Here is a 574,406-nt window from a genome sequence, read left to right as displayed (position 1 = left end):
AATACACATATATTGATAATGAGAAAGTCAAATATTATTTTAAATAAATTGGCTTAACTTTTCAATTCTTTGAACTCTTCAATTGTCTTCCTGGGGGCTATGAAAGAAACATGAAGCTTAGCTGACAGTTGGGCCAGCCACATCCCATTGCAAATACCCTCTAAACGTATCAAGACCATTGTGTGTGTGCAAAACAAATGTGAGGAAGCAGGAGCCAAACACTTCTGCCTGATCAGTGACTAACTTGCGAGACAGAAGCCTTCAATCTCTTCATTTCTTTGAAATCTTGAGATCTTGGGTTGAGTGAACTGAAGGCTACGAGGTCCTGAGGGAGCAAGGGGAGGCGAGAGCCACAGTGTTTGCTTTGCTCTGCGCAGAGCTCTCTGCAAAGTATGGTGGGAAGGCTGCTAGGGGCAGCGTTGAAAAGAATTGAATGTGTTCCATCCTCGAGGAGTTCACACACCTACACATAATCCCCCAGTGTGTGTGGCCTGGAGGCTTTAAGGAGATGTATGTGGGTCTGTGTCTTAAAGAATGGTCAGGAATTAGGGAGGTGAGAAGAGCAGAGAGGACATCTCAGCAGAAGAAAGTGTGGCAGAAGCCAGGATACAAGACATGGGGCAGGCTGGTAGGTGCTGATGAATTTTAGAAAATCCATTGGGAAAGGTAGATTTCAACTAGATTGCAGAAGCCTTACAGATTTTTGTTTTCAAATTAATTGCCAGTGAACTGTTAGCATTCACAGAAGTGTTTGAATAGACTTAATTGAATTTTATTGATGAGGATTCAAGACACAGAGATTAAGCAACTGGTGCAATGTTATAAACTTTATTTGTGGAATATGCTAGACAGGAACTCAGATTTTCTGACATCTACTCTGATGGTGTCTCTAAAATAATCTTTCTAACTTTATAGTTTATCAAGGGTAACCCCATTCTATCACATGCCTTTTGAGAATTTGGGTTCAATATTTGGAGTACTCTGGACTCATCAGACATCTTTAATAAATTGTAATACATTGCCACTGTCATTCAAGGTCCTATGTGTGTCTTTACGCCTATTCATACCAAAAATATCTTTTGATCCCTGACTCTGGGTCGGGCATAGTATTAAGGGCAGGGGACACAAAGATGTATGAGAGCACATTTTCTGTGAATAAAAAGCTTAGAGTTCTGTATGTAGCATATTCAAATGGAAGGCCTTCTATGCAATAAAGGCTAAATAATACATCAAATTGGTGGCATTTTATTTAGATAAGGTGCAAACATTATTGTACATATGCCCCCCGCCCCCACCACCCCATTGTATCCTATAGCACAGTTGAATTGGTTTAAAAGCCATGCATGGGGAGGTATGATTTCACTAGTTTTTGTGTCTCTTTCTTTTCCTCTGTACAATTGAGTGCATAAATATTACGAATTGTATCCTCTGAACACAGTATTAATGCTTTAACTGTAGATGATTGGCTGGGGTATCACCTCTGGTTCTTTCCATTTGTGATTAGAAATGGAGAGGATATTTTTATTTCTATGTAAAAGTAGAAGCTTTAAGAATCAACTTCTGATATTTGTATCAGAAGAGGTAAGCACCCAGATTCTTGTTGAATTCTGAGGTCTTCTCATCTTTGCTTGATTATAGGGTATAAACTATTAGAACAATTGAATCTTAAAAATTGTGCTTAAGGAAGGTACTAAGACAAAAATGTTTGCTTAAGGTAATCTTCATATGTATACAATAACTGAGACATGGATAGTGCCTATGTCTTTGGTTAAAGTGCAATAAACAAAGAACTATATAAATTATATTTCTTCTTAATTTATAATAAAGTATTGTTTGTAGTTTCTAATACCTCCAAACACCACTTCTTCATTTATTTTGACCAAACAATGGCCATTATGTAGACGTGTTTAAATATTTAAGAGAGTACAGTGGAGAGAAAAGAAATAGTACTGAAGAAAATAAAATATTTAGAGGGGTAGGGCTGACTTATTGTATCCAGAGATACAATGTGAACAATGTGACTGGGTCTCCACCTTTCTTTCCAGTTCTCCCGTAGAATTTATTACAGTCTGAATTGTGTTTCCTCAAAACTCATATGAAGCCCTAACTCCCAATATGACTGTATTTGCAGACAAGACCTTTAAGGAAGTAATGAAGGTTAAATGAAGTCATAAGTGTGGGGCCCTAATCCAATAAGACTGGTGTTCTTCTAAGAGGGAGAACAGACACCAGGAGTACAAGCACAGAGGAAAAGCCACGTGAGGGCAGAGCCAGAAGGCGACCCATCTGTAAGCTGAGGAAAGAAGCCTGCTGACACCTTGATCTTAGACATCCAGCCTCCAGAACTGTGAGAAGTAAATGTCTGTTGTTTAAGCCACTGATATGGTTTGGCTGTGTCCTCACCCAAATCTCATCTTGAATTGTAGTTCCCATAATCCCCACATGTCGTGGAGGGACCCAGTGAGAGGTAATTGAATCATGGGGGCGGTTACCCTCATGCTGGTCTCATGATTGATAATGAGTGAGTGCTCATGAGATCTGATAGCTTCATAAGGGGCTTTTCCCCGCTTTTCTTGGCACTTCTCCTTCCGGCCACCATGTGGAGAAGGACATGTTTGCTTCCACTTCCACCATGATTGTAAGTTTCCTGAGGTCTCCCCAGTCGTGCTGAACTGTGAGTCAATTAAACCTCTTTCCTTTATAAATTGCCCAGTCTTAGGTATGTCTTTATTAGCAGCATGAAAACAGACTAATACAGCCACCCAAGTCTATGGTATTCTGTTATGGCAGCCTTGGCAGATTAATATAGGATTTCTCCACCATCCTATAGGTAATATAGGATTTACCAACTTAGCAGCCTCTGAGACAAAAGAATACCTTCCCATATAGTACTGGCAGAAGTGCCAGGAAAGTGTCTGAGCCTGGTCAGGCTTAGGAACCAAGTCATACCATTCTTACTGCAGGGGCTGATCAATACTATTTAGCAGGGGAGAGGTGATTCTCCAAAGGAAGAGGACAAAATAGTGCAAACACCATCCCCAGTGAGCTAGAGGAGGAGAAAATTCTGGTGGCTTGTAGGGGAAGAACTGATTGTTGGATGGCTCCCACCTTCCAGCCCAGGAGTTTTGATTTGACAGGTCCTGAGAAGGACTTCAGAAGAGCAATGACTTCATGCAAACAAAACTAGGCGGCAAGACAGAGAGCCTTTGGATAATATATTCCAGTGTGGCCTCAGGACCCAGGGACCCAGTGATCTCTATATGATCAGACTATCTGGATTTTTAAAAGGAAATAATAAGTCAGATTCACTTTATGGTTAATATGATATAAATGCTATAAATATATACCAGGAACTAATAGGGAGGGAAAAAATATAGGTCTTTTAGGCCTAAAACAGCAAAAGTTGTCTATGTTCACCTTAAGGTCTTCCAGGCTCATTATACAAGAAATCTCTCTTCCAGGCAGAGCTTCTCTGGTTGTTGCTATGGTAACTAAACTCATGGTAGGAAGACATCCAAAACAAAGCTCCTGGAGAGGTTGCAAAAGTACACCTCTGGTCACTGATGAACTTGATGTTTGAAGACGTTCTTTGAAGTTCATTCATTAGCCCTGGGTGCAGCAGATGCAAGAAAGGTTGACTCGGAGGATAAAGAGCTTCAGTTCAACTATAGTTCTCTGAGTTCTTGTGGTTCTGGGCCCCCTCCCCTCCCTGGTTGAGGCTGGAAGTGAAGGGGAGCTGGGTCAGCTGAGAGTTAAGTAGGGGTGGCCTGCATGTCCTTCAGCATCATTGTCTGCTTATTTTCCTGCATTGTTTTACTGTAACTTCCATGGAAGTCATGACTAAAGAGGGGAGACAGAAAGAAAACTACCCCAAGGGAAGGCCGAAGTAAAGCAGAATTAAAACAGGGCTTAAATAGTAGATGAGAAGCAAACTCTAGAGTCAATTGTAAGCAAGGAATTGGGTCAACAGGGTAAGTGTTTAACACAGGAAGATGACTTGGGGAACTTTGGAACTATTACTGCAAGTGGCCTGGAGGCATCATGGAGGTCAGGATATGAAAAAACAGGCATCATGTAGGAAGTTTAAGAGCAACTCTGCCTTAGGTGAAATAGTGAAATTTTCCTAAAGCCTCTTGAACTCTAGGATGTACACTTTAGTCTTCTTTTCCAGTGTCTTCCACAAAATGCTGGCCATCTCGGACATTCTCCCTGTCACTCCAGTCACAAATTGAAACTTACCTGTTGTATTAGTCCATTCTCACATTGTTAAAAAGAAATACCTGAGACTGGGTATTTTACAAAGAAAAGATACTTGATTGGCTCATGGTTCTGCAGGCTGTAAAAGAAGCGTAGTAGCTTCTGCTTCTGAGGAGGCCTCAGGAAGCTTCCAATCATGACAGAAGGCAAAGGGAGAGTGAGGCATCTCACATGGTGGGAGCAGGAGCTAGGGGCAGGGAGGTGCCACACACTTTTAAATGACCAGATCTCATGAGAACTCAGTCACTAACGTGAGGACAGTACCAAGGGGATGGTGCCAAACCATTCATGAGAAATTCACCTCCATGATCAAATCACCTCCCACCAGGCCCCTCCAACATTAGGGATTACAATTCAACATAAGATTTGGTGGGGACACAGATCCAAACCTTATCATCCATCTTTTACCTGCATCCTTCAAAGAGCAGACTGTGCCAATTAAGCAATCTCTTACCTAAACTATGTTCCCAAGGGAACGCTCGAACAGATCTCCCTGCCAGAGAACACAAGCATAATTTAACCAAAGTTTTCTACATATAGTTTCTTATTAGACTAGCCCAAAGGATTGATGTTGCATGGGATTTGGGTCAAAAAGATTTGAGTTTAAAATCCTAGCTCTGCCACTGATGAGTTGAGTGGTCTTTAAGTAAATCACCTAGCTTCTTCAGGAAAGAAGGGCTAACTAAAATCGTGTTCTCAGAGTTGTCATGAGAATGGAACAAAATGTGCTTAATACACTCAGCACCATGCCCAGTATGAGCTGAATTATTCAATTAAGTTTACTTTCCTTCCGTCCCCATTTCTTTCTTTTTAGCATGAACTTTGGAGGCTGGGTTGGGAGGTGATGGAGAGGGGCAGAGGTGGGCTACGGAAGTCTCTTCAAATCACATTGTTATGGTTTCTCTATATTCAGTTTCTCTTGAGAATAGGAAAAATGAAGGAATAGAAAGCTCAGTGGGAAGAAAAAAATTAAAGGTCATTTATAACAGGATGTGAAGGAAGGCAAAGAGGAACACAAAGTCTCTTTCTTGGAGACCTGGAAGACAAATTACAGAGAGTCGTGGTGTGGGCAGGAGGAGCAGCAGCTATGTGTGTGCATGTGAGTGTGTGCTCCCACACATAATACAGGTGAGAACAATCAACAGAGGGTTGGGCTGATGGCCATGTGAAAAGGATCTGCCTGCTGTTTTTCTGTGCTCTTCAACTCCCACTATTCTCCCCATCCCCTTCTCACCCACATTCAAGAGCCTGGCCTTTCCTCTCTTCCCTTTGTATATATGGAATCAGCATAGATGGACAAGTAGATTCACTATTGTCTAAGTAAGTTGACATGAGAGAATTTGGCTCCACAAGCCAAGACTTCCAACTAACTCCTTTTCCTGCCAGCTGGATCTGTACAGGAGCAGGCACTTAGAGAGAAACACTGTCCCTACTCCTACTCCCACTCAACTTCCTGGCTTTGTGCCATGCCTCTGCCTCATGGAATTTCTTTTGTGTTTTTAGGGATTTGGGCTTCATGTTCTTTGGCTCTAGATCCTGGTCAATGCTCTTAGTCTCCAGGAACAGAACTCTCCTCAAACTAGGGAGTTAAGTTAGGAAGATAGTTTATTAAAAAGATATAGAGGAACTCCTAAAATCTGAAGATATAAAGTAGACTTAGACTTCATAGCAAATGGGAATTTAGAACTGCAAAACCATCAGGAACAGCAGGTATTCTGCACTCTCTATCTCTTCAGTTCCCCCTTATAAATGAACTGTACCCATCTCTCCCACACAGATTTACTCATGTAACTCCTCCTGAAGGAATGGCCCTAGGCAGACAAGTTTGTTTCATGCATGGCCCCAGGTCTAATGGAACCAGAGGGGAATATGTCTGGCATGAGGACTTGTATATCTAAGGACCAGCAGCCAATCAGACATTTTTTCCTCTCTTTAGCTGGAACTAAGAAGCACAGGTGGTGCTGTTAGTTGTTTGTGGTCTCTGGAACTGACACATAGCAGATGGTGGCCAAGATGGGTTGAGAAAGCAAAGAAGGCAAAAAGTTGCCAAGAGAAATAAGAATATGGAGCTGCTACAGCTCAGGGAAAAAAACATGAGTGCCTGAACACACCTCTTGGGTAAGGGTTGTGTGTGCGTGTGATAAGTTTTTCCTGTATTACGCAAGCGTTTTGGTGGAACACCACCCACTATATATTATATCTGTTTTCCTTTAACTCTGGAAAGTATTAGAAACATATTTAAACTAAAATTTGAATTGAGAACAGCCTATGTGATCACACCCACTGGAGGATCTGCATTACACTTCAAATGAATGAAATGACTAGGTAGAATTTTAGACATCTTCAAACAAGTGGGAAGGATTAGGGTACAGTGGGTAAGGGCTGTCATCTAAAAGACCACCAGGAATGGCTACATAGTAGAAAGGAGAGCTTTATTGTAGATGTCAGTCTGAAAACCAGGAAGGAATAGCCTCCAGTCTGGACCAAAGTTACTCTGTCTTCGAGGAAGGAAAGGGCAGGTTGGGTTTTATGACTCACACAGTCCATATTACACAACCATGTCATACATATTTAGCAGGTGTGCGGGGAAGCTATCTATATTTATGAAGGAGCCAAGATATGCACAATGGGTAAACATATATGTAACATACATCCCATGTTCACTTTGGGGCAGGGTTTTAGCATTAAAGTGAAGTGAAATTTGGCTATTTACACCAAAAGTGAACTATAGGACACAAAGAGAGTTTGCATATAACCTTTATATACCGGCCGAAACTGGCTTATGGTCTTCAGTTGAAGAGAATGTTTATAAGGCTGGTCCTCTGCCCAGTCAGAGTTGTAGTGATCTGGGTTGTAAATCAGAGTTAGGAGGGGGTCTGATAGCTCTTACTATAAGGGAGTTTAGCAAGTTGTGGCCAAATTCTACCAGATCAGACTGAAACTATTCCCAAAAATGGAGGAAGAGGGACTCCTCCCTAACTCATTCTATGAAGCCAGCACCACCCTGATACCAAAATCTGGCAAAGACACATGAAAAAATAAAACTACAAGCCAGTATCCCCACTAAACATAGATGCAAAAATCCTCAGCAAAATACTACCAAATCCAACAGCACATTAAAAAGTTAATTCACCATGATCAAGTAGGCTCCTATTCTTGGGAGGCAAAGTTGGTTCAACATAGGCAAATCAATAAATGTGATTCACTACATACACAGAATTAACATAAAAATCATATGATCATCTCAATATATGCAAAAAAAGCTTTCAGTAAAATGTAACATCCCTTCATGACTAAAAATCCTCCAGAAACTAGGCACTGAAGGAACACACCTCAAAATACTAAGAGCCATCAAGGACAAACCCACAGCCAATGTCCTACTGAATGGGCAAAAACTGAAAGCATTCCCCTTGAGAACTAGAACAAGACAAGGATGCCTACTTTCACAACTCCTATTATTCAACATAGTACTGGAAGTCCTAGCCAGAGCAATCAGGCAACAGAAAGAAATAAAAGACATCCAAATAGGAAAAGAAGAAGCTAAAAGATCTCTCTTCATAGCTGATATGATTCTATACCTCAAAAACCCTGAAGACTCCACCAAAAGGCTCCTGGAACTGATAAACAACTTCAGTAAAGTTTCAGGATACAAACTCAATGTACAAAAATCAGTATCATTTCTACACACCAATAACAGCCAGGCCAAGAGCCAAATCAAGAATACAATCCCATGTACAATGGTCACAAAAATTTAAAATACCTAGAAATACATCTAACCAAGGAGAAGAAAGTTTTCTAAAAGGAGAACTACAAAACACTACTGAAAGAAATCACAGATTACACAAACAAATAGAAAACATTTCATGCTCATGGATTGGAAGAATCAATATTGTTATCATACTACCCAAAGCAATCTACAGATTCAATGCTATTCCTATCAAATCACCAATACCATTTTTTCACAGAAAGAGAAAACACTATTCTAAAATTCATGTGGAACCAAAAAAGATCCTGAACAGCCAAAGCAATCCTAAGCAAAAAGAACAAAGCTGGAGGCATCACATTACTGGACTTCAAATTATAGTATAAGGCTACAGTAACCAAAACAGCATGGTACTGGTAAAAAAAAAAAAAAACAGACACATAGGGCAATGGAACACAATGGAGAACCCATAAATAAAGCTGTACACCTACAGCCACCTGATCTTTGACAAAGTTGACTAAAGTAAGCAATAGGAAAAGGACTCCCTATTCAATAAATGGTGCTGGGATAGCTGGCTAGTCATATGCAGAAGAATAAAATTGGACCCATACCTTTCACCATATATAAAAATTAACTCAAGATAGATTAAAGATTTAAGGATTCAAACATAGGACCTCAAAATATAAATATCCTAGAGGAAAACCGAGGAAACATCATTCTGGACATTGGCCTTGGGAAATAATTTATGACTAAGTCCTCAAAAGCAATAGCAACAAAAACAAAAATGATAAGTAGGACCTAATTACATTAAAGAGTTTCTGCACAGCAAAAGAAACTATCAACAGAGTAAACAGACAACCTACCAGATAGGAGAAAATATTCTCAAACTATGCATCCAACATCTATATTCTAATATCTAGAATACAGAAGGAACTTAGATAATTGAAGAAGTAAAAAACAAATAACCCTATTAAAAATGGGCAAAAGACACGAACAGACGCTTCTCAAAAGAAGGCACACAAGCAGCCAACAAACATATGAAAAAATGCTCAACATCACTAATCATCAGAGAAATACAAATCAAAACCATAATGAGATACCATTTCACACCAGTCAGAATGGCTATTAGTAAAAAGTCAAAAGTTACACATGCTGGTGGGGCTTCAGAGAAAAGGGAGCACTTGTACACTGCTGGTGGGAATGTATATTAGTTCAGTCACTGTGGAAAGAACTTAAAACAGAACTACCATTTGATCTACCAATCTTATTACTGGGTATATATCCAAAATAAAATAAATCATTCTACCAAAAGGACAGATGCATGCATATGTTCATCACAGAACTATTCACAATAGCAAAGACATGGAATCAAACCAGATGTCCATCAATGACAGATTTGATAAAGAAAATGTGGCACATATAAATCATGGAATACTACTCATCCATAAAAAAGAATGAGATAATGTCCTTTGCAGCAACATAGATACAGCTGGAGACCATTATCCTAAGTGAATTAACGCAGGAACAGAAAATCAAATACTGCATGTTCTCAACGACATTGTGTGCTCATAGACATAGGATGGCAACAAAAGACACTGGGAACTACTAGAAGGGAGAGGGAGGGAGAGAGGAGGGATCATTTGAAAAACAATCAGGTACTATGTTCACAACCTGAGTGACAGGATTAATTGTACCCCAAATCGCAGCACCACACAATATACCAAAGTAACAAACCTGCATATGTATCCCCTGAATCTAAAATAAAAGTCGACATTATATTTTTAAAAAGTAATATAGGTTGTTAGAATTCAGAAATGAAATTTCATTTAGAAAGTAGAGAACAGATAAAAATAATGTTTAAAAATATAGTAAAATTTTTATATACATAAAATTAAAGAATTTATATGTTTATATTTACATGTAAAATGTATATACTTATAAATTTATATAAATAAAACAATACTCTATAATCATATTAATATGACTATATTTAAATATATTGATATATTGTATATATATTATATATTACACATTGTACCTACACGTGTGTATGTGTGTGTGTGTGATGTGCAAGAATTTGAAAGACAAGTGTGGAAATTTGGATTTGATATGAGAGAATATGTGCTTTAACTCAGGAATTGATGACATTTCCTGAGAAGAGAAGTGGCCCACTGGAATGATGTTTAAAGAAGGCGAATTCCAGCATTTATGTCCAGAATGGTTTAGTTAGTGGAGATCCTTACGGAACAATGTAGTCCAAGAGCAAATAGACAATTTAGGTAGCACAAACTCTAAAGGCCAAGAATGTAGAGCCAGATTCTTCTTTGTCTTCCAAAGGAGAGATTGATCTAAATCGTTTTATGAAGCAAGAAAGTGTGACTATATGATACAGGGTTTAAAGAGCTCCATTAATAATTACCATGGCCTTACACCACAGGGCCTATTCAGGAAATCTAAACTGGCTTTCTGAATTCTCAGTTTAGAAAGCACTTTTCACACCATTTGAGTCTCCTTTGAAATTGAAGGAACTTATTTTAAAACTGTGTAACTCTTACAATAAAGAGTAGCCAGATTCCCTTTTATATCCATTACCCTAGAGTGTCAATTCCATTGTGTTATAATAACTGGTTTGAATTTAATATATAAAAGGGAGCTCCGTCATTGAAATATAGTATAAGGATCCTAGTTTTTAAAAAGAAAACTGTAGCTTGGTAGGGATGGAGTATTCATCAGAAGGAACTTGGTGAGTATTTGCTCTAAGTATACATCTTAATAGGAAGATATAAAAAATAAAAAATATATATATCCAAACTGGAAGAGAGTGAAGCATGATACAAAGACTTTAAAAATCAGTTGCAGGGCCAGGCATGGTGGCTCATGGTGGCTCATGCCTGTAATCCCAGTACTTTGGGAGGCCAAGCTGAGAAGATCACTTGAGTCCAGAAGTTCAAGACCAGCCTGGGCAACATAGTGAGACCTTGCCTCACCTCTACAAAAATAAAAAATAAAAAAATTGGCCAGGCATGGTGGGGCACGCCTGTGGTCTCAGCTACAGGAGGCTGAGGTGGGAGGATCCCTTGAGCCTGTGTGGTGGAGGTTGCAGTTAGCCAAGATTACACCACTGCACTCCATCCTGGACTACAGAGTGAGACCTTGCCTAAAAAAAAAAAAAACTAATAAATAAATAAAATAAAAAATAAAAAAATTCACTTCAATAGTCAAAGGTTGGATTGAAGTTTCCATCAACCAGGGTCCACACAGAATTAGAGTAACCAGAGGCCCCTGCAGAGATGAAGCATGAATGAAAAATAAATTGCTGTTATATTAATCACTGAGATTGTGTTTGTTACCACTGTGTGACCTAGCGTATTCTCACTATTATCCTCAGCTTTAGATATTCACCTCCCCAAGATTTCACTTTTTGTTAGGCCCTTAAGTTATTTTATGCCAGCTGTATAATACATTTAAAATAATAAACATGACCGGGTGCGGTGGCTCACGCCCGTAATCCCAGCACTTTGGGAGGCAGGCAGATCACTTGAGGTCAGGAGTTCGAGACCAGCCTGGCCAATATGGCGAAACTCCATTTCCACTAAAAATACAAAAATTAGCCAGACGTGGTGGCACGTGCCTATAATCCCAGCTAAGCTTGAGGGAGGCTGAGGCAGGAGAATCACTTGAACCTGGGAGGCGGAGGTTGCAGTGATCCAAGATCGCACCACTGCACTCCAGCCTGGCGAGAGAGCAAGACTCCGTCTCAAAACCGAAACCAAAAACAAAACCCAAAATTTAGCCAGGCATGGTGAGCGTGCCTGTAATCCCAACTACTTGGGAAGCTGAGGCAGGTGAATGCTTGAACCCAGGAGGTGGAAGTTGCAGTGAGCCAAGATCGTGCCATTTCACTACAACCTGGGCAACAGAATGAGACTCTGTCTCTAATAATAATAATAATAATAATAATAATTATAATAATAAACAGTTACCCAGAATTTTTATTTCACTTGAGAGGGCTCTTCAATGTATCCAAAGTGCCATGCTATCAAAAATAGAAGTCTCTTACTAGGTAAGGTTATTCCATTTTTTGGAGGGAGGGGAGTTTAATTTTCCATTGGCATATGAATGAAATAGAAAATATATTTAAATTTTCTCTAGTTACATTTTGTTGTTTCAACATATATGATGCTAAGTCAAAATGAAAGATTTTTTTCCCCGTGTACTTTGCTTTAGTCCATGGCTAAAGTTCACATCCTAACCTGGCTCATCAGAGAATTATATTACCTTTAAAACTTTAAAAAATTAAGATATAATTTATACACTATACAATTCACTCATTTAGAGCATACAATTCAATTGTTTTTGGTATATTCACAGATAAATGTAACCAACCATTAGCACAGTCAATTTTAGAACATTTTTATCAACCCCCCAAAAAAACTTTGTATTCTTTAGCTAATACTCTCCTGTCCCCCTACCTAGAAGGACTTTGGTGGGATGGTCTGGTTGCACACACTTCTTTCCAGGGAAGAGTAAAAATACGACTTTCATTTTAATAAACATGGCGGCTTTTGTCTTCGATTGCAAGGAAAATAATCAGAGCCTTTGCCTATGTGATTCCGCATTGAGCTCTTTCCTCCTGTCAAAAGACAAAATTTTAACAAATTGAGTTTAGTGATAGAATTGGCTTTTATTAGTAATTCATGAATCAGGCAGCACCCTATCTATGAAATTTAAAGGTGCTTTGATGAGCTGAGCAGAGGAGGTGAGCTTTATAGGCAGAAAAGGCTGAAGAAAGCAGAAACAAGGAATAAAACACAGATCAGTCATTTCAAAACTACTTTCTTTATGGGGTTAAAGCAGAGGAGACTTTCTTATCCTGCCAGCTGAGGTTGACTGGACCCCTTTGGACTGCTTGCTGTGAATCTCCTGTTTTCTTGAAAAACAGGCCTGTTTGTAAGTTCAGTGCTTACGTAGCACCCAGCACAAGTGACTCACTCCATTTTGGTTTGGGCTGGTATCTTGGGGCCTAGTGCAGAAGTTCAGTCCAAAACAACACTGTCCCATAAATTTTATTTAATACTCCTTCCAACAGAGAATCTTATTTGCCAGAAAAGACTTCTCGAGACACCTCATCTAAGTTGACCTCAACTCCACCCTACTATGTTATCTGGGTTTGTCTCCTTCATAGCATGTGTCACATAATTTTCTGTGAGTGTTTACACTTTATCGAGGTGTAATTTATACACAATAAAACGTGTTCATTATAAGTATGCAATTCAATTAGTTTTGACAAATATATATAACTTTCATCCTAATCAAAATATAGTACATTTTAAATCACCCCCCATACTTCCTCCTGATCCTCCAAATTCAATCTTCTGTACCTTAACCCCAGACAATCCTCTATTACTGTAGATGAGTCTCGTCTGCTCTGGCATTTCATATTAACCATAATTCAAGCTATTTGTTTGCTTATCTAGTTTGTTTTTGTCTCTACTACTGGCCTTTTTTTTCACACCATGGTTTTCTAGCACAAAGTGTCTAGCACAGAGCCAGGCAGTGCCAGAGTGAATGAATCCAAAATCATTCTGTTTATCAGCTTTGATTTTAACAATGAAGGCACCTATATATTTGAAGGGAACAGTGAAGACTTTATTGTGAGGGTTAACACACAGGAACCTCTTATGTCTGCCTTCTTTGCCCTCACCTTTGTCATCACAACAGTGTCAAAAACAGCCTTGATTGAGAAAGGATGTCATGACAGGGGTCACACTCTTTTACCTTTGGGTACAATGTGTCATCATTTTAAACAAACATGTTGAAATGGTCTCATTTAATTGTAACGTTTCAAAACTTTGATCTTTCAACTTAGTAGGATAAAGATGTTTCTAACGGCATCTTGCAAATCACACTCTTGATAACGGGGCAGGAGATCAACTCAAAGCACATCCCACTTCTGAAAACACACTCAAGATGCTTGTGTTCTTCCAGCCAATGTCATGGCAGCTCTGTTAATTTTGAGAAAATATTTCTCTTACTATAATATCATCAAATCTTGAATGATATCTATAACTGCTTTTCTCCAAAAGTGTTTGAAGCCTGTGAACTGGCATGTCTCTTTCATGCCTTGGGGAGGCAGGGCTCAGTTGGGCATGCCTCCTTCACAGGTGGAGAAGCTGAGGTGGAGCGACCCCTGTACAGAGTGATTTTCCTCGCTTCCTTTGCACGCCTTCATTTCTGGCATGGCGGTCTGTGCATTCCCCTTCAGCTGAAGTTCTAAATCTCTTTTTCTCTCAACTATCTAGGACACATGAGAATTAACCTACTCACGTAGATTACAGGGCCCAGCCCTCATTAACCTTAATATTGAAAGAAATACAGCTTTTGCAGTTGGAGAAGTGGAAATGCCCTTTCACTCAGCACAAATAGCAACATTCCCATGAGCTGAGGAGATGGGCTTTTTAGGGAGTAGTTCATCCAACACAAACTTGTTTCTAGTCAGTGAAAATTTCACATATATAATACCTCTGGATTTGTGGATCCCTTTTTAAAGCATTTAAAAATGACATCCCTGAGGTTCTTTTACAGTAGATCTAAGTGCTGTCTATTCTGTATTTTCTTTATGTCTTTTGAATGAATAATTTGGTCCTGAAGTTCTCATCTTCCTCCCTAGCAGGTACTGGATTGCTATTTGTTGAAGGACTGAACCACTGACCCTTCATTCTTAAACACTGAAGTCGAATGAACTGTAGACCTCTTCTTTTCCAAGGATCAGGCTCTCTGTCTGTGCTCTGCTTTTCTAGTCTGATCTTTGCTTTAATGGGATTTAAGTACTGAGTGAATCTCAGCCACATCCTTATCCCTCCTCTTTGGTAGGTGTTGCTTTTGTCAATGACATTGGGTTTAGGGGGAGAGTCACCTTATGGGTGGTGAGAAATAAATGTCTGTTGCAGAAGCCACCAGTCATGGTATTTTATTATGGCAGCTCAAGAAGACTAATGTTCTCACTTCCACTGAATTGTTTTCTTTATTCTTCTCATCCCCCATTTTCATTCTCAACTAGCACGGAAGTTGTACATTCTATTTCTATTCTTCTAGTGTTTGCTCTTAAGCACTTAATATATGTTTAACTCAACACAATCTAAAGTTAACTTCTCTGCTCTTTCTGTTATGATAGTCTTGTATTTATTCTCACTTCACTCACATTAGAAACGTACAATAGATTCTTTTTGAAAGAAGTTTACCTTTCTTTCCTCATAATTTTTTTCCTCACATCCCACTCTGGCTTTAATTATTTTCTTGACTGACAGCTCTGTGTAATTATTTCAGTGAAGGTCTATGAGTAGAAAACCCTTTCCTTCTTTGCCTCAAAAAAGAATCTTTATTTTACCCTCCCTCTTGCATATAGTTGGGTATATAGGCATAGGAAAATAACTGCAAGGCAGTGCTTATATCTGAGTGGAGAGACTACTGGTAGTTTTCCTTATTTATGTGCATATTCTAATTTTTCTATGCTGAATATTATTTGGATAATTTCTTAGAAGTTAAAAGCTGCACAACAAAATGTGATAAGAAATGAATACTTTGATCACTGGCTCATCAAATCAGTGCCAAATACTCATATATTCTGATTATGTTTCTGCAAAATTTTCTTCAAGAGAACCATGGAAGGTGATGCTGTTGCCATGGCACCATAAAAGTAGTCCCCTTAGAAGTTCAAATGGAGGAGTCACATCGTTCTGGGCTCAGGTTTCAGCTGCTCTGGGTTGCATTTATTTGCACTACTTCAATGCAAATGTGCCTTTAATCCTGCTTTCTCTCCTTCCCAGTGGTGGAATGTAGTATCTGCCTTCATGTAAGACTTGAAGCTGGAGTGCGAAAGAATCTTAGCTGGCACCCACTGTACCTGGGAAGTATGGCTACATCCCCTCTCTGCTTTCAAAGCAGATTTTTTTTTTTTTTTTAACATGAGTTGATGCTTCAGTTGGCATTGCAAGCAGCATCTGCTCATGGGATGGAAATCCAGAGTGTAATCCAGGTCTCCCCCAAAATCACCAGATTTCAAAGGACCATAGTGAAAATCAAATTTCTAAGGAGAGATCACAGCCAGTGACATTGAGCTAAAGTCATTTTTCCAGCTGCTCAGGGAGCTGGTCAGCTGGAGAAATCTGAATTCTCTTCACACAGAACTCTATGAGTCAATTAGTCCACACTGCTATTTTATTTTTAGCAGATTGTGTTTGGATTCTTATTTTCTCTTGGGTTTTGGTTAAAACAGTTTTTTCTCTGCTCCTATTACACTGAATCCTGCAGCTGATAGGAGCTCCAAATTAACCTCTGATATTTGTAATCAGTAGATTTCTTTAAGAGAAAAAAAGCAACCAAATCACTCCTGACATCAAAATCCATCTGGTAACATGCACCTCCAAACTGGCCACGAGAGATTCAACAGAATGCAGACATTTCACCCTGTATGTGGCAGGTGTTCAGTATAGATGCATTGTTTTCATTTGATGATGGGCTTATTGTATTTAGGATTGCCTTTTTGGAAAACACCAGTAAATGCTCAACATGAAAAATAAAATTGTGGGACCTCCATATAACAGATGGAGAAGAGAGCACATGCATTTGCTCTCATTCCCTTCAGAAACCTCACTATTATGGTAGCAAATACATTTTTTTAAGAAGCCATAAATCTATAAGAGCAAACAAAATAGGAAGCTGGAAGGCAGATAGATGAGTGATAATGACTTAGCAGGCAGCTGTAGAAAAAGCTGAGCTACAGTCTGTTTTATACAACAGAAATCTGCCAGTCCCAAAGGTTCAGGAACTGTGGCTGAAGAGGAGGTAAGGATGTAACTAAAAACAGGAGGGTTGTTTGAAAGTCTGTTGAGGAAGAAATTCAAGTTCTATATCCCCTTCACTACTCCATGTAGACAATTAATTGCCTTTCCTCCACCACAATAGAAAACTAGATGTTTAGCCTCTGGAGAGGGTTTCTGGACTGGGAAAACACTGGCCAGAGTTGACGGTGAGGAGACAGTATTGTAACAGAGTGATGAAGTGACTTTTATATACGGACCATTGAAACCACCAGCCCATTTCTCCCTCCGGGCTTCTAGAATGGTGGGATCCAAGGCTGTAGCCTCTAGGCAGGAGACTGGTAGGTTCTTGCCTGCAAAATCTAATCAGCCCAGGAGAAAGATAAAAAATATTAGTATCAGGGGTGACTTAATTCAATGACCCATTGTGATATTCTACACTTGGGTTTCTCAACAAAATCTAGTGACCTTTTGGGCAGCATCACTCTTTGTTATGAGGGCTGTCCTGTGTATTGTAAAATATTTAGCAGCATGCCTGGCCTCTACCCACCAGATGCCAGTACTATCTCCCAGAGTTGTGACAATCACCAGTGTCTTGCCTGCTGTCGAGAACCATAGCCCTATATTGCCCGTAGTTGGTAGGTCCGTCTTGTGCTCTCAGATTTCCTATCAGGTTCTTAGTGCTTTATTCATTCCTAAACATGAGTTGACAACCAAAAGTCAGCAGATATCTGAAGAGAAGAGCCTCTGATGTGAAATACAGATATCAAAATAAACATTTAAAAAAGTTTAGAGGAAAGACAGACTATAAAAGGAGATGAGAACATCAAATATTATAATTATTATCCTGAGAACGAGAAAAGACAATGCAAACAAACTCTCAGAAATTGAAAATGTGACCATAGATATTTTTAAAATGCAACAAATGAAACGCAAGAAAAAGCTGAGGAAATCTCTCAGAAAGCAGAACACAGAGATGGAAGATTAAAGGAAGATAAAAATTAGAGGATGAGACCAGGAGGACCAAGACTCAAGTGATACCTTCTAGAAGGAAAGAACAGAGTAAATGGAGGTGTTGGTTAGAAGTAAATCAGCAACAAACAATTCAACAACTTTTCCTGGAACTGACGGGCATCAGTTTTGTTGTTGTTTGGTGGTGGTGGTGATTGTTTAATTAAAGGGCCCCCTTCGTATCTAGCACAGTAGATGAAGCAAAGATTCACACCAAGCAAAGCATACTATCGTGAGATTTTTAGAACACTGAGGTCAAAGAAAAGATCTCAAAAGCTTTAAAAGAAAAAGTTGCATACGCTACTTCAAAAATCAGAAAGACTTTGTTTTCAGATGTAACATTGGAAGTTAGAAGACAGTGGAGGAATGACTTTAAAATTCTGACGGAAATGATTATGTAACAGTAGATTGAATTCACTTGCAGATGTGAGAGGTCTTTAAAATGTTCCTCCCATGGACTCTTTCTCAAAAAGCTACCAGAGGAAGTGCTTCACCGAAACAAGAGAGAATATCAAGAAAAAATAAATTACACAGAAACTCAATCAGGCCAGTTTGAAGAAGTCGGAATGTTGCAAAAGAGATTTCTCCATGAACATGTAACTGGTAGAACATGATGTATTCAAATATTTTGAGAGGTGATTGAGGCAACAGAGGAAAATTTGGGGTTTGAAGTAGTGATAAGTCCTTAGAAAACCAAGCATACACACAAACAGAAATTTTCATACCAGGGAGAACAGAATTTTGCACAGGAAAGAAAAGAATTATGGAATATAACACTGCTAAGTTGTGAACACTGTTTATATAGCTACCATAATATAAACTCTATCTGTTCAACAAATTATATTGTACTGTAGTTATTTTAGGAAGATGGTAGAACCAGAAAGCTGAGGTATGTGGTGGGGCAGGATAGTGCTGATAGAGATAAACACTGAATCCAATTCTTCCATGTGGGCAAGTGAGACTGTGTCTAGTACTTGATATCTCTTGTGGGGCCATACCTGTGTACACGTGCACAGATCCTATTGCATGGATATTGGTTTACACTATACATTCATCTCATGGTTTAATACTGTATGAAACAAGTGTTGGCTGAAGCATTAGATTTGTGTCGTGGTTCTTGGCTTAACCGTTTTCTTGCTGCATGATTTGAGCAGGTCATTTAATCTCTCTAAGCCTCAGGTTGATCACAAGTAAAATGCGAAATTTTATTCAGTCCACAAACAGTCATTGAGCATTTCCCATGGGTCCTGTGGAACGAGAGCTAGAACATACACTTCTAGACTTCAAGTTCAAGGAGGGAGGCAGACCAGGGAGCTGATGGGATATGACCAGGGTGCTGAGGGAGCACAAAGGAGAAACGGAGACCAACGTTTATTGAGCACTTACAATGTGCCGGGAAATATGTCATGCGATGCTCCCAGAAACCCAATGATACTACTGACCTTTTACTGGAGGATGCCGATGCCCAGAAAAATTAAGTAATTTAACTTGAGTTGTACAGCTAGAAACAAGCGGCAGAGCAGAATTTAGGCCCAAATCTTTCATGATCCCATTAAATTACCTCTTCAAAAACAAGTGCCCTCCCATGGACATACAGAGTAGAAGAGCAGACATTGTAGACTCCAAAAAATGGGAGAGTAGTAGGGGGGTGAAGGTGAATGATGAAATACTACCCATTGGGTACAGTGTTTACTGTTTGGGTGCTGGTTACACTGAAAACCCACACTTCACTATGCAATATATCCATGTAACATAACTGCACTTGTACCTAAGTCTATACAAATAAAAAATTCAAAACAATAACATGTGCCCCCATAAGGGGCACCAAGCCTAAAGAACAAGAGGAAGGGTCAGAAAGGATTTCTGCAGAAGGCTGTGCCTGAGGGGAGGGTTAATGAATGGATTCTGCTGGTCATGGAAAAACCGGGACATGAAATCTCTCACTCCTGGACTGGCAATCTACGGCTGCTTTATTCATAAAGCTTCACTTAGCAAATATTTGAGTGCCTATTACATGCAGGGCCTATGCTAGGTACTGAAGGGGATAAAAGTAAAACCAAAGCAGAACGGAACAAAACAAAAGCAATTCCTGCTCTGGATAAGCTTATAGTCTATTGGTGAGGACGTTTATTACATGGCATGGAAAATTACATGCTGGAAGGAGCACCTGACACAAATACGCAGGGATGTGGTGGGGTGGGAGCAAGGGGAGTCTCCCTAGATAGCTAGCTGGCCTGAGTCTGGAGGAAGAAGTAGGGGTTAGGAGAAGGCTAAAGAATAGGCTTCCTAGGCAGAGGGCACAGCACATGTGGTGCCCTGAGGCATACTACCAGTGTGAATTTGGGAGACTGTGGCTAGTTCAGTAGGACTGAAACTTAGGTGCTCAAGGAGGAGCTGTAAAAGATGAAACTGAAGAGACAAACAAGAGCCAGTTTATGTAAGGCCAAACTGCTAAAGACATGGAAAGTTTTATATTAATGGTGAACCATAAATAGGAGAGGAAGGACTGGACTTTCAATGCAGGACAATCACTCTGCAGCACAAAGGGTGCACAGGAGTGACAATGGGAGCAGGGAGGCCTCTGGGGAGGCAAATGAATTATTCAGGGAAGAAAGGATAAGTGACCTGAATGAGGGCAGTGACAGAGATGAAGACAGGCAGTTGGATTTGAGAGTGCCACAGAGGTGCTTAGTTCCTGCTAAGATTTCTGCCCAAATTCCCCTGACAAGAACTGCTCTGGAACTTGTGAGAGCAGGGACAACCTATCTGCAGCACCATTTTGTCCACAGTTGCCCTCATTCATGCCATAGCTCCCTTCTGAGGCTACAGCAGGAGAGGAGGCTTGAGGTCAATGAACTGGAGCCAGCCCGTGGGAAAGGTGAGGAAGGGGCATTCCTTGCAGAGGGAATAGCATGTTTTTTGGGGAACTGCAAAAAGACCCCTATGGCTGGAATGTAAGGAGTATGTGGCAAGAGGACAGGTAATTAGGCTGGAAAGATAGGTACAGGCCAGATCTTCAGCAACTTTCTTTATTGGCTTGCTAATGAGTCTGACCTTTCCAGAAGGCTGTAGGAACCACTGATGAAATGCAAATAAGGTGGCCAGATTTCATTATAGAAAGAACATTCCATTAGCAGTATGAAGGATGTTTAGAAGATAAATAGGGAGGCTATTTTGAAAGGCTTGGGCCAAATAAGCTATAAGAGAAGAGAGCAATGAGAATGCTTTTAGAGATATTTAGGGGATAAACAGGTCATAAAGACTTCATATATGGGTGAGGAAGTAGGAGTGGACCTCCAGATTTCTAGCTTGAGCAATTAGGTTATATTTTGTGCAATCAGGCTGGCATAAAAATAAACTAAATAAGGATGGGTGTATATCAGTTAGAGTTCCAGCAGGGAACACATGACTCACTCAGCTGTGATTTTTGAAGAAACTTTTCAATCAAGGAACTTTCTATAGATGTGTGGGCAGGTTTAAGGGAACCAACAAAGAATACTGAGATACCCAAGGTCTAGCAACAGTAGGAAGCTTTTACTACCCAAAGTTTCACAGGGACAAGGGAAAGAAATAGAATTACCTGAATGCTGTAAGACCTGGGGCCCATGGAAGAAACTGAAACTAATCACAAACAGATGGAGCCCGAACTTCAAGAAACAGGGAGGAGTAAATGCCTGACCTTGCACCTCTTCCACCTGTCAATCTTCTGCCAGGACTTCCACTTAGCCAAACTCAAACGCAAACCCAAAGTTGCAGTCTGTAAAGGTCAGCCTCCCAGGACACAGAGCAGGGCTGAGAATGACAGAGAACTGATCTGGGGGATGACAGAATAGGAGAGAATTGTGGAAGAAAATAATGAGTCCTGTTATCAATATTTTGGCTTCTAGGCATCTGTGGGGCAATCGTGTGGAGCTCGGCAGAGTTTTGGGCTGCAGATAGATAACTGGGCACCAGTGTCCAGTTTGATGATGACCTATGTTTCATACTCAAGGATTGTTAGGGAGATTAGACATGATATTAGTGCTTTAAAAAGTGCTCTGGATTAATAGGCATTGAATGACCCTCAGAGAGATTGCAGTAGTTCTTGCAGTTTATGCATTTAACTAGTAGTAGCTTGAGTATTTATTTCTCCAGTAGTTGTCAAGATGTATAAAATTATATGGAAGAGAGGGACAAACAAACAAACAAAACCTGTCTTCTTCGCATAGATTAAACCTATTAAATATCTGTTACATTTAGCACACAGGTATCTAAACTTTTTGCTTTAGGTAATTTATTTTTCTCATACAGGTTTCTTGAAGTTTTAAAGACTGTACTAAATGATAAATATCAACTATGTATCATACTTTAGAACATAGTTCCAAGATCTTCTAAATAAAATAAGATATTCTTATAGAAATAACACATCAATAATTAAATAAGTTTTTCCAGGGGAAAAAAAGTGCTCTGGAAATGCTAAGATACTAAGGTATGAAGCAAACATAAGGTGGTGATATTGTTAGTAATACTATTCTTAGGAAACACACTTTGAATGAAAGGTAAACCTATCCTGTATGATCTGTCCATTCATCAAAAAAGCCTGCATGGACTCCCGCCCCATCTCATCAACATGTATAAAGCTTGATGGTGTGCATAACCACACACTTCAAAGCAGCCCCTCTTGAGTACCATTTGGAAGGTCATGTACATATTACAGCATGCTGCCTCTGCATAGAACATTTTAGGAACTCATCCGCTGTTCTTTCTGGAGCTGGCAAACATGTTTATAAATATCCTCAGTAAAGGCAAACTCATTATTTGAAGGGGAATTTGATTTCGTAAATAACCGAAAGTCACTGGCTATTTAGTGGTCAACACAAGAAAACCTCTCAACTTGTAAGTTGGAGAACCTGAATCCCAGCTCAGAGTTGGCGAGAAATTCTACATGATACAGGGGCAAAACATTTTGTCTCCTTCTTTTAAATCAGACTCATTAAAATATATATTTTCAGAATCCAATAATAAAAAGTAATTGGATAACGAAGCTGGCACAACTTACAGTAAAAAAATTAGGTGTGATTTTTCAAGTAATTAGGATTTTCTTACGTACTAACAAGGGGCCCTGAAGACAGTTTCAAGTCTCAGAAATTGTTTGAGTTATCGCACCAAATTTGGAGAAAATCTATATATTCTTAAGAAGACAGCTTTTATTTTGTTCTGTTCACGATTTGTTTATAAATAGCAGTATTGATCTCCTTAGTCTTATTTGATGATTGTGTCATCTATAAGTAATTTTACTCGAAAGGAATGACCAAAATCTCTGGAAATTCTCAGACATTAATGTCTCAAAATGATCTTTATCCTCCAACAAACCCCACCTTCTACCTAGACTTGGCCCTGGCCATGACTGAACTGTAGAGCTCAGGCAAAACCTGGGTTTCTAAGGAAAAAAAAAAGGGTGCACAGAAGTCCTGGCCTCCCTAACTGGGGAGCCGACTTTTACTGCCTCGTTAAAATTGCTAGATACCAGGGGACTGCCTTCCACAATGTATTTACTGCACCCAGAGAAAAACATGTTTGAAAAAGGCATTGCAATTAGTAATTGCCATTTAAGATTCAACTAATCATAAAGGTCTTTATGTTGACCATTATAATCAGGGCCTATTTATTTCCTACATAATGACAATGCTTGACGATGGCTCTGAGGAGTCATCTCTCATTTACCTGGCAGCAGACAAGGCTAAATCCTCGAGGTGTTTCTAGTCCTCAAGGGAAGGAAGCTAAGTGCATATGGGTGTTACATGCATACCTTATTTTATTGCACTTTGCAGACACTGTGCTTAATACACTGTGCTTGAAGGTTTGCGGCAACCCTGCATCAAGCAAGTCTAGTGGTGTCATATTTCCAACAGCATGTGCACACTTCGTGTCTCTATATTACATTTTGGTAATTTGCATAATTATTTCAAATGTTTTTATTATTAGCATATGTTATGGTGATCCACGATCCATCATCTTTGATGTTACTATTACAATTGTTTTGGGGCACCATGAACTATGCCCACACATGCCCATATGTGAACGTAATCTATAAACATGTGTGTTCTGACTACTCCACTAACCGACCCTTCCCTCATCTCTCTCCTTCTCTTTGGGCCTTCTATTCCCTGAGATACAAGAATATTGAAATTTGGTCAGTTAATAATCCTACAGTGGCCTTTAAGTGTTCAAGTGAAAGGACGAGTCATACATCTGTCACTTTAAATCAAAAGCTAGAAATAATTAAGCTTAGTGAGGAAGGCACGTTGAAAGCTGAGACAGGCCAAAAGTTAGGCCTCTTGCTCCAAACAACCAGGTTGTGAATGCAAAGAAAAAGTTCTTGGGGCCGGGCATGGTGGCTCACGTCTGTAATCCTAGCACTTTGGGAGGCCGAGGCGGGCGGATCACGAGGTCAGGAGATCGAGACCATCCTGGCTAAAATGGTGAAACCCCGTTTCTAATAAAAATACAAAAAATTAGCCAGGTGTGGTGGCACACGCCTGTAGTCCCAACTACTCAGGAGGTGGAGGCAGGAGAATCGCTTGAACCCAGGAGGCGGAGGTTGCAGTGAGCCGAGATCGCACCACTGCACTCCAGCCTGGGCGACAGACCGAGATTCTGTCCCCCCAACAACAACAAAAAAAAAAGTTCTTGAGGGAAATTATAAGTGCTATTCCAGGGAACATAAGAACGATAAGAAAGTAAAACGGCCTTATAGCTAACATGAAGCAACTTTTAGTGGTCTTTATAGAATATCAAACCACAACATTCTTTTAAGCCAAAACCTAATCTAGAGCAAGGCCCTAACTCTTTTCAATTCTGTGAAGGCTAAGAGAGGTGAGAAAGCTGCAGAAGAAAAGTTAGAAGCCAGCAGAGTTTGGTTCATTACATTTAAGAAAAGAAACGATTTCCATAATATAAAAGTGCAAGGTGAAGCAGAAAGTGTTGATGTAGAAGCTGCAGCACATTATCCAGAAGATCTAGTTAAGATCTTTGATGAAGGTAGCTACACTAAACCACAGATTTTAAATGTAGACAAAACAGCCTTCTATTGGAAGAAGATGCCATGTAGGACTTTTATAGCTAGAGAGAAGTCAGTGCCTAGCTTCAAAGCTTCAAAGGACAGACTATCTTGTTAAGGCCTAATGTAGCTGGTGACTTTAAATTGAAACCAATGCTTATTTATCATTCCAACAATTCTAGGCCCACTAAGAATTACGATAAATTTACTCTGCTTATGCTCTGTAAATGGAACAACAAAGCCTGGATGACCAAACATCAGTTTATAGCATGGTTTGCTGAAAATTTCAAGCCCACTATTGAGATCAGTAGATCTAACAACAACAACAACAACAACAAATAAAACTAATACCTCTCAAAATATTACTGCTCATTGACATGTGTGTAGTCACCCAAGACCTCTGATAGAGATGTACGAGGAGACTAATGTTTTCATGTCTGCTAACACAACATCCATTCTGTACCCCGTGAATCAAAGAATAATTTTGACTTTGAAGTCATACTATGTAAGAAATACATTTCATAGGACAATAGCTGTCTTAGACAGTGATTCCTCTGATGGATCTGGACAAAGTAAATTGAAAACCTTTCTGCAATGGATTCATCATTCTAGATGCCATTGAGAACATTTGTGATTCATGGGAGGTGGTCAAAATTTTAACATGAACAGGAGTTTAGGAAAAGTTGACCTCAACCCTCATAAACGACTTCAAGGAGTTCAATACTTCAGTGGAGAAATTAACTGCAGATGTGGTAGAAATAGAAGAGAACTAGAATTAGAAGTGGAGCCTAAAGATGCAACTGAATTGAAGCAATTACATGATACAATTTGAAAAGATGTGGAGTTGCTTCTTAAGAATGAACAAAGAAAGCAGTTTCTTGAGATGGAATCTACTCCTGGTAAAGATGCTGTGAACATTGTTGAAATGACAACAAAGAATTTAGACTATGACGTAAGCTTAGTTGATAAAGTAGTGGCAGGGTTTGAGAGGGTTGACTTCAATTTTGAAAGATGTTCTACTGTGGGTAAAATGCTATCAGTATTGCATGTCATAGATAAATCTTTTGTGAAATGAAAAGTTAATAGATGCAGCAAATATCGCTTTTTGTTTGTTTGTTTGTTTTTTGTTTTTGAGATGGAATCTCACTCTGTCACCCAGGCTGGAGTACAGTGGTGTGATCTCGGCTCACTGCAACCTCCGCCTCCCAGGTTCAAGTGATTCTCCTGCCTCAGCCTCCCCAGCAGATGGGATTACAGGTGTGAGCCACCATACCTGGCTAATTTTTATATTTTTAGTAGAGACATGGTTTTTCCATATTGGCCAGGCTGGTGTCGAACTCCTGACCTCAGGTGATCCTCCCACCTCGGTCTCCCAAAGTGCTGGGATTACAGGTGTGAGCCACCCCAAGCCTGGCCTTTTGTCTTATTTTAAAAAATTACCACAGCCTTCCCAACCTTTGGCAACCACCACCTTGATCAGTAAGTAGCCATCAACATCGAGGCAAGATCCTCTACCAGCAGAAAAATTATGACTGGCCGAAAGCTTGGATGATCATTAGCATTTTTAGCAATAAAGAATTTTTGAATTAAGAAATATCCATTATTTTTTAGACACAATGTTATTGCACACTTAAGAGACTACAATATAGTGTAAACATAATGTTATTTTTTGTTTGTCTTGTTTTGTTTTTGAGACAGGGTGTCACTCTTGTCCGGGATGGAGTCCAGTGATATGATCATGGCACACTGCAGCCTCAAACTGTGGGGCTCAAGTGATGCTCCTACCTCAGCCTCCTGAGTAGCTGGGAATATAGGCATGCACCACCATGCCCAGGTATTTTTAAATTTTTTGTAGCGACAGGGTCTCCCAGTGTTGCCCAAGCTGGTCTCAAATTCCTGGGCTCAAGCAATTCTCCGGTCTCGCCCCCTAAAGCACTAGGATTACAGGAGTGAGCCACCGTGTCCAGCCTAAACATAACGTTTATATGCATTGGAAAACCAAAAATTTATGTGACTCACTTTATTGTGCTATTTGCTTTATTGCAGTGCTCTGGACACAAACTATCTCTGAGGTGTGCTTGAACTTGAGTATAACCGATCAGCAATGTTAGTATTGTCACTAGGTTTCTTGCATGCACTCTTGCCAACTTCCTCCAATCTATTCTAACTGTAATGCAAATAGATTGAACTTTAAGAAAAAAATATCATGTCACTTCCCTCTTACATGCCTTCAAATACTGCACATTACTCTTAGGAAAAATGCCAATAACTCTATCCTAGCCTATATGGCCCTGCCTGTCTCTCCAGCCTTGTCTCAAACTTCTTTCTCCTTTGCTGTGGACCAGCCAGAGAGACCTTGCAGTTCTTTGAATGTGCGACTCTTTCCTACCACAGGGCCTGTTTACTGCTGTTCCTCCCGCTCAGAAAGCTCTTCTTCCACCTCTTTCATCTGGCTTCCTCTTCCTTTAGAGCTCAGCTGAAGATTCCCTTTCAGTCCCTAACCCTTTCCCAGAAAGTAGGTCAGACCCTCCCTGCCCCATTCTGCACTCAGGGCTGCACATCTCAGAGCTATCTACAGCAGTTACTTACCACAGTTTTAAAATTACACTTTAGTACTTTAGATTACTTGGTTAATTAATGTTTGATTAAATAGTCTATGCCTCTCTTGCTAGATTTTAAACTCCATGAGGTCAGGGACCATGTTGTTTTGTTTACTGCTATATCTCCCTGGCACATAGTAAGCAAAGAATAAATCTTTATTCAACAAATGAATGAATGAGAGGGCTAAGATTCTGTATCTGTAAAGATTAAATATTAATGGGCTGGAAGAATTTGGTTGCAGCGGTGCATGTGCACACACAGTAGATATCCAGGCACATCTATCGGTTTTTAGATGTGTACTCCAGAAAGGTAGAGGTGTAAGAGATAATGTAACTAGTAGATAAAGAGAGAATACCATGCTATTAACTCATTCATCCATTTTTTATTCATATTTGTTCATTCAAGTGTCACAAGAAGGAAAATTTGTTTTTATTTGAACAGCTGGCACTATAATTTTCCTTAGGAAGAGAATTGCCTTGGTTGCAACAATAACACAAAAGGCTGTGGAAAGTATTTGGGTTAAGAAGTTAGTCCTTCCCCCACACCATTCGCTATACCACCAAGCAATGACAGATTAATACCAGTCTAGACATGTAGCTTTCTGATCATCTGACCTGTTGTAGAGATAAAGTTTAGCAAAATTAGAGAAAAAAGTGACTAGCTCAACTCTTAGTGGATTCCTCCTCTGTAGCAGTTGTCACAACTTGGTCATTATCATGAACTATACAACAGACATTTTTAAATGGAGGCCACTAACAAGTATCTGGCTCAGGAAATTCTATGCTTTTGATTGAAATATCTATTCTATAGACTCCAGGCAGCAGTACTGAAATTGTATTGTAAGCAATAACACATTTGATTTATACTCTTACCTTAATGGAAGACCATCCCACTTCTGCATAAAATAGAAAAATGTAATTATTGACATCATGAGAGAAATGGTGATGCTGAAGCACAAAATCCATGGACCGTTCTTCTTGTATTCTGAATAAAAGATGTAATCGGATGCAATCATTTCATTAATACACACATGGCCCTATAATGGGAATACAGAGGACCAGATGGCCAGGAGTAGACTGAGATGAAATGAGATGGGTGTTTGCAGTTTAGCAACTAACTACTTAGCCTCTATGGATTATATTAAGTACATACAGAACCACATGAACACATTTTCAGAATGAAATTTTGACTTAGTGTCCAGAAGCACCATCCCCAGCATGAGGAAAAAGCCCTGCAAGGCTGTTATGCCTGAGTAGTTGGTAGCATATATTATTGTATTAGTGCTCAAACGTGACTGCATATTGAAATCACCTGGAGAGTTTTAAAAATATATATTAAAGCATAGATCTCACCTCCAGAAATGCTGAGTTAATTGGTCGGGGTACAGCTTAGGCACTGGGATTTTTCAAAGCTCCCCATGTGGTTCTATGGTGTAGTAAAGTTTAAGAATCATTACATTTGTGTAATTTCTGTATTTCCACAAGTAGGAGCACTTTGTCGATCAATAAAAGAAGCAAGTGCTTGTGTGGTGTCATTTGGGAGGGCTCATTACACTACACCCTTGCCCCCAAACAGCTATTCTCTCCTTATGCATAGTGTTTGGAAAACTACCTAGGAAATTTCATTTCTTTGGATGAAGGCTTTGCAACTTAAATGAGGATAATTCTTCTGAGAAGGATAATACATTAAGTGGTTATCGGTTATTAACACTCTGGTGTGTGCTCGTTTATCGGATTACTTTCCTTTATGGTGGTGGAGTGACATGCAGGGACTGCATGAAGCACAATGGTGGGAGGCTCTAAGGTCAATAGGATATGAATTCAAGGTAAGTTCCAGGAAAGAGTTGACCAAGGCAGTCTATAGTCAAGGTGGAATGATGAGTATATACCAGAAAGAGACAGTGTGAGAATCCGAAGGTCAGAGATGACTGAACCAGACCACATGGGCAAGTTGGAGTCCATGCTCGTGACAAACCCTTGGCTGAGCATGAGATGAGCGATAAGTGAGTGGTAGCTCCTTTCCAGCCTCACCTCAGCTGCAGAAACAAGAGGCTCTTCACGCTAGATTTGAATGTTGGTGCCTAAGAGTTGATCAGAAGGCAAGTAGTTGACAAGAACTAGAAAAATACAAAAGCCTGTGTGCTGAGTAATGCCTGAGCCCCCAGAGTCCCAGCAAAAACAGAAATTAGCTGAATTTCAGGAAGTCAAGATATCAGGCAACCAGGGGACTCCACGTACAATTATGAGCGCAAGAAGGAACCTTGAATGTAAGCTTCAGATCTTAGAGAAGGTTCCTTTAGGATGAATACCAATTCCTCTTAATAATCTTGGCACCGGGATGGATCCAACTTTTAGCTCTTGTAGCAGTACACTCTGATGTGGAAGAAGAGCAGGAAGGGCACATGTGGGAAAAGAAATATATTCTCCCAGCTTAACAATTCTGTCAAGGGCAGGTCCTACCGATGTGCATTTCCCCTGCAATTTCCTCATTTCTTTCATACAGACTAGAAAGGCACTCAGCAGGAAGCCCTGCTATAGCCTGCCTTGCTGGGCCTCTGGCTGGACAGCAACAATGAGAGTGAAGGGAAGGGTGCCTAGACACCAGGCAGGCAGGCTCTTCTGCACTGTAGCTGAATGCTATTCATGGGAATAGCACTGACTTCAAAGAAATCTCTTTGTGCAGGTTTAATGAGCCCCCCTGGGAAGCTCCTGATGTGAATGGGAATCACGACTTGATATAAAAGTGAAAGATTATGTGTCAGCAGGGATGATTTAATTCTTAATGCAGTGTTAATTTATTTGCTGTGATTTCACACATCTGCTTTGGCCACAATACCATATTACATTAATCCCTGAGATATTATTACACATAGGTATACTCTCTATATACGAGGTAGTCGGGGAATGGGGGAATTTGTATATGTAATTTTTTTAAAGGCTATATACTCTTTTATTCAAAGAACTAGCAGGCAGAAGACTTTAGATTTCCTTACCATTTGGATACATAATCTCTTGGGCCTAAGACATGATTTGGCATTTGGGTCCATGAGATGGAAAAATAATTTTGAAGATAGCAGATTCTGGAGAATCTTAGACCACAAAGCAAGCCACTATATTTAGGGCTACTTAACATTGGTACATCGGACAGCTTTACTCTCTTTGGAAACATTACTTCATAAATTTTGTCTGAACAGCAAAATCCAGTGTTTTCCTAAACATTTGAACTGAGGCTTATACATAGGGAAGGACACATGAAAGAAAAAAAGAGAAAAACCACTTTGCAGCAAATAAAAATAGATTCCATCTGCCACTTAGGTTCTTTTGAGTCTCCCAAGACAGGTTGGGGTTGCCCCTTAAGAAGACAATTTGATGGTTTCATTAGGAAACAGATGCACGTAGGCCACTGGGGGAGATAAAGCTCAGTTAATCCTAGCTATTTGTGAATGAAATGTAGGAGAGTTCAACACAGAGATCAATTCCAAATCGAATGCAGTCCCTCCCATGCCACACAAATTTCAGGAGACTACAGATGCTGGTCCTTCCCAGGGCAGATGTATCCAGGACTGAGCTCAGCTAGCTGGGGTTGCCTCTCTGATGCTGCAGCCCAAGCCTTACCTGCTCAGCAGCATTCCCCCGGTCAGTTCAGCGGGTGTCTGGACTGCAGTAGTGAGAGAAGAATGGAAGTGAGGGCAGGGGGCTGGTGGTTAGTAAGAAGGCTTTCTACTGAGGGGTCCAGGCTATCCTAAGTGTGTAGGAACTTTCACTTCGCAAAGGGAGCCCCTTTCTCCTTTCTGACTTGAATATTACTTGTGATTGTGGAGGACACCCAGGACCCACTTCTCCTCAGGAAAAGTGCAGTTCTGCCAGGCTGAGGGGAATAGAGAGCCAGAATAGCTGACCTTCGCTTTCAACAAATGCTTGAGTTTAAAGACGCTATGAAAAGAACCATGACATATGAGCATGCTCTCTGATCTCTAGGAATTTACAGTCCAGTAGAATAGAGGTCAGTAGATTAATGTTCATTCTTACAACATATACAAAGCTCCTATGAGGTTTCATTTACAAAACATTTGAAGCTGCAAGGCTGAAAGGTTCACCTGGGAGTCTGTGGTTGAGAAGAGAATGAAATTTTGAGCACATATAAGGATAAGAACAAATCCAGACACCCCTATGTAGTAAATGGAATCATTGTTAGTAACTCTACATTCTCTCCTGTATTATAACATTCAACAACACCCTTTGCTCCATGCCTTTGCAGTTTTTCCCACTAGATGTGGAGAATATTTCCCTGCTCTGTTAATGGAAAATACTATTTGGTAAGACATAGATTTGCAGATCAACAATCTAGGTATTTTTTTCCTCCAAATGTTTGGAGGTGAGCATGTTCCCACTTTAATTCCCCTTTTCTTCTTCAAATATCACATTTTTTTCATACTTTTAAATAATTTTGATCTTCTCTAGGATTCTGAATACCACATTCTTCATAGCTTTTCCTTTGCTACCCATATGATTTTAGGCAAGCTATCTAAGCTTTGGGTCAGTTTTAACACTATGAAACAAATGGATGATAGATTTCCTCATCCCTAGGATTCACTCCTGCCCTAATAGTCATGGAACTAAAAGTTCTCAGGTTTTTATTGTTATTGGAGCTGTGGATGAGAACCCGTTAATAACACAGCTACCTCAATCTTGTTTCCATAGATTTCAATTTAGCAGAATTGGGATGGGATCGCAGCATCTGTCTTTTTAATGAAGATCCCCAGACAGTCTGTTGTGCAGCAAAGGTTATTCTATAAGCATTCTACGAATTTCATTGTTTCTCATCCAAAACTATTATTTTAATAAACAGAATGGCTTTTAAATAAGATTTAATGGAAAGAACTTCCCAGCTGCCTTAAATGGGGGTTTTCAATCAGAGGAGAGTTGAGATAATCAGAATCTATCAAGAAGATACAATGCCCTGAGGAAACTGAGAGATGACCGGATCCACAGAGAACCATTTCACATTTAATGCACATTTGTTTATCGGAACAAATTATTAATTGAAAATGGAGTTGACTGGACTTGAAGGAGGAAGTACAATGTAGTAAGTGTGAAATTTATGAGTGGTTATTAAAAATAAAAATGGTTATTTCTGAAGTGTGGTGGTGAGACTAAGATTTTTATTTAAAAGTAGCCTACACAGTCCAACCGATGAGTTTTAAAATATAGGTTCTATATAAATGCGTCTTTGTGCACTTATACACCTATGTTGTTTGCACATGTTTATATGTGGAATCTATATGGCATATTAAAGTATATTTCAAAATAATACACAAATGATCAACAATTCAGTCATAGCGTAGTGTCTGATAATTGCATTTCCTGCAGTCTATGTTCTTAGGATCATAATCTTTAACGGTTTGGGAAAGCCAACACATAAAATGACAATTTTGAGTTGTGCAGCCTATTTTGGGACATTTAAAGATGTTAAACAGATTTCCCTTTGGACTTACTCATTCACTTCTTGGCTAAGATCATTTACTATAAGAGAGTCTGCCAGACAAGGAGGGAATACAGGGACCTAGGGCCAAGGGGAGTAGAAGGGAAACCTGGGAAAACACACCAAGTTTGGGCTAGGGGATCACCATTCCATCTGGAAGCTAACTGGATAATAGGGTATCCATTCGTCCTCACCCTTGAACCTCCTCCGTGTTCAGAAGGAAACTAATAAATCACTTTATCCCTCCCTCCATTGTTAGTGGACTCTTTTACTCCTTTGCAGTGAAAGGCTGCTTTCTTGGGGTAAAGGTGTCAACCCTAGCAGAGGATTTCAGTGATCTTTCTGGCGGCGAAGCTTAGACCGTGTGTTTAAACATCATTTTATGAAGAAGTACACTGTGAGTGGACTGAGGGCCATGCCCTGCACCTTTCTTCCCAGTCCCTGGGCCACCAACTACCCAACCACCTCGGTTGTTCCAGAAGTGAAGGCTCACCATGGTGTGGCTTATGTAATACACATATGTGCTATGATCCCTGTGGATAATTAAGGCTAGGTCCCTTTATATGCCTAGGACAAGTTAGCAACCCTTTCAAGGTCGTGTTTTCGAAAGGATGACAATTACTTTCCCATTGGACTTTTGGTACATTTACATCAAACACTGCCAGCTACAGTGTCTCCTAATACTGACCCCTGGGCTAATTAGCAGCTTAGTGAGATTGTTTCAATTTTTCAGAGACCAATTAAGTAGTTGCTCTAGACAGAACTGACAACACAATGTGAATTTTAAAAACCGGGATCTGCTGGTTGAGGGGAGAAAGCCAAACCCAGTAAGGCAAGTGGGGGCAGGGCGAGGCTGTGAGTGGCTCTGTTTCTGCTAGCAGAATACTGGGTCTTAAATTCAGATTAAATCACAGTTTACCTGACGAGTACCCCGCCCCCCATTCCCATTAGTAAAATAATAGCAATAATTTAAAAAGAGCCGAGCATCTGGGTTAGTGCAAGGGAAACGAGACCTTTAACCATGGCCACCCCACTTGCTCTTTGCGAGGCACCTGTTAGATGCGCTCGTGTGCCCTGACCCCTATACCGAGAGACAGCTCCACACCTGCATTTACCCTTCAGCCTAAATGGATTCCCATCAAGCCTTTCTCACTTCACTGTCGGATCCACAGAGGCACCGAACCGCAGCCACTCTGCAGAAGCACTCTCAGCCATTCTGTCCCCTAAGGGAGATTTAAAAGTGGTCGCCCCCACTCGCCCTCCCTCAGCCGGCATCTCCATCTAGGGAAGGAATTTCAGTTGTCTCCCGGAGGCAAAAAGCGAAAAGGTGAGGGATGCACCGAGAGAAGAGAAGATACCTACTCACTCCCCTCCCCACTCACCCACGCGTCCGCTCCCGGCTCCCCCTCCGCCTGCTTGGGTCTGGCGGTCAGGTGAGGTTACCTGGGCTCCCCGAGAAGCCCCGAGGGGCGCTGCAGTCCTTCTTTTCGAAATCGCCCCGCTCCCCGCCGGGCCCCCAGGACTCTTGCCCCTCTCCCCCCGCGCGCGTCCCCGGCCCCTCGGGCTCCGACGCGCAGCGACAGCCGCACGGCGCGCTCTGCTCCCCTCCGCCGACCTGGCGTGACGCAGGCGGAGACTACTTAAGGGCGGATTAGAGGCGGCGGCCGCGGATCCCCGAGCCCAGCATTCGGCTCCGCGCGCTCGGCCCTGGGCTCGCAGGCTGCCGCGCCGGAGCGCCAGGTGCCCGCTGAAGTAGCAGGAACAGAGCCGGTGTTCGGACCCTCCCCTGGCCCCCAACCTGAGGCGGAGAGCGGCGCTGAGACTTCTCCTGGGCGGGCGAGCGCTGGAGGACCTGCAGGCTGCCACCCCGCCCCGCCCCTCGTCCCGGCGTCCGCGGGATCCAGACCCGAACCCCGGACGGCGCCCGAGGTTCGTGCCCTCTCTCTAGACCGCTCCAACTGCCCCATCGGTCGGGACGCGCTTGGATTTCTTTCCCCATTTCTTCTCTTTTAAGTACAATAAAAGGAAAGGGGGATTCGAGGATTTTTTTAAAAATTGCTTCTTTAATTGGGAGGCAATTCACTCCCATTCTGGAAGTGCGGCCCGGGGAGGGGCCAGGAGCGGGAACGTGCCCGGTGCTGCCCAGTCTTTGTCTGCTGCCTCCGGATGCACAGCGATGGGGGAATGGACCATCTTGGAGAGGCTGCTAGAAGCCGCGGTGCAGCAGCACTCCACTATGATCGGGAGGTAAGGGCGCCAAGCCGGCGGTCAGCGGGCCCCGTCGGGCGGCCCCCGGGAGTCCCTTCTCACACCTGGACTGAGTCTCCCGCTCCAATCCCCAGTCCGTCCTCTGCCTCCTCCCCATCGTCCTAGGTCAAGGCTCCGGTGTTCCCGGCGATGAGGGATTACCCGACGCCCCGCGTGCCCCCCTCCTCTAGCTACTCCTAACCAGCTGCCCATCCCTTCCCCATCAAGCACCACTGGGGCTTCACTCTTCCCACATCAGAAAAGGAGCCGCTGGCTCAGTCTTGGTCCCTCCACTCTCCAGAGTCAGAGCCAATCTCCATTCGGTTCCCTAAATAGAATCTACAAAGAAGGCAGGATTGCATTTGGACAGAAAAGGGCAAATGGGGAGATGGATTTGCTCTTCAGAGCAGATGCCTCTTTTCTCAACAAATAATTACTAAACCAAACTTATTTGGCGGTGTAAACTTACCGAGCCTACACACCCAATTGCCATTTTTGTGTCTGTATCTATATCTATGTCTCTATCTACCTAGCTTTATATATATATGAGTTCAATATATATGAATATATATTCATAGCCATCTGCTTATATAAAGCATTAAATTTAATATTCATGTTGAGAATAAACTAAATATACACATGGAGTAGTTATTTACACACCCTGTGTGTAGACCTCGAAGCATGCACCGTCTGTAAAGGTATTCTGTGTGCATTTGCCATATCCAGAGTGAAGGTGTGTTTTGTGTTTCTATACATTCTATAGAGAGAGATGAAATCTATCTGTTGCAAGTAGACTATGTCCAGTGTATGGAGATGTGTGTACCTGGGATCTCTATAATATGAAATATTCCCAGCCTACCAGCACTCAGCAGAAAAGGGAGAGACAAAAAGCTTCCCCAGATTCCCAGTTCAGTACCAGCCTGGGATGGACAGCTCCCCAGTCAAACGACTGCTAAACACCAGCAAAGGGAAGGGAGTAGCAGGGGTTTCCTGTCAGTGACGCAGCCCGTGAGAACCTCTCTCCCTCCCTCTTCCTCCGTTCAGGATCCTGTTGACTGTGGTGGTGATCTTCCGGATCCTCATTGTGGCCATTGTGGGGGAGACGGTGTACGATGATGAGCAGACCATGTTTGTGTGCAACACCCTGCAGCCCGGCTGTAACCAGGCCTGCTATGACCGCGCCTTCCCCATCTCCCACATACGTTACTGGGTCTTCCAGATCATAATGGTGTGTACCCCCAGTCTTTGCTTCATCACCTACTCTGTGCACCAGTCCGCCAAGCAGCGAGAACGCCGCTACTCCACTGTCTTCCTAGCCCTGGACAGAGACCCCCCTGAGTCCATAGGAGGTCCTGGAGGAACTGGGGGTGGGGGCAGTGGTGGGGGCAAACGAGAAGATAAGAAGTTGCAAAATGCTATTGTGAATGGGGTGCTGCAGAACACAGAGAACACCAGTAAGGAGACAGAGCCAGATTGTTTAGAGGTTAAGGAGCTGACTCCACACCCATCAGGTCTACGCACTGCATCAAAATCCAAGCTCAGAAGGCAGGAAGGCATCTCCCGCTTCTACATTATCCAAGTGGTGTTCCGAAATGCCCTGGAAATTGGGTTCCTGGTGGGCCAATATTTTCTCTATGGCTTTAGTGTCCCAGGGTTGTATGAGTGTAACCGCTACCCCTGCATCAAGGAGGTGGAATGTTATGTGTCCCGGCCAACTGAGAAGACTGTCTTTCTAGTGTTCATGTTTGCTGTAAGTGGCATCTGTGTTGTGCTCAACCTGGCTGAACTCAACCACCTGGGATGGCGCAAGATCAAGCTGGCTGTGCGAGGGGCTCAGGCCAAGAGAAAGTCAATCTATGAGATTCGTAACAAGGACCTGCCAAGGGTCAGTGTTCCCAATTTTGGCAGGACTCAGTCCAGTGACTCTGCCTATGTGTGAGAGGGCAGGTTTCATGAAGGTCTGGGGGATGGCAAGGAGCCCCAAGGCAGATGACTGCTCAGACGTGGCTGTATCCACTCTCATTTATGTGACTCTCACCATTAAGATGTAGGATAAGACTGGATAAAAGAAGATTTTGCACCAATGGGAAAGGAGGAAAAGTGGACCCGTTTTCACATATCACCTAATTGGTTCTACAGAGACAATTGGGTAGAGTGATGAAATGGATCAATTAGACTTCTTTGGGCCCTTTCTGTTTATGGCCCAGCCTGATCCTGATAACACTGAACTTGCACAGCTACCAAGTAGGACTTAGCCCTGCTGAGCTCTTTATTCTGGTGAATGGTGTGAGTTGAGTACTTCATTGATATAAAATTTGTGACCTATCTCAACCCATCCCTTTACCCTGAGCCATGGGACAAACATCCTTGAGGCACTCTTCATGTATCTCCCCCACAAGCATGCCCCTTTCCCTCAATCCAAAATAGCATGCCAGCTTTTTTTTTTTTTTTTTTTTCAGAATCTGGCCTTACATTAGACCTAATATGTTTTATCTGCAAACTTAGAGGGAATTACATGGGGTGCTTATTGGAGAACGGCCATGGCAGAGGTTTTCATTAGAGCCCCATCTGACTGGCCCTTAGTCATGATGAAAACCTTAGGAATGTCTCAATATTTCCAGTTTTCTAACTCAAACTGCACTGGTGCTGTTTACTAGGGATGGGGGATGGGTGGGAGGGAGGGAATTGCAATATGCAACTACAACACTTTTGTGAGATTGTTGTTGCACAGTTAGGCACACGGTTACGAGCTTCAGGATATTTCTGCCTTCCAGCTTGTGGACTTTGATTAACATTAAAAAGATTTTTTTTGGCTAATATCAAGAGTGTCTACCTGAGTCACAGCATTTGTAACTGGTGTATCTCACTCATTTTCTTACATAGTTTTGTTGTGCAGCACAGCTGCACGGTCATTTTGCCATGATTTGAATTTACCTGTGTGCTTACACCAGAGACCTTAATCATCCCATGTCAATCCTGATTTATTTTCAGTTACTTTTTGAAACACACACACACATACACACACATACACACACACATACAAAATTACTGGCTTAAAAGACCTGGAACTAAACACTATTGGCTAACATGTGTTTACGGTGACTTATTTGAGACATATACCAAAGGTTCAAAAACCTATTGCATTGGACTGTCAATATGTTTCCTTCTTTTTGCTCTTATTTATTTAAGTGCCATACTGTACCTTTCATATCCACTGTGTATTTAGTTAAAATATTGGCCAAGAGAAATATCTGGGTAATGTGCTTTTATGAAGCCCTTTATTCCCTTTGAATTATCGTTATCATTTTTGATTTAGATATGGACATGGTGTAACACACAACTAAGGATTTGTTTAAAATAAAGTTATTGCCTTTTTTTGTATAATGGGAAGAGTCTGCACTTTTTGATTGGGGGTATATTTATTTAAATGCATGATCAAAAATGTTATAACAGAAAAACATTGGGGGTAGGAAGTAAGTGATGGTTGAATAGTATTTGAGGAATGACCAATAAAATACAATCAGCCACTAACGGATGAAGAGAGACTTTTCATGGATATTTTCTTCCAAATCAGTGCTTTATGAATGTTCATAAGGGAGTGGTGAGATATTCAAATCGTATGATTTATTAACTCCTTTCCATTTCAGCTCAAAACTTTCCTTACTTGTCTATTTCTTATAACACAAATGTCAATACTACATCATATTAGCCCATTCCAGGAGTGGAATTTTTTTTTCTTTCCACCACATTTTTTTTCCTGCCATGGATTAATCATTACACTTGGCGGGCATGCTGTTCTTTCCATGATCTCTTCAGGGTCTGATGCTTAACACAATGCTAACCCGGTAGTCAAGCAGATCTCTCTAGACCAGCGCTGCCAGTAGAACTTTCTGTAATGATGAGGATTTCTTCTATTCATGCTGCCCAATGTGGCAATAACTAGCCACATGTGACTACTGAGCTCTTAAAACATGGCTAGTGCAAATCAAGAACAGAATTTCTAATTTTATTTAATTAATTTAAATAGCCATGTATGGTTAGTTGCTACTCTATTACACAGCACAATTCTAGACTTTTAATCAATCATTTCTTAGTGGGTTCTTCAAAGGAGATTGATCCTTTACTTACATGTCATAAGACATTGCTTTTTAGCCACAACATTTTACTCTCATTTTTGGTATTTTCTGCCTACATATGGTCCCATTATTTCAGCAGGCTAGCGTTCTTTCTCATTTCTTTAGTGCTACTCACCTTCTAATTCCAATGAGCACTTGGCTTGAACATTGCGAAGCAACGTGGGGTTTCCTGGACGATTGCTTTTCAAACACGATTGTTGCATCTCAACTATGGCAGCACAGATGCCAACTTTAGAATGAAAATATGTTCATTTCAATCTATAGGTTTCTATCTGCAGTATAAATAAGCAGTTGAAGATGATTATCCTTGAGTAAAGAAACAGATCCTCCTCCGTTTTGTGTTTGGTAAGCTAAAAATGTTTTAAGACGTCTCCCAGAGATGGAGGAAGAGTGTTGCTTGAGAGCTCTTAGCATATGCTTGGGTGTGAAAGAAATAGGAATCTGTGTGGAAAACAAGGTCTGTTGTATTTATGACTTGATGTAGGATTAAAAGAACCGTAGTGTTTCCTGGTAGAAATGCATCCCATATGAGTGGGGTTGATCTATTTCAGTTCTGTGATGTTTCCCAACACCTACACATGGCAAAATTATTAACTCAATTGTCAGCAATGGAGAAGAAAACACTTTCTTTCAGAGTATAGAGTCTTCCCTCAGAATGACCATTGGTGTCGGCCTTTTGCTTTCTATGTAGTAAAGGAAATACACTGATGATTTTACGGTTCACATAGCTATGTGATAGATGTCACCTTAATTTGTATTTTGTGAGAGAACATCACTGATATAGCCTCTTAAATTTAAGAGACATTTGGTGAATTGCAGGCCCTCTTGGCCTGTGCACAGCTATATGTGAGCGCATGTGTGTGCATGTGTGCATGTATGTGTGTACACTGGTTAAGTAGTGGGTGGCAGTGCATCAAATTGGTTTAAAAGTTTGGAGAATAGCCTGGAGAAACTGAAGTTGCTTAACCTGAAGAAAGAAAAGCTGAAAGGGCAGAATTTGTAACTGTAAGTGCTTAAATATTTAAAGGGTAAAAAATATGCAGGATAGTAGTTGTACTATCTGTGACCTCTGTGGACAGAGAAAAATGATTGAACTTAAAATCCAGGTGGGAGTGGTTTTAAAAGCACTAGAAAGAACGTTGTTACCTTTTCACCTCTCTCTCTCTTTTTTTTTTTAAACTCTTTTTCTCTGCAAGGAATACCTGTCCATCTACCTCCTTTCACCGGATGTATTCTTCTGCACCCATTAAAAATCAGTTTGGCTGTCCCCTCACCAGGAACCTATTCTAAACCCTCCTCCAGTCTGGCTTAGTGCTCCTGCTCTGAGTCCTCATAAAAGTCACTTTGCTGGTAACTTGCTGTGTGGAGATGAGACAATTCTAGATCACGGCATGGTTCCTTAAGGACAGAAACTATGCTTTACCCATTGTAACCACATACAACATTTATTGTCACCGTCTCAGTGTTTCATCTGGGAATGGTCTCATAGACTCAGAATGTATGAAAGCTAAACACATCCTGTGAAGACATTAAGGAAAACCTTTTACAGTACAGTTGAAGAAATCAAAAGATCTAAACTCAAGACAGCGGGTTTCTAAAAAAGTGGTGTAAGCATTCATCTTGGAAGGCTGGAAAACTTTATTTAGATGGAACTTAGAAAATGTTATTTACATTGGTTTTGTTTTCTTTACATTTTATTAAGTGTATTAGTTCGCTAAAGCTGGTGCCATAACAGAATACCACAGATTGGCTGGCTTAAACAACAGAAATTTATTTTCTCACTGCTCTGGAGATTGGAAGTCCAAAATCAAGGTGCTGACAAGTTTCGTTTCTTCTGAGGCCTCTCTCATTGGCTTGCAGGTGATCGTCTTCTCAAGACGTCTTCACATGGTTGTTCCTTTATGCATCTGTAGCCGTGGTGTCACTTTGTGTGTCCAAATTTCCTCTTCCTATGAGGACACCAGTCAGATTGAATTAGAGCTTCATTTTAACTTAATCACCTCTTTAGAGGCCCTGTCTCCAAATAAAGGCAGGTACTGGGCGTTAGGGCTATCAATATATGAATTTTCGGTGTGTGTGTTGGTGGGGGGGGGGCACCATTCAACCCATAACACCAATTTTCACATCTTTAGGTACCATTATGGTTAAGGGGATTACGTGATTTCTTGTACAAAATGGGACATCTTTGAGAATGAAAGGGTCAGGGTAGCTAACTGGATGGAACACCAGACCAATGGGTAGAAATTGGCTCTGTCCTGGACAAACCCAGTTGTATGGATACCTTACTTAAGACAATGAACAAATATTGAGCTCCTGCTGCAGGGCCTGGAACCCTGGAAACACAGGGATAATAACACCCAAGTCTCAGCTTTTGAGAAGGTCTATGAAAAAGCAACTTCTCAGACGAAAGAGCAACATTTATGTCAATAATAGTGGAAAAATAGTACAGTAAAAACACTGATGCCCTTGCTCCACTCCCGACCGCCTACCTTAGAATCTCTGATGCTGTAGGCTGGGCGTCAGTATTTTAAATTTTCACACTCATAAGGTTGAGATCAACTGAGTCAGAGCATTAGCATAAGATTATAAGAATCTGATATTTGGAGGATAAATTATGAAAGAAGGAAAAGGGAAGTGGGAGGCTGTCATGGCAGAGCTGCCCTTGTTTAAATCATTAGTGATGAGAATATTAGTAATGAGAAGCTGTGGATGGAAGACTGCCCACAATTTTCAGGGCTTGAGCAGTGAGAGCAGTGGCCATGGATGAGACTTTCTTGGTGGCAAGACGGGCTGACCACAGGTAGAACCTGGAGTGGATAGAGGAGGAGGCACCTAAGACAGAGGTTGAAAAGGGCCAGTTAGCAAACCGGAGTTACAGGGTGGTGTCATAAAGGTAAGGGAGGTGGAATCTCCAGGAAGAAGATGTGGTATTAGTATTCAACTTTACCACGTCTTTAACCAGATAAAAGAGCAAAATAGAGGCTAGGTAAAGGACTCAAACACATCCACTAGATTTGTGAGTGGGCTGTGAGAAAGTGGAGAGTGAGCACAGGCTATCCTTCGCCTTAGATACTTCCAGACCTCCTGCAGGTTGGGTGGAAAAAATAAGGGCAGGCAAAGGGTAAATTATCAATCCCATTGCAGCCAATGCTCTGACAGCCCACCAGGCGCGGGGAGTCAGCTTTGTGACTGCCCAAAGTTTAAGTTCATTTAGTGGTTACCCTCCAGATGGAGTGTGTGTTAACTAAGACAGACCTGGCTGAACTGAACCTAAATGAGTAGTTAAGGCTAAAATGTACACAGTGGCTCTTGTCAGCTTTGGGTAACAATGGCTGTAGGTAAGGACAGTGAATAAATGCAGAGGCCTCTGAGCGGACAGTGGAGCTGATTGTCAACACATGAGTTACTGATGTGACTCAGATCCACTGTTCACCCCGGACAGTGTTCTGAGTGTCTGTTGGCTGTGGCCGATGAGGTTGTGAGAAATGGACCAGTTCTTCCTGACTCCAAAGAGGAGGGATGTTTTCTAAAACATGTTTATCTAACTTAATACATAAAGGATCTATCATCTGTAAATATATCTCCATTTCCCCAACTTTCAACTCCTTTTCTTAAAAGGCCTAAATCTCCAAAAATACCAAGGAATAGAAAGTTCTTCAATCCAGTGGTTTCCTGAACACCGATGGTGTGCAAGGCTGTGTATGAGGTATTACAGGAAATATACAGACTGGTATGATGCCCTCCCTACTCTCACCAGGCCTGCAGCCAACCTGAGAAAAATAAGACAACCCTAGAAGGCAGAATGGGATCTATGCCTTCTAGGCATAGACTAAGGCATAGATCCCATTCTGCCTTAGTCAGTGCTCAAAGTATTCTGAGCTCCAAGGAAGGAAACAACACATCTGCTGTGTGTACGTGTGAGTTGGGGAGGTGGAAGGATAGAAAAGCTTTTTATCAATAAAGCATGGAAAGACTTTACCACCAACAAAGTTTTTCTTTACTCTCTCTCTCTCTCTCTCTCTCTGTATATATATATATATATATATTTTTTTTTTTTTTGCCAAGGGGGTGAAATAATTCTGAGACTCATCACTCAGCCCAGGCGCCTCTCCATGGATGGCCAGTGCTATCTGCGATTTGTGTGGCCAGTACCTGTGTCATCCCATCACACTGGGGTGGACAGCGGCTGGGTATCCTGGACCTTGCCTTGTGGACACCCTGGTCTGACCTGGGAGCAGATGTTGTGGGCCAGTCAGTCCTCTGAGCAGATCAGCAGAAGCTGGGTAGACTCCTGGAAGCTGTGACCTGGTTTTGATTTTCTGAATATGAAAAGTCTGGGTGTTGATCAGGGTCTGCAGCAGGAGCCACTTCATCTTGAACCTGACTGAGACATGGAGTCCTAGGTTAGATTCAGAGCAGATAGATGTGGGTGGAGTAGGTTGGAGAAGCTGTCCAAAAAATGTGAGCTGTGCTAGAAGGAGCCGAGCCAATACTCCTGGGCCCATGAGGGAGGCTGGAGAGATGTGAGCTTATCTCATGGAGCTCAGAATCTGCAGTGTTTGGAAACAATGATGATCCCAGGTTGGTATCAAAAAACTTCACCAACAAGGTAGTATTGAGGTGCGTTCCCCCAAAGAAGAGAGAAGTGGGTAGGAAAAAACATAAACATTCACCTCTGGCTGAGAACTGGGGAATCTTGTTTTGTCTGGAGCTCACAGGGAGAAGTCATGGGAGGTGAGTTTGGGGAATGGACTGTGTTGCACATCAGGCAAAGGAAGCTGAGCTGAATTGGGTAGACAATGTGAAGACATGTCTTTCAACAAAGACTTTTTTTTTTTTTTCCGACAGTATCTTGCTGTGTTGCCCAGGCTGGAGTGCAGTAGCATGACTGTGGCTCACTGCAACCTCAAAACCTCAGGATCGCTCAAGCGATCTCCCACTTCAGCTTCTAGGGTAGCTGGGACTACCGGCATGCACTACCATGCCAGGCTCCAACAAACCCTCTTAATACCATTTCTTTGAGCACCGCCATGTCCCCAGGCTTCAGCCACACTGTCCCTGTCTAACCATACAGAGGCTCATTGGGCCTGTTTCAGGATCAGCTTTGATTTGGAAAAGACATTTCAATCTCAAAAGTTAGGGATTGGAGCAAATATGCAGGGTGATGGTTGGGGATTTGGCAGCATGGCCCCATGAACATTAGTGGGAGTTAGTCTGCTAAATCCCAGACACTGAACAGAATCCTCATGTTTATTCACGGTGACCTTTCTGCTGTAAATTGATACGATATTTGAGAATCACTTAGAACCGATAGCTTCTCCCTCTCCTAAAAGGGAAATCTTTCTGAAAACTGCTGCTGTGTGCCCTGAAATGTTTGTATCTATGGGCAACTCTGGCAGCAGGAACATATGGATGCCTAAATATAGAATTGGTGAGTTTTGATACCTCTGAGACAGTTGATCTGGGGAGCTTTATCTGTTGTACCTGTCTCCAGGTGGGGGCCAAGCATTTTGCAAATGATTGTTTTCTTCGATGAACTCCTTCCTTTTTGTATGATTTTATGTTATCTTTCCTCCATATGTTTATTTTCTGAAACATAATTTTAAAAAGAAATATCTGAAGTCTTTTTATATGAAATCTAGTCTAAAGATTCTATTCATAATCTCAAAAACGCCGAGTATGTGCTAAATATTTACCATGTTCCAGATCTCATGCTTTACATGAATTACCTCACTCAACCCCCACACATAGCCCTGGAAAGAGAGTGCTAATTGCTATTATATGAATTTTTTTTTTTCAGAAGAGGAGAACAAAATATCTAGATGTGATATCAACTTGACAGGTATGTGTTGTGAACTGGTCCATTTCTCACAACCTCATTGGCCACAGCCACCAGACACTTGACAGATTCCAGCCCATGCAGTGTGATGTTGAAGCCAAGTTTAACACTTCATGATATTGCCTTCAGGAAGCTGCTAGATGAGGTCTCAGAAGACCTGGAATACTGGTCTTCTACCTCTCTCTCAGGACAGCCTTCATAGGAAATTTTCCCCACCCCCTTTGCCCCACCAAAGGTTCTCTTCTTGTGTGTCTTTGCAGGGCATGAGACAGTGAGGTTTTCTGTGGCAGTGCCACATAATTGTCATCTTTGTACCTAGAGTTGCTGGCATATAGCACAGCTTCACACAAGTTTATTGACTGAATAAGTAACTAAAAATATACACTCGTGGAATCTTGACGTGGATAGGAAAGGTCATCCCATTTACACCTTCAATTTGTAGCTAGAACTTAGATCTGGAAAGTAAGCTGGAATAAGGAATTCCAGGTTAGATGGAAGGTGAGGTAGGGTAGGATTAAGATAAAGAGCTTCTCAAATTGTCAGGAAGGTTGACCTGGAGTGGAGAGAGGTTATTAGCAGCGGCTGGCAAAATCAGAGGCCCCCTGGCTCCTAGTCCGGATCTCTCCAACCAGGGGTCATGAGAATCATGAGTTACACATTGCGAGAGAAGGAGCTTTCACCTTGGGTAGGTATGTGGCTCATTAGCTCTGAGGTCTTATGTTCCTGGGCTTAGTCTAGGTCAGAGGATTACCTCTGGGTGTGTGTTTATCTCTAGAAGCACCTTGGGCGGCTCTCCCTTTGTCACCACCCCGAGAAACCAAATTCTTTGCTGCTTCTTCCAGAACCCTGGCCAGCATGGTGGTCCTAGATAGAGCTCAGGATCCCCAAGACCTTGAAGAGGACCTGTGAATCCCACCCATCCTGACTGCAGCTTCTCTGTGGGGTCTTCTCTCTCTTCCAGGAGCCTGCGGGTGTCCTGTGCTGCATGCTCATTGGTCAATGTTTCCCAGTGCTGTTTAGAAATTTCTCTCTTCCCCTGCTTTTTTTCCATCACTATGCTTTGCCTGAAAGGTGTTCAGCGAATGTATTTATTCTTTTAGCACATATCTACTGAATATAGTACTTTTACGTGTTTAGCTCTGAGCTAGCACTAACGACACAGACGATATGTAAGAGAAAACCAAAGGAAATAGCTTGAGCATGGCCCTTCTTTACAAGGAAAAGAGGCAGAGGTGAGGGGCAGCTAAGAGTAGATGAAAAAGAGCATGAGCAATAGAGTTCAAGGGTCTTCTTCCTAAGAAGCAAGCAGACTATATGCATCTGACATCATAAAGGCAAGTCTTGTCTTTTATAACAATGTATAAAAATATGATCTCAGGCCAGGTGTGGTGGCTCACGCCTGTAATCCCAGCACTTTGGGAGGCTGAGGTGGGCAGATCACGAGGTCAGGAGATCGAGACAATCCTGCCTAAGACGGTGAAACCCCGTCTCTACTAAAAATACAAAAAATTAGCGGGTGTGGTGGTGGGCTCTTGTAGTCCCAGCTACTCGGGAGGCTGAGGCAGGAGAATGGCATGAACCCGGGAGGTGGAGCTTGCAGTGAGCCAAGATCACGCCACTGCACTCTCCAGCCTGGGCAACAGAGCTAGACTCCATCTCAAAAAAAAAAAAAAGGATCTCGATTGATGCCATAGTCCAAAGATAACTTGGTGGCCAGGACTTCCAGAATATTCTTTCTCCTTTTCCAGAAAGTAAAGTCAAATTGCAATATCATCTGTTTGTTTCTTTAGTTGAGACAGCAGTAATAGTAACAAGAATGACAATAATAGCAATCATGATAGTGATAGCAGATATTTGAATAGATCTAGTACATCCTCCTCATGTATTAGCTTATTTGGTTTTTGCAACCTCTGTCTATAGAGTAGGCAGAGTAGACAGAATGAGTGGTACTCATTTTTCTTTAGAGGGGCAAAAACTCTGGGTCTCAGTTTGGGCAACTTGTCCAAAACCACAATTAGTTTTAACACAGATAAGACAGAGTTATAGTATGGTATACTTTGACTCTGACTTATGGTATTTATTCTCTGACTTATAGTATGGTATACTTTCCATTCTACATGGTTTCTTGACTCATCAAATGCTAAACTTTAGATTGTCAAGAGAGAAATCTAGAAATGTTAGGAAGGAAATGCATATATTCTCAAATAGTGGTTTTCTATACTTCTAAAGAGATTGCAAGGAAACAAAATTCTAAAAAGAGACTGCAGGCCAATCTTTAGAGAAGGAGTTTGGTCTTAGTCTCCTGAGAACTGTGATTTGTTCAGTGCAGTTAGAACAGAGTGAAAACCACGTGGAAGCTGAAGTGAATATCTTGGAGCAGCAGCCGGGTCTGACCTGTGATCCTCTTCTTAGCTAATTTCCAGGATTTCAGAGACAAGAGAGGAAATAAAAAGCAGCACTTTTTCTTTTAAAAAGATCATTTGTTTCCCACTAATTAAAAAATAATGACTATTCAGAGCAGAGAAAAAGTACAATGAACAAAATTCTATCACCCAAAAAGAACTATTGTTAATTTGTGTCTGTCCTTTGGTGTATACCAATGTAAGAATTTCTACTAGATAGATAGATACACTTAGGACCATAGAGGTTGCTTTTCCAGAGGTTGCCTCTCTGTACATACTGTTTTGTACCTTTTTTTCCGCTTAGTAATAGATGGTTAAGGCTGGGTGTGGTGGCTCACGCCTGTAATCCAAGCACTTTGGGAGGTGGAAGTGGGCAGATCACTTGAGGCCAGGAGCCCAAGACCAGTCGGGCTAACATGGTGAAACCCTGTCTCTACTAAAAATATAAAAATTAGTGGAGTGTGATGACACACATCTGTAATCCCAGCCTCTTGGGAGGCTGAGGCACTAGAATCACTTGAGTGTGGGAGGTGGAGGTTGCAATGAGCCGAGATCGCGCCAGTCGCCCCATCCTGGGCGAGTGAAACCCTGTCTCAAAAAAAAAAAAAAAAAAAGAGATGGTTAATATTTTCTATACCAACAAATACCTTAACAACGTGGTTTTAACTAGTAGACAAATGTCCTATGATATGGTGGTACCACAACTTACTAGAGCAGATCCCTAATTTTGGATACTTTGGTTGTTATCAGTTGTTGCTATGATACCAACAGAGGAGTGAAAATCTTTGCGGACTTACCAGATTGCGTCTTTAGAATAGCTGGATTACAGAGTAGGCATGTCTTAAAATTCATTGATATATTTTGCCAAATCTTCAAAAAGTCAATATGAGAATGTTAGTAATTAATGAGAATATTCAAGAAGCAACTAATTTTGGAGATTCTGGAAAAACTAGTTTATGAGACAGAAAGTCACAGAACATCTCCTGAAATTTGCTTTTGGGAGGAAGAGTGGAGGGAAAAGTATTTTTAGGTTTTGTTTTGTTTTGTTTTGTTTTGTTTTTTTTACAAATAGAGGCAGAGTCTCCCTATGCTGCCCAGGGAGAACATAGAACACCTGGGCTCAAGTGATCCTCTCACCTCTGCTTTGCACGTTGCTGGGATTATAGGCATGAGCCATCATGTCTGGCCTAGGCTCATTTTTGTCTCTTATCGAAAACAATCAGTAAGTATCACACACACATGCGTGTGTGTGTGTGTGTTTAAGTAATGGGAGCTAATTCTGTAAGTGTAAGCTGTCAGCACAGAGGTTCCAGGTGGCTATGACTCCTGAGCTTAAGACAAATATCTTGGCCCAAGGGTTGAGGATGGGCATGATGCACAACCAGGCTAGGAAATAATCCTGGAGCATCCCTAAAACGCTGGCAAAGTTGTGCATGAGAAAGCAAGTGGGTATAATTAAATTCTCATCTAATAAAATTGAATTCAGCTCATGCGTTGGGTCATGAACTAGTCTTGGCTAAAGGAATCATATCATTGGAACTACACCGAGTGATCAAAACTCTGCTGGTGAATCACAGGAAAGAGGCAAAGCCCTAATTCCCGGTCGTAGAGGTGGCACTCCACCCGAGCTACAAAGCTTTTATATGTTTCCCGTCAGGTTTGTGCCTGGGCTAGAACCAAAAAGCAAGTGGCTGAGATAGAGATTTCATGAGGGAGCAAATGTAAAAATGTACACAGGTGGCTTTCCAACCCTACATGTTACAGGTCTGAGGATAGCTACCAGGCTAGAAAGGGCATACAAGATAGTCTGTCTTTATTAGAAGGAACAAAAATTTCCAAAGGAACCCTTTTTCTGTCAAGTTTCTCTGCAATTTATTTAAGCGAAGGTACATTTGATAAAAATAGCAGGCTCCTTCTCTGTGCCTGGGTGCTAATGAGCTCGGCAGGCATTTATTCCTCACTCTGATATATTTGCTCTCCTTACCACACCTCTCTCTGGCGGTCCTGGGGTCCCAGGGTGTTGAAATGAGGGTGGCTGCTACTTACGGAGACTTTCCTAGGTGAGAAAATACAATGATGTAACAATTTCTTTTTTAAGGAATGAGGAAAAGGGAGGTCAATAGTGGGTAGAAAAAGTAATGTCTTAAGAAAAGTGGAAGGCAAACTCTAATTTCATTTGTTCGCATACTTTTTTCAGGGTAGATTTCACAGGTAGCATGTGTTTGGGGGATCTCTAAGGTTGAAGTCATTAAATGAGAAAAATAGGAGGATGACAGGCAGCTGGAGAGTGGTCATAAGCCCAGGTTTTAGAGTCAAACTGCCCTATAAAAATGGTAGTGATTTATGATACAGGAGTGTCCCATGATCATCTCTCTCTGATTAAAATTTGATGTATTCATTCTGTAAGTATTTACTGAATCCCAACTGTGGATCAGACACTGAATTAGCTTCTTGATTCTTCCATTTTCTAGCTATGTGATCTAGGTAGGTACCTAACCTTGCTAAACCTTAGTTTACAGATCTGTAAAATGGGAATAATAAAACCTCATTGGGTTCTTGGAAGTTTTGTTTGATTCTGTTTGTTAAGAGCTCTTCGCAGTGCCTGATACCTACTAAATGCTCAAACCATTACTTATTTTAATAATGATTATCAGTACCAATAATAACCTAGGTGATCGGATGTGGCCATTGGCACACTGAGTTTATCAAAGTTCTTTCTGCAAGAGGATACTCGCTCCCTCCCTCCCTTCCTTTTCCTTTTCCTCTTTCTTCTTTTGCTTCCCACTCAGTGATTTTTATGGGTTTCCATCATTTTTCTCTCAGAAGAGGGGGAAAAAGATCTTTGTAAGTTCTTTTCTTCCAAGGATGAAGTTGTAAAATTATTACACCTTCCCAAAGAAAGGAAAAGACCTCAGGAAAAGAGAAATGCTTGACTCAAAGGAAGAAATTACTGATGACAGAATTTCAGGTGTCAATGAAGAAGATATTTTTAAGCAGGATCTTTCCATTTCATTCAAACAATATCACAGAGGAGACCTCCTGTGTTTTGTTATGAAACTGTTCAGCTCTCTTGTAGACCCATAGGCTCCTAGGGTTGGCAGGGCCATTTTGTGCAACTAGTCCAGCATCTTGTACTTTCAAACTCCCTGTACAGAATCAATTCCAAGTGGCTGCCCACACTCGCTGGTGAGGAGCTGATTCTCTTTGAGAGAGTCCACTCTAACTTCTGGCCACCCTGATTGCTTGAAAGTTCTTCCTTATGTAGAGCTGGAATCTGCCTCCTCAGAGCAGAGGCACCTTTCAGACAAGAGCCCAACAGAAAAGATGTTTTTTGTTCTGGCTTCTTTCTATTCACACCCTCCCACAGGGTTCACTGCCTGAAGTGGAGTTAAGGGCCATATGCTTTCCTCTGGAGAAAATTGTGACTGCTGTGATGCCTGATACAATGTGCTCAGTAGGGAGGAAAGAATCTTGAAGTTCAAATGTTTTGACTTGGAAAAAGCAGGGAATAGGGAAGTGCTCTGGAGTGTCCAAAGACACATGTATTAGATCCAGTGGTTCTTTCTCTTTCCCAAGAATAAATATTGCATTTTGAAAGAATAGAAATAGCTAATAAAATACAAGTAGCAAGAGCGTATTTATCTCCACTCACAGGCAATACTAGTGGTACCAGGTTCATATTTGGAAAAATGGGCTAATTTGTTTGTTCATTCAGATCAAATTGGTATCAAACAACCACAGATTCCATATGTTCCTTTTTCTGTTTTGGTTGCTAGGCACAAGAAATTCATGGGGCGCTTGCTAAATATGTATGACACATTTTTGCATGTGAATGATAAATATTGGTAGATTCTTTGCAGGAGTGGCTGTCATTCAGAAATAGATCCTGAATGAAGCTTTCCTCTTCAGTAAAAAGACTTGAACTTCAGGCTGAAAGGAGGTACAACTTGGTATGGGAGGCAGGTGTCCAGGTATAAGGAGAAGAGTAGTGGAAATGACAGTCCTTTAAAATTGCATGGCGTTTTGCAGTTAACAAAATGCCTCCTCATTCACAATCTCATTTGATGCTCACAACTCCCCTGTGAGCTAGGTATTAGGACTAGCAGCTGCCTCCATCCCAGGAATAAAGTTGTGGGCACTGAAGAGCATGACAGGAGAAGAAACCCCCAGGACGGGAATCTCCTGAGAGTGACTCAAGCTCATCTTGGCAGTTCTGGGCTGTGCTTCCTCAGTACGGGAGAATGCACGCCACCATCCTGCTGAGTCTAGCCTTGTCATTTCTTAACTTGTTCTACTCAGTCCTGAGCCAGTGGTGCTTACATAAATGTCCTTCTGGCATGAGGGAGAGAGAGAAAGGAAACAGCAGCTGTCAGCAGAGTGTCAGGCTGGGGACCTGCCATCTCATTGAACAAAGCTCTGGTCAGCTCCAACAGTGTCCTGGGTGCAGCTCTAATAAGGGGTGATGGGATTGTCCCCAGGCACAGGATTACTTCCTGCCCTTAAAAAGGATAGGGAGAGAGGACCCCTTAGCTGTTTCCAAGGTGTCACTTGTAAATCATTAACTAGGAGCAGAGAGGACCAGAGCGAGGTCAAAACAAATGAATCCTGATTCAAGACTGTTTCTCAGATGGTGACATCTGAGCATTAATCTTACTTGGCTATCACAAACATGCAATTTGTTTTGGTGGGAGAAGTGGGCTGTGCTAATTTGCATTTCTTTTAATTCTAAAGAGTCTTCCAACATTTTGTACTTTCCACTGGGGCTGGAAACCCGCTTCCCCCTTCCACCAGCCTCCAATCCACCTTCCTGCCTTTGATAGAACTGTAGACAGCACAGCTCTCCATGGCTGGGCCTGTTGAACACAGTGCTTCTTTTTTTTTTCACTCATTCTCCATGGACTGAACAAGAGAACCCTTGCACAACCATAATATAGACCCCACTCCAATGCCTGAAATCCTACAAAGTTCATTTTTTATTTCTGAGGGTTCACTTAAAAGGCCTTCAAGAACAAGACTGCCGAATGTGGATAATGATTGAAGCTGATTGATAAGCACATGGGGAATTATTGTACAATTCTCTCTATTTTGTATGTGTAAAAACTCCATAATAAATCTTTTTTTTTTTTTTTTTTTGAGACGGAGTCTCACTCTGTCGCCCAGGCTGGAGTGCAGTGGTGTGATCTCAGCTCACTGCAACCTCCGCCTCCCAGGTTCACGCCATTCTCCTGCCTCAGCCTCTCCAAGTAGCTGGGACTACAGGCGCCCGCCACCACACTCGGCTAATTTTTTTGTATTTTTAGTAGAGACGGGGTTTCACTGTGGTCTTGATCTCCTGACCTCGTGATCCGCCCACCTCAGCCTCCCAAACTGCTGGGATTACAAGCGTGAGCCACCGCGCCCGGCCAATAAATCATTCTTAACAGACAAACCATCAGGATGGTTGGACTTGACTGAATGACAGAATGGAAGTCTTAATACATGCTCTGGAATCAGGCTGGCCTGAGATCAAATCCCAGCTCTGCCACTTTCCTCCAGCAACTGGAGGAAAACATAACCTTCCCAAGTGTTCCTCATTTCTGAAGTCAGAGAGAGATGAGCTGCCTCATCAGGCTTCTGTCAGCATTAAATGAATTAGTAAAGTTTTCTTAACAAGTGATAGAAAATTAGCTTTAATTTGTTTAAGAAAAAAGGGAGAATGCAGTATAAGGATTACACAGGTATTTAATAATTCAAGGAGAGAAGTACAGCTGACTCTCCCGAGGACTGAAATCAGGGACTCCCAGGGCCTCAGGACTACACTTGGTATCACATCTCTGTGCCTCTCTGCAGGCTTGTTCCTCTCTCTGCCACAGACCAGCTTTCCTTGTTTGCCAGTCTCCATGAAGGAAAACGTGGCTTGCCAACAGCAGCTCCCAGACTTATATTTTCTCAAATCAGTAGAACAACCAGGCTGAGTTTGGATCTCCTGGTAGGGATTCCAAGTTTTCTGAGCCAGGTCTTTGGTTTCGCTTGAGTGAGAGGTCTATTCCTGTACCCAACAATGCGGCCCAAGAGCTGGAGCCACTCTGTGTTAACACAGAGCTCTTATGGTGGCTGTGTGGATGGAGTTGGCAAGGAGAAGTTCTCAGAAGAAGGGATGGAAGTCTCCAAGAGATGGTTGGGATGGAATGGTGATGGTACTGGATAGACAAAATGATAAGAGTCAAAATACAAAATGCTTAGAACAGACTAGCAGTTGATAGATAAGTATTGGCTCCTGACCCATCTGCATATCTTAATGCCATGAAGTATTGGTGCTGACCCATCTTTGGGTCTTGAGGGCATTGTATCAGGTTAGCCCATTCATCAAAAAGGGGAGGAGAACTGGAATTACAACAATTAAGTTGTTCCTTCCTTCCAGTGTACCTACTGTGTGCCAGGCAAATGGGATATAGCAGTGAACAAAGGAGACAAAAATCCCTGCCCTCTTGGAACTTGGAGTGACACAATAACAAAAATTAAAACATACAAAGTGAGGGACCTTGGAGGAAAAAAAAAGCATTACATGGGATAGGAAGTGCAGGGGGTCATATTAAACAGGGTGACCAATAGGAAAGTGATTTGAACAACAGCATGAAGAAAGTGAAGGAGTGAGTCACGTGGCTCTTTTGGGGAGGAGCATTCCAGGCAGAGGGAATAGTAGGTGCCAAGGCCCTGAGTTAGAAGGAGAGCCAGAAACCTAGTGCAGCTGGAATAGGCTGAGAAAAAGAATTCATAATAACAGACGTGTAAAACCAGTGACATTCACCCTAGTCTCCAAAAGCTTTCTGAGGAAGAAGAGAGGTGTGGTAAAATACTAATGCTGGTGGTCAGAGCATCAGTCTCATCTATTTTTTAATGATCTCTAAATAAGCCATCCCTAATGGAGACAGCTGTAGTAAGTCAGCTTCTCACACTGCGAATAATCAGAAACTATAGATTGGATTGAGAATCGAAGATGCAGCTGCATGGATATGCCAATACAATCCTCACCTCCAAGTTGCTATTCTTCATCAAGCAACTGAGAGGGTCGTACAGTGCTAGTGGAAGAGCCACGAATGGGATTCATGAAGAGTGGGTGTCCTTTTGCATACAGACAGGCCATGGCAAGAAACAAAGGAAAGGCCAGAATTTCTTGTAAGAAAGAAATCTAATAACTATTTTTTAAAATGCCAATCTGACAATTTTTCAGTGCCTTTAATTCTGCATATTAATCAAGAGATGGTTGATGTAGTACCAAAGCAGAAAGCCCTTGTTCCCTGATTATGTGCCAAACCCCTTTTTGTAATGACCACTGTCAAATATATTGAACATGGATATTAGCTAATAAAGGGCCAGAAGGAAATAGAAAGGGAGAGACAGAGCCTATGTAAGAGAGAAGCTCTTCTCAGTTTCCAGGAAATCAGTACTAACCTAAAGCCCATACTGACCCGCTCCTCTCTTAAAGCTCTGATTTATATCGCACAAGAGTAGGATCTCGTGCAAAATACAGTTTGCTTCTAACCTTGGACAGCTACATTCAAGGAAGAACGTGTGGCTATTGGACAAGGGAGTTCCGAAGTTGATCACCTGTAATACATCTGGGTGGAATGAAACAGGGAAATGTAATTTAGACAGAGGAAATGAATTACAAAGGAGAAACAGCAAATCCAATCCTCCTGTAGCAGGTGGTCCAGGAAAAGTAGAGGGGGCAGAATAAGCCTCTTAACGGATCTAGATTAGTACAATATTCTCCCCCCATAATAACTGGTTCTGGTGATGAGAGCAAGGAAGTTTTTTCCGTAGTTCAGAATAGGTGGTGTCTCAAAGAAGAATCACTTATGACAGGTAATTTGCATCATCTCTAAATTCATGTGACAAAATGTACAAACATATACAAAAATATTGGTTATATTGAGGAATGAAATGAAGCAGAACAGAGGAAGTAATACATTTTTTCCATGTATTTCTATGTGTGCACTTTGGTACATTGACCCAATATGTAAATTTGGTTTTCTAATTATGATACAGATTATGATAACATTCTTTTTTCTCCTGGGCATTCTTGATGCTGAAAGCAGAGGATTTAAAGGTAAAATAAGCCAGGTTATACTATATCAGAGAGTAGACCATTGTTAATATGTGGGTCTATCTATCATCTATCTATCTATCTATCTATCTATCTATCTATCTATCATCTATCTATCCAACTATCAATTATCTATCGTCTATCTATCATCTATCTATCTATCTATCTATCATCTATCTATCTATCTATCCACCCATTTATCTAGTAAGCAACACAAACATATGGCACAAAATTCAAAGATTATACATTCTTTCTCCCCCTCCATTCCCACTCACTTTCCCTGGAGGGAATACACACAATATGTGCATATATGCATCTATGTATTTTATGCGCCCCTTTGTTTAATGGTACCACATACACTGTTTTCACATTGCCTTTTTCACTTAACAAAAAACACAGTGAAGTTTCCATAATCAGGGTTGTGCCTTATTTTTTCCCAAAGGCTGTATAGTACTCCACTGCATGTTTGTTCCGTAATTTATTTAACCACTCTCCTAATGATGGATATTTTGGTTGTTTCCAAGCTTTTATCACTGCAAACAATACTTCTGGATGTTAGGCATTATGTAAAGACAGCCAATTTAGAAACTGCTCAATTTGTTGATAGATAATGCTTTACAATTGAACTGAAAATGTGGAATGATAGTCTTGTAACTCAGCCTGATGTGATGGGGAGTAACAAAGTGCTATCTTTTTCTACCATCAATTGCCATGAAGTAAATGAACAGTGTCAGCAGGGAAAAAGCGAAATATCCATGATTTTTAAGAGTCAATTTTCAATATTTTATTCACCTGAATAGGGTAAGAATAGGATGAATAAGAACTATTTTCATTTAGATTTAAGGAACATTTTCAATGCCTTTAAGCTTAAATCTAGACATTAATTGAAAGACATAGAAAGGTGATACACTGTGCTATGTTATGCCATTTCAACTTGGTTACGCTGGTACCAACATGGTTCAGAGTTAGATTCGGTCAAAGGAGAAATTGGTGTGAGATTTGGAAGACAGAAGGAAAGCAGCAGCTCTTACTCATAGAAGGCTGTGCGGTCATTATGGTAATGGGCAGAATCAGAGATGTCTGGCGGGTTCCAGCTGGTCTTTGCATTCTTCTGCTCTGCTTCCGGGTCATTTTCTCTGCCTGTGGCCTTGCTGACCAACAATGGCGCCAGGCCCTCCACAGCTTTTGGCCGTGGCCCACATAGTGGCAGGGAGGCAGCACGGCCTCCCTTAGACCTCTCCATCAGCTCCTCCTTTATGGCCTTACTCTGCCAGCTAGACGTGCCTGGCTTCTCAGATTTCCCTGCAAGTCCTGACATGTCCATCCATGCACGGTTGGTGACACTTGCTCTGCTCCTCTGACTCTTGCTTCCAGACTTTACTCAGATCCTCCCAAATTTGTGTATCATCTCATTCCTATATTCAATTCGTTACTCCTGTAATAATCATTTTGGCTCTGCTTTCCTGCCTGAACCCTGGTTGCTACTTACAGGAAATGCAATGCACTATGGGTTACCCCCGTCCTGAAGCACCTTAGCCATTTCCAGGATCTGGGTTGTGAAAGACAGATGGGAAACTTAAGAGGTTAGCAACAAATTGATTGTGGCTTCCTGTCTACTTCTAATTAGTCAGAACAAAAGGAGGAGAGTAAATTCCCATCTAGGAGATGTGGATTAGACATCCATGGGGCTGGGAGCAGTGCTCATGCCTGGATTCCCAGGACTTTGGGAGGTCGAGGTGGGCAGATTGCTTGAACCCAGGAGTTCAAGACCAGCCTGGGCAACATGGTGAAACCCCATCTCTACAAAAAATACAAAAATTAGCTAAGGGTGGTGACGCATGCTGGTAATTCTAGCTTCTCAGGAGGCTGAGGTGGGAGGATCAATTGAACCCAAGAGGCTGAGGCTGCAGTGAGCCATGATCACACCACAGCACTCAAGCCCGGACGACATAGCAAGAACCCTGTCTCAAAAAAATAAAACCAAAAATAGATACCCCCGGGATCACTTTGGAAGTCTTCGGAAAAAGTGTAAGTTCTCAGCTTGAGATGGCTTGATTTTGGTCCTGCTTCAAGTTAAAGAGATGAAAAAATGGCGCTGAGAGTCCTTTCTAGTACTAATATCATAGTACAGCCACACACCACTCAAGAAATGCCACATTAAGCCAGTTCACTGATTCCAGCCCATCATTCTTTTTCTGCCGGTGGCCCCATGAGATGTTCGTGGGAGGATATAGTTGTACTCCAGTGTATCACCCAAAGGTGAAGTGTGCCCTCCAGCAGCCTTCCTCAAACCCTATTACCATCCCTTCCTCTGCCTCCAATTTATGCCATTGGTTATTATTTCATTGCAGTTGTTTGGAGGACAGCCGTATTTCCTTACAGGACATTAGTTGTCAAAATCAAAGTCCTGATGTTAGAGGTTTTTATTATTACTTTGCTGGGCTAAATACTTGGGGTTAAACTTGGCTGTTGGCCTCTCCAAGTGTTATTTTTCTTTTATGTGAGATCTACTGAACTACAATTCTGTGTTTGAAAATTATGATAAATATATATAACACAAAATTTGCCATCTAAGCCATTTTTAAGTGTACGATTCAGTGGCATTAACTACATTCACAATACTGTGCAGCCATCACCATTATCTATTTGCAAAACTTTATAATCACTCTAAACAGAAACTGTACTCATGGAGTAGTAACTCCTCATTTGTCATTTACTCTAGGTCCCTGGTAACCTCCAATCTGCTTTCTGCCTATGAATTTGCCCATTCTAGATATTTCATTTAAGTGAAATCACATAATATGTGTCCATTTCACTTAGTAAAATGTTGTGGGGTTACACTGTGTTTAAGATCCCAAACTCCTCTATTCAGGTTGAAGATCACGTTCCTCCTCTCTCCCTGTCCTTCATCATCTCTTTATGACTTCCTCTATCTTGGTTTTTTTAACTGTCACTCTAGGAAGAAGACATGGATCTAAAACAATAAGGCCTTGTTCAAATGTGATGTTTTAAAAACACTAAATGATGAAGAAGCAAATTCAACAATACAAAGATTTTTTTTAAAGGGTCAATATTCTTAAAAACAACTACCAGTCAGTTGTGGCAGCTCACACTTGCAATCCCAGCACTTTAGGAAGCTGAGGGGAGAGGATCGCTTGAGCCCAGGAATTCAAGACCAGCCTGGGCAACATAGTGACACCACATCTCTATAAAAAAAAAAAACCCAAAACCCCACAAAAATTAACCAGGCATGGTAATGTGCACCTGTAGTCCCAGCAACTCTAGAGACTGACGTGGGAGGATCTCTTGAGCCCCAGTAGGTTGAGAGGTTGAGGCTGCAGTGAGCCATGATTGTGTCACTGCACTCCAGCCTGTGTGACAGAGTGAGACCCTGTGTCAAAAACAAGATGAAAACAAAACAAAAACACACAAAATAAAAAACTCCCAAAGAACCAAACTACCATTCAGATGAATTATCAATGAAATATTTCCGTCTTTGTTTTAAGATGGGTGAGATCATAGAGCTACTACTATAAACGTTATTTAGAGGCTGCCAAGCTCTTATTATCTAATAATGGTCTACAAATGTTTAAATATGTCACAGTCCTTCAATATATGAGAGATATAACATGTCCATGCGTCTTTAATGCATGATTAATCTTTTTTGACATTTGAGGAAGATGGCTGAATTTGCTTGTGGCTGCATTGACAATAACTGATCTCCTCCTCTTTCATTCCTGAAGGGAAATGTCATAACGAGAACTCACCATTAAATACAACATGTACATTACATTTTTTTTTATTTTTGAAAAACAAAAGGGGCTGACCTCAGAGTCAGAATGAATTTATACTGAGCAAAGAAAAAATGAGACCTAAAAATAGAATGTTGCTTATGTGTTTCAGCATTTGCTAGTCTTTCCTGTGGCAAGAAAACTACTCTAGAGTGTATAGCAACAGAGAAGTAGCTTGCAAAATTATCTACTTGTAAAAATATCAGCACTGTATTATTTATAATTTGGTTCATTTAATCACTAATTCATCCATCCAGTCAATAAATGTTACTGAGCATCTACTTTGTGCAAGGTACCGTGGTACATGTTGTCTGCTGTGTCCAATATGGTAGTCACTGGCCACATGGAACTTGTCATGTAAATTAAATACATTATATAAAATAGAAAAATCAGTTTCTGACTTGCACTACCTATGTTTCAAGTACTCAATAGTCACATGTAGCTGGTGGCTACCATATTGGACAGCAAAGATGGTAGACCATTTCCATCATTGCAGTAAGTTATATTGGGCAGCACTGGTAGAGAGTTGTATAAAAGTATAAGAAAAAGTTCTAAAGTTCTTTCCTTAAAAAAGCTTGCAGTGAGAGCAAAACTGCATTTTATCTGCGATTCACATGGTCCTATTTCAGAGTTGTATGATGAACAATCGGCACAGTCCAGTAAGTCTGTGAGCAGACTACATATTTGTAAAGAAAAGAAATGTAATTCTGATTTCATTCTGTAATACGATATAGTAATAAAATAGTAGTAGCTGCCCTTTGAGGGGCTTGTACTATGTGCCAGGTGCCTCTAAATTCTTTACGCATATGGCAGAACAAAAATAATACATGTGTGGTCTTTTCCCTCTGTTTGTTGGTCTTTCCCTCTTTCTCATCCTCTGAGTGTGTGTGGGAGAGTATTAGCCTTTGCCAGATCTGACTGTATTGTTCTGCAAATTTGCAGGAATGGCCAGACATAGAGACCTCGAGAGGGAAAAAGAAAGGGGTAGGGATAAGAACGCAAGATTCTTGCCTTCTGGGGCTGGGAGAGAAGTTACTTGGAAGGCAAGAAAAGAAAGTTCTGAGCAGTTGTGGGGCATAAGGGAAGTGTATGGAAAAAGAAAGAGGATTATAAAAGGTTTGTTGTGAACTATATATTCCTTCCAGGTATAAAGAAAGGTAAGTTAAAAACTTGAGTTATTTTGAAGTTAATATTTTCTTACTGGACTGTGTTCATTGTTCATCACACAACTCTGAAATAGGACCATGTGAGTCACAGATGAAATACAGTTATTCTCTCATTATTCTCATTCATTTAACCTTTACTATTTCTCTGCAAGCCAGGGCATTCTTTTTTTTTTTTTTTTTTTTTTTTTTGAGAAAATGTCTCTCTCTGTTCCCCAGGCTGGAGTGCAGTGGCACGATCTTGGCTCACTGCAACCTGCGCCTCCTAGGTTCAAGCGATTCTCCTGCCTCAGCCTCCTGTGTAGCTGGGACTACAGGTGTGCACCACCATACCCGGCTAATTTTTGTATTTTTAGTAGAGAGGATTTCACTGTGTTGGCCAGGCTGGTCTCCAACTCCTGACCTCATGATCTGCCTACCTTGGCCTCCCAAAGTGCTGGGATTACAGGTGTGAGCCAGCGCACCCAGCCGCATTCTTTTTTTTTAACCCTTGGACCAACATCTCCCCATTTTCCCCACTCATTGGCCCTTGGCAACCACCATTCTACTCTCTGCTTCTATGAGTTTGACTTGTGCATTGTCATTCTTATTCTACTAATGCACTTGAAAGTCAGAGAAGGTAAATACCCTCCCAGGGCTATATAACTAATAAATAGCAAAGTCAGATTTGAACCTAGGTATATGTGACACCAATGTTCCAGTTTTTAATTGTTCTAACTTCCAGCCTCAATACAAGAAATATCAGATAGTATGTAATAAAGTGGCAAGAAAGCCTTATAACAGTAGTAAGAGCCATGAAGCCCAAAGAAACAGAGATTATCATGAGCTGGAGTGACTAGTAGCACATGTGTTATGAAGAAGGTGAAATATAAGCTGGCCTTAGAGGACTGGTAGGATTTAGATGGAGAATGGGGAGGGGAATATGAAAGAATAAACAGGGCAGGAACAACATCCAGGGATTCTCACTACAGCAGAGGGCTCATGGTTTTATAATGATATTCTAGAAGCTGGACCAAATTAAGGGGCTGGTAGAATATATACATACACAGGTTATTTGATAACATTGCTGTTGGAAGATATTTAAAGATAGTGCTTAAGGTAATAATAATAATTATTATTATGTTGAGATGGAGTCTCGCTCTGTCGCTCAGGCTGGAGTGCAATGGCTTGATCTCGGCTCACTGCACTCTCCACCTCCCAGGTTCCAGTGATTCTTCTGCCTCAGCCTCCCAAGTAGCTGGGATTACAGGCGCCTGCCACCACACCTGGCTAATTTTTGTATTTTTGGTAGAGACAGGGTTTCACCATGTTAGCCAGGCTGGTCTTGAACTCCTGACCTCAGATGATCTACCTGCCTCACCCTCCCAAAGTGCTAGGATTACAGGCGTGAGCCACCATGCCCAGCCCGAGATAATGCTTAAATTTCAGTCTAGTTGCAAATTGCTCTGTCTTCCCTGACAGCCTCTCTTAATGAATAGTAAGTAGTAGAGCTGGCTCTAAATCATCTTTCCATGAGATCCTATGATGTGATAGTTAATTTGATGTGTCATCTTCACTGGGTCACAAGGTGTCCAGGTATTTGGTCAAACGTTATTCTGGGTGTGTCTGCGAGGGTGTTTTTGGATGAGATTAACATTTGAATCAGTGGATTGAGTAAAGCAGATTGCCCTCCCCAATATGAGCGGATCTTATCCAATCCATTGGAGGCCTGAATGGAACAAAAAGATGAGAAAGGGAGATTCAAGCTCTCTCTGCCTTTCTTTGCACTGAGACACTGGTTTTCTCCTGCCTTTAGACTCAGATTTGGACTGGAACTTACACCATTGGCTCTCCTGGTTCTCAGGCCTTCAGGCTGGGACTGGAAAAACCAATATTTGTCCTGGGTCACCAGCTTGCCCTCTGCAGATCTTGGGACTTCTCAGCCTCTATAATGGGATAAGCCAATTCCTTATAATAAATCATGTAACATCTATATCTGGTTTGTGACCAGACTTGGGCTGAGAATGTTCTATTCATGAGTCCACCTGGTATCACTCTGAAAACCATCTGCAAGTAGAATACAGCAATCCCCAAATTGAAAAATATCCAAGCTTCAGTTTTTCACCTAAGTAGGGCAATTTGTTCCACTGAATCAAACTTCTGGATTAGCCCTGTCCCAGCCAGAGAATGATTCAGCTATGAACTTCTTTAATTCAGGCTTTTAAAATGCAGAATACCCTTTGCCACATGGAACAGTTAGACGAGGGGTTCTCCACCTGGAGAGATCCAAACAAACAAACAAACTTGAAGCCAGGACTCCACTTCCAGATATTTTCTTTTGATAGAAACAGAGCATGAATATGGTTTTAACACTCTAGTGATTCTAAAACACAGCCAGGATTGAGAAACATTCCTCTGGCCATTCCATGACAATGACCCACATAGGATCAAGACATTCCTGAATTAGCCTACAAATTCTGAGGCTTAGATTCCTGCAATTCTCTTAGACATAGTTTTGTCAAAATAAGGCAGAGCCCCCATTCTCCCATCTCTTAATCTCTCTTTTTTTGTAGCGAGTCAGGAGTGTTTTTTAAGAAACTTTCTTTCCTCCTTTTCGTCCATGTTCCTCTGGTCACTGTCATCTTCTTTTTCTTATGTTCGTCCTTTTCTATTCAAAGTATGATCCTCAGACAACCCCAGTGGCATTACCTGGATGCCTGATTGAAATGCAGAATCCCAGGTCCCACCAAATAAGACTCTGCATTGCAATAAAATCCCAAGGGGACTTTTTTTGTACTTTAAAATTTGTGATTCACTGATCTATACCACATCTAAATGGACCCCACTAGGATAATGCCCTGACCCCGGGACAGTTAGTGTGCAGAGGGGTAGGTGTATCTGTTCCTTCTTTTATCTCCTAAGAAATGAGGTCATTAGTTACCTACCATAAAGGCTACTCTTCCATGTTAGTTAAGTAAAAATTACATATAGTGTGTATTCAGAGTCAAATATATACATATATAAAAATGGGGAGAGAGCGAGAGAGAAGGAGAGACCAGCCAGTTGTCTCTGCAGTTGGTCAGACAACTGGTTGATGGGGACGGATGGGTGTGGGGAGGGGAAGGAGGTGCATCGGAATGCCAAAGCTCAGCGCTAAATTATGTACTCAATGCACAACAGCTGAATATATGAGCTATTCACATGCCATCCACATTTCTTGAGTCTCTTGTTTCTGCTTCATTTGGCTTGGGTGTCTCCTAGCACGTGTTGGTTGGGATCTTTTTCTTTTATGGCTTAGTGGCTCAAAGGCAGGTTACTGGCAGCTGGGTCTGAGCAATGCCTTAGATATTTGACTGTTTCAGTAGGACATGTCAAGGGACTCATTGATGCAAAATAAATCTCTTGAGCTCATGCTGCACTTCATCGCATCATTATTAGTTGAGAAAGGAATCTCTTGGCATTGAGAGTAGAAGCCTAGGGAAGCTTAACTCAAGATAAGGTTATTGTCTGTCCTCTCATATTCTCTCACCTTGGTCACCACCATTTAGTGAGGTCTGTGTCCCATGTTCCAATAGGAGCAGCATAACAGTACTTAGCATTGCAATTGAGAATATTCATTTTGGAGTCAGATGAATTTTGCTTGACTCCTACTCCTGCCACATTGAAGCTTTAACTTTAGATATGCTTATTCTTGAACATTAGCATCAGTGTTCTTTTCTGCAGAATAAGAATAGAGAACCTGTCCCATGTAAATATTGTGAAGATTACATATACAGTACATAGCATTGCATCTGGTACATAGAAGTGCTCCATAAATAGTATTAATATGATCATTGTTATTCTCGTAGTCTGCATTAAACACATTAGCAACTACTGTTGATCCAGAGTGAGTCTGGGATTCCCTTAGGGATTGCAATTTAATCTCATGCATAGTGTTCTCTGTAAGTTTCTTGGAGGTATTATAAGCATGATGAACATAGGCACCCTCCTCTTAAAAATAGTAATTATGTTCACTTATATACAGACATCTAGACATCTGAGGAAACACTCTTTCTGAAAAAAAAAGTTACAAGCTAGAGCAGTATTGGGAGATTCTTAGGTATCCAAGAATGTACAATCAAATTCAAGTCCTAATGCAAAAGGATTTAGCATTGTGTGTATATTTATTTACAGAAAGCTGATAGCAAGGTTTACTCATTGTGATCATTTTTGAGCCATGCTCTAGTTCCAAACAAGTGCTAGACTGCATTTACTGTCCCCCAGTTTCTCTGTGACAGTTCCAAGTCAGCCCTTACTGGAATGCCAGAGCTTGAAGGCAAAGAGTTTGAATCCCCTGATGCCAGGTTATTCTTGGCAATAACCCACCTTGGCCCAGATAGACTCATGAGGCTCTGTCCTCTTTATTTGGGACTGGAACCAGGAGAGAGTTATTCTGTGTAGAGTAATGTAGGCATGGAGATCTCACCTGGGGACACTCAGGGGCACCCCTGCAGATAATGAAGGGGCAGGATGGGATCACTGTGATATTTAAACTATTTTCTTTAAATAACAGAATCTTTTTAAAAAAAAAAATCAAGCAATGAATTACCCCCAATATATAAAACAAATACCAGTCCTTTGTTCTGATTGGTAAGTATGCATGTGTGCATAAGGGGCTTTTGGAGGCTCTGCTTTCCAAATATTCACTGCTATGAGTGCTCATCACACATACATACACATATTCGGTGGCCTCTGTTGCTTGCCACCAAGGAATCTCAAGGCTCCTTTAAACATTGTTTAAAAATCACTGCAATAAATGATTTTTAAGGCATAGTCAGCTCCTGTTTTCCATGATACCAATGACCAACTATAGCTTCAGGTAGATAAGAAGGGGTTCTGTGTCTTGGAATGAGAATGGGATAGAGTCTGTAAGGGAAGCCGAGGCTCAGAGAGAGAGAGAGAGAGAAAGCCTGTGGTTGAAGCAGAGAAAAAGCCAAGGGCCAAGGGAAGGGCTGAGTGTTAGTGGAGGTGGAGGCCAATCGTTAGGAGCAGACAAGGCGGCGGGGGACTGTTAATGAGTTCTCAGTCCTGAAGCACAAGCCATTAGCCCACCCGAGGCAGTGTTTGACTGTCATCCATTTGTGGTCTGGATTGATCATTAACCTTCAAAGGACCAAATATGCTTCCACATCCAGCTTGGCAAGACATTCATCTTGTATGGTTGGTACCCAGCATAGGCCCAGTCAGGAGTCCTGGGAGGTTAGCAGAGGGCAGAGGCCAGCAGGATGAGCCCAAGTCTCCTTTCAAAAGAAGTCCAAGTAGAATCTAAAAGCTCTTGGTCTTTCGAACTGTCACTTGCATTGATGAAGTGTGTGAGTGAGAGCATCTTAGAAGCTTTAGTACTTACTCCCTACTCTGGGATCTGTAAGATATAAGTCTGACATTTGGCCAAAGATCTTCTAGGACATATCATTGAGTCTTAGAGAAATGGATGGTCTACATAGAAGCAGAGAAAAACAATAAGTAGAAATTGGGGCTGGGTACGGTGGCTCACGTCTGTAATCCCAGCACTTTGGGAGACTGAGGTGGGAGATCACCTGAGGTCAGGTGTTCGAGACCAGCCTGGGCAACTTGGCAAAACACTGTCTCTACTAAAAATACAAAAATTAGCCGGGCATGGTGGCAGGTGACTGTAATCCCAGCTTCTCGGGTAGCTGAGGCTGGAGAATTGCTTGAACCCAGGAGGTGGAGGTTGCAGTGAGCCGAGATTGCACCACTGCACCCCAGCCTGGGAGACAAGAGAAAAACTCTGTCTCAAAAAAAAAAAGAAAAGAAAAGAAAAAAAAAGAAATTGGGTTAGGCAGACATGTTAGAAGGATTACAAAATTAAAAAATTTGGGGGAAATAATCCCAACCACTTTTAAAACGAAGCCAAGAATACCCACAAAAATAGAGACAATCGTTTACCCTTCTAAATGTCATCCTAACATCCCTCTCGGATATTTAAAGCTTTGGTATAAACATATCAAAACACTGTATACTGCAAATAGATACAATTTGTATTTGTTAATTGTACCCTAATAAAGCTAGGGGGAAAACATACCCTAAAAATTAATCAAGCAAGCAGACTTTAGATTTGTTAAATTTTCTGGCAGAATCTCTAATATAACCTGCAAAATGCTCTTCTCCGTGACCCAAAATATGCTTCTGTCCCTGGAAGGGACTGATACCTCCAAAGGAGTGTTGTAATGTCACTGAGTCTGATTTTTAAAGAGCAATTGCAAAATTGGGCTTTCTAACCCACAGTATCTAACTACTGTTTTTCCTTCTTTTTCCTCTCCTCCCTGGCATAGCTAGAGGGTGCAATCTGGGAATGAATCACTGGGCTGCTCTGTCCCAGTCCAGTGTAAGCAGGAGATCAAACGGTCAAAAGATTATGGGAGTGGGGCTGGCCGGCCAGGCCATAATCTCCATAAGGTCACAGAAGTGCTGCTTTCACATCAAAAAATTAGACTTCCGGCCCCTAAAATTCCCTGAGACTGAGTGGATTTCCTTTTCCTAATTGAGAGGCCGGGGTGGTAATTTATTCCAGTCCCCAGTTCCACCGTGGAGTGGACTGGGGAGTGGATTTAGCAGAAAGATTCTGGGGCAAGTGGAGTGGCGGGGAGGCTGGAGGGTGGAGTGAGAGGTAAGAAGCGGATTGGATTTGTAAGGAAAGTGGGGTAATTGAAGTGACTTTCTGGATTCTAAACATAGCCTAAGCAAGAAAATTGGGTTTCTCAGAATGGCCCACCCAAGACATTCCATCGGCTCCGGCCAGTCTAGTTTTGAAACGCCTAAGGCGTCAACAGGGAGCGGCTGTCTGGGTTCAGCTCCTCTCTTCTCATTAGGGAGCAGGGTGGGGTGGAGCGCAGGGTGCGGGCGGCCTGCGTGAGCGCCAGCCCTGCACGCTGCCTCCGCCGGCGCCCAGCATCTGCTCGCGCCGCCTGCCCAGAATAGAACGTCTCATTGTGATGGATTAATCCTTTGGCTCCGGTCCTGCCCGGGTCACCAGCTCAGCCTGCGCCCGCCGAGTGCTGGGGGGGTGGACAAAGGGCACTTTAACTCATTCAGCACATTCCCTCTTCTCTCCTGCAGAAAGGCCCTCTCCAGTTGCGCGGCCCTTGTATAGAAGCAGAGATGGTCTTGCAAGGTGGCGGCGCCTCCAACAGGGGGACTGTTTGCTTCCTTTTAATTGGTTCATGGACTCCTGGGGGCGGAGAACCAAATTAAGGGAGATCTTTTTCTTTTTCTGATCCCTCTGAATATTTAATTTCTACTTCTTGTTTAACCTCTCTGTATTTATTTTAATTCCCTCATCTGTAAAAGGGGGGTAATGATTTTACTTACCTCATAGGACCATTACTATGATTAAATGAGTTAATACATACAAAGTGCTTTCGACTTCACAAAAGGACATATATTGTACCAGTCCACTTCTATAAGTTTCTGGTGTCGTCAAATTCATAGAGAAATAGAAAGGTGTTTGCAAGCGTCCCGGGGTAAGAAGGAAATAGGGATTACTGTTAAATGGGCGCAGTTTCAGTTTGGGAAGATAAAAAGTTTTGGAAATGGATAATGGTGATGGTTGCACCACAAGGTGAATGTACTTAATGTCACTGAACTGCACACTTAAAAATGGTTAAGGTGCTAAAAGGTTATGTGTATTTTTTCACAATAAAACAAATACACACACATACACACACAATGTGCCAGGTATATAATAGGCGCTATATAAAGGTTGGCTATTGTTTATTATTATTATTCACTTTAGATACTTATTTCCCACTTCATTTGATAAGTTTGTATGTCTATATCTTTTCTCCCAAAAAAGCCTCTTGTTCATGCATTAAAGTTTCTGTACCTCACTTAACATAGCAATCTTGATCATGGGCAGCTCCAATCCATCCACAAGAAATGAATAAATGAATGAATGAATGAGTGAGTGGATGTGTTGGACCAGGAAATAGAATATCCCAAAGTAACTTATGTAGCCCTTAACCTTCTGACTGATCGAGGAGACAGTGCCCTCCATCAGTGGATAGTCCTGAAAATAGCCCAGACAAGACACTTGGAAAAGCTCCAACAGAGTGATGCTGATTGCTGGCTCTATGATTTTCTTCTTGGTGGGTTGGTTCTGAAGCTTAGGAACGATCAAGGTCAACCTAGGAGAGCTGCTCAGGGACCCACCTTTGGGTCATTTTGTGTTTGGAGGACTGTTTGGAGACTGAGTCCGAACAGCAGGTACCCCCAAGAGTTTGAGCTCACCTCAGGGTAGCCTTGAGGTTCCATTCAATATTCACTGATACGAGGCTCCTAAGGCTGGCCCTTAAGTGACAGAGCTTTGGAGGAAGAAGCAGGGAGTTGTGCATCCTACCACTCATGACAACATACATCCTTTCAGCAGGGAGCCCTTTCTCCTTTCCTCACTCTCCTGTCTCACCCCATCCGGTATGAGCAAGCAGGAGAGAGCCAGTCTGTAGCCTTCAGTAAATGTTACAAACCTAACTGTGCTAAGTTAAGAGACATTATCAAAATGACCTAGGAATCACCTGAAAGGACTGGACAGCTCTGGAAATGAGTGAGTGCATCTTGTAAGCAAGGAGAAAACTAGAGGGATCCGTCTGGGACTGAGTGCACCAAAACTCTTGTGTCTCTCACGGTAAGCATTGGGCTATTTTTGTGTGGAATATTTTCACAGGCTCATCGGGGCTGTGAGGCTTCATCAGAAAGCAACAGTTCACCTTGTAGGACGCTGAAGTTAATTTTCGGGGACCTTAAACAACCTTTGGCCCTGGCTCAGGAGGCTGGGGAAAGAGAAGGAATTGAGTGACACTGGGCAGCAGGAATGAAAAGCCACAAGGCAGATGATTAAAATGGTGGCTGAAAAGGGCAATGAGAAAAGATGAGCCAAAGGCTTGAAGATTATGAGAGAGCACCTAGTGCTGCTGGAGAAGGTCAGGGGGACGGAATGTGTGTTTAGGCTCCGGTCCCAGTGCTCCCATTGACCTGAATAGTCTATGCCCCAGACTGACCTCCCACTATACACACTTTGTTCTTATAAAGTGGGTTTGGTTTAAATGCCCAGCCAGCTAGAGATTACAGATGAGTCACTGTGTCCAAAGGGTTATACCTTTTGTGCCACCTTGGGAAGGCACTTTCTGCTGAGTAGGCCCAAATGCAGCAGGTGACAAGTCACCTTGTCAGCCAAAGGCTCCCCTTTGAAGACACCCCATGGGGCCTCTGCAGGGACAAGGGCAGGGCAGTATGTAAGAGCTTGGAACGTGACCCTTATCTGAGCTGCTGTGACTTTAGCTCCTGTGGATAGGATTAGATGCAAAGATGCTGCCCTCACAGGGGTCCTGAAGCCATTTGGGCTCTCAAGATTATCTTTATATGCACAAATAACACACACACACACTCACATATCCCCCAAACAGCACCTGGGACCAGCTGACAAAGCCAGGTCTGGGATCTGATGGGGCTTTGTTCCAGAGGAGGATGGAATTGCCTGCCAGAAATAGCAAGCTGCTGCTGAGGTACAAAATCCATGTGCACTTTGTGTGCAGACAGAAACCTGAAAGAAAAACTAATTCAAATAAAGGTATTTGACAATTAAGCTAAAGCAAGGAGAGGCAGACAGGCTCAGTGCCCAGATAATCAAGAAGCAGTCATTTCTAAATCCAGCTCTGCTGTTGGTGACCTTGAACAAATCATCTCACCTCTCTGTTTCTCCATTTCTCTAAGGTTAAATCAAGAACTATAATTCTGACCAGCTAACCAGCCACACAGAGTTTAATTGGGGGAAAAGAGAGAGAGAGAGAGAAAGAGAAAGTTAATAAAACTGTTTGCCTATATACAAAGTACAAAATGTTAAGTAAGGAATGCAATAAAGCCTCCTCAGTGACATTTGGATATGTACATTGTAACTTCCTGTCTCCAACCCATACCTTCAGGCTAAGAGCTCTCACTAATTCAAGCTGAGATACACCCACCCTCAACACTGAACACCCCACAGTGCTGCTTGTCACAGTGAAAATGGTGTAATGAAATAGAGCACACAACCTCACATACCCCAGCTCCAGCTAATCAGGCAAGCCTTTAGGATGGACACCCTGTGGGGTAAGAGTCCAGGATTATCATTCATAAACATCTGTGATTCAGGCTTCTTATTTTGCTCAGATTTCTTAGAGATTTTTCTCTCCTCATACTCCCGCAACTACAGTATCTGCATAAAAATAAAAATTTCACCATTTTATTAATTGACATTTAATTTACCTAAGGACTAACCATTTTGGAATTTGGATCTGAAAATATTCAATTATTCTGCACTTGACAGAGGCAGAAATAATGGTTTCTCCCGAGCCCCATATTCTACTCAAGGGGATTGTACATTACAAACCAGCTTTAATTCATTCCAAAACATATCTATGAATCTCTTCCTAATGGCTTACGTATTTGGATCTTTGTGGGGATGGGGTGTGAGAGAGAGGATGAAAGATTTGTATAAGATCTATAAATTCTATCAAGGAGTTGGGTCAGGGTTGTCACTTATATAAAATTTTCATCTATGTCTGCTAGCCAATTTGTTTATAGAATGAAACCTAGCCTTTTTGTTCAGTGCTCTACAGAGAGATTAATCTAGTATGTTTTTGGTTTACTTTGGGTCCATGCTCTAAAATGTCACAGCTAGATGCTTTGCAAATAAATGGGTTAATTTCTCTGTAGCCATTGTAGTTATTCCCGTTGTTGTAAATATTCTGCACGTATGTGTTATTTTCTTCAGGATTTTAATATAAATGTCTAACAAGGTGACCAGAAATAATAAGCTCTTGACATTTACCTCCCCGTCTTGATTCCCTGACACCAACTTTCCTTGTCAGGAGAGCCCACAGAGCCTAAAAGCAAGGACATTTGAGCCTTTACAGATTAGCAGAGCTGAGGAATTTGTATGTGTATCTTTAAAATAGCTGAGGTGTCAAACAGGGCTCAATTTTCATGCAGGACATTTATGGTGAAGAGTCTGGTAAGTTACTCACATTGCTTAGAGTATTTATTTATAGTAAATTAACTATTGCAAAACTTGGACTCAATTTATTTCAGAGGCTATAGGGAAGTCAACCTCACCTCAGAGGGAGCAGTTGCACAAGCATGCAAGTGTTTATGCATGTGTGTGCACACACGGGACATAGACATCATCCAAACACCTTCTTCAAGTTTATGCTGCCTTATAATAATAACTTAGAGAAATTAAGAAGAGTTGTCAGAATCAAACATCCAAAGACTTCATGTAGAAATAAGGCTGTGTGCCTTATTCTAAAAAAGGGATTTTTTAAAGCCACTTTTGCCCATTCGTGCCTAGCTTAGGATGGGGCTTCCCTAGATGGAGCCAGGAAGGGTGTTTCTTTCAGCCTTCCTCATCTCCTTTCTGGGCCTCCTTGTCTCTCATTACTCACTTTTCCTCCCAGGTCATGCTATCCACAGCCCCATTTCAAATACCCAGAGCTCCCTTATGGAACTGGGGCTGAAAGCAAGCTGGAGAAGTCATGACCAGTAAGATCTTAGGGGTCAGTTGTCGGGGTGGGGGGGGTGCCCTTTGAAAGGTTATATATGTTAAAAGAGAAGCCTAAAAAGGTAGAACTTAGAGGAACTGTATTTTTAAGGCTGGAATTGCAGGTGTCTTGGCATGATGGGGATGGAGGAAGAGGGATATGATTGTTTTGGAAGGAGAGGTATCTTCTTTCCAGCGCCCTCAAAACCACACTCTGTGTGTCATCTTCTATTCTTCTCCTTAGAAAGCCACTGCTTGGTCATTCAAATGAAAGGCACTTTGAGTGTTTTAAAAAACTAGGTTTCATTTTATATTGCTTGATTCTTTCTCAGAAGTTGTTCCTAGGCTTGAAAACATGTTTATCGGTAAACATTAGACATACTTTTAGCAACTAGCAGTCTGGTAAACCTTTCCAGGGTTTCTGGCAGATCTGCTCAGGGCAGCCCATTTCTGCTCTGTTTTTTTTTTTTTTTTTTTTTTTTAACTCTTTCTTAAAACAATTGTCCTCCAGGAAACCTACCTGATCCTGCCAATCACATTACTGCATCTCCTGGGCAATCTGGATCAAATAGTTAAACACTCCACGTTAAAGGGAAAATGCACGCAAGTACACTCAGCACAATGAACTGCACATGAGAACTTCCAACGTGCTGGGGACCGTGAGGTTTCTGCCTGAGGAACAGCAGGGTCCTGTTTTGAAAGATGAGGGGCAGCATGGTCATCAGGGAGGGCTGAAGGGCAGAAAACACCATGTACTTTCCACTGTCTGTCCAAGCAGTCCTGGCAGCTGGACAGGGCAGAGATGGCTGGAGGCAGTGAGGGCACGTCCGTGCATCAGCTCTGAACCTCTTGAGCCATAGAAACAGTTCAGTTGCGAGGAAACGTGTCAGTTTGTACACACGTGACTTCCATCACCCATTTACAAAAAGCAGTTCTCACAAATGATTGTTATGCACATTTAACTTTTCAAGCTAGAGCTGGTTTTCATACTCAGTCAATCCAGGGAGAGAGTAGCAAGGTGCTGAACAACAGGTTTTAAGGTATAAATTAATTCATGTTGCTGATCATGTTTTGAGCTGGAAAACGTTGACCAGCACTATTGATCTGAAAAAATGATGGACAGGTCTCAGGCTCTCACTGGAGGTATTTCATTGGATGCAGGCTTTGCCACCTTCCCTGTAGTTTAACTCAAACTCTTTTTACCCCTGGGTTCTTTGAATGAACTCAAGCCATTTCTATGAAGTATTCTGTATGGATTAATCTATCAAGTTAACTCTGTCTAGTTAACCTGTCTGTCCTTCACTTTCCTTCCCACGTAATTGTGATTTATCTAACATCACTTAGATGGCAGAACTTGGAGAGCATTGTTTGCTATTACTGTGTTTTGGTTGAAAACCATTTTTCAAGGGGTCCCATATAATGCAGCTCATGGAACCTAAATTCTGGTTTGGCCTCTGTCCTTCTATGTGATTTGAGTAAATCTCTTTCACATTTTTCTGTCCCAGTTCCTCTGTGTCTGAGATGAGAGTGTAATTTATCTTCCTCTCTCAGGGATGCTATAAGGTAAGGAGAAAAGGAAGAGAAGTGCTGAGGCTATGACAATAAGGTCCTCCAAGAAGGTAACATTGGTTGCCAGAGAAAGTCACTTTGATTAGGAGACATGGGTCCTGGATTTAATCCCATCTATATAGACTTTCCTAAAGCTAGAGGGATCAAGCAGCCTGGACATGGATGTGACATGTAAGTATTCTTGTATTGCACAAGCTATACTGCCAGTAGATTCCTGATTTTTTTTTTTTTTTCATCACAAGATCCCTAATGCCTGGCAGAGAGGAGGTGTTCAATAAACACTTGTGGAATAACTGGCCAACTGACAGATTGACAATACCCTTTTCTGGACTTCAAGTGCAGCACCCTATATGCAGTAGACACTTAATAAATGTTTGCTTGATGATGTGCTATTGTATTTAACCATCATTGCACAGTATTTGGAGCCTGCTGTCAACTGATTTAGCATTGCACTGTCCTTAAGATAAATAAGGGATGGTGCTCAAGGCTACCCACAACAGCACCTTATTAGCAAAGAGGGTGTAGATATCTACAAAGTGCAGTGATAGGGAGTGGCATTCTGTGGCTTTACTTGGGGAGCCCAAGAGATTCCGGAAGTTGCTAGACAGTCCTTGTTGACTCTAAAGAATGGATGGATCTATTCTTTCAGTGCATCATTGGGCAAATAAGCCTAACACAGCCATGTCTAGTTATACCAAGTCAAGACTCTCACTGAGGTCCTAATCGTCAGTGTTTATTCAGGAAACTCAGAACCATGTTTACACTTGCTTCTAAGTTTTTCTCCAGGTTGCACAGTGAGGGAGCATACCGTATTTACTGTATAGCTCCAGGATTCCACAGCAACTGCAGGGGGCAGAGGCTGCAGGTCCATATACCACACATGTGCTTTATCTGAGATGTCCCGTGCCTTTGGTCATCTCTCATCTGCAAGTTTTTATGTATATTTGACCAACACTTATCAAGAAAGTCCTTATACATAAACTGCCTCATGTCTGCATCTGGTTGCAAGTATGGCCATGCTGTCTCCTCTTTTCATTTGACAAAAATGCATTGTATGGAAATTCGTATTAAAGGAGTAATTATTCTGGTTGCTACCAAATTCACCAGCCTCTGTGAAGGTAAATGATAACTGATCATAGAAGTAGAGATTGGGGTAAACGGAAAAGACTCCAAGTTTAAGGACATTATCAGAAAATGAAAGGGGGAAAGTAACATGAAAATCGTGACAAAAGGCAAGGAGAAATTCAGACTAGATTCACCTAAAGTGATGTGCATCTGAATGTGATGATTTCTGAAAAGCTTAAGAATTTTAGTTTTAACCACCAGCTTATTGGAATAAATATTTTATAAGCCTCTTAAGGAGGCTACAGAAAGTCTCTGCCTTTTTCCAGCAAGGTGAGCACTGGTTGCCTGCATCTGTGTTGGGATAGGTGAAAAGTCTAGCTTGTAAATGCTTCAAGGGAACAATTATTATCAAGCTACTGAAATAAAAGTGGATTTTCCAAAAGCCCCTCTTGCCCCCTCTGCTCCATCTGCTACATGTGCTCAGGGCATTGCATGGTTCAGCATTTAGAACACTTCAATCATTTGAGGGGAAAGTGACCTTCCCCCAGCTTGGAAAACCTTGTGCTGTGACCTAATGAGGACATTCCATTGAGACCTGAGAGTTAGGAACACTTTCTCCTCTGGGCTCTGATGTGCTCATGACATTTGTGAACCAGTTTGGCTCTTCCACTCCTGTGCGTGCCTTCACAGATAATGGCCCATCAACAATGGAATTATAGCCTTTTTTTATATGTGCCTGTATAATGAAGAGGGTAATTCTATAAACTACATCTGAAAATTAATCTCATGACTGTTATGAAACATTGTATATTGAAATTACATTTGTCTTTTCTCTCCTTTGGGCTCATAAGTAAGTGCCCTGGATTGAAGCCCTTTTCCTGGTGTATAATAGCCTCCCTTCCTTTTTCCATTCCTTCAAGCATCACTGAGCTCTAGCTTCTGTCAACTTAGTCCTAGATGCTAAGAGGAGCTTCCACAGCTGCCTCCCTGCCTCTAGTCTCTGTCTTCTCAAAAGGCAGCCTGGCCACCTCCTGTGTTAACCTCCCCAGTGCACTGTTTTGATCACATTCTCCCCTATTAGAGAACCTTCAGTGATCCCATTGACTACTAACTCACATCCAGTTTCCAGAGCCTGGCACTTAAGAGTCTTTCCAATAAATTTCCAACTTCCTTTTCTAGGCTTATGTCAGCTTACACCCATTTTACTCCACACTGTCATCAGAGGTATTCACAATTTTCAAATAAAAAGTATACTGTCCCTGCCACACACCTAATTCCCCATCTCCTTTTCCACCTTCTAACGTCCTCTGAAGTCACAGTTGAGTTCATGTGCCCCTTCTCCACAAAACCTTCCTGGTTGTCCCAGCAATAAGAAAGTGCTCCATCAACCAAAATCTTTATTTTTTATTTGAGATTTGTTTGTTTGTTTGTTTCACTCTGTCACCCAGCCTGGAGTACAGTGCTGTGCTCACGGCTCACTGCAGCCTCAATCTCTTGGGCTCAAGCAATTCTCCTGCCTCAGCATCCCATGTAGCTAGGACTCCAGGCGCTCACCACCATGACCAGCTAATTTTTGTATTTTTGTAGAGATGGGGTTTTGCCATGTTGCCCAGGCTGGCCTCAGACTCCTGGGCTCAAGTGATCCCACCCACTTTGGCTTCTCAAAGTGTTGGAATTACAGTTGTGAGTTGCTATGCCTAGCTAATATTTGAGCTTTAAAACATAACTTTCAAAATATTATATATTTATCCTGAAAAATAAAAATTATTCATACTCCCATTCCCCAAAGATAACCTCATCTCAGTAGAACATCTTGTTATGCCTACTTCCAGACTTTTTTCACGTACATCTACAGAAACATTTCACACATTCCAGGTCACCTAATTGTCCATGGTTGGTATCATTTTGAATAGCGGATATTATATAAGTGAATGCAGCCTGTACTGGACTGTAGTCTCCCCATGGACGACAATTCTTTTTATCTCCCATAGCACTGAGTACAGAGTGATACTGAGTATAGTTTGTTGCAAAACAGAATGAGTGAATACACTTCTCTGAACACCAGGGAACAAACTGTCAATAAACTAATCCAATGACAATTAAGTGTCTGTCACAAAAAAAGAAATTGTATTTGGTGAACTACTTTTATTAGTTAATTGTGATGAGCTGTTGAGGTTTTGGCCCTATAAGGTCAGGAGGAGCCAATAAGCTAAGCCAAACAATAATCTGAGTCTATTTCTATGTACTTATTAGATACACAGATTTCCACTTAATTTCCTAACAGAAGTGGGGATGGTGTAGGTGATGTAGAGTCCTGGGTAGGAGTATATTTTAGAAACCCCTATTGCTAGTTTAGCTTAGTGTCCCAAATAAGAATGCAAGCTCCCGTCTCCAAACCCTCCACAGCTCCCAGGGCAAAATATGGTTTTAGTTGAGAAATTAAGAGTTTGGATATCTCAATGCCCACATGTTTAAACTACCTGCCTGGCTGCAGGTGCTCTCTTCTTGTACCCTCAGAAGCTGGTCTCTACCTCCAAATATAATGCAAATATCTTGTTTTTAAACTGAAGCTAATGTGATTTCTGGGTAGTTATTCAGAAAACATCTTCACAGGAGTGGAATGGCTACTCAAGAGCTGAGCTGCCCAGTTCAGTTTTTCAGGTGACTCAGGTGATGAGAGCTGGACTGACCGGAGGGAACCAGCAGCCTGGGTGCAAGGCTGTTAGGTGAGGTGCTGCCCTGGCATTGGGTTGGATAAGTGAGTTATTGCTGTCATTTCCTGTGTTAGGAGTCACAGAAAAAGAAAAATAATGTGGCTCCCAGAGCCACTCTAAGCATTTCTTAGGAAGAGGAAGAAGACTCTAGAGTGGAGCTGGGTGAAGTCTGGCAGTGCACATTGAAAAGGAAGGCCTGAGACTCATGAACTAGAAAGATGCTGATAGTTGGTGTTTTTGTTCTTGTTGTTGATATTACGCTCGCTTGTTTGTTTTGGAAATAGAACTTTTTTCGCTAACTGCTTCAAAGTAAAGTGTAGAAAAAAGAGCAATTCTGATTTATAGTGTGTGCTTACAGAGAGGAAAAGGGAGAATGCATTTATCGCAAATGAAAGGTTATTGTTGCCTGTTGGCCTGAGATGTCTTATGTTTCTTTTAATAAATTTTTACTTTACTGCCTTTTTTGTTTCAGTGCCGAGGTCTCTTGTGTTGCACAGGCTGGAGTGCAGTGGCTATGTCCAGCTGCTATCATCACACACTACACTACCACCTGAACTTACTCAGAAGTGAACTTATGACAAAAATCAGAAAAAGAGACTGCTTATGTTTGATAAGCATATCAGACATAGCGGGGAAATTATGCAGAGGTCTAGACATGTAGCAAGAAACGCTTAAAGTTTAAGGTCTAGTTCGTTGTAGCTCTTCTTTATTGTAGATCACAGCTTCATATCATTATTGTAGGTGTCACTGGTTCTCATAGTTACCATGGAATAGCTCTTCATTTAGGTAAATTTGTAACATCTAAAGCTACTGAGAAGATTAATTGAATAGGGAATTAGGATATTTTCTTTCTCTTCTTGGCTTAATCTTTCTCCTTCTCCATTGGATTCCCAAAGGCACAGATGCCAGAATAACCCAGATTATCATTATCTGGGTTATTTGGGTATTATCCAGGTACAAGAGGCTCCTTCAAGATGCTATATAAGCTGATGTCAAGGTGGACGCACTCCATGTCAAGTCGTGAGCATCCTCCTTCTTTTGAGGAAGGACTGAAGAGACAAATATTTTGTGACTATGTGAATAAATAAAGAAATCCAATTCTGATTCTACTGAATTCATTTACAATTTGGACTATCTCTATGTACAGATAGGACCTTTGTTACTATCTAGTGGGGACCATATTGTGTTATACATCTTCATCTGTAAAATGGGAATATAAAGATTGATTTATCTAAGATAAATGAATTTTTTGTGGGTCTTGGGAAATTTGTCTCACTGTTTTAGCCATATCTTGTAGAGACGTTATTATTTAACAACAACAAAAAATCCCTGGAAGTGTTAAGAAAATTTCCAAATAACCAGATGGAAAACATCCTTTTTCTTCTTTAGGGAGACACACTCTGGTAATGGTGATTTTTTGGACAAATTAAAGTAGATCTAAATGAATTTCAGGTACAGGGACTAGGCTGTTGTTCTGGTTGAAGCGCTTCTACAAAGGCTTGACATATGCTGTGGGAAATCACAACTGATGCATTTGCCCGGGTGAGTGAGTGCCTGTCAAGAAATGTTATGTCTTTCTTTAAGAAAGGAAGGTGAGAAGATGTCTCCAGGATGAGAGATTTTCTTCTCAGAGCCATTATAGGCAGGATACTATGTTTCATGGAAACTAGTTCACAAAATGAAGCATTCCATTCTCATTCATCAGTCTCCTAATATTTGCTAAGTGGCTGTTTTTGGTAAGAAACTCTATTTAGGGCCAGGCACAGTGGCTTATGCTTGTAATCCTAACAGTTTGAGAGGCCGAGGCGGGAAGATTGTTTTAGCTCAGGAGAGACACAGTGAGATCTCGTCTCTACTAAAAGCAAAAAACTAAACATTTAAAAATTAAAAAAAAAATTATCTGGGCGTGGTGGCACATGCCTGTAGTCCCAGCTATTTGGGAGGCTGAGGTGGGACAATCGCTTGAGCCCAGGAGATCATGGCTGCAATGAATCATGATCCTGCTACTGCAGCCTGCGTAACAGGGCGAGACCCTGTCAAAAAAAAAAAAAAGGAAGAGAGAGAGAGAAAGAAAGGAAGGAAGGAAGGAAGGGAGGGAGGGAGGGAAAAGAAACTCTACCTGGTGTTATTATCTGTGTATCTGTGCCTTGGTTGAAAACCATGTCCATGGGTTCCATATAAAGTAGCTCATGGAGTCCGGAATTCTAGTTTGGCCTCTGTTCTTCTATGTGACTTGAAAAAAACCTCTTCTACTTTCTCTGTCTCTCAGTTCTCCCCTATCTGAGATGAGTTTGCTGTTTGTCTCTTTCTCTCAAAGATGTTGTCAGGTAGGGAGAGAAGGAAGTGGGGAAATGATGAGTCTATAACTTTCAGTTTCTCCAAGAAGATGACATAGCTTGCAGGCAAAAAGTCAGTTTGAGTGGGAGACATGGGCCATGGCTTTAATCCCATCTCTACAGCCTCTTCTAAGGCAGGAGGGGCCAAGCAGCCTGGACTTGGATGTGGTGTGAAAGTGGTCTTGCATTACTCAAGCTGTGCTGCTGGTGTATTTGCCACATGTCATTTTCTTCATCACAGGATCCCTAGAGCCTGGCAGATGTTTAAAAAATACTTTTTGAATAGTTGACTGACCAAATGAATGAAAATATCCCTTTTTGGATTTCAGGTGTAGTGCCCTGTATGTGACAGACACTGAATACATGGTTGATGACATGCTGTTCTATTTCAACCTACCTGACATACAGAATTCAGAGCCTGTTGTTAACTGCATTGGCATTGCATTGTCCTTAAGATGAATGAGGGAGAGTGCTCAGAGCTGCGCACGCCAGCACCCCATTAGCAATGGGGGCACTTATATCTGTGCAGTGCAGTGACAGGAAGTAGCATTCTGTGGCTTCGCTTGGGAATGGTGAAAGGCATTGGTTATTGGTCGTTCTTCTACTTTCCCCTTGGTTTAAGGCTTGGTATTTGCAATGAAGAGCCCTGTTGAAAAGCCGTAACTAGGAGACAGGCAAACTTAATCAGTCCTGTTGAAATCTGCTAGGATTCTGCATCATAATGACCATGTTCACATGATGACAAAGAAGTCCCCTTAGATAAGAGCTAATGACTCCAAGCAAATGAGTTAATTACTGAGTAAGCAGCACAGTTGGAGGAGAGATGGGAAAGTCTGACGCCTAGTGGTCATTAGGAAGGGCCAGCTACTAACCACATAGTATTCTAAGGAAACTATCTAAAGAGCATTCCTGAATCTTACATCTAGAAGGGGCTTGAAGAGAAACATTTCCAGGTTAAAAAAAAATTGTTTTAAGGCACCGGATCTGAGATTCTGTCTGCACCCTGTCTGTGGTCTACAGGGTGGGGTTGGTTGAATTTGTGGTGCCAGAAAAATATAAACCCATTAAAGAAAAATCTAGAGCTTATAGCATTATATTGGTAGGATGACCTCATTTCAAGTTGCAGACACCATCCTCCAATTCAAAGGATGACTGGAGAGAGATAGCCCTGGGTTCAAGAATTACACACCTTCCTTCCATGGCCGGATGCAGCAGCTCATGCCTGTAATCCCAGCACTTTGGGAGGCCGAGGTGGGAGGATCACCTGAGGTCAGGAGTTATAGACCAGCCTGGCTAACGTGAGACCACATGTCTACTAAAAATACAAAAATTAGCAAGGCATGGTGGCACACACCTATAATCCCAGCTATTGAGGAGGCTGAGGCAGGAGAATCGCTTGAACCCACAGGGCGGAGGTTGCAGTGAGCCGAGATCATGCCACTGCACCCCAGCCTGGGTGACAGAGTGAGACTCCATCTAAAAACATTTTAAAAAAGAATTATACACCTTCCTTCCTCAATTGTCTACACAAATGGTAGGTTTGGATTAAGTGATTTCAGTGGGTCTCTCTAGTTCCAAAATATTAAGATTTTTAACAGATGGATCTGTAAGCACCTTGGTGAGTAACTGAACTACCTTCAGCAAGATATTGAATCTCTCCATGTCTTGGTCCATGCAAAAGTGAAAACTAATTTGATTCTCTTAAAACCTTTCTGAGGCTGGGTGCGGTGCCTCACATCTGTAATCCCAACACTTTGGGAGGCTGAGGCAGGGGGATTGCCTGAAGCCCAGAGTTCAAGACCAGCCTGTACAACCTGTCTCTACAAAAAATTCGCTGAGCATGGTGGGGCACACCTGTAGTCCTAGCTACTCAGGAGGCTGAGGCAGGAGGATTGCTTGAACCCAGGAGGTTGAGGCCGCAGTGAGCCATGACTGCACCACTGCACTCCAGCCTGGGTGACAGAGTGAGATTCTAACTCAAAAAGAAAAAAAATTTCTGGAAGTTAATTTAGTTATAGTTAACAAAGCAGTTTGCAAGTGGAAAAACTCTTTGATCCAGAGTCTAGGAATACCTCCTAAGACAATAATTAAACATGAGGTCCAAGATTTATAGATAAATTGTTCATTTTAAAAACATTTGAAGACAATCTAAATGTCCATCAATAGGGAATTGGTTAAATAAAGTACCTCTATACAATGGAATACTATGGAAGACAGTTTTTTTAAAATGTTAAAGTATGCCTATATGTTCTAACATATTTTAACATGTTGAGAATACTTTGAATAAAAAGTAGGATAAGGATAAAATTTTGGGGGCAATATGCATTTATATGTATATTGATATGTTTGAAAATCTCAACACCGAATGGTGGGATTGTTTGTGTGATCTCTTACTCTTTATGCTTTTATATATTGTCTGACTTATTTTTGACAATAAGCACATATAACTTTACAATAAAAAGGATCACCAGTAAAGCTTCTTAAAGTTTTCATTCCTATTCTTATATCACTAAGAAGATGAAAAGACAACAGATGAAAACTGTTAAGTTTTATTCTAAGGCACATGACCCCCAGTAAGGGACTTTTGTTTATGTTGTTTATTCTTACTAATAAAGTACTTGTAAATTTTGAAAGTATGTCACCAAGGCAAGCAGGACAGACCACAAGATTTGTCTTCCTGTGATAGATGAACAAGAGAAGCAGGCACAACACCAATTTCAAGACTGTCCACCCTCTGTTCTTGGTGTTATCTTCAAGGGGAGTTATAAACCTGTCCCAGGTGGAGCAGATGACCAGAAATAAACTGTGAATCTCTGGAGAAAGAAAGAGGGAATAGAAAAAAGTCATCTGAAAACAACTAGAATCAATTCCCCCTTTTCTCTCAATCTCCCAGTTAGATGCTGCACACTACACGTAAAGTGGTTCCTATAGTCCTCCTTTCTGCTCCACCCAACAAGACCAAGGGTGCTCATCTTCACACTTTTCCTGGCAGGCAGAGCTTTGGTCCCTGAGTAGCACTCACCAGGAGATGTTCACCTATCACAAGCAGGGTGCCAAGGTACTGTCCCTTACTGTTCTGCTGTTGAGTGCAGGTGGTAAGGAAAAGAGGGGACAAGGACAGCAATTCCTCTGGGAGGAGGAATCTGTTTGTGAACATGCCACCTGGAAGAGGACGGATGAGCAAAATGGGGAGATGGAGCTGTATTTGGCCCCCAGTATAGACCATTTCACTGAAATATAAGCAAGAGCCTAAAAATGACCATTTAGGCACATTTGGGGAGGGTCAAGGCCCAGTGAGCTCTTTGTCTAGAAAGAACTGTATGAGGGACACAGTTGGTCTTTAGTTACTGAGCAGCTTTCTTGTGCTGACATTTTGCTCTCTTCCCCATGTGATTTCTCAGGGCTCTATGTGATGTGTCCACCGCAGAGATGTAGAGCAGTGCATAGGGAAAGACACTTACGCAGAACCCGCCTCAGTCTTTTTTTTTTTCAGAAGCTCTTCCTGGGCTATTTTGCTTGCTGTTAGGAGGCAGCTAATAAACAGAATCTCTTAGGTTGCAGGTTTTTCATTTCCGTTTTTGTTTTTGTTTTGCTTTGCTTTTCATTTAAACTGTGAAGACAAGATCTGTTCACCAAGAAAGATCACTAAGGAAAACCAAATTCCGTGAGTATATGTAAACTTCAGACCAAGATCTGCCCGTTTGTATAGGCATTGTTGGTGATGATGATGATGATGGTAATGATGATCCCCAGGCAACCTGCTAAGTGCTTTTCATAATGATCCCTTTTAACCCTTACAAAAACCTGGGGCATAGGTAAAACCATTTTATAGATGAGGAAGCCAAGACTCAGGGAGGTTACCATAACTTTCCCAAAATAACTCTTGTTTCTTCTCACTCAACTCCACTCCTGACTTTCTGAACTCCTCTAAAGACCCTATGGCCACACTATTCATCCTTGAGCCTTTCAGCTTAATTGCTTCAAAATCATTACTTCACCAAGCTACTCATGAGGCCAAGGCAGGAGGATCACTTGAGCCCAGGATTTTAAGGCTATGGTGCGCTATGATTGGACCTGTGAATAACCACTGCACTCCAGACTGGGCAACATAGCCAGACTCTGTCTCTTAAAAAAATCACTACTTCAGAATCAAAGTCAGCTTTTGAACTTTTGTCAGGAGTCAGTCATCAGTAGCAACAACCTAAACATCTAATTGTTATTGGATAAGATAAGATGCAATTTCACAATGTAGTCATGAGCTTGGCTTCTGAAATAAGAGTTGTGGCACCATCACTCACTAGCTGTCCAGATTTGTGCAAAATGCTTAACCTCTCTGTCTCTCAGTTTTCTCAACTGCAAAATGAGGAATGGCACTCTTACCACACAAGGTCATTATGAGTAGTAAATGAGGTACTCATTTAAAGTGCTCAGCAGAGTCTAGCACTCAGTTAACATCAATAAATGTTAGTCATTTTAGCATTATCATTACTGTCTTCTTAATGTTAGTATTTTGCATACATTATCTTATTGAGCCCTTGCAATAAGTCTATTCAGACAAGGTAACTAAGGCTTACAGAGATTAAGTGGTTAGCCAAGGAGAAGGGAGCTGACTAGGAGAAGGTCTGGGATTCCAACTCAGATCTGACTCCAGGCCCACCCTACACTTCTTCCCAATATTGCTCACCTAACCAAGACAATATCAAAATATCATGAAGTAAGGAAGACTGCCAAAATTACTCTCATGTTGTAACAGGAAGATTTGGGTTTCAGAGTATTTTCATACAAGGAAATACTCAAGCTGGTTCCTGAAGTGAGAACTATGTGGCATATTTTTTAAATGCCTGTGATAAGTCAGTATTTTTCAATGTAAGTGACAGCAGCCACTTTATTGGCTGAACTAACTGACAAGTCCAAAGATAGATCTCCCCTTCCTACAGGTATGGCTCAATCCAAGCACACCAGAGATGCCATCAGGAATATTTCTCTCTCCAATTATGAGCTATCTTTCCCTCTCTGTTGGCTTCTTTTTTACCTAGGCTTTCCCTTCTTAGCAGCAAGATGGCTAGCAGAGTCTCTGAACTTACATCTTAATAGTCACATGCCCAAAGGAAAAAGGTTATCTTTTCCCCAATTGTTCCAGGAGACAGCCTGGATGGCATCTCACTGATCTGAAGTTATATTCCCCTCCTGAACCAAACTTTATGGCCAGGGTGATGGAATCCTCTGACTGGCCAGGCTTGGGTTGAGTGACACCCTCGTACTCCTCCCACATTAGGTTGATATACATACACTAAAAATTGGGGTCAGGTGGCTCTCCAAAGTAAGTGCTAGGTTGCTATTACCAGAAGAAGGAGGAATGGATGCTGTTTAGGCAGAAAGGATCTATGTCCACTCCCATACAGTTCACTTGTAGAATATGGAGTCTCAGATGGGAATAAGAAGACTTGGACTCCACTGCTGACTAGCTGAGGAACCTACACAAATTCCTTAACTGCTCACAACCTCAGCTCTCCCATTTGTAATAACACATCTAATACTTATGTACAGCCTTGTTTATTTATCATAATAACTCAATTCTGTAAATACTTTCGAGAGCCCGTAACATTGATTTTACTGCTCAAATAAATAAAGTACAGACAAGTAAATCACCTGTCCAAAGGTTGCACAGGTGGAAAGCGGTTGAGCCAGGATTTGAACTCAGGCAGACTAAGACTGACTCCTGAGCCTTCACTCATAACCAATAGGCTTTACCACCATTTATCTGTAAAATTATGACTGGACAAGATGATTGCTAACATACATTGTAAATTTTTTGGTCTTAGTGTTCAGTATAAAAAAGAAAGAGAAGAAGAGGAAGAGAAGGAGGAGGGGAAGGAGGAGGAAGAATAATAATTAATAACAGAGTGGAAATCCTTGAAACCCATTTTATAAATGCTAATTTGGAGGGATAACACAGATCTGGTCTCTTGGTTTTATGCATTCGTACCTTGAGTGGATGTTCTCTGAGTTTGTAACAGGAAAACTGTTGCTCTGTGATTTCTAAACAAATTTTGGATCTGCCTTCTGTAATAGCCAGCACACCAAAGTCTTCATCGTTGTCAGCTAAGTTGCAGAAATTATACTTCTTAATGAAAGCTTAATCATTGAATAGAACTGTAAAGAAGATATTTTTCTACATAACAGTAACTTCCTTTTTGTTGTTTCCTTTTACTGAATTATTGAGTAAACATTAAAGCTGACAAATATTCTCCTGCTGTAAGCTGCTTATTTTCAAAATCTACTTCTGGAACTGTGCTTTGTCATCAGTTGACTTAAGCTAAAGGCAGTCTATAAATTAATAACCTACATCAAAGTGAGAAGTGGCTACTTAATGTTGAATAATGAATAAGGCAAAGCCTTTTGAGGTTGCTAATTCATGGTTAGAGAAATAAAAATAGTCATGCCATGTGAAAAGTTAACTTATTTTAGGTGGTTCAATAATATAAAAGGTTAAGCTATAGCCTTTGGTATAAAAATGTCAACGTTACATAGATATTATATTCATTTTTTAAAAACTTTTCCATCAGAAGAATACTTAAACTTCTTGGTGTCTTGAGGAAATGTTTGAGTCTATAGGTTTCTGTGGTGGAGGGCTGTGTGTTCTGAATTGTCCTCTTCTTGCTTGGGATTTCTTGTTCAATCTTCTCACCAACATGACATAGTAAGATTTTTGAAGAGGTTACAACTGCTGTCATAATTCTAGTTATCTGTATGATAATCATGAGATTGGTCAGTCCTAAAAAGAATTTAGCAAGCATGTGTAAAAATTTTTATAGAGTTCCCTTCCTAAAAACACGAGTGGTATATACAACAATAACTATAAATATAACAATGGCAACAACTTCTGCTGTTTTTGTGTCATTTACCTTGGGACGGACTTTGTGCTAATTATTTTACTTATGGTTGTTTAGTTATGCAATTCTAGCAAGTCCTGAAGTGAGTATGGTACTTTTTTTTTTTTTAATACCAAGGGTCAGAGAAGTTCATTGAAATTCCCAAAGTCACACAGCTACTAAGTGGTAAACTTAGGATTTGAACTTCCTTAAAGTTCTGTTCTGAGGATAACACTTTCCTCTCAAGTTCAGATAAATTTAAATTCTGGACTCTGACACAGGCAGAGTCTTATAAAGCATCCCTCTGTTAAGAAGAGTTCCTGAACAGAGAGGAATGTTCTCTATTTATGGCTTCCCGAGGACTGGGTCAATGGTCTATTTTGTAGGAATAATCTTGAGGGTGAAGAGAAATGACCATAAGTCAAGGCCCACACAGATACTATGTCATGTTGAAGCTGTGCTCACATCTCTGGAGAGATTTGCTCTTTCAGCCACTGGTATTGACTTTTTTAGCACAAAACACCACATGTATTATGCTGTCATCAGAGCCATCCTTGGTGATAATTGCAACATGCCAGCCACGAAACACCCAGCCCTGGCTCCCATGGCCTACTTCTGAAAGGAACTGCATGGCTTTACAATTATCACTCAGACTGGCAGGGAGAAGGGAGGGTGGGAGCAGCAGGGGAAGAGATCATTTCAATCTGGATGAACAGATCAGCTGCCTTGGACACCATGCTGTGCTGGCCAAGCCAGGTTCCTGTGACATCATGCCCCATTCTCATACTGTCAGCAAAATTCCCTGAAGACAACAGCTGGCACTTCTGCTCACTCCACGTGGGAATGTATGCCAGCTCCTCCTTTCTGTGAGGCTGCTCATCTTCTCTCTGCTCCTGGAGTCCCTCCCTCACCCAAGGGGCAGGGTTCTGTGAGTGCGAGGACACCAGAAGAATGAATTTTCATGATAGTTAGAGGACCACGAATGAGGTGGTCCCAAACTGGCATTTCCAGACATTTTTTACCAAGGTACTCCGATGGGTTCTAGGTGAGCAGAGATATAGACAGGTCTCTTTCACCTCTGAGACAGCGAGAAGGGGAACTGGGAGGCCAGAGCCCTAGCGACCTCCTCTATTTTTCTAGGGTGCTATTTACATGTTACCGCTTTTCATGTGTGCTGGGATGTGAAAGAATTTGGGAAGTACTGATAAAGTAGTTTGGAAAGACTCAAATATTATCACCGTTATCGTTACGTAACAACATATCATTACACAGCATACATAACAACATGCATAGCAACACATCATTACAAAACAACAGTGTAAACACATAAAGACCCTCAAGGAAGCTAAATCCTTGTTTCCTGGAAAATAGGAAAAGCATATCAGATATCTAAATTCTACTTCTTTTAATCATCCATTTTGTGATCTATGATAAGACTGTAATTATGTCCAAATAACCAGAAAGTTCAAATGTCCAGGTTTTATCACTAGTCATCAGAGAAATGCAACTCAAAACCACAATGAGAGATCATCTCACCCCCAGTTAAAATGGCTTGTATCAAAAAGACAGGCAATAACAGATACCGGTGAGGATGTGGAGAAAGGGGAACCCTCATACAATGTTATTGGAAATGTAAATTAATATAGCCACTATGGACAGCAGTATGGAAGTTCCTCAGAAAACTAAAAACAGAAATTTATGTGATCCAGCAATTTCACTGTGTATATATCCAAAATAAAGGAAATAGATATATCAAAGAGATACCTGCACTCTCATAATTATTGCAGCACTATTCACTGTTCACTATTCACTATTCACAATAGCTAAAATAAAATCAACCTAAGTGCTCATCAATGGATGAATGGATAAAGAAAACAGGGTATATATATACAATGGAGTACCATGCAACCATCAAAAAAGAATGAGATTCTATCATTTACAGCAGCATAGATGGAACTGGAAGCCATTATGTTAAGTGAAATAAGCCAAGCACAGAATGACAAATATTGCATTGTTCTCACTGAAATGCGGGAACTAAAAACGTGGATCTCAAGAAGACAGAGAGTACACTGGTGGTTACCAGAGGCCAGGAAGGGGAGAAGGGAGAGGAGGAGGGAGGAATGGATGAAGAGGGGAGATAAAAGAATGTAAATGTATTTATTACCACTGAATGTACAGTTAAAATGGTAAAGATGGTAAATTATATACGTATATTTTACCTCAATGAAAAAAAATGTTTTAAATGTCCAGGTTTTCAAGATTCAAACAGAAGTAGCATAACTCTAGAGTACTGTGAAATTCTTAAAGGCCTCTGAATCATTGATGATGAAAGTGTTTCCTGTCATTGTCGGATATTTGTAGTTTAATTCATCATGTAATTGTAATCCATTTATAATGTGACACTAGAATATTCTACAGTTTTTTCACAGTAAGCTTAGCCCTTCTGAGGCAATTTGACTGCAATTAAGGTAAGCTACAAAATCCTTACTAATAAAACAATGATTATGCCTTGGTTATGAAGTCTTAACCTTATCACCCCAGTCTCCTCCTAACTTTGCTTCTTCGTAAAAAGGTTAATGGAGAGACTGCCATGCTCTTCTCAATAGTCATTATTTTTTTTCTTTAAATAAGCATGGCAAATTTTATGGCATATTTCCAAAGAATGACACCTAAAGAGACAGATTTTTAAAAATCAAGACCACAGTCAAGTGTTTTTATTCTTCGTTCTAAAAACAAGACAGCTTCTGAGAATTTACTTGTAGGTTCCTAGTTCTGCATAACAATTTGGCACCAAAAGTCTTAGACAACAAGGCAAACTACCACTGCATCCTTTTTTTATTTTGAGATAGGGTCTTACTCTGTCACACAGGCTGGAGGGCAGTGGTATGACCACAGCTCACTGCAGCCTTGACTTTCTGGGTTCAAGTGATTCTCACACCTGAGCCTCCCAAGTAGCTGAGACTACAGGTGTGTGCCACCATGCCTGGCTAATTTTTTAAAATTTTTTGTAGAGACGGGGTCTCTGTATGTTGCCCAGGCTGGTCTTGAACTCCTGGGCTCAAGCGATCTTTCTGCTTTGGCCTCCCAAAGTGCTGGGATTACAGGAATGAGACATTGCTCCCAGCCTCTGTGCTCATTTGACTGTTGATCCTAAACCAACAACACTGTCATTCTCTTGGGTTCACCAGTTTTTCTTTATTTACATAATGCAAGTGTCAGGACAGATATGTCATGTTTGCACTGCATCCACAATACTCTTTGGTGTTATCTTTTAAAATCAAGGTTTCTTCTGCTCAATTTTCAAATAAAATTTCTCCTACAACTCAGTCTTTCAATATTCAGGAGTCTATTTTCTTTTCTTTTCTTTTCTTTTCTTTTCTTTTTTTTTTGAGATGGAGTCTCACTCTGTTGCCCAGGCTGGAGTGCAGTGGCGCTATCTCGGCTTACTGCAAGCTCCGCCTCCCGGGTTCACACCATTCTCCTGCCTCAGCCTCCCGAGTAGCTGGGACGACAGGCGCCCGCCACCACGCCCAGCTAATTTTTTGTATTTTTAGTAGAGACGGGGTTTCACTGTGTTAGCCAGGAGGGTCTCAATCTCCTGACCTCATGATCCGCCCACCTCGGCCTCCCAAAGTGCTGGAGCCACCACGCCTGGGGTTCAGGCGTGAGCCACCGCACCTGGCCCGAGTCTATTTTCTAAATTGTGTTTATCAGTTACTTGTATGTGATCATGCTCCAAAAATCAACTTGCCAGTGACAAAACACTTGGTTGACAAAATCCTAATTTACACTTAAACTGTTTTCTAAAAGTGCTAGTGTTCAAGAGCATTGCTAAACGAAGACTTTAAAGTACTTCACACATGGTAGATGCTCAATACATATTAAATTACATATATACAATGTATTTGATATTTCTTTTGCTGTCAACCAGTAAAAATTTACTAGAATGCAGCAGCATCATGCATAGAACCCTAGGGGAAAATGACAAAGTAGAAAATATTGCCTCTGTTTTACTGAATTGGCCACAAATTGGGATTAAAAACCCATACTTGGCCAACAATTTAAAAAAAAAACAGTTTCTATTTAATTGCATAAATGTATAGCAAAGACTGTGTGCAGAATATGAAAGAAAGGCAGATTTCTTGAGACCTGGAGTGGTCAAATGTGGGTTGGAGGCAGACATGTGGGCAACTGGGGAAATCTCAAGCATAAGGAGTGAGAAAGTGGAGGTACAAGGACAAGAGCTCACACAAAAACCATCCCACACCTTAACCATTCTCAATAAATTTAGGCTAAATGAATTCAATTCAAATAAGAAAAAGACATAATTACTTGTGTTAAATTAAGTTTAGCCTAAAGCTGCCTCCTTACATATTTTAGGTTTGGCTTAAAGGTTTCTCTGTATATTGTGAACTATAAGAAGTGAAGGTGTAAACAGACTGTAGCCTACACTTATGTCAATTATCAAGTTTTGGCCAATCAAATGTAGCCAACTGTTTGAACCATGTTCAGACAAGGCAAACGTCAACCTGTAACCAATCCAGCTGTTTCTGTACCTCACTTCTGTTTCTGTACGTCACTTTCCTTTTTCTGTCCATAAATCTTTTCCACCATGTGGCTGTGCTGGAATCTCTCAGCTTACTCTGGCTCAGGAGCCTGCCCAGTTCACGAATTGTTCATTGCTCAATTAAACTCCTTTACATTTAATTCAGCTGAAGGTTGTTTGTTTGTTTGTTTTTTTAACACTTTATTAGGAAAGACCTGGAAAGGCTGACTAGTGTACCCTGTTGTCTTCCAATAAGTAATTTCTTAGTCCACTTCTAGGCAAATATAAATTGGAGCTACTTTTAATGACCTGAAGAGGTTGATTTCACACTCACAGCCTCTTTAGATCATCTACCTGTTAACAGGCCTTGCTAATAGAAGAGAGGAAGTATAATATTCTCTCTACTTTTCACAGTTCTTCATGGACTCACAGTAACAAAACAGATGATCAGAAGTTCAATAACATGTATACCTCCTGTATCATAGGAGATAGAGAAATCTCCAAGAATAAATCTCAAAGAAGCGGCTTTGACTTCAGACTATTTAATAAAGAAGTACTATCCTTTGCTGAAATAAAGAAAGAAGGATGTGAGGAAAGGCAGGTTATAGGGAGAAGGCCGGGAAAAGGACAGTAAATGGGTAGGGTTTGTCATGCAGATGTAAGTGGTACCTTCTCCACTGATAAGAGTCTAGTGATTTAGTTGTCCCTGTCTTCCTGGTGAGAGAAGACATTCTGAGAAGTGGAGATTTCCTTTATAGATGTAAATTTATCATACAAAAGGGTAACTTCTACTCTGTTTTCAGAGCTTCCCCTGTGTCTGCAGTTTCTCAAAATAATCCTTAGGCCAAAGAGGAATGTTTTGGGGTGGCATATTTTTGTCTGCTACAGTTATATTTTGGGCTGACAGATTCTAAACTCCATCACTAAGAAGCAGGCTCACCTGTGAAGATAATATTCTGGTCCTGCTCTCCTCTAAGTCTGCTTAGTTCTTGTTATGTCCTTTGTTGATGTTGAACAGAAATGCTTGCTTATGCTTTTGGTCAGGTGCTCTTTATGTAATTAAATCTCTCCTTGGTTTTCTCTTCTTTGTTTTCAAACTAGTTCTGTCTTCAGGCATTCTTGTCTCTTTTCTGCTTGGCTTTTTCTTGCTTATTCTGACTATGTGTCAGTGAGAGGCCTAGGTCCTCTCCATTCCCTGAAGGCCTAATGGGGAGTGATGACTTGACTGGGTGGGGACTGCCCTGTCCCTGTGGCACTCTCAGACCACACTGCACAACCCCCGCGGTCACCCAGGAAATGCAGGGGTTTAGGAGAGAAGTCTGGTTTCCAGTGAAGGCTGTCAAGTGAATAGATTATAGCCGCATCTTATCAGCAGCTCTGGGAACATCTAGCAAACCACATCATCACAGATCTGAGACAGGAGGGTAACACAGAAAATAAGAACTGTGAAAGGGGAGAAAAACGCCTCCTGTTTCTGTTTCTGTGCCGTGCATCTAGGCCACCGGGAGGTTACTTTTCTTCTCTAATTGGGAATGTTCATTTTCATTCAATTGGCTGTGTAATGAAAAGAAAGATTCGCTTTCACCACAAGTGGCCACTGATTTCTCACCCTAAGAACTACGTTCTTCGCAGCATTCCCCAGCTCAGGATTATGACAATGACTTTCTCTTGTCTCTAGCACCAAGGTGTGGTTCCTGCCTGATTTTCAAGGGCATCCAATAACCCGGCCCAGACGACCCATCCAACCACATTTCCCCAGAATTTTCTGGAGAGTTTCTTTTGTTGTACTAGAGAGATATACTCACCCCCACCAGGATAGGCCAGTGCTGTCCTACTGTTATCCTTCACTAACACGATATAGAAAGGTATCCCTTCTTGTCTCCACTCTACAAAATCCAGTGAATTCTTCTAGGCTCACTTCACCTTTCTCCTGGAATTATAGATTCTCAAGATCAGAAGGGATTGTTACGGTTATTCAATCCAGCACCTAGCTTATAGCAGGCACTTTATAAATATTTGTGAATGAATTAATGAACAACACTTCTCTGAGAAACTCAAGCTGGGATTCTCTTTTTGATCATATCTACTGAAAATATATCCATGTGTCAAAAGTAGAGGCTAAATAGACTCTCCTGAACTACTCACTGTGGAAAAACTTCAGTTCCACTTTTCAAAGAAATAAGAAAAGCAATTTGAAGGGTGGTGTTGATTATTATAATCCACCAAGTATGAACACGTATAACAATTGTTTCAAATGGTTAGAATTGGCAATGGAGGCAGGCATGGTGGCTCACGCCTGTAATCCCAGAACTTTGGGAGGCCGAGGCCGGTGGATCACGAGGTCAGGAGATCAAGACCATCCTGGCTAACACGGTGAAACCCCATCTCTACTAAAAATACAAAAAATTAGCCGGGTGTGGTGGCGGGCGCCTGTAGTCCCAGCTACTCTACTCGGGAGGCTGAGGCAGGAGAATGGCATGAACCCAGGAGGCAGAGCTTGCAGTGAGCAGAGATCGCACAACTGCACTCCAGCCTCGGCGACACAGCAAGACTCCGTCTCAAAAAAAAAGAAAGAAAAAAAAAAAGAATTGGCAATGGAAGGTACCCTGGCTCAGTGAGGCCCACAGCAATTAATTAAGAATTTTAGACCAGGGAGCTCTCAGTTAAGAGCATTCACTCCTGCTAATTCTTTTTTTTTTTTTTTTCTTGTGCTTTTTTTTCTTTTTTAACTTTGATTTTAGGTTTAGGGGTACATGTGAAGATTTGTTACATAGGTTAACGTGTTATAGGGGTTTGTTGTACCTATTATTTCACCACCCAGTATTAAGTCCAGTACCCAACAGTTTTTTCTGCTCTTCTCCCTCCTCCTATGGGTAGATAACTACTGGGCCTAATACCTTGGTGATGTTGTTTCCTTCTTCGTATCCATAAGTTATCATTTAGCTCCCACTTATAAGTGAGAACATGTGGTATTCGGTTTCCTCTTCTTGCATTAGTTTGCTAAGGATAATAGCCTCCAGCTCCATCTATGTTCCCACAAAAGACATGCTCTTGTTCTTTTTTTACAGCTGCAAAGTATTCCATGGTGTATATGTACCACATTTTCTTTATCCAATCCATCATTGATGGGCATTTAGGTTGATTCCACAACTTTATTATTGCGAATAGTGCTGCAATGAACATTCGCGTGCATGAGTATTTATGGTAGAATGATTTACATTCGTCTGGGTATATACCCAGTAATGCGGTTGCTGGATCTAATGGTATTTCTGTTTTTAGCTCTTTGAGGAATCACCACACTGCTTTCCACAATGGTTGAACTAATTACACTCCCACCAACAGTGTGTAAGTGTTCCCTTTTCTCCACAACCTTGCCGGCATCTGCTATTTTTTGACTTTTTATGTAATTGCCATTCTGACTGGTGTGAGATGGTATCTCATTGTGGTTTTGATTTGCATTTCTCTAACGATCAATGATATTTGGCTTTTTTATATGCTTATTGGCCACAGGTATGTCTTCTTTTGAAAAGTGTCTTTTTGTGTCCTTTGCCCACATCTTAATGGGGTTGTTTGTTTTTCTCTTGTAAATTTGTTTAAGTTCCTTACAGATGCTGGATATTAGACCTTTGTCAAATGCATAGTTTGCAAATCTTTTCTCCCATTTTGTAGGTTGTCTGTTTACTCTGTTGATAGTTTCTTTTGCTGTGCAGAAGCTCTTTAGTTTAATTAGATCCCACATGTCAATTTTTGCTTTTGTTGCAATTGCTTTTGGTGTCTTTGTCATGAAATCTTTGCCCATTTCTTTGTCCATGATGGTATTGCCTAAACTGGCAGAAAGAGAGCACAGATAGGAAGTAAGGAATGCCCACCAAAGATGTGACTAAATGGAAGTCATTGTGTCTTCTCAAAGGAAAAAGTGGGAACTTACTTACAGGGTTCTTTGCGGACTAGAGGCAACAAGAGGGTACGATCTTATGTCCTGTAGAGCTTACTGATCAGTAGTTTCTGGAGAAAGACTTCCTAGGTTCAAATCCTGCCTCTGCCCCTGTGAACAAGCTGCTGTGCCCCAGTTTTCTCCTGTATAGAATGAGGGAAATAACATCACCTTAGAGGACTTTTAGAGAAAAATAAGTGAGATGCTTCAATAAAGCATTAAGCACTGTACCTGCCACATGGTAACTTTTCATGAAATGTGAGACAAAAAATTATTTATTTTATAAAGGAAAACAACAGGCTGTAAAAGAAGCAGTTTCTCATTTTCTGAAATACATATATCTTCCTTTTGGCAGGGGCAGGGAGTAAGGTTTAGGAAGAGAAATGGGTATTTTTCCAGAGGGAGATAGTGAGAATGAATTAATGATTTTGTGACTCATGGGGCATGAGGTCATATGACACGGTTTCATGTAGCTTCCCACTGAGATAGTTCAGGGCTGCACAAACAGCGTGGAAGGCTTTGGGCATGGGGCCAATGAAAAGTGAGAATGGATCCCTTGGAGGCTGAGGCTAGAGATGCCGGCAGAACACTTGGGCTGGGAATCCTATGGATAGTTGAGAAAAGTGGAACTAGGACAGCCCCTAGGTATGGAAATATGGAGGGAAGAAAGTCAAACTTATTTTTGTAGACTAGTGGCCCAAATACCTGAGGTGGAGTGTTTCTCAGTGACCACAGGATTGGCTCAGAGTAAATAGTTGATGGGGCAAGGGAATGTAAGTTGAAGAGAGGTGTTGTTGGAATGCAGGAGCAATCGCATGGGCTTAAGGGCCTGAGCAGCTTTCATATTGCTCTTCTATTGAGGTTCAAAGATGGAGGGCTGGAGAGGAGGGCCAGTATAGGCAGAAATTGCCTCCCCCATTTTATAGAATGTGTTCCTCTTGGAATATGCTCTGGGCAGTTCCAGGAGTTCTGAGCAAGGCATACATGGCTAAGTTCATGTTTAGTTACTCACATTCTGAAGTCACTGACACCTATCAGTCCATCTTGTCCTTGAGGAAAGACTACTTTGCAAGCTCTGCCTGTGCCTTTCTGTGGGAAGCCAGAAGAGCAACGGGTGTCATTGTTGGCTCCATGAGAGAGGTCATTTTGCTTGGTGAGAGATTATAGGCAAAAATAGAAGCCCCAGTGTAGTCTCCTGGGCAAATGACTTATTCATGGGTTCTAAATTATTGAGGTCATTGAAGAGAGTGCTATTTTTAACCTTTGAGAAAGGAAAGAACGGGGTGAACTGGGCTTTAGGGAGGACTGTGTCTTCATAGGGCAAAAGGCAATGGTGTAAACAGGGGCTGAAAAGAAAGGGAGGGGTCGGTGCATGCACCCTGAGAGGGGCATGTGCTCAGTGCATGACCCTCAGAAGTCTTCTGTGTATAGATGGGTACGCCTCATTTGCAACCAGCCAGCCACAAGGAAGGAGGCTTAGAGAGCTGAATTGGCAATATAGGCAGATGTCTTAGCTAGAGCCATTTTTCAGAGAGCCAGGGAGAACTCTGTGCCACAAAATGCTATTCCTACATTTTGTATTCCTTCAGAGCTTAAAGGCTTTGTTTTTCTCCTGAAATGTAAATGTTCCCTCGGAGATTCCACACATTGATGGTTTATCAGCGGCCACCTCAATTATTGGTGAACACCTTTGCAGGAAAATGAATCAATAGTTGATTGAGAGCAAAAATGGGGTGTAGAATAATGCTTAGGGTGGGAGTAATGGAGGAGAGTTCCAGTGGATGAAGCGCCTGGGCTGTAAAAATGTAGGAATGAAGACCCTGAGAAAGTAGAGAAAAATTAACAATGGAAAACTTATGTTTGTGTTGGGCTCAGAATATGATACTCCAAAGCATGGCGCTTTGGTGTGCTGAGTACTTTGAACTGAAGAAAACTGGAAAGGCCTCAGAACCAAGGTCTTTCCCATCTTCTCCCATCCTCCTGTCTCCTGCTTCTCTTTCTTCCCCAAAGTGAGTCATAGAAGCCACACTTCCCCTTCCCCAAGGTGGGTCATAGAAACTAGAACTCCTCTTTCTCAAAGCCACCCACAAAACCTAGAAAGGTCATTCTCTCCCTTCTCCCTTGAAGACCCTCATTCCAGAGGGACCCCTTCCTAGGAGGAAGAAACGCTACACAGAGAGGTCAAGAAGAAGCTGAACAGACAGGTCTTGCTTGCTTTCCCCCTCAGTCTGTTGCTCTCGGATTATACCCTTTTTGTCCAATCACATTTTTATACAGCTGTCCATTCTTCATCAAACCCAAGCATAAAAACAGAAAGCTCTTCCTGGCTTTTGGGTCTTCATTTCTCAAGGCTCCTATGTCGTGTAAAACTTTGCTTAAATAAATGTATTATGATTTTCTCTAGTTAACCTGTATTTTTTTATAAGAATATTGGCCATGACCCTTATGATGGGTTAGGAATAGTATCATAATTTCCTGTTCCTACATTTGAAAACACAATATTTCTACTGCACTATTTCTGACCTCCTTAAGGAATTCTAGATTATTTCCTTTTCAATCCATTTTGTAATCCCTTATAACAACTTCTCACCCAGATCTGATCCATAAGTATTTATAAATAGCCTATACTTTGTATATGGGTTTGCTGGTTCTTTCATTTAATATTCTTTAATTCTTCTTCCTTGGTGGCTTCTGCCCATTTAGCATTCTTTTAAACTTCCCAGTGTTTAAGTCTCATTGCTCAAAGTGGGAAATCCCTAAACTTGTGAGGTGGAGCTTACTTCCCACTATAGAAGCTCCCTTGTAGCTATGAGTAAGCCCTAACCTACTCCACCCCAGACATGAGCCTCCACCTCAGATGAGTCTCCACCCACCCCAGCCACGAAATTAGAGGCTGGTGACCCAAGAAAGCAGGGAGGCTACTGGATCCTTGCTGGGGAGAATGGAGGCAGCTACCTCCAGTTTCTATTGGCAACATTCTGAGTCCCACATCATGGCATCAGCAAAATGCAGCATCTATGGTATCTGTGCCGTTTGTGCCTGTGGTGTCTTCATGGGACCAGCTCTGTGGTCTGCCCATCTCTTCCTCCTAGACATTTTATGAGCTAGCCAATATCCTCTTAACAAAATCCAATTCTGCTTAAATTGAAAAGGGTTTGTATCTATTATGAGTCACTTAGTGTTCTAATGGTTTACTTAATTTTACACATACCTTTTTCTATGTCACAGCACTTTACAAATATTAATCATTTCATTCAGCTCAGATGCCAAGTCTCTGGAGTAGAAAACATTATCCCCATTTTATACAAACGGAAACCAAGGTCCAGAGAGGATACTTAGTTTGCCTTAGATAACTCAGTTGGTAAGTGCAGAACTGGTATTCAAATCCAGGCTGTCCATGCTCTTAACCATTCTTTTCCCCTGACCCCCAGAGAGATCTTTCCCCATTATCTTCTCTTGCAAATTCCCCCTCCCCACCACTTCTCTCTGCCTTCATGCTTGGGCATTCCCTATCCTGTAATGAAAGAAAGAAAGAGAGACAGAGAGAGAAAGAAAAGAAAGAAAGAAAGAAAGAAAGAAAGAAAGAAAGAAAGAAAGAAAGAAAGAAAGAAAGAAAGAAAGGCAAATTTCATGCAGAGTAACAAAGGTAGGAATGACAACTGATTTCTTTTCAATAACAACACAAGCGAGAAAACAGTGGAGCAACATCATTTAAGAAATGAAATTAGAAAGCTCTCAACCTAGACTTCTACACCCAGTGAAAGTATTCTTTGAAAATGAAAGTAAAATAAACGTCTTTTAAGACACATAAAAGCTGAAGATAATTATTACCAGCAGACCTGTCTATAAGAAATGTAATGAAAGTCCACTGTATTAGTCTGTTCTCACGCTGCTAATAAAGACATACCCGAGACTGGGTAATTCATAAAGGAAAGAAGTTTAATAGACTCACAGTTCCACATGGCTGGGGAGGCCTCACAATCATGGCAGAAGGCAAGGGAGGAGCAGAGGCGTGTCTTACATGGCAGCAGGCAAGAGAGCCTGTGCAGGGGAACTGACCTTTATAAAACCATCAGACCTTGTGAGACTTATTCACTATCATGAGACCAACAGAGGTAAAACCCATTCCCATGATTCAATTACATCCTACCAGGTCCCTCCCATGACATGTGGGGTTTATGGGAGCTACAATCCAAGATGAGATTTGGGTGGAGACACAGCCAAACCATATCATCCATCAAGTAGAAGAAAAATGCTACCTAATGGAAATATGAAAATACACAAAGAAATGAATAGCACTGGAAAAGATAACTACATATGTAAATACGTAAGATTTGTTTCTTATCATTTAAACCTTTTAAAAAGATAATCATACTGGTTTGTTAGGGCTGCCAACAAAATACCACAGTCTGGGTGGCTTAAACAACAGCAATCTATTTTCTCACAATTCTAGAGGATAGAAGTCCAAGATGAAGGTGTCAGCAGGTTTAGTTTCTTTGGAGGCCTCTCTGCTTACAGACAGCCACCTTCTTGCTGTTTCCTGTGTATGTACTCATCCCTAGTGTCTCTGTGTCCAAATTTTTTCTTCATATAAGGACATCAGTCCAACTGGATTAGGACCCACTTTAATGGTCTTGTTTTACTTTAATCACTTCTTTAAAGACTCTTTCTCCAGATACATTCTGAGGTACTCGGTATTAGGGCTTCAGCAAATACATTTTTTATGGGGAAGGAGGTACACAATTCAGTTTATAACAATAATTAAATGTTTAAACACAATAATAACTATGTAGTATGGAGTTTAAAAAATATAAAGAAGAAAAATCTATGATAAAATTGCACCAGGGCCTGGAAGAAAAAAGTATACACTTGAAAGGGTCTTATACTTCATATAATACCACAAGAAGGTAGGCTATGATAAGATGCATACTATAAAATCTAAAGCAACCTCTAAAACAAACAAAACATTGTAGCAACCAAAGATATAAATGGTGCCATAAAACTACTCAACTACTCCAAACTAAAGCAAATAAAAAGGAAAACAGGAAATAAATTACAGACAGGACAAATAAAAAATAGCAAGGTAGGAGATTTAAATCTAATCATATGAATAATCACATTAAATATAAATGATCTAAGCACCCAAATTAAGAGGCAGAGACTGTCAAATTGAATAAAAGAAGCAAGATCTAACTTGCTCCCTATAAGAAACTTAGATTAAATAAAAACACACAAATAAGCTAAAAGTAAAAGACAGGGAAAAATATACTATGCTTCTCCCTGTTAAAAAAAATCTGGAAGGGTCATATTAATATCAAACAGAGTAGATTTCAGATTCAGATTTCAGAGACAAGATTATTTTATAATTTTAAAAGAATCACTTAATCAAGAGGACATCACAGTCCTAAATGTTTATGTACGTTAATAATAATGCTTCAAAAGACAGGAAACAAAAAATTTGATAAAATTTCAAGGAAGAATAGATAAATTCACAATTATGTTTGTGGATGCTAAAGAAACTCCATCTTGAAAAGTAAACCACCATGTTGGGTTCTGATTAACCCGTTCCAGGAAGGACTCTAAGACTTCCGGTTAATCTATTGTTCCTGTGTAACAGCAGGTACTTACCATAAATCCTGCCTTTATGTCAAGTAACCTTGATGCTATCATACTTCAATTGTCCTACACATCCCTTCTGAACCACTCCTGGTATATAAGTCCTGGGTCTGGGAGGTCTTGGTTCAGGGATCCACCATCTTGTTTTGTTGCCACCCTAGACACAGACATGGCTTCTGTTCTTAATTCCTTATTAAATATGACTTTCTTTTCTTTTTTTCTTTTCTTTTCTTTTCTTTTTTTTTGAGACAGAGTCTCACTCTGTCTCCCAGGCTGGAGTGCAATGGTGTGATCTCGGCTCACTGCAAGCTCTGCCTTCCGGGTTCACGCCATTCTCCTGCCTCAGCCTCCCGAGTAGCTGGGACTACAGGCACTCGCCACCACGCCCGGCTAATTTTTTGTGTATTTTTTTTTTTTTTAGTAGAGACGGGGTTTCACCGTGTTAGCCAGGATGGTCTCTATCTCCTGACCTCGTGATCCGCCTGTCTCGGCCTCCCAAAGTGCTGGGGTTAAAGGCGTGAGCCACCGCGCCCGGCCTTAAATATGTGTTTCTAAGAAACTGCATTCCTTAGCCTCTTTCTTCAGCCTTTTTGCTTCCTAGATCTGTGCAAACCTGCCTTCTGTGAAAGTATAGCCCTCTCTCAATTACTGATAGAATAAGTAGACAGAAAATCAGTAAAGATATAGAAATTTTAAACAACACTATCAACATCTTTACCTAATTGATATTAATAGAATATGCCAACCACCTAATAATAGTGCATATTCTGAGATATAAAGCAAGTCTTAATAAATTTAAAATGGCTCAAACCATACGAAGTATGTTGTGAACACAAAGAAATTAGTATCAGAAAGATCTCTGGAAAATCCCCAAATATTCGAGAAATAAATATGTAGTTCTGAGTAACTCACAGGTTAAAGAAGACATCAAAAGGGAAATTCAAAAGTATTTTTAATTGGGTGAAAATGAAAACACAGCATAAAAAAATTTGTAGGATGTCCCTAAAAATAAAACTCAGGGGAAAACACAACTCTGAAAAGAAGAAATGTGTTAAATCAATGCCCCCAGTTTCCACCTTAAGAAAATAGAAAATAGAGGGCAAATTACACCCGAAGTAGATTGAAGTACAGATATAGTAAAAAATTAAAGTAGAAATTAATGGAATATAAAATAACCAAAAAATTAATAGCAAAATTTAATAAAACCAAAAGTGATTCTTTGAGATATCAGAATAGATAAACCTCTACTCAGACTTATTAGGGAAATAAAGGAGGCAGGAAGGAAGAAAGAGGGTGGTGGCAGGGAGGGAGAAAAATTTAAAAATTTTTAAAAATAAGAGACATTGTGTGTGTGTGTGTGTGTGTACGAGTGTGTGTATGTATGTGTGTGAGAATCCTTGGAAGACAAGTTGTATCTACCTGGACTGAACCATTTATCCATCCACTCGTTCATCCAATTGATCAACAATTTTATTCTAAGAATATATCATGTACCAATCTCTGTTCCAGATGCAGAGACAGTCACGGAACAAGATACATGAGATCATTTCTCTCACAGAGCTTATGTCTTAATAGAGGGTAGGGATAGTGGTTGGAAAAATTAGAGAAAAATATAATCAAATAAAACAGCCAACATTTAAGTGGGGACTTGAACAACAAAGAGTCAATCATGTAAAGATTTGGGGAAAAGCATGTCAGGCAAGGGAATAATCAGTACAAAGGCCCTAAGGTGAAAATAAGCTTGACAAGAAAAATGGCCAGCATCACTGAAGTATAGTAAATAAAGTGACTGGAAGTATGACTGCAACTATGTTGTAATCATTCCCAAAATTGGATGGAAAGAAAGGCAAGGGCAAGAGCAGGAAGGGTTTTATAAGCCAGGGTAAGAAGTTTGAGTTTCATTTCAAGCATGATAAGAAGTCATTAGAAAGTTTTAGATGAGGGGAAAAGCGTGACCTTGTTAAAATTCTGAAAATACACTGGAAAATGGAAAATGAGTTTTAGTGGGGGAAGAATAGAAGCTGGAAAACCAGTCCAGGTAAGAGATGATGTGGCTTGGAGTAAGGTGGTAGCACCAGATGGAGGGGAGAGAAGTAGACAGATTCACGATGTGTACTGGAGGTACCTACATATCTCCATGATGTATTCTTGTTAATCAGAAACATTTCATTGCTCTGCTCTATATGTCTTATATTCATCTGACCACAGAGGCTGGGACACAGACTTAACATATGTGAAATCTCAGCTCTCAATGTCAAGGTTCTACCTATAGAATTGATCTGTATATACAAAAAGAAAATTTCAATAAGTTTCCTTGGCAGCATTCTTTTAAAAATCCATTATACAACCTCCAAAAGGGCATCTGCAGGCAGTTCCATATGGACAGTCATGGCAGTGCAATAGAATCCTTTTAGCACTGCTGTTGGGCAGGGTGATCGTGTCATGTTTCACTTTCACTAACTGGCTTTTCACTTAGGGACCCAAATCTTGGAAAACAACAACAACAACAACAACAACACTAGAGATGCTAAAGCTAGCTATAATCTGGCCCCATCCTACTTCTCAATATTATTTCCTACTATTCCACAGCATACTTCCCCCCATCTAATTCAGTTGTCCTCTTTACTGTCCCATCAATACATTGAACTCCTAGTAATAGCTTATGAGGAGTAAAACTTATAATAACATGAGTTTCAAAACAAATGATAAAGATGATCACTTAATGAATATTTATTGTATGCCAGCCACTGTTCTTAGCACTTTACCTGCATTACCTTGTTCATTCTTTAAAACGATGCTATGGTGTAAGTACTAATATTATTTCTCATTTCCAGGTGAGGAAACTGAGCTTTGCTAAGTTGAATAAACTGCTCTGGGTAACAAAATTGGTGGTAGTCCAGGAATTCTAACTCAGATCTGTCTCCAAAGACCAAGCTTTTCACCATATTGTAGTGATTCTTACCACGCCTTTCCCCATTGTTTTTTTTTTTTTTTTTTTTTTTGAGACAGAGTCTCTGTTGCCCAGGCTGGAGTGCAGTGGCACGATCTTGGCTCACTGCAATCTCGACCTCCAGGGTTCAAGTGATTCTCCTGCCTCAGCCTCCCGAGTAGCTGGGATTACAGGTGCACACCACCACATCCAGCCAATTTTTGTACTTTTAGTACAGACTGGGTTTCGCCATGATGGCCAGGCTGGTCTCGAACTCCTGACCTCAGGTGATCCACCCACCTTGGCCTCCCAAAGTGCTGGGATTATAAATGTTAGCCACCGTGACTGGCCCCCATATTTTTTCTGCATATGAATTGTTATTCCCTTTTTTCTCAAACCTCACTCATTCTTTATGACCTGAACCAAATCACACTCCTTCCATGAGCCTTCTCTGGTGACTCTGGCCTTGCTGATCAAACTTTCGTCTGAAATCCTGTTAAATTCAGAGACTATGTTACTACTCAGTAGAAAAACAGACATGTATAACCTATATTGTATTTGTCTTCGTTTCCTGTGAGTTAGCCTCATCTCCCAAACAGGACTTGAGCTACCCACAAACTGGTAGGCTATAGCCATTCCTTGATCCCACCGAGTCATGACAATATCTGGAGAAAGGAAAGGGGCCACCTCTTTCTGTGCCTCTTTTCTAGAAATGAGGAAACTTCTTTTGTAACTCCTCCAATGGACTTTACCTCACACCTTATTAGCCAGAATTGAGTTAAATGGCCTTTCTCAAATCATACAAGGGAACTGGAATTACCATGGTGGGCTGCACAACTGGGGATGAGGTCATCTTCCAAGTCATCAGTGGTGATGATGAAGCAGGTGAGATCTTCAAGCATTAAAAAAAAAAAAAAGGAAGAAGGGAGAACAAATGTTGTATAAACAGCCAGTGTTGTTCTGGAAGTTCTTGTGCAGGCTTGTAAGTGCCTGTTGTTAAATTCAGAAATTTTTAATGCTGGTAGATAAACATAGTCATCATCAAAACTTAAATTAGGCCAGGTGCGGTGGCCCACACCTGTAATCCCAGCACTTTGGAAGGCCGAGGTGGACAGATTGCTTGAGCCTAAGGAGTTTGAAACCAGCCTGGGCAATATAGTGAGATTTCATCTCCACGAAAATTTGCAAATTGGCCAAGTATGCGCCACTGCACTCCAGCCAGGGTGACAGAGCTGAGACCCTGTCTCAAAAATACAAAAAAAAAAAAGAAAATTTAAATTATATTAAATACTTACAATAAAGTATGCTAAAGATAACACTCAAAAGTCATCACTTCCTAATGATTTTTACACATACTATTATCTATGCTCTTGATGCTATTTATGGTTGTGTATATGTGTTGGGAAAATACTATAGAATAGTGAGCTATTGCACATCTCTTCCAACTCTGTGTTCAGTGACATCACATTGGCCTTTTTTTTTTTTTTTTTTTTTTTTTTGAGATGGAGTCTCGCTCTATTGGAAGGCTGAAGTGCAGTGGTGCGATCTCGGCTCACCGCAACCTTCGCCTCCCAGATTCAAGCAATTCTCCTGTCTACATTGGCCTTTTGAAAAAGGTTATAGTGCAAATATTGACACCATGGAAATGGTCAGATAATACAAATCATGGCCTGCTTTATTGTTTTGCTGATTGTCTAGATTTAAGGTATTGATAGAGAAAATGTTACTAATGCAGATTAAAATATGTAAGTATATTGTGCCTGTAGCCATTAAATTGTGAATGGCACAAAAATTATTCTTCCAGTTTTCAAAAGTCATTATCTGAACCAGCAATGGCTCACATTATTGACAAATGAGTGAAGGTTTGACATAAGTCTTCCTTATTTAACTTTCATAGTATTTAATAACATATATAAAAATATTGACCAACATTCAGATCAGAACCACACTCATTTGTTTACTGCAACCACAGAATGGTTATGGATACAAGCGTTCAGAAAAAAATCAACAAAAGCATTCTGTAGAGTCAATTGGCTTTATGGAATTTATAATAAAAAGTATTGTACACTTTATTATTCATAAATTATATGTTGCATGTCCTTTGTATCAGTTAAATTCATATCTTATATATAAATGCTAATATATATTAGTATATATACCATATATGGCATATAAAATTATATATACATATATATGTATATATGTGTAATATATACTTTTTTCCCCAGTGAGCCAGGTATTAAACATTTACCAGCACCACACTGAGACTACCAATATATTTACTACATCTTTGTAGTAATTTAAGTTAATTTTGTTTGGATGTCCTTTAGAAAATATAGTGATCTGATTTTAGATTTCCTTAATAAGTTAAAAGGTAGATTCAAAATGGTGTACCAAGTTTATTTATGTGGGGGAAGGGATCTGAATGGACAACTTTGCTTTGGTTTAATTCACTGGACACTTCGGAAAATCAGTGAGGTTTATTTTATTAAATCATGAGGTTTATTCAAGTCTGTAGCTTGAATCAATTCAAGTTCTTGGTAGTAATAATAAGCTACACTGATAAAGGGATTTACCACAATCACATTGTTTTCTTTGATCACGATGAATCATCCTGGGTATGGCACATCTGAACATGTTGATCCCGGCTGAGAGGTGAGTGTTCAATGAGGAATGTGCCCAGTTCTGAGCTCACCCTAAGGGAAATGAGAAATTTCATTCGTAGACTGTTTCTGCTTCCTTTTTGACTCGCTTTCCCCTGGAGAACAGATACACATTCACCTGCTGTTCCATACCTTTATCATCTTACCCAGTGGTAGGAGGAGAGATCAGCTTTTGGCCCCTGGGAATGCATGTTAAAATTTTATTCTCTTCCCCGGCCAGATATGATTTGGGCATGAGCTCTCCTTGGGTAATTGGCCCTCTGGGCTTTATTTTTGAGTGATGGTTTCTTTTCTCAGTAAATGTGATATGTGTTGAAATGGGGAATAAAAAGAATAAAATGGGGAATGAAAATCAGTCAGTATGACTTTCTCCATAATCTGATTTCTCTTTATTGCTTATCACAATAATGCTTCTCTTCTAGTTCTCAACATGGTTAAACAAATCTTGACATTTCATCTATGGTTATTTTTATGATAGTTATTGTTATATTGATGATAATTATTAACACAAGGGTAGTAACAGTTATTTATTGATCCTCTGCTATGCATCAAGCACTAGACCAAATACTTATAACTTCTCTAACCCCCAGAACAACTATGCTGATAATCATTTTCTCTTTAAAAAGAAGAAAATTAAAATTCAAAGATATTTAATAACCAAGGTTTTAACCAAAGCCTGTCTGACTCCAAAACTCCCATTTTTTCCACTGTAGTAGGATTTTTCTCTTCCATCAATAACTCATTAGGACTGAATCCTGTTGGAGGAACATGTTGAATGATGAGAAATTGCAAAAGTTGCGTTTGAGTCATATTAGCCAAGAATCCATATTGGGACCTTCTTACTTTAAGCTTGACCCTTTGCTAATGAATTCCTTAATGGCATTGATAATCAATGTGCTTTTGTTATCCTCACCAAGATCAGGCAGAGCCAGGGCAATAAGTGTTCAGAGAAACTTCATGAAAACCCAGTGACTATCTGAGCACACAAGGACACAGAACCTTCTGTTTCATTGACTGCTGGTATTTGAGGTTCAGAAAGTATGCTGGCTTCAAACTTATAAAATATCCCATAGGTTTTCGTGTGTAGGTGGCATCCTGTAGATATCCAGCAGTACTAGAAATGAAATGTGCCCTATGTGATGTGGATATATGTTGTTTTCCTGGTGGAATCCTAGCCTTAGGGCCAGAAAAGGGGTGCATTCGGTGTAAGACCAACCAGGTAAGGAGCAAGTAGCCCTTCAACAAAACAATCCTTTACTGTTACATAACATCTTTGTTCTAAATCTCTTCATCATGCAGTCAGAAGAAATGAAAAGGACCAACGCCTAGGCACAGGACTACTGCAACTCCTGACATACACAACTGAGTGGCATTACCCCTAGAGAGAGGGAAGCTATTTCTGGCATCCTTTTACTTCCATAACTTGCTTCTAAATATCAGAATCAAAAACTTATGAAGAAATGCTTTTTATCACAATTGAGATGCTCCTCAGAGATGTCTCATCCAAGAGGCATCTCTCCAGTCCCTTTATCAGGCTATTGAAATAATCAATAAGGGTAACCTTAAAATAACAGAAATATCCTAACAGGCAACAAAGCCTAAGGCAGGGTGTCAAGATGTTTTCCTCATGTACCTACCAAAAGAATGATGAAAAACTATATGCCCCTGATCCCTGTAACTTATTTTTCTTTTCTTTTCTTTTTTTTTCTTTTTTTTTCAGCAGTCCTCCTACCTCAGCCTCCTGAGCAGCTAGGTCTACAGGCATGCACCACCATGCGTGGCTAATTTTTTTTTTTTTTTTTTTTTTTTTTTTGAGATTGAGGATCTTCCTATGCTGCCCAGGCTAGTGTCAACTCCTGGGCTCAAGCGATCCGCCTGCCTGGCCTCCCAAAATGCTGGGATTACAGTCCTGAGCCACCAAGCCTGGCCTCCTATAACTTTTAAATTTACAAGTTTGAACGCACCTTTCCAGTTGCAAAGCATGTGGTTTTCGTCATACTGCATATGGTGCATGTGCTTTCAAGATCTTTTCATCAAAACCTAGAAGCTAAAGATTAAGTACATTCAATGTACTGAAAATATCCATCATATAATCTAATTGACAAACCAAATCTTCACTGTCAAACTAATATGGAAATCAGGACTATTTTATGTCAGAGTAAAAGTAGTTTAAAAAATTCAAATAAATTATTGAATATACATTTCCTCTTGACAATCTTCTCCGTCTGTTTCCCAATTGTGAGAAAGAAAGAATTCGAGAGAAAACGGTGTGCCACCAGGATGGCGTGAAGCTGCCACCTTCTTCAATATTCCTCAGCCAGCCTTTCTTGGCTTTCTTTCAGGCTCTATCTCAGGAATGATGTGTTTCTTGTTTGAATCTGTTTTTGCTCCCTAGAGCAATGGGCCTTGCTAGGGTTGACAATGGTTAGCTGTGTGCCTTTCTTTTTACAGTGGGAGAAGGTCTGTGGTGGAAGTGGAGATGCAAAAGGAGATCCTGCGACAGCAGAGGGGTTCTTGGGCAGAGCATTTTTCCTCAGTTCTTCCTCCCTTCTTTCCTTTTTCCTTCTTCCCTTCCTCAGCTGATAGGAGAAAGAGGATTACCTCTTCCTCTCCTTCACTACTTGATGCTCCTACAGGCATTAAAAACCCTCCCCCAACAAAAAGGGAAGAAGTCATTCCCTATCTGCCATACTTAGGCTGACATACAGATTTCCTCCTTGCATTGAGGCATGATGCAGGTGAATTTACCGTCAAGCTCATGAAGCAGAAGTGTCAGAGCCCCTCACTTTCATAGCCTCTTCCAAGGTCTAAACACTTCTTCCAGAAGATGTGTTTACAATGCTATATATTTTTGAAAATTTTTCAATGAAAGGTATTTTGGTATTCTCTTACTTAAAGAGGACTCCTCTCCCAAATTGTGTAAGCTTCCCATCCCTTTAGGGTTTCCAGATTTAGCAAATAAATATTCAAGATGCCTTGTTAAATTTAAATTTCAGATAAGCAATAATTTTTTATTATTCCAAATATTACTTGGTACATACTTTACTTTTAAAAAATATTAATTAGACAACAAAGAATTCTTCATTACTGCAAATATTGCATGGGACATACTTACACAGAAAAATTTATTTGCTGTTAATCTGAAATTTAAATGTAACTGAGAATCCTGGAGTTTGTCTATCAGCAGCCCTCTAACCCATCCAAACCAGGATTCTCCCTGTTTAGACACTGAATAGCAAGGTAAGCCTTGCTGATCCTGAGCCAGATAAAGATGTCTTTGAATTTCATATTACAAACTCTTCTAAGACTGTAATTTGAGACTTGGAAACATCCCTGCTGACTGATCTTACGCAACCTTATTTTTGGCATATTTTTGCTGCAGAAACACAGATCAAAATAATTTCCCAGCTTTGTAGGAAAATAAGAAACTCTGCTTGTTCTCTAGTGAGAGATAAGTGAACCGTGAAATGTCACTGTTGTGCTTCGTGTTGGGGTCCGGCATGGGACATGGGTTTTTGGAAAGGAGGCACAGTAAATGGCTTCAGACAAGTAACATCTAGTGAGGAAGGAGAGCATGGTGGCCCAAGGGGATATTGGTTGAGATAGGAGATACTACATACTTAGTGTTTCCCAAATGTTTTGGGCCCCAACCTACAGCAAGAAATAATTTTCCACAGTGACCCAATACACACATCTGTATACATGTGATTGAAAGAAAAGTTTCATTAAACATTTACCATTACTTCACATACAATTACTATATGTAATGCCCACTGCTTTTTCTATTCTATTTCATTAAAAACAAAAGAATTGATTGCACTCAATTGATTTCACATCCAAGTAGCACATGATTATTGGCTTAAAAAACACTGCACTAGAGGAGCACTACTTGAAGTAACTTGTCAGGGAACTGGCTAAGGTGGTCTCCAATAGAAAAGGAGCTTGCATCATGATGAAAATTCATGAGCTGCTTCCTTCATCGAGGACAATCTTGCTCTGAAAACAATCTCAGCTAAACAGCATGCTTAGTGACATAGCTGATTTATGTTCTGGTGTCAGTTCTTTATCCTGTCAGGATGGGTAACAAACAGTTTGCAGGTGGGCACCAGTCCTCAGATGACCCTTTGAGAAGCAGTGTGCACTGCAGCACGTCACAGAAGAGATGAGACAAACCCATAGAGTGAGGGTCCGAGCAGCACAAAAGAGCAAATGATGAGTGACGCTTGTAATGCCCAAGAAGACTCATTGCTGAGACCCAGGGGCCTGCTTTGGAGAAGCTATAGACACATTTCCAGGGGTCCTACATTACTTGAGAAGGAAGTTCCTCTCAGACAACCTGCACAACAACAGAAATTTAATTCCTGCACATAGAGGAAAGGATCAGTGAAAATATGAAGATTTGATGGCGAAGAATTAAATTGGTTACTCTTAACCCGAAAAAAGTAAACTCTCTCTCTCACTCTCTGTAATGTCTATGTCAAACCCTCTCCTTTCTCCTCAAATCGCCAGTTCCTTCATCTGGTCTTCTCACTCCAACTTAATGACCTCGACTTGCACTTCACAGAGAGAACAGAAGCCATCAGAAGGGAGTTCCTTCATCTTTTCTTTACCAAACCTACTAGTCTATCAGCGCTACTCTCAGCCTCCCTTCCCAACGTATATACTGTGTGTTGACAAGGGGAATGATGAAAACCTCCATTACCCCAACAATGGGGGCATGCACTCCCTTATATTTTGTATGCAAACTCTGGATTATATTGCTGTGTTCAATGGCAAGGGAAAAGACAAGCAAGCAACACTTAAAAAATAGGTCCATTTTGGCTGCTAAACAGCCTTATTCTAATTGCACTCTAAATCTCTGCATGTGAGAAGAAATTCAGAACACGAAATCGCAAGGCCCTATCTCTCTTTAAGTACATAAATATTTTAGCCACTCTTCAAAAGTTGTCTCTATATCATATTGGTTGGTAGAAAACTATCAAATGCTAATCCTCTCATTTGTGATCAGATCCTATTCCGCCTGATGTTTCAGGCACTTAACCCTTCAGGTCTTTCTCTCCCACATCATCAATCATTCCCTCTCTACCAGAGCCTTTCCCAAGCATTCTAATATGCTGAGGTATGTCCATCTTTTTAAAAAATGCCTTTGTTTATTCCACATCCCCTCCTGTTACTGCACCCTCTATTCTTCACAGATTAGTTTCTCTAAAGAGTTGCCGTCTTCATTGTATTAGCCTGCCTTCAGCACCCACCACTGTGCCCAAAACACACTTGTTACAAAAGTCACCAATGACTTCCACACTGCCAACTCCAATGGAGGTTTTTCGATTCTCATGTTCCTCAATTTTTAGCTGCTTTAGACACAGTTGCTCACCCCCTTATCCTTGAAACACTCTTTGATCTTGGCTTCCCTGGATAATACACCTACACTTTGACTGTTCCTCCAATCTTTCCACCATTGCTCCTTTAGCTTCTTGACTGGCTTACCATCCTCTAACTGATCTTTACCTGTTTGGAGATCATCTCCCTCCCATCAAGAAAAAGATACCCCCTTAGTATTCCCCACCCAAGTAAATGGCAACTCTATCCACATGGTAGCTCCCTAAGCAAGTTCACTTTACTCTGTCTGCATTGCTATCACTTAAGGCCAAGCCACTATCATCGTTCTCCTCTACTCTGAAAGTTTTCTTGTAGCTCTCCCTGTTTCCACTTTTGCCGCCTACTTCCACCCCACCCATTAATTCATATAGCAACCATAGTCATATTTCTAAAACATTATTCACATTTTATCACTTCCTTCTTCAAAAATAACAAATCATTTCCCATAGAACTTATAACAGAATGCAAGCTCATGAACATGGTCTCCTAGGCCCTGTGTGATCAGACCCTGCCCACCTCTCCAGCCTTCTCTCCTTCCATTCTGTCTTTCACCCACTGCTCTCCCACCACACTGCCCTGCTTTTAATTTGTTTTAGGTTAAGATCCTTCCTGCCTCAGATTCTTTGTACACCCTGTCCACACTTCTGGGATTGCCTCCCTTCCACTTCACCTGCATAACTCCTGCTCATCTGTCCTTCCAGTGGCAGTTGAAATGTTAATTCTTTAGGGAAGGCTACACCAAATATTCCACTCCCACTTCATCAATCTAACTCAATCACCTTCGATGGATGGAGAAGAACTCTGTTAGCATGCTGAAATTTCTTCATAATGAATACTACAATTTATAATTACATAATTTCCTCTGTGGTTTTTGTTTGTTTGTTTGCTTGCTTAATATCTGTTTTTCCCATTTAACTTCAAGTTCCATAAGGCTAGTGCCTGGACCAGAATTGGCAGCATTAGTAAATGCTCCGCAACTTTTAAATGAGTGAATGAGAAATATGTTCACTAATTGTTTAAATTATATGCTAAATATTGAAAAATGGTCTCTTTTTCAACATGAAGCTTGCTGACAAATACACTTCACACAATTATGTGTGCACAATGGGCTAAACACCTGTTTATTAATGTCTACCAGTTGTGTGCCAGAGTGGGCTTGTATAAGCTTGATAGAGTCAATTCTGGGCATCTCTTACAATTTAATGTTCAAAGATATCATGTTGATAGCAAATATTACAAATCAGGGCTTTTCTTTTCCTTTGGAGAGTTTGTTTACCGGCACACTATTTGTGTCTACTATATACCAATGCCATGTTAAGTATAATGGAGCCACTGTAAAAAATAAGTCATATTCCCCGTCCAGGGGAAGTTTCCAGTCTAGTTTAGGAAACATGATATACATCAGGAATCAGGGAGCATTAGGGTATAGCTGTGCAGTGTGAATGCATCCATGATCAGAAAAGGACAAGATCGTTATAGGCTGGATTAGGTACCAGTGGACATTCAGAGAGTGAAACCAACTCTGAGACTGGTGTATGGAGAAGATCTATTCTGCAGCTAGGAAGGACCACAGAGGGCAATCTTGATGGAGGAGCAGCAAGGACCTGGGGCCACTCAGGAGTTAGAGTAACTGTAGTTACAATGGAAGTGGGAAGAAGGAGGGGAAAGTGTCTTAGTTGTAAAGAGTTGCTCTTGACTTGCTCTTCTTCAATGTAATTTTGGTAAATTGAATCATATTTTTTAAATGAAGAAACTGGAAATCTTAGAATTCTTAAGGTGAATCCTATTTGAAAAAGATGGTGTTTAAAAGGTAATCTTCCTTTGTTTTTCAGATTTAAGTTTTCCTGAATAACTTCATGGAAGCCATGTACATCTCTACTACATTCTCTCAGACACATCGCTACCTGTTGGATGCCCTGGTAAGTCAAAGACTTCCCTTATCTCTGACCCTCTGTCTCTGTATTTGTGAAATAAAGTGGTCCAACTTGATCATCTCTAAGGTGCTTTAGAGCTCAGAAAAATTGCATGGTTCTTAATGGTTAGACATGTGAACGATATTTCTAAGTGTGTCTAAGAAGAAGGCCAGGACACACCGTTCTGAAATGTCTCTTCCTTTGATCAAAAGACTCTCAGGGACTCTCTGTGGGGATAAAAGAAAGAAGTAAAATGATCCTCTTGCTACAGAGTCAAGTAAGTTTTGTTTTAGCTGAAGAAGACATTCAGCATCTGAGGATGGCAGATACAAGGGGTTTTCCTCATGAACACCACTAGGTAAATTCTGTGACCACTTGACAGGGAAATAATGTCACCATTTTAAAATCAACAGAAAAAGAGCAGAGCAGAAAGTTGGAAAGATGATATATCCTGTGGCCAGACTGCATAAAATTGACTGGAGAAACTAATCAAATCAGACTTGATAAAGCTGATGCTGCCGTATATCCCCTGTGCCTAGAAGCCTTGTCAGAGCTGGTCTACCATCCATCCTGACTTAGGATACAGGCTGACTCCTTTGCCTAATCTGAATAGCAGTCCAGCTGCATGCATTTCAATTACCTTGATTTTTTTCACATTACAGTTAAATAGAACACAATGCTTCTGATGATGCTGTTTGGCAAAACACCGATGTCTACTGAAGGGACCTGCTCCAAGTTGCCTATAGAATCCCTCAGTAGGGCTGGTTCTGGGCTCTCAAGGCCACCTTTTCCCTCTCCCTCCATGCTTCCCCCACATCCCTCAAGGCAGAAAGAGCTGATGCTAGGTTGGCTCCTTAAGTCCACTCATCCCAAGCCAGCCTGAAGCTGCAGTGTAGCAGGGAGTTAGCCTGACATCTTTTCTCCAGTCAGCACAGCCCAGCTGTCGCTCTGCACTTCTGCAGGAAGCCATGTTGACATGTGGTTCAGACAGAGGCAAGGCTCAAGTCTTTGAGTCTGTAGTTCCCCAGCCCAGTTGACTGCAGCCATGGCAGAAAATGGGGGTCAGGGCTACCCCAGAGGACAACTAGACATTTGTTTCGGCCTGAATCTTTTAATTTTTTTTGGTTGAAGGATGAAGACAGTAAAAATCTGGTGCTCAGGATGGCTCAGTTCACTGTATATTTAATGAGTTTCTGCACTAAGGGTGTAAAGGCAGGTGAGGTGGGCTAAGGGGAATAAAGACACAGTTTCTGCATTTGAAGAGTTCACAGTCAAATGTGTGAGATTTTACCTGCAAAATACTTTCAGTGAAACAGGACAAATAACAATATAAAAATATGCACAGGTGGCTGTGGGAGTCTAGAGGTGTGATCTTAGACCACAAGGAGCTGTTACTCGAGCTGTTGTGAAGGATAAGGAAGAGCCAGATGAAGCAAGTTAGAAGAGAGTTCTGTGACAAAAGAACTTCACAAACCATAAACAGCAGGGCATGATGGGATTGGTGTAGAAAGAGTGTAAAGCAGAAGACAGGGCTTGGGAGATACAGAGCTGGAGAGCGAGGCAGCAGTCAGGTCAGAAAAGGACCCCAGTGCCTTGGGACAAAACTCGGCTTTACTCTGTAGGGATTTGGGAGCTGTTGAAGGATTTTGAGTAAGGAAGTGAATGACCTATTTGCACAGATAGATCCCTCTGGTGCAGGAAGCAGTGGGGTTTAAGGAGAACAAGACTAAAGGCAGGAAGATCCATTAGGTTTGTGCAAAGATACGGGAGTTCCAGAGCAGTGATAGTAGGAGTAGAAAGGAGTGGGTGAATCTTAGAGGTATTTAAGAAGTAAGATCAGAAGAACTAGAAGAACTTGATTATGGACTGGATATGGCAGGTGAGATGGTGAAGCAGAGGTATTTGTATAAAATGACTGCCAGGATTATTGCCTGGGTGATGTGGACAAGGCTACATTTCTCAAATTATGTATCTTATAAAATGCTCCTGCTGAATGTGAGGAGGTACTGTGTGAAAAGTGGCTGTATCCTCAGATAATTTTGAGAAGTTCCAGCTTAAACAGAACTAAAGTAGTAATAGATCTCTCTTCCGCAGGACTTCTCAGAGCCTTTAATATGCAAATAGTAGTATCAAAATCATAATAACTGATATTATTAAGCACTTATATGAGCCTCACTTACTATGCATTCAGAGCTCTTAGCAAATTGGAAGGAAGCAAAGTCCTTGAGAAAACTTCTGGAACTGAAAGTGATATGTGAGCAAGTATATAGACACAAATTAATAATGTAGTAATATGGGTTAATGAAGCAAGAAGCTTCAAGTACACATGGTTCAAGCCAAAGGCATTCTGGGAAATGGCCAAGTAGAGGGCTAAATATTTTATATTCATTACTTCAGGTTCCCATAGCAATGCTGTGTGGTACATATTTTGTACCTGTTTTACAAGTAGGGAAACTGGGTCTCATAAGCTAACTCACTAAACAACTAACCAAAGCTCACCCCACATCTAACGAGGGGTAGAATATCATCCTTAACAATTTCCATGTGCCAAGATATACTGTGAATCTGCTCGGGAAGGATACAGCACTCAGTGTCTCCCAACTTAAGTGACCACAGAACCTTGTGTTTATGGAGTATCTCATGGGATAAGTGGTACTTGGAGCACATTTTATAGAGACTAGTACTATTCACTAAGATCTGAAGTACAAATTTATAAAGGGAAAATTGTATTTATGCAAATCATGGTAGCATAAGGTTAAAACTTTCCATAATAGAAATATAGCTAACATGTTACAGAAATTCAAAGTAGGCAGAGATTATTTCCTGTATTGATGTTCATTCAGGGAAGATGATCAGTTAAGAAGTTGTCAGCTGCAAGTAACAGAAGACCCAACTAAAAGTAGCAAAACAAAGAAATGTATTAAAACACATAACAAAAGTCCAGAGGTAGAAAAATTCCATTGTTGGTTAATTCAGTGACTCAACATCATTAAGGATGCAAGGTTTTTTTCCTGCTTTGCCATCCTCAATGTGCTAAATTACCCTCCTATACCCCGAGATGGCCAGCACAGTTCCAGGATGGAGACTGCAGCACAGGAGGTGAGGTCTGATATGAGAGTGCTGAGACTGAACACTGGGTTCTCATCAGGGCTCTCAGCAATGAGTGGTTGAAGAAGCCAATCATGTTACTAGGAAGACATCTCCTTAGACTCCAAGAAGAAACTGAAGCTCCCTGCTAGAAAACATTTGAAACATTTCTTGAGTCCACTGCCATCTAAGGAGTGAACTAGGCAAAGCCAACACAGACACGAGGCACTTAGATTGAGGAAGACAAAGCTGCCGTGAGCAAGTACACAGCTGGTGTTAAACTGAGGATGCCGGAGGGAAGCCACACCTCTGGGAGGACTGCTCTTCAAGCTAATCCCATTGCAAGAAGTGTCCTGATACACATGGCTGGGGCCGAGAGCACTGTGGACCCAGAGAAGACACAGAGATGGTAAAAGTTTATCATCAGTTCCCTAGTGGATTATGTGATTGACTGTCACATGGGGCCTTAGAAAAGAGGTATGTTGAGTGTATGGTCAACCAATTCTCAAAAATCCTATTGTTATCCTCATATCTGAGTGATAAAAACACTTCAGGGTTTTGCATTTAGAAGTATCTAGACTAGGTGAGACCTGTTTCTAGCTCAGATTGATTCTAAGAATCAAAGTGAGCAGAATTTAAGAACTCTGTCTTATAGAGGTTCATTTCTGAATTGCAAAAGCATTTGGTAAATGGTAAGCCCTCATGCAAATAGTGTTCCCGAGTATCAGGAAATATATTTCATGAGTTCTTGGCATGCATTTTGGAGGAAAAGAAATCTAAAAGAATAGGCTGGGCGCAATGGCTGACGCCTGTAATCCCAGCACTTTGGGAAGCCGAGGCTGGCAGATCACCTGAGCTCAGGAGTTCAAGAGCAGCCTGGGCAACATGGCAAAACCCTGTCTCTATAAAAAATACAAAAATTAGTCGGGCATGGTGGTGTGCGCATGCAGTCCCAGCTACTCAGGAGGCTGAGGCGGGAGGATTGCTTGAGCCCCGGAAGCAGAGGTTGCAGTGAGCCAACATCATGCCACTGCACTCCAGCCCTGGTGACAGAGTGAGACCCCCATCTCAAAACATATATATACACATACATATATATATGTATGTATGTGTATGTATACACATACACACACACACACACACACACACACACACATATATATATATAAAGTTAGGGATTGAAAATAAGGGAAAGGTAAAATAAAGTAAATGTGAGATAATTTATACAATAGAAAACAAGGAAATCTGACCAAGAGAACACCTCCAATGTCAACTTTCTCATAGATAATTTCTGTTTTTCAAAAGTATAAGAGGTGTGGCAAAGCTGATAGATCCTCCTCTTATGATGCGATGATGACAATGTAATGGAGTAACAGGGTAAAAACAGTCAGAAGGCATCTCACCAGCAGCCTCTGGAAGAGCTCTATAGTCAAATAGTTTGGAGTTTCAACTTTTAAGGCAGAAGATGACAGTGAAGTGTACTCAGTTCAGATTTCATCTGCCAATGTTGAAAGGTTGATGAGAAAGGACTGCTATGCTGAAGAGCAAGGTTTCCAAAAACAGAATAGCTCAACCTACAAAATGATGTTGGAAAGAAGTTGCAGAGGAGCAGGCGAAGGCCAAGGACCTAAAAAGGAAAAGCAGGCATGGGGAAATGGGGCTGGAGAGCTCACAAATATTTATGGGGCATGCAGCTCCTCTGCTAAGTGCTTTCACAGCTCAAATCATTTAATTGGGAAGGTATAATCCCAAAGCTATATCAAATAGCGTTTAGAGTTACAAAACAGAATTTATATTTCAGGCTAAAAGCAATATCAGGGTTAGAAGGAAGCGACACTGCCTGAGAAATAGATGTGGGAAGAAGGGCCATAGCAACAATGTGTCTTGGAATGGGCCATAAGAACCAATTATTGGCCGAGGTTATCGGGAAAATACTAGGGCATATGTTGTGATCATACGCAAAGAGTTTATTGCATCTTATTTAAAAGCATGTGTGGCGTCAGGGGGATTTCTTTTCTCTACTTTGATGTTACAAGTGGAAGGGTCTACAGCTTCCGGCTCCACCAGGAAACTCTCCTCTTCCAGGAAAGAGGAGTAGCTTATAGGATGGTAAGCTTGGAAGAAGCTGAAGGTGCTTGTCCCAGTCCTTTCCTCCTTCCTCTTTGGGGATTTGCCACCTACAAAAAGCACATCTCACTCTGCTCTTCCGCAGCACCCAGAGGAGACACCTGCATACCTGACGCTGCCCTGACTGATTGGGGAGCTAAATCTCTTGCAGCGGGCATATTTGGGAATCCATTGTTGCTGCACATGTAAACCATGGCCTTCAAATCCAGCTGACCCTGTAGCAGAAACACAGGTAATATTTTTATGTCCATCTATCTGACTCCCACATCTACATTTCAATTGTTTCTAAACTTAAAAAGGGTGTGATGGATACTATTCCTGACTCCCTGAAATATTTTAATTGGGGAGTGAGGAAGAACAAACAGAATCAAAACTTTTAAAAACATAATCACGTGTAGTTAGCCCACATTTACTTAACCAAATTAAGTTAGATTCTATTTTCTGGCATTCAACCCCATTTATGATCTGAAACCAATATATCCTTGCATGTCATCCAACTCCACCTCCCTGGGTACTCGATACCCTCCAGTAGCATCAAACAGAAATGCGCTCAGCACTTCTTTCCTGTCCCTGTGCCTTTACTCAGGGTATTCCCTCCCAATGGAAAGCGCCTTTTCACATTTTTTCATGTCTGTATCTAACTTAAGGACTAGCTCATATTTCACCAAATCCATAGCTGCTTTTGTGGCAGATTCTATTGGTTCTCTATCCAACAATCACCTAACTTCCTTCTTTTTTTCCATAGAGTCCCACTACTACTTCCTCTTCCTCTCCTTCTCCTTCTTCAGACAGGGCCCCGCTTTGTCACCCAGGCTGGAGTGCAGTGGTGTAAACACTGCTCACTGCAGCCTCGCTCTCCTGGGTTCAAATGATCCTCCAGCCTCAGCCCTCACTTTCCCCCACCACCTCTCATAGCTGGGACTACAGGCAAGACCCACCACGTCCAGCTGATTTTTTTTTTTTTCTTGGTAGAGATGGGGTTTCACCATGTTGCCCAGGCTGGTCTCCAATCCTGGGCTCAAGTGATCCTCCTGCTTTGGCTTCCCAAAGTGCCAGGATTGCAGGTTTGAGCCACTGCACATGGCTCCTACTATTTTTTAGCTCTTAAATGGCCATATACTTTGGATGAGGCAGCCCTTATAAACCCTGATCATCTTAGACAAACATGGTAGTGCCATTCCCTTTGCTGATGATTGCTTTAAGAGTGAACATGTGACTCACTTTTGGCCATAAAGACATCTAGAAAGAAATTCAAGGCTGGGGTAACATTTTATCCTGACGCCTGATACTCCAAAAACACTACAAAAACCACTTCAACACCAGAAGTGTATCTTTTAGCAGCATTTAGCCTTCCTCCTTTTTCTCTCTGTAAGCCTGCTACCTTTCTTCTGTCCTTCTATTTTTACAGACGTTTCATTTCATTCTTTCTTGCCTTTCTCATAATCTTGACTCATAACTTTGCTCCTGTTTTCCTTTTGTTTTGCTTTTTTTTTTCCCCATTAGTATACTCCAGTAAATTCTCTCACAGCCAGGAATGTCTATTTTGGTTTGTAAATCCTTCGGCCCTACCTAATTTCTTGAGAGATTTCTGTATATCACTGCATGTTCATGTGTCTCACCTGTTAGATACCTTCGGTTTTTCTTCCTGTCCTAAAAGAAATGTGCTTATCCTCTGCTGCCTTCTGACAGGATTAACTTCAGCAATTCTTGGGCTATATCTTTTACTTTATATTTGACCATCTGTACTTTTTCTTGCATACAAATCAGATCTTGCATATCAATTCCCCTAGCTCACTCCCTTTTTAAAGTACAAATGACCAAGGTACAATAAGTAAGCAACGTTTTATTCTGTTATGTTGCATTCTGATTCTATATGTTTGGTTTCATGGATCACTTTATTACTTCAAGCCCATTCTTTCACTTTTCTCCAAGGTTGTGATTAAAATTCTGTTCTAAAGTCAACTTGTTAATCTAAGTAGAAACGACTTGCAAACCTTAAGTACTTGAAATCCCTTTCTCTTTCTTTGTTGGTTGTTGGTAGAGATGTTTCTTGGTAATTTACAATGCAATCCAGTATTCATAGATATAGGGAAATGGATAGATTTATGAATAGATATATGCTCCCAATTTTCCCCTTTTCCTCTCCCTCTCCTATTAGGACTAGGTAAATAAGAATGCACAAGCTTTCTCTTTCTAAAATGGAGAATATTTAGAGATGGGAGCCTCTGATAAAGGCTGGTGAAAAAGAGCTGGACTTAGCAGAGAGGTTAAGGTGATCGACAGAGTAAAGAGCTGGGTGAAGAGGAGAAAACACCTAAAGAAAAAGCCAAAAGAGAGAGAAAAAAATAGGTTGATGTGCAAGAGGCTCCAGAACATCCTTCTGCATGTGAGAAATACAGAGGGAAAGAATGACTTTTGAGAAGTTCCTGTGAAGAAATTGCCAGTAGTGGAAGCACAAATGAACAATGAGAAATCAATAGGTCTACTCCTAGTAGAATATTTTCATTGGCATCACTTAAAAGTAAAATACAATGGAGATCTACTCAGAGAAGAAAGCAGTTAGCCCCAAAATCCTAAATTTTTATGAATTTGTGATACTTACATTCATTATTTTTAACAATGAACCTCATCTTAAGTGCATAATGTGCCTTTAATTATATGCTAATGATAATATGAAGTCATCATGCTAACTAGGTATAAAATATATTTCTTTCACCCTTAAATCATCCTGTTTTGTGTTTGATTAAAACTGAGTGGAATATAGTAATACAGGAAAATATGTATATGATTTATGAAGAAAACATAAGAATACTCTGAGAGCAGGCACTCACAATTTTTATTGACAGGGTTCATGATCAAAATTGTTTAAAGAGTACTCATTTGTATCATACTACTTTTTATAGCTCCAGTCTCAAACATGTGTCCAGGACTTCCTAGGTCCTTTGCACTCTGAAAAAGAAATGGAATGAGGAGATAAGATAATTAAGAGGCAAACAAACCCTAAGCAAAGCTTCCCTGATTCTCCTGTTTAAAATAGAAGCCCTTTGGTGGCTCATGCCCATAATCCCAGCACTTTGGGACGCCGAGGTGGGTGGATCACTCGAGCCCAGGAGTTAGAGAGCAGCCTGGGCAACACAGCGAAACCTCATCTCACAAAAAATACAAAAATTTAGCCAGGTGTGGTGGCATGCTCCTGTAGTCTCAGCTGAGATGGAGGATTGCTTGAGCCCAGGAGGTTGAGGCTGCAGTGAGCCATGATCACACCACTGCAATCTAGCCTGGGCATGGGACTGAGACCCTGTCTCAAAAAAAAAAAAGTAGCCCATGCCTTTCTCTATGCCGGTCCTAACTTAATTTCTCTCCCCAGCACTTATTACGTTTTCATATCCTGTTACATTTCTTTATTCATTCTGCTTATTATCTGTCTCTCTCCCACTAGTCTGTATGCTCCACAAAGATGAATAAATGTTGGTTAAATGAATGAATAAAATATCCATTCCTCTCTGAGAAGCAATTCCAAGAACACCTATGCTTGTAGATTTGGTAGCAATTCTAAGTCCCTGAGTCTTCAGCAAGGTTGGCCTTAGGTAAAGTGGTGAAGGTGGGAAGTCTTCAGCATCTTTCCAGCTCTGTTGCTCATGTTCTCATACTGCTTTGTGGCTGCTCAGAGGAGATATAACGCTTCCCTCCCCTGTCAGTTGAGTGCTCAGTATACTATACTTCTCCTTCTCTTTGTCCCCTGATTCATGCATGCCCTAGGGTTTTGTTTTGGATATCGTTTCCCAATGCATTGATGTGCTGCACTGGGCCATAGACTGCTGTGACCAGGTACACACTTGCTTTATAACTGATGGAGCAATTCCTCAGCAGGAGAGTTGCCAGTCTTGTGCAGGAACATATCCAGCTCCATGGCAGGTGGGTATGGAATCCAGAGCAGAGAGATCTTTGGGTGGGAGAGTTTGGGGCATCCTCAAACCACCCTATTGCAGGGCAGCTGCCTTGGCACCAGCCTTGATCATCAGATCTATGAAAACCACACCCTTCTGACTGCTCCTGAGTTTCTAGAAATTGCTAAGTTGAGAAATGGGCTGATGTTAATAATCAATAGGCATTGGATGGGCGTTGCTTCCCGTCCGTAAGTCTTTGGATAAAGGGCCTGAATCTGAGATGCAGACTTTTCAGGCTCTGGGTAGTTGTCAACAGAGGCAAAGGAAGCTCTTCTGTGTTTCTTTCTGCTCTAGTTGGTACTGAGTGTTGCAGCCACTAACCAGGACTGAACATGGTATTCCCTAACTCGAATCTTACAGGAAAAGGCGTTTGAAATCTCTGTGTGCCTGAAAACTGGTGACTTGTTTTTCTGGCATGAGCTTGGTTTCTAAATAAAGCAACAGATGTTTTGCTTTTGCCTCTTTCCTTTCTGTCCATGGCTCCTAACGTGGGTGATATTAACCAAGTGTGACAGGTTTCAGGTTTTTATTTATAGCAGTGGAGAACTGTTTTCATGTATCTGCAGAGTTCTGGGCTTCTGAAGCTGAGTCTTTCTTCAGCTTCAACTTAAAATCCTGAAGGGTAGAATTTAAGAAGCTTGAAGGTTCTGAAGATAGGAGCCGTGTTCAGAGGGGAAAAGAGAACATGAGGAATCTGATGAAACTTCCTCATCTCTTTCACTGAGGCAAGATACCTAATGGCTTAGCCGGAAATGTGAGGCTTGTATCTATAAAAATCTTTACACCCTTATAGTAGAAGGCCTCCTATTTGAAACCATCAAAATTCCTAATAAGATTGAAAAACTTTATTAAATTGAGGAATCAAAACAATGCCTACCTTAAGCATTTATTTTAGCATATATATATGTCTATATATATATTCATTTACCAATCATTTGATAGAGAGCCACAGCCTTTTACTTTGAGATGAGTCTTCCGCTTATAGTTCTATATTACCTTTTTAAAATAAACTACATCCATAATGCATTTTCTTTAATTTGTAGTCATCATTTCTCAAGTGGAAAAATAACACTTGCAAGCCAGGTGCGGTGGCTCACGCCTGTAATTCCAGCACTTTGGAAGGCTGAGGATCGCTTGAGCTGAGGAGTTCAAGACCAGCCTGGGCAATATAGGGAGACCCCATCTCTACAAAAACTAAAAAAAATTAGGCAGGTGGCATACATCTGTGTTCCCAGCTACGCAGGAGGCTGAGGTGGGAGGATCACTTGAGCCCAGGAGGTCGAGGCTGCAGTGAGCCATAGTCATGCCACTGCACTCCAGCCTGAGTGACACAGTGAGACTCTTGTCTCAAAAATTCCAAACCAAACCAAACAAAAAACACTTGCAAAGCACTTTAAGTACATCTTCCTTCCGGATTTTTGCAAATTCCACCCACCTCCCACCATCACCACATACATACTGCCCAGTCTTTAATGTTGGTTTCTCCTACATCTAAATTGATAACAATTTAAAAAATTCAGATATATTTTTGTTGGGTTATTCCAAAGCATTTCAACTATATTTTTATAGAACAATCCCCTTTCTGTTAAAATTCCTTTTTAAAACATTGAAACATAACTTAAACTGCATGTATTTAACTTGTACAATTTATTAATTTTGATATATGTATATATCTGTGAAACCATCACCATAATCAGGATAATGAACCTATGCATCATCCTAGAAGTTTCCTCGTGTCTCTTTGTAATTTGTCCGTCCTGTTTCTCCCAGACCATGACTCCCTTCCCTTCCCAGGAAACCACTAATATGTTTTCTGTCACTATAGATTAGTTTGCATTTCCTAGAGTTTTATATAAATCAAATCATACAGTATGTACTTTTTTTGGACTGGCTTCTTCTACTTGGCATAATTATTTTGAGATTTACAATATGTCAATATTCCTTCTCTTTTTATTACTAAGTAGCCTTCCATTGTGTTTGTATAGAGCAAGTTGTTTATTTATTCTGATGAACATTTGAGCTGTTTCTCCTTTTTTGGCTATCACAAATAAAGCTGCCATGAACATTCATGTTCAAGTATTTGTAAAAGATCTGCTTTCATTTCTCTTGGGTGTAAATACCTAGAATGAAATGGCTGGATCCTATGGTAAAAGTATACTTAACTTTCAAAAAATTTGCCAAACTATTTTCCAAAGCGCATTACCATTTTGTATTTCCAACAACAGTGAATGAGAGTTCTAGTTCATCCACTTCCTTGTTAACCACTGGTACAGTTAGTCTTTTTTAATTTGGGTCATTCTAATATGTGTGTAGTATCTCACTGGGTTTTAATTTGCATTTCCCTAATGACTAACGACATTGAGCTGGTATTTCATGCTGGTATTTGCCATCTGTATATGTTTTTGGAAAAGTGTCTGTTAAAATCTTTTGCCCGTTTTGGTCGGGTTGTTTATATTCTTAATATTGAGGGTTTTCTTGGGTTTGTTTTTGGTTTGGTTTTGTTTTAGAGATGGACTTGCTATGTTGCCCAGACTGGAGTGCAGTGGCTTTTCACAGGCACCATTATAGCTCACTGTGATCTTAACTCCTGGCCTCAAGCCATTCTCCCACCTCAGCCTCCTGAATAGCTGGGACTACAGGTGTGTGCTCCTGCACCAGCAGTATTGAGCTTTGAGAGCTCTTGGTATATTTTGGATACAAGTCCTTCTTCAGATATATGATTTGCAGATATTTTCTCTCAGTCTATAGCTTGTTCTTTTTATTGTAGTTGAAATTTTTGTGAGGATAACTGTAGATGCACATGCAGTTGTAAGAAATAATGCAGAAATATCCCTTGTGTACATTACCCACTTATCCCAATGATAACATTTTACAAAACTGTGATATAATATCACATTCAGGATAGAAACCTTGGTGCAATCCAGTCATTTTATTCAGATTTCCCCAGTTTTACTTGTCCTCATTGGCATTTGTATATGTGTATTAAATTCTACTCAATTTTATCATCTGTGTAGATTCATGCATCCACCACCAGTCAAGACACTGAGCAGTTTAAATCCAGCTGTGATTCTTCTGTTGCTTTTTATAACCCCACCCACCTCCCTCTTAAAGCCATACCCCATCCCTAATCCCTGGCAATCATTAATCTGTTCATTTCTCAAATTCTTTTATTTCAAAAATGTTCTGCAAATGGAATCATACAGTATTTACCCTTTTAGGATTTGATTTTTTTTTCTACTCAGTATAATTCCCTGGAGATTCATCCAGTTGCTGTGTGTATCAATAGTTTGCTCCTTTTTATTGTTTTGTAATATTCCATGGTATGTGTGTATCACAATTTGCTTAAGCATTCACTGGTTGAAAGAATTCAGGGCTGACTCTACTTTTTAGCTATTACAAATAAAACTGCTTGGGGGGAGGGGGGAGGGAAAGCATTAGGAGATATACCCAATGTAAATGTTGAGTTGATGGGTGCAGCACACCAACATGGCACATGTATCCTACGTAACAAACCTGCATGTTGTGCACATATACCCTAGAACTTAAAGTATAATAATAAAATGAAATAAAATAAAACTGCTGTGAACATTCTGTACGGGTTTTGGTGTAGACATAAATTTTTATTTCTTTGCACTAAATGCTCAAGAGTGTAACTGTTAGGTCATATGGCAATCATATGTTCAGTCTTTTTAAGAAAATTTCAAATTGCTTTTCAGAATGGTTGTACAATTTTACATTCTCACCAGCAATGTATGAGTAATGCAGTTATTCTGCATCCTCGCCAGTATTTGGAGTTATCGCTTTTTAAAAAAAATTTTAGCCATTCTAATAGATATGTAGTTATATATTGTTGTGGTTTAATTTGCATTTCCATAGTAGCTAATAATGTTGAACATTTTTTCATGTGTTTATTTTCCATCTGTATATCAATTTTAACGCATTGATATCTATTCATTAGATTTATGTCTTTTGCCCATTTTGTAATATGATTATTTGTATTTCCCCCCTTGAGTTTTAAGAGTTCTCAGTATGTTTCAGATACTAGCCCTTTGTTGGACATATTGGCTACAAACATTTTCTCCTAGTCTGTAGCTTGTCATTTCATCCTCTTCATATGAGCTTTTGGAGAGCAAAAGTTTTTAAATGTGATGAGGTTCAATTTTTCAATTTTTCCCTTTACAGATTGTGCTTTTGGTGCCTAGCCCTAGACACTGAAGATTTTCTCCTGTTTTATTCTAAAAATTTATATTTTTACATTTTACATTTAATTCTGTGATTCATTTGGAGTTAATTTTCTATGTAAGTGTGAGATTTAGGTAGAGGTTTTTTTTTTTTTTACATATAGATATTCAATTACTTCAGCACTATTTATTGAAAAGGCCACCCTTTCTCCATTGAATTACTTTAGCACCTTTGTCAAAAATCAATTGAGCATATTTGTGTGGGCCTATGTAAGGGTTTTCTATTCCTTACCATTGACCTAGGTGTCTATCCCATCACCAGTACCACACTTTCTTGATTACTACAGCTGTAAGTAAGTCCTAATATTGTTAAAATGACTCCTCCCAAGTGATTCTTTTTATCAAGACTGTTTTAACTATTCTTAGGCCTGTGCCTTTCCATATAAATTTTAAAATAAGCTTGTCTATATCTATGTAAAATCTTGCTGAGATTTAGACAGGAACTGCATTACACTTATAGATCAATTTGGGGAGAATTGACATCTTTGCTATACTGAGTCTTCCAAACCATGAACATGGTATGTATTTCTACTTATTTTAGTCTTCTCTGATTTCTTTGATCAGCATTTTGTAATTTTCAAATCCTGCATTTGTTTTAAGTATATATCTAAATATTTAATTTTGTTTACAGGGACTGGAATTGGTATTGTGTTTTAAATTTTGGTTCCATTATGTCCATTGTTAAAATATAAAAATGAAATTGATTTTTTATCCTGACCCTGAGAACTTGATGAGCTCACTTATTAGTTATAGGAGTTTTCTTACAGATTCTTTGTGATTTTGTATTTAGACAATTAAATCATCTTTTTTATATTGTAATAAAATATGCACAAAATAAAATTTATCATTTTAGTCATTTTTAAGTGTACAATTCACATTGATTTTGGATATTGAACCAGCCTTGCACACCTAAAATAAATCCCACTTAGTCATAGTGTATAATTCTTTTTATACACTGCTTGATTTGGTTTACCATTATTTTGTTGAAGATTTTGTGTCTAAGTTTATGAAAGACATTGGTCTGTAATTTTTTTTACTGTCTTTTTCTGGTTTTGATATAAGGGTAATGCTGGCCTTATTATAAATGAATTGGGAATTTTCCCTCTTATTCTATTTCCTGGGAGAAATTGTGTAAAATTGATGTTAGTTAGTGGAGTCTCATGTTGAGCAGAAATGACTAGGTCCTAATAACCCCCTCTGTGCTCAGTCTTTGATCAGAGGCTGCTCAGGAAAAGTAAGACTTCAGCTTAAAAGCTAATGTAGATTCTAGGGACACAATTAGGAGGCTGTCACCTAACTGAACTTGATGCAGTTCCATAGTAAGTACTTTCTTGAGAAAAGATCAGAATGGCAACTCTTCCTTTGTTGCCACATCAACATCCACTGTTCCTAGGTTCTCTGCAGGTTTTTTCTTTGTCTGTTTACTCTTCCTATCCTCTCTGTTTTGTCTTTATTCCTTGAAAACAGCCTAATGGCTATCTCCTTCACATGTGGAGAACTAACTAAATGTTTCTGAGTTATTCTTTGATGCGACTATCTAGCGTTAGGCAGACAATTCTAATCCAAAAAAGTGATTTACCTAACCCATAGTTACGATTTTTGCCTCTTGAGTTGGAAGACAACTACACTGCCATGCTTTTGTTAGCAGGTACTACAGATTGAATGTTTACTACTATATAGGCACTGTACTACAAACTTAACATGCTTTATCTCATATAATCCTCACAATGAAGGGCGTATCATTATTCCTGTTTTACAGCTAAAAAAGCTGAGACTGGCAAAGCTGGATTCTGAACCCGGATCTCTCTGGCTGCAAAACCTGACACTTAATCAGTCATGATACAGGAGAGGTGAAGTTGGTTTTGCTACTGTGCTCAGCCTGCCAGCTTTCCTAAAGCCAACCTGCAGGTGCTGCATCTTAGGAGTGAGCAAGAATTCATTCAGTTCCGTTTCAATGACCTCTTTTCTCCTTGCTGCCAGTCCATGGCCCTCTTCAGGGGATTCCTGGGTCCCAGGCTCATGTCTACCAGGTCTATATTTCACTGGAAATGCTCACATTACCAACCCTCTCCAGAGTCACCAAAGTGGAGGAGGCCCACTGGAGGGAGGCTCCCAATGCCTCTTCAGTCCTTCATTTTGTGCCTCACCTTCTCTATGTCCCATGCTCTTTATTTATACATCTCAAGGTTTCTCCTCTATTACTTCTCTCTCTCTCTCTCTCTCTCTGAGTCATTTAGCTTCTGAATGTCTTTGTTCTCCATCACCATTGGTTCTCCAGTGGCCTCTCTGCTCAGCTGTTTCTCCAACCCACTCATATTAATGCCTCTCAAAAACATCACTCTAAATCTTTTTTTTTAAATTCTTCATCTTAGCCATCATACTTCTGTGCATTTTTGGAGGTGACATTTCTCAAATGGATTATTGTAACAATATCTTAAATGATTCTGTTGTTTGCATGATCATACTTCTTTCCCTAGTGCATCCTCCATTCTTTGAATAAAATGCACATCTCAGAATGAAATGCAAATCTGATCCTAAAGTCCATGTGAAAACTCTTCAACTGCTCCCCAGTACCTTTGGGGAAAAAGCCTAGCTCCTGGTATGGCTCACAGGGCCTTCTATGATTTGGCCTCTGTCTTCTCCACTTTCTTCTCACTCCAGTCCTCCAAATGGTTTCTATGCTTTTACCATGTAGAACACTTGCAGTTCACTGGCAGGCAATTTCTCCTATACCTCTTCCTTTGGACCTGTGCACATGCTTCCTCCTCCTTCCTTCCCAGCAAGCTGGTTCCTTGTCTGTTGGGACTCTACCTGTACTCAGGATGCTGCTCTTCTTGCCCCCTCAAGAACTTGTCTTTTTTAGTGTTCCTATCTCTCTCACATTGTTAACCTCTCTTTATCTTCCCTCCAACACTCCCACTACTGTACAAATATACTTTTCAAATAGCAACAACAACAACAGTAATAATCCTTCCTTGACTTAATATTTCCCTCAAGCTGCTCCTCTATTTCACTATGCCTTTCATTCAAATTTACTGAAAAGAGTCATCTGTATCCTCACTACTCAAAGTGCAGCCTATGGATCAGCAGCACTGGCATTACTGGGAGCTCTAGTTAGAAATGCAGGATCTCAGGCCCCACTTCAGACCTACTAGAAAATGTATATGCACTTTAAAGTTTGAGAAGCCTTGATTTATATTAGTGCTTCTCAGGTTTGGCACACTGATGCCTGAGACCCATCTATGGAGATTCCTATGTAATTGATATGGGGTAATGCCTGATTATTGAGATTTTTACAGACTTCCCAGGTATTCTTAAATTCAGCCAAGTTTGAGAATGATGAGTCCACAATACTTCCTTACTTCCCCTTAGCACTTCAATCCATTACAGTCTGGTTCTTGCCTCCACCATCAACAGAAAGGCCTCTTGATGAGCTTACCAACTGTGATGGTTAATTTCATGTGTCAATTTGGCAAGGCCATAGTACCCTGATTTTGGTCAAATGTTATTTTAAATGCTTCTGTGAAGGTATTTATTTATTTATTTTTGTTGTTTTACCTTTTTTTTTTTAAGTCCAGCTCTTGCAGAATGTGAAGGTATTTTTTAGATAAAATTAACATTTGAATCAGTAAGTAAACTTCGAGTTAAGCAGACTGCTCTCTATAGTGTGGGTGGCCTCATCCAGTCAGTTGAAGGCCTTAATAGAAAGAGACTCACCTCCCTGTAAGAAGAAGAAATTCTGCCAGCAGACTGCCTTTAGACTCAAACTACAACTCTTCCCTGGGTCTCCAGCCTGCTGGCCTGCCCTGCAGATTTTGAGCTTGCCAGCCTCCACAATTGCATGAGTCAACTTCTTAAAATTAATCTCTCTATGGAGATTCTTATGTATATTTCTTTTATTTAGGCAATTTCTCCTACACCTTTGGATTCTATGTATATATTTATACATACAGTGGGTTCCATTTTCCTGGAGACCCCTGGTTAATATACCAGTAAACTTAATGTTGCCAAAGCCAATGATTAATTCTCTACCTCCCATCTTACCTAAACTCTTAGCATCTTCCTTCTTGAAAATGTCTTTGTCTTAGGTTTCATGACAGTATACTTTCCTGGATTTCCACTTACCTCACTGGCCACTCCTTCTTGGCTTACACTGTAGACTCAACATATCATCCCAAAGTTCCTTATGATATGATCAGTCCTAGGTGCTTTGCTCTTCTCTCCGTTTAATCTTTCCCTAGGTGATTTCATCCAATCACTCTGAGGCTGATGACACCCAATTCTTCATTGCAACCTAAGACCTCTACTTTAAATTAATATGTGCATATTCAAACAGACTACTCACCTCCTCCACCTGTCTGTCTCATTAGCACCTCAGACTCAGCACATTCGAACTAAACTGATTTCCACCCTGCACCCTGTACAAACTCATCCTCCCTCAGCTTTCTTTATCTTGGTAACTGACAATCCGGATATGCAGCTGCTCCAGGCAGAATTCCAACAGTCATCCTGAACACCATCCTCTTCCTCAACCACACATCCAGTGTGAGGATGCTTCTGATCCAGTCTACCTCTGTAGTATATCTTAAATCTGTCCACTTTTTAATAAAATCTCCACAAGTCTCTTAGTTTAAGCCCCCCATTTGGGTATCCAGCACCACCCAGTGTTTTTCAGTGTGTGGACATCATACATCACCTGCTCTGGGAAGCATTCCCTGACTTCTTCGTCTTTGTTCTGCATACTTTCACAGCACTTTGTTTTTGAAGTAGCATAGCACCTATTTTACCATATTATAATTTGTGTTTACTAGTTTGTCCATCCTGATAGACCGTGTTCCTTGAGAGCAGAAAAAGTGATTTTTATATCTTTATTCCTAGTGTCAAGCATAGTACCTGGTACAGAATAGGCATTTTTTAAAGGTTTGTTAAAAGTTGAGTAAACAAGTGAATGACAATGTAAAGACAGCAAAAGTGGAAAAACCATATTTGAAACTAGTTGATACTTTATGATAGTAGTAAAAAAACAGCATCTGCTCTAAAGACTTCTATTTCCGTATCTTACGGAAGACTGACAAAAAGGAAATTCTTTTAAAACTCTTTACCCAAGGCATAGTAACAAAAACTATGATCAAGTCCATGTGCAAAACACTTTATTTTTCGAGACTTAACTTTTGCATTTTACTCTTATTTAAAGTTCAACCGTGGGGATGTCCTCTCTGCTGTTTCTATGCAGTCACTTCTGGATCCCTTCTCTCTTCACAAAACAGGCACAATACTATTTTTACCAGAAAGGGATCCCAATCCAGATCCCGAGAGAGGGTTCTTGGACCTCGTGCATTAAAGAATTCGGGGCAAGTTCACAGAGTAAAGTGAAAGCAAGTAAGGAAGAAAGTAAAGTGAAAGCGAGAAAGTAAAGGAATAAAAGAATGGTTACTCCTTAGGCAGGGCACTGGTATGCTCAACTGAGCTACTCAACTGAGTACACTTACAGTTATTTCTTGATTATATGCTAAACAAGGGGTGGATTATTCATGAATTTTCAGGGAAAGGGCAGGGGATTTCCCAGACCTGAGGGTTCCTTCCCTTTTTAGACTATATGGAGTAAATTTTGGACATTGCCAAGGCATTTGTAAACTGCCATGGATCTGGTAGGAGTGTATTTTAACACGCTAATGTATTATAATTAGCGTATAACGAACAGTGAGGATGACCAGAGGTCTCTTTCATTGCCATCTTGGTTTTGGTGGGTTTTGGCCAGCTTCTTCACCACATCCAGTTTTATCAGCAAGGTCTTTGTGACCTGTACCTGTGCCGACCTCCTATCTCATCCTCTGACTAAGAATATCTAACCTCCTGGGAATGCAGCTCAGTAGGTCTCAGCCTTATTTTACCCGGCCCCTGTTCAAGATGGAGTTGCTCTGGTTCAAATGCCTCTGACACTATGACTTAGAACACAAGGAGAAAAAAAGTTTGAATACATTTTTTTTTTTTCTGTTTCACAGACTATCCATACCCATGAGATTTTCTGGCTTAGAATTATTCCATTGGCCTATTAAATCTGTTTTCTTGCTTGAGGCAGTATCTTTGAGAAGGGAGAAAGGAGTCTAAAATCTACTTAGGCAGCTATACTATAGAACGCGGAGTAGTGAGTACCTCTTTCTGCCAGGCCCTCAGAATCTGTATGCATACTCCCTGTAGGTACAGGTCTTCACATATTCTGTTTCAAGTGTCAAGGCAAGTGTCTGACACAAGCGCTAAGACTTACTTCCTCAAGCATCAGAACAATTAAGCTCTTCAAATATTCAAACAAGTCCATTTGATTTTCAAATTTTAGTCCCCATTCTGTTTCAGAACTTGGTTACCAGTGATTTTTATCTGCATTGGATCTACTTTATTAAACCCCACAGCCTGAATAGCAGCTACTAGGGTAGTGCCAGTGGATGTATATGGAGACTGGGCTGGAATGGCTGAGTGTGTGGGTGCACAGCTGGGAGCAGCCATGGCAGTAAGGTAAGCAGAAGATAGGCACTGGGAACTGAGGTAAGTAGAAGATAAGCACTGTACAAAGTAAGTAAAGGAAGTAGGGTAAGTAGAAGATAGGCACTGGGAAGCATTAAAGGATAATTTTTAAAAGAGGATGTAACCGTGACTCACACAGTTACAGAATGAACATGTGTCAAAGATTTTATTTAACTCGCTAGTTAATGAGGTAACTAGTAAGATGTTACAACTTGCTCAAATGAAGATAGAGATTTATATTTTCTACCGGACAAAATCCATTTGCATTGCCATATACAGGAATCATATAGATGAGAAACATTTACATTACTACTGGTTTTCTACAACTTAACTTCTATCTCTATAGAGTGGAAAATAAGCTTTGACAAAGACAACCAAAAGCTAGAGTAATCCAGATAGTTGAGCTAGACAGGACACGCACTAATCTCTGTTGTTGCCCAATTCAAAGTCTCCTAAGTTTTCTTAGTACAAGAATGTAAGCTTGTGGAAAGATGTGCTCCAAAAGAAAGACTAGAGACTGCTGCAATAATATTAATCCTAATGAGCACTTACTGAGCATTTAGTATATGCCAGAAAATATACTAGGCCCTTTACATACACTATTTCATTTTCCTTAGCTAGTAAGGAAGGTATTACAGACACAACAATGGAGGCTCATTGATACTAAGTACCATGAGCAAGGGCACAGTGCTGAGTTAGGACTGAAAATCAAATTATCTCACTGGACTGTAGTAACCCAGCATCCCTACCTCCAACTGTAGTTTTTATATTTGGAACAACAGTAAAGTTGTGGTTTTCAAGGTCACAAATCTCCAACCCCAGAACTCTTTGCACTTGCCACTTTGCCTAATAGATACGGTGGTAAAAAGAACTGAATCAGCCAACAGGAGAGATAGTTCTACTCTGTCATTATCTAGCTATGTGAACTTGGGCAAGTCAGTTAACTACTGAGATGTTACTTCGCCTTCGAAATAGAGAGAACATATCCGATCTACCTAAGTCAAAAATTGTTTGAAAATCAATAGGTAAAATAGATGTGAAACACTTTGAAAATATAAAGTCCAGCGTGGCTGTTAGTGTTCTCTGTTGTTGGGTTTTGAAAGTGAAAAGTGAAGGCAAGCACTGGAAGTGGGATATCTAATTGCCATAGAAAGCACTAAAAAAAGTTTATTTATTTATTTATTTATCACAGTAGACAGCCAGTAACTTCTGATAAAAGGGAGTATCTGAAAACTGAAAGGCCCCATAGGAATGCCAACAACATTTCAGAAGTTTTCAACCCAAATTAAAGATGAAAAAAGTGAAGTAGATGGTAAGTGGAAGTAGCTTCTGTATTTAGGGTCTCTAGTGTTTAATTCATGGTGCTCTCTGGGGCAGCTTATGATTCTTATCTAATTGCCTCCCCATGGATCTTACTGGCTCAGCAACAAGCTGAGCCAGCACCTGTAGTGTAGCACTCGGCCCTCAGATCACATGGTGGGGACGTACCTGTGGTTCACAAAAGTATTCTACAAGGTGTCTCTCCTGCTAAAGTAGAGAGAACTTTAGTAAGCATCTTATCAAACTAAGCATGTAAGGGACTGGCTTAACCCTCCCTAAACATTCAGTACTTTCATTCCCTCTAAGTGGGAAAATGCCAATAGTTTGCAGTTCTTGGTCTTGTGGGATTACCGATTCTATTTTAGTCCTCATACATTACACATGATAAGTATAAAAGGAATTCATTTTTTTTTCTGATAGAAAAGAGACTTTTACCTTTAGAAATGAGAATCATAACTTAAGTTGTGGTAAAAAACAAAAACTCAACCTGTCTTATTTAAATGCTTTTGGGTTTAATTGTGGAAGACAGTGTGGCGATTCCCCAAGGATCTAGAACTAGAAATACCATTTGACCCAGCCATCCCATTACTGGGTATATACCCAAAGGGATATAAATCATGCTGCTATAAAGACACATGCACACGTATGTTTATTGCGGCACTATTCACAATAGCAAAGACTTGGAACCAACCCGAATGTCCAACAATGATAGACTGGATTAAGAAAATGTGGCACATATACACCATGGAATACTATGCAGCCATAAAAAATGATGAGTTCATGTCCTTTGTAGGGACACGGATGAAGCTGGAAACCATCATTCTCAGCAAACTATTGCAAGGACAGAAGACGAAACACTGCATGTTCTCACTCATAGGTGGGAACTGAACAATGAGAACACTTGGACACAGGAAGGAGAACATCACACACCAGGGCCTGTCGTGGGGTGGGGGGAGGGGGGAGGGATAGCATTAGGAGATAGACCTAATATAAATGACGAGTTAAGGGGTGCAGCACACCAACATGACACATGTATACATATGTAACAAACCTGTACGTTGTGCACATGTACCCTAGAACTTAAAGTATAATAATAAAAATAAAATAAAATAAATGCTTTTGGGTTTAAGTGAATGAAGTCATGAAGAAAGTGAGTAAAAATCTACTGCTAGCACCTAGCAGTAATTCAACTTTGTGAATTTAAGAAAAGCACCCTCTTCGGGCAAATTGACAAAAGGTGACCCTACTGGACATGACAATGGACATAGGCAACTCTCAGATGAATTAGAAAAGAGTGCTCCTTCCTATGAGCTGCCAGAGCTAGAGACCTGGCCCCAGGAGTGGAGGCAGAATTCAGCCCCACCCCTTCCTTCCTCCTCAAACTCATTATCTCAGGGCAGGGGCCCAAATAACACATTTTATCCCCCTGTGCAAAACAAAGTCTATTTCTTAGAATTCAGCCTTCTTAGAAGGTCAAGAATGGGAAATGCAGGGCTGTGTAAATAATTACATCTTCTTCCTACCATAACATCATAACTAGCACAATTATAAAAGACAGATAGGAAAATAATAATAATCATGAAAATGATAATAATGTACTTTGAAGAGGAGGAACAGGTAAGGAATGGCATCAAAGGCTGGAGGCTGAGTAAACTTCATGAGGAAAAGTTCTTGGCTGGTGGCCACCCAGCTTCAATATTCTGCCAGGGTGCCACTTGCATAATTTAAGAGAACTGATCCTTTTCCCTCACCTCTATTGCCACTTGTCCACACATTTATAATAATAGATTACACCTGGGCAGAGCTTGTATTGTACAGTGCCAAGTACTGTATATATATACTCACATCAACTGTGAAGCTGCTCTCTCCACTTTACAGACAAGGAAAGTGAGACAGAGAGAGGTTAAAGAAACAGCCCAAGATTGTAGCTGATGTATTAATCCACAGCTAAATGGGTCTCCTTAAAGATCTGGAAAGCTGCTGACAAGAAGCACTGTCAAAGATGAGGTCAAAAAGGAAACTCCTTTTCAGTGATCCAGTACAGGACATTCTTTTTAGGCATGGAACCCTGGGGTCTGTCATAAGTTATGAAACTTTGAACAAACCATTCCACTTCCACTTCCTCATCTATGAAAGGAAGGCATTGGATGGCATGTTCACTTCCAGCTCTAAAATGCTGTTCCTCTAATTTACATGCAAAATAGCATGTAGACAGCCTTTAGGGCCATCTGAATGTAAATACCACATCTACATTTTTGAAGCCATGAGGCCTAGCTAAAACTCAATTTACTCATCTATAAAATGAGAATAATAATAATATCTACCCCTTAGGGTTATTGAGAATATTAAATAAGAGAATAAATGTTAAAGCCTTTAGCATATCATTTAGCTTTGGCTATGTGACTAGTACATAGTAAGTGTTCAAGAAATTTTCCTTTATCACTATCATCATCATCATCATCACCCTGTGTGTAGGTGCTACTTGCGAAGGTGCTCCAATTTTAATTCCCTGCAGATGCAATAAAGAGTTGGCAAATTCCCAGCTGGGCGCGGTGGCTCACGCCTGTAATCCCAGCACTTTGGAAGGCCAAGGCGGGCGGATCACGAGGTCAGGAGATCGAGACCATCCAGGCTAACACGGTGAAACCCTGTCTCTACTAAAAATACAAAAAAAAAAAAATTAGCCAGGCCTGTTGGCGGGGGCCTGTAGTACCAGCTACTCGGGAGGTTGAGGCAGGAGAATGGCGTGAACCCGGGAGGCGGAGCTTGCAGTGAGCGGAGATTGCGCCACTGCACTCCAGCCTGGGTGACAGAGCGAGACTCTGTCTCAAAAAAACAAAACAAAACAAAAAAAAAAGAGTCGGCAAATTCTCAGAGTTGGCCAATTTGGAACCAAGTATACTATGACTACCTTCTTTTAAGGTTAAAAAATGTTATTTAGCTTGCTTTTGTAAAACTGACATTTCAGAGACTTTGGGTAAAGTGATCATTCAAAATCAATTCCCTTGAATTACCCCTACATGTTTCTGCAGCATGGTCTATAGAAGAAGAAAGAATTCATCAGTATTTCTAGGAATATCCCCAATCATAATCCTAAGACTCCAGCTCAAAACAATTACTGGCAACTCTTCAATAATTAATTAAAGGAAGGCATACCCTCTTTTCAGCTTTTTGGGAAATTATACTATGCTATCCCACTATCCAATTTCATGTTATCTATCATTTAGAGGTAGCATAGTATTGTAAAAAAGGCATTGAACTGGAAATTGAGTATGGAAACTCAGATTCTAATCCCAGATTTGCTACTAAGTAGCTCTATGACTTTGGGCAACTCATTTGCCGTTTCTGTGTCCATTTTCCACCAGCAAAATGTGGGGCCTGTACTAGACAGGATTTATGGGCCCTTCTAAATCCAAGCTTTTGTGGTTGACTCCTAATAAGTTATTTCATTGTTCTTATGACAAAGTGTAATCTCTTTACCTCTTTCCTCCCGCTCAGAGTGTACCCAAATGCCTGAATTCATACCCAGAATTAAGGGCTTCAGTTCAGCTCCCAGAACCTTGCTTATATAGAAACTATAGGTCATTAACAAAAGAGGTCTCCTGCTACTACTATTGCGAGGACAATGTCAGGGCCATTGGAGATTGAAACCTCCATCCTGAAGAGTCTGTAAGGATGGATAGAATTTCAACACCTAATGTCTCCAGACATAAAACTGCTGAAGACATAAAAAAATTATTTAAACAAAAGAATGTGGCTCTTATATGTTGAAATTGCCATGGCAACTCACACCAGGGTCATAATATCAGTGGAAAGCAAACATCTGAGAATTGCATTATTATGTCTTCTGGTTCTCCAGCAGCTGACTAGCTGACTGCTTCAGAAGAATGAGGAGGCAGAAGTCAATACAGTCATAGCAAATGTCTCCTTCTTGTCACTGTCCACCCACACCACCTCCCCATGTGTTGAAAATACCTTGTGGCTGAGCCATCCATGACTGGACATAACCCTTCTTTGAGGGAGGAGGGAGGGTTTTTCTATTCTTGCCCTGACTCATCTAGTGGGTGGGTGTCCAGAAAGCTGGTAGCCCCTGGGTTTGCAGACACATCACTTGTGGTTCTAGGGACCACTTGACCTTATAGAAGAGGGAGGCTGGGAAATGTCTTTATGTGAACCCGGGAAGAGGCAGCGTGGGTGAACCTACAGCAGTGACTGTCCTTTAATTTAGGCAAAGATTCAACATGTAAAGAGCACCTACCATGGGCCAAGTATTTTGATGTATGGCTTCCTTTTGTCTTTGGAGTTTGTTTTAATTTGATTCTGCTTATACAAAAGTAACTGAGTTTCCTTGGGTGGGTATAAAGGAAGGGTTCCCTCCTACCAATACTACTATAAATTAACTTTTATTGTATAGTTTTTATGACATAAATATATAAAGAGGTCTACTTTGTGCAAAACACTGGCAGGAAGAAGGAAAGACTGTGGGTATCAAGACAGTCCTTCATAACAGTTTGCAGCTCTCATGGGGAATCAAAATGTGCGTCAATAATAAGGAGAAATCAGACAGAGGAGTGCTGTATATACAAATGGTCAGCCTCGATATTACAAAATAGGATTCTGATGATGCAAACCACTCTTTTAAAGTTTGCTTTTTTAAAAAAAAAAGTATTGCATCCACATGATACAAATTCCAGTAGGAACAAAATGCTATTCAATGAAAAGCCTCTCTATCTCCCTTTTCCCTCGGCCTTCCACTTCACATCTCCAGATGTAACCACATTTATAGTTTCTTGTGTAGTCTTACAATGTTTTCTATACATCTACATACATGCTTGTATTTTCTTCCTCCTTGGTTTGCTTAACTTAAAAATATATCTTCGAAATATTTCCATAGCTGTATATATAGACTTGCCTTATTCTTTTAAATCAGGTAGGTAAACTATAGCCCACAGGTCAAATTCAGTCTCTACCTGTTTTAGTAAATAAAAGTCTTATTATAACACAGCCACATCTGTTCTTTTATGCATTGTCTGTGGCTGTTTTGTGCTACAAGGGCAGAGTTGAGTAACCGTGGCAAAGATTGCAGGGTCTGCAAAGACTAAAATATTTATTATCTTGCCCTTTACAGAAAAATTCTGCTGACCCTTGCTTTAAATGACTGCCTAGCTGGGCATGGTGGTGCACAAGTATAGTCCCAGCTATTAAGGAGGCTGAGGTGGTAGGGTCTCCTGAGGCCAGGAGTTCAAGGCCAGCCTGTACAACATAGGGAGACTATCTCTCTCCAAAAAACAAAAAAGACTGCCTAAATTCTACATATGAATATGTCATAGTTTATTTTAATAGTTCCTTAATAAAGGATATGTAGGTTATTTCTAATCTTATGTTATTACAAATACTGCTGTAATTGATGTAATAATATATGTGTCATTCTCATACATGTGCTTATATCTGTATAAGTCCCTGGGAATGGAATTGCTGAGCAAAAATATCATGGGTTTTTTTTCATGGATATATTTGTTAATTTGGTCTTCCTGATATCAGTGATGTTAAGGAAGCCAGAAGACAAACCAGCTGTAAGAAGCAATGAAGGGCTGTGCTGTTAGGAGAGGAAATGAAGAACACTATTTCAAACACGAATGAATGGTAGTTCCTTTCAGCCATGCCCCCAGAATTGGAAGCAGATAGATGGAAAATGCATAGGGTAACTCCGTTCAAATGAATCTACGGATGTATCAGGGTTGGGAAACCAATGCAAGAGCATTCACTCCTGTTAAGGTCATTCTTTGTCCTAATTGCAAACTCCTCCTCACCTCCCTCCCTGTTTGCATTTCCTAAAAAGAGCTGTGTCAGAGCCTTGGAAGTAAACATGTGTTGCTATTGGAGCTGCTGCTTTGAGAGGCAACTGTGTAGTAGACCACCGAGGGCACGGAGTTTGACTTTGGGTGGAGAGGTTTGCTCAACTCTGACATTAGCCTGAACAGGTCCTAGTGATGGGGCTTTTGGTTCTCTAGCTATTGCAAGCCAGTTTGAGCTCATCCTTAGGAGGGGGAAATTCTGGATCAGTGATGCTACAGACAGTCACCTGTAGGAGACTCAGAAGGATTCACATCTTCCTGGAGCTGGAATCAGGAACAATTCAGACCTCTACTTTCACCTATTGACTCCCTGCGATGTGCCAGGCACTGTGTTAGGGTGAGTACATATGGATGAATGAGAGAACTTGGCTGCCTGCCAGAGGAACTGCAGGTCTATCTGTTTCCCTTTGCAAGACTGCCTGCCTCACAGCCTTGTAAAGGGAAACAGACCTGCAGTTCCCAAACTGTATCTTTTAATTTTTGGAGAAAAACACAGGAATACTTGACATCTGTCAGACGAAGTGTGAACAACTAACTCAAAGCAGTTCACAGCTTCAACATTAGATCACACTACATCCCTTTTGATAATGCCATATGTTTGCAAAGCTAAGTTTTCAGCAGTTGCTTTGCTAAAAAGCAGGTACTGTGCAAAACTTAACATGGAACAGGAAATGAAGGTGGTGCTGTCCAATTTCATTCCAAGTTCAAGAAGCCCTTGCATGCCCAATGGGTGCACCCATCCCATTAGTCGGTAATTGTGGTTATTTAAGAATGAAATAAAACATATTATTTTTCCTTTAATGTGTGCATATTATTCTTTTCAAACAACTACTAACTTATTAGGACAGAGATAGTTATGAAATTGTTTGGACCTAAGTAACTAAGAAATGGAAGTGGTAAGTATTTCTTTTTGCCTGTGTGTACTGTGAAAAAATGACTAAAACACGAAGGACACTGTGAACTGAAAACACTTGGGCACTTCTGCGATGAACACTTAACACTACTTACCAACTTTGTGACCTTGGAAAAGTTAACTCTTCAAGCTCAACCTCTGGTTCCACAACTGTAAAACAGGGATAGCAAGACTTAGGAATTATTGTGAAGGTTAAATGAGATAGTGTAAGTGAAGAATTAGCACAGAGCTTGGCACATGGTAAGAAATCATTAAACACTGGCTAGTACAAATCCACAGAACCCTGGCTATCATAAGAGAATTAGTATTTAACCCTAATTACCCTAACAACCTCAGCTTCACATTCATTTTTAAGCCTACAGCTTGTCATATCAAATGCTGTTGCCATGGTGCCTGCTGTAATATTTGGGACCAACCAAATTATTCTGAAATCAGGAAATTAACAATCCCCCTGAAGCTTGTTGAGGTACTATTCGAATGACTTCACTGTCAGTCTTTTGTTAGGGTTTTCCACCTTATATTAGTTCAGAGATTGCTTATTCTGTTTGGTTAAAAAAAAGTCAGGGGGAAGGCGGTGGTAAATTTAGTGACACTTTAGGAGGAAGTAAATTTAGGACAAATTGCATCAAAATTATTTTCTGGAGTCTGAGAATATTTCTATGTTTAATATTTATAGAAACATATTTCTATGTTTCCAAAAGCTCTCGTGACTTGACTATAGTATGATTTTATTGTGACTTGAGTTTTTTTAAAGCTAATTTTGGATCGAAGATCATCTTCCCTCTGAAAGATCAGTTTATAGTAGGATTCATGACTCCTCACTTAAAAAACAAAAAACTTTTATTTTGGCTACTACTCTAATTCCAAACCATTCATGAAGATGGTTGTTTTTGTTTTCGTCATTAGACAGAGCCTTCCTGGCCTTTCAGCAAAGCTGGTAACTCTTCTGCCATTTCCAGATGAGTACTAAGAAGTTACTAGGCTTGTTAATTTTAGGAAAGACAGAACAGAGTTAAATAAAGGAGGAGAGAAAGCCAACACTCCCTTTGTCTAGATTAGTTGCTCTCACATGGGAAGGGAAAAGGATTCTGCACAGCAGGGGACATTTGGTAATCCTGAGAGATATTTTTGGTCTTTGCAACATGGGGACACAACATAAGGGTGGGGAGCTGCTACTGGCATCTGGGGAGTAGAAGCCACGGTAAGCCATCTTACCATGCACAGGGAACTCCTTACCCTCCTTACCCTCCTTACCCTCACGCACAACAAAGAATTATCTGGCCCAAAATGTCAAGGATAATGAGGTTGAGAAAACCAGACTAGTCTAGATGTTATTTCTTTTCTTCATTAAGTCACACTTAAAAAAATTCTTTCTTGTATCTCCTCTTCTTACCTAAGGGGTTCTTTTGAATGTTAGCTTCTGAGATTAGAAGTAATCAGTAGCTGCAGAAAAATATCAGGTTTTCTCCAAATCAGTGGTTCTCAACATTTCCGCACATTAGAATCATATGGGAGAACATTCAAACTATGTCCATGTCCGGACTGTACCCTGAGACCAATTAAATTCAAATCTCAAGGACTGAGACTTGATGACAGTATGTTTCAAAGTTTCCCAAATGGTTCTAATGTGCAGCCAGGGTTGAGGACCATGAATCCAAATACTAGAAAGGTTATTTTCTATACCTTCCATGCACTCACAAAGAGAGAAGTCAGTGGAGGGGAATATAGCAATGTCTCTCTCAATGTAGAAATGCTTTTTTTTCTCCAGGAGTTATGTTGACTATTTGAATCAAGAGTTATTTGAGAGTTTTCTTTCTTTTTTTTTTTTTTGAGATGGAGTCTCGCTCTGTTGCCCAGGCTGGAGTGCAGTGGTGCGATCTCGGCTCACTGCAAGCTTCGCCTCCCGGGTTCACGCCATTCTTCTGCCTCAGTCTTCCCAGTAGCTGGGACTACAGACGCCCACCACCATGCCCAGCTAATTTTTTGTATTTTTAGTAGAGACGGGGTTTCACCCTGTTAGCCAGGATGGTGTCGATCTCCTGACCTTATGATCTGCCCGCCTCGGCCTCCCAAAGTGTATTTGAGATTTTTCACACATGTGGCTTGATCACATGTGATATTTCACTTTTTGTGGATGATCAATGCACGGCCAAAATTTTAGGTATCTACAACTTTTCAAGGGTTTCCTTAATCTTTTTTAATGAAATTACAAGGGAAAGAGAATTATATAGCCCTGCTCCAGTATCCCAGAGCTTGACTTTCACCCGTACTTGAATCTGAAGAGGACAGCAATGTTTCTGCTATGGATCTCACGCATCTATTGAACCTGGAAGCTCCTGAGCATCCTGAAAGGCAAAGGAAGGTTTTTCAATTTACTCTCTCTTTGTCCCTTCCACCCCCACTCCCTGTGCCCATAGCAAATACTAGTCAAGCAGATGGTTTTGGTATGATGCCCTGGAGGTTAACAGATGTGAATTCTAATGGCATAAGAGGACAAACATTTTCCATTGCTGCATTCAAACCAAGCACATGGTCTGTCCCCCACAAAAACAAATGGTGCTTTAATATGGGTGACTTTTAAAAACTCCACACCAGGGTCAAAAGACTTCTCAGAGTAAGGTGAGAAAAAGTTAATAAGAAATACCTGGACATCACAGGAAATGAACTATTTTTAGTAAGCCAACTACTTCTTATATCCAAAGAGTTGGGTATTAACATGATAAAACTGGGGCTCCAAGAAAATGAAAAGCTCAGCACTCAACCCCAAAGAGTAGGAATAATTTATTGCCACTTGATGTCCAATGCCCTTCTTGAAGTCAAAGTATCCCTATAAACCTCATAAAATTAATCAGAAAAAAGTAAGGAAGAGAAACAAAAATAAGCCAAACTTGCAGCACATTCAGCATTCATCACTAGGTCAGCTTGCTCTCTGACTGCTTCCTCATAGTTGTTTGGTGCCTACTGTTCTAGAGTCAGGTAGACCCTTGATTATAATTCCCCTTAACTGCTCTATAAATAACTAAAACATTATAAAATGTTGTTTCCTACTTAAAATATTCTTTTAGGTCCTGCATACCAGTGAAACTACTAACATCAGCTGGTCTAAAGAACCCCACTGATGTCAGCTGATCTGGAGGACCTCACAAGGAGCTGACTCACCCAACAATGAGGTTTCCACATCCTGATGTTTTCATCCTTCTGACCCTGACCAATCAACAACCTCAATTTTCCAGTCCCTTGCCTTCGATGATCCCTTTAAAAACTCTAGCCCAGAACTCCTCAGGGAAATAGATTTGAGGTCTCCTCCCATCTCCTCATTCAACTGCCCTGCAATCATTAAACTCTTTCTCTGCTACAAACCCTGCTGTCTCAGAATATTAGTCTGTTATTGCACAGCAGGCTAATATAAATAGGAACCTCTTGGTCCTGTAACAGAGCCATAAATGTTTAGGAAAATAGGTCTCAAGAATCCAGGAATTTTATTTTAATAAATGTCTTCAATAATATGCAATCTTTTCATTCTAAGCAGTAGATCTAACACTATTCTGATCATCTGAGTAACTACCTTATAATTAAGTTGCCACTTATTATCAGTACATGAGGTTGTCTGTGTGTCTATATGCAAAACCTGCAAAAGACAAGTGATGTTGCAGACTGTTGCCCTAAGGCTTTGGAAAAAGATGGGAGAATGGAGTCATCACATGGCACAAAGCACAGCAATCCTACAACATTCACTTTATAAATGGGTACACCGCACAGATACCAGTTGTGTACACTCCACCTTGAGACAACAGGTTATTAACAGTGACCAGAGCCACAAATAGACAGTAAAGCATTCTTTTATTCCAAATTTAATTAAAATATTTGATTATTAGGTTATTATCATTTGGTAATTTCTACTTATGAAAACATACATTCTCTGCTTTAGCATTTTTATTTTAAAATATAAAAATAAACTAAATTTAGTATTATACCAGAGGCTGGCCAGGCGTGATGGCTCACGCCTGTAATCCCAACATTTTGGGAGACTGAGGCAGGCAGATCACTTGAGGTCAGGAGTTCGAGACCAGCCTGGCCAACATGGTGAAACTCCGTCTCTACTAAAAATACAAAAATTAGCCGGCCATGGTGGTGGATGTCTGTAATCCTAGCTATTTGGGAGGCTGAGGCAGGAGAATCACTTCAACTCAGGAGGTAGAGGTTGCAGTGAGCCGAGATTGTGCCACTGTGCTCCAGCATGGACAACAGAGTGAGACTCTGTCTCAAAAAAAGAAAAGAATTATACCAGAGCCTACATCTTTCTAGCATTAAACCCCAAATCAGCTGTTTTGCCAAGGCAAATAACAATTTATCATATTTAATAGGTATTTATAAATTTAATTTTAATTAGTTTTATGTTTTGCTTGTACTTATTGTACAAATTTCTTTTGGTTTTACATAAGAGCCATAAGCGTATTCATTTTCATACTTAGATACTATTATAAAATGTTAGTAATTGCTGCAATTCTGTGAGCATTCTTATTTCCTTTATAAAAGATTTACACATTGGTTGATTTTGAGAAACACAGGACTAGAAGATTTTCTTTGAAACCAAGCAGGTTGAATTCACATATTTAGACTCCATCTGTGCTGGGAGTCTGGGTAAGTCAACTTAGACTTACAATTTCCACTCTGCTGAGAGAATCCGAAGACAGATTTTACCCAACTTTCCCTGCCTTGACCAGAAAGCTGTATTTCCTTCCCATTAAACCCTAAATGGGCCTGCTGAATACTTGCTCAGGAATAAAGAGAAGAAAGAAAGTAGTTAAATACATTTAAAATCTGAAAATAACATTGCAAACAGAAAGAATATAGATTTTAATCTTTATTTTAAACTAATGCCCATAATTATTTTATCTAAAATCTCCTGTAACCTGTTTCAGAAGATTTTCAAGTCTAATTTCAAAACTAATGCCCATAATTCTTTTATCTAAACATCTCCTGTAACCTGTTTGACTTCATGATCTCAGCTCCCTGCAAAGTCCTCCTAACCAAATACTGTGGGGCATTCTCAGTCTCACAGATGCTCGCAAAGATGCTTGCTCTGGTATCACATGTTGTTTGTGCCCCCACTCCCCTCCCTGCAGTAGCTCTGTAGTAACCAGTCCTCCTGTCATGGCTGCCACCGTGCGGGACACTGCTCCCAGCGCTCTGGGCTGTTGAGTTCAGAGCAGTGAAGTAGAAGAGAATGCCCTCCCCCTGTTTTTATGTAACATTCTGTTAGCAGGATACCAAAATACAGTGGCCTTGTGCTTTAGTGTCTTACAGAATTTATTTATAAAGGAAAAGAAAAAATAAACTTAGTTTTTAACCTATAATTCTCTATCCCTAGGATTAAGAAGTAAAATTACTAGGTCAAAGGTAGAAAAATCTCTGTAGTTTCAAGGCTATATGAGAATTTCACTTCCAAAAGATGGAAACAACTTATATCTTATAACACTGTATGAAAACTTGAGTGAAGCAGTTTCTTAAAGACTTGCTGATACTTAACTTTTAAAAAATGATTTTACTGGCTGGGCACGGTGACTCATGCCTGTAATCCCAGAACTTTGGGAGGCTGATTTAGGAGGACTGCTTGAGACCAAGAGTTCAAGACCAGCCTGAGCAACAATAGCGAGACATTGTCTCTACAAAAAATAAAAAAATTAGCCAGGTGTGGTAGTGTGTGTGTGTGTGTGTGTGTGTGTAGTCCCAGCTGCTCAGGAGGCTGAAGCAGGAGGAATGCTTGAGCCCAGGAATTCCAGGTTGCAGTGAGCTGTGATCACACCATTGCACTCCAGCCTGGGCGACAGAGAAAAACTCTGTCTCCAAAAAAAAAAAAAAAAGAATCAAAGAATCATTACCACTTTATTCTATTTTCATTACCATAATGTATATTTTTATCTATTCACATTTACTAGAAAGTTACTAGTAAGGTCAAAGTCATAGAAAACTGATAGTAATGTAAATGATTCCTGTCATGAAAAGGTAATTTGGGCTAGGCATGGTGGCTCAGGCCTATAATGCCAGCACTTCAGGAAGCCAAGGTGGGTGAATCTCTTGAACCCAGGAGTTCAAGACCAGCCCGGGAAACATGGTGAAATCCCATGTCTACAAAAAAATGCAAAAATTAGCCGGGTGTGGTGGTGTGTGCCTGTAGTTCTAGCTACTTGGGAAGCTGAGGAAGGAGAATCGCTTGAGCCCAGAAGGTTAAGGCCACAATGAGCTGTGATCATGCCACTGCACTCCAGCCTGAGCGACTGGAGTAAGACCCTGCCTCAAAAAAACAAAACCAAACCACAAAGGTAGTTTGCATCTGGCAAAATGCAAGGGACTATTGCCTTGTAGATAATAACCTGTTTTATACCTGCTAAGCAAATTCATTTCAGCATTTCTGATGGACTTACATATTTGACTGCCCTTTGGATTCTCCTTTGAGCCAGCTGTAAAATCTTCATTTCCTCATTAATTAATAAGTAAAATCTTTGACATGTGCTCTTTTTATAGGACAACCATGATTTACCTTTTAAGAAAGATCCTTTGACCAATGTATGTAATCTCAGCACTTTGGGAGGCCAAGGCAGGAGGACTGCTTGAGGCCAGGAGTTCAAGACCAGCCTGGGCAATGTAGTAAGACCCCATCTCTACAAAAAAATAAAAAATTAGTAGGGCATGTTTGCACATGCTTGTAGTCCTAGTTACTCAGGAGGCTGAGGTAGGAGGATCACTTGAGTCCAGCAGGTTGAGGCTACAGTGAGCTATGTGCTACAATAAGGCCATGTCTACGCAGACATGGTGAAAAGGTAGAAATGAAATTCAAAGTTACTTCAAAATATTTTATCTTCCCTAGCACAAACTGAAACTTTTATGATGCTGTGGAGAGTATGAGTTACTACTAAGTCCAGTTGACTAAAATATCTCGAAAACACAGTACATCTTGACACATTAAATAGAACCTCAAACTGCCCGTATGTTCCAAGACTCACTGAAAGTTTGTCAGTTGTTCTCGTGTTTGCTCTACTTGAGGCAGCCCACTCGCTTTCTTTCCTTCCTTCCTCCCATCCTTTCTTCTGTTCTTATTTCCTTCATTTTTCCTCCCTTCCTTTTTTTCAGTTGGCTTTCTAAGCTACTCTAAATTACCAATATAAATCCAGTGCCTTCTTATTTATTTGCAAAGAGCAAATACCATTCGTGTTATTCAGTGGCCACCTTGTGAAAGCTGACTACTTCTACAATGATTGCATTTCTATCTATAATCATTAAGTGGGGCAACAGAACTAAAAAGATATAAACGGCATTTAGCACAGTATATTACTTTGAAAAACAGATGAATTTTTTATGTAAAATGCTACTGAAGCACTCACTTAAACATAACCATTCAATTTCCTACCTCGAGCCCAAAAGCTCTCTTTGCTGGCCTAAGATATTTTTCTTTATCTAGCATGCCTGATGTTGCAGGTCTCTTTCTCACTCTTTATTCTGCAAGACATGCTCAGATTCTCTTTCCATTCAATTTATGACATAATTCATTGAATGCTACAGCCTACTTGAGGATTTTAAAAAAATATTTTCTAGCCCTGCAATAGAAATTCATTTTTCCAATAAGAAATGTGGTGATGACCCTGTCAGCTAAGTCTCCTAATTCATCTGTCTGTGTGAAAAAGCTCTTCCCTCCAGGCCCCTTCAGAATTCATATATAAATTGCTCTCTATGTATTAGCATCTGCAGTGAAACTAGCTTTCACACTTTTTAAAAAATAAAAAATATATATATTTTACAATTCCAGAAGCATAAGATAATAATCAATTCAAAGTATTATTATCCAATTTTTTTCTGGTTCTCAGGGATCTATCCACAGTTATGAGAGGAAAGAATTTCTAAATGACAGTGTACTAACAAAGCATTAAAAATGAGACACATTATTCTAGACTCGCATTGTACTGTTACCAGTAGCATTTTTCTAATCAATATAATAGTTAATCTTAATTCAGGAATATGTCCCAAGTGTTTAAAATGGAAACTTGAATGTTAGTAAATATTTAAAGGATCTAAACATGTTTTTTTTAAAAAAACACAAAAATAGGAACTTATAAGTCATTGTGTGCTAGCATTAGAAATTTTAAAAATTAAGTAAAGTGCCTCCAGTAGCATCTCTGGTGTGGCATAAATAGAAAATGCATTGTAAATATGAAATTATGTGGTCAAATGTGATTAACTTGCAGGGGAGGGGAACAAACAGGGCCAGTTTCCCTTGTAGTCTCATACTTTGTTTGTGTAATCAATTGGCCTGTTTTATCCTGGGAAGGTTTTAAGAAAGGACGTTCTGACTGACTACAAGCTTCATTATATCCTCAAACCCTTAATACAGTTTTCCCAGGATTTATAACCAGAGATGGACATTGACAGCTGCACCTCCCCTAACCTGATTTAGCTAGCCTACTCCATCATCTACATATACTTTCATTAATTCAACTGTTATTGAGTATCTCCTATGTACCAGGCATTGAGCTAGGTGTCAGGTAATACAGATGGTTGCTAAAGGGAAAGATGAATAAATCAAAGTCCCACATCTCAAAACTTCTAAAATCTAGTAGGAAAGACAAAAATGTGTAAGTATGGTAATAATAAAAAATATAATATCTCATTGAAACAAGTAGAATTTTTTTTTTTTAATGTTGAAGCACTTCAGTAAAGAGTAGCCATTAAGCTGGACCCTGTCAGTTAAATACAACTTTCACAGGCAGGGATGGGGGAAAGGAAATCTAATTCAATCAAATAGTTTGAATTATTACAAAAAGGAATGTACATGTAAATCTTAGGAATCGTGACTAATTCATCATTGCTAGTGCATAAGGAAAAAAGAATCTAGAAGAGTAATTATAAAAAGCAAGTTCCAGACCATGATAGAGGCGTTCATTGCCATGATGTCTAACAGCATTGTCATGGAATTGTGTATGAGCTTTGTATTAGTAAATTCTGAGACTTTCCTGATGATACTGAATGATACAATTTGGAAAAAAAAATTATTATCACTTCTTCTGATGATTTATAATTCATATTAATTGAAATAATTATGTCTTCACACATTTCTAAAGCTCTTATTTCAGCCCCAGGCCAACTCAGTAGGATAATGGGTATGCAAGGGTTAAAAAACAGAAAAACTGGGTTGTCCTCCCAAAGCATTGCAGGATGAAGGATTATTTGAACTGGCTTATTTTCTCTATAGTCAGGAAACTCTAAACAATTTGCTTGATAATACATTTTTTAATATTACATGTAAAATATTACATTTTAAAAAAATACAACATTAATCATCTGTTAATTACAGGTGATTTTCGATGTTATGTACATAAAAAGAAAGTACTAGCCCTATGCTTCTACCCCCTACTCCAAAGCAGCTGGAAAGTAATATTGTTCAGTGCTGATATGGATGCAGAGAAATGGTTTTCATGGATTGCCAGTGAGGGTGTAAATTACTAGAGCCCTTTGGAAAAATGTCTATTATCATATTGAAATGCCAAGAAATATGAATATAAATTTAAAAATTTGAGCAATCCTTATATGAAATCCCAATATGTTTATAAAGGTAGATGCTGCTATTTATTACTCATTGAATGTGGGACTAAATAAATAAATGTTCCTTAAGATGGAAATGACAATCAATTTGGCAAAAGCATATTATTGAATATTATGAAATTCCCAAAAAATATGAGTTAGATATTTACACACTAGCTCACTGGAATGACTACTACATGTTGATGAGGAAGAAAATAGAGTTTAATGTGTGTAGTATACAGAGTAATTTTATTTTTATAAATACTATCTTTAACTAAAATTTTACTATGAGTATATATGTATATGGGAGCATGGGAAACATGGTTCAGGGCTCTATTTCACGATGTTATTATGAGTGCCCTTGAGATACATTTTTAAAAACCAGGAAAATGAAACATACGCTAGTATTTTATTCCTAGCTTAAACTCTCCTCTGTAATAGAAATAGAAAGAACAATTGTCTCACATTCCTCACGGAAGATGTTTACCATTCTCCCTGAGCTTCTGATCCACTCCTGTCTCTTGCATAGCGATGACAGTGCCTCCTAATTCAGAGAAAATATAAAAGCCCCAGCTTAGGGAATTCATCACCTTTCTACCCACCAATGTACAAAGTTGTCCATATTCATTTCCAATCTTTTCATCTATTTCAGGCTGTCTTCTCCCCACTCAAAGCTATTGTCTACTTCTGCGCACCCTGGGTTCTTCGCCCATCCCCTTTCTCCTTGATTTTAACATTTACATCTCTACCCAACTCTTCCCTTCACATTGTAAACATGCATAATCCTTCTCCTCTTAAAAACAAGACTAAGAAACAAAACAAAACACATTACTTCCTTTAACCTTGTGTTCCCCTGTTGGGGTGTTATGAAAATTATTGAATAATCAGTATGGCATGTGTACAAGAGCCTGAGTAAGGGCCTGAAGCACCTATTGAGCTATGAGTGTCCTGTTAGTTACTGGATCCTGGGGATGTCACTGAGTTCTGTGGAGCATCCAGGGCAGCTGGGATGGCAGGGGGCATTGGGAAAACTTGGGACAGTGGCTGTCTACCATGTTTTCTATTGTCATTAATATCCAAACTTTCAGTTTCATCCACAGTTTATCACTGAAATGTTTTTCCTTTGAAGTATCCACTGATCTTCTAATTGCAGAAATGACAGTCAACTCTTAAATATGCCTGATGATTGGGCTCTCTGCTCCATTTGTCACTTTACTGTCGAATGCATTCTATCCCTTTGGAATGTTGTTCTCTCCATTTTCATCTACGACATCTGCTGCTCTGCTTCAGTGATTCGAAGGTCTCATCTTCAGTTTTCTGGATTTCTGATTCTGAAAACACCCCCTGGATGACCCCCACCCAGGTCATTTTTTACCAATCACCATGACATCCAAATTCATGGCTTTATCTCTCATTTCTCTCTTGAGATTCAGACTTTCAATCCTGGGATTCCTCCTCAGCCATATTAGAGCCAGCTTCCACTTTGCAGTGAAGGCAACTGGAGCTCAGAATATGAGTATGACATAATAATTTTCTAACTTCAAAAAAGTTATTACCATGAAATACTATGTAACAGAGTTAGACATGTTGAAAAGTTAAATGACAGCAGAAGTTACACAAAATTTACAAAAACACAACTCCGTGTGGTATTTCATAGCTAAGGTACTAGAAATGCAACAGACTAGGGCCTCTTTGTGGTTATTGACATGATATTTTTGTTTTTTCCTTCCTTTTTTGTTAATTTAATGTTTCCCCTGTGGCCTAAAAGACTAATGAAGCTTCTTAAGTTCCTGCAGCAGTCCCAGACTGTAACTTAGGCACAAGAAGCTGGGTCATTAAGCTAAAGGTCTCTGGATGAGCATCATCTCTAACAAGCATAAAGGTGATTTTGACCCATATTGTCATTCAGGGAGTAACTTTCCTCATTCCCAATAATAAAACCATAATTGAGTTTCACAGATGAAAGGCAATCAGATCAAAAAGTTTTTGGTTAATTTTGATTTCCCGTACAATGAGATCTTGACAAGGTCCTTTGAAAACAGAGATCTCTAAAATTTTTTAATAAAAGAAAATTAAAAATAGGTGTTTCTAATAGTAATTTAGATATTCATTTGATTTATCAGAAAGTTACTGGTGAACACAATTTAGAAAATTTTAATTTGTCTTGGGAGTAAAAGAGATATATGTATATTTCTCTTATATATTTAAATATAAATTTGACTCAATATATAAATATAAATATATATATTGAAATGTTAAATTATCATATATCTTACTTTTAATTTCTGATATAAGTACTTTCAAAAACCCCTGATGATTCAAAACCTCCAAATTATTCAATTTGGCAAAAACAATTTAGCAAATAATTTGGCCAATTTATTATAAGAAACCAAAAATTTAACTGCTATATAGAATGGGAACAGATTTCTTATTTGAGCATAATAATGCTTTTAAAGTTTTAAAAAATATATTTTAAAAAACATTTAAATATATTTAAAGTAGTAAATAAAATATTTTGAGTCTGAATAATTTGTCCTAGTCAGGGACTGGGATTAATTAAAACTAAGAATTCTGAAGGAAGTGAGTGTAAATATGATGGTAAATGTGAACAGAAAAGGTATTTTCTTAAACATAAAGTGAACTTCAAAATATATGTCATATGATATTTAAAAGTGCATTAAAATTTGCCTTAAGATTGAATTCACATTTATATTATGAAATAAATTTATGATTAATGAGCACCCATGATTTTATGAATATACTTACATCAAAAAGAGCTAATCTATAGATCACTCAGTATATATTCATAATTGAAATATTAATAGTAATATGAAGTGCTATATTTTAAGCAGAACAGATATTTTTTACATATATGGCCAGAGGTAAACCAACACTGCCACCAAATCTAAATGTATGCTCCTGTCTCTGAAATACAGCAAGAAAATTTGCTGTACTGCAGATGAAGAAAGGGTTCATAAATTTAATATAAAACATCAGCAAATGAAAACTGAAAAGTTTAAATGAAAAGGAATGGAGGTCAAAACTATTAAAAAGTAGTGACTTTCTGAAAAATAATTATTTTAATGTCGATATTTATGATATCAACCTCCTTTATAATATCACTATTCAATAGTTTCTAATTACAACATTTAGAGTATTTATTGTCAAAATTTTTCTGAGTACATAGTGACATACAATATTTAAATTTATTCTTAGTGCTCAGTGTTTTCTTCTGTGATCATTCCCCCACACTATCACTTTAAATGCATTTATTTTTATCTTTAAATAAACTACAAAGCAGAGTAACCATGGCAGGTCAAGACATTAGTAAATGGTGTGCTTAAAGAACTGTAAAGTTCTAGTTCTAAAAGATTTATAATGACTCAGTTTTCCTCGTCATAATGGATTTAGCTAATTTTCTTTTTTTATTATTATTATACTTTAACTTCTAGGGTACATGTGCAGAATGTGCAGTTTTGTTACATAGGTATACACGTACCATGGTGGTTTGCTGTACCCATCAACCTGTCAACTACATTAGGTATTTCTCCTAATGCTGTCCCTCCCCCCACCCCCATTCCCCACCCACCAACAGGCCCGGGTGTGTGATGTTCCCCTCCCTGTGTCCATGTGTTCTCATTGTTCAACTCCCACTTATGTGTGAGAACATGTGGTGTTTGTTTTTCTGTTCTTGTGTTAGTTTGCTGAGAATGATGGTTTCTCACTTCATCCATGTCCCTGCAAAGGACATGAACTCATCCTTTTTATGGCTGCACAGTATTCCATGGCATATATGTGCCACATTGTCTTTATCCAGTCTATCATTGATGGGCATTTGGATTGGTTCCAGTTTTTGCTATTGTGAATAGTGCTGCAATAAACATATGTGTGCATGTATCTTTATAGTAGCATGATTTATAACCCTTTAGGTATATACCCAGTAATGAGATCGCTGGGTCAAATGGTATTTCCGGTTCTAGATCCTTGAGGAATTGCCACACTGTCTTCCACAACGGTTGAACTAATTAACACTCCCACCAACAGTGTAAAAGCATTCCTATTTCTCCACATCCTCTCCAGCATCTGTTGTTTCCTGACTTTTTAATGATTGCCATTCTAACTGGCATAAGATGGTATCTGATTGTGGTTTTGGTTTGCATTTCTCTAATGACCAGTGATGATGAGCTTTTTTTCATATGTTCGTTGGCCGCATAAAGGTTTTCTTTTGAGAAATGCCTGTTCATATCCTTCGCCCACTTTTTGATGGGGTTGCTTTCTTGTAAATTTGTTTAAGTTCTTTGTAGGTTCTGGATATCAGCCCTTTGTCAGATGAGTAGATTGCAAAAATTTTCTCCCATTCTGGAGGTTGCCTGTTCACTCTGATGATAGTTTTCTTTGCTGTGCAGAAGCTCTTTAGTTTAGTTAGATCCCATTTGTCAATTTTGGCTTTTGTTGCCATTACTTTTGGTGGTTTAGTCATGAAGTCTTTGCCCGTGCCTATGTCCTCAATGGTATTGCCTAGGTTTTCTTCTAAGATTTTTATGGTTTTAGGTCTTAGGTTTAAGTCTTTAATTCATCTCGAGTTTATTTTTGTATAAGGTGTAAGGAGGGGGTCCAGTTTCAGTTTTTTGCATATGGCTAGCCAGTTTTCCTAACACCATTTATTAAATAGAGAATCCTTTCCCCATTTCTTGTTTTTGTCAGTTTTGTCAAAGATCAGATGGTTGTAGATGTGTGGTGTTATGTCTGAGGCCTCTGTTCTGTTCCATTGGTCTATATGTCTGTTTTGGTACCAGCACCATGCTGTTTTGGTTACTGTAGCCTTGCAGTATAGTTTGAAGTCAGGTAGTGTGATGCCTCCAGCTTTGTTCTTTTTGATTAGGATTGTCTTGGCTATGCAGGCTCTTTTTTGGTTCCATATTAAATTTAAAGTAGTTTTTTCCAATTCTGCGAAGAAAGTCAATGGTAGCTCGATGGGGATAGCATTGAATCTATAAATTACTTTGGGCAATATGGCCATTTTCACAATATTGATTCTTCCTATCCATGAGCATGGAATGTATTTCCTTATGTATGTCCTCTCTTATTTCCTTGAGCAGTGGTTTGTAGTTCTCCTTGAAGAGGCCCTTCACATCCCTTATAAGTTGTATTCCTAGGTATTTTATTCTCTTTTTAGCAATTGTGAATGGGAGTTCACTGATGATTTGGCTCTCTGTTTGTTATTGGTGTATAGGAATGCTTGTGAATTTTGCACATTGATTTTGAATCATGAGACTGCTGAAGTTGCTTATCAGCTTAAGGAGATTTTGGGCTGAGATGATGGGATTTTCTAAATATATACTCATGTCATCTGCAAACAGGGACAATTTGACTTCCTCTTTTCCTAATTGAGTACCCCTTATTTCTTTCTCTTGCCTGATTGCCCTGGCCAGAACTTCCAACACTATGTTGAATAGGAGTGGTGAGAAGGGCTTGTGCCAGTTTTCAAAGGGAATGCTTCCAGTTTTTGCCCATTCAGTGTGATATTGGCTGTGGGTTTGTCATAAATAGCTCTTATTTTGAGATACATTCCATTGATACCTAGTTTATTAAGAGTTTTTAGCATCAAGGGGTGTTGAATTTTGTAGAAGGCCTTTTCTGCATCTATTGAGATAATCATGTGGTTTTTGTTATTGGTTCTGTTTAAGTGATGGATTCCATATATTGATTTGCGTGTGTTGAACCAGCCCTGCATCCCAGGGATGAAGCCGACTTGATCGTGGTAGATAAGCTTTTTGATATGCTGCTGGATTCGGTTTGCCAGTATTTTATTGAAGATTTTTGCACTGATGTTCATCAGGGATATTGGACCAAGCGGACCTAATAGACATCTACAGAACTCTCCACTCCAAATCAACAGAATATAAATTCTTCTCAGCACCTCATCGTACTTACTATAAAATTGGCCACATATTGGAAGTAAAACACTCCTCAGCAAATGCAAAAGAACGGAAATCATAACAACAGTCTCTCAGACCACAGTGCAATCAAATTAGAATTCAGGATTAAGAAACTCACTCAAAACTGCACAACTACATGGAAGCTGAACAACCTGCTAATTTTCTTTACTTAATATATTTTTAGTTTTCTAAGAAGGCAAGCTGGATTTTTTTTCAAACTTTTAGGATTAGTAATATATTAGTCATCATTCTCCAGAACCAACACTATATAATTAGCAATGGAAAAAGTTAGGTGTGCATTTTTACCTATGTATTTCAATATAATTTCAAATTTATAGAAAATTTTCAAAAATTGTACAGACTCTAGACACTAATATAACTTTTGCCAAGTGTGATGATTAATACTGAGTGTCAACTTGATTGGATTGAGGGATACAAAATATTAATTCTGGGTGTGTCTGTGTGAGTGTTGCCAAAAGAGATTAACATTTGAGTCAGTGGGCTGGGGAAGGCAGATCCACCCTTAATCTAGTGGGCACAATCTAATCAGCTTCCAGGGAATATAAAGCAGACAGAAAAACGTGAAAATGAGAGATGGTCCTAGCCTCCCAGCCTGCATCTTTCTCCCATTCTGGATGCTTCCTGCCCTGGAACAGCAGACTCCAAGTTTTGGGATTCACTCAGACTGGCTCTCCTTGCTCCTCAGCTTGCAGACAGCCTATTATGGGGCCTTGTGATTGTGTAAATTATATATATATATATATGGGAGTTTATTTTATCTATATATATATATATCTCCTATTACTTATGTCCCTCTAAGAGAACCCTGACTAATACACCAAGATAAACTAATTATTTACATTTTGCTCTATTTACTCATTCTTTCTCACTCTCCCACATACACTCCAGTGTATATATTGTTCCCTAAGAACAAGGAAATTTTCATATTCAATCACACAATAATTATCAAAATCAATAAATTTAATATTAACATAAATCATTCTCATTATGTCCTCAATAGTTTTTCCCAGTATAGGATCCAATCTTGGATCCGGTCCATGATCCTGCATTTAGTTGCCTTGCTATCACATTGCTTTAGTCTCTAATATGAAGTAAGTCTTTTTTCTGCTCTTATTTGTCATTCTTCCCCTTAAAATTTTCAAAGAGAAAAGCCTACTTCTTTTTGGAATCTCCTTCATATTGAGTTTCCCATTGGAAACGATGATGATAATGATGCCCCTTACCAAAATATTACCCATTAGTGGTAGCACATATTGATCATTCTTGGCTGAGGCAATTATTATTATTATACCTACAAGTTAGTGACTTTCTAACCTCTTCTTTTTTTCTACATATTTTGTTGATATTCTATTGCAAGGAAGAACTTCCTTTCTCTCTCATTTATTCATTTCCTTATATCAGTTTGGGTTCATAGATTCCTACTTTATTAAACACATTATGATCTTTTACTGTAGTTACTCATTTCTGATACTCAAATTGTGCCGGGTGTGTACATTTGGAGCCTCTTCAGTTTGGCCCTTGGGTGCTTTCCACCTGTATCTGACATTCTTTGAGAAACCATTTACTTTCTGGAAAAAAATATTCTAGGTAGATGTTGTAGTTTACCTACCCAGGTCCTGGAACCATCCATTTATCCAAGGAGTCCTCGTTATTTTTATTGGAGAATGATATTTGAAAACCAGGATCTGCGAGATAGTTATGATCATTGCAATCAATATGACATTGCTGCTAGGTACTGTTAAAAAGTAGAACACGGAAGTATTTGTGTGTGTGTATCTGTGTGTCTCTATCTATCTTCCCACCTACCTACCTACCTATCTATATTGGAAGAACATTAATATTATAGTTCCAATTCCAGTCCAATAAAACAAAGTTAAAATTTGTCTTTCCCTTTTCCATATTAGTACACATTCTCTAACAGTTAGGAATAGCCTCTCCTATCATCCTCAATATATTCATTCATTTGATTGCAACTAAAGTGCCAGAAAATAGTTTCAGGATTGCTATCCCACACCACTACAAAATAAAAAAAAATCTATTAACTGTTCATTACTTGTTAATATGTCATTATTTGTATATTATATGTCACTAACAGTCACCCCTCATACACAGTTATTGTGTATGTATGAGGGGTGAGTGTGAGTAGTGATATACAGTGAAATGCACAAATCTTAAATGCACCATTCAATGAGTTTTTGAAAATGCACACTCCAATAATCTATAAAGATAAGAAACATTAAGGTAATCTGAGAAAGTTATCTTTCCACTCTACACAAAGCACCAATGTTCTGATTTGTGCACCATTCGATTTCAATATTAAGTACTTCATGTAAATGGAATCGTATGTTGGCTTATTTCACTCAGCATAATGCTTTTGCTATTCAGCCATGTTGTTGCATGTATCATTAGTTTGTTTCTTTCTATTATATTCAGAACTCATTGTGTAAATACACCAGTTTGGTTACCTTTTCTGCTGTTGATGGATATTTCCATTTTACCATATTGGGCTATTTTGAATAATGATGCTGTGAGTACGTATAAACAAGTCTTTATATGGATATATTTTAATTTATCTCGGGTAAATATCTAGTGATATATTGCCAAGTTAATGAGTAAGAGTTGTGTATAACTATAATAAAGAGTCAAAAACACATTCCAAAGTGATTATATCATTCTAAACTTCAATCAATATAGGAGTTATTCTATATGCTTAGTAAGAATCAGTTTAAGTCTTTAATTTCAGCTGATTTAATTTATGTGGTATGATATCTCATTGCAGTCTTGATTTACATTTCTATGATAACTAATAACTGAGCTATGGTCTTGATTTACATTTCCATGATGACTAATAACTGAGCAATCTGTATATGCTAACTGCCATTTCATATTTCATATATCTTCCTTTATGATCTAAGTGTCTATTCATGTCCTTTGTTCTTCTATTTGTTTGTCTTTTAATAATTAAACTGTAGGAGTTCTTTATATATTCTAGACCAGCCTTTGCCCAATATAGATTTTATGCATATTTATTCTAATTTGTGCCTGTGCGCATATTATAAGTGTCTTTTCATGAGAATACTTTTCATTTGGATGCAGTTTACATAGCATTTTTAATGTTTTGGTTATTCTTTACTGTGCTGTAAGTCGAGAAGATATATTTTTGTATTCTTTTAAAAGCTTTACAGGTTTTATACTTTTTAAAATAATTTCTATCAATACATAATAGTTGTATATATTTATGGGATACACCTGATATGTTGATATAAACACACAATGTGTAATGATCACATCAGGGTAATTGGGATATCTACCACCACAAGCATTTATCATTTATTTGGTTAGAAACATTCCAATTCCACTATTTTAGTTATTTTGAAATATAGAATTATTGTTACTTATAGTCACCCTATTATGCCACCAAACACTAGATCTTACTTTGTCTATCTAACTACATGTTTCTATCCATTCAACAACTGCTCTTTATTTCCCCCTCCCCACTCCCCTTTCCTGCCTCTGGTAACCATCTTTCCACTCTTAGATTTTGTATTTATGTTTAAGTCTATGATTCATCATGAATTGATTTGTATGTATGGTGTGACATGCACACACATACACACACAAAGACACATTCAATTGAACAGTGTTTTTAAATCATTTATTAACAATGCTTTCCTTTACCAACTGAATTGCTTTGGCAACTTTGCTAAAAGTTCATTGAACTTACTTTTTTGCTTTAGTGATCTATCTGTCTATTCTCGTGTCAGTTCCATACACTACTGAATACTCTGGCTTTAATTTAAACTTTGATGTCAAATAATGTAAATGCTCCAATTATAGGCATCATTTTCAAGATTGTTTTGCTTATTCTGTCTTCTATATGTCCATATAGATATTTTAAATACTTTGTCATTTAATATAAAACAGCCTCTTGAGACTTTGGTATTTCACTGAAAACATACATTAATTTAGGGGAGAATTCACCTCTTAACAATACATAATGTTCCCCAACTTATGATATCTCAACTTATGATTTTATGATGGTATAAAAGCAATATGCATTCAATAGAAACTGTATTTCAAATTTCCACTTTGCACTCTTGATAGATGATATTTAGATAGATAGAGACAGATACTGATATTCCACCTCTGTTCTTCCAATGTAAACATATTTACCTTTAAGTGCTTGAACATATTTAATATGACTGCTTGAAAGTCTTTATCTGCTAAATGCAACATGTAGATATCTCAAGTTTATGATTTATTTAATATTAACTGCCTTTTAATTTTACTTTTGGTCCTGTTTCTCATATTTCCTTGCATGTATATTTTTTATTATTTTCAGCTGAAGTTTGTGGACATGTATTAAACTCTGGATTCTGTTATCTTCCTCCAAAGAATGTTATTTTTAGTTAACTTGTCTGGACTAACTTCACAATCAGTCTCACTTGTGATAGCCAGCATCTAGACTTACTACTTGGTTCTTTTAGCCTGCCAGTTATGTTGCTTCGGAATGTTTGGAGCCTCCCTCATGTAAGTACTGTTGAGGAGTGAACCAAAGATTTGAGAACAGTTTATACATGCAGAGTTTTAGGGGGACACAAACATTCACAGCATCACTGCTACAAAGTATATTCCTCCCTTGAAGATCCAACACAATTACAATGATAAGAAAAAAGGGAATATTGTTTATACTATATCCCCCACCTTTACTCTCCTCCTGTATGTATCTTTTCATGAAAATCCAATAAGCCCTAGTTCAAGTTCTATCAATTAAAACAAATATTTCACTTTTCTAAACTTTTCACATATTTGTTTGCCATGTTATCCATTTTGGAAGAAGATTGCATACTATTTTATACTTTGTTAAAAATGCTTTATATAGGTATCATTTATTTATCCAGTATATTTTTCATATCCTTAAAGGAAAGCCTTTATCTTATACTGCTTTTGTGCTTTTGGATTATTTGGAAAAAATTAATTCATTGTCAGAGCTATGACTACATTGTAAAGTCCAAGTGTAACTGAATTGGGAGAACACAGAGTGGGATTTCCCACATGTCCTTCTCAAACTACAAGTGAAGAGCAAGCATAAAATATATAGACACCCCCAAATTAGAAGTTATTCATGTTACAGTCAACTATAAGCCATCAATCATCAACTTGAGCTGTTTTAGAGCACTTGAGTCCCTGATTCATTTGTCAGAAAAAGACAGACAGATAGACAATGAAACCTGGATGTTGATGAATTTCCATGGACTTTCTTTGCTCTTTGGAAGGATGGCGGGATGGATTTTAATTTGCTTCACTTTTGTCTGAAGCTATACATATAGAAAAGAGACAAAATCAGGATGAGATAAGAAATAAAGCATAAATTTCACACCTGAACATACTTTGTGAATATCCTCAGTAAGCAAGTTAAATAAACATTTAGAATTCCAAGATAATATTAACATTCTTTGTGAAAGCTTTTTATTTTACTAGGAAAAATAGACAATTTTACAATTAAAAATATGTTCTATTTTGCATGTGTATGACACATTATACCTTGATTCTTACTTTAGTTCAAATTTTTTGCACATTTAAAAACCTCAAGCCAGATTCTACTCATAGTTACAGGTACAGAAATCCTATAAAAAAACAATAAATTGATTTTATCAATATATAAAAAGGATCATATGTAATGTCTAAGTTGGATTTGGAGTTTTGATGATTAGCATCATCAGTTTAATAATCATATGAATAGATTAGAAGAAATCACATTATGTCTTCTAATAGTTTGAGAATCCATATGATAAAATTCAATATCCATTCATTAAAAAATTCTTAGCAAACTAAAAATAGAGGGAAACTCCCTTTATCTGACATAATATATACCAAACCTACAGAAAACCTCACACTTATTGATGAATAACTAAACTATCACTTTAATTTAGAATCAACATCAGAAGAAATATCTCCACTTTTATTCAACATTGTAGAAGTTTTAATCAAAGCAACAGAACAAGAAAATAAATCAATGTATAAGGATTGAAAAAAATGGGGAAAAGTCTTTTTCCCAGACAATAGAATAATATACAAAGGAATGTAAAATAAACATCTAGGACTAATTAAGTTATTTAACAAGTTTGCTGGATATAAATTTGACATACATTATTAAATTGCTTTCCTATTTATAAACAACAGTATGAAAACAAAGTTTCAATAAATTGCAATAGCATCAGTGAATATCAATTTAGATATTCTGGGAATAACTGTAAATAGATGTGTGAGATATCACCAAGAAAATTACAAAATATTACTGAGAAGCATTAAAGGCAGTTAACTAACAAAGCTACATACTATGTTCATTGTTTAAAAGTTGAAACATTACAAAAATATGAATGGAATGTTATCCCACCCAAAACCATAACAAATTTCATATAATTTGACAACATAATTTAAAAATTTATCTGAAAGTACATTCTTGAAGAATAAAGCTCAGCTAGACTTGCAGACTTATAATAAACCCCTAGTAATAACAAACTATGGTAGTAGCACAATGACGACGACAGGCCCATACACAAAAGGAAAAGAATAATATGCTCAAAGATAGACCAATTTATTTATGGACACTTGACAAATGAGATATTAGCACTGCAGAGTAGTGGGGGGAGAAAAGCTTTGCAGAAAATGATGTGGGGCCAAGTGGAAATCAATTTAAATAGAAAATAAACTAAATGGGACTTGCATGGCCCTGTGTTTAAAATTCAATTCTAGGTCTCTTTGTGAAAAGCATGCCCATAAGGCTATGCGAAAATAATTAACAGCATATTTTTATTTCCTGGGGCAAAGACTAAATTTTAAAGCCCCCCCCAAAGCACAAATAATAAAGTAAATGATTGATAAATTCCACTATATAAATACTGACAACATTAGTGCATCACAGACACCATGAAAATGGTGCAAATGCAAACCATAATGTAAGAGAATATATTTTTTAAAAATATAACTAAATAGGGACTCTAAAAACAAAAATACCACCACCACCACCAACAACGAAAATGAAAAACTCTTACCAATAATACGATAAAGACAGGACTACCTAAATGAAAAATGGGCAAAATATTCAAGCAAATGCTTTATAAAGAGAGAAGGCAAATATCAATAAATTTTAGTAATAAGGGAAATATAAATTAAAATAAGTAAAATATAATGACAAACTCACTGCGAGGTTAAAAAATTTACAGTCTGACAATACTATGTGTTGCTGAGGATGTGGAGATGTCATCTCATATCATGAGCATATAAATTGATACAACCATATCAAATGGCAGTGTGACATTATCTAGTAAATCTGAGAGTATGCAAAACTTATAATCCAGCAGTTTCTCTCCTCAGTGTGCACTGTAGGAAAACATAAGCACGTGCAACAATTATATACAGGCAGCTCTCCATAATATTATTCTGAATAGCCCCAATGTGAAAACACTCAAATATCCATCAGCAATAGAATAGCTCAATAAATTGTTATATTCATAAAATATTCAGCAATTAAAATGAATAAATCACAGCTGTATACAATAATATAGATGGATTTTACAAACAAAATATTGAGCAGTTGATGCCAGACACAAAATAATCCATATAGTATGGTAGCTGTTCAAAACTAGGCAAAACTCTGCTATTTAAGAAAGCATACGGCCGGGCATGGTGGCTCACACCTGTAATCCCAGCACTTTGGGAGGCTGAGGCAAGCGAGTCACAAGGTCAGGAGTTCAAGACCAGCCTGGCCAACATGGTGAAACCCTGTCTCTACTAAAAATACAAAAAATTAGCTGGGTGTGGTGGTGGGTGCCTGTAATCCCAGCTACTCGGAAGGCTGAGGCAGGAGAATCACTTGAACCTGGGAGGCGGAGGTTGCAGTGAGCCAAGATTGTTCCACTGCACTCCAGCCCAGCCTAGCCTACAGCGCGAGACCCCGTCAAAAAAAAAAAAAAAAAAAAGCATATTACTTTTTTTTAATGAAAAGAAATGATTCTCAGTTAAGTCAGGATATTGGTTACATCTGGGAGGAAACAAGAGTTTGCAATCTGGTAATACGCCCATGTTTCTAGATGGCGATGTTTCATTGCACTGTCTTCTAACTTGATGATGTTTACATAATGTTCACTTTATATGCATCCATTAAATGGCACATACATATTTTACACTATGTGTCATATTTAACCATTGGAAAAAAATGTAAATTGAAAAAATCTTTCGATGACTATCTTCAAGACTTAGTTCCAACACATGAAGACTGACTCAACTCATTCAAGTAAACTTAGTTGTGTCCTCTTTGACTCTAAAACATCCTGTATTTATATATCTTATAATGCTGGCTTTGTCTTATTACGGTTTTACATGTTACTGCCCCCTGCACTGAGTTATTGACCCTCAAGGGCTGGGACTACATCTTTCCCAGTTTTGTTTCTGCAGGGCCTAACACAGAACTTAGTACTTGCTGGTGCTAAAATATCTTTTAATCAATGCTCGATCTCACCATGACTATCTCCACCAGTCCAATGAGACCCAGCATTTCATTTTTTGTCTATATCATGTTTTTCTCCGTTGAACACCAAAAGAAAACTATGCAGCATGGCTTCTCTACACAAAGCTAAATTTAAATAATCTTAGAACTAGAACATTTACATAATTGTAGCTATGATCACGTTTATGTAATTTTGGGTCTTTTTAATAATGTCAGCTATGTATAACAATTATTATCATTGTTCATAATAAATAGAGATAAAAAGTTGGGTGTTATTTGCTAACAGTGAAGGCTGATGAAATATTTGTCCCAGTCTGATTTGGTGGAAGTGGATATAGCCCAGCAGTTGTGATATACAGGCCCCTGGACATTCTGGTAAACAAAAATAAACAAAGGAATTACAGTTCTTAGGAGGAAAAAATATGGTGCTTGTTTTCAAATCTGTTTGTACCAACGGCAACTTAGAATAAACAACATATACATGTGTTAGATCATATGTGGTAGGTAATGCTGTTCCCCAGATGCCAGTTTCCAGGACAAGAGTGCACTTTTATCCCAATAATTTATTCCAATAATCAGACTATTAAAACACCCTTTTAGGTGAAATTTTTCTTAATGTTTCATAAACTACAAAAATATATACGACAACAAAATATTAGTACCCTGGCCAGGATTAGAAACACAAAAATCCAATTACAGTTGTTTTTTTTTTTTTAAGAAAAAAAAGGAAAGAAAAAATATGTGGACAGTTTACATAAACCAGGAAAAAGCTAATCATAAAGAAATAAAAAAATGTATAAAAAGTTCTTTATCACATAAGGTATGTTAAAAGAATGGGGGATATTGCAGAATTTTATTTTGGGGTGGCTTAGGGCTGACATTGACCAGTCCACAGTCCTATTAGTTGTGGTCCTCTATGGTTTAATTAAACGCTTCCAGAAAATAAAAGTGAAGCCTTTCATCTTGACCCTTTTTCAACTTTTCTCCTCTAAGACACTTTAAAAAAAAACCACAATTATTATAGAACCCATCAGTTTGTATTTGATCTCTATTTTTTTCCCAAAAATACATCTCGACTTCCCACGCATTATTTCCTAATTCCAAAAATGGGTATCATGGATTGTTAAGCATGCACTTAACACTAAACAGGTTGACTGTTCTGGGAAAGATCTCGCATACTTAATTACCATTTTATTTCATCCAGTACAAGAATGCCATCTACAGACATGACTGCGCATTTCCATGAGCTTCTCTGAAAGAACTGAAAATAAATGCTATAAGGAAGGATTCCAAAAAATGTAGCTATTATCCTGATTCTTTTGTAACATATGTTCTTTTTTGGACTAAAATAAGTTTGAAGAACAATTCATTCCCATTATGTACCATGAAAATGTTCTGTGCAATCCATGCATTTATAATCCAAGAGAGTTCTAATCCCTGTCGAAAGACAGAACAATATGTTGAGAGCTGGCATTGCATTTTGGTGTTTTGGAGAAATCACAAAATAAAACGGACTAGGTATATGATATGGGCATTCCTACAAAGTGTTTAAAATGAAGCTAAAATTCAGAATTAACACAGATGAAATAATTTAAATTACTTCCTAAGTTGTAATAATAGACTTCCAGAACAAAAATTGTTTATACTGGAGAGATGGAAAAAGAAAAATACATGTTCTTAGTACAGACACTTGACATCTTTTTTCCTTTAACTCTCACGCCTTCTCACTTGTGAGGCAAGTTTTAACTGAGCCATACGCAGGTTAATCAATTTACCAAGTCCACACTGCTAAGAAGTGATAGGGTGAAGATTCAGACATGTGATCACTAACCTCAAGTCTAATCCACTTTCCATTGTACTAAAGCCATAAATCTCAAGGGAAATCCTTCACAGCTTTAAAAATGGGGAAGGGGATTTGATACTCTCACTGTTCTAGGGAAATTTGCAAAAAGTGTCTTCTATGTAGCTTTAAAATACACATTATTACACACCAACTGCTAAGCCCTGCTGCACCGGATGTTTTTCTTGCAAAGACATACTATAAATAAAAACTGTAATAAAATATGATCCAGGAAACAGCTGGATGCTGGGATAAAAACACATAAATGACTAAGTAGTAAATTACCTTTCACTTGATTTCAATGCTGGGTGAATTCATCCTTTCTTAAACTAGACAAAATAGGAAACAGCAATGAGTGACCCCAACTGAGTGCATCCTTTCCCTCCCTGAAAGCAAATCCATCACATTCTTCATGTGATGCTTCCCTACGGAAGTACCATCTCCTTGAAAGAAAGAAGCAAAACCTAGAATTCTCCAATTGCCATTCTTTTATGCATTCACTCAACAATACTTTCCAGTGCCCACCTTGAGTATCACAGGTAGACAGTATACAATTTTGGAAAAAACAAACACAATACTTGCACATGAAGAGCTTATAGTAGCAGAACGGTGAGGGGTTGGGAGGCAGGGCAGTCAACATGCAAATAAATTACACACAGTAAATCATCATTAAATATTTATTAAATGAAGCCTGTCCTTGCTAACCTAGGCCTTACTGATCTCTCCCTCTCATCTTTCTGAGGATCAGAACACTTAAAATTTTGTAATATTATCTAGCTAGGTAAGCTTCCCAGGGAACGGAACAATATGTTATGCTCCTTTGCTCCCCTAACATAACCAAATACAATATATCAGCAAGTACAGTGTTTCATGATGTTCCAGGGGAAGTAGAGGAAGTGGGAGGGAGGAGTGGCATGAGGGAAGGAAGAAGAAGTAGACAAACAAAGAAGGAAGTGGAGAAAGAGGTGATTTCATTTGAATTACTTGCTTTTAGGAAAAATAAAATATGTCTAACTCATGAAAAAACGAATTTTATGTACATGGAAACTAAACTGAAATGGCAGAAAAACACAGATCTAGACAGAAGCACTGTTTTAGTCTTAAGTGAGAAGCTGAGTCTCATTTAGGGTGTGGAGGCACCGGAGGAGCCGGAGCTGAGCCTGGTGGTGTCATTGACAGCAGCTGGAGGGAGGATACATCACATCGTGCTCACTAAGGAATCATAATGTCCAGATTTTCATTTCTTTGAGTCAGATGATTTATGTGCCTGTGGAGCAGCACACTATCACACCATCGACATCAGTATTTTGTGGATACAATGCTATAAAAATACAAATATTAGAAGAATTCAAGGAAAGAGAGGAAAATAGAGGAGTGAACAGTATAAACTGCTTTGCCACACTTATCCACCAAGAGCAATGCATGCTCTGGTTGGCTGTGGTCTCTGACTTTACTTTGTCTTCCAGGCTGGAGTGCAGTGGTGCAATCATGGCTCACTACAGTCTCGACCTCCTGGGCTCAGGACTCCTGAGTAGCTGGGACTACAGGTGTGCACCACCAGGACTGGCTAATTTTTCAAATTTTTGTTGTAGAGATGGAGTTTCACTGCATTGCCCAGGCTAGTTTCAAATTCCTGGCTTCAAGTGATCCTCCCGCTTTGGCCTCCCAAAATGCTGGGATTAGAGGTGTGAGCCACCACATTCAGCTTCTTTCTTTAATGAAGGTAGTAGCCTTCCTAGTCATTCTATTGCAGGCTTATTGGTCTTGTAAAATAAGCATTGAAAACAATGGTTAATTTCCACATTCAGACTCATACAGTTCTTTAAACAATTGGAATGCAAGTTATGTCTATAATGTTCTTGAAATATTCCAAATGGCCCAGAGAAACTTGACCACAGGTGTTTGCTACCCTCATATATAACAGCATTCAGTTAAAAAATTAAGTTGTGGCTGGGTGCGGTGGCTCATGCTGGTAATCCCAGCACTTCGGGAAGCTGAGGTGGGCGGATCACCTGAGGTCAGGAGTTCAAGACCAGCCTGGCTAACATGGTGAAACCCCATCTCTACAAAAAATATGAAAATTAGCCAGGCGTGGTGGCAGGTGCCTGTAATCCCAGCTACTCAGGAGGCTGAAACAGGAGAATCACTTGAATCCGGGAGGCGGAGGTTTCAGTGAGCTGAGATTGCACCATTGCACTCCAGCCTGGGTGACAAGAGTGAAACTCCGTTTCAAAAAAAAAAAAAAAAAGTTGCAGTAGAACACATATAATCAAAAGCTACTGAATTCCACTAAGAACTTGCAAATGAATTTTAATATCCTGCTTGTAAAACTACTGAATATTATGGTCTTAGGTTCCTTTTCCCCTTCTATGCTGTTGGAACTAAATATACAAAACCTGCAAATGGGAGCTAGCTAGCTAGATATGGATATGTATCTACGTATACAGAGAGAAACATCAACAGACATACATATAAATACAAATATACGTGATATAGTTTCAAGAGTACATGAAGTATCCCTGAAAGCTATATTAAAACTTTCAGTTAAGATAATCCAACATCGGTCTAAATATTATCTTATCAAAATCAGTGTACACATGAACAGGGCTTAACTTTTGTGAAAGTATTTTAAATGCTTAAATAGCTAAGCCTTTAAAAATGCTATGCTTATTTTCTTATTTATTTGGTTTTCTAAACTAATTAGGTTATTTCCAATGCAAGATTTCTTGCTTTCACAAAAAGAGTAGATACTGGGAGAAATTTGAATCAGTTCAATGCCTGGCACCTTTTCTAAATATCCCCCATTATATCCAATACTTGGCAAAATTCATCCCTAACCCCAGCTCCTGACCTGAAAACCATGTGTGAGGATGCTTCTGATATTGATCATCCTGGCTTCTGCTCTGTCAAAGACCAACCCGGCCTTGGCACCAACCACCTTGTGAAAGAATACAGTTCTGTTCTGCAGATCCTCTTTAGTGAGGTCTGGAGGTTCTCAGACAAGAGTTTGAGACTTGGCAGCCCAATACATGGCTGCCTCTGTACTGCACCACAGCAGCCGAAATCTTAGCAGCTAGTCAAAAGCTAGTGAAAATGTCAAAGTTACAAAGCTCCTCTCAGGGCTCCAAAGAAGCAAGAGAGCTTTCAGCAGGATCATAACAGGTGCATCAAAGTAATGCCAAGGGGAGAAAAAGACTTCTTGGACCTAGCAACAAATAAAAATTATAAAAATAAACATGCACACATAAACCCTGTTTTATATTTGTCAAAAAGGCCCCTTTCAATATTCAGCAAGTAACTGCAAGAGGATCAAAAGAGACCTGTATAAACTACAAGAGGTGACAAGTATAAGAATTGTTTCCAGCTTAAAGAAGATTGAAATGTCTCACTTTGGAATTTCAAGTCACAGAAATGTAGTACTTCTGTGACACTTTGGGCTTAAACTGCACAAAATGTATTTTTAACAGGCAAAATGTATGTGAGAGACAATGAATATAGACTTCATTTGGGCTCTGTGTTTCTTGACAGCATTCCAAAGATGTCAAGATATTTTTACCAATATACTCTTGCAAACTGGGTCAGAAGGTAGAAAAAGCGAGAGCTTTCTGATTTTTCAAATGTTGTCTTCATTTCTGCTATTGAGGTTTATGTTACTACTACAGTTAAGTGATTGGTGATAAAGATTAACAGAAATCGAGAAAGCTACCCTCTTTCTCTGCTGGTGAATAGGATGAAAATGCTGAGAGAGGGAAGTAACTACAGAATAAAAACTCAATGCAGGAAACTGTGGAATACTGAAGAATATACCAAACAAAAATGAATATGTACTAGAAAAATGCTGGACTGGAATTAGAAGAGGACAAATTGGACATTATTGTAGATTCCACTACAAGATTTACATTTGGGAAGTTATTTAAGCTTTCTGAGTCCTTGTTTCCCCATTTGGAAACTATGAGCAATCATATATGTTCTAATCACTTTACTAAAGCAGCTAGTATGCTAAACTGCTTCATAAATATTTTTCTAAAAAACCATATTTTAAGTTTTCCTGCTTTTTCATTTTCCTAGCAGTGTTCCTTTATTCCACACTTTCAAAGCAAAAAAAAAAAAGTATGTGTTTTAAAAAACAGGCAGGTAAATATAGAAAGGCACAACTTAATAGTTCTAAGAAATAGAACAAGAAGATTTAATCAACTTAAAAACAGAGACATTTTTATATTTACAATCTGGGCTTCTGCAAGTGTTAGTCTGAATCTGTGCTAGTTAATTTCATCTTAGGTAACGCATTCATAAATATTTTCTTCAATGAAAGTTTAGATCTTTCCAATTCAGCCTAAGGCAAGGCTTTCAGGTACTACCCACCACTTTATTCACAGTCCGTCTGGTATATTTTGTTTCACTAGACTCAGCAACTTGTTTCAGCGCATGGGTCTGACTCATTCACACTGCAGCTCCACATTGTGGGCATGCTGAGAAAATGTTCTGAGTGTTGAAGTGTCGCTATGTGTATTTAGACCTTTGCTGTGATGTAGTAACATAATTCAGGAAAGAAGATGTTACCAATGTGTGACTGCTTTTAAGTTACAGATTCATACCACAGACCAACATTTTGGAGCTTCTTCTTTGGATTATGATTATTTAACACAGTCCACAGTGTAGTGGATAGTTATAATGACTTTGTTTTGCCCATGGCAGCATTTTGTTCAAGGTCATTTGTACCAGAGAAATCAATGACCTATTGATGTAATTTCCACAAGAAGTGATCTCTCAAAAATACTCTAAAGTTGCTTTATGTTCATGCTATTAGGATAGTAGTGGTTATAAAATTAAATAAAGTGGATAGCAACTGAATGTTGTAATAACACACTTTACACCTGTTAAAAAATTACACCACCAATAGAGCTTCTAGCTTCTTCCATTGTCTCTAAAGAATTATTTCTGTTAAGGTGCTGTTAATAGATTGTTTATCATTACATAACATAATTGAGAAAAAATTCAAATGAATACAAACCTAAAACATCCGTTTAAGAATATATGATATGAAATTATCAAAATTAGAGAAACACCTCACAGATAAGCAACACTTAATCTGTCTTCTCTGTTAGAAAACTAGAATTAGTGTGCTTACTATTACTTTCATGGAAATTATAAAAATTAAAAAGCCTTCATATATCAGATGTCTTTAGGTCAAATTCTAATTGGTATTCAGAAACAAAATTATTTTAAGGGCCAAGACACTCAAAGATTCAAGTTTTAATTCTAGATTCAATTAGTACCCAGACTATTTTTTAATTGTAAAATAGGTCATTTTACCTTTAAGGAAGTTGTGATAGTTTTAAAGATTTTGAAATTTAATAAGGCAGACACAAGTTAGTGTTATGTCAATGTTTTCCATTCATTTTCTAAATAATGTTGAGAATGTGAGAACTTTTAGAACATGTAAAATATTTACTGGGTTCATTTTTTTTTCAGTTATACAAAATCTCTGGGATTCTAAATTAAAAGGAACAAAGAAATAAGAAAGGTGTTCCTCAAAACCCTATTAAGTGATAAAGTATTAGATATTAGGTTAAGATTTCCCTTCATTGGTATTAATTATTTTCCCTTAATGTTTTACTGTAACATCTGGTGACATATGGAAAAGTTTATGTTGTACAACTAAAGTAATGATTTAAAATATGTATAACCTTTTATATGGACATAGCATAATTTGTTTAATCATCCAACTACTATTGGACCTTGAAGTTATCCTCCTTTTTTTATTATCCTGAGAGACACATCATAGTTATTTCAAGAGATTTTTACTCTATTTTAATTTATGATGTTCCTGTATTAAGCCAAGGTCTTTGAGAAATTAAATTATACCAGCTTTACTCTAGTAACTAAATTGATTAATTCAGCAAAAAGAGTTCTCTTATACAGACTATATAATTGAAGAGTTTGTAGAAAGAACACTGTCTTTGCATTCAGATTGGACTTTAAGTTTAACCATTCCCTGACACTATAACATTAGGTATCATGACTTAATATTCAAATATTGTGCCCTAATCTGCAAAATAAAAGATATAATAATATCTCTTTGAGTTGTAAGAAGCATTAAATAATACAACTTACATAATTATCTAATAAGAATTCTAGAACGTAATAAACAAGCCATCATAGTCATTTTCTATCCTACCAAAGGTAAGAAAAATGACATCGTAAGGCCTGGTCATCATATACAACACACTTGAAACTCCAGGTTTAGTGTTCTGGTATTACAGCAATTAATTCTCTGAAACCAAATTGTTTTCCTGTTTTCTGAATTCTCTCCAAATTTCTCTTAGTTTCAATGTTAGAAAAATATGATTTCCTCCCCTTGGAATAGAATCACTTAAGACAATTTTATACCACACCTATCAAATCTTGTTTTTTAATTGCACATAATTCCCTGAGAAAAATCTGAATCCCTGAATCTTAGATTTCACACCATAACCTTCCCTAAAGGCTCATTACCATATGTATCAAAAAAAGAATGAACTATTTCCTAATGTCCACTTCTTAACAGTATATTACAAAAAGTCAATTTTCATTTTACCTTTTATGTCACATATTCATGAGAATTTTTCGCATGTATATTTAAAATTTTGTAGAGTATATTCAGTATATGTTTCAACATGTCTTTTGGCCATATGCATTCTGTGCTAAAGTTTCTCTTTATAAAAAAAAAACAAAGCAGGATGTGGGAGTTTTATGGGTGGGAAATGAAAATTCAATTAGTATATTCTAAGAGAGATTAGAGAGGAAAATAAATTTTCCAGTTAATTCTGTAACACACAAAAGTAAGCCATATAGCTGAGAAATTCATCTGAGCTGACAGTTGATTATATATATAATTTTTCTCTAACAGAGCCACAACTAACGAGACAATTATAGTTTCACCAAGTCAAATGTCAGCCAGAGGACTTACAGTTTTGACACTTGGCAAGGCAAAGCAAAGAAAATGTGAAGGATCCTCACTTACTTGTTAGCCAAACTTAGTGTCAGAAAAAAACTATTCATCATTGGTTGTCAGTCACAGAGTAGTTCTCTGTCACTGGAAACTTCCGCAGACAGGATAATTACTATGATTAAATGGCAGTGAATTTAAAATATTTCAGTAGTGGTTAAAATAACTGTTGAATACTGATGGTATAATATCAAATCAAAGGTGCAAAACTGTCCACTAATTATCCGGATTATAAAATATCTGATGCTGTGTAAGTATAATGCCAAAGCACATTCACAGGTGCAGAAATTGATGAGGGCTTAATCATGCTCTTTGGAAATATAGTAAAGAAGATAATCCTTTTTCTACCTTAAAAAAATAAATTTTAGACCATGTCCTTCAAGGTATACAGTTTGTATTGTTGACAATTAGCTCTAGCCATCACTTTCAATTTATTTATCTATATTTTCTGATTATTCCTCTAACACAAAGATACTGAGGGCTTTCTCTGTGTTAGGCAAGAGCTGCAAAGCTAAGTCCTGAAATACAGAGATGTGAAACAATGCTAGCACTGGCTCAGAAACAGTTTATTGCTTCATGAAATTTTTAGCTTAGCCCTATTCCCATAAATGTTTCTATGTGAGTGGTAGGGACTGGGGAGTACCTCACTCTCCTCCAGGGACAGACCATGTTCTAAGCAGTAGTTTGAAGATATCACTTTGGAGAATTTAGGTCTGGAGACTGTAGAAATCAGCAAGGTTTCAAAGAATCATTATTACATTGCAAATTCTCACGGGCAGGAGTAGATAAGAAGTAATATGTTGTATTTCCTCTTTTGTAGTATGAGTTAATTGATCTAAATGTTCACTGTGTTTTCTGTATCTTTGAATTATGTGTAACAACCTAGATAGTAAAGAGCCATCAAGAGGCCATGAGATTTCAAATAAACAAGTAAGAACATACTCCAGGAAATTGTAAAAGAACTAATTAGAGTCCACGTGTTCAGTGTCAGTTCAAAGACGCAGAGAAATAGGTGCTCAGCAGATGGAATGTGTTAGAACCCATAAAAATGACCAAGATGGGATGGTACAAAATCAGCAGAGCTATAATCAATAACCAATGAATTAGTACTCTCTTCTGTCTTTCCCATTGTATTTGGGTCTTTGTAGGTTATTCAATCATGTTTGAAGTGCGGAAAAACCATTATTCATTCTCAAGGCAAAAGAGTTACATATGCTTTTGGGAAGAAGGGGGATAAGGGAAGGTTTTTAAACTTTTACGATGGGCCATACTACCTGTAGTATACAAATCATCTAAAATTCATTTTTTTTCCTAGAAAGACAGATCTTAAACAGGCTAGAAGTAATAGATAATGTGGTTCATCAGCGCTGTATACTCTTAAATTCAGATTTTCTGAATCCATCCGACATTAACCTAGTCCCACAAGATAACTGCAAAAATGTCTTGTTGCCAAATACATTCAACAGTGAACTATACAGTTGCCTCCAAGAAATTCACTGCACATTGGTCTGTTCATTGCTTTAAGAAATCTTGCAGTTAAAAACAAACAAAAAAATGTTCTTAGTATGTTTTAAAATATAGCATCTCCAAGATTATTTAAAACTTATTTTCCTTGTTGTTTCTCCGAATAGCTCTCAAAAGAACTGTTGGAAAATATTGCTTAACATGATTGATCTTCCATTTGACTGACCTGCATTTACACCCATGCCTATTTTGTGTAGGTGATCAATTCATTTGTCAAGAGTGCTTTTATAATTATGTATGAAAATGCACAACAGATTGTCATTCCTTAAAAATGCTACTATTATCACCTGTAATTAAGTCTACCAAATTTACACTAGAAAAAAAAACACAGAGAGAACAATGGGTAGTTGTTAGATCATTTAGCAACCAGAGGTAAAAATTAGTAGCAGAAACAAAATTGTTGTCATTTCTCAAATTATTTTTCAAAGGACGTTGTTGCCTTATTAACTAATATTTGATTGGGGTCATTTACAACCATTAATCTAGAAAAGAAATTCTTTTACTGCAATGCACCTCCTCTACGTACGTGTGTGAATGAGTGTCTGTCCATTTTCTTTATTTAAAGTTCCAAGTTACTTATTCATTCATTAGGTAATCTTTTCACATGGAACAAAATTTTTGTGGTAATTTATGATAATTGAAAAAAAAAGATTTGGCGTGATTATAAACCTATTTAGATATTTCTGCCTGCATCTATATCATATCAAAAAAAGTAAAATCTGTTGATTCTCACAACTTACTAGCCAAGTCTTAGATGCTGGTTGAAAATGAAGATACCTGGGTTAGTTCCCAAAAACTGTGATTAATTTGGTTGGGAGTAGGAGCTAGAAGTCTATTCTTAAGAAACTGTAGTGAATCTGATATTAGTTGGTGTGGGAAACAGGCTTAGAGAAATATCGATCTATTGCAAAAGGCGCACTTCTCTTTGGACACCCGAAAAAAACAGCATGCATTAAATGCATTAAAACTCTATTAAGGATACTTCCATAAAATGGTTCCAAAAATATATTGATATAGCATATAAGATTTTGATAATTTTCAGGGTAATGCTGATAATGTTTTTAAATAAATCAGTTCATTTGTTTTGGCTTTTCCTTCTCCCTGTTTCTTGCTAAATATTGTAGATCTGCCACCTTTTAAAAAATAGATGACACTTCCACTTCCCACTCCCACTAATATACTTACAGCTCGTCTTTAGTGAAAATTCTATTGAATGTTCTTGTGCTCCAACAGACAGGAAAAACCAAGTAGCACTTTATTACTTAATGTTGGAGAAGTTACTCACCTTGTCTGAAATTTATTTCCTGTCCTGTAAAATTGTGCTAATACAGTACAGTGTTATTTTAAGGATCAAATTTTAAAATGCATGTGAAAGGTCTTTCGAAAATAAAGAGGTGTTGTAAGAATGTGAGGCATCACCCCCCCCCCCGCCATGCATTCATTTGAATCATGCCATTTAAGAATTTTTTTATTGTGTTAAAGTAAAAAAACTTTTAAAAATGAATTAAACCAAAGTAAAGTTGAATTAAATTAAAAATTAACACTATCAAAACCCTATTCTGCTATTCTACGAAAAAATTAATTCACTAAACAAAAAATATACTGCATTTGGCCAGGTGTGGTGGCTCATGACTGTAATCCTACCACTTTGGGAGACCGAAGCGGGTGGACTGTCTGAGCTCAGGAGTTCGAGACCAGCCTGGGCAACATGGTGAAACCCAGTCTCTACTAAAACACAAAAAATTAGCCGGGCGTGGTGGCGGGCGCCTGTAGTCCCAGCCACTCGGGAGGCTGAGGCACAAGAATTGCTTGAATCCAGGAGGTGGAGGTGGCAGTGAGCTGAGATCACGCCACTGCACTCCAGTCTGGGTGACAGAGACAAGACTTGGTCTCCAAAAAATTTTAAAAAAAAAGTATTGCATTGTTGAAGGTTCACACAGAACAAAACATGCTGTTTAAATTTCAGTAAAAAAATTTTTCCACTTATTTGTAAAAAGGAGAATCTTAGTCCACTGCTGAAGAAGAACATTTTCATGAATGTTTTGCTTGAGCTTGCAAAGCTAAACAAACCTCTGGTACTTTATATAAGAGAGATAGTCTTAGAAGCCTCTGCCACCTAGTGTACAAAGGCCATCCTAGAAATCTGAATGACTTGGTTTAATTGCCTTATCTGCTACATCTTGTCTTCAGAGAATTATCTTTAAGTATATCTAGGTCAGATTTGAAGTTATAATTTGAGGTGGGAATAACACACACTGCCTTTTCTAAAGAGCATCTGGCATGAGAATCAATACAACATTTCATTTTCATTTTAGCAGCACTTTAAAGTCCCATTTATAAATGTTTTAATAAGGCAATAAGAGACTCCTGGGTATGTTTTAGTCTTTCATTAATATATACCTCTTGTGTGTTGCAAGATACATGCTTACTGAATAAGCCTTTGACCATTCAAAGTCAAATTAATGATCCAATAAAGCAAAGCCCATGGTATCTTAATGGCAGCAAAATACACTCTTTAATTTAGAAGATAAAATATTATATTATATTTTCCTCTCCAACAACTCGTAAGTATATGCATAAAAGAAGTATCAAGGGATTCAAAGAAATAGCGAAGCTTCTTTAGCCATATTTTTACACATAACATGTCTCCCCACCTCTCATTTTTAGCTTTAGATTTAATTATTTCCAGCTCAGTTTTACAGAGGAGTGGAAGGTGGAACTTGAGGGTTGGCAGTGGAGGGGTTTGTAAAGCTATACTCTTTAAAAATGTGTTTAAAAGTAAAACGTCAACCACACCGCTTCCTCTTTCCGTCCTGTCATTGTTTTCAAGGCACCCACTCCCCTGCCCAGTTTGCTAAAGGCAGAGGGAGATGTGTGAAGGTTATGTTCTGCCGTGTGGTTCAGAGAAGCAAAATTTTCCCGCAGCTCTAAATCAGTTCACAATGAACTAGATCTCAGCAATGAGCTTTCGCTGTCTGCTCATTCTGCTACCTGACGTTCGTGAGAGGAACCAGATGGCCCTCATGTCAATCTGGCCTGCCAGGTCTGGTACTGAGATTTCATCTCCTTCCCTTCAGCTGCCTGAGCCTGAGTGAAGTTCACATGCACACATCTCCAGTAAAATCTCACTGTAATGTGCAGGTCTTTCTTGCACTTTTGCCCTGCCAAACCTGCCTCTCTTAGGGACTCAAGACGGCATAATGCCTTGTTATTTTAATGTGCTCTGCAATGATTGAACTGTTCTCAGGAGATCACTTTTGCACATCAAAACCCATTAAAATTAGCAAGAATTGTCAGGAAATGAGCAAATAAAAAAGAATAATTCATCTCTCTCTCTCTGTGTTTTAAATTCGCCAAGCCTCCTTTTGATGGCTAAAAGCAGCTGGTAGCAGAAAGCATGCAACAGTTAAAAAAAAACATTAGCTTTAAGCAAAAGATGTCAAGAAATTCTTCCAAATTATGTGTTATGATAGCAAGCTGGTGAGCACTGGGATAAAAACCCATGTCATAATTGTAGAGGATGTGCTAAGACGTTGGGGGAGCAAAATCCATGAGTGAGTACAGATGATACCTATAGCAGTACTACTGCATCTTTCTGAGGAAAACATGCAGCAAACATCCTGATCAGAGACTAACAGGCCCTCACAAGAGTGACCTTTTTTAAAATTGAGAATAATTTTTATTGTTAAGAAAGCATAACCAGCAATAAAAGTACTATTTTTGGTTCTAAATGATAGAAAACCAAATATATTTTGTTCATGGTACAAGGAAGCCTAAGGTCAAGTTGATTACAGAAGCGACTAGTTCCAGATATTCAATAAGATCTTCATCTCTCTTCTGTTTCTGTTGTATTTCTATCTGGGCATCTGTCTCCTTTTCTCCGTGTTTCTTTGCCCCTGTATAGTTCTTTCTGCATATCCCTCTGCATTTTCTGTCTCTGTCCCCCTGTTGTGTCTCTTTCACTGCAGTGCCTTTCTCTCTATTTTTCTAATTTATTGTCACTATTTATCTGCATTTTTCTATCTCTGTGTTTCTTTATGCATATCTCTATTTTTCTGCATTTCTCTTCCTTATCACCTCATATCTTTTCTCATCTCTCTCCCTCTGTGTGTGTGTGTGTATGTGTTTGCGTGTGTGTGTCTGTCTCTGTTACATATGTTTCTAGAATGTCTACCAGAGACAATTTAACAATTTTAGGAAATTTAATTTAACAATTAATTTAAAAATTAATTTAACAATCTAACAATTGTTAAACTTAATTTAACAATCTTAGGAAAGATTCTGATTGGCCAAGCCTGGGTAACATGCACACCTTTTAAACACACCATCCTGTGTATGGAACACTGACAGCCAGCATTGTGGAGAGTAACTTTTTCTAAATAGTGAAATTTTTGGTAAGAAATAACATTTATATCACAAACCAATACATACACACATACATACATATGACCAGGTACAGACATGTGTATGTCTGTATGTGTATAAAATCAAATGGAAAATTTCATAAAAATAATACTTAACTATGAGTGATATATTCCTCTTTTTGTATTAAAATATAAACATTCTCTCTAAAATGAGATGTAAATTGATTTCATCACCCTCTAATGGGCTACAACTTCACAGTCTGAAAATCACTTTTTAAACTATCTTCATTTTAGAAATTTTATGAACAGTGTGAATCATTTAATTAACATCTCAATGCTTATAGTACTAAAATGATTTCTCACCAATAATATAAAATGTAATCATTTAGTTAATGACAAGTTTTGGTTTCCATCATAATTACTAAAAGTTAAGCAACCCATCATCAAATAGTTTGAGTTCTGGGTACTTGCAAGAGATTATTTTGACTATTTTTAAAACATCTGCTTGGTAAGAAGGAAGCAAAAGCACCATCATCTATTGCTTTTCTACTATATTCTTTACTCTTACTTTTGTGTTAATTAGTCCCTTTAATCTTTGTAAAAATCCAGTCAGAGAAAAGTATTAGTATAAATATTATATCTTCTTTTTATGAATGAGGATGCTGAGAACCAATGATGCTCAGATAACTTATTTAAAACATTCATTTCTCAAGTAGAAGAGACAGAATGAGTCCATGCCTTTTGATTGCAACTCCAAGGTTCTTTCTTTAATATTATGCTAATACTCAGTACTACATGCTATGTCTTTTGATAACTTAAATATTGCTCTATAAGATCTGACATGTAAATACACAAATAAATATTTCCATGATTGAATGCTTACATGTTTAGTACATAGGGACATCTGCTTTAACCATGCCTATGTAAAATGCAACAAAGACGATAATCTTGTTTAGAAATGTGGTATGATGAGGGGCCCAGCCACAGAGAGCTGTCACCTCCCTGTGGCACTGTGGTATGCTGGGACTTGGAATGTGGACATTGGGGTGAAACTACTTGAATTCAAATCCTGGTGCAACTAACTATTTGGTATGTGACTTTGCCCACATCCACTTAGCAATAGTGAACAGTGATAACAATAATAGTCCCTGCCACAAAATGTTACCACAATGCCGAGTATATAGGAAGCATTCAATAAATGTTGGTTATTAGAAATATTTCCACCATCAAGATGTAGCTATGTAGCTTTTAAAAATTGTGACATGAAGGTATATAGCAATTAACCACTTATGTTTCTATTGTTGGTGAACCATCAATTTGATTTTGTCATCAGCTACATGGTCCAATCCATAATTTCAAAGATATATTTCTTTGACACAGCCAGAAAATTTTTTCAGAAGGGAACAACATGTATAAGAAACACAAGGAAGAATTGTGCCAAGAAAAATTATGAATGCTGTAGAAAATTTGATCTTATTCAGGCCAAAAAACAATTGTAAATTCTGAAATATGTTCACCACATCAGATGGCTGAGGTTTCAAAAAACAAAATTAAACAGACCAAACATTCTAATTTCTGAAGAAAATAGACACACACACACAAAGTATGGATGTCACAGGGAGCTACTCCTGCTCAACATCTGGTTTGGATTTAGATAAAACAAACCATAAAGACAGTGGTGATGAGATTAAACAAATGCTTTCTTACTGTTAGTGGCCTTGATATTTGTTATGTAATGACTAGACTATGAAAATCTTCCCACATTATCTCTATTTAAGAGAATTTCAAAGCTAATAGAAAAGGGCAGAAAAATTGACATCTAGACTGAAACTTAACAAGTATGTAGATTGTCTAAGCCTTGAAAAATAAATATATAAAAATATAAAAAGTTAATGTGATTTTAAAATATTAAAAGAAACAAAATTTAGCATTATAGTTAGGAGCTCAAGACACACCAGCCATTTATCTTATAAAGACACTGGAGACAGATGAGAGAACAACTTTGAAATGTGTAAAGTATATTTACTACATATAAAGTTGAAAAAGTTGGCTCTGGACTTACATGTCTAAATATTTGCCAAGTGTATCCAAACCTTTAGAAATAAACATTATTAAAACCTTTTTAAATACATGAAGGAGAAAAATTGCACAATCTGCTTTTAAAATGAATCCCACATCTAAAAGGTCTTTTAGAAAATCTCTGTTAACAAAAGAGATTAAGCATATTATGTACTCTGCACAAAAATAGCCACTCTAATGATTAAAGGATCGAAAACATAAACAGTGAAGATATTATAAGAGGAAATTGGATTGCTGTGACTTAATAAAGAAGGGTAATAGGAGATGATTTATAGGATTCCTACAGATTCCTTTCTCTGGGTCTTAGTAGAGTGTATCATGAATTTGAGTGGCATGTGTTTACTATTTTAGACTTCTGACCTTTCAGAAGTTGTCAACCTTTATGGTAGCAATAGTGGTGCATGTTTCTTTATGTGGAAATACACAATAGGAAAACTAGATGAGAGAGACATTTAAACAGCTATTTAAATGAACTAATCTCATATCTCATTAATCCAAAGCAAATATGTTTCACTTTCAGGTACATAAATTTACAAATATTGTATCTTTATTTTTCTACATATAATGTCAAGGTACAAGTGTCTGAGTAAATTTCTCATTGAACTATTTTTCATCAGTGTAAAAATAATCAGATTACTAATGCTGTCTGCAAGAAAATCATAAATCAGAGCTTAAAATGTCAATTTCTTTGAATTTCAAAGCTATGACTTTGTTATTTAATAAATTATGTTTAGAAAATTGTGAAAGGCTCTTAATTATTTAGATGTAAAAGAAATAAAAAACTAGGGTTGATGCTTTCATTTTAATACTAATGAAAAACATGAGTGAGGAAGTTGTGTTTTCAATATTAACATTCCCATCGTTCCTTGAACCATTAAAAACAAATTATTAAATATTAATAAAAGTTGTCAACCTTTATGGTAGCAATAGTGTTCATTTTTGTGTTTGGTATTCAGCAGAACACTGTCTGAAATAGAAAAGAATTGAGTTTGTTCTCAAACTGCAATCATGTTATCTAGAATCTATTGCAAACAACCTATTACCTTTAATAAATGTATTCAACAAATACTGTTGGAGGAGCTGTAATGTTCAAAACACTTAACTACATCTTATGCTGTACATAGGTTGAATATAGAAGGTATCACAATTAGTATAGAGTCTATGAAATGTCCAGGTCTTAATTATTACAGATCCTGCTATAAAACATTTTATAGTCTAGGGGTAAGGAGACATGAACAAAAAAATCACATGCATTGAGAGGTAAATAAATTTTGAAATTTTTCTATTTTAAAAAATCTCAAATTTTATTTTAGAATCAGGGAATACATGTACATTTTGTTACATGGGTATATTGTGTAATGCTGAGGTTTGAGGTATGATTGGATCCCATTGCCCAAGTAGTGAGCATAGTACCCAACAGTTAGTTTTCAACCCTTGCCCCCCTTCCTCCCTTCTCCTTCTAGTAATCCCTAGTATCTATTGTTTCCATCTTTATGTCCATGCATATCCAATGTTTAGCTCCCACTTATAAGTGAGAATATGCAATATTTGGTTTTCTGTTCTTGCCTTAATTTGTTTAGGATAATGTCTTCCAGCTGCAACCATGTTGCTGCAAAGGACATGATGTCATTCTTCCTTATGGCTGCATAGTATTCCATGGTGCATATATGCCATATTTTCTTTATCCAGTCCACTGTTGATGAACACCCAGGTTGTTTCCATGTCTTTGCTATTGTGAATAGTATGGTGATGAACATATGAGTGTATGTGACACTTCTTAAAAGAAGACATTCGTTTGGCCAATAAACATATGAAAAAAAGTTCATCACTGATAGTTAGAGAAATGCAAAACAAAACCACAATGAGATACCATCTAATGCCAGTCAGAATGGCGATTGCTAAAAAATCCAGAAACAACAGATGCTGGAGAGGTTGCAGAGAAAAAGGAACATTTTCACACTGTTGGTGGGAGTGTAAATTAGTTCAACCATTATGGGAGACAGTGTGGCAGTTTCTAAAAGATCTAGAGGCAGAAATACCATTTGACCCAGCAATTTGGGTCAAATGGTACCTCTTTGGGTATATAATCATTGCTGGGTATATACCTAAAGGAATATAAATCATTCTATTATAAAAATACATGCACATGTATGTTCACTGTAGCACTATTCATAATTGCAAAGACATGGAATCAACATAAATGGCCATCAATGATAGACTAGATAAAGACAATGTGGTACATATACACCATGGAATACTATGCAGCCACAAAAAGAAACTAGATCATGTCCTTTGCAGGGACATGGATGGAGCCAGAAGCTGTTATCCTCAGCAAACTAAATGGGGAACACAAAACCAAGCACCAAATGTTCTCACTTACAAGAAGGAGCTGAATGATGAGAACACATAGACACATAGTGGGGAACAACATACATTGGGGCCTGTTGGAGAGAGGCAGTGGAAGGGAGAGCATCAAGAAGAAGAGCTAATGGATGTTGGGCTTAATACCTAGATGATGGGTTGGTCTGTGCTGCAAACCACCATGGCACACCTATGTAACAAACCTGCACTTCCTGCACGTGTACCCCAGAACTTAAATTAAAAGTTGAAGAAAAATAATGTGGAAATTTTTAAATGAAATGCATGTGTAAAGTAAAATGTTAAGATGCTAAAACAACATCTTCTTTCCCGTCCTGAGCAAATTTGTTCATCATACTCTTCAGATTATCCTACACTTTTGGAACCACTCCTTTCACACAAATCCTACATCGGTTACTTAGAAAAGCAAGATAATCTCCCTAACCTGCACCTTCCTATTTACTTGGCAACCAACAATGTGCACTTATTTATCCTTTTCCTTGAGCCCTAATATAAATATTTACAAAAGCTGTAGCTGTGTGTCAACCACGCTGTCAATCTGATGAATCTCACGGGTGCTCTTTTGATGTCAACATAACCAAATAACAAGACCACAGGGCCAGCGAAGGTATCACAAGCATCTCAGCTGTCAGCATGATGCCTGCTCTGCCTCACCATCACAGTTTTCCTTGTGTTTCGGGATGCTCACCTAGCAGAAAAAGCACTCCGTATATGTCAACTGTGGCTGAAACTCATTCAAACTGCTGACTCTGATCATAGAGGCAGATGTAGAGCTCTTAATTTCATCTTTCAAGAATCTGCTTGCTAATATCTAAATTAGATGTTAAATATTTTAAGTATATTTTTACTAAATATGCTGGCCAAATCAATGTTATCTGCCTTAGTCAAGAAATTCCTAAAGATCAGCGATTTGTCAAAATAACCTTAGATGATTCATTTGGAAAATAAAAATTTAGAATTTTAATTTCATTTGTTTATTAATATAGACTATGAGGGAGGGAGGTATGTTCTCTACATTAATTTTTTTATTTTTTTCTTTGAACTGCTAAAAATAAGTTTTTCAACATCAACAAAAATGCCAATACATTTTGTAACAACAATGTCTGTAAACTTTAACACAGTATTTGCCACAACACTATAATTAAACTAGTACTCTCTAAATGATATAATATTAAAATGGAAGTACACAGGAAGGGGAGGTAATCTAAAAATGAGGATTCTGGAGGTCAGTAATATTTCTATACCTAAGCTGACTTTGGGGAGGGAAAGATTAGTATGAAGTTTTTCTTTAGGCAAATATCAAAATGACTTTTTTAAAAGTGAGATAATTTATGTGACTCTGTGGCATAAAATATTTTATAAAGGTAAGAAATTATGGTTATTGTTAAATAGTACAGCTCAACATATTAGATAAAGTTGAGTAATACTATAATATATGAGATGAAATTGAAACTTACCAAGCGCAGGTAACAAATACAAAGGAAAAATACTAATTTTAAAACTAGATACGCCCTTGCCAAAGAAATTAAGCCTTCTTATCCTTGGAAGAAGCCAAATATCAAGTCAAACTCTACCATTCAAATAAAGCAGAAAAAAGGATAAAACCTAAAGCAAACCAATAAATATTGAATAAAAGCCAAAAGAAACAAAAGAAGCTCTGGTTTAATTTAGTCAAAGGAAGACATTTACTTCCTCTTCCTCTCATACTTTATTATTATGGAAGTAAAGAAATAATTATGTTTTAAACTCACAAACACAGAAATAAGGAATGCACTAACAGCAAAGAGAAAATTGTAACAGGTTTCATAAAGACAGCATGCGGAACAGTGGTGCCCAGTCAAGCAGGTAGAGAAAGCCCAGAATGCTCATGGAATGGGTTGCAGCCAAGGAGGGGTGAGTGTTCAACACGCAGGATGCAGGGGCAGGGGAGGGAAGGGCAGGGTTAGCACCTTATTCACCAAGTATACTCGCAAGCTATGACCCATAGTAGGCAAGCCAGAAAATAAAGGTGTAAGTAAGCATTTTATTGAAAGCAACTGAAGCAAATCAGATACCCTAGAAGAAGTCAACATATTATAATCAAACATGCAAAGGTAAGAAGGGGATCTAAGAAGGCAAGTGTTTTTCTTTGCATCCATCCAAAAGCAATCAACAAATCATGGCTAAAATAGGTATACCAAGAAATAGCAATAAAAACATCTATTTAATAATATGAAGATATAACAAAATGATCCCGAAACAGAAAGCTACAGTTTGTTGCCTATTGGGTTAGGATAAGGTAAGTCAAGGGAATTGTTGCTTTCCATGACAAGCCCTTTCATGCTATTTCATTTTTTGAAGTGCATGGCTTATATGAAATTAATAAAAATACAAAATAAAAATTATGGACCCATATACACTTTTTTAAAGAAATAAAATTTGTTCCCTAAATTTCAAGATGTAACAACAGTTAATGCCTGAGCCAAACTTCCATTCAATAAGTATTCATTGTTTTGTGATAATAAAAACACTATATATAGAATAAGCATCCATACAGTGGCAGAACTATTATAAATTTATTCTTATTTTAATTTAATCTTAGCAGACATCTGTGGTTCATCCATAAAGACAGTGACTTTTGATCTTGTCAAGTTTCTTCAGTAAATAAAATTAACTCTCCTTCTTTCCTTCCCTGCTAGGCTGAGATGTGATCATAGAGAAGAGAAATATACTTTGAATAAGCCATCAATAAATGATACTATTTCACTCGTAGCCAAAATACATGGGTCTAGGAATAAAAGGGTGAGAGTCAGAGTGGTCACTCTATTATAATTAATGCCCCATCAGCAGAATTGTGCATTGTAATCCCATAATCAGGGGCTCTGCTGGTTTAGGAGTTCCTAATCCCTATGGGAGAAATGCTACCACCAGAAGACACAGAGCTTTTAATTAATTGCAAGTTGAGACTATCATTTTGCTATTTTGTCTTCCTCCTATGTTACTAAACCAATAGTCATAGTTAACATGTGTTACTATACTAGATGGGTTGGTTGATCCTGGTTATCAAGAAATAACTGAGTTGCTGCTACACAGTGAAGTCAGGAAAGACTACTTCTGTAACCAGGAGTTTCACAGGAATACCTCTGATTACATCCATGTTCAAAAGTAAAAGGTAACGAAAGACTAAAACAATTCAATACAGCCAGGAACACTGAGAAATCTTCAAGCATAAAAGTTGAGTTATCCAACCAAGCAAAAATTCTTACTCTCTGAGACACTGAAAGCGTGAAATTGGTTATGAAAGAAGAGAGTGATAGTTATCAACATGACCTTTAACCAATTATAAAAACCAAGGCACTATTAAAAACAAGCCTCGTATTAGAGTTATGAATATACAGACATATTTTAACCAATTATTTGTTTTTCCCTTTGACATTCTTCTATTTTATATCACTCTATTTTAAGATTTAGTTTATAAGTCACTAGTCCTGAGTAACCACATTCAGATCTGCTAAACCATCTAGAGAGAGTGACACTGAACTTTGAGATGCATGTGGTGACTGATAGGGTGCTGGACCTCTCCTGCTTTGTAGTGGAAGAAGGAGAGTATTTTCAATTGTACAACTGACAGTTGCCTCATACAATTGTTGATGTAATTAAACATCAACATGCAATTGTTGATGTAATTAAACATCAACATGCAATTGTTGATGTAATTAAACATCAACATGCAATTGTTGATGTAAAGCAATTAAATATGAACAGAAATATGAGAATGGAAGCTTAGTTACAATATGGTTGGGTCACACTAGTCCTTTACTACCCTGATCTCAGATCTAATACTTGCATTTCCACCCTGCAAGCAACATTTCCTAGGCTTCCTTACAAGCTGGCTTCTAGGTAGGTGTAGCCAGTGAGAGACTCTGAGAGGATTTTGGAGTGCTACACCATGTGAGAAGCTAGCATGTATATAAAGGTATATAGTTCTATTTTTCTCATTTTCTAGGGGGCATCTAGGTAGTGGCTGCTTTCTCCATGGTTCCAGTTCCTATAGCATTGGCTCTATCTTGACATTCCTTCCTGATTTCCACCTGGCAGCACGCAATATGAGCCCAGGTTCCTCAGAAGGGCCCTTGGCTCTGCTATTGCTATCTCTTCTCTTTGCTCTGCCAGTTCTAGTGTTAGAGAGAAATGAAAGTATTAGGAATATAGAGATCCTCGTCTCTGCGAACCACTTTTGTTCTGGGTCTCACGGCTTTTAATTTTAAAATCAGCCAACAGTGAGTACCTTGTGTTTGACACTGTGAGGATAGAAAACAATAATCCAGTCTCTGTAAAGTCTGGCTAAAGGAATGTCACTCCTTTCTAAAATTTATCAAAGACACTTTCATTTACAGAAAGTTTTCTGAGGTCATGTAAGCACCAAAAAATCAGGAGAAATACGGGTATGGAGGATATCAGCATTTCAGACAAAGTTAGCTCAGATTATGTTGTTAGCACAGCCATTCATCACAGGAAATGTGTAAAAAAGAAATGAATAGCTACTTAGAATACATTAACATACATTTGTATTTCAAGAATCCAAAAACTAGCTTGCTACCACAAAGAGGCTATTCTACTGCATTTACAATATACATTAAATATTTAGGTTGAGGAGAAGTAATTACAAGTTCTCAGTTTATCAGACTGTATTAGATGCTTTTCATTTGATTATGAAAGAAATAATAAATGTTCTGAACATATCTTAGAAAATGTAAAGTCCTGATTTACACCATAGAAATCATTACTAACATTATACCACTAACATAAGCTAGAATATAGCTCATGAGGGTAGGAGCATTGTTTGTTTTGTTCAAAGCCGTATCTTCAGCAACTAGAAGAAGGTGTAGCATGTAGTAGAAACATAAACATGCCTGCATGAATAAATGTCTGAATGCAAGAGCTAATGATAAGTAAATGAATGAAAAATTTGAATATGCAAGAAAAGCATCACTAACTTACATCTAAAACACTATTCTGAGATAAAGTTTTAAGAGTTTATGCTTTGGGCAAATGACCTGAATAGCCATTTCTCAAGAGAAGACATTCAAATAGCCAATAGGCATATAAAGAAATCTTCAACATAACTAATAATCTGAGAAATCAAAGTTAAACCACAATGAAATATCACCCCACACCTGTTAAAATGGCTGCTATAAAAAAATATAAAAGATGAATGTTGGCTGTCATAAAGGATGTGGAGAAAGGAAAGCATTGTGGATTGCTAGTGGGAATGTAAATTAGTATGGTCATTATGTAAAACTGTATGGAAGTTCCTCAAAAAATCAAATATAGAACTACCATATGACCCAGCAATCTCACTCCTGGTATATATCCCAAAAATATGAAATTGGTATGTCAAGGAGATATCTACACTCTTATGTTCTTTGCAGCACTGTTTATAATAGCCAAGATATGGAATCAACACAAATATCCAGTAATGGATACATGAATAAAGGCAAATATTGTATATATACACAATGGAATACTACTTAGCCTTTAAAAAGAAGGAAATCCTGTCATTTGCAACAACATGAATGAACCCAGAGGACATTATGTTAAGTGAAATAAGCCAGGCACAATAACACAAACACTGCATAATCCATGTGGAGTGTGAAAAAGACAGTCTCATAGAAACAAGGAGTAAATTGGTAGTTACCAGAAGCTAGAGGTTGAGGATTGAAGAAATATTTGGTCAGAGGACACAAAATTTCAGTTAGATAAGAAGAATAAGTTCAAGATATCTATTGTAATCATGATGACTATAGTTAATAACAATATCTGGCCAGGCACAGAGGTGGCTCATGGCTATAATCCCAGCACTTTGGGAAGCCAAGACGGATGGATTACTTGATGTCAGGAGTTCAAGACCAGCCTGGCCAACATGGTGAAACCCCGTCTCTACTAAAAATACAAAAATTAGCCAGGTGTGGTGGCATGCACCTGTAGTACCAGCTACTCGGGAAGCTGAGGCAGGAGAATCGCTTAACCTGGAAAGTGGAGGTTGCAATGAGCCCAGATCGCACCACCACACTCCATCATTGGGGACTGAGTGAAACTCCGTCATAAAAAATAAAATAAAATAAAATCACAATATCTTGTATGCTTGACAATTGCTAACAGAGTAAACTTTAAGTGTTCTTACGATGAAAAAAATAAGTATTTTAGGTAATGTATATTTTAAATATCTTTAAATATCAAAACATCATGATGTGCATCATAAATTTATACAATATTTACTTCTCAGTTAAAAAAGATGAGTAAATAAATCATTTTAAATGTCCATCACAGGAAACACCTTTAGAGTAACTCTGTGGTTTTGCTTTATTCACAGAGCTTTTTGTTAGAACTGTGGAAAGGAATTACAACATAGAGTGCTAGAAGCACAAGTGGCCTAATAATAATTTTTATTTTTACTGTAAGTACTGGCATATCTGACACATCTGTCCTATTGTTGAGTATGACACCTTAGGAATAAATGTGACTGGAAGTCATTCATTTTGAGGTGACTGTTAAGAGTCTTAGGGTCCTGAAATCAAGAACCAGGCGGATCTATCTACTCTGAAACTAAAAAACAGATCCTAAAATAAATTTCACGAAAAAAAATTAGATACCAAAGATTTCTAGTTGGGGAACTTTTGAGGTTGTCATCAATATGTCCATATTCAAATGGAGATCAATGAAGACCAAATAAAAGAATTGTGGGCTACCTTGAAGATAAATCATGACTCAAGCTTTTGAGGAACTAAGGTGACCTTCACAGTCAGTGGAAAGAATCATAATATGTAAAGTTCTTTCGATAAAAGTATACTGACTTTGGGCTGGGCACAGTGGCTGACGCCTGTAATCCCAACACTTTGGGAGGCTGAGGTGGGCGGATCACCTGAGTTGGAGATCAGCCTGGCCAACATGGCGAAACCCCATCTCTGCTAAAAAAATAAAAATAAAAATTAGCCGGGCGTGGTGGTGCCTGGCTGAGGCACGAGAATCGCTTGAACCTGGGAGGTGGGGATTGCAGTGACCCGAGATTGCACCACTGTATTCCAGCCTGGGCAACAAGGTAAGACTCTGTCTCAAAACAAACAAACAAACAACAACAACAACAATATATACATATATATGTGTATATATATGTGTATATATATGTGTATATATACACATATACACATATATACATATATACGTGTGTGTATATATATAGATATCTATAGATATATCTATAGATATCTATATATATAGATATCTATATATCTATATATAGATATCTATAGATATCTATATATACTGACTGAATAACCTTGTCTAATGTTACTGCTATGGTTTGAATATGGTTTGTCCTCACCACAACTCACATTGAGGCTTGGCCCCCAATGTGGCAAATGTTGGGAGGTGGTGCCTTTGAGAAGTGATTAAGTCTTTAAGAGGAATTAATACCTTTTTCTGGAGACTGGTTTAATTTAGCAGGAATAGATTAGTTCCCCAAAAATAGGTTGTTATAAAGTGAGGTTGCGTCTTGTGTGTTTTGCCCTTTTGTGAAAGCGCCTATCTCCCCTTCTATTACTCTGCTGTGTTTCGTTTGACTCAGCATGAGGCCCTTACTAGAAGCTACCAGATGCAGCTGCCCAAGCTTAAACTTCCCAGCCTATAGTAGGAACTCACTATCCTATCTCACTATAGGATAGTGAGCCAAATACACCTCTTTTGTTTATAAATTACCCCAGTCTCAAGTATTTTGTTATAGCAACACAAATGAACTAAAACAGGTACACATAATTTTTATTAAAAATTTAAAGCCCTTTACATTGTTTGTATAGTGGAAAGTCAGCATGTATTTTTACCTCAATGTTTTGCTAGTGTTTTCTGTATTTCTTAGGGAATAAAGCTAAGTTTAGCAGGGGGGAAAAAAAGATTTTATTCCTTTCCAAAATTCTCACAATGGAAAAAATTAATGCTAAATAACTGTGTGTTTTTAGTTCCAATTATCTGGAAAAATTGTTTTCATTTTCTGCCTCACCTTGATACATTATAAATACTATTTAAGATCAGACCTATTGAGCAGCCAGACCAATCAAAGGGCTTTTTGAGTAAATGTACAGTTCTAATTTGATAAATTAGAAAGCATTAAATTACTCTTAAACATATTAACTTTTCTTATTAACCTTTATAAATTAATTATCCATAAATTTCCTTAAAAGTAAGTTTTCTCTTTTTTTTTTATTTCTTTTTTCTTTTTGAGACAGACTCTAGCTCTGTCACCCAGGTTGGAGTGCAGTGGCGTGATCTCGGCTCACTGCAACCTCCACCTCCCAGGTTTAAGCAATTCTCCTGCCTCAGCCTCTGGAGTAGCTGGGACTACAGGCCCTACCACCATGCCCGGCTAATTTTTGTACTTTTAGTAGAGACAGGGTTTTGCCATGTTGGCCGGGCTGGTCACCAACTCCTGACCTCAGGTGAGCCAGCTGCCTCGGCCTCCCAAAGTGCTGGAATTACAGACCTGAGCCACCATGCCTGGCCTAAAAGTAAGATTTCAATATGTGCTGTATCATAGAATAAAAGCTATTAATATTTAAAAGTTAACAACACACTGTGTAACACAAAGTTTCCTTTTATTCCCCCCAAATGCATTGTTTTGAATATTTAAGTGTTACCACTGGTGCAATATTCTGAAACCTAATAAACAAGGCCCAGCCACTTCTACCTACACACTTCACAATTTCTTGATCTTCAATAACATTTTCTCAGAAATTTTCCTCTCCCAGTTATGACAAATTTTAAAAATCCAGAAAGACCTCAAAAATGATATCTTTTGAATAATAGTGTATGTATATCACTGTTTGGCAAGTAGCAAAATAATGTAAAGTAAAGTTATAGGATAATTCTGGATTCCCCATCAAGGATTATGCAGCAAAACAGTTACCAAAATGGGAGATGAATTGATCCAAATTAGCTACATTGAAAAACTATTTTTTTCTGTTTCTTATTTTCTTCCCAATGCAAAAAAAAATGCATTGCTACAGATTGAATGTTTATGTCTCCCCAATATTCATTTGTTGAAGCCCTAATCCCCAAACTGATGGACTTAAAGGAGGACTTAGGGAAGTAATTAGGGTTAGATTAGGTCATGAGAGTGTGTCCCTCATGATGGGATTAATGTCCTTATAAAAAGAGGAAGAAATTAGACATCAATCTATTGTGCCCATGTTAGGATACAGCAAGAAGGCAGCCTTCTGCAAACCAGGAAGAAGGCCCTCACTACAGACTAAACATGTCAGCACCCTGTTCTTGGACTGCCCTGCTTCCAAAACTGTGAGAAATAAACATTTGTTGTTTTAAGTCACCCAGTCAATGATACTTTGTTATAGCAGGCCAAGTAGTCTAAGGCATGCATTTTTATTGGAAAGAATTGAAATGTACAAATACAGATTAGAAATTATAGCTTTAAAAAAAATCTCTCACCCTCAGGAGATAAAAATGGTTAAAATTAGCTGGTAAATTTTTCAGTGTTCCTTTTATGCATAAATATATGCATGCTTATTATATAAAGAGGATCATATTATACATGTGATTTTAAATGTAAGTACTGTCATTTAATTTACATTTAATTTATCATTACAAAATGATAGAATGTTAATAACATTTCTCTGTCACTTATTTAAGCCCTCTTCTGTTATTGAAAAATTACATCTCTGTTTTCCATAATTCTACATAAATATACATGTTTATAAATATTTATTCACAGTTGATTTTTCCCCTTACAATTTCTTGAAACAGAATTGCTGGATGAGATGATGCCAATATGTGTAAGCCATTTGATACACAGGCAAAACTGTATTACAAAAATGTCTTGCCTCTTTACATCCCAATCAGCAGTGTTGGAGAACTTATTTCTCCCCCTACTTTCTTTAGCGCTGAGTATATTATTTAAATGTTGACATCAAAATCAAGTGGCATTTATCCTAGGAATGCAAAGTTGGTTCATTCATAAACCAATCAATGTAATTCATCATATTAACAAATTTTAAAAACATATGATCACCTCAGATACAGAGAAAGCATTTGAAAAAATCCCAAATCTATTCATAATAAAAACTCTAAGCAAACTAAGAATCTCATAAAAGGCTCATATGAGACCACATATATGACATTGCAGCTAGAGATTAAAAACTAAATGATTTCCCCTTAAAATCAAAAGTCAGACAAAAATGTCAACTCTAAACACTTCTATTCAACATTTAGTTGATGTTCTAAATAGTTCAAAATAACAAGAAAAATTAATAAATGCTATTCAGAGTAGACAGCAAATGCAAAACTGTATTTATAGACAATATTATTGTCTACATAGAAAATCCTATAGAATCTAAAAAGGAGACATTAAAACTAATTAGAAACTTTAGCAATTTTGTAGGATCAACATAAACACATTAGTCATATTTCTATACACTACTAATGAACATTGGAAATTGAAATAAAAGTAATTGTACCATTTGCAATAGCCTCAAAAAAAAATAAAAGAGAAACACTTATGGATAAATGTAACAAAAGATGTGCCAGACCTGCGGACTGAGAACTTCAAAACATTGCTAAGAAAGAATGATGAAAACCCTAGTAAATGGAGAAGCATTTATAGATTGAAAGACCCAATATTGGCCGGGCATGGTGGCTCACGCCTGTAATCCCAGCACTTTGGGAGGCCGAGGTGGGCGGATCACGAGGTCAGGAGATCGAGACCATCCTGCCTAACACGGTGAAACCCTGTCTCTACTAAAAATACGAAAAATTAGCCGGGCGTGGCGGCAGGTGCCTGTAGTCCCAGCTACTCGGGAGGCTGAGGCAGGAGAATGGCGCGAACCCGGGAGGCGGAGCTTGCAGTGAGCCGAGATTGCGCCACTGCACTCCAGCCTGGGTGACAGAGCGAGACTCCGTCTCAAAAAAAAAAATAAATAAAACAAAAGACCCGATATTATTAAGAGATCAATTCTCCCCCAAGCAATGAAATAATCAAATGTAAAAGCAAATGAACTTCAATCCTTAATTCGCATTGTATATAACACATAATTTGAAAGGGATTTTTTGACATAAATATTATAGTTTAAAGAAGAAAAATTTCCAGAATAAGATATAGGAGAAATAACCAACATGGAGAAACTCTGTCTCTACTAAAAATATAAAATTAGCTGGGCGTGGTGGCACATGCCTGTAATCCCAGCTACTCAGGAAGGCTGAGGCAGAAGAATCGCTTGAACCCGGGAGGCAGAGATTGCGGTGAGCCGAGATCGCGCCACTGCACTTCAGCCAGGGCAACAAGAGCGAAACTCGGTCTCAAAAAAAAGATTAAAAAAAAAAAAAGATATAGGAGAAATATTTATGATCATTGGTATGGTAAAAATTCTTAATCACGATATGAAAAACACAACACATACACAAAGTGAAAAGGCAAGCCACAAACCTAGAGAAATGGTTTTTTAAACATATATTTAATGTATATAAAAACCTTTCAATAATCAATAAAAACCTCATTAAAAAATCAAATAGGCACTCTCAAAAAGATGTACAGGTAGCAAAAAAGCAAAGCGAGTAAGGAAGGGAGAGCAGGAGGGAAGCTGATCAGAGAGGTCACTGGGAACCAAGTACTGCAGGACTTATTAGGCCATCCTAAGGCTTTCAAGTTTATTCTGAGAAATACAAAAACTTTGGGGCCAGGGTTGGGGTGGTTCATGCCTGTAATCCCAGCACTTTGGGAGGCCAAGGCAGGTGCATCACAAGGTCAGGAGTTCGAGACCAGCCTGACCAACATGGTGAAACCCTGTCTCTACTAAAAATACAAAAACTAGCCAGGCATGGTGGCAGGCGCCTGTAATCCCAGCTACTCAGGAGGCTGAGGCAGAAGAATCGCTTGAACCCAGGAGGCAGAGGTTGTGGTGGGCCGAGATCATACCACTGCACTCCAGCCTGGATGACAAAGCGAGACTCTGTCAAAAAAAAAAAAAAAAGAAAAAAAGAAAAGAAAGAAAAGAAGGAAGGAAGGAAGGAACTGATTTTGAATTATTGTAGTAGAGGGTGATGGACCTGACACAGATTTCCGGTTAGGAAAGGAAGAAAGGAAGGCAGGCAGGCAGGCAGGTAGGCAGGCAGGCAGGCAGGCAGGCAGGCAGGCAGGCAGGCAGGCAGGCAGGCAGGCAGAAAATGACTTTGAATCATTGTAGCAGAGGGTGATGGACCTGAAACAGATTTCAGCTTTGTTAGGAACAGATTATGCAGGGCAGGGGGAGGAGCAGAGAAGCAAGGGTGGAAGTAGGGAGAGCGGTTGGAATTAATGATGGAATCTCAGCAAAAGATTCAGAAATCCCAGAGGGAGATGATAGTGTACCACACCCGGGTGAAAGATGGCTGCATTTTGAATGTATTTAGAAGATCTGTGTAGATGGGCTGAATGCAGATTAATGTGGAATGTGGATAAGGTGAAAAGTCAAGATTGAAGACAAGATTTTGAGTCTGGGGAACAGAAAGCTGGAATTAGCATAAAAATGTGTTAATGACTGAGATCAAGGGTTTAGGAGAGAAGATCAGTTTTGTTTTGAACATCTGAAGTTTCAGATATTTATAGACATTGAGCTGAATATGCCAAGTAAGCAGTTGGATATACAAGCCTGAAATTTGTGAAAGACTGGGTTCATAAAATAAATATGTTAATCAATATCATATTGATGTATTTAAAGGCATAAGTCTGAATGATATCCTCAAGATTGCAAAGAGTACGTCAGTGGTTTTCAGCTGAAGGCAATTATTTCTCCCCAGGGGACAGCTGGCAATGTCTGAAGACATTTTTGGTTGTCACAGTTGGGGAATGAATTACTAGTGGCATCTAATAGGTAGAGGCTATTAGAGACCAGGGATACTGCTGAACATCCTACAATGCACAGGATAGCCCCACATATAAAGAATTGTCTGACCCAAAATGTCAGCAGAGCCATGGTTTAGAAAGCCTGCTTCAAAGGGTTTCTAAGAGAAGAGAACAGAACCAGAGCCTGGGCCCTCAGGTGTACCAATATTAAAGATGGCGGAGAGAAGGGGAGAAATTAACAATGGAGGTTAGGAAAGATGACCAGTGAGAAAGAATCACAACCAAGAGAATGTGGAATCCGTGCAGCCACGAGAAGAAATGTACCAAACAACAGGGAGAAATAAAAAGTGTCAAATGCTGCTGCTAGGCCAAATAAAAAGATACTCAAGTAACCACCACTGGGCTTAGCAATGCAGAGGTCACTGGTGACATTAAACAAAGAAGTTTTGGTAGAGCAGTGTGAGGTGAAAGCAACTTCCGAATGTTCGGCAACATACGATACATTTTCTGATCTGGTTATTGCCAACCTTTGAATTCAAAATTAAACTAAAAATCATATATGGCTATAACCGTAGCATAGTGAATCAGCTACTCTCTGACATCCTAATCAAATAGGTAATTTTAAGTGGGATGACTTTTTCCTGCTTTATTCCTCCCACTCCCCAGTTTACAACTTGTTAAATCGACTGGAATAAAATTAATATCTACCCAGAGACACAGGACTTTTTACTCAGATGAAGAATATTTTTCAAATAATTCTTTTGATACCAATTTTTTTAATCTTCAAACTTAAAAAAAGATAATCTCAAATAAAATTATACTATATTTTGAATAGATGAACACTAAACTATTTTTTATATATACTTTAAGTTCTAGGGTACGTGTGCACAACGTGCAGATTTGTTACATATGTATACATGTGCCATGTTGGTTAGCTGCACCTATTAACTCCTCATTTACATTAGGTATTTCTCCTAATGCTATCCCTCCCCCATCCCCTCACCCCACGACAGGCCCCGGTGGATGAACACTAAACTTTTTAACTATCAGGATTGTCCATTTTATATGCTTACTTTTAGTGGCTTAAATAAACCTCATTTTCTTTTATGGCAGTACATGTTTCTCACCTCTGTTCACAGAGTTTCTAATCTGTCTCTGATTTACTATGTCTCATAGTTTCTAATATGCCTCTGCTTTAAATTACTTCCTAAAAATTTTATCCACACCCAGACTACAACTTGTCCATCTGGGAAGACATTATCTAAATACATTTATGATTATAAATTCTCTTTTAGGACCTTTATACTAACCCCACACCCCGCCATTGGTAAGAAATCATATTTGAGAAAAATGTGGGAAAGCTAGCATTTGATTTGATGGCATTAATCACTGATATACAGATGTGCTAATTATTGACTTCAGCAGAACTTTTAACACAACTACTTTAATGAGTTTTTGAAGGGGAAAATGTTGGTTATATACTTTCTGACAAAAAATAGTCAAGCACGGTAGCTCACACCTATAATCCCAGCACTTTGTGAGGCCGTGGCGGGTGGATCACTTGAGGTCAGGAGTTCGAGACTAATCTCGCCAATATGGTGAAACCCCATCTCTACTAAAGGAAAAAAAATACAAAAATTAGCCGGGTGTGGTGGCATGTGCCTATGACTCAGGAGGCTGAGGCATGAGAATCACTTGAACCCAGGAGAAGGAAGGTGCAGTGAGCCAAGATCGCACCACTGCACTTCGGCCTGAGCCACAGAGTGAGACTCCATCTCAAAATGAATAAATAAAGAAATAAAATAAAAATAAAAACTGTTTTTTTAAATTTAGGCAGAACTGTCTTTTGTCAGTATATAGATATGTGTGTATCTTCATTGGACTCAGTGGGGACAAAAGTTTTACTTCAAGTGCATATAATTTCATATTATCTTTAAATTTTGTCTTCAAATTGTATTATGTTTATAATTCAAGTTTTTTTTTCAAAATCAATGTCACAAACAATAAATGTTAGAAAAAAACTTTCATTTTTCTTGATGAAAGAAACATAAGACATATTACCTTTTATTTATTTTATCTGTGTGATGCTTTCCTTAAGAAAGGCATCTGTTTTGGAAATAAATAGAATTAATTTTAACCCATAACCCTGAAACTTAATAATTATAGAAACTAGAGTAGATTCTTTTACTTATCTGTGCTGCAGTTTTCTCACATAAAATGAGGAAAACACACTTATTTCATAGGGTTGGCAAAAGGGAAAATACTGAACTAATTTTAGGCTAAAAGTTTCATAAATTAGGTACACAAAATTAATACCTACTGATTTGGTTTGGCTCTGTGTCCCTGTCCAAATCTCATCTCCAATTGTAATCCCCACGTGTCAGAGGAGGGACCTGATGGGAGGTGATTGGATCATGGGAGTTCTCCTGATAGTGTTCCCTCAGGCTGTTCTCGCGATAGTGGGTGAGTTCTCATGGGATCTGATGGTTTTATAAGTGGCGGTCTCCCCCGCTCTTCCCTCTCATTCCTGACGCCATGCGAAGAAGGTCCTTGCTTCCCTTTTGCCTTCTGCCATGATTGTAAGTTTCTTAAAGCCTCCCCAGCCATGCAGAACTGTGAGTCAATTAAACCTCTTTCCTTTATAAATGGCCCAGTCTCGGGTATTTCTTTATAGCAGTGTGAAAATGGACTAATACACGTATTGTTCACTTTTGAATGAAAAAACACAGTCATCTTGGAAAGTAGAGGGTTTCTCTTTTCTGTTACTCAACTGCAGTATATGGCTGCTGCTACTGGATGGCAACCAAAGACACAGAAAGACCAGGAATGCCTGAGCAACAGCCTACAGAGCTTCAGCATTTCAAAAGAAATTCTAACACATCAGACGAAAAACAAAATGCATTCAGTAGGTAAAAAAATATGTAGTCTGTGAATTAAGTGGCAATTGTTTAACTAAAATATATTATCCTTCAACAAGTCATATTTTAATATGTTTTGAGAAAAAAATATCTAAAGTAGTGATGGTCTCGTTCTTTTTCATCAGGACTAGCTCAGAGTATAATAAAGTTTTAAATGTTCAGCTTCCAAGGTATTTCTTTGATGGAACCTTCACTTAAAGAAGAGGTGAAGAACAGTGGAAGCTTATTCTTTATAGTAGATTATTGAGGTGAGGTTGCCGAGATTAAAAGTCACAAGTTTTGGAAACAGGTAGAATTAATTTTAACCTACAGATTTTAAACTTAAGAATGCACTCACGCCGGATGCGGTGGCTCACGCCTGTAATCCCAGCACTTTGGGAGGCCGAGGCAGGTGGATCACACGGTCAGGAGATCGAGACCATCCTGGCTAACACAGTGAAACCCTGTCTCTATTAAAAATACAAAAAATTAGCCAGGCGTGGTGGCGGGCGCCTGTAGTCCCAGCTACTCAAGAGGCAGGAGAATGGCGTGAACCCAGAAGGCGGAGCTTGCAGTGAGCCGAGATCACACCACTGCACTCCAGCCTGGGTGACAGAGCGAGACTCCATCTCAAAAAAAAAATTAAAATTAAAAAAAAAAAAGAATGCACTCAGGTAGATTCTACTTGTCAGTGCTGCAGTTTTCTCATACGTAAAATGAGGAAGATATGTCTATTTCACGCGGTTGGTAAAAGGGAGAAAATAAACTAATTTAGGCAAAGGTGCCCATTGTTAGGCTTGGCATATAGAAGACACAAAGCAAATGGTAGCTATTACTTATTCTGTGATAAAAATGGTTAAGTTTTGTTTATATTTGACTGGATCAAAAGTGAAATGATCCATATATGATCTTTTACTTATTACATGTGTTGATGCTCTCCTGAAGAATATCTTATAAATAAAAGGTTAGATTTGTTAGTCAGTATTGAACTAAATCAGTACATCTTTTCTGTAAAATGCGACAGCACCTAACCATTCTCAGTACAGCATAGGCACTGTCATAAGTATAGCATTTGTTTTGTTAACTTTTTAGGTACACTTCTTTTAAACTGAAAGCCAGTGTTGGACAAGCAAATGCAGCTTCAAAATGGCAACAGGATAAGGATACATTTTTTTTTTTTTTATGCTTTAAGTTCTAGGGTACATGTGCACAACATGCAGGTTTGTTACATATGTACACATGTGCCACGTTGGTATGCTGTACCCATTACCTTGCAGGGTCGTTACATATGTATACATGTGCCATGTTGGTGTGCTGCACCTATTAACTCGTCATTTACATTAGGTATATCTCCTAATGTTATCCCTCCCCCTCCCCCCACCCCATGACAGCCCGGGTGTGTGATGTTCCCCACCCTGTGTCCAAGTGTTCTCATTGTTCAATTCCCATCTATGAGTGAGCACATGTGGTGTTTGGTTTTCTGTCCTTGAGATAGTTTGCTCAGAATGATGGTTTCCAGCTTCATCCATGTCCCTACAAAGGAGATGAACTTATCCTTTTTTATTGCTGCCTTTTTTATAGTATTCCATGGTATATATGTGCCACATTTTCTTAATCCAGTCTATCATTGATGGACATTTGGGTTGGTTCCAAGTCTTTGCTATTGTGAATAGTGTCGCAATAAACATACGTGTGCATGTGTCTTTATAGCAGCATGATTTATAATGCTTTGGGTATATACTCAGTAATGAGATCGCTGGGTCAAATGGTATTTCTAGTTCTAGATCCTTGAGGAATCACCACACTGTCTTCCACAATGGTTGAACTAGTTTACAGTCCCACCTATTTCTCCACATCCTCTCCAGCACCTGTTGTTTCCTGACTTTTTAATGATCACTATTCTAACTGGTGTGAGATGGTATGTCATTGTGGTTTTGATTTGCATTTCTCTGATGGCCAGTGATGATGAGCATTTTTTCATGTGTCTGTTGGCTGCATAAATGTCTTCTTTTGAGAAGTGTCTGTTCATATCCTTCGCCCGCTTTTTGATGGGGTTGTTTGATTTTTTTTCTTGTAAATTTATTTATTTGTAGATTCTGGAATATTAGCCCTTTGTCAGATGGGTAGATTGCAAAAATTTTCTCCCATTCTGTAGGTTACCTGTTCACTCTGACGGTAGTTTCTTTTGCTGTGCAGAAGCTCTTTAGTTTAATTAGATCCCATTTGCCTATTTTGGCTTTTGTTGCCATTGCTTTTGGTGTTTTAGTCATGAAGTCCTTGCCCATGCCTATGTCCTGAATGGTATTGCCTAGGTTTTCTTCTAGGCTTTTTATGGTTTTAGGTCTAACATTTAAGTCTTTAATCCATCTTGAATTAATTTTTGTACAAGGTGTAAGGAAGGGATCCAGTTTCAGCTTTGTACATATGGCTAGCCAGTTTTCCCAGAACCATTTATTAAATAGGCGTTCTCTCCTTTCGTATCTAAAGGAGTTTTATGGACAGGCTGATGGTGGTTATGTGCATGTGGGGAGAGCTTAGAGTGCGAGCCAGTCATTACACTGGTGGACCTTTAAATGCCACGGTAGGGAGGCTTCCTCCAGAGGACCGACAACTACACTGGCAGCACCCACTCTCACCAGGCAGTGTACACAACTCTCTTTGGAGAGAATCTCTGATTTTTTTCTTTGGGGTAAGTGACTGGCTGCATCCATGATTTGGGGGGAGGGGCATTAATTGTCCATGCTGGATCTTCATTTATTCTACCTGTTCCAGTCCCATTTCCACTTTGCCCTCTGTGATACCTGCACTGCACTGGAGCCTGGAGGCTCCCTGAGGTTCTCACAGCCGGACGGGTCAGCCACCCCCCGCCCCCCGCTCCAGACCCTCTTCATATGTTCTGGGCTTGTGCCCTCAAATCTATCCCATAGATCTCTAAATCCTCTTCATCTTCCAGATGAAATCATTCATCTGCTAACGACTTCTTTCTGCCCTCTTTGTTATGTGGCTTAGACTTTTAAAAACACTGATCCATTAGTTGAATGGAAGAAGAGGATATAAATGTGATTTATCAGACCCCATCTTGAATCCCATTCATTTCACAGCTGCTGTCCTAACTCAGGCTCAGGGTGTGCAGAGGCCAAGTCCACACTGTATCTAACCCTAGTGCAGCTCAGGATTTGGTTTTCCCCAGCCCGTTCTCCTCAGGGTCTCAGGTCAGGCCCTCAGGGCAGCAGGAAGATGGGCTCTCCTCACCCCCCAGGCCCCCTGTCCTTCTGTGCTCCACCCCCCCGCCGTCTTCAGAACTTCCCATGCCACGGCTTCGCCTAGTCCAGCCACAAGGAGAAAAGAAAACGAGGGCAAATCACCAGGATTTGGGGGAGCGAGGCAGCTGAGGTCCCGCTCTGCACAGACTAGGCACCTTGTGCCTCTCCCACGGCTTACCACATCTGCCTGGGACTCAATGAAAGGGCCAGAAGGCCGAAGGTGACACCGGGGTCTCCAGCACGACCTTCGCCGAGGGCCTCCAGGGGATTTCGATTTCTCGCGCTGTGGGGGCGGAAGACTGGCTCTCCTGGGGATGTGTGTGAGTGTCTGGGAGTGTGTGCTCCCCAGGGCCCCGCGGAGGTCAGGGTCCTCTCCATTCAGGACAGCAAGGAGAGAAAGGCCTGGAGTGAGGCCCTGGGGCTGGGGGCTAAAGCAGCAGAGTATCAGAAATGGAGTGCTAGGGTGGTTACTGGGAGCGGCAGGGAAGCCTTGGAGTCCAGCATGCGCCTAGGGGTGCTGCGGTGGGGAGGCAGCAGGGGACCTCCCCTGCCCGATGGGGCTTTCGGAGGCCGCGATCCCCGAGGGTTCCTAGCTCTAAGGTCCCCGCTTACAGCTGCGCGGGGCAGAGCGAGCAGGGCGCAGCGCCGCGGCCGGGGCAGGATGCGGAGCCTCGCGTTCACCGGCTTTACCCGCGAGACCAGACCCCTGCAACTCCCCAGCCAGCAAGGCCGGGACGTGCTTCGGGCATCTGTGTGCTCCCCAGGGCCCGGGACGTTCGGGGCGCTGAGCCGTCCAACGTCTGGGTTCCAGCCCTGGTCCCGTAGATCCTCCCGGCTGGACCCGGGTCCTGGGTGCACCCGCCCGCCCTGCCGATGTCCCAGTGCCGGGGCCAGGGGCCGCAGGGCCTCGCGAACGCCCGGCACGGACGCATCTTTTTCTTCCCTCTCTTCCCCGCGCGCGGTGTCGCCGGGAAGCGTTTCCCGGCCCCAGTGATCCAAGAGCAGGTGAGGTAAAGCGGCAGGGACCGGGGCGCGGGCTCGGCAGCCGCAGCTCAGTGCGCGTGCGCCAGGTAGCGGCAGCCCTGCGTGCTTTCCGTACTCGGCTTGCGGTATGTACCCGCCGCTATTCAGCTTCCGGGCTAATTAGCAGTCGCGGTGTGCCGCTACCTGCGGGCTCTCAAGGAGCTCAGCCTCCCGGACGGAGCCGGCGGCTGCGGGGCGAGGACGGCGGCGCGGCGAGGACGGCGGCGGACCGGGGCAGCCCCGCGCTCTGGCCAGGTAGGCTGGGGAACCTTGGCTGCCTGACTCACTGGCGGCGGCAACCTGGGGCCGCCCGCGGCGCCGCGGGGACCCGGACGCGTCGGGGGCGGCGCGGAAGCTGCAGGCCAAGAGCTCCCGAGCGCTGCCCCCCGGACTCGGCGGGGCTGCGGGGAGGCCGCTGCTGGGATCCAGGGGTGCAGCCCGGCGGCCCTACGCCTCTCGGACCGGCCCATTCTCCTCCCACGACGGGCGGGCGGGTGCGGCGGGGACCAGGCAATGCTCTCGCATCCCGGGAGGGGCTCACCGCGGCAAGGGGCCACTCTCGGCGCGGGCAAGTGGCGCTGTCTGGCGGGGCCGCCCGCTCGGATCTCGCTGGGCTGGTCGGGCCGCTGGTGCGTTCCGCTGCCCCGCTTGACGCCGGCATCGAGTCCCCGTGCTGGGCGGCAACTACTGAGTTTGGGGTCGCCTCTGGGTTCGCTTCCCCGGGAGAACCCGAGACCGGATCTTCGCCCCTTCCCTTTCCCTGTCTGTGTAATAAGGCCCAGAGGGAAAAACTTCTCAATTAAAAACCCCACACCTTGTTGCCCCAGGGCTGCAGGCGCCGGGTTGGAGGCACGCCGCGGACCTGCCCCTCCTCGGCGGAGAAGCAGGGCCCCTTCTCCACGCCAGGCACTTCCTGGCAAGGCTGCTGGAGGGAGATCTGGCCGCAGATGGTGAAGGAGAACATCGAGGCCCCCAGTCCCCAAGCAGGGCTCCATGGGTCGGGCGGCGGGCCTTGGTAAGCCCAGGCGAGGGGTGAATTTCCTTTCCCGGGGGCTGACGCGGAGGGAGGGTGCGGGGAACGCCCGCTGAGGGGCCTGTCCTGCGGTACCCCAGTGGAGAGCAGAGCCTTAGAGGGGCCTGCTAGTCTTAGTATTTACTGGCAGAAGGAAGGCTTATTTTTTCAGATCTCTTGAGATACGACCTGGCAGGCACCAGACGTAAATCTGTGGTTGAGTGCAGTCAGCTCTTAAATGGGCATGCGGTGGATGAAGCGCCCCAAACTTGGCATCTTGCGTCTGACACTTTGTTTTTGGGCTAAACTGCCTCTGGCCTCTTCAACCTCCTGTGCCTCTTTCTGTTTTTGTTTGTTTCTGTTTTCTTCCTCGTTGAGAAAGGACAGTGGTTTTAGAAATAATGACCTGAGAGCTTTGCAGGTTGAAGTGGGACAAGTTTTCCTAAGGTGCAGGTTGGCAAGTGCCAGGAACCTGCCGGTGGCTTTTTCTCAGGCCTCTGGGTTAGGGTCCCTCCAGTGAGGTGAGGCGGGGGTTTCTCCCCTCCCAGAGGTGTGGCCACTACGCAGGGGGACAGGAACTGGGTTTCCCAGTCCGGGGAGTCCAGGATGCCCTGCACTCTGCGCTGATTCCTTGGTGACCGTGGGGGCTGCCTTCCCCTGCAGCCTGGGCTGGAGAGGGTCTCCTGAGCTTAGGAACTGCGGGGCAGGAGGGCTGGGGTGATAAGGACACGTGGAACTTGCTGGGGCTCCGGGCAGTGTCCAGGGCGTGAGTAGATAAAGCTGGACCTTGCAGCTGTGTGCCGGCAGCCCTCGGTGGGCTCTAGCAGTACTGTCGGGGGGCCCTTGGAGTGGGCTCCCTGGCTGGGCTGGGACTGGGTGATGGCAGTAGCAATGGGGCATCAAGTCTTCCCTCTCATTTGTTAGGAAGTGCGGTCTGTGCCCGTCCCCACTGTCTGGCTCTTGGGCTGGGAGAAGCTGCAGGCTGAGTCCCACGGGGTGTGAGTGTGTGAGCAGGAGTGGGTGCTGGAAGGAGGTAAAGCTGGTGACCATCAGCTCCTCATTCTCTTCCACCTTGCATGTTTTCTCTGACACCCCAGACCCAAGTTGTGGCCTGCTGGTTAACTTGTTTACATAACCTTCTTAAGTAGCTCTAACCTTAAAAAAAAAAAAAAGAAAATCAAAATGTTAGTTTCACAGGAATAATTGGTGGGGATGGATTGTGAAATGGAGCTGCATAAATATCCAGTTTGCCAACTGAGCTAAGAAATGCTGGATAAAAGTAAAAGGTAATTGTAAAAGACACTGATCACACCCCTGGAAGCTTAGAGATGGGATAAGACACCTTAATTTTTCCCAGACAAAACTGAGGAAGTCAGAGGAAAAACAGTTGATGGTGAGATTGGCATCAGGCTGGGCTTTGTTTGGATTGGGCCGCGGTGGCTGCAGTGAGGGCTGTTGGAGTGGGGAGAGTGGGGGTTGAGCCTGGCTGCAGAGGCCCCCTCCAGGCCTCAGCTCCTCTCCGGCACTCCTCGCTGTCCTCTGCCACGCATACCTGCCCCAGTGACTTAACAGGTGTGGGCCTCAGGTGACACCATGGTCTGAAGTCTTGGAGAAACCTTTACTGTCCAGGGGAGGAGAGGACTGGCGGTCGGTGGGGATCGAGACCCTGCACACATCACTGGGTGGCTTGAATGTCTTCGGCAGAGATCACATGCCCTGCCTTGCAGCCTGGTCCTTAGAGAAACGGAGAGAGCTCTGGGCCTGGGCGGCGGCCCTGGCTGTACCACTCACAGGCTGTGTATCCTCAACGCAGTCTCAGTTCCTCACCCTTGCCAGGTGGCCGTGAGGACTGGGAACGTGGAGGCACAGGTAGGGTGTAAGGTAGCCACTGATGACCAAGCAGGCCTCCCGGATGTAGGTCAAGTTTGAGATGGTTGCTCACCAGGAGGCAGCTTGTGTGCCCATCGGGGGCTGGGGGTGCTCATTGTTCCCTTGGGTGGTGGTTGGCCTGAGCGCCTACAGAGAGGCTTCTCTGCCTCCTTCCTTTCCCAGAGTTCCTCCCCACCCCCCTGCCGCCCACCGCCTGGGTTGGGTCCAGCTCGTGTCTCAGAGCAGCCTGCTGGCACAGGCTGAGTCAGCTGTCATGGGCACTGTCTTTTCTCATCTCTCCTGAAGCCAATCCTCCCCTCTCTCCCTGTCCAGACACACAAGAGAGGCCCGGGAGTTAGGTGACCTCAAGATCATGCAGCCAGGCTCTCTATGTGGAACCCTGCGTACTGGTGGGGTGCCATTGCTGTGTGCATTATGATTTCTGTGCCGGCTGTGAGGTTTCCCAGGTTGGGCTGTGGGGTACCCCTGAGTCTGCAAGTTGGCCCAGGCCAGGTGTGTCACCATTGCCCAGGCCTTCAGTGGCTTTCCAGTGCTCCCTCCACATCCATGTTTCTCGGCCTGATTTTTCTCAAGTTCCCCCGCTCGCTCCCAAGAATGGTCCCTCCAGGCTCTCCTGGCTCCAGGCAGACAGGCTCATTGCCCAGATCTGCCCTGGGTTGTCCCCACCCCATCCCCACCTGTCATCTTGGCCCACGTCCATCCCGGAGATCCTAACTGAATGTAGGCTCTTTCATCTTATCCCTTGGTCCTCAGATTTGCCAGGCCACTCTTGCCTCCAGGCCTTTGCACATGCTATTCCCACCCCCTTGCCATCAGCCACCCCCAGATGCCCACCTGGCCGGCCCCTCACCTATTGCCGGCTCCCTGACAGCCCTACATAAATTAGCGTTACTTCCCCTTCTCTTGTTAACCTTGCTTTGTGTTTCTCCTTATTACTCAACATTCAGTGTGTTATTTATGTACTTGTTTGTTTATTGTCAGTCTCTTATCACTCAAATGTAAAAGACTTTGTTCACCTCTGGATCCCCAGTAGCTAGAAAAGTGCCTGGCACACAGCAGAGCCTTAGTGCTGTTGTTGGATGAGTGAGTGAATGAAACACGGGAGCAGTAGTCTCCTTGCAGCACATGTCCTGCTCCCTGTGCCTCCTTTTCCCGAGTCCCAGAGCTGGAACCCAGCTGTGTTCACCTTTGGATCCTCCTAGAATGTAGCACAGACCCTTACTCAGTGGGCAGTCAGGAAAGAGCTGCAGAGTTGTACTGTGCAACGTCGGTTTCACATAGGCCAGAGGAGAACGTGTTTGGGAAGGTAACCAGCCCAAAGAATGAGCTTTCTTACTGTGCACTGAGATTCCTTTTTGGATTTTCAGTTGTTTGGGTTCTCTGCACCCAGGTGGTCCCTGCTGCCAAAGTCAGCGCTGCGTCTCCCTGCAGTCACCTCGGATGTGGATGCACTTTGGAAGGAGGCACCCCCATGCCCAGATTCCCTTCCCACTCCATCTGGATCTTTCCAAACTTGTCCTGTACCTAATGTCAGACTCTGTCCCAGGGCTCTCAGCCACTCTGCTTTCCCTTCCAGAAGCCTCCTCCTGCTTGACTGTCTCCTGCCTGTGTCCTGGCCTGGTTGGAGAAGATGCTTTGGTTTTATGAGAAAGGGACTGGGAGGTCGGAAAAGAGGATGGGATTTGGAATAACAAGAGCTCAGTTCCAGCCTGGCCCTCCCACTAATCCCTGGGGCCCAGGGCCAGTCTTCTGGCTTGAGAGTCTTTCTCAGCATCTGCAATACCCGCGTGAGGCCTCTTGCCTGTGGTTGTTTTGAGGCACAGACGAGATGCGATATTGAACCGATGCGAGATATTTTATGACAGCAAGAGCTCCATGGTGTGGCTTCTCTTATTGTCCTGGGAGTTTTAAGGGTCAGGTTTGTGAGTTACAGCTACGGCCTAGTGAGAGAATGCAGAGGCGGCCTGTCATAAACTCTAAACTCTAAAAGGCTGTTTTAATGTAAGGTGGTGCATCTGTTGGTTTGTGTTTCAAGGATCAAAATTAAGAGAAAAAATATGTGGTTGAGATACCTGCGTTGAGTGACTGTGGAAATATTTTCGTCTCTAGTTTTCTGGAAACGGGAACACTCCAACATTTAAAGATGGTTTTGATGACGAAACCATTGGAATGAAACACACATCATCGGGCAATTCTGTGTGTTGAGTTCCATCCCTCTTTGTTTGTCATTTTAAATAATTTCCCGGCAAATCCAGAAGGCAGGTCTTGTCTTAACTTTGCAACGAGGAGGCTGGGGACAGGTAGCTGAGCTATGGGTTGCCTAAGAGCACCCTGCTGTGACGGGGCAGTGCTGGCCTTTGAGCCTGAGCTGGAGAGAGTGTGAGGCCCATGTTTTCTCTCTGTCTCCTGCTGGGGCCCATTTTGTATCAGATTTGTTTTTAACGGGGTGGGCATGACTAGGACTTATGACCACTGGTGGGCAAGTACAGGGGCTAATTTTCAACACGTGCTGAGAGACTGATGGCTGGCATCGGAGAGTCGTGGAAATGCCACAGATGACGTGGGCCCTTCACAGCGATGGGGAAAGGGCGTGGGAGCTTGCCCTCCAGGAAGGTGGCTGACATGGTTGCTGGGACACTAAGGTGTTTTCCATTTTGCACTTGAAGCCAACATGGATTCTTAGCACTTCTTGTCCCTAGAATCAACTGTGCAGAGAGACGCTTGGTTCTGAAACTCTCAGGCAAAGACAGTTCTGAGGAAACTCTTGTTAGTAAATAGTGAGTCGGAGAATACTATTGACATTTAGGATTTTCAGTTGAGATACATATGTACTGTCATGCGTCACATGACATTGTTTTGGTTGATGATAGCATATATGACAGAGGTCCCACAAGAATATCATGAGGCTCAAAAATTCCTATTGCCTAGTGACATTGTCATAAAGTTGTAGTGCAGTTACTTTATTTTTTAAAAAAATGTATCCTAACTGTACAATGTTTATAAAGTCTGCACTAGCGTACAGACTGACTCACCGGAGCAACTTCCATTCATGGAAAGTGCCCTAGATAGGGGCACCATGTTTTATCTTTTATAGCATATTTTTAGTTTGTGCCTTTTCTATGTTTAGATACACACATTCAGCACAGTAACATGCTGCCTAGGTTTGCAGCCTAGAAGCAGTAGGCTGTACCCTATAACCTAGTGTGTTGTAGTAGGGTTGTATAATGTATGCTCTATGATGTTCTCACAATGATGAAATTGCCTAATGATAAATTTCTCAGAATACATCCCTGTCGTTAAGTGACGCATCAGTGTGTGTGTGTGTGTGTGTGTGTGTGTGTGTGTGTGTGTGTGTGTATGATATATAATTTTTTTCATTTGGTTGGTTTGGCATTCCTGGAATTGATTCTCCAGCAAGGCACCTCTAAATATGAATCCCTCTGAACTGTTGTATGTGTTGTTAATTTAATAAACAAGTATCGTTTATGGTTTCCCGCAGTTGGTTTGATTATCAACTGTCTTGGAAAAATCCATTGTTTCAAAAATAGTAAAGCCACTAGTTGAGTAACCGCATGCATTTAGGGATGATGGATTTCTCAGGTCTCTCTGGAAGCAAGTGTGTGCATTGTGCAATTAAAACACAGTTTTTGCTTCTCAGTCTTTTGGTGTAATAAGTGAGCCATGTGCTCTAGCATCTGTCTGAATTATCCGGAGCTGGTGGCAGCTGTCACGGGTGTGGTGCAGTGGGGCCAGGCGTGTGTTAGGAACTGGAAGCTCTGGGAAGCCAGGCTCTGCCTCCACGTGTGAGCCAGCTGTAGAGCGTCACTGCTCAGAGTTTGTCTTGACTCATCCCGAGAAGGGCACGTGGAGGTCTGTGTCCCATTCCTCACCAGCCACTGAGTTACTATGGATGGAGGAGATGAGATGTGTGCAACTGTTCTGCTACAGTAAAGCACTCGGTCAGTGCAGTCACCAGGGTTAGGATGTGTGAGTGTTTTACCAACCTGCCTGCTGGGTTTCAGACACCTGGCACTACCTCCAGCCTCTAACTGATTCTGGCTAGTACGCGTGAAAGCTGTCAGCTGAGTGATGAATGGGCCGATTTTGGCCACAGGTCCCTGCACTTCCCACCTGGCCTGACTGCTAGATTCTGAGCCCCTGAGGCAGGACTGAGTGGGTCACATTGATGGCTGATTGTCTCAGGAATGGCATTGGGTGAAATCGAGGTTTTCCTGACCCACAGCTCCTACTAGAAGTGCCTTTCTTTTGTGCATGTATTGTGAAGATTCTGCCTGTGAACTTTCTCTACCCTTTGAGTCCTAAGGTTCAGGTACCTGGAGAGGAGCGTGTCATCGTTTTGCAGGTTGGATGTGCGGTTGTTGGGGAAGACGTCTTTGTGCTGTGTTGGGTTGGAAGCTTTGAGAGCAGAAGCCCCTCCAGACCAAGAACTCCTGATTGTGTCTTTCCCTTGGGCTTTCCCAGTTTTCAGCTTCTAAATTAATTGCATTTTATTAAGTAATGGTTTTCTTCTTGATCACAGGCGTGCCTGTGCTTAATCAGCACTGAGGACTGGTGCTACTTCAGTTGATTTGATACACCTAGAGGCAGCCTCATCTCCAACTTGTCTTGACTTCATTTGGGGAGCTGCCGTGGGGGACCCCTGGACTGGCAGCATTCCCACTCCTCACTTTGGCAACCCCGGCCTAACTCCTTGTATGTGTTGCTCCTTTTATCCGTCACATAGGGTGGCTTAATCTAATAGTGGAAACAAAGGGGTGCGGGACACTAACCTGGTAGGTCTCACCTTGCCCGTCATTCACCTCTCAGTCCTTTGACACTCAGGGACTCTGCAGTGGTACAACCGGGAGCAGGTACCCTTCACTTTTCTTACCCCCGAGTCCCTTTGCCTGGAGCACTGTCCATTTATCCACCCATGCACTCAGTAGGTATTTTCCAAGCAGCTACTATATTCCAGCTTTCTTGTTCCCAGTTTAGAGCTGGGTGGGATCAGGAGGGAGGGCATGGAAGGGGTTGCTGGAGAATGTGCAATGGCATCAGAGCCCCATTCTGGCTCTGGGTCCAAGGCCCTCCTAGAGAGGCACAGTCTGGAAGATGTGAGAGCCCCACGGTAGGTTGGGGTGGATCATGGACCCCATCCTAGAAGAGTGGGTGGGTTTGCCCCTTCAGAGCCCAGGCCAGAAGAACCCTCTAGGCAGAAGGGCCAGCCTGGAGTGTGGCACCCTGGGCATAGGGAGGGCCCAGTTTTTGGCAGCAGGATTATGTAATTTGTGTAGGTCAGAGCTGGAGATGGGGGTTGGGGGGAATTCCTGACCATTAGGGGCTTGGTAGCCCTGGAGAGCCCTTGCTGTGGGTTGGGAGCAAAGTAGATGGGCCAATAACAACACATATTTTACCAAGCGAATTCTAGGAGAGTGATTTCTGCAGCTGGCTTCCCTAGTGGACAGTTCAGAGCATGGGAGGAAGACGCGGTCAGGGGCGTGTTGAGGGGTGCATCCAGAGGCGAGGGGAGGGTGTGGGGAGGTATGAGCAGAAGATGTGACATGGGGTGGGAAGGGATGCAGTGAGGACGCAGGAGGGTGGCGGGGGCAGGTGTCTGGCCGAGGCACTGCCAGCATCACGGGGAGGCTCTGGAGCCCACTCCCCACTGGGTTCTGTAGGAGGTGGCAGCTGATGCCAAGTCCCAGCCTTGCTAGTGCAGACGTTTTATTTTACCCTTCTTTTTTTTTTTTTTTTTTTTTTACAAGGATTTACAGGATTTGTAGATTAAATTGCCCCTGTTCTCCAAGAAGCAGTGGGAACAGCAGCGCTGCAGGGTGATGGGCTGCAGAGGCCTCTGCAGCAGGGTGGGGTCTGGGGAGACATTCGGGTGCCTCCTGTCCACGGCCTCGATAGGCCAGGGCGCCTGCAGCTTGGGCCCTCTTCCCCTTTCAGGTGGAGGGAGCTGTTCATCCTCTGGGGGCTGCTGGGCAAGAAACATTTCTTACCTGATAATGTGAAGCATCAGAGGTCCCTGTTTTATGGGTAAGTTGCTGTATGTTTTGGAGCTGCAGGCAGTCTGTTTTTCTCACTAGCATGGTGTGGAGGTGGGGGACAGTATTCCCTCCCGTGAGGCCCACGTCCACTTCATTATCCCTGTCTGCTAGGACTGCGCTGGATGCTGACTGAGGCTGCCTTTGTTACTTCCATGCACTGTAACTGGAAAGGCCTGCTGCTTGTTAGGCTCCTTAGAAATCTGATTTGAAGGCTGGGCACGGTGGTTCATGCTGTAATCCCAGCACTTTGTGAGGCTGAGGAGGGAGGATCGCTTAAGTCCAGGAGTTTGAGATCTCACCTCTACAAAAAAATAGAAAAATTAGCCAGATGTGGTGGCTCACGGGTGTGGTCCTAGCTACTTGGGAGGCTGAAGTGGGAGGATCGCTTAAGCCCAGGAGGTTGAGGCTGCAGTGAGTTGTGAGGGTGCCACTGCCCTCCCCTGGGTGACAGAGCGAGAACTTCTCTCTCTCAAAAAAAAAAAAAAAAGAAGTCTGATTTGAAGGAGAGAAAGCTCTATTTGATGTGGGGGTTGGGGGTGGAGAGCACCTCTGCGATTAGACCTTTGTATCATCTTGATGATTTTAATCAGACATCTAATATTATGCTGTAGTTCATGTCAACTGATTTCCCAAACCTGAATTTCAGAGACTTCCCATGACACACCGGGCAGTGGGAGTGGGGATGGTGAGAGACTGTTAGTTATTCCAGGAAGAGAGGCCTTTTCTGATTGTCCTGCTCACCAGCACACTGAGGGGCTGGGCCGGTGACCTGAGGGGCTGGGGAGTAGAGCCCTGGCTTATTTATGTGCAGTTGTTCCTTTTGAACATGTCTTGTTTTGCTGGTGATTTGGCAAATAGGTTGAAACCAAGCCCTCCCCCAGTTCCTCCACCACCTAGGACTCCACAGGTGCCTGGGAGTCCGATGGCTGGCAGGCTGCCTTTTGAAGCTTGGCCTAGTGTCCCGCAGCTGCTGGTTGTCCTAGGAATCCAAGGAAAAGCTGCTGAATTCTGTGGCCCCAGGAGGATTTTTGTCCTCCTTTTGCAGAGCAGTAGGTGGATTTGCTCTGTTGAGCTGGAAGGAAGAATTTTTAGAATTCCTCTGGCTGAAAAAGTTAAAATGGAACCATCTACATCAATTCCCCACAATTGGACTTTAAAGCAAGTTTTCAGAAAAACGGACTCGATTATTTTCTATGTGTGGAAGCACATTCCTTGGGAACTTCTGGTGAATTTTTTTTTTTTGGATACGGAGTCTCACTCTGTCACCCAGGCTGGAGTGCAGTGGCACAATCTCGGCTTACTGTAAGCTCCACCTCCTGGGTTCACGCCATTCTCCTTCCTCAGCCTCCCGAGTAGCTGGGACTACAGGCGCCCGCCACCACTCCCAGCTAACTTTTGTATTTTTAGTACAGACGGGGTTTCACCGTGTTAGCCAGGATGGTCTTGATCTCCTGATCTCATGATCTGCCTGCTTCAGCCTCCCAAAGTGCTGTGATTACAGGCGTGAGCCACCGTGCCCGGCCTAACTTCTGGTGAATTTTAAAGTGCTTGTCTATTTTGTTTTATTCTCCAATACTGAGAATTCTTTAACAACTAGAGGCTGCTTGGGTAGGTGAAGGTTTGAGGGGCAGCGCTCCCCACCAGAGCTAATCATTAAATAGATCTACCATCTGTAGTTTTTGTTTTGCATTTTGAGATGGAGGTGTTGCTATGTTGTCTCTAGGCTGGACTTGAACTCCTGGGCTCAGGCAATCCTCCTGCCTCGGTCTCCTGAGTAGCTGGGACTACAGGTACATGCCACTGTACCTGGCTTGATGTCTCTGTTTTAAAAAATTTTGCCTTCTCGCAATTATCTTGTATCTCTGGAGAAGAAAGGTGCCATTTTTCTGGCAGTGGAATTTGGAGTTGAGAAGGACCCTGGCTCCATCAGCGGGGCTGGCACCTAACATATGATAGATATATAACATAGATCTTGAGATCCTTTAAATATCTGTTTCTGATTATGAAATTCAAATGTACTAATTATAAAGATTAGAACTTTACAGAAATGCATCATGTAGAATAGAAAATGAAAGCTTCCCCCTAACTTCACCACTGCCCCATTCAGTGCCCACAAAGATAATCATTGTTCACAGTTTGGTGGCGATTCCTCCCATTTTCTTTTCTGTCTGTGGACATATTTTACTTGTCTTTTAAATACATACATATTTTAAAAGTATTTTTCAACAAAGTGGGATCCTATTGTAAATAAGATTTGCAGTTCGATCCGCTCACCAGCTGTGTGTCTTAGAGATGGTCCCTTGTCCTTTGCGCAAGCAGCGTTATTCTGACGCTTGCATAATATGTGACTGTTTACTTATTGAACTTTTGGGTTGTTCCGTTTTTCACACTCACGGAGAATGCTGACAGGTGGAGTCTCGTACATTAAACCCTTGGATCTGCATGAGGTTGTTTTCGTAGCATAGATTCCTAGAAGTGGACTTGCTGGGCTGAATGGTTTGGGCATTCAGAGTGTCAACAGATATTGCCAAATTGCTCTCTTGACAGGTGGTGACCATTCTAAATGATGCTAGTGTGTGGGGCAGCGGTGTCCCCACTGACACTCTCTGGACATCGACACTCTCTGGACATGATCAGTCTTTGTGTTTCATTCAGTCATGTGGGTGTAAAGTGATAGCTTATTTCATTTTGTATTTGTAAAAATTGTGAATGACAACAAACTGCTCCTCCTGTGCTTACTACTAATTTGAATTTCTCTAATTCTCTTTTTCATCCTTGCCTGTTTTTCTCTTGATTTGTGTAGCTTTTCCTTGTTGATTTATAGGTGTTCTTGGTACACAGGGTTATTCCTCATTTACTATATATATTGCGGATATTTTCTCTCAGATGCCACTTGTCCTTTGAATTTGTTTAAAGACATCTCTGGCAATGTAAAAATTTGGAATTTTTACATTGTTAAAACTATCAAGCTTGCTTTAATTACTCCTTAATTTTGTATCTTACTTAGAGAATGGGTTTATGTACCCTAATATGTATAACCACCCTCCTGCATATTCTGCTAATACTTGATAGTCTCGATTTTTTTACATTTACATCTCTTCTTTGATCTAAAATGTATTTTAGATACAGTGTGATTTGGGGATGTAGCTTTTTTTTTATAGGATTCCAACCTAATTTCCTAGTCAGCCACTTTGACCTCTCTGTTTTGGCAGGTTTGTCATGGGTTAAGTAGCTGCTGTGTTCTGAGTGTTTCTCCTGTGTTTCTGGATTCTCCATTCTAATTTACTGCTTTATTCTTGTGCCACTATCTACCGTCTAAGTTACGGTGGCTTTTGGTAAGACTTAGTTATCTTAAAGGGCCATTACCTCTTCATTCCTCTTCTTTTTTCATTTTCCGCCAACCTTTCCTCCTATATTCCTTTGAATAGATAAGCTTTATTTTATTTAATTTATTTTTTGAGACTGTCTTACTTTGTCACCCAGGCTGGATTGCAACGGTGCAAACACGGCTCATTGCAGCGTTGACTTCCTGGTCTCAAGTGATCCTCCCACCTCAGCCTCCCAATTAGCAGGGTCCACCACGCCTGGCTAATTTTTGTGTTTTTTGTAGAGGTGGGGTTTTCCAAGTTTCCCAGGCTGGTCTTGAACTGCTGAGCTTAAGTGATCCTCTTGCCTTGGCCTCCCAAAGTTCTGGGATTACAGGCATGAGCCACCCTACCCGGCCGCTAGATAAACTTTAGAATAAACTAAATTCATCCCATATTCTGATTGGGATTTTGATTAAGGTTGCTCTGTGAGTTTTATGGTGGGGGTTGGGGGTGGGGAGAGGAGAGAGCTTTTGTATTTTCTTCTCATCCAGATTTTGATTTATGTAAAAAGTCCTTTGCCTCCATCACTGGAGCTTCATTGCTTTATTCATGCATGTTTGTGCGTCTCTCACTTGTGCTGCTGTTGTCACTGGGATCATCCCCTCCTCTTGCCTTGTTTTCTAGCTGATCATGGCTGGTCTGTAGAAAAGTTGTTGCCTTTTAAATTTGTGGACTGCCTGCCCACCTTGCTTCAGTCTCTCTGTTGATGTAAATGGTTTGTCATTCTTCCTCTTGTATTTTTTTATTGGAGAATCATTTGCCATTGTCGACCTTTCTTTTTTGTTATTTATGCCTTTTGTTATGGGGTCCATTGTGGAGGGGTATTTGATACTAGTTCACTCTGTGATCCCTGGGGCCCTCCTCAGGAGGGCCTTTCTGCTTCATGGTCAGTGGGTTGGCTCTTTGACTGGGGGTCCCTGTAGCTCAGCAGTCCCCAGGACAGCCGCTGTGTCACAGAGTGGAAGCAGGCCGGTGGACAGTTTAAGTGAGTTTTTTTCCCTGTGTGGCTGGGCAAGCTGGAGGAGAGGGGTCTTAGGGAGTGGTTTCTCCAGGCAAGGGCAGTGGTCTGGAGGGGGCTGTCACATGGGTGCTCACCCATGGGGGCCTTAGAGGATGTGGCTTTCTCTGCTGCTTGGCCTCAGGCAGGGGGCTCAGAGGGTCTCCTCAGGTGCTATCAGTGGCTGTGGTGGTGGCAATGTCTGGGACCCATGCCAGCAAGCTGGCAGCCACTGGTAGCCTCTGCTGCTTCCTCCAAACGTGAGGACCCCCAGGCAATGGTGGTGGCCCCCTGGGTGCACAGGCAGATGAGGGGGTAGGGAGAAGAGGGTACAGCCCTGGTTCTCAAAGCAGGTGGTGGGGCCAGCATGTGTGACTCAGTGGCCAAAGGGTCCATGGAGGTGGACCAAACTGGTTGAGGGGAGCCCCCACCCTGACCATGCCAGGAGATGCTGCCCATGCCACCAAATTTCCACTGGGACCCATGGCCCCAGTAGAGTCCCTGGAATCTGTGAAGCTCAGGGTCATCCTCAGTTGTTCCCTGTCATTTATGTTCTAGCCTTGACCTTGGAGTGTCCGCCCTGCAGGAGCTGCCAGTTGCTGTGAGTTCCTCGTGCTTCCTTGTGACAAGTGGTAGGGAGTGGCTACTGCTAGGTTAGATTTTGTTATTTTGCACATCATCGACTTTTTACACTAGTTTCCATCATTTTCATGTAGTCTTTGTTCAGGGTGTTAACAGCTATCAATACCAGCTAACAATGTGTTTATGGTGATGGGCATCATTTTCTCATCTTATGAGATAAACCAGCCAACCTAGTGCCTTTTGCATGAAGGTAATGATGCTCGGGGACTTGGGACTGATGGGTGGTGGGTGTTGCCAGGATTTCAGCCTCTTCCAACAGAAGCTGCAGGGTGGCGTGATGTGGCCCCATGTTGCCCTGTGGTGGTAGGGCAGGGGAGTGGCGCCCACAGGCATGGGGGTGGTCAGCTTTCCAGGAAGGTGATCCAGGCCCAGGAAGGTCCGAAGTGTGATGGAGGGGAGAGGGAGAGGAGAGGGAGCCTACCGGGAGGCGTGGGTCCAAGGCCTGGGTGTTAGTTAGTTTGTCGTCCTCCCATCTGCTAGGCATCCATTCTCTGTTGTGGTCCCCAAATGCCCCATTTCTGGCTTCATTCAGACGCAGTTCCTCTGCTCAGTGGAAGTGGAAGAGGTGGAACTGTTGTCTGTGCTGTCTTCAGAGCCGGTGGAGGCGGAGCTCGGCCAGCGTGTCACTGCCTAGTGGAAGAGCAACTAGCAAGAGAACCCGCTCTTCCCTGTGGCTCCTAGACACCTTGGTTGGAGGGTTGGCCAGGAGCAGGAGCAGGAAGAGCACTGTGGACAGAGCTGGCTCCTGGGACATGGGAGGCCTGTAGAATGCCTGCAGAATCAGCATGAGAGAGAGAGAGAGAGCGAGAGTGAGAGAGAGCGCGCACAAGCGCACGAGCGCGAGCGTACGCAAGGCCAAGTAGCAGGCATGGCAGAGGGGAGATTCCAACCCCCTCCTGACTCTGGGGCCTATGAACTTAACCATCCAGTGGCAGGGCCTCTCAGCTGGAAATCAGTCACATGCTTCCCAGAAGGTATTTTTATGAGTCAATATACTTGACTTTGGGAATTGGCTATAAAGAGAAAATTTAGTACAGGATTAAAGAAGTGTGTACTGGATTAATCTGGCAACCTCTTTTCTTTTTGAGACAGGATCTCACTATGTTGCTCAGACTGGAGTGCAGTGGTGTGATCTTGGCTCACTGCAGCCTTGACCACTTGAGCTCAAGTGATCCTCTCACCTCAGCCTCCAGAGTAGCTGGGATCACAGGCACGTGCCTCCATATCCAGCTGATTTATAAATTTTTCCTAGAGATGGGGTTTCACCATGTTGCCCAGGCTGATCTCGAACTCCTCTGCCTCCCAAAGTTGGCAACTTCTGAATGTGCTGCTCAGAGCTGCCTGTTTGCAAATGAACCAGGCATATGTTTTATACGTGAGGTTAATTTCATGTAGTTAGAACACTGCTATAGGAGGCGGGGTGGGGTGATGTCACAGAGCACTGGACAGATAATCAGGACGTCCCCTCGTCGCAGTCAAGCTGACCTCTTTTGGGGCTGTCGCCAGCTCAGTGGTGTCCACCTGCTGTCTGCAGTCTGAGAATCGGGGTGTCCTAAGCTCTCTCCAGCTCTGAAATCTTTAACTGTCTACTGGGTGTATTTGTCTGGAACCTTGCCTCCTGTCCCTGTGGTTCTGCATGTTGCCGGGTGTTTCTCAGGGACACCTGACTTTCCTGAGGGTCCCCAGCCCTGGTGGGAGAAGAGGTTGTGTGACGTCTGACACCCGGGAATTGGTGGGTCTCCATTATCTGAGGAGGGTGTACTTCCCAGGTTAGCTGGGCATGAGTTCAGTTTCAGTCGTATCCTTCCTTCCAGTTTGGGATGGGTTCTGAAATTTGTATTGCAAGTGATGAAAAAGGGGTAAGTGGCTTTTCATCTCAGTGGGGTTAGCTTTGTCGTGGACCCCTGAGCTGAGAGATGGCATGATTAGAAGTCCAGTGCCTCCACCCATGCAGTCTTCTTGAGGACTTACTTGTATCATTGTGTGTTGCTTGAAAACGAGCAATCTGTACGGTAACTTTTAGGATTCTTGGTGTGGGCGGGTTGAATATCTGCCCGTGTGCCTCATTTCCTGGGTATCACTGAGGAATGGCTCTTTGATTTCAATTTTAAACCCTTATCTTGCCACAGTCAGTCTTTTATATAGAGCAGAGTGCTGGAGATGGGCTGCAATGACAATATTCCTAATGGGATGGGTTTTATTTGGAGTGAGTGGACTGTGACAACTTTTAGGTACCTTCATGTGACTCTTCTCACAATAGCTGATTTTCTTCTCGTTTAATGGAAAATTAGTAGCTGAAGCCTGTTTCACGTCTCTGCCCCCGTGGTGGCCTGGGCAGACACTGGCTCATCTCCCAGAGCAAATGTCAGACAGACCAGCCACAGCCCAAGGAAGTGGGGGCAAATGGGGCGCCCCAGTGTGATCTCGAGGGCCCATGTGGTTTTGTATGGAGGGCAGAGTTGTTGTGCTGTTGGCTTTTCAGCAGGAGCCAGGCAGAGCAGCTGTCCGTGGGCTGCCCTGTTGGCCAGGGATGTTGACCAGGATGTGGAAGGAATCAGGCAGTTGCCCCCGGCGGGATGGTCATTGCGGTGTCTCTGCACCTAAGTGATTTGTTTTCACAGACATCAGTGCTCAGTATTGATCAACCTCAGGATCATCAATGCTTGGAAAGGGTAGAGCTTGTGTCCCATCAGAGATGTGACTCCGAATCTGTGGGTACTCTCCCCAGGCTGACTCATAAAATGAATGGGCACCTGAGCCACTCCGTGTGATGCTGAAAACCGGGAGCACTCGGGTGACGCCTTCAGCCATGAAGTCTGCCTTTCCTCAGGGGAGTGGCCGCCAATGGTGTGTTTTCTATTTGAAGCAACTCTAAAGGGTCCCACCCAAGTTTCAGAAAGAAACTCAGGTTCTTGACATATGCAGGGGGAACCCTTTCATTTCTAAAATCTGTTAAAAATTTTACTATTGCTGAAAATATCCTCTTACGCATTTGCAGTGATACCTCCATCCTCACTGCAATGACCCGTGAGTGCAGGCCTGTGCCCGTGACCTGGCTGGACCCTGGGGTTTTCCTGCGCTGCTGGCCCTGAGCTGTTTGTGCTATCAACAGGGCAGCCCTCTGGGTCTGGATAAGAGGTTCTGCGTGCTCCTTACAGTTCAGAGCAGGCTTGGGCCATCTTCCCTGCCTGCTGCCTTGTCCTCCAGTAGTAAGTCACGCCCCTGTCACTCCCTGATGAAGCCACTCCACTGAGATTGTTGATTTTACACTGAGGCTTCTCTTTGGGATACCCCAGGCTCGTGGTTACCCGATGGAGGAAAAATTCTGGGAGAATCGGCTGGTGAGATGCCTGACACCGCTCTCCTGGCATCTGACATCAAGGATATCTTAATTTTCTTAGTTTTTAAAAATTGTGGTAAATACACAAAAGATGAAATTTACCATCTGAAATACTTCTAAGTGGATGATTCTGTGGCATTAAATACACTCACAGTGTTGTGCCACCATCACCACCATCCATCTCCAGAACTTTCTTCATCTTGCAATCTGAAACTCTGTGTCCACTAACTCCCCTTTCCGCCTCCCCCAGCCCCTGGCAGCCACCATTCTACTTTCTGTCTCTGAATTTGACGACTCCAGGTGCCACATGTGAGTGAAATCATACAATCATTTGTCTTTTTCCAACTGCCTTCTTTCACTTAGCGTGACGTTCTCAAGGCCCACCTGTGTTGTAGCGTGCGTCAGAACTTCCTTCCTTCTTAGGGCTAACTACTGTCCCCATTGTATGGGTAGGCCACACTTTGTTTGCCGTTCATCCCTCAGACATCAAGAATATCTCACATAGTAGAAAGAGTCAAAGAATCCAATGAGGGCTTCATCTTGGCCACTCATGCTCTCTGTAGCTCCACCCTCTGCAAGGGTTGGGTGGACAGCCTGAAGCTACCTGCTTATCCTGCATTGAGCAGATGGGCCTGGTGCTGGGCGCAGAGGATGCAAACTGGAGCAGGAGCCAGTTCCTGCCCTCAAAGTGCACAGCAACATGCACTCCAGCCTGGGCAACAAGAGAGAAACTCCATCTCAGAAAAAAAAAAAGAAAGAAAGAAAGAAAGAAAGAAACGGGAGCTGGGGAGAGGGGGCCTGGAGACGGGAGTCCCACGTGGCCCTGCCCTCCGTACCTGGCTGAGCAACGCTTTCCAGTTCTTTTCCAGGGTTGTGGATGAGACCCCACTGCCTGCGAAGAGAGGCCCTGATAAACCAACTCTTGCTTTGTTAAAGAGGGGACACCTTATCAATGATTCACGTTTCCTTCATTTTAAGCATGAAGAAATTAATCCAAGGGCCGGGCGCGGTGGCTCAAGCCTGTATTCTCAGCACTTTGGGAGGCCGAGGCGGGTGGATCACCTGAGGTCAGGAGTTCGAGACCAGCCTGGCCAACATGGGGAAACCCTGTCTCTACAAAAATACAAAAATTAGCCAGGCGTGGTGGCGGACGCCTGTAATCCCCGCTACTAGGGAGGCTGAGGCCACAGAATTGCTTGAACCTGGGAGGTGGAGGTTGCAGTGAGCCAAGATCACACCATTGCACTCCAGCCTGGGCGACAAGAGTGAGACTCTGTCTCAAAAAAAAAGAAAGAAAGAAAGAAAAAAAAGAAATTGATCTAAGAGGCTGACCTGGCAGCTGGAAATTCTTCCTCCCCACAGCACCTTTTGGGGACTGGAGCTAAACTCAGCCACCTTCTCCATAGCCCCTGCCACCCACCCGGCTCTCACCTGAACCATGGGCACAGGCCATCCTGCTCCCAGTTTTCCAGCCCCTTAATTCATCCCTCAAGGCCACAAGGAAGCAAGGAAGACGTTTCTTAACCACAAATGTGCCGTGTGTTTGCGCCAAGCCTTGTCTTGGCTCCCGTCACCTACAGGGTGGAGTCCAGACTCCGTGGCATGACACAGGAAGTCCTCCCACATCTGGTCTCTGCCCATCTCTCTGCCTTCTTCCCATAATTTAGCCTTGCCAGCTCAAAGCTGGCCCCAAAGACCTCACACCCTTTTCCTTGGAACTTCTCATCTCTCCCTACACGCTTGCAAAAGTCCCCGCAGAAAAAATCTTGTAAAACAATCAAGATTCACATACCTTCTATTTGGTCAGTGCAGAGACACAGATCTTTGTTCCGAAATTTGCATTTAAATGCAAAGCTTCAGAGCCTGAAAACATCTAAAATTATACCCAGGACTGACAACTGGCCTAGGCTCAATGTCTTTGGAATTTGCTCTACTAAATTTGCTACCGTTTGAATGTGTTCCCTCCAAAATTCAGGTGTTTCTAATGTGAATATGATGCAAAAAGTGAAAACTTTATACATCTTTACAGCAGCCTAGAAGTACAGATGAAGCAATCCTTTTTTTTTTTTTTTTTTTTTTTAAGAATCTACAGTTACTACAACTAACTGAAAAAGTGGGAAATCTGGAGACCAACACATAGAAGAAGAAAAATGGCAGTCAAAGACTCACTCTCCAAATTGGACATTTATTTAAACCAGGGTTTCTCAGCCTCAGCGATGTGTATATACTGGGCCAGACAGTTTGTGGAGGGTTCTCCTGTGTGTTGTAGGACGTTTAGTAACATCCCCTCTACCCAAGAAATGCCAATGGCACCTCCCATCGTGACCAGTCGTGACAACCAAAAATGTCTCCAGATTATTTCCAAACATCCCATGGGGGGCAAAAATCTCCTTCAGTTGAAAATTACTGTGTAAACTAGAGCTACATCCTAGATCTTAGAAAAAGATGTAAGCTTCCCAAGTCAGCCCTGCATACCATTGGTACGGAAATGAAATAAGAGCCTAGAAGGAAACAAACAAAACTATAATCTTATTTAATATAAAAGTAAAAATGCAAAAATAAAACACTACCATATGCATTCTAACAGTGTTTATTATAGGAATACAAGGATGATTCAAAATTAGGAAAATTTCATCAGGTAATTCACAGATTGTATTTCTACATAGAATTGAAGGCACAATCATGAAAAACAAAGTAGCTCTATATGCATTAAGTCCATGATCTATTCTGTGAAAAACACAGGTTGCGGGTGTCTTACAGAAGGAAAACTGAACACTGAACACGTATTTCTCCCATCTGCTCTTTTTCCTGAGGCTCCATGGGAATTACATTGAAGAATAAACATTGTGTAAACACACACAATTACAAAAAAAAAGGAATGGGGTTACCAAGAGAAGAGAATTCACCTCCAATAGACAATGACAGTAAATGGGAAATGGTTAATTAATGAAGCAAAGCAAACAAAGGTGGAGGTTAGGGGGATACCGATAACAAGGAGGCTAATTTGTCCCACAGTACCCTGCAGAGGCACTAGACTCAGACATCAGGTACCCCGGAGAGTGGGACTGATAGGCAAGACTGAAAACAGATTAACCAAAAGCCTACATACAGAACACATTTTCCAGGCCCTGAAACACATTGTTCTCCCACATTTCCTTAAGCAGAACCCCAGCAAACATGTATCTACCTCAGGCAAGAGAACGTAGATTTCACCTCCAGAGGAATGGAGTAGTTCCTGCCATCATTTATGATTGCACAAAGAGATAACATAGAGGGGTGGGGATAACAATTGGGAATCAGCATAAATTCCCCCTAAAAACCCTTTCCCCTAAAAGCTATCAGTTGACAAGTCTTGGCCTGAAAGAACTCCCAAGCTTCTTTTTTATTTATTTATTTATTTATTTATTTATTTTTTTGAGACAATGTCTCCCTCTTTCTCCCAGACTGGAATGCAGTGGCATGATCATAGCTCACTGCAGCCTCAACCTCCTGGGCTCAAGCAATCCTCCCACCTCAGCCTCCTGAGTAGCTGGGACTACAGGCGGGCACCACCACATCTGGCTAATTTTTATTTTTTCTAGAGATGGGGGTCTCACTGTGTTGCCCAGGCTAGTCTTGAGCTCCTGGGCTCAAGTGATCCTCCCACCTCAGCCTCCCAAAGCACTGAGATTATAGATGTGAGCTACCACACCCAGCCTCCCAATCAGTCTTTTAGTCCTTCTCTCAAATATGAATGAACAAAAGGGGGCATTTTTAAAAAGATGACAAATGATGAGCAACATAGAATAGATATTTTGGGAAAGGCTTTTGAAAGAAAAGACCAAAATAAACTAAGAAAAAAATTATTAAAGAAAAAAGACATGCTAGGGAGAGGACAAAAGAGTATCAAAATAGCTCCTTAAAGACACTTGTGAATATATTACATCTATAAAACAAAACATAAAATATGAATAAGGAGTAATCAGAGAAGAAAAAGTTCTCAGAACTCAGGCTTCATCTTTGGAGTTGGTCCCCAATGAGCCACAACTCCTGTCATTCAGGTCCTCGGAAGGGCCCATTCCACAGTGAATCTAGGTTGGCTCCGAGACTTACTTTAACCTATAGAATGTGGTAGAAATGAAACTGGACCTGTTCTAGGTCTAAGCCTTAAGAACATCTGACAGCTTGCACTTTTGTCTTCTGGAAGCCAAAAAGAAGAACTGACTATCCTCTTGGAGAAAGAGAAGCTACATGTAGAGGGCCAAGAGTATGAGATGCTATGTAGAAAGGCCACATGAAGAAACACCAAGGCAGCAGACCTGTGGGTGAAGAAGCCATCTCAGACGTTCCACTGCAGCTGAGCATCCAGATGACCAGTCCCTGATACTGTCTAACTGCACAGTGAGAGCTGCCAAATGAGACCAGCAGAAAAACTGTCCAGCTAGCCCATTAACCCATACAATAGTGAGAGAGAGACAAATTTGCTGTTTTATGCCATTAAGTTTTGGGATAATTGGTTAAGCAACAATAAATAGCCAAAACAAAACTTAAAGTTATGACTAGCCAAATAAAATTTCCCAAAAGCTTGTATACACATGGTCACAGCAGCAGAATTCATATTAATCAAAAGGTAGAAACAACTCAAATGTCCCTCGGTGGATGAATGGATAAATAAAACTTAATATAGCCCTTCAGCTGCAGTGAGCCGAGATCACACCACTGCACTCCAGCCTGGGCGACAAGTGAAACTCCATCTCAAAAAGTAAAAATGAAAATAAAAATATAGCCATTCAGTGGAATATCATTCAGCCACAAAAGTGAACGAAGTACTGACACGTGCTACAACAGGGATGAACCCTGAAAACATTATGTTGGTGAAATAAGCCAGACACTAAAGGGCACATATTGTCTGATCCCGTCTTTATGGAATATCCGGAATAGGCAAATCCAAAGTGAGAAAAAAAAAACAGATTTTTCGTTGTGGGGGCAAGGGGGAGAGGGAAGAATGGGGAGTGACTGCTTAATAAGTACAGGGTCTCCTCTGGGGGCAGTGAAAACGTTCTGGAACTAAATATCAGAGGTGGTTGCACAACATTGTACTAAATGCCACTGAATTGTACACTTTAAAATGGTAAACTTTATGTTACAAGTGTATTACTACAATTTAAAAATAATGGGAGAAGCAAGAGTAAGGAGAGCCCTCTAAGGGTCTCAAACATACTGCCCTGTGAGAGCCCCTTCACCTAAGCTCTACGGAGGTCACCCGCCAGCTTGTACTGAGCTAACCCTCCAGTGACTGACACCCAGGCAAAGTGGGAGATGACCCAGAAAGGGGCTGGGTCAACCAGGCAGCAGAGGCAGCTGCCCATCAACCACTGACACCCCCTTCTCCTGGTCACCTGCCTCACATACCAGGTGTCACTCTGGGTCCGTTTGTGGGGAAGGTGGAAGCTCCGCCGCTTACAGCCCCCAGAGCTGCAGAACTAGGGAGAATTCCATTTGGTTTTGTTCAGTTCTCAAATGAGAAAATCTTCACCAACCCTTTCTAATACCATTGCTTAGGGGCCAGCATGGCTGGTTCTTCATGTTTGCTGCAAACACCTGCAATTTTTCCATCCTGCTAACTTAAAAGCAAGAAGCCCTGTGTGCATAGTTTAATGACAGCAACCTACTGGGGCTAAAAATCATTCACATGGCTCTATGGAAGGCTCAAGTCTGCAGTTCTCTCAGGAGGCTTGACCTGTGACCTCTCCTGTATTCACCCAGTGGCCTCCACACTCGGCCTCGAGCCCTGCACACATTCTGAGAAAACTAGCTTGACATCTGAAAAATGAATGTAACGATGGTGCCCAAGCCAGAAGGAAATTAAATGACCAATAGTAAGTCAGCATTAGATTTCAGTTTCTAGAGGGCATTTTCTACAGTATTTAACTTCCACTCATTCACACAGGCCAGATCTCTGTTCTCCTAATATGGGGAGTCCACAGTTCCGGTCAATAAGATTAGTCCTAATAAGAAAAAAACTGAGTTTAGTCTCGATGGAACTGCCTGAGGCTACAGACATTAAAACAAAGTCCTACAACTCATAATTTGAAAAACAAGTTTCACCAGATGATCTATAAAGAAGGTACCAATGATCCAGTTAACTTCACTAAATCTACCTGTCTACTTTTAGGAATATACACAGTAGAATATCTGGGATATTTAAAGTTGTGGAAAAGGTGAAAGGATAGCAGAAATCGCTGTTATTTGATGGTGGATTTAACGATATCTGTTTATTTTAATGACACTCACAAGGCATGCCCACAGTCACTTTACTATAAGCCACAGCCTGTAGGATCTGTGTTCCTTCCACTCCTGCCAAGGTGGGATCATGACCCATACAAGACCTAGGAGAGAAGGGGAGGCTCCCCCACTCCCACTCAGGATGTGGTTGTATTATTTACTCATGGCTCATTTTGGTCTTGAATGTCCTCCTGAAACCGCCCAGGGATGTGCCCACCCACCGCCCCACGACCACATACGCTAGGTCCGCAGGTCCACAGGCCTGAATGGGTGTAATCACAGCTCATCCCTACTGTGGCTACATCAAAATAGTTTTGATTTGGCCCAAAATGTTTTTGCTTCTTTGTGGGTGATAGAGTTTGGATATTTGTCCCCACCTCAATCTCATATTGAAATGCAATCCCCAATGCTGGTGGTGGGGCCTGGTGGGAGGTAAGTGTCTGGATCATGGGGCAAATCTCTCATGAATGACTTGGGCCATCCTCTTGGTGATAGGTGAACTCTTGCTCTGAGTTCACAAGAGATCTGGCTGTTTACAAGTGTGTAGCACGCCCCCTGCACAGCCCCCTGATCAATCAATCTCTCTCTCTCTCTCTCCCCCATTCTCACCACATGAAGTGCTAGAACAGCCTAATCCAGTGTGATTCTGGCTACATGGGTTCAGACTGGCTCAACTTAGCTTTAGAGGGTCCAAATTGGCTCGAGCCCGTTCATCATCCAAAAACCTTTTATTTCTTATTTCTTTTATTGTGGTAAGTATACATAATGTAAAATTTACCATCTTAACCATTTTTAGGTGTAGAGTTCAGTGGCATTAAGTACATTCACACTGTTGTGCCATCTTCACCACCATGCATCTCCAGAACTTTTCCATCTTCACAACTGAACCTCTGCACCCATTAAACACCAGCTCCCCACTCCCTGCTCTCTCCAGCCCCTGGCCACCCCCATTCTACTTCCTGTCTCTGTGACTCTACTGTGGGTGCCTCAGAGAAGTGGAATCACACAGTACTTGTCCTTTTGTGACTGGCTCTAGCAGGATGTCCTCAAGGTTTATCCATATTGTAGCCTGTGTCAGAATTTCCTTCCCTTTTCAGGGTGAATGAAATTCTATTGCATGTGAAATCCTTTTCTTTTGTACCGTGTTCGCTATGCCAGCGGCTCAGAAGAGCAAGAGGAGCCCTGACCCGCCACTGCTTTGTCTGTGGAGTGGGTTTTGAGGGCTGGGGAATGGCTGGATGACCCCCCTCTCTTGAAGATGAACACAAATATTTCTAAAAGTGGCTAGCATGCTATTGTTCACATACTTGGAACCCAATGAATGAATCAAGAGGGGGCAGGCAGGCTCCAGAGGCAGAATCAGAGGCCACCTGCAAGCAGGTGAGCCGAAGGACAGAGGCTGATGAGACGAGGGTAAATGAGTGATGCCGCCACACACAGCAACAGCCTCCACCCTGATGTCGCACCCGAGCAGCTCTTGGGGAGCGATGTCTCCCCACCTTAAGTCCAGCTCAGGCTCCCTGACCTGCACAGCCTGGCTGCACCCAGAGCACACCCGGCGGGCCAGCCATGGGGCAGACCCAGAAGTGAGTCAGCACCCAGTGTCTCTTAAAAGGCCCAGTGTCTCTTCAAGGCTGAGTGCGGTGGCTAACACCTGTAACCCCAGCACTTTGGGAGGCTGAGGTGGGTGGATCACCTGAGGTCAGGAGTTCTAGACCAGCCTGGCCAACATGGTGAGACCCTATCTCTACAAAAATACGAAAATTAGCCGGGCATGATTGCGGGTACCTGTAATCCCAGCTACTCGGGAGGTTGAGACAGGAGAACTGCTTGAGCCCGGGAGGCAGAGATTGCAGTGAGCTGAGACCATGCCATTGCACTCCAGCCTGGGCAACAGAGCAAGACTCCATCTCAAAAAAAAAAAAAAAAAAAAAAGGACCAGGACCAGACAGAAGCCTGGACCACAGGCAGCTGTTGACACTACAGGAGCGGAACAGCTTCTATGAGCCTAGCCCAAACATCCTTCAGCTACAACAGTTTGGGCCTTGGCTTGGTCTCAGCTGGAGAGAGATGAGCTTCTCTTCTGTGAAGGTTGACTGGGGAGTTGGGGGCAGACGTGGGTGTGGCAGGTCCTGGAGGCCTCTGTCAGCCCAGGGGGCTCCATTTCATTCCACATCTCCTTTCTGCACATGTCTGAGTTGTGCGTAGTTTTCCTGAGCTGCTCATGGTATTATCTGACATAGGATTAGGAGTTATTCTTGGTCAGCCCCCTATTACCATAGTCCCTTGGGGTAAAATTCCCATGCCTGCCATCACCATGGGACTTCCTATGCATCCCACAGGCCCCTGTAAACACGGAATTGCTGTGCATGACAGGAACACCCCCAAAGTGAAGTCAACTGACACTTAATGTTCTTTAGAGAGAAGACAAGACATTAAAATACAAGTGCTGAAAATCCAGGAGTCGATATGATTTCCATTGCAAACCCAAGCTCTCAGTACACAGAGACACACACACACACACACACACACACACACACACACATTCATGAATTCTCAGAAAAAAATAGTAGTTAAAGGTTTAAAAAATATGAAAGCAGTCCACATAATTGGCCAAATAGAAGTTCCTTCACCCGAGTCCAATAATCACATCTTCTTTATATACTCACAGTGAGGCTTTTTTTTTGGAAGGCGGCTTTTCAAATGTGTTTATTAGAATGCACGCTGACTTTGCTATAATTAAAATACAGTTATGCTGACATCCACTGCCCTCATTAGCATGCGTTTCTTCCCCGAGGTTTTGTCAAACCTTCAAAAAATCCTTTTCCAAATAGGTATTCACAGCTGATTGCCCGTCAGGCCAAGGCCCCCCAGCTTTCAGACATCCGTCCATTGTGAAATGCACTCTGGCCCCGACCCCAGCCACCAGGTCACCCAACACTGGCCGCAGCAGTGGGTGAGCACCAGCACCCCCACGTCTTTGCCACTGCCCTGCTGGTCTGAGTACACCCCTGAGGATTGAGGGGCTCTCCCACACATACTGCCCCACCATGAGCAGACCCAGGGCAGTGGGCAAGAAATCGAACCTGTCTTCTAGGGTGGGAGGAGGGGTGTCTTCTGCGAGACACGAGTTGCCCCTCAGTCCTCAACCGGCTTTAGTCCTGAGTCTGAGCGGTGAGCTTAAGAGTGGCCGGAGCATCCACGCAACATGTCTCCCAACTGGACCAATGAAGAGCTCAGCCACCATTAGAACTATAAGGCACCCAGCACCCCCCACCGCCTCGCTTCAGCATCTGCGAGGCCTGTACCCTGAGGTCCCTTGCTCTAGGGCCCCTCTGCTCCCTTCCCCGGGACAGCCAGAGTCCTACCTGCTCGTGAGGCCACTTCAGCCTCTCTTCTGGGGTCCTGGTCTTGGGCTTGAAGCCTCTCTGGGGGTCTCCGGGGTGCTTGGCCTCGGGAAGGAGGTTCAGCGACTTGGGCCTCGCCTCTTGCCTGCTGGGGCTGCAGCTGGCCTTGATGGGTGGGCAGGCCTCTGCAGAGTCTGCAGGCCCTGGCTCAGGCCCATGCTCAGGGCTGGCCTCACTGGTGCTGGTGATGCTGGTCATGCTCAGGCTTATCTTGATCTCTGCCACGATCTGGTCGATGTCCTCCTCCTGGTCCTCCTGGTCCTCCTGGTCCTCCAGGTCCCCGTCCCCGCACCTCAGGGGGTAGGCAGAAGCGCCGGTGTTCCCGTTAGCCTCCGCAGGGTAGTAGTCCTGGTAGCCCTCTTTGCTGGGACAGTAGTGACCGTCTTCTTCCTGGTCGTGGGCCTCCAGGACGGAGGACACATCCTCCGTGTTGGGCAGTTGGCCATCAGGGTAGTCCTGGCTGCCTTTAGCCCCGTGACCATGGGGCTGCAGGCCCGCCCAGGCCGTCCAGTCCACTGCATCCTGGCACCCGTCAGTGTCCATAGGATGCGCGCCGTGGGCCAGGTACTCCTCCCCGTTGCAGTCCATGCCCTCCAGGTAGCTTTCGTCCTCGGGGCAGTAGCGGATGTGGCAGGGGATGCCCTCCTCCTCCTCAGGGAGGCCCTCGTCATAGTCGTCCTCCTCAGAGGTGTTGTTCACGTAGTCGGAACTGGAGTCCCCATCGGGGCTGTGGTTGTGGCACTCCTGCTCCTTGGGCGTGGGGCTCTCTGGCCGCAGGGCGACCAGCTCCAGGCCCTCGGGCACATAGCCCTCCAAGGGCAGCTCCACGTCCTCGCTCTCGGGCTCCTGGTGGTGGGGGACAGGACCCGGCCTTGCCCTGTGGTCCAACATGCTGCTCCCCGCGCTCTCACGCTTCTGGTGGGCCATGGTAGACGCTTCCGGTGGGCCACGGTAGACTCTTCTGGTGGGGCATGGCGGGCGCTCACACAGCCATCATTCCCCAGAGGCAGCCACTGTGGGGAGGAACATTGGCAAGGACAGAGTCAGAACCCCACAAAGCCTGGCCACATGTGGGGCCACTCCACCGCCACAGCACCTCTAACCACGTTCTCCCACAGCACTGTGAAAAATGATAGCTGAAGATTTTCATTGCTGCAATCTTTTAAAAAACTGGAAACAACCTAAGTATCCATAAATAAGAGAATGTTTTAAAAAGTGACGGCAGAGTTCACGTGCTGAAAGAGTTGGTGGCGTTTTTAAAGAGGCAGGGCAACACGCACTACAGTGAGGGATTTTACAGGCCTGTTTTTGAGGGAAAATGGCAAGTGAGCTACAGCAAGCACACGTGTGTAGATCCCAGTTACAGGTCCGTCAAGATGTCTAGAGAATACACACACTGCCCAGCCCATACATACACGCAAAGACACACAGAAAGGGGAAACCCCTCAAAGGCTTGTCAGCCACGTCCTCTGGGGAGCGGAGGGGGGAGAGAGGTGGGAGGGGAGAGAGAGGTGGGAGCAGAGGGGGCCTGGACATTTTACTTTATTAAAGATGTATGTACTGGTTGAGTGTTTCACCAAAACGCATTTAATATTCACCAGCATTATACTCAAATCCACCTGTGCACCTTTGAGGGTCTCCTCTTCTAGCTGGGGAGATGTCAGCACTGAGACAAAACAACCTGTGGGGAAGGGCAGACAGCGAAGGGAGGAAGCAGGACTTCCCGCGTGGGCTGCTGCTCTGGGCATCAGGAGAGGTGACAAACAAGCTGGTCTCCTCCAGGAAGGCAGCCACTGGAGCAGAGGAGCCAGCCTCCCACAAGATCAGGACATGAGCACGCCACAGGGCACAGCCAGAGACACCTGAGACACAGGAGGCGGTGCTGACCCAAGGGAGGGCAGGACCAGGGGATGTGCCGGCCAGGACAGCCAGGGGTGCACAGGCAGGCAGTATTAATTTGGGGAAAACCAAATCATTCAGTTTCATTCAATGAGTAGTTTGCATGCAAATGTGTGTGGCGGGGGTGTGTGGTGTGTTCATGAGATACAGTGTGTGTGGTGTGTATGTGGTAAATGTGTAGTATGGTGTGGGTGTGTGGTGTTTGTGTGTGTATGGTGGTGGGGCGTCCTGGAGGGTGTGGTGTGTGGAGTGTACTGTGTGTGGTATGTGGTGTGGTGTGATGTGAATGTGATATGTGCGTGTGGTGTGTGTGGAGTGTGATGTGTGGTGTGTGTGGAGTGTAATATAGTGTGGAAGGCTTGAGCGTGTATGTATGTTTTGTGTGCGTGGTGTAGTGTTTGTGGTGTGTGATATGTATGCAGTGTGTGTAATGTGTGTGGTTGGTGTGTGGTGTGTATGGGGTATGTGTGTGGTGTGTATGAGGTGGGCATGGTATGTGTGTGGTGCATGTACGTATGCACACACATGCACACACATGTGCACTGCAGGTGACAGGCAGACCGGCAGCCTGGGACATGCAGCGGTGATCAGCTCAGCCAGGGCAGGGCTCAGGGTGAGAGTGGCCAGGCCCCTGGCAGCTCAGGACCCTGGATGGGAGTCCAGGAGGAAAGAACAAGCTGTTTCCCCATCTCCACCCAAGTTCATCACTAACATGAACCTATAGTCTTCACTGAAACTGTTCCACTTCTGATTAGAATCAGAAACACTTCCAGACGGGCTCAGCACAGCCAAGTGGGGACTGTCCTACAACGACACGGTGTAGGGGTGGGCAAAGGAATCATGGCAGCAGCTACCTTTTGTTTTTTAAAATGTGAAACATTTCTGAATGGATTAAGCAACATCTATTTAATTTAAAAGCTCTACTGAAATGAAGAAAGAAAAACAATACATGCCCAGCTCCAGAGACACGTAAAGGGACAGAGATTGGGGGACAGAAGGAAGTGCATTAATTCCCTCCACGACCCCTGAAGAGCAGCAGTGGGTCTGAGCATCCTATCTCCAGGAAGCAGGCCAGCAGGCAAGCCAGCTGCCACCTCGTTCACCCTGTGCAAAGCACAGGCACCGTCCCCAAAAGTAGGCAAATGACTATCTTATTTGTTCAGGGGAAGCAAAATGGTCCAGGGTTGGTAGCCGCGTTTTTTTCCCAACAAGACCTAACTGCTGTCATCTTTCTCTGGGACCCAGCCTCCCTGAATAGAGTGAAAGGCGGCCAGCAGAACCCAAACTGTTCTGCCACAGGCTCCTCCCCACAGAGCACAGCTCAGTGCAACAGAGTCCCCAAATCCAAGATGCAGAATCCACAAAGAGAAAACCTTCTGCTCCAGAAGGTACTTACAGGAAGTCAAAATTAAAAACACATCTTCTTATGGTTCTTTTTTTCTAACATAATCAATTATTTCTTACTGCAAAACCTAGTTGTTTACCATTTGTAACCAGAAATAGTTTCTCATAAAACAATCATAAAATGTAAGTTATTCAATGACCCATCTCTCTGGAAAAGAATAACACAGTATGAAATTGAGGTATTGCCCCAAAAATCAAGACGATGGGCCGTGAAACTCTAAATACTTGAATTTTTAAGTAACTTCATATCAAGCCCATTTAATAGAAACTATGTCAAGCAGACACACTATTAGAACTGATACGAAAATAAAATTTCAAACTGACACAGCTGTATCAAAAAAAAATAAAAGAGAAAAATTGCTTCATTACCTTTTAGGATTTCCAAAGATGATGTTAAACCCAGCCACAGTTCTGATCTCCAGGAAAGCAATTGCTGTGGTACAAAAGGACAAGGGTTGAAAGAGAACAGTGGGAGCTCTCTTTCCCAACTAACTCACGCAGTGTGACGCAGAGGCTTTCAGCACAGCCCAGGGTGCCCGGGACTGAAAACCCCTTCACCAGCCCCCTCCACAGGTGGGAAATACTCGGATCTTCATTCCTGTGACACAAGACCTTGAAAGTTGCTGGAAAATGCTAGTCCCATCTGACTGGGGCAGCATTTTCATTTATTGCACACCATTGGGTTTTTTTGTTTGTTTTTGTGGTTTTATTTGTTTATTTTTTTTGAGATGGAGTTTTGCTCTGTTGGCCAGCCTGGAGTGCAGTGGCACAATCTTTGCTCACTGCAACCTCTGCCTCCCAGGTTCAAGCAATTCTCCTGCCTCAGCCTCCCGAGTAGCTGGGATTACAGGCGCGTGCCACCATGCCTGGCTAATTTTTGTATTTTTTTAGTAGAGACAGAGTTTCACCATGTTGGCCAGGCTAGTCTTGAACTCCTGACCTCAAGTGACCCACCCACCTCGGCCTCCCAAAGTGCTGGGATTACAAGCTTGAGCCACTATGCCCAACCACCATTAAGATTTTGGCAGGAATCATTGTGCTAGACACCACTATCCCACCAATCACTGAGCACTTTTCATTTCCTGCCGCTGGTGCTGTTGGATACCTTATGGCAAGCTGCCGTCCCTGCCCACCCACCTGAGGACAGGAACCTCCAACTCTGCCTTGCCAGAACTGACCACTGTGTCTGACAGATGGTGAGTCCTTTGCTGTACATGGCCCTCAAAAAAATGAGGCAATTCTTTCACTCAGACCAAAGTAAGCAAATGCTGAAAGACCTTATAATGAAACATCACATTCCCCAATCTGGACTTCCCCACTCCGCTGGCCAACTTTGTCGTTTCTGATTTTAATTCTACTGGTGATTATTTTCCACCTCTCTAAATAATTTTTGAACTCTCTTTCTGGGTATATCAACTTCGGATACTATTTAGTGGCATCCCATTATGAGAGGTGAGCTTTGCAGACCACAACCTCCCAGGCTCTGATGGAAGTGAACAGAGGATCGCACCAGCTACTGCAGTTATGCAGAGGGGCTTTCCATTCTTAGCAAGAGCACTGGGATAAAAGAGATCCTTCCAAGAGCTCCCACCTAACTCTGGGAACACAGAAGCATCCTTTAAAAGCCCTGTGGTCACACAGCCTTCAGCATGCATACAGGCTCTTTTCTTAGCTTTATAAAGCCCCAGATAGGCTGGTACTAACATGATGCAACCCTGTCTCTACTAAAAATATAAACAAATTAGCTGGGCGTGGTGATGGATGTCTGAAATCCCAGCTACTCAGGAGACTGAGGCACGAGAATCACTTGAACCTGGGAGGCAGAGTTTGTAGTGAGCAGAGATCACCCCTGTATACGCCCACCTGGGTGACAGAGTGAGACTCTGTTTTAAAAAAGGAAAGAAAAATTAAAGAAGTAAATAAATAAATGATGGCTTATTTCATAATAGTTATGACTTTGTAAAGCTTTGAAATCTGCTTTACCCAGAGTCTAGCTTTTAAATACAATGTAGGATATAGAAGGTGGGAGCCTCTTGAATGGAATGTGGGGGCTTTTTCTCTCTCCCCATAGGATAGATATATTCTGTTTCTTGTCCCCCATTGAGTCAAGAATAATTTAACTTTTGGCATAAGAAACTGCTGAAGAAAAATAGGTTGAATAAGCTAACATTTTTCTTCTTTTTGCAGGATATAGAAGACTTAGATCACTACGAGATGAAAGCAGAGCCCATTAGTGGGAAAAAGTTGGAGGATGAAGGAATTGCAAAAGAAAATTTGGCAATATTAGAGAAATTAGGAAGACTGAAAGGCAAGAGCGTTTAACTGCGTAAGTGTGTATAAATAGCTAGAGCCTGGATTTTTGTTTAAGTAATTATAGTTAATACCAGGCAATTCATGAACATGCCAATCTCAGCTGCTCTCCTCCATTCCTGCCGTAGTGGTAGATTCAGTCACATGTTTATTGGTTTTGAGACAGGGTCTTGCTCTGTCGCCTGGGCTAGAGTGTGGTGGCACAATCATAGTTCACTGAAGCCTTAATCTCCCGGGCTCCAGTGATCCTCCTGCCTCACCCTCCCAAGTGTCTTGGACTATGGGCATGAGCCACCACACCAGGCTAATTTTTTAGATTTTTTAGTAGAGATGGGGTCTCACTATGTTGACCATGCTGGTCTTGAACACCTGAGTTCACGCGATCCTCCTACCTCAGCCTGCCAAAGTGCTGGGATTACAGGCATGAGCCACCGTCCCTAGCCACGGTCATATGTTCTCTTGCCCAAGGTTATCTTTCTCATCTATGAACAGCCACTTTTTACCCTGTTCATCTGCTGTTCACATCCTGGAACCACCTGCTGATCCCTGTATATGCCCCTTTCCAGCCTGTTTATGCTGTTTTCTCTGCTTACTTTCCTTCTGTGGCATCTGTATATTTACATTCATTCTCTCCTACAAAACACAACTCAAATTATTTCTCCTTCATGAAGCTGACTTTGGTCCATCCTGCTCTGACCAAATCAAAACTAATTCTTCTCTTTTGACTTAACATCTCTTTTATGTGAAGCGGCAGGATGTGAAAGGAACACTGAGTTTGGTGACAAGCACACCTTTTTTGGTTTCACTTTGCTCAAGTCTAAAGTATGGATAGATAGTACATACCTTTTGGATGACTGCTATGAAAAATCAATGAGAATGATGTGTGTATATACATGAAATGCTCAGACAGAGTAGGGAAACGTCAGATGATTGTCTGAACACTTACTACTTCCTGCCTTGTATTAGAGCTATTTACCAACTCCATGAAAGCCGAGGAGCAGTTACTTTGTCTTGGGCACAGGTTCTCCAAAACAGGGAATGAATTGTTAGGCAAGTAGATGCCAAGTGTTGAAACCAGATAGATTACTCTCCCTCCTTCAGTCTTAGTTATATATTAATTTAATTAGTAATTTTTCCCAGAGGAGAGAAATTTAGTCAATTTCTCATATCTTATTTAAAAAACTGAGTTTGTAGCATTTGAAATAATGTTAGTATACTTTCCGTGTCTTGTGATCGATTCCAGTTTATCTTCAAAACAAGTATAAATTATTGAACACTTTTGCATGACCGATACTATGTTAAGTACTTTATACTTTCTATATGCTCTCATTTAGTCTTCATAGCCGCTGTGTGAAACAGATGCTCTTCATATTTTAGAGATAGGAGAAACTTCTCATATTTTATAGATAGGAAATGAGGTCATGGTTACATATCTAGGAAGTAAGATCTTCGTAAACTTGATTTTTTTTCTTTTTCAAAGTATAGTGCAGTCTTTAAAACCTTTAGTTTCACATGACTAAAAAGTAGTTCCATTTCTACTTAGTCTTAGGATAAGATATCGATGTGTTTTCATCTTTAGAGAAGTCCCCACACTGAAAAACTGAAACCAGTTGCATGTAGGTACACGTGTTTCTCAGTGTGTCAATGTGTGAACTAGACCATCTGTGTAATATTCTTGCTTGTAGTCTTATGAATGGAAGTCTCTTTTAGTTAGTAATGTGTCACCTTGAGTGTCTTCTAGCATTTTCAAAAATTGCTGGGGTTTGGAATAGACTCATACTAAATTCTGTGCTATCATGGAGTCCATGGTGGTCTGAACATGTTGGCTAGAGTTTTTCAGATGATAAGAAATAGGAAACGAACCAGACTTGTGTCTAGTTTTATATTCTCTTGAAACTTCATAATGCTTCATTTAATTGGACTTTTTTTTTTTTTTTTTTTTACTTCTTGAAATGTTGAGTGTTGGAAATGTTTTTATAGGTCCATCGAAATTTTTTTGTCATTTTCTTGATAGAGTGAACTCTTGCTTGATTTTTATCTTCTAGGAAAAAGCTCAAGCTTGAATAATATTGGTTGGAAAGTAAATAAGAGTAATATATTTCATTATACAGAGAATGATTGCCAAGTTGATTTTTATGACTTTTCCCCCAGTTTTGAAAGCAATATAATTAACTCGTATTGTAGATGTAGTTATGTTATTACTTTTAAAATATGTCGGTGTAGTACAAGCTACTATGGATGGTGGGAGGCTGAGGCAGGAAGATCTTTTGAGCTTGGAGACATTAAGGCTGCACATGAGCTGTGATTGCACCATTATATTCCACCCTGGGTGAGAGAGCGAGACACCTTGTCTCTTAAAACAAACAAAAAAACAAAAAAGGGGAGTGGGGGATGGGAGTCATATTAGAAATCTATATATAGGACAATTGTGGAAAAATAACGATTTTTTAGTGATTTAACTTTTCATAGTTCCGTCCATGGCAAATTGTTCTCCTTGAACTGCTTGACTAATAATACAAGTTTAGGAAAGCATATTAAACTTCTTTTGAATTCTTGAGAAAATTATATACATGTGACTGTTTTCCTTTAGAATGACTGCAAACTCTGAACCCCCTTATTAGATTAGATTTAGGCTATTATGATCTCTTTTGGACGTTCATTCTAAAGGAGCTGGAAGCTATAGTGACCTCTGTTTTTCCTGAGGATATAGAGCAGCTTAAGATCTTCTCTTTCTTGAACTTACCCTAGGTGCTCTATTTTAGCTTTCAGATTGGTTCATTTTTGAGTTAGTTGAAAAAAAATATATCTTTTTGTTTGAACTGTTTTTTGTTTTGTGATTCTTAGGGTTGACCCTGCTAGTCCTTTGCACAGTGATCTTCAGATCTTAAAAGAAAAAGAAGGCATAGGAGATACTTTGCTTAACTTATCTTTTAAGGTAAGAAAATTGTTACGGGACTCTCTGTTTTTCTAATGGGAGTGTATATTTGTACAAGTGTTTTGGAAAACAATTTGGTAAAGTGGAAGATACTCATACACTATGGTTCAGGAATCTTGTGGATATATACTCCACCAGAAATGAGTACATAGGCACCAGGAGACACCGGAATGTTCAGAGCAGCATCATTTATCATAACCCCAAACAGAAAATAACCCAAGTGTTCATTCCAAGAAAATGAAGAATTGTGGTATTCATAAAATGGCTCACAGCTGTGTGGGAAAGATGGGCGAACCTTGAACACTACGTTAAGCGAAAGAGACCAGACCCCCAAAATCTATTTTGTACAATTTCCTCTATATAGAGTTCAACAATAGGGAAAACTAATGTTGGTTAGGGCACACACTCTTAGTGGAGGCAATATCGCCTGCCGTGGAGTGAAAATTGGTCCTTAGAGGGAAAGAAAATCTTACCTATTATAATGGTCTGCTGCCCTCCAAAGGGCCGTATAACATGAACCGACATACAGTATATCTGTGGTGTTAAAATTCCATGGGGAATGGGGGTAGAATTAGGAAGAAAACTTCTAAAAAGGCTTCTTAGGGGGACAAAAATGAAAAGAAAACAGAGAAACACTTATTTCTGGATTCATACTTGGGCAGTAAAACTATTAAGAACAAAGAGGTGATCACATAGAGGTTAGGGGAAGGAGTCCATCCAGGTGGGAGGTAGGGATGTGTGACCTGAAAGGGACATCTGTGGGCTTCTTGGATACTGGGTGGAATATATTTCAGGACCAGGTTGGTGGTTACATGGGCAAATAATTTACAATAACTTGTTAAGGTATACCTTAAGGTATATTTTATGTAACTTTCTGAATGTATGTGTTATATTTAATAAAGTATTTTTAAGATACTAAAAATAAAGTTTACAAAGGAATAACGATGGAATCTAGAAGAAATGTTAGTGATCTAGAAGAAATGTTAATGGAATCTAGATAAGATGTAATGGTTTAAAATCTATGGCTATATGCGGTATTTTGATGAAAAAAACAGACATAAAAGAATACTTTCTTGTACTTACTCTAAGGATGGTACTAGTTTTCTAAAAGCTTCGTACTTAGCTTTTTGTGTGTATATTTTTGCTTGTGGATATATCTTATGATTGAACTTTCTTGATATGACCCTAATGTCAGTATTTTCTCTCACTTTTGTTATCATAGAAACTGTTGTCGTTGTCAACTGGGTTGTCTTCCTGAAGTATGAATCCGGTATGTATTGCCTGAATTTGCTAATGGCTACTTCTTTATGGATTCATACGGGGTAACGAATAAAGCACGCAGGCCTAAAACAAAACACAAAAAACTAGGCAGGTATCTTTCTTTTTTAAAACATTAAATCATACATCCATATGCCCAACACCAAACAAGAAATAGAACCTTTGGCTGGGCGTGGTGGCTCACGCCTATAATCCTAGCACTTTGGGAGGCCAAGGCAGGCAGATCACCTGAGGTCAGGAGTTCAAGAGCAGGCTGGCCAACATGGTGAAACCCCTTCTCTACTAAAAATACAAAAATATTAGCCAGGCATGGTGGCGGGCACCTGTAATGTAACCCCCGCTTCGTGGGAGGCTGAGCTGGGAGAATCACTTGAACCCAGGAGGCAGGAGTTGCAGTGGGCCGAGATTGTGCCATTGCACTCCAGCCTTGGTGACGAGAGAAACTCCGTCTCAAAAAATATATATATAAAAAAGAAATAGAAAAAAAGAGAGAAGGACTGTGTGGTAGATAGAGCTCCCTCTCCCCTCTCCCCTCTCCCCTCTCCCCTCCCCCCTCCCCCTCTCCCCTCTCCCCTCTTTCCACGGTCTCCCTCTGATGCCGAGCCGAAGCTGGACGGTACTGCTGCCATCTCAGCTCACTGCAACCTCCCTGCCCGATTCTCCTGCCTCAGCCTGCCGAGTGCCTGCGATTGCAGGCGTGTGCCGCCACGCCTGACTGGTTTTCGTATTTTTTTGGTGGAGACGGGGTTTCGATGTGTCGGCTGGGCTGGTCTCCAGCTCCTAACCGCGAGTGATCCGCCAGCCTCGGCCTCCCGAGGTGCCGGGATTGCAGACGGAGTCTCGTTAACTCAGTGCTCAATGGCGCCCAGGCTGGAGTGCAGTGGCGTGATCTCGGCTCGCTACAACCACCTCCCAGCCGCCTGCCTTGGCCTCCCTAAGTGCCGAGATTGCAGCCTCTGCCTGGCAGCCACCCCGTCTGGGAAGTGAGGAGCGTCTCCGCCTGACCGCCCATCGTCTGGGATGTGAGGAGCCCCTCTGCCTGGCTGCCCAGTCTGGAAAGTGAGGAGCGTCTCTGCCCGGCCGCCATCCCATCTAGGAAGTGAGGAGCGCCTCTTCCCGGCCGCCATCACATCTGGGAAGTGAGGAGCGTCTCCGCCTGACCGCCCATCGTCTGGGATGTGAGGAGCCCCTCTGCCTGGCTGCCCAGTCTGGAAAGTGAGGAGCGTCTCTGCCCGGCCGCCATCACATCTGGGAAGTGAGGAGCGTCTCTGCCCGGCCGCCCATCGTCTGAGATGTGGGGAGCACCTCTGCCCTGCCGCCCCGTCCGGGATGTGAGGAGTGTCTCTGCCCGGCTGCCCTGTCTGAGAAGTGAGGAGACCCTCTGCCTGGCAACCGCCCCGTCTGAGAAGTGAGGAGCCCCTCCGCCTGGCAGCCACCCCGTCTGAGAAGTGAGGAGCGTCCTCCCTCCTCGTCTGGGAGGGAGGTGGGGGGGTCAGCCCCCCGCCCGGCCAGCCGCCCCGTCCGGGAGGTGAGGGGCACCTCTGCCCGGCTGCCCCTACCGGGAAGTGAGGAGCCCCTCTGCCCGGCCAGCCGCCTCGTCCGGGAGGGAGGTGGGGGGGTCAGCCCCCCGCCTGGCCAGCCGCCCCATCCGGGAGGCGAGGGGTGCCTCTGCCCGGCCGCCCCTACTGGGAAGTGAGGAGCCCCTCTGCCCGGCCAGCCGCCCCGTCCGGGAGGGAGGTGGGGGGGTCAGCCCCCCTCCCAGCCAGCCGCCCCATCCGGGAGGGAGGTGGGGGGGTCAGCCCCCCGCCCGGCCAGCCGCCCCGTCCGGGAGGGAGGTGGGGGGATCAGCCCCCCGCCTGGCCAGCCGCCCCGTCCGGGAGGGAGGTGGGGGGATCAGCCCCCTGCCCGGCCAGCCGCCCTGTCCAGGAGGTGGGGGGGGCGCCTCTGCCCGGCCGCCCCTACTGGGAAGTGAGGAGCCCCTCTGCCCGGCCAGCCGCTCTGTCTGGGAGGGAGGTGGGGGGGTCAGCCCCCGGCCCGGCCAGCCGCCCCGTCCGGGAGGGAGGTGGGGGGGTTAGCCCCCCGCCTGGCCAGCCGCCCCATCCGGGAGGTGAGGGGCGCCTCTGCCCGGCCGCCCCTTCTGGGAAGTGAGGAGCCCCTCTGCCCGGCCAGCCGCCCCGTCCGGGAGGGAGGTGGGGGGGTCAGCCCCCCGCCCGGCCAGCCGCCCCGTCCGGGAGGGAGGTGGGGGGGTCAGCCCCCCGCCCGGCCAGCCGCCCCGTCCGGGAGGGAGGTGGGGGGGTCAGCCCCCCGCCCGGCCAGCCGCCCCGTCCGGGAGGGAGGTGGGGGGGTCAGCCCCCCGCCCGGCCAGCCGCCCCGTCCGGGAGGGAGGTGGGGGGGTCAGCCCCCCGCCCGGCCAGCCGCCCCGTCCGGGAGGGAGGTGGGGGGGTCAGCCCCCCGCCCGGCCAGCCGCCCCGTCCGGGAGGGAGGTGGGGGGGTCAGCCCCCCGCCCGGCCAGCCGCCCTGTCCGGGAGGTGAGGGGCGCCTCTGCCCGGCCGCCCCTACCGGGAAGTGAGGAGCCCCTCTGCCCGGCCAGCCGCCCCCTCCGGGAGGGAGGTGGGGGGGTCAGCCCCCCACCCGGCCAGCCGCCCCGTCCGGGAGGGAGGTGGGGGGGTCAGCCCCCCGCCCGGCCAGCCGCCCCGTCCGGGAGGGAGGTGGGGGGTCAGCCCCCCGCCCGGCCAGCCGCCCCGTCCGGGAGGGAGGTGGGGGGGTCAGCCCCCCGCCCGGCCAGCCGCCCTGTCCGGGAGGTGAGGGGCGCCTCTGCCCGGCCGCCCCTACCGGGAAGTGAGGAGCCCCTCTGCCCGGCCAGCCGCCCCCTCCGGGAGGGAGGTGGGGGGGGTCAGCCCCCTGCCGGGCCAGCCGCCCCGTCGGGGAAGTGAGGGGCGCCTCTGCCCAGCCGCCCCTACTGGGAAGTGAGGAGCCCCTCTGCCTGGCCAGCCGCCCTGTCCGGGAGGGAGGTGGGGGGTCAGCCCCCCGCCCGGCCAGCCGCCCCGTCCGGGAGGGAGGTGGGGGGGGTCAGCCCCCCGCCCGGCCAGCCGCCCCGTCCGGGAGGTGAGGGGCGCTTCTGCCCGGCCGCCCCTACTGGGAAGTGAGGAGCTCCTCTGCCCGGCCACCACCCCATCTGGGAGGTGTACTCAACAGCTCATTGAGAACGGGCCATGAAGACAATGGCGGTTTTGTGGAATAGAAAGGGGGGAAAGGTGGGGAAAAGATTGAGAAATCGGATGGTTGCCGTGTCTGTGTAGAAAGAGGTAGACACGGGAGACTTTTCATTTTGTTCTGTACTAAGAAAAATTCTTCTGCCTTGGGATCCTGTTGATCTGTGACCTTACCCCCAACCCTGTGCTCTCTGAAACATGTGCTGTATCCACTCAGGGTTGAATGGATTAAGGGCGGTGCAAGATGTGCTTTGTTAAACAGATGCTTGAAGGCAGCATGTTCGTTAAGAGTCATCACCACTCCTTAATCTCAAGTACCCAGGGACACAAACACTGCGGAAGGCCGCAGGGTCCTCTGCCTAGGAAAACCAGAGAACTTTGTTCACTTGTTTATCTGCTGACCTTCCCTCCACTATTGTCCTGTGACCCTGCCAAATCCCCCTCTGCGAGAAACACCCAAGAATGATCAATAAAAAAGAAAAAAAAAAAAAAAGAGAGACAAAGTCTTGCTCTCTTGTCTAGGCTGGAGTGTGGTGGCGTGATCATAGTTTGCTGTAACCTCCAACCCCTGGGCTCAAGTGATCCTTCCACCTCAGCCTCCTGAGTAGCTAGGACTACGTAAGTGTACCACCCCACCTGGTCATTTTTTAAACTTTTTGGAGAGATAAGGTCTCTTATGTTGTCCAGGCTAGTCTTGAACTCTTGGCCTCAAGGCGTCCTCCTGCCTTGGCCTCCCAGAGTGATAAGATTAGAGGTGTGAGCTGCAGCCACAGCGGAGACAGGGTCTCCCTCTGTTACTGAGGCTGGAGATCATGGCTCACTGCAACCTCAGCCTCCCAAGGCTCAAGTGATCCTCCTGCCTCAGCCCCCGGAGTAGCAGGGACAACAGGTGCACACCACCATACTGGGCTAATTTTTGTATTTTTAGTAGAAACGGGGTTTTGCCATGTTGGCCAGGCTGGTCTCAGACTCTTGAGTTCAGGTAATCCACTCACCTCAGCCTCCCAGGTGCAGGGATTACTGGTTTGAGCCACCATGCCTGGCCAGCTTTTGAATTTTAAAACCTGCAGATGGGTCAAACAAAACTTGAGCTATAGCCAGGTGTCATGTCTCATGTGTATCCCGGTGCTTTGGGAGGCTGAGGTGGGAGAATCTCTTGAGGCCAGGAGCTTGAGGCTGCAGTGAGCTATGATCATGCTACCGCACTCCAGTCCAGGTGACAGAGACCCTTGTCTCAAAAAAAAAAAAAAAAAAAAAGGAAAAAAAAAAAAAAAAAAAAAAAAAAAAAAAAAAAAAGAAATAAAACCTTATCAGTACCTGTAGCACCCTGTGTGCCCCTCCCTCGTCATGTCCTCTTTGGGAGGTATCTTGAAGGAAATATGAAATCTTGGCCAGGAAACTGGAGGATTCGTGACTGCAGGTGGTGTTTTCATTATTTTTTCCTGCTTTAGCTAGAACTTCAGGGAAGGGACGACGTGGGAGGTAAATGGCTGAAACTCTATTGGATTTGTGTTTGTAGCCAATGGCTCCTGACACCAGAAAGAAGGGCCTTTTTCTGTGGTTGGAGTATTTCTTAAGAGTCCTGAGAAAAATGTGATTGCCTTGAGCTAACTGACCTTCTGAAGAGGACCTTAAACTGAATTTCCAAGTTATTAGTGTCGGGATTCACAGACTTTGGAGAATAGCAGGTATGACTTGGAAAGATGTACAGGAAGGAGCCAGAACAATATATATTTATAGGCTCTGATGTCCACAGTGACAACTTGAGCACCATGAATACTAAGCAAAATGGAACTGGAGATAAAGTATAACACAAAGATGGGATTGAGGGCAGGAGGGAATGCGACCTGGTCAGCAACTTGGTAAATCCAACTTGGTATGCTTTTAAGGAAGTTGTTTTCTGATGTTACAGGCAACATCGGAGTTACTGAATTGAATTCTGAGGTAGTGCTTTAAAGAAATGCGTTCTTCTGCCCCTATTCTTTGGGATACTTACTAAGTATGCTTACTATTCCTATTCTTTGGAATACTTGGCTAAGTTCTTAGTTTTTGATATCATAAAAACTCAAAGTATTCTGTTCTAAGAGCCATTGCAAATAGTTGACTAGAATTTCAGAGCAATTACATGAGAGTAATACCAACAGAGTTTTTAAGTTACCCATAGTCCTATATCCCTAACAAGTATGTTCATGCTTGCATGTTCTCGTCTCATGTTTACTGTGTGCATACTTTCTTAGTAATGGCATGTAGAAATTGTTTAAGCAGGAATAATTCTCGAGATAGTTTTGTATGTTTCCTTTTTTCTTTTTAAGGTATGTATTGTGTGGAGGAGCATTACGTATTGAACTTCTCACAAAACAGGTGATTATTTTCTTATAATACTCAATTTTCACCCTCAATAGAGTGTTTCGATTACGTAAGTTAGGTTGTAAGTAGAAGGTTCTCTTAGAGAAATTTTAGTGTTTTTTTCATAGCTCCTACTTTCAAGAATGAAAAAGGTAAACCAGTAAAATGAGATTGTACTTGTTGCTGAATCTATGCTGGGATAGGCATTAAGAGTGACCTTTATTTAAGGTTCTAATTTGCTCATGTTGGCCACTTGCAACATCAGTTTGTTGTTTTTGGTGAGATTCTGGAAATGGTCCAATTTTACTTTTTCCCCTTGACTCCAGACTTTTTAACACTGATGTGCTGCTGTTGAGGCATATGCCGTTTTGTTAGGCCTTCTCAAGTGGGAATCAGGAATGCTGCTGTTTTCTAGAGATGTTTTTACCTTCCTGTAGGGCTGAAGCAGTGCCTACTCGACAGAACCGGTCATCGTACAAAGAAATGCCACCTGACTCAAAGGCAAAGCCAGAGTACAGCTTGGAGCAAAGAAGGTATTTTATTAAGAATTTTCCATAAACCATAAGATATATTTTATATTACTTTGTGAGCCTTCTGCCTGTCTTAATTCTTTTTGAGAGAATTTGTTTCATTTTCATTTGGTTTGTTTTCTTCTTGTTACAAAGATGATCTATAGAAAATATAGAAGTATCATTTCTTTATTATTGCTTTTTTCCCGCCTCTGTGCCTATGCTTACCAAGTCTTTTTTTACTTTTTATTAACTCTTTCAATCCTCTTAATAACTTAAAAATAGGGTATTACTAATATCTGCGTCTTGTGGATGAGGTAACTGAAGGTCGGTAACTTGTCCAAGGTCACAGGTGGCAGAGCAAGGATTAAAACCAGACCGTCTGGCTGCCCAAGGCCCAAGCAAGAGGAGCTGAGAGCAAGCCATGGGGGAGAAGGATGTTGGTCAGGCTGGTTTCCTGTTCAGTTACCATGAAACGCAGGCTTAACCTTAATTCTAGGACATTACCAAGAAAGCCTTCCAAAGCCATAGGTTTTTTTACCATGACCATGACTTTTAGCAAGAATTTGTGGTTTAAAGGCAACGTGGTGCTCTAAGAAGCTTCCGTTCACTCTTACAGAGGGACTGCTGGTTGAGCTAAATAGTGAAATCCTGGTGGAGCACACAGCCTTTAGGGCAGCTTGTGACCTATTTCTATGGTCAGGAAAGACACCTGTCTTTCCCTGCTGCCTACAGCCTCCAGTTATTCACCTTCAGAATTTCCTAGTCTGTGATCACATTCAGATGAGAGATCTGTTTTGTTTTTTCCAGGGTAGGAGGAAGTGAGTCATCACCTATACTAAGCAGTCTTGTCTTCTGTGTATAAATGAGCAAGGTTGGGGAGCCAAATTTGAGAACTTTATGTAATCCTGACATTCTCCAAGAGAATCCAAGAGAATGTCAGGATTACAGACGGTGGTAAAGTGGTCTCCTGTTAGTTGTCTCCACAGCTCTCATCAGAAGCACACACAGATACTTTTTCTAGGAAACCATCTCTAACTTAAGCCTGTAGGATTCCCAAAGATTAAAAGCAGGTAACTATGAATTCAGTGAAATCATAGCATTCAAGTAGTGAACCCAATATATTTGAGAATTATCAGAAACAATGAATGTTTCCCAAAGACTGTAGGTTTTGGAAATATCAGATACAAAATACAGACTTCAAATATTAGAATTGTGAGAAAATAGTTACATGTGAAATAAATGTATTATATAAGAAAAAGATGGACTCATAAAATTGAGCGAGCAGGAGCAGTAAGACCACCAGGAATGATGAGGAAGACCTGAAAGGAAAATGGATGAAATAGAACTTACAGAAATAAAATATATAGCTGGGTATGGTGTCTCACACCTGTAATCTCAGCACTTTTTGGGAGGCTGAGGCGGGAGGATGGCATAAGCCCAGGAGTTGGAGACAAGCCTGGGCAGCATGGTGAGAACTCGTTTCTCCAAAAAATACCCCACCACCACCAAAAAAAAAAAAAAAGAAGAAGAAAAAAGCTGTGTATGGGGCACCTACCTGCCTATACTCCCAGCTAATCAGGAGGCTGAGGTGGGAGGATCACTTGAGCCCAGGAGGCCAAGGCTGCAGGTTCGTGTCACTACAGTCCAGCCTGGGTGACAGAGTGAAACTCTGTCTCAGAATAAAATGAAATAAGGAAATATAAAATGGAATTGTTGAAATAAGAAACCGAGTGGATGGATTAGACACCAGAAGAAAGGATTAATTGGTTAGACCATTATCTCCAAAAAGTAAGTCCATATGTTACACAGAGAGACATGAGGATAAATGATAGGGCAGAAGTTGGTGGGGTTGGCGGGGAGAGGGAGATCAGAATGAGGTCTAAAATACGTCTTAGTGGAATCCCAGGAGGAGATATTAAAATTATATTGGAAAGTGAGAGAAATGGAAGTTCTAAAGGTGACAGAAGGAAGTCCACATAAATGAGTCACAACAAATGTAAATGGACTAAAGTTACCAGTTAGACAGATGGAACTAATAAAACGATATCCAGCTGTTCTAATCCATCTTATTGAAACTATGAGGATGTGAAAAGATTGAAAGTTTTTATAAAGGAGAGAGAGAGATAAAGATATGCCAGTATACATTAACCAAAACAACTGATGGAGCTTCAGTTTCAAACAAGATAGGATGTTGGAACACAAAGCATTAGTAACAGCTTGATGCCAAATGACTGTTAATTAGGAGGATGTAGCAATTTTCATATTTTATGTACCTATCAAAATAGACTCAAAATACAGAGGAAAAACTGATAAAACCACAGGGAGAAATTGACGAATCTGCCATTGTATTTGGAGATTTCAACATACCCTGCTTACCATAAGTAAGTTACACAGAATGCCCATATATAGATTTGAATAACCCGTGAATGGACGTGATGTAATGGACAAATATAGACCTCTGTACCCAATAATCAGATATTCTGTATTCTTCTCAAGCATATGTGGACTGTGGGAGAAACATTAATTATGTATTAATCCATTAAGCAAGTCAGAAGATTGAAAAACAATTGGTACAATCCACACCATAAAATTTATAATTTAAATATGAAGCAGTTAAGGTTAGAAGTTAATAGTGAAGAGATTAACCAAAAGCTACATGAATTTGGAAATTAAACACCCTTGTAATTCATAGTTAAAAGAATCCAATGAAATTTTAGAATGCTTAGAATTGAACCATAGTTAAAATAGGAAACTTCTATCTACCCCTCTCTCTCGCCCTCTCCCTCCCTCCAAGGCCCAATTCTTATATTTCTGCTTGTTAATTTGCTATAGTTAATTCGGATATATACAAAGACTAAGAACAATTCCTTGAATACAGTGACAACCTGTACCTGGAATAGTCCAAAGCCTAATTACCCTGACTCCTCCACCAACAGTTCCCAACCTGGTGTACTAGAAAGTCTTCCGAATGCTCTTTGCAAAAAAAACAAAAACAAAAACAAAACAAACAAAAAAAACAACAACATCGTGGCCATATAAATTCATTGTTCTGAGAGGTCCCGTTGAATTAACCAAGCATTTCCCAAATTGATTTATTCATCAATAATCCCGAGATGCTGGGATTACAGGCGTGAGCCACCATGCCTGGCCTTCCATAAGGCATGTAAAGGCACTTCCAAAGGTAGAACCAACAGACTTTCCAAAAGTCAGTGGCAAGATCTCCAGACTCAGACCCGCCTTCAAGATCCAACCCCCAGCAACCCAAAGCCAATGAATTGTCCTCCCAGAATAGCATCAGATAGCAATTAGAACGTGGTCCTCAAATTCTCCAGATCAACTCCAAAAACATATGTACTATTAACAGGGGAAATATTGTGAACTGAAGTCTTTAACAGATAACATTAATCAAAAACATTTCTATGGGTAAACGATTATATATAAAATAGGTTTCTCACCAACAAAAACCTCTATAATTTCAGGCTGATGACAATTTAACTTATGTTTTAAATGCATAATTATGTCAAATAAATGCATCTACAAAGGCCTGAATACAATCTCTGAGTCACAGGTCACCCCATCTTCTCAATTTCACATTTGATTATACGTGTATTTGAGAGAACATCACTCATTATTTGTTTTGGGAGTATAATGGAATATTATCTAATATTTTGGATATTATGGAAACTAGTTGATTGGAAGTCAGTGGCACTGTTTCTATTAAAAGAGTAGGATCCTCATCAGTAGACAGAGACGTTTAAGAATAGTCATTCTACATCGACAAAGCGTCAGTATCAGGCAGTGGCTTCAAAGCCAAAGTGGTGGTTGGATGTAAAGTGGAATTTTAATTGGCGAAGGAGGCGGATAGTGAGAAATGTTGATTCAATAATAACATGAAGTCCAGGAAAGCCTGTGGCTGTAAAGAATGTTGAGCCATAGAGCCCATGGGAAATAGGAAAGGGGGCCTCGAAATATTCAGAGACTCGTAGAAGGGTAGCGTAAATACCTAAGGTAACTGTGATGGATAGTGCTTGAAGTATTTGCTTTCGACTACCTTCTATCAGGCTGTCTACAAACTTGGAAGTTTCTTGAGGGCAAGAATGAAGTCTTTTACAGCTTCTGGTGTGCCTCTGTGTACCCAACAGGTCCTCAATCAATAATGTGTTACCCTACTTTGTCATACAATATAGGACATACTTAGCTGTACAGCACGATGTGATTTGATCACACCTAACCTATGAGTGGACAATCACAGCGTTCTCTCTGTTTAAAAACGACACTCCCTATTCCCTTTCACCTTCGTAATATATTCGTTTGGTTTCTAGGAATGTTGGTTCTACCCGTATGTTTTTAGGCAATAGCACAATCTGTGATGTGCCTAAGTAAAATTATACCAAGCATTCTATGGCGGCAAAGCTAATGCACTGCTCTTTGTTTCAATTAAGATTTTAGACGTTTGAAAATATAAATTGAGATATTGGACAGTGAGGGTTTTATTTTGGAGGTCGGAGGAGATTGAAATGTTGGGGTAAAACTGCTAGGCTCCTTTGGGACTTGTCTGTCAGGGTGGGGAGAATATACAAGTTAACCAAATCTTGTCAATTCTCACAGTGCTTAGTTTTGTGACTGTACAAAAACTGGCATTGTTTTTCCTGGGTCTCAGTGGAGAAACGTGAGCTGTGAGATTAACATCCTCTTTACTGTGTTTTGGCCAGGATTTTGCAAGCTTTTGTGGAGAAAATTATATTGCTTTTTTTTATCCTGTTGTAACATATATGTATATCAGTATGCTTCCTTGTGTTTTACTGTGGTAAAATTGTATCTTGCATATAGAGAAATAAGTCTATTAGAGTGAACTTTAAAAAATCTTTACTCTGAGGTGCCAGCCTTGTGTAATGAACCATATGTTTAAGCCTCGTAAATACATCACAGTAGAGCCCAGCATGGTGGCGTGCGCCTGTAATCTCAGCCACTAGAGAGGCTGAGGCAGGAGTATCACTTGAACCTAGGAGTTTCAGACCAGCCTGGGCTACATAATGAGATCCCATCTCAGTCAGTCAACCAATCAATCAGTTACACAAAAAAGATCAAGGTCTTTCTTGCTCTTTTAGAATGTCTTTCCTAAACATTCTAACAAATGTCTCGGTGTCTCAAATAATGAAAAGGGTTTATGACAGAGTTACGGCAGTCATCAGAGAAAAATCCTGGACAGATTGCAAATGTATACCAGTTGTGAATTTCTATGACTGCAGTTGAAATCCAACATTATTTTTGTACGGTCTTCTTGGGTGTATCTGTGTTTAATAACTTGTTTTCAAATTTAGAGGACCGTAGCTATGGTTTCTTCTTAGAGACCTTGACCTTGAGGGGCTCACAGTTTAATGGAAGAGAGAATTAGAAACCAAGAATTAAATGCAGAGAGTGAGGTTCTGCAGTACAGGGTGTATACAGGGTGCAGAGAAGCACTGTGGCGCCGTGTTCTGGCCTCATCTTCTGCTGCTCTAGACTTCCTGAAATGCCATTTCCTGACCCTACCTGGACCTCTCTCTGTAGGTGCTGTTCTATCTCCTTGCAAGCCTTTTCTACAGCTTAAGTGCCTGCTGAAGTTCTGTTTCTTCAGAAGCTTCTTGAAGACTGCCTGTAGTTCATCCAAATAATTGTTTTGTCTACATCTCTGTTATTTCTTTAATTACAGCCAATTCTTATTATTTGCAGGAGTAATATTCTACAAAGTTGCCTGGAACACTGAATTAGTCAAATAGCAAACCCTTGTTTCCAGGGTAAATATGTACATAAATACATATGTCATATAGGTTATCATCTTAATTCCTAAAAACAACTCATCCTGGTAGATTGAATTTTCTTTATTTCCAAAAGAATAAAGGAAGTACAGAATTGTAAGTGATTTGTCTGAGGTCACTCCACTAACAGGTGCCAGTGTTATGATTCAGACCCCGTCCAACTGGCCCCAGAGCCACAGCTTCTTGCGCTACCCTGCAGTGTCCTCTACTGTCTCTGTCCTCAGGTCATCTTTGTATGAGAGTTGAAACAAGCAGACCAAGGTCACTGTTTGACCTTAGCTTGGGACGTGTGCAAAGAGTGACAGAGTTTTCACTACTGCGTGTCTATCCAGGAGCCACCTTGAAAGTGCCACAAGTATTAATTTGGGGATTAGAAAGACATTTTAGCAAGTAAGCTAATTTGAAAATCTGGGATACTCCAATGATGAGGGTCAACTGTATTTGTAAGTGACTGCCAGGGTCTGTTTCATGGTAATCCCTTCCCCCAAGAATGTGGAATGTTTCTTTAGCTTCTTTGATAGTTTATTTATTCATTCATGTATTTATTAAGTCCTTATTATAAGCCAGACTCTGCTTTAATCTGTGTGAACAAGCTAGAGATTAAGGTCCTGCCCTGTGGATTTTATATTAGAGTAAGAAAGACAGATAGCTAAGTCTGGAGTTCGGTGGGGGCGAGGCCCAGGTTGGAATTATAGATTCACTTGACCAAGGTGAAACCTGGTGTGCCCCCTCCTGCTTCACATCCACAGATATACTTCCAGAACATTTCTGTTCTATTCTTGTGTATAAAATCCTCCTTTTGAGCCTCTCTCCATTGATGCATGTCAACCTCTACTTGTCTTTTGTTGATTTTGAGGCCACTTGCCCATGTGGCTGGCAGGATATTGAAGAAGAATCATACTGACCTGGCTCTGCTACCTATCAGCTGAGTTACTTTGGTCAAGCTCTTGGACTTCTGAGCCTGTTTCCTGATTTCAAAAGTGGTGATATGATGTGTTAGGCACTGGTGGGTTGCAAGGAAGATGCACGCATGTATTCCCTTTGTGATGAGGGCGGAATGTTAACTTGGATGGAAAGTCATCCAAGCAGCCATATTGTCTCTGGCCCTAGTACTTTCAAAACCTCACAGAACATTAATTTCGCAGTATTTAGGATAGGACTTGAGCTCTGAAGACCTATAGTGTGGTTATTTGTTCATATGGCTGTTTTCCATACTAGACCATGAGCTCCGTAAGGGCAGGATCTGCAGTTTCATCTTTCTATCCTGGGCACTCAGTTCACTGCCTGATACACAGTAATAGAGGCACAAATGTTTCAAAAGTTGAGGAATTTTCAGCACTTCCTGAAAGAATAGGAAGATATAAAGGCTTCTCAGAGAAGGTATTATTTAAGCTTTTCTTTTTCTTTTTCTTTTTTTTTTTCAGATGATGTCTCACTCTGTCACCCAAGATGGAGTGCAATGGCATGATCTCAGCTCACTGCAACCTCTGCCTCCCAGGTTCAAGCAATTATCCTGCCTCAGCCACCCGAGTAGCTGAGATTACAGGCCTCTGCCACCATGCTCAGCTATTTTTTGTATTTTTAGTAGAGACGGGGTTTCACCATGTTGGGCAGGCTAGTCTTGGAACTGCTGACCTCAGGTGATCCGCCCACTTTGGCCTCCCGAAAGTGCTGGGATTACAGTCATGAGCCACCATGCCCAGCCTATTGATGCTGATTCTTTAAGGGTGAGTAGAAATTTTTTCCAGGTGACTAAAACCTTGAGACATTATTCCAAGCAGAGACCAGCAGGGGCAAAGATACGGGGATATAGAGATGTTGAAGTTTACCAAACACTGCTAGATTTAAAAAACAGAAAAGAAACAATCAAAATCAAAAATTAAAATTAAAAATCACCTAAAAAAAAAAGAAACTGTTAATGGGCTTGTCCAAAGGTGACGTCACAATTGAGTTAACTATGACCATAGACACACAATAATGGATGGAAGTTTTGGGGAGAAAACATAACATTCTCAGGTTGTTGGCAGAGTATCTAGAACAATTTAGAAATACAGATATTGAATTCTGGGAATAATTACACTGTAGTGAAATCATTTCCTTCTCTGCGTATGAAGCATGTATGTGTCACACACTGTTCAAGGTGCTGAAAATCAGACTCTTCTCAAGGAGCTCATGAGCAATCAAGGGAGATGGATGGGTGAGCCACTGATTATCATGTGACAAGTGGAGTAATAGAGATATGACTAAAATGCTATCCAAAGAAGAAGAGAGGAATTATTCATAGTATATGGAGTGCTGGGGAAAGAGTTCTGAAATGAAGCCGGCCGGGTGTGATGGCTCACACTTCCACTACCTGACCTCAGGTGATCCACCAGACTCGGGCTCCCAAAGTGCTGGGATTACAGGGGTGAGCCACCACACCCAGCCCAAAAGCTTTGTGTTTTTACGGATATTAACCATGTTTCCTGTTTAAAAAGAAAAAACAGCAACAATGTAGGAAAATAAGAGAAACATTTTTCCAAAAAAGAAATCATTTTGATTATTTTATCTCATTGGAATGTTGGATAATATAGTCTGCTTCATTAATCATCAAGTATGCTATGGATTTCCCACTTTTGTAGGATCTGTATCTCAGTTCAGGTAATACTGGTAATTTTTGTACAGTATTTGAAGATGAAAAATATAGGCCAAAATCATAGACTTTACATAGAAGCTGGTTAATGAAGACAGCTCTGGAGGAACACATAGATACACACAGAGAGACACACACATATATATAAACTATACACACATATGTTTTTTAAAGCTTTAAAGGTTTTAAAGCCAAAGCCAGCCCCTCCCCACTCTCAGAGTGGGTGGGGACAGCGGTTGCATGGGCAGCTTTCCTGATGAGCCACAGGTCCCTTTGGACACACTGCTGCCTGGCCACGCCCCCTTTCCGTTTCATCTTTCTCCTTAACCAATGGGCTTGGAGCATTAAGGCCACGCCCCTATTCTGCATTCTACGGTGGCCCTGGTTACGCCTCCTCTGGGTCAGTTACGCAGCTGTCTTCTAGGTGACTGGACGTGTTGATCAGCGCTCGCTGGGATTTGGCTGACGTGGCCCCAACCCCGCCTCCCTCCCCACCCCACAATGGCAGAAGAAACTCGACAGTGTAAATTAGCTGCAGCCAAGAAAAAGGTAAAGACGTACCAGGTCATGGCCCCCCAACCCAACCACAGATCCCCTCCGACGACAAGACCGCTGCCACAGTCCATACTACTTCTGAGGCACACCAGACTTTGCCCCCAACCCCAGCGCTTCTGGGCTCCCCCTACAAAAGTCTTGTCAGTCAGCCGTGCCCCTTCAGCAAACAGCTCAGTCCCTACCCTCGCCAATCACCCCAGGGTGACTTTGGGCAGGTGACTCCTGGGGCGCCCCACTCCATTACTGGGCCCTCACCTCTTGCCGCCCCAAGTTGGACCTCCCTGGGCTCTTTGGGCTCGCATCTCCAAGGACCTGGGCCCCCCAGCCCCAGGCCCCGCCCTCGCCAGTTGTCCCTGGGTGACTTTGGGCTGGTGACTCCTGGGGCTCCCTGCTGCAGACTCTGCCCTCCCCTCCTGCTGCCTCAAGGTCGACCTCCCTGGGCTCTCTGCGCTGGCGTCTCCAGGGACCTGGGTCACAACCCTGTGTTTCCCTCCCGCATCGTGGAGCGGCGACTCAGACATCGCGCTGATGTGGTCCCTCCCCCGCACTAGGAGGAGTGGAATGTAGTGATGTCACAGTCTGCCTACCAACTGTCATTACTGGAAGACTGGCCCTGGTCTTATGACCCAGTCCCCTAAACGTTGTCACCCCGTTTCTGGTTCTGGTCACAGCAGAAATTTCCAACTGGAAGGGGAATGGAGACTATGGGACCTAGGAGCAAGAGGTTTCAGGCTGCCTCACTCCCTTACCATAGCCATTGACAGTGGGAAAAGCCTACACTTCCCCCGTGAGCTCAAAACGTTGACAGTGTCTCTGGGTGGCGATGGGAGAATGGGTTTGGTTTGGTTTTCTCCCAGGCTTCTACTTTCCAGAGAGATTTTAACATTTTTTTCCGAGTTCTCCACCTCATATTCTAATTCTCCATGGTTCTGGACCAGACTGCCCTTCAGTCAGTGGTCTCTGAAGTGAGATTTTCTCATCTTCTGTGGAATAGATCTTGGGAGACTGAACTTGACATTTGAATCTTCCTCATATTATCTCAAGCTGGGGTGCTTTGAGTACCACAGGATAAATGAGGGACATCTTTCTGAAGCATCAGCTTCCTTTGATTCTCTTGAGATCAAGAGAAAAAACATGAATGTACTTAGGGATGGCAGTCCCATAGGTTTCTAAGAGTATACAGACTTCTCTCTGAAATGAGGCTTGGGTTGTCCTCTTTCTGATAAATTCCCAGATTTCACAGAAAGGCTGCCTTCTGCCATGAGGACACATTGATATAAAAGTTTGAGAGGTACTGGTGCACTTCTTCCCAGTAACAGACGTGTGAAGATGTACGACTCTAAACCACATGACATACAGCTCCTGCCTACTTCATGTTCACTTTTCTACCTCTGCCTCTGGATTTGGTGCCTGGCAAAACCCCAGAGCTTAGAGTGGGAAGACTGAGTTTCCAAGTTCCAGTATCGCCTTTTTCTTTTTCTTTTTTTCTAGCCATGATGTCGATCCCTCTCAGTCCCTAAATGATTGTGACACCTTATAGAGTTGTTGGTGTCATTAAATCAGATGGTATATAAGAGTATTTTATAAAAACTATAAAGGAGGATGTGGCTGTAGGGGCTGATAGTTCTCATGAGTATTACTGCTCTTCTTTCCCACAGTTCAAAGAATATCGGCAGAGAAACCGCCCTGGTGTTCCAGCAGCAGCGAAGAGGAACAGGAAAGCAAATGGCAGTAGCCCTGAGACGGCCGCTTCTGGTGGTTGCCACTCATCTGAGGCTGTGAGTCTTGCCTGGACAGGCTTCTGGGGACAGGGGGCCCAAGGGGCAGTAGAGGGCAATCGTTAAGATTGTGGATGGACTGTTGGGTACTGGTGAAGGATTCTGGATTTGGCCGGGCACGGTGGCTCACGCCTGTAATCCCAACACTTCGGGAGACCGAGGCAGGTGGATCACAAGGTCAGGAGATCGAGACCATGCAGGCAAACACGGTGAAATACTAAAAAATACCAAAAAAAAAGCCGGGCGTGGTGGCGGGCGCCTGTAGTCCCAGCTACTCCGGAGTCTGAGGGAGGAGAATGGCGTGAACCTAGGAGGCGGAGCTTGCAGTGAGCCAAGATCACGCCACTGCACTCCAGCCTGGAAGGCAGAGAGAGACTCCGTTTCAAAAAAGAAAAGAATTCTGGGTTTGAATCCTGCCTCTCTGTCTGCTAGGGATATGATTTAGGGCAAGTTGCTTGAGCTCTTTGGGCCTCTGTTTTCACGTCTGTATGATAGAGGTGGTATTGTTTGACTTGTATTTGTGAAGTTTAAATGAGATTTATAATTGTCAATTTTATGTTAATCCCTAGTACATGGCCTGCTGTCAACACCCAGGACACCCAGGATATGGTCTTTGCTGTTTGATTTTCCTCATCCCCAGTCTCAAGGGGAAGCCAGGACAATGAGAACAGCCACTTCCCATCAGGAGTCACTGCAAGGGCCCCAGGGTGGGATGGTGGGGAGATGAGAACCATGAGAGAAGTTGGCACAAAGGAGTTATGGGACAAAGGGTCCAAGATAGGCAGAAAAGAAAATGTTGCCAGTTGATGGGGAAGAAAGGAAGTCGGAGGGCTCAGACACTGAGGGGGACAGAACGTCTCCATGTGCACTCTCATCTCTTATAGTCAGCAACAGGTATCCATGGGGAGGGCCCTACATCATCTGCTACCCTGAAGGATCTGGAGGTAGGAGGCTCTGGGCGGAGGTGCAGTGACCCCGCAGGCCAGCCCTCCAACCTCCTCCCGCAGCGGAGACTGGGTGCCCCTCTGCCAGCTGAGACAGCCCACACACAACCCAGCCCTAATGATCGTTCTCTCTACCTCTCCCCCAAGTCCTCCTCCGCCTCCTCCTCTCTGCATGCGCCTCAGAGCCCGTGCCAAGAACAAGCAGCAGTCCTGGACTCGAGGTCCATAAAAATCAGTCGACTGAATGACACCATCAAATCTTTGGTAAGAGTCCAGTGGGGTCCCCTGATTCCACGCTGCCAATCCTGGGCTCCGGTTTCCCCTTGGGGCCCTGAAGAAGGGGGCTGGGGGCCCCTGGTGCCAAGGGCAGATAGGGAGCTGGGGCGCCCAGGCCTCACCTGGAGGGACCCCAGAGCATGCAGCATGGCTCTTCTTTTGCTGCCCTCTTTGCCGACTCTCTCCTCTCCACACACCCCTACTCGAGTCCTTGCTACACACGCCCTGGGGTTGTTGCCTCTTGGGGAAGTGCTGGCCTGACTGGTTGTCAGGGGCCCTGTATTTCTGCCATGACTCAGTCCCTAATTTGATCTTTGATTCTGGACAAGCCACCTCTCCTTTTTGGGCTCGTGTTTCCAGAGGAGGTAGTGAGTATCAAAGATCTCTGTTAGCTCTGAGAGTCTGAGATTTAAAGGCCCCCTAGAATGGAAAGCTCAGGGCCAAGGGCTCCTGTCTGTCCTTTTCCATCGTATATCGGCTGTGAAGAACCGTCCCTGGCCCGTACATGCTCAGTAAACGTTTATTGAATGAATGCACTTTTCTAAATCACAAGCTGCCAGAAGGGGGAGCCTTTCTCAAACTCCATCTCTAGAGGTTTATGTTGCTGTCCTCAAGAGATTCCTGATTCAGACTTTGAGTTGTGAGGCTGTGGCTGAAAACCAACAAAGACCCAAATCCTCTGTCCTTGGGAGCTTGGGAACAGTTCCTGTTCCCATTGGGTCTGAGAACTTTGCCTTTAAAATCCATTCCTGGCCCCTGCCTGCCGCTTCCTGTCTGGGGAATAGAGTTGAGGGGGCCACCCTCCATCACCTTATTTGACTCTCCCCACAGAAACAACAGAAGAAACAAGTGGAACATCAGCTGGAAGAAGTAACGTGATTTCTTTGTTTGCTGGCGACATGACTGCTGGGTTTGGGGGACACTCAGATGTAGAGGCCCCAGTCTCGTCTCACCCACTCCCAGCCTGGGGAAGAAGCCTCACCCCTCAGATTCCACCCCATCCCCACAGGGTCCCTGATAACCTGGTCCCATGGGTGGGCCTGTCCTGGGGCATTGGTGGCATTCTGGGGGCATATCTCTTGCTGTGCCTTCTCTGCCTCCCCCTGGTAAGAGCTCTGTCTTCCTCTTCCTACAGGAAAAGAAAGCAAACAACGAGAGACAGAAAGCCGAAAGGGAGCTAGAGGTGAGTGGAGGGTGTGCAGTTTCCTCCTGTCCTCCGGAGAATGTTTCTTTCCTTCTATTTCAGCACTTGCTTGGCTTTTCTCCCAAAGGGTCAAATCCAGAGATTGAACAGAGAGAAAAAGAAACTAAATACGGACCTGTATCACATGAAACATTCGCTCAGATACTTTGAAGGTGGGAATCTGGGCACCCTGTCATCCTTCAACCTGGCACTTTGACAGGTCTGTAGGGGGAGTCCTTTGAGCCCCATCTCAACTCTGTCATTACAGAAGAGTCCAAGGATCTGGCCGGCCGCCTGCAACGTTCATCGCAGCGTATAGGAGAGTTAGAATGGTCTCTCTGTGCTGTCGCCGCCACACAGAAGAAGAAGCCGGATGGGGTGAGTCCAACCACCTGCCCTGTCCCCTGGGAGCCCGGCTTCGCAGATGGGGGAGTGAGCCTAAAGGTCCCTTCTGCAGGATGGAGTGTCCTGCCCAGAAGGCAGCATGGCCATTTCTCACTGCTTTTGTGTATGGTTGTTAGAGGCAGCCTGAGGCTGAGTCAGCTGCTGTGGGTGAGTTGGGCGCGGTGGGGAGCGAGCACTGGATGCAGAGCTTGGAGGCCAAGTGCCTGCCCTGCCCTTACCTGGCTGTGGTCTTGGGCAAGTCCTAGGTGGGGTGTGGGGTATTGGGTACTTGTACTGTGAAGGTACAGAAGGGTACCTGTAGTATGTTACCATTTCTGTAGAGAGAGGAAACGTGTGTGTGTGTGTGTGTGTGTACATACTATGATAATATACATAAAACATGTCTGCAAGTGTTCATAAACAACTCAGGAGAGAGCAATAGGGTGGCTGGGAGATACTTCCTTTGATACCTTCCGAGTTTTGGACTATGTGAATGTATCATCTTTTCAAAAAGTGAACAAAAGATTAATTTTCCCCTTCCTAACTGTGCCCCCACCCCCAGCAGAAAAATGGGCTTAGAGAATCTGATAGACCTGGGTGTTCAAATCCTAGCTCTGCCTAAGTGATCTTAGGCAAGCACTTAACCTCAAATACTCCATGTTTTTTCATCTACCCAAGAGAGGTAATCATAGTAACTGTCTCCTCTGGTGGTTGCGAGGATTAAATGGGATTGCTAGCATGGTACCTGCTGAAGCACTCCATAAAGGTTCAAACAGTGGTAGTAATAACAATAGCAATATTATCTGATCTCTCTCCTTGTCCCTTCCAACTTCACTGAGTTTTTTTCAAAACCAGACCACGGGCTTGGAAATGCCTTGATCTTTACTGGCCAAGTTGTATATTGAGCCTAGCCCTAGCCCTTTTAAGGGGCACTGTGTGGAATGGCCCAGGCTCCCCAGATTGAAACTTCTCACTCTTCACCATCCAGTTCTCGAGCCGCAGTAAAGCACTTCTCAAGCGGCAGTTAGAGCAGTCGATAAGGGAGCAGATACTGCTGAAAGGACACGTGACACAGGTGAGGTTTTGCAGAGGGAGGGATGTGGAAGGAAGATGACCCCAGGTGGCCAGGAGCAGGTGAGGACCAGTGACAGCCCTTCCTAACTTCTGTGCCCATTCTTGCAGTTGAAGGAGTCACTTAAAGAAGTCCAGCTGGAGAGAGATCAATATGCTGAACAAATAAAAGGAGAGAGGGCCCAGTGGCAGCAGAGGATGAGGAAAATGTCGCAGGAGGTGAGATCTGACCCTTGAGCCTCCCGCCCCCACCCCCCAACAACTTAGATAGGTCACTGGATCTTTCTGGGCCTCTTTAAAATGGGAATAGTGCAGCCAGAGGTGGTCCTGGGTCTGGGCTTTGTGGAGGTGGGGGCAGAGAGGGAGATGGGAGCCTGTCCAGCCACCAGCCCCTCTCTCCAGGGCCCTTTCCCCCTGTGCTTTGGGCAGGTTTGCACATTGAAGGAGGAGAAGAAGCATGATACGCATCGGGTAGAGGAGCTGGAGAGGAGCTTGTCCAGACTCAAAAACCAGATGGGTAAGATGGGACTGGCATGACCTGGGAGCAGGACTGGCATCAGAGGGCTGTGGGGGTGGCTTAGAATGCCCCAGGAAGGTGGGTGGATGGCAGGGCTTTGAGGCAGAGGGAAAGAGGTCTGTGCCAGGAGACAAGTCTTGTCATCTCCCTGAGCCTCAGTGTCCCCATGAGCAAAGAGGGCCCGTCGTCAGCCACCCACAGTGCTCTCTATCTGAAAGTGGTTTGGAAGATTGGCTACCATCCGGGTGCGAGGAATCATTAGCAGTGAGGCCAAGTTTGGGAAGCCTGAGAGGAGCTGTGCACCAAGAGGAGGGTGTTTTGTTGTTTTTTCTGTTTTGATTTTTGTTTTGAGAATCCAGAGGCCCTTATGATCTGCTTCCTTTCTCAGCTGAGCCACTGCCCCCGGATGCCCCAGCAGTGTCCTCTGAGGTGGAGCTGCAAGACCTGAGGAAGGAGCTGGAGAGAGTGGCAGGAGAGCTCCAGGCTCAGGTGGAAAACAATCAGCGCATCAGTCTCCTGAACCATGGGCAAAAAGAGAGGCTTCGCGAGCAGGAGGAGAGGCTTCAGGAGCAGCAGGAGAGGCTTCGGGAACAGGAGAAGAGGCTTCAGCAGCTGGCTGAGCCACAGAGCGACTTGGAGGAGCTGGTGGGTTGCCCCACCTGGGGAGTCTGCCCTCCTCCCTAGCTCTCCAGGCCTTTGTTTCCCCACCTGTAAAATGGGACAGTGTAGCCCTCACATGAAATATTACTTCCAAAGGCACCTGTGAGCCAGAGCTTTGCTCTGGTGGCTGTGGGAGAGAGGAGAGTATTTTTCTAACTCGGCTCCACCCTTCCCAGTGCCATGGGAGGCAGACACCAAGTTCTGGGGTCTCCAGCTGCAGTGGGTGGCTGCTGATTGCTTCTCTCTGTCCAGAAGAGCGAGAACAAGAGCACACTGCAGTTGGAGCAGCAAGTAAAGGAGCTGCAGGAGAAGCCGGGCCAGGTGACGGAGATGCTCACCTCGGCCGAGAAGGAGCCAGAGGCAGCAGTCCCAGCCTCAGGGACTGGGGGCGAGTCTGTGAGTGGGGAGACCCTCCGGGCCCTGCAGGAAGTCATGGAGAAGCTGGAGGGGAGTGAGTCCTAGCATGGGCCAAGAAGGGCAGGGCTGGGGCAGGTCGCCGCTGAGATGTGACCCCATTATTTTGGCTCCAGAGCGGCCTTATGGACCTCCTGGAGGAGAAGGCGGACCTGAGGGAGCATGTGGACAAACTGGAACTTGGATTCATCCAGTACCGGAGAGAGAGATGCCATCAGTGAGTGGGAGGCCAGGGCACGGCAGGGGGAGCTGCAGGGCTGTGGGAGGGGCCCCAGCGTCTGAGCCCTGTCCTCCCGCAGGAAAGTACATCGCCTTCTAACAGAGCCAGGGGACAGTGCCAAAGATGCGGCACCGCGAGGAGGCCATCATCAGGCTGGCCCAGGACAAGGAGGAGAGGAAGGTAGGGTGTGCAACATCCCTGTGGGGGTAGGGGTGGGGGTGTGGGTGGGGTGGGCATGAGGGTGGGCGCCAGCAGCGGCCTGACAGCTGAGCACCCGTCCCTTCAGGTGAAGCTGCTGGAGCTGCAGGAGATGGTGTTGCGGCTTGTGGCAAGTACAGCGAGGGGCACGGCAAATTCCTGGCCGCTGCCCGGAACCCTGCTGCTGAACCCAGTCCAGGAGCCCCAGCCCCCCAGGAGCTCGGGGCTGCCGACAAGCATGGTGGTGAGTAGAGCCCCCAGGCGGGGTGAGCAGGCAGGAGCGGGGGGGGTGGCTAGCACTCCACTCAGATCCCCGCCTCCCTCTCTCCAAAGATCTTTGTGAGGTGAGCCTCACCAACAGCGTGGAGCCTGCACAAGGAGAAGCCAGGGAGGGTTCTTCCCAGGACAACCCTACTGCACAGCCAATCGTGCAGCTCCTTGGTGAGATGCAGGACCACCAGGAGCACCCAGGCTTGGGCAGCAACTGCTGTGTGCCATGCTTTTGCTGGGCTTGGCTGCCGAGAAGAAGGAGATAAACACCACCATCATCAAAGAGCTGCTCAAGAAATTTTTAAAAACGAAACAAAGTTGCGGGGTTAATCTCCTACAGGATTCATTTACTTCATTTGAATGTTACAGCCACTCATGATTATTTGCGTTTCTAATTTATAGTTTAAGTTTATTTGTAAAAAGTTAAAAGAGAGTGGGTCTCTGTGGCTCTCACTGATGTTCACTCTGGCATCCTTTAGCATTTTTCTTTTTTAATTTCATAATTATAGGTCATTAGCATGCATATCGAGTTCGCCCTTACGTGGTGGGAGTTCAAACACACGAAGACCCACTCTTTGCCCAAAACTGTTCTCGCTGGTTTGGAATAGGCTCCCGTGCTTTTTTAATGTTATTGCAGCATGTATATTCACTACAGAATTCAGACAAAATTTGCCTATGTTCTGCTGTTGTTTGATCTAATCTTAATCACAGTGAGCTCTTTGTTAGCTCAATATGTAGTTTGCCCCCAAGTGTGCACTGTTTACTACTTTGTAATATGCCACTATGAGTACTGACATTTAGAGCTGTTTAAAGGCCGAGAACTGGAAACAGCCTTTCCTCCATTTTCTGTGTATTGGTGATGGGAGTGATAACCTCTTGGGGGAGCTTTCTAAATCTCACAGAAGAGGAAAGTGGCCTGCTCTGGCAGGTGTGTCCAGGATAGAGTGTGTTTCATCTGTTCCGGTGCCAAGAATGAGCACTGTACTGTGGCAGTTCCCTTTGGATTTGTATGTGCTCTGGGCTCATGAAGATATTGCATCGTGAGCTGCAGCAGTTGCACTCTTTTTCAGTGACCTAAAAAGGGCTTATTTCCGAGGAATGAAAAGCTGCCATCATTGGCTGTGGATGTGGAAAACCTTTCCTAGCTTAGAGCATTTGTATCTATAATACATTTTAAAGTCAGAGTTCGTGTTACCTGTTTTAATCACGACTACCTGTCCCAGTACACAAAAGGGCGCTGGTTGGCATTCTTCTTAATATATTTAGTAAAGATCATAAGAAATCCTTTAAGAGTTTAAATGTCCCTGGAACAGGCATACAGGCTCTAGTCAAGAATGAATTAGAGTGAAGGAAAGCTGTGTGACACCTGGCATTCCTCTCTGTTCATGGAGCTTCTTTGAGGCTTAAGATCGATTTTACTATCTAGACCTCTCTGGCTAATACCTATTCTTCAGCCACCTCGGTTACTCTGACATAGGAATTTACTTCTTTTCCTTGAGTGGAAAACACTTTAAAAAATAATAACAAACATTATTACAAACTAATATATGTGAGAGTACTTAGTTGAAACAAAAAGGAATTTTAGTGGACAGTATTATATTATCTTTGAAAATCAAGGAGAAGTTTATGCAACTTAAAATGTTTACACACTGTGGTGCAATGTACTGTTTGAGAATGTCAATGTATTATCAGGAAACGTGTCTATACGATCGCAGAGTTTTATTTCCTCACAAACTTCTTTACGAAGAGTGAAATATGTTTTTGTACCTCTCAGTTTCAGTCAGGGACATATTTTGTGCAATATTTCTGTGATTGTGCCTATGCGTGATGAATGAATGCATTTCAGTCATACATTGCCTAAATCATAACTTGATGATGCTTGGGAAAGAATCAGCAGTTAAAACTTCATGAAGTTCTAATGTCTGTGTTCCAAAACACATCACATTATTAGGTTGTAGGGACATATGTATGTGTGCTCCCTGGGGTGGGGAGTTTTCTAGTTACTAGACCATCTCCATTTTTAGCACTTGGCATCCTCATGATCCTTTTATAAATATGAGATTAACAGGAGAGCAGCAATACGATTTTGCCAATGGAATAACAGATTTGCCGGCATTCACTGAAAGAGGGCAGATATTGGGTCCTTGTGACTTCAACTGACTCTTCTGAATTGTATGAATTTATCAATGTATTAGATAAACCCAGTTTCAGAATAATAAAGAAAAAATATTAGACCAAATAATGTGGCTAATTAACAGTGGTATGATTTCTAGCCCGTGGGTTTAAAACTGTATCCTAAAGAGTCATTTTAAAATAATATAAATATTAAAAAATGTAACTGCTATCTTTATGTTCTGAAATAAGTTAAAACATTTTAAAATATGAATACTGTAGTTTAAAAGAAAGAAATGGTGGGAAGGAAAAGTAGAGAAAGAAATGCCAATTCCAGTCCAAAGCTTTATTTGCCAAGTTTTCTTATAATGAATTTTACCATTGTATGGGTTCTTGTTAACAGAATGTGTAACAGAAATACTGAAAGACTTTTGCCTAAAGTGGCATTATTGACTGCTGATGTGATGCTACTGTAATGCGATAAATTATTAAATTGTTGCAAAGTGCTGTTTTTGCCTTAAAATTTTATTTTGCGCATCTTGAAAACTATAGTATTAAAGGTATTGATACTGTGCAAATACTGGGCATGCTTGGCATGAGATAATCTGTTTCATTTTCACAAAATTGTAGTATAACTATGCAAGTGTTTATTAAAAGAACACAAAATAAAAAAGGTATGGGATTAAAAAAGTTATGGGGTGAAAAAGTTATTGGATAAAAATGTAAAAATGTTGTGGCAAAAAAGTAGAAAAACGTTTTCTGAAAAGTTACCAAAAAAAAGTTATGAAAAAGAAGTTATGGCATTTAAAAAAGTCATGGGATAAAAATAAAAATTAAAAGCAGGCCCCTGTCAGCAAAGCCTGGAGAAGTGGGGCTGGAGTCTCCACCACCACCATGTCCCTACCACCCCTTCCCAGGCACCCCTTTACAATTAGGGTAGCAGGACAAGACCTCTGTCTAATGGGGAAAGACAAACAGACCCTTTGCCACCTTGACCAGGGCTGAGTCCCTAAATTTCTGGATGGTGATGATTGTTATTTAAGAGCCAGAGGCTGGCGGAGTTGGTTTGTTTGGAGGAGGCCTGATGCCCCCCATACTCTCACCATAGCAACTTTTCCCTCAGGAGGGCTCCCACCTTCTTATTCAGAGAGGCAGGACAGTGGGGCTAACTGTGGACCAGGCGAGGGCACGGGCTGCTGGGGTGGCCCTCCTTCCCCGGTGTACATATTGTGTCTGTGAGGTTTTGTATATTCCAGAGGGTAGGGCCGCCCCTGTGTCATACCTAGCTGAGGTTGGAGCTGGCACATGGGGAGGAGGTTGTAATAATTATTTGTGGCTGGGAAACTTATTTATTGCTAGCATAGGACAGAGGAAGGAGGCGGGGATGGGGTCGTGGCTCCCTGGTGATGCGACTCCTCTTTATTTTGCTTTTTATTTTGGAATATATGGATTTAGCCATACTGCCCGGCCTGGTGTGTTCCCATTTCACTCACTGGGTCCTGGAGTTTGTGCCACCAAACGAGGAGCCCCAGAGTGTCTTGAGTATGTCCAACTAGGCTGTTAGGGACCTTCCAGGCGTGTTACCTGTATGCTGCCTAGTGGCGCCTGGGGGATTCCACGGGGACTGCCATGGCGCCTATGGGGCGCAGTCCAGCCCTGACAGCCAACAGGCTCAGAAGCCTGTTGTAGCAGTGGCCGGGAAGACAGGTACCAGCACCTAAGGGCACTGACTTCCACCCACCCCAGGCGTCTTCCCTTCCGTCCCCTTGCCTCCCTCCCCTGTCTGCACCTGGTGGCCTGTTCTGTCTGTGCCTCCAGAGTGCCGGCTGCCCTGCAGGCTCCCTTCAGGCTGAGTTCGTGGTCCTGCCCCCTGGTGGCCAGAGCCGGCTTCACAGGACAAGAGCCAGCTAAGTTCCAGGGGCTTTCCAGGAAGTGTCCCTTGGAAAGGGTATGGCCTTTTCACCCCTCCAAACAGCACCCTAAAAATGGCTTGGCCTTTCCCCTCCCCTGAGCTCCACAGAGAACACAGCCAGCAGAGGACACACTTCCCCGTCATCCAGAAATGGGTTTGATTCTCAGCCAAGGGACAGCAGGACTGGTAGAGACTGTGAGGCCACACAGCTGCCTGCACAGCACTCCCATGCTTGGTGGGGGGGCGGGAGGGATGGCGGGGGCTGACTCTCCATAGGCCAGGCGTGACAGGGCGACTCACCGGAGGTCTTGCACTTTGGAGGGGCAATGTCAGGGGACAGCTTTCTCTTGTTGGGCCACAAGACTCCAAGAGGACAGCACGGTGACTGATTCCCAGCACTAGAGGCGAGGCCGTTGGTCACATGTAGGTGTAGGGATGTGTGTGTGTGTGTGTGTGTGTGTGTGTGTGTATGGGTATTTATAGATATTTATAGAACAATGCGAGGGCATACCACAGAGGGGGGCACAAGTTTTCACAACGGTCACACCTGGATGTGTCAGCTCACCACTACAACAGACTAAATCACAGATGAAGGGGGCTGGCTTTGGGGCTGGGGGAGCCACTGCCAAGTCACAGAACAGCCGCCCAGGCAGGCTTGGAAAGGGAGGCCTCCGAGAAGAGAAGGGATCTGTTTAGAGGTTGAAGGGGGGCGTGGGGCTCTCAGGATGGGATGGACTTGCGTGACCCGATCGGCTGGCAGTTGGAGAGAAAGCGGAGAGAAAACAGGAGAGACAAAAGGGAGCAGAGAGCTGGTGAGGCAAGTGCAGAGCACAGGTGTGCCACAGCAGCTGTGGGAGGGCCAGGGAGGGGAGGGCGCAGGTGCGGCTGTGGCAAGGTTCCTGGAAAAGAGGGGCTGGAAGGGAAAGGGGAGGAAGATGGAGGGAGGAGCCGGAGCTTCACAGGTAGTGCCTGGGGACTGTGGCGGCCCTCCCCACCCCACACGTGCTGGCCTCTTCCATTGCACCCTGGCAGTGTACCCACAGGTCAGACCAACGCTCGGCCCCTTTGGGCTTCCCTCTTCTCTGGTCACCAACCAACTTGTCTTCCAAGTCGTCTTCCAACCTGTCTTCCAACCAACTGGTCCAGGGCCACCTCTCACCTTGGGGAGCCCAACGTAACAGTCACCAGGCCTGACAGAAGGAACATTGCTCGAACAAGGATGATGAAGCTAAATGGGATGGATGGTTGGAGTGATCGCCGGAGCCCCCTCTGGGTGGTCAGGAAGCTCAGGACCCTCTGAAGGGACCCTGGGGGAGGCAGGGTGGGCAGGCAGCCGGATGCCACTGGCTATAAACTTACAAGTCTAAAAGGGGAGCCTCAGCTTGTTGGAGATTGCAGGTCCCATAGGTGAGGCTGGGTCCTTCCTCCCAGGGAAAGAAGAGGGAGACCATGGCAAGGGAGGTGGGTGGGCTTGCTGAGCAGAGCTCAGCTGGGCCAGCAGGCACTGTGCTCCCCTCGGCTGAATAGCAGGGCCAACCTCTAGGAGCAACAAGCCAAGGTGCGTGAGCCTGCTGGCTGGTGGTAGTGCTTCAGCGGGGCCCAGGGACCCTGCCTTCAGTCACATGCTAGCAGCTATGATGGTACCTGGGAGGGAGGGAAGGGGGCTGTGTGCCCCTACCTGACCTGTGAGGTGTGTTTTGGGTTGACCGTGTGTATGGGACTCTCGAGGTTTTATCCTAGATCACCACTGTTTTGCCGACAGATAGAGGAGGTGGGACCCTATCACCCCTGCTCTGCAGTGGATTTGGCTCTCAGCACTCCAAGGCATCCAGGCTGGGAGCTGGATGCCCCACCCTGGCAGCATGGCTCAGACAGCACAAAAGGTATGGCATTCCCAGGATGACATTCCTGGGCCTCTGGCCACCTCAGAGTACAGCCCCACACACAACCCCCTCCAAGCTCTCAGCCCTTACACCATAAACCACGAGCTCCCTGACGGTTCCAGAGACCACCCACATCTGCCAGTTTGGGCACGGAGCCTGTTCCAAGAGCCCCCAGGCTCAGCCATGGGGGCTGGGGAGCTTTGGGGCCATGGGGGCCAGCCCTGGTACCTGCGTCTGGCAAGGACGCTCTGCACCTGCAGCCAGGAGTTGTCCACGGGCCCCCACGTGCGTGCTGATGGTGGTTGTGTTGATGTCACTGATGATGCTGAGCACGTCCTTCAGCACGTGGTACATGCGCAGCATCTCATCTCGCCACTGTGCCTGCTCTGCCGACTCCTCCATCAGCGTGTTCTGGTTCCCATGCAAGTACAGGTTGGACGGCAACTCTGATCATATGAACTCCTTGGTCTGAGAGGGGGCAAAGAGGGAAGGAGGTTGGGACCTGATGCATGTGCTGGCCTGATGCCTGTGCTGGGACAGTGTGCTGGACTTGGAGCCCTGAGTATGGCTTTGCACGCGCGGCTTCTACACCGCTTAGACTCAAAGATCTGCCGCCCCACTGCCCTTTTCTCACTCAGATAGGGACACTGAGGTCCAGAGGAAAAGTCACCTGTCCAAGGTCACAGATCTGGGAGGGGACCCAGGACCTATCACGCCACCAGGACACCTGTCTACTCAGTTTTTTTAAATAAAATTTTTGGAGAGAGGATCTCGCTGTGTTGCTAGGCTGGAGTACAGTGTGTGAGATCACCGCTCACTGCAGCCTCAACCTCTTGGGCTCAAAGTGACCCTCAAATGTCAGCCTGTCGAGTAGCTAGGACTATAGGCACGTGCCATCACCAAGCCCAGCTATTTTTAAAATATTTGTGTAGAGATCAGGTCTCACTATGTTGCCAAGGCTGGTCTCGAACTCCTGGGCTCAAGCTATCCTCCTGCCTTGGCCACCCAAAGTGCTGGGATTACAGGCATGGGCCACTGTCCTCAGTACCACGTTATATTTCTATGAGACAGATCTGGTCTGGACCGTGCCTCCCTCCCTGGACCTGGTCCCATAGGGCTGGCCAGCATCTCCCCCTGGCCAACATGGCCAACCTGCATCCCCAATGCCACAGGAGCCCCCTGCTCCCATGAGGCGGTGCATGCCTGTTGTTGATCACGACGTGCATGATGGTCTTGGGCGTGACACCAACCATGAGGTCCCACACGGTCTTGTTGACGATGGCCGCGTAGGAGTCCACCAGGTTCTGCGTGGTTTCCATTTGCTGCTCCAGCTGTGGGTCCCTGGAGTGCATGAAGCTGTCAGAGCCATTCTCCTCGGCCTTGCTGTCCTGTCATGGAGAACACAAGGGCATCAGGGTGGCCAGTCCATGCAGCCAGGCTCCAGGAATCCCTAGGATCTCAGCCCCTCCAAGGTGTACCTGGAACATTGAGGCACAGAGAAAAGCAACTGGCCTGAATACGCACCCAGCTCCCCACATGGCTCTAGACAGTTTCAGGCCTCTGCCTCTCAGGACCCCAGACTCCCCTGATTCAGTCTCGTCTAAGTTCTGACTCTAGTGCCCAGAATTTGCCTCAAGTTACCAATCCAGAAATTGGAAAAGAACATCTCCAGCTCCCTTGCTTGGAGACCTGGCCAGAGCTTGTGCCAGGCTGCAGACGCCTGGCAGGAGGCAAGAAAAGGGCATACTCACTTTCCCCTTGTCCTGGGAGGCCCATGCACCAACACTGCCACCGCCGCCGCCACCAGGGAACATGGCAAAGGAGACACACACAGAGAGGAAAACGGGAAGCGTTGAGTGAACCTGGGACACTGCACCCCAACTTTAATGTGTTGTGGAATTCAGTTAGCTCATATTTTGTTGAGGATTTTTGCATCAATATTCATCAGTGATATTGGCCTGTAGTTTTCTTTTTTGGATGTATCTTTGGTTTTGGTATCAGGGTGATACTAGCCTTGTAGAAAGAGTTTGGAAGTATTCCCTCCTTCTCTGTTTTTGGAATTGTTTGGGTAAGGTGGGTATTAGTTCTTCTTTAAATGTTCGCTAGAATTCAGCAGTGAATCATCAGGTCCCAGGCTTTTCTTTGCTGGGAGATTTTTACTACCACTTTCATCCCATTATTTGTTATTGGTCTGTTCAAGTTTTGGCTTTCATCAAGGTTCAATCTGGGTAGTTTGGTTGTGTCTGGAAATTTATCCATTTTTAATAGGTTTTCCTATTTCTTTGCCTATAGTTGCTGATAATAGCCACTAGTGATCCTTTGAGGTTTGGTTTGTTTGTGTGTTTTTTGAGGTGGAGTCTCGCTGTGTCTCCCAGGCTGGAGTGCAGTGGCGTGATCTTGGCTCACTGCAAGCTCTGCCTCCGGGGTTCACGCCATTCTCCTGCCTCAGCCTCCTGAGTAGCTGGGACTATAAGCATCTGCCACCATGCCCGGTTAATTTTTGTTATTTTTAGTAGAGACGGGATTTCACTGTGTTAGCCAGGATGGTCTCGATCTCCTGCCCTCATAATCCACCTGTCTCAGCCTCCCAAAGTGCTGCGATTACAGGCGTGAGCCACCGCGCCTGGCCTGAGTTTCTGTAGTATCAGTTGTCATGTTTCCTTTTGTTTGTCAAGGTTGTGTGTCTTTTCAAAAACCCAACTTTTAAAAAAATTATTTTATATTACTTTATTTTATTTTATTTTGTTTGCAGACAGAGTCTTGCTCTGTCACCCAGGCTGGAGTGCAGTCGTGCAATCTCAGCTCACTGCAACCTCTGCCTCCCAGGTTCAAAGGATTCTCCTACCTCAGCCTCCTGAGTAGCTGGAATTACAGGCATGCTACACCATGCCCGGCTAAGTTTTGTATTTTTAGTAGAGACATCATTTCACCATGTTAATCAGGCTGGTCTTCAACTCCTGACCTCCTGAACTGCCCATCTCGGCCCCGCAAAGTGCTGGGATTATGGGTGCGAGACATCGCACCCGGCCCACAGTTTGTTGTTAAATTTTACTTATTTCCTTTTTTTTTTTTTCTTTAGAGACGGTCTCATTCTGTTGCCCAGGCTGGAGTGCAGTGGTGCAACCATGGCTCACTGTTACCTTGAACACCTAAACTCAAGAGATCCTCCCACCTCAGCCTCATGAGTAGCTAGGAGCCTGCACCACCACACCTGGCTAATTTTTCTAGTTTCTGTAGAGACAGGGTTTTGCTGTGTTGTCCAGGCTGGTCTTGCATTCCTGGCCTCAAGCAATCCTCCTGCCTCAGCCTCCCAAAGTGCTCAGATTACAGGCATGAGCCACCATGCCCGGCCTATATATACATTTCCTTTTCCAAGTTATATAAAGTATGCTGTATGCATCCTTCTGGAATTTGTTTTTTTCCCTTAATAGTATATTGTTCAGATTCTTATTGTTGCTTATAGCTGGCTTTTATTCTTTTGACTGCTTGTGACATCACCAGAAGATAGAGATCCTGGAGATCTCTTAAGAACTGCTGTTGGGCCGGGCGCAGTGACTCACACCTGTAATCCCAGCACTTTGGGAGGCCGAGGCGGGTGGATCACGAGGTCAGGAGGTCGAGACCATCCTGGCTAACACAGTGAAACCCCGTCTCTAATAAAAAAAATAAGAAAAAATTAGCCACGCATGGCGGCGGGCACCTGTAGTCCCAGCTACTCGGGAGGTTGAGGCAAGAGAATGGGGTGAACCCAGGTGGCAGAGCTTGCAATGAGCCAAGATCGTGCCACTGCACTCTAGCCTGGGCGGACCCTGTCTCAAAAAAAAAAAAAGGAAATGCTGCCTGCTGCTGGGAGCATACACTGGTATGACCACCTTGGAAAACAGTTTGGCTCCATCTCATAAGGTTGAATATTCACACTCCTCCCCGCCCAGCAACTCTACTCTACATCCAAGACAAATTCTTGCCTATATAAAACAGGGGATGTGGACGAGGCATGCAGCTCTGTTCAAAATAGCAAAAACTTATTGCCCATCAACTGGAGAGTAGCTGACCAAATTGTGCTTTTTCTTCCCTTTGATTTTCTGTAGTCTTACGATGCAAGTGGCTTTCCCATGGCTAGCTTGGGGAGGGGGATACTGTTGGCAATCGAGTCTTGGGTGGCAGTCCTGCTTAGCCCTAGGGCAATCGGTGCTGCCCAAAACAAGAGTAAACAGAACAAGTTACCCAGTCGAGCCAATGCCTTGGGTCCCTGGAGGTACAGACTTGTACCTGTAGGAAATAGGCATCATACACATCAGTCTTTTCAAATGCTTTTGTCACCAGGCTGAGTCCAAAGGACATCCTCTCCCAAAACATTACAAAGTTTACTGGGGCTACCATTTATCGAGCATTTATCACGTGCCTGAGCATGTACTAGTGTACCAATTGCATGCATTATTTTATTTATTTATTTATTTATTTACTTATTCATTTCTTTGAGATAGGGTCTCTTTCTGTTGCCTGGGCTGGAGTGCAGTGGTGCGATCACGGCTCACTGCAGCCTCAAACTCCTGGGCTCAGTTGGTCTCACCTCAGCCTCCCGAGTAGCTGGGACTACAGGCATAAGCCACCAAGTCCAGCTAATTTTTAAATAAACATCTTTAAATAAACATTTTAAATAAATGAGGTTTGGCTTTGTTGCCCAGGCTAGTCTTGAACTCCCGGCTTCAAGCCAGCCTCCTCCTTCCGCCTTATTGTTGCATTTAATCTTCACCATCACCCTATAAGAGTGCCTGGGGGTAGGTGCTCCACACAGTAACAACGTAGCAACCTCCACTCATAGGTGACAGCGAGATTCAGTTTAGTCAAACAGCTTCTCAAAGGTCACACAGTTGGAGGGTGGCTGGGCCAAGATGAAGACCTAGGACTCTAAAGCTGGTGCACCAGTAAATGAGAAAAATCTCTGGGGGTTCAGGATAGCTTCCTCCCAAGAAATCTTTCTCCAAAGGTTCTAAAAACAATGACAGATCCATCTTTCATAAAGCAAACAAAACTAGCAGCCCCTTCATTTTGGGGGTGGGTGTTGGGGGAGGATAAAGGTTAGCTAAGCTCCAGGGCATCCCATTTTAATCCTACATATTTATAAGGCAACTGCCAGCACAGCACCCCAAACCTAAAGAACCCTGCACAGCTGTCTCTGTGGGGCATGGTGTGTCCATGGGTGTAAAGATTTTCCAGTGTGTGCTTACAGGCCAGTGGCATCATCCTCAGTCACAGGTTAAAGGGCAGCTAGGGCTGGCCTGCTGGGCACCACCGTGAGAATCTGCTGAGCTTTCCAACTAGTTTACCTGTAGTTTGCAGTGACAGACGCCCTGAAAAGAAGGGGTGTGGGTGGGAAGAGTTGTGATTTGAGGTCCCCTGATCCGGGCACGATCTCTTTTCCCAGTCTCAGGAATCAGGGGACTCCATCTGTAAACACAGGCTCAAGCTATGTCCCCCAGCACCCTCTTTCAACCAGGCGCTACCCTCTGCTTCTCTTCCATAGACAGCCCAGAGCTGCCAGCATTCCCTTAGGATCTGTGCCCTCAGGCCTGGCTTAATGTTTTCCTCTCCAAAGAGCCATCTGTAGGGCCAGAGCCCGGCAAAGCCTAACTCATTACGGGATGTCAGTTCCTTTGCCTGACTTTCAGTGATTCCTACCTTAACCTGGGGTTTTATGTTTCTCGTCTCAACGCTAACATTTCTCATTCCTCCACGAGTTGAATTGCTCACTCCAGCCAACTGAAGCATGCTTTTCTTGACAGTTAGCTTGAGGCACACGGTTGGTGCTTAAAAAAAAAAAAAAAAAAAGCATTATGTCAATTTCATTGATCAACAAAAGTGATGGCTCCACTGCAAAGTTGATAGTGCCTGGGCCTCTGAGTTCAAGAGCCCTCTAGACAAAGGGCTCTGAGCTGAAACGGGAGCATGCACACATATGCCTCCCTCTCGGTCTGATGAGATAATTTGGATACTTGGTTGTTATCCTTGAGCATTTTCCTGCCTCATTAGTGCACGTGTAGCCAACACAATAATAATCATAGCTAATAACGGCTAAGGCTGAGGACTTTCCTTAGCCAGGTAGTCGCTTTAAAAACTTGAAAGTTTTCACTAGACTCTCATTGAATCATTTCTCTTTTTCAGATCAAGAAACTGAGACTTACTATCACATTCGGGATGAAGTTAAAACAAAAAAAGAAACTGGGGCTTAAAGCTGTCAAGTATTTCACAGCCAGCAAGTGGCTACGTTGGAACTTGAACCCAGGCAGTCTAGCCCTGGGATCCAGTGTTGACTACGCAAAACTAAAGTGTACACGTTTTCAACTACAGTTTAAGTGGGTGACATATTTTTCACTATATTTTATGTAGGTGACTTTCAGTTTGGGGGTATTCTACTTACACAATCTATTGAGCTGGATATTAACTGAGAACAAAAAGAAACTAATGAACTCCGAAAAACATAAAACATGGGCAACATGATGTCACCGCAAAAGACAAATCAGCACAGAGCCTTCTTGTGACTGTATTTTGCTGACCGTCCACGAACGAGTTAATCATCTGCCTGAACTCAGCAGTGCTCTGTTCCCTTGGGACACACACACACACACACACACACACACACACACACACACACACACACGAGAGAAAGAGAGAGAGAGAGAGAGAGAGAGAGAGAGAGTGTGTGTGTTAGTGGCTGTGCCGCCCTGAGCTTCCAGTCGGCGAGTGTGAGGAAGGAACCAGATGGGTCGGGCAGAAAGGTGCTGGGTCAAGGGAGGAGGGGGCAGCCGGGAGGGCGCGCACGCTCTGGACTCGTGCACCCGCCGAAACCGGTGCGCGCAGGGCCCGCCTGGTTGAGGGGTGAGGGGTGAGGGTGACGGGGGCAGGGTAGGGGCAGCCCTTTCCCAGGCGGTAGTGGGGGCGGTGGTTATGTTGCCCTTTGAAGCTGCGGCTTGACAGGAGCCGCGCCTCCTGTGGGTGGAGTCGGTTACAAAGGGAGCAGCCCCCCAGGCCGCCACACAGCTCCCGCCAAGGCCTCCGTGCCCCTTGCCATTTTCCAGCCGCGCTCCCACAAGGGTCCAGGCGGCAGGCAGAGGCAGAGTCGCGAAAGCTCGGCTGGGCGGCCCCGCTGGGTAGTCGCGGCCGTGACAGCGGCTCCGGACAGGCTCCCCTTCCGCGCCCCTCCCGCCGTAGATGAGTGGAAGATGTCCGTGTCAGGGTTCAAGGCCAAAGTGAAGTTTCTGGGTCTATCTTCCACAAGAACCAGGAGCCGCAGCCCTCGCTCACGCTCCACTGCAACATGACTGTGAGGCGCCCGGCGGCGGCCTCGCGGGGCAGGGCGAGGGCAGAGAGGGGGCGCCCGGAGTCCCAGGACAAAGGGGAGCCTTCCCCAGAGAGGCCCCAGTTCCCCGCCCCTTTCTCCCGCAACTGGCCCGGCCCCGGCCCGGGACTGCCGGAGGCTTGGGTGGGAGGAGAGGGAGGGCGCGTCTCTCCGACTCCTCGCGTGGCGTAGGCTTGGGGGCTGTTGGCCCCTCTAGGCCCCCGTCGCCGCGCCCCGAGGTGGGAGCCCGCGACTGCCGGAGCCTTCTTGGGACCCATGGTCGCCCTCAGTCGGCCAGCCTGCTCCGGAGACCGCGACAGGGCGGTGCAGGGCGGCTCCGGCGTTTTTTGAGCCCAGGCGGGGAAGGGGAAAGACCTTTAAGATTTTCGGTATTTTGGCTGGGCGCAGTGGCTCACGCCTGTAATCCCTTTGGGAGGCAGAGGCGGGCGGATCACCTGAGGTCAGGAGTTAGAGACCAGCCTGGCCAACATGGTGAAACTCCGTCTCTACTAAAATATACAAAACTTATCCAGGCGTGTTGGCAGGAGATTTAATCGCCGCTACTTGGGAGGCAGAGGCAGGAGAATCGTTTGAACCCGGGAGGCGGAGGTTGCAGTGAGCTGAGATCCAGCCGTTGCACTCAAACCTGGGGGATAAGAGGGAGACTTCTCTCAAAAAAAAAAAAAAAAAAATTCTTTTTTCTTTTGAGGGAGTCTCACTCTGTCACCCAGGCTGGAGTGCAGTGGCGCGATCTCGGCTCATTGCAGCCTATCTCTCTTGACAGTCCACTGGTTAAAGCGATTCTGCTGCCTCAGCCTCCCGAGTAGCTGTGATTACAGGCGCCCGCCACCACGCCTGGCTAACTTGTGTTTTTAGTAGAGACGGGGTTTCACCGTGTTGGCCAGGCTGGTCTCAAACTCCTGACCTCAAATGACCCACCTCTGCCTCCCAAAGTGCTGGGATTCCAGGTGTGAACCACCGCGCCAGGACCCAAGGCCCTTAAGTTTTAACGCCTCATTCTTCAGTCAGGTTTTCCTTGCTCCCGCGTGTTCAGCCAATTGGTTTCAAGTTTGTGTTGAAGGAGAAACTAACAATGAAAACGGAGTCGTTGATGGAAGAAAAGTTGGAATGCAGCCTCTGGTGCTGTTTGAGTGATCCCTCTCCCCAGGGGCTGGCTGCGCACTGCTGTGTTCTGGAAAGGCGCATTGTATGGTAGATGCCGCAGGTAAGAGTCCTGTACAGGTGCTCTGCCCGCTTTTCCTTTCAGGCTTCTGTATCAGCTGTTTTTCCCTTGTAGAATGTGCCCCTGACCTGTGCCCCTGACCTCCACCCCTTAACCCTACCCAATACATCTTTACATGTCTGACCATCAAGGCTCTTCTGGGTCATATTGAGTTCATGCTGATATTTTCCCTTCCTCCCCTCTTCAGTCCTTACTATTTTTGTTTTGGTCATGTTATGCTATATTCTGTAGGCCTTTAAGAAATTCTTTTATGGTGGCAGGGGAGAATATTTTGTAATTATGCTTTGTGCTTTTTCTCTTCCACTCAATAAGTGCTTGGTAAATATTTGTTTTATTGAGTATATGACCCTATTCTAGCTATATTGTGCTTGAACAAAAATCTTAACTGCCCTGTAAGTTAACTGCTAAGAATTTGTCAAAAGTGCAGAGATGACATCCAGAACTTGTCATGGATAGTGCAAAAGGTCTCTAAGGGCTTGATGGAGGTCTGTAAATTGACTTCATGTGAAAGAGTGTAAGAAGCGAAAATGTGAAGCATGACTGGAGAGCTGGAGAGATAAAGCAAGGGTCTCTTTCTCCAGATCCTTTGTAACAGTGTTATGTGACCTCTTCTTGAAGATCATTCTGAAAGATAATGCCAACTTGGAACCTAAGAAATCACCCAGTGGGTTTCTGCATGTTAGGTGCTTCAAATCCTCATCAGCACCTTTGTTTTCTCTGCCTCTGTTTGCTTACAACGATGTTCTCAGTAGCTGTAATTGCTGTCTTTGAATACTTTGAATAGCATTTTTTTTTAGATCACAGGGGTATATGTGCATTTTTATTTCACGAAGTGTTAGAATTTTTACTCTGCTTTTGTGGGCTCTGCGTTAGCTACTTGGTTGTTTAGTTGTAAAATGATTAGCAGGGAAAACTGTGTGTGTGTCTGTGTGTGTGTGTGTGTGTGTGTGTGTATTTTAAGGTTCTCTTGTTGTCAGAGCACTTAGAATTTTATTTTATATGGTAATTCTGTCAGTTTACTTTATTCTCCAGCCCACATTTATTGAACAGCAAAGTATGAAAGTAATGTGTCCCATAACCAGCCTTCAGAGGAATTACAACTGCTGTATGTCTGAACTTCGAATTACAACTGCTGTATGTCTGAACTTTATTTTCTTTTCTTTTTTTTTTTTTTTTTTTTTTTGAGTTGGAGTCTCACTCTGTCACCCAGGCTGGAGTGCAGTGGTGTGATCTCGTCACACTGCAACCTCCGCCACTCCGGTTCAAGTGATTCTCCTGCCTCAGCCTCCTGAGTAGCTGGGATTATAGACACCTGCCACACCACCCGGCTAATTTTTGCAGTTTTAGTAGAAACAGGTTTCACCATCTTGGCCAGGCTGATCTCGAACTCCTGACCTCGTGATCCACCTGCCTCAGCCTCCTAAAGTGCTGGGATTACAGGCATGAGCCACCATGCCTGGCTGAACGTTCAAGAAAAAGTTTGTGCATCAATTTTTTTAAAATTGTGATGTCAAAAGATAGCTGTGTCCTACATTTGGAAAGATGCAAAAACTGAACATTCTGGCAGGTAGTTTTGCTTGCTGGTGCTTGAGATAGAGCCATACATTGATCTCAGTGGATTTATGGAGAAAAATAGATAGAGAAAGTTATCTCTAAATAAGACAAAAAAAATCCTTTTCTTAAGCAGTGACAGGTAAAGAGGTTGTCTTGGTTAACCTTGAAATGTGTTGCCCTTGATTAAGACAGTTTTATGGTGGGGATGGTAGTGGTGATAAACTCGTTTGAAATTTGTCCACTTATAGTAACCTTTGTGGTAGCTGTCACAGACAACTTCATCCTCACAGGCCTTAAAATTACTATAAAATTAATAGAATAGAGGAGAAACAAAGGACCTGAATAATTAGATGCTTAGATAATGGTAATGTGTTTTCATAACCGGTGAAAAAGAGCAGTGTTAGAAGCCTTTAAACATTCTATGTAAGGAACACTGCCTGAATTTATATTGCAATTTTTGAGCACCATTCATTGTTTAAAAACTGGCATATTGTAGGTCATATTTTAAAGACAAATAGAAAACTTTTTTCCAGATGGATATAAAGCTTAACCTTAACAAAATTACAAAATTTAAAGCATATGATTGAAAAATATTAATGCATAGGTTTAAATATTGGTCGTCATTTTAGATGTCTTTCAAAATAGATTGTCTCTTAAACTGAACAAACTTTGAACATGTTGTAGCATTTGTGCTGAAGGTTAAGTTTCCTGAGGTGGTGGATATTTTATAATATGGATAACAAAGCCTTATTTTAAGAAATTTAGAAAATTTTTAGGCAAAACTAGAAAATGTTACCGATAATTCTCCCACTCAGAAGGTACCACTATCAGAATTTTGTATTTTTCCAGTCATCTGCTCATCTCTTTTCTCCTGTGCTTGTATATGTTCCCTCTCCCTTGAAAAATCAGATTTTTTTGTAATCTGCTTTTTCACTCAACAATATTGTAGATCCACATCATAACTTACTCCTCTACAGTGGCTTCAGTTATTGTGTGTTTTCTGTTGGATGACTATACCATCTAGTCCATCATGTTTCCTGGTACTAAATACATAGGGGTGTGTGTGTGTGTGTATTTTTTTCTACCTTAACTAATGCTTTAGACATCATTAGGTAGAGCTAAATCCTTGAAACCTTCCAAGTGGTGGCTTTCAGTTCTCATTGCTGAATTGGTTTCTAGAGATGGAACAAATTATATTGTATGGAAACTTTTTTTTTTTTTTTTGAGATGAAGTCTTGCTCTTGTCACTCAGGCTGGAGTGCAATGGCATGATCTTGGCTCACTGCAACCTCTGCCTCCTGGGTTCAAGCAATTCTCCTGCCTCAGCCTCCCAAGTAGCTGGGATTACACGTGCCTGCCACCATGCCTGGCTAATTTTTGTATTTTTAGTAGAGACGGGGTTTCACCATGTTGGCCAGGCTGGTCTCAAACTCCTGACGTCAGGTGATCCACCCGCCTCGGCCTCCCAAAGTGCTGGGATTACAGGCATGAGCCACCATGCCTGGCCATTTTTTCTTCTAGGTACCAGCTTTTATTTATCAGTTTGGTAAAAATGTTAGAAAGTGTGCAATAAAATGGGCATTCTCACAGTTGTGGCACAAAGTAGAATTATCTTTGACTTTCTAGGAAGCAGTTTGGCTTTGTAGAAACTTGCCTAACCTCTCCCCTTTGAGGCAAGATGAATTCTGACTATCCCAAGGTGGCCAACCTTGTCCCTGTGATTCCAGATCTCCCAGAAAAAGAGGTCTAGTCTCAGAGAAAACCCAGATTTTCTTGGCTTAGCCCACCTTGACAGCTAATCACTGGAAATGGGGTGGGCTGGTAGAGTCCTTTGGTCAGATTTTGTGTCAAGACAGGGAGGTGGAAAGATGGGAGGGAGGTAGCAAAACTGGCCTGAATGGAACTCTGTAAGTTAAAATGGCAAAGGGATGTTCCTTCCAAGGAAGAAATTCTAGGGAAGGCAGGAAAGTGGAGGGGAAGGCAGCAGTTCTCAAAGTTTTGGAATCAGTACTCCTTTACATTCTTAAAAATATATTGAGGGCCCAAGGAGCTTTGGTTTATGTAGGTTATATCTACTGGTATTTATCATTAGAAATTAAATCAGAAATATTTAAACTATTCTTTAAAAGCTCACCACGTATTGTTATAAATGTTTTTATGAAAAATTTTCTAAACCCAAAGTAGCACAATCTTATATTTTTTGCAAATTTCCTTGATGTCTGGTATGTCATTTTCATCTGCATTCAATTTATTGTGTGATATTTCCTTGAAGAAATGTGAACAATGTCCAATCTCATACAGATAGCCATTTTAGATCATTGTGGATATTTATATATTTATATATATATATAAATTTTCTTTTTTGAGATGGGGTCTTGCTCTGTCGCCCAGACTGGAATGCAGTGGTGTGATCACAGCTCACTGCAGCCTCAGTCTCTGGGGACTTAGGTGATCCTCCCACCTCAGCCTCCAGAGTAGTTGGGACTACAGGTGTGTATCACCACACCTGGCTAATTTTTTGTTGTTTTTTTTTTTGTAGGGACAGGATTTTGCCATGTTGCCTAGGCTTCTTTTTTGATACTCCATCAAAACTTGGTTTTTCTTGAACTTTGGATCTTTTACCCTTGCATGATATTATAACATCATGCATTGATCATTTAGAAAATAATGGTTCACCGAGATCTTCTACATGTTGATACATTTGATTATACAGTATCAAAATACATTCATCAATATCACTATCAATCTCAGCAGAATACTTTTGGAAAGCAATGGTGGATATATTTTCTAAAATTCTAATTTTTTATTCAGAAGCTTTACTTTTATTATTAGCAGTTTTATTATTGAATTTTATTATGGCCTGTCTGTTGTTTTTCTTGAAATGACAGAACCTCATTTTTTGAGAAAATGTCTCCCAAAAACCCCAGTTGAAATAACATTGTTTGTCAGTACTCCTTTCAAGTAAAAATGATATTCCATTAAAGTGGTTAATTCACTTCAAGACTTAGTCACATGAGGGTTTTTTCTCAGGCAGTCTGTAGGAATGCTCATGTGTGCTTCCAATTTCATCACTTGAAATATTAAGAAGACATATTCAAGGATTAAGATGTAGTAAAATTTTCACTGCTTCATCATAGACATTCTTTTTATTTTTGAGACGGGACCTTGTTCTGTCACCCAGGCCAGAGTGCAGTAGCATGATCACAGCTCACTGTAGCCTCAACCTTCTGGGCTCAATCCTCCTGTCTCAGCCTTCCAAGTAGCAGGGACTACAGGCATGCAACCACCATGTCCAGCTAAATTTTGTATTTTTTGTAGAGATGGGGTTTAACCATGTTGGCCAGGCTGCTCTCAAATTCCTGACCTCTGGTGATCCTCCCACCTCAGCCTCCCAAAGTGCTGGGATTACAGGCGTGAGACACTGCCCAACCTGCCCTTCTTTTTCAAACCTTTCCTGTGCATAGTGAAGAATACCATGATTACTAGTAGTTTGGTGTTACTGCCTTTATTTGTGCTAAACTGCCAGCATTTTTACCCACTATTGTATTTGCACCCTTACACCAAATGTCACCATGTTAGTATTCCTGTTAAAATAGTTTGGACCTGGGTGTCTGAGGGCCCCACTGTGGGAACCATTGAAATAGGTACTTAAACTTACTATATATCATATCTTTTCATCTACAAGATTTTTAAAATAATAATTTCATTTAATTTTTTCTGTAATTTTTTAAAGATGGTTTTGAGGAGTTTCAGTTCAAAGCGACACATATTTTATTTTGCTTAAGCTGAAGTTTACTAGACAAATACTGACCTAATAGAATGAGGACCTAAATCTAGTTGCAGTTTCTCTAGGAAAAAAAAAACAAAAACCCAAAAGTAAAAATGTAAAAATGGTCCATATGGTGTAGTCCCAATGTATGCTGAAGAATTTGAAGAGGAAAATGCAATACTCAGTAAGTGCTGTTCTTTATGAATAGGATTAATTCTGAACAGTTTCTTTTAGCCTGTAAAGAGATTTGGGACACAGTAAGAGAGGAATGAGAATATAGTAAAATAAACCATTATTGAAGAGATATACTGTTAATGATGTCCTCTTTCAATACAATTTGTTTGTTTCTTTTTTCTTTTCTTCTTCTTCTTGTTTTTTTTTTTTTTTTTTTTTTTTTTTTGACACAGAGTCTTGCTCTGTCACCAGGCTGGAGTGCAGTGGCACAATCTCAGCTCACTGCAACCTCCACCTCCCTGGTTCAAGCAATTCCCCTGCATCAGCCTCCTGAGTAGCTGAGACTACAGGCCTGTGCCACCATGCCCGGCTAATTTTTTCGTATTTTAGTAGAGACAGGGTTTCACCATGTTGGCCAGGATGGTCTCAATCTCCTGACCTCATGATCCACCCACCTCAGCCTCCCAAAGTGCTGAGATTACAGGCGTGAGCCACCATTCCTGGCTAATTTGTTTTTCTTAAAAGAACCTTCAGTAAATATTTGGTTTCTGTGGCCTCAGCTATAATTCAGATTATAGTTTTCAAAGCAGTGTTTCCTAAAGTTGTTTGTGCGAAATTGTTTTCCATGACTTGAACCTAGTTGTTCTGAAGCTAATATAATAATGGCTTTTCCCCAATTCATAACAGAAAACAGTACAAAGTAACAGACTATTAGATGGGGGATGGAAGAAGGACAAGGGTTGAAAAAGTAACTATTGCATTCTATGCTCACCATCTGATTAATGGATACATTTGTACTCCAAACCTGAGCATCAAGTAGTATCCCATATAACAAATCTGCATATGTACCCACTAAATCTAAAATAGATGTTGAAAAAAAAGTTTTTCCATATCAGCAATAATTGAATTGAAGGTGTAAAACTGTAATAAAAATTGAGACACTACAAAGTATCTTGTAGTTAAGCTACAAAAAAAAAATCCTAAAACCATCTATATAGAAAATTTTAGGAATTGATCTTAAAGGAAATCCAAATAAGTGGAGAATTATCATGTTAATGGATGTGATAATATTAAATTACATTATTTTTCCAATAAATCTAATATGGTCATTGATTTTAAAATGTGCGTAGAATATTAATTTTTAATAAATAACTTGATTAATTTTTTAAAATGCGGAGGGTTGGACTTGCCTTATCAGATATCGGAACTTATTACAAATATATGGGGAAAAATGCAGTAACTGGTGAATTTTTCGTTTCCATTAAGAAATACTGGATCTGGCCTTGTGCGGTGGCTCATGCCTGAAATCCAGCACTTTGGTAGGCTGAGGAGGGCAGATCATCTGAGGTCAGGAGTTCAAGACCAGCCCTACCAACATGGTGAAACCCCCTCTCTACTAAAAAAAAAAAAAAAAAAAAAAAAATTAGCCAGGTGTGGTGGCAGGTGCCTGTAATCCTAGCTACTCAGGAGGCTGAGGCAGAGAGAATCCCTTGAACCTGGGAGGTGGAGGTTGCAGTGAGATTGCACCACTGCCCTCCAGCATGGGCGACAGAGCAAGACTATGTCTCAAAAAAAAAAAAAAATGCTGGATCTCACTGGCAATGGAAAGGGAAAGGAAAGTTACTGATGGCAACATATTACTAATGATAAATAAGCACATGAAAAGATACTCAATATCATATGTCATTAGAAAATTGCAAACCAAAACAATGAGATGCTACTACATAGCTCTTATAATGGCCAAAATCCAAAATAGCAACACAACTGAGTGCTGGTAAGAACAATGAGCAGAAATAACTTATTCATTGCTAGTTGGGATGCAAAATGGTACATCCACTTTGGAAGACAGCTTAGCAGTTTCTTATGACACTAAGCACACTCTTAGCCTATGATTCCATAATTGTGCTCATTGGTATTTGCCAAATGAGTTGAAAACTTATGCCCACACAAAACATGCACACAAATGTTTATACCAGTGTTATTCATAATTACCAAAACAGAAACAACCAAAGGACCTTTCAATAGGCAAATGGACTAACACTGTACGGTGTAGCCATACAATGGAATATTAATCAGTTCTATATAAAAAAAAGAGCTATCAAGCCACAAAAAGTCATGGAAGAACTTTAAATGCATATTACTGAGTGAAAGAAGCCAATATGAAAGCCTACACACTATGTGGTTGCAAGTATATGACATTTTGAAAAAGGCAAAACTGTGGAGACAGTAAAAAGATCAGTCATTTCCAGGGGTTCCTGGGGAGGAAAGAAAGGAGGAATAACTAGGTAGAGCACAGGGGATTTTTAGGGCAGTGAAACTATAATCCTGTGTAACATTGTCATGGTGGGTACATCTCTGTTAAAATCCATAAAATGGACACCACAAAGAGTGAACCCTAATATAATTATGAACTTTAGATAAAAATAATTTATCAATGTTTTCTCATCACTTGTAACAAATGTAACACACTAATGTTAAAAATACCACAAGATGTTAAAAATAGGAGAAATGGGGGTGGAGTGAGAGAGTCTACAGACAGGCACTTTAACTTTCACTAATTTTTGCCTCTAAACATAAAACAGCTCAAAAAGTAATGTCTATTAATTTATATATATATATAAAATATATATGTGGTTACTACAATGTCTTTTTGAAATTAATACACAGTGAGAGATTGTGTCTAAGAACTGACATGGTCTTTAATTTGAATAACAACATTGAAATACAATATTAGTGTATTTAACTATAAATTAAGAAAATAAATTTTTCATATATGAATTGTTTATAACTCTTTAGTGAAATAACACCCACATCAATCCTCATCAGTTCTGAGGCCCACATAATAATTAAAGACCTCCAGCAGGTCCAATTTCATTCATTCCTAGAACCAATGAGTTTCACTCTTGCAGGCCATGAGTAGCAGTTCTTCAATGGACAATGAGATCTAGAAAGAGAAAGATGTGTTCTATTTCTTTGTGACTAGTGTCCTAAGTCATGGAGACAGAATCATGGGCTTGGAAGTAGCATCATCTTCCAGGTTGCGGTGTAACTCACATTCCCAAGGAACAGACTGTTGGCAAACCCTTTGGTCTCCATCCTTGGGATTTCTTCTTCTCCTCTAAATTTTGTTTCTCTTTCTCTTTTTTTCTAAATCATTTTTTCTTTTTCCGGCCAATGATGTTTGTCCTTTTGTCCTAGGACTGGATCTCATTTATCTTTCTGGGAATAGCGCCATCTCTAAGGACTCCAGGTTAACCCACTTCATATCTAATCATTCCAGTCTAGATACTAAATATTGCAGTGTCAGTCAACATTCCCAGGGCCAGATCTTACCTCATACCTCAGGTTCATAACTCTCTTGACTACACTGGGTTTTGTCCTACTTTCCTCATTCTTGGCCATGTGTATTTTGTCCTATCCTGGGAACAAGGAGAGGAGTGAAGAGCTTTCTCTTCCATTTCAGTATTAAACCTGCTCCCACATTCTTCCCAGAAAGCCAGGAAATACAATGCCAATGTTCTGCATTGAGTTTATATTTCATGTATAATTAACTTTTGTGTTGAACATGAATAAACTGAAAATTTCTTGAAATAGAAACAATTTGATAGAATTTTGTGGGTACAGTGTATACAATCCATGTCCAATAAATTACTGACATCTAAACTTGTTATAGATTTTTTGTTCCATCATGTACTAATTCAGTAATTCTATTGCAATAAAACTAACATTTGTTTGTTGGTTATAATTCATTCTTGGTAAGCCTTTTTCTGTGTTTTGCTTATGCTTCCATTATCTCCTAGGTGAGCACTTTTGTGTATCTAATTTAGAAGCATTACATTAAGAACAGTAAGAGAAAATCCTTTAATCTATATTTCCGCTTAAAATAAGATTATATTAACATGTGCTCCACCAGATATAGATGTTCACAAAACATAAGCAAGTGTGAATATTTCTTATAACCACTTCTGAAGAAATAGAAGGGCTCCTATTACATGCGCTGTAACAAATTATAAAGTCATAAACACATACTCTTCAAAGTAGCAATAGGCAAATCAGGGAGAGAGAGAGACAAAGAGAGAGGGAGCACAGTGTTGCTCCCAGAAGACAATGAATTTATTGCTACCACTGAAGAAATTTTTGGAAAGGCTGAAGCTTTTTGCTAACATGTACAATAACAACTGCAAAAGGAATAGGACCTGCAATCTTCAGTTGAATCAGTCTGTTTATAATCTCATTTAAGATTGATAGAGACAAACATAGGTCATGGCTTTCTCATCACTCGTTAATTCACTCACTCATTCAAAACACAAATAGATGCACGCTATGCTAGACACTGGGGATACAAATGGTTACAACAATCCCTGAAGTTTCTCAAAGCCAGTGGGAGAAATAGGCATATAAACAACTAATATCATGCACTCTCATATTGGACACTTGAAGACTGCCTAATGGACTGTGGGACTACAATATAAGATACTGTCAATTTGTCCTAAGAAGGTCACTCATGGGGAAGTAAAGACTGAATTCCATCACAAAGGAATAGTCAAATTTTCCAGGCCAACAGGGAAAATGCTATTCCAAATGGCAGGAACATTGTGAGCAAAGTTAAGGATCAAGGAAAAAATATAAGTATGAAGAGATGACAGTAGAGCCACATTGTTCAGTACGAAGGGTGGAGTATTTGGTGGAGAGAAATGAGAATTAGGAGGGCGAGATGGACAGGGTCAGATCAAAAATGGTCATGGTCAACCTAAAACTAAGGAGCTTAGAATTCATCATGAGACAAGTAGGAGTCATTCAAAGATATTATAAGGTGCAACATGATGAGATTTGCATTTCAGAACCGCAGCGCTGATAGTGGTGCAGAGGCTGGATTACAGGTGGGAATGGAGGAGCTCTGGTGGAGGCCAGGGTAGGAGAGAAAGGAGTGTGAGGAGTGGTGGGGTGAGTGGGGTGGGGATGGATTTCCTCAAAAGGTGATAGAGGAAGGGAGATTGGCTTGGGGCATTCAGAGGCAAAAACAGAAGGAAAAAAAATCTAAAAGGGAGGAGCAGTGATAGGCCTGTGTACCAATTTGAATAATACTACAATTGTTTATTGAGAGATCATGATGTACAAAACATGATATTTTAATACTACAATTAATTTTGGAAATTTTTTCAAATTTTATCAATTGATATTCAGAGGAGTTAAATCACTTACTGAAGGCCTTGCCAATTTCAAGTTAAGGGATGAGATTAAAACTAAATGCTACTAGATACAGAGCCGGTGTCCTCTCAACTATATTCTTTGGCCCTCTTAACTGGATCAGCAACGGGGGAGAGGGCAGAGACTAGAATAGCTCCTCACAGTTCTCTGGATCTGCTTGGATGCTGACCAGTTTGGAGGAAGAAGATGAATTAAACGGAGGTAGCTGAGGGATATCCAGGTGCAAAAGATAAATAAGCAGTTGGATACATGAGTCTGAAGAAGGTTCCTGGTGACACTGGTTGGTAGATAGACCGAGAGCTGAAATTCACCTGCAGTAATTGTTACTCTGTGTCTTCCTGTTGTATTTATGGGTCAGCTCAATATATCTTTTCCTCTATCTTTTAAAGTTAGAATTTACAATACCTACCTAATAGTTACTTCCTGAAGGGTAAAAATCTTTTGTATTAGTTTTTCTTTGGTCACGTTATTTATTAATGCTATCCTCAACAAATATGTATTCATTAACCATTGGGTGCATTGTGCAAATTACACCACACTATTTGATGGAAAGAACGAGGTCTCTTCTTGCTAAATAGTTCTAGTCATCTCCCTTTTATAGTTTCCTTTACTTTGTCTTAAGAGCAAATTATTTTTCTATTCATTATTCATCTTATTACATGTTCTTTTTGCTTCACTTTAATCCTTTCTTGCAGGAGAAAGATTATAAATAAAAACATCTATATATAACTATAAAGCTTACACTCTCATAGCTGGCACAGAGTTTGTGCAAAAGCAAAAAGATGAACACTTTAGCTCTTTTGTAGGTATGATTTTTGAGTTGAGATGGCAGGAAAATGAAGTGGGATTTTGATATAAGAGTAACAAAAGGAAGCCTCTAGGGAGAAAACAGATAATACATTGAGAATGAATAGAAATTATGTCTCAGGCTGGCTCTGCCACAGCAATTCCTCTCCCTTCCCCATAACTAATTATTATCTGGTTTAACTGAGAAAATATGAGACAATCTCAAATTTCCTCAGAGCTAGAATACAATATACCATTTTATTAGCCCTAGAACAACATGAACAGAAGCTTTAGTGGTAGCGTTACAGTCTATGCTGAGGTTTGTTAGCAATGCATTATAACCTAAGAGATGGCTGCTTAGTTCAGCCAGTTAACTGGAGGTCACTAAAATGTTCTGCTCTTGAAAGAGAAAGAGGGGGAGAAAGCATTGGAGAGAGAGAGAGAGAGAGAGAGAGAGAGAGAGAGAGAGTGAATGCTCCTTCTTCACAGAGCAATTTGTGTAAATGCATGGTCCAATGGCCCTGATATCCATTAATGAAATTTCTAGACTTCATAGCATTCGCTGATGAATCATGATGAAAAAAGTTGGAAGGGAATAGGAAACACATACACTGCAGCATCCGATTTCGCCAGAGTTGGGCCCTTGAGAATTATTAAGTGATACTTTGACATAATTCAGAATTAACAAAATCTGCCTGCTCTCTAAAAGTGTGTCTTTTCATAATTTAAGTAAGTCATGCAAATTAGCTTAGATCTAAATGTGAGCTCCATTGTTGCCTGCAAGTCAGCATGACTTCATGATTGGTGATATAATAGTATCATCACCCCAGGGAAGGATATTTCTGTGAAATTAAGTGATATAGTTCTATCTGAGTAGGAATATTGTACCTGAAAAATCCTGCTAATAAATATAGGTCTTATTTTGATATTTTGGAATTTTATAGGGAATTAAATATAATAAAATCATGCATCCGACTGAGGTCAGACATCTGAGAAAAACAGGTCAGTCAAATCCTGATTCCTGTGAAATTTACCAAGGGGCCTTTAAAATGGCCAAACGTTAAAGTATCTAGCACGATGCTTGAAATATAATCTGTGGAAATACACTAAACTAAAATGACCTTGTCCGGTCTCATGGCTTCAAATACCAGCCCCATGCTAATGATCAAATTTTCTATGCATTCAAAACTCCTGAACTCAGATTTAGATATCTAACATCTCTACTGGTTTCTTCACCTTACTGTTTCCCACACCAAACTTCTTTCTTTTCTTAATCCATTTCCCCCCACCTTTTCCATTATATTCAACGTAATTAAATAGGGATGTTTGGCTCAGGCTATGAAATTTGACTCACATTCCATGTCAAATTCATCACCAAATCCTGTCAACTCTACTTCAAAGATATTTTCAAAATATGACCACCTCTTACCAGTACCACTCTAGTTCAAATCATCCTATCTCTTTCCTAGGTGACTGCAATAACATCTCACTACCTAGATCTACCCTTTGTCCTATAGTCAATTCTTATCTCAGCAGACAGCAGACTATTAAAGCTGTGAACCATATCGGCCTCCATTTCAAGTGTCTTCAGTGGCTTCCATTTCACCTCCAGTAAAATAGAAATCTCCACAATGACATCTAAGACTCTCCATGGTTGGTCCCCTTCTTGCCTTACAACTAAAAACTCTTCTACCATTTCCACTCTATTTACTCTGCTGTAGCAGGGAGACCTATTTGCTGTCCCTTAAACAAAGCAGATGTCTTTCTCCTCTGCTCTTTGCATTTGCTGGTCCTATTACTGGGAGTGTTCTTTTTCCCATCCTCTTGATGACTTCCCTCATCTCCTTCAAGTCCTTGATGGAATGTTCTTACACAGTGAGGACTTCCCTGGCAACCATATTTAAAACAGAATCTTCAGTCCCATGTCCAGCACTCTTTATGCACCTTCCCTGTTTTATAATAGTTTGAGAAAATGAGTAAGTGTTTTGGGGACACAGCACTTACTATCATCTGACATAATGGTTTTGGGGACACAGCACTTACTATCATCTGACATAATGAGGCATAAAACTGTATTTCTTAATTATTTTATGTATTTGTTTGCCTTCCATCATAACTAAGCATTTAGTAGAGATTGTCTATTTTATTCACAATGGTATTCCTAATTCCTTAAAAGTGTTTGGTATAAAACAAACATACGTTGAGCATTTGTTGAATAAAAGAATTATATGTAAAATTATGTTCAGGCATTATTCGAGGGGAAAACTCTTAGTGTCCAAACAAATTTATTTGGATACCTGGTAAATTATACTATAACTAATTTGGGAAATAAATTTGTTCCTCTTATGTCAATTGAGGGAAGCTTTGGCAAGAGCATTCTGCTTCATCTCCAAGTCTTTTTCTTCAAAGCCTATTGTTATTTTTTTCAAATCTGACAACCCTATGAGACCCACCCAGCTGAAGATTAGCTGGGATGCCCAGTTCCTGTTCTCACTGTGGGGCACCAGATTTTCTGGGCAAGCAGTGTGATAAAGCAATGAGATGGGGTGAGGTTACAGGCATCAGCCCATTCTAGGCTTTGCTCTTCAACACATACTGTCCTCCTGAGCCAGGACGCAGACCATGGCTACTTTTGCCCCTGCATGTCTGTTCTGATTTCTTTCTTCATATGGGATGTCTCACTATTCTTCTGCTTTTAATATGGAGCTTCAGTCTCTAAGCTAAAAGGCCAAGTACAGATTCACCTGCCAACGAAGCTCTTTAAATTATCTCTTCTTTCTCAGGACTCATTGGCTGTAAGTCCATGGAGCAAAAAGAGAATTTGCTACTTTTCAATGACATTGTTTTAGTTGAGTTTTGTTTAACTAACTTGTTGAATGAACGGACACTGTACATTCTCCCTGTAAAATAACAGTGTGTTTTCTATTATGCCTATGTAAGTCTGTTGCCTCAAATTGACGTTATGTTGTTAACTTATCTACCAGACAGTTTATTTAGGTTGTATTCAAGTTGGTCTTTTGTGACATAACTAAAATCAGTGATGTGATTATAATAGAGTGGTGCTATTTATGTAAAAATATCTGGGTCTTGAAAAGATTAGAAAAAGCTAAGCTGATTACTAGGAGGGCTAAGCAATGTAAATTTTTAAGAAAAAATTACAAAATTAGAATAAGAATAGCAAAAATTTAATAAGCTAAAAGGTGTTTGCACTTCAATTACTTTTTTGTTCTACTTTAAACAAGTAAAAATTTAGAATTATAATTGACTTCTTATGATCATAATTTATACAAAGAAGACAATGTATAGAAACTCCAGTTAGTAGAATAATAATCAAAGGGTCCTGGACTTGTATCAAAATATTGGCCAAATAATTTACATTTCTGGTTTTTTTTAACCCCATGATCCTCCTCCTTAACTCACTTTTCAGATTAACTATCAAAAAACTGGTCTCAATTATATTTGAATAGAAGTTTTCTACTCTATTGTTCTCTAACTTGACCATGTTCAGTACCCTTAATTAAAATATATAATTCTTTAGTAAATAGTTTTCTTAGATGTTTTCTTTCTAACTGGTTAGATGAAAGCTACCCAATAATGGTCAGGTTGAATAGTCGTGGGGTAGGCTCAGTGTTGGTCTGTGGAACGCTGCTGTAGGTCTCCACAAACCTAAGACACAGAGACGCACCCTTAGAATTATCTACTTAACAGTAGAACTGTGACTGAACCTGAGGCTTGCCTGACTCCATACTTCTTGGTGTCATTCACAGCACCACAGCCTAATTTTGCTTGTTTCTTTATTTGAAGAAATCTTGAAAAAGAATTGCATTCTTTGATTTTTCTAGTTAATTAAAAATTTCATTGGAATCAGCAATATCTTACTGTGATGGCAATTGTATCTCCTAAAAAATCACAGTGGAGATAGATTTGGAATAAATATATCCAAATATTTAAGTAGTACATTCTCAAATATCTGAATAGTATCTATAAATTTTGTCTGCAGGCTTAGAAATAACCTTAATATAATGTTAATAAAAATCAAACTAGCTATTCAAAATATACTCGTGGCATTGGCTATTTGGGGGTAATTTTCAGCAACCATCAACGTCTGTATTCATATATTTATGTGATGGTATTGTTATTTCTGCAGTCTTGGTCAACAAAATTTACTCATGTTTGATATAATTTCCACATACCCATAGCATGTCTTTGGAAGTAATGCAGTGCTTGAAATTTAAGGAAAAAAATATCTGGTTAGGATTCCAAAATGTAAATCATTGAATAAAATAGTGCCATTTACTTTTAAGATGAGGACAGTATTTTGATGGGAGGACATAGGTGATTTTGTGAACAACAAAATAATCTTGAAGCCACATACATATGGTAAATGTTTACACTTAGGACTATGTGGGAATGGCAGCAGTCATTTCTAATAAATAACGTGTGAAAATCAATAGGTCAGTTCCAAAAACACCTCCTGCTTGTTCATGGCATAAAGCCAAAGCTCCGCTATATGAATATTACATATGCTTTTGACAAAACATCTAGTCTTACACCAGACACAATATTCTAGTTTCCTGAAGAGGTAACTTTATTAAAGCATGTGCTAAGTAAAGTATAAGATTCATATTAGAAACTTTAGTCCTATAGCTGTTTCTATTTATTTGGAGTTGAAAAAAATGGCATTATTGTACATGTACCTGCTTCATAGTTAAAAAAAAAAAAAAAAGGAAGGGGGCAAAATAAATAAATCACACTCTCAAAGCATCAAGGAAATTTATAGTGGAATTATGAATCATATCATTGCAGGGTCATTTTCCTTTATATCATGATATCATATGAGACCAATGTCAAATGGAATAGGTAAAAAATGGACAAAAAGTTTTTTTTTGGGGGGGAGCTGCAGACTGAGTTATTTTATTTCACTATTTCCAGTTTGAAGCTACTATCATGGGCGTTTGGAGTTATACAAATGACACTTACAAAAAATAAAAGACCAAGACACCCAGAGTGAGATGCATGTCGGGGACGGGGGAGGCTGGCAGCAGGGGGACCCTGGCGGCTCACCCCAGGGCTCCCCGAGGGGGCGACGCCTGGCTTCATCCACCCAGGAGGCCCAGGAAGCACCAATCACAGCGGGGGCTCTGGCCCAGGCATCCGCAGCCCAGGCCCAGGGCTGGGGCTGGACGGGAAGGACGGAAAGAGGGGGCTGAGATGCACCCCCTGGGGAGGGTGCTGAGACGCCCCACCCAGATCACTCACTACTACAGCCAGGCTTGCCTGGGACGCCTCCAGTAATAATATTTCATTTAAAAAATATATACTGATTTGGTCATTTTCTGCTTCCAGTCAGGCTAGGGTGAAAGGAAAGAGACAGGAGGAAGACGGCCCCCACACCCCTACCCCCCCCCCACCACCACCACCCTGGCAGAACATGCAGCGGGCAGACCCTGTGGCCGTCACACCCTGCCGCTCCAGGGAAGGGAGCCAGGCTGAGCCTCTGCCACGTGGGAGAGGGGCTGTTTCCAGCCACCACCCAAAAAAACACCGAGGCTCAGTCCTCGCCCACCTGACGGCTACCCTTCCCAAGCAGGGGTTTCGGGACAGTGCACCAGGGAGGGCCACTGACAGGCTTGGGACACGTGCCCAGCTCCTGGGGGGCTGGGAGGTGGTGGCTGGGAGGGGCAAGAGATTCCAGTTACTCTACACGCCCAGGGCTCCCAGCCTTCAACCGTCCCTTAGCCGCTTCCAGAGAAATAAGGCTCAGAGCCGTCTGAGGTCAGAAGAAAGAGGTGCCAGACTCGCCCCGTGGCAGACAAGAGGGCAGGGGCATCTGAAATCCCTCCCAGGGCCAGGCCGCAGCCGCTGACCCGAGGGGAGTAGGGAACCAGGGCGGAGGGGAGACTGGGGAGTCCATAGGGGCGACAGGTGGGGGCACCGTTTTCTCTGGGGTTTCCAGTTTGAAAGGCAAGGGGGCTTGCCTCCCGCCCCGGGGAGCCCACCTGGAGGAGAAGGGGTTAGCAGGGAGGGTTGGAAGGAGCCGCCACGTGGGCAGGAACCGGGAAGGACGGGCGGGCCCTAGTACTCCCAGAGCGAGGCGGGGTGCACGGTCTCCGCCGAGGCCTTTAGGACCCCTGCGTGGTCGCCCTTCAGGTAGCGCCCGTCCATCTTGATGGCCTCCTTGTTGTAGTCGCAGAACTCGAAGAAGTCCACAGGAGTGTCGCCGCTGCTGGTGACCGCGGAGTCACTGCCCACCGTCCAGTATTTGCCTGTGGAGTCTTTGATGTTGTAGGTACCATTGTTGAACTCCAGCTGGAAGACGTCATAGCTGCAGCGGTTGGCGTCCAGGGTGCCCCTGACCTTGCGGCAGCCGATGAAGCCGTGCTCCCCGCGCAACACGATGATGGCGCGGTTGATGAACTTCATGAGGAAGAGCTCTGAGTCCCCTGCTGTCTCCACCGAGGCGGCCAGCTGCCCATTCTTCTTAGATGTCACAAACTTGCCATTGGACGCCCGCAGTGTGATGCGCCGGTCACGCCGCTCAATGTGGAAGTAGCAGCTGGCATTCTTGGTGGAGGCGGTGGACTGCACGCCCCCAGTGGCCGTCAGCGTCCAGTACTTGCCCCTGTGGGTACAGAAGGCACACTTGTTGTTGTCGCGGTCGATCTCCAGCTGGAAGGTCTCCTGGTCGGTCTCCTCGTCCTGATTGGCAGACAGGTCCATACCCTGGCGCGTGGACACATTCCTCCCGTTGGCCGCCTGCAGCACGACCTGGGCGCAGCTCTGCTCCAGGGCAAAGAGCTCGTCCTTGCCCACCTTGGTGGCCTTGCCCGCCTTGAGCGTGCCGCTGGGCCCCGACGGCGCCAGGTAACGGCCCTCGCAGTCGCGGAAGGCCACCTTGCCGGAGCGGAACTGCAGCGTGTAGCCAGTGGCCGGCTCGGGGCGCGCCACCAGGCGCCTGTCATGGCGCAGGAAGCGGTGGTCCGCGGTCTGCACGCTGCAGCGCTGGTCCTGGAAGGCGAGGGTGACGAGCGAGTCGACGCCCCAGGGCACGTCGCGGTCCACTGCGATCTCGTCGGCCGGCGGCGCGCTCAGGTGCGCCTAGCGCTTAGGGGTGACGCTGTAGATGTTGACCTGAGGGTGCATGGCGATGTGCACGCTCCACTTCTCGGCGGGGGACACCGTCTGCGCGAAGCACGACAGGCGGTCCTCCGTGCCGCCGAAGTAGCGCCGGTGCCCCTCGGACTGCAGCGACCAGCGGCCGTCGTCGTGCGCCACGGTGAGGAAGCGGCAGTCGGGACCGGGCACCTCGCGCTCGCAGGTCACATTGCCGTCCTTGTCCGCCGCCAGGTAGCGGCCCAGGTGGCTGCGCAGGCACACGGCCGCGCTGCCCGCCTAGTCAGGGGGCTGCTCCAGCGTCCAGATCTGCTTCTTCTTCAGGCTGCTGGCCGACGCGTTAACCTTGAACCCGAACGCCTCCGCCCTCAGGTACTTGTTGCCGCAGTTGATGAGGCCGAACCGGATCTGCACCGCCTCGGCTGTGCCGTTGGCGGTCATGGTGGCGGTGGACGGGAGGCCGCGACGCGGCCCCGGGAGGTGGGTGGCGGGTCCTCGCGGCGGCGCCCCTGCTCCTTTGTTCGGCGGCCGGGGCGCGCACGCACCTCCCGCAGCGCTCCACCAAAACGTTTTAAAATCATTTCAGTTAACAGATTTAAACAGAGTTTAGCTATGAAGCAATGAGTAATGGAATACAAACTAGTGAAAAAGATGAACAACTAGGGATTAAATGTTGAGGAAAATTGTTTTCTAATGAATTAATTTTGAATCGATAAGAGACAAAGAATAGGGACTTTTAAATATACAACTTTGGTGACAAAGTATTTGTCTATAAAAGTTTCTTATGTCTAGTGCCTTCCTTACCTCCCCAATATTATTTTATAACTCTCTGATAATTTCTAAAAGATACATATGAGATATTCATACCTTAAAAAGTCACCAATATTTTGAACTAGTATCAAAAATAAAGAAGTATTTGACATAGGTTTATTTACTGGTTTTTACATAAATAAAATACAAATATAAATCACAACAGCAAAGATAATAATTAAAAACTGCATACTCACCTTAGGGTTTTTAAATAAGCTAATTGTTTTTCTTCTACACAAATAGCTAAAAATGTACAGTGAATAAAAATGTACTTAATTTCTCCTTCTTTTTCTATATTTTGATTGGCTAGTGAACTGTCAAAAAGTGATGATGCTGAATTTTTGCTATTTTCTCTCTAAAGTGATGTTCTGAAAGAAATATATATATAATTTGCGGTTGTGAAGAAGCCCTTTTTTTAGTGCTAATTTATTTCCTTTGCGTACTTTGCAGTGGACATACATGTTAAAAATTTAACAGAAAGAAGAGGATAAAATAATCATGACATGAAGCCCTTTTAGAAATTAGCAATGTTCTCTATTAATAATGGTGTGATGATATGCCACTCCATGAGCTCTTGAACCAAGTTATTCATTATTTCTCTGCCACATGGAAGCAGGATATTTGGTCTTTGTCCTAGCTCAATGCAATGCCTATGGTTTTGTTACAGAAACCTTAATTTTGTCTGCTTTTAAGTAAAGCAGTTTTTATGCAAACTTCTCAGAGGGCAGCCAGATAACTTTCAAGCACATTTGAAACACCAGAGGTGACTCTGCCAAGTGCCCCAGAGAAAAATTCAAACTATGATAAAGACACTTCTTCAACCCATCTTTCTAAAGTTGCTGACTCTACAGGTTTATTATAAGCATTAGACGAAACCAGTTAGAGGCATGTGTCAAAGCTTGAATGTGCAGCTCCAGGTTAGAATGTCAGCTTTTCCTTTGGGTTACTGAAGAAGGAGAAAAGCCATTATCCATGCATGAAACAATAATATGGCCAATCAAATGGAAGGCATACATTTGGTAATCCAATCCCAATATTTGCCATTTGCTTTAGTGGGGCTTAAATAGGTCACTTAAGTGGTTTATGCTCCACCTTCTAGAAGTGAGCAGAAAAATATTTTAAATTAATGGTTATTTTACCATCAGCATTTTTTTTAAATTGAAAATGGAACACCGGTTTTATAACTAGTTTCTTCATTTTATTATTTAATGAGGTGGCTAGCCTTGATTTGAAAGGTTTTTTTTAACATGACTAGCTTTCTGACACTCTAATGCCCATTTTCTAAGACTTCTGTGCTGTAAGCTATCTTAAAGGGTAAGTGGTATGTCTTTAAATTCTGATTTTAGAGGAATTCCTAAGTTCTCATTACTTTCACATATTATTTTATCTACTGTGGAATGATAACTTTGTTAACATGAAGCTTTTCAAGCTGTCACTGTATTCCATCGGGTATTTCCGTTGGTTCATCAAAGTGAAATGAAATGAAAATGCAGGAAAAACAAATGAATAGAACACAATTAAGAGTAATTCATTTTGGCCAGGTACGGTGGCTCATGCCTGTACTACCAGCAGTTTGGGAGCTCAGGAGTTAGAGACCAGCCTGGCCAACCTGGTGAAACCCCGTCTCTACTAAAAATACAAAATGTAGCCAGGCGTCATGGTGCACGCCTTCTGGTACTGGAAGGCTGAGGCAGGAGAATCACTTGAACCTGGGAGGTGGAGGTTGCAGTGAGCCGAGATCATGCCACTGCACTCCAGCCTGGGCAACAGAGCGAGATTCCCTCTCAGAAAAAAAAGACTAATTCATTGAAACACCAGTTTGTAAAGCATCAGGGATGCTTTTCTCTTGTTAACTATAACATTGTTGTTGAAAAATCTGCTAAAATTTCACATTCTTTTTTTAAAAAGGTAAATGAATTTTAATAACGTATTATGCATAAAAATTATTTAAAGTTGACATTAATATAAAACTTATTGAGCTACTTTAAAGTTTTTTTCGCTTCCTTTTTAAACTTTCATTTTAGGTTTGGGGGTACAAGTGCAGGTTTGTTACATAGGTAAACTTTTGTCATGGGGGTTTGTGGTACAGATTATTTCATCATCCACGTATTGAGCCTAGCACCCATTAGTTATTTTCCCTGATGATCTCCCTTCTCTCTGCCTCCTCTCTCTGAAAGTCCCCAGTGTGTGTTGTTCCCCTCTGTGTGTCCATGTGAGTTCTCATCATTTAGCTCCCACTTACAAGTGAGAACATGCGGTGTTTTTCTCTTCCTATGTTAGTTTGCTAAGGATAATAGCCTCCAGCTCCATCCATGTCCCTGCAAAAGATATGGTCTCTGTTCTTTTTTATGGCTGCATAGTATTCCATGGCATATATGTACCACATTTTCTTGATCCAGTGTGTTACTGATTGCCATTTTGGTTGGTTCCATGTCTTTGCTATTGTGAATAGTGCTGCAGTGTACATATGCATGCATGTGTCTTTATAATAGAATGATTTATATTCCTTTAAGTATATACCCAGTAATGGGATTGCAGGGTCAAATGCTATTTCTGTCTTTAGGCTTTTGAGGAATTGCCACACTGTCTTCCACAATGGATGAACTAACTTACACTCCCACTAACAGTGTATAAGCATTCCTTTTTCTTCACAGCTTCACCAGCATCTGTTATTTTTTGACTTTTTAGTAATAGCCATTCTGGTTGGTGTAAGATGGTATCTCATTGTAGTCTTGATTTGTATTTCTCTAATTATCATGAACAGACAGTTTTGAAATTTTTACAATCTTATGAAGACAAATGAATACAGAATTTTCTGAGCTGGGGTACAAATGGCTTTTCTGGGGCAAGATTATAGAGATTAACAAAATGAGATTGGGAGAAATTGAGCTACATTATTGTCAAATTTAGCTTGCTGGGAGTAAAAAACAAAAAAACCAACAAAACTGAAGTCTTGCACTTATTAATAACTATTTCTGGCTTCCTTCCCTCTGCTAAACATGGATTGTCGGATTTCTCTCTGTGAGTTGTCCTCATCCACTACTAGAGTCAGTCAATGGCCCTACACTGTATTCCCTGGCAATGATTTTGCAATGAGTTTCGTTCAGGTTCTTAACACTTTAAGATAATGTCAACATTTTTCCTTAACTTCTCTCTGCTTCCAATGTCTTCCATTTCTAATCCGCCCTGCACACAGAACATTTTATTTATCCTTCTTAAATACAGAAACTACTCTCAATTGTCTACAGGATAAAGCACCAACCTTTTAAACTTTACCAAACTAACTTGGAAAAATAATTTCCTGGGAGAAGCGGCGTCGGCGGCTGGAGCAGAGGCAGCAGCCGGACGAGCAGCAGAGGCTGTCGGGAGCGATGAAGATGGCGGCGGGGGGCGGCAGAGGCGGCGGTGGCGGCTACTAAGGCGGCGGCAGTGAGGGCGGCGGTGCCCCTAAGCGGCTCAAGACTGGCAACGCCGGCGACCAGCACGGAGGCGGCGGCGGTGGCGGTGGAGGAGGCGCGGCGGCGGGGCGGCGGGGCGGCGGGGCGGCGGGGGCGGCGGGGCGGCGGGGGCGGCGGCGGGGAGAACTACCATGACCTGCACAAAACCCCTGCCTCCCCAGTTGCCCACATCAGGGGCCTGATTGACGATGTGGTGGAAGGTGACCTTGTGGAGGCCTTGCAGGAGTTTGCACCCATCAGCTATGGGGTGGTAATGCCTAAAAAGAGACAAGCGTTGGTGGAGGTTGAAGATGTGTTGGGGGCTTGCAACTCCGTGAGCTACGCAGCCGACAACCAAATATACATTGCCGGTCACCCAGCTTTTGTCAACTACTCTACCAGCCAGAAGATCTCCCTCCCCGGGGACTCCGATGACTCCCGGAGCGTGAACAGTGTGCTTCTCTTTACCATCCTGAACCCCATTTATTCGATCACCGCGGATATTCTTTACACTATCTGTAATCCTTGTGGCCCTGTCCAGAGAATTATCATTTTCAAGAAGAATGGAGTTAAGGCGATGGTGGAATCTGACTCTGTTCAAAGTGCCCAGCGGGCCAAGGCCTCTCTCAATGGGGCTGGTATCTATTCTGGCTGTTGCACTCTGAAGATGGAATACGCAAAGCCTACACGCTTGAATGTGTTCAAGAATGATCAGGATACTTGGGACTACACAAACCCCAATCTCAGTGGACAAGGTGACCCTGGCAGCAACCCCAACAAACGCCAGAGGCAGCCCCCTCTCCTGGGAGATCACCCCACAGAATATGGAGGGCCCCACGGTGGGTACCACAGCCATTACCATGATGAGGGCTACGGGCCCCCCCGACCTCACTACGAAGGGAGAAGGATGGGTCCACCAGTCGGGGGTCACTGTCGGGGCCCAAGTCGCTACGGCCCCCAGTATGGGACCCCCCCACCCCCTCCCCCACCACCCGAGTATGGCCCTCACGCCGACAGCCCTGTGCTCATGGTCTATGGCTTGCATCAATCTAAGATGAACTGTGACCTAGTCTTCAATGTCTTCTGCTTGTATGGCAATGTGGAGAAGGTGAAATTCATGAAAAGCAAGCCGGGGGCGCCATGGTGGAGATGGCTGATGGCTACACTGTGGACCGGGTCATTACCCACCTCAACAACAACTTCATGTTTGGGCAGAAGCTGAATGTCTTTGTCTCCAAGCAGCCAGCCATCATGCCCGGTCAGTCACACGGGTTGGAAGATGGGTCTTGCAGTTGCAAAGACTTCAGTGAATCCCGGAACAATCGGTTCTCCACCACAGAGCAGGCAGCCAAGAACCGCATCCAGCACCCCAGCAACATGCTGCACTTCTTCAACGCCCCGCTGGAGGCGACCGAGGAGAACTCCTTTGAGATCTATGATGAGCTGGGAGTGAAGCGGCCATCTTCTGTGAAAGTATTCTCAGGCAAAAGTGAGCGCAGCTCCTCTGGACTGCTGGAATGGGAATCCAAGAGCGATGCCCTGGAGACTCCGGGCTTCCTGAACCATTACCAGATGAAAAACCCAATGGTCCATACCCTTACACTCTGAAGTTGTGTTTCTCCACCGCTCAGCACGCCTTCTAATTAGGTGCCTAGGAAGAGTCCCATCTGAGCAGGAAGGTATTTCTCTTTCCTTTATGCCATTTTTTGGTTTTTGTTTTTGTTATTTGCAAAAGATCTTGTATTCCTTTTTTTTTTTTTTTTAATGCTAGGTTCGTAGAGGCTTAACCTTAATGGAAACGCTGGAAGTCTGCAGGGGGAGGGAGAGGAGAACTGATATCTCCCAAGATTAACCTTCACTTTAAAAAAATTATTGTACATGTGATTTGTTTTTTTTTCCTGTTCATACATTTGTGCTGCCCATCTACTCCTGGCACATTTCAATAAAATTGTTTGGAAAATAAACACAGCACTTGCTGGGGAAAAAAAAAAAAAAAGAAAAGAAAAACAATTTCCAATATTTGTTGTCTCAAAGATACTAGAATATACTGATTTATAGCTACTTATTTTTTCCAAACAAATTAGTCCACTATGAATAACCTCCACAGTCTCTTTTTGTTGTTGTTGTTATCTATCTGAATTCTGCCCATTTAAGGTAAACTGATGTCTATAATTACTCCTGCTCAAGAACTTCTAGAGCCTTCTAACATCTGGTAACCAATTCCGTCTTTAAAGTACCTACTACCATGATTTCAGTTTTCTTGACTGTATCCTAACAGAAAAAAATAGTACAAAGGGGTCACAAATGCAGAAGAAAAGCTGGAAAGATAGAATGATTAATATTCACAAATTTTAGAGTAATAGATGGATAGTTTTATTGTAATTGGAAGTGTGGAGGATTTCTGTGAATTGGTATACTTTTTTTTATACTTTAAGTTCTAGGGTACATGTGCACAACGTGCAGGTTTGTTACATATGTATACATGTGCCATGTTGGTGTGCTGCACCCATTAACTTGTCATTTACATTAGATATGTCTCCTAATGCTATCCCTCCCCCCTCCCCCCACCCCACAACAGGCCCCTGTGTGTGATGTTCCCCTTCCTGTGTCCATGTGTTCTCATTGTTCAATTCCCACCTATGAGTGAGAACATGCAGTGTTTGGTTTTTTGTCCTTGCAATAGCTTGCTGAGAATGATGGTTTCCAGCTTCATCCATGTCCCTACAAAGGACATGAACTCATCCTTTTTATGGCTGCATAGTATTCCATGGTGTATATGTGCCACATTTTCTTCTTTTTTTTTTTTTACCTAATTTCACAATTTATTATAAAACTACCATAAAAGCCTGATGGGATTTTGATTTGTATTGTGTATATATCAATTTCAGGAGAAATGATACCTTACAATCCAGCAATATGTTCTATACCTGCGTTTATCTATATCTTTTTTTATATATATATATATTTTTTATTATACTTTAAGTTCCAGGGTACCTGTGCACAACATGCAGGTTTGTTACATATGTATACATGTGCCATGTTGGTGTGCTGCACCCATTAACTCGTCATTTACATTAGGTATATCTCGTAATGCTATCCCTCCCCCCTCCCCCCACCCCACAACAGGTGCCGGTGTGTGATGTTCCCCTTCCTGTGTCCAAGTGTTCTCATTGTTCAATTCCCACCTATGAGTGAGAACATGTGGTGTTTGGTTTTTGTCCTTGCGAAAGTTTGCTCAGAATGATGGTTTCCAGCTTCATCCATGTCCCTACAAAGGACATGAACTCATCATTTTTTATGGCTGCATAGTATTCCATGATGTATATGTGCCACATTTTCTTAATCCAGTCTATCATTGATGGACATTTGCGTTGGTTTCAAGTCTTTACTATTGTGAATAGTGCCGCAATAAACATACGTGTGCATGTGTCTTTATAGCAGCATGATTTATAATCCTTTGCATATATGCCCAGTAATTGGATGGCTGGGTCAAATGGTATTTCTAGTTCTAGATCCTTGAGGAATAGCCACACTGTCTTCCACAATGGTTGAACTAGTTTACACTCCCACCAACAGTGTAAAAGTGTCCCTATTTCTCCACATCCTCTCCAGTGCCTGTTGTTTCCTGACTTTTTAATGATCACCATTCTAACTGGTGTGAGATGGTATCTCATTGTGGTTCTGATTTGCATTTCTCTGATGGCCAGTGATGATGAGCATTTTTTCATGTGTCTGTTGGCTGCATAAATGTTTTCTTTTGAGAAGTGTCTGTTCATATCCTCCACCCACTTTTTGATGGGGTTGTTTGTTTTTTTCTTGTAAGTTTGTTTGAGTTCTTTGTAAATTCTGGATATTAGCCCTTTGTCAGATGAGTAGATTGCAAAAATTTTCTTCCATTCTGTAGGTTGCCTGTTCACTCTGTAGGTTGCCTGTTCACTCTGATGGTAGTTTCTTTTGCTGTGCAGAAGCTCTTTAGTTTAATTAGACCTCATTTTTCTATTTTGGCTTTTGTTGCCATTGCTTTTGGTGTTTTAGACGTGAAGTCCTTGCCCATGCCTATGTCCTGAATGGTATTGCCTAGGTTTTCTTCTAGGGTTTTTATGGTTTTAGGTCTAACATTTAAGTCTTTGATCGATCTTGAATTAATGTTTGTATAAGGTGTAAGGAAGAGATCCAGTTTCAGCTTTGTACATATGGCTAGCCAGTTTTCCCAGCACCATTTATTAAATAGGGAATCCTTTCTCCATTTCTTGTTTTTGTCAGGTTTGTCAAAGATCAGATGGTTGTAGATGTGTGGTATTATTTCTGAGGGCTCTGTTCTGTTCCATTGGTCTATATCTCTGTTTTGGTACCAGTAGCATGCTGTTTTGGTTACTGTAGCCTTGTAGTATAGTTTGAAGTCAGGTAGTGTGATGCCTCCAGCTTTGTTCTTTTTGCTTAGGATTGTCTTGGCAATGTGGGCTATTTTTGGTTCCGTATGAACTTTAAAGTAGTTTTTTCCAATTCTGTGAAGAAAGTCATTGGTAGCTTGATGGGGATGGCATTGAATCTATAAATTACCTTGGGCAATATGGCCATTTTCACAATATTGATTCTTCCTATCCATGAGCATGGAGTGCTCTTCCATTTGTTTGTGTCCTCTTTTATTTCATTGAGCAGTGGTTTGTAGTTCTCCTTGAAGAGGTCCTTCACATCCCTTGTAAGTTGGATTCCTAGGTATTTTATTCTCTTTGAAGCAATTGTGAATGGGAGTCCACTCATGATTTGGCTCTCTGTTTGTCTGTTATTGGTGGATAAGAATGCTTGTGATTTCTGCACATTGATTTTGTATCCTGAGACTTTGCTGAAGTTGCTTATCAACTTAAGGAGATTTTGGACTGAGATGATGGGGTTTTCTAGATATACAATCATGTCATCTGCAAACAGGGACAATTTGACTTCCTCTTTTCCTAGTTGAATACCCTTTATTTCCTTCTCCTGCCTGATTGCCCTGGCCAGAACTTCCAACACTATGTTGAATAGGAGTGGTGAGAGAGGGCATCCCTATCTTGTGCCAGTTTTCAAAGGGAATGCTTCCAGTTTTTGCTCATTCAGCATAATATTGGCTGTGGGTTTGTCATAAATAGCTCTTATTATTTTGAGATACGTCCCATCAATACCTAATTTATGGAGGGTTTTTAGCATGAAGGGCTGTTGAATTTTGTCAAAGGCCTTTTCTGCATCTATTGAGATAATCATGTGGTTTTTGTCTTTGGTTCTGTTTCTATGTTGGATTACATTTATTGATTTGCGTGTGTTGAACCAGCCTTGCATCCCAGGGATGAAGCCCACTCGATCATGGTGGATAAGCTTTTTGATGTCCTGCTGGATTTGGTTTGCCAGTATTTTATTGAGGATTTTTGCATCAATGTTCATCAAGGATATTGGTCTAAAATTCTCTTTTTTGTGTGTGTCTCTGCCAGGCTTTGGTATCAGGATGATGCTGGCCTTATAAAATGATTTAGGGAGGATTCCCTCTTTTTCTATTGATTGAAATAGTTTCAGAAGGAATAGTACCAGCTCCTCCTTGTACCTCTGGTAGAATTCGACTGTGAATCCTTCTGGTCCTGGACTTTTTTTGGTTGGTAAGCTGTTAACTGTTGCCTCAATTTTAGAGCCTGTCATTGATCTATTGAGGGATTCAACTTCTTCTTGGTTTAGTCTTGGGAGGGTGTATGTGTCCAGGAATTTATCCATTTCTTCTAGATTTTCTACTTTATTTGCGTAGAGGTGTTTATAATATTCTCTGATGGTAGTTTGTATTTCTGTGGGATTGGTGGTGATATCACCTTTATCATTTTTTATTGTGTCTATTTGATTCTTCTCTCTTTTCTTCTCTATTAGTATACTTTTAAAGCATTATTTCAGTGAATCCATGGCTGAGCACCTACTCTAATCTAGGGGCTGCCATCAGCCATAACAAGAAGAATAAACCGTGGATTACAAGGCCTTCCCTTCAAGGTTGGTCTTGTTTATTTCTGAATGTCTTTACAGAGAACTCAGTTCTGATTTTGCAGAGTTTTATGTTACATGCTTAGGACAGAAAATAGGGACTAGGGAAGCTCTGAGATTTCTAGCATGTCTGTTGAATAAATAATACTATTTTTTCAACTTTCTTACTGCTTTCATCTTAGGATCTACAGCACTCTGAAATACTAGTCAAACCTCAGAATACCCCTGTGCTATGCTTATGGGTGATCTTTTTCTGAGATTTACTAAGGGGAAAATCTGATGGATCGTAGATCGCCAGGCAAGTTCCCCAGAAGATGCAGATCAGACCAAGGAGGAGCCTTTTTTCTGCAACAGGTAGTCACGTTACTGCTTCAGGACTGCAAGTTGGAATAAATGAAAATGTGTTCATGTATGTGGCCTTAAAAATGTCACACAGAATTTGAAAAGCGAGAGCTTATCCTTAGAAAAAGGCTAAAAGCTGGTAGACACGAGATAGGACTGGACACTTGGAGAACAGGCTGATATCTTCTTAAATGCTGGGCAGACCTTAAAAAAAAATTCTATGGTCTGTTTTTGCTAACTAGACCCTAAATACTCTTCTTAGTAACATCCCCACATGGAAATAACCATCAGTCTCAGATGGAAAGAATGAGAAATCATCTAAATAGAGATGCAGAAAAGATTTAGCAGGATGAAAAGAACTGAACAGCACGGAGAGATAGGTGATATATAGTTCCGGAATTATACATTCAAAACATAAGCTGGTGAGACATTTAGAGAAAGCACTTTTGCACGCATTTGTCTTCAGCCCTCTGCCACGGAAGTCCTCTAGCCCATGAAGAAAAGCAATGTTTCAGGACAACCAAGGGTTCTTTGAATCATCTCCTGTGTTCCTGTGGGACTTCCCTACCCTTTGGATCCCTCACATTGCTCACTGCTCTGTGTCTCAAGCCTCATCTCTTTGACATCCATATGGATTAGCTTTCTGGCTCCCAGTTTAGCTCCATTTCCTTGATTCTGACAACTTTACACATAGGTATGCTGCCATTTACATTCCACATGGCTCCTCACACATGTGTACAACATCCATTTAATTCATTTCGTTATAATGCTGAAATTCAGTGAGTTCCAACCATATGCTAAGGACTGTGCTAGGTGCTGGAAATTGGTAGTGAGCAACACACTGATTTTTAGAAGCGTGTATGTTGAGGAGAGGGACTAAAATATTAAAAATTATTTAAACAAAAATTATTGATATAAATGTCATGTAGAAAAACGTAGAATATGTGATGGCAAATAAGAAAGCTCCTTGTCTAGGGCTTCAGGTACATTGTCCCAGAGGTGTCACCTCTAGACTAAAGCCTATGGGGGCTATTGAATATGAGGGGACATGGGGTGGAATAGAGTGGCAAGGACTCCTGGGTACGTGCCTTGTGTGAAATTCTGAGTTAGGAAGGATCTGTTGTCTCTGAGGAATGAGCGTAGGCTAATGCCACTGGAGCAGATTAAGCATGAGGTAGGAAGGCTTCGTCTTGCTTTCCAAGGCGACAAATGCCTGGATAGCAGAAAGGAAAATGAAGGAAAGGAAATGCATTCAACTGCTGATTGGGACCTGGGGACAATTAGGTTGAGGGTGCGAGGAAAGTGAGATGGCCAGCATGGCTCCATGTTTCTAGATGAAGAAAGGCCATCTGGGCAGCATCTGCCTGATGTTGGCCAAGCCTATGATAAGCAGCAAACAGGTGCCCAGTTTCATCTGTCAAGAATAATATAAATGTAGCAACACTGTTCCCCTTATCACATATTTGTGAAAGTAAGTGTGTGTGTGTGTGTGTGTGTAAGGTGTGGAAGTCAAGAAAAGGCTGCTATCATGCTCTCTGGGTAGTTTTTGAGAGGGGAGGAAAGACCCAGGAAATAAAATGTAAATGAGATGCATAATCATGGTGAAATTTAAAAATAGAGTAAGAAGTAACCATGAATTAGATCCTTAAGGCAGAATGTTCTGGAAGAACATGGAGAGGATAAACAGCTTAGCTGAGTTCTTGATTACATACAGAAGTGAAACCCTTGCATATATACAAAATTGTATTAATATAAGAAGTCTTTGGTATGATTGAAGTCAAGACATTAAACTTCCTGAGCATATATGGAGTCATTATTTGAAATTTTTGTACATTCAAATTATAGTTTTATCAATTTTCTGGATACAGTTTTATTGAAATGAAAACAAACTTAAAATGTGGGAATATTGCCTGGAAAGTAGAATCAAATATGCAATACATTTCTAGAAATTAACAAATGTTTTCATTTACACTATAAGCAATTATTGATGTATAACCATGAATCTTTTCAGTTGTTTTCTGATCTTATAAACACTTCAAATAGTATTTATTTTTAAACTTTTTAATTGATTCAAAATTAATCTCAATAATTATAACAATTTTTGGATAAAGTTTATGTAATCATTGTTATTATCAAAAATGTAAAAAATCCAACTATATAAGGTTAAACCTTTACGGAAGACCACAAACTTATTCAAGCATATTTTTCCTTTGCCAAAAATATTTATCCCTTAATCTCAAACAAAAGATTATAGAGCTAAGTAGCACCTTTCTATGAAAAGAAAAATAACAATGATAACAATGAAAATAAAAATCAGGACTTAAGCTAAGAAAGAATGGAAAACCTTAAGGAATATAACAGTGACAGGCAGTTTTAGCATTAATTATGCAATCTCTTATTTAAAGTTAAACATAGCTATGAAAAAACTGAAACATTTTCTCGCTGAATGTGATATGCCAGCTGAATAGTGAGAAGGTTTGGCTTCTGAATAGCTTAAACTTAGCCTGGAAATGCAGATTGTCGGTATTTTCTCTGCCCTCCAAAATGGTGATAATGAAATCTTTCAGTCTTCCCATTTCCGTTATACGTAAATATGATAAAACAAGAACATGAAAATATGTTTTCAGTGCCTTGGGATGATGCATTTGAACACAGAGTCTTCATACAATCATCATATTGTCAGAACTTCTACAATGACAGTAGTCAATACTGAGAGCAAAAGGAATCCCAAAATTCTTCCATAACGAAATGTCTTATTAGCAAAGATTTATCTAACAGTTTCAAAGTATTTTATAGTCTAAAAATCACATACATTCACACATATGTATTATTTGAATAAATGCCTAAGAAAATGAAACCAAAGTTTAAAGAAAACACATTTTTAAATTTTAAAGCAAAGATCATTTATTGCTCTAACTAAAATGTTAAATGCCTCTTAAGTGTGTCTATGATTCATGGGCAAAGCAGACATTATTCCTGACGGATTTTATTTCTTGGCAATTTTTGCTCACTTGAAATCCCTAGAAAATACACCCACCAGGTTAACAACAATTTTAGAATAACTTATGAATTGGCTTTTAGGTAAAGTTTCTGAATATTCATTGTTGAGCTACCTCCTGTTCCACACATAAATTATGATATAAATTGTTCTAAATGTAATATATATTATTGTTACATGTGATCAAGTGTCACACATGTCCCCAAATACCTGTTCACCTCATCCGCATGGCTGAATGGCAGAAGTTTTAGAGCAACTGCCCCAAAGCAGCAATGTCAGCCATCTTCTCCAATCTTCCCTACATTTCTCGCAGCTCTCTCATAGATGACAATATGCTCTTCGCCAAGATCCATCCTTTCTTAATTATATGGAAAACCTCAATTTCATAACCCATGAACAGAAAGGGGAAAATCTCTCATTCTTTTACTCTCTACAGTGCCAAATATACTGTTTGATTTTTCACTTTCTGCCTCTCTGACCCTGTTTTCCTGTGTATTTTTCTTTCTCTTCTCTCTTTTTTAGTGATCAGGTAATTACCTCTGGTCCGTACTGTGGCCTCTTTTCCACAGTTTTATTTTGAAAGTGCTCTCTGCATTATCAATTCCTCTCCCTCTCTAGATTACACCAATTCTCTATTTTTTAGTAGCTTCATTTTGGAAACACCAACAGTGGCATTTTTATGAACACAGTACATTTTCATACACACACACATACATGCACACACACACACACATACATACACACCTCTGTTAAAGACCTTGAAACCCAGAAAATTCTAAAAAAGTAGATCAGAGATGTACTTCCTTTCAACAAATTCAAATTTGGCCAAAAATATCTTTTTGTGAATACTTTATAAATGTATATCCTCATCTATTGAAAATCATGCATAATGTTTCCAATTGTGTTGAAATGCTTCAGTATAGGGTAGCATTTTTTCCTGTTTTCACTTAAGAACTGAATAGAACCCAATGCTGAGAAGGAGTAACAAATGAGATCCCTTCCTGAAGCAACTATGAGGGTAATATAAAGTCCACAATATAGCTCCTTTTTGAAATATGATTAACCATTGAATTACACTAATCTCTTTGTAAAACCCGGCATTATGGTAGCATGTGCAGTATTGGAAATAGAGTTTTTAGTCCAAATGTCAAATGATAAATTATAAATGCTGAACACTAATGTTCTCCCTCCAAATTGCATTAAAAGTGCTCTGCAGCATAGGAAATGGAAATTTTAATTCACTAGTCTACTTATAACTTCAAGTTAATCTTCTTATAAAATTGTCTGTCTTGGATGGGGAATATCACACACCAGGGCCTGTCATGGGGTTGGGGGAGGGGAGAGGGATAGCATTAGGAGATATACCTAATGTAGATGACGAGTTAATGAGTGCAGCACACCAACATGGCACATGTATATGTATGTCACAAACCTGCACGTTGTGCACATGTACCCTAGAACTTAAAGTATAATAAAAAAATTAAAAATATATTATTTACAATATCATAAAAATAAAATACCTACAAATAGAGAAAAAATTATCTGTCTTACAAAGTATATTTACACATCAGTTTACTAAACTGAAATTAGAACATTTGTAAGAATTGATATAAGTATAAAAATATTGATTATGTATAATTAGCATTTTTATTATTGATAGCATTTTTTAAATTAGAAGAAAAAACAAGGTTTATTATATCACGAAAAGCCAGCAGAAACATGCAATTGCGATATTATATCCTTAAATATTCACGGATGTCTTGTTTCCATTTTATTTACCCCAGTTTCTTAACGTAGTAATCTTGAATTCAGCAAATATTTATATATGGTGGCTATGTATCATTTACAATACATAGTAAAAATCACTGATAACTTGAATGAAGTATTGCAGGAAGTATCCTAAAGAACACTAGGAAAAAAATCTATCATTAATATATTGAAAATTACAAAAGAAAATCCATCCCTGTTATGCTAAAATAATGAAATTTGTTCTTTGTAATTTCCTAGAAGTAGATGGATAAAGTAATTTACAAGTTTTGGGTTAGTATGTTATTTAACTTATTTTTTTTTTATTTATTCTATTTTTTAAATTTTTTTGAGACGGAGGCTCTCTCTGTTGCCAGGCTGGAGTGAAGACTATTTATGATCTTGGCTCACTGCAACCTCTGCCTCCCGGGTTCAAGCGATTCTCTTGCCTCAGCCTCCCAAGTAGCTGGGACTACAGGCGTACGTCACCACGCCCAGCTAATTTTTGTATTTTTAGTAGAGACAGGGTTTCACTATGTCAGCCAGGATAGTCTCGATCTCTTGACCTTGTGATCCGCCTGCCTCAGCCTCCCAGAGTGAACTTATTTTTTCAATGTGAAGCAATCTAACATATAGAAAAGGGAAGCATATAATATGCTTTTCACTCACATTCTAGTGATGCCTTCTCATTTTCAACAGAGCAATACTTGGAATTTTATATGATTGGGCATTTGCACTTTATAGCAACAAACTGATCAGTTGGTGGGGTGCCGAGATAATATGTGCTAATATTTCATTTATACCGTACTTAGGAGGAAAATTATTGGAGACATGTCAGCTTATCTGTGTAATACATTCAGGGTCAGAATACAAAAATCACAAGTACACATAAGGCATTTAGCATAAGCTTCCTGACCTAGCTTTGAAGTGTTACAACATAGATTATTTGCCTCCAATTCAAAATGTCTCTTCCCTTAAGTTAGGGACATAAATGGAACCATATTTTTCAGTGCTTGAGAAAGCATCCTTTTAGAGCAATGGTACTGAATTAAGAAATTCTGGTTGAGAATATAGTGGAACTTTAGTGTCCCATGGACAACCCTTCAACATTTCTTATTTATTTATGTACTCAAAATCAGTCCTGTATATTCGGAGAAGACAGAAATAATGGCTGAGATCCTTTCCACCTCAGTTGGCTTGATTTTCTAGGCATAGATATACTATCGCTTAGGATCATAGAAAGAGCACTGGGGCAAGGGTCAGGGGAGCTGAATCCTAGTCGTTGGTTTGACACTTACAGGATGTGGGGTTAGCGTCTATGTTCCTATCTGTAAGTGCTTGTCCTTTCTTAGAGTTGTGACTCTAAGGATTTTATTTTTATTTTATTTCAACAGAATTATATAAAGTTTTAATTTCTCATCTCCTTCCACAAACATGTAAAAACTAAACACTGTCCCTCAATTATCTTGTTAATGCCCCTTTCCATTAATTTTATCGCCAAATTACTGTTGTTCTTGGGGAAAAAAATAAATGACAAGAGCAAATCTCCATCATTTTCAAGCCCCAGTGGTAAATAATGTTAGCAGTTTTGGATGGATCCTTTCAGAAATTTTCAGTGTATATATATTCTCATTAAGTGGTGATGAAATTATTCTCTACAAGCTCAATTTCTACTCTTCTTTTTGTAATGCAATATTTATTGACCACATTTATATTAACATATTCTTTATAACATCTGCATAATATTCCACGGAACGGTCATTTTATAGTATAGCTAATGAGTTTATATTAATGGACTTTTTTGCTATTATAAATAATACAGTAATAAGCATCTTCATATATATTCATCTAGATTGATTCTTAGTGTAAATTATTAGTGGTGCCATTGCTGGATGAAAGGAAGTGAGTGTTTTAATTTGCCAGATATTTGCAATGGCTCTTCAAAAATTTGGACCTATTATAGTCTCACAGGTGGTGCATTAGCATGTTTCTTTCCTTTATCTTTGCTAAAATTGAATGTTTTGCAACTAAAATTTTTGTTAATCTGATATTGTTTCAATTGACATTTTTTAAACAGTTATGATTGAGGTTGTACGTTTTTTCACATGTATTTTAATTATCAGCATGCTTTTCCTGATTAACTCAATAATTTTTAGTAAGTTGTCTATATGCTATGATTTCATTTTTATCACGTACTCCACTTTGCAAGTAAAAGAATAATGTGGTGTCAATATGGATAATTTGGAAAACGTACAAAAGTTAGCAAAACAATCGAACAGGAAGCTGAAGAAGGAAGGAAAATGCTGCTATCTTGATAAAGTAAGTCAAAAAAATTCTATCAGATTTGGTGACTGGCAGGGTGATCCAAAGCCTAGAATCTTACCACAGACCCAATCAATCACCAACTACTGCAATTTCTTCTTCTAATATCTCACATTATCTCTCTTCTGAGCCCTTTGTGCTCACCATGGTATTTGATCTCTGATTATTCTTTCTCCAGACTAGCCCTACTTGCAACTTCCACATGCAGTCCTCCACAATACTGCCAGAGCAACAGCTACAACTCTATAATCAAAGGCATTGCCCTCCTGGGTTCTCCATATTGTTTGCCATCTTTGACAGATAAACTAGATGAGCTCTTTTTACAACACTCAGAGAATGTTTTGAATTCACATTTCTGCCATCTTACTCACCTGTTCGAATCAGTTCCCTCCCCCCTCTTGTATCACATATTGCCTCTGATAATAGTACGTTGAGTTATTTGTAGTTCCTGAAGAATTTCATGTTCTTATAACATTAAATTTTTCCCACACTATTTGTTATAACTAGTTTACCTATTATTTCTGCCTAAAAAAAAAAATCTTATCTGAATTTCAGATCAGATATTACTTTAGGGGAAGACTTTCCAGTCCGACTTCCCTTACCTGAGATAGGTATTTATTCTTTCCTCATCTCACAGGACTTTGCAAATCCCACTATTATGGTAGATAGCATATTAAAATTTAAATTGCTGGCTTGCATGTCTATTTTTCTACTCAGCGTGAGTTCATTCGCAGTAGTGATCATGTCTTTGGTTCTTAACAAAAGTGGTTTTCTTTGGATTTTCCAGAAGCAGAACCTAAGAGAAGAATTCACATAAAAATAATTTATTAAGGAAGGGCTCCAGGGTAGATAAATAAGGCAACCAGTGAAGTAGGGCGAGGAAGACAAGGAAGTCAGGCAAGAGTGTGATCGCCATGCAAAGCCCAAGAACAGCCTTTTGCCTGATTCCATAGGGAAACTGGAGTGTAAACTAAGCTTCAGAGCTATTATAATTCAGACTATGGATGTGAGGCTTTTGTCAGTATCTTTCAGTCACTGGTTAGTGGAAATCTCAAGGGGATGTAACCTCCCAGGCACTTCACACCCTTTTTAAGCAAGGGCCAGTAGTTCCAGTAGCCAGCAGTTCTCCAAAGGAAAAAAAATCATGTAGGCACTCCATAAATTTTGAATGGCTGGCTGGCAAGACAAATGGATAAATGACAAATTATGCAACTTGGGGTTGCTTAAAACACAACAGGGGGACATTGAAGACTTTTGATGAAGACAGTGGTACCCTCAAAATGATAAATTGAGTAGATTAGTTTAGAAGCATTGAGTAGAATAGATTAATGGAAGGAAAGTCTAAATGCAGGAACAGTATTTAAAAGAAAATTTCCATGGTGATAAAGGCCTGTTCTAGCATGGAAGCAGCAGTATGCAAGGTAAGACATGTCTTGGATTCATATTGCAAATGCAAATTTAATCATTCTTGATGACTGTCGGCATTTGTGAGATAAAGGAAAAGCGACAAAGAGTGGGAGTTTTGTGCTCAAGTGACAATAGGATTGCTTACAGAAAAGGGAAATCTGAACACATGGGGAGTTGAGTTATTAGGATAGTCTGGGGGAAGAGATAATGTTAAAAATTGAGCTCTAGATGTGATGAGAGTCAGGAGGGACAAGCACGCATATATATATATAGCAGACATGTTGGAAAAGTGGAACTTGATCTTGGAAGACATGACAGATTGGAAATATGGATGTGAGATTTAGCATTTAAGACAGGAGAGCTGGGAGGCCGAGGTGCCGGATCACGAGGTCAGGAGATCGAGACCATCCTGGCTAACACGGTGAAACCCCGTCTCTACTGAAAAAAAAAAAAAAAAAGACAGGAGAGCTGAACATGGAACGGGGAGAGGGAACCTTTAAAACAGAGGTTATGGAACAAAGATATTGAAGAAGAACAGGACTATGACAAATGTCATATGGTGATACAGAAAAAGAGGAGATAGGAAAAGGTAGAGGAGAAACAGGACTTAAATTCACACTGCATTCTTATCTTACTCTAATGGCAATTCAAGCTGGTATAACTTTTCCAAAAAACAATTTGACAATAAATACCAAAAATGTTTTAATATTTGGATATTTTATTCCAGCAATCCTACTTTTATCTCAATAATCCTAAGAAATCAGCTAGAGATAATCACGTTAGCAACAGTATCAAAATAGTCATCTAAATGTCGAGTAATAAGACAATATTATTATAGAACCAAGAGTAAAATCTTACACAATCATTACAGTCTATGATTTTAGACACTATTTAATGCCATAAAATTATTTTATATTGTTTGAAAAAATAGGCTATAAAATACATAAACTAACATTACTAAAATTTATTTTGTTTATATTATGTGTATGTGTGTAGATATGGATAGTATGCACACAATCTCATTAGTGTATATAATTTATACACTAAATATGAGTGTTGACAATTGAGTCTTAATTGATTATGATTGTCCATTTTTTTTCAAATTTTTCCAATTGAGCATTTTAGTTTTTATGTTTTTTGTGTTTTTTGAGAGAGGGTCTCGTTCTGTTGCCCAGGTCAGAGTGCAGAGGCATGATATGTCTCACTGCAGCCTTCATCTCTCAGGCTCAAGTGATCCTCCCATCTCACCCTCCCTAATAGCTGGGAGCATAGGCGCATGCCAATACTCCCAGCTAATTATTTATATTATTATTATTAGAGATAGGATTTTACTTTGTTGCCCAGGCTGGTCTCAAACTCCTGAGTCAAACAACCCTCCTGCCTTGGCCTCCCAAAGTGCTGTGACTATAGGCATGAGCCACCATGCCTCCCCTGAGTGAGTTAGGTTTTTTTTTTTCTTTTAAGTTTAAGTGGATGGTGAAAATAGAATCATAGAAGACCTTCTATCTAATATAAAAGTTGCTACCAATGTTAACTTTGAAATAATTATAAATAAATAAATAAAAGTAAAAATTCAATTCTTTAGTCAAGAGCTGAATAGCTATGTGTGGTTGGTTAATACTGCATTGTGCAATACTGATTTATAGAATATTTCCATCATAATAGAAAATTGTGTTAGATTGTGTAGACTAAGAGATCTGTCAGGCAGATTTTTCAGAAAAGAAAGTAATAGAAATTCTAGAACTAAAACAATGTAATATGTGAAATAGCCTAAACTAAGAATTCAATGGATAAGCTGCAGAGAGATCATTAAATGGAAGAAAGGGAAGAAGAACACATCAATGATGATGAAAAGAGAGACAAAAACAGAAAATATGTGAAAGGAGATAGAATAGTACATAATTTTATATTAGTATTATGCATGAACTTGTGTTTGCATATGTTCATGTTCATATATATATACATATATATATACATCTTGCTGTTTATTCTAGAGAAATGACGTGCATATGTGTGCCTAGATGTTTAATCATATATGATTTGTGATCACTAGAAACACAGAAACATCAAAAATGTTCATCATCAAAGCATTAGGTTCATGGATTATTGTATATTCAAACAAAGAATCCTCTCGAGCATCCAAAATGAATGAAATATGCGACTCAAGAACACAAACAAATTGGAAAACAAAATGTACTGTAGGTAAAATCATACACAAAGACTATATGCTTTATGGTTCCATTTATATAAACTTAAAAGGAAATTCTTAAGAGTGGTAACTAAATATAATAAGGAATTATTGCCATAAATATTTGAACAGTGTAGTTACTATTCCTTCAGTGGAAGAAAGGGGGCTGAGCAGACAGAAGGCTTCTAGAGGGCTAACAGTGATGGTTTCATATACAAGCTGTGGTTCCTTGGCTTTCTTTCCACATGGGTTTCTTTCACTTTCTCTGATTCCTTCCACTCTGCCTTGCCACAGGGGTTTTGCACATGCTTGTTCCCATTCTGGTAGCCTTCCTTCCTTTCCTTTTCACTCTCATATCCCAGATCAGCTTTCACTTCCTCAGAGAACATCAGCCCCACCAGATGTGGAAAAGCTACCTTCTTAGATACTCTCTGAGAAGGACATTCATTCCTTCCATCAGAGTATGCTTCGGTTTGTAATTTTGTAATGTAATAATTACATTATTGAAGTAATTGCACCAAAAATGCAATTGGTATGACTTTCACCATTGAACCTCCAATGTCTTATACATTGGCTAATAATGGCTTATTAAATTAATGGATGAATATGGTTAGACAAATTGAATTTAAAGTGTCTGTAGAACATGCACATCTAGTAAGCGGGAGGATATAGGGGCCAGTTGTTCCCCAGAGTTTTCTGTCTAGAGATAGGGAGTCATGAATAAATAAGGATTAGCATAGCTAATAGTATATTTAATTGCTCTGGAAGAGGCAAAAAAAAAAAAAAAAAAAAAGTCAAGCAAATGAAAAGGCAACCCAGGGAGTGAAAGAAAATATTTGCAAACCAGATGTCTGTTAAGAGGTTAATATCCCAATTATATATGAAACTACAACTCAATAGCAAAAGAAAAACCTGGTTAAAAATGGGCAAAGGACTGGAATGACATTTTTCCTTTTTTTATTTTATTTATTTTGATTATCATTACACTTTAAGTTCTAGGGTACATGTACACAAGAATGACATTTTTCTAAACAAAACATAAAAATGGCCAATAGGTACGTGAAAAAATGGTTAACATCACAAACCATCATGGAAATTCAAATCAAAATCATAATGAGATGTCATTTCACACATGTTAGGATGCCTATTATTTAAAAAGAGACAAGAAATAACAAGCATTGGCAAGGGTGTGGAGAAAGAGGAATCTTTGTACACTATTGGTGAGAATTTAATTGGGTATGGTCATTATGGAAAACCATACGGAGGTTCCTTAAAAATAAATAAGTAAATAAAAAGTGAACTACCAAATGATCCAGCTATCTCACTTCTTGGTATATATGCAAAGGAAAATAGATCAGTATCTTGAAGAGATATCTGCACTCCCATGTTCACCGCAGTATTATTCATAATAGCCAAGTTATGGAAACAGATTAAAGCATCTGCCAACAGATGAATGGATGAAGAAAATGTGGTATATACACAGTACAATATTAGCTATGAAACAGAGGAAATCTTGCCACTTGTGACAACACGGATGAACCTGGAGAATATTATGCTAGGTGAAATAAGGTAGACAAAGAAAGACAAATACTATATGGTCTCACTTATATGTGGAACCTAAAGAAGTCGAATTCACAGATGCAGAGGGTAGAATGGTGTTTGCCAGGGGCTAGGAAGTTGGGAAAATGAGGAGAAATTGACCAAAGGATATAAACTTCCAGTTATAAGATTAATAGGTTCGAGTGATGTAATGTACGCATGGTGACTATAGTTAATGACACTGTGTTGTAGAGTTGAAATTTGCCAAGAGTAGATCTCAAGTGTTCTCAGCACATACAGAAAATAAGTAACCCTGTGAGGTGATGGGTGTTTTAATTAGCTTGATTGTGGTAATCACTTCACAACACATAAACATATTAACTCACTATGTTGTATACCTTAAACATATACAACTTTGTCAATTATATCTCAATAAAGCAGGAAAAAAAATAGGAGCAAAACATACATCTCCTATAATTCAACCCTGATGCCTTGCTCCAGCTGTAATGCACTTGACCCCTTCCCAAGATCTACGCTCCCAGCTCTCTGGGTTACATGTCTTTTCTAAAGTATTTCTTTTTTTTTTTTTCCCTCATCTCTATTTTCTTACACTTTATGTCATTTTCCTGAAATGCCTATCTCTTCCTTCTTTGGATCACTGTCTGACAATGTGTTCCACAGTTTAAAATCCTGAAACAACAGCAACAACAACAATAAAACCAAAATACCAGCTCTTAAAACTAGAAGATTTTTAAATATTGTATTATTCAACAAAACTTGACACAATTTGAACTCATTTGGTGGCAAAACATGATCTGGGAACATGGGAGGCAAAACGTGGTGCTGTCCAGTGCTGGAACAGGTGTGACTTTAAAACAGCATACATGTCACATTATCATTCTCAAATCCAAATAAATAGAACTCTAAATTTTGCAACATAAATGTCCCCAAATGCTCTCTATAAGATTGGATATACACTTTGTATTGTGTCTTGCACTTCATAGTCATTGATAAATATTGCCATGTAGAGTGCCAAGCCAATAAGTGATTATATGGTTTTAGAAGGCTCTGTCAATTTCAAACAACAGATAAAATCCCTATGTCATGTATGATGCTGGAAGCTAGCCGATATAATTATGAATATTGGAATATTTTTTACCCCAAGAAGTTTCCAGTCTCATGACTAATGCTCACACAGATGATAAGAAAGACAGTGACAATCTGATGAGGGTTGTATGTAGAATAAAAATGATAAAATTGAGGTAAATGTATAATAAACACAGGGTAAAGTTCTGTGATATTATAAATTAGAGTAGGTAGTTTTAGAGTTTTCAAAGTAAGAAAAGTAATACATTAAGGAACATATTTGCTTAGAGAAGTATGATTCATGCCAGTGTGCAGGAAAATAGAAAAGCAATTCAGGTGATCTCAACTTTGTTAGTTTTCTAGGAAACATTCAGTATGTGATATAAACTGTAGTAACAGTCTGAAAAGTTAAAAGAATGTAACCTTAGAAATAAAAAATTGCAGAATGAAGAATCCATTTCCTGTTTTCTGCAGACTTGTCTTGGAAAATTTGAAGTATTCATTGTGCAGAGCGTGTGGTTAACACTGAGGTTACCAGTGTTGACACTACTGAAAGGATGGCCTTTAAAATTGCCCCACAGCTTCACAGGACACAGAATACACCTGTCCATACTTCAATTTTTGAATTAAAAGAAAAAACTAGAAAACTAGTAGTTCTGACTCACGCTCTTCCGTGCCAGTTGTTTCTCTAATTCAGTCATAGTTACTGGTTTTTCCCTTTTGATTATATGCAATTTGTCTCATCCTTGTACCCTGGGATCTGCATTTGGAGTAAAACACACAGGGATCCAGTGTTAGAGTGAATACTTAGAACGAAAAGACTTTAGAACTGAGAGCCAGGTTGAGGCCTCGGATCAGATCATTAAAGGGTTGCAGTTTTATTTCTGGAACAATGTTTACACTTTTTATTTACTTAGCATTTCCACGAAATTAAATATGACTTTTTCTTTTAATTTAAATAAATTTATCATACTTAACTTTAATATATATTAAAATAATAAATTGAGTTACTACTTCAAGTCATCATGTTTATTATTAGCCTGTGTCTCTGCCATCACCTGCAAAGTTCAGTTAAATATTCACCATCTAATGAGAGCAAGGAATATTCATGAAGATTTTTAAATTTTACTTCAAATTATGTCCTTTACAATTACCTCAAATTATTTCTTTTATGTGTTAATTATGTTTTGAAAATATCTAGCTGTGTAATATCAAAAAATGCTTTTTTTTTATTTCGAGACATGGTCTCTCTCTGTCACCCAGGCTAGATTGCAGTGGTGAGAGCATAGCTCACTGCAGCCTTGAACACTTGAGCTCAAGCCATCATCTGTCCTCAGCCTTTGTAATTTGGGATTACAAATGCGTAACACCAGGCATGGATACTTTTTGTTGTTGTTGTTTTGTTTTTGTAGAAACAGGGGTCTCCCTATATTGCCTAGGCTGGTCTCAAACTCCTGGTCTCAAGTGATCCTCCCACTTTGGCCTGTTTTTGCTATTTTTGAAAGTTGACTGAACTTAGTTTAGTTAAGTAATGAGCCAAATCAACCAAATGCTGTTCATAAACAGAGAGGAGTAGGCTAATTCATTTGAAAGAATAAAAGAAGAGTGTCTGTGAGTGGGTGGGTATGTAAATAACTTGAATGTAAATAACAGAAAATCTGTTTCCTTGAATGTAGCCCATTGTACCTGCCTCTCCATTGTGTACCTGGACCCTGCCCTTCATCCTGGGCCTCCTGCCTAGAGAAAACTGCACCATGATGCCACTAACTTCCACTAACTGGAATCTGCCTTTCCCTCCCCACTGTCTTTCCTTCCCATCTCTACCCCCAATTAAATCCCTAAACTTTGCTGATTAACCATTTAAACATCCTTTTAATCCGTCCATTTTTTCACTTTCATTTTTTCATTGCTAACTCTCTATGTGAAGCCACCTCACCTTTTTATCAGAATGTCAGCTATACTGGCCTAGCTGATCTCCCAGTCATTCCAGGCTTGCATCTGCCCAAACTACCCTCCACTCTACCCCGTGCTGTTTTCTAAACAACAAATTTTATCCTGTTGCTTCCCAACTTCAAACTCCTCAACGACTTGCAAATGCCTTCAGCATATAGCTAAACATGATATGCCTCATTTTATTTCTGTAGCCTCCTGTTTCCCTTTTCATTGTACATTTCATTGTATCTTACAGTCATACTTCAAATTCCTTGAAGTCAGGGAAATTGTCTTATTCAATGTTGTATTCCCAGAACCTAACACAGTGTTTGCTATGTAGCAGGTTTTCAAGATAATTTTTATTTTAAATTTCAGTTTGATGAGTTTAAATCAGATAAATATATGACTTTTTGGCATCCTGAGTCTATTTCTATTCTTTCATTTCAGAGTTTAAGTAAGCTTAGGCTACTATGAGAGTTACTTGAAAACTGTTATCCGGATCCTCTGGAGGTTGAAATACTGGTAATAGAAGCATCTAGTCCGTTGTCAGTTCTAATTTTGCTCAACCCAAACGGGCAGATAGAAATACTTGCTAATAAGGGCCGACTCTTGATACTCCAAAAGTGGCAATTGGCTGGGCATGGTGGCTCACGCCTGTAATCCCAGCACTTTAGGAGGCCGAAGCAGGGTGGATCACTGGAGGTCAGGTGTTCGAGACCAGCCTGGCCAACATGGTGAAACCCTGTCTATACTAAAAATACAAAAATTAGCCAGGCATGGTGGAGCATGCCTGTAATCCCAGCTACTTGGGAGGCTGAGGCAGGAGAATCACTTGAACCCAGGAGGCAGAGGTTGCGGTGAGCCAAGATTGTGCCATTGCACTCCAGCCTAGGCAACAAGAGCGAGACTTCATCTCAAAAAAAAAAAAAGAAAGTGGCAATCAACTCTTCATTTCCAGATTTAATATTCCAAAAAATGTTTGCCAGTGGATGAGAACAGATCTGGTACTGTATTTTATTCTGTATATATTTCCTTGGACTGCTGTAACAAATCACCACAAACCTGGTGACTTCAAACAACAGATATTCATTCTCTTGTGGTTCTGGAGTCTGAACATTTGAAATGAAGGTGTGAATAGGATTGGCTCCTTCTGTGGGCTCTGAGGGAAAATCGAGCTCATGCTTCTTCCCTAGTTTTTGGTGGTTGCCATCAATCTTTGGTACTCTTGCCAGTGGCAACCTAACTCCAACCTCTGTCTCCATCTACACACGCATCTCTTCTATGTGCCTGTGTCTGTCTCTAAATTCCCCTCTTCTTATAAGAACATCAGTCATACTGGATTTCAGATCTTTAGCAATCCAGTGTAAATTCATCTTAACTTCATTATCTTTGAAAATATCTTATTTTCAAATAAAGTCAAATTCACAGAGCCCAGGTAGAAATGAATTTCGGGGGGATACATTTACTTCTACTTTTCTTTGATGAATATAAGGTAAAAAGAGTTGAGTAGAAAAAATAAAAGTAGAAAACTATCTTTAACATGGGATGAGAATATTATTTTCAATGAATCATGTTTGTTAAAACTATTTTAATAAAAAATGACAAAATCAAAAATTGTAATAAATGTTTAACAGCTAATTAAATACAGGATCCTGAATCACTGACTGACAGAAATATTCTCTCAAGTTAGAAATATAGAAATGATCAAGTGTAATTTAATATATATTTTTCTGATATATGGTCATCCAATATCAGCACTAGGCAATCTCCTACATATGCCTTTCCTTAAGGTGATGGTAAATACTAATAAAATATACTTTATCAAGTGGAATTATTTGGGGTTCATGGAAGTCAAACAGTTTTTGAATAAGGACTTTATCTGGCAACTCAGGAAAACCATTTTTATTGCTTCATCGAGAAGAGGAAATGGAAATATTGAGTTACAAGAGAAGATGACTTTTTTAAAAAACCGGTCTTTACATCATGATTATTAGAAGCTGTGACACTCCCCTATGATGAAGCACTTAAACATTTTAAGAGTATTCATTCACAATATCGAGATATGAATTTGCACTTTTTGGAAGGCAAAAGTTAAACGAAGTGCAATCTTGGAATAATTTACAATGAATAGCAAAAGTATTGTGAATGGACTGAAACATTCAACAAATATCTATTTAGTACTGACTATGTATGAGGCACTGTTCTATTTGTAGGGGATAGTGCAGGAAACAGGGGGACAAAAATCAGGCTCTCTTACAACTTACATTGCCCTAGTCATGCTGAATATTCTCCACGTGCTCCTCTGGCTCCACTTCTCATACTTCAGTGAGCTTTGAGCTCTGGCCACTGACTCTTCAGTACTGCTTCGCTTTCTATACTCTGACTTGTTATTGCTTTGACCAACAAAACACAAAGAGCAGATCAGAGGTTGGAGGAGAGATCAATCTGAGTGTGATTTCTCAGGATCCTTCCCTGCTGAGGTGTAGCTTGGCAGTGCCTGATTTCTGTTACTTAAAGCCACATCTAATAGGTTCAAGTGTCTGTTCCCTACCCTTGCTCCTTTAGACAATGGAAATAGCTTTAGTCCATCTAGCTTTCTTCTAACTTGTGAAATTCTTGAAAACTGCTTACCTATTTATAAATAGCCATTTTGTTAAATTCTCTTTAATTATCCCCTGTGAATATGCCTTCTATTTCCTAAAGAACCTTACATGATGCATAGGGTTAAAAAGGAAATACAAATACATTAGATATTTGAAAAGAAGACATTTTAGTAGATGCTGTCAGCAACCCATCCATATCTCCTTGGCTTTCACCATTCTTGGGTATGCTCCCTATTGACAGGTCTTCAACTGAGCACTCTCTTTGGCTGCTACAGTTTGCCAGGCTTAAAGATAAAGTAGACTGGACATGTTAGAAAGGAATGCATTCCTTCCACATCCTTCCCCAAAGCAGCCATCAACCAATAACTGCCAGATAGTGTGGACCAAATTCTCAGCTTCTTAGAACCTTGGTTGGAACTCCTCTGGGTCATATTCACCCTATCCTTCTGAGTTTCCTACTGAGCCTAGGCACCTGGTGCCCACAGCAGTGTGCTGCTTGATAACAAAACTTTATTGGCTTCCTTTCTTCCCTGCCATAGTTTTCCACTCCAGTGTTGTTGATTCCTAGGATTACCTCCACAAATACACATTCTCTCTCACACACACATATACACATGCCATACAAACACTACACAAACACATTCTTGTGCAATAGTAGGCTCTGGAAGGTTCTGAGGAGAGGAGACATGCACATTTTTTAGGCTTCAATGGGCCCACTCTGGATATTGTGTTGACAGAGATTTGAAGGGTTGTGAGGGCAGACACACTGAGACTCTTTAGGGAGGTTAGTTCATCTATAACACTAGTAGACCACCGCAAGAATCTAGAGGAAAGATGATGAGGGATTACATCTTTGCCATGATGCTATGACGAGATTGCTTTTTAGATCATCTGATCGATATTTTTTAAAATATGTTATGTATCAGTTTCTATACTAGAAGTTGGCAAGAAGGATACTGTCCTCATTTTAGACGTAAGGAAATTGAGATTAGGAAAGTAAAGTAAAATATGCAAATTCTCAGACACAGAGCCCAAATCTGCCCAGAGCTTTACCCTCTCCACCACACTGTCAGGAAGGTTGCCATACACTGGATTGAGTAGAGAGGTAAAGGCAGAAGACAGCCTGCAGTGAACTGACAGAGAAAGCTACATAGGGAAGTAGAAATAATGACCATAGACAACACCTTCAGGAAATTTGGCAGAAAAAAAATACGGGGTAACTGAAAGGCATAAGGTAGCTTTTTGTTTTATTTTGTTTTGTTATTTTCCTCTTTAACCTGGGAGAAACTTAGTCTTGTTTATGTGCCTAGCAAAAAGAAGCATTGGAGAAGACACTTGATGTTACATTAATGAAAGGGAATAATGGATTAAGGCAGACTTGGTAGCAAAAAGAAGTTAAGATATATCTAAGAAAAGCATTTTAAATCATAAATAACTTACATGTATCTACAAATACATGTTTATTATAAAATATTTCAAATAAGAGAAATGTATAGAAAAAAAGGCCTATGCCCACATTCACCCCATTTCCTACAACCACCTCAATGTTACTGCTATCTTTGAAGTAACCATACTTTAGTGTGTACCTCTTCAACTATTTGGGTGTATGCATATGTGTTCACATTTTTGCATAAAGTGGGTCACAGCAATCGATGTTTTTGCAATTTGCTTTTTTTTTAACATAATGTATCTTTGGCTTTCTTCCATATCAGTACATGTGAATCTAATTATATTCTTCTTATTAGTTTAATTATAGCATCAGCTGCATAATTATACGACTTTAATTATCAATCACATTTTAAATTTATTTTTAATAAGCTTTCAATTTTAAAAGAGTTTTAGATTTACCAAAAAATTACTAAGATAGTAAAGAGACTTCTATACAGCCCACATCAAATTTCTCCTATTATTAACATTTCTCATTCATATGGTACATTTTTTACAATTAATGAATCAATATTGATATATTATTAACTAAAGCCCAGTTTATTCAGATTTCCTTAGTTTTTCTCTAGTATCCTCTTTCTGTTCCAGGATCCCAACCACAATAATATATTCCATTTGGTTGTCATGTCTCCATAGACTCCTCTTGTCTGTGACAGTTTTTCTGGTCTTCATGTTATTGATGACCGTGATAGTTCTGAGAAGTCCTTGTTAGGTATTTTGTAGAATGACCCTCAACTGGGATTTGATTGATGTTTCTCTCATGATTAGACTGAGGTTATGTGTTCTGGAGAAGACCACAGTGGAAAAGTGCCATTTTCGTCACACCATTTCAATGACATATTATCAACAAGGCATATCGCTGTTCATTTTCACTTTGATTGCTTGGCTGGGGTAGTGTTTGTCAAATTTCTCCACTGCAAAGTTACTCGATTTTTTTTTCAATTTTCATATGGTGTATTGGTCAGGGTTCTCTTAGAGGGACACAACTAATAGGATAGATATACATATATATAAAGGGGAGTTTATTAAGTATTAGCTTACAGGATCACAAGGTCCCACAACAGGCTGTCTGCAAGCTGAGGAGCAAGGAGAGCCAGTCCGAGTCCCCAAACTGAAGAACCTGGAGTCCAGTGTTCGAGGCCAGGAAGCATCCAGCCCGGGAGAAAGATGCAGGCTGGGATGCTAGGCCCGTCTCTCCTTTCATGTTTCCCCGCCTGCTTTATATTCGCTAGCAGTTGATTAGATTGTGCCCACCAGATTAAGGGTGGGTCCGCCTTTCCCCAGCCCACTGACTCAAATGCTAATCTCCTTTGGTAACACCCCACAGACACACATAGGAATCAACACCCCGTATCCTTCAATTCAATCAAGTTGACACTCAGTCAACTCACATATGGCAGTCTTTGGAAAGAGGTCCCTATGCACAGCCCATACTTAAAAAACAAGGAGTTATGCCCTATCTCACTGAGGGCAGAGTATCCACATAAGCTATTTGGACTTCTTCTGACCAGAATATTTATCCATTTTTCCCATTTATTGATTTACACATCATTTATTGTTTGTATGAATTCATAGTTATTTATATTTTGAGTTATAATCCAATACTACTGTATTTTTTTCTGTTGCTCAAATTGCTATAGCTTTTGTTGAGAACTCCTTCAGTTGGTTTCTTTCTCCCTGACATATCCTCATTACTGAGCGTTTTGGGGTATTTTTGTTTGTTTTGTTTTGCTTTGCTTTAGCACTTCCTTACTTCAGCATTCCCATCCTCCCCACCCTCAGAGAGCTTGTAATGTAGTTAGATCCTTTTGTTACATTCTGCATTCTATCTGGGGATGCCCTTGACCTCTAAATAATTTTTTAAATTTTATTTGTGTGTGTATGTGTGTGACGGAGTTTTGCTCTTTTTGCCCAGGCTGGAGTGCAATGGCGCGAACTCCGCTCACTGCAACCTGTGGCTCCCAGGTTAAAGCGATTCTCCTGCCTCAGCCTCCCAAATAGCTGGGATTACAGGCACCCACCACCACGCCTGGCTAATTTTTTGTATTTTTAGTAGAGACAGGGTTTCACCATGTTGGCCAGGATGGTCTCGATCTCCTGACCTCGTGATCCGCCCGCCTCAGCCTCCCAAAGTGCTGGGATTACAGGCATGAGCCACCAGTCCTGGCCAATAATTGTTTTTTTTTTTAATTTGCATATACTAAGGAACACTTTTTATGTTTTATAGTTCAATTGGTTTTAACAAATACATAGTATTATGTATCAAAAATTACAGTATCATATAGAACATTTTCTGCACGCTAAGCAATGCCCTGTGCTTTACCACTCTCACCCCATGTTGAAACTCTGGACACCACTGATCTGTTAACTATCTCTATAATTTTGCCTTTTTCAAAATGTCATATAAACTAAATGATGCAGTATGAAGCCATAGCCTTTTCAGCCTGATTTATTTATGTTTGTTTGTTTGTTTGTTTGTTTGTTTGTTTGTTTATTTATTTATTTTGAGATGGAGTCTCGCCCTGTTGCCCAAGTTGGAGTGCAATGGTGCTATCTCGGCTCACTGCAACCTCCACTTCCCAGGTTCAAGTGATTCTTCTGCCTCAGCCTCCAGAGTAGCTGGGATTACAGGCACACGCCACCACACCCAGCTAATTTTTTGTATCTTTAGTAGAGATGGGGTTTCACCATGTTGGCCAGGCTGATCTCAAACTCCTGACCTCATGATCCACCCGACTTGGCCTCCCAAAGTGCTGGGATTACAGGCATGAGCACCCGGCCCAGCCTGGTTTATTTCACTTGACAATATATACTTTAAGACTTAGCCATGTGCTTAACATGGTTTGATAACTCCTTATTTTTTATTGTTGAATAACATTCCATTGCATCAAAGTATAATAGTGTGTTTATTTGCCTAATGAAGAACATTTTGGTTGATTCCAAATTGACTATTATGAATATAGCCACTATAAACATTTACCTGCAGGTTTTTGTGTGGTCATGTGTTTAAAAAACATTCAGTAAATACCCAGAAGCATGACTGCTGGGTCAAATGATAATACTATGTTTACCTTTGTTAGAAACTGCCAAGCTCTGTCTTCCAAAGTGACTATCATTTTACATTACTATCAGCAAGGAATGAGATTTCCTGTTGTTCCATATCATCAGCAATTGGTATTTTTGGTTTTTTGGATATTAGCCATTCTAATACGTGCATATCTGGTTGTTGTTTTAATTTGCAATTCCTTAATGACAGATTATTAGAGTGTATTTTCATGTGCTTATTTGTCATCTGTATATCATCGTGGGTATGATGTCTGTCCAGATCTTTTGCCCACCTTAAAATTAGGATGTTTGTTATTTTAGTGTTGACTTTTAAGAGTGTTTGTATATGCTGAATACCAGTCCTTTATCAGATTTTTGCTATGCAAACATTTTTTCCCAGTTTGTGGCTTGTGTTTCCATTTTCCTCACTTGTCTTTCACAGAACAGGCACTTTTAGTCTGAATAAAGTCCAACATGAAACTCTTCTTCCACAAATTGTGCTTTTGGTATTAAAGCTAAAAGCATAACCAAACCCATGTTCACATAGATTTTTCTCATGTATTTTATTCTAGAATTTTTATAGCTTTATATTGTACAGTTAGATCTGTGATCTGTTCTGAATTGATTATTGCAACATGTATAAGGTTTGTTGCTAGGTTCTTTTTTTGCCTACAGATGTATATTTGCTTCAGCATCATTTGTTGAAAATATAATTCTTTCTCCATTGAGTTGTCTTTTCACCTTTTTCAAAGATAGCTGACTATATTTGCGTGTGCTCCTTCTAGACCGTCTCTTCTCTTCCGCTGATCTATGTATCTTATTTTAACCAATACCATGTTGTCTTGATTATGGTAGCTTTATACTAAATACTAAAACCAGGTCGCATGAGTCTTCAAACTTTGTTTCTCTTCAGTATTATCTTGCCTATTTTAGGTCTTTTTCTTTTCAACATAGACTTTGGAATCAATTTGCTAAGAGCTACTAAATACAATTTTTATTTTTATTGCTTTTATTTTGAATCTATATATTCAGTTGACATCAAACAATATTGAGTCTTCCAATCCATGAATATGGAATATTTCTCCATTTATTTAGATCTTCTTTTAGTCTTTTATCATGTTTTGTAGATTTCTACCTATAGACTCTATATATATTTATACATAAGTAATTCATTTTTTGGTGCTAATGAAAAAGGTTTTTGGTGCTATTGTGATTGCATCATTCTTTTTTAAATTTCTGAAATGTTTGTTTACGGAATATAGGAAAGCAATTTATTTTATATATTAACTTTGTATCCTATTGACCTTATTGATAGTATAGATATATAGATAGATTGACCTTATTGGTGGTATTTTTTATTTTTTAACATTTCTTTGGAATTTTCTCCATGGCAAACCATGTCATCTACAAATGAAGACATTTTATTTCATTCCTTTCCAATCTATAAACATTTTCCTTCTTTTTCACATATTACATCGGCTATTTTTTCCAGTAAAATGTTGAATAGGAGTTGTAAGAGAGGGCATCCTGGACTTGCTTCTAAACCTAGCAAAAACACTTCCAGTTCCTCACCATTAAGTATAATGCAGGATTTTTTGGTAGATGTTTATCAAATCAGTTACTTTTTAAGATGATATAACGCCTAAGAAGCTATGAATTCAGATGATGGATATTATTTGTAGATATTAATTCCAGTTAATTATTCTGAAATCATTCCTGTTATCCTTTACCTCAATTTAGAAGTTATGGTTTTAGTAAAAATAGACCTTGATTTACTTATTTGTGGAAATATTAGCAAAAACAAACAAAACAACCAGGGAACTGGAGGTTGAAAAAAATAAAAGTAAAACTGGCAATAAACTAGTGGTATCAACTTTGGAAAAGAAGCATCAGGAAAAGTGAAGGAGGCTGAGATGAGATAACCCTTAGGTAGTTGATGAATATTGATAGGAAGAGATTGGAATTACTCTAATTTGCTATAACCACAGTTGAGCTAGAGGGAGTCAATATCAGTAAATCATAAAATTAGAAATGGTCTAAGTATCAAAAGAAATATTACATGCATACAAAAGTAACTCTAAACATATATATTACTCTCAGTAAAGCAACATATCAACAAAACAATCAGGGAAGTAATCTTGAAAAGTTTCTGGAAATTAGAGGAAGGTAAATAAAAATTCACCGAAAGACAATTCTCAAAAGAAGATATTTACATGGCCAACAAACACATGAAAAAAAGCTCAACATCACTGATCATTAGAGAAATGCAAATCAAAACCACAGTGAGATACTATCTCACGCCAGTCAGAATTGCAATTATTAAAAAGTCAAAAAACAATAGATGCTGGCAAGGTTGTGGAGAAATAGGTACGCTTTTACACTGTTGGTGGGGAATATAAATTAGTTCAACCATTGTGGAAGACAGTATGGCGATTCCTCAAGGATCTAGAACCAGAAATACCATTTGACCCAGCAATCCCATTACTGGGTATATACCCAAAGGAATATAAATCATTCTGCTATAAAGACACATGCACACGTATGTTTACTGCGGCACTATTTACAATAGCAAAGTCATGGAACCAACAACCCAAATGCCCATCAATGATAGACTGGATAAAGAAAATGTGGTACATTTACACCATGGAATACTATGAAGCCATAAAAAGAAATGAGATCATGTCCTTTGCGGGGACATGGATGAAGCTGGAAGCCATCATCCTCAGCAAACTAACACAGGAACAGAAAACCAGACACTGCATGTTCTCACTCATAAGTGGGAGGTGAACAATAAGAACACATGGACACGGGGAGGGGAACAACACACATCAGGGCAAGGGGAGGAAACTTAGAGGATGGGTTAATAGATGCAGCACACCACCATGGCACACGTATACCTATGTAGCAAACCTCCACGTTCTGCACATGTATCCCAGAACTTAAAGTAAAATTTTAAAAAAATTTAAAAAAGAAAACCCTAAAAGAAAAATGTCACTGTACACCACCAATTATTATTCATACAAGAGGTATGCTGTCTTTTTTTTAAGTCCATTAATGGGCAAAATCTCCTTAGGGACTTTCATAAATGTATGCAAATTTTAACTTATCAGGTTTATTTTTCCCAGAAGGTCTTAAACTATTCAATCATAAGCTCTAGTATTATGTGGTTTTTCAAGAATATCTGGCCTGTGTATGCACTGTATTTCCAGCATAGAACCTAATACTGATTTATAATTGATGCTTTAGTGCTAGTATTCATAACACAATTATTAAAATATTAAACTTGAACTAAAATTGGTAACATGTCTAAAACGTTTGGAAGCATGTTTGTATTAAGTGAGATTTTCATTTGCAGGCCATTTGCTTCGAAAATCTCTGGAAACAGAGACATTTCTGAGAGCAGAATCCTATAGTGGGTAAAGGGAATTTCCTTATATAATTATATTTAGAAGATACCAAATGGAAAATGAGTCCTTTTGCTGTTTCATTTGTTATCCTGAAAGCCTACGGCATTGACTTCAAAATGCTATAGGCTTTGAAAAATTCCAAACCCTAAATGATCAGCATTGCTACCTGACATAATAAACAATAACAACACTGAAGAATTAGACATATTGTATACTCAGTGAAAAATGAAAAATAACAGACATAAGTAAACTCAATGATACCATGCTACATTGAAAGTAAAATCTTACAGGTGAACTTATGATGAGAAATAGCAACAAAACCCCTCAAATTGACATTGCATTTTTATACTTACAGCTATGCATGTTTTTCTAAATACGACTAAGCCATCAATTGTGAATATTTTTAAGGCATAAAATGAGTACAATGGACATGCCTAGCCTAGCATTTTTAAATTATTCAAAGTATTACCAATAATTAAAGACAATAATCATAAAGTTATAGTTTCAAAGTTTAAGGAAATTAGGTTTTAAAACTAATAAACTATTTACTGATAGGGAGAATAATGAATTCAATTATTTCTCTCTTCCTTTACTGACAAGGAGAGAGACATCAATGAAGCCAAGTTTGTTTTACAAAATTACAGACAGGTGGTTGCTTGGCCAGGAGGATAATCTAAATTTCTTGATTCTTATCAAGGATTGTTTACTTTGTTCTCTACTACAAAGTTTATTTCAAAGACGTTTTGTAGAGGGGAGGGGGGAGGGATAGCATTAGGAGATATACCTAATGCTAAATGACGAGTTAATGGGTGCAGCACACCAACATGGCAGATGTATACATATGTAACTAACCTGCACATTGTGCACATGTACCCTAAAACTTAAAGTATAATAATGATAAAATTAAATTAAATTAAATAAAAAAAGACATTTTGTTGTCCCTTGTAATTCTACTTGGAACTGAGTCCATTTAGCAGAAAAGGGAATTATCCTTATCATGGCTTTAAAATAAACAATGAGTGTCATACCATTGGCAGTTTATAAAGTATGATTTGAAACTCAATGCCAATTTTAAAACACAAATTAATAGACAACCAAAAATTACCAAGGATTCCAGTGGAGATATACAAATAGAGTTTTGTGTTAAATAAACATAAGGCAATGTGAATAACAAAAGCATCACTTACCATGATGGACAGATTTATTATTGGCAGGAATCAAATTATTGAAGAGAACTTATAGGGGAAACCTATAGCTATCTGAATTTCCTATAAAACTCCACAGCAACTAAACAAAAACTGATGGAAGAATTTAAGTTGAACTTGGATTAAATTTTTACATGTATCCTAATGTCAGCAACAAGATTTTGGAATTAAATGTTTGTGGTTTTCAGTGTTCTTATTAATTTAGAAATATGCCATTGTCTGCTTTGGATTAGCGAGGAAATAGAGTGCATTTTCTGGATATTGTTGTAGTATATCAACAACATTCAGCAAAAGCTCCAGCTTTAAAGACCACTATTGCACATGAAGGCAGAAGGAAGCCTGTTGCATATTGAACGTTCTAGCTGGTGATTATACACACTTAAATCCTCTTGACTGATGAATAACCACCCTCTCCATGAGAAGGCACTCCTACCGGAAGCTCGCATGTAACAGTGTTAGAGGAAAGTTACACCTAATGAACAATTCAGAGCCACTCACTCAGTTAACTCTGTTGTCAAAAAATGACATGCCCCAGTTTGATCCTCCCTTCATCCAACAAAACTTAGTACTAGCCGGGCGCGGTGGCTCACGCCTGTAATCCTAGCACTTTGGGAGGCCAAGGCGGGCGGATCCCCTGAGCTCAGGAGTTCGAGACCAGCCTGACCAACACGGAGAAACCCCGTCTCTACTAAAAATACAAAATTAGCCGGGCGTGGAGGCGCGTGCCTGTAATCCCAGTTACTCGGGAGGCTGAGGCAGGAGAATCGCTTGAACCCAGGAGGCGGAGGTTGCGGTGAGCCAAGATCGTGCCATTGCACTCCAGCCTGGGCGAAAAGAGCGAAAACTCCGTCTAAAAAAAAAGTAAATAAATAAAACAAAACAAAACAAAACAAAACTTAGTACTAAATAGCATGATTTTAACAGGGATTAATGTTTTAATCTATATAGCGAATAATTAGCAAAACGACAACTTGAGTTTTGTTCTGTTAAATATATTAAAGACAGAATATAACTTTCTTAATGTCTGAAATAAATCTGGAAACAACAAATCTAGACATCCGCTTGGTTTGTAACTTAAGTGAAATGAGTTTAATTCGAAATTAAATAGTTGGACAAATCAAAATAGGGCAAAAACATTGAAATAATTGTAATTAATTTGGAAATATTTGATAGCAGAGGGGAATGGTGGTTACTCAGATCTGCACTAGGAGAAGGCTTTACTTTGGTGGATAAAATAGCATAAAATATGTCTAATATTGAATATCAGCAATTCAATTTCATATATTTTTATAAAATGATTAGTATGGTGCTATCAATATAAACTGAAGCATGTATCTTAAAATAACCCCAGAAGAATAGATACATTGCAAAGACTGAACATGGTGTTATTAGACAAAACAAATAATGTATAGAAATTGGCTTATTTCATTTGTAGCAACTCAGCATAATTCTATGTAATAAGAGGTGTACAGAGGATAAATAAACGCAGAACTATCACAAAGCAAAGTAACTTCCTAGAACAAAGCCAGTTTTGTATATTCTTATTGAAAATAATAATGAAGTGAAGATATATATATATAAAATCATATATGTATGTATTTTAGATTATTAGTGATTATTTAGAAAAGGTCTCACAAACATTTTAGGATATAAAAGTACTTTATATCCTAAGAGAGGCTATCATGTTATACTCAATCAATATGTACTCTAATAAGATGAACACATTTGGCTGCAGTACCATGTAAATAATAATAATAATCTCCCCTTGGAACAAGAGACGGCTTTTCATGTTTTCCTTTCATCATATCAGAGCCTGAAAAATGCCTGGACCCCTAACAGACACATTCAATAAATATTTGTTGAATGAATGAAAAAATATATGCTCTATCATATATTCTACTTAAATTTCAATACAGTAAGAAGAGTTTAGGAGAGTTAGCTTCCATTATTCTCAATTAAAGATAGCATGTGGCCTGTATGGCAGAAATGTCTCTTCAGAATATTTTAGCCTTTGATTCTATAATGAACTCAAAAACAACTTCGATGTTAATGTCTCAAATCAGGAACTCTATTATTATAATTGTATTTCAGATTAGAGTTCAAAATCTGCTTGAGGTTGGATTATCTGCTCGGTGTGCAGAATCAGAGCAGAACCGAGATTCCTTGTCATGTCTCCAACTGGAGAGGAGGAATTTTCTAGTCCCCGTCAACTGAGGGTGCTGCATTTATTCCTGGGCCTATGTAGGCAGCTTAGATTCAGCTTTTTGTGTGAAAACACATACAAATCTTGTTGCCTGGCCCTGCAACAGGAGCACTGACATCCAAGCACCTGGAGGATCTCAATACATGCAGAAATGCACTTGATAAAATTCAACATTTGTTAGTTATAGTTATAAAGATCTTAGCAAATCAGAAAGATAAGGAACACTTTCAAGTTGACAAAACCTACAGTAAATACAATACTAAATTGTGAAAGACTGATGAGTACCCCTAAGGTTGAGAACAAGGTAAGGATGTCTTTTCTCACCATTTCTATTCAACATTAGGCTGAGCTCTTAGTGAAAATAATAAGGGAAGAAAAAGCGATAGAGGCATGCAAACTGGGAAAAACAAAACTGTCTTTATTAACAGATGTTATAATTAGCTATTTAGAAAATCTCAAAAAGGCTACAAAAATGCTAAACTGATTTAAACGTGAAATTTCCACGGTCATAGAATGCCAGGTCAACATATATATATAATATATGTTTATATTATATATATGTTTATATTATATATATAATATATGTTTATATTATATATATGTTTATATTATATATATAATATATGTTTATATTATATATATGTTTATATTATATATATAATATATGTTTATATTATATATATGTTTATATTATATATATAATATATGTTTATATTATATATAATATATGTTTATATTATATATAATATATGTTTATATTATATATAATATATGTTTATATTATATATAATATATGTTTATATTATATATAATATATGTTTATATTATATATAATATATGTTTATATTATATATATAATATATGTTTATATTATATATATAATATATGTTTATATTATATATATAATATATGTTTATATTATATATATAATATATGTTTATATTATATATATAATATATGTTTATATTATATATATAATATATGTTTATATTATATATATAATATATGTTTATATTATATATATAATATATGTTTATATTATATATATAATATATGTTTATATTATATATATAATATATGTTTATATTATATATATAATATATGTTTATATTATATATATAATATATGTTTATATTATATATATAATATATGTTTATATTATATATATAATATATGTTTATATTATATATATAATATATGTTTATATTATATATAATATATGTTTATATTATATATAATATATGTTTATATTATATATAATATATGTTTATATTATATATAATATATGTTTATATTATATATATAATATATGTTTATATTATATATATAATATATGTTTATATTATATATATAATATATGTTTATATTATATATATAATATATGTTTATATTATATATATAATATATGTTTATATTATATATATAATATATGTTTATATTATATATATAATATATGTTTATATTATATATATAATATATGTTTATATATATAATCACACCCTTGTATATGAGCTAAAAATAACTGAAAATTGAAATTAAAAAACATAATACCATTTGCAATATATCAAAAACATGAAATTATTCAGAATAGATCTAGTAAAATATAAGCAAGCTTTGTGTGCTGGAAATTAAAAATCATTGATAAAAAATCAATATAAAATAAAGCAATAGAGAGATACACTATGTTTATGGAATAAAAGACTAAATATTATTTAAATCTCAATTCTACCCAAAATTCATTTATAAATTCAGTTCAATCCCTATCAAAATCCCATCAGGTATTTTTGTTGAACTGACAAGCTGATTCAAAAACTTATATGAAAATGCAAACCTTGAGAATAACTAAAACAATATTTTAAAAGAACAAATGTGGAGGATTCATATGGTTTGACTTAAAGTCACACTATAAAGCTATAGTAAGATAAGGTTGCATTGAGATAAAGTATAGAAATGTACAGAATAATTTGGAACAGAATATAGTGTCTAAACATAGATCTACACATATATAGTCAGCTAGTATTCTACAATGATTGATTCTCAATGGTGAAAGAAGAGAGTTTTTTACAAATGATGCTTGATTAACTTGGTGACCATATGAAAAAAGATGAGTCTTGATCTTCACCTTTCTTGTTATAAGAAATATTAAGTTGAAATAGATCAGAGGCCTGAATGTAACATGTAAAACTCTAGAACTTCTAGAAGAAAATATTTGAGAAAATCTTCATGAACATGGTTAGGAAAAGATTTCTTAGATAAGGCAAGAAAATGAGATAAATAATAAAAATTAAAAGTAGAAAAATTGGACTTCATAAAAATTAAGAACTCCTGCTCTTAAATATCACCATTAAGAAAATTAAAAGATAATCCACAGAATGGGAGAAAATATTTGCAAATCATATATCAGATAAGGAATTTGTATCCAGAATATACAAAGAATTCTTACAACTCAAGAAGCCAAACAATTTGGTTAAAAAAATTAGGTAAAATATTTGAAAAGACACTTCACCAAAAAACAATGACAGTGATGACAAACAAAAAGATGATCAACATTATTAATCACTAGGGGAATGCAAATTAAAATCTTAAGGAAATATCACTATTTATTGGAACATTTAAAATAAAAATAAAGATAAGATAACAAAACCATGTTCTGGTAAGGATAAACAACCCAACGCTCATATGTTTTTGATGAGCCACTTTGGAAAACAGATTAGCACTTTATGTTATAAATTAGCACTTACGTTATAAATTCATACATGCACTGATTGTATGACTGAGGAATTCCATTTCCAGGTTTTTACCAAGGAAAATAAAAATGTATGTCTGTACAGTATCTGTACATGAATGTTTATAGCAATTTTATATGGAACAACCCCAAACTGAAAACAACTGTATTGTCCATTAATTGGTAAATAAATAAACTCACTGGGGCATATCCACAAAATGAAATACTATTTAACCAAAAAAAAAAAAGTAATGAAGTACTAATATATATAAAGACAAGACTTACATTAAAATGCATGATGCTAAGTAAAAATCTTAGATTTTTACTTACTTCTTCATGTATGATTTCCTTTATATGAAATTCTAGAAAACACAAAACTACAAGGACAAAAATTCATTTAAAGATTCCCAGTCAGGAGTTCGAGACCAGCCTGGCCAACGTGGTGAAACCCTGTCTCTACTAAAAATACAAAAATTAGCCAGGCGTGGTGGTCGGCACCTGTAGTCCCAGCTACTTGGGAGGCTGAGGCAGGAGAATCGCTGGAACCTTGGAGGTGGAGATTGCAGTGAGCTGAGATCGTGCCACTGCACTCCAGCCTGGGCACAGAAGCTGGGCATGGTAGAAATATATATATCTATTTCTATATATATCTATTTCTATATATATCTATATATATTTCTATATATATCTCTATATGTCTATATATATTTCTATATATATATCTATATCTCTCTATATATTTCTATATATATCTCTATATATCTCTATATATTTCTATATATATCTCTATATATCTCTATATATTTCTATATATATCTATATATCTCTATATATTTCTATATATATCTCTATATATTTCTATATATATTTATATATATTTCTATATATATTTATATATATTTCTATGTATATATTTCTCTCTCTTTCTCTCTCTCTCTCTCTCTATATATATATACATATATATATATAGAATAGGGGCACCAGAGGAGTTTCTGGCTGGGATTGTTTTAAGGGTTGAATGTGGTAGGGCCTATGTAACTATGCTTCTATCAAAACTTGTTGAATTGTACAAGTAGAATTAGTGAATGTCACCTTCTGAAATTCTACAGTAAACTTGAATAAAAGGAGACTTCCAAACCTATATTTTTGAGAGCCTATTTCTGAGTCATAAGTCCAACAAAGTTCACCTTACATGGTTCTCATTTGTCATGCAATCTCACCTCTTTCTGTTTTTTCACAATATCTATGGGTTGCCATCTCCATTTATTTTCTGTGAACTCCCAACACTATGCACAAGTTTTATAATTCTCCACCATGTTAATTGTAACAGAAAGCATTTTGCATTAGCTCAACTAACCATGTTCCAAAAACAGATGTTCTGTTTTATAGTGTACATGTATTAATTTATATATTAATATGTTAAAATATTAATGTAATATTAATAATTATATTACTAATATATTAATAATATATAATATATTAAATATATAAATATAACAATAATATATTAATTATGCACATATTAATATAAATATATTAATAAGATAAATATTAATATAAATATATTGACATTGTGTGCATATATATAAATTCTCATGACAAAATTTTGTGTAACATAAAAGGATTGGAAGAGGAAAGTGAAGATCTGTTTTTTTCCCTCCAATCAAATCCTTCAACTAGGGGCAATTGCTGTTAATACATAGTTTTCTGAACATTTGCATAAGTAGGGCAGTTGTATAGTAGGGCAACATATTTTTTGTCACATGGCATTATGTGTAAGGGAACTTAATGTGTCAGCTTATATAGATGGATTTCAATCTTGTGATTGTGACATGTACGAAATAGAGCAAATATACTGTAATTTGTTTAGTCATTTCTCTATTGTTGAACACTTACTTAGGAGTTTTCCAATGTTGATAGTTTCCATTGCAGTGCCAAAATAGATCCTATTAGATGTTTATTTCTAAAGATAACAGCTAAAGTACAGGTATTATATCTTGGGCTCACCTGCTATCTAAGTAAATAGCCTATTACGTGCTACGTAGGTGCTGTACCTGTGTATGAATAAAAACACATCATAGAAATCAGCAAGGAAATCCTTCTTCTTAAACACTAGATGAAATTGCTCCAAGCTTTCACTGAACATTTTCTTGAAAATCCTCCTCAGGATTTTTCCAAATTATCTGTAGGCTTATAATTTTGTGGTCATTCTCCTCCTGCCCCCCACATTTCCTCTGATTTAACTTCGTTTCAAAATTATGCAACTGTTCTATGTGTAGGGTTCCTTTTCTAATTATTTTGCCCTATCATGTAACAAACACAGCATTTTCCTTAGTGTTCATAAAATCAAAATTCTTACTCATGCTATGTGTGTTTTAACTGAACTTACTCAAGTTTTCAAGGGCCAGAAAAATGTATACAACTGACCACTGTAGCACTGCAAACACCTCCAGTTGTGTGTTACCCATCCTCCTTAAAATCATAAAGTTCCTTGGCCTGGTCTGGATTCTAGCTTCAGTCTGCTGTCATCTGTTGCAGACTGCATTTCTACTCTTTCGTATTTATTATTCACCTCTTTTCTCCCTTTTCTGTTTCTTTTGTTTCAAGAAGAGCAAAAATAACAAGAACATATTTCTCCCACTGCTCTACACAGAACATTTAAGCTTCCCTCGGCTAAACTGTCTAACTACAAATTTAACCCAACACACGTTACAAACTCAAGGGCTGGGCTAAAACATAAGTGAGTAGTAGCCCATATGTAGTGGCCTACAAATGTCGGCCATTTGTAATGGCCTCACACAATTTAGTTGAAAGAGATGGTGTCCTCTTCAATCTCTATCTGGCTGAGGGAGCAGGGAGCTCACAGTCTGATAATGTACAGACCTGTTGAGACACCAGTGGACTACCATGTAATGGAAGAAGAGTCGAGGGAACACTGAGCAGGGTAGGATGAATTCTGCTTTGAGGTAGTCCCAAAGACTGCCAAGAGAAGGCAGTACCCGAAGATAAGTCACATGAGTCAGAGGTGAGGATGGTTTTCTATGAAAGGTAGAAGCCCTGTAAATTTGAGAAGCAAAATATTCTGGGAGACATCTGCTACCCTGCTGATCAAGAGTCTACTCAGTAAAATTTCACTAGTTTTTTTGACTTCAACAATAAATCATCAACCTAATGTAGGTGGGCTCTACCATTCACAGCAAGTGCACACTACTCTTCAGGTAGACCCAAAGCACAGGAAAAGCAGAAATAGTGCCATTGCCATTATATACCTACATTATGTTACAATCCTCAGCTTCCATTTTTGAAATATTTTTTTCTGTCAACACCAGGAGTGAAAATTAGACTATGTGCACAGGTTAAATATGCATTGAAGAGCTACAAATCTGGTAACAGAAATAATAAAACATTTCAGATCTGTGAATAATTTCAGTTGTCTATTTGATTGATCAGGAGTCATGGCACAGAAAGGAAAAAAAGAAGGTAAAATTAAGGAATATGTCCAGATGAAAGAGAAGTACCACATGCCTACCACTCCCTTTCTGCCCAAAGTGCCAACATCTCTTATTAAATAAACTGCATTTTACTCTATTTATAGAAAAGGATACTCTAGAACTAGGAACTCCATTTCTATGATACCTGGGAACAGAATAAAAAACATAACTACAAAAACTGCAATATAAAAGCTACTGTAGAAAACAGAAAATATGAGTCAAAACATTTCAGCTGAAGAAATTCTTCCCCCAAACCAACTAGGAAGAAAGATAAACTGCAATAAAACTCTCCAGACTGAATTAAATATCCTCAAATAAGCATCTGAAGACGATACAATTCAAGAAATTTAACACTGAAGTAATATTTTCATCTAATCTATGTAGTCCATATTCCATGTCTAGAATCACATACTGCATTTACTTTTTATATCTCTTTCACCTTCTTTATTCTATCAGCATTTCTCTGCCTTTCTTTATCATGGCATTGGGAGTTTTGAAAAATTCAGGCTAGTAATTTTACAGAATGTTTCTTCATTTGAGCTTGATTGATGTGTTCTCATGATTAGACTTGGTTATACAGCTGCAAGTGGAATAATGCAGCAGTGATGTGGTGTCCTTCTCGGGGTACCATATATCCCCCAAATACAAGATATCTACATACCTCTTCTTGGTGAGGTTACTTTGCAGCAAAAGGTCAAAGTGTCATTTGCATTCTTCACTGTTTAGTTAGTACTTTTCTCCTTGTAATGAATAGCAGTCTGTGAAGAGACACTTTGAGAACATGCAAGCAGCCTGCTTCTCATCCAGCTCTTCCCAAAGATAAGTATTCTCCTGATACTTCTTGCCTAAATTATTTTTTACCACCATAGTTGCAAATGGTATTCCCCGCCCTGCCTCCCTCCACCCGGCCACTCCATGACTCTTCCTTTCACATGTATCAGGTGGCACACTAATTTAAAGAAATGTTCTCTTGGCTGGGCGCGGTGGCTCACGCCTGTAATCCCAGCACTTTGGGAGGCCGAGGCGGGCGGATCACGAGGTCAGGAGATCGAGACCATCCTGGATAACACGGTGAAACCCCCGTCTCTACTAAAAATACAAAAAAATTAGCCGGGCGAGGTGGCGGGCGCCTGTAGTCCCAGCTACTCAGGAGGCTGAGGCAGGAGAATGGCGTGAACCCCGGGGGGCGGAGCCTGCAGTGAGCCGAGATCGCGCCACTGCATCCAACCTGGGCGACAGCGAGACTCCGTCTCAAAAAATAAAATAAAATAAAATAAAGAAATGTTCTCTTTTCTCCTCTGCTTATCTATCCATTTATGTATGCACGTATCTCGTTGTTTGCTTATTATAATAGATGAACAATTTCCTACTTTATTTAATCATCCTATTTTATTCAATCGTTGCAATCCTCATTTATTTTGATAGACAAATTGTCCCTAGATTTGGTCAGCAGGAGCCCCTTCAAGCTATTGCCTATTTCTTTTTGACATGTTCCCATTGTTTTCTTGAGCACTCCCTTTCTTTCTGGCACAAAAAGGTGTTTCCGTTTCATCATGTACCTTCTTTGTCCCAGCCCTGGAACCAGACATTTCTCCAAGAGGCTCTTGTTCCTTTCAGTAGGGACAGGTATTAAAAACCATCTGGGCACAAAATTCGCTTGTGGCTCTTAAGGTATTAGTGCCTCTTTTGTGGGTAGAATTAGGAAAAAATAATACATATATGTGTGTGTGTATATATATATACATGTACATATATATGTGTATTGTGCATACATATATATCTGTCTCATACTGAGACACTGTTTGCTTAGCTACATTTGACTTAGGTGCCAGTTTCAGCCAGAATAGGAGAGGGAAGAGATGAGGGAGGAGGGAGAGTGAGAGAGAGAGAGATGAGAAAGAATTCCTCAGGATCACTTATAAAGTGATTTGTAGAAGCAGTGAGTAGGAATGGTTTCATTTTACTTGTGAACTCTGAGCATTAACTTTTCCCATTCATGTCTATGAATGTTTTCTGTTCAAATGCCAACCTTCAACTGGGCTTTGACGTGGAGAGGGAAGAGTTTTCAATTCATCTGCACCCATTTGCTCTTCAATGTATCCTGCATTTTACTGTATCCTAGAAAACCACTACCCAGGTACAGGTATCTGGTCTGTGCTCACTTCGCTTTAGAAATAAAAATTATAAGGTGGAATTGAGAAGATAAGGTTTGAATAAATGGTTTAAGAATGCCCAGACCACCTAAGAGAAAAATGAACACTGTATAGATTATGTTATCATGCCCACAGATCACTGTGATAAATAAGACTCCATGAACAAACCTTGAATAGTGTGCACCGTTCTGTGGCCAATTCATTTGCCATTTCAAGATATCCAGCCACTCAAAGGATTTAAAGCAGGAATGATTTCACAGGATCTATGATACAGTCTTTTGTAAAACAACTTTAGATAGTCATTTATTTTCTCATTATATTTTTAGCAAGCACAGAACAGGTGGGAAACACAGCTTAGCTGGAATGGAACAAAGGAAGATTTGATACTTTTTTAGAAGCTTTTACAATAGAATCTATACTTTAATGGATAGCGTTATGAGAGAAAATAAGATTATAATGGAATAAAAAGTGGCCTAATGTTCATCATTCAATTTAGTGGATATGTTATAAGATTATTTCTAAAATCTTTTGTAGATAAAACTAGATGCCTTTCTTGATTCTATGACTGGTATTACTCTGTCATAATATCTGAGCCCTTTACTAAAAATGTTTTCCTGAACATACTAAAGCATATTATGTAAAAGATAGTGAGCTATGGTGCAAGATACTATGCAACATGCCCCCCAATATTGTGACTACCTCTCCACCTATTTATACATAGAATTTACGTGGCATAAACAGATTGGCAAATACTATAATTATTATAAAATGATTTTTCAAAATCTATTTTTGTATCTAACATAATACTAAAAAAGGACTCTGTCAAAATAAAATATTAGAATTTCATAAGTCTTTTGTGCCTAGAAATTGCTGAGATGTAAGCCTTTTTTCATGAATGCTTTATCTACTGACTCCTCCTCCTCCTGAGTTGATGAGTACTCTGCCCCTTGCTCTTTGTGCTAAACACAGACAAGAGTGAGTAGTGGTGGTCCCTAAGAAATAACCAGATTACAAACATTGGCCGGGCGCGGTGGCTCACGCCTGTAATCCCAGCACTTTGGGAGGCCGAGGCAGTGGATCACGAGGTCAGGAGATCAAGACCATCCTGGCTAACACGGTGAAACCCCGTCTGTACTAAAAATACAAAGAATTAGCTGGGCGTGGTGGCGGGCGCCTGTAGTCCCAGCTACTCGGGAGGCTGAGGCAGGAGAATGGCATGAACCCAGGAAGCGGAGCTTGCAGTGAGCCGAGATTGCGCCACTGCACTCCAGCCTGGGTGACAGAGCGAGACTCCGTCTCAAAAAAAAAAAGATAGTCGATGACCATGAGAGATTCATGGCAACAATGTGAGAATAGCTTTGTTAGTATTTTTCATCATATCATATTACTAAATAAATATCACAGTATTATCTCCAAAGATACCAAAATGCATCTGAAAATATTAACATTTCTTAATTTCAATGAGTTTAATAAAGAATATGGTATGTCTTAACATAATAACTACACACACATATGCAACCCATGTACACAAAAGAACACATGCACACATATATAAAACATATATGGCTATATGAAGACAGATAAACATTACGCTTAATGGTGAGAAACTTGATGCATTCTCATTAACAAACAAATTGTGTGTGTCTCCTATTACAGCCATTAGTAATTTTTTAAAATACTGATTAATATGGCAGAAAACATAATAGGTAAAAACTTTAAAAAGAAAAAAGCAACATCATTACTAATTGATAAATTTGGATTGAAGAAGTTGAAAATTGTGAAGATCAATAGAAAAGTATTAAAACAAAAACTTTCAGTATGTTTTGGGAAAAATTAATACACAAAAAGATGTAAATAAAAGTACATAAATTACTAGCCAATTAGAAAATATAACATTTATACTTAACACTTATACCTTTAATACCCAAATGAGCAGCAGGTTTTTACTTTTATACCTTTTTTCTACGCATAAAACTAAATATTCTTTTAAAACCCTCAGCTTTTCTTAAATTAACCTATACTTTTATAATTAGTTAAGCTAAAATGCCAGTTTATATCTTTTTTTGACTCAGATAATCTGACTCTTAACTTTTTATCAAAGAGCAAATTTCAGGAAATGGATTGATACGATTTAGCTGTGTCTCCACCCAAATCTCACCTTGAATTGTAACTCCCACATTCCCACATGCTCTCATCTCATCAACGAGATCTGATGGTTTTTACAACTGGAGGTTTCTCTGCATAAGCTCTTTGTCTGCTGCCATCCACGTAAAATGTGACTTGCTCCTCCTTGCCTTTCACCATGATTGTGAGGCCTTCCCAGCCACGTGGAACTGTGAGTCCAACTAAACCTCTTTCTTTTGTAAATTGTCCAGTCTCAGGTATGTCTTTATCAGCTGTAAGGAAACGGCCTAATACACAGATATATTTGAAAAATAAAACTAATAGAATTATTTATCTATTTTATCTGATATAAATATAGTTTACAGTCCTAGTAATTACATATTTTCTTCATGCATACATTTATAGATTAATAGGGCAGAATTGGAATATATAAACTATATATGTAGTGTGTATGTATATATATACATATATATATATATATATGGAATATTTTCTCCTCCAAAAGAATAGAAAAGTTATTGGTAGTGTTACAAATAACTTGCACATTGGAGTCATATGCAAGATTTACCAAAAAAAAAAAATTCTGGGAATTATGAAGAATAAAAATATTTTGAAGATGGTCTGTTATTAGAAAATCAAATGCCAAAATGATGCTTATGAAATTTCTCTCTTCAAGTCTATCTGAGCATAATCAGCAAATATATAATTAGAATTCAGTCATTGGCTCTTGGTATTCATTGTTCAAACTGGCCAAAGAGCTACACAGAGAAAAGGGCATAATTTTATTTAATTTCAATAAGAATGTTTTTGTAGTCTTCTTTTGCCCTCACTTTTGTATGTAAATATTTATTCTTTCTCAACTCCAGCAACAGATATTACCTTTTGTCTCTGTTAGGCCAGTTTAATCTATCTAGAGGGAACTGCTTCCAAACAGGGACAGGTTGAGTATCTCTTAATCAAAATGCTTGGGACCTGAAAAATCCAAAATTGTGAATTTTTTTGAATTTTGGAGTATTTGCATATACATAATGAGAGATCTTGGGATGGGACCCAAGTCTAAACACAAAATTTATTTACATGTAGCCTCATGTTAATTTTAATTTTCTCTTGAAAGCACTGAATAAACTATGTGTTGTGTACCTGTGCTTTGGCTATGATACATTGCATGAGGTCAGGTGTAGAATTTTGTACTTGAGGTATCATATGGGCACCCAAAAAATTTCGAATTTGGGAGAGTTTTGGATTTCAGATTAAGGATGCTCATCCTTTGCCGGAATTCTACAGAAACTCAACCATACTTTTATTACTACCTTGGTGCAAAAGCAATTGCAATTTTTGGCAATGGCGAATACTGTAATTGTTTTTGTACTAACCTAATAACTACGGTTTTTATTATCCTCCTCCTTTGACATACAGAGAATATATTATTCTTCTGATATCATCTTCCATATGGCCCAAATATTTAGGAATTTCACATGATCATTTTTCTCAAAGCAAATGCATTTGTGGCCAAATTTTACAGTTATTACATAGCTAGCATGTTAACCTTGATATTATGTCACGTTTCAAATTTTGTTCCCTCTGATTTTAAACTGAATTGAGAAAAAAATAAATTTGGCTCTCTAGAAACGCAGAGTAAATGAGAAGTAATATGATATTGCCCACTTAAAATATTTTAAAGCAGGCTTCTACTGTTACTGTTATTTTTTTAGCATAAACCAAAAGTGACAATTTTCTTTGAATAAATAATAAACTTTTATATTTTAATAACATTGGCAAGCATTTTCTCATTTAAATATCTCAATTTTTAATGTAAAGTATTTCGTTTTATATAAGAGAAAAATATAAAAGGATCATGTGAATTTATGAAAACCTCACAGATAGTGTATGATATGTTTTATGTTTATGTTTCATACTCCAAATCCAGTGGCTTTTGTGTTCAAAAACGACATTTGATTAGCAAGAGGAAATGGCCATTTTACTATTACTTATCTGGAATGGTAGCATATTCCAGATAAGTAAAGGAGAATCAGCCCCATCTTTAATACTGCCAACTGGATTTGTGTCATAAAGAGAAATTAGGGGACTAAAAAGGAAACATATAAGCCTTGTCTTTCCAGATTGGAGACGGATAAGTATATAAGGAGTGACATAATATTGCTTTACAACAGTTTTCCCAGGACAAATTGAGACACCAGAAGCCAGCATATAGGTTGTGACTGATCTATTCAAATTGTTCCTAATAATGGCATCAGGTTTTTTTTAAAAAAATATTTTGTCATGCTTTAAGTTCTGGGATACACGTGCAAAACTTGCACGTTTGTTACCTAGGTATACAGCTCAGTGCGCGTGCGCCATGTAGCGCGGCCCTGCGGCCTTCCGTACTCCGCTCGCGGTACGCTCCCGCTGCTATTCAGCTGTCGGGCTAATTAGCAGTCGAGGTGTGCGGCTAGGCGCGGGCTCTGCAGGAGCTCAGCCCCACGGAGGGAGCCGGCAGCGGCGCGGCGAGGACGGCGGCGGACCGGGGAAGCCCCGCGCCCTGGCCAGGTAAGCTGGGGAACCTCGGCTGCCTGACTCGCTGGCGGCTGCAGCCTTGGGCCGCCCGCGGCGCCGCGGGGACCCGGGCGCGTGGGGGCCGGCGCGTAAGCTGCAGGCCAAGAGCTTCCGAGCGCTGCCCGCCGGACTCGGCGGGGCTGCGGGGAGGCCGCCGCTGGGATCTAGGGGTGCAGCCCGGCGGCCTTGCGCCTCTCGGACCGGCCCATCCTCCTCCCACGGTGGGCGGGCGGGTGCGGCGGGGACTAGGCGATGGCTTTCGCATCCCGGGAGGGGCTCACCGCGGCGAGGGGCCACTCTCGGCGCCGGCAAGCGGCGCTGTCTGGCGGGGCCGCCCCCTCGCGTCTCGCCGGGCTGGTCGGGCCGCTGGTGCGTTCCGCTGCCCGGCTTGGCGCCGGCATCAAGTCCCCGTGCCGGGCGGCAACTACTGAGTTTGGGGTCGCCTCTGGGTTCACTTCCCCGGGAGAACTCGAGCCCGGATCTTCGCGCCTTCCCTTTCCCTGTATAATAAGGCCCAGAGGGAAAAACTCAAAAACCCCACACCTTGTTGCCCCTGGGCTGCAGGCGCCGGGTTGGGGGCACGGCGCGGACCTGCGCCTCTGCAGGGCCCCTTCTCCACGCCAGGCACTGCCTGGCAAGGCTGCTGGAGGGAGATCTGGCCGCAGATGGTGAAGGAGAACATCGAGGCCCCCGGTCCCCAAGCAGGGCTCCATGGGTCGGGCGGCGGGCCTTGGTAAGCCCAGGCGAGGGGCGAACTTCCTTTTCTCCGGGCTGACGCGGAGGGAGGGTGCGGGGAACGCCCGCTGAGGGGCCTGTCCTGCGGTACCCCAGTGGAGAGCAGAGCCTTAGAGGGGCCTGCTAGTCTTAACTTAGTATTTACTGGCAGAAGGAAGGCTTATTTTTTCAGATCTCTTCAGATAACGACCTGGCAGGCACCAGACGTAAATCTGTGGTTGAGTGCAGTCAGCTCCTAAACAGGCATGAGGTGGATGAAGCGCCCCAAACTTGGCATCTTGTGTCTGGCACTTTGTTTTTGGGCTAAACTGCCTCTGGCGTCTTCAACCTTCTGTGCCTTTTTGTTTTTGTTTGTTTTTCTATTTTCCTTCCTGTTTCAGAAAGGACAGTGGTTTTAGAAGTAATGACCTGAGAGCTTTGCAGGTTGAAGTGGGACAAGTTTTCCTAAGGTGCAGGTTGGCAGGTGCCAGGAGCCTGCCGGTGGCTTTTTCTCAGGCCTCTGGGTTAGGGTCCCTCCAGTGAGGTGAGGCAGAGGTTTCTCCCCTCCCAGAGGTGTGGCCACTACGCAGGGGGACAGGAACTGGGTTTCCCAGTCCGGGGAGTCCAGGATGCCCTGCACTCTGCGCTGATTCCTGGGTGACCGTGGGGGCTGCCTTCCCCCACAGCCTGGGCTGGAGAGGGTCTCCTAAGCTTAGGATCCGCGGGGCAGGAGGGCTGGGGTGACAAGGACACGTGGAACGTGCTGGGGCTCCGGGCAGTGTCCAGGGCGTGAGTAGATAAAGCTGGAGCTCGTAGCTGTGTGCTGGCAGCCCTCGGTGGGCTCTAGCAGTACTGGCAGGGGGGCCCTTGGAGTGGGCTCCCTCTCTGGGCTGGGACTGGGTGATGGCAGTAGCAATGGGGCACCAAGTCTTCCCTCTCATTTGTTAGGAAGTGCGGTCTGTGCCCGTCCCCACTGTCTGGCTCTTGGGCTGGGAGAAGCTGCAGGCTGAGTCCCACGGGGTGTGAGTGTGTGTGAGCAGGAGTGGGTGCTGGAAGGAGGTAAAGCTGGTGACCATCAGCTCCTCATTCTCTTGCACCTTGTATGTTTTCTCTGACACCCCAGACCCAAGTTGTGGCCTGCTGGTTAACTTGTTTACATAACCTTCTTAAGTAGCTCTAACCTTTAAAAAAAAAAAATCAAAATGTTTTACAGGAATAATCGGTGGAGATGGATTGTGAAATGGAGGTGCATAAATATCCAGTTTGCCAACCGAGCTAAGAAATGCTGGATAAAAGTAAAAGGTAATTGTAAAAGACACTGATCACACCCCTGGAAGCTTAGAGATGGGATAAGACACCTTGATTTTTCCCAGACAAAACTGAGGAAGTCAGAGGAAAAACAGTTGATGGTGAGATTGGCATCAGGCTGGGCTTTGTTTGGATTGGGCCGCGGTGGCTGCAGTGAGGGCTGTTGGAGTGGGGAGAGTGGGGATTGAGCCTGGCTGCAGAGGCCCCCTCCAGGCCTCAGCTCCTCTCCGGCACTCCTCCGTGTCCTCTGCCATGCATACCTGCCCCGGTGACTTAACAGGTGAGGGCCTCAGGTGACACCATGGTCTGAAGTCTTGGAGAAACCTTTACTGTCCAGGGGAGGAAAGGACTGGCGGTCGGTGGGGATCGAGGCCCAGCACACATCACTGGGTGGCTTGAATGTCTTCGGCAGAGATCACATGCCCTGCCTTGCAGCCTGGTCCTTAGAGAAACGAGAGAGCTCTGGGCCTGGGCGGCGGCCCTGGTTCTACCACTCACAGGCTGTGTGTCCTCAACGCAGTCTCAGTTCCTCACCCTTGCCAGGTGGCCGTAAGCACTGGGGACGTGGAGGCACAGGTAGGGTGTAAGGTAGTCACTGATGACCAGGCAGGCCTCCCAGATGTAGGTCAGGTTTGAGACGGTTGCTCACCAGGAGGCAGCCTGTGTGCCCATCGGGGGCTGGGGGTGCTCATTGTTCCCTTGGGTGGTGGTTGGCCCGAGCGCCCACAGGGAGACTTCTCTGGCTCCTTCCTTTCCCAGAGTTCCTCCCCACCCCCCTGCCGCCCACCGCCTGGGTTGGGTCCAGCTCATGTCTCAGAGCAGCCTGCTGGCACAGGCTGAGTCAGCTGTCATGGGCACTGTCGTTTCTCGCCTCTCCTGAAGCCAATCCTCCCCTCTCTCCCTGTCCAGACACACAAGGGAGGCCCAGGAGTTAGGTGACCTCAAGATCATGCAGCCAGGCTCTCTCTGTGGAACCCTGCGTACTGGTGGGGTGCCATTGCTGTGTGCATTATGATTTCTGTGCCGGCTGTAAGGTTTCCCAGGTTGGGCTGTGGGGTACCCCTGAGTCTGCAAGTTGGCCCAGGCCAGGTGTGTCACCATTGCCCAGGCCTTCAGTGGCTTTCCAGTGCTCCCTCCACATCCATGTTTCTCGGCCTGATTTTTCTCAAGTTCCCCCGCTCGCTCCCAAGAATGGCCCCTCCAGGCTCTCCTGGCTCCAGGCAGACAGGCTCATTGCCCAGATCTGCCCTGGGTTGTCCCCACCCCATCCCCACCTGTCATCTTGGCCCATGTCCATCCCGGAGATCCTAACTGAATGTAGGCTCTTTCGTCTTATCCCTTGGTCCTCGGATTTGCCAGGCCACTCTTGCCTCCAGGCCTTTGCACCTGCTGTTCCCACCCCCTTGGCATCAGCCACCCCCAGATGCCCACCTGGCCAGCCCCTCACTTATTGCCGGTTCCCTGACAGCCCTACATAAATTAGCGTTACTTCCCCTTCTCTTGTTAACCTTGCTTTGTGTTTCTCCTTAGTACTCAACATTCAGTGTGTTATTTATATACTTGTTTGTTTATTGTCAGTCTCTTACCACTCAATTGTAAAAGACTTTGTTCACCTCTGGATCCCCAGTAGCTAGAAAAGTGCCTGGCACACAGCAGAGCCTTAGTGCTGTTGTTGGATGAGTGACTGAATGAAACACGGGAGCAGTAGTCTCCTTGCAGCACATGTCCTGCTCCCTGTGCCGCCTTTTCCCGAGTCCCAGAGCTGGAACCCAGCTGTGTTCACCTTTGGATCCTCCTAGAATGTAGCACAGACCCTTACTCAGTGGGCAGTCAAGAAAGAGCTGCAGAGTTGTACTGTGCAACGTCGGTTTCACATAGGCCAGAGGAGAACGTGTTTGGGAAGGTAACCAGCCCAAAGAATGAGCTTTCTTACTGTGCACTGAGATTCCTTTTTGGATTTTCAGTTGTTTGGGTTCTCTGCACCCAGGTGGTCCCTGCTGCCAAAGTCAGCGCTGCGTCTCCCTGCAGTCACCTCGGATGTGGATGCACTTTGGAAGGAGGCACCCCCACGCCCAGATTCCCTTCCCGCTCCATCTGGATCTTTCCAAACTTGTCTTGTACCTAATGTCAGACTCTGTCCCAGGGCTCTCAGCCACTCTGCTTTCCCTTCCAGAAGCCTCCGCCTGCCTGACTGTCTCTTGCCTGTGTCCTGGCCTAGTTGGAGGAGATGCTTTAGTTTTATGAGAAAGGGACTGGGAGGTCGGAAAAGAGGATGGGATTTGGAATAACAAGAGCTCAGTTCTGGCCTGGCCCTGCCACTAAACCCTGGGGCCCAGGGCCAGTCTTCTGGCTTGAGAGTCTTTCTCAGCATCTGCAATGCGCTCATGAGGCCTCTTGCCTGTGGTTGTTTTGAGGCACAGACGAGATGCGATATTGAACTGATGCGAGATATTTTATGACAGCAAGGACTCCATGGTGCAGCTTCTCTTATTGTCCTGGGAGTTTTAAGGGTCAGGTTTGTGAGTTACAGCTACGGCCTAGTGAGAGAATGCAGAGGAGGCACGTCATAAACTCTAAAGGGCTGTTTTAATGTAAGGTGGTGCATCTGTTGGTTTGTGTTTCAGGGATCAAAATTAAGAGAAAAAATACGTGGTTGAGGTACCTGCGTTGAGTGACTGTGAAAATATTTTCATCTCTAGTTGTCTGGAAACGGAAACACTCCAACATTTAAAGATGGTTTTGATGGCGAAACCACTGGAATGAAACACACATCATCGGGCAATTCTGTGTGTTGAGTTCCATCCCTCTTTGTTTGTCATTTTAAATAATTTCCCGACAAATCCAGAAGGCAGGTCTTGTCTTAACTTTGCAACGAGGAGGCTGGGGACAGGTAGCTGAGCTGTGGGTTGCCTAAGAGCACTCGGCTGTGATGGGGCAGTGCTGGCCTTTGAGTCTGAACTGGAGAGAGTGTGAGGTCCGTGTTTTCTCCCTGTCTCCTGCTGGGGCCCATTTTGTATCAGATTTGTTTTTAACAGGGTGGGCATGACTAGGACTCGTGACCACTGGTGGGCACGTAAAGGTGCTAATTTTCAACACAAGCCGAGAGACTGATGGCTGGCATCAGAGAGTCGTGGAAATGCCACAGATGACGTGGGCCCTATACAGCGATGGGGAAAGGGCGTGGGAGCTAGCCCTCCAGGAAGGTGGCTGACATGGTTGCTGGGACACTAAGGTGTTTTCCATTTTGCACTTGAAGCCAACATGGATTCTTAGCACTTCTTGTCCCTAGAATCAACTGTGCAGAGAGACGCTTGGTCATGAAACTCTCAGGCAAAGACAGTTCTGAGGAAACTCTTATTAGTAAATAATGAGTCGGAGAACACTATTGACATTTAGGATTTTCAGTTGAGATATATATGTACTGTCATGCGTCACATGACATTGTTTTGGTTAATGATAGCATATATGACAGAGGTCCCATAAGAATATCATGGGGCTCAAAAATTCCTATTGCCTAGTGACATTGTTGTAAGGTTCTAGTGCAGTTACTTTATTTTAAAAAATATATATAAAATATTTTAAAAATACATTTTTAAAAATGTAGCCTAGGTATACAATGTCCATAAAGTCTGCACTAGTGTACGGACTGACTCACCCGAGCAACTTCCATTCATGGAAGGTCCATTCATGGAAAGTGCCCTAGACAGGGGCACCATGTTTTATCTTTTATAGCATATTTTAACTTTGTGCCTTTACTATGTTTAGATACACACCTTCAGCACAGTAACATGCTGCCTAGGTTTGCAGCCTAGGAGCAGTAGGCTGTACCCTGTAACCTAGTGTGTTGTAGTAGGTTTGTATAACGTATGTTCTATGATGTTCTCACAATGATGAAATTGCCTAATGATAAATTTCTCAGAATACATCCCTGTCGTTAAGTGACGCATCAGTGTGTGTGATATATATATATATATATGCCTGTCGTTGACACATGAGTGTGTGTGTGTGTGTGAGAGAGAGAGAGAGAGATATATATATATATAATTTTTTTTCATTTGGTTGGTTTGGCATTCCTGGAATTGATTCTCCAGCAAGGCACCTCTAAATATGAATTCCTCTGAGCTGTTGTATGTGTTGTTAATTTAATAAACAAGTATCGTTTATGGTTTCCCGCAGTTGGTTTGATTATCAACTGTCTTGGAAAAATCCATTGTTTCAAAAATAGTAAAGCCACTAGTTGAGTAACCGCATGCATTTAGGGATGATGGATTTCTCAGGTCTCTCTGGAAGCAAGTGTGTGCATTGTGCAATTAAAACACAGTTTTTGCTTCTCAGTCTTTTGGTGTAATAAGTGAGCCATGTGCTCTAGCATCTGTCTGAATTATCCGGAGCTGGTGGCAGCTGTCACGGGTGTGGTGCAGTGGGGCCAGGCGTGTGTTAGGAACTGGAAGCTCTGGGAAGCCAGGCTCTGCCTCCACGTGTGAGCCAGCTGTAGAGCGTCACTGCTCAGAGTTTGTCTTGACTCATCCCGAGAAGGGCACGTGGAGGTCTGTGTCCCATTCCTCACCAGCCACTGAGTTACTATGGATGGAGGAGATGAGATGTGTGCAACTGTTCTGCTACAGTAAAGCACTCAGTCAGTGCAGTCACCAGGATTAGGATGTGTGAGTGTTTTACCAACCTGCCTGCTGGGTTTCAGACACCTGGCACTACCTCCAGCCTCTAACTGATTCTGGCTAGTACGCGTGAAAGCTGTCAGCTGAGTGATGAATGGGCCGATTTTGGCCACAGGTCCCTGCACTTCCCACCTGGCCTGACTGCTAGATTCTGAGCCCCTGAGGCAGGACTGAGTGGGTCACATTGATGGCTGATTGTCTCGGGAATGGCATTGGGTGAAGTCGAGGTTTTCCTGACCCACAGCTCCTACTAGAAGTGCCTTTCTTTTGTGCATGTATTGTGAAGATTCTGCCTGTGAACTTTCTCTACCCTTTGAGTCCTAAGGTTCAGGTACCTGGAGAGGAGCGTGTCATCGTTTTGCAGGTTGGATGTGCGGTTGTTGGGGAAGACGTCTTTGTGCTGTGTTGGGTTGGAAGCTTTGAGAGCAGAAGCCCCTCCAGACCAAGAACTCCTGATTGTGTCTTTCCCTTGAGCTTTCACAGATTTCAGCTTCTAAATTAACTGTATTTTAGTAAGTAATGGTTTTCTTCTTGATCACAGGCGTGCCTGTGCTTAATCAGCACTGAGGACTGGTGCTACTTCAGTTGATTTGATACACCTAGAGGCAGGCTCATCTCCAACTTGTCTTGACTTCATTTGGGGAGCTGCCGTGGGGGACCCCTGGACTGGCAGCATTCCCACTCCTCACTTTGGCAACCCCGGCCTAACTCCTTGTATGTGTTGCTCCTTTTATCCGTCACATAGGGTGGCTTAATCTAATAGTGGAAACAAAGGGGTGCGGGACACTAACATGGTAAGTCTCACCTTGCCTGTCATTCACCTCTCAGTCCTTCGACACTCAGGGACTCTGCAGTGGTACAACCGGGAGCAGGTACCCTTCACTTTTCTTACCCCTGAGTCCCTTTGCCTGGAGCACTGTCCAACTATCCAGCCGTGTACTCAGTAGGTATTTTCTGAGAAGCTACTATATTCCAGCTTTCTTGTTCCCAGTTTAGAGCTGGGTGGGATCAGGAGGAAGGGCATGGAAGGGGTTGCTGGAGAATGTGCAATGGCATCAGAGCCCCATTCTGGCTCTGGGTCCAAGGCTCTCCTGGAGAGGCACAGTCTGGAAGATGTGAGAGCCCCACGGTAGGTTGGGGTGGATCATGGACCCCATCCTAGAAGAGTGGGTGGGTTTGCCCCTTCAGAGCCCAGGCCAGAAGAGCCCTCTAGGCAGAAGGGCCAGCCTGGCGTGTGGCACCCTGGGCATAGGGAGGGCCCAGTTTTTGGCAGCAGGATTATGTAGTTTGTGTAGGTCAGAGCTGGAGATGGGGGTTGGGGCAGTTCCTGACCTTTAGGGGCTTGGTAGCCCTGGAGAGCCCTTGCTGTGGGTTGGGAGCAAAGTAGGTGGGCCAATAACAACACATATTTTACCAAGTGAATTCTAGGAGAGTGATTTCTGCAGCTGGCTTCCCTAGTGGACAGTTCAGAGCATGGGAGGAAGACGCGGTCAGGGGCGTGTTGAGGGGTGCATCCAGAGGCGAGGGGAGGGTGTGGGGAGGTATGAGCAGAAGATGTGACATGGGGTGGGGAGGGGTGCAGTGAGGACGCAGGAGGGTGGCGGGGGCAGGTGTCTGGCCGAGGCACTGCCAGCATCACGGGGAGGCTCTGGAGCCCACTCCCCACTGGGTTCTGTAGGAGGTGGCAGCTGATGCCAAGTCCCAGCCTTGGTAGTGCAGACGTTTTATTTTACCCTTTTTTTTTTTTTTTTTAACAAGGATTTACAGGATTTGTAGATTAAATTGCCCCTATTCTCCAAGAAGCAGCGGGAACAGCAGCGCTGCAGGGTGATGGGCTGCAGAGGCCTCTGCAGCAGGGTGGGGTCTGAGGAGACATTCGGGTGCCTCCTGTCCACGGCCTCGATAGGCCAGGGCGCCTGCAGCTTGGGCCCTCTTCCCCTTTCAGGTGGAGGGAGCTGTTCATCCTCTGGGGGCTGCTGGGCAAGAAACATTTCTTACCTGATAATGTGAAGCGTCAGAGGTCCCTGTTTTATGGGTAAGTTGCTGTATGTTTTGGAGCTGCAGGCAGTCTGTTTTTCTCACTAGCGTGGTGTGGAGGTAGGGGACAGTATTCCCTCCCGTGAGGCCCACGTCCGCTTCATTATCCCTGTCTGCTGGGACTGCGCTGGATGCTGACTGAGGCTGCCTTTGTTACTTCCATGCACTGTAACTGGAAAGGCCTGCTGCTTGTTAGGCTCCTTAGAAATCTGATTTGAAGGCTGGGCACGGTGGTTCATGCTGTAATCCCAGCACTTTGTGAGGCTGAGGAGGGAGGATCGCTTCAGCCCAGGAGTTTGAGATCAGCCTGGGCAACACAGGGAGACCTCACCTCTACAAAAAAATAGAAAAATTAGCCAGATGTGGTGGCTCACGGGTGTGGTCCTAGCTACTTGGGAGGCTGAGGTGGGAGGATCGCTTAAGCCCAGGAGGTTGAGGCTGCAGTGAGTTGTGAGGGTGCCACTGCCCTCCCCTGGGTGACAGAGCGAGAACTTCTCTCTCTCAAAAAAAAAAAAAAAGAAGTCTGATTTGAAGGAGAGAAAGCTCTATTTGATGTGGGGGTTGGGGGTGGAGAGCACCTCTGCGATTAGACCTTTGTATCATCTTGATGATTTTAATCAGACATCTAATATTATGCTGTAGTTCATGTCAACTGATTTCCCAAACTTGAATTTCAGAGACTTCCCATGACACACCGGGCAGTGGGAGTGGGGATGGTGAGAGACTGTTAGTTATTCCAGGAAGAGAGGCCTTTTCTGATTGTCCTGCTCACCAGCACACTGAGGGGCTGGGCCGGTGACCTGATGGGCTGGGGAGTAGAGCCCTGGCTTATTTATGTGCAGTTGTTCCTTTTGAACATGTCTTGTTTTGCTGGTGATTTGGCAAATAGGTTGAAACCAAGCCCTCCCCCAGTTCCTCCACCACCTAGGACTCCACAGGTGCCTGGGAGTCCGATGGCTGGCAGGCTGCCTTTTGAAGCTTGGCCTAGTGTCCCGCAGCTGCTGGTTGTCCTAGGAATCCAAGGAAAAGCTGCTGAATTCTGTGGCCCCAGGAGGATCTTTGTCCTCCTTTTGCAGAGCAGTAGGTGGATTTGCTCTGTTGAGCTGGAAGGAAGAATTTTTAGATTTCCTCTGGCTGGAGAAGTTAAAATGGAACCATCTACATCAAATCCCCACAATTGGACTTTAAAGCAAGTTTTCAGAAAAAACGGACTCGATTATTTTCTATGTGTGGAAGCAAATTCCTTGGGAACTTGTGGTGAATTTTTTTTTTTTTTTTTTTTTTTTTTTGAGACGGAGTCTCACTCTGTCACCCAGGCTGGAGTGCAGTGGCACAATCTCGGCTTACTGTAAGCTCCACCTCCCGGGTTCACGCCATTCTCCTTCCTCAGCTTCCTGAGTAGCTGGGACTACAGGCGCCCGCCACCACTCCCAGCTAACTTTTGTATTTTTAGTACAGACGGGGTTTCACCGTGTTAGCCAGGATGGTCTTGATCTCCTGATCTCATGATCTGCCTGCTTCAGCCTCCCAAAGTGCTGCAATTACAGGCGTGAGCCACCGTGCCCGGCTTAACTTCTGGTGAATTTTAAAGTGCTTGTCTATTTTGTTTTATTCTCCAATACCGAGAAGTCTTTAACAACTAGAGGCTGCTTGGGTAGGTCAAGGTCTGAGGGGCAGTGCTCCCCACCAGAGCTAATCATTAAATAGATCTGCCATCTGTAGTTTTTGTTTTGCATTTTGAGATGGAGGTGTTGCTATGTTGTCTCTAGGCTGGACTTGAACTCCTGGGCTCAGGCAATCCTCCTGCCTCGGTCTCCTGAGTAGCTGGGACTACAGGTACATGCCACTGTACCTGGCTTGATGTCTCTGTTTTAAAAAAATTTTACCTTCTCGCAATTATCTTGAATCTCTGGAGAAGAAAGGTGCCATTTTTCTGGCAGTGGAATTTGGAGTTGAGAAGGACCCTGGCTCCATCAACGGGGCTGGCGCCTAACATATGATAGATCTATAACATAGATCTTGAGATCCTTTAAATATCTGTTTCTGATTATGAAATTCAGATGTACTAATTATAAAGATTAGAACTTTACAGAAATGCATCATGTAGAATAGAAAATGAAAGCTTCCCCCTAACTTCACCACTGCCCCATTCAGTGCCCACAAAGACAATCATTGTTCACAGTTTGGTGGCGATTCCTCCCATTTTCTTTTCTGTCTGTGGACATATTTTACTTGTCTTTTAAATACACACATATTTTAAAAGTATTTTTCAACAAAGTGAGATCCTATTGTAAATAAGATTTGCAGTTCGATCCGCTCACCAGCTGTGTGTCTTAGAGATGGTCCCTTGTCCTTTGCGCAAGCAGCGTTATTCTGACGCTTGCATAATATGTGACTGTTTACTTATTGAACTTTGGGTTGTTCCGTTTTTCACACTCACGGAGAATGCTGACAGGTGGAGTCTCGTACATTAAACCCTTGCATCTGCGTGGTGTTGTTTTCGTAGCATAGATTCCTAGAAGTGGACTTGCGGGGCTGAATGGTTTGGGCACTCAGAGTGTCAACAGATATTGCCAAATTGCTCTCTTGACAGGTGGTGACCATTCTAAATGATGCTAGTGTGTGGGGCAGCGGTGTCCCCACTGACACTCTCTGGACATCGACACTCTCTGGACATGATCAGTCTTTGTGTTTCATTCAGTCATGTGGGTGTAAAGTGATAGCTTATTTCATTTTGTGTTTGTAAAAATTGTGAATGATAACAAACTGCTCCTCCTGTGCTTACTACTAATTTGAATTTCTCTTTCTAATTCTCTTTTTCATCCTTGCCTGTTTTTCTCTTGATTTGTGAAGCTTTTCCTTGTTGATTTATAGGTGTTCTTGGTACACAGGGTTATTCCTCATTTTCTATATATATTGCGGATATTTTCTCTCAGATGCCACTTGTCCTTTGAATTTGTTTAAAGACATCTCTGGCAATGTAAAAATTTGGAAATTTTACATTGTTAAAACTATCAAGCTTGCTTTAATTACTCCTGAATTTTGTATCTTACTTAGAGAATGGGTTTATGTACCCTAATGTGTATAACCACCCTCCTGCATATTCTGCTAATACTTGATAGTCTCGATTTTTTTACATTTACATCTCTTCTTTGATCTAAAATGTATTTTAGATACAGTGTGATTTGGGGATGTAGTTTTTTTTTTTTTTAATAGGATTCCAACCTAATTTCCTAGTCAGCCACTTTGACCTCTCCGTTTTGGCAGGTTTGCCATGGGTTAGGTAGCTGCTGTGTTCTGAGTGTTTCTCCTGTGTTTCTGGATTCTCCATTCTAATTTACTGCTTTATTCTTGTGCCGCTATCTACCGTGTAAGTTACGGTGGCTTTTGGTAAGACTTAGTTACCTTAAAGGGCCATTACCTCTTCATTCCTCTTCTTTTTTCATTTTCCGCCAGCCTTTCTCCTATATTCCTTTGAATAGATAAGCTTTATTTTATTTAATTTATTTTTTGAGACTGTCTTACTTTGTCACCCAGGGTGGATTGCAGTGGTGCAAACACGGCTCATTGCAGCCTTGACTTCCTGGTCTCAAGTGATCCTCTCACCTCAGCCTCCCAAGTAGTGGGGTCCACCACGCCTGGCTAATTTTTGTGTTTTTTGTAGAGGTGGGGTTTTTCCAAGTTTCCCAGGCTGGTCTTGAACTGCTGAGCTTAAGTGATCCTCTTGCCTTGGCCTCCCAAAGTTCTGGGATTACAGGCATGAGCCACCCTACCCGGCCGCTAGATAAACTTTAGAATAAACTAAATTCATCCCATATTCTGATTGGGATTTTGATTAAGGTTGCTCTGTGGGTCTTATGGTGGGGATTGGGGGTGGGGAGAGGAGAGAGCTTTTGTATTTTCTTCTCATCCAGATTTTGATTTATGTAAAAAGTCCTTTGCCTCCATCACTGGAGCTTCATTGCTTTATTCATGCATGTTTGTGCGTCTCTCACTTGTGCTGCTGTTGTCACTGGGATCATCCCCTCCTCTTGCCTTGTTTTCTAGCTGATCATGGCTGGTCTGTAGAAAAGTTGTTGCCTTTTAAATTTGTGGACTGCCTGCCCACCTTGCTTCAGTCTCTCTGTTGATGTAAATGGTTTGTCATTCTTCCTCTTGTATTTTTTTATTGGAGAATCATTTGCCTTGTCGACCTTTCTTTTTTGTTATTTATGCCTTTTGTTATGGGGTCCATTGCGGAGGGGTGTTTGATACTAGTCCACTCTGCGATCCCTGGGGCCCTCCTCAGGAGGGCCTTTCTGCTTCATGGTCAGTGGGTTGGCTCTTTGACTGGGGGTCCCTGTAGCTCAGCAGTCCCCAGGGCAGCCGCTGTGTCACAGAGTGGAAGCAGGCCGGTGGACAGTTTAAGTGAGTTTTTTTCCCTGTGTGGCTGGGCAAGCTGGAGGAGAGGGGTCTTAGGGAGTGGTTTCTCCAGGCAAGGGCAGTGGTCTGGCGGGGGCTGTCACATGGGTGCTCACCCATGGGGGCCTTAGAGGATGTGGCTTTCTCTGCTGCTTGGCCTAAGGCAGGGGGCTCAGAGGGTCTCCTCAGGTGCTATCAGTGGCTGTGGTGGTGGCAATGTCTGGGACCCATGCCAGCAAGCTGGCAGCCACTGGTAGCCTCTGCTGCTTCCTCCAAACATGAGGACCCCCAGGCAGTGGTCGTGGCCCCCTGGGTGCACAGGCAGATGAGGGGGTAGGGAGAAGAGGGTAGGGTACAGCCCTGGTTCTCAAAGCAGGTGGTGGGGCCAGCATGTGTGACTCAGTGGCCAAAGGGTCCATGGAGGTGGACCAAACTGGTTGAGGGGAGCCCCCACCCTGACTGTGCCAGGAGATGCTGCCCATGCCACCAAATTTCCACTGGGACCCATGGCCCCAGGGGAGTCCCTGGAATCTGTGAAGCTCAGGGTCATCCTCAGTTGTTCCTTGTCATTTATGTTCTAGCCTTGACCTTGGAGTGTCCGCCCTGCAGGAGCTGCCAGTTGCTGTGAGTTCCTCGTGCTTCCTTGTGACAAGTAGTAGGGAGTGCCTACTGCTAGGTTAGAGTCTGTTATTTTGCACATCATAGACTTTTTACACTAGTTTCCATCAGTTTCATTTAGTCTTTGTTCAGGGTGTTAACAGCTATCAATACCAGCTAACAATGTGTTTATGGTGATGGGCATCATTTTCTCATCTTATGAGATAAACCAGCCAACCTAGTGCCTTTTGCATGAAGGTACTGGTGCTCGGGGACTTGGGACTGATGGGTGGGTGTTGCCAGGAATTCAGCCTCTTCCAACAGGAGCTGCAGGGTGGCGTGATGTGGCCCCATGTTGCCCTGTGGTGGTAGGGCAGGGGAGTGGCGCCCACAGGCATGGGGGTGGTCAGCTTTCCAGGAAGGTGATCCAGGCCCAGGAAGGTCCGAAGTGTGATGGAGGGGAGAGGGAGAGGAGAGGGAGCCTACCGGGAGGCGTGGGTCCAAGGCCTGGGTGTTAGTTAGTTTGTCGTCCTCCCATCTGCTAGGCATCCATTCTCTGTTGTGGTCCCCAAATGCCCCATTTCTGGCTTCATTCAGATGCAGTTCCTCTGCTCAGTGGAAGTGGAAGAGGTGGAACTGTTGTCTGTGCTGTCTTCAGAGCCGGTGGAGGCAGAGCTCGGCCAGCATGTCACAGCCTAGTGGAAGAGCAACTAGCAAGAGAACCCGCTCTTCCCTGTGGCTCCTAGACACCTTGGTTGGAGGGTTGGCCAGGAGCAGGAGCAGGAAGAGCACTGTGGACAGAGCTGGCTCCTGGGACATGGGAGGCCTGTAGAATGCCTGCAGAATCAGCATGAGAGAGAGAGAGAGCGCGAGAGTGAGAGAGAGAGCGCACAAGCGCACGAGCGCGAGCGTACGCAAGGCCAAGTAGCAGGAATGGCAGAGGGGAGATTCCAACCCCCTTCTGACTCCGGGGCTTATGAACTTAACCATCCAGTGGCAGGGCCTCTCAGCTGGAAATCAGTCACATGCTTCCCAGAAGGTATTTTTATGAGTCAATATACTTGACTTTGGGAATTGGCTATAAAGAGAAAATTTAGTACGGGATTAAAGAAGTGTGTACTGGATTAATCTGGCAACCTCTTTTCTTTTTGAGACAGGATCTCACTATGTTGCTCAGACTGGAGTGCAGTGGTGTGATCTTGGCTCACTGCAGCCTTGACCACTTGAGCTCAAGTGATCCTCTCACCTCAGCCTCCAGAGTAGCTGGGATCACAGGCACGTGCCTCCATATCCAGCTGACTTATGAATTTTTCCTAGAGATGGGGTTTCACCATGTTGCCCAGGCTGATCTCGAACTCCTCTGCCTCCCAAAGTTGGCAACTTCTGAATGTGCTGCCCAGAGCTGCCTGTTTGCAAATGAACCAGGAATATGTTTTATACGTGAGGTTAATTTCATGTAGATAGAACACTGCTACAGGAGGCGGGGTGGGGTGATGTCACAGAGCACTGGACAGATAATCAAGACGTCCCCTCGTCGCAGTCAAGCTGACCTCTTTTGGGGCTGTCGCCAGCTCAGTGGTGTCCACCTGCTGTCTGCAGTCTGAGAATCGGGGTGTCCTAAGCTCTCTCCTGCTCTGAAATCTTTAACTGTCTACTGGGTATATTTGTCTGGAACCTTGCCTCCTGTCCCTGTGGTTCTGCATGTTGCCGGGTGTTTCTCAGGGACACCTGACTTTCCTGAGGGTCCCCAGCCCTGGTGGGAGAAGAGGTTGTGTGACGTCTGACACCCGGGAATTGGTGGGTCTCCATTATCTGAGGAGGGTGTACTTCCCAGGTTAGCTGGGCATGAGTTCAGTTTCGGTCGTATCCTTCCTTCCAGTTTGGGATGGGTTCTGAAATTTGTATTGCAAGTGATGAAAAAGGGGTAAGTGGCTTTTCATCTCAGTGGGGTTAGCTTTGTCGTGGACCCCTGAGCTGAGAGATGGCATGATTAGAAGTCCAGTGCCTCCACCCATGCAGCCTTCTTGAGGACTTACTTGTATCATTGTGTGTTGCTTGAAAACGAGTAATCTGTACGGTAACTTTTAGGATTCTTGGTGTGGGCGGGTTTAATATCTGCCTGTGTGCCTCATTTCCTGGGTATCACTGAGGAATGGCTCTTTGATTTTCAATTTTAAACCCTTATCTTGCCACAGTCAGTCTTTTATACAGAGCAGAGTGCTGGAGATGGGCTGCAATGACAATGTTCCTAATGGGATGGGTTTTATTTGGAGTGAGTGGACTGTGACAACTTTTAGGTACCTTCATGTGACTCTTCTCACAATAGCCGATTTTCTTCTCGTTTAATGGAAAATTAGTAGCTGAAGCCTGTTTCACGTCTCTGCCCCCGTGGTGGCCTGGGTAGACACTGGCTCATCTCCCAGAGCAAATGTCAGACAGGCCAGCCACAGCCCAAGGAAGTGGGGGCAAATGGGGCGCCCCAGTGTGATCTCGAGGGCCCATGTGGTTTTGTATGGAGGGCAGAGTTGTTGTGCTGTTGGCTTTTCAGCAGGAGCCAGGCAGAGCAGCTGTCCGTGGGCTGCCCTGTTGGCCAGGGATGTTGACCAGGATGTGGAAGGAATCAGGCGGGAGCCCCCGGCGGGATGGTCATTGCAGTGTCTCTGCACCTAAGTGATTTGTTTTCACAGACATCAATGCTCAGGATTGATCAACCTCAGGATCATCAATGCTTGGAAAGGGTAGAGCTTGTGTCCCATCAGAGATGTGACTCCGAATCTGTGGGTACTCTCCCAAGGCTGACTCATAAAATGAATGGGCACCTGAGCCACTCCGTGTGATGCTGAAAACCGGGAGCACTCGGGTGACGCTTTCAGCCCTGAAGTCTGCCTTTCCTCAGGGGAGTGGCCACCGATGGTGTGTTTTCTATTTGAAGCAACTCTAAAGGGTCCCACCCAAGTTTCAGAAAGAAACTCAGGTTCTTGACATATGCAGGGGGAACCCTTTCATTTCTAAAATCTGTTAAAATTTTTACTATTGCTGAAAATATCCTCTTACGCATTTGCAGTGACACCTCCATCCTCACTGCAATGACCCGTGAGTGCAGGCCTGTGCCCGTGACCTGGCTGGACCCTGTGGTTTTCCTGCGCCACTGGCCCTGAGCTGTTTGTGCTGTCAACAGGGCAGCCCTTCGGGTCTGGATAAGAGGTTCTGCGTGCTCCTTACAGTTCAAAGCAGGCTTGGGCCATCTTCCCTGCCTGCTGCCTTGTCCTCCAGTAGTAAATCACGCCCCTGTCACTCCCTGATGAAGCCACTCCACTGAGATTGTTGATTTTACACTGAGGCTTCTCTTTGGGATACCCCAGGCTCGTGGTTACCCGATGGAGGAAAAATTCTGGGAGAATCGGCTGGTGAGATGCCTGACACCGCTCTCCTGGCATCTGACATCAAGGATATCTTAATTTTCTTAGTTTTTAAAAATTGTGGTAAATACACAAAAGATGAAATTTACCATCTGAAATACTTCTAAGTGTATGATTCTGTGGCATTAAATACACTCACAGTGTTGTGCAACCATCACCACCATCCACCTCCAGAACTTTCTTCATCTTGCAATCTGAAACTCTGTGTCCACTAACTCCCCTTTCCGCCTCCCCCAGCCCCTGGCAGCCACCATTCTACTTTCTGTCTCTGAATTTGATGACTCCAGGTGCCACATGTGAGTGAAATCATACAATCATTTGTCTTTTTCCAACTGGCTTCTTTCACTTAGCGTGACGTTCTCAAGGCCCACCTGTGTTGTAGCGTGCGTCAGAACTTCCTTCCTTCTTAGGACTAACTACTGTCCCCATTGTATGGGTAGGCCACACTTTGTTTGCCGTTCATCCCTCAGACATCGAGAATATCTCACATAGTAGAGTCAAAGAATCCAATGAGGGCTTCATCTTGGCCACTCATGCTCTCTGTAGCTCCACCCTTTGCAAGGGTTGGGTGGACAGCCCAAAGCTACCTGCTTATCCTGCATTGAGCAGACGGGCCTGGTGCTGGGCGCAGAGGATGCAAACTGGAGCAGGAGCCAGTTCCTGCCCTCAAAGTGCACAGCAACATGCACTCCAGCCTGGGCAACAAGAGAGAAACTCCGTCTCAGAAAAAAAAAAAAGAAAGAAAGAAAGAAACGGGAGCTGGGGAGAGGGGGCCTGGAGACGGGAGTCCCACGTGGCCCTGCCCTCCGTACCTGGCTGAGCAACGCTTTCCAGTTCTTTTCCAGGGTTGTGGATGAGGCCCCACTGCCTGCGAAGAGAGGCCCTGATAAACCAACTCTTGCTTTGTTAAAGAGGGGACACCTTATCAATGATTCATGTTTCCTTCATTTTAAGCATGAAGAAATTAATCCAAGGGCCGGGCGCGGTGGCTCAAGCCTGTATTCCCAGCACTTTGGGAGGCCGAGGCGGGTGGATCACCTGAGGTCAGGAGTTCGAGACCAGCCTGGCCAACATAGGGAAACCCTGTCTCTACAAAAATACAAAAATTAGCCAGGCGTGGTGATGGACGCCTGTAATCCCCGCTACTAGGGAGGCTGAGGCAACAGAATTGCTTGAACCTGGGAGGCGGAGGTTGCAGTGAGCCAAGATCACACCATTGCACTCCAGCCTGGGCGACAAGAGTGAGACTCCGTCTCAAAAAAAAAAAAAAAAAGAAATTGATCTAAGAGGCTGATCTGGCAGCTGGAAATTCTTCCTCCCCACAGCACCTTTTGGGGACTGGAGCTAAACTCAGCCACCTTCTCCGTAGCCCCTGCCACCCACCCGGCTCTCACCTGAACCATGGGCACAGGCCATCCTGCTCCCAGTTTTCCAGCCTCTTAATTCATCCCTCAAGGCCACAAGGAAGCAAGGAAGACGTTTCTTAACCACAAATGTGCCGTGTGTTTGCGCCAAGCCCTGTCTTGGCTCCCGTCACCTACAGGGTGGAGTCCAGACTCCGTGGCATGACACAGGAAGTCCTCCCACATCTGGTCTCTGCCCATCTCTCTGCCTTCTTCCTATAATTTAGCCTTGCCAGCTCAAAGCTGGCCCCAAAGACCTCACACCCTTTTCCTTGGAACTTCTCATCTCTCCCTACACGCTTGCAAAAGTACCTGCAGAAAAAATCTTGTAAAACAATCAAGACCATAACATTCATATACCTTCTATTTGGTCAATGCAGAGACACAGATCTTTGTTCTGAAATTTGCATTTAAATGCAAAGCTTCAGAGCCTGAAAACATCTAAAATTATACCCAGGACTGACAACTGGCCTAGGCTCAATGTCTTTGGAATTTGCTCTACTAAATTTGCTACCGTTTGAATGTGTTCCCTCCAAAACTCAGCTGTTTCTAATGTGAATATGATGCAAAAAGTGAAAACTTTATACATCTTTATAGCAGCCTAGAAGTACAGATGAAGCAATCCTTTTTTTTTTTTTTTAAGAATCTACAGTTACTACAACTAACTGAAAAAGTGGGAAATCTGGAGACCAACACATAGAAGAAGAAAAATGGCAGTCAAAGACTCACTCTCCAAATTGGACATTTATTTAAACCAGGGTTTCTCAGCCTCAGCGATGTGTATATACTGGGCCAGACAATTTGTGGAGGGTTCTCCTGTGTGTTGTAGGACGTTTAGTAACATCCCTTCTACCCAAGAAATGCCAATGGCACCTCCCATCGTGACCAGTCGTGACAACCAAAAATGTCTCCAGATTATTTCCAAACATCCCATGGGGGGCAAAAATCTCCTTCAGTTGAAAATTACTGTGTAAACTAGAGCTACATCCTAGATCTTAGAAAAAGATGTAAGCTTCCCAAGTCAGCCCTGCATACCATTGGTACGGAAATGAAATAAGAGCCTAGAAGGAAACAAACAAAACTATAATCGTATTTAATATAAAAGTAAAAATGCAAAAATAAAACACTACCATATCCATTCTAACAGTGTTTATTATAGGAATACAAGGATGATTCAAAATTAGGAAAATTTCATCAGGTAATTCACAGATTATATTTCTACATAGAATTGAAGGCACAATCATGAAAAACAAAGTAGCTCTTTATGCTTTAAGTCCATGATGTATTCTGTGAAAAACACAGGTTGCGGGTGTCTTACAGAAGGAAAACTGAACACTGAACACGTATTTCTCCCATCTGCTCTTTTTCCTGAGGCTCCATGGGAATTACAGTGAAGAATAAACATTGTATAAACACACACAATTACAAAAAAAAGGAATGGGGTTACCAAGAGAAGAGAATTCACCTCCAATAGACAATGACAGTAAATGGGAAATGGTTAATTAATGAAGCAAAGCAAACAAAGGTGGAGGTTAGGGGGATACTGATAACAAGGAGGCTAATTTGTCCCACAGTACCCTGCAGAGGCACTAGACTCAGACACCAGGTACCCCGGAGAGTGGGACTGATAGGCAAGACTGAAAACAGATTAACCAAAAGCCTACATACAGAACACATTTTCCAGGCCCTGAAACACATTGTTCTCCCACATTTCCTTAAGCAGAACCCCAGCAAACATGTATCTACCTCAGGCAAGAGAACGTAGATTTCACCTCCAGAGGAATGGAGTAGTTCCTGCCATCATTTATGATTGCGCAAAGAGATAAGATAGAGGGGTGGGGATAACAATTGGGAATCAGCATAAATTCCCCCTAAAAACCCTTTCCCCTAAAAGCTATCAGTTGACAAGTCTTGGCCAGAAAGAACTCCCAAACTTCTTTTTTATTTATTTATTTATTTATTTTTTTGATACAATGTCTCACTCTTTCGCCCAGACTGGAATGCAGTGGCATGATCATAGCTCACTGCAGCCTCAACCTCCTGGGCTCAAGCAATCCTCCCAGTGGCTCAGCCTCCTGAGTAGCTGGGACTACAGGCGGGCACCACCACATCCGGCTAATTTTTATTTTTTGTAGAGATGGGGGTCTCACTGTGTTGCCCAGGCTAGTCTTGAGCTCCTGGGCTCAAGTGATCCTCCCACCTCAGCCTCCCAAAGCACTGAGATTATAGATGTGAGCTACCACACCCAGCCTCCCAATCAGTCTTTTAGTCCTTCTCTCAAATATGAATGAACAAAAGGGGGCATTTTAAAAAAGATGACAAATGATGAGCAACATAGAATAGATATTTTGGGAAAGGCTTTTGAAAGAAAAATAAGACCAAAATAAACTAAGAAAAAAATTATTACAGAAAAAAGACATGCTAGGGAGAGGACAAAAGAGTATCAAAATAGCTCCTTAAAGACACTTGTGAATATATTACATCTATAAAACAAAACATAAAATATGAATAAGGAGTAATCAGAGAAGAAAAAGTTCTCAGAACTCAGGCTTCATCTTTGGAGTTGGTCCCCAATGAGCCACAACTCCTGTCATTCAGGTCCTCGGAAGGGCCCATTCCACAGTGAATCAAGGTTGGCTCTGAGACTTACTTTAACCTATAGAATGTGGTAGAAATGAAACTGGACCTGTTCTAGGTCTAAGCCTTAAGAACATCTGACAGCTTGCACTTTTGTGCTTCTGGAAGCCAAAAAGAAGAACTGACTATCCTTTTGGAGAAAGAGAAGCTACATGAAGAGGGCCAAGAGTATGAGATGCTATGTAGAAAGGCCACATGAAGAAACACCAAGGCAGCAGACCTGTGGGTGAAGAAGCCGTCTCAGACGTTCCACTGCAGCTGAGCATCCAGACGACCAGTCCCTGATACTGTCTAACTGCACAGTGAGAGCTGCCAAATGAGACCAGCAGAAAAACTGTCCAGCTAGCCCATTAACCCATACAATAGTGAGAGAGAGACAAATTTGCTGTTTTATGCCGTTAAGTTTTGGGATAATTGGTTAAGCAACAATAAATAGCCAAAACAAAACTTAAAGTTACGACTAGCCAAATAAAATTTCCCAAAAGCTTGTATACACATGGTCACAGCAGCAGAATTCATATTAATCAAAAGGTAGAGGTGGTAGATAGAGCTCCCTCTCCCCTCTCCCCTCCCCCCTCTCCCCTCTCGCCTCCCCCCTCTCCCCTCTCCCCTCTCCCCTCTCCCCTCTCCCCTCTCCCCTCTCCCCTCTCCCCTCTTTCCACGGTCTCCCTCTGATGCCGAGCCGAAGCTGGACGGTACTGCTGCCATCTCAGCTCACTGCAACCTCCCTGCGATTGCAGGCGTGCGCCGCCACGCCTGACTGGTTTTCGTATTTTTTTGGTGGAGACGGGGTTTCGATGTGTCGGCTGGGCTGGTCTCCAGCTCCTAACCGCGAGTGATCCGCCAGCCTCGGCCTCCCGAGGTGCCGGGATTGCAGACGGAGTCTCGTTAACTCAGTGCTCAATGGCGCCCAGGCTGGAGTGCAGTGGCGTGATCTCGGCTCGCTACAACCACCTCCCAGCCGCCTGCCTTGGCCTCCCTAAGTGCCGAGATTGCAGCCTCTGCCTGGCAGCCACCCCGTCTGGGAAGTGAGGAGCGTCTCCGCCTGACCGCCCATCGTCTGGGATGTGAGGAGCCCCTCTGCCTGGCTGCCCAGTCTGGAAAGTGAGGAGCGTCTCTGCCCGGCCGCCATCCCATCTAGGAAGTGAGGAGCGCCTCTTCCCGGCCGCCATCACATCTGGGAAGTGAGGAGCGTCTCTGCCCGGCCGCCCATCGTCTGAGATGTGGGGAGCACCTCTGCCCTGCCGCCCCGTCCGGGATGTGAGGAGTGTCTCTGCCCGGCCGCCCTGTCTGAGAAGTGAGGAGACCCTCCGCCCGGCAGCCACCCCGTCTGAGAAGTGAGGAGCCCCTCCGCCCGGCAGCCACCCCGTCTGAGAAGTGAGGAGCCCCTCCGCCCGGCAGCCACCCCGTCTGAGAAGTGAGGAGCGTCCTCCCTCCTCATCTGGGAGGGAGGTGGGGGGGTCAGCCCCCCGCCCGGCCAGCCGCCCCGTCCGGGAGGTGAGGGGCACCTCTGCCCGGCCGCCCCTACTGGGAAGTGAGGAGCCCCTCTGCCCGGCCAGCCGCCTCGTCCGGGAGGGAGGTGGGGGGGTCAGCCCCCTGCCTGGCCAGCCGCCCCATCCGGGAGGCGAGGGGTGCCTCTGCCCGGCCGCCCCTACTGGGAAGTGAGGAGCCCCTCTGCCCGGCCAGCCGCCCCGTCCGGGAGGGAGGTGGGGGGGTCAGCCCCCCTCCCGGCCAGCCACCCCATCCGGGAGGGAGGTGGGGGGGTCAGCCCCCCGCCCGGCCAGCCGCCCCGTCTGGGAGGGAGGTGGGGGGATCAGCCCCCCGCCTGGCCAGCCGCCCCGTCCGGGAGGGAGATGGGGGGATCAGCCCCCTGCCCGGCCAGCCGCCCTGTCCAGGAGGTGGGGGGGGCGCCTCTGCCCGGCCGCCCCTACTGGGAAGTGAGGAGCCCCTCTGCCCGGCCAGCCGCTCTGTCTGGGAGGGAGGTGGAGGGGTCAGCCCCCGGCCCGGCCAGCCGCCCCGTCCGGGAGGGAGGTGGGGGGGTTAGCCCCCCGCCTGGCCAGCCGCCCCATCCGGGAGGTGAGGGGCGCCTCTGCCCGGCCGCCCCTTCTGGGAAGTGAGGAGCCCCTCTGCCCGGCCAGCCGCCCCGTCCGGGAGGGAGGTGGGGGGGTCAGCCCCCCGCCCGGCCAGCCGCCCCGTCCGGGAGGGAGGTGGGGGGTCAGCCCCCCGCCCGGCCAGCCGCCCCGTCCGGGAGGGAGGTGGGGGGGTCAGCCCCCCGCCCGGCCAGCCGCCCCGTCCGGGAGGGAGGTGGGGGGGTCAGCCCCCCGCCCGGCCAGCCGCCCCGTCCGGGAGGGAGGTGGGGGGTCAGCCCCCCGCCCGGCCAGCCGCCCCATCCGGGAGGGAGGTGGGGGGGTCAGCCCCCCGCCCGGCCAGCCGCCCCGTCCGGGAGGGAGGTGGGGGGGTCAGCCCCCCGCCCGGCCAGCCGCCCCGTCCGGGAGGGAGGTGGGGGGGTCAGCCCCCCGCCCGGCCAGCCGCCCTGTCCGGGAGGTGAGGGGCGCCTCTGCCCGGCCGCCCCTACCGGGAAGTGAGGAGCCCCTCTGCCCGGCCAGCCGCCCCCTCCGGGAGGGAGGTGGGGGGGTCAGTCCCCCGCCGGGCCAGCCGCCCCGTCGGGGAAGTGAGGGGCGCCTCTGCCCGGCCGCCCCTACTGGGAAGTGAGGAGCCCCTCTGCCCGGCCAGCCGCCCCCTCCGGGAGGGAGGTGGGGGGTCAGCCCCCCGCCCGGCCAGCCGCCCTGTCCGGGAGGGAGGTGGGGGGGGTCAGCCCCCCGCCCGGCCAGCCGCCCCGTCCGGGAGGTGAGGGGCGCTTCTGCCCGGCCGCCCCTACTGGGAAGTGAGGAGCTCCTCTGCCCGGCCACCACCCCATCTGGGAGGTGTACTCAACAGCTCATTGAGAACGGGCCATGAAGACAATAGCGGTTTTGTGGAATAGAAAGGGGGGAAAGGTGGGGAAAAGATTGAGAAATCGGATGGTTGCTGTGTCTGTGTAGAAAGAGGTAGACATGGGAGACTTTTCATTTTGTTCTGTACTAAGAAAAACTCTTCTGCCTTGGGATCCTGTTGATCTGTGACCTTACCCCCAACCCTGTGCTCTCTGAATCATGTGCTGTATCCACTCAGGGTTGAATGGATTAAGGGCGGTGCAAGATGTGCTTTGTTAAACAGATGCTTGAAGGCAGCATGTTCGTTAAGAGTCATCACCACTCCTTAATCTCAAGTACCCAGGGACACAAACACTGCGGAAGGCCGCAGGGTCCTCTGCCTAGGAAAACCAGAGAACTTTGTTCACTTGTTTATCTGCTGACCTTCCCTCCACTATTGTCCTGTGACCCTGCCAAATCCCCCTCTGCGAGAAACACCCAAGAATGATCAATAAAAAAGAAAAAAAAAAAAAAAAGGTAGAAACAACTCAAATGTCCCTCAGCGGATGAATGGATAAATAAAACTTAATATAGCCCTTCAGCTGCAGTGAGCCGAGATCACACCACTGCACTCCAGCCTGGGCCACGAGTGAAACTCCATCTCAAAAAGTAAAAATGAAAATAAAAACATAGCCATTCAGTGGAATATCATTCAGCCACAAAAATGAACGAAGTACTGACACGTGCTACAACAGGGATGAACCCTGAAAACATTATGTTGGTGAAATAAGCCAGACACTAAAGGGCACATATTGTCTGATCCCGTCTTTATGGAATATCCGGAATAGGCAAATCCAAAGTGTGAAAAAAAAAAGAGTTTTCATTGTGGGGGCTGGGGGGAGAGGGAAGAATGGGGAGTGACTGCTTAATAAGTACAGGGTCTCCTCTGGGGGCAGTGAAAACGTTCTGGAACTAAATATCAGAGGTGGTTGCACAACATTGTACTAAATGCCACTGAATTGTACACTTTAAAATGGTAAACTTTATGTTACAAGTGTATTACTACAATTTAAAAATAATGGGAGAAGCAAGAGTAAGGAGAGCCCTCTAAGGGTCTCAAACATACTGCCCTGTGAGAGCCCCTTCACCTAAGCTCTACGGAGGTCACCCGCCAGTTTGTACTGAGCTAACCCTCCAGTGACTGACACCCAGGCAAAGTGGGAGATGACCCAGGAAGGGGCTGGGTCAACCAGGCAGCAGAGGCAGCTGCCCATCAACCACTGACACCTCCTTCTCCTGGTCACCTGCCTCACATACCAGGTGCCACTCTGGGTCCATTTGTGGGGAAGGTGGAAGCTCCGCCGCTTACAGCCCCCAGAGCTGCAGAACTAGGGAGAATTCCATTTGGTTTTGTTCAGTTCTCAAATGAGAAAATCTTCACCAACCCTTTCTAATACCATTGCTTAGGGGCCAGCATGGCTGGTTCTTCATGTTTGCTGCAAACACCTGCAATTTTTCCATCCTGCTAACTTAAAAGCAAGAAGCCCTGTGTGCATAGTTTAATGACAGCAACCTACTGGGGCTAAAAATCATTCACGTGGCTCTATCGAAGGCTCAAGCCTGCAGTTCTCGCAGGAGGCTTGACCTGTGACCTCTCCTGTATTCACCCAGTGGCCTCCACACTCGGCCTCGAGCCCTGCACACATTCTGAGAAAACTAGCTTGACATCTGAAAAATGAATGTAACAATAGTGCCCAAGCCAGAAGGAAATTAAATGACCAATAGTAAGTCAGCATTAGATTTCAGTTTCCAGAGGGCATTTTCTACAGTATTTAACTTCCACTCATTCACATAGGCCAGATCTCTGTTCTCCTAATATGGGGAGTCCACAGTTCCGGTCAATAAGATTAGTCCTAATAAGAAAAAAACTGAGTTTAGTCTCGATGGAACTGCCTGAGGCTACAGACATTAAAACAAAGGCCTACAACTCATAATTTGCAAAACAAGTTTCACCAGATGATCTATAAAGAAGGTACCAATGATCCAGTTAACTTCACTAAATCTACCTGTCTACTTTTAGGAATATACACAGTAGAATATCTGGGATATTTAAAGTTGTGGAAAAGGTGAAAGGATAGCAGAAATCGCTGTTATTTGATGGTGGATTTAACGATATCTGTTTATTTTAATGACACTCACAAGGCATGCCCACAGTCACTTTACTATAAGCCATAGCCTGTAGGATCTGTGTTCCTTCCACTCCTGCCAAGGTGGGATCATGACCCATACAAGACCTAGGAGAGAAGGGGAGGCTCCCCCACTCCCACTCAGGATGTGGTTGTATTATTTACTCATGGCTCATTTTGGTCTTGAATGTCCTCCTGAAACCTCCCAGGGATGTGCCCACCCACCGCCCCACGACCACATACGCCAGGTCCGCAGGTCCACAGGCCTGAATGGGTGTAATCACAGCTCATCCCTACTGTGGCTACATCAAAATAGTTTTGATTTGGCCCAAAATGTTTTTGCTTCTTTGTGGGTGATACAGTTTGGATATTTGTCCCCACCTCAATCTCATATTGAAATGCAATCCCCAATGCTGGTGGTGGGGCCTGGTGGGAGGTAAGTGTCTGGATCATGGGGCAAATCTCTCATGAATGACTTGGGCCATCCTCTTGGTGATAGGTGAACTCTTGCTCTGAGTTCACAAGAGATCTGGCTGTTTACAAGTGTGTAGCACGCCCCCTGCACAGCCCCCTGATCAGTCAATCAATCTCTCTCTCTCTCCCCCATTCTCACCACGTGAAGTGCTACAACAGCCTAATCCAGTGTGATTCTGGCTACATGGGTTCAGACTGGCTCAACTTAGCTTTAGAGGGTCCAAATTGGCTCGAGCCCGTTCATCATCCAAAAACCTTTTATTTCTTATTTCTTTTATTGTGGTAAGTATACATAATGTAAAATTTACCATCTTAACCATTTTTAGGTGTAGAGTTCAGTGGCATTAAGTACATTCACACTGTTGTGCCATCTTCACCACCATGCATCTCCAGAACTTTTCCATCTTCACAACTGAACCTCTGCACCCATTAAACACCAGCTCCCCACTCCCTGCTCTCTCCAGCCCCTGGCCACCCCCATTCTACTTCCTGTCTCTGTGACTCTACTGTGGGTGCCTCAGAGAAGTGGAATCACACAGTACTTGTCCTTTTGTGACTGGCTCTAGCAGGATGTCCTCAAGGTTTATCCATATTGTAGCCTGTGTCAGAATTTCCTTCCCTTTTCAGGGTGAATGAAATTCTATTGCATGTGAAATCCTTTTCTTTTGTACCGTGTTCGCTATGCCAGCAGCTCAGAAGAGCAAGAGGAGCCCTGACCCGCCACTGCTTTGTCTGTGGAGTGGGTTTTGAGGGCTGGGGAATGGCTGGATGACCCCCCTCTCTTGAAGATGAACACAAATATTTCTAAAAGTGGCTAGCATGCTATTGTTCACATACTTGGAACCCAATGAATGAATCAAGAGGGGGCAGGCAGGCTCCAGAGGCAGAATCAGAGGCCACCTGCAAGCAGGTGAGCCGAAGGACAGAGGCTGATGAGACGAGGGTAAATGAGTGATGCCGCCACACACAGCAACAGCCTCCACCCTGACGTCGCACCCGAGCAGCTCTTGGGGAGCGATGTCTCCCCACCTTAAGTCCAGCTCAGGCTCCCTGACCTGCACAGCCTGGCTGCACCCAGAGCACACCCGGCGGGCCAGCCATGGGGCAGACCCAGAAGTGAGTCAGCACCCAGTGTCTCTTAAAAGGCCCAGTGTCTCTTCAAGGCTGAGTGCGGTGGCTAACACCTGTAACCCCAGCACTTTGGGAGGCTGAGGTGGGTGGATCACCTGAGGTCAGGAGTTCTAGACCAGCCTGGCCAACATGGTGAGACCCTATCTCTACAAAAATACGAAAATTAGCCGGGCATGATTGCGGGTACCTGTAATCCCAGCTACTCGGGAGGTTGAGACAGGAGAACTGCTTGAGCCGGGGAGGCAGAGATTGCAGTGAGCTGAGACCATGCCATTGCACTCCAGCCTGGGCAACAGAGCAAGACTCCATCTCAAAAAAAAAAAAAAAAAGGACCAGGACCAGACAGAAGCCTGGACCACAGGCAGCTGTTGACACTGCAGGAGTGGAACAGCTTCTATGAGCCTAGCCCAAACATCCTTCAGCTACAACAGTTTGGGCCTTGGCTTGGTCTCAGCTGGAGAGAGATGAGCTTCTCTTCTGTGAAGGTTGACTGGGGAGTTGGGGGCAGACGTGGGTGTGGCAGGTCCTGGAGGCCTCTATCAGGCCACGGGGCTCCATTTCATTCCACATCTCCTTTCTGCACATGTCTGAGTTGTGCGTAGTTTTCCTGAGCTGCTCATGGTATTATGTGACATAGGATTAGGAGTTATTCTTGGTCAGCCCCCTATTACCATAGTCCCTTGGGATAAAATTCCCATGCCTGCCATCACCATGGGACTTCCTATGCATCCCACAGCCCCCTGTAAACACGGAATTGCTGTGCGTGACAGGAACACCCCCAAAGTGAAGTCAACTGACACTTAATGTTCTTTAGAGAGAAGACGAGACATTAAAATACAAGTGCTGAAAATCCAGGAGTCAATATGATTTCCATTGCAAACCCAAGCTCTCAGTACACAGAGACACACACACACACACACACACGTTCATGAATTCTCAGAAAAAAATAGTAGTTAAGGCTTTAAAAAATATGAAAGCAGTCCACATAATTGGCCAAATAGAAGTTCCTTCACCCGAGTCCAATAATCACATCTTCTTTATATACTCACAGTGAGGCTTTTTTTGGAAGGTGGCTTTTCAAATGTGTTTATTAGAATGCACGCTGACTTTGCTATAATTAAAATACAGTTATGCTGACATCCACTGCCCTCATTAGCATGCGTTTCTTCCCCGAGGTTTTGTCAAGCCTTCAAAAAATCCTTTTCCAAATAGGTATTCACAGCTGATTGCCCGTCAGGCCAAGGCCCCGCAGCTTTCAGACACCCGTCCATTGTGAAATGCACTCTGGCCCCGACCCCAGCCACCAGGCCACCCAACACTGGCCGCAGCAGTGGGTGAGCACCAGCACCCCCACGTCTTTGCCACTGCCCTGCTGGTCTGAGTACACCCCTGAGGATTGAGGGGCTCTCCCACACATACTGCCCCACCATGAGCAGACCCAGGGCAGTGGGCAAGAAATTGAACCTGTCTTCTAGGGTGGGAGGAGGGGTGTCTTCTGTGAGACACGAGTTGCCCCTCAGCCCTCAACCGGCTTTAGTCCTGAGTGAGCGGTGAGCTTAAGAGTGGCCGGAGCATCCACGCAACATGTCTCCCAACTGGACCAATGAAGAGCTCAGCCACCATTAGAACTGTAAGGCACCCAGCACCCCCCACCGCCTCGCTTCAGCATCTTCGAGGCCTGTACCCTGAGGTCCCTTGCTCTAGGGCCCCTCTGCTCCCTTCCCCGGGACAGCTAGAGTCCTACCTGCTCGTGAGGCCACTTCAGCCTCTCTTCTGGGGTCCTGGTCTTGGGCTTGAAGCCTCTCTGGGGGTCTCCGGGGTGCTTGGCCTCGGGAAGGAGGTTCAGCGACTTGGGCCTCGCCTCTTGCCTGCTGAGGCTGCAGCTGGCCTTGATGGGTGGGCAGGCCTCTGCAGAGTCTGCAGGCCCTGGCTCAGGCCCATGCTCGGGGCTGGCCTCACTGGTGCTGGTGATGCTGGTCATGCTCAGGCTTATCTTGATCTCTGCCACGATCTGGTCGATGTCCTCCTCCTGGTCCTCCAGGTCCCCGTCCCCGCACCTCAGGGGGTAGGCAGAAGCGCCGGTGTTCCCGTTAGCCTCCACAGGGTAGTAGTCCTGGTAGCCCTCTTTGCTGGGACAGTAGTGACCGTCTTCTTCCTGGTCGTGGGCCTCCAGGACGGAGGACACATCCTCCGTGTTGGGCAGTTGGCCATCAGGGTAGTCCTGGCTGCCTTTAGCCCCGTGACCATGGGGGTGTAGGCCCGCCCAGGCCGTCCAGTCCACTGCATCCTGGCACCCGTCAGTGTCCATAGGATGCGCGCCGTGGGCCAGGTACTCCTCCCCGTTGCAGTCCATGCCCTCCAGGTAGCTTTCGTCCTCGGGGCAGTAGCGGATGTGGCAGGGGATGCCCTCCTCCTCCTCAGGGAGGCCCTCGTCATAGTCGTCCTCCTCAGAGGTGTTGTTCACGTAGTCGGAACTGGAGTCCCCATCGGGGCTGTGGTTGTGGCACTCCTGCTCCTTGGGCGTGGGGCTCTCTGGCCGCAGGGCGACCAGCTCCAGGCCCTCGGGCACATAGCCCTCCAAGGGCAGCTCCACGTCCTCGCTCTCGGGCTCCTGGTGGTGGGGGACAGGACCCGGCCTTGCCCTGTGGTCCAACATGCTGCTCCCCGCGCTCTCACGCTTCTGGTGGGCCACGGTAGACTCTTCTGGTGGGGCCACGGTAGACTCTTCTGGTGGGGCATGGCGGGCGCTCACACAGCCATCATTCCCCAGAGGCAGCCACTGTGGGGAGGAACATTGGCAAGGACAGAGTCAGAACCCCACAAAGCCTGGCCACGTATGGGGCCACTCCACCGCCACAGCACCTCCAACCACGTTCTCCCACAGCACTGTGAAAAATGATAGCTGAAGATTTTCATTGCTGCAATCTCTTAAAAAACTGGAAACAACCTAAGTACCCATAAATAAGAGAATGTTTTAAAAAAGTGACGGCAGAGTTCACGTGCTGGAAGAGTTGGTGGCGTTTTTAAAGAGGCAGGGCAACACGCACTACAGTGAGGGATTTTACAGGCCTGTTTTTGAGGGAAAATGGCAAGTGAGCTACAGCAAGCACACGTGTGTAGATCCCAGTTACAGGTCCGTCAAGATGTCTAGAGAATACACACACCGCCCAGCCCATACATACACGCAAAGGCACACAGAAAAGGGAAACCCCTCAAAGGCTTGTCAGCCACGTCCTCTGGGGAGGGGAGAGGGGGAGAGAGGTGGGAGGGGAGAGAGAGGTGGGAGCAGAGGGGGCCTGGACATTTTACTTTATTAAAGATGTATGTACTGGTTGAGTGTTTCACCAAAACGCATTTAATATTCACCAGCATTATAATCGAATCCACCTGTGCACCTTTGAGGGTCTCCTCTTCTAGCTGGGGAGATGTCAGCACTGAGACAAAACAACCTGTGGGGAAGGGCAGACAGCGAAGGGAGGAAGCAGGACTTCCCGCGTGGGCTGCTGCTCTGGGCATCAGGAGAGGTGACAAACAAGCTGGTCTCCTCCAGGAAGGCAGCCACTGGAGCAGAGGAGCCAGCCTCCCACAAGATCAGGACATGAGCACGCCACAGGGCACAGCCAGAGACACCTGAGACACAGGAGGCGGTGCTGACCCAAGGGAGGGCAGGACCAGGGGATGTGCCGGCCAGGACAGCCAGGGGTGCACAGGCAGGCAGTATTAATTTGGGGAAAACTAAATCATTCAGATTCATTCAATGAGTAGTTTGCATGCAAATGTGTGTGGCGGGGGTGTGTGGTGTGTTCATGAGATACAGTGTGTGTGGTGTGTATGTGGTAAATGTGTAGTATGGTGTGGGTGTGTGGTGTTTGTGTGTGTATGGTGGCGGGGCGTCCTGGAGGGTGTGGTGTGTGGAGTGTACTGTGTGTGGTATGTGGTGTGGTGTGATGTGAATGTGATATGTGCGTGTGGTGTGTGTGGAGTGTGATGTGTGGTGTGTGTGGAGTGTAGTATGGAAGGCTTGAGCGTGTATGTATGTTTTGTGTGCATGGTGTAGTGTTTGTGGTGTGTGATATGTATGCAGTGTGTGTAATGTGTGTGGTTGGTGTGTGGTGTGTATGGGGTATGTGTGTGGTGTGTATGAGGTGGGCATGGTATGTGTGTGGTGCATGTACGTATGCACACACATGCACACACATGTGCACTGCAGGTGACAGGCAGACCGGCAGCCTGGGACATGCAGCGGTGATCAGCTCAGCCAAGGCAGGGCTCAGGGTGGGAGTGGCCAGGCCCCTGGCAGCTCAGGACCCTGGATGAGAGTCCAGGAGGAAAGAACAAGCGGTGTCCCCATCTCCACCCAAGTTCATCACTAACATGAACCTATAGTCTGCACTGAAACTGTTCCATTCTGATTAGAATGAGAAACACTTCCAGACGGGCTCAGTACAGCCAAGTGGGGACTGTCCTACAACGACACGGTGTAGGGGTGGGCAAAGGAATCATGGCAGCAACTACCTTTTGTTTTTTAAAATGTGAAACATTTCTGAATGGCTTAAGCAACATCTATTTAATTTAAAAGCTCTACTGAGATGAAGAAAGAAAAAGAATACATGCTCAGCTCCAGAGACACGTAGAGGGACAGAGATTGGGGGACAGAAGGAAGTGCATTAATTCCTTCCACGACCCCTGAAGAGCAGCGGTGGGTCTGAGCATCCTATCTCCAGGAAGCAGGCCAGCAGGCAAGCCAGCTGCCACCTCGTCCTGTGCAAAGCACAGGCACCGTCCCCAAAAGTAGGCAAATGACTATCTTATTTGTTCAGGGGAAGCAAAATGGTCCAGGGTTGGTAGCCGCGTTTTTTTCCCAACAAGACCTAACTGCTGTCATCTTTCTCTGGGACCCAGCCTCCCTGAATAGAGTGAAAGGCGGCCAGCAGAACCCAAACTGTTCTGCCACAGGCTCCTCCCCACAGAGCACAGCTCAGTGCAACAGAGTCCCCAAATCCAAGAGGCAGAATCCACAAAGAGAAAACCTTCTGCTCCAGAAGGTACTTACAGGAAGTCAAAATTAAAAACACATCTTCTTATGGTTCTTTTTTTCTAACATAATCAATTATTTCTTACTGCAAAACCTAGATGTTTACCATTTATAACCAGAAATAGTTTCTCATAAAACAACCATAAAATGTAAGTTATTCAGTGACCCATCTCTCTGGAAAAGAATAACACAGTATGAAATTGAGGTATTGCCCCAAAAATCAAGACGATGGGCCCTGAAACTCTAAATACTTGAATTTTTAAGTAACTTCATATCAAGCCCATTTAATAGAAACTATGTCAAGCAGACACACTATTAGAACTGATACGAAAATAAAATTTCAAACTGACACAGCTGTATCCAAAAAAAAAATGAAAAGAGAAAAGTCGCTTCATTGCCTTTTAGGATTTCCAAAGATGATGTTAAACCCAGCCATGGTTCTGATCTCCAGGAAAGCAATTGCTGTGGTACAAAAGGACAAGGGTTAAAAGAGAACAGTGGGAGCTCTCTTTCCCAATAACTCATGCAGTGTGACGCAGAGGCTTTCAGCACAGCCCAGGGTGCCCGGGACTGAAAACCCCTTCACCAGCCCCCTCCACAGGTGGGAAATACTCGGATCTTCATTCCTGTGACACAAGACCTTGAAAGTTGCTGAAAAATGCTAGTCCCATCTGACTGGGGCAGCATTTTCATTTATTGCACACCATCGAGTTTTTTGTTTGTTTGTTTTTGTGGTTTTATTTATTTATTTTTTTGAGATAGAGTCTCGCTCTGTTGGCCAGCCTGGAGTGCAGTGGCACAATCTTTGCTCACTGCAACCTCTGCCTCCCAGGTTCAAGCAATTCTCCTGCCTCAGCCTCCGGAGTAGCTGGGATTACAGGCGCGTGCCACCACGCCCAGCTAATTTTTGTATTTTTTTAGTAGAGACAGAGTTTCACCATGTTGGCCAGGCTTGTCTTGAACTCCTCACCTCAAGTGACCCACCTACCTCAGCCTCCCAAAGTGCTGGGATTATAAGCTTGAGCCACTATGCCCAACCACCATTAAGATTTTGGCAGGAATCATTGTGCTAGGCACCACTATCCCACCAATCACTGAGCACTTTTCATTTCCTGCCGCTGGTGCTGTTGGATACCTTACGGCAAGCTGCCGTCCCTGCCCACCCACCTGAGGACAGGAACCTCCAACTCTGCCTTGCCAGAACTGACCAGTGTGTCTGACAGATGGCGAGTCCTTTGCTGTACATGGCCCTCAAAAAAATGAGGCAATTCTTTCACTCAGACCAAAGTAAGCAAATGCTGAAAGACCTTATAATGAAACATCACATTCCCCAATCTGGACTTCCCCACTCCACTGACCAACTTTGTCGTTTCTGATTTTAATTCTACTGGTGATTATTTTCCACCTCTATAAATAATTTTTGAACTCTCTTTCTGGGTATATCAACTTCGGATACTATTTAGTGGCATCCCATTATGAGAGGTGAGTTTTGCAGACCACAACTTCCCAGGCTCTGATGCAGGTCAACAGAGGATCGCACCAGCTACTGCAGTTATGCAGAGGGGCTTTCCATTCTTAGCAAGAGCACTGGGATAAAAGAGATCCTTCCAAGAGCTCCCACCTAACTCTGGGAACACAGAAGCATCCTTTAAAAGCCCTGTGGTCACACAGCCTTCAGCATGCATGCAGGCTCTTTTCTTAACTTTATAAAGCCCCGGATAGGCTGGTACTAACACTAACATGGTGAAACCCTGTCTCTACTAAAAATATAAACAAAATAGCTGGGCGTGGTGATGGATATCTGAAATCCCAGCTACTCAGGAGACTGAGGCACGAGAATCACTTGAACCTGGGAGGCAGAGTTTGTAGTGAGCAGAGATCACCCCTGTATACGCCCACCTGGGTGACAGAGTGAGACTCTGTTTTAAAAAAGGAAAGAAAAATTAAAGAAGTAAATAAATAAATGATGGCTTATTTCATAATAGTTATGACTTTGTAAAGCTTTGAAATCTGCTTTACCCAGAGTCTAGCTTTTAAATACAATGTAGGATATAGAAGGTGGGAGCCTCTTGAATGGAATGTGGGGGCTTTTTCTCTCTCCCCATAGGATAGATATATTCTGTTTCTTGTCCCCCATTGAGTCAAGAATAATTTAACTTTTGGCATAAGAAACTGCTGAAGAAAAATAGGTTGAATAAGCTAACATTTTTCTTCTTTTTGCAGGATATAGAAGACTTAGATCACTACGAGATGAAAGCAGAGCCCATTAGTGGGAAAAAGTTGGAGGATGAAGGAATTGCAAAAGAAAATTTGGCAATATTAGAGAAATTAGGAAGACTGAAAGGCAAGAGCGTTTAACTGCGTAAGTGTGTATAAATAGCTAGAGCCTGGATTTTTGTTTAAGTAATTATAGTTAATACCAGGCAATTCATGAACATGCCAATCTCAGCTGCTCTCCTCCATTCCTGCCGTAGTGGTAGATTCAGTCACATGTTTATTGGTTTTGAGACAGGGTCTTGCTCTGTCGCCTGGGCTAGAGTGCGGTGGCACAATCATAGTTCACTGAAGCCTTAATCTCCCGGGCTCCAGTGATCCTCCTGCCTCACCCTCCCAAGTGTCTTGGACTATGGGCATGAGCCACCACACCAGGCTAATTTTTTAGATTTTTTAGTAGAGATGGGGTCTCACTATGTTGACCATGCTGGTCTTGAACACCTGAGTTCACGCGATCCTCCTACCTCAGCCTGCCAAAGTGCTGGGATTACAGGCATGAGCCACCGTCCCTAGCCACGGTCATATGTTCTCTTGCCCAAGGTTATCTTTCTCATCTATGAACAGCCACTTTTTACCCTGTTCATCTGCTCTTCACATCCTGGAACCACCTGCTGATCCCTGTATATGCCCCTTTCCAGCCTGTTTATGCTGTTTTCTCTGCTTACTTTCCTTCTGTGGCATCTGTATATTTACATTCATTCTCTCCTACAAAACACAACTCAAATTATTTCTCCTTCATGAAGCTGACTTTGGTCCATCCTGCTCTGACCAAATCAAAACTAATTCTTCTCTTTTGACTTAACATCTCTTTTATGTGAAGCGGCAGGATGTGAAAGGAACACTGAGTTTGGTGACAAGCACACCTTTTTTGGTTTCACTTTGCTCAAGTCTAAAGTATGGATAGATAGTACATACCTTTTGGATGACTGCTATGAAAAATCAATGAGAATGATGTGTGTATATACATGAAATGCTCAGACAGAGTAGGGAAACGTCAGATGATTGTCTGAACACTTACTACTTCCTGCCTTGTATTAGAGCTATTTACCAACTCCATGAAAGCCGAGGAGCAGTTACTTTGTCTTGGGCACAGGTTCTCCAAAACAGGGAATGAATTGTTAGGCAAGTAGATGCCAAGTGTTGAAACCAGATAGATTACTCTCCCTCCTTCAGTCTTAGTTATATATTAATTTAATTAGTAATTTTTCCCAGAGGAAAGAAATTTAGTCAATTTCTCATATCTTATTTAAAAAACTGAGTTTGTAGCATTTGAAATAATGTTAGTATACTTTCCGTGTCTTGTGATCGATTCCAGTTTATCTTCAAAACAAGTATAAATTATTGAACACTTTTGCATGACCGATACTATGTTAAGTACTTTATACTTTCTATATGCTCTCATTTAGTCTTCATAGCCGCTGTGTGAAACAGATGCTCTTCATATTTTAGAGATAGGAGAAACTTCTCATATTTTATAGATAGGAAATGAGGTCATGGTTACATATCTAGGAAGTAAGATCTTCGTAAACTTGATTTTTTTTCTTTTTCAAAGTATAGTGCAGTCTTTAAAACCTTTAGTTTCACATGACTAAAAAGTAGTTCCATTTCTACTTAGTCTTAGGATAAGATATCGATGTGTTTTCATCTTTAGAGAAGTCCCCACACTGAAAAACTGAAACCAGTTGCATGTAGGTACACGTGTTTCTCAGTGTGTCAATGTGTGAACTAGACCATCTGTGTAATATTCTTGCTTGTAGTCTTATGAATGGAAGTCTCTTTTAGTTAGTAATGTGTCACCTTGAGTGTCTTCTAGCATTTTCAAAAATTGCTGGGGTTTGGAATAGACTCATACTAAATTCTGTGCTATCATGGAGTCCATGGTGGTCTGAACATGTTGGCTAGAGTTTTTCAGATGATAAGAAATAGGAAACGAACCAGACTTGTGTCTAGTTTTATATTCTCTTGAAACTTCATAATGCTTCATTTAATTGGACTTTTTTTTTTTTTTTTTTTTTTACTTCTTGAAATGTTGAGTGTTGGAAATGTTTTTATAGGTCCATCGAAATTTTTTTGTCATTTTCTTGATAGAGTGAACTCTTGCTTGATTTTTATCTTCTAGGAAAAAGCTCAAGCTTGAATAATATTGGTTGGAAAGTAAATAAGAGTAATATATTTCATTATACAGAGAATGATTGCCAAGTTGATTTTTATGACTTTTCCCCCAGTTTTGAAAGCAATATAATTAACTCGTATTGTAGATGTAGTTATGTTATTACTTTTAAAATATGTCGGTGTAGTACAAGCTACTATGGATGGTGGGAGGCTGAGGCAGGAAGATCTTTTGAGCTTGGAGACATTAAGGCTGCACATGAGCTGTGATTGCACCATTATATTCCACCCTGGGTGAGAGAGCGAGACACCTTGTCTCTTAAAACAAACAAAAAAACAAAAAAGGGGAGTGGGGGATGGGAGTCATATTAGAAATCTATATATAGGACAATTGTGGAAAAATAACGATTTTTTAGTGATTTAACTTTTCATAGTTCCGTCCATGGCAAATTGTTCTCCTTGAACTGCTTGACTAATAATACAAGTTTAGGAAAGCATATTAAACTTCTTTTGAATTCTTGAGAAAATTATATACATGTGACTGTTTTCCTTTAGAATGACTGCAAACTCTGAACCCCCTTATTAGATTAGATTTAGGCTATTATGATCTCTTTTGGACGTTCATTCTAAAGGAGCTGGAAGCTATAGTGACCTCTGTTTTTCCTGAGGATATAGAGCAGCTTAAGATCTTCTCTTTCTTGAACTTACCCTAGGTGCTCTATTTTAGCTTTCAGATTGGTTCATTTTTGAGTTAGTTGAAAAAAAATATATCTTTTTGTTTGAACTGTTTTTTGTTTTGTGATTCTTAGGGTTGACCCTGCTAGTCCTTTGCACAGTGATCTTCAGATATTAAAAGAAAAAGAAGGCATAGGAGATACTTTGCTTAACTTATCTTTTAAGGTAAGAAAATTGTTACGGGACTCTCTGTTTTTCTAATGGGAGTGTATATTTGTACAAGTGTTTTGGAAAACAATTTGGTAAAGTGGAAGATACTCATACACTATGGTTCAGGAATCTTGTGGATATATACTCCACCAGAAATGAGTACATAGGCACCAGGAGACACCGGAATGTTCAGAGCAGCATCATTTATCATAACCCCAAACAGAAAATAACCCAAGTGTTCATTCCAAGAAAATGAAGAATTGTGGTATTCATAAAATGGCTCACAGCTGTGTGGGAAAGATGGGCGAACCTTGAACACTACGTTAAGCGAAAGAGACCAGACCCCCAAAATCTATTTTGTACAATTTCCTCTATATAGAGTTCAACAATAGGGAAAACTAATGTTGGTTAGGGCACACACTCTTAGTGGAGGCAATATCGCCTGCCGTGGAGTGAAAATTGGTCCTTAGAGGGAAAGAAAATCTTACCTATTATAATGGTCTGCTGCCCTCCAAAGGGCCGTATAACATGAACCGACATACAGTATATCTGTGGTGTTAAAATTCCATGGGGAATGGGGGTAGAATTAGGAAGAAAACTTCTAAAAAGGCTTCTTAGGGGGACAAAAATGAAAAGAAAACAGAGAAACACTTATTTCTGGATTCATACTTGGGCAGTAAAACTATTAAGAACAAAGAGGTGATCACATAGAGGTTAGGGGAAGGAGTCCATCCAGGTGGGAGGTAGGGATGTGTGACCTGAAAGGGACATCTGTGGGCTTCTTGGATACTGGCTGGAATATATTTCAGGACCAGGTTGGTGGTTACATGGGCAAATAATTTACAATAACTTGTTAAGGTATACCTTAAGGTATATTTTATGTAACTTTCTGAATGTATGTGTTATATTTAATAAAGTATTTTTAAGATACTAAAAATAAAGTTTACAAAGGAATAACGATGGAATCTAGAAGAAATGTTAGTGATCTAGAAGAAATGTTAATGGAATCTAGATAAGATGTAATGGTTTAAAATCTATGGCTATATGCGGTATTTTGAAGAAAAAAACAGACATAAAAGAATACTTTCTTGTACTTACTCTAAGGATGGTACTAGTTTTCTAAAAGCTTCGTACTTAGCTTTTTGTGTGTATATTTTTGCTTGTGGATATATCTTATGATTGAACTTTCTTGATATGACCCTAATGTCAGTATTTTCTCTCACTTTTGTTATCATAGAAACTGTTGTCGTTGTCAACTGGGTTGTCTTCCTGAAGTATGAATCCGGTATGTATTGCCTGAATTTGCTAATGGCTACTTCTTTATGGATTCATACGGGGTAACGCATAAAGCACGCAGGCCTAAAACAAAAAAAACAAAACACAAAAAACTAGGCAGGTATCTTTCTTTTTTAAAACATTAAATCATACATCCATATGCCCAACACCAAACTTAAGAAATAGAACCTTTGACTGGGCGTGGTGGCTCACGCCTATAATCCTAGCACTTTGGGAGGCCAAGGCAGGCAGATCACCTGAGGTCAGGAGTTCAAGAGCAGGCTGGCCAACATGGTGAAACCCCTTCTCTACTAAAAATACAAAAATATTAGCCGGGCATGGTGGCGGGCGCCTGTAATGTAACCCCCGCTTCGTGGGAAGCTGAGCTGGGAGAATCACTTGAACCCAGGAGGCAGGGGTTGCAGTGGGCCGAGATTGTGCCATTGCACTCCAGCCTTGGTGACGAGAAAAACTCCGTCTCAAAAAATATATATATAAAAAAGAAATAAAACCTTATCAGTACCTGTAGCACCCTGTGTGCCCCTCCCTTGTCATGTCCTCTTTGGGAGGTATCTTGAAGGAAATACGAAATCTTGGCCAGGAAACTAGAGGATTCGTGACTGCAGGTGGTGTTTTCATTATTTTTTCCTGCTTTAGCTAGAACTTCAGGGAAGGGACGACGTGGGAGGTAAATGGCTGAAACTCTATTGGATTTGTGTTTGTGGCCAATGGCTCCAGATACCAGAAAGAAGGGCCTTTTTCTGTGGTTGGAGTATTTCTTAAAGAGTCCTGAGAAAAATGTGATGCCTTGAGCTAACTGACCTTCTGAAGAGGACCTTAAACTGAATTTCCAAGTTATTAGTATTGAGATTCACAGACTTTGGAGAATAGCAGGTATGACTTGGAAAGATGTACAGGGAGGAGCCAGAACAATATGTATTTATAAGCTCTGATGTCCACAGTGACAACTTGAGCACCATGAATACTAAGCAAAATGGAACTGGAGATAAAGTATAACACAAAGATGGGATTGAGGGCAGGAGGGAATGTGACCTGGTCAGCAACTTGGTAAATCCAACTTGCTATGCTTTTAAGGAAGTTGTTTTCTGATGTTACAGGCAACATCGGAATTACTGAATTGAATTCTGAGGTAGTGCTTTAAAGAAATGCGTTCTTCTGCCCCTATTCTTTGGAATACTTACTACGTATGCTTACTATTCCTATTCTTTGGAATACTTACTAAGTATGCTTACTATTCCTATTCTTTGGAATACTTGGCTAAGTTCTTAGTTTTTGATATCATAAAAATTCAAAGTATTCTGTTCTAAGAGCCATTGCAAATAGTTGACTAGAATTTCAGAGCAATTACATGAGAGTAATACCAACAGAGTTTTTAAGTTACCCATAGTCCTATATCCCTAACAAGTATGTTCATGCTTGCATGTTCTCGTCTCATGTTTACTGTGTGCATACTTTCTTAGTAATGGCATGTAGAAATTGTTTAAGCAGGAATAATTCTCAAGATAATTTTATATGTTTCCTTTTTTCTTTCTAAGGTATGTATTGTGTGGAGGAGCATTACGTATTGAACTTCTCACAAAACAGGTGATTATTTTCTTATAATACTCAATTTTCACCCTCAATAGAGTGTTTCGATTACGTAAGTTAGGTTGTAAGTAGAAGGTTCTCTTAGAGAAATTTTAGTGTTTTTTTCATAGCTCCTACTTTCAAGAATGAAAAAGGTAAACCAGTAAAATGAGATTGTACTTGTTGCTGAATCTATGCTGGGATAGGCATTAAGAGTGACCTTTATTTAAGGTTCTAATTTGCTCATGTTGGCCACTTGCAACATCAGTTTGTTGTTTTTGGTGAGATTCTGGAAATGGTCCAATTTTACTTTTTCCCCTTGACTCCAGACTTTTTAACACTGATCTGCTGCTGTTGAGGCATATGCCGTTTTGTTAGGCCTTCTCAAGTGGGAATCAGGAATGCTGCTGTTTTCTAGAGATGTTTTTTTCTTCCTGTAGGGCTGAAGCAGTGCCTACTCGACAGAACCGGTCATCGCGCAAAGAAATGCCACCTGACTCAAAGGCAAAGCCAGAGTGCAGCTTGGAGCAAAGAAGGTATTCTATTAAGAATTTTCCATAAACCATAAGATATATTTTATATTACTTTGCGAGCCTTCTTCCTGTCTTGACTTAATTCTTTTTGAGAGAATTTGTTTCATTTTCATTTGGTTTGTTTTCTTCTTGTTACAAAGATGATCTATAGAAAATATAGAAGTATCATTTCTTTATTATTGCTTTTTTCCCCCTTCTGTGCCTATGCTTACCAAGTCTTTTTTTTACTTTTTATTAACTCTTTCAATCCTCTTAATAACTTAAAAAGAGGGTATTACTAATATCTGCATCTTGTGGATGAGGTAACTGAAGGTCGGTAACTTGTCCAAGGTCACAGGTGGCAGAGCAAGGATTAAAACCAGACCGTCTGGCTGCCCAAGGCCCAAGCAAGAGGAGCTGAGAGCAAGCCATGGGGGAGAAGGATGTTGGTCAGGCTGGTTTCCTGTTCAGTTACCATGAAATGCAGGCTTAACCTTAATTCTAGGACATTACCAAGAAAGCCTTGCAAAGCCATAGGTTTTTTACCATGACCATGACTTTTAGCAAGAATGTGTGGTTTAAAGGCAACGTGGTGCTCTAAGAAGCTTACGTTCACTCTTACAGAGGGACTGCTGGTTGAGCTAAATAGTGAAATCCTGGTGGAGCACACAGCCTTTAGGGCAGCTTGTGACCTATTTCTATGGTCAGGAAAGACACCTGTCTTTCCCTGCTGCCTACAGCCTCCAGTTATTCACCTTCAGAATTTCCTAGTCTGTGATCACATTCAGATGAGAGATCTGTTTTGTTTTTTCCAGGGTAGGAGGAAGTGAGTCATCACCTATACTAAGCAGTCTAGTCTTCTGTATATAAATGAGCAAGTTTGAGGAGCCAAATTTGAGAAGCTTGTGTAATCCTGACATTCTCCAAGAGAATCCAAGAGAATGTCAGGATTACAGACGGTGGTAAAGTGGTCTCTTGTTAGTTGTCTCCACAGCTCTCATCAGAAGCACACACAGATACTTTTTCTAGGAAACCATCTCTAACTTAAGCCTGTAGGATTCCCAAAGATTAAAAGCAGGCAACTATGAATTCAGTGAAATCATAGCATTCAAGTAGTGAACCCAATATATTTGAGAATTATCAGAAACAATGAATGTTTCCCAAAGACTTTAGGTTTTGGAATTATCAGATACAGAATACAGACTTCAAATATTAGAATTGTGAGAAAATAGTTACATGTGAAATAAATGTATTATATAAGAAAAAGATGGACTCATAAAATTGAGCAAGCAGGAGCAGTAAGACCACCAGGAATGATGAGGAAGACCTGAAAGGAAAATGGATGAAATAGAACTTACAGAAATAAAATATATGGCTGGGTATGGTGTCTCACACCTGTAATCTCAGCACTTTTTGAGAGGCTGAGGCGGGAGGATGGCATAAGCCCAGGAGTTGGAGACAAGCCTGGGCAGCATGGTGAGAACTCGTTTCTCCAAAAAATACCCCACCACAACCAAAAAAAAAAAAAAAAAGAAGAAGAAAAAAGCTGTGTATGGGGCACCTACCTGCCTATACTCCCAGCTAATCAGGAGGCTGAGGTGGGAGGATCACTTGAGCCCAGGAGGCCAGGGCTGCAGGTTCGTGCCACTACAGTCCAGCCTGGGTGATAGAGTGAGACTCTGTCTCAGAATAAAATGAAATAAGGAAATATAAAATGGAATTGTTGAAATAAGAAACCGAGTGGATGGATTAGACACCAGAAGAAAGGATTAATTGGTTAGACCATTATCTCCGAAAAGTAAGTCCGTATGTTACACAGAGAGACATGAGGATAAATGATAGGGCAGAAGTTGGTGGGGTTGGCGGGGAGAGGGAGATCAGAATGAGGTCTAAAATACGTCTTAGTGGAATCCCAGGAGGAGATATTAAAATTATATTGGAAAGTGAGAGAAATGGAAGTTCTAAAGGTGACAGAAGGAAGTCCACATAAATGAGTCACAACAAATGTAAATGGACTAAAGTTACCAGTTAGACAGATGGAACTAATAAAACGATATCCAGCTGTTGTAATCCATCTTATTGAAACTATGAGGATGTGAAAAGATTGAAAGTTTTTATAAAGGAGAGAGAGAGATAAAGATATGCCGGTATACATTAACCAAAACAACTGATGGAGCTTCAGTTTCAAACAAGATAGGATGTTGGAACACAAAGCATTAGTAACAGCTTGATGCCAAATGACTGTTAATTAGGAGGATGTAGCAATTTTCATATTTTATGTACCTATCAAAATAGACTCAAAATACAGAGGAAAAACTGATAAAACCACAGGGAGAAATTGACGAGTCTGCCATTGTATTTGGAGATTTCAACATACCCTGCTTACCATAAGTAAGTTACACAGAATGCCCATATATAGATTTGAATAACCCGTGAATGGACATGATGTAATGGACAAATATAGACCTCTGTACCCAATAATCAGATATTCTGTATTCTTCTCAAGCATATGTGGACTGTGGGAGAAACATTATTATGTATTAATCCATTAAGCAAGTCAGAAGATTGAAAAACAATTGGTACAATCCACACCATAAAATTTATAATTTAAATATGAAGCAGTTAAGGTTAGAAGTTAATAGTGAAGAGATTAACCAAAAGCTACATGAACTTCGAAATTAAACACCCTTGTAATTCATGGTTAAAAGAATCCAATGAAATTTTAGAATGCTTAGAATTGAGCCATAGTTAAAATAGGAAACTTCTATCTACCCCTCTCTCTCGCCCTCTCCCTCCCTCCAAGGCCCAATTCTTACATTTCTGCTTGTTAATTTGCTATAGTTAATTCGGATATATACAAAGACTAAGAACAATTCCTTGAATACAGTGACAACCTGTACCTGCAATAGTCCAAAGCCTAATTACCCTGATTCCTCCACCAACAGTTCCCAAACTGGTGTACTAGAAAGTCTTCCGAATGCTCTTTGCAAAAAACAAACAAAAAAAAAAAAAACAAAAAAAAACAACATCGTGGCCATATAAATTCATTGTTCTGAGAGGTCCCGTTGAATTTACCAAGCATTTCCCAAATTGATTTATTCATCAATAATCCCGAGGTGCTGGGATTACAGGCGTGAGCCACCATGACCGGCCTTCCATAAGGCATGTAAAGGCACTTCCAAAGGTAGAATCAACAGACTTTCCAAAAGTCAGTGGCAAGATCTCCAGACTCAGACCCGCCTTCAAGATCCAACCCCCAGCAACCCAAAGCCAATGAATTGTCCTCCCAGAATAGCATCAGATAGCAATTAGAACGTGGTCCTCAAATTCTCCAGATCAACTCCAAAAACATATATACTATTAATGGGAAATATTGTGAACTGAAGTCTTTAACAGATAACATTAATCAAAAACATTTCTATGGGTAAACGATTATATATAAAATAGGTTTCTCACCAATAAAAGCCTCTATAATTTCAGGCTGATGACAAATTAACTTATGTTTTAAATGCATAATTATGTCAAATAAATGCATCTACAAAGGCCTGAATACAATCTCTGAGTCAAAGGTCACCCCATCTTCTCAATTTCACATTTGATTATACGTGTATTTGAGAGAACATCACTCATTATTTGTTTTGGGAGTATAATGGAATATTATCTAATATTTTGGATATTATGGAAACTAATTGATTGGAAGTCAATGGCACCGTTTCTATTAAAAGAGTAGGATCCTCATCAGTAGACAGAGACGTTTAAGAATAGTCATTCTACATCGACAAAGCGTCAGTATCAGGCAGTGGCTTCAAAGCCAAAGTGGTGGTTGGATGTAAAGTGGAATTTTAATTGGCGAAGGAGGCAGATAGTGAGAAATGTTGATTCAATAATAATGTGAAGTCCAGAAAAGCCTGTGGCTGTAAAGAATGTTGAGCCATAGAGCCCATGGGAAATAGGAAAGGGGGCCTCGAAATATTCAGAGATTCGTAGAAGGGTAGCGTAAATACCTAAGGTAACTGTGATGGATAGTGCTTGAAGTATTTGCTTTCGACCTTCTATCAGGCTGTCTACAAACTTGGAAGTTTCTTGAGGGCAAGAATGAAGTCTTTTACAGCTTCTGGTGTGCCTCTGTGTACCCAACAGGTCCTCAGTAAATAATGTGTTACCCTACTTTGTCATACAATATAGGACATACTTAGCTGTACAGCACGATGTGATTTGATCACACCTAACCTATGAGTGGACAATCACAGCGTTCTATCTGTTTAAAAACAACACTCCCTATTCCCTTTCACCTTCGTAATATATTCGTTTGGTTTCTAGGAATGTTGGTTCTACCCATATGTTTTTAGGCAATAGCACAATCTGTGATGTGCCTAAGTAAAATTATACCAAGCATTCTATGGCGGCAAAGCTAATGCACTGCTCTTTGTTTCAATTAAGATTTTAGACGTTTGAAAATATAAATTGAGATATTGGACAGTGAGGGTTTTATTTTGGAGGTTGGAGGAGATTGAAATGTTGGGGTAAAACTGCTAGGCTCCTTTGGGACTTGTCTGTCAGGGTGGGGAGAATATACAAGTTAACCAAATCTTGTCAATTCTCACAGTGCTTAGTTTTGTGACTGTACAAAAACTGGCATTGTTTTTCCTGGGTCTCAGTGGAGAAATGTGAGCTGTGAGATTAACATCCTCTTTACTGTGTTTTGGCCAGGATTTTGCAAGCTTTTGTGGAGAAAATTATATTGCTTTTTTTCATCCTGTTGTAACATATATGTATATCAGTATGCTTCCTTGTGTTTTACTGTGGTAAAATTGTATCTTGCATATAGAGAAATAAGTCTATTAGAGTGAACTTTAAAAAATCTTTACTCTGAGGTGCCAGCCTTGTGTAATGAACCATATGTTTAAGCCTCGTAAATACATCACACTAGAGCCCAGCATGGTGGCGTGTGCCTGTAATCTCAGCCACTAGAGAGGCTGAGGCAGGAGTATCGCTTGAACCTAGGAGTTTCAGACCAGCCTGGGCTACATAATGAGATCCCATCTCAGTCAGTCAACCAATCAATCAGTTACACAAAAAAGATCAAGGTCTTTCTTGCTCTTTTAGAATGTCTTTCCCAAACATTCTAACAAATGTCTCGGTGTCTCAAATAATGAAAAGGGTTTATGACAGAGTTACAGCAGTCATCAGAGAAAAATCCTGGACAGATTGCAAATGTATACCAGTTGTGAATTTCTAAGACTGCAATTGAAATCCAACATTATTTTTGTACGGTCTTCTTGGGTGTATCTGTGTTTAATAACTTGTTTTCAAATTTAGAGGACTGTAGCTATGGTTTCTTCTTAGAGACCTTGACCTTGAGGGGCTCACAGTTTAATGGAAGAGAGAATTAGAAACCAAGAATTAAATGCAGAGAGTGAGGTTCTGCAGTACAGGGTGTCTACAGGGTGCAGAGAAGCACTGTGGCGCCGTGTTCTGGCCTCATCTTCTACTGCTCTAGACTTCCTGAAATGCCATTTCCTGACCCTACCTGGACCTCTCTCTGTAGGTGCTGTTCTATCTCCTTGCAAGCCTTTTCTACAGCTTAAGTGCCTGCTGAAGTTCTGTTTCTTCAGAAGCTTCTTGAAGACTGCCTGTAGCTCACCCAAATAATTGTTTTGTCTACATCTCTGTTATTTCTTTAATTACAGCCAATTCTTATTATTTGCAGGAGTAATATTCTACAAAGTTGCCTGGAACACTGAATTAGTCAAATAGCAAACCCTTGTTTCCAGGGTAAATATGTACATAAATACATATGTCATATAGGTTATCATCTTAATTCCTAAAAACAACTCATCCTGGTAGATTGAATTTTCTTTATTTCCAAAAGAATAAAGGAAGTACAGAATTGTAAGTGATTTGTCTGAGGCCACTCCACTAACAGGTGCCAGTGTTATGATTCAGACCCCGTCCAACTGGTCCCAGAGCCACAGCTTCTTGCACTACCCTGCAGTGTCCTCTACTGTCTCTGTCTTCAGGTCATCTTTGTATGAGAGCTGAAACAAGCAGACCAAGGTCACTGTTTGACCTTAGCTTGGGACGAGTGCAAAGAGTGACACAGTTTTCACTACTGTGTGTCTATCCAGGAGCCACCTTGAAAGTGCCACAAGTATTAATTTGGGGATTAGAAAGACATTTTAGCAAGTAAGCTAATTTGAAAATATGGGATACTCAAATGATGAGGGTCAACTGTATTTGTAAGTGACTGCTAGGGTCTGTTTCATGGTAATCCCTTCCCGCAAGAATGTGGAATGTTTCTTTAGCTTCTTTGATAGTTTATTTATTCATTCATGTATTTATTAAGTCCTTATTATAAGCCAGACTCTGCTTTAATCTGTGTGAACAAGCTAGAGATTAAGGTCCTGCCCTGTGGATTTTATATTAGAGTAAGAAAGACAGATAGCTAAGTCTGGAGCTCGGAGGGGTGGGGGGCGGCGAGGCCCAGGTTGGAATTATAGATTCACTTGACCAAGGTGAAACCTGGTGTGCCCCCTCCTGCTTCACATCCACAGATATACTTCCAGAACATTTCTGTTCTATTCTTGTGTATAAAATCCTCCTTTTGAGCCTCTCTCCATTGATGCATGTCAGCCTCTACTTGTCTTTTGTTGATTTTGAGGCCACTTGCCCATGTGGCTGGCAGGATATTGAAGAAGAATCATACTGACCTGGCTCTGCTACCTACCAGCTGAGTTACTTTGGTCAAGCTCTTGGACTTCTGAGCCTGTTTCCTGATTTCAAAAGTGGTGATATGATGTGTTAGGCACTGGTGGGTTGCAAGGAAGATGCACGCATGTATTCCCTTTGTGATGAGGGCCGAATGTTAACTTGGATGGAAAGTCATCCAAGCAGCCATATTGTCTCTGGCCCTAGTACTTTCAAAACCTCACAGAACATTAATTTCGCAGTATTTAGGATAGGACTTGAGCTCTGAAGACCTATAGTGTGGTTATTTGTTCATATGGCTGTTTTCCATACTAGACCATGAGCTCCGTAAGGGCAGGATCTACAGTTTCATCTTTCTATCCTGGGCACTCAGTTCACTGCCTGATACACAGTAATAGAGGCACAAATGTTTCAAAAGTTGAGGAATTTTCAACACTTCCTGAAAGAATAGGAAGATATAAAGGCTTCTCAGAGAAGGTATTATTTAAGCTTTTCTTTCTTTTTTTTTTTTTTCAGATGATGTCTCACTCTGTCACCCAAGATGGAGTGCAATGGCACGATCTCAGCTCACTGCAACCTCTGCCTCCCAGGTTCAAGCAATTATCCTGCCTCAGCCACCCGAGTAGCTGAGATTACAGGCCTCTGCCACCATGCTCAGCTATTTTTTGTATTTTTAGTAGAGACGGGGTTTCACCATGTTGGGCAGGCTAGTCTTGGAACTACTGACCTCAGGTGATCCGCCCACTTTGGCCTCCCGAAAGTGCTGGGATTACAGTCATGAGCCACCATGCCCAGCTTATTGATGCTGATTCTTTAAGGGTGAGTAGAAATTTTTTCCAGGTGACTAAAACCTTGAGACATTATTCCAAGCAGAGACCAGCAGGGGCAAAGACACGGGGATATAGAGATGTTGAAGTTTACCAAACACTGCTAGATTTAAAAAACAGAAAAGAAACAATGAAAATCAAAAATTAAAATTAAAAATCACCTAAAAAAAAAAGAAACTGTTAATGGGCTTGTCCAAAGGTGACATCACAATTGAGTTAACTATAACCATAGACACACAATAATGGTTGGAAGTTTTGGGGGAAAAACATAACATTCTCAGGTTGTTGGCAGAGTATCTAGAACAATTTAGAAATACAGATATTGAATTCTGGGAATAATTACACTGTAGTGAAATCATTTCCTTCTCTGCGTATGAAGCATGTATGTGTCACACACTGTTCAAGGTGCTGAAAATCAGACTCTTCTCAAGGAGCTCATGAGCAATCAAGGGAGATGGATGGGTGAGCCACTGATGATCATGTGACAAGTGGGGTAATAGAGATATGACTAAAATGCTATCCAAAGAAGAAGAAAGAAATTATTCATAGTATATGGAGTGCTGGGGAAAGAGTTCTGAAATGAAGCCGGCCAGGCGTGATGGCTCACACTTCCACTAACTGACCTCAGGTGATCCACCAGACTCGGGCTCCCAAAGTGCTGGGATTACAGGTGTGAGCCACCACACCCAGCCCAAAAGCTTTGTGTTTTTACAGATATTAACCATGTTTCCTGTTTAAAAAGAAAAAACAGCAACAATGTAGGAGAATAAGAGAAACATTTTTCCAAAAAAGAAATCATTTTGATTATTTTATCTCATTGGAATGTTGGATAATATAGTCTGCTTCATTAATCATCAAGCATGCTATGGATTTCCCACTTTTATAGGATCTGTATCTCAGTTCAGGTAATACTGGTAATTTTTGTACAGTATTTGAAGATGAAAAATATAGGCCAAAATCATAGACCTTACATAGAAGCTGGTTAATGAAGACAGCTCTGGAGGAACACATAGATACACACACAGAGACACACACATATATATAAAGTATACACACATATGTTTTTTAAAGCTTTAAAGGTTTTAAAGCCAAAGCCAGCCCCTCCCCTCCCCCAGAGCGGGCGGCCCCTCCCCTCTCTCAGAGTGGGTGGGGACAGCGGTTGCATGGGCAGCTTTCCTGATGAGCCACAGGTCCCTCTGGACACACTGCTGCCTGGCCACGCCCCCTTTCCGTTTCATCTTTCTCGTTAACCAATGGGCTTGGAGCATTAAGGCCACGCCCCTATCCCCCTTTCCGTTTCATCTTTCTCGTTAACCAATGGGCTTGGAGCATTAAGGCCACGCCCCTATTCTGCATTCTACTGTGGCCCTGGTTACGCCTCCTCTGGGTCAGTTACGCAGCTGTCTTCTAGGTGACTGGACGTGTTGATCAGCGCTCGCTGGGATTTGGCTGACGTGGCCCCAACCCCGCCTCCCTCCCCACCCCACAATGGCAGAAGAAACTCGACAGTGTAAATTAGCTGCAGCCAAGAAAAAGGTAAAGACGTACCGGGTCATGGCCCCCCAACCCAACCACAGATCCCCTCCGACGACAAGACCGCTGCCACAGTCCATACTACTCCTGAGGCACACCAGACTTTGCCCCCAACCCCAGCGCTTCTGGGCTCCCCCTACAAAAGTCTTGTCAGTCAGCCGTGCCCCTTCAGCAAACAGCTCAGTCCCTACCCTCGCCAATCACCCCAGGGTGACTTTGGGCAGGTGACTCCTGGGGCGCCCCACTCCATTACTGGGCCCTCACCTCTTGCCGCCCCAAGTTGGACCTCCCTGGGCTCTTTGGGCTCGCATCTCCAAGGACCTGGGCCCCCCAGCCCCAGGCCCCGCCCTCGCCAGTTGTCCCTGGGTGACTTTGGGCTGGTGACTCCTGGGGCTCCCTGCTGCAGACTCTGCCCTCCCCTCCTGCTGCCTCAAGGTCGACCTCCCTGGGCTCTCTGCGCTGGCGTCTCCAGGGACCTGGGTCACAACCCTGTGTTTCCCTCCCGCGTGGTGGAGTGGAGACTCAGACATCGCGCTGATGTAGTCCCTCCCCCGCACTAGGAGGAGTGGAATGTAGTGATATCACCGTCTGCCTACCAACTGTCATTACTGGAAGACTGGCCCTGGTCTTATGACCCAGTCCCCTAAACGTTGTCACCCCGTTTCTGGTTCTGGTCACAGCAGAAATTTCCAACTGGAAGGGGAATGGAGACTATGGGACCTAGGAGCAAGAGGTTTCAGGCTGCCTCACTCCCTTACCATAGCCATTGACAGTGGGAAAAGCCTACACTTCCCCCGTGAGCTCAAAACGTTGACAGTGTCTCTGGGTGGCGATGGGAGAATGGGTTGGGTTTGGTTTTCTCCCAAGCTTCTACTTTCCAGAGAGATTTTAACATTTTTTTCCGAGTTCTCCACCTCATATTCTAATTCTCCATGGTTCTGGACCAGACTGCCCTTCAGTCAGTGGTCTCTGAAGTGAGATTTCCTCATCTTCTGTGCAATAGATCTTGGGAGACTGAACTTGACAGTTTGAATCTTCCTCATATTATCTCAAGCTGCGGTGCTTTGAGTACCACAGGATAAATGTGGGACATCTTTCTGAAGCATCAGTTTCCTTTGATTCTCTTGAGATCAAGAGAAAAAACATGAATGTACTTAGGGATGGCAGTCCCATAGGTTTCTAAGAGTATACCAGACTTCTCTCTGAAATGAGGCTTGGGTTGTCCTCTTTCTGATAAATTCCCAGATTTCACAGAAAGGCTGCCTTCTGCCATGAGGACACATTGATAGAAAAGTTTGAGAGGTACTAGTGCACTTCTTCCCAATAACAGACGTGTGAAGATGTACGACTCTAAACCACATGACATACAGCTCCTGCCTATTTCATGTTTACTTTTCTACCTCTGCCTCTGGATTTGGTGCCTGGCAAAACCCCAGAGCTTAGAGTGGGAAGACTGAGTTTCCAAGTTCCAGTATCGCCTTTTTCTTTTTCTTTTTTCTTTTTTTCTAGCCATGATGTCGATCCCTCTCAGTCCCTAAATGATTGTGACACCTTATAGAGTTGTTGGTGTCATTAAATCAGATGGTATATAAGAGTATTTTATAAAAACTATAAAGGAGGATGTGGCTGTAGGGGTTGATAGTTCTCATGAGTATTACTGCTCTTCTTTCCCACAGTTCAAAGAATATTGGCAGAGAAACCGCCCTGGTGTTCCAGCAGCAGCGAAGAGGAACAGGAAAGCAAATGGCAGTAGCCCTGAGACGGCCGCTTCTGGTGGTTGCCATTCATCTGAGGCTGTGAGTCTTGCCTGGACAGGCTTTTGGGGACAGGGGGCCCAAGGAGCAGTAGAGGGCAATCGTTAAGATTGTGGATGGACTGTTGGGTACTGGTGAAGGATTCTGGATTTGGCCGGGCACGGTGGCTCACGCCTGTAATCCCAACACTTCGGGAGACCAAGGCAGGTGGATCACAAGGTCAGGAGATCGAGACCATCCAGGCAAACACGGTGAAATACTAAAAAATACCAAAAAAAAAGCCGGGCGTGGTGGCGGGCGCCTGTAGTCCCAGCTGCTCCGGAGTCTGAGGGAGGAGAATGGCGCGTGAACCTAGGAGGCGGAGCTTGCAGTGAGCCAAGATCACGCCACTGCACTCCAGCCTGGAAGGCAGAGAGAGACTCCGTTTCAAAAAAGAAAAGAATTCTGGGTTTGAATCCTGCCTCTCCGTCTGCTAGGGATATGATTTAGGGCAAGTTGCCTGAGCTCTTTGGGCCTCTGTTTTCACGTCTGTATGATAGAGGTGGTATTGTTTGACTTGTATTTGTGAAGTTTAAATGAGATTTATAATTGTCGATTTTATGTTAATCCCTAGTACATGGCCTGCTGTCAACACCCAGGACACCCAGGATATGGTCTTTGCTGTTTGATTTTCCTCATCCCCAGTCTCAAGGGGAAGCCAGGACAATGAGAACAGCCACTTCCCATCAGGAGTCACTGCAAGGGCCCCAGGGTGGGATGGTGGGGAGATGAGAACCATGAGAGAAGTTGGCACAAAGGAGTTATGGGACAAAGGGTCCAAGATAGGCAGAAAAGAAAATGTTGCCAGTTGATGGGGAAGAAAGGAAGTCGGAGGGCTCAGACACTGAGGGGGACAGAACATCTCCATGTGCACTCTCATCTCTTATAGTCAGCAACAGGTATCCATGGGTAGGGCCCTACATCATCTGCTACCCTGAAGGATCTGGAGGTAGGAGGCTCTGGGCGGAGGTGCAGTGACCCCGCAGGCCAGCCCTCCAACCTCCTCCCGCAGCGGAGACTGGGTGCCCCTCTGCCAGCTGAGACAGCCCACACACAACCCAGCCCTAATGATCGTTCTCTCTACCTCTCCCCCAAGTCCTCCTCCGCCTCCTCCTCTCTGCATGCGCCTCAGAGCCCGTGCCAAGAACAAGCAGCAGTCCTGGACTCGAGGTCCATAAAAATCAGTCGACTGAATGACACCATCAAATCTTTGGTAAGAGTCCAGTGAGGTCCCCTGATTCCACGCTGCCAATCCTGGGCTCCAGTTTCCCCTTGGGGCCCTGAAGAAGGGGGCTGGGGGCCCCTGGGGCCAAGGGCAGATAGGGAGCTGGGGCGCCCAGGCCTCACCTGGAGGGACCCCAGAGCATGCAGCATGGCTCTTCTCTTGCTGCCCTCTTTGCCGACTCTCTCCTCTCCAGACACCCCTACTCGAGTCCTTGCTACACACGCCCTGGGGTTGTTGCCTCTTGGGGAAGTGCTGGCCTGACTGGTTGTCAGGGGCCCCGTATTTCTGCCATGACTCAGTCCCTAATTTGATCTTCGATTCTGGACAAGCCACCTCTCCTTTTTGGGCTCGTGTTTCCAGAGGAGGTAGTGAGTATCAAAGGTCTCTGTTAGCTCTGAGAGTCTGAGATTTAAAGGCCTCCTAGAATGGAAAGCTCAGGGCCAAGGGCTCTTGTCTGTCCTTTTCCATCGTATATCGGCTGTGAAGAACCGTCCCTGGCCCGTACATGCTCAGTAAACGTCTATTGAATGAATGCACTTTTCTAAATCACAAGCTGGCAGAAGGAGGAGCCTTTCTCAAACTCCATCTCTAGAGGTTTATGTTACTGTCCTCAAGAGATTCCTGATTCAGACTTTGAGTTCTGAGGCTGTGGCTGAAACCCAACAAAGACCCAAATCCTCTGTCCTTGGGAGCTTGGGAACAGTTCCTGTTCCCATTGGGTCTGAGAACTTTGCCTTTAAAATCCATTCCTGGCCCCTACCTGCCGCTTCCTGTCTGGGGAACAGAGTTGAGGGGGCCACCCTCCATCACCTTATTTGACTCTCCCCACAGAAACAACAGAAGAAACAAGTGGAACATCAGCTGGAAGAAGTAACGTGATTTCTTTGTTTGCTGGCGACATGACTGCTGGGTTTGGGGGACACTCAGATGTAGAGGCCCCAGTCTCGTCTCACCCACTCCCAGCCTGGGGAAGGAGGCTCACCCCTCAGATTCCACCCCATCCCCACAGGGTCCCTGATAACCTGGTCCCATGGGTGGGCCTGTCCTGGGGCATTGGTGGCATTCTGGGGGCATAGCTCTTGCTGTGCCTTCTCTGTCTCCCCCTGGTAAGAGCTCTGTCTTCCTCTTCCTATAGGAAAAGAAAGCAAACAATGAGAAACAGAAAGCTGAAAGGGAGCTAGAGGTGAGTGGAGGGTGTGCAGTTTCCTCCTGTCCTCCGGAGAATGTTTGTTTCCTTCTATTTCAGCACTTGCTTGGCTTTTCTCCCAAAGGGTCAAATCCAGAGATTGAACAGAGAGAAAAAGAAACTAAATACGGACCTGTATCACATGAAACATTCTCTCAGATACTTTGAAGGTGGGAATCTGGGCACCCTGTCATCCTTCAACCTGGCACTTTGACAGGTCTGTAGGGGGAGTCCTTTGAGCCCCATCTCAACTCTGTCATTACAGAAGAGTCCAAGGATCTGGCCGGCCGCCTGCAACGTTCATCGCAGCGTATAGGAGAGTTAGAGTGGTCTCTCTGTGCTGTCGCCGCCACACAGAAGAAGAAGCCGGATGGGGTGAGTCCAACCACCTGCCCTGTCCCCTGGGAGCCCGGCTTCGCAGATGGGGGAGTGAGCCTAAAGGTCCCTTCTGCAGGATGGAGTGTCCTGCCCAGAAGGCAGCATGGCCATTTCTCACTGCTTTTGTGTATGGTTGTTAGAGGCAGCCTGAGGCTGAGTCAGCTGCTGTGGGTGAGTTGGGCACGGTGGGGAGCGAGCACTGGATGCAGAGCTTGGAGGCCAAGTGCCTGCCCTGCCCTTACCTGGCTGTGGTCTTGGGCAAGTCCTAGGTGGGGTGTGGGGTATTGGGTACTTGTACTGTGAAGGTACAGAAGGGTACCTTTAGTATGTTACCATTTCTGTAGAGAGAGGAAACGTGTGTGTGTGTGTGTGTACATAGTATGATAATATACATAAAACATGTCTGCAAGTGTTCGTAAACAACTCAGGAGAGAGCAACAGGGTGGCTGGGAGATACTTCCTTTGATACCTTCCGAGTTTTGGACTATGTGAATGTATCATCTTTTCAAAAAGTGAACAAAAGATTAATTTTCCCCTACCTAACTGTGCCCCCACCCCCAGCAGAAAAATGGGCTTTAGAGAATCTGATAGACCTGGGTGTTCAAATCCTAGCTCTGCCTAAGTGATCTTAGGCCAGCACTTAACCTCAAATACTCCATGTTTTTTCATCTACCCAAGAGAGGTAATCATAGTAACTGTCTCCCCGGTGGTTGCGAGGATTAAATGGGATTGCTAGCAAGGTACCTGCTGAAGCACTCCTGTTTGAACATAAAGGTTCAAACAGGGGTAGTAATAACAATAGCAATATTATCTGATCTCTCTCCTTGTCCCTTCCAACTTCACTGAGTTTTTTTCAAAACCAGACCACGGGCTTGGAAATGCCTTGATCTTTACTGGCCAAGTTGTATATTGAGCCTAGCCCTAGCCCTTTTAAGGGGCACTGTGTGGAATGGCCCAGGCTCCCCAGATCGAAATTTCTCACTCTTCACCATCCAGTTCTCGAGCTGCAGTAAAGCACTTCTCAAGCGGCAGTTAGAGCAGTCCATACGGGAGCAGATACTGCTGAAAGGACACGTGACACAGGTGAGGTTTTGCAGAGGGAGGGATGTGGAAGGAAGATGACCCCAGGTGGCCAGGAGCAGGTGAGGACCAGTGACAGCCCTTCCTAACTTCTGTGCCCATTCTTGCAGTTGAAGGAGTCGCTTAAAGAAGTCCAGCTGGAGAGAGATCAATATGCTGAACAAATAAAAGGAGAGAGGGCCCAGTGGCAGCAGAGGATGAGGAAAATGTCGCAGGAGGTGAGATCTGACCCTTCAGCCTCCCGCCCCTCCCCCCCCCAACAACTTAGATAGGTCACTGGATCTTTCTGGGCCTCTTTAAAATGGGAATAGTGCAGCCAGAGGTGGTCCTGGGTCTAGGCTTTGTGGAGGTCGGGGCAGAGAGGGAGATGGGAGCCTGTCCAGCCACCAGCCCCTCTCTCCAGGGCCCTTTCCCCCTGTGCTTTGGGCAGGTTTGCACATTGAAGGAGGAGAAGAAGCATGATACGCATCGGGTAGAGGAGCTGGAGAGGAGCTTGTCCAGACTCAAAAACCAGATGGGTAAGATGGGACTGGCATGACCTGGGAGCAGGACTGGCATCAGAGGGCTGTGGGGGTGGCTTAGAATGCCCCAGGAAGGTGGGTGGATGGCAGGGCTTTGAGGCAGAGGGAAAGAGGTCTGTGCCAGGAGACAAGTCTTGTCATCTCCCTGAGCCTCAGTGTCCCCATGAGCAAAGAGGGCCCGTCGTCAGCCACCCACAGTGCTCTGTATCTGAAAGTGGTTTGGAAGATTGGCTACCATCCGGGTGCGAGGAATCATTAGCAGTGAGGCCAAGTTTGGGAAGCCGAAGAGGAGCTGTGCACCAAGAGGAGGGTGTTTTGTTGTTTTTTCTGTTTTGATTTTTGTTTTGAGAATCCAGAGGCCCTTATGATCTGCTTCCTTTCTCAGCTGAGCCACTGCCCCCGGATGCCCCAGCAGTGTCCTCTGAGGTGGAGCTGCAAGACCTGAGGAAGGAGCTGGAGAGAGTGGCAGGAGAGCTCCAGGCTCAGGTGGAAAACAATCAGTGCATCAGTCTCCTGAACCGTGGGCAAAAGGAGAGGCTTCGCGAGCAGGAGGAGAGGCTTCAGGAGCAGCAGGAGAGGCTTCGGGAACAGGAGAAGAGGCTTCAGCAGCTGGCCGAGCCACAGAGCGACTTGAAGGAGCTGGTGGGTTGCCCCACCTGGGGAGCCTGCCCTCCTCCCTAGCCCTCCAGGCCTTTGTTTCCCCACCTGTAAAATGGGGCAGTGTAGCCCTCACATGAAATATTACTTCCAAAGGCACCTGTGAGCCAGAGCTTTGCTCTGGTGGCTGTGGGAGAGAGGAGAGTATTTTTCTAACTTGGCTCCACCCTTCCCGGTGCCATGGGAGGCAGACACCAAGTTCTGGGGTCTCCAGCTGCAGTGGGTGGCTGCTGATTGCTTCTCTCTGTCCAGAAGAACGAGAACAAGAGCGCACTGCAGTTGGAGCAGCAAGTAAAGGAGCTGCAGGAGAAGCCGGGCCAGGTGACGGAGACGCTCACCTCGGCCGAGAAGGAGCCAGAGGCAGCAGTCCCAGCCTCAGGGACTGGGGGCGAGTCTGTGAGTGGGGAGACCCTCCGGGCCCTGCAGGAAGTCATGGAGAAGCTGGAGGGGAGTGAGTCCTAGCATGGGCCAAGAAGGGCAGGGCTGGGGCAGGTCGCTGCTGAGATGTGACCCCATTATTTTGGCTCCAGAGCGGCCTTATGGACCTCCTGGAGGAGAAGGCGGACCTGAGGGAGCATGTGGACAAACTGGAACTTGGATTCATCCAGTACCGGAGAGAGAGATGCCATCAGTGAGTGGGAGTCCAGGGCACGGCAGGGGGAGCTGCAGGGCTGTGGGAGGGGCCCCAGCGTCTGAGCCCTGTCCTCCCGCAGGAAAGTACATCGCCTTCTAACAGAGCCAGGGGACAGTGCCAAAGATGCGGCACCGGGAGGAGGCCATCATCAGGCTGGCCCAGGACGAGGAGGAGAGGAAGGTAGGGTGTGCAATATCCCTGTGGGGGTAGGGGTGGGGGTGGGGGTGTGGGTGGGGTGGGCATGAGGGTGGGCGCCAGCAGCGGCCTGACAGCTGAGCACCCGTCCCTTCAGGTGACGCTGCTGGAGCTGCAGGAGATGGTGTTGCGGCTTGTGGCAACTACAGCGAGGGGCACGGCAAATTCCTGGCCGCTGCCCGGAACCCTGCTGCTGAACCCAGTCCAGGAGCCCCAGCCCCCCAGGAGCTCGGGGCTGCCAACGAGCGTGGTGGTGAGTAGAGCCCCCAGGCGGGGTGAGCAGGCAGGAGCAGGGGGTGGCTAGCACTCCACTCAGATCCCCACCTCCCTCTCTCCAAAGATCTTTGTGAGGTGAGCCTCACCAACAGCGTGGAGCCTGCACAAGGAGAAGCCAGGGAGGGTTCTTCCCAGGACAAGCCTACTGCACAGCCAATCGTGCAGCTCCTTGGTGAGATGCAGAACCACCAGGAGCACCCAGGCTTGGGCAGCAACTGCTGTGTGCCATGCTTTTGCTGGGCTTGGCTGCCGAGAAGGAGGAGATAAACACCACCATCATCAAAGAGCTGCTCAAGAAATTTTTAAAAACAAAACAAAGTTATGGGGTTAATCTCCTACATGATTCATTTACTTCATTTGAATGTTAGAGCTACTCATGATTATTTGTGTTTCTAATTTATAGTTTAAGTTTATTTGTAAAAAGTTAAAAGAGAGTGGGTCTCTGTGGCTTTCACTGATGTTCACTCTGGCATCCTTTAGCATTTTTCTTTTTTCATTTCATAATTGTAGGTCATTAGCATGCATATCGAGTTTGCCCTTACGTGGTGGGAGTTCAAACACACAAAGACCCACTCTTTGCACAAAACTGTTCTCACTGGTTTGGAATAGGCTCCCGTGCTTTTTTAATGTTATTGCAGCATGTATGTTCATTACAGAATTCAGATAAAATTTGCTAATGTTCTGCTGTGATGTTTGATCTCATCTTAATCACAGTGAGCTCTTCAATAGCTCAATATGCGGTTTGCCCTCAAGTGTACACTGTTTATTACTTTGTAATATGCCACTATGAGTACTGACATTTAGAGCTGTTTAAAGGCCGAGAACTGGAAACAGCCTTTCCTCCATTTTCTGTGTATTGGTGATGGGAGTGATAACCTTTTGGGGGAGCTTTCTAAATCTCACAGAAGAGGAAAGTGGCCTGCTCTGGCAGGTATGTGCAGGATACAGTGTGTTTCATCTGTTCCGGTGCCAGGAATTAGCACTGTACTGTGGCAGTTCCCTTTGGATTTGTATGTGCTCTGGGCTCATGAAGATATTGCATCGTGAGCTGCAGCAGTTGCACTCTTTTTCAATGACCTAAAAAGGGCTTATTTCCGAGGAATGAAAGGCTGCCATCATTGGCTGTGGGTGTGGAAAACCTTTCCTAGCTTAGAGCATTTGTATCTATAATACATTTTAAAGTCAGAGTTCGTGTTACCTGTTTTAATCACATGACTACCTGTCCCAGTACACGAAAGGGTGCTGGTTGGCATTCTTCTTAATGTATTTAGTAAAGATCATAAGAAATCCTTTAAGAGTTTAAATGTCTCTGAAACAGGCATATAGGCTCTAGTCAAGAATGAATTAGAGTGAAGGAAAGCTGTGTGACACCTGGCATTCCTCTCTGTTCATGGAGCTGCTTTGAGGCTTAAGATTGATTTTACCATCTAGACCTCTCTGGCTAATACCTATTCTTCAACCACCTCGGTTACTCTGACATAGGAATTTACTTATTTTCCTTGAGTGGAAAACACTTTAGAAAATAATAACAAACATTATTATAAACTAATATATGTGAGAGTACTTAGTTGAAACAAAAAGGAATTTTAGTAGACAGTATTATATTATCTTTGAAAATCAAGGAGAAGTTTATGCAACTTAAAATGTTTACACACTGTGGTGCAATCTACTGTTTGTGAATGTCTGTATTATCAGGAAACATGTCTATACGATCGCAGAGTTGTATTTCCTCACAAACTTCTTTACGAAGAGTGAAATATGTTTTTGTACCTCTCAGTTTCAGTCAGGGACATATTTTGTGCAATATTTCTGTGATTGTGCCTATGCGTGATGAATGAATGCATTTCAGTCATACATTGCCTAAATCATAACTTGATGATGCTTGGGAAAGAATCAACAGTTAAAACTTCATGAAGTTCTAATGTCTGTGTTCCAAAACACATCACATTATTGGTTGTAGGGAGATATGTATGTGTGCTCCCTGGGGTGGGGAGTTTTCTAGTTACTAGACCATCTCCATTTTTAGCACTTGGCATCCTCATGATCCTTTTATAAATATGAGATTAACAGGAGAGCAGCAATACGATTTTGCCAATGGAATAACAGATTTGCCAGCATTCACTGAAAGAGGGCAGATATTGGGTCCTTGTAACTTCAACTGACTCTTCCAAATTGTATGAATTTATCAATGTATTACATAAATCCAGTTTCAGAATGATAAAAAATGTTAGACCAAATAATGCGGCTAATTAACAGTCATATGATTTCTAGCCCGTGGGTTTAAAACTGTATCTTAAAGAGTCATTTTAAAATAATATAAATATTAAAAAATGTAACTGCTATCTTAATGTTCTGAAATAAAACATTTTAAAATATGAATCCTGTAGTTTAAAAGGAAGAAATGGTGGGAAGGAAAAGTAGAGAAAGAAATGCCAATTCCAGTCCAAAGCAGCTTTATTTGCCAGGTTTTCTTAGAATGAATTTTACCAATATATGAGTTCTTGTTAACAGAATGTGTAATGGAAATACTGAAAGACTTTTGCCTAAAGTGGCATTATTGACTGCTGGTGTGGTGCTACTGTAATGTAATAAATTTTTAAATTGTTGCAAAGTGCTATTTTTGCCTTAAAATTTTATTTTGCGTGTCTTGAAAACTATAGTATTAAAGGTATTGATACTGTGCAAATACTGGGCATGCTTGGCATGAGATAATCTGTTTCATTGTTACAAAAATGTAGTATAATTATGCAAGTGTTTATTGAAAGAACACAAAATAAAAAAGGTATGGGATTAAAAAAGTTATGGGGTGAAAAAGTTATCGGATAAAAATGTAAAAAAGTTGTGGCAAAAAGTAGAAAAACGTTTTCTGAAAAGTTACCATGGAGCACGGTGGCTCAAGCCTGTAATCCCAGCACTTTGGGAGGCCGAGGTGGGCAGATCACCTGAGGTCAGGAGTTCGAGACCAGCCTGGCCAACATAGTGAAACTCCGTCTCTACTAAAAATACAAAAATTAGCTGGGTGTGGTGGTGGGTGCCTGTAATTCCAGCTACTCAGGAGGCCGAGGCAGGAGAATTGCTTGAACCTGGGAGGTGGAGGTTGCAGTGAGTCAAGAGTGCCACTGCACTCCAGCCTGGGTGACAAAAGCAAAAACTCCGTCTCAAAAAAGAAAAAAAAAAAAGTAAAGGAGTAAAGAATGGCTACTCCAAAGACAAAGCAGCGGCATCAGCTGCTCAACTGATTATACTTAGTTACTTCTTGATTGTATGCTAAAAAAAAAAAAAAAAAAGTGGGATACAATGATCTTCCAACCAGGAGTTTCAACATGTGGTCTCTGGGCAAGATGAAACAGCAGACAGTTGCTCTGAGTAACAGCAAAGATAGAAAAGAGAAAGGAGAAAAGGGGAGAAAAGCATTGTCTGTGGCAGGGCACATAGCCCCCGGAGGCCAGAGAAAGACCCACCCATTGCAGCGACGCTGAATCAAAAGTTGAGGCACCTGCTTTTCAGTAATGAAGGGAGCTCTTCCAACAGTCCCATCAGCTCTCATCTTTCCCACTTTAGGGAGAAAAATGCTCCCACATCCGGTGATCCTGTACATGCCTAATCCTGTCACCCACAGCCATCAGCAAACAGTGCAAGGCAGATTAATCCAAAGAGAATAGCAGTTAACATCACATAATTCCAAATCCATTTTTAACCAAGAGGGACTTTACTGAGAGGGACCTCTAACCTGTAACCCCCTAAATCTTAGGAAGGGCTCTAACCTTCCTAAGTTGGGCCTCTAACCTTCCTAAGTTGGGCCTCGAACCCAAGTTTGGTCAAGTGTCCTTGCCTTTTATTAAGGAGGCCTTTAACTCTGTCTTAGTAGGGACTCTAACCCTCCTAAGTTGGGCCTCTAACCCAATTCCATCCTTTACCCACGTTAAATGTACCCCTCCTCTTACTCAAAGTCGGCCAATTGGTATTGCTGTTTTCTTTGGGTCAGAGGTTTCCTCAATATTGTCCCTTCGTGGTTCAACCAGAAGACATTACCAGAAAGGGATCCTGATCCAGACCCCAAGAGAGGGCTTTTGGATCTCACCCAAGCAAGAATTCAGGGTGAGTCCATAGACTAAAGTGAAAGCAAGTTTATTAAGAAAGTAAAGGAATGAAGAATGGCTACTCCATAGACAGAGCAGCAGCATGGGCTGCTCAACTGATTATACTTATAGTTACTTCTTGATTTTATGTTAAACAAGGGGTGGATTATAAGTTTTCTGGGGAAGGGGTGGGCAATTTGTGGAACTGAGGGTTCCTCCCGTTTTTAGACCATATAGGATAACTTCCTGACATTGCCATGGCATCTGTAAACTGTCATGTGCTGGTGGGTGTCTCTTTTAGTATGCTAATCCATTGTAATTAGTGTATAATGAGCAGTGAGGACAACCAGAGGTCACTTTTGTTGCCACCTTGGTTTTGGTGGGTTTTGTCCATCTTCTTTACCATACCTTTTGTCAACAAGGTCTTTGTGACGTGTACCTTATGCTGACCTTCTATCTCATCCTGTGACCAAGAATACCTATCCACCTGGGAATGCAGCCCAGTAGTTGTCAGCCTTATTTTACCCAGCCCCTATTCAAGATGGAGTCACTCTGGTTCAAACTCCTCTGATAATACAATGAAGTAACAACCAGGGAAGGAGTGGCAAGAAGCAAGGACATTGCAGGACACACAAAAGATGAGGAAAACAAATGATAAAAGAATAGAAATTGTTGATGAAAAGGTCAAACTCTATAAAATATTTGAAGAGATTTATTCTGAGCCAGATATGAGTGACCAATGGCCCATGAGACAGCCGCAGGAGATCTAGAGAACATGTGCCCAGGATAGTTGGGCTACAGCTGGGTTTTATACATTTCAGGGAAACATAAGACATCATTCAATACATGTAAGATGTACATTGGTTCGGTCAGGAAAGGTGGGACAACTAGAGGGGGCGAGGGGTGGTTCCTTCCAGGTCATAGGTGGATTCAAAGATTTTCTAACTGACAATTGGTTGAAAGAAGTTTTTTGGAGTGTGTGTTTTTTAAGCTATCTTCTACCAAAAAGAGAAGGAGTTTATTATCTAAAGACCTGGAATCAATACAAAGGAAGGTCTGGGTTAAGATAAGGGGTTGTGGAGATCAAGGCTTTATCATGCATATGAAACCTTCAGGTAGCAGGCCTCAGAGCTCTTATTGTCTCTCATGTCCATATGAAGAGACCACCAAACAGGCTTTGTGTGAGCAACAAGGCTGTTTATTTCACCTGGGTGCGGGCGGGCTGAGTCCAAAAAAGGAGTCAGCAAAGGGTGGTGGATTATCATTAGTTCTTATAGGTTTTGGGATAAACGGTGGAGTTAGGAGCAATGTTTTGCAGGCAGGGAGTGGATCTCACAAAGTACATTCTCAAGGGTGGGGAGAATTACAAAGAACTTTCTCAAGGGTGGGGGAGATTACAAAGTACATTGATCAGTTAGGGTGGGGCAGGAACAAATCACAATGATGGAATGTCATCAGTTAAGGCTTTTCACTTCTTTCGTGGATCTTCAGTTGCTTCAGGCCATCTGGATGTATACATGCAGGTCACTGGGGATATGATGGCTTAGCTTGGGCTCACAGGCCTGACATTCCTGTCTTCTTATATGAATAAGAAAAATAAAACAGAATAGTGGTAAAGCATTGGGGCGGCGAAAATTTTGGGGGGTGGTATGGAGAGATAATGGGCGATGTTTCTCAGGACTGCTTCAAGCAGGATTAGGGGCGGCGTGGGAACCTAGAGTGGGAGAGATTAAGCTGAAGGAAGATTTTGGGGTAAGGGGTGATATTGTGGGGTTGTTAGAAGGAGCATTTGCCGTATAGAATTATTGATGATGGCCTGGATGCAGTTTTGTATGAATTGAGAAACTAAAAGACACAAGGTCTGAATAAGAGAAGGAGAAAAACAGGCATTAAAGGACTAAGAATTGGGAGTACCCAGGATGTCCAATTAGAGAGTGTCCAAGGAGGTTCAACATTATTGTTTGCTTGGTTGGCGAGTTTAGACCCTGTGGGAAAGGGCTCTACCCATCCAGTGAAAGTGTCTACCCAGACCAAAAGGTATTTTAGTTTCCTGACTCAGGGCATGTGAGTAAAGTCAATTTGCCAGTCCTGGGCAGGTGCAAATCCTGGAGCTTGATGTGTAGGGAAGGGAGGGGGCATGAATAATCCCTGAGGGGTAGTAGAATAGCAGATGGAACACTGAGAAGTGATTTCCTTTAGGATAGATTTCCACGATGGAAAGGAAATGAGAAGTTCTAAGAGGTGGGCTAGCGGCTTGTAACCTACATGAAAGAGGTTATGAAATGACCATAGAATAGAATGGGCCTGTGAGGCTGGAAAGAGATATTTTCCTTGGTCCAAGAACCATTTGCCTTGTGTGGGAAGAGACTGATAGGTGGAAGTTTCAGTGGGGGAGTAGGTGGGAGTGACTGATGAGGAGAAAAGCTGCCATGAGGGATAGAAGTTGGAATGCTAGCTGTTTTTTTAGCTACCTTATCAACATAAGTGTTGTTCTGAGCGATGGGATCTGATGCCTTTTGATGGCCCTTGCAGTATATGACTCCAGCTTCCTTTGGAAGTAAAGCGGCCTTGAGAAGAGTTTTTATTAAACAGGCATTAATGATGGAGGACCCTTGCATAGTGAGGAAACCTTTCAGCCCATAAAACAGCATGGTGGTGCAGGATGTGGGGTCAGTATAAATATTGACATGTAGTCCCTTTGCAAGAGTGAGGGCTTGAGTTAAGTCAATGAGTTCGGCTTGCTGAGAGGTAGTGGAGGGGGACAGAGCAGTAGCCTCAATGATAGATGTGGAAGATACTATAGCATAGCCTGCCTTTGCTGGTGTGTGGCAATTAGGCCTGGTGGAACTGCTACAATAAACCAAGTGTGATCAGGGTGAGGAACAGGAAAGAAGGAAATATGGGGAAATGGAGTGAATGCCAAGTGTATCAGAGAAATACAGTCATGGGGGTCAGGTGTGGTATCAGGAATAATGTTGGAGGCTGGATTGATGTCTGGGCCAGTAACAATGGTAACTGTGGGAAACTCAACAAACAGTGAGTACAGCTGAAGGAGCCGGGGAGCAGAAAGTATATGTGTCAGGTGTGAGGAAGAAAATAGATTTTGGAAGTTACGAGAACTGTAGAGAGTGAGTTGAGCATAGTTTGTGAGTATGAGGGCCTCTAAAAGTATTAGGACGGCGGTGGCCACCGCACGGAGACATGATGGCCAGCCTAAAACAGTAAGGTCAAGTTGTTTGGACAAAAAAGCTACAGGGTGCGGTCCTGGTGCTTGTGTAAAAATTCCAACTGCACAGCCCTGCACTTCAGCTGTGTGTAATGAAAATGGTTGGGATGAATCAGGGAGAGCTAGTGTTGGGGCAGTCTCTAAAGCTGTCTTCAAGGAATGGAAAGAGGAGTGGGGAAAAGATTTAGGATCTGTGGGGTCAGCTAGGTTTGCTTTTGTGAGTTTATATAATGGTTTAGTCAGGATGGTAAAACTAGGTATCCAAAGGTGGAAGTACCTAACCATGCCTAGGAAGGAAAGGAGTTGTTTTGTAGAAGGGGTTGTGGTTTGGGAGATTAGTCGGACATGATCAGCAGGGAGAGCACGTGTGTTTTTGTGAGAATTATGCCGAGATAGGTAACAGATGAGGATGAAATTTGGGCTTGACTGAAGTAATGGGGGCTGTCTGTGAAGCCTTGTGGCAGTACAGCCTAGGTAATTTGCTGAGCCTGATGGGTGTCAGGGTCAGTCCAAGTGAAAGCGAAGAGAGGCTGGGATGAAGGGTGCAAAGGAATAGTAAAGAAAGCATGTTTGAGATCCAGAACAGAGTAATGGGTTGTGGAAGGAGGTATTGAGGATAGGAGAGTATATGAGTTTGACACTACAGGGTGGATAGGCAAAACAATTTGGTTGATAAGGTGCAGATCCTGAACTAACCTGTAAGGCTTGTCTGGTTTTAGGACAGGTAAAATGGGGGAACTGTAAGGAGAGTTTATAAGCTTTAAAACGCCATGCTGTAACAGGCGAGTGATAACAGGCTTTAATCTTTTTAAAGGGTGCTGTGGGATGGGATATTGGCGCTGAGCAGGGTAAGGGTGATTAGGTTTTAATGGGATGGTAAGGGGAGTGTGATCGGTTGCCAGGGAGGGAGTAGAGGTATCCCATATTTGTGGATTAAGGTGGGGAGATAACAAGGGGAGGACATGAAGGAGGCTTTGAACTGGGGAAAAGGGCAGCAATGAGTTGTGGCTGTAGCCTAGGAATAGTCAGGGAAGCAGATAATTTAGTTAAAATGTCTCGACCTAATAAGGGAGCTGGGCAGGTGGGGATAACTAAAATGAGTGCATAAAAGAACGTTGTCCAAGTTGACACCAGAGTTGGGGAGTTTTAAGAGGTTTAGAAGCCTGGCTGTCAATACCCACAACTGTTACGGAGGCAAGGGAAACAGGCCTTTGAAAAGAAGGTAATATGGAGTTGGTAGCCTCCGTATTGATTAAGAAGGGGACGGACTTACCCTCCACTGTAAGAGTTACCCAAAACATCTGTGATGGTCCAGGGGGCTTCCAAGGCAATTGGGCAGCGTCAGTCTTCAGCTGCTAAGCTGAGAAGATCTTGGAAGGAGTCAGTCAGAGAGTCTTATGCCAGAGTTCCAGGGGCTCTGGGAGTGGCTTCCAGGTGAGTTGGACAGTCCAATTTCCAGTGGGGTTCTGCACAGATGGGACAGAGCTTAGGAGGAATCCTGGGCTGTGGGCATTCCTTGGCCCAGTGGCCAGATTTCCAGCACTTGAAGCAAAATCCTGGGGGAGGCGGTCCTGGAGGAACACCTGGCCACTGCAGTTCAGGCGTTTTGAAGTTCTTGTGTGCTGGACATGTGGCTGGGGTTTCTCTCACAGTGGAAGCAAGTAATTGCAACTCAGAAATATGTTGCCTCTACTCTATTATTGTACACCTTGAAGGCAAGGTTAATTGAGTGCTGTTGTGGGGTTTGAGGGCTGGAATCCAATTTTTGGAGGTTTTTTTAATGCCGGGAGGGGATTGGGTAATAAAATGCAAAGAGAATAAGATGGGCTTCCGGCCCCTCTGGGTCTAGGGCGGTAAAGCGTCTAAGGGTTATTGCCAAACGGGCCATGAACTGGGCTGGGTTTTTATATTTGATGAAAAAGAGCCCAAATGCTAGCTGATTTGGGAGAGGTCAGATAAAGAAAAAAGGAGCATTAACCTTGACTATGCCTTTAGCTCCAGCCACCTCTTTAAGAGGAAATTGTTGGGCAGGTGCGGGAGGGCTAGTTGCGGAACAAAACTGTAAGCCAGACCGGGTGTGAGGAAGGCAGGTGATAGAAGGATTACAGGGTGGGGGAATAGAGGCTGAGGAAAAATTGGGACCTGGCTTGGCCTGGCGAGGAGCAGCCTCGGGAGAAGGGGAGAGGTCAGATGAGTCTGTAGAAAAGAAGCATTCAAAGGACTCAGAACTTGGGGTGGAGACTGAAAGAACAGACAGGAGAGAAAGAAGAGAGATTTGGGACGAGTTGCATTGGGAGCAGAGACGAGGGAGTGACCGATGTGTAAAAGAATGCCCAGACGTCGGGCCCCTCAGACCATTTGCCCATGTTTCGAGAAAAATTATCTAGATCTAGCAGGATGGAGAAATCAAAAGTGCCATTTTCTGGCCATTTAGAACCATTGTCGAGTTTGTACTGGGGCCAAGTGATGTTGCAGAAGAAAATAAGATGCTTAGATTTTAGGTCAGGTGAGAGTTGAAGAGGTTTTAAGTTCTTGAGAACACAGGCTAAGGGAGAAGAAGGAGGAATGGAGGGTGGAAGTTTGCCCATAGTGAAGGGAGGCAAGTTTAAAGAGAAGGGTAGAGACATGGAGAAGGGGGTTGGGGAGCAGCCCTGGGCTGCAATGTGGGTGAGCAGCCAAAGCAGGCATCCCGGCAATTGACTTGCCACCAAGGGAATGTGGGTGAATGACGAAGGCAGGCATCCCCACGGAGATCAGACACCAATGGAACATGGGTGAATAATCAGAGAGGCATCCCTGAAGGGAAGGCTGCCTTCCCAAGTCTGTGACCACCGCCAGAGTTTTGGGTCCACGGATAAAATGTGTCTCCTCTGTCTCTACCAGAAAATGAAAGGAATTGAAATTAAGAGTAGGGAGAGATTGAAGTGTGGCGCCAAGATTGAAAGGAGAAAGAGGTTGAGGGATAGTGAGAGAGGTTGGATAAGAGAGTAAAAAGAGGCTGCTTATCCGATTTAAAATTGGTGAGATGTTTCTTGGGCTGGTTGGTCTGAGGACCCGAGGTCGTAGGTGGATCTCTTCATGGAGTGAGGGTGAGGACAGGGGACTGGTCTCCCGAAGAAGTCCCGCTGACCTGGGTCTTCAGCACCAAATGTCTCACATGTTCATGTGAAGAGACCACCAAACAGGCTTTGTGTGAGCAACAAGGCTATTTATTTCACCTGGGTGCAGGCGGGCTGAGTCTGAAAAAGGAGTCAGCAAAGGGTGGTGGATTATCATGAGTTCTTATAGGTTTTGGGATAGGCAGTGGAGTTAGGAGCAATGTTTTGCGGGCAGGGGGTGGATCTCACAAAGTACATTCTCAAGGATGGGGAGAATTACAAAGAACCTTCTTAAGGGTGGGGGAGATTACAAAGTACATTGATCAGTTAGGGTGGGGCAGAAACAAGTCACAATGGTGGAATGTCATCTGTTAAGGCTATTGTCACTTCTTTTGTGGATCTTCAGTTGCTTCAGGCCATCTGGATGTATACATGCAGGTCACTGGGGATATGATGGCTTAGCTTGGGCTCACAGGCCTGACATTTATCAGACCCAAAAAGGTGTCAGACTCAGTTAATTCCTTCCTGGATCAGGAAAGAATCAAGGATTCTCTATAGAATATACATTTTCCCAATGAGAGAAAGCTTTGCAGGACCATTTCAAAATATATCAAAGAAGGCTGGGCATGGTAACTCTTGCCTGTAATCCCAGCATTTTGGGAGGCCAAGGTGGCTGGATCACTTGAGGCCAGGAGTTCAAGACCAGCCTCGCAAACAGGGCAAAACCTCATCTCTACTAAAAATACAAAAATTAGTTGGGCATGGTGATACACGCCTGTAATCCCAGCTACTTGGGAAGCTAAAGTACTAGAATTGCTTGAACTCAGGAGGCAGAGGTGGCAATGAGCCAAGATCACATCACTGCACTCCAGCCTGGGTAACAGACTCTGTATCAAAAAAAAAATACACACACACACACACACACATTATATAATATATATATATTTTATATATATATATCTGAAAGAAATATATTTTGGGGCTGGGCATGGTGGCTTATGCCTGTAATCCCAGTACTTTGGGAGGCCAAAGTGGGCAGATCATGAGGTCAGGAGATCAAGGCCATCCTGGCTAACATGGTGAAACCCCATCTCTACTAAAAATACAAAAATTAGCTGGGCGTGGTGGTGTGTGCTTGTAATCCCAGCTACTTGGTCGGCTGAGGCAGGAAAATAGCTTGAACCATGGAGTCAGAGGTTGCGGTGAGCTGAGATCGCGCCACTGCACTCCGAACTGGCAACAGAGTGAGACTTCATCTCAAAAAAATAACAAAATATATATAATAATAATATATATGTAAGAAATCAAAGTGTTTTACATATATGTATATATATATATTCGATTTATTTTAGTCAGGCTGGAATTTGGTGTCTTATTGCTACAGGAAGTCTGTTTTATTCTTAAGATCTCTATTTTAATGTTAATGCTGGTCACCCATGCCTGCATTCCAAAGACAGGAGAATGTAAATAAGTCATGCCCCATCTCCTGCATCTCATCATGGTCTGAACTAGTTTTTCAGGTTAATTTTGGAATGCCCTTGGCTGAGAGGATGGGTCTATTCAGTTGATTGGGAAGCCTAGAATATTATTTTTGGTTTACAAAATCCCACACCAGGCACACTGCCTAAGAATTTTTCATCAGCTTCATAGAGATAAAGAATTGAAAATTAGTATCAAAACTTTCTCTGTATATCGTTGAGGGTTAGTTGTATGTGATTGTGTTTAATTTAATTATAGTATTAAATTATTACTCCATAGGTTTGAGTCCTAAGTTTAATAACTCTTTCTGATATGGTTAATTTATGTTAAAATATTAGACCAAGACTGTATCTGCCCCAAGCACAGACCCTCACGCTCGACACTCCTCCACCAGTCCAAACTTGGTGCCAGCTCCCCATGAATGATGATATCTTCACACTTGCAGTGACAATGCCCCCCAGGGTATCTTGCCTTCCATCATGGGGTGCCCACGGAACCAGTACATGACAGCAGGCATGGCTCAGAAGGACTCCTATGTGGGTGACAAGGCCCAGAGCAAGAAAGGCATCCTGATCCTGAAATACCACATCCAGCACAGCATCATCACCAACTAGGACGACATGGAGATCTGGAACCACACCTTCTACAACAAGCTGCACATGGCTCCTGAGGAACATCCCATGCTGCTGACTGAGGCTTTTCTGAACCCCAAGGCCAACTGCGAGAAGATGACCCAGATCATGTTTGAGACCTTCAACACCCCTGCCATATATGTGCCATCCATGCTGTGCTGTTGCTGTATGCCTCTGGTTGTACCACTGGCATTGTGATGGACTCCAGTGATGGGGTCACCCACACTACCAAACTACAAGGGGTACACCCTCCCCAGTGCCATCCTATGTCTGGACCTGGCTGGCTGGGACCTGACTGACTACTTCACGAAGATCCTCACCGAGCGTGGCTACAGCTTCACCACCACGGCCCAGCAGGAAATCATGCGTGACATCAAGAAGAAGCTGCGCTACATTGCCCTGGACTTCAAGTAGGAGATGGCCACCATGTCCTCCAGCTTCTCCCTGGAGAAGAGCTACAAGCTGCTCCAGAGCCAGGTCATCACCATCTGCAACAAGTAGTTCCACTGCCCTGGCCTCTCCTCCAGCCTTCCTTCCTGGGCATGGAACCCGTGACATCCATGAAACTACCTTCAACTCCATCATGAAGTGTGACGTGGACATCCATAAAGGCCTGTACGCCAATGCAGTGCTGTCCAGCGGCACCACCATGTACCCTGGCATCGCCCAACAGGATGCAAAAGGAGATCACTGCCCTGGCTCCCAGCATGATGAAGATCAAGATTATTGCTCCTGCTGAGTGCAAATACTTCATGTGTATCATTGGCTCCATCTTGGCCTCGCTGTCCACCTTCCAGCAGATGTGGATCAGCAGGCAGGAATACGAGTCCCACTTCTCTTGCCCCCATCTTCTACTGCAAATGCTTCTAAGCAGACTGTTACTTAGTTGTGTTATACCCTTTCTTAACAAAAACCTAACTTGCATAGAAACAAGATGAGATTGGCAAGGCTTTATTTGTTTTTTGGGGAGTGTTTGTTTGTTTGATTGGTTTCGGGTTCTGTTTTGGTTTGGGGTTTCTTTTTTTTTTGGTTTTTTTTTTTTTTTTTTTTGGCTTGATGATTCAGGATTTACAAACTGGAACAGTGAAAGTGACAACAGTCTGTTGGAATGAGCATCCCCCAAAGTTCTACAATGTGGCCAAGAACTTGGATTGTACATAGTTATTTTTAATTTTTATTTTATTTATTTATTTTGAGACAGGGCCTCACTCTGAGGGTCTCACTCTGTCACCAAGGCTGTAGTGCAGTGGCCCAATCACAGCTCGCTGCAACCTCAACCTCCAGGGCTCAGGTGATCCTCCCACCTCAGCTTCCCAAATAACTGGGACTACAGTGCACACCACCGTGCCTTGCTAATTTTTCTATCTTTTGTAGAAAAGGGGTCTCACTATGTTGCCCAGGCTGGTCTGAAACTCCTGGGCTCAGGTGATGTGTCTGCCTCAGCCTTACAAAATGCTAGGATTACAGGCATGAGCCACGATGCCAGGCCTGTTCTTTTTTTTTTAATAGTCATTGCAAATATCATGAAATGTATTGTTACAGGAAGTTCCTTTGCCCTCCCAAAAGCCACTCCACTTCTATCTAAGGAAAATGGCCCAGTCCTCTCCTAAGTCCACACAGGGGAGGTGATAGCATTGCTTTCATGCAAATTACGTAATGCAAAATGTTTTAAATCTTAGCCTTAATAACTTTGTATTTTGTTTTTGTTTTTATTCTTTTTTGAGACAGGGTCTCACTCTGTCACCCAGGCTGGAATGCAGTGAGGCGATCTCAGCTCACTGCAACCTCCAGCTCCCCAGCTCAAGTAATCCTCCCACCTTAGCCTCCCGAGTAGCTGAGACCACAGAAGTGCACCACCCTGCTTGGCTAATTTTTTGTATTTTTGGTAAAGACGGGTTTTCACCATATTGCCTATGCTGGTCTCAAATTCCTGAGCTCAAGTGATCAGCCTGCCTTGGCCTCCCAAAGTGCTGGGATTACAGGCATGAGCCACTGCGTCTGGCCTATTTTGTTTTCTTTTGAATGAGCCATTGTGGCCACACTTTTTGTCCCTAAACTTGAGGTGTATGAAGGCTTTTGGTCTCCCTGGGATTGGATGGAGGTGTGAAAGTAGCAAGGGGTTACCTGTACACTGACTTGAGACCAGTTCAATAAAAGTGCACATTAAAAAAAATACAATATTAAAGTCATAAAAGTAAAATTATGTGTAACTATGCATGTATGAATTGCCTTAATTGAAAAAAAATGAAATTATAAAATTATTGGAACTATCTTGGAAAACACAAGATGTACAGAAACCTGCCCTCCTTTAAATAAGAGATAAAAGAAAGCTATGGAATCGTCTCTAAGAACCTTTAAGAAATTGTCTTAATCTTCTCAGGCTGCTGTAATAAGATGCCATCAACTGGGTGGCTTAAACAACAGAAATTTATTTATCACAGTTCTAGGGGCTGGGTAGTCCAAGATCAAGATGCCTGCAGATTCGTTGTCTGGTGAGAGCCAACTTTCTGATATGTAGACAGCTGTCTTCTCACTGTGTGCTCACGTGTCGTTTCCTCCATATGTACTCATGGAAAGAAAGATCTTTCTCTTTCTCTCTCTCTCTCTCTCTCTCTCTCCCTCCCTCCCTCTCTCCCTCTCTCCCTCTCCCTCTCTCTCTTCTTTTAAGGGCACTAATCCCATCATAAGGGTCCTACCCTCATGATCTAATCTAGACCCAATTATCTCCCAAAGACTCCACCTTCAAATAGCCATCACATTGGGGTCTAGGGCTTCAACATATGAACTGGGGGAAGAGAGACACAAACATTCAGTTCATAACAGAAATAAATCTTGTCCTAGTGTGGTGGCTCACACCTGTAATCCTAGCACTTTGGGAGGCTGAGGCAGGAGGATTGCTTGAGACCAGGAGTTCCAGACCAGTCTGGTCAACATAGTGAGACCCTATCTCTATTAAAAAGAAATGAAAATAAGATTAATAAAATTAAAAATTTAAAAAGGACAGGCCACCAGTAGTGGCTCACACCTGTAATCCCAGCACTTTGGGAGGCTGAGGCAGAATGATTGCTTGAGCCCAGGAGTTTAAGACGAACAAAGCAAGACCCTGCCTCTATTTAAAAGAAGAAGGAGGAGGAGAAGGAGGTGGGGGGAGGAGAAGGAGGTGGGAGGGGGAGGAGTGGGGGAGAAGGAGAAGGAAGAGGAGGAGATGGGGGAAGAGGAGTAGGAGAGGTAGGAAGTGGGGGAAGAGAAGGAGGAGGAAGGGAAGGGGAGAAGAGGAGAAGAGGAGGGGAGGAGAGGGAGGATGAGGAGGAGAAGAGGAGGAAAAGGAGGAGGAGAAAGGAGAGGGGACGGAGAGGAGGAGGAGGAGAGGAAGGAGAGAGGGGACGGAGAGGAGGAGGAGGAGAAGAAGAAAAGACGGAAGAAGGAAGAAGAGGAGGGAGGGGGAGGGGGAGGAGGAGAAGGGAAGTGAGGAAGGAGAGGAGGGGAGGAGAGGGAGGATGAGGAGAAGAGGAGGAAAGGGAGGAGGGGGGAAAGGAGGAGGGAGGGTATGAAGAGGAGGAGGAGAAGAAAGAAGGAAGAAGGAAGAAGAGGGAGGGGGAAGGGGAGGAGGAGAAGGGAAAGGAGGAGGAAGAAGGGGAGGAGGTGAAGGAGGAGGAGAAGAACAAGAAGAAAAGAATGCTGAGAATGCTGACTGCCTTCTTTGAGGCTATAAAACATGGGAGGTTGGGAGGGAGTCTAGACAGGAGTAACTTCTGGCTTCTGTCTGGTTCCCCCTTCCAACAGAAGATTAATGGTATCCAATAATCCAGAATTCCATTGATATGTCATTGTCTCCAGTACTCCCAGGTAATGGTGACTGATACAGATACAGGGGTCAGGTGGAGGAGAAACCTGTCTAGCCTGGTGGATATTTTCAAGGGAGTGACAAATGCTACCAGAGATGATCAATTTCTCAACGTTATTCTTTACAACTGGGTTGCCCCTTCTCAGATTGCCTGCAGAAAGGCCATCATAATAGTTTGGTGAGGGGCTAGAAAAAGGGGAAATGTGGATGCTTTCATGACTCATTCATAGAAATGAACTTTTTAGTTCATCCTGGATGACTGACACCGGCAAATATTTGATTATCAAAACTCTACCCCTGTAGTTGGGTTTTCATAGTATTTATTGCTCTTGAAGAGCACCAAAAATTTTCATTCCGAATTTGATGTATTTTGAGATGACTGTTCAGAAAGCCTGCAAAGCTGTCTTTTGTGGGGGAGATCTGCATCTGCAGAGAATCTGCATCGATGCAGAAAGGCTTTCTCTGGTGCTCTCCCTTGTCCAGATTTAGGAAAGATTAACTGAGAGTCTGACATCTTAAAAGGTCTAACAGAAACCTTTACCATCTATTCCTTCTAAAGGCTACTCTCTGTGAGATTTCATTTGTTCACCAAGACCGTCTTTGCTGGCCAGGCCTCTTCTTCTCCCCCTCCCATAACCTGTCTTGCCACCGTAACCTGTTTTGCCCAGATGCAAGCTCTCATTCTTTCTGTAACCTCAAGGTGGTATAAAAGCAACCATTGGGCATTTCTTTGAGTTTTTATATTTTGTATGACTCCCACACACATGCGTGCATCAAATAAAATTTGTAGGAGACCGGACCCAGTGGCTCACACCTGTAATCCCAGCACTTTGGGAGGCCGAGGCGGGCGGATCACCTGAGGTCAGGAGTTCAAGACCAGCCTGCCTAACATGGCGAAACTCCGTCTCTACTAGAAATACAAAAAAAAAAAAAAAAAATTAGCCAGGCATGGCGACGTGCACCTGCAGTCCCAGCTACTCAGGAGGCTGAGGCAGGAGAATGGCGTGACCCGGGAAGTGGAGGTTGCAGTGAGCTGAGATGGTGCCACTGCACTCCAGCCTGAGCGACAGAGCGAGACTCCGTCTCAAAAAAAAAAAAAAAAAAAAATGCGTAGGCCTCTTTTCCCTTTAATCTATGTAATCAGTTTGTTTTATAGACTCAAATTATCAAACATTCAAGGGAAAAATTTAAACTTCCCTACACTCTCATCTTTCCCTGTTTCCCACCTTATGAACATTATCTTAGTCCTTAAACCTCCTTCTAGGCTGGGCGTGGTGGCTCACGCCTGTAATCCCAGCACTTTGGCAGAGGCAAGTGGATCACCTGAGGTCATGAGTTCGAAACCAGCCTGGCCAACATGGTGAAACCCCATCTCTACTAAAAATACAAAAAAAAAAAACAAAAAAAAAAATTAGCCAGGCATGGTGGCAGGCACCTGTAATCCCAGCTGCTCAGGTGGCTGAGGCAGGAGAATCGCTTGACCCGGGAGGCGGAGGATACAGTGAACCGAGATTGTGCCATTGCACTCCAGCCTGGGCAACAAAAGTGAAACTCCATCTCAAAAAGAAAAAAAAAAAAAAACCGCCAGGTGCGGCGGCTCACGCCTGTAATCCCAGCACTTTGGGAGGCTGAGGCGAGTGGATCATGAGGTCAGGAGTTCGAGACCAGTCTAACCAATATGATGAAACCCCGTCTCTACTAAAAATACAAAAATTAGCCGGGTGTGGTGGTGCCCGCCTATAATCCTAGCTACTCAGGAGGCTGAGGCAGGAGAATTGCTTGGAGCCGGGAGACGGAGGTTGCAGCGAGCTGAGATCACGCCATCGCACTCCAGCCTGGGCAACAGAGCAAGAGCGCGACTCCGTCCCAAAACAACAACAACAAAAGACAAACACACACACACACACACATACACACAACTCCTCCCCAAAGGCAAGGCAAGGGAGACTAATACATGCAGTTGTACTTTCTCGGTTCTGGTGAGAAAGCTGAAATCATCTGCTTAAAAAAAAAAGGTTTGGGTTGTACATGGCGGCTTACTACCTGTAGTCCCAACAGTTTGGAAGGCCGAGGTGGGAGGCTCACTTGAGGCTAGGAGTTCGAGACCAGCCTGGGCAATATAGCGAGACCCTATCTATACAAAAATAAAATGTGGAAATGATGTATTTGTGTTGGGACCTCTGTGTTATATACAAAAACATCCCAGTGCAGCTCCTTGGTCTCAGTAGGATGCATGAGCCTTCAACCCTCTCAGCCTGGGCTCAGAAAATTTCCTGGAGCAGATTAATTTGGAGTTTGGTTTAAAGGAGAAGCCAGTGGCGGCAAACACTCTTGGTTATGAGAGGTCTCTTTTTCTTTCACTTTCTTCCTTCAGCTCCTCTAACTGCCATGCAATGGGCAGAAGACATAAAGTGAACTTATGGCGTATTCTTTCCTCAAGCAATGAGACTCTTACCCCTTTTGTCATGGCAATGGATCTCAGAGTCCACTTAATTCCCTGGTCCCTGATCTCAAACGATGGCCTGAGGCTAAACAATTTGTTTTCTAGGGTAGCTTGGAGCTTGTGGGTGAGGGGAATTACTACTGTGTCCTCTGCGTTCACCCAGAGAGTGACAGAGATCAGGAACCACTGCCTCTCCCCTGCCAGACCTTGTCGGGCTCATGGGAAGCACATGCGTCAGTGTACTAGGGATTCCTGGCGCCTCAAGGGTTCAAGCAACCCTCACACCAGTAAAGGCGGCCCTGCCCAGCACAGGCAGGACGCGGAGGTGGAGAGTTGCGGGGCGCCATGCAGCCGCCAGAGGACGCAAGTGCCTCAAGTCCCCGCGCGATGGCGCCCCACGGACCGGGAAGGAAAGGTGGTCCGCCTGCGAGGAGGCGCGGACCGGGCCAAGGAGCCCATAGGAAGAGCGGGGCGCCGCCTCACCCGCGAGCTGCCGGCCTCTGCATCCGGCCCACCTGTCCCTCCCTGCCTACCAACCCAAAAGCCTCACCCCGATCTGCGCTTGCTGGGCGACCTCGACGCCCGGGCGGGGACGGAGGGCGCTCTGAGCTCTGCGCTCAGCTCCCAGACCCACTCCCACTCCGAGGCGGAGGCCAGGTCTTCAGAGAGGAACGACGGAGGCGCAGAAGCCCAGGGGCAGCCCGCTCCAGCCCTGGCAGCCGCGGAACAATGGCCCGAGCGGCTGCGGGCGCCGCGGCGGGCGCGGAGGAGCAGGGGCGCCAGGGCGCTGGAAGCCCCGCCCCTCGGCCGGCGCCCTGACAACGCGGGCGGGCTGGGCTGCGCCGCCTGCTCCCCGCCCCTCGGTCGCCTGCACCGGGCGGGGCCCGGGCCAGAGCGCCGCCGCCGCCGCTGCTGCAGCAGCAGCTGCTCTGCAGAGTGGTGGCCGGGGCCGGGGTGCCCTCCCTCCCACCTTCTCCCGCCATGAGCCAGGGAAGTCCGGGGGACTGGGCCCCCCTCGATCCCACCCCCGGACCCCCAGCATCCCCCAACCCCTTCGTGCATGAGTTACATCTCTCTCGCCTCCAGAGGGTTAAGGTAATGTGTGGGGAGCGGGCGTCGGAAGGACCCGTGAGGATAGGAAAATGGGGCCATTTGAGTCCTGGCAAAGGTGGGCTTGGGGATCCGTGAGAAGGAGATGGCTGAGAGGCTTGCGGAGCGGGAGTCCGGGGGTGCGCACGTGGGGGCGGCCGCGGTTGGGCAAGGAGTCCTGGAGAGGACGCTGCGGGCTTGGGCGATAGACAAGCTCGAAGATGTGGAAAAACTGAGTAGGTGGGGATGGAGGGCTGCAGGGGACCCTGGGGTTGGAGAGATGAAGGACGCTGGGGAATGCGGATTACATTCTGCAGAGCCTGATGGCTAGGATGGAGTTAGAGTCTACTGGAAGCCGGGGGTGGGGGTGGGGGCGGGGGCGTGCCGAGTATTCCTCCGAGGCATGACTTAGAGGGAAGACGTTTCTGGGCCGGGAGCCTGCGACCCTGTGCCCTTCCTACACTCCCTCTTCCCACTCCCTCCAACCCCCCTCCACCCCGCACTGCAGCACCTCCCGGTGGGGGCAGGGAGGCTGAGAGGGAGGTTGGCTACAGGAAGTGGAGGGCCGCGCCAGCCTAGGGGAGCTGGGAGGTGGTGTGGGGAGGGAGTGTCCAAGGTTTCTGCTGTCATCACCTCCCCGGAGGCAGGCTCCAGGGGCTAGGTTTGCTTACCTGCTTCTTCCCCAAGGCAGCCTATGGAGTCATCCTGGCTCCTGGCAGCCTCTCTCCCTTGCAGAGTGGGGCCGAGCTCTTGTCTCCCATATCCCCCGGTACTATAAGATTGCTGTTGAGCAGTGTCAGAAAATGACCTCGGGTCTGAAAACTGGACCTCTGGCTGTTTACAACCCTCTGCCTCCTAGGCCCAAAGTGGAAAGATCTGTGCACCTGGTTTCTGTTGGGCATAGGAGCTATTTATGGAATAAGATGTGGGGGAGGAGGACCTATCTCTAACCTACTGTACATCAAGCACAGCGCCCTGCACTTTCGCATGCATTCTTATTAAATCCTCTAAGTGCTAGATGCTTTTTATGGCTTTCGGTTTTATAAATGGGGTAGGGACCAACTGAAAGACAGGAAAATAAGGCCCTTGATGCCATTAATCTTTTATCCTCTTGCCCTCATTGGTATCTTCATCCCACCTTGGGTCCCAGTCCCCTCTCCTGTTCCCACACCACCTGTCACATGCAAGGGATGATGGCTGTCTGCTCCTGGGTCTATGCTTTGTGGAAGAGGGATGCTGTGGAGGGAGCATATCCAAGCTCTAAAGTGGCATTCTCTCCCACCCTTTGCAGTTCTGCCTCCTGGGGGCATTGCTGGCCCCCATCCGAGTGCTTCTGGCCTTTATCGTCCTCTTTCTCCTCTGGCCCTTTGCCTGGCTTCAAGTGGCCGGTCTGAGTGAGGAGCAGCTTCAGGAGCCAATTACGGGATGGAGGAAGTAAGTGAGGGATCAGCCCCCAGAGACCCTACTTCTCTTCCCTGCTGTCTATTCGGCTCCCTCTTTGAGAAGAAGAAAAGAGAGCATTCTGAAACTATTCTGTCTAGCTTGGGTAGATGAGATGAGTCAGCCAAGCTCAGACGTGGTTCCCAGACCTCACCTCTAAGTAATGTGCCCTGATAGGTCCCAAAGTGGCCAGAGACCTTGACCCCTTGGTCACATCCTATTTAAGGGTAAAAGAGGGGTGCCCTACTTTCCCGGTGTCTGAACCTGGGGGCGGGTGAGGGTTAGAACCACTGCTTCCGCTGATACCCAGCCTTGCCCTGGCAGGACTGTGTGCCACAACGGGGTGCTAGGCCTGAGCCGCCTGCTGTTTTTCCTGCTGGGCTTCCTCCGGATTCGCGTTCGTGGCCAGCGAGCCTCTCGCCTTCAAGCCCCTGTCCTTGTTGCTGCCCCACACTCCACTTTCTTTGACCCCATTGTTCTGCTGCCCTGTGACCTGCCCAAAGTTGTGTCCCGAGCTGAGAACCTTTCCGTTCCTGTCATTGGAGGTGAGAGAGTTCAAAGGGGGTGAAGGGCAGGGTGACAACTCTGGGCAAAAAAAGTCAGGAATGGAGACACTGGAGTGAAGAACTGGCCTCAAAGTGGGGAGGGGCTGTTGGCAAGTGAAATATAAATTAACACCATTAGTCAGTCTTAGATTCTGAGGGCTGGGACAGAGAGAAGGTGTTGGAGGGAGTTCTGGTCAGTTCTCTAAAAGGACAACTACTATAAAGGGATTGTCCCAGGGCAAAGAGATAACAGGCCAGGCACGGTGGCTCACGCCTATAATCCCAGCACGTTGGGAGGCCAAGGCAGGCGGATCACCTGAGGTTGGGAGTTCGAGACCAGCCTGACCAACATGGAGAAACCCTGTCTCTACTAAAAATACAAAAAAAGTAGCCGGGCGTAAAAAAAAAAAAAAAAAAAAAAATTAGCCGGGCGTGGTGGCCCATGCTTGTAATCCCAGCTACTCGGGAGGCTGAGGCAGGAGAATCACTTGAACCCAGGAGGTGGAGTTTGCGGTGAGCTGAGATCGAGCCATTGCACTCCAGCCTGGGCAACAAAAGCGAAACTCTGTCTCAAACAACAACAACAGAAAAAAAAAAAAAAGAGATAACAGAAACTTCTCATGCTGTTGAGGAAGTGGAGGCTGCAGATGTTACTGCCCCTGGGTAGGAATGAAGTGATTCCTCTTTGTATCCTTCCCAACCCCAGCCCTTCTTCGATTCAACCAAGCCATCCTGGTATCCCGGCATGACCCGGCTTCTCGACGCAGAGTGGTGGAGGAGGTCCGAAGGCGGGCCACCTCAGGAGGCAAGTGGCCGCAGGTGGGTAAGGGTCTCAAGACCATCTTCTCACTTTCCATGTGCTCCTGAAGAGGCTTCCCTTTCCTCTCTCCACAGCCTTCTTCAGCCTTCTTCACCTCATTCTGCTCTTTTTTACCCCAGGTGCTATTCTTTCCTGAGGGCACCTGTTCCAACAAGAAGGCTTTGCTTAAATTCAAACCAGGTGAATAAAATGATAGTGGGTGGTGGGCTGTAGGAAAAAGAAGTTCCAGATTTGGGGAGGGACTCTGAAATAACCCAAGAAGTAGAAGAGGGGGAAGGATGGGAGAGGAAAGGAGACCAGGAACCTCCTAGCTAATGCTGACAAGTCGAGGAGTCAGAGAGAAAATTATCAATGAGTGGAACAAAACCATATCTCATTTGAGAACTGTCCCAGACTGCCATACCTCATGCCCTCTAGCTACTTCTGTGTACTAACCTCTGCCTTGTGGGGGTGGGGGTGGAAATGGGATTTAGGAGCCTTCATCGCAGGGGTGCCTGTGCAGCCTGTCCTCATCCGCTACCCCAACAGTCTGGTGAGTCTTAGTCCAAGAAAGAGTGGAAAGGGGGAGCACAAATCCACCCCAAATGGAAATAAGTGAAAACTGTTGGTGCTTTAATGGGATGTGCATTGGGGGGTGTGACCAGAGGTGGGATCAGGCCCTCTGTTCAAAGGTGATTGGCCAGTTCCAGGGGGAAAAAGTAATGCTCTTATGCCCTCACCTGTGTTTCTCCCATAGGACACCACCAGCTGGGCATGGAGGGGTCCTGGAGTGTGAGTTCTGGTATTCCTGGGGGTGAGGGTGGGGAGCAGGGTCCATCAGAGAATTCCTGGCCCATCTTCCAATCTCCCGACAAGGTGAATGGCGCTTCTTCATCTGAGGACTGAGAGAACTCTAGAGGAGACACCACTTTCCCCCTGATGTCCCCATATAATCTGGCTGTGCTTAGATTAGCTATCCCACCTAAACTGTTCCTGCTGTGATTATGGCTGCTATGCATTTATCTTCCCATGTTTCTGTGATTTTCTCCCTCAATTATCCCTTCCTGAGAACCATCACCATCAGGCATGCCTCTCGCCTTTTTCTTCCATTACTCAAACCTCCTCTTGCCTACAGTTCTTCCTCTGGCATATCCATGCAGCTCTGCTCTCTTTCCCTACCGCGTTTCTGGCCGTTCCTTGTGTCTCCCAACTGCATATTCACCCACCTGACTGTATGGCTAGGAGTCTGTCCCTATATCAATGGGCAGAACTTTTCCCACTCCCCACCTGGGTTGGGGAAGGGGAGTGGGGTGTGGGAGCCGGGGAAGGAGCCCATAGTTAGAGATTGGCGAGTATCGAAATCTCTCTTCTCTTAGACTCAAAGTCCTCTGGCTCACAGCCTCTCAGCCCTGCAGCATTGTGGATGTGGAGGTATGGCTCCCATGGGGGCGGTGGGAGAAGTACATCTCAGACTCCTGAAACCTTGGGAAAAGAGGGTGGGAGTGGTCATACCTCACTTTGAGGTTCTGATAAGAATTGTGTGTGTCTGTGTTTCAGTTCCTTCCTGTGTATCACCCCAGCCCTGAGGAGAGCAGGGACCCCACCCTCTATGCCAACAATGTTCAGAGGGTCATGGCACAGTGAGTGCCCCACAAACTATTTCCTGGAGCAGTTGCACAGGGCAAAGGAACCACAGGGGCATGGAGGGGGCGAGGTTTTCAGGCAAAGATCGAGGAGCAGGCAGTGGGAAGGGCTCTTGAACAGCTGAGACAGAGGCAGGGAGATTTAAAGGGGCCTGATCTACTCCAGTCAGCAGGCCAGGGTCAGGAACCAACCCTCAGAAGTTTCTTCTGCTTCCTTACCCTCCATCCCATCCCTCTTCATCCTGTAGGGCTCTGGGCATTCCAGCCACCGAATGTGAGTTTGTAGGGAGCTTACCTGTGATTGTGGTGGGCCGGCTGAAGGTGGCGTTGGAGCCACAGCTCTGGGAACTGGGAAAAGTGCTTCGGAAGGCTGGGTAAGTGGTCTTGAAAATGAGGGTGTGAGCAGTGTCACAGAGAGAGAGAGAGAGAGAATAAGAAGGGGAGAAATGAGAAGGAAGAAGGAAAATCTTCAAAATGAAAAAAACTGGGAAGAAAGATAATAGAGTAAATAAAAGGAAGTGGGGAATAAATGGAAGGATATGTAATAATGCAGGTGAAAAAAGTAAGAAGGGGCCGGGCGCGGTGGCTCACACCTGTAATCCCAGCACTTTGGGAGGCCAAGGCGGGTGGATCACCTGAGGTCAGGAGTTCAAGACCAGCCTGACCAACATGGCAAAACCCCATCTCTGCTAAAAATACAAAATTTGCCGGGTTTGGTGGCGCATGCCTGTAATCCCAGCTACTTGGGAGGCTGAGGCGGGAGAATTGCTTGAACCTGGGAGGTGGAGGTTGCAGTGAGCCAAGGTCGTGCCACTGCACTCCAGCCTGGGTGACAGAGCAAGACTCCGTCAAAAAAGAAAAGAAAAAAGTAAGAAGTGCTCTCAAGGGACTGTGAGTCAGTACATCTTAGAAAAACAGCAGCTAAACCTGTACTGATAGAACTCTTGGTACTGGGGCTGAAGTCCTGCTGATGGTGTGTCCAGAAGGAAACTGAGACAGCTCTCTGCCTTCAACAATTCCATTGTAGGCTGTCCCCTGGCTATGTGGACGCTGGGGCAGAGCCAGGCCGGAGTCGAATGATCAGCCAGGAAGAGTTTGCCAGGCAGCTACAGCTCTCTGATCCTCAGACGGTGGCTGGTGCCTTTGGCTACTTCCAGCAGGTAAAGGAGCTGGAACAAAGAGCAGAGCAGAACCCAGGCTTCCCTCCAGGCTGACATGTTCCTAGTGGCCGTATCAGTCACTCACAGTTTGGAGTCCTCAGTGGATGTTCTCACAGCTGTTGTTAGATGGCCATCCCCTGAGATCCACTGAAGATTCATTTTTTAATCAAGCATCCAGTGCATTGAAGAGCAATGTTATCATCACAAGGAGGAACAAGGGAGAAATAATCAGTGAGGACTATAAATTTCTGAAACCACTTTAGAGAGTGGCAAAGGTGGGGAATCATAAGACCTTTTGGGATGCTGGGTGAGGGTCTTTGAAGGAGAGTCATGAAGGTTACGTGGGAAGATGACATGTAGAAGAAACAACACCGGACAGTTAGATGGTTGAGAGCTTGAGACCCAGATATATCTGTAGGACTTGGGCAGATTATTTTAAATATCCTATAGCTTCTCTAGAGGAATTTTCTCAAGATTCTTAGCAAGCCATGTATTTCTCAAGATTTAACCCAGTTCCCTGGTCAACTTCCAAAAGTCCTAAAAGATTCTTAATGCTTATGAACAACCAACAGTGGTCCCAAGGAGCTTTTTGATCTGAGATGCAGATTGTGACCCTCAACATCCTCTGAAGGGACAGAGTGACCAGGTATCTAGATTCCTTAGATTGAGGCGGACTGTCCCTGAAAAGAGCTTCCCCCACTTGGCCTGTAGCAGAGCAGAAACAAAAATTCAAATGCCATGGTCTCCCATGGAGCTGGTACAGCAGGCATCCTCCTTGTGTTTTTCATAAGAAATTATGCCTGTGTCCCCCTTTCAATCTGTTGGACCAGTTCTTCTACATAGGCTGAGTCAGAGAGAACCAGTTTGTCTAGCCTGGGGACCAGGACTGCCCTCCGCTGGCATGTCAGAGACTTCATAGTAGCTTCAGCATTCCTGAGGGATTCCCTTACATTCCTAGGAGATCCCTTTATGGGAGGACTTTGTCACCAGGTGACCTGGTAGAGCTTGAGAAAGCCTATGACCTGAGAGAAATTCCAGGGATCCTAAAGAGTTTGGGGCTCACAGTTCTGAGGGGAGCAGTCACAGGGATCACCCCCATTATTTGCTGAGAAGAGGGAGGAGTCAAAATCCAAAGAGCAGGAAGGGAGGCGCAGGGTCCCCACATTGCCCTGGTTTCTTTTTCACACCAGGATACCAAGGGTTTGGTGGACTTCCGAGATGTGGCCCTTGCACTAGCAGCTCTGGATGGGGGCAGGAGCCTGGAAGAGCTGACTCGTTTGGCCTTTGAGGTAATGGGGGGTGGCGGTGGGGGGGGGTGCTTAGTGGCTATGCTCACCCCACTCCAGGAGGCCTATTTTGGTATGCTGTTTCCAGTAGCTTCTAGATATTAGGCATTTGGTATCCAACCTAGTGCCACAGTGCCTAAAACTGCAGACCCCCGGCGTCTATGTTGAGACCTAGCTGGGCACAAGAAGAAGGAAGAAGAAGGAAAAAGCTATAAAGTCTACAGTTCTGCAGAAAGGGCACTGGAGGGTCAGGGAAGGCTTGTGCACCACCATTTTGGAAGAGGAGGAGCCTGTCAGGCCAGTCTGTGGGGCAGGGTGAGGCCATGGCACGAGGAGAGAACTTGACTCTTATCCCTTTCTCTCCCAAGCTCTTTGCTGAAGAGCAAGCAGAGGGGCCCAACCGCCTGCTGTACAAAGACGGCTTCAGCACCATCCTGCACCTGCTGCTGGGTTCACCCCGCCCTGCTGCCACAGCTTTGCATGCTGAGCTGTGCCAGGCAGGATCCAGCCAAGGCCTCTCCCTCTGTGAGTCACTGCCTTCTCAGCCCCACACGGGCACTTGGGGCACCATCAGCATCCAGGAAAGCACTGGGCTGGGAGGGAACAAGGGTTAGTGGCCAGTGCTGGAGATCAGAACCTATGAGAAGTGAGGCTGGGAGGAACAGGCTAGAAAGGAAGAGAGGACCTGAACCTGGATTTGAGAAGTTAAACAGAGTAGAGGCACAAGATGTTTTAGTTCTGAGAAAAAAGCAGGGAGATTCTCTTCTCGTTCTTAGATCTTTTCGCTTTTCCCCATCTCTTATTTGCCCAGGTCAGTTCCAGAACTTCTCCCTCCATGACCCACTCTATGGGAAACTCTTCAGCACCTACCTGCGCCCCCCACACACCTCTCGAGGCACCTCCCAGACACCAAATGCCTCATCCCCAGGCAACCCCACTGCTCTGGCCAATGGGACTGTGCAAGCACCCAAGCAGAAGGGAGACTGAGTGCCTCAGCCTCTCACCCCCTCCTCCTCAGGGCGGCGCTAGGGGCCTCCCCTATGCCTCAGCCCCATCTCTGCTCCTGTTTGAATTTTGTTATTGTTGTTTGGTTGTTTTTTTTTTAAGTTGATTTTAATTTTTTGTTTGGTTGATTTTTTTGTAAAAAACTATTTTATATATAAATATAAATCTATATCTATATCTATTAAAAAAAATGAAGTCCAGTCATATTGATGTTACCATTACTTGGGAAGGAAAGGGATGAATGGTTGTAGGACACCCGTTGGAAAATCCCAAATGTTTCCAAGGTTCGTCCTCTTGGCCATAGCTGGATGAATCTTCCTCTTTGGACAGGGCTCTTTCCTGCACAGAAATCATACTGAGGTTCCATATCCTCCCTCCTGCTGTCGTCTCCTATATGTACATTTTAACAGACTTCTTCGTGAACCTCTTTTCAGCCCATTCCCTCTTGCTCTGTCCTCATTAAAGATTAAAAAATAGCTTGCTACCATTCCATATTTAATAATCCTACTGAGACTCGATTCCATCGCCCCTAGTGGAAGCAAGGAGCTGTGTCAGTAAGGAACCGGCCTCCTCCCTGCAGGTCAGACCAGCTACACAGGAGGGTTTCTCTGACACAAGATGAGTAAGGACACTGAAGTCCTTTCTGTTCAGCCTCTTTTCAAGGAAGAAAACAAGGCCCCCTAGAGACACAATTATGGACAATTAGAAAATTAGGCTGGGCATGGTAGCTCATGCCTGTAATCCCAGCACTTGGGGAGGTTGGGGCAGGCAGATGGCTTGAGGCCAGGAGTTCAAGACCAGCCTGGATGCTGTGGTGAAACCCCACCTCTACAAAAAAAAAAAAAAAATAGAAAAATTAGCTGGACATGCTGGTGCACACCTGTAGTCCCAGCTACTTGGGAGGCTAAGCTGGGAGGATTGTCTAAGCCCAGGAGGTTGAGGCTGCAATAAGCCATCGTTATGCCACTGCACTCTGTAGCTTAGGCTACAGAACGAGACCCTCTCTCAAAAAAAGAAGAAAGAAAATTAGATCTCTATCTCAGAGCTCTAACAGGTAGAAAAGCATCTTTCTATCTATAGACTTCAAGGGAGGCAGATAATTATAAGATGCCCAGATAAGCCTTCCTGACACCAAGTCCAGGCTTGTGAAGAGGGGATGTATAATGTGATCATTGGAGATTCCTCAGTTTGGAGACTTATCACAGCCTGAGAGCCAGTCTGTTGCCAGGAGGAGGCTGCAGGGAGCCAAGATAAGGCTGGAGACAAGATTTATGGATTTGTAGACTCTAAGACTACCCCTACAGCCTCTCTTCATAGCATCTTAACCCTATCTAGCAGCAAAGACACGAGTACAGAAAAAGGGCACTCTGAGAGCATTTTCCAACAAAAACACTTTATTCATTTTTTTTCTATATAGCTCCTTCCAAAGGTAATTCCCCCTGCAGCCTAGCCAGTCTGACCTCTCTCTCCATGCTTGCCACTTTTGCAGAACAACAAAACAACATTGGGATGAGATTCAACATGGGGATTCTCCATTGGTGGGCAGCAGGGGTGGAATCTACTCTGGGGCACCCACCTTTAGGGACTGGCAAGTGGGGTCAGATGGTCCCGCTGCTCCCTACTGGCTACGACGTCGTTTCTTCCTTCTGCCCGTGACAAAACTGTCACACCGCCTTTTACGAGGCTGTGAGGGTCGAACTACTTCCAGAGCTAGGGGTTTCTCCCTGGGGACCCCAAGTTGAGCTCCTGAGTGGGATCTCTTTTCAGTAGGGGCTGGACCTCCAGCTAGAGCTCGCTTCCCAGACTTGGCAACAGGATATGGAAGTTTGCTGGGGCCTTTTGCTCCAGCAGGGAGCAGGTGGGATGCTCTCTGGCTGCCCTGACCTCCTGAGGCATGGTGAGGACTGAGGGGATGCTCCCTTGGTGAGAGGCTAAGTTTAGAGGCCAAGAGGTAAGCAAAGTTGGAGAGTTCCTCATCGTCTTCCTCTGCTTCCTTTTTCTTTTTCTCCTTTCCTTTGGCCCTGTCTGCTGACCTGTGTGTTTTACTAACAGAAGTTTCTCTCGGAACTATGGCATCCCTGGTTCCCCTTCTAGGCAAAGTGCTTCCAAGGCCCTGGTGAGAAGATGTTGCTTTGGGAGTCCCAGTTGTGTATGACTCCTGACTCTCTTGTAAAGGAGCAAGGTTTTTAGGCTTGGACAGATCAGGATCCACCCTGCCTTCTCCTTGGGGGTCATAAGAATGAACATTCAGTGGGCAGGTGTCCTCGCTGACCCTTAGTTGGAGGCCACAGTCATCTTTAACATCTAGTATGTTGACCGGTTCTATGGTTTCCAACAGAGGAGAAAAGGAATTGCCTCTGCTCCCTGCCTCTTGACTGGCTTCAGGCAAGGAGGAGGCATCCTCAGTCCCCATGATAAGGAGATTGCCTTGGCATGTGGGTGGAAGGGTTTCTTTGGAAGACCCCAGTGTGGAATCACCACTTTCCAGCAATGGGAAGCAACCTTCTGCCCACAGATCACTGGGATGCCCTACGGTTTCACAGCTCTGTTCTTGATTTTCTTTGGACCTCAAGGGTGGGCTGTTGGCCCTCAAAGGTCCTGGCAAGCTGCAATAGTTTCTTTTTTCTAGGGCAGCTGCCGCAACTGTGCCTCCACAGGGAATCACACTGCTCTCTGTATCCCCAGGTACTAGGGTTTCTCCAGGACCCAGGGAAATGTTGCCCCTGGAGCCCAGTCCCTGGCAGCCTTCCTGATACTCAGTTACACACTTCTCAACTTGGAAGCTCTCTATGATCTCCTCTATTTGTACAGGCAGCTCCAAGCCTACAGCATCCATCTCACTGCTCAGCCAAAGTCCTGGGCTGAGACAGACATCGTCCCTCTCCCCAGCTGCTCTAGGGGAAGGATTCTGATCATAACTCTGAGCCATGGGGGTGCCTCTGTCATCTCCCCACATGGCTCCTGAAGAGCCTTCCCGGGGCACTGCTAAAGGCTCCTTCCCTTGAGGAAGCACTCCACGACCCCCTGTTTGTTGTCCTTTCTGCAATCCCAGGACTTGCTTTTCTAACCCTTGTCCTTGCAGAGGAGCCAGCTCTGCAAGTCCAGCATCCAAACTGGGAGTGCTCTCAGGCTGGAAGCCTTCCTGCCAACAAAGGAGCAGAGCCTCTGAAGTCCTATCAGCCACCAGGCAGTGCCCAGGAGGCCCAGCGCCTCCTAGATGGCTATCCTGATGTAGAGATACCTGGTTTATAACCTTCCCAGACCCTCTCCTCTCCACACCCAAGGGTCCCGGAGTTCCCTGTGGAGCTGCAAGTTCTGGCTGCAGGTCCCAGCTGCTGGGGGATGGCAGAGTGTTCCCATCCCTGTGCATCCCTCTGGGGCTATCTAGGGCTTGCTCCTGCCCACCATGCACTTCTCTTGCCCGTTTTCCTGAAGAAGAAACCTTTCCCAGGCAAACGGCGCCCCCAGCCCCCTGAAGCCCAGGTGAGGGCCGAAGCCGCCCATCTCCATCTTCATCCTCAACAGAAACAGAAGGACTTAAGTCCAACTGAGCGCCACTGAAACTTGGAGGCGCCTCTGCATCTTCCTCCTCTTCCAAGGCCATGAGTCGCTTCTGGACCAGCTGAAAGAAATGAACAAATAGTTCTATACGTGGTTGTGAAAGAGGTGGCTGAGTGGGTGGCACAAGACGGTATTTGGGCAGGGCAAGGAAGGCAAGCAAGTAGTTCAAGCGATGGTAGCAAAGACAGATACTGCAGCTCTTTCCCACCTTCTTGTGCCTTATTCCCATGCTTTGAGCCCTTACATTCTCATTTCCTGTGTTTCCATAGCCCTCTACCTACTCGTTCTGCACCTGAAGCCCAATCCTGAAGCTGTTCATCTCTAGAGCCATATCACCCACGACAGTGTAGGGTTAGATAAAATCTTGCAAGCTTCTCGTTCTCATATTTCCTATACCCCAGTTTTACCTGGGTAAGAGTGAGTCCTTCTTCTTGCTCTAGCTCCTCAATTAAGGCCAAGGGATCTCTCTGTTTTTCTGGGGACAGCAGATCTGCCAGAAATTGAGGGTGAATGACAGCCTCCACCTGGATAACAGAAGGAAAAGTGATGTAAGTCTGTAAGCAGGTAACCTGTGAAACAAGGGGCTTTACAGAAGAAACTAAGAGCCCCCCAACTCTCCCCTCTTACCCCTCCGGTATTGTAAACTGACCACCACCGGCTACACACATTCTCATGATGATGCATGCACACACATTACTCAGTTATAGAATAAAACCTAAGTCCTACTACATTGGACAAACCCCAGATCATTAGTTCCCGGGAGTACCCACCCCAAGGATCTGCTAGAAACAAGATGTGCAGGCCCAGCTCACCTTGGAGACAAAGACCTTCTGAGAACACAGCTCATTGATGTAGCTCAGGAGACCTGGATCTGGATACATCCCTTCCTCCTCCTGCTGCTGCCCTTCTTCCTCTTGTTTTCCATCTGACTCCCCAGTGGCCAAGTGAGTCCCCACCAGCCATTCCATGATGTCAATATACTCCTTCACAGCTTCTGGTGGGATCTCCTTGGGTGCCTCAGGAGCAGGAGGTCTCTGGGCTTTACGCTGACGCCGGCGGGGGGCCCGTGTCTTGGAGGCTGCCTTCTTCGGAATGTACACTAAGGGAAGAGATGGACAGGAGAATGGGAAGTAGCACAGAAACCACAGATTCTGCCTCCTTCGGAATGTACACTAAGGTAAGAGATGGACAGGAGAATGGGAAGTAGCACAGAAACCACAGCTTCTGCCTCCCAGCTCTGTAAGCTCAGCAATCTGGGTACATTGAAATGGTTCCAGGCTGGATTGGGCCAACCTGAAAAAGCACCAGCCATGGGAGATTTAGGACCTAGAGGGTCTAAGAATCACTGTATGAGGAATTTTGGAATCCCTGAAATTCCAAGAAACCCCCTAATCCAGCCCCCATTCCTTAGGCAGATGAGGTATTATGTGCTGAATTTAGAGTCTCGGTGAGAGTAGTCAGTTTACTTCACCAAGATCAATACCTAGTTCAGGGCAAAAGGAACCTGAGGACCCAGCCTCCAATGGGGTGGTCTGTTTGGAATATCAAATGCCACTCTCCAGAGGGAAAGTGGCAGAGCCTGGGCTATGCCTTCTCTAATCTGTGACTGGCTTCTGTACGCATCCCTTTGAGCCTTTGGCCCACGGCTCCTGTCAAAATTGGGTAGCCTCACCTGGCTGCTGGCAAACCTCAGAGGCCAGGGGCCCTAGAGGATCAAGTTTCAAAGGGGTTGCAGGAGACAGGCCCTGAGACCCATTCATCAGCTGTGTGTTCTGAATCTGCATCTCCTCAGCCTCAAACTCCATGAACCTGCAGAGGGTGAGAAAGGCATAGGCAATGCTGAGAAGGAGACCAGACCCATCAGAAATCCAGACCACAGCCAAGCATGGCCAAGAAAGGAAGTGCTCTCAAGTGGGCAAAGTCTGCCTAAGTCATGTCACCCAGGAGGGTGGTCACAGGTGGCTTAATCGTATTTCCAGGGAAACTTCAGGAGCTCAGCACATAGTTCCTTCCCCTATAGTCATAACTTAGGAAGCTTAAGAAAATGAATAGCCAGGTGGGGTGGCTCATGCCTATAAACCCAACACTTTGGGAGGCTGAGGTGGGCAGATTGCTTGAGCCCAAGAGTTTGAGACCAACCTGGGTAACATGGCAAAAACCCATCTCTACAAAAGATACCAAAAAAATTAGCCAAGAGTGATGACGCGCGTCTAGTCACAGCTATTGTGGGGCTGAGGTGGGAGGATCGCTTGAGCTCAAGAGGTGAAGGCTGCAGTGAGCCATGACAGTGCCACTGCACTCCAGCCTGGGCAACAGAGTGAGATCCTGCCTCAAGAAAATTTTTAAAAAGTAAAGAATGAGGCCAGGCGCAGTGGCTCACGCCTGTAACTCCAGCACTTTGGGAGGCTGAGGCGGGCGGATCATGAGGTCAAGAGTTCGAGACCAGCCTGGCCAACATAGTGAAACCCCGTCTCTACTAAAAATACACAAAATTAGCCTGATGTGGTGGTGGGTGCCTGTAATCCCAGCTACTCGGGAGGCTTAGGCAGGAGAATCACTTGAACCCAGGAGGCAGAGGTTGCAGTGAGCCGAGATCGTGCCATTACACTCCAGCCCAGGCAACAGTGTGAGACTTTGTCTCAAAAAAAAAAAAAAAAAAAAGTTAAGAATGATCTAGAGCTTGTAAACTTCTCTTGGACAGAGCGAGGGCTTTCAGTACTTGTTTTTGTTTTTGAGACAGAGTCTCACTCTGTTGCCCAGGATGAAGTGCAGTGGCCCAATCTCGGCTCACTGCAACCTCTGCCTCCCGGGTTCAAGTGATTCTCCTGCCTCAGTCTCCTGAGTAGCTGGGACTACATGTGTGTGCCACCACGCCTGGCTTTTTTTTTTTTTTTTTTTTTTTTGTATTGTTAGTAGAGACGGGGTTTCACCGTGTTAGCCAGAATGGTCTCAATCTCCTGACTTCATGATCCGCCCGCCTCACCCTCCCAAAATGCTGGGATTACAGGTGTGAGCCAATGTGCCCGGCCTCACTTGTTTTCCGTACCTATCTCACCCAGCTTCATGGATTGTACACAGCAGTGCTCAATATAGGCTTGTTTAATTTAATCAGGCCTATGCAACAGCCTGGTGGGATCTCACAGTGGGATCCTCCTCAAGACCTCATTTGCCCCTGCCTACAACCACAAAGAATTCAAGGCAGTTCCTACCAGGAAACAATGTGAGATCCCAGAGTCCTGAGACTGGGATGGGATTCTTGGAAAGGTAAGTCTAGGAAGCATGGGTCCAAAAGGTTTTGGGAGGGAGTAAGTGGAAGCTAAGCTTGGAAAAATTTGTTCATTTTTCTGAGTTTTTTCTTTCTTTCTTTCTTTTTTTGAGACAGAGTTTCGCTCTTGTTGCCGAGGCTGGAGTGCAATGGCACAATCTCGGCTCACTGCAACCTCTGCCTCCTGGGTTCAAGCGATTCTCCTGCCTCAGCCTCCTGAGTAGCTCGGATTACAGGCATGTGCCACCACGCCTGGCTAATTTTGTATTTTTAGTAGAGATGGGGTTTCTCCATGTTAGTCAGGCTGGTCTCGAACTCCCGACCTCAGGTGATCCGCCTGCCTCGGCCTCCCAAAGTGCTGGGATTACAGGCGGAGCCATCACGCCCAGCCTTTTTTTTTTTTTTTTTAATCAAAGATATTATAGAGAAATAGAAGAAGAGCCAGGAGACAACTTTGGGCATCCAGGACACTGGCTTTCCCCGGCTCTTCCAGAACCAGCCCCCTCCCTGGGATAAAGGCGGAAAGGGATTTTCTGTGCCACTATTTCCAATGGAGGAGTGGTCCTGAAGTTCTGTATCAATAGCCACTTGCTACCAAGTCAATGAGAAGAGAAAAGAACCTGCCTGGTAGAGCATACATCCTCATTGCTAGGTCCTTTCAGCATGAAATTTCTATATCTATCGGGGTCCAATCTCCAATCCCATCCTAAGACCTACAATATCAAGGCTCCTATGCAGATTCAGGATCTGGTGAGGGGGGAGCTTTCAAGAGGAAACAGGATAGAAAAACCCAAGAGTCAAGGTGGTGGAGGAAGAAGCAAGGATCCAGGAAACCGCCATCCTAGTCTACACCCCTCCTCCCGTCCCTTTTTTTCTTTTCTTTCTTTTTTTTTCTTTTTGTGATGAGGTCTTGCTATGTTGTCCAGGCTGGTCTTGAACTACTGAACCCAAACCATCCTCCCACCTTAGCCTCTAGAGTAGCTGGGACTACAAGCACACACCCAGCCTAACATCCCTTTTTTTTTTTTTTGAGATGGAGTCTTGCTCTGTCACCCATGCTGGAGTGCAGAGGCATGATCTCGGCTCACAGCAACCTCCACCTCCCAGGTTCAAACGATTCTTCTGCCTCAGCCTCCTGAGTAGATGGGACTACAGGCACGTGCCACCATGCCCAGCTAATTTTTGTATTTTTTTTTTTTTGTAGAGACAGGGTTTCGCCATGTTGGCCAGGCTGTTCTCGAACTCCTGACCTCAGGTGATCCACCGGCCTTGGCCTCCCAAAGTGGTGGGATTACAGGCGTGAGCCACTGTGCCCCATCCTGATATGGCTTTTGATAATCACCCCCACACAAGCCTCTCTGCGGCCCTTACTGCTCGCAGCCACACAGCCTCCCTCAGGAGAATGAAGGTTCATCGAACTCACCTTTCTGCCATCTCATAAAAGATCATCCGGTCAAAGTTGCTGGTGCGCTCCCACTCCTGCACAGCCAATGGCAGTCCCTCCTCCGGGGTCATAGTGGGCTTCAGCCGGGCCAGGGAACGAAGCACTGGGCTAAAACCCCCATTGAGTCAGTCACATTCTAAAAGTGTGCTCCCATCCACCTGCCCTGACACCTACATCAATAACACATCCCCTGCCCCTCATCAAATCTATTGTGCCCCTTAGGGCCTGTCATGTCCCACTTCTGATTAGACTTACAGACGCTCAACCTCCCATCCATTCATTTACCATACTCGCCCCTCTTCCTGTTGAACTTTACAACTAATATAAAATCAAACAGACAATTCTTCTCCCCACCTTTTAAAATCAATGGCAACTACCACCCCTAATTCTCACAGTGCCATCCTCAATTAATTATTAGAAAGGGAGGACTCGCGTTATTAAATGAATGGGATTTGCTCTAAAGTATGTTTAACCTTGTCCAAAGGCTCTTGCATTTTTTCTTTAAAGGCATTTGCTAACCCACAGGAATCTCTAACTAAAGGTCATGTGGTGTTTTTATTTATTGCTTTTTCAGTCTTTGTTTCCAGATATTCCCCACAGACAGTTAAATGCCAATACTAGACCCCCACTTCTAGAGGGCTCTTAAGCCCTTCCTAATCCAGAAGAAATCAAGAGCCCAGCCTAAAGCAAGGGCTTCATTTTTGTCTCTCTGACTCCCTTGGAGTCCTCAGACATTATTGGGCATCAGAATCGCTTGGGGAAGCTCGTTATAATCAAATTGCAGCTCCCCAGGATCCCACAACTGAGCATTTCAGGAGCTTCCCATGTTGCAGTGGTCTGGACTGCCTTTTGTGGAAGACCCTGCCCAGAGCCCCTGAGTGTGAAGCACAAGCAGGCCAGGACCCAAAGCAAATGGATCCCATGCAAACCTTGAGAGCCCACACTGGTTCAAGATTTTGAAATTTAGCCTGCTAGGCTCCAAGAGCGAACTCAGATCTGCCTTGAGAAAGCAGGGAGCCTGAAGATGCTGTACATCTAGGACTTTGGGGGAACATCTTGATTCATTTGCTCCAAGTTCGGGGTAGAGGGATTCCTTTAGGAGTTCAGCCACTGGAAGAGCACCATGTACATTTGTTTAAAGCAATAAAATGTGGTATGTGTTATATAGCGGCTTACACAAAATGCTGAGGGCACAGGGCAGTTGAGAGGGACAGTGGGTCTGGGTGGGAAGGGAAGACTGTTCCCCAGCTGAGGAATGACTGTTTTGTAAACAAAACAGCCTAGGACCCTGGGCTCCTTGACTAAACACACACTCGCTCTTAAGCAAGGACGTTTTGACCTTTTGCGAGTTCTTTTCCTCTTCTAGATGGCCTTTTTATGATAATAATAAAACAGTTGACATTTAATGAAACATTCTCTGCGCCAAGGACTTCACATATATTAACCCATTTAATCTCCTCAGCAACTCTGTGAATTAGGTATAGTTATCCCCCTTTTTAACTGAGAAAACTGAGGGCAAAGATGTTAAATGTCCTGCCCAGGATCACAAATCTAGTGAGTGGTAGAGCCATGCCCTTGACCACTAAGCAAGCTCTACCCACCACCCTATTTCAAAGTGAATTCTCCTGAATAAAATGAGTGGAGGGAGCAGAGGGAGCAGCACACACAAAGTCCTTTGCCTGGCCCCACACTGTTCCCCCTGCCACCCAGGGCCCTGAGTCAGGGTCCAGCACTCATCCTGGCTAGTTTGGATAGTTCTGACTCAATGTCAAAAGGTAGTAAAATAGAACGGGGGGAGGACCCTGGCACTTAGAGTGAGAGACCTAAGTTCCAATCACTGGTCCTTGGTTTCAGTCTTCTTATCTGTAAATGAAGATTACCAGAGGAAGGCTTGCCTGAACTCACAGTGTGGTGAGGATCACTTAAGATAAGACACCTGAAAGGTTGTTATAAACTAGGAAGTGGGTTAAGAGGCTGATTATTATTATTAATATGTTTTTCGTTCTCAGAGCATCTCCCTTGCCCTCATGACCTTCCCTCAAGTAGTCCTAAATAGCCTAAACTACTATGTTCACCCCAAAGTCCTCCTTATTTAAAAGCCCTAGAATAATTAATCTCCGGTCTCCCCACTTACATAAGAAAACAGGAAAGAGCTTCTGTGTCAGGACTCTGGGATAGGTGCCTCCGGGCCAAGGCTTTGTAACGCTGCCACTGACGGAAGTTCTCATAAACGTCCTTGGAAATTTTGGAGCGGTCACCTAGTGAAGGCTTGGATAGAGTGGCCGCAGGACCTCCTTCCCCGGTTGTCCCATGTGGCCCTGGCCAAGCTTTTTCCAGGGGCACAATGGGGACCAGTTGAGCAACTGGTGGTGGAGGCTGAGGCGGAAGGCCTGGAGGACCCTCCTGGCTGACACCAACAGCCTTAGAGGGCAGAATGGTCTTCACATTAGATGCTGTCACAAATGGAGGTGCAGGACCCTCAAGGCCCCCACAGGGAGTGCCCGGGGCAGTCGAATTGAGGGCAGTCTGAGTAAGGATAAAGCTCTGAGTTTGAGAGGGCTCAGCTGACCCCCCTTCTGTCTTGACTTTGACAATGACCTTGCCAGCCCCAGCCCCACTGAGGCAAGTGCCCCCATCCCCTGTCACCAACAGTGAGCTGGGGAAAGCAGAGAGCATCAGAGGGTTGTCTGGAGAGAATACTGAAGGCATGATGGGCTGTGGAGGTGGCTCCCCGGGTGGGTGGTCTGGTGGGTCAGAAGTTGGTGGGAGAAAGGGAAGTGCAGGGGATGGAGATGGGGCGGCACTAGGTTTCATGCTCATATCCGGTCCCGGCAATGCAGATGCTGTTGAGACAAAGAAAAAGAAGAAATGGAGTAGGAGAAAAGAAGACCAGAGTTAGCCATCTGAATTCCCCATTTTTTTTATTTTTATTTTTATTTTTATTTTTTGAGATGGAGTCTCGCTCTGTCGCCCAGGCTGGAGTGCAGTGGCACAATCTCGGCTCACTGCAATCTCCGCCTCCTAGGTTCATGCCATTCTCCTGCCTCAGCCTCCTGAGTAGCTGGGACTACAGACGCCCGCCACCACGCCCGGCTAATTTTTTGTATTTTTAATAGAGACGGGGTTTCACCGTGTTAGCCAGGTTGGTCTCGATCTCCTGACCTTGTGATCCGCCTGCCTCGGCCTCCCAAAGTGCTGGGATTACAGGTGAATTCCTCCTTTATTTTTAAATTTTTTTGTAGAGGCCGGGCACGGTGGTTCATATCTGTAATCCCAGCACTTTGGGAGGCCAAGGTGGAAGGATTGCTTGACTCCAGGAGTTTGAGACCAGCCTGGGCAACATGGCAAAACCCTGTCTCTATTAAAAATACAAAAATAAGCCAGGTGCGGTGGCATGCACCTGTAGTCCCAACTACTTGGGGGGCTGGGGTGGGAGGATCGCTTGAGCCCAAGAAGTTGAGGCTGCAGTGAGCTGAGATTGCGCTTCTGCGCTCCAGCCTTGGTGACAAAGGAAAACTCTGTCTCAAAAAAAAAGAAAAATTGTAGAGATGGTGTCTCGCTATGTTTCCTAGGCTAGGCTCAGACTCCAGGCCTCAAGTGATCCTCCTGCCTCAGCCTTCCAAAGTGCAGAGGTAACAGGTGTGAGCCACCACACCCCATCTGAGTTCTTCTTTAGACCCGAAGACTCAAAGCACTGATTCTCAACAGGTGAAAGAGGGGATATGGATGGGGAACTTGCATAGTTTGCAAATGTCCCCCAAGTGATTTTGGTCTTACTTCTCGTTGAGAATGACTGCATTAAAGAAGTTGCTTCTTTTTCAACAAGACACACAGACCCCTATCTGCCAAGAAGAGACAAGCCCAAGCCATCACTGCCTCTAAGTGCTGCTTTTTTTTTTTTTTTTTTTTAGATGGAGTCTTGCTCTGTGGCCCATTCTGGAGTGCAGCAGCACGATCTTAGCTCACTGCAACCTCCGCCTCCTGGGTTCAAGTGATTCTCCTGCCTCAGCCCCCCAAGTAGCTGGGATTATAGGCACGAACCACCACATCCAGCTAATTTTTGTATTTTTAGGACATACGGGGTTTACGCCATGTTGGCCAGGCTGGTCTCAAAAACCTGACCTCAGGTAATCCACCCGCCTCGACCTCCTAAAGTGTTGGGATTATAGGCATGAGCCACTGTGCCCGGTCCCCTAAGTGCTTCTCTAAGAAAATTCCTGGCAGACCTCTCCAACCTCTCCATAGACTGTTTACTAAGATACAGAATTGGGTTGACACCTGATCTGCAGAGAAAACAGCCCACAGCAGGCTTAGTGCAGTAAGGGAACTAGTCCACGATAAGTTCCAGCCCATCTCGAGGCATCCACAAGGCCTTTGAGAATGAGGCACTTTCAAAAATATTACTGGCTTATTCCCTCCTCCTTTTCCTTTTCCTGTTGCTTCTTATAAATCTCTCTTAACCTAAAACAACAGAAGAAAGATTCAATCTATAAGCAGGAGCAGTGACTCTAGGATCCACGAAGCTCAGATATTCCATAACACATTCTACCCAGCATTACATGTACATCTCCTATGCTCACCTATTCCAAACAAAAGATTCAAACCACCTGAACCCTGCTTTCTCCCAGCTGCTCTGTGGCCTCTGCCACCACTCACAGAAGTACTGTTCCCAGGAGAGGATACGGGGATTGGATGTTTGGTTCCCAGAAATGTTGTTGTATAACAGCCAGGAATAATTAGAGAGGATTAGATAAGGACAAGGAAATGAGTGAGGGGAGGGCGGTGTGGGGAGAGAAGTTTCCAGATCTTTAAGTAACTGCTGGACATGTTTGGCGATGCAGACTATCCTATCTGTGGTCCTTCTACTTGGAGCTCCTAATATCAGAAATTTAGGGCTCACTAGGAACAAGGCACTGAGCTAGGTGCTAAGGAAAGGACAATGAAGTCCTTCATTGTCACAGTTCCAGCTGAGGAGGGGCTATGTGGACTCTAGTCAAAAAGACCAAGGATAAGTATACAAATGTGTACTTAATTGATCAGAACCTGTGTCTCCTAGGACTTTTTTTTTTTCTCTTTTCCGAGGCAGAGTCTCTGTCACCTAGGCTGGAGCGCAGTGGCACAATTTCAGCTCACTGCAACCTCTGCAGCCTCCCGGGTTCAAGCGATTCTCCTGCCTCAGCCTCCCGAGTAGCTGGGATTACAGGCGGGCGCCACCATGCCCAGTTAATTTTTGTATTTTTAGTAGAGACGGGGTTTCACCATGTTGGCCAGGCTGGTCTCGAACTCCTGACCTCAAGTGATCCACCTCCCTCGGCCTCCCAAAGTGCTGAGATTACAGGCGCTTGAGGTCAGGAGTTGGAGACCAGCCTGGCCAACATGGTGAAACCCCGTCTCTACTAAAAATACAAAAATTAGCTGGGTGTGGTGGTGGGCGCCTGTATCCCAGCTGCTCAGGAGGCTGAGGAAAGAGAATCGCTTGAACCCTGGAGGCAGAGGTTGCAGTGAGCTAACATCACACCACTGCACTCCAGCGTAAGCGACACAGTGAGACTCCATCTCAAAAAAAAAAAAAAAAAGGTAGAATATAACCTGCTTAAATCTCCTCCCCCTTACAAAAAATATTCATTCCACTGGCAAACTAACAACACTCAACTTCTGCATTCTGACCATGGGACATGAGCAAACTCAGATTCAAACTCATTTCAGCCACAGAGCAGAGGGCTGAGGGTATGCCACTGAGTACAGAACACAATGAAAGGGGCCTGAAGGCCTGAGGTCCATAAAAGGAAGAAAAACTAAGAGCATCTCAGTGAAGCCCCAGCTCTCATCCTGGCTGTCATGACCCACCTCCCTGGCCCAGATGAATCAGGAAAAACTGCTTCCTGAACTCAGAGCAAAGCCACCTCTAGGGCTGGAAGGAGCCGTGGGGCTCTGAGCAGACGCAGCTGTTTTTTGTGTTTTGTTTTTTGTTTTTTTTTTTGAGACTGAGTTTCGCTGTTGTTGCCCAGGCTGGAGTGCGATGACGCGATCTTGGCTCACCACAACCTCTGCCTCCCAGATTCAAGTGATTCTCCTGCCTCAGCCTCCCGAGTAGCTAAGATTACAGTCATGTGCCACCATGCCCGGCTAATTTTTTTTTGTATTTTCAGTAGAGATAGGGTTTCTCCACGCGTTGGTCAGGCTGGTCTCGAATTCCCGGCCTCAAGCGCCTGTAATCTCAGCACTTTGGGAGGCCGAGGGAGGTGGATCACTTGAGGTCAGGAGTTCGAGACCAGCCCAGCCAACATGGTGATCCACCCGCCTCAGCCTTCCAAAGTGCTGGGATTACAGGCATGAGCCACCGCACCCGGCCCGAGCAGAGGCAGTTTATAATACATTCCAGCCTAGTTTTCAGGAAGGCATTTCTCTGCAACAGATAACTACAGATTATCTTTTCCCACTAAGGTCCTTCCCACCTTACCCTCCCATCCTCCATCCTCCACATCCCCTTCCCCTCATAAGCTCAAGCGTGGCAAAATCCTAGAACAGGCTCCAGTTGCCTAAAAAAGACAGATGAACTTGGGCCTTCCCCCTTGAAACCTCTCTGTGCCAGTCCTAAGACACATACCTCTGATCCTCTCTCCCACCACAAAAACACATGCAGAAGTGTCCCCTGTTCAAGAGAATCAAGTTGCTAATTGCCATCCTTTCTCTATACTCAGCATGTATCCTCAGAGACACCTTAATCTGTCCTTAAGGAAGTCCTCTTCCTTCCCCAGCCCCTAGTCTTAAAGGTACAATCTCCTTCCCTAGCCTCCCCAAGTGTGATACCTTTGACGGGGTGTAGCACCTCACATTCCTTTAGGTCAGCCCAGAGAGCTTGTCTCAAAGGATATGAGCAGGTACCAGAAATCCTCCTCACCACCTGCAGACTTACCTCCATCTGAAGCCATCCTCTCAGGTTTGGGCACTAACCGTGGCTGTCTGGAAGCCTCCAGAATGAGGCAGTCAGGTCCAGGACCCAGAGTAACCTGGCTCCAGTAGGTGCACAGGGATCCAAGGAAGGGAAGGTAAAGATCAGATCACACAGAACTAGAATACGGAACTCAAGGCATTCTGCTGTGGGGGAGGGGAGAGGGAAAAGTGGGGTGAGGGTGGGGACAGATATTCCATGAAGGGTTCTAGTAAGTATGAAGAAACCAGGAATTCCCTTCAAACTACAGTTTGGCAACGCAATTGATGTTTGCCTCTTTAGGGCTATTTGTAAACTCTTTCTCAGATTCCCAACACATTACAGTTTTACTGTTTGGTTCACTACACTTCGATTCTTCACCAGCATATCTCATTTTGTGTCCTTCCATCCCAGCCAGTTCTGTAACTGACTTCCTATTAACAGCAGGTTGACGGTAGACCCCTGACTTAATTCAATGATGGCTATATTTTCTGAACTAAATTCAGAGTACATTGGTCTATACACTTAAGGATCAAGGGAACTAAAGTTTAAAATTCGAATTGTCAGATGATCCAAGGTGCTCGATTGCTGTGTGCATATCATTTCCTTGGAAAGCTGTCCAATGTACTAACATAGGCTCTGTACTCCACAGACGCCTTACCCTTTGCTGAAAAGCCTCACTAAATAAAAAAGCTGCCATGCAGTTTAAAATTTCAAGAGTAGAAAGTCCTTCTTTTTGTTAAATTATTTTGGTTTAAATTTTAAAAACAAAATTTATCTGCTAAGGTTCCTGGCGACTATTTCAGGCCAGTAACTCCCAGAGCATCCTCTACAGCCACAGCTTCATCCAAACGTGGATTTCCCCCAAAAGGCCTTCCCTGGGGCTCATGGCATCTTTCTTGCTTCCTCTGAGATATCTTTTCTCTTTTCTAAAGAGTATTTCATTAATAAGATCTGAAGGCTGAAATCATCATTTTCCTTTCTAACAAAATTAACTACTTAGATTTAAATTTTTTTTTTTTAAACGAAGTCTCGCTCTGTCACCCAGGCTGTAGTGCAGTGGCGTGATCTCTGCTCACTGCAAGCTCCGCCTTCCGGGTTCACGCCATTGTCCTGCCTCACCCTCCTGAGTAGCTGGGACTACAGGCACCCACTACCACGCCCGGCTAATTTTTTGTATTTTTAGTAGAGACGGGGTTTCACTGTGTTAGCCAGGATAGTCTCGATCTCCTGACCTCATGATCTGCCCGCCTCAGCCTCCCAAAGTGCTGGGATTACTAGGCGTGAGCCACCGTGCCCGGCCTTTAAAAAATTTTTAACAGGTAATACATTAGCAAGGTTCAAAAATCAAACTGCATAATAAAATACATAGCAATAAGTCTGCCTCCCACCCCTTACCCCTTTCTCCTGCAACTAAGTTCTCTATCCCAGAGGAAACCAGTATCATCTGTTTCTTGTGAATACTTGCAGAGATTTTTTATGCAACTACAAGTAAATACAAACTATATTCTTTTTTTTTTTTTTTTTTTTTTTTGAGACAGGATCTCGCTCTGTCGCCCAGGCTGGAGTGCAGTGGCGTGATCTTGGCTCACTGCAACCTCCGCCTCCTGGGTTCAAGCGATTCTCCTGCCTCAGCCTCCCGAGTAGCTGGGACTACAGGTGCCCGCCACCACGCCCCGCTAATTTTTGTATTTTGGGGGGTTTCACCATATTGGCCAGGCTGGTCTCGAACTCCTGACCGTGTGATCCACCCGTCTCAGCCTCCCAAAGTGCTGGGATTACAGGCGTGAGCCACCGCGCCCAGCCACAAACCATATTTTTTTTTTTCTTTGAGACGGACCCAGGCTGGAGTGCAGTGGTGCTATCTCAGCTCGCTGCAACCTCTGCCTCCCCGCTTCAAGTGATTCTCCTGCCTCAGCCTCTGAAGTAGCTGGGACTACAGGCGCCCACCACCACGCCCGGCTAATTTTTCTGTAGTTTTAGTAGAGACGGGGTTTCGCCAGATTGGCCAGACTGGTCTCGAACCCTTGACCTGTGATCCGCCTGCCTCAGCCTCCCAGTGTTGGGATTACAGGCGTGAGCCACCGCGCCCCGCCAAACCATATTCTTAAAAAAAAAAAAAAAAAAAAGTGCAGGTTTTTCTAGTTACACAATTAATATATATTCCAATGCTTTTGTCATAAACAATGGCGTAACGATGATCTTTGTAATGATATTTTGGTTCTCATTTTCATTTCTTTAAACGAGAGTCTTATAAGGAGAACTTCTATATTCTTTTAAAAATTGTAAAAACTCCTAGAAGGTGCACTTTATTACGTTATTATTAGCTACTCACCACCATAAGAAAGAGCGCTGAATTTGCGGTAGGGACCTAAGTTTAAATCTTGGTTCGACCGCTGAAACATGCTTCACCAGTTTCATAAAATAACTTTACGCTCTTTCGCTTTACGGAATATTGATACTAAACATGCATTCTTTACCGCCAACGCTTTGAAATGGAGCAGGGGAACTGGATGTAAAAGAGGGGAGGGAAGAAAACCTCTTCTTTCTTCCCTAGGGTAAAGGGGCTCTGAATCCTGGAGCCCTTGTTTCTTCAGGCATTGAAAACTCACTGCTCCTGAAATGGGTGTGTATCTTGAGACAAAGACAGGCTTCTATATGTCAATATTCTATCCACATCCATCCCTACCCCCCTCTAACGCCGTGTACCTAGCACACAGTAGGCACACTCCACGTGTTTTAGCCTGCAAAGTTGCAAGTGGGGCCCCAAGCCAAGCCCTGCTCTCGTGCGCCCCCTTCTGGCTAGCTGAAAACAAGGCAAAAATTGACTGCATTTTCCGGAGTGCCAGGAGAGAGAGACTTCCGGTTATGCAGGAAGGAAATTGACGAACACGTGACGCGGTCGGGCGGACCACTGCAGACTGAGCGGTGGACCGAATTGGGACCGCTGGCTTATGAGCGATCATGTTTCTCCAGTATTACCTCAACGAGCAGGGAGATCGAGTCTATACGCTGAAGGTGAGGAGAGAAAACAGGGTGTAAATAGGCATGGCGAGAAATGTAGATGGGAGGAGTGGGTGAGGTCATACGTGGAGTTACCTAGCTGGGTGCGGGGAACCAGAAAGTCCAGAACCGAGGTGGGGAAGAACCGGGACCGCGCGACTCATTTTTTAATTAAAAGAAAAAATTCTGGCGGGGCGCAGTGGCTCACGCCTGTAATCCTAGCACTTTGGGAGGCCGAGGCGGGTGGATTGCCTTAGCTCAGGAGTTCGCGACCATTCTGGGCAACACGGTGAAACTCCGTTTCTACTAAAATACAAAAAATTAGCCGGGCATGGCGGTGTGCGCCTGTTATCCCAGCTACTCGGGAGGCTGAGACAGGAGAATCGCTTAAACCCGGGAGGCAGAGGTTGCAGTGAGCCGGGATAGCGCCATTGCAGTCACTTTCCCTTTTTTTTTTTTTTTTTTTTTTAAAGACAGGGACTCGCTTTGTTGCCTAGGCTGTAGTGCAGAGGCGCGGTCTCGGCTCACTGCAACCTCCGCCTCCTGGGCTCAAACAATCCTTCTGCCTCAGCCTCCCGAGTAGTTGGGACTACAGGCGTGCGCCACCACACCCGGCTAATTTTTGGTTTTGGGGTTTTTTGTTTGGTTGGTTGGTTTTGTTTGTTTGTTTGTTGTAGAGACGAGGTTTCGCCATATTGCCCAGGCTGGTCTCAAACTTCTGACCTCAAGCCATCCTCCCGCCTCGACCTCCCAAAGTGCCAGGATTACAGGCGTGAGCCACCGCGCTCGGCCTTTTTAAATTTTATATTTCTCTATTTATTTGTACAACTTTTTGAGTTGACCATTGCATCTTCTGTTTTCATGTTTGCCCTTTTTCGCGCTGGCCCCACCCCATTTCATCACTCCTGTACTGACATACATTCTCTGTTCCTGGAGCAGAAATTTGACCCAATGGGACAACAGACCTGCTCAGCCCATCCTGCTCGGTTCTCCCCAGATGACAAATACTCTCGACACCGAATCACCATCAAGAAACGCTTCAAGGTGCTCATGACCCAGCAACCGCGCCCTGTCCTCTGAAGGTCCCTTAAACTGATGTCTTTTCTGCCGCCTGTTACCCCTCGGAGACTCCGTAACCAAACTCTTCGGACTGTGAGCCCTGATGCCTTTTTGCCAGCCATACTCTTTGGCATCCAGTCTCTCGGGGCGATTGATCATGCTTGTGTGAGGCAATCATGGTGGCATCACCCATAAAGGGAACACATTTGACTTTTTTTCTCATATTTTAAATTACTACAAGATTATTAAAGATAAAATTATTTGAAAAACTCTTATTTTGTGAGTTGTTGGAGGAAAGGATTGGCAATATTTTTTTAAAGGGAGGGAGATGATAAAGGAGAGTACCCCAGAGAGTTGCAACAATACCACTTGGAAGAAAAACTTCAGTCCTGCTGTTGCAAGAGTGGTCATGTGCTGTTCATGATAGGAGGGTATTGGGGAAGAAAGATTAAGACTTTCACAGCTGTCAGCATTCACTGAAAAATACCCCTGTTGTCACTTACATAATTTCTTGTCCCTTGAAATAACATTTTGATTAAAAATGGAAGAGTACTTGTAAAAGTAATAGGCATAATATAGACAGAAGTCAGTGAATTGAAAGTCAGAAGACCAGTATTTGCTTTTTGTATAACTTTGAGAAAGTTACTTAACCTGTTTAGTCTGATTTTTCTCCTGATTAACTTATCTTTGAGCTCAAATTGATTTAGTGGTGGGCCTTTCTTTTTTTTTTTTTGAGACAGAGTCTAGATCTGTTGTCCAGGCTGGAGTGCAGGGGTGCAGCCTTGGCTGACTACAACCTCCGTCTCCCAGGTTCAAGCAATTCTCCTGCCTCAGCTTCCCAAGTAACTGGGATTACAGATGCACGCCACCACACCTGGCTAATTTTTGTATTTCTTTTAGTAGTGACAGGGTTTCGCCATGTCGGCCAAGCTGGTCTCAAACTCCTCACCTCAAGTGATCCACCCACCTCAGCCTCCCAAAGTGCTGGGATTACAGGCATGAGTCACCACACCTGGCCTGGGTCTGTCTGTCTTTCTTTCTTTCTTTCTTTCTTTTTTGAGATGGAGTTTTGCTCTTGTACCCCAGGCTGGAGTGCAGTGGCGCCATCTTGGTTCACTGCAACCTCCGCCTCCTGGGTTCAAGCTATTCTCCTGCCTCAGCCTCCCGAGTAGCTAGGACTACAGGCGCACACCACCATACCTGGCTAATTTTTGTATTTTTAGTAGAAACAAGGTTTCACCTTGTTGGTCAGGCTGATATCAAACTCCTGACCTCAAGTAATCCGCCCTTCTCAGCCTCCCAAAGTGCTGGGATTACAGGCATGAGCCACCTTGGCCGGCCTAGTGCTGCGGATTTTAAAATTGCTTTGTGGAGTCTGTATTTTAATTCTGCAATCTTTATTTTCTATGATAAAAATTCTAGATTCCAGAAGCAGATATAACTTAAATTAGCACAGATGTGATTTATGAAGACATGCCCTGGAAATACTTTTTTTTTTTTTTTTTTTTTGAGTCAGGTCTCACTCCTGTGGTCCAGGCAGGAGTGCAGTGATGTGATCACAACTCATTGCAGCCTCTACCTCCCTGTCTCAAGCGGTCCACCCCATTTTTTAATTTTTTATAGAAACGAGGTCTCACTATGTTGCCCAAGCTGGTGTTGCACTCCTGGGCTCAAGCTGTCCTCCTGCCTTGGCCTCCTAAAGTGTTGGGATTACGAGCGTGAGCCACAGTGCCCGGCCAGACTTTGCTTTTCTTGGATCTTGCTATTTGACCATCCCAGCAGAAAAGTTCAGGATAGTTGTGGGTTGCTGAAAAGAAAAAAAAAAAATCTCTCAACTGGAGTCATAATTAATAGAAGACAGATGATTTTGAAATACATTACTGAAACATATAGGAATGGTGAAATGAGATACTTGTTTCCTGTCAAGGAATTTTATTTCTTAGCCTGTTCGCTTACTTGCAGGGTTCTTAACATTGGATCTGAAGGATTTTAAAGAGTTAACTTAGAGAAAGTGGAAATGGGATACTTGTTTCCTGTCGAGCAATTTTATTTCTTAGCTTGTTCACTTACAGGATTGGATATAACATTGGATCTGAAAGATTTTTAAAAGTTATCTTATCCAATTAAGGGGATAATGATTGGAGACACGTTTCTTAAGCACCAAAGTCAGTAAGTGAATTTTGCTACCATTTTTTTAATGTTGGCTGCAGTTCTGCCTTTATCTTACAAAAAAGAAAAAAAAAAAAAAAAGAATTAGCATTGCTCCATGCTACCACCTGTGTAGACTTAAAAGCTTTAACCTGAAAATATTCCTAATGAATATAGAGGAGAGAAAGCAAACTGGCATGAATATAAAAAGGACTTTTTCCATAAGAGATCCCCTGAGGAATGAGGCTTCATTTTGCACCAGAGGCTGTGTCTCCCTGAGAAAATAAAGAGATCCCTGGGGTATTAACGTCTGAGACACACATTTATAGAGCTTGGTTAGTGCTCAGAAACAAGAAAAGTCTTAACAGGGATAGTATATTGGAATTAGGTGGTATATATAAGTAAATGCAGATACAATGGTAGGAAATTGGGTTTCATAAAAATTCTGTTTCTTTATAAAGGAAAAGTCTGAAGTTTGAATGAACGGCAGGCCTGCCTGAGGAAAAAATTGATCCTGCTGAGGCTGGATGAAAGCTGTGGGCCTGAATCAAGAAACCCAGACTTTATAAAGAGTCAAACTTTAGGAGGTTTACACTTTACATTAGGATTTCTCATTTTGTTACCAGGATCTTTTTAACCTTTTTGATCCTTCAATCCTTGAAAGGATTTGGACTTTGTGTGTCATTTGATAAAAGAGAACTTCCGGGAATACAGTTCCCATTACTAGGAGTGCTGCTTAAACATAACCACTTGTGAGGAGCCAAGACCCCAGGCAAAACCAGGGGCCAGTTTCTGGGCCCAGGTGATTGTTAAATTTAGAGGTCTTGATCACAGCTATAGGAAATAGCTTTTCAAACAAAACATTGGTGAGTCAGAATTTATCGAACACCTCCATTTATACATTAAATAAACACTAAGAAAAAATATTCTAGCGACAAACGTAGTGGTGAAAACATGGAATGGATTTGAGAAAATACATCAACGTCTTCTCCAGGTATAAAAAAATGTATTATTTAGTGGAACTTTCAGTCTGACTAGAAAGTGGACATAGCATTTATTAAAAGGACAAGAACAACAACAAAAAATTAAAGTAGGACAAATGTGTTTAAGGTACTTTATAGTTTTATTTTTATTTATTTATTTCTTTGAGACGGAGTTTTGCTCTTGTCCCCCCAGGCTGGAGTGCAATGGTGCGTTCTCGGCTCACTGCAACCTCCGCCTCCCGAGTTCAAGCGATTCTCCTGCCTCAGTCTAAGGAATAGCTGGAATTACAGGCACACGCCACCACGCCCGGCTAATTTTTGAATTTTTGGTAGAGACGGGGTTTCGCTATGCTGGCCAGGCTGGTCTGGAACTCCTGAGCTCAGGTGATCACGCCCGCCTCAGCCTCCCAAAGTGCTAGGATTACAGTCGTGAACCACCGCGCCAGGCCTACTTTATAGTTTTAATTTTTTTTTTTTTTACATAAAAGTGGTTTATTTGTATGTAGACCTCTACATAAAAATTACAATGAGGGTTATTCCCAGGTATAGGAGCGGTGTTTCTGGTTAAAGAAATCATGAATGATGTTTTCAGAGACACTCATGAAAGAGAAATGGCTCCCCGGGTTCTGAGGGTGAGGAGCAGCGCCCGCCCTCTAGGATGCTTCCAGAGTGAGTGTGCAGCACAGCCGGACCAAGGAAAAGGATTATTCCCCTCTTCACGCGGGTCGGGCCGTGCCCTGGACTACAACTCCCGTCGTGCCCCTGGCCACTCGTATTCGGCCCCGCCCCGCCTGCCGTGTCCCGCGGCGAGCGCAGGCGCGCTGCAGTCGGTCACCGCGGGCTGCGGCGGCTGGGCGGGGCTTTCGGGCGCCCGCGGGACGGTTCCGCCCTCTCACTGCAACCCCGGGCTTCTCTTCGCAAGGTTCACCTCGAATGAGGAACAAGCAGGGAGGGAAGGGAAGGGCTGCGGCGGCGCGGGCGCACCCCGTCGGGCCCGGGGCTGGGGGAGGCCAGGTCACGTAACTGCTGCTCTGGCGTCGGGCCGGGGAGGGGGCGCCAGCCCAGGCAGCGCGAACCCTGCGCGCGCCGCGGCTCTGAAACAGTTACCGGCTAGTAAACAACAGCTGCGCGCGCACCCGCATCAGCTGGCGCCGGGATACTGCACCTGCGACCTCCTTCTCCCTCACCCTGCTGCCCAGTCAGGCCAGCCTGCGTGACCGTCTCCTCCTCTACTGGGACCCGGAGGAAGAACGACGAGGGGGTGACCTGCGCCGGGGCGGGGGTAGGGGAGAACGCGCCTCCGGCAAAGGGGGTGGCTCGTCCTGTCACACGCAGGAGAAACCTAGCGAGCGGACCGTGGCTCAGTGGACTAGCTACGACTTGCCACGACTCTGAGCTGCAGTCCGAGGTGTCTTGATCCGCTAACCTCCTCCCAGACCCCGAGGACCTTTCTGCTAGGAGAAGAGCGGGCGCGCCACCCCCACCGACCTCTCGGAGACAGGAATCCGCTCTGCCCCTGCATCCTCCTCTGCTCACCCTTCTGTCAGTAGTGTGGGTTATTTTTCCCGTTATGCATGTGCACCTTTCCAACCAGACCCAAGTGGATTGTCGACATCAAAAACACCGGGTGGCTTTGCATACACCTCCCCCCAGCCAGACCTGTGGGGTATTCACCTGATACACAACAGGTGGCCGGGTGTACACCTTTTTGCAATCTGATCCACGCTATAGTCGCCTGATAAAGGTTTGCCTGCACGCACTTCGCCCAACTAGAACCGTGGGACACTCATCAGATAAAGGACTACCTCGACAGGAAACTGGGGGCTGAGGGGAGGGAGGCTTCATCTGCTGCCCTGAGACCATGGCACTGAGCCTTCAGCCCCGGACCAGAGGGGTTAGCTAGGTAGCTCTTCATTCTGAAGGAAAGAAGTCACACAAGATTGGCATTGTTTTGTCTTTTTGTTTTTTGTTTTTTTCTCTCTTAAAAAATATATTCATCTATTGGTGATGCACTTTCTAGGGCAGTCGGCTTGAATTCTGAGTAGAAGTATTCTTAGTTGGGGCTTTTTGTGTGGTGTGAATCAAGGTTATTGAAATGTGTTATTTTTCAAGTTACCTTTTGTATTGCAGTCAAAAGTAGCTAGCGTAAGAGGAAGATTTTGCGAGGTTCCCCCCACTTTTTTTGTTCTTAAAAAGAACAAAATGCATCCTCCAGAAACCACCACCAAGATGGCTTCAGTTCGGTTCATGGTGACACCGACAAAGATCGATGACATTCCAGGTTTGTCAGACACCAGTCCAGACCTCAGCTCTCGATCTAGTTCCCGAGTAAGATTTAGCTCCCGGGAAAGCGTGCCTGAAACAAGCCGGAGTGAGCCTATGAGTGAGATGTCTGGGGCCACCACTTCGCTGGCAACTGTTGCACTGGATCCACCCAGTGACCGGACTTCTCACCCCCAGGATGTCATCGAGGGTAAGCAGAAACACAGACCGCAGCATACTTTCATTACTGGCTTCTTTATCCAAGATGACCATCTATGGATCTGGAAGATCATAATCATATAATTATGATTATAATAGTCATCAGGAACCAAGGCATCTCTTTGTGAGATGCTTAGGAACTCTTTGGAATAATAGCATAGTGGCTCTTTGCAGTAGTAATTTGGTATGTGGGAACGTGTATGACAAGAAGGAAGGCAAATGTATATTTTAACTTCCTCATTTTTGTCTTCTTAGAAATGAAGTGGGTATTTTGGTTAAAGGTGAATATCAAAGAATGTAATCGTTTTCAGCACACAGAATCCTAAATTTTAAAATTTAGTGAGTTGGATATGTGTTCTGTAGCCATCATTGGCTATTTCAGTCTGCTTTAAGACTGGTTTCATGGAGTAGTTACTGGTCGTATCTTAGCAGCTTTCCTCCAAGACTTCGAATGTGTATTGCAAAATTCTTTTTTGAAATCTGTATTTTTATGGAGACCTTGACACAAGTAGCTAAGCCCACTCAGGGTGATGGTGGGTAGACCTAATGTGCTATTCTGTCAAATGGAAGACTTCTGAAAAGGCTTTTAGGGCCTGATTCCCATGTAATTTATTCTCTCTGAGCTTTAGATGGAAAGTCTGATGATTAGAGTTAGCAGGTAGCACACAAGCCACTCCTGGCTCATGTTGACTGCTACAGCCCTTTAGCTTCCTAAACCAGTTTGTGTGTGTCAGCTGGCTTGGTTTTATTTGATGTACTGGGAAGAGGTGATGGAAGAGAGAGAAGAGAGAAAATGGGGAGATCATAACATTTTTTGGACTCTGAAATTTAAAAGTTTGAGACCTGTACTGCTTTATATATTTAGTTTTATGCTGTGTTGTAACTAATGTAATCTTTTAATGATAAAAATTTCCCTTAAAGACTCTTAAAATAATATTCCACCCAAGTTTGAAAACCATAGCCTCACCCACTGACTTGTGAAAGCAAGGCTTACTCACCATTTTCCGGTGTCAGGAAATATTGTTCCTTTTAACCTAAAGGGTTCAGGAAACCAGAATGATTTTAGTTCCCTAATTCTGTTTGTGTTTTTAGTATCTGGAGACAAGGTAGATTTGGTAAAGTTTACAGTCCTAGAATTCACTCATCCTTGACTAATCATTTTTTCTTTTATGGAGACATAGGTTGGTTCTCAGACTTTACTGTTTTCAACTTTTTGACAAATTTTACAGTGTGTCATACACTGGATTAAAATTACAGTATGGAATACAAATTCATCATTTCCTCTTCCTCCAAATTAATTCCAAATTGTGGTTTTAGTTTTTATCCATCATGCTGTGTTTAGGTTGTAAAAATTCCAGGTAAAGACTATACCAGTGTTAATTTCTTAATATTGTAATTATCATTAGGTAATTTATAGTTTAGTTTGTTAGACTTGTGACTTACATGTTACAGAATTGTATTTTTATTCTTTGGAAAAGTGGACTTAGTAATGTGTTAGACCAGCAGAACAGGATCCTTGTCCAGTCTGCGGTTCTTACGTTACCCTTAAGCATTCTTTACAGTCTAAAGTGGTATCCTTTTACACTATAGGGGTAAAAATGGGACTACAGGGGTAAAAATGGGGACATATCTAAGTGAAATTTATGTTTGTTTACGTGGTTACAGATGTTAAAAGCTTGGTTCTCTATATAACACATTCCTTATTTAATGTTTAAATATTCTCCGGTACCCAGATGAAAGGGAAATTAATAGTCTGGCCATTAGAGAGGACTTTGCCCTATTCTCGTGGAACTTTCTACTTTCTCAGTGACCTACCTTTTCTCTTTTTTTTTCTTTCTATATTTAAAAAAATTCTTATGATGACTGTCATCATGTGATAAATTTTCCCCACCATTAGAAGAAACCACTCAGAAACACAATTATTTCACCCTTGACTTCTCAGTATGTGAAAGCCCTTGTTAGATTTAGATGTAGATCTTCAGAGGGTGCTGTTGTGAAGAAAAGGGCCTAATGTTAATATACACTTCCCTCTAGGCTGGCTTTAATATAGATAACAACTGCATCCTTTCTACAGTTGACTCTCCTTAAGCTCATAGTGCATTTCACAATTAGTTTGCTATTTTAGTATTTACAGTTCTCTGAATTTTTTCACCCTTTGTACATCCTTCTGTGGTTGTGACATTAGTATGATTCTCCTTTCCCCCATGCCTCCCACATTTCTTCCTGTAGAGAAACTTCCCACCCGAAGTTTCTTGTCATATGTCTTCTACTCACATTACATCACACAAACAGGAGGTGACACATGAAGTTTTTTTTTTTTTTTTTTTTTTTGAGATGGAGTTTCACACTTGTTGCCCAGGCTGGGGTACAAGGGCGCAATCTCCACTCACTGCAACCTCTGTCTCCCGGGTTCCAGTGATTCTTTTGCCTCAGCCTCCCAAGTAGCTGAGATTACAGGCATGCGCCACCACACCTGGCTAATTTTTTGTATTTAGTAGAGATGGGGTTTCATCATGTTAGTCAACCTGGTCTCAAACTCCTGACCTCAGGTGATACACCCACCTTGGCCTCCCAAAGTGCTGGGATTACAGGCGTGAGCCACAGCGCCCAGCCCTACATGAAGTTTTAAATACTTATTTCAGTATATTTTAATTTTTTCTGCTGTTGGCTTTCTGAGTAGTTTTCTTTCTGCTATCAAAGTAATTTTTCTTTCATTTTGGCAAGGCTCCATTTGAATTTATAGGGCTGTCCAGTTGGTAAAATCAAGAATCTTAGCAGTGTATTAGCTTGTGTATGAAGAACGCCTTAAAGATACAAAAGAAACTGTTGAGAGTGGATGCCTCTGGAAAGTGAGTTACAAAAATAGAGTGGAGCCAGGCACGGTGGCTCACGCCTATAATCCTAGCACTTTGGGAGGCCGAGGCAGGTGGATTCCCTGAGCTCAGGAGTCCGAGACCAGCCTGGGGAACACGGTGAAACCCTGTCTCTACTAAAAATACAAAAAATTAGCCAGGTGTGACGGCATGTGCCTGTAATCCCAGCTGCTCGGGAGGCCTTGACAGGAGAATTGCTTGAATCCAGGAGGCGGAGGTTGCAGTGAGCTGAGATCACGCCGCTGCACTCCAGCCTGGGTGACAGAGCGAGACTCTGTCTCAAAAAAAAAAAAAAAAAGAAAAAGAAAAAAAAATAGAGTGGAATTTTCTTTTACCAAAACAATTAAGGGCATATACAATTTTTAAATATTTATAGTGTATCACTTTTATGGTAATTTTTTTGAAAAGCACCACATGTTAGAACTAATGATCTAGAATCTCACTCTGATCAAACCACATTTTAATAAGTGAGGAGACTTAAAACCCCAATAGATTAGACTAAAAAAATAACAAAATAAATGAGGAAACTAAGGCTTATAGAGATGGTTATTTGTAGATCACATAGTGGCAAAGCCAAGACTGAAGTTCAGGCCTCCTGACTTTTATCTAGTGCTCTTTCTTGCATCATTTTGCCTCTGCTGTGATGAACATTTTTTACATGTGCTTTATAACCATGTGGCTATAAAACATATTTTTATATGTCATTTGCAGTACCTAATACTTTTTTTCTTTTTCTTTTTTTTTTTTTTTTGAGGCAAAGTCTCGCGCTGTCGCCCAGGCTGGAGTGCAGTGGCGCTATCTCGGCTCACTGCAACCTCCACCTCCCTGGTCCAAGTGATTCTCCAGCCTCAGCCTCCCAAGTAGCTGGGATTACAGGCATCTGCAACCACACCCGGCTAAATTTTGTGTTTTAGGAGAGATGGGGTTTCACCATGTTGGCCAGGCTGGTCTCAAACTCCTGACCTCAAATGATCCTCCTGCCTCGGCCTCCTAAAGCTCAGGTATTACAGGTGTGAACCATACACCCTGCCTGCAGTCCCTAATACATTTCAACCTTTTATAAGTCAACAGATACTCCCTGAGACGCTGGTATGTATGAGGCAGTCTGGTATTAATTGTAGGAAATATACAGGTAACATATAGTTTCTACCTTTGCAGATCTCATGGTATAGTGGTGAAAATGACTAGAGCACTTTACTTATTCCTTCACCAAATATTTGTTACTCTGAGCAATGAATTAAGGATAAGGCACTGGCTGGCTGTTAAAGATGTTGGGTGTTAAAGACAGAGAAAAAGAATCCGTTAATCTGTTCTAAGGAAAGTTATGATCTAATAGACAAAGCAAACACATTTGTATATAAATTATAATGCTGTATAAGTCCAACAATAGAAATATGCAAAAATACGGCAAAGGAAAATGATCAACTAAGATAAAATAGAGACACTTAAGAGACTGGAGGACTTGATAAGGTAGAGTGTGGTGAAAAGTGTAGAAAGATTAAAGACTGTGGTCAGACGGTTGAATGTTGTTGGAGTGAGCAATTTCAGAGGTAGAGCATTTCTCATGTAATGTGATCTAGTGTGTAGCCTTGGAGTGGGTTTCTGAAGTGGAGAGTTGAGGTCTAAGTGTAACAACTTTGAGACTGGCTGTTAACCAAGTTTTTGTGAGAGATGTTAGAGACATAAAAGTAATTTAGATAAGTCCTTTCTTTAAGGAGTCGTGTCCTCTCTGAAACCTTTTCTGATTGAACCCCATATCCAGATATAATAAACCAGGCTCTTTTTGTCCCTATATTGCTATAATACCTATATCACTGTATTTTGTTTTTATTTACATATTATCTTTCTCAACTATGCTGTAGGGTTCTTGAGGACAACGATACAAAATCATTTACACCTAGTGTAATATGTGATATCCCATATAACTTGTACACCATAAATATACATTGAGTTGAAGATCTTGTAGACTTAAAAACAAGAGACAAATTAAAAACATACTCTGATAAAGGCATATTAATGTATGTACGAGAGTAGTGCTACTTCATCTGGCTGCATAATGAATGATCTAGAGAGCTTTTCAAAAAATGCCTCTAGGCTGGGCGCGGTGGCTCACGCCTGTAATCTCAGCACTTTGGGAGGCCAAGGCGGGCGGATCACTTGAGGCCAGGCGTTCGAGACCAGCCTGGCCAACATGGTGAAACCCCGTTTCTACTAAAAATATGAAAACTTAGCCAGGTGTTGCGGTGCATGCTTATAATCTCAGCTACTCAGGTGGCTGAGGCATGAGAACTGGGAGGCGGAAGTTGCACTGCAGCCTGGATGACAGAGCGAGACTCTGCCTCAAATAAATAAATACCTCTACCCTGACAAACAAAACCTAACAAAAAACAAAATTATCATTTTTAGTCACACACCAAAATAAGTGAATTATATTGTATTGCTAATCATAGGTGACTATTACTTATTATTATTATTGTTATTATTATTTTTTGAGACAGAGTCTCACTGTGTCGCCCAGGCTGGAGTGCAATGGTGCGGTCTCCACTCATTGCAACCTCCGCCTCCTGGGTTCAAGCGATTCTTCTGCCTCAGCCTCCGCAGTAGCTGGGACTACAGGCACGTGCCACTACACCCAGCTAATTTTTGTATTTTTAGTGGAGATAGGGTTTCACTATGTTGGCCAGGATGGACTATTACCTTTCTCTTAAATAAGTCTTCTATATTATATAATTATTGAATACTATCCATGTTTTACCTCAGCATTCTAATAGCTAAAATACGTTGATTTGGTACCTTCTTAGCTTGTCTGAAAGAAGCATCCTCTTGATAGTTTTGTTTTTTTTGTTTTTGTTTTTGTTTTTTTTTGAGACAGGGTCTCATTCTGTCAACCAGGCTGGATACAGTGGTGTGATCACGGCTCACTGCAGCCTCAACTTTCTGAGCTCAAGCAGTCCTCCACCTCAGCCTCTTGAGTAGATGGGAACACAGGTGCACACCACTATGACCAGCTAATTTTTTTTTTGTAGAGACAAGGTTTTACCATGTTGCCCAGGCTGGTCTCGAACTCCTGCATTCAAGCAGTTAGCCCACCTCAGCCTCCCAAAGTGCTAGGATTACAGGCGTGAGCCACCGCGCCCAGCTGGTTATATACCTTAACTGTTTTTCCTCTCTTCTCTATACTCTGTAGCCAGATTAAACTTTATAATATACTGCTTTATACCACAAGAAGCAATCGCCAAATCCAGAATATGGGAAGTTTTATTGGATAACTAGATTCGTCAACAAATAATTGGGATGGGGTGGAGGAGGAGTGATGGGAAGAGAGGGAAAGCTGTTACAGATAAAAAGAGCCATATCAGCCAAACGCAGTGTGTGAACTTGGTTTGGATTCTGATGTGCATAAAACAATTGAAAAAAGATACTTTTGAGACGAGTGGGGGAAATTTGAACATGTACATGATATTAATATTAAGGAATTGTTAATTTTCTTATAGATGTTTATGACATTGTGATAACGTAAAGCTGTTATCTATAAAGATATATATTGAAGTATATACAGGTTAAATGAAATGTACTCCAGCTCCTTCCTCCCCACTCCTCCCCAAAAAAGTTGGGGAGAGATAGACAAAACAAGATTAGCAAATGTTTATAATTTGTTGAAGTAGAGTAAAAGGTACATTTTACTATTTCTTAGCTTTTATCTTTGAAGATGTCTGGGAACTCCTGAGCTCAAGTGATCCTCTCACTTGGGTCTCTCAAAGTGCTAGGATTGCAGGCATGAGCCACCATGCCTGGCCAATTTTTAAAAAGGTTAAATTACAATTAAAGGATTTTCTTTTGAGTGTGTCCTAGAATGCTGTAGATATTTGACTAAATATCAGTGATCAATACAGTGATTACCTCAAGTTCTTGTCTTTGATCTTCGGTGGTCTCTTCTGTGTCCTCACTAAGTCTTTCCATCATGAGCCCAAATTCTTTTCTTCTCAGTGGCATGTTTCTAGATTCCAGATTCTCATAAATTTTGATATTACTTTTACTGGAATGGAAGGAAATGAAAGAAGGTACTCCTGCAAACCTGGGAACCTTATGAAAGTTATGCTTTCCCATTTTAAAGCTGTTAGAAGAAGGGGAATGTTTCTAATGCTGACGTTTAAGGCAACTTATAATGCTGTAAGCTTTTGAATTATGGCTGCTGCTTCTTTTGCCCTTCGTGTCTAACATATACTTCTGGACTACTAAGAACTTTGTGCAAATTGTAAAAAGGCACTCCTTTGTGCCCTGAGCCATCATGGCTTCACTGGAGAAGGGCAAGCTGGATTTCAACCCTCTTCCCCTTGCCCTTCTGGCTTAATGCCCTCGTGCACTGTCTACACAGCCGTAGCTGGTGAGCTTGTTGTTTCAGAATAATGAAGTTACATGAGTTTAAGTTTTTGGTGATGCGTGTTTCTGAGGAGTAGGTATGAAAGTTTGGAGAGCTATAGTGTAGGAATTATGTGAGCATTTGAATGTTAAAACAATGTATTCTTTTAATGAAGTTTTATAAGTTTTACAAGTATATGGAAAAACAAGAAGCTATTCTCTGTTAAAACCCTGTAATTAGTGCTTCAGTGTATATATGTTTTTATTTTTTGAGACAGGGTCTAGCTCTGTTACCCAGGCTGGACTTGGGTAGGCAGTGGCTATTCAGAGGCACAATTGTAGTACACTGCAGTCTTGAACTCCTGGGCTCAAGCGATCTTCCCACCTCAGCCTCCTGAGTAGCTGGGACTACAGGCATGCACCACCATGCCCAGCTAACTTTTGTATTGGCTTTTGGTAGAGATAGGGTTTTGCCACGTTGCTCAGGTTGGTCTCGAACTCCTGGGCTCAAGCGATCTGCCCATCTCGGCCTCCCAAAGTGCTAGGATTACAGGTGTGACCCACCGCACCTGGCCCTGGTATACTTTTAAGAATCTCAACAATTACATTTGAAGGTACAAGCACAAAACTGCAGAACATACAACATATACACATGCATACAGCACCTTGCCTTAATGGTAGTTCAATACCTGATGAGTAGGAAACACTATCACCATATTTGCTCAGCTCTAAGGTGTGTACATTACCATATTTTAACATTTCTGATATTCAGGTGCATCTTACTTTTGAAGAATTTTTAAGCTACTGTTAAAGTGGAATTTATACTTAACAAGATTTCAGAATCAAGTCAGTATTGTAAATAAGTCAGTCTGAGGGGCTTTGCGAAACCTGAAATTTTGAAGTTACCTTTGGATGTCTTAACTGAAAAAAATGTAAGGGCTGAAGTTTTTTTCTTCTTAAAATTTCAGTTTTTGTAGTTGAAAACTGTAGAAATAGAAAACAAAAGCCACATTGTTAGGAAATGACAGGTCTTAATTCTAATTTTAGTCTTTTTTTTTTTCTTTTTAAAATTTCCTGTTATCTTAGCTCAGAGCTGGGTTTCAGTCTCCAGTTTTCTAGCTAATTTAACCAATGGCAGCTTTTTGTTTGTAGTTTTATTACGGCATTGCTAATCCTCATTATATTTGTCGTGGCCTTGAGCAAAAATCTCAATTGATGACATTCACCTGTTTATAGTCATAACCATTTGGTAAATAACTTTAATTTTTGGCAAAGTAGCACCTGAATTTCTCTCATTTTACCAGACAGGTCTACATTTACTTTGGGGTAAAGCTATTTATTTTTCATATTGCTAGTTTAAAAAAAGAGAGAAGAGAGAACACTAATAAGTTAAAAACTCTTATGTACACATCCACGTTTTCACTTTGAGGAGCTATGAGAAATTGAATCTAACCAAAATTTACTTTTATTCTATTTTGAGAGCATTTGCATTTACCATATCTAATTTTTTTTTTTTTTTGAGACAGAGTCTTGCTCTATTGCCCAGGCTGTAGTGCAGTGATGCAGTCTCGGCTCACTGCAGCCTCCGCCTCCCAGGTTCAAGCAGTTCTCCTCCCTCAGCCTCCTGAGTAGCTGGGATTACAGGCGCATGCCACCATGCCCGGTTGATTTTTGTATTTTTAGTAGAGACGGGGTTTTACCATGTTTAGGTCTCGAACTCTTGACCTCATGATCTGTCTGCCTCGGCCTCCCAAAGTGCTGGGATTACAGGCGTGAGCCACTGTGCCTGGCTAAAGTTGTTTGTTTGTTTTTTTAACAGCCTTTTTTACAGCTGGCTAATTTACATCCTAAGATGCAAACAAAAGATTATGTTTGGTTTATTTATTTTTTTCTGGTTCAGCAGCATGCTACATTTCAAATGAAATTTTAAGAACTGATAGGAATAGAAAAATATTTTTCCCTATTAGATGAGGTCAGTTCTTTCCCCTTTTGAAAAATGATCAGTTTTGGTATTTTTTCATTTTTTAAAAAGTCATTTTATTCTGTACTAAGATGAAATTTTTCTTATCCGGGAGAAACCTGAGGTTGATAACGTTAAGTAACTTGCCCAAGGTCATACAAATAATAAATTGAAGAATAATGATTGAACCTAGGCACATGTAATTCCAAGACCAGAATTTTTGTCATTACACTGCGTTTTCTCTGGTATGCTAATAATAGTTGGCCCTATTGAAACATTTATTAAGACATAATTGCTAGCCTGGGCAACATAGTGAAACCTCATCTCTCCAAAAAAAAAAAAAAAAAAAAAAAAAGCAGCCAGTTGTGGTGGTATGCACCTGTAGTCCCAGCTACTTGGGAGGCTGAGATGGAAGGATTGCTTGAGTCCGAGAGGTCAAGGCTATAGTGAGCCATGATCATGCCACTGCACTCCAGCCTGGGTGACAGAGCAAGACCCTGTATCAAAAAAAAAAAAAAAAAAAAAAGTAATAAAATGACATATTCTCTGAATAACTTAGATTCTATGTTCGTAAAAAGAAATCTGGCATAAGAATAGGTATTTCATTGTCTTTTACACAAATTATGTGCCTAGAGCAGTGTAGTAGTGCTGAGTTACATCAACAGTTATTGATTTAGTTACATTAATCATTCTGTCCTAAAGCTAATGAAGATTTTGACCCAAGTCTCAGTAGATCTAAAAAATTTTGTTTTGGATTGTGTTTTCATTTTCCTTTCCTCACATTTTTAGAAATATGTCCTTAGTTTTAACAATATGTTGCTTAATGTCAGGTTTATTTTCTATACACTTTTTTTGTGTTGACTAGGAGCCCGTTTTTAATCTAGCAAGCATTTCATAATGGATGAATGAAATATCTTAGATCAGAAATGAAACCCTGAGTAACTGAATGTCTGTCTTCATAGCTGCCAGTGCTACCCTCTTTGGTTGGGATTCTCAGGTCCTATCTGTCATACCTGGGCTATATTGACATTAGACTAAGGAAAAAGGTGGCAACCTTTTATAAAGAGTTGTGATATGCTGAAAGAGGCAACAGTGGCAACTGAGGACTCAGAGGCATTTGATAATGCCTGCTTTAGTATTTGAATCAGCGGCCAAAATGGCTGAAGTAGCTATCAAATTAGCTAGCCATCAACTATCCTACTCTATTCTTTCCTCTAGTGAAGACACAACTTTTAGGAAGTTGAAAAAGTAGCTGGGCAGGTGGTGGTGTGTTGTGTTCTCAAGGTTCATTCTCTAATTATAGTGCATTGGACGTATAATCCTAGTTTTGTATTGCCTTTGAGTCTATAGTTAATTTGGATAATAAGACTGTGAGCTCCTTGGGCAGGAACAGTGTCTTGCTCTCCATTTCATTCCTATTTCTTGGCACTTAGTGGGCACTCAAATATTATTGAGTGAATGCATGATCCTTTCAGCCTCAGTTAAAGCATGAGATTTTCCTGAGGCTTTAACTTGGAGAACTCTTTGCCTTTCTTACTCTACAATATGATGAATCCACCAGAAAATAATGTCTTTTATATAAACATATAAATCACCAACCAAAGAGGTAGCACTGGCAGCTATGAAGACAGACATTCAGTTACTCAGGGTTTCATTTCTGATGTATGACATTTAATTCTTCTATTTTTAGTTTTAGCCTCCAAATTCATTATATATTCACCACTGATAACATTTCATAAAAATCCATTTTCATAGACAGTTTCAAGTCAAGATTTAAAAGACTTAAGCTGTAAGTCCTTACCATCCCATGATAGTTGGTCTTTACCAAAGTAATTGATTCATTCAATTCTTTTAATAATTTTATACATAGGCAAAATTTAGAATTTGTGATCTTTTTTATATTTTTCACTAATATTTCCTGTCTCAGTTGCAGAGGGATAAGAGGGTTTGCTGAATGTGATAAATAAGGAAAATGTGTATACATCTTCTACTTAAGAATGAGACTATACCTTTCAGGCTCTGCTATAGTGGTAGCCCTAAATGTAAGTGGTGAACAGCTCATTCTCCTGTAAGATGTTTATAGCATTTTCTAACACAGAACTATTCAGAGTGTAGTACAAGACAGTGCTGGCCCATGAGCTGTTTATTATTTGTGAGGAGATAAGTTCAGAAATTGAGTTTTTAGAAACTTGCATAGCAGTTTGATAGAACAAATTTATGTCTGTCAAATCTAATAATAACAAATTGGGGCTTATATTTGATATATATTTATTTTATTTTTCTAGTAATTCATTTTTACTATTTTTTAACAAAATTATTGGCCCATAATGAATTGGAAATTCAAAGAAAAAAAAAGTTCTTTACCAGAGATAATTTGCAAAGCAGTGTTCTAAAACAGTGGTTCACATCCTTTCATGTTCGCCTAACCTTCTAAATGATACCACACTCGAGAGGGTGCGGAGTATGGGATATAGAGTGCTCTTTCCCTACCGGTAGCCCTCTGATAGAGAATCCTTATATTGAAAATAATTTCCCACAGACTTTCCCTTAATTGTTTCAATCTTTTCACTAAATCTAACTTAAAATTTTTTTTTTAATAAATGGGTTTAATAAAACAGAACACTGGTTATTATGAGTTCTGAGCTATGCTAGTGTAACATATTAAGTTGCAGTATCAAAATACTACCCCAAAATAGACCCATTCCTCTGAAGAATGGGCATGCTAACTATTTTTAGCAGGTATAATATAGTCACAAATAATGTGTTTTACTGAAACTAATTAATAACATAAATACAATATGTATAAGATTTGGCCTAATATATAAAGCACTATGGGAGTAATGCCATTATAAATGCCCCTTTTGCCCTGGCCTGACCTTTATATCTTATTACTTAAAAATACCATAATTTTTTTAAAGTATACAAATGTAAATATTTCATACCTGTATGATTCCTGTTTATCGTTGAATAATAATTCATCATATGCCATGTACTGCAGGTTGATTATTTTATTGATGGATATCTGGGCTGTTTCCTGCTTGGGTTGTTATGAATAAAGCTGTTATATACATATTTGTTTGAATTTTTGTGGACTTACGCTTTTATTTCTCTTGGGTAAAAATACTGAGAACAAGAATTGCTGGGTCTTAGGGTAGGCATATGTTTTTGATTTATAAAAAAACTACTGGAACTTTTTCCAAAATGATTGTGCCATTTTACACTCCCCACCAATGTTTGTGCTACATCTTTACCAAAAGTCTTTTTTTTTTTTTTTTTTTTTTGGAGACAAGATCTCACTCTGTCACCTAGGCTGGCGTGCAGTGGCACAATTAGGGCTCATTGCAGCCTCAGCCTCCCAGGCTCAAGCAATCCTCCTGCCTCAGCTGGGACTACAGGTATTCAGTAGCAAACCTGGCTAAATTTTTCTGAATTTTGGTAGAGAAAGGGTTTTGCCATGTTGCCCAGGCTAGTCTCAAACTCCTGAGCTCAAGCAGTCCTTCCACTTTGGCCCCCAAAAGTGCTGGGATTACAGGCCTGAGCCACCATGCCTGGATGCCAACAGTCTTTTAAATCAGCAGTCCCCAACCTTTTTGGCACCAGAGGCTGGTTTCATGGAAGACAGTTTTTCCACAGACTAAGGTCTGGGACAGGCATGGTTTTGGCATGAAACTGTTCCACCTCAGATCATCAGGCATTAGATTCTCATAAGGAGCACATAGTTTAGATCCCTCGGAATTGCTGTTCACAATAGGGTTGGCACTCCTATGAGAATCTAATGCTGCCGCTGATCCGACAGGAGGCGGCTCTCAGGCGGTAATGCTTGCCTGCCTCTCACCTCCTGCTGTGTGGGCCCTGTTCCTAACAGGCCAGGGACCAGTACCAGTCCATGGCCCAGGGGTTGGGGACCATTGTTTTAAATTGTGATTTTAATTTGCATTTCCCTGATTGCCAGGGATGAGTACTGTTTCAGCGGTTTTTAGTGGTTTGCATATCTTCCTTTGTCAGTTGTTTAAATCTTTTGCCCATTTTATTTGTCTTCATATTATTGAGGCGTAGGGAATTTTTATGTCTTCTAGATACAGATCTCCTTTGTCAAGTATATGTTTTGTGAATATTTTCTCCCAGTCTGTGACTTGCCTATTCATTTTCATAATGGTGTCCATTGTATTTTTTCAACATTTTATTATGAAAATTTTCTTTTATTTTTTCTTTCTTTCCTTTTTTTTTTTTTTTTTTTTTTGAGACAGAGTTTCACTCTGTCGCCCAGGCTGGAGTGCAGTGGTGCAATCTCAGCTCACTGCAACTTCCACCTGCCTGGGTTCAAGCGATTCTCCTGCCTCAGCCTCCCGAGTAGCTGGGGTTACAGGCACTCACCATCACGACTGGCTAATTTTTGTGTTTTTAGTGGAGACGGGGTTTCACAATGTTGGCTGGGCTGGTCTCAAACTCCTGACCTCAAGTGATCCACCCACCTTGGCCTCCCAAAGTGCTGGGATTACAGGTGTAAGCCACCACGCCCAGCCTATTATGAAAATTTTCAAGCATACAGGAAGTTGAAAAACTTTCATCGTGAACACCCATACACCCACCACCTAGATACTATCATTAACATTTTATTATACTTGTCTTTTTACATATGTGTCCATCTATCCTATTGTATGCATTTTAAGGTAAATTGCAGAATCAGTTCACCTCCCACAAATACTTCACAATGCATTATTATGAATTATAAATTAGAATTCATATAATTATGAATTAGAATTCAGTAACTGCAGCTTTTTTTCTTTTGAGGTAAACTTTTCGTACAGTGAAGGCACGAGTTTTTGTTTTTGTTTTTTTTTCGAGATAGAGTTTCACTCTTGTTGCCCAGGCTGGAGTGGAATGATCCCGGCTCACCGCAACCTCTGCCTCCCGGGTTCAAGTGATTCTCCTGCCTTAGCCTCCCCAGTGGCTGGTATTACAGGCATGTGTCACCACGCCCAGCTAATTTATATTTTTAGTAGAGACAACGTTTCTCCCTGTTGGTCAGGCTGGTCTCGAACTGACCTCGGGTGATCCGTCCACCTCAGCTTCCCAAAGTGCTGGGATTATAGGTGTGAGCCACCACGCCCGGCAAAGGCACGAGTTTTAAGTGAACATTGGCAGAGTTTTGACAAATGCATGCACCTGTGGAATCCTAAACCCCATCAAGATGTAGAATATTACCATCACTCTAGGAAGTTCTTTCAGGCCCAGTCCCAGTTAATCTGTATTTCCATTCTTCCAGATCCAGCCATTGTCCTGCTTTTTCTGCATCATAGGTTAGTTTTGTCTGTTCTAAAACCTTATAAAAGTGGATTCACATATTATGTACTCTTCTGTTTAAAGCATCTTTCACCTAGCCGTAATGTTTTTGAGATTCATCCATGTTGTTGAACATATCAATAGTTTATTCCTTTTTATTGCTGAATAGTAATCCTTTGTATGACTATATCACACTTTATCCATTCTCTTGTGAATGTATACCTAAGATGTTTCCGGTTTTTGGATATTATGAATAAACTGTTGTGAACATTTTTGTGCAAGTCCTTTTGTGGGAATATATTTTCATTTTTAAGGGTAAATACCTATGAGTGGAATTGCCAGATTATAGGGGAAAGTGTGAGACCCTTTTCCATAGTGGTTGTACTAATTTATACCCCCAACAACAGTGTATGAAAGTTCTTTTTGTTCCACAGTCTTGCCAAATTTGGTGGTTTTGGTCTTATGAATTTTAGCCATCTTGGTGAGTGTAGTGATAACCTCATTGTGATAGTGTATTGTACTTTAAATAGCTATTTCTCACATCCCACCTTCTTTAATCACTCTCCATGCACATCACACACCTCAGCTTTACTAGTTTTCTCTCAGCTTTTTCTGTACTACTTTAACTTTGCCTTCAATTTTCTATGCCCCTGCACTTTTATATATAGTTCACCGTAGGAGAGAACCTGTGCAGCCAAACCAGTGCTATTAAGAACCAATGAAATAAAATTTAGGTGAGTGTATGTGAGTTTTCTTTCTTTGAAACATACTCTGTGTTGCCTACCTCAGGGCATTAGAGGTTTTAAAGTTGAGTTTCACCACTTACAATGGTGACTTTGGGCAAGTTTCTTAGTCTAATGTTTCTGTTTTCGTGTTGATTAAATGAGATCGTGATGTAAAGTTTCTAGTGCAATGCAGAGTACAAACTAGGTCTTTATTGCTTTCCTTCTCTTTTAGAAGTGGTATATATTTGTAGGGTTTTCTTTTCCTTTATTTTATTTTATTTTATTTATTTTTTTTGAGACGAGTCTTGCTCTGTCGCCCAGGCTGGAGTACAGTGACGTGATCTTGGCTCACTGCAAGCTCCACCTTCCAGGTTCATGCCATTCTCCTGTCTCAGCCTTCTCAATAGCTGGAACTACAGGCGCCCGCCACCACGCCTGGCTAAGATTTTTGTATTTTTAGTAGAGACGGGGTTTCACTGTGTTAGCCAGGTTGGTCTTGATCTCCTGACCTCTTGATCCACCCGCCTCGGCCTCCCAAAGTGCTGGGATTACAGGCATGAGTCACCTCGCCCAGCCTAGCTTTTTCTTTAAAAAAAAAAAAAAAAATTGTTTATTCCAAAACAAGGCCAGTATTCTTGCTAGCATAAATCAATTATCAACGTGATTGTGCTTTTATATTTACCTTCTTTTTTTTCTTTTTAATCCTCCTTCCCTCCTACCCTTCCTGGCCTCTGGTAACAACCATTCTACTTTCTATATTAATGAGATCCACATTTTTAGCTCCTACGTATGAATGAAAATGTGATATTTGTCTCTCTATGCTTGGCTTATTTCACTTAACATAATGACCTCCAGTTCCATCTGTGTTGCCGCAAATGACATGATTTCATTTTTACGGCTGAATCGTATTCTGTTGTATATATATTCCACATTTTCTTTATATACTCATGTGTTAACGGGCACTTAAGTTGATTCCATATTTTGGCTGTTGTGAATAGTGCTGCAAGAAGTGGTATATAACTGAATGACTAAGAATTCAAAGCATCATTGCTTCAGTTAAATTTAGCACAACCTTACTTGTCAGATGGAAGGCATTCCCAATAACAGAGGCCTTATACTACATCATCAATATGGACATTACACAGGGCTCAATTTACTGAACTCCCCTGCTAAGTACAGAGGTAGAACCTCATACTCTAAAGTCGTCAACTGAGAACTTGATACAGTTGTCTGATAAATTATATCAAGAATTAAGTATGTTATTTTAAGGGTATGCTAAAGGAACTGTACGCCACTTAAAGGGATTTTCTGGGACTTTTTTTTTTTCTTTGAAACAGCCACTCTGTACAATACAAAAGTTCTGAACTCTTTAAACATATATATTTTTTTCTTTTTCTTTCTTTTTTTTTTAGACAGAGTCTCGTTCTGTCACTCAGGCTGGAGTGCAGTGGCGCAATCTCTGCTCACTGCAATCTCCGCCTCCTGGATTCAAGGGATTCTCCTGTGTCAGCTTCCTGAGCAGCTGGGACTACAGGCATGAACCACCACGCCTGGCTAATTTTTGTATTTTTAGTAGAGATAGGGTTTCCCCATGTTGGCCAGGCTGGTCTTGAACTCCTGACCTCAGGTGACCCGCCCACCTTGGCCTCCCGAAGTGTTAGGATTACAGGTGTGAGCAACGGCACACAGCCGTATCTTTCATATTTTAAGTTGATATAGTGCCAGTCAGTCTTTAAAGAGGACAGTATAAAAATGAACCATTCCCGGCTGGGCACGGTGGCTCACGCCTGTTAATCCCAGCACTGTGGGAGGCCGAGGTGGGCAAATCATCTGAGGTCAGGAGTTTGAGACCAGCCTGACCAACGTGGTGAGACCCCCGTCTCTACTACAAATACAAAAAAAAAAATTAGCTGGGCATGGTGGCACATGTCTGTAGTCCCAGCTACTCGTGAGGCTGAGGCAGGAGAATCGCTTGAACCTGGGAGGCGGAGGTTGCAGTGAGCTGAGATCGCACTACTGCACTCCAGGCTGGACAACAGGGCGAGTGAGACCCTGTCTCAAAAAAAAAAAAAAAAAGTTAACTGTTCTCTAATCTTTCTTGTGTGAAATATGAGGGCAGAGGTTGAGATCATGACATGCAGATAAGAATGACAACTTCAGTGAAGGAAATAGAGGAGCAAGCGGTAGACAGTAGTTCACTGTGAATTCTGTCCAGTCTCCAGGTTTCAGCAGCTTTGGGAAGCAGGCTAAACTGTTCTTGGGGTTCTTCAGGTTAATAAGAATAAGCAAGGGTGGAGTGCTTAATCCTTTTAAGTGAATGATAAACACTGTGGAAGGCGTGTCTTCAAGCGCCCCACTCCCTCAGGGCTGTAGGTCACGTGAGCTTAAAGTACTTCCCGAATCCCAGCCACTGTCTCTTGTAGGCAGGGATCACAGTCTGAAAGGACAGCGAGGAAGAGGTAGGCAGGGAAAACTAACTGGAAGGAAGTTTAAATACAGAAAGAGCAAAGTATTATCTAACTATAACAATGCCACATTTTACTGTGACTAAGGTAGAGGACCCAGAGGAGGGGGCAGCGGCTTCGATCTCTCAAGAGCCTAGTTTAGCAGACATAAAAGCCCGGATTCAGGATTCAGATGAACCAGGTGAGTACGCAACTTGGGAGCTTTTGGAACCTATAAAATGTTTCATGAAAGAGGTAACTAGGATATCAAAATTCAAAATGCCTTCTTTAGGACAGAGAAAAGTGTTGTGGTTGAGGTGTTTTTCAGTTACTTATTTCACTCCCCTGTGTATCTGATAACTTCTCTTACTTTTCTCACACACTGGTTTGTTTTTCCCCACAATGAGTTCTGTGTTCATTACCAACAGGTGAAACTGAATCAGTGGCAATGTTTGAAGAGTTTTCAAGCAAAAAGAAAGACACAGAACTCAATTTATGTGGAATTTAGAATTCACTTTTTCCTCACAGTTTAGATTATATCTGGAAAAGACTTTAAACCCACCGAGTGGATGACATTTAAACTTAGCAGTTTACATAATATTATATAAAGAGGGAGCATGGTTCAGTAGTTTTGTACCGTGGACTTTGACTGTACTTGTGATTTCTCAGGTTATTCAGTATTTTACCTCAGTTTACCAGCTTAAACTATAATTCAATAGTGAATGGTCTAAGAATTTTTTAATGGCAGAACAAAAGTACAAGAGATGGTCATTGTGGTGACTAGCATAGCATCAGGTTAAAAAAAGTATTTGATGAATGTGATTAACCCTATTATTTTCTTTAAATGGTAACAGTTCACACTTGCTAGAGGAATTGTGGTTTTGAATTTTTAAACAAGCAATTAAATCTTTGTTAATATTATAGTATTAAATATAGTTGTAATTTGAAGCCCCTTATTTTTCAAGTCTGTAAATTGTGAGCAGCTTCTTTAGTTATATGAATTAAGAATAAGGGAATAAGCTCTCAAAATTACTTTTATTTTATTTTATTTATGTTTTTGGAGATGGAGTCTTTCTCTGTCACCCAGGCTGGAATGCAGTGGGGTGATCTCGGCTTACTGCAACCTCCGCCTCTCGAGTTCAAGCGATTCTTTTGCCTCAGCCTCCCGAGTAGCTGGGATTACAGATGCCTGCCACCACGCCCGGCTAATTTTTGTATTTTTAGTAGAGACAAGGTTTCACCTTTTTGGCCAGGCTGATCTCAAACTCCTGACCTCAAGCGATCCCCCACTTCTGCCTCCCAAAGTGCTGGGATTACAGGTGTGAGCCACTGCGTCCGGCCTCAAAGTTACTTTTAATTCCGTGATTCTGTGATTCTCACTTTCCTTTATAGCATGTAACACATTGCAATTCCTTGGTGTCAATAGCGGTTGGTTATCTTTTTCTTAAAACCATTCGAGAATTTTTATGAATCTTGTTTGAAGATGCAAACTTTTAAGGAAAATGTTCCTTTTGTTTTTTCCTTCTAGTGAGATAATTTATTAGGGGAATATCAGAAAAAAGATTTTATGTAAACTCTTTGTCCGCAAGGTTATTTTCATTTTGCTGAATAGGATGATGGAAAGTGGAAAGCAAGTTTAATCTGCTTTGAACTTGAATATGTTTCTCTACAACTCAACTTCAGCTCAATTAGGTTCTGTCTCAGGCCTGTGCGTATTTATTTATTTACTTATTTTTTACTTAATCCCAAATGTGATAGTAAGGCTAATGTGTATTTGAAGCTGCACTTTGCTTATGTTTTCCACCCTTACAGTTTAATCCCTTTAGGCTTTTGTCTTTGCTGTTGTCTTCGTTAATTTCATAAGCTGCAAACGAAGTCCATCTGTACCTCATTTCATTTGTTTTTTAAATTTGCTTTCTCCACCACCTCTACTGTTTTTTATTATTTCATCTTTACTAGTCCCATTATGTTTGCAGAAATTTGCTTTCTTCAGATTATAAGAGAGTGTTAAAATCATTCAATCTGTTAGCAACTACCTGTAAAAGCCATAAAATTTTGATAGTACCCAACTTTGTAATGAGTGGACATTATTAGGCGTAATTTATTTTCTTCCATAGTAATTGCTTTTAACAAGGAAGAAGTGACAGATATAATCTAAATTGAATTTAATAAGCGTTTTTACTTTGGCATTTTCCATAACAGCCCAGAAAATACCTACTTGAATAAACTATTGCTTAGCAAGTGAACAACTGCTGGTAGTATATTATCTAAATTGCACTTGCCTTTATTATAAGGTTAAATTCAAGGGTAGGAAGGAGGGAAATGTATGTCAGAACAATCTAAAAGTTATTTGTTTTTTTAAACCTAGGAGTAAAATATTTTTGAAGATAACATGATTTTTTGGAGCAGTTGCTTTCATGCAATGAGTTTTATCCCCTTGTTCTCCTAAGTTAAAAAAAAAAATCTTAAATTGATCATGGTTTTTTCGCAAGCACTTCCAACATTGGCCAGTTATATAACCAGTAGCATTTTTCATTGTTTTTTCTTCTGAATTTATATGGAGAGAAAAATATGTAGTGTCATATAAATTGAACATATTTAGAATGTAAATCATCCTTTAAAATGTGTTTTTTAAATATGAGATTTATTTGAACGGGACAGATGAGGAATTTGAGATAAAATAGAAGTGTGAATGTAGATAATCTAATTTTTTGAAAAGGTACAGGTATACTTTGGAAATATTGTGGGCTCAGTTCCAGACCACTGCAATAAAATGAGTCACATGAATTGTTTTTTTTTTTTTTTTTTTTTTTTTTTTTTTTTTTTTTGTGATGGTGTCTCGCTCTGTCACCAGGCTAGAGTGCAATGGCATGATCTCTGCTCGCTGCAACCTCCACCTCCTGGGACTACAGGCACATGCCACCACACCTGGCTAATTTTTTGTATTTTTAGTAGAGATGGGGTTTCACCGTGTTAGCCAGGATGGTCTCCTGACTTCGTGATCCGCCCGCCTCAGTCTCCAGAAGTGCTGGGATTACAGGCGTAAGCCACTGCGCCTGGCCGTCACATGAATTTTTGACTTCCCACTGCATATAAAAATGATATTTATTTATACTATACTGTAGTCTGTTAAGTGTGCAATAGCATTATGTCTTTAAAAAACAGTGTACATACCTTAATTTAAAAATTATTTTTATTTTTATTTTTTTTTAAAGACAGGATTTTGCTATGTTACTCAGGCTGGACTCAAACTCTTGGGCTCAAGCGATCCTCCCCTCCTGCCTCAGCTTCCTAAGTAGCTTGGACTACAGGCATGTACTACCATTCCTGGCTCTAAAAAATACTTTATTACCAAAAAATGCTAATGATCATCTGAGCCTTCAGTGAGTAATAATCTTTTTGCTGGTGGAGGTGGAGAGTGTTGGCTCAATGTTGATGGCTGCTGCAGGGTGGGCTGCTGAAGGTTGTGGTAACTGTGGCAATTTCTTAAAATAGAACAACAATGAAGTTTACTGCATGAATTGACTCTTTTATGAAAGATTTCTCTGTAGCATGCAACGTTGTTTGATAGCATATTACCCACAGAACTTCTTTCAAAATTGGAGTCAATCATCTCAAACCTTGCTGCTTAGTTTATGGAATATTCTAAAATCCTTTGTTGCCATTTTACCAGTGTTCACAGCATCTTCATCAGCAGATTTCATGTCAAGAAACTACTTTCTTTGCTCAACCATAAGAAGCAACTCCTTATCTATTCAGGTTTTATCATGAAATTGCAGCAATTCAGTCACATTTTCAGGCTCCGCTTCTAATTCTCGTACTCTTGCTATTTCCACCATATCTGCATTATTTCCTCCACTCAAGTCTTGAACCCCTGAAAGTCATCCATGAGGGCTAGGATCTACTTCTTCCCAATGTTAATGTTGATTTTTTTTTTTTTTTAAGGCTGGTCAAGTGAAGGAGTAGGAGTGAGAGAAGGAACAAAGGAATCTGTAACTGGTTATGATCAGTTAGTTGTAAATACCATTGCACTCACCAGCCTAATGTTGATATTTTTACTTTTTCCCATGAATCACAAATGTTCTTAATGCCGTCTAGAATGGTGAATCATTTTCACTGTACTTTGCTTAGATCCATCAGAGGAATCACTATCTATGGCAGCTACAGCCTTAGAAAATGTAGTTCATAAGTAATAAGACTTGGAAGTTGAAATAATTCCTTGATCCATAAGCTGCAGATGGATCAAAGATGCTGTTGTTGATGTTATGCTGGCAGGCATGAAAACAACATTGATCTCTTTGTACATCTCCATCGGAGCTCTTGAGTGACCAGTGCATTGTTGAAGAGCGGTAATATTTTGAAAGAAATCTTTTTTTCCTGGGCAGTAGGTTTCAGCAGTGGGCTTAAAATACTCGGTAAACTGGCTGGGCGCAGTGGCTCACACCTGTAATCCCAGCACTTTGGGAGGCCGAGGTGGGTGGATCACCTGAGGTCAGGAGTTCGAGACCAGCTTGCCAACATAACGAAACCCCGTCTCTACTAAAAATGCAAAAATTAACTGGGCGTGTTGGCATATGCCTGTAAATCCCAGCTACTTGTGAGGCTGAGACAGGAGGATCGCTTGAACCCAGGAGGCGGAGGTTGCAGTGAGCTGAGATCGGGCCACTGCACTCCAGCCTAAGCAACAGAGCAAGACTACGTCTCAAAAAAAAAAAAAAAAATCAATAAACCATGCTGTAAACAGATTAGCTGCTATTCAGGCTTTGTTGTTCCGCTGAGCATAGGCAGAGTAGATTTAGCATAAACCTTTTTTTTTTTTTTTTTTTCGTTTTTAAGAGACAGGAATCTCACTATGTTGCCCAGCCAGCCTTGAACTCTTGTGCTCAAGTGATTGTCCTATCTCAGCCTCCTAGTAGCTGAGACTGCAGATGTGCACCATTACACCTGGCTTGTTGTATAGTCCTTAAGGGTCTTAGGATTTTCAGAACAGTAAATGAGCATTGACTTTAACTTAAAGTCACCAGCTGCATTAGCCCCTAACAAGAGAGGCAACCTGTCCTTTGAAGCGAGGCATTGTCTTGTCCTTTCTAGCTATGAAGGTCCTAGATGGCATCTTCTTCCAACATAAGACTGCTTCCTCTCCAGTGAAAGTGTGTTGTTTAGTGAAGCCACCTTCATCATTGATCGTAGCTCAATCTTCTGGATAACTTGCTATAGCTTCTGTAAAAGCACTTGCTGCTTTACCTTGCATTTTTATGTTTTGGAGATGTCTTCTTTCCTTAAACCTCATGAACCAACTTCTGTTAGCTTCAGACTTTTATTTTGCACCCCCATCAACTCTCTTGGCCTTCATAGAATTGAAGAGAGTTAGGGTCTTGTTCTGGATTAGGTTTTTGCATATTGGAATGTTGTGGCTGGTTTGATCTTCTATCCAGATCACTAAAACCTTCTTCATATCAGCAATAAGGTTGTTTAGCTTTCTTAACATTTATGTGTTCACTGGAATAGCACTTTTAATTTCCTTCAAGAACTGTTCCTTTGCATTCACAACTTGCTCTTTAGTGCAAGAGACATAGCTTTTGGCCTGGCGGCTTTTAACATGCCTTTCGCACTGAGCTTAATCATTTCAAGCTTTTGATTGAAAGTGAGAGATGTCCAACATCTTTTCACTTGAAAACTTAGAGGCCAATGTGGGTTTATTAACTGGCCTAATTTCAGTATTGTTGTGTCTCAGTGAATAGGGAGGCCAGAGGAGAGGGAGGGAGAGGGAAAAGGAAGCAGCTGGTTGATGGAGTGGTCAGAACACACACAACATTTATGGATTAAGTCTTCTGTGGGCACAGTTCATGGTGCCCCAAAACAATTTCAATAGTAACAGCAATTTCAATAGCACAGATCATCATAAACAAGTATAGTTATAATGAAAAAGTTAGAAATATTGTAAGAATTACCAAAATGTGACAGACATGAAGTGAGCACATGCTATTGGAAAAACAGCACTAAAAAGACTTGCTTGACAGGGTTGCCACAGACTTTCAATTTGTAAACAAACAAAAAATCCCAAAGTATCTGTGAAGCACCATAAAGCACAGCACAATAAAACAAGGTATGCCTGTATATTAGAACCCTGCTTAATTTCAAAACCCTGGGTTTTGAAGGGAAAAGCAGAAACTCGGACTTTCCTTACGTCTTTCTTGACTGTTTTCTTCCTACCCATTCTGTTTTCTCAGCAGCCTGTGCTCAGAAACAGTACTTAACCACACACTGTATTATAATAATCTGTTTACTTGATTCTCTCCCCTGGTACACTGATTATAAACTCCTTGAGGACTTCATCAGATCATTTTCGTATCTCCAGGTCCTAAGGTAAAAATATGGCACATAATAAGCAACTCAGTGAGTAAGACATGCTCCCTGCCTTTTTTATTCACCAAACACATGTTCAGTATAAATATGTCAGGTATTGTACTTACTTTTTTCCTAAGGCTACAGAAGTATAAGATGTACGGGAGGATCCCCACCAAAGGCAGCAGAATGAGAGTCAGAGACTTCACTTTAAATCCCAGTCCTACTAATTATTAGTAGTGATAATTTGTTATTAATTATTACTTGAGTGACTTTTGCCAAGCTGTTTAACTTCTCAAGGACTACTTTCCTTCACTGATAAAACAGAGAATAACAGCACCTGCTTTACAGGGTGGTTGTGAGGATTACATGGGATTATGTACCATCTATAAAGCACTTAATACATATGTGACAGCACTCAAAAATAAGAACTACCTTTAGTGGTCTAATAAGAAAAAGAAACAGATTTGGATAACAGATGATAGAATAATAACTGGACGGGACCCTGGACAGGTATCTCAGAGGAAGGGACACAATTCTTGCAGGAAGGTTTAGAGGCAATGATAAACAAAAAGAACAATACAAAGGAATGAGAGCAGGGTATAGCACATGGGAAATAAAAGTTTAGGGCAGTTAGCACATTGGGCATGTGGTAAAGAGATAAGAGATGAGGGAGAGAGGTAGATTGAGGCCATTTATGGAAGTGTTTTTAATTTCATCCTTTCTCCACTCTGTGGGATAGTGGGTGGTTATTGCCTTTTTAGTGATAATCTGAGGCTGGTGAATAAGTGACTTGCCTCAGGCCACATGGTGAGTAGCAGAGCCAATGTTCAACTTATAAATTCTTTGTGCTCTCCACTATACCATGATGCCAAATCCTAGCTTTTTACTAATAAGAAGAGATTACTTTATATCTTAATGTGCCTGAGCCACAGATTTTGATGTGAGCGTTATCGAAACTGTGATTTTTAAAAATAGGACCAATATAACAAAGTTTTACTGATTATTGCATTTACTTAATCAGATATGAATTTCCATTCATTCATTTATTTAGATATTTATTTCCACTGCTTCACTTGGCTAGCCTAAAAATATATGTATTAAAAAATAAAAATAAATATTATGGTTAGTATTTTTGTGAAATAATTGTTCGAGATTTTCTCCCCTGCGCCTCAAATCTTATATTGCCTATGGATTAGGCAGATTTGAATTGATAAACTTGCCTTCACTGGACACAGATTGCCATTTAGAAGATTTTCTCTCCTTTAAAATAAGGTTCTAAGGAAATTTTTAGAAATGGACCTATAGCACAATAGAGAGAGGAACCTGTACTGGTATTGAAGAGCATCTCCAAACAGTAACTCACAAGTAATACAAATGGTAGGAGAGCAAACTATGAGACAAATTTCTATTAAATGGGGTTTAAATTTTATTGAGAATCCACAGGATGTTAGACTATTAACTAAATAATTGTTACCCATGAAAGCTTATGTTCTAAAAAAGGTGATTTGGCTGGGGTTGGTGGCTCATACCTGTAATGCCAGCACTGTGGGTGGCCAAGGTGGGCAGATCACTTGAGCCCAGGAGTTCAACACCAGCCTGGACACGGGACACACACACACACACACACACACACACACACACACACACACACACACTTGAGCCCAGGAGTTCAACACCAGCCTGGACACGGGGACACACACACACACACACACACACACACACTTGAGCCCAGGAGTTCAACACCAGCCTGGACACGGGGACACACACACACACACACACTTGAGCCCAGGAGTTCAACACCAGCTGGACACGGGGACACACACACACATACACACACACACACACACACACACACACACACACTCTTGAGCCCAGGAGTTCAACACCAGCGTGGCCACGGGGACACACACATACACACACACACACACACACACGAGCCCAGGAGTTCAACACCAGCCTGGACACGGGGACACACACACACACACTTGAGCCCAGGAGTTCAACACCAGCCTGGACACGGGGACACACACACACACACACTTGAGCCCAGGAGTTCAACACCAGCCTGGACACAGGGACACACACACACACACACACACACACAAGCTGGGCGTGGTGTTGTGTGCTTGTAGTCCCAGCTACTCGGAAGGCTGAGGTGGGAGGATTGCTTGAACCCAGGAGGTGGAGGCTGCAGTAATCCGTTATCATGCCACTGCACTCTATCCTGGGCAACAAAGTGAGAAAGTGAGACCCAGTCTCAAAAAAAAAAAAAAAAAAAAAAAAAAAAAAATCTCTTTGTATTCACTAACATTAAAATAGATTGAAATAGACAACTAAAGAGCTTCTCTGTGTCAATAAAAATCTTTTCTGTAGTGATTGAAAAGCCTTTTATTTTCTAGTCCTTTTAACAATTCATGGGAGGCTTTTACCAGCCTAACTAACGGAAATTTAGATCTGCACGCTTTAAAATCTCAGGATCAAAACTTTATCCTTTTTTTAAGTTGGCTCTGTAAGGCATGTTTTCCTGCCTCCTTCCCCAACCCGCAGTATCCAGCCATTGTCAGAAAGACTAATACCTCTCTGAAATATCTTCCCAATTCTGTTTACTATATCTAAGACCTTAATATAAGAATACAAATTTGATTCCTTTCAGATTTTTACATTTTAAAACTTTGTTTAGATTGTGACCCTTCTTTCTCATATTACAATCTCAGACACTTTGATTTCTTATTTGAGCACTGTTATCATCGGCTTTTTAGAATCTCTCACTTCCAAAATTTTTCTAGCTTAGTATACCAACCTTCTGTCAACTGTCTGCTACTTTTGCCCCACAAGAGATACACCAGATTTCAACTGATTTAATTCTATAAAGATAAAAATTGCTATAAAATATGCATATTGCTTAATTTTTAAATTCTATAGTCAAAGCAATATTTAGGAATATAAAAATAATTAAGTGTAATTTTAGTGTATTATAAAATATTCAAAAGATTTTTAAATTTCGGGCTGAATTTAGACATATGGCATAGGTTAACAAATTGATTATAAGCTGGTAAATTTAAAGAATCGAGAATTTCTTGCTTTGGCCAGGCTGAAAGAGGAAACAATTTTACCCAGAAAATGTCATCAACATTTCAGTAAAAATACCAACTACCATTGTTGAGCATGGTGAGTAGCAGAGCCAGTGTTCAAACCAGGCACTGGTTTGTGGCTTATTTAATCCTCACAACAATCAGGACAGGTAACCATTATCACCATGTTAAAAATGAGGAAAGTGAGGTGCCAAAAAATTAGGCAGATTATTTAAGTGACAGATTTGGAATTCAAAATAAGGGCTGTGTAGCTCTAAAGCCATTATTTTTCACCACACCACGCTGTTTCTACTTTAAACATATATGTAATTATTTGTGTTTTCTGAACTAGGCTGCTCTGTTTTTTCAGTAGTTACTAGTTCTTCTTAAGCTCTATTATCTTCATGGATTTAACAAAATTAATTGAAAGTTAACTGCTTCTTCTACCGTTTTGTTTTGGATTGCTTTTTTATTTCGCATAGAGTATTTACAAATGTAGAATATTCTTTCAAATGGCACTAAAAATTGAGAAATCTGAACTTGACTTAATCCAACAATCTGGTTTTTTTTTTTTTTTTTTGGTCAGGTGGACAGTGTCTGGCTTCTTTGCTCAGGCTGAAGTGCAGTGGAGTGGTCTCGGCTCACTGCAACCTCTGCCTCCCAGATTCAGGCAATTCTCCTGTCTCAGACTCCAGAGTAGCTGGGATTACAGACATGCACCACCATGCCCGGCTAATTTTCGTATTCTTAGTAGAGACAGGGTTTCACCATGTTGGCCAGGCTGGTCTTAAACTCCTGACCTCAAGTGATCCACCCACCTCAGTCTCCCAAAGTGCTGGGATTACAGGCATGAGCCACCGTGCCCAACCCTTAATCCAACAGTCTTTAGTAGCTCTCCACTCCTCACATTTCTAGGAAGATGCAATTATCAGCGAGATTGAAATAAGAGACTTAACAATTCGCAGGAGACTTGTACCAGTCTAACTAATGGAAATTTAGATCTGCATGCTTAAAGACTAAGGGTTAGTGATGGAAAAAAATGGGCATATGGAGCAAGTGAAATAATTGAATTTTAATATCACTGAAGGTAGGTAAGATATTTTTAATATATTAAGAAAAATTATATTTCATTTTCATGGAAATGAAGCTGAGTAAAAACTAAATTCTTTCTAGAGAAAAATACTAATATAGGTAGAATATAGAAATGGCAAAGATTAAATATGGTACATAAATAACAAATGATTTTAATAAATTCTAAAGCCTCATATGGTAAATTAGATCTCATTTATTTTCCTGTATTCTTTCCATCAACATGTAACCTTTTGTGACAGAAGATTCTGATGGTTATATTAGAAACAATGAACCTATAGTAAAAGCCCTAAAAGTTGTCTCCATCTTCCCCTTACTTCATTGCCTTCATTCATATTTTCTTCTTCATCTCAACTTTCTTCTCTTCTGCTGTTTCCTGCCTACAGTAAAAAAAATTACATATACCCACATTCAGTTTCATTACTTCAAAACCAAGTTCATACTTACTTCCTCCAAGATGACTTTCCTAATCTTCTACTCCAACTTTGATTATATCATTAATTGGTATTAATGGGTGGACATGGTGACTCATGCCTATAATCCCAACACTTTGGGAGATGGAGGCTGTAGACCAGGAGTTTGAGACCAGCCTGAGAACATAGTGAGACCTCATCTTCAATTTTAAAAATAAAAGAAAAATGTAAAAAACAAAGAAAAATAATTGGTATTTATCAGCAGTCAAATATTCTTGCAGTAACACTGTAATTATATTTTATCTCTTCACCTGTATTGAGGGTGAGACATAGTGTTTTAATATTTTTCTGAAAATTACATATTTTATTTTTTATTGTGGAAATTTCAAATTCAGAAAAGTTTAGTGAACTTCCTGTTCATGTCTGTTACCTGTAGGTATTCTTCTTTATTTTTTAGATATGCTTTATATTTAGGGATGTCAATCCCTTTGGGAAATAAATTCCAAATGTTTTTCCCCATCAGTATTTTTTTATCGAGGTGCAGTTGACATAAAGTTAACTGTACATCTTTAAGGTGTATATTTTGTTGATGAATTTTGACATTTATATGCCCATGAAATAATTATAATGAAGATAGTGAACATTTTCGTCACCCCCAGAAGTTTCTTTGTGCCCTTTATGCCCCACTCACCTAATTCCTTGGTCCCTAGGCAACCACTGTTCTCTTTTTCTGTCACCAAATTAGTTTGCATTTCCTAGAATTTTATATAAATGTAATCATACAGTATGTACTCCTTTTGGTCTGACTGCTTTTATATAACAATTATTTTCAGAGTCCATCTAATCAGTTTCCTTTAATTTTGACTTTCATTAAGATCTTCCTTATTTCTTAAATTTTTTCTTCAGAACTTAATACTTAGGGCAGTAGTTGAAAACAATGCAGTCCACAGATGTTTGGACTTTACAGTGGCACTTTAAATTTTTGACTTACATGCCAAGATTTTAATGCTTTTAGGATTAGTCTGTAAACAGGACTGACTTTTCAGAGTGAGTTCTGGGAAGGTGGCTACTTGAATATCTCACTATCCCTCCATTCCTGCTTCCAGCCTGTATCTGTCAATCTTGAGTGAAGTGGCTCCTGGATCTGATGAACAGTTGGTGCAATTGAGGCCATGGGCTGTGTGAGAACTCTGTCAGGGAGAGTTGGTACAGGACTTTTCCTCTAGACAAGAGCCTGGAAAATCTCAGGATAAGCATAAGAATGGCAAATCCAGGAAAGAACTTGGTTTGGTAGATATCCATGAATTCCTGGAGGGAAGGAGAAAAGGAAAGAGCCATGGGTCTGAGATCTTCCCATCCCTGTGGCTGGCATATGTAAGGAGACCTGAGAGCAGGGAGGCTTCCTCCTGGGCCTCCACAAGGGCTGGTGGCTTGCCTGCTGCAGCACTGCCTACCCACAGGGGTAGAGACTACTTTGCCTTTCCATTTTCTTGAGACTGCTACCACTTGTGGTCCTCCAACAACTAAATCTAATCCCCCATGAGGTGACAAAGATAAACAACCCATCTGGGGAAGCCAGGCAACCTGAAAGAGAAAAACCACTTAGAATAAACAATATATTGAGTTAGCTAAATAGAAATGCTGGAGGAGGCCGGGCACGGTGGCTCACGCCTGTAATCCCAGCACTTTGGTAGGCCGAGGCGGGCGGATCACGAGGTCAGGAGATCGAGACCATCCTGGCTAACATGGGGAAACCCCATCTCTACTAAAAAAAGATACGAAAAATTAGCCGGGCGCGGTAGTGGGCGCCTGTAGTCCCAGTTACTCAGGAGGCTGAAGCAGGAGAATCACTTGAACCCAGGAGGCAGAGGTTGCAGTGAGCCGAGATCGCGCCACTCCCTTTAGCCTGGGTGACAGAGCGAGACTCCATCTTTAAAAAAAAAAAAAAAATGCTGGAGGAGAGAGAAACTTGAACATGAAAATAATAATGGGCCACATTTAAGACTTTATGGAACAAAAAATGTGATTTTTCCACCTAAATAATTATTATCACCTGACTCCATTTATCCTCACACACTTATTTTTTTTAAAACTATCTCTACTAGAGTGTAAGCACCAGGAGAACAGGAACTTTTTTGTCTTGTATTCACTGCTAATCTGTTGTCAACTCTAATACCTAGAACACTGTCTTACACATAGTAGGCGCCCGAAACATAATTATTGAATAAAGGAATGAATGAGTATGAACAATTATTGACCTGGAAGATCAAGTAAAAGAAATATTTCAAAGCATGGAGCCAAAAAAAAATACAAAAAAAAAAAACTTTTAAAAAAGAGACCTATTGGATCGATTCAGGACACCTAACATGGCTAATACAAGTTCCAGAAGAAGAAAAAGGAACAAATGGAGAAGGAATAATTAAACAACATAAAATTATTTCCTGAGCTAAAGACTTCAGTGTGCAGAATGAAGTTCTGGGGGAGATCAGTGATGAAAAACACATACCTAGGGATATCCTTGTAAAATTTTTGAGCTCCAAGGATTCACCTTGGAGGCTTCCAGATAGAACAGGTTGCACCTATCAAGTATCAGACTGGAATCAGAATTCTAATTCACAACACTGGAAACTAGGAGATGGTAGAAGAGTTTTTACAGATTTGGGATTTCACAATCCCAAATCCCTATTTCCCTTGAAGATATTTCTCCCCTATGAGGGGAAACATGTTACAACTATACAAAAATTTCAAGAATATAATACCCACTTAACTCCTCTGAGAAAATTCAAGAAGGGGTTTTAGCCAAATAACAAGTGACCTAGAACAGAGATCACATGATGAAAGGGATAGAAATAATGGAAAATGACAGACTCTTTGGGAATGTGTTATGTAAATGCTAAGTAAGGTTTTTAACCAAAGGATGCATAGTTCAGAGAACAATAATATTTACAATGTGATAAGTAAGTCAGGGCAGAACCTCAAAACTGTGGGAACAAAAGGAAGTAACAGCTTTCCAATTAAGGTGAGGAGAGGAAAAAGCACCAATATGTACATGAAAAGATGCTCAACATCATTAGTTATTAAAGAAATGCACATCAAAACCAAAATGAGATACAGTTTTTTCACACTCACTGGGATGGCTATAAACAAAAAGACAGATACCAAGTGTTGGAAAGGATGTGAAGTATTGAAACTCTCATCTGTTACAAGTGACAATGTAAAATAGTACAACTACTTTGGAAAACAATTTGACAGTTTCTTAAAAAGTTAAACATAGAATTACCATATGTCCCAGTAATTAAGTGTATTTCCACACAAAAACTTGTACAGGAATGTTTATAGCAGCATTATACATAATAGCTAATAAAGAAGTAACAGCCCAAATGTCCTCCAGCTGACAAATGAATAGATAAAATGTGATATAGCCATATAATGGAATATTATTTGGCAATAAAAACAAAGTACTGATTCCTGCTATAACATGTATGAAGCTTGAAAATGCAAGTTAAGGAATCTAGTTGCAAAAAAACCCAAACACATACTGTATGATTCCTTTAGTAGGAAATGTCCAGAATAGGTAAATTTATAGAGACAGAAGTTAGATTAATGGTCGTTTAGTCTGGATAGGGTCGGGGAGAGTGAGATGGGGATTAGCCTGCTGATGGGTAGAGGGTTTCTTTTAGTGGGGAGACAAAAATGTAAAATTAGATTGTGGTGATAGCTACACAACAGTGTGACTACATTAAGAAACACTGAACACTTTGAGTGAATTATATGGTGTTGTCTTAGTATGTTTCATGCTGCTATAACAATACCACAGACTGGGTAATTTATAATGAATTGAAATTTATTGACTCGTGGTTCTGGAGGCTGGAAAGTCCAAGACCAAGGTGCCAGCATCTGCTGAGGGCCTTCTTGCTGCATCTTCCCATGGCAGAGGGCAGAGAGGGTAAGAGGGAGTGAGAGAGAAGGGGACCAAACTCCCTATTTTGTTACAAACTCTCTTGATAATGACATTAATCCATTGTTGAGGGTGGCTTAATTACCTAATGGCCTAATTACCTCTAATTAGTCCCCCACCTCCCAGTGATGTTGCATTGGGGATTAAGTTTCCAACAGATGCTTTTGGGAGGATATATTCAAACCATGGCAGGTCTGCAGTTTATGTTTCAAAATGTATTTTTTTTTAAAAGGAACTAGTGTTGATAATACACAGCAGCTTGCATGAATCTGCAAGGCATTAGGCTCAATGAAAAAAAGGCAGTCTCAAAAGTTTATATATGATTCCATTTATATTTTCTAAATTATTGAAGATCATGACACATTTACTATTCAAAGTATACACACTAAAAACAATGTTTTTAAAAAATTCCAGAATACAGTATATATAATAATAGTTTCTAGTTTAATGTCTGGGTTTAAAACTTTAGGAAATGTTATATTCAGCCTGCATTAAGCAGTTAACCTTTGACTGTAACATGAAATCAATATAGGCTCTTAAAATATTGGAAATGTTCACAGTAGTCTCTTAGTCCCCCTAATTCCCCTTTTAACTCCTTAGTTCCTAATTTGTTGTTTAGGCCAATTTTCTCCCCTTCTTGTTAAGAAGATAGTCTCTTATGGTCATGTTTATTTTTCCAAAACCATCTTTAAAATGAAAATGTGAAGTATGTTTCCACAGTGCATGAAAAATAATTTGGATCATCCACAAAACCAAAGAATGACATAATCTTTTTTTTTTTTTTTTTTTTGAGACAGGGTCTCCCTTCTCCCGTCTGTCACCCAGGCTGAAGTGCAGTGTCATGATTATGGCTCATTGCAGCCTCAGCCTCAGCCTCCTGGGCTCAAGCAATCCTCTCACCTCAGCCTCCCAAGTAGCTGGGACTATAGACATCCACTACTACGCCAGGCTAATTTTTAATTTTTTTGTAGAGACAAATCTCCCGTGTTGCCCAGGCTGGTCTTGAACTCCTAGGCCCAAGCAATCATCCCACCTCCACCTCCGGAAGTGCCAAGATTATAGGCATGAGCCACTGTGTCACCCAGGCTGGAGTGCAGTGGCACAATCTCAGCTTACTGCAACCTCCGCCTCCTGGGTTCAAGCAATTCTTTTACCTCAGCCTCCCGAGTAGCTGGGATTACAGGCTCCCGCCACCACACCTGGCTAATTTTTGTATTTTTGTAGAAATGGGGTTTCACCATGTTGGACAGGCTGGTCTCAAACTCCTGACCTCAAGTGATCCACCCGCCTCGGCCTCCCAAAGTGTCAGGATTGCAGGCATGAGCCACCACACCTGGCTAGCCCATAATCTTCTTTATACATAATTTTCTTCAGTAATATTTGCAACAGCCTCAAGATCCATCCTCCTTTGTTATTTCTTAGTAAGTTTTTTTCTTCTTTTTTAACTGTGTAGGTACAGTCCTCTTGTATCATTTATACTTTTCTTGACTGACCAGTTTGTGGATTTGGCCCAATAAACTCTCTTTATATTATACTTTGGGCTTTATTAAATCTACTGTCTGGTATTACGCTCACCATCTTCTCAGTGTTATAGGCTGAGAAGAAAATTACAACTATAGGTTGTATAAGTTATAGGCTGTGAATTAGAAGTATAACTATCTTCATCACTGCTGAGTTCTTCAACTTCTAGTGGATTTATCTCCACATATTTGGAAGAATTTCAACACAACTTAATCTAATGAATTCAGAACACAGTTTACCTCATTTGCATTTTCTTTATACAAATCTGAGCTCAAACAAAAAGTGGTCTTAACATTTCTCTTGCTTGGGACACTCCCACTGAATAGCACTGGTTTGCTCAAGGGCCTCTGTTAATCTAATACTTATTCTTAGCATATGTACTGGATTTTGAAGGACATTGTTGATGAGTACCCAGTATTAGTGGCAGATCTGCAGGCTGGTCTCGAACTCCTGACCTCAGGTGATCCGCCCACCTTGGCCTCCCAAAGCGCTGGGATTACAGGCGTGAGCCACCACGCCCAGCCTTGTCTGGCTATCTTTTCTTTAAAATAAGTCAGATGGATCAAAGAGACGATTGCTAAGTAAATTCACATACAATTTCTTCAGGATTCATGTGTTGTGTGTTCTGCTCGATAGGCATGTTTGGCTCTACATTTTCACTACTTTCTACCTTAATTACCATTTTCTTCCTTCTAGTATCTAGACTTGTTGGGGAAAATTGGAATGACAGCATTACAGTCATAGTGTCAATAATTTTTTTCCCTCTGTTTCCTTCTCTAGCATTCTGAGCCCTTGGTCTCAGGTGCTTTCTCTTTCCATTGGCTTTTAGGAAAGTTCATCCTTCTGTCTTCAGCTCTTATGTTTTGATGAGGACTTTGTTTCTTTGTTTCCATCATCAGCCTTTATTAAAACTAATCCTGAATTTTGGTCTCTTGGTATTTGTCTTTGAAATCACTTCAACATGAGTCAGTTAACAAACATGTTGAGGCCGGGCCTGGTGGCTCACACCTGTAATCCCTGACCTCACCTGAGGTCAGGAGTTCAAGACCAGCCTGACCAACATGGTGAAACCCTGTCTCTACTAAAAAGACAAAATTAGCCAGGTGTGGTGGTGCATGCCTCTAATCCCAGCTACTCAGGAGGCTGAGACAGGAGAATCGCTTGAACCTGGGAGGCGGAGGTTGCAGTGAGCCGAGATCGCGCCATTGCACTCCAGCCTGGACAACAAGAGTGACACTCCTTCTCAAAAAAACAAAAATGTTGAACATTTTATAAATGTTACATGAAGCTCTGTCTGTATTACATGAAGTTGTAATTGTCACAGCAACGTTAAAACAAAATTCTTGTCTCAAAATGCTTATAATGGGCAGATAGGACCCCTGCCCCTCATGCCCCCAAACCTGCTCCTCTCATTCTTTTTTTTTTTTTTTTTTTTTTTTTTGAGACGGAGTCACTCTGTCTCCCAGGCCAGAGTGCAGTGGTGCGTCTCAGCTCACTCACTGCAATGTCTGTCTCCCAGGTTCAGGCAGTCCTCATGCCTCAGCCTCCCAAGTAGCTGGGACTACAGGCACACACCACCATGACTGGCTAATTAAAAACTTTTGGGTGTGTGTGGAGACAGAGTCTTCTATGTTTTCCAGCCTGGTCTGGGCTCAAGTGATCCTCTTGCCTCAGCCTCCCAAAGTGCTGGGATTACAGACATGAGCCACTGTGCCTAGCCACCTCCTTTCATTCTTAATCCTGGCAGCTGTATTATGGCTAGGGGTAGGGGAGTAGGGGAATCTCACAGCCATGAAAATTGATACCACCATAAATTCATCATTTCCAACAATGTTGTACTGTCAACACTATTTAGACATTCTGTGTGATTCTAGTTAGCTTCCCTTCTCAATCCTTACAGAGTTAAAATGCTTAAGACCTCAATCCTCCATTCTCATATAGCTAAACCTTCTACTTCACAGAGTAAACTGTATTTCTTTATTTCTAATATTCTTCTTCATAAGTTCTTACCAGCATCTGTGTTGACACCTATCCTTTACCACCTTCCTTGTTGTCGTTCAATATTGATCCATACACCTGTGCTCTAGAACCTTTCTTGCTTCCTAACTCTTGTGATTTCTAATTTTTTTATTGACTCCTTCCCCCTTGATATATTACAATATTCAATCTCTGTGTCACTCTTTCCTTGTCTTTCTCGCCGATTTTTGCTCATTTAGTCTTCCAAATAATTCTCAAATTTGTCCCGTTCTCTCCATCTTCACTGCTACTATCCTAGTCCATTGTTATTTTTTGTCTAACCTCCTAAAGCCATCCATTACAGTAATTACCAGAGGAATTTTTCTCATATGTAAATCTCATCCTATTACTCCCTCATTTAAAACCCCCTAATGTCTCCCCATGCTGACAAATTCTGTACTGCTTAGCAGGTACATGTGCCTACACGATCTAGAACATCCCAGCTTAATAGCTTCCTTGTTTATTACTCTTTTGTACATACTGCACATCAGATATAATGAATGTTCTTGAATGTCTCTATTGCTTTAACACATTTATTCTATCCTCTTGGAGTGTTCTTCAGTTACCTAGCAAACAATCTTCATGTTAAGACTGAGCTCAAATACCACTTCTTCCTTAATGGTCCCTGTGATCACTCCAGGAAATGTAATGTAATGTACACGCTACCATACTCTATGTCTACACCTCCAATATAGTACTTTAGTCACCCACTGCAATCACTTGTCTTACCCGTATGTGCTGTAAGCCCCTTAGGGGTAGCTGCTGTGCTCTATTCATCTTTATGCATCTCCAGTGCCTAGCACATAATCTGACATTTATAGATGCTTAGTAAATATTTGTTGAATTAATATGTTGATTAATTAAAAGATAATACAAGGCAGCTTATACCCAACAGTTGAGAAAAGGTTAAACTAAAATATAAAGGGGCTTAAATGCCAAGCTGAAGTTTTTCGAGTTCATCCTATAAGCCAATGGGTCCAAATAAGTAAACCACAATCTATTTATAAATGTCTACACCAGTAGCCTCCGCTACCACCATCATCCCCACCATCATCCCCCAGCCTGAGATTTCAAAGTAGGAACAAAGGTAGAGCTTACAAAGGCAGCCCTTCCCCTTTGCTTTGAGGGACTCAGATTAGTACCCCACACATGATGTAGATTACAAATAAACAAGTGAAAATGATCTTCACAAAATGTTTGGGGTCTCCTGGCAGTGTCACTTGGAAAGCTTTCAAAGTATTTATTTTGTTGTTTAAGCAATGATGCAAACTGATAAAGGCAGAATTTTAGGATTATTAGTATGGAGGAAAATGTAGGATTGTTTGAAGATGGGAGAATTGGTGGCAATTGGTCTAAGCTGAAAAGGATGAGAATCTAAATGATGGCAGTGCAATGGAATAGATTGGTATGGAAGCATACTGAAGCCACATTTAACTGGATTTGATGACTAAATATTGAGACTGAGGGAGGAAGGGGGAAGAATCAGGTTGGAAGTACATGTGCTCACTGCTTCTGTGTACCCACTTTCTCTGTGAATGACAGTATTCTTTTCTTCTTTTTTATGTTAGGTATATTAAATCCTGCTATTTTATCTCTGGAATGTCTCCTCCATTTCCCCCCACCCATTTTTCTACTTTTTCATGAACTAATCATCCTTCAAGATTTAGCTCAGTTATCCCCTTGACAACATCTCTTACCATTGCTTTATTTTTATTTTATTTATTTATTTATTTATTTATTTATTTATTTATTTGTTTATTTATTTATTTTGAGACAGAGTCTCACTCTGTCGCCTAGGCTGGAGTGCAGAGGCACCATCTCAGCTCACTGCAACCTCCGCCTCCCGGGTTCAAGCAGTTCTCCTGCCTCTGCCTCCCGAGTAGCCAGGATTGCAGATGCCCGCCACCATGCCTAGCTAATTTTTGTATTTTTAGTAGAAACGGAGTTTCACCATCTTGGCCAGGCTGGTCTCAAACTCCTGACCTTGTGATCCACCTGCCTCGGCCTCCCAAAGTGCTGGGATTACAGGTGTGAGCGGCCTATTTTTGTTCTTTCCTTCTTGAGTCCCACAGTATTTGTACTTAAACTGTAATAATTTTATTGTTTCATAATTGTGTATTTTTCCCCTCTGAACTTCTTGAGAGCAAATGGTCACTGTTTTTGATATCCATAGTGCCTAGCATGTACCTGACATATAGTAGGCATTCAGAGTCTTGGTTGAATTAATAATAATAACTACTACTGCTGTCCTAGACAGTTAGCGTTAGAGATGTTTGCACATGGACAGACCGCCGTGGTCTATTAATGAGTCTGCCTGCCTGTCTCTAATATATCTAGCATTTATTTCTTTTTGCATTTTTGTACTCATGTTTCCTTGCCTAAAATACTGCTTTCATTTTTAGACTTCTACATAGAGAATTTCAGTTGTTTTCCATCTCCTTTAGACTCTATTTGCCTTCCAAGATTTTCCTAATATGACCCAATCTTCCCAAGCAAATCTTTCCAGACATGTGCTGTATTTATTCCTCCTCTGTGATTTTGAGCCCTCCATGATTTTTAAGGTTTTCAAAAATCCTCCTTCAAGTTCACACTGCCTTGATCAATGTTGCACGTCTCCCTGTGGACCCTCACACTGCTTCCTGCTAGTGAGATGATCCAAGACCACAGCTGAGGCCTGGCTTTGCCATGGTTCCATTGGCTTTATTGGCTACACCACCTTGGGCAAATCATTTCAGCTTTCTCTGAGCTAGTTTCTTTATGAATATAGGAATAATTCTTCCTCACATGGTTGCTGTGCAGTTTTTATGTGATGATAGTAGGAAATTTTCCCTAAATTCAGTCTTTTAGAGACTACCTTTGTAATCTTTCTATTTTTATGGATCATCTTTGCGTTTATTTAATTTTTTTCTTAAATTGAGTCACTGCTTTTATGGTTTCCTTTTAAAAAGGAACGTTGTCACTAAATGAAATACCAGCATGCTTGCCATAAATAGAGTATAAATTAAAAATAGATACAATAAAGCAGCTAATCTTGTTAGATACTGTTGCCAAGCTTAGGCTCTGACTAAGCCTGTTAAAAAAGAGATTAGCAACGTTTGAAGAGATTTTAAAGATATTCTAGCACAAACATTTTTAAAAATGATATTTGGCAAAGTGCTTCCAACTTTCAGTTAGCTGGGTTAATGGCAGGATGAGGGGAGAAGGTAGAATCAGTTAAAACTTATCAAGATGTTTAGTAGAAAATGAACTTAATAAACATTTGTAGTTAAATTTTCAAAAATTTGATTCTTATGGAGTAATCAGAAGTATACAAATAACACAAGTAAAACAGTTTGGTTACTAAAATTTTTTTTCAAATATCAAAGTAGAAGCATATCTACTTTTCTATGTGGATGTTCTTTATCTCTTCTTAATTTCTCTACCTTCAGTCCTGACTCTGTGTTGGATTCCATAACCACATGAGCTTTCCTTTACCTTCTATGTGTTCTGCCATGCTCTTGGCAAAAAGGGATGGGGCAGTCTTACCTGGGTCGGCAATGTTTGTGAACTCTGCTGCATTAGCAATGCATCGATACGGCCATCTGTGGTCACTGTGTAGTTCCATGCACCAGATACCTACTCTGACTATTTGTAATTATTTCATACATGCCTTGTTGTGATCTTGTGCCTTAGATAATTATCTTCCCTGGATAATTAAAAGTTATATATATTACCATTATTCATTCTTGTACCTAAATTTTAGGAACAACCAGTATGATATAGTAGACAAATCAGAATCCAAGTTCAAGCGAGTCTTTTTTGAAATTTACACTCAGTTTGCCTTGGATGAACCATTGAGCCTAATCTTGCTTTAGCTTTTTAATATTTCCTATCTGTATCACAGGGTTATCATGAGAACCAAAAGAAATATGTGAAAATATTTTTAAAACTGTAAAATGTTACTATGTGTAAGTTACTATTATTACCATCATTCTTTCTTAGTTTCTTAAGTTGAAGTTGACTTTTCAACTAGATTATGAGCTGCTTAATGTCAGGAAATATCTTATGCTCACTCTTGTTCCCCACAGCATCCAACACAGCTTTAGGCATGTTTAAAACTTATGGAATTAAATTATCATTGTTTATTTGAATTGGAATCATTAATAAAATTGTACTGGGAAATGTAGTACAGACAGTCCTTAACAATTACTATTATAATTAATTGTATCACAACATTCCAAACTGTGTGTTTGTTTGTTTTTGAGATGGAGTTTCGCTCTTGTCACCCAGGCTGGAGTACAATGGCGTGATCTCAGCTCATTGCAACCTCCTTCTCCTGGGTTCAAGCGATTCTCCTGCCTCAGCCTCCCGAGTAGCTGGGCTTACACGCATGTGCCACCATGCCTGGCTAATTTTTTGTATTTTTAGTAGAGATAGGGTTTCTCCATGTTGGTCAGGCTAGTCTTGAACTCCCAACTTCAGGTGATCTGCCTACCTTGGCCTCCCAAAGTGCTGGGATTACAGGTGTGAGCCACCGCACCCAGCCTCCAAACTGTATGTTAATGTGTATTTTGTCCACACTATAAATGTATCAAATTTTTTGATACAAGAATAGTGACTCAAACTATTATTATCACATGACTGTATCGTTATAAATCAATGTGTATATGAGTGCTAAGAATTCAACCACATTACTTTGATATTTTCCACAGTACTATTGTACTACAAAATGTTTAGAATTCCAAGAAATATGCCCAGCTACCTAAATTCTAATTTGTCACCATGACTCTTTTTAGCATATAATTGTTATTATGTCTGTTGAGGATCATTCTGTGGCTTATCTCAATTTTCTGTGATATAGTATTATTCCTATTGCATAGATGGTAAATTAAAGCTAAGAAGTATTGACTCATTTTCCCAAGGTTACACTAATAACATGTGTTAGAGCTAGTATCTCACCTGAGCTTTACCTGCTTCCCAATTCTGTGTTATCTTTTCACTCTGCCTCATGTCTGCGCTCTGGGATAGTTGCACAGCTGTCATAGTGGGCTCTGTCTTCAGCATCATCCTGGAGGTTCCCTTTGCCTTTCCTGTAAAATGAAACAATCATGATAGTACTTACAGCATAGGATGAGATTGCTGTAAATGAGATAATACAGGTAAAACGTTTAGGTGTCTATCACATACATACCCTAATAAGTGCTAACTGTTGATAATTCTTTCTATTGTTGTTATGTCTACTAGGAGACTTTTATTGGTCCCAAAATTATTCATGACACTTGTATTTATTATAAATCCATAATTTAACCAAATATTACACAAATTGATGTAATATGAATAGGGAAAGTAGAGTAATATGAATAGGGAAAGTAGAGTTGTGTCTATAAAAGCTAACGTGGATTATTTAGCAGGTCATTAAACACTTATTTAAGGCTGGGTGTGGTGGCTCATGCCTGTAATCCTAGCACTTTGGGAGGGGAAGCAAAAGGATCTCCTGAGGCCACAAGTTAGAGACCAGCCTGGGTGATATATTTTGTCTCTACCAAATAAATTAGCCAGTTATAGTGGTGCACACCAGTAATCCTAGCTACACAGGAGACTGAGGTGGGAGGATTGATTGAGCCCAGGAGTTGAAGATTACAGTAACCTAAGATTATGTCATTGAACTCAATCATGAGCAACAGAACAAGACCGTGTATCTTAAAAATAAAATTAAAAAAAGGTATTTAGGGCCAGGTGTGGTGGCTCACAACTGTAATCCCATTACTTTGGGAGGCCAAGGTGGGTGAATCACGCGGTCAAGAGTTCGAGATCAGCCTGGCCAACATGGTGAAACCCCCTCTCTACTAAGAATACAAAAATTAGCCTGGCATGGTGGTGAGTGCCTGTGATCCCACCTACTCAGGAGGCTGAGGCAGGAGAATTGCTTGAACCAGGGAGGTGGAGTTTGCAGTGAGCCGTGATCACACCACTGAACTCCAGCCTGGGTGACAGAGCAAGACTCCGTCTCAAGGTGGGGGTGGAAGGAAGTATTTAAATTAGCAGTGGACAAGAGACCTGTAAAAGAGTTGGGAGTGGGGCAATGACAAAGCTTTGAAAAGAATATAGATATTGCTTCATAAGTATCTTTAAACCAAAGTTGGAAATCACAGACTTATGTCTTATGGGTGTAATTTACACAAGAAAGAAAATGAATAAATTCAATCTGCATAGTTGTATCGCTTTTACAAAATGATTGGTGAATTAATATATATTTGCAAGTTTATATACTTTTATGTTGAAATATTAATGTATGAGCCATTTTTGTGTGTGTGTGATTCTCTATTTCAACCAGCTTTTAAAATTACCTATCAGCCCTGGCTGGGCATGGTGGTTCACACCTCTAATCCCAACACTTTGGAGGCTGAGACAGGAGGATCACTTGAGAACAGGAGTTTGTGGCCAGCCTGGGCAACATAGGGAGACCTTGTCTCTACAAAAAAACATTTTTTTAATTAGCAAGGTGTGACGGCACATGCCTGTAGTCCCAGCTACTGGGAAGGCTTAGGCCAGAGGATTACTTGGACCTGGGAGGTTTAGGCTGCAGTGAACTGAGATTGTGCCATTGTACTCCTGCCTAGGCCTCAGAGCGAGACTTTGTCTCAAAAAAATAAAATAGGCTAGGCGCGATGGCTCATGCCTGTAATCCCAGCACTTTGGGAGGCCAAGGCAGACAGGTCATCTGAGGTCAGGATTTCGAGACCAGCCTAGCCAACATGGCAAAACCCCGTCTCTGCTAAAAATACAAAAATTAGCTGGATGTGGCAGTGGGCACCTGTAATCTCAGCTACTAGGGAGGTGAGGCAGGAGAATTGCTTGAACCCAGGAGGTGGAGGTTGCAGAGATCTGAGATTGCACCACTGCACTCCAGCCTGGGCAACAGAGTGAGACTCTGTCTCAAAAATAAATTAATTAATTAAATAAAATAAAAACCTATCAGTCCTGACAGCAATAGATAGAATTACTTTTACTACATTTTACTAATTTCCCTGTTTTACCTAATTGCTGTATCCTTAAAGCCATATCAGAACTCAATTAAGATTTTTTAAAAAACACGTATCTTAAGGAGTCGCTTCCAAGATGGCTGAATAGGAACATCTCTGGTCTACAGCTCCCAGCAAGATTGACACAGAAGATGGGTGATTTCTGCATTTCCAGCCGAGGTACCTGGTTCATCTCACTGGGACTGGTTGGACAGTGGGTGCAGCCCACGGAGGGTGAGCCAAAGCAGGGTGGGGCATTGCTTCACCCAGGAAGCACAATGGGTCGGGGGATTTCCCTTTCCTAGCCAAGGGAAGCCATGAGTGACTGTGCTTGGAGGAGCGGTACACTCCTGCCCAAATACTGCGCTTTTCCCACAGTCTTCACAACCATCAGACCAGGAGATCCCTTCCCATGCCTGGCTCAGCAGGTCCCACACCCACGGAGCCTTGCTAGCTGCTAGCACAGCAGTCTGAGATTGACCTGGGACGTGGGAGCTTGGTGGGGCAAGGGGCGTCTGCCATTGGTGAGGCTTGAGTAGGCAGTTCTGTGCTCACTTGGAGTAAACAAAGTGGCAGGGAACCGCGAACTGGGCAGAGCACACCATAGCTCAGCAAGGCCTACTGCTTCTCTAGATTCCACCTCTGGGGGCAGGGCATATCTGAACAAAAGGCAGCAGACAGCTTCTCCAGACTTAAACGTCCCTCCTGGACAGCTCTGAAGAGAGCAGTGGTTCTCCCAGCATGATGTTTGAGCTCTAAGAATGGACACACCGCCTCCTCAAGTGGTTCCCTGACCTCTGTGTAGCCTGACTAGGAGACATCTCCCAGTAGGGGCCGACAGACACCTCATACAAGCAGGTTCCCCTCTGAGATGAAGCTTCCAGAGGAAGGATCAGGCAGCAATATTTGCTGTTCTGCAGCCTCTGCTGGTGATACCCAGGCAAACAGGGTCTGGAGTGGACCTCCAGTAAACTCCAACAGACCTGCAGCTGAGGGGCCTGTTTGTTAGAAGGAAAACTAGCAAACAGAAAGGAATAGCATCAACATCAACAAAAAGGACATCCACACCAAAACCCCATCTGTAAGTCACCAACATCAAAGACTAAAGGTAGATAAAACCACAAAGATGGGGAGAAACCAGAGCAGAAAGGCTAAAAAATTCCAAAAACCAGAATGCCTCTTCTTCTCCAAAGAAACACAACTCCTCACCAGCAAGGGAACAAAACTGCACGGAGAATGAGTTTGACAGGTTGACAGAAGTAGGCTTCAGAAGGTCGGTAATAACAAACTTCTCCGAGCTAAAGGAGCATGTTCTCACCCATTGCAAGGAAGCTAAAATCTTTGAAAAAAGGTAGGACAAATGGTTAACTAGAATAACCAGTGTAGAGAAGAGCTTAAATGACACGATGGATCTGAAAACCACAGTACAAGAACTTAGTGAAGCATACACAAGCTTCAATAGCCGATTCAATCAAGCGGAAGAAAGGATATCAGTGATCGAAGATCAAATTAATGAAATAAAGTGAGAAGACAAGATTAGAGAAAAAAAAGTGAAAAGAAATGAACAGAGCCTCCAAGAAATATGGGACTATGTGAAAAGACCAAATCTACGTTTGATTGGTGTACCTGAAAGTGACAGGGAGAATGAAACCAAGTTAGAAAACACTCTTCAGGATATTATTCAGGAGAACTTCCCCAACCTAGCAAGGCAGGCCAACATTCAAATTCAGTAAATACAGAGAACACCACAAAGATGCTCCTCAAAAAGAGCAACCCTAAGACACTTAATTGTCAGATTCACCAAGGTTGAAATGAAGGGAAAAATGTTAAGCGCAGCCAGAGAGAAAGGTCAGGTTACCCACAAAGGGAAACCCATCAGACTAACAGTGCATCTTTCAGCAGAAACCCTACAAGCCAGAAGAGAGTGGGAGCCAACATTCAACATTCTGAAAGAAAAGAATTTTCAACCCAGAATTTCATATCCAGCCAAACTAAGCTTCATAAGTGAAGGAGAAATAAAATCCTTTACAGACAAGCAAATGCTGAGAGATTTTGTCACCACCAAGTCTGTCTTAGAAGAGCTCCTGAAGGAAGCACTAAACATGGATACGAACAACTGGTACCAGCCACTGCAACAACATACCAAATTGTAAAGACCATCAATGCTATGAAGAAACTACATCAATTAACAGATGAAATAACAAGCTAGCACATAATGACAGGATCAAATTCACACATAACAATTATTAACCTTAAATGTAAATAGGGTAAGTGCCCCAATTAAAAGACACAGACTGGCAAATTGGATAAAGAGTCAAGACCTATCGGTGTGCTGTATTCAGGAGACCCATCTCACGTGCAAAGACACACATAGGCTCAAAATAAAGGGATGGAGGAAGATCTACCAAGGAAATGAAAAACAAAAATAAATAAATAAATAAAGCAGGGCTTGCAATCCTGGTCTGTTTGATAAAACAGACTTTAAACCAACAAAGATCAAAAGAGACATTTGCATAATGGTAAAGGAATCAATTCAACAAGAAGAGCTAACTATCCTAAATGTATATGCACCCAATACAGGAGCACCCAGATTCATAAAGCAAGTTCTTAGAGACCTACAAAGAGACTTAGACTCCCACACAGTAACAATGGGAGACTTTAACAGCCCACTGTCAATATTAGATCGACGAGACAGAAAATTAACAAGGATATCCAGGAACTGAACTCAGCTCTGCACCAAGTGAACCTAATAGATATCTACAGAACTCTCCACCCCAAATCAACGGAATATACATTCTTCTCAGCACCACATAGCACTTATTCTAAAATTGACCACGTAATTGAAAGTAAAGCACTCCTCAGCAAATGTAAAAGAAACAGAAATCACAACAAACTGTCTCTCAGACCACAGTGCAATCAAATTAGAACTCAGGATTAATAAACTCACTCAAAACCACACAACTACATGGAAAATGAACAAATGAAGGCAGAAATAAAGATGTTCTTTGAAACCGATGAGAACAAAGACATAACGTACCAGAATCTCTGGGACACATTTAAAGAAGTGTGTAAAGGGAAACTTGTAGCACTAAATGCCCGCAAGAGAAAGCAGGAGAGATCTAAAATCAACACCCTAACATCACAATTGAAAGAACTAGAGAAGCAAGAGCAGACAAATTCAAAAGCTAGCAGAAGGCAAGAAATAACTAAGATCAGAACAGAACTGAAGGAGATAAGGACACAAAATCCCTTAAAAAAATCAATGAATCCAGGAGCTGGTTTTTTGAAAAGATCAACAAAATAGACTGCTAGCAAGACTAATAAAGAAGAAAAGAGAGAAGAATCAGATAGGCATAATAAAAAATGATAAAGGGGATATCACCACCTATCCCAAAGAAATACAGACTACCATCAGAGAATACTATAAACACCTCTATGTAAATAAACTAGAAAATCTAGAAGAAATGGATAAATTCCTGGATACATACACCCTCCCAAGACTAAACAAGGAAAAAGTTGAATCTCTGAATAGACGAATAACAGGTTCTGAAATTGAGGCAATAATTAATAGCCTACCAACCAAAAAAAGTCCAGGACCAGAAGGATTCACAGCCAGATTCTACCAGAGGTACAAAGAAGAGCTGATACCATTCCTTCTGAAACTATTCCGATTAATAGAAAAAGAGGGAATCCTCCATAACTCATTTTATGAGGCCAGCATCATCCTGATACCAAAGTCTGACAGACACAACAAAAAAAGAATTTTAGACCAATATCCCTGATGAACATTGATGCAAAAATCCTCAATAAAATACTGGCAAACCGAATCCAGCAGCACATCAAAAAGCTTATCCACCATGATCAAGTGGGCTTCGTCCCTGGGATGCAAGGCTGGTTCAACATAGCAAATCAATAAACGTAATCCAACATATAAACAGAACCAATGACAAAAACCACATGATTATCTCAACAGATGCAGAAAAGGCCTTCAACAAAATTCAACAGCCTTTCATGGTAAAGACTCTCAATAAACTAGGTATTGATGGAACATATCTCAAAATAATAAGAGCTATTCATGTCAAACCCACAGCCAGTATCATACTGAATGGGCAAAAACTGGAAGCATTCCCTTTGAAAACCGGGACAAGACAAGGATGCCCTCTCTCACCACTCCTATTCAACATAGTGTTGAAAGTTCTGGCCAGGGCAGTCAGGCAAGAGAAAGCAATAAGGGATATTCAAATAGGAAGAGAGGAAGTCAAATTGTCTCTGTTTGCAGATGACATGATTGTGTATTTAGAAAACCCCATCGTCTCAGCCCAAAATCTACTTAAGCTGATAAGCAACTTCAGCAAAGTCTCAGGATACAAAACCAATGTGCAGAAATCACAGGCATTCCTATACACCAGTAACAGACAAACAGAGAGCCAAATCATGAGTGAACTCCCATTCACAATTACTACTAAGAGAATAAAATACCTAGGAATCCAACTTACAAGGGATGTGAAGGACCTCTTCAAGGAGAACTACAAACCACTGCCCAAGGAAATAAGAGGGGACACAATCAAATGGAAAAACATTCTATGCTCATGGGTAGGAAGAATCAATATAATGAAAATGGCCTTACTGCCCAAAGTAATTTATAGATTTAATGCTATCCCCATCAAGCTACCACTGACTTTCTTCACAGAATTGGGAAAAAACTACTTTAAAGTTCATATGGAACCAAAAAAGAGCCCGCATTGCCAAGGCAATCCTGTGCAAGAAGAACAAAGCTGGAGACATCAAGCTACCCGACTTCAAACTTTGCTACGAGGCTACAGTATTCAAAACAGCATGGTACTGGTACCAAAACAGATATATAGACCAATGGAACAGAACGGAGGCCTCAGAAATAACACCACACATCTACCACCATCTGATCTTTGACAAACCTGACAAAAGCAATGGGGAAAGGAGGCTACACAAACTACACAAACATATACATGGTGTTGGGAAAGCTGGCTATCCATATGCAGAAAACTGACACTGGACCCCCTTACACCTTATACAAAAATCAACTCAAGATGGATCAAAGACTTAAACATAAGACCTAGGACCATAAAAATCCTAGAAGAAAACCTGGGCAATACCATTCAGGACACAGGCATAGGCAAAGACTTCATGTCTAAAACACCAAAGCAATGGCAACAAAAGCCAACATTGACAAATGGGATCTAATTAAACTAAAGAGCTTCTGCACAGCAAAAGAAACTGTTATCAGAGTGAACAGGCAACCTACAGAACGGGAGAAAATTTTTGCTATCTATCCATCTGACAAAGGGCTAATATCCAAAATCTACAAAGAACTTAAACAAATTTACCAGAAAAAAGCAAACAACCCCATCAAAAAATGGGCAAAGGATATTAACAGACACTTCTCAAAAGAAGACATTTATGCAGCCAACAGACATATGAAAAAATGCTCATCATCACTGGTCATCAGAGAAATGCAAATCAAAACCACAGTGAGATACCATCTCACACCAGTTAGAATGGCAATCATTAAAAAGTCAGGAAACAACACATGCTGGAGAGGTTGTGGGAAAATAGGAATGCTTCTACACTGTTGGTGGGAGTGTAAATCAGTTCAATCGTTGTGGAATAGAATGTGGTGATTCCTCAAGGATCTAGTACTAGAAATACCATTTGACCCAGCAATCCCATTACTGGGCATATACCCAAAGGATTATAAATCATTTTACGATAAAGACACATGTGCATGTTTATTGCGGCACTATTCACAGTAGGAAAGACTTGGAACCAACCCAAATGTCCATCAGTGATAGACTGGATAAAGCAAATGTGGCACATATACACCATGGAATACTATGCAGCCATAAAAAAGGATGAGTTCATGTCCTTTGCAGGGACATGGATGAAGCTGGAAACATCATTCTCAGCAAACTGTCACAAGATCAGAAAACCAAACACCACATGTTCTCACTCATAAGTGGGAGTTGAACAATGAGAACACATGGACACAGGGAGGGGAACATCACACACCAGAGCCCAGGGGGTAGGGAAGGGATAACATTAGGAGAAATACCTAATGTAGATGATGGATTGATGGGTGCAGCAAACCACCATGGCACGTGTATACCTGTATAACAAAACTGCACATTCTGCACATGTAACCCAGAACTTAAAGTATTAAAAAAAAAAAAAAAAGTACTTGCTTTGGCATTTGCTTTGCTTTGCTTCCTCATTGGCTTTTTTCAAGCAAATTGTTATAAGTAATTTCTGTAGCTGCACTAGGCGTCATCATATTTAAGCTTTATTATTTGTCCTCTTTTGAAGCATAGTGTGAGCACATATCTTGTGAATTAGGAGATAAGGTTGCTGCATAATTAATGCACATAGGGAAATTTTTTATTTTTGAGACAGAGTCTCACTTTGTCTAGAATGCAGTGGCGCAGTCTTGGCTCACTGCAACCTCCGCCTGCCAGGTTCAAGCGATTCTCCTGCCTCAGCCTCCCAAGCAGCTGGGGTTACAGGCACCTGTCACCACACCCAGCTAATTTTTTGTATTTTTAGTAGAAACTGGGTTTCACCATGCTGGCCAGTCTGGTCTCAAACTCCTGACCTCAAGTGATCCACCCACCTCAACCTCCCAAAGTGCTGGGATTACAGGCATGAGCCACTGTGCCCGGGCAGGGAAATTTTAAAAATGGAAAATGGAGCCCTCCTTTTAGACTTATGAATGCTATTAATGAAGACCACAATGTATTTGCCAAAAGACTACAGAGTCAAATACAATTTTTTAAATTGTGGCTTAAAAAAATAGCATAAGGCCGGGCATGGTGGCTCACGCCTGTAATCCCAACACTTTGGGAGGCTGAGGTGGGCAGATCACTTGAGGTGAGGAGTTTGAGGCCAGCCTGGACAATATGGTGAAACCCCATCTCTACTAAAAATACAAAAAAATTAGTTGAGCATGGTGGCACGTGCCTGTAATCACAGCTACTCGGGAGGCTGAGGCAGGAGAATTGCTTGAACCCGGCAGGCGGCGGTTGCAGGGAACTTAGATCGTGCTACCACACTCCAGCCTGGGTGTCAGAGCAAGACTGTTTAAAAGAAAAAGAAAAAAAAAGGCAATAAAACTTAGCATCTTAATAATTTTTTAGTGTATAGTTCAGTAGTGTTAAGAGTATTTCCATTGTTGTGCAGATCTCCAGAACTTTTTCATTTTGCAAAACTGAACTTCTATACCCAATGAACAACTCTCCATTTTCCACTCCCTACCACCCGCTGTTAACCACCATCCTGTTTTCTGTTTCTATTAATTTGACTCCTTTAGATAACTAATATAAGTGGAATCATATGGTATTTGCCTTTGTATGACTAGCTTATTTGATTTAGTGTATTGCTGTCAAGATTCATCCATGTTGTAGCATGTGTCTGAATTCCTTCCTTTTTAAAGGTTGAATAATATTCCATTTTATGTATATGTGTGTGTGTGTGTATACACACACACACACATATATAGCACATTTTGTTTATTCATCCATTAGTGGACATTTGGATTGCTTCCACCTCTTTAAATGAATTTTTTCTTACTGCCATTTGGTGGGTACATGGAGACCTCACACCTAATTTAAAAACCCATCCCACTGGTTTTCCACTACACAGGATTCCCTACTAAGCTGGCTTGGAAAAAAAAAAAACCATCATAAGCACTGTGCCTTTAATTAGATTGCTAGCTCTCTGTCAGTCTCCAACTCAGTAAAGGGTAAATGGCATCTCTGTTCATCTAATTGCTGTGGAAATATCTTTGACTCTTTTCTTTCTCTCCCACCCTGTAGCCAATCATCAGCATGCCAATCTTGTCAGTCCCTCCTTTGAAACATACCTAGGCTAGTCAACATACCCAGCATCTGACCACTTCTCATTACCTCTAGTACTTCTGATCTGATCCATACTACCATTATCTTTTCTTGGACCACTGTAAAAGCCTTCTAACTTTTTTCTGTTTATTTGCTTGGTCCCTGCTATCTGCTCATTCCAGACTATAGCTGTTGTGATCATGTTAAAACAGAAATCAAAACCTTTCAATGGCTTCTTATCTCACAGTAAAAACAAAAATCCTGACTATATCCTACAAGGCCGCATATGATCTTTGATTCCTCCTCCAACATCTATATCCATCTCTTATTCCATACTCTGTCACTTTCAACTTGCTTATTCTGTCTGATAATCCGGTCTCCTTGCTGCCATTCATCAAACATGTCAATACATACCTGCTTCGCTTAGCACTAACTGTTCTTCCTGCAGATATTTGTATGGTTAGATATCTTCAATTTTCTGCTCAGATGTCACATTATCTGAGAGGCCTTTCAGACTGAGTATCTAAGTGTGCACACAAACCACTCTCCCACTAGTCCTCTGTATTCTTTTACTCAGCTTTTTTGTTTGTTTTATAGCTTACTGTTCTTGACATAGGTTACTGGTTGTTTTTTTCTCCACTAAAATTTAAGCTCCTTGATGGCAGGGATTTTGTTACTACATTTCTAGTAACTAGAATAGTGTTTCACATGTAGAAGGTTCTCAGAAAATATTTACTGAATACGTGAATGAAAGAGCTACAGATCTCAAAGTAACATGGGCCAGGCGCAGTGGCTCATGCCTGTAATCTCAGCACTTTGGGAGGCCGAGGCAGGTGGATCACAAGGTCAGGAGTTCAAGACCAGCCTGGCCAACATGGTGAAACCCTGTCTCTACTAAAAATACAAAAATTAGCTGGGCGTGGTGGGCGGGTGCCTGTAATCCCAGGTACTCGGGAGGCTGAGGCAGGAGAATCGCTTGAACCTGGGAGGCAGAGGTTGCAGTGAGCCGAGATGGCGCCTGCCTAGGCAACAGAGCAGGACTCCGTCTCAAAAAAAAAAAAAAAAAAAAAAGAAAAGAAACAAAGAAAGTAATATGGACATTACCTTTGAAGACTAGCCCGTGAGCTCTCTTTCCGTAAGATATCATCAACCTGCTTCCCTCCATCAGCTTCACTACAGCCATTATCATGTCTTTCTGTGGTTTCTTCAGTAAACTTGTAACTGGTTTCCCCATTTCTGTTCTTGGTCTCCCCTACAATCCATTCTCAAACCAGCAGCCTGCATTTTTAAAAAATTATGCTGGCCAAGTGTGGTGGCTCACACCTGTAATCCTCGGAGGCTGAGGCAGGAGAATCGCCTGAGCCCCAGAGTTTGAGACCGAGACAAGCATAAGCAACATAGGGAGATCCTGTCTCCATAAAAAAATCAAAAAACTGGCTGGGTGTAGTGGCACATGACTGTGATCCCAGCTACTAGGAGGCTGAGGCGGGAAGATCACTTGAGCCTGGGAGGTTGAGGCTGTAGTAAGCCATGATTGCACCACTGCACTCCAGCTTGATGTCAGCGCAAGACCCTGTTTCAAAAAAAAAACGCTAACCTTTCAGTCGTTTTACGTCATTTTCAGAGTAAAATTCACACTCCTTATTATAGTGTGCTACACTACAAGATGTAGTGCCTACCTAATTTACCCTCTTTAAAAAAAAAAAACACTTTGTTACTCACTATGCTTTAGCTACATTAATATTTCCTAAATATACCAAGCTGATTCCCATCTTAGGGTCTTTTCACAGCTGTTCCTCTGCCCTAATCAGTCTTTTCAGGATCCTCATATGTCTGGCTCCTTTTCATGCAAGTCTCACCTTAAGGGTTACCTCCTCAGAAAGGTCCTGACAGTCCACCCAATAAAAAATAGCCTCTCTAATCACCCTTCTTTATTTTCTTTATAACACCATAAGCTGAAATTATCTTGATTATTAATTATCTTTTCTATTTTTATTTTTATTTTTTTCGAGACAGAGTTTCGCTCTTGTCACCCAGGTTGGAGTGCAATGGTGCAGTCTCCGGTCACTGCAACCTCTGCCTCCTAGGTTCGATTCTCTAGCCTCAGCCTCCCAAGCAGCTGGGATTACAGGTGCCTGCCACCATGCCTGGCTGATTTTTGTATTTTTAGTTGAGATGGGGTTTCACCATGTTGGCCAGGCTGGTCTTGAACTCCTGACCTCAGGTGATCCACCTGCCTTGGCCTCCCAAAGTGCTGGGATTACAGGTGTGAGCCACAGTTCCCGGCTATTAATTTTCTTTTCTTATTGATGTTCCCATATCTGCATGACAAAAGGAACTTTTTCTTATTTACCTTCTATCCCTAGCACATGGAAAAATGACTGGGACTTATTAGTCGCTCAGATATTTAAACACAAGAATGGTTGAACGAATGAAGTTTTATAGTAGCCATCTGAGGCACTTGGTAAAACTACAGAATCTCAGCCTCCTCCCATAAAATTGAGTCATTAGGGTTAGTTATGTGACCCAGAAATTTGTAGTTTAACAAATACCCCATGACTGTTGTAACCAGGCAAATTTTGAAAATACTGACTTAATGGAAATAGTGCTGAGTGAATGAATGAGTGAGTGAGTGAGTGAGTGAGTGAGTGAGTGATCATAGCTCATTGCAACCTTGAACTTCTGGGCTCTAGTATCCTCTCACTTCAGCCTCCTGAGTAGCTGAGATGACAGGCACACACCACCACACCCAGCTAATTTTATTTCTTTTTTAAGAGATGGGATCTTGCTATGTTGCCCAGGCTGGCCTCAAGCTCCTGGCCTCAGGTAGTCCTCCAGCTTCAGCCTCCTGAGTAGCTAGAATTACAGACTTGAAGCACTGTGTCCAGCCAGGGAGTTATCTTTTAACCTTAGTATATTGATAGGAATTAGTTCAACGTTTCCCAAAGTGTATATCATAGGACACTAATTATACAAGGTATTTGATACAAAATGAATGATCTTTTCCTATGTGTTTAGGAATGCTGAATATTATATTCTTCTTTTGGAGATTAGCTAGGCAGTCATTAGCATTTTGAAGGGTATGAGAAATTACACTTTAGAGCAATCTACTTATCTATTAAATAGATTTGACAAGTCTACTTACAATCCCTGCCCCAAACCGTTTCTTACCAAATCCCTATTAATATACTAAGGAATGTGTACTTAGGCACTAAGGACTATACACTGTAATGAAGTAGAGTATGTGGTTCCTTGCTACTATCGCAGCTTATTCTGTTCATGGTTAACTGTCTACACAAGCCACTATGTAGCAGATGGTGTGGACTAAAGTACACATTTTAGCTTAATGATCTTTAGCTATTTTTTTTTTGGCATATGTAGGCTCTATATATCTTTTTTAACTATATTTTTATTACATTAAAAATTAAAATAAGGATTTTTGTCCTTTATGAGGTAGTGTAGAAACATAAAGAATTAACTTTTTGTATGCACTGGTTTACATGCCATCTTATTGCTTAATTACTTTGCCTAAAATTGCCTACTATTTTTTACTTATTTATTTATTTATTTTTGAGACAGAATCTTGCTCTGTCACCAGGCTGGAGTGCAGTGGCGCGATCTTGGCTCACTGCAACCTCCGCCTCCTGAATTCAAGCTATTCTCCTGCCTCATCCTCCCAAGTAGCTGGGACTACAGGCATGCGCCACCATGCCCAGCTAATTTTTTGTATTTTAGTAGAGATGGGGTTTCACCATGTTGGCCAGGATGGTCTCAATCTCCTGACCTCGTGATCCACTCGCCTCGGCCTCCCAAGGCGCCAGGATTACAGGCGTGAGCCACTGCACCCGGCTTACTCATTTATTTAAACCTCATTAATCTCATGTTAGTTTTTCTAGGTCTATCTAGTTCATTGCTATAAATTTAGAATATATTATGTAAAGAGGATGGGCTTTTCAGATTTTGACTTAGTTCAACTTGTTTTCCCACCAAGATGAGATCCTACCCATATAGAGAGGCAGAATCTAATAAATGTGAATGTTAGAGTAATTGTCTTTGGTTCCATCTTTTTTTCAATACCTATTAAAGTATAGTGATCAGATCAGTGTAATTAGTATATCCATTGTCTCAGTCATTTATCATTACTTTGTATTAGAAACATTCAATATCCTCCTCCTAGCTATTTGAGTCTAATATATTATTGTTAACCGTAGTCATCCTTCAATAGTGTAGAATACTAGACTTACTCTTTTTTTATCTAGCTATACTTTTGTATCCTTTAACAAATCTCTTCCTATCCCCCTGCCCTCCGCCCATACCCATGCCCTTCTCACCCTCAAGTATCGTCTGTTCTAATTTTTACATCTATGAGATCAACTTTTTTTTTCTGACTCTCACATATGAATGAGAACATGTGGTGTTTAGCTTTCTGTTCCTGGCTTATTTCACGTAACATAATGTCCTTCAGTTCCATCTACGTTGCTATGAATGATAGGATTTTATTCTTTTTAAGAGCTGTATAGTATTCCATTGTATATATGTACCACATTTTCTTTATCCATTCATCTGTTTTTGGACACCCAGGTTGAGTCCATATCTTGGCTACTGTTAATAGTGCTGCAATAAACATGCAGTGCAGGTGTCTCTTTGATACACTAATTTTACTAATTTCCTTTGCTTTGTATAAATGCTCAGTGGTGGGATTGCTGGATCATATGGTAGTTCTAGTTGTACTTTTCTTGAGTACTCTCCATACTCTTCTCCTTAGTGGCTATACTAGTTTACATCCCCAAATTCGGTTCCATCTTTAACTATCTTAGTTTAATTCTGAGTTGGAATCGTTTCTTTTGATGATGATGACGCTTTGGTTTTTTTAAAAACTGGGAGTTAAGAAAGTGAGAAATGCCTTACGTGTTAAGACTAGTCATTTCAGTTGTTTGTTTTCCTGAAACAACTTTTGTGATATGTCTAGATAATACAGCCAGTAGCATAACAGTCTTAATTCTGATGTATATGCGCTTGGTCATGCCTACTTCTTTATCTAAAGAATTGGGCAACAATTTCTGCTGTTGGTGTGTTATTTAATTATATTACTGATTCTAGATTTAATAAAGACTAAAACCTTCTAACCCTGTGTTTTAGCTACAAGATACCAGCTAGCCTTTATTTGCTTCAAATTGTCTGCCAATGATGGTAAACAAAGTGATTCTCAAAGGAAATTTTGTTCAAAATAGTCTCAAAGACGATTGCTATTGGCAAACTAAGGAAAATAATAAAGCTCTTCAGAAAAACTTGACAGAGGCAGTTTTGCAAGTGAGTACCACCCACAATCATTTCACTCTGTCTCCATTCTCCCAGGTGCGTGGCAGGAAACTAAAATCTTCATTCTTACTATTTACCCAAGATAAGTTAAATATATTGAGCAAGTGCTTATTTGTAAAACTACCATATCATTACTGTTACAAGGAAATATTTTCAGTTCATTTTTCTGATTACATCTATCTGTTTTTAATAGGTATATAGTTTGTTTCTATTTTTTATTTGATCTATCATTTTGACTTATAGAGTATCTCTGGCTTTTGATTATAACCTGATTGTATTTTGTCCTAAGAGTAGCTTTATTTATGAAGACCATCATAGGGTAAAACTAGTGACATTATTGGCACATAGTTCCTATTAGAGAGAATAATCTGGTTTAAAATAAATGTCATTTTGAGTAATCTTTAGGACAACTCCCAGTCTTAGGCAAACTTGGGTGTGCCCTCACCAATGACATAGTCAGGAAAAGTGGTAAATGGGGGAGTTTAGACACAGAACAATTGAAGGGTGCTCAGACATATCTCAGCAGTGTTAGCATGATGACTGCACAATTTGGATTGCAAACCCAGAAACGCCCTTCAAGTTAAATCCACTGAACAATTGTAATTTTTACAGGCAAAACTAGTTTCATTCTAGTGGGTTCACGGGCCTATATACTCCCAGATTGACCTTTGTTTTAGTTCTTTGTTTTTTTTTTTGTTTTGTTTTGTTTTGTTTTTTGTTTGTTTTTTTGAAACGGAGTCTTGCTCTGTCGCCCAGGCTGGAGTGCAGTGGCCTGATCTCCACTAACTGCAACCTCCGCCTCCCAGGTTCAAGCAGTTCTCTGCCTCAGCCTCCTGAGTATCTGGGATTACAGGGGCGCATCACCACGCCCAGCTAATTTTTGTATTTTTAGTAGAGATGGGGTTTCACCACATTAGCCAGGCTGGTCCTGAACGCCTGACCTCATGATCCACCCGCCTCAGCTTCCCAAAGTGCTGGGATTACAGGTGTGAGCCACCACTCCTAGCCTTGTTTTAGCTTTTATATATATTAATAAAAGATTTGCAGGTTCTTGGAGGTTAGTCTTCAGATTACTAAAGTATCAAGGATTGCCCATAATTTTTCAATTATAATAAATGAAAAATAAAAATCTAAGTTGAACTTGTAGGGAACTACACAAAAGACTTGTTTCTGGCTGGACTCAGTGGCCCATGCCTGTAATCCCAGCACTTTGGGAGGCTGAGGCAGGTGGATCACGAGGTCAGGAGTTCAAGACCAGTCTGGCCAACATGGTGAAACCCCAACTGTACTAAAAATACAAAAATTAGCCGGGCGCGGTGGTGGGCACCTATAATCCCAGCTGCTCTGGAGGATGAGGCAGAAAATTTGAACCTGGAAGGTGGAGGTTGCAGTGAGCCGAGATCGCGCCACTGCACTCCAGCCTGGGCGACAGAGCAAGACTCCATCTCAAAAAAAATAAAAGGACTTGTTTCTACTCATCTGAAGTATAGGAGGGTGTTCAAAGGAAGACTCCTGGCTTGTCTAGAGAGTATACATACGTCATGTATGCACAGCTTAGAAGGCAAGAAAGTATATTACACAATAGAGGAGTTAATTTTTTTCTTTTTTTTTGAGATGGAGTTTCACTCTTGTTGCCCAGGCTGGAGTCAGTGGTGTGGTCTTGGCTCACTGCAACCTCCACCTCCTGGGTTCAAGCCATCCTCCTGTCTCAGCCTCCAGAGTAGCTGAGATTACAGGTGCACGCCACCACGCCCAGCTGATTTTTTTATTTTTAGTGGAGATGGCATTTCTCTATGTTGGTCAGGCTGGTCTCGAACTCCTGACCTCAGGTGATCCACCCGCCTCGGCCTCCCAAAGTGCTGCAGTTACAGGCGTGAGCCGCTGCGCCCAGCCGAGCTAATTCTTTTTAAAGGAAAAGTCATTTATATTTTCCTCTCTAAAACCATACCTAGTCTGTCAGAGTTATCTGAGATGTTTTCCTATTTCTCTTCATAGGTTGTATTCCCTGGCAATTTCGAATAACTTGTTTTAGCCTATCATACCTTGTTTTAGAACAAGAAAGTTAGAATTACAGAATATTGAGAAGCAAGAACATAAGTTCTCAAAGCATCAAGACTATAACCTTTTTCTTTGGGCAGTAGTATGATGTGTCTTTAGCCACTGATTAACCCAGGCATTAGTTTTTTAGAACTATAAACATTAAAATATGAGGTTCTCAACTTTTCTGTTCCTGCACACCTGAGAGATACAAGGTATTCATATTAGTGACTATGGCTGGGAATCAGAATCTTGAAGGAGAGGTGTTGGTATGATTTAAAGAGAAAAATAAATGATGTGATAACACTTCCTCAGCTTTTCCTCTAGAGTCACTGGAGTAGGTTTAGATGATGACCAAGGTTCTTCTAGTTCTAAAATTCTGTTATGCTTTCTCTACTCTTCTTTTCATGCCAGTTACATGCTTGTTTCTCCATAATGATAGGGCCCAATTTTCCCTAAGAGAGAGAGTGACTACAGAACTGTTATTCCTATTTTGTCTTATGTGCAAGAACATTCCTACTTTGTCTTATGTGCAAGAATATATATATATAGTGGGGGGTTGGGGGAGAGATAAGGTCTCACTGTCACCCCGGCTGGAGTGCAGTGGCATCATCATAGCTCACTGGGGCCTCTAACTCTTGGGTTCAAGGGAACCTCTTGCCTTAGCCTCCTGGGTAGCTGGGACTACAGGTGCACACGCCACTATGCCTACCTAATTTTTAAAATGTTTCGTAGAGATGCGGTCTCACTATGTTGCTCAGGCTGGTTTCAAACTCCTGGCCTCGTGATCCTCCCGCCTCAGCTCCCCAAAATACTGGGATAACAGGCAGGAGCCACTGCACCCAGCCCCAGTATCCTTTATTTAGATGGGAAGTAAGATAAGTTTAAAGTAAAAACTGGGAATTCACTTGCTGGTATGTTTGGGGAAAATATTCTAGAATAGGAACATTTCAAATTTCCCTTTTTCAAAGCAAATTAAGGGAAAAAATCCCATGAAAATAAATTGTTAAATGTTCAAATAGCATTTAAAACTTCTGTGGTAGAAATCAGATTTCTACCTTACTTCCTTAATTAAAATATATAGTGTATACTCCAATATACATCAGAAACTGGAATTTGTTAAGTATTCTGATTGTTTCTTTCTGTCTGGGATGCTTAAAGTGTTAATTAAATGATATGTAAAACATATGTGGACTATGGATTTTGTCTAAAACAATAATGTGATATAAAAATATCTCAGATTTATTGTTAGACAAAATCACAGGTACTTTTATGTAATCTGTTGCATACATCATAGCTGTAGAAAATCCTTAACTTCAGTTAGAGGTTAGTGAAAATAAAGATGTGACTTTTTTTCCCATTGTTCACATAAACCCTGGTCTAAAATTATTTTTATTACCCCAGGCACATTCAAGGCAGCCAGAATCATCAGCGTCTCAAGAGATTTAGTCTTTGAGGAAAGTGGAGCTTAGTCTTTTCTGTTTTTAGCTCTTAGTGCTTTTCAAACCTTTAAAATAAGCAAGTGGTTGACTGTTAAATGATGATTGTCAATATCTCTTGCATTAGGGACTTGGCTTATTGCCACGAATTTTATTTCAGATTACTAAAGAAATTGATATTTATGAAAGCCAATTTAGTCAGTGTATCTTAAAGTCAAACTACTAGAATATATCTGCTAATAGTAATAAGTGCCTAATTTATGTCTTGACTTTGAGCTGCTATAGCCATAAGTATTTTTTGTCATTAAAATGTTCCTTCGTCATTAAAAATATAATTCATATCACAATCCTGAATCATCCTTCTACTTTATGAAACGACTGCTTGGTCAAATTTGTGTGATTATTATTTTTTTAATTTACTTTTTATTGTGGCAAAATATATACAATACAGAAGTTACCATTTTAACCATGTTTAAGTGTACAACTCAGTGGCATTAATTACATTTACAGTGTTGTACACCCGTTACCACTATCTGTTTCCAGAATTTCTCATCACCCCAAACAGAAATGCTGTACTCTTTAAGCAATAACATTCCATACCCTACTCCACCCAGCCCCTGGTAACCTCTAATCTACTTTCCATCTCCATAAATTTGTCCTTTCTCAACATTTTATATAAATTGAGTCATATAATATTTATCTTTTTGTGTCTGGTTTGTTTTCCTTAGCATAATGTTTTCAAGGTTCATCCATGTTGTCACATGTATCAGAATTCCATTCATTTTTATAGCTGAATAATTTTCCATTGTATGTATATATTACATTTTGTTGATTCCTTCATCTGTAGAAGTATACCTGGTAACCTCTTGGCTATTGTGAATTATTTTGTCATAAACTTAGTGGTAAAGTATCTGTTTGAGTCCCTGTTTTCAGTTATTTTGGAAGTATAATTAGGAGTAGAATTGCTGATGGTGATTATGTTTAACTTTTTGAGCAATGTGATCATTCTTTACACTAGTTCATTCTATTTTTTATTATCTTCACATTAATATTTCATAAGTTTTTAAATTTTTTTGCTTATTTCCTTGGTTGACTTTTGTTGCTGATTTTAAAGAAATTATTTGTTTTGATCATTCATTTTTTTCTTTTCTTTTCAATTGTTTGTTTTTCAGACCTGAGTCAGAACTCCATCACAGGGGAACACAGCCAACTGTTAGGTATAGTATTACTGTGGGGATTGACTTTATCCAAAGTCACCCTTAACTCATTTATCCTAACAGACATTACTCCCTTCTCTGATTCTATTTTCTATCCCCTCCTTTCCTACTTCCCACCCAACAACTTTTTTCCTGCTGTTTCTATTCCCAACTTGCCAAGTTTTAGGAAACTACTTCTATAATTGATTACTAAGACTCAGTTAAATTAAAAAGTAATTTTGCATGGTTTATGGTTAAAAAAAATCTAAGAACTAGAATTTTTTAAAGATAATTTGGAAAAGAAGATATTATAATAGCTTTGTAATATCTGACTTTGCAGCTAATTTTCCCTTTTTATTACTTTTCTTGGCCTTTTGATCACCTTTTTAATTATTGAAAGTACTTCATAAACAGTATGTCCTTAAGCAGTCCTTAGAATTTGGTGTTCCAGTTCCTTATCTATGAAACAAATTATGGAAATGAATTTACTTCCTCTGGGTACCACTTCTTTAAAGTAAGTGCATAATTTGACAAGAATTTCTCTCTCTTTTTTTTGAAACAGTGTCTCGCTCTGTCACCAGGCTGGAGTGCAGTGGTGCGATCTCCACTTACTGCAAGCTCCGCCTCCCAGGTTCATGCCATTCTCCTGCCTCAGCCTCCCAAGTAGCTGGGACTACAGGCGCCCGCCACCACACCCAGCTAATTTTTGTATTTTTAGTACAGACAGGGTTTCACCATGTTGGCCAGGATGGTCTCCATCTCCTGACCTCGTGATCCGCCCACCTCGGCCTCCCAAAATGCTGGGATTACAGGTGTGAGCCACTGCACCCGGCCTTGACAGGAATTTCACAAGACCTCAGGACTGATAAATTTTCAAAGTGTAAAAAGAAACATACTCTGATGAGGCATTCAGCTCAAACAAAAGGCATATATAAAGAAAGTAAAAGTATCTCTTCTTCTTACCACCTCACTTCCACCTCTTAAAAGTACTTGCTGTTGACAGTTTCTTGGGAATTCTTCTAGAAATTTTTAATTATAAATTTTTGTATTATATATGACTATCTTTTCCTTTTTATATCAACGGTGTTATAGTAAATGGACTGTTCTATTATACAGACTGCTTCTTTTTACTTAACATTTTACCTTGGACATCTTAGTACATAAAGTTCTGCTTCATTCCTTTGTTTGTGATGGAAGAGTATTTCATTGTGCTCCTGCACTATAATTTTATTCAGCCAGTTTCCTACTCATGAGCATGTATTTCCAAGTGTGTTACTGTTGTAAGTTGTGTTGCAATGAATATCTTATACTTATATCCAGTATATAAGACAGATATATCAGTCTTAATGCCAGTATATTTGTAGGGTAAATTTCTAACAGTGGAATTCCGTACTCAAAAGATATGTACATGTTTAAAAATATACATCAGCTTAAACTCTCACCAGTATGGAGTAATGCTTGACTCTCTATAATAAAAAAAAAAACAGGTATTATTAATCTTAAAATAGTTTCTTTACCTAATAGGTGAAAATGGCAACTCTAGTTTTTTATTTATACTTCCTTCAGTGTAAGTGAGGTTAAGTAATTTTTAGTATATTATTTGGTATTTAACACTTGTGTGTCTATGTATGCTTTGATTTGAGGCTTATTTTGATCCCTGCTGAGCTTTTAGCTGTTTAAATATGTGTAAAGCAGCTATGGAAAAATAAGCTATCAAAAAGTCCAAAGTAGGGAAAGTAAAAACTTCAGAGGATTAGTTGAAGAAACTGGGATACTCCTTTTTCCTTCTTTCTATATTAAAGACTTAGAATAGTCCTTGGGTTAATGAGAAGAGTTTATGAGACCATAGCCCTCATTCCTTTAGTGAGTTTATATGCTGAAACAGTACCTGACATCCTAGGCACTCAGTATATATTTGTTAAGTAAATGGTTTGACATAAATATACAAATCTGATCACCAAGGTCCTGACCGTGTGATGTTAGAGGTTTTTTGTTTTTTTGGTTTTTGGTTTTTTTGAGATGGAGTCTTGATCTGTCACCCAGGCTGGAGTGCAGTGGCACGATCTTGGCTCACTGCAACCTCCACCTCTCAGATTCAAGCAGTTCTCTGGCCTCAGCCTCCTGAGTAGCTGGGACTACAGGCGCACGCCACAGCGCCTGGCTCATTTTTGTATTTTTAGTAGAGTCAAGGTTTCGCCCTATTGGTCAGGCTGGTCTCGAACTACTGACCTCAGGTGATCCACCCACTGTGGCCTCTCAAAGTGCTGGGATTACAGGCATGAGCCACCACTCCCGGCCACTTTTTTATACTTTTATATTGGATAGTTTCTATACATTGCTCAAAATTAGTCTTCTGTATATAAAAATTTTATATTTGGATCAGGAACGATTAAACTTTCATTGAAAAATTTTGCCAGACCATGAAAAGAACATCTTTCCTCTAAACTATGAAAGTGTTTCTGTCCCTGATACATACATGACAGGCAGAGATGTTTGAGAATAGTTCATTATCAGGAACACATGTACAATGGAGGCAGCTTAGCTAGTGAAATGGACAGTCAAAAGTTGATACAGTTCCAGTATTACTAAGCTGGATTTTGTTCCCAGCTAACCACCTGCAGTAAAGGATACCTGGGGAACTGTAGGCAAAAATAAGTAACTTTGATTATGAAGGAAGAGTTATCTTAGTCATTATTAGCCAAAAAATTCTAATAGTATTTGCAAAGAGACTGCTTCAAACATTAATCTCATTTGGCAGCCTACAGTTGCATTCAATTTTTAGCCAACCTGAGGATTCATCCAGTCTTCTGGCCAGATTATCAGGTATGTCCATCCTGCCAGCCTGAGTTCTCTCTCCTAGATTCGTGGAGTCAGATCATATTTTCCTTTTTTCTCATGCTCTGAAGAACTATCCTCTTCTGTCTTCTGTCTTAAGTATCTTTGTTTTAGCTGTAGCCTCAAAACCTTTAAAAGTCTGGTTTAATTAAAAGAAATTCATGAGTTTGCAAAAGACTGAAAGATTTTTTTTGTTGTATTTTCTAACCATCTGATAAGTTACTCAGAAAAGGCATTATAAGGTTGAATGAAAATCTTCCGACCAGGCGCCGTGGTTCACCACGCCTGTAATCCCATCACTTTGGGAGGCCAAAGCAAGTGGATCGCAAGGTCAGGAGTTCGAGACCAGCCTAGCCAAGATGGTGAAACCCCATGTCTACTCAAAAAAAATTGGCCGGGCATGGTGGCGGGTGCCTGTAGTCCCAGCTACTTGGGAGGCTGAGGCAGGAGAATCACTTGAACCAGGAGGTGGAGGTTGCAGTGAGCCAAGATCACACCACTGCATTCTAGCCTGGGTGGCAGAGTGAGACTCTGTCTCAAAAAAAAAAAAAAAACAAAAAAAGAAAAAGAAAAAAAAAGAAAATCTTCCCAGCTCTCCCTAAAAACCTTGTTTAGGATAATTTGGCCTGGTAGGTGAAAAACTGGTTCAATTGCCTTGCCTGCTTAATTGAATTTGTAATAACATCTTTCAGACCTTTGCTGTTGAATTGGATATATAAAAGCCCTTTCCAGTCCTTCTAAATGTTTTTACTGTCAACAGGGCACAGTTATTTTAAGGTATCTACTGTTCCCACTGACTCATCCGGTCTCTTGCAAAACTCAGGGTCAGGCTGAGGAGATATACGGGAGGGTGAAACTGCTGTTGTAATAATCAAGCTGTACACCTGTGATTTACGAACTTTTCTGTGTGTGTGTGTGTGTGTGTGTGTGTAGCTTTGCACTTAAAAAAATTTTTAGAAAGCTAGCAAGCAAACATGCCATGGGTCCTGGCATTATTAAAAGTTTTATCAGGCATCCAAGGAAAAATAATTCGAGTCTTCTGCAGTCAGTCTCTCATAAGGAATAGAAAACCAAGTAACTACTACCTCAGTTTTGAGGCTTTTGCAACCTTGATAACCAAAACTTAAGAATGGCAATATGAGATTAAAAAAAAAAAAAGTATAGGCCAACCTTACTTAGGAACATATCTACAATCCTGAACGAAATATTTGCAATCTGAATCGGGCAACATATTTTTTTAAATTATCCCCTCATCAAGTTGAGTTTCTGCTAGAAATCCATGGTTGGTTTAATATTGAAAGTTAATTTATATAATTCACTATGTTAACAAATTAAAAGAAAAATATTGTATAATAATCTTAATAGAGGTTGAAAAAGCATTTGATTTGAAACATACCTGATATGGTTTGGCTGTGTCTCCCCCCACTCATCTTGACTTGTAATTCCCATAATCCTCATGTTTTGTGGGAGGTAACTGAATCATGGGGGCGGTTTCCTCTATGTTCTTATGATTGTGAGTGAGTCTCATGAGATCTGATGGTTTTATAAGCATCACACATTTCCGCTCCTTGCACTCATTCTCTCTCCTGCTGCCCTGTGAAGAGGGGCCTTCCACCATTTTTATAAGTTTCCTGAGGCTTCCCTAGCCATGCTGAACTTGGAGTCAATTAAACCTCTTTCCTCTCTCTCTTTTTTTTTTTTTTGTTTTTTGTTTTGTTTTTTGAGATGGAATCTTGCTCTGTCACCCAGGCTGGAGTACAGTGGCATGATCTCGGCTTACTGCAACCTCCATCTCCCAGGTTCAAGTGATTCTCCTTCCTCAGCCTCCCAAGTGGCTGGGATTACAGGGACCCACCATCACACCTGGCTAATTTTTGTATTTTCAGTGGAGACGGGGTTTCACCATGTTGTCCAGTCTAGTCTCAAACTCCGAGCCTCAAGTGATCCGCCTGTCTCATCCTCCCAAAGTGCTGGGATTAGAGGTGTGAGCCATTGTGCTCAGCCAAACCTCTTTTCTTTATAAATTACCCAGTCTTGGGTATTTCTTCATAGCAGCATGAGGAAGGGCTAATACAGTAAAAATTTTTACTTTTTACTGTATTAAGTAAACCAATATTTAAGTTTATGAGTTCATAATGATAATTTAAAAAACGAGCCAGGCACAATGGCACACGCCTGTAGTCCCAGCACTTTAGGAGGCTGAGGAGGGAGGTAGGAGGATTACTTGAGGCCAGGGGTTCAAGATCAGACTGGGCAACATTGCAAGAACCCATCTCTACAAAAAAGCAAAAAATAATTAGCCTGGCATGGTGGCACACACCTGTAGTCCTAGCTACTCTGGAGGCTACAGTAAGCTGTGATGGTGCCACTGTACTCCGCAACAGAGTGATACCCTGTCTCTAAAACAAAACAAAACCCACAACTAACTGGTCACCATTGGAGTATTTAGTGAACCAATTATTCTGAGAACTGGTCAGTAAAGGGAAAGAATTATTCGTCCTGTTTTTAACTGAACCACTTGGTAATCAAATAGTAGATTAAAGGAAATGTCTCTTTTTATAGAGGTATTCTAGCTAATAAATGAAGGAACAATAATAGAATGAGAATATTACCATATGGTGACCTCTCATAAATTAATGGAGCTAGGCATTACTCATCAACAATTGCTAATATCTCAAAAGGAAAGACAACCAGATGACAATGACATGTACCTCCTGGCAGTTCATAATACCACTGTGAAGTAGTTTTCCTCCCTACCCTCCTAGAAGTACTGAATGTGATTAGGCTTTTAGATTCAACTACCAATTTTTAGGAATTACAAAAGAGCATGTTAAACAGCATCACATGGATGCCATCATCAAAACCCAGACCATCAGAAACTCTCCAGGACAAATGACATGGTTTCCTTAACACATCAATGGCAAAACAAAGTATAAAATCAAAAACATGTAGCATTTGGGATAACCTTTCAGATTCACATAGTCACATAGTACAAACCCAAACCTGTGCCAAGGGAAATTAGGTACACTTACTGCTCTCTTGCCTAACTCAGACTAGCAAAGGCCATTTGACAAGATCAGGAAGCTAAAAGAGTAACTTGAGATTTATCTAGGGCCCAAATTATAGTATAAGTGGTAATTGACAAATGCAACATTATAGAAGTAATAACATCACAACAGTAAAGTGTTTATATAAAGAGTAAGACCTTTGGTATACCTTTTTTCTGTTTACAAAAAAAAAAAGTATGCCATGAAAAACAGAAATCTGAAATATTTAGTAGAATTATCCTATCAGTTTTCATTTGAATTATGCAGTGAAACACCAGTAAGTTTCCCAAAAATGTCAGCATTATTTAGATAGTAAAATGAGAAAAAAGAAACATAATAGTGTCTGGGCGTGGTGGCTCACACCTGTAATCCCAGCAGTTTGGGAGGCTGAGGTGGGTGGATCACCTGAGGTCAGGAGTTCAAGACCAGCCTGGCCAACATGGCAAAAACCCATGTCTACTAAAAATACAAAAAATTAGGCATGGTGGCAGGCATCTATAATTCCAGCTACTCGGGAGGCTGAGGTAGGAGAATTGCTTGAACCCTGGAGGCGGAGGTCGCAGTGTGCTGAGATTGTGCCACTGCACTGCAGACTGGGCAACAGAGCAAGACTCCGTCTCAAAAAAAAAAAAAAAAAAGAAACATAATAGTAATCTGACAGATGATGTAATGCAAACCATTACTGAGGCCAGTCTCAGTGGGGATCCTTCAAAGGAGTCATTTTAGGATTCTGAATAATCCTAAAAGAGCCCTGGAATATGGATTTGGTTCTTAGTTCCTGCAGAGTAAAGATTATTTGCTACTCAGAAACTAGAAGTTCCATTCCATCTGGTATTTCTTGGGGTCACAACAGTGACCTAAACTTTTGAAGGCTGAACTCTAAAGCAGCATGGTTTCCCACCAAGATATTCAAGCCAAAAATTAATCCTTGCCTTTCAATATAATCACTTCTAATTTCATGCCTTTTGGTATAACCACACTTGATGAATGCTTCATTTCTTGCCTTGGAAAGCCTTGACCTTTCATGACTGTCCACAAGCCATGATTGACCAGGAACTCTTTGGGAGCCTCCCATTGCACAACACTACCACAAGTAGACCATGAGTAGGACATTATTGGTTGGAGGCATCATTGGTCTCATAAAATGTAGACAAAAATCTCCAGGGATATTCTTCTACCTTTCTAAAAAAAGTAAGCAAGCAAATGGAAGGTGGGCCAGAAACAGCCAGGATCCAGACTGTCTGATGATAATAAGACAAGGTGAGCCAGAGCTGCTAGGAGGTGGCTTGGACAGCAGGTAGCAGAATGGGACAGGATTGTCTCATGCCAGATTTTTGTAACGGCATCATTGTAAGGTTATTGAATAGCAGAGAGGTAGTATGTTGAACTCTTACTTCCATAACCCTCAAGAGAAATGACATGGTCCTGAGTCTGGGATACAAAATTCTATTAAATGTTTAAATCAGTAGAGGATGCAGTTAGGAAGATGAGCAAACTCCTCAGGAGTAAAAGACTGTTTAAAGAGAAGGAAAATAAATGGAAATTCTAGAAAAGAAAAAATATATATAGATATAAAAAAGAAATTAAACAGTAGCTTAGTAGTAGGTAAATAGCATAAACAAAAAGAACTACACCTAGATACATCTTAATGAAACTGCAGAAAATCTAAGAAAAGATCTTGAAAGCAGCCAGAGAGAAAGGACAGTTCATCAAAGGAACAACAGAATGACAGAAGAATTCTCAGTACCAAAACACAAAGTTACAAACACAAGCCAGAAAACACAAATAAGTGTACACAAAAATTTTGTAGAGACAAGGTCTCACAATGTTGCTCATGCTAGTCTCAAACTCCTGCCCTCAAGCAGTCCTCCTGCCATGGCCTCCCAAAGAGCTGGGATTACAGGAGAGGGCTGCTGCGCCCAGCCTGGAGACATCTCTGACAGTCACTACTGGAGGTGCTACTGGCATCTAATGAGTAGAGGCCAGGGATGCTCTTAAATATTCTACAGTGCACAGGACAGTCCCTCACAGTAATTATTTGCTCCAAAATTCCATAGTGCTGAGTTTGAGAAACCTAAAGGAATTCTAAGGAATATACCTCAAGAAAGAATAAAATGATCCTAGAAGACTAGTAGTCTGAAATGTAAGAAAGAGTAGTGAATAAATGAACTAGTAAACTTGTACATCGACTCAAATCAGTGTTGTCTCAATAAAACAACTCTAATATCTTATTTATGGAGTTTTTTTTTTTTTTTAAAGAGACTACTGGGAACGTTGGACACCAATATTAGGTAAGTCAGGAGGAGAAAATTGGAATTGAAGTATTAGAAAGTCTTTGTGTTGTTCAGGAGGATGTCAAGCAATTGTTTAAACTTATTTAACAATTTAAGTAAGATATATAGTAAAATTTCAAGGGTAATTGCTGAAAGAACAGAAATAGAGAATGGAAACTAGAGGGGAAAATGTCATTAAGGAAAAACAAACCAGAAAATCCAAAGAGTGGGAGAGATAGAGACAGAGGATGAGAATGAGTCATAGAGAAAAAACAAATAAAAAGATGTTAGAACCCTGTCTAAATATATTAATCACTAAGGTTGATGGACTAAACTTGGCAGTTGAAAAGACAGATTGTCAGACTTTTAAAAATCCAACCCAAACAAATAGATGATAAACTGTGTTGTTTAAAATGCCAATAAATTTGGAGGTAATTTGTTGAGCAAAATAATAATAATAACTAAACAATAGATGTATGTCTAAAATTGTTGTGCCAGCCAGGCCCGGTGGTTCACACCTGTAATCCCAGCACTTTGGGAGGTTGAGGCAGGCTGATGGCTTGAGTCTAGGAATACGAGGCAACATAGCAAAACCTCATCTCTACAAAAAATCCAAAAATTAGCTCTTCATGGTGGCATAAGCCCGTAGTCCTAGCTACTTGGGAGGCTGAGGTGGGAGGATCTCTTGGGCCCAGGAGGCTGAGGCTGCAGTGAGCTGTGATCGCACCACTGTACTCCAGCCTGGGCGTAAGAGTGAGACCCTGTCTCAAAAAATAATAATAATGATAAATAAAATTGGCATGACTTCTTGGTGGATTAAACCTTTTGTTATTATGTGGTATAAACAAAACTGTCATGCCTTCTTGGTGGATTAAACCTTTTGTTATTATGTGGTTACCTTCTAATACCTAATAAAATGTTTCTCATAAATTTATCTGATACTAATAAAATTATATCAGCTTTCTTTTGGTTAGTATTTGCCTGATATATCTCTTTCCTTAATGTTTTCTTAATGTTCAGCTTTTGTATGTCCTTATATCTCTTATAAATAGTATATGTCTAGATTTTATTGTTTAATCCAGTCTGTCAATCTTTGTCTTAGTCTATTTACATTACTGGTATTATTGATATGCTTGGACCATTGTGCCATCCTAAATTATTTGTCCCACTTTTTCTGCTTCTTTATAATCTCTTCTTAAAAAAAAAAAAAAAAAGCTTTCTGTATTACCCCTGCTTCCCAAATGAACTATTAGCACACTCTCACATTACTCTCTCCTTTGGAAAATCTATCCATTAACTAACTTACGTGGTCTGGCTCCTTTCTGTCTTTCTAAATATGCTCTCCTTTCCTCACTGTCCTTTAGCTATATTGTCCTTTCTGCTTTATGAATTCACTAGAATTGGTTCTGCTTTAGGATCTTTTAAAATTGCTGTATTCCCTCTGCCTGAAATGTAGGCTTTTCCTTACTATCCTATGCCAGGAGTGTGCTGCAGCCAGCTTATACCAGCTCACAAGAGCCAGTTAATGCAAATCTCTTCCCAAAACCAGGCTCATTGTCTTCACATTAGTAGTTTGAAAATGGCCATGTGTGAGTATTTATACCACAGAAATTGTCAAGTACTGTAAGTCGGGTTTGTTTTAATTCTTTAGAGGCTGTTATCAGCACACCAATGATCTTACATGAAGTCGTCATTCCCCTCCCTAGTCACAGTCTCTCCCACTACCTATTTGATTTTCTTCCTTGAACTTATCACTTCTTGAAATTCTTTTTGGGTTTTTTTGTTTTTATTTTGTCTTTTTTTTTTTTTTTAATTGCTGTTGTTGTTTTTACTTACTTTCTGTCTTCTGTAACTTCAGTATATGCACAGTGAAGGCAGGGTCTTTAACTGCCATGTCCACTGCTATACCCCTAGGACCCAGAACAGTATCCAGTACATCCTAGGAATTTAATAAATATTAGTTGAATAAATGAATTACTTAGAAGTGGTGATAATTTTAAGCTATACTCTTTTTTTTTGAGACGGAGTCTCGCTCTGTCGCCCAGGCTGGAGTGCAGTGCCTGATCTCGGCTCACTGCAAGCTCCGCCTCCTGGGTTTATGCCATTCTCCTGCCTCAGCCTCCCAAGTAGCTGGGACTACAGGCGGCCGCCACCACGCCCAGCTAATTTTTTGTATTTTTTAGTAGAGACAGGGTTTCACCGTGTTAGCCAGGATGGTCTCAATCTCCTGACCTCATGATTCGCCCGCCTCGGCCTCCTAAAGTGTTGGGATTACAGGCATGAGCCACTGCACCCAGCCTAAGCTATACTCTTTAGAATTTTCTGGAGCCATTAAGAAGAGGAAAAGAATTACATTTTTCTTTTTATAACTTTTTGTTACTGAAAATATCAAAGGTACAGAAAAGTAGAATAGCATAATGAACTTTTATGAATGCATCACCCAGCTTCATCAATGTTACAAATCTGTTTTCAAGACCCTACCTAATTTTTCCCTCAACTGTTTTAAAGAAAATTCCAGACATATGATTTTACTTGCCCTTTTTTAAAAAAAGAGTGATATATTTTCTCTTATTTTTTGTTTCAGAAATGCCTTTTTACCTTTGATGTGTTGAGTCAGGATCCTAACAATGTTCATTTGCAATTAGTTGATATGTCTTTTAAGTCTCTTTTATCTATAAAAGTTCACCTTTTAAGTTTATGCCATTTATTTGCTGAAGAAGTCAGATCATCTTGTAAAATTTCTCACATTCTGAATTTGGTGATTAGATCCTTCTAATGTTTAACATATTCCTCCTTTGTGTTTTCCTTGAACTGATAGTTAGATTTCGAGGCTTGATTAGATTCAACTTCCATTCTTTTGGAAAGAATACATCATAGCTTGTACAGTGTATTTTTCATTGTATTACAGGAGATTGTGTTGTCATACCTTCAGAGATGTTAAAGCTGATAAGCAGGCTCCAGATCAGCCTGATCCATCCATTGTAAAGTTTTGCCTCAGCCTTTCACCTAATGGTTTTAACAACCATTGATTATCGTTGCCTAAATCTGTTATTTCATTAGTGATTTTTTCTATCATTCCATCTATCATTAATTAGCTGGAATGCTTCTATAAGGAAGAAATTTTCTTTTAATTATTGGTTACCCTGAAATACAGTTGGCACAAGAAAGGCAAGATGATTGCTTACTTCTTTCCATTTATTTTTTTCTATTTATTAATGTCATTTTTCAGAGTCATGTGTTGTTTCCTTAACCCCGCAAAGGTGACTTTTTCAGAATATCATTTTGAGTATTTCATAAATTTGCATTTCAATCCATCACATTATTTATTTTTAATGTTTGTATTATTCCATTTTGGGGCATTGGGAACCCCTTCAGTTTGGCTCTGTGCCCTTTGATGTGACCCAGTAATTTTGATAGTTTATTGACTGTTTCTCAAGCCCATCCTTATACATTTAAGCTTATAGGGTTTTTAATTCTTTAATTTTTATATTGTTACTTATTTCCCCAGTATTGAAAATCTTAGCTTTTAATAGCATTTATGTTTTTTTTTCTCTTCTCTCCTTCCAGACTCTGTAATTATATAACTTTTGCATAATAATGAAACAAAGTTAAGGAAGTGCTCAAATAAAACAAAGTTTGCTGTCTTATGGGCCTGGTCTCCTTTTTTTCCTCATAGCTCTTTCACCGAATTTTTGTCAGATGCCTCTTTTAAAATTAAAAAAAACTGTGGAAGGGTTTGTACAAAAATAATAGTTAAATGACATAATTTTTTTCTTTTTTCAACTCCCCCCCAAACCTGCCCTGAGACAGGGTGTCACCCTGTTGCCCAGGCTGGAGTGCAGTGGATCAGTCACAGCTCACTTGCAGTCTTGAACTCCTGGGCTCAAGGAATCCTCCTGCCTGAATGGCTAGAACTATAAGCATGCACCACCATGCCCAGCTAATTTTTTAATTTTTTTGTTGAGGCAGGGTCTCAGTGTTGCCCAGGCTGGTCCAGAACTCCTGGACTCTAGCAGTCTCCCACCTGGGCCTCCCAAAGTTCTAGGATTACAGGCATGAGCCACCACGCCTGCCCTGTTTTTTTTCAACTTTTATTTTGGATTTAGAGGGTACATGTACAGGTTTGTTACATGTGTATATTGCATGATGCTGAGGATTGGGGTATGGGTAATCCCTTCACCCAAGTAGGAAGCATAGTGACACAGGATTTTTCCTGGCCACTTTGCCAGCCAGAGACCTCCAGCCAGCAACATCCATGCCCAGGCTTTGCTCAGGCCCGAGCTCACCAGAAGAGATGCCCTGTCTATTCATCCTGCTGGGCTATGCCTGGCTTGCGCTCCAATGCAGATCCTGCAGCCGTGGCAATTGCGCACTGGTGGGAGGGGGTGAGTGAGTGAGCGAGTGCAGTGTCCAGCTGGCTGCTCCAAGCAGTGAGACAGAAGCGGGCTGTATGTAGGGATTGCTGCTGGACCAGGCGTGTCACACTGAGGGGAACATGGTGGCGCCCAAACGGGTGTCCGCAACCCTGAAACCTCAGAGGGGGTGTTACCGTGTGCTAATAGCTCTTTTAGTCCCACCATCTGCAGCCCCATGGATGGCGGCATGTTAACAGCTCTGTCTGTCCTGTCGCCCGTGCTCCCGCCCGCTGCTGTTTCCCGTCGCGTGGGGTAGCTGCCCTCCACTGGCAGAGTGTGGAGGGCCACAGTATTACAGCCTTCTTTGTACCTGTGTTTGGTGGGTCCTGAGTTCTTGTTCCACATCCAAGAAGAATGAGGTTGTGCTGATATCAAAGGGTGAGGAGGGCGGAGAATAATTTTATTGAATGATGAGAAACAATTCTCAGTGGAGAGGGCATGCGAGGGTGGTCTCTCTCATTGGGGCTGGGGCTGGGGCCTTTATGGGCTCAGAATAGGGGAGTGTATGCTCATTGGTTTGTGAGTATGCAAAAAAAGGCTAAAACAAAGGCACACAGTGTAAAAAACCAATTAGGGAAGGGTAGATATATGTAAAATAGGTAAAGAGTGGAGAATCAATTAGAGGAAAGTATGCCAAACGGGAAGAGAGGTTCTCAGTTCAGTCCATGGATTTATCCAGGACTTGTAGCTAGGCTTTAAACTGTCTTTGGCTTGAAGGTTGGGTTTCAATTGTATGTAATGAACATACAAGTGCATGTGTCTTTTTGGTAGAATGATTTATTTTCCTTTGGGTATATACCCAGTAATGGGATTGCCGGGTGGAATGGTAGTTCTAAGTTCTTTGAGGAATCTCCAAATTGCTTTCCACAGTGACTGAACTAATTTACATTCCCACCAGCAGTGTATAAGCATTTCTTTTTCTCCACAGCCTCGCCAACATCTGTTATTTTTGACTTTTTAATAATTGCCATTCTGACTGGTGTGAAATGCTCATCACTGAAATCATCAGAGAAATGCAAATCAAAACTTCATATAATTTATAAAAGGTCAGACAGCTGTGGAGGCAGAGAGCTTTTACTGTCATTATCAGCAGCAATAGTGTGTAAAGGAGACTACATCTAACACAGTATTATACCCTGAGTATATACTCAGTATCTTTTTTTCCTCCTAAACTTAGGTGACTTTAAGAGTAGAGTCTCGGCTGGGTGCAAGTGGCTCACGCCTGTAATCCCACCACTTTGGGAGGCTGAGGTGGGCGGATAACTTGAGGCCAGGAGTTTGAGACCAGCCTGGCCAACGTGGTGAACCCCTATCTCTATTAAAAATACAAACAAATTAGCTGGGCATGGTGGTGCGTGCCTGTACTCCCAGCTACTTCAAGGCTGAGACAGGAGAATTGCTTGAACCAGGGAGGCGGAGGTTGCAGTGAGCTGAGATTGCGCCACTGCACTCCAGCCTGGGCGACATAGCGGCTCCATCTCAAAAAAAAAAGAGTCTTCATGGGCTGGAATTCCAAAAGAATAGCGTCTCTAGGGGTCTTGATTATTGTTAAGGAAAGGAATGACCCATGTTTACTTCTCAGAGTTTTCTTTTTGTTCCTGCTGGAGAGTTTTATTTTGTTCCATATTCTCCAAGCAGTGCTGATTGAGTTCTAAGATTAAATTTGAATATGAAAATGGGTTATATTAATACCGAAGCAACCTGCACTTATCTGGTGCTGATGTTTCTTCGTCAGAAACCAGTGAGAAACTAACTTGGTCTACTTTTTTTTTTTCCAGACGATGGACATAAGAAAGCTCGAAATGCTTATCTCAATAATTCCAATTATGAAGAAGGAGATGAATATTTTGATAAAAATTTGGCACTCTTTGAGGTAATATTTCAGAGAAAACTATGGACTGAGACTTTAGGAACAGAGATCTCATGATGGCCGTATTTTACCCCATTTGGTTTAAAAATTTTACAAGCTGGATAATTTAATGTTAAAAGAAAATATTGTAACTTGTTATAGTAAATTTTGTCTGTGTAATCTAATTATAGTGAGTAACTATTAAATCAAATTGTTATGTAGTAAGGAAGAGGAGTTTGACTTCTTGGACATATAGATTACCTTGCAATCTAATTCAGTTGTGATTTAATTGTTTTTATTAGAATAATCTTTCTTCTAACTATAAATCAGTGTATTTCTCCACCCTTTGTCTGAAAAGACTATCATTTGCCTTAGAACTAACTAAACAAGGCCGGGCACGGTGGCTCACGCTTGTAATCCCAGCACTTTGGGAGGCCGAGGCGGGTGGATCACAAGGTTAGGAGATCGAGACCATCCTGGCTGACACGGTGAAACCCCGTCTCTACTAAAACTACAAAAAATTAGCCGGGCATGGTGGCGGGCGCCTGTGGTCCCAGCTACTCGGGAGGCTGAGGCAGGAGAATGGCATGAACCTGGGAGGCAGAGCTTGCAGTGAGCCAAGATTGTGCCACTGCACTCCAGCCTGGGCGACAGAGCAAGACTCCGTCTCCAAAAATCACTGTAGGAAGCAGGCTTCCAGATTAGCAGGACCTTCATGTCCTTTTTTTAAATTGTCAGATAATAACTGTATATATTTATGGATTACAATGTGATATTTTGATATTTGTATGCATTGTGGAATGATTAAATCAAGCTAATTAGCATATATATCACCTTGTATACTTATCATTTTCGTGGTGAAAATATTTGAATTTGACTTTCTTAGCAATTTTGAAATATACAATATGTTAACTATAGTTGCATGCTGTGCAATAGATCTCAAAAACTTATTTCTCCTGCTTAACTGAAACTTTGTATCCTGTGACTAACCTCCCTCCCTTCCCCTACATACACCCCAAGCTTCTGGTAACCACCATTCTATTACTACGAGTTCTACTTTTTAGATCCCACATGTAAGTGAGATCGTGTGCTATTTATCTTTCTGTGCCTGGCTTATTTCACTTAACATAATGAAGAGGACTTCTATATCTTATCTGAATAAGACAACATGGACTCTGTGGCCAGGCTCCATAAGCTGTGGCCAGGTTGTTGAAAGGAGCCTGGTTTATTTCAGCACTACCTTTTTCTGGCCTTTGACAATGATGCAAGTACCACTTCTCTCAATGTACCATTTTTAGTTTGTTTTTGAGACAGGGTCTTGCTCTGTCACCCAGGCTGGAGTGCAGTGGCACGATCACAGCTTGACCTCCTGGGCTCAAAGGACCCTCCTACCTCAGCCTCCCTAGTAGCTGGGACTACAGGCATGTGTCACCACACCTGGCTGATTTTTAAATTTTTTGCAGAGACAGGGTCTCACTCTGTTGCCCAGGCTGGTCTTGAGTGCCTGGGCTCAAGCGATCCTTCTGCCTTGCCCTCCCATAGCATTGGGTTAGCAGGTGTGAGCCACCATGCCCAACTCAATGTACCATTTTTTTTTTTTTTTTTGAGATGGAGTCTCGCTCTGTTGCCCAGGCTGGAGCGCAGTGGCGCGATCTCGGCTCACTGCAGCCTCTGCCTCCTGGGTTCAAGCTGATTCTCCCGCCTCAGCCTCCCGTGTAGCTGGGATTACAGGCGTGTGCCACCACACCCAGCTTATTTTTGTATTTTTAGTAGAGATGGGGTTTCACCATCTTGGCCAGGCTGGTCTCAAACTCCCAGCCTCAGGTGATCCAGCCACCTTGGCCTCCCAAAGTGCTGGGATTACAGGTGTGAGCCACTGCACCCGGCCTACCTGTGAAATATTTTTTCATTTCATTTGAAGTTTTCTGGTAGCAAGATTATTTTGATACTTATGTTCAGTGTTCTTTGTAGCTCATTTCTTCCATGTCACTGGCTTTATAGGAAGAAATGGACACCAGACCGAAGGTGTCTTCCCTCCTCAACCGCATGGCCAATTACACTAATCTGACTCAAGGAGCAAAGGAACATGAAGAGGCAGAAAACATCACTGAAGGGAAAAAGAAGCCCACCAAGGTGAGGCCTCAGAATAACAAGGAATACATAAAAAGAGCCCTGTATATAAGAAAGAAGGAAATACCTAAGGCACCATTCTGTGTTCAGCAGCTATTTATTAAATGCTTGAGAGGTGCCTGGAACTGTTCTGGGCACCAGGGTCATAGCACAAAGAAAACATACGATGCAGTCTAAATTCTAATGTGGGGATACAGTCCTTAAGCTGTTTTAACTGCCAAAATATATAACATATTAAGTGTTGATAAATTCCCTAGCAAAAAATTAAGCAGAGTAGAGAGACTGAAATTGGCAAGGGATCCAGAGTGGAGGGCGTTGCTACTTACATAGGTTGGACAGGGAAAGCCTTTCTGACAAGGTGATATTTGAGGAGAGATCTAGCTGATGGGAGGGAGTGAGCTATGCGGGAAAAGAGCATTCAGGGAGAGGGAATAGCTTTTCAAGAGAAGAGTGTCCATACCCATCTGCTGATGCCATCTGTCTGTTGTGAAGTTGTTGGGTTTTTTAAACACCAAACATCAGTTTGTCTCAAAATGAAAATATAAGACATTCAGTTTACCATTCTGGTTGTTCAGCCCTTTCAAAAAGGGATAAAACGGCCCTCAGATCTTCATTTTGCCATCTAATTTATTTACTAACTACTGTGAAGAATTTATGCCAAATTCTGAAGAAATTCCATCAAGTCCTTATTGTTTTTAAATGAAAAAAGCCAACAGCTTTGAAAAACAAAATTTTAAATTGTTGTGGGTGCACATAAAAGTTTATTTGTGGCCAAATGCCTATCTATAATAAACACATGCGGGAACCTTTGTAAAGTTAAAATATATAGCTTTAGGAATAATAAAAGTATGGTGATAAACACTTGAAAGATGGAGATTTTATATGTGCCCTTTTGAAGATATTGATTAAATTTATGATCTCTGCTTGGAGGTTAATATGGTAGTTAGGGAGCAAGTTATTACATAAAAGAATAAAAACCTCTCTTTAGGATAACTGTGTAATTTTTTATCAATGTCTTTCTTTCTAGACCCCCCAAATGGGTACCTTCATGGGTGTCTACCTCCCATGTCTACAAAATATTTTTGGAGTGATCCTTTTTTTACGCCTTACATGGGTGGTGGGCACAGCTGGAGTTCTTCAGGCTTTTGCAATTGTCCTTATCTGCTGCTGCTGTGTAAGTACTGCACTGGCTCCTAGAGATCACCTGAACGTTGCAAGTTCTCAAGAGCAGATGCACATGACCTCTTTGGGAATAAAACAAAGAATACTTAGGGAAGGACTCATGATCTCAACAGAAGAAATTATTCTGATATTAAAATCTAAAGGATTTTCAGTTATTCAGTGCCTGTTAGTCACTGCTTGCTATCTATTATATGATGTACTAGAAATTACAAAGCAAGACTTCAACTGAAAATGGAAGATAAAGTTCCTGTCTTCAAAGAATTCAGAATCCAAACTATTTGAGCTTGATAGCACCAAAGTTGTGACAGAAAATGTGTTAGAAAATGTGATGTATCACTCCAGTATATATTGAGAAACAAGACAGGTTATTGTGGATGTGAGGGGTATTTGGTTTTTTTATTTGGTTTTGAAGTTTCTTCCCTTATCCCTTCCTTAGAAATTTAGATGTTCTTTCCAGGTCTTCTCTCTACTGAGAACATTTTTATCTTCCTTTAATTTAAACTTCTCCTCATTATGTATCCCAGACACACCTATGAATTTTATAGTTTTCTACTGTCCTTTTTTATCACTATGACCTTTATACCCTACCTGTATATTATCCCCAGCTGATGAGCAAAACAGGTTAAGCAGGCACAGTTCATATTTTTAATAACTTAAAATGTTCATGGTACCACCTTTTTTTAGTCTCAGGCTTAAAACCTCAAGGCTCTGTTTGGCTTCTTAATTGCTTTTCACATCTAATCAGCTACCAACGCTAATCTATTCTCTGAAATCTTTTACACTCAGCCCTTTTTATTCACACTACCACCACTATAGTTTTTACCTCTCACTGAACTACTATGGTAGCCTGCTAACCAATCACTCGGCCTCCAGCTACTCCTATCTGCAGTGCATTCTATACTATGCTACCGGGTAATATTTTTAAAATGCAGTTCCTGTGTGCTCAGAAGCCTTCAGTGATTCCCTTTCTTACTGAACATTGTTCTTGATATTGTATTTAGTCTTTAGTCAGGTTCTAACCTATTTTCTGAGTTATTTCTCTAGTTCTTCCTTTTGAGTATACTATGCTCTATTTCCTGTGTAACTAGGAAATCCAGAGTGAGATTAGCAGTTCTTAATAGCACCTGACCTACTGATGTGGGAGCATTTTGACAGAATCCTCCAGATATTAGTGGTATGACTAGCGCAATGAATTGGACCATATCATCTTATTTCCATACCATTAGGTATGACTGTCCATAAAAGTAGGTAGAGTTAAATGTTTGCCAAGTGCTCTTGGAACACAAATGGAGAAGTAGTATAGAAATGTCATCTTTACACAGTAACAATCCTCTCCTTTCCTTTTCTCTGCAGACAATGTTGACTGCTATCTCCATGAGTGCCATTGCCACTAATGGAGTGGTGCCAGGTTAGTAGGTCAAGGTTGTATTTCAGGATTTATCAGTGTTGACTCTGTGTTTATGCTATAAAGCTAGAGGTGCAAACTTCTGAAGAATAGAATACTATTTGGTCTGTTCTGTGCTACAACAGAGTAATGGTCTATAGGACGTAGACATAATACTACTTGACTTTAAAATGCCGTCTTTAAAATCTCTTTATTTTTTAAACTAGAATGCATTAATTTCAGTCACATTCTTAGCTTTTATTAGTTGGAATATATATTTTTTTATAGACAGAGTCTCACTCTGTCACCCAGGCTGGAGTGCAGTGACACGATCATAGCTCACACAGCCTCCAACTCCTAGGCTCAAGCTGCTTTCCCACGTCAGCCTCCTGAGTAGCTGGAACTAGAGGTGTACACCACTATGCCTGGCTATTTTTTTTTTTTTTTTTGCAGAGGTGACATTTTACTATGTTACCCAGTTTGGTCTCAAACTCCTGGCCTCAAGCAATCCTCTCGCCTCATCCTCCCAAAGTGCTACCATTAGAGGCGTGAACCTCCACGCCCAGCCAGAATGTATTTTATTGGGCTGTCTCATGTCATAGTAAATATTCTCTAATTTTTTTCTAGGTAAATGCTGGCAAACTATTGCTTCATATGGCTCATTACATTAGTTGTGCAGTATATCCCACAATAACACTTTCACCTTTTACTTCCCACTAGCACATCTTTTTATCACATTGAGGGTTTGCAGAAGCCTGAAACATTTAACCTTTATGTATATATTTTTTCTTATTTCTGTTTTATTCATATTCCTCTTGCTAATACACACTCTTTCTTCTATTCACCTTCTGTTTTGTCTTTTAGCTGGGGGCTCATACTTTATGATTTCCCGGGCACTGGGCCCAGAGTTTGGTGGGGCTGTTGGCCTCTGCTTTTATCTTGGTACCACATTTGCGGCAGCCATGTACATCCTTGGTGCCATTGAAATCTTTCTGGTAAGTAATGACTTCATTGTGGTCTATAATATAGAAGAAATATTGATTTAGGTTTATTCTTTGCTATGAAAGCTTCTGAGAGATCAGCTGTGGGAATAAATCAGGTGATTGACTGCCAACGTCAGTTGGCCTCTTACGTGAATATGAGGTGGAAAGGTTGAAATTCTGTTTGCCTGCCTGTCCCTTCCTTTCTACCTGATTGCCACCACTCTGCCACCTCATCCAAGAGGTTCAAGTCCAATGGGGAAAAAGTAAAATAAAGTTTATCTTTTTTGATATCTTCATCCCTATGAAATAAAATGCTTCTCATATCTCTCTTCACTGAGACATATTGTTTACTATTTAAAGTAGTGATAGTAGAGTCAGGGTTAAAGATCATCATTATAATTACTTTATATAACCCTATGAATAAAATTAATAATTTGTTCCTTTCCTTTCTTTCCATTTGGAAATGTAGTTATTCAGAACAGCATGTAGACCAAAAAAAAAAAAAAAAAAAAAAAATCCATGACATCCCATTTCTGAAGGCATTTCAGATCCTATTAGAAACTAGGCTAATTCCCCAGTCATTTTCTCTCTCAGCTTTGCTTTCTTTTGTGAAAGTAAATGCAAACGAATACAGCCTTTTTACTTAATTATTTTGAAATAACCTAATTTTCTCCTTTATTTTTACCTAACAGGTCTATATCGTCCCCCGAGCTGCCATCTTTCACAGTGATGATGCACTCAAGGAATCAGCAGCCATGCTAAATAACATGCGTGTCTACGGCACAGCTTTCTTGGTCCTTATGGTATTAGTGGTATTTATCGGCGTACGCTATGTGAACAAGTTTGCCTCACTTTTCCTGGCCTGTGTCATTGTGTCCATCTTGGCCATCTATGCTGGAGCCATCAAGTCTTCTTTTGCTCCTCCACACTTCCCGTACGTGTCTGTCTCTCTGCCTAGCCATCCTTATTGGGTAGTAATTGAAAATATCTGGTGGTGTGATAATTTTAAGTCAGAATTTCATAGAGTCTCTCTGAGATTTTCCCTCTCGGATAAGCCCAGTTAGACTTCCTTCCTCATCTAGGCAGGAAGCCTCCCAGCAAACTATGTCCCGTTCATCCTCTTTCTTATGTCCTAAGCATAGAACTAGTAGCTGTGACCATCATTTAGGTTCAGATATTAGATTTTTTTCTCCCTGATAATTGTACATAATCTTTTTTTATTATACACATTTTGAACTATTCATAAAGGGCTTTGCAGACAGTGTAGTTATTGCCAGCAACCTTTATAAGGCCCACCTTGGCCTCCCGACGTGCTGGGATTACAGGCGTGAGACACTGCGCCCAGCCTAGGTCAGGGCTTTTATCCATTACCCAAATAATGTACTTTGTACCCATTAAGTACTCTCTCATCATTCACCACCTCCTTCAACTCCCTAGTGCGAATACTTTAAAGTATGTTTTTTGAAGTAGTAATGGATTTGTGCAGATCTGTGACTCACAGGCTCACTTTTCCCTTTGACTAGTGGCATAGGGACTAGCTGGCACTCAGTGTTATTTGTAGTCTTGTTACAGAATTATCTTGAAGAGTCATCTGGATTATCTGAGGATCAAACTCATCGGTTCTATGTTGATTTAACCAGATTACAGAAAAAAAGATTTTTCAAGACAAAAAGACAGTTCCAGTAGGTTTAATGACTTACCTCAAAGTTAATTAATGGCAGAGCAAGAAGATGAACTGTGATTTCCTGACTCCCCATTCAGTATTTCTTCTATGCTATGCTGCATGATGGCAGAAGTAGATTCCATCTTAAACTTTTAATCTGCTTATCTAGGGACTGTAATACAGCTGAAGGTCCTTTTTAGGGGCATAAAATTTCTAAAGGTGACATTCTGGTTATATCTCAATTTGGGAAATTCCATTTTGTCTCAGGTTCACCTTTGGGGCTTCTCCTCTTTTTTGATTAGTACACGGTCATAATGCATGGTATTTTCTTTGAGATATTCCAGCAAAACAAGACAAAAAATCTAGAATAATACATGAAACAAGACTGGGAAATGTTGAGAGTTGTTGAAGCTGAGTAATAGGTACATGGTTCATAATAATGTATTCAATCATTTTGCAAATTTTAGAAGTCCCTTTGTTGGACCTGAGAGGTATTTTAACTATGGATGTATTATTCCTTTGTTTATATTTGTGTCTCTGGGTTAAAGAAAAAAGTAAAACCAGCAGGTTAATATTTATGTTATCCTTACCGTCACTCCCACTGAGTCTAGGCTTAAATTCAAAAACAGTTTTCTCTTAGGCCATAGAGGGATCTGCCTTTTAATTCTGACCAAGCTGTTTTCCTGGCAACAGTAGCCAGAAGATTCAACCTTTAGCATAACATTTTCAAGGTGTTTGTTATGAATGTTAGGCTTTTCTAGGCCAAAAAAAGAGGAGTGCTTTTTACTTTATAAGAATAACAAAAGGACTTCAATATTCTTTTAGACCTAACAATTTTAGCCAAAAATTTTGGAAGATGAGTCAGCATAATGTCTTCAGACAGTTCTTCAATTTGACTTCCTTCACTGCCACCACCTATGACCTTGGACAGATAACTGTATTTCCCTAACCTTCAATTAACTCCCTGACTTCCTAAACTTCAGTGCCTCCATCCACAACATAGAAATTCTAATACATTGTGAGGTTGCTGTAAGTATTAAATTGGCAGAAAATGTAAGTCACCATTCACAGTGTTAAAATAAATTATAAATAAATAAACATTAGTTCCTTTCCCACCCATAACAGTAGAAGCTCTTAAAGATGGGGTTCTTGTTTCCTTTACTAACCTGTTTCCTTTTTTTTTAATGTACTTTTTTTCCTTACTTGATCTTTCTCCCTGTTTCTTTTCACTTAGGGTCTGCATGCTGGGTAACCGCACCCTTTCATCAAGACACATTGACGTTTGCTCTAAGACCAAGGAAATTAACAACATGACAGTCCCATCAAAGTTATGGGGATTCTTCTGTAACTCGAGTCAATTTTTCAATGCCACCTGTGATGAATACTTTGTTCACAATAACATCACTTCAATCCAGGGCATTCCTGGATTGGCTAGTGGTATAATTACAGGTAAGTTAGGGAGTTATTGGACAAGTTTTTTCCTATTTTCTGGGGAAAATAGGCCTTGTCATCTTAGATTCCTCTACTGTCCATAAAGATTCACTGCCATGGTGCTAATTCCCTTCTTAAGCACACCACACAGCTCTTAATTCACCATATTTCTGCTTTTCCATTAGTAAAGCTGTCCTTATTCAGTACTCCTTTACAGAGTGATGTCTGCTAAAATTCACCTCCATTTCAGAGCAGAGTTGAGCAAATCACTTTCTAACCTTAGGGTAAAATATTCCGTGTATTCTTGTAAAATTGCCAGTGTTCTTCCTGCACTGACAGAATAGACCTGTTTTAATGTCCACATCCACATGTATCTTCCTAACTTAGCTAAATTCCTGAAACATTCCTTAAGTGGCTTCTATTATAAATGTTTGGTCTATAAATTTCTTTGCACATAAGCAAGTTTACATTAAGGTGTTAGAAACAGCACTGATGCCTAATAAATAATAATGGGATTTGTGGGGCATTTAGTTTTAGTCTGTTTAACTTTTACTAATTTGCATTAGTAAAGTTAAACTATATTTGCATGTATCAAATCATTTTGTCAAATTATATTTAAATTAGATAAGAAAGAACATTATGTTTAGCTGGGCGCAGTGGGTTATGCCTGTAATCCTAGCACTTTGGGAGGCCTAGGTGGGAGGATCATGAGGTCAGGAGATCGAGACCATCCTGGCTAACATGGTGAAACCTCGTCTCTACTAAAAATATAAAAAATTAGCTGGGCGTGGTGGCAGGCGCCTGTAGTCCCAGCTACTCAGGATGCTGAGGCAGGAGAATGGCGTGAACCTGGGAGGCAGAGCTTGCAGTGAGCCAAGATTGTGCCACTGCACTCCAGCCTGGTGACAGAGTAAAACTCTGTCTCAAAAAAACAAACAAACAAACAAAAAACTATGTTTTTATTTATGTGTGTTTTATTGTGCAATGTGTGTGTATACATGTGCTCATGTAGAAGCAAACACACCTTTAGAAACTGTATAAATGAGGAGCCTGATTTTGAATGTTTGGGTAGAAAATTAATTATCTTTTTTTCATACTGCTGCTGCTTAAATTCCCATTTTTCCCACTGCAGAGAATCTTTGGAGTAATTACCTACCCAAGGGAGAGATCATCGAAAAGCCTTCAGCCAAATCTTCTGATGTCTTAGGCAGCTTAAACCATGAATATGTTCTTGTTGACATCACCACCTCCTTCACGCTTCTGGTGGGAATCTTCTTTCCCTCTGTTACAGGTAAACACATAGGCTGTTGTATATTTTAGAAGCTGTCAGACCCACGGAGTGATTTTTCTCAGGAGGCAGAATTCTCAGGGTTCCTAGATTTGCTTCTACTCTTTGCTATCAGTATCAATATCAAAGTGTCCAAGAAGTTAACTTGGTTTTTTCCCCCTTATCTCTAAAGGTATCATGGCTGGATCAAACAGATCTGGAGATCTGAAAGATGCTCAGAAGTCTATTCCCATTGGTACTATCCTTGCCATCCTGACCACCTCCTTTGTTTGTATCCTTTTTATGGATCCAGTCTGAGTCTTAGTCATAGGAGCATCCAGTAGAACTAGATGATCAGTATTTTTATCCTGGTAACAAAGATACCTGCTTTCTATCACTTCACTTCTTGCCAGATTATCTGCCTACCTCATATAGAAAATTCAAAAAAGAATTTATAGGAGTATTTAGCAGCTCATTTTACTGACAGAAGAAAGTGTCTACTGAGTGTCTACTTTCTATCTCATGTTAGAGGGTAAACAACAGTTTCCTTGACTCTCAATATGGTAGATTTAAGCAATGTTGTCCTTTTTGGTGCATGTATTGAAGGGGTTGTTCTCAGAGACAAGTGAGTAATGAATTTCTTTGTAACAATTATGTGTGTGTCTGCCACGACTTCTGATCATTCCACATAGCTCCAAGACAGTTACAGACTCAACACAGCCAGGCACCGTGGCTCATGCCTGTAATCCCAGCACTTTGGGAGGCCAAGGCAGGTGGATTGCATGAGCTCAGGAGTTCAAGACCAGCCTGTGCAACATGGCAAAACCCTGTCTCTACAAAAAGCACAAAAATTAGCCAGGTGTGGTGGTGTGCACCTACAGTCCTGGCTACTTGGGGGACCGAGGTGGGAGGATCACTTAAGCCTGGAAAGTCAAAGCTGTAGTGAGCCATGATCGTGCCACCGTACTCCAGCCTGGGTGACAAAGTGAGACCCTTTCTCAAAAAAATAACCCAACCTGAGTTATCAATCATGACTAACAATAAGAAAATATATGAATGTAGTTCCCAAAGGGGCCAGTATTTTCTAGTGAATATATGAGACAGTTAAATACAGTCCTTCAAAAAAGCAGTGAATGTGTCTGAATAATGAGGACTTCCCTGTCCATCAAGAACTGTTCAGAAACAAGACCAAAAGTCAAGAAGGGCAAGTAAAAAAAATTTCAAGTGTCTCTAGCATCTCCTTTATGAGAGAGAAGTATCTAATTGTGTTTGGCATTCTAGATAAAAGCCTGAAACTTACTTTCTTCATATTCTGTTCTTTTCTCTTCTCTTCTTTTCTTTTCTACTTATTTATTTAGAAACAAGGTCTTGGTCTGTTGCCCAGACTACAGTGCAGTGGTGCAGTGACGGCTCCCTACAGCCTCAACCTCCTGGGCTCAAGTAATCCTCCCGCCTCAGCTTCCCAAGTAGCTGGGACCACAGGTGCATACCACCACACCCAGCTAGTAGTTTTTTTTAATTTTTTTTGTAAAGATGGGGCCTTACTATGTTGTCCAGGATGGTCTGAAGCTCCTGGGATCAAGCAATCCTCCCACCTTAGCCTCTCAAAGTGCTAGGCTTATAGGCATGAGCCAACACACCCAGCCCTTTCCGCTATTATTTTATTAAAATTTCCCATACTACACAGATGTATCCTCTATTCTTTATCCACATCACTCACTTTGTACAGACCTTCAGGATTTTTGCCTATGTTATTGTAATAATCTCCCTTTTAGTTCTAGCCTCTAATCCTTCTTCCACACTGCCACCAGAATGACTTTTCTAAAACACAAAATTTGAACATACAAACCTCCCTGCTTCAGAGCCTGCCAAAGCCTGTTAAAATCCATCACTGTGATCTGGCCCTCTCTACCTCTTTTTACTGTTATCTCCTGCCATTCCCTCATAAGCTCCCTAACTTAGAGTTTAATATGTCTTATTATGTCTCCACGTATAAACACATTTGTCTGTGTTATTTCCTTTGCTTAGAATAGGTTACTCCCACCTGGCCAACTCATATTCATCCTCTTAGAGACTAGGCTAAGGGTCTTCTCTCCTGTAAAGCTTTCCCATACTCACCCAAACAGAGGTAAACACTCCACCTTGTGTTCAGCCACTCTATTTGAATATACTATATTACAGCATTTATGATGCTATATTGCAGCTACTTGTTTTCATATTACTCTCCCCTACACGTTGAGCTCTTTGAGGACTCGAAGCCTAACAGATGCAATATAAATATTGTTGACAAAAATAAAAAGCACAATATGTATATGTATATAACACAGTATGTGTGTGTGTGGGTGAGTGTATATATGTATGTATATAGTATAATATATTACTATACCATTGTAGTAGGAAATTCATGGAGCTTTGGTAAGTTACACCATGATATAAAAATTATTATTGAGAGTGTACATTAGAGTATCATTTTGGAAAATTATTGGTTATTATCTCCTAAAGTTGAACATGTGCTTACCTATGACTCAGCATTTCCACTTCTAGGTATATCTAACAGAAATGCTTGCACATGTGCATCAAGACTAATTCACAAGAATTTTCACAGTAGTGTTATTCTTATTTATTTATTTATTTTTGCCTGCTTCATTTTCCCTTCATAAGTATTCTTAATAGCCAAAACCTGGAAATAATCCAAATGTCCATCGCTAGTAGAATGATTAAATTATATATTCATGTAATAGGAAGTCATACAGCAAAGTAAGTCATAGCAATATACACCTCCCCCCCAAAAAATTCACAAGCAATGCTAAGTGAAGAAAACCAAACACAAAAGTATGTACTGTGTATCATTTATATAAAGTTTTAAAACGGTAAAACTCTATAGTATTCAAAGTCAGAGGGCTGGGTATGGTGGCTCATGCCTGTAATCCCAGCACTTTGGGAGGCTGAGGCTAGAAGATTGTTTGAGGTCAGGAGTTCCCAGACCAGCCTAGGCAACATAGCAAGACTTTGTCACTACAGAAAGTAAAAAATTAGCTGGGCATGGTGGCGTATGCCTGTAGTACTAGCTACTGGGAAGGCTGAGGCAGAAAGATCACTTGAACCCAGGAGGTTGAGGCTACAGTCAGTCATGATCACAGCATTACAGTCCAGCCTGGGTGACAAAGCAAGACCCTGTCTCAAAAAAAAAAAATAGTCAGGATAGTGGAGAGGAAGAAAGGACTAATGAGTGGGGATGGGCATAAGAGAGAATTTTGGGTACTGGCAGTGTTCTGTTTCTTGACCTGCATGGTAGTAGGTCAACACCTACAGCATGGGTGTTGGATTTGTAGAAATCTTCAGATGTGCATTTGTTGTTTTCTGCACATTACTTTTTTTTTTCCCGCTAGACGGAGTCTCGCTCTGTCGCCCAGGCTGGAGTGCAGTGGCGCAGTCTCGGCTCACTGCAACCTCTGCCTCCCGGGTTCACGCCATTCTCCTGCCTCAGCCTCCCGAGTAATTGGGACTACAGGTGCCCGCCACCACGCCCAGCTAATTTTTTGTATTTTTAGTAGAGATGGGGTTTCACTGTGTTAGCCAGGATGGTCTCGATCTCCTGACCTCGTGATCCGCCCGCCTCGGCCTCCCAAAGTGCTGGGATTACAGCCGTGAGCCACCGCACCCAGCCTTGCACATTACTTTTTGTGTGTGATACTTAATAAAAATTGTTAAAACGAGTAATTAAACTGATGCTATGTTTCACCCATCAAATTAGAAGTGACCTTAATTTTTTTTAATACAGAAGACTGGTGTGGAGTGTGCATGTGCCACAAGACTTGAATCTTCTTATATTTCCAGTGGGAGTAAAATTTAGTACAAACTTTCTGGACAGCAGTTTAGTAGTGATTTTGAAATGTTTTAAGATATTGATCCCTTTGGTTAGTTATTCCCTCTTAAGAATCTGCCATAACTTAGCTGGGCACAATGGCTCATGCCTGTAATTCCAGCATACTGGGAGGCCAAGAGGGGAAGATCACACGAGCCCAGGAGTTCATGACAAGCCTGGGCAACAAGGCGAGATCCTGTCTCTACAGAAACTTTTGTAAAAGATTAGTCAGACATGGTAGCACACACTTGTGGTCCCAGCCACTTGGGAGGATGAGGCAGGAGCATCGCCTGAGCCAGAGAGGTCAAGGCTGCAATGAGCTGAGATAGCATCACTGTACTCCAGCCTTGGCAACAGAGTGAGACCTGTCTCAAAAAACAAAAAAACCTGCCTTAAGGAAAAAAACCTGAACTGTGAATGTAGATATGTGCATAAAGATGTTAATTATAATATTTTATATAATAGAAAGTCAACACTAGAAGAATGGATAAGAAATTGTGATGCAATATTATTCAAATCACTACAAATTTTTATTCGTAGCTTTTTATGACATAGAAAAATGCTTACATTTCAAGAATACAGAATTATAGTGCAGTGAGATCGCGATTTTCCTAAAAAGCAGATATTTTGATACCCTGAAGGGGAAAGTTACAACTGAAGCTTAGCTTATTTTCTAGCCCCATATGTATTTTTTTCCTAATATAGGTCAATAGTGCCTTTTGATCAAATCTGGCTATCTTATATTTCGTAATATTATTTATCTCACTTTTGATTCTCTAAAACTTAGAAAAAAAAAACTGGGTGGGCTGGACGCAGTGGTTCACGCCTGTAATCCCAGCACTTTTGGAGGCTGAGGCAGGTGAATCACTTGAGGCCAAGAGTTCGAGACCAGCCTGGGCAACATGGTGAAACCCCATCTTTACTCAAAATACAAAAATTAGCCAGGTGTGTTGGTGCACACCTGTAATCTCAGATGCTCGGGAAGCCGAGGCAAGAGAATTGCTTGAACTTGGGGGGCGGAGTTTGGAGTGAGCCAAGATCACACCACTGCACTCTAGCCTGGGTGACAGAGTGAGATTCTGTCTCAAAAAAAAATTGGGTGAATGTCTCTAGTCTTTCAGTCTAAAGTTATTTCCAGATTAAATTTCCCACTCCTATTTCTTTGCCAGGTTCGGTGATGCTGTGAAAGGTAATTTGGTGGTAGGCACCTTATCTTGGCCATCCCCATGGGTGATTGTTATTGGCTCCTTCTTTTCAACATGTGGGGCTGGACTTCAGAGCCTCACAGGTGCACCGAGGCTGCTACAAGCTATTGCCAAGGATAACATCATACCGTTTCTGAGGGTGAGTGACCTTTTATTATGCCCTCTTCTTTTTTTCCCAGCTTTAATGAGAAACAGTGTGGTCTTCATGGGCTTAGAAATTACTGGATCATAAATGTGGAGATGTGGGTTTTTAGTACAAGACCCTCTAAATCTCAAGCATGAGTTTACCTGTGAGTGCTGTAAAGGTATTTAAAAGGTATCACAGTTGTAACACTGTTGTCTTCCAGATGTCTGAAAACTGTAGGCTAGAGAAATCAGAGAGCAATGACTCAGTACTCCTGTGCCTGATATTTCCCTTCTGTGTACAGGTTTTTGGCCACAGCAAAGCCAATGGGGAACCTACCTGGGCTTTACTTCTAACTGCTGCCATTGCAGAGCTTGGAATACTCATTGCCTCCCTGGATCTTGTGGCCCCAATTCTTTCCATGTAAGAGCCAGTGATTCTCTTCAGTTATTCTTGCTTAAATGATAAATAATACATGTTTATTTCCATCAGTCATATAACAGTAGTGATAACAGAGTGGGCTAAATACAGATGTAACTTCACTTAAATAAAAATCATTCCTGAGAACTTCCAAGTAAGGCTAACTTTTGTAAGTTATTAGGTTTTTTCCTACCTATTTAACTTCAAAAGTTCTTTGGCTTCATTTCTAATTCATTGTCAATTGGTTGTAGCTTTTACCACCACTGTTAGTTTTTATTTATTTATTCACCTATGACTTATTGATGCTTACTACTTACCTGGCACTGTGTAATGTGGTATTCTGGGAATACAAAGATGGATAAGACACAATCTTATGGAACTGATAATGGATAAGGAAACCAATGATTCCCATATAGCGTGATGAGTGCCATGGTAAAGGTGAACACTGAGTGCCCTAGGAACACCAGAGCAAGGCATCTAAACAGATGGAAACTCAAGAAAGATTTTCCGGAGGAAGTGATACTTGTATCTTGAAGAATAACTGGTTATTTGCTAAGAAAATAAGGGGTGAAGAACATTCCAGGCAGAGAATGCATATAAAGGAATTGAGGGATGGCATAAGGTAGCACATCCAGAGAACTGGAAGTAGTTTGGCTTGGCTAGAGTGGAGGGTACATGTTGAGGGAATAACAGAATAGAGAAGTAGGTAGACCCAGATCACAAAGGGCCTGGAACTTTTACCTGGAAGTAGTGGGTAATCCTTGAGCACAAAATGATAATGCTTTAGGATGATCAATCTTGTATAAAAGATGGATTAGAAGGAGGCTAGAATTGAGCTGGGAATGCTAATTGGAAAGAAGAAATGAGAGCCTGAACTAAGGTGATTAGTAGTAGAGATGAAAAGGAAGAGAAGCAGCTTAAGAGATTTTTAAATAGAATCCATAGGACTTGGTAAGTGAATTTGGAACAAGGGTAAGGAAGAGGAAACCTGGATTATCCTAAGAACAACTGGGTAAAGAGTGGTTGTGTCATTGACTGAGAGAACAGAGAAGGATGAACGGTTTTGTGGGGAGAGGTTTAAGTTTCCCTACTTCCTACTTAATCAAGGGTTAGTTGTCTAGAAACAGGCTTCAATACAGCAAAGGTATTCAGTTACTTAACCTTCAAAGAATCATCTTCCAGTAATAATCATTCCTCTTACTCTTTATTCTTCAGGTTTTTTCTCATGTGTTACCTCTTTGTAAACTTGGCATGTGCCTTGCAAACATTACTTCGAACACCCAACTGGAGACCCCGATTCCGCTACTACCATTGGTAAGTCTGCTTCTTTTATTCTTTTTACTCACGTTTGGAGAGAACCCATCTTTGAACTAGAAAACTAGGAGGGTCTGGGTTCTCGATAAAATTTTTTTCTTGGTCAGCCATTTCATACTGTTTCAACTTTCAATTCTTATCTGAATCCTCATCCTCCTATCCTATTTTCCTTTATCACTTTATAATAACTCATAACACCCAATACGAATAGAGCAAAAGCACTAAATAGAGATATCCAGCCTTCTATAATTTTCAGGTTAAAACAACCTCTCTTGCATGTTTATTTTCCTATTTGTCTCTTAGGGTTACAGAGTCAGAGGTTCTAAATTCCAATCTCAGCTCTACTATTTCCTAGCTTTGTAACCTTCAGCAAAGCACATAACCATGTAAAATTTAATTTTATTCATTTGTAAAATGGGACTAATAAATCTAAAGTGCTTATCGTAGTGCCTGATACATAGTAAAGCTCAGCTCTCAATGAACTGTTGCTGCTGCTGCTGTTGTAGTTAAGTCTCCCCAGTCCTGAAGGGGTCATCATGAAAGATTTTTGGCTACCATCCCATCTCTTTCCTCTTATAGCTCAGAGCTCATTAATTATGTCCTGTATGTACCCATTGCTACATTCTTCTTTGCTAACTTTCTCCTTGTTCCCTTTCTGTCTTCACTTACCAATGGTGGGCAGTGATGTAACGTTTACTGGGCAAAAATTAAAATCTTCAACTGATTTTTAATGCCTCAAATCCTCTTTCTAGCTTTAATGTTAGTTAGAAGTTCTTTATGAGGCCGGGCGTGGTGGCTCATGCCTGTAATCCCAGCACTTTGGGAGGCCAAGGCAGGCGGATCACCTAGGTCAGGAGTTTGAGACCAGCCTGACCAACATGGGGAAACCCCGTCTCTACTAAAAATACAAAAGTAGCCGGGCATGGTGGCACATGCCTGTAATCCCAGCTACTCAGGAGGCTGAGGTAGGAGAATCGCTTGAACCCGGGAGTCGGAGGTTGCAGTGAGCTGAGATCCCAGGTTCACACCATTCTCCTGCCTCAGCCTCCCGAGTAGCTGGGACTACAGGCGCCCGCCACCACACCCGGCTAATTTTTTGTATTTTTAGTAAAGACAAGGTTTCACCGTGTTAGCCAGGATGGTCTCAGTCTCCTGACCTTGTGATCCACCCGCCTCAGCCTCCCAAAGTGCTGGGATTACAGCTGTGAGCCACCGCGTCCGGCCCAAAAATAATTTTTCTCAGTGAGTTCTGCAGTTATGCTAATAAGTATTTATAAAATTTTTAGAAATATTTATATGAAATTTTTAAAAAAGATCCTAGAGTTATTAACATTTCTGGCTGCGTGTCCCATCCTGGCTTTGCCAAGTAAGTATTAATTGTCCTCATAACTGCAGATGACTGATAGTGTTCCGTTATTTATATGGTTTTCCAGCAGTTGGAAACATCTTCTGTTGCAAAGGACAGTTTGGGGTTTAGTGCACATCTACCGACTGTTTCATGATAAGACAACTATAGAATTGAGAATAATCATTTAGAAACTTTTGTGGCAGTTTGACATTGCTACAGCATCCAGGCATGTGATAATTTTTCAAATAATTCATTTTTATTGCATTTTACAAAAGTTCTATTTATAATAGTTTCAAAGTTTTTAAAAAATAATCCCTCACCACAGATAGTTTGAGAAGCACCTTTAACATAGGCTTCTTTTTCAGCTACTTTAAAAGATACTTTTTTGTTTTTAATTTTCTAGGGCCCTTTCTTTCATGGGAATGAGTATCTGTCTGGCTCTGATGTTCATTTCTTCCTGGTATTATGCCATTGTAGCCATGGTAATAGCTGGTATGATCTACAAGTACATTGAATACCAAGGGTGAGTGTGGATTTAATCTTGATCACTGCTAAAAGTAGCAAGACTAGCTAGTTTGGTTAGAGCCAGCTCAGTGAAAATATCTTAAGGACTCAGGTAACTTCATTTTCATAACTATATTTTGTACCCCTAATTCTTTAACCATCTTAATGATGCAAGCTTTTCATCACAAGGGAGATCCATTGAGAAAGTATGAATGGATCAATGGAAAATAACAAAGGACATTTCCAAATAATAATAATTAGTGCTAAACAAAGTACAACACAAATGTAAATATTTTTGCTTATCTCTTCAGTCAAGGGGTTGTCTCTGAAATGAAAAAGAAATTAGTTCTGAACAACTTAGTAACTACTAAGACTTACAGCTTTCAAAAATGAGGACGAAATAACATTCTTATTCAGAAGATCACATTGAACTTTACTTTCTCTGCATTATTTTCAAAGTAACTTAAACTCCAGGTCTGTTATAATTTTCTAATCTAAATTGCTCTTTTACATTATTGTTTTGAACAATTACATAGAAGGACTGAATGAGTGACCCCTTCAGGCTTTATTCTGAACTGTTTGTGCAGTGCAGTCTGTTGGTGCTGTTGATCTGCCTACATCGGGTTCATTATGTTAGTAAAGAACATTATGTAAATCATTAATCTGAGCTTTAATCTTCTACCTTGCACATGTGTGATTTTTAGATTCAGAAAAAAACTTTATTTTTTAAAATTATACTTACTATAGTTTAAATTTGTCTCTGCTCTTTTCTTTTTCTCACAGAGCTGAGAAAGAATGGGGTGATGGTATCCGTGGGCTGTCCCTCAGTGCAGCCCGGTTTGCTTTGCTTCGATTGGAGGAAGGACCTCCACACACTAAAAACTGGAGGTAAAGAAATCAACACTAGCAGTATTTGGCACATAGTTAACACACAAAAATATGTGTTTTGTTGATTTTAGGATAAGGAAACCATATGTGGCTCAAGGAATTGGTATAATGGACTTGTTTTGAACTATTCTAAATCGTTAATTTTTTTATTCCCTTTTCTTCATGTCGTTTATGATCAAGATTTCTACAATTTATTATTCTTCCTTGAAGACTGATCAACTTGAGATAGTACTGGGAGCATTCAAAATAATGCCCTTATCCTGTCATCTCCTGTGATCTCTTCCTTCTGTCAAATTACCTGTTTCATACAGATCTCCTGAATTAAAGGGTGGAGTCTGTCATTCTGTTCCCCAAACCCAAAATGTTTTCTCCTCCCCTCCAACCCCCACCAACCTCTTCACAGGCCTCAGTTGCTTGTATTACTGAAACTAGATGAAGACTTACATGTCAAGCATCCTCGCCTCCTCACCTTTGCCTCACAGCTCAAAGCAGGAAAAGGTCTCACTATTGTGGGCTCTGTCATCGTGGGGAACTTCCTAGAGAACTACGGTGAAGCTTTAGCTGCTGAGCAGGTAAGAGTCAGGCTTTTGATGTATTGGAACTCAGTTTACAGCTTTGTGATGTTAAGTAGTAAGACCTCAAACTTCTACTTGAATCTTGTTCCTGAGTGATCTAGGAGGTTTCTCACTTAGTGCTGACCTTTGAAAAGACACTTTCTCCCAAATAATAAGATGAGCCAGAAAATAGTTATTTATTATTTCTTCCTGTTTAAAGCATTACTAAATTATAAGATTATTAAGTCTAAACCTTATGTTCAAATATACTCCAAACATTAATCTAAGCACTGAGAAAAGTCATGTAAATAAATTGATCCCTTGAACTATGGAGAGGGTTCCTCTCAATCTTGTGACAACAAGGAGTAATGACCAAATTTTCTTCCTCTTTACTAATCTACGTGGTATCATGAGCAAGATTCCTTTGCCACTTCTGGTTAGCTGTATTGAACATTAAAGTTCTACTTTAACAAGGAAGTTGTTTTCACTCTAATACTTATTATATATGATAGAACTAATCCTATTGTTTTTGAAATGCCATTGTGTTCAACGGCATTTCAAAAGTTTTACTGTGGGGGGAGGGGGGAGGGATAGCATTAGGAGATATACCTAATGTAAATGACGAGTTAATGGGTGCAGCACACCAACATGGCACATGTATACATATGTAACAAACCTGCACGTTGTGCACATGTACCCTAAAACTTAAAGTATTAAAAAAAAAAAAAAGTTTTACTGGATTTCATTTTGGAATCCTTTGAAATCCAAAACACTAGAAATGCTGAAGAAACATTACTCCAGAATGATGGTAAAAATTAATAAAAGGTACACAGGATTGAAAATCAGGAGAGCCTAGTTCTTAGCCGCATCACTGATTTAATCTGTGCCTTTGCAAAAATCATTCCATTTTCCATACCATTATTCCCTTCCTTTTCCCACCAAGAGGGTGGAGTAAGAGTAAATGAGATGATATCTCCAAATTGGTTTGACTAAATAAAGGAAGAGTAATGCAAATACAAGTGTCATGAATAATCACCATTAAAATGTCAAAAAGCATATGGGAATGGGAGAAGCGAAAAAGAAAACATACCTGAGAAAATTCTAAAGTGAAACTTAATCATCCTACTGAGTTTCTGGTAAGATGAGTCAGGGCATGACTGGGGCTGAGGCAGGAAGGAGATCGTGTTCACAATAGTGAATCACCCTGGTCAACTGAGAAAGAATGTTGAATATTCACTTTGTAGAGATCCCTGTTCCCAGTGTTTTGGTATGGTGCAAAGGAACAAAAGCAGAACAGAGGAAAAAGCAGAGAAACTACATGTAGACAACCAGCTACAGAGGCAAAAATATGTAGTAAGCACTTAGAAAGTGAAAAAGACAAAAGATCATGAAATTCCTTTGGGATAATTTTAACTTTTTGGACTTTTCTGTAGACGATATAGTATTATGAAGACTTTGGAAAAAGGTGGGGGATATAATATGGAGAAGGAACAATGGGTTAAAATGTCCAGAGTGAACCAGTTCAGTGTTGCGGTCCTGTGTCTCTTTCAGACCATAAAGCACCTAATGGAGGCAGAGAAGGTAAAAGGATTCTGCCAGCTGGTGGTGGCCGCCAAGCTGAGAGAGGGCATTTCCCACCTCATCCAGTCATGTGGCCTTGGGGGCATGAAGCACAACACGGTGGTGATGGGCTGGCCTAATGGCTGGCGTCAAAGCGAAGATGCCCGCGCTTGGAAGACTTTTATTGGTACTAACCATTTCTCATACAAACCTAAAGGCCCAAGTCGAGGGTATATAGTTAAATCTCTGTCACCCCCAGCCTCCTAAAGTAGAGACTATGCCATTGCTGAAGCATAGTCTTATAAGGCAACCTGAAAAACTATTGGTAGTAATACCCAGATTCTACCTACCCCCTTCAGCTTCACATTATGTTCATGAATTATTTCTGTCAAGTCTTGTGCTAGGAATTATCTCCAAAATTGCCGTGTTTTCATTTGTGATTTTCCATATTGATGTTCTCACAGGAATTGCAAGAATTGTTCTTCAGCATCATAATCTCCCAAATTCACACATCCCCCCTTAGAAATGTAGTAATGGGAATATACCTAGTAACATAAACTGTGGTTCTCAGTCTGTTAGCTATTCAGATTTTTCACAATGATTTTTGTTACGTAATGAGAAATAACCTACTAAGTAAATAGGACCCCTTGCTCAAAGAAGTGTGAAAAGAGCATTTCCTTGCTTTCCTGACATGCTAGGAAGCAAGGCAAGCCTAAGGATTCTTCTCTGCTTATTCTTTTTTCTCCCTAGGCACAGTTCGAGTGACAACTGCTGCCCATCTTGCACTGCTGGTGGCTAAAAACATCTCCTTCTTTCCCAGCAATGTGGAGCAATTTTCTGAGGGCAACATTGATGTGTGGTGGATTGTGCATGATGGGGGGATGCTTATGCTACTACCATTCCTACTGAAACAGCACAAGGTATTTTAGACAACTTTTTTTTACAAAAGTCTTTCTCCCTTCTGTCCTGGTTCACAGGACAGACAAATTCTTCCTCTGATTATAATAGTGTTGGGGTTTAGAATCAGAAGAGTTGGAAGTTATTCTAGGCTTTCCCATGATCCCACTTTCAAACAAGAGAAATCATTGTCTTTGTATTTGATACCTACTTATCTCCAAGTGAAATTCAGCCAATTAATAAAGTTCCATATGAGCCCTAGGGGAAAACAACAAGTGAACACATCTTTTTTTAAAAAATACTGAAAACTTAAGGTATATGTATATGTGTGTATTGCACACATATATGCGCTCATTCCGTGGTAAGACTAATTAAATGAGATTTAAAATAGTAAATATATAGTCTGCATGTTGTCATTGATACACTGTCTGAATAAAGTACCCTCTTAACGTATCGTGAACCATCTTTTCTTTTGCCAGTGTTTTCTTGTTATGAAATTAAGGACTCCTTAAAACTGTATTAAATGTGCTGTTTAGTCAATCTTTTGCCCTAATACAATAACATAGCAAGTAGGAAGCTAGGAACAAATAGCCTTATGCTACATATAGCAAGGTTCTTCTAGACCACAATGTCTAATGTCTTAGGAAATAACCTTTTTTGCCTCCTTGCTCTAATTTTCCACATGTGTATGTCACTCTCTCAGGTGTGGCGAAAGTGCAGCATACGGATCTTCACAGTAGCCCAATTAGAAGACAACAGTATCCAAATGAAGAAGGACCTAGCCACCTTCCTATATCACTTACGCATTGAGGCGGAGGTAGAAGTGGTGGAGATGGTGAGAAAGCTGAGTTTGAGATACAAGAGGTTCATTCCCCCATTCCTCTCCCTGTCTTCCTTGAATCTTTTCTGGTTTGGGAAATTTTTCAGATATAAATGTGGATTAATCCCCTAGTGCCAAAAAAAACCCTAATTTGTTGCCCTAAGTAGAATGTATATGTGATGCATGTTTGATGTTATTTTTTGGTTTTGCTTTCTTGTTTATTACACAGCCCTTATATTTCTGCCAGATTCTCATCTGCTTAATATAGTTTTATGAAATTTTTATTCATATATTCAGCTTAAAATCACACATGGCTTTTAAAAAAAACCTAACTATAAAAAAGAGAGACTGGAGTTTGTATTTTGTGTTTCAAGGCAACACTTGTCTTGGTTAGATTATGGAAAAGACTCTCAGGGCCTCTGAATTTTATCTACAGTCACAAAAACATTTATGTAGCTCAATGACTAAACAAAGTAGGGGTGAAGCTTAGGTTAATATAGTGATGCTGTCCCTGGTTTAATTTAGTGACTGGAAATAAAAATGTATGGTTCATCCTTCTTTCTCCTTTGTGCTTTTTGCCCCTTTTATGTGATGTCTATGGCAGCATGACAGTGATATATCAGCATATACTTACGAGCGCACTTTGATGATGGAACAAAGGTCCCAGATGCTCCGGCACATGCGGCTATCCAAAACAGAGCGAGACAGAGAGGTGAGACATTACTGCATCAATCCAATCCGTGCTCTCTAAAGTCTGTCACTGAAAGGGATGATACTGGGCTGGGCATGGTGGCTCACGCCTGTAATCCCAGCACTTTTGGAGGCCGAGGCGGGTGGATCAAGAGGTCAGGAGTTCAAGACCAGCCTGGCCAAGATGGTGAAACCCCATCTCTACTAAAGTACGAAGATTAGCCGGGCGTGGTGGCACATGCCTGTAATCCCAGCTACTCAGGAGGCTGAGGCAGAGAATTGCTTAAACCCAGGAGGCGGAGGTTGCAGTGAGCCAAGATCACGCCACTGCACTCCAGCCTGCATGACAGAGGAAGACTCTGTCTCAAACCAAAAAAAAAAGGGATGATACTATATTGTTTTCAAGGATGACAAATTCCTTCTCACTCTGTCAGTTATTCCACTATAACCCATTATTGCTTCAAAATAACCAAAGATGAAGCATAAGAGAAAATTTGGTAGAATAACTTGTGTTGGACCTTCTTCCTCAGGCACAATTGGTGAAAGACCGAAACTCAATGCTACGATTGACCAGCATTGGCTCTGATGAGGACGAAGAGACAGAAACCTATCAGGAGAAGGTGCACATGACTTGGACAAAAGACAAGTACATGGCATCCCGGGGACAAAAAGCGAAGTCAATGGAAGGATTCCAGGACCTGCTTAACATGCGTCCGTAAGTTTTCCCACTCCCAAGTTTATCATAAAATTACCTAATCAGTGGCACAAATGTGACTTTGCCTGGACACACAGGATGGAGTCTGTTCATTTCACCCTGAATCTAGCCACCTCATTATTGTTTGCCTGTTCATACTGGCTCCCAATGAACACTGTACACAAGCTAACCATCCCCTCTATCCACATAGTTCACCTCCATACTGTGTTCTTACTATAAAATAAGCCAACAGAGAATGAGAAAACCCAGATATTAATATCATAAAGAAACCATTTTAGCCTGGGCACAGTGGCTCACGCCTGTAATCCCAGCACTTTGGGAGGCAGAGGCGGGTGGATCACCTGAGGTCAGGAGTTCGAGACCAGCCTGCCCAACATGGTGAAACCCTGTTTTTACTAAAAATACAAAAAAAATTAGCCAGGTATGGTGGTGGGGGCCTGTAATCCCAGCTACTCGGGAGGCTGAGGCAGGAGAATCACTTGAACCTGGGAGGCGGAGGTTGCTGTGAGCTGAGATTGTACCATTGCACTCCAGCCTGGGTGACATGAGCGAAACTCCCTCTCAAAAAAAAAAAAAAAAAATCATTTTATCAGATTATCCATAGTCAAGTGAAAAAGCTCAGGATCTCAAGTTTTTAACGTTGACTATATGGCTAGTTGTCTTTTTACCTTAACAACCTTTATTTCTTCCCCACTCAGGGACCAGTCCAATGTGAGGCGGATGCATACAGCAGTGAAACTCAACGAGGTTATAGTTAACAAGTCCCATGAAGCAAAGCTGGTTTTATTGAATATGCCAGGGCCACCCCGAAACCCTGAGGGTGATGAAAACTGTATCCTTTCCAAGAGTGGGGCTTCCAGTAGGGAAAATCTCCTTAACCTCTTTCTGAGATAACTAGGTAACAATAAAAGTCATTGTCTATGCCCCACTTTCCCTCTTTAAGGAAGGGAGACTTAAAAGTCCTAGGCAAGGATTTTTACAAAGTTATAAGATTAAACTCTTTTAGGGGAGTTGGGGCAAATATAATTCAGTTCTAAAAGACGTTTTAGGTGGTGTATTTGCAACATGACATCTAATATTCAGTGTATAAAACCCTTCCTGACAATCCTACAGACAGCATACCCACATCCTTTCTCCTTTTTAGGTTCTACCCGCTTTGCAAAGCCTTTCTTTTGGATAGAGTTAGGGGAGAAGCTGAGATAGAACCTCCTTTAACTGAGGGGAAAAAAGAGATAGGGATTCTTCCTCATACCTTCATCCCAGGACTCCTGGGATACGGGAAACCCTTCAGCATTGACACATAAATTAGCTTATTCCCACCAGTACCATTAAGAAAGAAGAGGTTTAGGCCAGGTGTGGTGGCTCATGCCTGTAATCCCAGCACTTTGGGAGGCTGAGGCAGGTGGATCACCTGAGGTCAGGAGTTCGAGACCAGCCTGGCCACCATGGTGAAACCCCGTCTCCACTAAAAATACAAAAGTTAGCTGGGTGTGGTAGCAGATGCCTGTAATCCCAGCTACTCGGGAGGCTGAGGCAGGAGAATCACTTGAACCAGGAGGTGGAGGTTGCAGTGAGCCAAGATCGCACCATTGCACTCCAGCCTGGGCAACAAGAGGAAATTCTGTCTCAAAAAAAAAAAAAAAGAAAAGAAAAGAAAAAGGTTTAAAAAGAAAAAGACAAATCGAACTGGCAGAAAAATCTGACTTGAGCAGCTTCACTTAGAAATTACTTGGGTTCTCTCTAGGAATCTTGTTAGCTGCCCTATTGTGGCTTTTCTTCTTCTTTCATCATTTTTATCTTATTTAGAGTAATACTTGTAGGTTTTCCCATTTTTTAAATACACAAATGGGAGTCTGGTATTATGTATGCAAAAGGAGTGGATCTCTGGTTACTTCACAGGGTTAAATTCAATCCAAAGTTCAGACTTTTCTGAATATATAATAATTAAGCAGCTAATTTTGTAGCTCTATGATCAGACAACCTCAGATTATGATGATGCCAGGTTTTAAGTTTGTGCTGTTCTTTTGCCTGTCTCCTTGACAAGTTTTGAAGACATGGAGTTCCTAGAGGTGCTTACCGAGGGACTAGAGCGAGTCCTACTTGTCCGGGGTGGTGGCAGTGAAGTGATCACCATTTATTCATAACCTACTCTGAATGACCGTGCTTGGCCTGTTTTCTTAAAAGGCCTACGTCCTCCATGGAAGTGCCAGCTCATTACTACCACTCCCACTCAACTAGAAGCCTGTGTTCTGTACACATCATACTGAACTCTTGATGAGCTGAGCCTCAAGTACCTGTGTAAAAGAGCTCCCATCTGATCTGCAGTCATTACAGAAAAAGCAAATATTCCCTCAACGTCAGAACAATGCTCAAGTCTTTCAAGCCACGTCTGAGCAGTCAAAGGCAAATTAGAATTAACAAGCTGAGCCAATAAATGAATTGGTAAAAGGGATGCTAGAAGTTCAACTGAAGAAAAAAAGCAAGTCAAGTACATATTCAGCATTAAAGATGAATCTCAGAAGTCATGGTTCAATGTTGACACTGTGGGGATAACAACTAGAGACAGCTTCATCTTACTAAAGAATTTATGGTCAAGTATATTTGGACCTATTATCCTCGGCAAGCCAAGATGCAAACATTTTTTAGCTGTATTTCTTTAGTATACCCACTGCTCTAATTTTATATTAGGATACTAACTTGAAACATGGCTGCAGCCTCTACTTCTTCAAAAACATCCCCCCAAAATACCAGATTTAAATATCCAAATACTGTGTCAGTGTATACTTCAACTGTTTTGTTTCTCTTAACTCAAAACCCATTCTGTCATTGTAACACAGGCAGTGTTACCATGGAAATTGTTTTTGGTAAGGTAAAAATTATTTCTTTCAGGTTCCTTTCAAATGGCCGAACTAAGAGAACTTCAAAAGGAAGCTATTAACATTTACTGAAATAGTCTGTGGTTCTCTATGCAACATGGACAAAACATACAAGCTGTTGTCTAAGAAATGCAGGTCATGGTGCACATTAATCAACAGGTTCTTCTCCCCCCGCCCCCACCCCCGCGCCTTTTTTTATGCCCTCTTATTAAGCACAGGTCAAAACATCTTAAGGAACAAATACTAGGAAAACTGGCTAAACATCCTTCCCTGAAAGCACTGGACCATCTTTTAAAGGGCACATCTAGCAATGGAATTGGAAGCTCTAGAGCCACACTCTTTCTTTAGTGCCAAAGTTACTGAGCGGCTACTCTCCTTACCTACTTTACTAAAATGGCATACAGACTGGCATTGACCTGTTGAAGAAATTTTACCACTAAGAAATCTTTTGCCTCATCTACAAAGCCATAGTTAAGACTTGAGGCATTCAACTTAATGCCAAGTATAAGCATTTCCCCCTTTTTCTTTCAGTTTTATTCTTCATTCTGACTACAGAAACTTGGCCCTGAACTACGAGATTAGCCAAGCCAACAGTCTTCTAATTTGTTTTCAGAAACTTCAGGCCGGGTGCCGTGGCTCACACCTGTAATCCCAGCACTTTGGGAGGCCAAGGCAGGTGAATCACTTGAGGTCAGGAGTTCGAGACCATCCTGGCCAACATGGTGAAAACCTGTCTCTACTAAAAATACAAAAATTAGCCGGGCATGGTGGTGCATGCCTGTGATCCCAGCAACACGGAAGGCTAAGGCAGGAGAATCGTTTGAACCCAGGAGGCGGAGGTTGCAGTGAGCCAGGATTGTACCTCTGCACTCCAGCCTGGGTAACAGAGTGATATGTTTCAAAAGGAAAGTTCAGTGTGCCAAGGAAATACTTGTGTAAGCTCAGCTTTTTATTTACTAATATACTGATCAAACATCTGGCTTACAAGCATAGGGAAACTACTTATGTGGCTGGCTGAGCAGTAATTTCAAGTATGTGAAATCTTCATTTCTTTTACAGAATAGTTATTTACAGAAACTTTTCTTGCCTGTATTCATGGCTGTTTTTGAATTTCAATTTATTAGTCATAAATAGTGCCACTCTTCTTTGATTACTAAATAGGACATGGAGCAAGCTGACCTAGGTGTCACAAATTATTCATTTGACCTGTAAGGACAGAGAAAACCCTTCAATATAGCTTAAGAAATTGAGTAATTTTGGGCCGGGTGCAGTGACTCACGCCTGTAATCCCAGCACTTTGGGAGGCCGAGGCAGGCGGATCAGGAGGTCAGGAGATTTGAGACCATCCTGACTACCATGGTGAAACCCTGTCTCTACAAAAATACAAAAAAATTAGTCGGGCATGGTGGCGGGCGCCTGTAGTCCCAGCTACTTGGGAGGCTGAGGCGGGAGAATGGCGTGAACCCGGGAGGTGGAACTTGCAGTGAACCGAGATTGCACCACTGCACTCCAGCCTGGGCGACAGAGGGAGACTCCATCTCAAAAAAAAAAAAAAAAAAGAAAGAAAGAAAGAAAGAAATTGAGTAATTTTGATTTGTTCCCTTTGCTTGCTTCAACCTCCAGGCCCACTGAGGATGGCAAAGCGGATAGGATCTTAAGTCTTTTTTTCTGTTACTTCCTACAGATGGTAGAAGCATTATTTACAACTCCCACTGCAACACTCCATTGCTTAGTTGAGTTTAACAGTAGTGAGTCATGTCCTGCAGGATCCAGTATCTTTTTTTTTTTTTTTTCCGAGACGTAGTTTCGCTCTTGTTGCCCAGGCTGGAGTGAAATGGCACGATCTTGGCTCACCGCAACCTCTGCCTCCTGGGTTCAAGCGATTCTCCTGCCTCAGCCTCCCGAGTGGCTGGGATTACAAGCATGTGCCACCACGCCCGGCTAATTTTGTATTTTCAGTAGAGACGGGGTTTCTCTACTGAAACTGATGTTGGTCAGGCTGGTCTCAAACTCCCAACCTCAGGTGATCCGCCCGCCTTGGCCTCCCAAAGTGCTGGGATTACAGGCGTGAGCCACTGTGCCCAACCAGGATCCAGTATCTTAAAGGCCCATACTGTAAAGGTCAGCCTGCCTAGGAATTCTGCCACATTTACACACACCCCTGGCCAAAGTAATATTTTTTTTTTCCATGTAGAACAAATTATGGGCAGAAAGTAAAGTTAGTTTTAGAAGTGCTGTTTGTGGTTGGAGAATTGTAAAAATCTTTTAAAGGGATAAGGGAATTAGTGGCTTTTAATATAACCACTGCTTCAGCCCCTGAAACACAAAATCACTGTTACATGGAAAACTGGTTATTAGGCCAGATTTATATTCATCTCTGTCTAGAGTATTTCATGTGTGTATGTGTTGCTTACGTTGTCTCCAAAGTCTCTCATCTCTTTTAATCACTGCAAATAAAGCAATACTGAAAACTTGAGAGAATGCACCTTAGGGGAAGGGGCTGTTTCAAGACAGAAAACAAAGGAAATACCTGCCTTTTGAATAAGATCCCGCTTTTGAGTCTTACCTATGACTTTACCAGGGTAGATTAGAAATACACATCCTCCTGCTGACCCTCTGCCTTCAATAGCTATCTATCTTAAAAGCTGAAGTTTGAACTGCAGCATCTGCTTGACAGGTGCCAGGTTCCTTCGGCAGGGGGATGATCACTCTATATATCTTCCGTTGCCTCAGATTCCTGTGGCCCAAGGATCCCACCAATCCTCGTTCCCCCTAAACATGCTAACAAAAATCCCTTATTGTGGGTATTAAAATAACAGTTACACTGTATGCATATTTATGTGCTCGCCTCAGATTCCTGTGGCCCAAGGATCCCACCAATCCTCGTTCCCCCTAAACATGCTAACAAAAATCCCTTATTGTGGGTATTAAAATAACAGTTACACTGTATGCATATTTATGTGCTCCTTTTGTCTGGTTTATTTTTCTTTTCATCATGTATAAGCTGAATCCAGCATTAGTTTCTCACATCTTCCCCCAGGTATCCCCAACAGAATTTTTATGTCCCAGCTTGTATTAAATAGAAGTGAAATATTAAGGAAAATAAATATAAGGGAACTTGTGCAACTTTTTTAATGCATTGTTCTCAACCATTTAATTTATTGAAAGGACATGCTGCAACAGTTCTTGATTTAGCAGCAGTTATTCTCTTGTTTACATAGTTATGTTTTTTTGTTGTTGTTTTGCTCTGTACTGGAAACATAAATAAAGTTTTCTACATTATTTTCAGCCTTGGGTTATGGTATAGTTTCTTTGTGTTTGTCGTAATATGCACATCGTCCTTCTAGGACCTGTCACCCCACCATGGAGAAAAGAGTCTTTTGGTTCTTTTTAACATAAGTGATTAAGAGTATGCTGAGGAGCCACTGGGCTTAAAGAAGGATGTAAATAAGACCCAAATACATAGGGACCAGGCGCTGCTTTCTCATGTTCACAAAAGCAGTCCTCCACCACTGAACTCCATTCTCTGAAAGAAGAAAGAATAAATAGGTGAGTGGCAAATGAGTGTTAAAATAACTTCCTGAATCAATTACTTAATACTTTAACCACAAGCTCTATTTTGCCTATCCTTAAAAAAGAACTTCCAGGCCAGGTGCAGTAGCTAATCTTAGCTAAACACTTTGGGAGGCCAAGGCAGGCAGATCGCTTGAGCCCAGGAGTTCAAGACCAGCCTGGGCAACGTGGCAAAACCCTGTCTCTACAAAAAATACAAAAATTAGCGAGCCATTGGGGTGCACACCTGTAGTCCCAGCTACTTGAGAGGCTGAGTGCCTGAGCCCGGAGGTCGAGGCTGCAGTGAGCCATGATCACATGACTGCACTCCCAGCCTGGGTGACAGAGCAAGACCCTGTTTCAAAAATAGTAACTTGGCCAGGCATGGTGGCTCACACCTGTAATCCCAGCACTTTGGGAGGCCGAGGCGGGTGGATCACCTGAGGTCAGGAGCTGAAGACCAGCCTGGCCAACATGGTGAAACCCTGTCTCTACTAAAAATACAAAAATTAGCCAGGTGCAGTGGCAGGTGCCTGTAATTCCAGCTACTAGGGAGGCTCAGGCACGAGAATCGCTTGAACCTGGGGGGCGGAGGTTGCAGTGAGCCAAGATCACACCACTGTACTCCAGCCTGGGCGACAGAGTGAGACTCTGTCTCAAAATAAATAAATAAATTAATTAATTAAAAATAATAACTTAAAAACTCCTAATGGCTCTTATTTTTTAAGAAACCCTAGGCCAGGCGCAGTGGCTCACGCCTGTAATCCTAGCACTTTGGGAGGCAGAGGTGGGCAGGTCACTTGAGGTCAGGAGTTCAAAACCAGCCTGGCCAACATGGTGAAACCCCATCTCTACTAAAAGATACAAAAAAATTAGCTGGGCATGGTGGCAGGTGCCTGTAATCCCAGCTACTTGGAAGGCTGAGGCAGAATAATTGCTTGAACCCAGGAGGCGGAGGTTGCCGAGATCATGCCACTGCACTCCAGCCTGGGCGACAGAGCAATACTCCGTCTCAAAAAAAAAAAAAAAAGAAAGAAACTCAAATACCAACTCCAATTCCCTACCATCAAGTAGGTCAGCTATTCACTGTATACTACAACTACCCAAAATTCAGCTTTTCTTTTGCCTTACCTCAGGGGGCTCAATGAAGGCTAACCAATCCGATGCATGTGTAGGTAACAGTCCCATGGACTGGCACTTGTAAACAGCCAATGCCAAACCCATCAGGTTCCCAATGAGATAGACCAAACCCTGAAGAAACTTCTGGCTTGAACTTTCTAACATCTTGAAAGCTGTTGCGGTAACAGAAGTTGTCAAACCAAAAGAACTCTTTCCCCCAATATGAATCAAGCCAACTGTATATTAAATTCATATAGACAGACCCATAGTAAGACAGCAAATAGGACCATTAAAGGCAAACAGAAAACCATGGTAAGCACTACATTCCCCTCCATGCCACCACCATTACCCCACTCCCCTATATACCTGTTAGCCAAAAACTGTCCCTAAGAATTTACCTTTAATTCTTTCTTTTTTTTGAGATGGAGTCTCGTTCTGTCACCCAGGCTGGAGTGCAGTGGCACGATCTCGGCTCACTGCAACCTCTGCCTCCCAGGTTCAAGTGATTCTCCTGTCTCAGCCTCCCAAGCAGCTGGGATTACAGGCGTGTGCCACCACGCCCAGCTAATTTTTGCATTTTTAGTAGAGACAAGGTTTCACCATGTTGGCCAGGCTGGTCTCGAACTCCTGCCCTCAGATGATCCACCCGCCTTGGCGCCTCCCAAAGTGCTGGGATTACAGGCGTGAGCCACCATGCCCGGCCTGCCTTTAATTCTTCAAACTTATGGAAGGGTTATTGTTTCAAGAATACTTACTGGCTGAAATGGCCATAAGTGCCTGAATGGGTCGCCAGGCCATCATACACACCATCATAGTAGGGAAGATGGAGATAGTATTGCCTGCCATGTACATGATGAAGAGATTCATGGGAATCTGTTTGAGGGGACCCAAGGCGATGTCCCAGCAGCGCTAAAACAAACACACAATTTTAACCCTCTGATCACCACCCTTAGTCCCACATTTGCCATATCACTGATGCTAAATCACATGAACGGAATTCCCAACTCCCTGCTTCTAACTGAGCTGACTCCTCAATTCTACGACCTCTTCCCTTCTCCACGTTGCCACAGGAAGGCCCTCCTACTAAAGATAAAGTATCCTTACCATCTGTTATGCCTTTCCCTATAGGTTTTCCAGATGTCATTTTTTTCTCCTGATTTTGGAAAAAAGATCTCCCTGCTTTTGTCCTGGTACTTATGTATCTATCAATGTCCTATCTACAACTGAAGAAATAGATAAATCCACATAATGGGAGATTAGCACACCTCAGTCAATAACTAACAGAACCATCGAACTAATTTAGTTCCAGAAATAATAGAATTAGCAGGCAAATCAAGACATAGAAGATTTGAATGACATTAACAAACTTAACCCAACTGACATGTAACACTGCACTCAACAATTGCAGAATTCACATTCTTTTCAAACAAGATATTCACAAAAACTGACCACTCGCTGAGCCATGAAGAAAATGTCAATCTCAAAGAATGCAAATTGTACAAAACTATTCTTTGACTATAATGATATTAAACTAGAAATAATTTTATAGTAACTAGAAAATCTCTTATGTTTGGGAATTAACAATGATACATGAAGAAATTATAATGGAAAATTGATTTATATGATAGCAAAAGTATCACATTTTAAAACTCGTGGGACACAGCTAGAGTTCTGAGAAATTTATAACCTTAAATACATACTACCAGGTTGCTGCAAAAGTAACTGCGGTTGTTGCCATTAAAAGTAATGGCAATCTGGGCGGGCGCGGTGCCTCACACCTGTAATCCCAGCACTTTGGGAGGCCGAGCTTGGTGGATCACCTGAGGTCAGGAGTTTCAGACCAGCCTGGCCAACGTGGTGAAACCCCGTCTCTACTAAAAATACAAAAAAATTAGCTGGACGTGGTGGCGGGTGCCTATAATCCCAGCTACTCGGGAGGCTGAGGCAGGAGAATTGCTTGACCCTGGGAGGCAGAGGTTGCAGTGAGCCAGCCTGGGCGACAACAGCAAGACTGTCTCAAAAGAAAAGAAAAAAAGTAATGGCAGTCTAAAAATAAACTAAGCATCCATTTCAAGAAACTAGAAAAAAACCCAAGTATTTTTGAAAAGATTAATAAAATCAATACTGGTGATGGGTACAGTGACCTGTAAAAATAAATGAAAATAATTTTTAAAAAATCAATACTGGTGAGCCTGATGAAGAAAGGAGAGGAGACAAATATTCAATATCAGGAATGAAAAAATGAACATCACAGATCTTGCATATATGGAAGTGATCATATTATGAACAACTTTATATCAATACATTTGAAATTTTAGGAAATGGATAAGTTTCTAGAAAAAATGTAACAAAATGACAGGAGAAATTAGAAATATAAATAGCCCCGGGCCGAGCGCGGTGGCTCATGCCTGTAATCCCAGCACTTTGGAAGGCCAAGGCGGATGGATCACCTGAGGTCAGGAGTTCAAGACCAGCCTGGCAAACATGGTGATACCCTGTCTGTACTAAAAATACAAAAATTAGCCGGGCTACTGCAGAAATCTAGATGAAGGATGGTGGCTTGGATTGGGATGAGAGGTGAACACAGGAAAAAGTAGCAGGTAAAGCCAACAGAGTATCCTGACAGTTGGATATGTGGTGTAAGGGAACCAGAGTAGAAAAAGGATCACTTCAACTGGAAGATGTTGCCACCAAAAGATAGTTTTCAACCTACTTTCTTATACCTTATGTTCCAAATATCTTCTATTTTTCAAACTATTAAGCACTTTTGTAGCTGATATATAAAATACCGAAATACCAGCCTCAAGCAGTTTAGTTTCCAAATCTTCAGGATAAGAGCTATCTACGTTAACTCCACCTAGGAGAAGAGGATGAGTGTGTAACTCAGGACTGGCCCATGGGCTACGGTAACATCTATACCTCTGTACCTTCTCCACCAGGATCCGGTCTGTCTCTTGCACGCTGGTATCAGGCACTTGCTTGTCCAAGTAACCGACTGGGTAGAGCGAGTCTCCCTGGCCACTGCCCCGGTCACTTCGACCCCTAAAAAAACCAAACCAAGAAACTAAAGCTGCAACCTCCGATACTTCTTATCCCACATTTCCTGATCTACCAATCATAGGAATAAAGATCTTCAGATGCACCTACTCAGATTAGACCAAGCCCCCTCGTATGTTCCTCAGTCCTTTGATTTACCAGGAGGACTGATGTAAGCATTGTTTGAGCAGAGAAACTTCCACGGCAGAAAAGCCGCTACCTCCCCAGGTGATGTCTGTGTGCCACCCATCTTTTTCAGAGTTATGCCTGAGGGCTCAGGTCTCATTACTCTGGTGCAGTTCTGGGATGAACAGTGATGTACAGCTTGCCCAGGTGCCTCACCTGCTGCCTCCTCCAGGCCCGCTTAGCTCAATGGCCCACTTGAAGCGCCGGCCTCGGTTAGCTACCAGGCCCCCCTGGGCCGTCATGGCAACAGCTGCGTCCTATAGCCTCGATGCTTCTCTGTCCAAAGCGTACTCCGCAGCAGGCCCACCAGCGATCTCCGCTTTGTCTCACTCTGCAAATGCACTTCCGGCGCGTGAATACGACGTCATTTCCGCCCTGGAAATTGGTGGTGCTGTGGGTTGAGGAGTCCGGGTTTGGATTTAGAAAAGCAGGGAGGAAAAAAAACCAGGCAAGACTTAGTGCTTCCTAAAGCCACTTCCGCGCGCTCCCCTTTTGAATGTCCTTGTTATGTGTTCCCTGACCTCTGAGGTGCACTTTATGGGGCTGAAGGAAAGCCCATACTGACTCAGCGTTAAGAATTGGTGGGCGGATCACCTGAAGTCAAGAGTTCGAGACCAGCCTGGCTAACATGGTGAAACCCCGTCTCTACTAAAAATACAAAATATTAGCCGGGCTTAGTGGCGGGCGCCTGTAATCCCAGCTACTTAGGAGGCTGAGGCAGGAGAATCGCTTGGATCCGGGAGCCGGAGGTTGCAGTGAACTGAGACCGTGCGATTGCACGCCAGCCTGGGCAGCAAGAGCGAAACTCTGTCTCAAAAAAAAAAAAAGAAAAGAAAAAAAAGGAAGCCAAGAAAAGCTTCTTAACCTCCTACGCGCTCCCTGGAACAAAAGATTCAAATCCTGGGTTTAAATCCTAGCTTGACCTTGAGCGAGTTACTTAGTAGTTTCTGAGTATTGAATGTCCACTGTGTCATGTGTTTATTTCATTTCACTTGCACAGTAACCTTGCGAGGTAAACAGTTCTAACCACATTCTGCACAAAGGCAAGGCAACATTGTGGGCATGGAAGGGGACATGGGCTCGGTATTCAGTTAGCCTGCGTTTGTTGTTGTTGTTTGTTTTGGGTTTGTTTTTTGAGACAGGGTTTCACTCCGTTGCCGAGGCTGTAGTGCAGTGGCGCTATCACGGCTCACTGCAGCCTCGACTTCCCCGGCTCAAGCGATCTTCCCACCTGAGCGTTCCTTCCAACCTTAGCGTTCCGAGGAGCTAGGACCACAGGGCGCGCCACCACGCCCAGTCTTGTTTTGTTTTGACAGGGTTTCGCTATGTTGCCCAGGCTGCTCTCAAACTCCTGGGTTCAAGTGATTCTCCTGCCTTGGCCTCCCAAAATGTTGAGATTACAAAGGCATGGGCCACTGCACCCAGCAGATGGCCTCCTTTTGAATCCTGGTTTCACCACTTAATAATTGTATGACCTTGGGCAAGTTGAATTTGTTTCAGCCTCTTCATGTAAAAGTTGGATAATCTACCTACTTTCAAGGCTTGTGAGATTAGTGCCTACCACATATCTGGTGTTTGGTTTGTTTGTTTT

At 42.0% G+C, this 574,406-nt stretch overlaps 11 protein-coding genes, 4 long non-coding RNA genes and 4 pseudogenes across 70 annotated transcripts; 10 read left to right on the top strand and 9 right to left on the bottom strand.

Moving 5' to 3' along the window:
- Nucleotides 1–34,505: 34,505 nt before the first annotated feature.
- GJD2 (gap junction protein delta 2) lies at nt 34,506–38,542 on the top strand. The gene is made up of 2 exons (XM_510284.7): nt 34,506–35,158; nt 36,203–38,542. The coding sequence occupies exons 1-2, from the start codon at nt 35,088–35,090 to the stop codon at nt 37,095–37,097; spliced, it is 966 nt and encodes a 321-aa protein (XP_510284.1). The 5' UTR covers nt 34,506–35,087; the 3' UTR covers nt 37,098–38,542.
- Nucleotides 38,543–118,138: 79,596 nt separating this feature from the next.
- Nucleotides 118,139–135,861, top strand: LOC107968507 (uncharacterized). Its single transcript, XR_001709689.3, has 5 exons — nt 118,139–118,855; nt 118,959–119,105; nt 133,413–133,571; nt 134,773–134,892; nt 135,694–135,861. It is a non-coding gene; the product is annotated as an uncharacterized LOC107968507 (long non-coding RNA).
- LOC134808509 (uncharacterized) lies at nt 121,704–200,191 on the bottom strand. The gene is made up of 3 exons (XR_010151593.1): nt 200,064–200,191; nt 141,764–141,818; nt 121,704–121,822 (listed from the first exon to the last, which is right to left on the bottom strand). It is a non-coding gene; the product is annotated as an uncharacterized LOC134808509 (long non-coding RNA).
- Nucleotides 200,192–200,264: 73 nt separating this feature from the next.
- GOLGA8A (golgi autoantigen, golgin subfamily a, 8A) lies at nt 200,265–267,314 on the top strand. 37 transcript variants are annotated; one of them, XM_063794036.1, is made up of 27 exons: nt 204,992–205,181; nt 234,717–234,932; nt 235,579–235,775; nt 237,390–237,510; nt 240,357–240,447; nt 241,670–241,717; nt 246,457–246,625; nt 247,250–247,298; nt 247,721–247,816; nt 255,018–255,091; nt 255,179–255,320; nt 256,650–256,774; nt 258,439–258,558; nt 259,650–259,766; nt 260,610–260,648; nt 260,914–260,961; nt 261,050–261,134; nt 261,230–261,339; nt 262,334–262,420; nt 262,528–262,635; nt 262,846–262,933; nt 263,322–263,578; nt 263,846–263,989; nt 264,124–264,224; nt 264,307–264,407; nt 264,514–264,669; nt 264,759–267,314. In XM_063794036.1, exons 12-27 carry the CDS (start codon nt 256,727–256,729, stop codon nt 264,959–264,961), a joined length of 1,812 nt encoding a protein of 603 aa, XP_063650106.1. In that variant the 5' UTR covers nt 204,992–205,181; nt 234,717–234,932; nt 235,579–235,775; nt 237,390–237,510; nt 240,357–240,447; nt 241,670–241,717; nt 246,457–246,625; nt 247,250–247,298; nt 247,721–247,816; nt 255,018–255,091; nt 255,179–255,320; nt 256,650–256,726; the 3' UTR covers nt 264,962–267,314.
- LOC129137193 (uncharacterized) lies at nt 213,865–222,964 on the bottom strand. The gene is made up of 3 exons (XR_008539533.1): nt 220,070–222,964; nt 219,310–219,660; nt 213,865–214,182 (listed from the first exon to the last, which is right to left on the bottom strand). It is a non-coding gene; the product is annotated as an uncharacterized LOC129137193 (long non-coding RNA).
- LOC129137192 (amyloid-beta A4 precursor protein-binding family A member 2-like) lies at nt 231,703–232,890 on the bottom strand. The gene has a single exon (XM_054667334.1). It carries the CDS (start codon nt 232,824–232,826, stop codon nt 231,729–231,731), a length of 1,098 nt encoding a protein of 365 aa, XP_054523309.1. The 5' UTR covers nt 232,827–232,890; the 3' UTR covers nt 231,703–231,728.
- A 4,328-nt stretch (nt 267,315–271,642) lies between the features above and the next one.
- LOC107968580 (putative GED domain-containing protein DNM1P46) lies at nt 271,643–276,367 on the bottom strand. 2 transcript variants are annotated; one of them, XR_010151591.1, is made up of 4 exons: nt 276,282–276,367; nt 275,831–275,953; nt 272,354–272,387; nt 271,909–271,990 (listed from the first exon to the last, which is right to left on the bottom strand). XR_010151591.1 is itself a non-coding variant. In XM_016927905.4 (2 exons), exons 1-2 carry the CDS (start codon nt 272,414–272,416, stop codon nt 271,655–271,657), a joined length of 399 nt encoding a protein of 132 aa, XP_016783394.3. In that variant the 5' UTR covers nt 272,417–272,833; the 3' UTR covers nt 271,643–271,654. The 2 variants fall into 2 exon arrangements, 1 of the variants encoding a protein (XP_016783394.3); XM_016927905.4 differs by lacking the exons at nt 275,831–275,953; nt 276,282–276,367 and having other exon boundaries at nt 271,643–271,990; nt 272,354–272,833.
- A 994-nt stretch (nt 276,368–277,361) lies between these two features.
- LOC112205633 (uncharacterized) lies at nt 277,362–296,670 on the top strand (annotated as a pseudogene).
- LOC129137191 (fascin-like) lies at nt 287,368–298,321 on the bottom strand (annotated as a pseudogene).
- Nucleotides 298,322–302,162: 3,841 nt separating this feature from the next.
- LOC107968579 (heterogeneous nuclear ribonucleoprotein L-like) lies at nt 302,163–399,479 on the top strand (annotated as a pseudogene).
- On the bottom strand, nt 370,652–381,949 carry LOC134808488 (amyloid-beta A4 precursor protein-binding family A member 2-like). Its single transcript, XM_063794422.1, has 4 exons — nt 381,743–381,949; nt 380,178–381,212; nt 377,054–377,094; nt 370,652–370,730 (listed from the first exon to the last, which is right to left on the bottom strand). The coding sequence occupies exons 1-4, from the start codon at nt 381,947–381,949 to the stop codon at nt 370,652–370,654; spliced, it is 1,362 nt and encodes a 453-aa protein (XP_063650492.1).
- Nucleotides 399,335–411,740, top strand: LOC749415 (golgin subfamily A member 8B). Of its 7 annotated transcripts, XM_054667330.2 has the most exons (18): nt 399,335–399,408; nt 399,496–399,637; nt 401,057–401,181; nt 402,855–402,974; nt 404,068–404,184; nt 405,028–405,066; nt 405,332–405,379; nt 405,468–405,552; nt 405,648–405,757; nt 406,757–406,843; nt 406,951–407,058; nt 407,271–407,358; nt 407,747–408,003; nt 408,271–408,414; nt 408,549–408,649; nt 408,732–408,832; nt 408,945–409,100; nt 409,188–411,740. In XM_054667330.2, exons 3-18 carry the CDS (start codon nt 401,134–401,136, stop codon nt 409,388–409,390), a joined length of 1,812 nt encoding a protein of 603 aa, XP_054523305.1. In that variant the 5' UTR covers nt 399,335–399,408; nt 399,496–399,637; nt 401,057–401,133; the 3' UTR covers nt 409,391–411,740. The 7 variants fall into 7 exon arrangements, with proteins under 7 accessions (XP_054523305.1, XP_024204879.1, XP_063650754.1 ...); XM_024349111.3 differs by lacking the exon at nt 399,335–399,408 and having other exon boundaries at nt 399,502–399,637; nt 408,274–408,414; XM_063794684.1 differs by lacking the exons at nt 399,335–399,408; nt 399,496–399,637 and having other exon boundaries at nt 403,546–404,184.
- A 2,189-nt stretch (nt 411,741–413,929) lies between these two features.
- LOC134808508 (uncharacterized) lies at nt 413,930–429,923 on the bottom strand. The gene is made up of 3 exons (XR_010151592.1): nt 429,685–429,923; nt 417,702–417,894; nt 413,930–414,777 (listed from the first exon to the last, which is right to left on the bottom strand). It is a non-coding gene; the product is annotated as an uncharacterized LOC134808508 (long non-coding RNA).
- On the top strand, nt 421,437–424,738 carry LOC112205632 (actin-like; annotated as a pseudogene).
- Nucleotides 428,771–437,095, top strand: LPCAT4 (lysophosphatidylcholine acyltransferase 4). The gene is made up of 14 exons (XM_510281.7): nt 428,771–429,019; nt 430,305–430,447; nt 430,778–430,998; nt 431,705–431,817; nt 431,938–431,998; nt 432,292–432,350; nt 432,555–432,589; nt 433,174–433,228; nt 433,355–433,437; nt 433,689–433,814; nt 434,468–434,600; nt 435,791–435,889; nt 436,255–436,411; nt 436,698–437,095. The coding sequence occupies exons 1-14, from the start codon at nt 428,906–428,908 to the stop codon at nt 436,871–436,873; spliced, it is 1,575 nt and encodes a 524-aa protein (XP_510281.2). The 5' UTR covers nt 428,771–428,905; the 3' UTR covers nt 436,874–437,095.
- A 625-nt stretch (nt 437,096–437,720) lies between these two features.
- NUTM1 (NUT midline carcinoma family member 1) lies at nt 437,721–454,888 on the bottom strand. Of its 2 annotated transcripts, XM_016927903.3 has the most exons (8): nt 454,428–454,888; nt 452,078–452,171; nt 447,296–448,004; nt 445,141–445,269; nt 442,125–442,261; nt 441,265–441,551; nt 440,860–440,976; nt 437,721–440,513 (listed from the first exon to the last, which is right to left on the bottom strand). In XM_016927903.3, the coding sequence occupies exons 1-8, from the start codon at nt 454,431–454,433 to the stop codon at nt 438,510–438,512; spliced, it is 3,483 nt and encodes a 1,160-aa protein (XP_016783392.1). In that variant the 5' UTR covers nt 454,434–454,888; the 3' UTR covers nt 437,721–438,509. The 2 variants fall into 2 exon arrangements, with proteins under 2 accessions (XP_016783392.1, XP_003314639.1); XM_003314591.6 differs by lacking the exon at nt 452,078–452,171.
- A 35-nt stretch (nt 454,889–454,923) lies between these two features.
- NOP10 (NOP10 ribonucleoprotein) lies at nt 454,924–456,424 on the top strand. The gene is made up of 2 exons (XM_001165824.6): nt 454,924–455,110; nt 456,035–456,424. The coding sequence occupies exons 1-2, from the start codon at nt 455,057–455,059 to the stop codon at nt 456,173–456,175; spliced, it is 195 nt and encodes a 64-aa protein (XP_001165824.1). The 5' UTR covers nt 454,924–455,056; the 3' UTR covers nt 456,176–456,424.
- A 3,689-nt stretch (nt 456,425–460,113) lies between these two features.
- On the top strand, nt 460,114–568,210 carry SLC12A6 (solute carrier family 12 member 6). Of its 10 annotated transcripts, none has more exons than XR_010151588.1 (26): nt 460,114–461,758; nt 522,660–522,704; nt 537,032–537,126; nt 539,104–539,235; nt 540,260–540,406; nt 541,768–541,822; nt 542,663–542,793; nt 543,474–543,715; nt 545,679–545,893; nt 547,008–547,166; nt 547,336–547,434; nt 547,710–547,767; nt 552,177–552,351; nt 552,641–552,759; nt 553,972–554,070; nt 555,822–555,941; nt 556,706–556,810; nt 557,214–557,382; nt 558,916–559,111; nt 559,675–559,844; nt 560,525–560,656; nt 561,246–561,353; nt 561,862–562,046; nt 562,745–562,878; nt 564,099–565,549; nt 566,988–568,210. XR_010151588.1 is itself a non-coding variant. In XM_063794682.1 (26 exons), the coding sequence occupies exons 5-26, from the start codon at nt 539,110–539,112 to the stop codon at nt 564,188–564,190; spliced, it is 3,036 nt and encodes a 1,011-aa protein (XP_063650752.1). In that variant the 5' UTR covers nt 460,191–461,758; nt 522,660–522,704; nt 530,825–530,856; nt 537,032–537,126; nt 539,104–539,109; the 3' UTR covers nt 564,191–568,210. The 10 variants fall into 10 exon arrangements, 7 of the variants coding, with proteins under 7 accessions (XP_009427012.1, XP_063650752.1, XP_009427013.1 ...); XM_063794682.1 differs by adding an exon at nt 530,825–530,856 and having other exon boundaries at nt 460,191–461,758; nt 564,099–568,210; XR_010151590.1 differs by lacking the exon at nt 460,114–461,758 and adding an exon at nt 465,367–479,612.
- On the bottom strand, nt 559,674–573,171 carry EMC4 (ER membrane protein complex subunit 4). 3 transcript variants are annotated; one of them, XM_024349109.3, is made up of 5 exons: nt 572,972–573,170; nt 572,513–572,635; nt 570,349–570,502; nt 569,606–569,766; nt 559,674–568,448 (listed from the first exon to the last, which is right to left on the bottom strand). In XM_024349109.3, the coding sequence occupies exons 3-5, from the start codon at nt 570,458–570,460 to the stop codon at nt 568,413–568,415; spliced, it is 309 nt and encodes a 102-aa protein (XP_024204877.1). In that variant the 5' UTR covers nt 570,461–570,502; nt 572,513–572,635; nt 572,972–573,170; the 3' UTR covers nt 559,674–568,412. The 3 variants fall into 3 exon arrangements, with proteins under 3 accessions (XP_024204877.1, XP_009427010.2, XP_009427011.2); XM_009428735.5 differs by having other exon boundaries at nt 572,521–572,635; XM_009428736.5 differs by lacking the exon at nt 569,606–569,766 and having other exon boundaries at nt 572,521–572,635; nt 572,972–573,171.
- Between the last annotated feature and the right edge of the window lie 1,235 nt (nt 573,172–574,406).

Source organism: Pan troglodytes, chromosome 16 (genome assembly GCF_028858775.2).
Source record: "Pan troglodytes isolate AG18354 chromosome 16, NHGRI_mPanTro3-v2.0_pri, whole genome shotgun sequence".
Taxonomy (NCBI): Eukaryota; Metazoa; Chordata; class Mammalia; order Primates; family Hominidae; genus Pan; species Pan troglodytes.
This window is presented reverse-complemented; position numbering and strand designations above follow the sequence as displayed.

Bases quoted from the DNA above. Each gene is read 5' to 3' on its own strand.
- LPCAT4 (XM_510281.7), top strand. From the start codon at position 428,906: ATGAGCCAGGGAAGTCCGGGGGACTGGGCCCCCCTCGATCCCACCCCC. The intron at 431,818-431,937 runs GTGGGTAAGGGT...TTTTTACCCCAG, and splicing joins CAGGAGGCAAGTGGCCGCAG to GTGCTATTCTTTCCTGAGGG. The intron at 434,601-435,790 runs GTAAAGGAGCTG...TTTTCACACCAG, and splicing joins CCTTTGGCTACTTCCAGCAG to GATACCAAGGGTTTGGTGGA.
- LOC107968580 (XM_016927905.4), bottom strand. From the start codon at position 272,416: ATGTTCCCTGGTGGCGGCGGCGGTGGCAGTGTTGGTGCATGGGCCTCC. The intron at 271,991-272,353 runs GTGAGTATGCCC...TCTCCATGACAG, and splicing joins CCTCCCAGGACAAGGGGAAA to GACAGCAAGGCCGAGGAGAA.
- LOC134808488 (XM_063794422.1), bottom strand. From the start codon at position 381,949: ATGCCCAGAGCAGCAGCCCACGCGGGAAGTCCTGCTTCCTCCCTTCGC. The intron at 381,213-381,742 runs GTAAAATGTCCA...TCCTCCCCACAG, and splicing joins GTACATACATCTTTAATAAA to TGGCTGCCTCTGGGGAATGA. The intron at 377,095-380,177 runs GTAGGACTCTAG...ACACCCATTCAG, and splicing joins TGAAGTGGCCTCACGAGCAG to GCCTGTGGACCTGCGGACCT.
- SLC12A6 (XM_009428737.3), top strand. From the start codon at position 461,488: ATGCATCCTCCAGAAACCACCACCAAGATGGCTTCAGTTCGGTTCATG. The intron at 539,236-540,259 runs GTGAGGCCTCAG...CTTTCTTTCTAG, and splicing joins GGAAAAAGAAGCCCACCAAG to ACCCCCCAAATGGGTACCTT. The intron at 556,811-557,213 runs GTAAAGAAATCA...ACCTCTTCACAG, and splicing joins CCACACACTAAAAACTGGAG to GCCTCAGTTGCTTGTATTAC.
- NOP10 (XM_001165824.6), top strand. From the start codon at position 455,057: ATGTTTCTCCAGTATTACCTCAACGAGCAGGGAGATCGAGTCTATACG. The intron at 455,111-456,034 runs GTGAGGAGAGAA...TTCCTGGAGCAG, and splicing joins ATCGAGTCTATACGCTGAAG to AAATTTGACCCAATGGGACA.
- GJD2 (XM_510284.7), top strand. From the start codon at position 35,088: ATGGGGGAATGGACCATCTTGGAGAGGCTGCTAGAAGCCGCGGTGCAG. The intron at 35,159-36,202 runs GTAAGGGCGCCA...TCCTCCGTTCAG, and splicing joins CACTCCACTATGATCGGGAG to GATCCTGTTGACTGTGGTGG.
- LOC129137192 (XM_054667334.1), bottom strand. From the start codon at position 232,826: ATGGCCCACCAGAAGCGTGAGAGCGCGGGGAGCAGCATGTTGGACCAC.
- LOC749415 (XM_054667330.2), top strand. From the start codon at position 401,134: ATGGCAGAAGAAACTCGACAGTGTAAATTAGCTGCAGCCAAGAAAAAG. The intron at 402,975-404,067 runs GTGAGTCTTGCC...CTCTCCCCCAAG, and splicing joins GTTGCCATTCATCTGAGGCT to TCCTCCTCCGCCTCCTCCTC. The intron at 406,844-406,950 runs GTGAGGTTTTGC...CCATTCTTGCAG, and splicing joins TGAAAGGACACGTGACACAG to TTGAAGGAGTCGCTTAAAGA.
- NUTM1 (XM_016927903.3), bottom strand. The intron at 448,005-452,077 runs GTAAGTCTGCAG...TTGTCTCAACAG, and splicing joins GAGGATGGCTTCAGATGGAG to CATCTGCATTGCCGGGACCG. The intron at 445,270-447,295 runs GTAAGTGGGGAG...TGGGGGTTTTAG, and splicing joins GCTCTTTCCTGTTTTCTTAT to CCCAGTGCTTCGTTCCCTGG.
- GOLGA8A (XM_054666826.1), top strand. From the start codon at position 256,727: ATGGCAGAAGAAACTCGACAGTGTAAATTAGCTGCAGCCAAGAAAAAG. The intron at 256,775-258,438 runs GTAAAGACGTAC...TCTTTCCCACAG, and splicing joins TAGCTGCAGCCAAGAAAAAG to TTCAAAGAATATCGGCAGAG. The intron at 259,767-260,609 runs GTAAGAGTCCAG...CTCTCCCCACAG, and splicing joins ATGACACCATCAAATCTTTG to AAACAACAGAAGAAACAAGT.
- EMC4 (XM_009428735.5), bottom strand. From the start codon at position 573,057: ATGACGGCCCAGGGGGGCCTGGTAGCTAACCGAGGCCGGCGCTTCAAG. The intron at 570,503-572,520 runs GTACAGAGGTAT...TGTTTGTTTTAG, and splicing joins ACCGGATCCTGGTGGAGAAG to CGCTGCTGGGACATCGCCTT. The intron at 568,449-569,605 runs GTAAGGCAAAAG...TTCTTCTTTCAG, and splicing joins CCTTCATTGAGCCCCCTGAG to AGAATGGAGTTCAGTGGTGG.